The 432,343-nt window shown below is 40.4% G+C and overlaps 2 protein-coding genes, 2 long non-coding RNA genes and 2 other non-coding genes across 24 annotated transcripts; 3 read left to right on the top strand and 3 right to left on the bottom strand.

Annotated features, from left to right (window-relative positions):
• Nucleotides 1-13,925: 13,925 nt before the first annotated feature.
• Nucleotides 13,926-50,088, bottom strand: LOC107973467 (uncharacterized). Its single transcript, XR_001715777.3, has 3 exons — nucleotides 49,975-50,088; nucleotides 18,698-18,827; nucleotides 13,926-14,151 (listed from the first exon to the last, which is right to left on the bottom strand). It is a non-coding gene; the product is annotated as an uncharacterized LOC107973467 (long non-coding RNA).
• Nucleotides 50,089-50,205: 117 nt separating this feature from the next.
• RTN4 (reticulon 4) lies at nucleotides 50,206-128,111 on the top strand. Of its 5 annotated transcripts, none has more exons than XM_009442335.5 (9): nucleotides 50,206-51,205; nucleotides 72,179-72,235; nucleotides 72,914-75,313; nucleotides 112,592-112,799; nucleotides 117,644-117,782; nucleotides 125,546-125,615; nucleotides 126,443-126,489; nucleotides 126,689-126,747; nucleotides 127,112-128,111. In XM_009442335.5, the coding sequence occupies exons 1-9, from the start codon at nucleotides 50,650-50,652 to the stop codon at nucleotides 127,152-127,154; spliced, it is 3,579 nt and encodes a 1,192-aa protein (XP_009440610.4). In that variant the 5' UTR covers nucleotides 50,206-50,649; the 3' UTR covers nucleotides 127,155-128,111. The 5 variants fall into 5 exon arrangements, with proteins under 5 accessions (XP_009440610.4, XP_009440611.1, XP_016798745.1 ...); XM_054677181.1 differs by lacking the exon at nucleotides 50,206-51,205 and adding an exon at nucleotides 51,765-51,839; XM_016943256.4 differs by lacking the exon at nucleotides 72,914-75,313 and having other exon boundaries at nucleotides 50,280-51,205.
• Nucleotides 85,865-85,968, top strand: LOC112208318 (U6 spliceosomal RNA). Its single transcript, XR_002942720.1, has one exon. It is a non-coding gene; the product is annotated as a U6 spliceosomal RNA (small nuclear RNA).
• A 170-nt stretch (nucleotides 128,112-128,281) lies between the features above and the next one.
• Nucleotides 128,282-379,305, bottom strand: EML6 (EMAP like 6). 15 transcript variants are annotated; one of them, XR_010149136.1, is made up of 44 exons: nucleotides 377,514-377,779; nucleotides 290,647-290,806; nucleotides 287,158-287,256; nucleotides 283,579-283,647; nucleotides 276,303-276,488; nucleotides 274,577-274,712; nucleotides 259,873-260,074; nucleotides 256,494-256,631; nucleotides 253,899-254,155; nucleotides 250,260-250,472; nucleotides 244,434-244,598; nucleotides 240,241-240,347; nucleotides 237,253-237,371; nucleotides 234,763-234,949; nucleotides 232,524-232,629; nucleotides 224,492-224,585; nucleotides 212,938-213,038; nucleotides 211,436-211,638; nucleotides 209,076-209,187; nucleotides 208,702-208,829; nucleotides 204,321-204,462; nucleotides 200,900-201,052; nucleotides 200,594-200,725; nucleotides 193,095-193,183; nucleotides 187,215-187,391; nucleotides 175,590-175,791; nucleotides 175,353-175,479; nucleotides 151,286-151,364; nucleotides 149,467-149,596; nucleotides 147,553-147,651; nucleotides 146,099-146,272; nucleotides 142,301-142,509; nucleotides 141,028-141,185; nucleotides 139,954-140,068; nucleotides 137,577-137,765; nucleotides 136,130-136,302; nucleotides 135,555-135,717; nucleotides 133,404-133,561; nucleotides 133,181-133,284; nucleotides 132,006-132,159; nucleotides 131,519-131,619; nucleotides 130,000-130,224; nucleotides 129,423-129,632; nucleotides 128,282-128,555 (listed from the first exon to the last, which is right to left on the bottom strand). XR_010149136.1 is itself a non-coding variant. In XM_063789079.1 (42 exons), the coding sequence occupies exons 8-42, from the start codon at nucleotides 259,971-259,973 to the stop codon at nucleotides 130,200-130,202; spliced, it is 4,974 nt and encodes a 1,657-aa protein (XP_063645149.1). In that variant the 5' UTR covers nucleotides 259,974-260,074; nucleotides 274,577-274,712; nucleotides 276,303-276,488; nucleotides 283,579-283,647; nucleotides 287,158-287,256; nucleotides 290,647-290,806; nucleotides 378,102-378,223; nucleotides 378,992-379,305; the 3' UTR covers nucleotides 128,282-130,199. The 15 variants fall into 15 exon arrangements, 9 of the variants coding, with proteins under 9 accessions (XP_063645149.1, XP_024210120.1, XP_063645147.1 ...); XR_010149134.1 differs by having other exon boundaries at nucleotides 133,181-133,561; nucleotides 139,906-140,068; nucleotides 377,514-377,781; XR_008546240.2 differs by lacking the exon at nucleotides 133,404-133,561 and having other exon boundaries at nucleotides 139,906-140,068; nucleotides 377,514-377,778.
• On the bottom strand, nucleotides 253,765-253,828 carry LOC112208240 (U7 small nuclear RNA). Its single transcript, XR_002942659.1, has one exon. It is a non-coding gene; the product is annotated as a U7 small nuclear RNA (small nuclear RNA).
• Nucleotides 351,767-355,718, top strand: LOC107973468 (uncharacterized). Its single transcript, XR_001715778.3, has 3 exons — nucleotides 351,767-352,496; nucleotides 354,359-354,459; nucleotides 355,365-355,718. It is a non-coding gene; the product is annotated as an uncharacterized LOC107973468 (long non-coding RNA).
• Nucleotides 379,306-432,343: the final 53,038 nt, after the last annotated feature.

Raw genomic sequence — 432,343 nt, forward strand, 5'->3', positions numbered from 1 at the left:
CACAATTATATGTCAGTAATGCAAGTATATAAAATTGCAGATAAACAAATGCCTTTGCTTTAAATAAACTTTGATTTAACTACTTTAGAGACTGTTCTTGTTAGAGCTCTGTAGGGTTTTTAGGTTTAGAGAAGATGTACCTTGAGGCTTTGTTGGGGTCTAATGGACCACCAAGGAAACAGCCCACAGGTCTGCTGCTTCCCTTTCACTGTCTTCAGTTGCAGCAGTGCTGAGATCTTAACTCCTCGAACCTGAAGAAAGAATTATGGCAAATGGCTGAATAGATCAAGATTTCATAATATGAATGGGCTTCCAGACAGAACCAGCATTAAGATTTATGTGATCTGGGATATGTCTTGTAATTCTACCAGTATGATTAGAAAGGGATCTGGAGGGCTTGGGGAATGCCACCCCAATAGCTCCCTGTGTTCAACTAGGAAAGACAAGACGAATGTGGCTTGTCCAAGCCCCCAGTGCAAAGTAAGACCTTAACTCCGTAGTGGGGTCACTCCTAGCCAGGCTTCTGCTAATTTACCCCTTTCCAGACAAGTATAAAAAGCAGAAAGTACACTGGTGCTTGGTGACCTATGAATGCCATTTGTTTTGTTGAATTTGGATTCCTTTACAGGAAATGTTCTAATATGTGCAAGTATTGCATCATTTAAAGTAGCAGATTAGTAGGACAAATGTTGCAGATGTAACTTAGACTAGTTCTCTAAAATAAGTCAGCATGTCACTAGATATGAATAAAATGTAAGTCCATGTTGCATATCAGATGACCCACAGTGTAAGCAGGCAACAATGATGAGGCTGGAAAGAGACTAGTAATAAGAATAATAATAGTCAATGCTTACACAGCCCTATGTGCCAGGCCCTATTCTAAGCATTTTACATGAATCGCTTCATTTAAACTTTACAGGATTCTACATATTTAGCTACTGTTATTATTCTTTTTTCACAATTGAGAAAAACTGAAGCACAGATAAGTTGGTAAACTGGCACCGTGTCACATACATAATATGTGGTAGAGTGGTGATTCAAACCCAGACGGTCTACCTCTGGCACCTGCACTTTTAGCCACTAGTATGTCTGAGAAATTCAAAAATTTAAAGTCAGTCTCTAGCCAACCCAGGTGCAAAGAGCACCCCCAAATCCCTGATTGATGTCCTGAAATACCATTTCCCATGTCAAAGAGCCAGGCTCCTTGAAGAAACGGCTGAGTCAAGGTCTAGGGCAGGAAATGAACAAGGGATCCCTGAAGCACTTTGTCATATAGGTAGTGAGGAAGCTATTGAGGACTACAGGGTCATTCTCAAAAGGACAGCAGAACCAACTTAAAGAGGCTCCCAATGGCCAAAGGTGTCACAGTTTTGACATCAGTAGGGATAATACCAGCAATAGATTGAAACACCTCAAATATGTTTAAATCTATGAGTCCATAATGATGCTCAAAAAACTGGTCATGTTTAGAAGATGATTGGGAGGCAACTCATTATTGAACTGATAACCGGTAAATAAATTCTACCATTTTTTTCTGCCTTTCTTATATGAACTCTATGCCCCAGTAACTAAATAGTGCATGAGGCGAAGTTCTTGTTTAAAGAACTAATTCAGCCACTAAACAACAAAGGAATAATAGAGTCCCCTTTCTATGGCCTCTAAAGAACTAATAGATCTAGGCCTCAAGGAGAAGTGATTGCTAACATAACAAGAATACAGACAACCAAACAGTATGGACCTCCTGATGGATGAAGGAAGGATACACCCATTCATGAAGAAGTCTTGCCAAAAAGGCAAATTCAAATCTTACCAAGTTTCTTGTTCCAAATACCAATTTAGAAAATAGAGAGGACAGAGGAACATGTTACACTACACTGGGGGAATGAAGGCAGCAAAAAACTAGACTATGAGAAACTCTACGGAACAAATGACCTGATTTCATCAATAAATAATTTGCAAGAAAGGGGGTTCAGGGGGAAACCTATAGATTAAAAGAGATTTAAAAGGCATATTGATGAATTGCAACATGTGGACCTTATTTGGATCTTAATTTTTTAAAATTAAAAGAAATTGCATTTATGAGAAAATTGGTCATTTGAACAATGACTCGATATTGATGTTAAGAGATTATTGTTATTTTTTTTGGGTGTGATAATATTATGGTTTTAAAAAACTCTTCTCTTTTACTGATAAGATATGTTCTCTGGCATTTCCTTCAAAATAATATGCAATGGAGTTAGAAGTAAAGATAAAAGAGAATTGACCCTGAGTTGATAATTATTGAAGTTGGGTGATGGGTATTTGGAGGTTTATTATTATTCTGTTACTACATAATGGTTTTAAATTATTATAATAAAATGTTTTTAAAAATTAAATGCCTAAGTTTTAGGTTGCATAAAGTATACACTCTTTCTGATCAAAGAATACATGAGTAATTTGGTCCAAATATCTTACATATTAAGATGTAGCGAACCTTTTTCTACCACCCATGACTTTAACGTATGCCCTTTCTGTGTGATGCAGTGATATGAAAAAGATAAACTTGGGTAGCTATTGTTAAAATAAAATGTAAGAACCTTGAACTAGAAATAGGAAGACAAAGGCCAGATGGTACTGTGTTGAGAAATACCATCAGCAATAATTTATTATAGCTTGGCAGCTATTGTTTGAGTAGATTCATTTATACTTTAGACACTAGAATTGTAAGTCCAAATGAATGAATAATCCTTAAATCTCCACCACAAGACCACAAACATTTACTAAACACCAGCTTGGTGCTGGGTACTGGAAATCCGGACATGCTTCTGCCTCTAACAGGTGAAAAAGAAAATGGGACAACACTAGCCCTAATCTAAAATGATTGGAGATGTGATAAAGGGAGTACAAAGAGATACCGTAGCACAGTGCAGAGTTTAATTCCATCTAGGATAGTAACAGTTGGGAGATGGCCTTTGATAAAATTGTGTGAGGTAGAAAAAGAGATTGGGGGAAGGGCACAGAGGAGAAAGATGAGGCTGAAGGTTGATGAGGAGGGGCGGGAGTGCTGAAGGCTTCCATATGTCATCCTTGGCCCTTCAGACTCCACCTGCTTCCTGGGGGAATTTCACTTTTCCTGCTCTTGCCTATACACTGGTGATTCAAATGATTCAGAAATCCTTATCTCCAGCCCTGACCTCTATCCTGAATTCCAGAACAGCCTGTTCAAGTGTCCACTCTTCATTATGGATTTCACTTCAAAGTCAACATGTTCCGAAACTGAGCTCATTATCTTTCCCAGCAACCTATTCTGTCTCTCATATTCCCAATGTTTATGAAAGTGTTCAAGATAGAATCCTTAGAGGCCTGGGTGGCGTCTGCAGCTCTACCTCTGACAGTCTGCCTCTTCGAGGCGTCCTGAAGCTGCCCCTCCTCCTTCCCCCACTGCTGTCTCCTTGGTTCAAGCTTTGCCATCTCTGGGGCAATAGCAAGTGTCTTCCAACTGCTCTTTCTGCCTCCAGTTTCTTCTTGTTTTGATCTTGTTTTCTATTATTCTCTTAGAGTACCAGTGTTCCAAAGCTTTCTTTACAAGAAGTACCTGGGGTTTGATTACAAATGCAGAATTACCAGGCTTTCCCCCCAACCCCAGAAATTCTGATTCTGAGTCTGGACTGAGGCCAAGGATTTTTTTTTTTTTTTTTTTTTTTTTTTTTTTGAGACAGAATTTCACTCTGTCATCCAGGCTGGAGTGCAGTGGCACAATCAGGGCTCACTGCAGCCCTGACCTCCTGGGCTCAAGCAATCCTCCTTCATCACAATTTAGCTCTTACTCATCTTTTGCAAATAATTCCATATTAAATTGCTTAGTGGCCATGCCTTAGTTCGTGCTGTGCCCTCTGCCTAGAACTTCTCTTGGCCTCTTGTCTGCTTGGTGAACTTTTTTCTTTATTGAAATCATTGCTCAGATATCACTATCTTAGTATAATCTCCCCTAAGTACTGGGGCCACAGTGAGGGGCTTTGGCCTAGTTGCTCCCTTTAAAATTTGTACATGCCCAAATAAATACCTCGCATCTACCTAACAACCTTGCAATTATCCATTTACAATGACCGTCACTCCAACTACACCTCATTCCTTGAGTGTAGGGAAGCCTTTCTTCGTATTTTTTGTATTCCTGGGCCCAGAAAGCTGCCTGGCACAGGACAGAAGCTTAATAAACAGTAACTGCTGCAGCATGACAGAATGAGCAGAGGGTGTGGTGGAGTGCTAGCATGGTACCCAGATCTCAGGGCAGGAGCCAAAACTGGAAAGTAGCTTGCGTTCAGATTGAGAAAAAGACCCCAAAGCAACACTGAAAACCTTGGACCTTAACTTCCAACTAAGACAAAAGTTTTATTCCTAAGTGGGATTATTTAGCCAGAGAAAGGCTATGATTAGAGCTTTGATAACGTGGTGCAGGATGCTGAGAACAGTCTGGGAACTTAGACTTGAGACTGTGGAGATAATGCTGATGAGGAGTGGGTTCTGGGAGAGAACGTTGAGAGATATATTAGATGAGGCCTGATGAATGATAGATTCCAGGGATGGGAGAATGAGGAATCAAAAATCACTTGGAAGCTCAGCCAAGAGATCAAGGTCAGCATCAGCAGTGATAAGTCATGGTGGTAGCATGCACTCTTTTTTTTTTTTTTGAGGCAGAGTTTTGCTCTTGTTGCCCAGGCTGGAGTGCAATGGTGTGATATTGGCTTACAGCAACCTCTGCCTCCCGGGTTCAAGCGATTCTCCTGCCTCAGCCTCCTGAGTACCTGGGATTACAGGCATGTGCCACCACGCCCAGCTAATTTTGTATTTTTAGTAGAGACGGGGTTTCTCCATGTTGGTTAGGTTGGGCTTGAACTCCCGTCCTCAGGTAATCCACCCGCCTCGGCCTCCCAAAGTGCTAGGAACAGGCGTGAGCCACCATACCCGGCCCAGCATGCGCTCTTATATGGTGGGATGAGAATGGTACTTTACCTCTGTAGTCTCTCTCCCAATAACCCATAACCACTGTCCCATTAGGAGAAAAGCATCAGATAAATCCCAAGTGAGGGACATTCTACAAATTGCCTGATCAGACCCTGCCTAAAACTGTCAAAGGTAGCAAAAACAGGGAAAGTCTAGGAAACTGTTAGAGCCAAAAGTAGCCTAAGGAAGCATGACTAAATGCAATGTGGTATCCTGGATGGGATCCTAACAGGAAAAGGGCATTTGAAATCTGCATAGAGCCTGGGCAAAATAGTGAGATCCCCATCTCTACAAAAAAAATTTAAAAATTAGCCAGGTGTGGTGGCGAGTGCCTATAGTCCCAGCTATTTAGGGGAGTCGGGGGCAGGGGGATAGGGGGTGCCGAGGTGGGAGGACCACTTGACCCTGGGAGGTTAAGGCTACGATGAGCCCTCATTAAGCCACTTATACTCCAGCCTGGGCAGCAAAGTAAGACAGGGTTTCACTGAAAGAAAAGAAAAAAATCTGAATAGTGTGGACTTCAATTAATAATGTATCAACATTGGTTGGTTCATCAATTATAACAAATGGACCTCACAAATATAAGATGTTAATTTTTAAAATTATTTTACAAAAATTAATTGAAGGTAGATGATGATGTGATTAACCTCATAATAATATTTGGGTTTTTTTGTCTGTGTTTTTTTTTTTGAGACAGGATCTCACTCTGTCGCCCAGACTAGAGTGCAGTGGCACGATCTCGGCTCACTGCAACTTCCGCCTGCCAGGTTCAAGCGATTCTCCTGCCTCAGCCTCCCAGGTAGCCAGGATTACAGGCACATGCCCCTACTGCCCAGCTGATTTTTGTATTTTAAGTACAGACGGGGTTTCACCATTTTGGCCAGGCTGATCTCGAACTCCTGAAGTCAGGTGATCCACCTGCCTCGGCCTTCCAAGTGCTGCGATTACAGGTGTGAGCCACCGCGCCCAGCCTTATTACGATATTTGGATATTGCATGTTGTGTGGAATGGTGTATGGCGATAATACGGGAAATAGAAGAGGAGGACTTGTGTGGAGTAGGAGGTCACTCGGAAACCATGGTTATTTCATTGGTATTCAAAATCTGAAGTTTCTTATATGAATTTCTTGCTGTGCATCTCTTGCTTTCACTTTTGGGTATTAACACTCAAGCCTGTCTCAAGTCCACTTCATTCTTTGCTTGACCTAACTCAGGGGTAACTGTCAGTCTTACATAGACCTGATGTTAGCACCATGGTTCCCTGTGCCTCAAACGTTTTCCACCAGATTGTCTCCTAGTCAGCTCTTCCTTGTCATTCATCTCAAATGTCCCCTCCCCAGAAAGCCTCCTTTGATGACCTGATCTAAAGTAGCCCCTCCCCAGTCACTCCACATAGCATGGCTCTGTTGTGTTTTGTTCATGGCTCTTATCACTATCTAATATTTACTTGTCTGTTTACTTGTTTATGGTATGTGGCGTATTTTCCCACTCAAACTGAAGTCCCATGAAAGCAGAAGCTCACCTGATTGGTCACTGCTTTATACTTCACTGCGCAACAGTACCCAGAGTGCTAGTGATGCTCAGGAATTATCTGCTTAATTAATTCATGTAAAACACTCTCTTTGTCAGCTTGGCGACTGTCACAAAATAGCACAGCCTGGGTGACTTCAACAACAAACATGTATTTCCTACAGTTCTGGAGGCTGAAAAGCCCAAAATGCAGGTGCTGATGGATTCCTGGTGAGGGCTTTCTTCCTGGCTTGCAGACAGCTGCCTTCTCCCTGTGTCCTCATGTGGTGGAGAGAGAGAGATCTCTCCTTAGAACGCACTAATCCCATCATGGGGACTCTACTCTCAGGGCCTCATCTAAATCTAATTACCCCCCAAAGGCTCCACATCCTAATACCATCACACTGAGGGTGCAGCTTTAACATATGAATCTTGGGGGAACATGATTCAGTCCATAACAAACACCATTATGGCTCCATCCGCTCTGCCACCCAGATACATTAGTGTAGGATATTAGTGACTGTAAGAAAATTGTGACTCTTTCATGCTATTTCCATGTCCCTCTCATATTCCATTTATAAATAGAATAAAAGCAAGAAAATCCTCTTCCTTATAATTCCTTTCCCAATTCTATTTCCCTTAGAAAAAGCAAACCATTCAAGTAATAGAAGCATAGCTAAATGAAATGCGTTATATCCTTGCCAGACCTTAACAGGGAGTTAGTTAAGGGGCCCTCAGACTGCCTTGCTCAGGCTGTAATCAGAGGAGGAAACAATTGAGACATTTACCCTTTTTCCTCTTACCAATTTCTCTTCTCCTTTTCTCCTTCATCTCTGACTCTTTCCTAATCCCCCCTGGCCTGGTGGAGGGAGAGGTGTTGGTACTCTTGTACTCTCCAGATCTCAGGAAAGATGCAGATAATGACTCACGGCTTCCTCCGGAAGAAGCATCACCTCTAAGCTATGCTGCGGAATCACTTAGAGGTTATGAGTGCAAGAACTTCCCTCAGCATAATAAATACCTTTCTGGCGTAACAGGAGAATGAAGAATACTTTCTTTGGGCCCAGGGACATTATTGCTTAATTTATTCTATATATATCTAAAATAAATTAAATATATATAGAATAAATTATTTAAATATAATATACACACATATGTTTATGTGTGTGTAAATAAAACAACATACAGGTATACATGCATTTAGCCATTTAGAGTTCAACAGCATTTCAGTTGTATTTTTTAGCATTTCAACCACAAAAACTGTTGAACTAGGCACTTACAGGTATTACTAAGAGCAAATACAAATTCTATATTAATGTGTATGACATTTCTTCATTAAAGAGCTGTCACTATAATTGGCTGGCCCACGAATGTGCATCATAAGCTATCAAAACACAGACATTTTCAAGCAGCTCTTAGAACAATGCAAGGCTCTCATCGTCTGATGTTTTACACACGTACACACACACACAACGGTTATTTTTATCAGTGGTCAGAACTCAGTAAGCAACACTGAATAGATAAGTGAAAAAGTGAATTTTTAAAATCAAACAAAAAAGTTTTACCCATTGGGAAAATGTCTGTGAAGAAGAAGAAAATGCCAAGGGGCAAAACTGGCTACTTTGAAAGAATAAAACTTCACCCCATGTGAATTTTCCTGGGGCCGCTGCTAGCTCTAGTGTGAGGCCTCTGCTTTCTGCAGGGGAGCCCCCAAACTGAAATTGGAAAAGGGCATCTACATATATATGTGGTCAGTTTTACCTGGCTTACAGGAAGGAGTTAAATGACAAAACTCTAATGAGTGAGGCTTTTACCAGGTGCCACAATTGGGTGTGGCCTCTGACAGAGGGCAAGCAGGAAACAAGTGAAACTCAGGTGCACTCATTCCACAAGTTTGTATTGAGCCCTTTTTTCCGCCAGGTAGTGTTCTAGGAGCTGGAGATAAAAAATCTCTTCCTTCGGGCCGGGCACGGTGGCTCACGCCTGTAATCCTAGCACTTTAGGAGGCCGAGGTGGGCAGATCACCTGAGGTTGGGAGTTTGAGACCAGGCTGACAACATGGAGAAACCCTGTCTCTACTAAAAATACAAAATTAGCCAGGGGTGGTGGTGCATGCCTGTAATCCCAGCTACTAGGGAGGCTGAGGCAGGAGAATTGCTTGAACCCAGGAGGTGGAGGTTACGGTGAGCTGAGATCGTGCCATTGCACTCCAGCCTGGGCAACAAGAGGGAAACTCCAACTCGAAAAAAAAAAGAAAAGAAAAGAAAAAAAAATCTCTCCCTTCATTGAGCTTCCTTTTTTTTTTTAAGTCATGGTCTCACTCTGTCACCCAGGCTGGAGTGCAGTGGTGCCATCTCAGCTCACTGCAGCCTCAAACTCCTGGACTCAAGCAATCTTCCCACCTCAACCTCCCAGGTAGCTGAGACTACAGGCATGTGCCACCAAGCCTGGCATGGTTTGGCTGTGTCCCCACCCAAATCTCAACTTGAATTGTGTCTCCCAGAATTCCCACATGTTGTGGGAGGGACCCAGGGGGAGGTAATTGAATCATGGGGGCCAGTCTTGCCTGTGCTGTTCTCGTGATAGTAAGTCTCACGAGATCTGATGAATTTATCAGGGGTTTCTGCTTTTGCTTCTTCCTCATTTTCTCTTGCCGCTGCCATGTAAGAAATGCCTTTTACCTCCTGCCATGATTCTGAGGCCTCCCCAGCCATGTGGAACTGTAAGTCCAACTAAACCTCCTTTTCTTCCTAGTTTTGGGTATGTCTTTATCAGCAGCGTGAAAACAGACTAATACACTGGCTAATTTAAAAAAATTTTCTTTTTGGAGAGACAGTATCCTGCTATATTGCCCAGGCAGGTCCCAAACTCCTGGGCTCAAGCAATCCTCCTGCCTCGGCCTCCCACAGTACTGGGATTCTAGGTACAAGCTACTGCAGCTGGCCTGAGCTTACATTCTAATGAGGACAGGAAGATGAAAAATTTGTAATCAAGCAACAAATAAGTGTTACAGGAAAATAAGATAAAGGGCAGAGAGTGAGCAGGGGCTAGAAGTTTAGGGATTGGGGCAGACAGGTGAAAATTTAAGGGAAAAGCATTCCAGGCAGAAAAATAGCATGTACGGAGGCTCTGAGGCAAGAAGCTTTGTGTGTATGTGGGAAGAAAGGGCCCAGTGTGGATGACACCCTATGAATGGAGGAACAAAGAGGTCAGAGTGGTAAACATGGCCCAATCACGTGGGGCCCCCTAGGCCACAGAGAGGAGTTTGGATTGCAATGGGAAGCCATGAATGATTATAAATGGTGGAGCGATACTGTCCGATTTATACACAGACACACCCCTTTCTGGCTGCTACCACCAGGTAGTGAAAAGGCCACTGGTGGCCAGAGGAAAGACAGGGCAACTGGTTAGGGAAGTTTTTGCTCTACCCAGTTGAGCAAAACTGGGAGTTCAGTTGAGGATTGGTGGCTGAGACTTCTTGGGTGGAATCAATGGAGATGTGCAGAGAAGGTGAAAAATGTCAACTTGGGATGTGTCTTGGAGGAGGGACTGACAAGGCCTGCTGATCTCCTGGATAGAGAGAATGAGAGAAAGCAGAACCAAGAATGACTCGTAGATTTGGGGCTTGAGCAACTGAGTGGATGTGGGGCTGGTAACTGAGGTGGAAAAGACTGAGGGAGAAGCATGTTTAGGGGGTGGAGCCGAGTTTGGTTTTTGGCCATTTTAAATGGGAGTTACTTATTAGATATCTAAGAGGAGAAATTGTATGAGCAATTGGACCCTGGGTCAGTGCGGAAGACAGGTCTTTGGGAACCATCAGCTGTAGTCCTCCTTGTCCTTTAGAATGGGCCCAAAGCCCTACTCCATATTTCATGGAATTCTCAAGCTCTTGAGATGATTTTGGGGAAACTTCCAGGTGGATAGAGGGGAGGTGGAGACTTCATTCTCATTGTCTTCTGTAGCTCCAGCTTCTGCTTTGGTTGAATTGGCTCAGTTTAGGGACTATCTCTTCTTCCTCCATGACATCCTCTTCTCAGAGAGGAAATTCAGCCACTTTCTCTATGTCCATACGCAGTCAAGATATTGAGTGTGCAGGGAACTGCATTAAAGATTTGCTGGAAGCAGATGTGAGCATGTGTGTTTGGAAATAGTGTGAAGGTAATACTGTAACCCAAATTATATTAAGTGGAATATTGGGTCTCTCTGTTTTAAACTGTCTTGGGCCACTCTACCTAGGGGACATTTGGGGATAGTTCTATGGCCTTATCATACCTCCTATTCGCAGATACTGGACTTCTCCAGGTAGAGGAATTCAGCTGTCTCCACTCCAGCCCTTTCCTTCCACTCAAAACAGCCCCATCCTTCTACTCAAAACAGCCCCAGATCTATTTTACAATTCAAATCTACCAAAGACTCAGGAGAAAAAAAAGACTTTCATTAAATAAATCTCTCCTTAGAAAACATGTGTTGTTCATGAAAAGTAAGCCTTTCTCAACTTTAACAACTCCTCGTGCCTATTCTAACATTCAGACAGCTGCTTGGGGTGGGGACCAGGGGAGGGGAGTCAGTCTAGTTGCTGCTGTCAGTCAGTGATCTCAGTAATGGGGAAAATGTTCCATGCCCCAGGTGTCCCAGGGGGACCTTTTTACCACATGCCTGGAGAGGCCAGTGACAAGGAGAGGAATAAGACCTGCTCCCCGGGCACAAGGACCACAGTGCTGTGCTGAAGAGTGGTGGCCAGAAGAAGGCAATTTGTAGAATGGCCTTGCTTTGGAGGTGGGCTTGTATCTCAAGTGTTTGCATTTCGCAGATTTGGGAAATGACGACTAGAAACAGAAATAGCTAAAGCACTAGACATGCAGTTGACAACATTCACTTAGTTAGAGCAGGACGTCTCTGTTCCTTAAACGCTGAATTTTAAGTACATCCAGACAAGGAGACAGATTTTTCCGTAATTGATAAATCCGTTAATTACCTGGCAGATCATGCCGGAAAGTGGCTGGGCTGACCAAAACAGGATGTGCCTAGAAAGAACTGTAGAAATAGACAAGTCACATTCAGGAGGGTGGCCTCAAACCAGAACAGAGACCCTGCTCTAGCCCAGAGTGAAGGCTTTAACAGTGCTGTCCTGGGAGGGGAGGTATCTTGCTACCACATTGGGTATACTTGTACTGATTTTTAGCATTCATACTGATGCTCAAGTTAATTATAGATTACATGCTAGGGTTCAGCCCTTTTCAACCCTCTTGTTCTGTGATATCCTTAGTTAAAAGAGTCCTAAGGATAGCCCTACTCTGGCCCGGCGCGGTGGCTCACGCCTGTAATCCCAGCACTTTGGGAGGCCAAGGTGGGTGGATCACCTTAGGTCAGGACTTCAAGACCAGCCTGGCCAACATGGTGAAACCCCATCTCTATTAAAAATACAAAAATTAACTGCGAGCGCCTGTAGTCCCAGCTACTCAGGAGGCTGAGGCAGGAGAATTGCTTGAACGCAGGAGGCGGAGGTTGCAGTGAGCTGAGATCGCGCCACTGCACTCCAGCCTGGGCAGCAAGAACGAGACTCCATCTCAAAATAAATAAATAAATAACCCTATTCTTGTGCTGTCAGTCTGGCCAGAGGATGGGAGACCAATAAACTGCCCTGTAAATAATGTTGTCTAATGAGGAGCCCTTCCTAATTAATGAACCCACTGTTGGATAAATTTCACCTTTCAGTCTCCTCTCTCCTTTTCTGTGTTCCTCCCTCTGCCTTGATCCATCTCTACTTTTTTGCTTTCAGAAGATTCTTTTCTTTCTGGCTTTCACTAACTCCCCGTCATCATTTTGAATGTATTTTGCTTACTAGACCCTTTGGAGGAAAGCTCCAATGTATGTGCCAAGTGGCAGAATATTTTCAGCATGATAGCATTTCTATGAAGTTTTGAAAATATGCAAACCAATGTTACGTATCATATGAATACATCCGTATGTTGTCCAGGGAGCACCCTGTTCCAAAGTATTCAGTATGTAATCCTCCAGAGAGAAAACATGAGGAAATACTACAAAATGGAAGGCTTTGATATGTCATTCATTAGGCCAAGTTGAAAACTATTTATATGAAAGAATATTATTAAATCCCTAACAGTTAATAGAAAAGAATATGTGTGTGCTTTGCATTTTTAAGTAAACAAACTATGTATCTCCAGATGCTCTAAGATCTGATGCAGACCAAACAGAAAATAAGTTGTCATTCCCACTTTTCCTTCCTTCCCTACATCCATGAATACTCACTGAGTTTCCTCTGAGGGCTGGGCCCTAAGGATACAAAACTGTCATAGAATTTGTCTCTGCCATCCAGCAGCCCATGTCCTAGCTGGGGAGAAGATAACATAACCCCTAAGTACTTGAGATAACTGCGCTAGCTGTGCATACAAGGCACTGAGGCAACATTCCTCAGGGTCTTCTGACATCTGCATGCAGTCAGGCAGATCCCCAGGCCCTGCTTAAATAAAGAACACTAAGGTTCCAGAACCACAGCTCTATGTGAATAGAGAAGGGGAATGAACTACTCTTCCTCTTTGCAAATATAAGTGTATGTATTTATAAAGTTTTTGGAAAACTTATTTAAGAAAGTTATTAGGATATTACACACCCATTCAATCAACAAACATTAAAAACATCCAACCATACAAATCACTGGTGAGGATCTGGAGCAATGGACACCCTCACAGGCTGCTTATAGCAGTGTTAAGTTGGTACAACAATTTTGGAAAGCAATTTTGCCAATATCTAGTATAGCTGAAGATATACATACACTATGACTCAGCAGTTGCACTTGAGATAGTCTCACAGATGGGTACAAAGACACATGAATAAGAACAGTCTTTGTGTCATTTATAATCATGAAAAAATGGAAATAAGCTGAGTGGCCATCAACAAGATTCAGCCTTGAAAAACTAGAATGGTGTGTAGCAGTGAAAGAGAATAAATTGGAACTATATGTACCAACACAGATAAATCTCAGAAACAAGTGGTAGAATATTTTCAGCATGATATAGTAGCATTTCTATGAAGTTTTGAAAACATGCAAACCAATGTTATACATTGTATGAATATATCCATATGTTGTAAAAGTATAACATTAAAAACAACAATGATAAAAGCTAATGAGTGGAACAACTGGAAATCTCATCAACTGCTAGTGGTTGTACAAATTAGCACAACCACTTAGGAAGCTGTTTGGCAGTTTCCAGTAAAAATGAATGCATGCAGATGAATGACCCAGCAATTACACTTCAAGGTATATACTGAACAGAAACACATACATAGATGGTCCACAACTTGGGTACATATTCACAGCAGCATAGTTCACAGTACCCCCAAACGTAACCACCCAAATTGTTGGATGACCAGATGAATAAATTGTGGTACATGATACAAAAGAATGCTACACAGCAGTAACGTAACTGAACAAACAAGTTTATTAATCTCACAGACATAATATAGAGCAAAGGAGCCCAGATATCAAAAAGCACATACAGTAGGATTCCATTTATATAAGGTTGAAAACAGGCTGAGTGCAGTGATTCATGCCTGTAATCCCGGCACTTTGGGAGGCTCAGGCAGAAGGATCGCTTGAGGCCAGGAGTTTGAGACCATTCTGAGAAACACAGTGAGAAATCGTCTACAAAAAAAAAAAAAAAAAAAAAAAAATTAAAGTTGAAAACAAAGGCAAAATTGGTTGACAGTGAAAGATATCTGGATGGTGGTTACCTTTGCGGGAAAGATGATGGCTGAGAGGGGGCCCCAAAAGGGCTTCTGAGATACTGATGTTATTATTATTATTAATTATTATTATTATGTTGGTTAGAGACAGTGTCTCCCTCTGTTGCCCAGGCTGAAGTGCAGTGGTGTGATCACAGCTCACTGCAGCCTCGAAATCGTGGGCGTGAGTGATCCTCCCACCTCAGCCTCCCTAGCAGTTGGAACTACAGGCGCATACCACCATGCTTGGCTAATTTTTAAATGTTTTTTTTTTTTTGTAGAGATTAGATCAGGCTATGTTGCCCAGGGTGGTCTTGAATTCCTGGGCACAAACAATCCTCCTGCCTTGGCCTCCCAACGTTCTGGGATTACAGGTGCGAGCCACTGCACCCGGCCCTGGTCATATTCTGTTTCTTGATCTTGGTAACAGTTACACAGGGGTATTCATTTTGTGAAAATTTATTGAGGTGTAAACTTATAATCTGAGTTAGCATGCTATACTTTAATAAAAGTTAAACACAAAACTAAACACTACTTGTAGACGGTGATCAATTCCTAAACTTGTTATACAACTTTATATTCCCAGTCAGGGGAATAAGCTAGGCATCTTGATCTTTGTGTCTTTTCAATGTAGATTAATTGGGAAATAATAAAATAGCTGCTATCCTTGAGGACCTGTGTTACTTCTGTTCACAGTGTCCATGTGATGAAGAAAGGGCTCTATCTGATGAAGAAATGTCAGAAGATCTGACTCTTGTTGGCTCTATCACCTATTGACGCTACAATCTTTGATGTGTCAGAGTATTCTCTCTCGCCTTATTTTTGGTCAAATGAGGACTGCAATAATGATTTGTGAAGATTACACAAGATGTATTTATGAACATATTTTGTAAACATTAAGGGGCTACAGATTTGATTTGTTATGATCCAACAAATGTGCAGCGAGATTATATTTATGTCTCATAATGGGCCTAACGTTAGAAAGGGGCCAGGCCTTCAATAATGTTTATCAAAGGATGGAAAGAGCCTGTGTTTCAGGATCTGAAATACTCATTCATTTTTTTCTATGTAGATTGGGGAAGGATTATAATATGATTCATTTTTATGTTTGAATTTGTTAGGCTATGGTGCCCAGTTATTTGGGCAAACATGTCCAGATGTTGTTGTGAGGTATTTTTAAGATGAGATTAGCATCTAAGTTGTCAGCTTTGATAAAACAGATTCCCCTTTATTATGAGGGTGGGCGTCACACAATCAGTTGAGGGTCTTAAGAGACTGAGATCCTCTGAGGAGAAAGAGATTCTGCCTCTAGACTGCCATCGAACTGAAGACTGCAACACCCACTCCTCTCCAGGTCTCCAGGCTGCCCTGCAGATTTTGGACTTGCTAGCTCCCACAATTGCCAGTTCCTTGGAACAGATTTATCTACCTCTCTCTCCTTCTATGTGTGTGTGTGTGGGTGTATATGTATATATACACACACACCCCCACACACACCTATTACACACTGTGTTTGGGTTCTCCAGAGAAACAGAACCAATAGGATGTGTGTGTATATATCTCCTGTTATGTCTACGCACACACACACAGTTCTATTTCTCTGGAGAACCCTAATTAATACAGTGTGCAATAGGAAAAAACTAAAATGTCTTCTCCTACTGTTTATACTCTCAAAGCAACAAAGAGCTAGGTGCAGTGGCTCATGCCTTAATCCTAGCACCTTGGGAGGTCAAGGCAGGAGGATCGTTTGAACCCAGGAGTAAAAGACCAGCCTAGGCAACATAGTAAGATCTAGTCTCTACAATATTTTCTTTAAAAATTAGCTGGACATGGTGATGTGTGCCTTTAGTCCCAGTTAGTTGGTTGGCTGAGTGTCAGGGGGGATCACTTGAGCCCAGGAGGTTCAGGCTGCAGTGAGCCGTGATTGCGCCATTGCACTCCAGCCTGAGTGACAGAGCAAGACCCTGTCTCAAAACAGCAACAACACAGATGTTTCTGGTCACCAAAATGTGTGAGTTTTGGCCACATTAAGCAATTCTCCACTTCTTGACAGACATTGACTGGGTATCCTACAATTTAATTCAGTTCTGACACTTACTCTAGTCAGCACAGACGCCACAGGTTAAGGGCTCAATCCCATGAGACTACCCCAAACATCAGATGCCAAGTGCAAATAGTAGGTTCCCAGATTACCCACACCTTTTGTCTGACTTGGTTACAAATCAGAGGTTCCCATGACCCTCCAAGGGTTCAATCATTTGCTAGAATGGCTCACAGAACTCAGAGAACTCTTTACTTTTGTTTACCTGTTATTATAACAGGATGCAATTCATGGCCAGGCATGGTGGCTCACACCTGTAATCCCAGCAATTTCAGAGACTCAGGCTGGAGGATCACATGAGCCCAGGAGATCAAGGCCAGCCTAGGCAACATAGTGAGTCCCCACCTCTATTTAAAAAAAAAAAAAAAGGCGGGGGGGATGCAACTCAGGAACAGCCAGATGAAAAAGATGCATAAGGCAATGTACGGGGAAGGGGTTGTGAGCTTCTATGGCCTCTTAGGGGATGCCACCTTCCATGATTTCAGCAACCCAGAAGCTCTCTGAACCCCGTAGTTTGGGGATTTTTATGGAGGCTTAATCATGTAGACATGATCAACAATTAACTCAACTGCAGTCCCTCTTTCCTTCCTGGAGGTTGCAGAGTAGGGCTGAAAGTTCCAAACTTTTAATCATGGGTTGGTCTTTCTGGTGACCACCCCCCTTCCAGAAACCCACGAAGAGTCACCTCATTAGAACAAAAGGTGCTCCTCTAACCCAGGTAACTCCAAGGAATTAAGCTCTGTTTCAGGAACCAGGGTCAAAGACCAAACATTAGAACAAAGAATGCACCTAGCAATTGAGATGCTCAGGAAATTACAAGGGTTTTAGGAGCTGTGTGCCAGGAACTGGGCTCAGACCAAATATATGCTTCTTCTTATTTCACATAGAAGATAGGATGATGAGAGGAAATTTTTAAAGTAACTGTTAGGGGAAAGAGGATCTAGTCCCCATTTTAAATAGGCTTGGGTCAACTGTTTTGTCTGAATTGTATGTGAAAACACAATTTTTCCCCTTATAGTTTCCCTTAATTTTGTATTATTTAAGTGAAAGTGCAGAAGGTTTACCTATTTTTTTAAATGTGCTTTTTATTCTAGTACGTGTGTGTGTATGTGTTTTAATCATAGTTTAAATCATAGTATATGAATTCACATCCTGGTTGTTTTTTTTTTTTTCTTTGAGACGGAGTCTCGCTTTGTTGTCCAGGCCGGAAGTGCAGTGGCGCAATCTTGGCTCACTGCAACCTCTGCCTCCCAGGCTCAAGCAATCCTCGTGCCTCAGCTGCCCAAGTACCTGGGACCACAGGTGCATACCACCATGCCTGGCTAATTTTTGTATTTTTAGTAGAGATGGGGTTTTGCCACGTTGGCCAGGCTGGTCTCAAACTTCTGGTCTCAAGTGTTCCTCCCACCTGGGCCTTCCAAAGTGCAGGGATTACAGGCATGAGCCACCACACCCAGCCCCACATCCTGTTTTTATTGTTATATTTATAAGCAAGCAATTTTCTGTGTTGTGACAAACTGTCATAGATATCACTTTTAATGGCTGCGTATCCAACCTATTGATATTAACTTATGTACTCATTCCTCTATTGTTTACATTAGATGGTTGTTGATGTTGTTACTGTTATTTAAAATATATAATGCAGCTTGGTGGGTAAAACACGAAATTTGAAAAGCTTTAGACCTGAGTTTGAATCTCAGAAATGCTACTTCTTTTTTTTTTGAGACGGAGTCTCGTTCTGTTGCCCAAGCTGGAGTGCAGTGGCGCGGTCTCAGAGAAATGCTACTTCTCAGCTGTATGACTTGGGACAAATTACTCAACCGCTTTAATGTGAGATATGGGTGATACTACTTATATTTTATAGGCTGTAACGATTAAGTGAGATAACACATATAAAATGCCTAGTAGAGCACCTGGTACATAGGAGGCATTCAGTAAATGAGAAGTATAAAATTTCCAGTTCACTTTATAAAGTTCATAAGGGCAAGCAATAATTTTATTGTTTCCAACACCTACCATGGTTTATGATGCATAGAACTTAGCATAATACATATTTGCTTTCTTGAGCTTTGCAGAAATTTAGGATTATTTTCTTAAGTGGAATCACTGAGCCAAGGCTTATAGACAGATAAGGCTTTGGAAAAGTGTTATAGATTGGTCTCTACCTGGCCAGGGGTGGTTGAAATTGGGCCAGTCGCCGAGGCTGGGCTTGCTGGGGATCGCCTGTTTCAGGAGCATGTTGGGAGTGTGGTGGTTTGGTTTGTGGTGGCTGCTCCTGATTTGGCTGTTCTCAAGTCTCTGGCTTTTGAGAGATATATGAATGTACAATAGCATTTTTGTTGTGATATAATTTCTGAGTACTTACAAAACAATCGCCGAGGTGATATATGATCGTTTCTATGGAAGAGCTTAGGGAGACCAAAGCATCAGGTGAATACACCTTGGTTGCTCCATTCTGAGCCCTTTGGATCCAGCTCTGTCAGCCTGTTCCATACCTGGAAGTGGTATAGCCAGTTAGAAATAATCTCTGTAAAGAAATTAAAGATACTGTCTTTATACAGATTATTGCACATTTATGCTTCTTGACTATGTCAAGGATTGAAATTCAGCTTAGGCCTTCTACCAAGTAAAGTACCCATCTACCTGAAAGAATCAAATGGCTGTTATATTTAAAGGCAGCATGAGGGAAAAAAGCAGAAGTTAAGTATGTAAGGCCTCTTTTTCATCATATTTGATAAAAATGAATTAGCAATCTTGATTAGCAAAAAGGCAGGGGATAGATCTCTCTCTCTCTCACTCATTTGTTTTTTTTTTTTTTTTTTTTGAGACACGGTCTGGCTCTGTTGCTGAGGCTGGAGTGCAGTGGTATGATCTTAACTCAATGCAACCTGCATCTGCCAGGCTCAAGTGATTCTCCAGCCTCAGCCTCCTGAGTAGCTGGGATCACAGGCATGCACTACCATCCTCAGGTAATTTAAAAAAATTTTTGAGAGATGAGGTCTCATTATATTACCCAGGCTGGTCTTGAACTCCTGGGCTCAAGCAATCTTCCTGCCTTGGCCTCCAAAATGCTGGGATTACAGGTCTGAGCCACCATGCGTGGCTGGATATCTCTTTTTTTAATCAATGGGATGAAATAAATAAATTCTCTGAGTTTGCAATTAGTGCAATAATCACAAATGTTTAGTATTCATAATCGCATATATATATTTAGGTATGAATAATGCTGTTCTGCATATATGCCATTTAAATTAGACAGAGTAAGTTTTGAATTAATTTTCTGGTGTGTAGTAGCTTAAAAGAGAGTGAAGGCTGGGTGTGGTGGCTCATACCTGTAATCCCAGCACTTAGGGAGTCTGAGGAAGGAGGATCACTTGAGCCCAGGAGTTCAAGCCGAGGCTGGACAACATAGTGAGACCCTGTCTCTACAAAAAATAAAAAACAAATTAGCAGGGCATGGTGGCGAGCACCTGTGGTCCCAGCTACTTCAGAGGCTGAGGCAGGAGGATCACTTGGCCCAGGAGGTTGAGGCTGCAGTGAGCTGTGATCATGCCACTGCGCTCCAGCCTGGGTGACAGAGTGAGCTCCTGTTTCAAAATAAGAAAGAATGAAAGAACGAAAGAATGAAAGAAAGAAAGGAAGGAAAGAGGGAAAAAGAAAGAGTGAATACAGTGTACCTTTTGAGAGCTCTGAATATTTTTTAAAAAGTATAATGTCATTTCCTTCCAAAAGAATTTTTTTCCTTTTTAAGACCAAAAGTTTTTCAAAAGATAAAGATTGTGCATTCTTTACATAGTGTAAAATTAGTTCTTTCAAATCAATTTAATTAAGCTTGAGTAAAGAGATCCTGTCTATGGGACAGTTTGTGGATATGTATTATGTATGTATAAATGTGCAAAAACACTTTATTGGCTATTTATAAAAGACAGAAGGGTCACATGCCCAGTTAGGAAAGGGAGAATATTGTAAAATAAGATTTAAAAACTTTTCTTAGAAAGACGGTTTCAGTATACTTAATTTTTGCTACCCTTTTCTTTCAATAGAGAGTTGTCATCGAAAATAACAGGACTATTCTGGATATGAGTAACACTGAGGAATATGATACTAAGCCATTAAAGAAGGGTATAAAAATTATGTCTGACACAGGATATGGAGAGAAATATGATGAAGATGAAATATGACAACAGAATCAAGGTAACGTATAAATTTGCTCTGTGATACGCAAATACAAGGAATGTCATATTTCATTTTTTTATATCAAATTAAATTTTGCTCAAGACAGCCACCTACCCCGGATAATTAGAAATCTAATCAGTCATTTTGCAGAGCCCCTTCCGTTTCTCTTGAGATTCATCAAAAATATGGCCGGGCACATTGGTTCACACCTGTAATCCCAGTACTTTGGAAGGCTGGGGCAGGAGGATCGCTTGAGCCCAGGAGTTCAAGACCAGCGTGGGCGACATGGCGAGACCCCATCTACAAAAAAAAATACAAAAAGTTAGCCAGGTATGGTGGTGTGTACCTGTAGTCTCAGCTACTAGGGAAGCTGAGGTGGGAGGATCACTTGAGCCTGGGAGGTCAAGGCTGTAGTTAACTGTGATCATGCCACTACACTCTAGCCTGGGAGGACCCTGTCCCCTGCCCCCCCAAAATAAGAGATTCATCACAGACAATGCTAGCAAATGTTTACATATCTGCACCAGATAGGTCATAGTATTATTACATTCATTTTTAAATTAAGGACACTATGGTACAGAGAGTAGTTTGCACTAGACTGCCTGGCTAGTAAGGAACCAGGATTTGGACCCAGGCAGTCTGGTTTGGGAGTCTGTGCTCTTAACCACTATAGTATGCTGTACTAGTTCCAGAGTTTATGCATTACAGCAGTATTCAGACAGGGCTGTTGGTCTCTTTATTCCTAGGCATCATCCCTCTGTAGGAGAGTCCAGAACTGTTGCCCCATGATCTGATACCTGGAGTCAGAAAATTGCTGGTCTCTGATCAGATCTGACAGCAGACACATTTTGTCCTATGAGTATAGTACCTTTTAACACTCTGAACTGACAACATTAAAAGATGGAGGTTTCATTAAAAAGTGAAGATTTTCAGTTTTTATTGAAAGATCAGAAGATGTGGGAAAAGCACCAGTATTCTTGCTGACCGTAAGCTGAAGCTCATCGTCTTCTGCCACTTTACCTGACGTGTGCTTTCCTTGCTCTCCCTGTTTCTATCCTGAGGCCCTTTACTCTTCTAAGTTACTTGACAGATTCAGTGGTCAGACTTTAAAACAAAACAAAACAAAAGAAACTCTCCTTCCTAACAAAGCCCAGTCTGTCCTTCCAATAAGTAGAAGAAATAACACTTGTTCCTTCACGATGAGTTAACCACCCAGGCACAATGAACTTTCACTAGCACTGGTATAACTTTTTGCTTTCATAAAGACTGAGATTGGTTTGATTTCCCCCATCATCTCCCCAGGGACTGATATTTGAAGCTTTGGCAACCTGTTTGGCCCTTCCCTTGTCTTTGCCTTATAGATCAATCAGTTGCCAAATCCTAGATTCCACCACCAAACCTCTGTGACCACAACCTCCTCTATGTTCACTACAGCCACTTGCAAGACACCAGCTTAATGCAGGCCTTCCTGGCCCCTTCTCTGGACTGTCCTAATACATGGCCTCTTAACAGGTCTACTGGCTCCCGTTTGTCTTACTCTATTTTCCATTTCCCATTTCCTCTCCTTATTCCCAAGGATGGTCAGATGAATCGAACCTTTTTTTCCCAGTATTTGCCCTGAGTTTTTCTACTTCTGTGATCATCCTTTCTTTTAAATACTCCCTCCACAAACACCCACATATTCAAAATCTACCTCTCTCTTAGTAACCTCAAATTTCACATTCTCCATCTTTCCATGATCCCAATCAGAAGCAATTTCTCCCCGCTTTTAAAGCACTTAACACATTTACTCTGTGTTTACAAACATTGTCCCTACTTGTCAGTAAATCCTTTGAAAGTAGAGTTAATTTTTGAGTCATTTTGTACGCTCACAACTCACAGGATAGTATCTTGCAAGTATTACTAGCAGGTTTTCAATAATTTTTGAAGGAAGGAAGAAAGGAAGACAGGCTAAAGTCTCCTATGAGGTAAAAAAGTATTTAGCCATAGGAAGTTATTTACTTTTTGTTACTCTTTTTTCTTCTCTATAATGTAGAAGAAGAACTGGAATATCATTTCTAAATCTATACTATTCAGTTTAAAAATAATATGGCAAGACTAGGCTGGGCATGTTGGCACATGTCTGTAGAACTAGCTACTCCAGAGGCTGAGGTGGGAGGATCACTTGAGCCCAGGAGGTTGAGGCTGCAGTGAGCCATGATTGCACCACTGTATTCCAGCCTGGGAAGCAGCGCAAGCCTCAAAAAATAATAAATTTTAAAAAATAAAAATAATATGATAAAACTGTTAAAAACCATTATTTCTTTCTTTTAAATTTTTTTTTTATTTCAATAGGTTTTTTGGGAAAAGGTTGTGTTTGGTTACATGAACAAGCTCTTTAGTGGTGGTTTGTGAGATTTTGGTGCACCCATCACCTGAGCACCATACACTGTACTCAATGCATAGTCTTTTATCCCTCATCCCCCTCCCACCCTTTCCCCTGAATCCCCTGAGTCCCCAAAGTCCCCAAACGTCCATCGTATCATTCTTATGCCTTTGCATCCTCACAGCTTAGCTCCCACTTGTGAGTGAGAACATACAATGTCTGGTTTTCCATTCTAAGTGAAGTGAGTTACTTCACTTAGAATAACAGTCTCTAATTCTGTCCAGGCTCCTGCAAATGCCATTATTTCATTCCTTTTTATGGCTGAGTAGTATTCTATGGTGTGTGTGTGTGTGTGTGTGTGTGTGTGTGTGTGTGTATATATAAAACATTTTCTTTATCCACTTGTTGATTGATGGGCATTTGGGCTGGTTCCATTTTTTTGCAGTTGCGAATTGTGCTGCTATAAACGTGTATGCAGGTATCTTTTTCGTATAATGACTTCTTTTCCTCTGGGTAGATACCCAGGAGTGGGATTGCTGGAACAAATGGTAGATCTACTTTTAGTTCTTTAAGGAATCTCCACACTGTTTTCCATAGTGGTTGTACTAGTTTACATTCCCACCAACAATGTAAAAGTGTTTCCTTTTCACCACATCCACACTAACATCTATTATTTTTTGATTTTTTGATTATGGCCATTCTTGCAGGAGTGAGGTGGTATTGCATTGTGGTTTTGATTTGCATTTTCCTGATGGTTTTGATTTGCATTTTCCTGATAAGTAGTATATTAGTCCGTTCTCATGCTGCTATAAAGAACTGCCCTAGGTGGGGTGCGGTGGCTCACGCCTGTAATCCCAGCACTTTGGGAGGCTGAGGCAGGAGGATCACGAGGTCAGGAGATCGAGACCATCCTGGCTAACACGGTGAAACCCCGTCTCTATTAAAAATACAAAAAAATTAGCAGGGCATGATGGTGGGTGCCTGTAGTCCCAGCTACTCGGGAGGCTGAGGCAGGAGAACGGCATGAACCCAGGAGGCGGAGCTTAAAGTGAGCCGAGATCGCGCCACTGCACTGCAACCTGGACGACAGAGCGACACACTCCGTCTCAAAAAAAAAAAAAGAACTGCCTGAGACTGGGCAATTTATAAAGGAAGGAAGTTTAATTGACTCACAGTTCTGCATGGCTAGGAAGACCTCAGGAAACTTTCCATCATGGTGGAAGGGGAGGCAAACATGTCCTTTTCCACAAGGTTGCAGGAGAGAGAAGTACCAAGCAAAGGGAGAAAAGCCCCTTTTAAAACCATCAGATCTTGTGAGAACTCACTATCATGAGAACAGCATGGGGGTAACCACCCCCATGATTCACTTATCTCCCACTGGGTCCCTCCCAAGACACGCGGGGATTATGGGAACTACAATTCAAGATGAAATTTGGGCGGGACCAGGCACAGTGGCTCTCGCCTGTAATCCCAGCACTTTGGGAGGCAGGCAGATCATCTGAGGTCAGGAGTTTGAGATCAGCCTGGCCAACATGGCGAAACCGCGTCTGTACTAAAAATACAAAAATTAGCTCAGCGTGGTTATGCATGCCTATAGTTCCAGCTACTCAGCAGGCTGAGGCAGGAAAATCACTAGAACCTGGGAAGCGGAGGTTGCAGTGAGCCAAGATTGTGCCATTGCACTCCAGCCTGGGCAACAGAGTGAGATTCCATCTCAAAAAAAAAAAAAAAAAAAAAAAAAGAACAAAAGAAATTTGGGTGGGGACACAGCCAAACCATATCAAGTAGTGATGTTGAGCATTTTTCCATGTTTGTTGGCCATTTGTATATCTTCTTTTGAGAATTGCTTATTCATGTCCTTAGCCCACTTTTTGATGGGATTGTTTGTTTTGTTCTTGCTGATTTGTTTGTGTTCCTTGTAGATTCTGGGTATTAGTCATTTGTCGGATGTATAGATTATGAATATTTTCCTCCCACTCCATGGGTTGTCTGTTTACTCTGCTGATTATTTCTTTTGCTGTGCAGGAGCTTTTTTAATTTAATTAAGTCCCATCTATTTATCTTTTTGTTGCATTTGCTTTTGGGTTCTTGGTCATGAAGTCTTTGACTAAACCAGTGTCTAGAAGGGTTTCTCCAAAGTTTGTTCTAGAATTTTTGTGGTTTCAGGTCTTAGATTTAAGTCTGTAATCCATCTTGAGTTTTGTATAGGGTGAGATATGAGAATCCAGTTTCATTCTTTTACATGCGGCTTGCCAATTATCCCAGCATCATTTGTTGAATACGGTGTCTTCCTCATTTTATGTTTTTGTTTGCTTTGTCAGAGATCAGTTGACTATAAATATTTGGCTTTATTTATGGGTTCTCCATTCTGTTCCATTGGTCTATGTGCCTATTTTTATACCAGTACTATGCTGTTTTGGTGACTATGGCCTTGTAAAATAGTTTGAAGTCAAGTAATGTAATGCCTCCAGATTTGTTCTTTTTGCTTAATCTTGATTTGGCTATATGAGCTCTTTTTTGGTTCCATATGAATTTTAGGATTGTTTCTTCTAGTTCTGTGAAGAATGACGGTGGTATTTTGATAGGTATTGCATTTAGTTTGTAGATTGCTTTTGGCAGTATGGTCATTTTCACAATATTGATTCTACTCATCCATAAGCATGGGATGTGTTTCCATTTGTTTGTGTCACCTATGATTTATTTCAGCAGTGTTTTGTAGTTTTCCTCGTAATGGCCTTTCACCTCCTTTCACTTAGGTTAAGCATATTCCTAAGGTTTTGTTGTGTTTTGTTTTTGGCAACGATTGTAAAAGGGGTTGAGTTCTTGATTTGATTCTCAGCTTGGTCGCTGTTGGTGTATAGCAGAGCTAGTGATTTGTGTATGTTAATTTTGTATCCTGAAACTTTGCTGAATTCATTTACCAGTTCTAGGAGATTGTTGGATGTCTTCAGGGTTTTCTAGGTATACGACCATGTCATCAGCAAAACAGTGACAGTTTGACTTCCTCATTACCAATTTGGATGCCTTTTATTTCTTTCTCTTTTCTGATTGCTCTGGCTAGGACTTCTAGTACTATGTTGAACACAAGTGGTGAAAGAGGGCATCCTTGTCTTGTTCCAGTTATCAGGGGCAATACCTTCAACTTTTCCCCAGTTGGTATAATGTTGGCTGTGGGTTTGTCATAGATGGCTTTTACTACCTTAAGGTATGTCTCTTATATGCCAGTTTTGCTAAGGGTTTTAATCATGAAGGGATGCTGGATTTGTCAAATGCTTTTTCTGCATCTCTTGAGATAATCATGTGATTTTTGTTTTTAAGTCTGTTTATGTGGTGTATCACATTTATTGACTTACAGATGTTAAACCATCCCTTTATTCCTGTTATGAAACCCATTTGATCATGGTGGATTATCTTCTTGATATGTCATTTGATTTGGTAAGCTAGTATTTTGTTGAGGATTTTTGCATCTATGTTCATCAGGGATATTGGTCTGCAGTTTTCTTTCTTTGTTATATCCTTTCTTCATTTTGATATTAGGGTGATACTGTCTTCATAGAATGATTTAGGGAGGATTCCCTCTTTCTCCATATTTTCTTTTTTTTTTTTTTTTTTTTGGTGAGGGCAGCAGGGAGACAGGGTCTTGCTCAGTTGCCCAGGCTGGAGTGCAATGGTGTGATCATAGCTCATTGAAGCCTCAACCTCCTGGGCTCAAGCAGTCCTCCTGCCTCAGTTTCCTAAGTAGCTAGGACTACAGGAGTGTGCCCCCACACCTGGCTAATTTTAACATTTTTTGTAGAGACAGGGGTCTTGCTATGTTGCTGAGGCTGGCCTCAAACTCCAGGCCTCAAGCGATCCTCCCACCTCAGTTTCCCAAAGCACTGAGATTACAGGTGTGAGCCACTGTGCATGGCCAGTGTTTTCTTACTTTATGATATTCATCTCTGACCTAGCTTCAGAGTCACTACCAACTTCCATAGAATCCTGTAAAACAAATGGGTTACTAAAGCACATCACCTTCAAACATGGGTGTCTGAGACAGAACACCTGAAATTTATGACAAGAGTGCGTTATGTTTACTTACTTGCCATCTGATTTCATTGCTGAGGTTGGGCAAGTGAGCTGTTTGGGGAATATGCTGTGACTCTGGCTTAACCTCACAGTGAATGCCACCTTGCAACGAAACTGGGGCAGGTGGTCCTGAGGGAGGGTGGTGCTGTGGGTGGTATACCAGAGCTCATGTCAGAAACTGAGCTCAGGTCCTGGCACTGCCACCAACCAATGAGTGGTCTGGATAAGTTTATGTGTCTCTTTGCCTTTAAGTGAAGAAAACTGTGCTTTATCTCTAAAGTTCTTTTCAGTTTCAACATCTGTGAATCAAGCTGTTAGATTGAAATTTTCAGTGCATAGAATCAGCAAATGTCCCCAGAAAGCCATTGATATGAGCAGTCTGAAGATAAATGAGAATTCTGAAAATTGTATTTTAAAGTGGCTCCTAATGAGTCCCTGGAAATTTGCACATTGACATAGTAGTGTATCTTCATACAAATGTCATATATTAGCATTTTTGTTGTAATTCCCAGAATTGCTTCCCAAAGATACTGGGGTTGGTTGTTAGGCATTTCCTTAAGTATACCAACTTGCTGCCAAATTCTCTGTTCTCCTCCTACTCTTAGCTCCAAGGATAACACATAAAAATTGAATTACTGCTACCGTTTCTTCTAATAGTAACAACTAAATGCTATGCTACTGCATATTTATGTCTTCTATAAAGCTATTTGTAGACACTATTGCAAATAATAAAATATAATGAGATGCACATTGGATGATAAAATTAACGCTCTTGGTTGTTTGGTATTTACGGAGAGAAATAAATAGAGATTGAGCTAAAGGTTATCCCCAGCAGGCAAGAAAAAGGTCACAAGTTTATGCATAGCAATACACTTTTGAAAGTGGTTTCTGTGAGACACATGGCTAGTTAGAATTGTCTTTCTTTGCTGTTGTATAGTAGGTACAGTAAAACTTTTCTTTATAATTTATTTAAAAACATGTAAAACCCAGTCTGGCCTCTTAACAGAATTGCCTAATAAAATTGCAGACATAAATAATTATATTGAGGGATGGAAGCTAGAAGGGGTGATTGAATAAGATGAAAGAATGAGCAACTGAGCCGAGCAACTGAAGAAGCTCATTTTCAGGGGATAGAGTTGCAGAAAAAACACTTTAACAGTTTCTCTTTTGATTATTTGAAATAAACATGGCATATTTAATAAAGAAGTATAAAGCACAAATGGTAATCCTGTAAAAGATGGCAGAAAACAGTAATAGTTGTGATCCTTATAGTTAGAGATTTTTCAAATTTGAAGATCATGTAAACATTCCTTTGGGGAATTTCAAAATTAGAATGCATATCGAATATCATTAGGCACGTGCTCAAGTGCTAAGTGGTACAGTTATATCTAGAACAGCAAGATGGTACTGTGATAATTAAAGAGAAGAAATTGCTCAAAAAATTATTATCAAAAGTGAGAACTTAAAAAATGTGTATGCCCCTCGATCCAGAAGCTTCACAACCAAGAATGTATCCTAAGAGAATATAAATACTGGGCCGGGTGCGGTGGCTCACGCCTGTAATCCCAGCACTTTGGGAGGCTGAGGCAGGCGGATCACGAGGTCAGGAGATCGAGGCCATCCTGGCTAACGCAGTGAAACCCCATCTCTACTAAAAATACAAAAAATTAGCTGGGCATGGTGGTGGGCGCCTGTAGTCCCAGCTACTCGGGAGGCTGAGGCAGGAGAATGGCGTGAACACGGGAGGTGGAGCTTGCAGTGAGCAGAGATCGCGCCACTGCACTCCAGCCTGGGAGACAGAGCGAGGCTCTGCCTCAAAAAGAAAAGAAAAGAAAAGAAAATATAAATACAAATAATGCTTTTCTTTGACTCTGTTTACTCCAGTTTTACATATGTTTTTTTGAAAAGAAAAAAAACTAAAAACAATCCACATCAATAAGGGACTGTTTACACCAATTGTGGCACACCCATACCATGGAAGGACATCTTAATGATTTGGGATAGTGGTGGGAGCTGCTTATTGCAGGAAGCGGAGGAGGAAGATGATGAACATTTTGACTTTCTTGTACTCTGGAAAATTTTCAAATAAATGAAGTTGATTTTAGCAATCTTCTAACTTTACTTTCTCCTCTTCTCTCTCTTGGAATCTTTTTGGGGTTCCAAAATTCTCAAGCTAACCCAGTCATTATAACATCTTTACTTTACAAAGTAATTTGAACTGCTCTCTCCTAAACTGTTTATGATCTTTACAACTTTTTCCCTCCCTTCACTAATAAATCCATAGAATCTCTAAAAAGATTCAGGGGTTTTGTTTGTGGTTTTTTGACAACCACAGGCACTGCGGCAGTGCTGGGGACATCAGTGAAGGGTATGGGCTATGGTTTGCTAAAAAGGGGTAATCTATAAATTGACAGTCTGAAGTCAGTGATCGCCTGCAGCATTTTTCATAGAATCAGATCACAAATATTCTCTGCATTAGCAGAAGTAAATGACTGGCTTTTTTTTTTTTTTTTTTTTTTGATGGCAAATGGTGCCTCTCCTATACCAGCAACACAAATTCTATGTAGTTAGAAGTAGAAAAGGGCATCAAACACACAGGGTTGTTTGTTAATGTGTTTCCAGTTTCTGAAAAGACCGTAATGACTTAGTTATGTCTGGTTACATTTTCTTTTAACTTTCAAAGCACTTTTCCATCTCCTTTCGTTGTTTCCTTATAATCACCCGTACAGAAGGTAGGGAAGGTACCATTGCTCCCATTTGAGAAATGATGAAACTGAGACGCAAAGAGTTAATTGCAAGGTAGTAATAGGACCCAGGATGACTGACTGTGCCAGACATTTTGTCTTGTAGATCACAAGCAAGAGAACCCCTGGTGGCCAGTAAATTATTATTGTAGAAGCTAAGCATAATTTGAAACTATTTCCAGGAACTTAGACTGGGCTTGGAGTTTCAAAGTTCCATTAAAAAAAAAGAAGAAGAAAAAAAAGGCAGGGCGAGGTGGCTCACACCTGTAATCCCAGCACTTTGGGAGGCCGAGGTGGGCAGATCACGAGGTCAGGAGATTGAGACCATCCTGGCTAACACAGTGAAACCCCATCTCTAATAAAAATACAAAAAAATTAGCCAGGTGTGGTGGTGGGCACCTGTAGTCCCAGCTACTCGGGAGGCTGAGGCAGGAGAATGGCGTGAACCCGGGAGACAGAGCTTGCAGTGAGCCGAGATCGCACCACTGTACTCCAGCCTGGGCAAGAGAGAGAGACTCTGTCAAAAAAAACGAAAAACAAAACAACAACAACAACAACAAAAAAAATCAAAACAGCTGTTTGTCCTTGATAGGAGTGGAGAATTTTATATGCTGAGATAATAATAGACCAGTGATTTTTAACCAAAGTCAATTTTGCTCCCCACCCCTAATCTCATCCCTCTTCCCAAAGGCATTTTTGGTTGTTGCAAATGGGAGGGAGTATTTTCTTTTTCTTTCTTTCTTTCTTTCTTTCTTTTTTTTTTTTTTTGAGACAGAGTCTTGCTCAGTCACCCAGGCTGGAGTGCAATGGCATGATCATAGCTCACTACAGCCTTGATTTCTTGGGCCCAAGTGATCCTCTGGCCTCAGCCTGCTGAGTAGCTGGGACTACAAGTGTGAGCCACCATGCCTGGTTAATATTTTAACATTTTTAGTAGAGACAAGATCTCGCTATGTTGAACTCCTGAGCTCACGGGATCCTTCTGCCTTAGCTTCCCAAAGTGCTGGAATTACAGGTGCGAGCCACTGTGCCTGGCCTTTTGTTTAGGGGGGTGGGGAGGATTTAGGGAAGGGTGTATTACTGGAGTATTACTGGCATCTAGTGAATAGCAGCTGGTGATCCCGCTAAACATCCTAGAATGCACAAGACAGCCCCCATAACAAAGACTATCCAGCTCATAGTTTTAATTGTTCTGAGGTTGAGGAACCCCTGCTTTAGACTGTCTCTTTGCCTTGGTTAATGGTGCTTGGCATGTTCTCAGTTTGCCCTATGATTAGTCTCTGCCATCGAAACCACTGGGCAAAACATTTTAAAAGGGAGTTCAATAATGTGCCATCTTTTACCCCACGTTTGGTGCTTTCTCTTAATTCTTCATCCCTTCTCTCAATCCTTTCCCCAGTTGTCATCATCCCTACTTCTCCAGCCAGCATTTGGCTTAATTCATGTACCTGTGTTTCTCTCTTTTTCCTCTTTGACATCAAATTGACATGGTTCAGTTCCACTGTGGTCTCTTTTTCTTGCTCTCTTAGAGAAAACACTGAACTTCGTGGACATTGGGTGATGGGTGGAGGTGCAGGCCCTGCAGGTGCCCCCAGGAATGTCGGTTGGGCCTCTCTGGGAGACGGCTTATCTGCCAGCTTCTATTATTAATTTTAGAAGAATGCTTGGGTGGAGGAGGCAGAGGCCTTCCCTTAGTGCCTTAGAGAAAACTCACAGGTGAATTTTCCTAGAAGTTAACTCTACTTCTGAAAGGAGGGTGAACAATTATACTCCATACTCACCTACAAGTTGTAACTCTTATTTGTGTAATAGCAATAAACCCTGTGGATAGTAGTCTCTGGCCATGCAGATATTTTCAGTTTGTTTTTAGACAACGGCAGAGTTGAATTTACTAAGAGGAACACTTAGAGTATTAGAGGGGCTTTCTGATTTTTTTGAGGGGGGCGGTTACAGAGGACCAGGTAATTTTGGATTTTATTTTCCAGAAGAATGCTGACATGGATGAGAAGCATTATTTTTATCTCACTGATAAAGGTTAGAACTTTCATACTCTAAGCAATTGATTTCTTGAAGACGACTGGACTAAACCAGTCTAATTAGGTTTTTTTCTGAGCTAGGTAAAATGTGTTAGTCATTATCTAGATCAGCAATTCTCAAAGTGTGGTTCACAGACCCCTGGGTGCTCCTCCTGAGATTTCTTCAGAAAGTCTGCAAGGTCCAAACTCTTTTTATAATAATATTAAGATGTTATTTGCCCTCTCCCCACCCCTTGTGCCACTTCTCTCTAATTTTGCACTGATGATGCAGAAGCAATGGTGATGCGAACTTTGGGTGCCTTGGCACAAATCAAGGCAGTGGCTTTAAAGTACACTAATTGTCTTTGTGTTCTTCACCTCCATGCACTCACAGTAAAAAGAAAAGCCGGTTTCACTGAAGAAGGTCCTTGTCAAAGTAGTAAAAAGTATTAATTAAATCTTGACCCTTGAGTGCCCATTTTTTAACATTCTGTGTGATAAAATGGAAAGTACACAGAAAGCATTGTTGCTATATACTGAAGTACAAAAGTGATTGTCTTGAGCAAATCATTTATGCAATTATTTGAGCTGCAAGCCAAACTAGCCCCCACCACCCCTCCCTTTTTTTTTTTGTAGAGCACCATTTTTCACTTGAAAGAGCGACTGGCAGACAAACTGTGGTTATTCAAACTTGGGTATTCAGCAGAACTTTAATCAAAAACATATGATGTAAACCTGTCATTTTGAGGAAAGAAAAACTGACAGTAGTTTATTAAAGATAAAATTTGGGTTTTCAACTAAAATTTTGAATTTTGGAAGACCTGTATTCACCACTGTGAGTATGACAGTTTCCTAGTACTAAAAGACTTTTCTGATGCAAGAAATGATGATATGATTAATATGATTTTAAAATATCATCTAAGGAAATGTGTCAAGCTTTGGAAGATATCAATAAGTCTATGTACTGATATTTTCAATATGATGTTACTAGATGATGCATGGGTGAAAGATCCATTCAGAGTGCAAGACAGACCAGTGGATTTTAATGTAGCAGGGTAGGAAATGTTCATCGATATACTTTCAGATTCCACACTGCAAATCACCTTTAAGAAACTACTACTTATTGAGTTTTGATATGGTACCAAATAGTAATATCCACAATCATCTTAAAAAATCATTAAAATATTCTTCTCATTTCCAACCACGTATCTGCTTAAGGCCAAATTTTCTTCATATACTTCAACCAAAACAACAGATTTCAACAGATTGAATGCAGAAGTAGATATGAGAATCCAACTGTCTTATATGAAGCTAGACTTCAAGGAAATTTGCAAAAATGTAAAATAATACTTCTTTTCTTACTAATTATTTATTGTTTCAGCAATAGCTATTTCTCATAAAAATGTGATTTACATTAACATGCAGTGCGTTTATTAATGTTATTTTAAAATAAATATTTAAAATCTATTTTAACTTATAGTACAGTAAATATTAATAGCTAAAATCCACAGCATGGAAAAGTGTAAAGGGATCTCGAGATGAAAAGTCTGAGAATTATTGATCTAGAAGAATATAAATCACAATATGGGGCCAGGTGTGGGGCTCACGCCTGTAATCCCAGCACTTTGGGAGGCCGAGACAGGCTAATCACTTGAGGTCAGGAGTTCAAGACCAGCCTGACCAACATGGTGAAACCCCATCTCTACTAAAAATACAAAAAAATTAGCTCGGTGTGGTGGCATATGCCTGTAATCCCAGCTACTCGGGAGGCTGAGGCACAAGAATCACTTGAACCCGGGAGGTGGAGGTTGTAGTGAGCTGAGATCGTGCAACTGCACTCCAGTCTGGGTAACAGAACAAGACTCTATCTTAAAAAAAAAAAAAAAAAAAAATTGCAATATGGTTACTGCAAAGTTGATCCCTTCAAAGCAAACATGTGCTATTCCCTTTCCTTGTTTAAAAACATTAATGACTACATTTGGATGGTGCTTTGTACTTTCCAAAGTGTTTTTACATGCATCAACAAGTTAATCCTTTGAGCAATCCTGCAGGTCAGGTATCATATTCTTTATCTTATACTGAAGAAAATTGAGATTCAGAGCAATCATCAAGCAGCTTATTTTACATCAGAGAGCCAGTGACAGAGCTGGACATTAACCCTAGATTTTCCAATTTCCAATTTCATTATATTTTTGTAATACTAATTTATAGGTTCAGAAACTATTAGAAATAATTTAGTATATGAACAGTGTACATTATAAACAATTTTAAAGGGTTTATTAAATTACTGTACTTTTGGGTAACAAACATTAAACTCAAATATACATAGATAATCTTATTGGGTTTGGGTTATGTTCTTTATGTTGAACATGCAAATTATTTCAAATTCTGAATGAGTAATGTCTAAATGAGTGTTTTCATATACCTACTTCTGTTCATTGTATGACATTGAACTATATGAAATGGCCAATATTCTCACATTTTTGACTTATAAAAATGACAATTTCATATGGCGCAACATAATACAATTTTACAAACGCAGAAAAGATTAATAAGGCCTTGTAAAGTAGGCTTTATTTATTTATTTATTTATTTATTTTTGAGATGGAGTCTTGCTGTTACCCAGGCTGGAGTGCAGTGGCACGATCTTGGCTCACTGCAACCTCCGCTTCCCGGGTTCAAGTGATTCTCCTGCTTCAGCCTCCTGAGTAGCTGGGATTACAGGTGCCTGCCACCACGCCCGGATAATTTTTGTATTTTTAGTAGAGACAGGGTTTCACCATGTTGGCCAGGCTGGTCTCAAACTCCTGACCTCAAGTGATTCGCCTGCCTAGGCCTCCCAAAGTGCTGGGATTACAGGTGTGAGCCAACACGCCCAGCCAAATTAGGCTAAATTTATATAAAGAGAGCATTAAAAAGAATAAACTGAAAAATAAGAGTTTATGTACAAACCCCAGCCCTCAGTCCCACATCCCAGTTGTCTGAGGTAACCTACTATCAGAACAATTTCCTGTGTGTCCTTCCAGGAACTGCCCATGCGTATACAATCAAACATGTAGCTATTAAAACATACACACACACACACACACACACACAAACACACACACACACACACACAAATGGGTTCATACTAACAAACTACTTTGCCAATTGCTTTTTTCACTTGATATTTTGGGATATCATTCCTTCCAATTCATGTAGTTCTATTCTTTTTAAAAATTTCTATTAGTCTATTGGAGAATGTACCATAATTTACTATTGAATTTAAAAGAAATTATTGAAGCATGACATCCACATAGTAAAATGAACTAATCTTAAAGTTTATTTTCCACATGCGTATATACATGTTTATGCACATTACCTTCTACATGAGTGTGTATAACTGTGTAACCACCACCCAAATCAAGTATGGAGTAGTTCCAGCATCCCACAAGGCCCTATCAAGCCCTGTCTCAGTCAATAATACTTCCCTAACCCAGTAACCATTGTTCTAATTTTTATCACCATAGATTAGTTTTGCATGTTTTTTTTTTATTATCTAGCCATCCAGAAGCAGTTTTGCATGTTTTTAAACTTCATATAAATGGAATCATACTGCATGGTTTGCGTGTGTGTGTATGTGTGTACCTTGTTTCTTTTGTTCAACGTGGGTTCTCTAGGGTTGAGTTATATTAGCGTGTGTAGTGGTTTGCTCTTTTTATTGCAAACCATTTTTATAGTATTCCCTTACATGAATTAATCCATTCTACTCTTGATGAAAATTTGGTTTTTTATCTTATAAGTTTTAGATATTATAAATAAAGCTGCCATGAGCACTTTTACATGTCTTTTGGTGGATATCCATTAATTTTCTTAGGTATGTCCTTACTTGATCTCATTTTGGTTTAAATGTGTTAATATGCCTATAAAGGCAGCCCTTCATAGAGGTAGTATAACACATTCATCACACTAGCAAATAGCAGTAGAAGGCAGATGGGATAAAACACAGAGATTATGAGTGCAATTTTAAGAAAGCTTTTAGTTATAGAAATGTAAAGAAAATGTGGTATAAATAAAAGCAAATGCTCTAGTAAAATGCTATTTATGTAAGCTGGATATTGGCATGCCAGTGGATTCTGATATGAAAAAACTTCTGTAGAATGCTGAATAAAGAAGACATCCTATGAGAGTAGAACCGATGGCTTTTTCAGGCTACGGATATCAACCAGTAACACACTCAACTTATCTCTGTAATTTCGCTTGCATTCTTTCCAGCATATGCTTACTGGCTTATTTGGGGTACAATGTTTACAAACCCATATAATATAACACATGCATTCTAAATGGAAAATTAAAGCTATTAATTTATATTATTAATCTAATTTGATACCCTATCACTTCATATAAGTGATTCCTTAAAAAGGAAAGTTATGCTAGGGAAAAATTCATATGTTTAGTTAATCACATAATTTAACAAAGTCTCAATTAACTGGAATTTTACATTATAATTAATTTGACTCCTTGTTAACTAAAGATTAACCAGAAAACTCTATTTCTCACTCATGAACATTTTTAAGTAAGTTATTGTACTTTCACAGTCTCGGTATTTTTGTATAGAAATCCAACATATTCTTTAATGATTTAAGAATGTTTGTGTAGGCCTGGCGCATTGGCTCACACCTGTAATCCCAGCACTTTGGGAGGCCAAGGCTGATGGATCACCTGAGGTCAGGAGTTTGAGACCAACCTCACCAACATGGTGAAACCCCATCTCTGCTAAAAATACAAAAATTAGCTGGGTGTGGTGGCAGGCACCTGTAATCCCAGCTACTTGGGAGGCTGAGGCAGGAGAACTGCTTGAACCTGGGAGGCGGAGGTTGCAGTGAGCCGAGATCAAGTACCACTGCACTCCAGCCTGGGCAACAGAGTGAAACTCCGTCTCAAAAAAAAAAAAAAAAAAAGAATTTTGTGTTATCATTTTAAATATGAATAATTGTTGCCAAAGTGCTGTAGTTGGTCTGGGATGACTCTAGATGTTTCTTTTGAAAATAAATTTCTGTTACGTGTTTTCTTTTTTCTTTTCTTTCTTTTTTTTTTTTAAGACATGGTCTTGCTCTATTGCCCAGTCTGGAGTACAGCCATCATGGTGCCACTCCTGAGTTCAAGGAATCCTCCTGCCTCAGCCTCCTGAGGCACTGGGACTACAGGTACACACCACTACACCTGGCTAATTTTTATATTTTTTTGAGGAGAGAGGGTCTCACTTTGTTGCCCAGGTTTGTCTTGAAATCCTGGCCTCAAGTAATCTTCCCACCTTGGTCGCCCAAAGTGCTGAGAGGACAGGTGTGAGCCACTGCGCTTGGCCTGCTTTCAGTTTTGTTGCCCTCTGTTCACCACAGAACAGTCAGAATAACTTTTTTTTTTTTGAGACTGTCTCCCCCTGTTGCCCAGGCTGGAGTACAGTGCCCAGTCTCCGCTCACTGTAACCTCTGCCTCCCAGGTTCAAGCAATTCTCCTGCCTCAACTTCCTGAGTAGCTGGGACTACAGGCGCCCACCACCACGCCCGGCTGATTTTTGTATTTTCAGTGGAGATGGGGTTTTACCATGTTGTCCAGGCTGGTCGGGAACTGCTGACCTCAGGTGATCCACCCACCTTGGCCTCGCAGAGTGCAGGCATTACAGGTGTGAGCCACTGTGTCGGGCCCAGAATAACTAAAACATAATTCAGTGTTATTCTCCTGCTTACAACTCTTACCATTATGCTTGAAAAAAAAAGTCAACTCATTACTATGGCCTGCTAGTCCTAAATGACATTGCATCTGCTAGCCTCTCCCCCACCATCTGGTGTCATTAAGTTCCAGCTACATGGCCTCCTTTTAATTCTGTGAACATGCCAAGCAAGCCCTTTCTACTTTACCACTTCCCACACGCAGTCTCCTCTGTTTAGGAAACTCCCTACCACCTCACACAATTTACTGCTTCTCAGCATTCTACTCTCCACTTAAATGTAACCTCCTTGCGAAGGCTTTCCCGCCTCACCTAAGAAGCCCACTATCTTCTATTCCCATCTTCTATTTTTTTAAATATAATTTACCAAAATTATAATTATATGCTTGTTTTATTATCTTCTTTGCTGTGTCAGGAATTGGTTCAACTGCTGGAAAATATACAGTGGCTGAAAATGATAGTTCATTTTTCTCTCATATAAACGAAGTTTACAGGCAGGTAGATCAAGGTTAGTATGGTAGCTCCATGGTCATAAGAGACCTAGGCTTCTTCCCTCTAGCTATTCCACCAAATTAAGCATATGGCTTCCACCTCACAGTCCAAAATGGTTGCCCCAGTTCCAGCCGTCATGCTTGTATTCCATACAGCTGGAGTCAGGAAGGCAAATACAGTTTTTATTCAAAGTAAGTGAGATTTTATACACACTGTTAAAAATTGAGGCTTCCTTAGTGAAATTATTGAATCAGGCAAGGATTTTCAATTGATGTTAAAATGACCAGGTAGATGGCTAATGATAAAGGACATTCATAAGGTGCCAAACAAAGCAAAACAAAACCTCTGCACAGATTACTTCTGTCCATGAAAGAACAAAGCTTTACAGTGAAAAAGTCAGGCTGTCATCACCTCAATCCAGGGGTCAGATATTCTGTGTCTCCTGAAGTGATGTGATTTGAAGTACACAGTACTACTTGCGACACAATCTTGCCAAAAATGTTCAAATTTGAGTCTAATTGGGCCTTAATTTTGAAATGGGAAAGATTCCCTTGTCCCCCTCTCAGGGCATGCGATAGGAGTGTGGCTCCCTTCTTCAGTGCCCCGCTGCTCAAACCTCTAGGGGAGCACACAGACGCGCAGGCTGTGGGGCTCTGACCCCACGGCAGTGTCTAGGGGTGAATGTTTACAACTGAAGCCCCAGTGGGCGTGTTACGGGTGCTCTTTTAGTTTAGCCATCTGTAGGCGGCTTGTGTTAGTCAGCTCAATTAGACCCCTGCCTTATTGCAAGGACAGAGGGCTTTCTGTATCTCGGGGTTCCTGCCTTGGTGTACTGGAAGAATTGGATCACATGTGGGTTTGGAGAATGAGTGCAAGGTTTTATTGAGTGGAAGTAGCTCTCAGCAGATGGAGGAGCCAGAAGGGAGATGGTTTTCCCCTGGAAGTCGGGCTGCTTGGCGGCCCGACTCTTCTCTGACAGCCCTGGCCAAACTCTGTTCTGCCGGTCAATGACCTGCCGGCGTGCCAGTGCCTGTCCGTGTGCTCTTGACGTGCTCTTGATGTCCTCTCGAAATCCAACCGCTTGTGTGTTCCTCCGCCAATGTGCTTCTCTCAACGTCCAGCCGTTTTTGTGTGTTTGCCTTGCTAGGGTCTCGGGTTTTTATAGGCACAGGATGGGGGCGTGGCAGGCCAGGGGGGTCTTGGGAAATGCAACATTTGGGCGCCAAGGCAGGAGTGCCTGTTGTCACCTAGGTCTATGGGCACAGGACCGGGGGTGGAGCCCTCGCCAGGGACCCACCTTTCTCCTCCCGGCACTTCCCTGCCCCTCTTCTGTATCAATTTGTCATAACATAATTTCAGCTTTACAGAAATCACAAGGGGAAGAGAAACAAGCTAACTGGTACCCTGACGAAGCAATCAAACAAGTTGAGAAGTTGGGACATTCTTCTGTAGAAGAATTGTTCCTGTTTCTGTCTCTTTAACATTGCAGTATCGTGAATAAAGGGACTGATATATTTCAAAGAGACTGAGGGGACATAACAACCAGATGTGATGTGTGGTCCTCAGTTGGATCCTGGTTTGGATAAACCAGCTGTAAAGGACATTGCGTGGACAACTGGAGAAATTTCAATATGCATGGGTATTCAAATATAATATGCTATTAAGGAATTATTACTACTGTCAGCTGTGATTGTTATTTTGGCTATGTAGGAAAACTTGGTGGCTCACGTCTGTAATCCCAGCACTTTGGGAGGCCATGGTGGGTGGATCACCTGAGGTCAGGAGTTTGAGACCAGCCTGGCCAACATGGTGAAACCCCGTCCCTACTAAAAATACAAATCAGCTGGGTGTGGTGGCGTGTGCCTGTAACCCCAGCTACTTGGGAGGCTGAGGCAGGAAAATTGCTGGAACCCAGGAGGCGGAGGTTGCAGTGAACTGAGATGGTGCCACTGCACTCCAGCCTGGGTGACAGAGTGAGACTCTATCTCAAAAAAAAAAAAAAAATTCTTATTTTTAAAATATGCATACTAAAATTTAGACGAAGAATGTCATGATGACTGTTATTTACTTAACATTCTTTAGTATTGGAGGGCCACTTCTAAAGAATAGGATAATGGATACTAGGGGCCAACAAGAAGTCTTCTTTATTTTGAGACAGGATTGTGCTCTCTCACACAAGCTGGAGTACAGTGGTATGATCTTGGCTGACCACAGCCTTGACCTCGTAGGCTCAAGTAATCCTCCCACCTCAGCCTCCTGAATAGCTGGGACTACAGGTGCGTGCCACCACGCTAGCTAATTTTTGTATTTTTTGTAGAGATGGTATTTTGCCATGTTACCCAGGCTGGTCTCAAACTCCTGGAATCAAGCGATCCATCCGCCTTGGCCTCCCAAAGTGCTGGGATTATAGCTGTGATCCACCGTGGCCGGCCCAAAAAGTCTTTAGCATACTCTGCCACCAGACTGTGAGTTGCATGAGGGCAAGGATTGTGCCTATTTTGCTTCCATAACCAGTGCTTAATACACTGTCCAGCATATAGTAGCACTCCTTGCATATTTGTTAAATGAATGAATATGTGAGGATGATAAAGGAATGTAGAAATTAACCATGAGTTCCACTGACATTGGGAATCCAGCAGACATCTGTCAAGAGATCACTGCACTTAAAAATAGGTATAACTGAAATATGACAACTATATGCTATAATTAGCACTAAAGAGGTATGAAAATCTATGGAACTGCAAAGAAACAAGTAAAAGATAGAAAACATTAAAAAGGTAAAATAATGGCAAGATACTATTGTTAACTGTATTGCCCCATGCCCATTCCTTTCAAAGTCCAGGGCATTGAATTAGCTTTTTGTAATAAAAATAGCCAAATATAAAAAGCTAAATTCTGTGTGTTTTTTGGGAGATTGTTAGAAATCCAATCTATTTTTTTCTCCCCTTACTCTCCACCTTATCTCCTTCTCCTACTACTGCTGTGGGAAGATAGCAAGACACCCACTGGCTGACTGCAGTTTCAATCCATTAGCCAGCGACATTCCAGGAGAGTTTCCCCCTTGTTTGCATCATTAATCAAAACGTATTACGGCTGGGGGCAGGGTGGCTCACCCCTGTAATCCCAGCACTTTGGGAGGCCAAGGCAGGAGGATCGCTTGAACCCAGGAGTTAGAGACCAGCTTGGGCAACATGGTGAAACCCCATCTCTCTGTCTCTTTCTCTCTCTCTCTTTTTTGAGACAGAGTCTCACTCCGATGCCCAGGCTGGAATGCAGTAGTGCAATCTTGGCTCACTGCAACCTCCACCTCCTGGGTTCAAGCGATTCTCCTGCCTCAGTCTCCTGAGTAGCTGGGATTACAGGCACCTGCCATGACACCCGGCTAATTTTTGTATTTTTAGTAGAGACAGGGTTTCCCCATGTTGGCCAGGCTGGTCTCGAACTCCTGACCTCAAGCGATACACCCACCTTGGCCTCCCAAAGTGCTGGGATTATAAGCATGAGCCACTGCGCCCGGCCTGAAACCCCATCTTCAGTAAATATACAAAAATTAGCCAGGTGTGGTGGTGCGTACTTGTAGTCCCATCTACTCCGGAGGCTGAGGTGGGAGGATGGCTTGAGCCTGGGGTGTTGAGGCTACAGTGAGCCGTGATCGCACCACTGCACTCCATCCTGGGCAACAGAGTGAGACTGTCTCAAAAACAAAAAAAGTATTAATTAAATTTCTACTATATGTATTAAGTATATTTTAAAAAATCTAAATCATAGATTTTGTCCTTGGGATGTCGAGATCAGCAGAGGCAAAACAAAAAGTAAAAAGTCCCAACAAATACCTTATTTTTCTGTGATGCTTTACATTTACAAAGAGCTTTGACAATGAAATTTCACTTATTCCTGAAACAATACCTTGTCATAGGCTGGGTTGAAAAAAAAATGAATTGACTTGCTCAAGGTCATCTCCGTTATTAGAGATAAACCTGGAATTAGAACCCAAGTTTTCTGGCACCATGTTCTCTAGGTATCACACTACCTTCTGAAAGCCAAAACTTAGGCCAGGCATGGTGGCTCATGCCTGTAATCCCAGCACTCTGGGAGGCTGAGGTGGCGACGATCACTTGAGCTCAAGAGTTCAAGACCAACCTGGGCAACACCGTGAGACCCTCCTCGCTATTATTTTAATTTTTAAAAAAATTATCAAAAAAGAAAGCCAAAACTTAAACCAGAATTGCATTTTTGACTGTACAATGTACCAGGAACAACTAACAGAGCTGCCACGTGACTGAAATAAACCTTGACTGTAGAGATGATTTCTAAAGCTATCTGTCATTTCTTTGATTTTTTCCCATTTTTCTTAGCAACCTGGAAGCACCACTTTATTTTCCCTCTTCTTTCTGCTTCCAGCAGCTGCAGACCCAATGTAATCACCAAGAGAGAATGAAAACCTCCAACTACCATGAATCAGGCTTAACACAGTAAGAGAACATTTGGGATTCTACTATAAGAATTTCCACTAAAATTTCATCAACAAACAGTTCAGAAGCTGTTAAGCATAGACAAGCCTGAAAGTGGCTGGTAGCTGGCATGTACACCATGGAAATTTCGTATGGGTAAAAAAATGAATCTGATTTTGTGTGGTACATTTAACATTATCACCACCTACACATTCAGTTAAAAGCTGTTCATGGCTGAAGAGAAACCCCTGATTCCCTCCTACATCATATCTCAGCCTAGTTTTGGTAAGATCCGTGGGGAGCTTCATCAAGGATGTTTGCATCCTTTACCCAGAACAAACATTCTAGTAGTGCAACACTCATAGAATCTAAAGAATAGAAGATTAATTTAGTAATATTTAATAAGGAAATGATTATAATAATGTAAATTTAAAAATATTCCCTCCAACTTTTCCCTCTCCTTTATCCCTTGTAGATCATGAATCAGTCCCTGAGGCCTCTCCAGTTTTTAAAGTCCCTCAAATAGGTCCTTTATTTCCACTCCCACCATCCTAGTTTTAGTTCTCTTTAGCTTTGTGATCAAAACCCACTGAACTACTCTATTATTTATTTATTTTATTTTTGAGATAGGATTTTGCTCTGTTGCCCAAGCTGGAGGGCAATGGTACAATCATGGCTTACTGTAACCTCGACCTCCTTGGCTCAAGCGATCCTCCCGTCTTAGCCTCCCAAGTAGCTAGAACCACATGCATGCACAATCACACCCAGCTAATTTTTTATTTTTTGTAGAGATGGGTTTTTGCTATGTTGCCCAGGCTGTTCTCAAACTACTGGCCTCAAGCAAGCCTCTGCTTTGGCCTCCCTAGGTGCTGGGATTATAGGCGTGAACCACCAGGCCTGGGTGAACTACTCTTAGTACCCATCCTCTTTTCACTTTCTCAAACGCATTCTTCACATGTTCCAAATAGTTTGCTCAATCAAGTTCTTCTGCTCAAAAATAGAGTGACTTATCAAGTCTTAATTGCTTTTGTGACATTCAAGGTCCTTTAGAACATGGCTTCACCTTAGCTATGTGACCTTATTCTGCTCTAATAGTAGCAATAATAATAATAATTACTATTAATTGAGGACCGAAGTGCCTGACTCTGTGCTAGGTGCTTTCCTTATACAATTTGCTAATACAAATCCTTACTTCAATTAGACCTGTGTCCTGTGGTTCCCATATATACTTTGCTCTCTTCTCAAATGCCTGTGCTCTATTTTCTGTACCTTCTATGCCTCCGAATCCTACTATTTTGAGAGTGAGGTCATTTCTCAGCTCCTCCAAAAAATCCGCATACATCATATCAGACCCACTGATTTCTTCCCTATTTGGCTTTCTTGCTAAGCTATGCAGATATTTAATACCACTGTATGGTTATTTAGTTGTTTCAGGTATGTAAATTCATCTCCAGTTAAATAGGAGAGCAATGTAAATGTATTGGCAGCTAAATTTATTGACATCCATGGATGGGCTTTGAAACATGCATGAACCATTGAAAAATTATGTTTTGTGTCTGTGCATTTTTTCTGGGGTCAGAAGTCTTCAAAGCATCCCAAAGAGGTCTATGAAGGGGGTTGGGTTACTTTCTGGATAACAAGCCTTATTTTGAGATCAAGCCTACTACCTAAACCTAGGAATTATATCTTATTGCATAACCTCTGATTCTCCATTGTAAAATTTCTGGCTTTGTTACATAGGCCTGAGTTTTAAAATTCCAACCTGTTTTTTTTACTCTGCTTTAATAAACAGAGTGGGCATCCTGAGTTGTGATGCAGAACACATAATCACTATATTGGGAACTTATTTCAACAATAATTTCTAAATTAAATACTTTTTAAATAGGCAATACAGTTACATAATTTGAAAGTCAAAACTACAGAAAGAGGATATCCAGAGAAGTTTCACTTCTACCTGACTTTTTTTTTTTTGAAATGGGGTCTTGCTCTGTCACCCAGTTTGGGTGACACACTCCATCACGCCCAGCTAATTTTTGTATTTTTTGTAGAAATCAGGTTCGCCATGTTGCCCAAGCTGGTCCTGAACTCCTGACCTCAAGTGATTTGCCCACCTTCACCTCTCAAAGTGTGGAATTACAGGTACGAGCCACCACAGCCGGCTCACCTTTTCATGTAAAGGAAGCACTTTATGACTTCTCTTTGGCATATCCAGATTGCCAGCGTCCTTACCCTCACACTCTGGGGCCATTGTTACGTAAAATAAGGGTTACCTGAATGCAGCACTGTGATACCATGACAGCCGATCTGATCCCAGGGATGGCTGCTAAGTGACTATCACGAGGGGAGGGCAGGGAGCATAGATAGTGTGATCACTGGACAAAGGGATGATTCACCTCCCTTGAGGGACAGAAGGGGACTGCTTGAGATTTCATCATGCTACTCAGAACAGCACACAATTTAAAACTTATGAATTGTTTATTTCTGGAGTTTTCATTTTAATATTTTTGAACTGCAGCTGACTGAGTGTAACTAAGACCACGGAAAGTGAAAGCATGGATTAAGTGGAACTACTGTGTGTGTACAGATATATATATACACACACACACACACACACACACAAACACATACATGTATATATAGATACATAAATCTATATCATATACATATATGTTTATACATGTATACATCTATATATACACATATTTATAGATATACATTCTTATGTAAACTATACATTCTTTGACATTAGGAAATGTGTTTTATCTATTATTTATCACCAGAGCCTAGATGGTCAGTAGGTTTTTGTTTTTGTTTTTTTTTGTTTTTTTTTTTGAGACGGAGTCTCGCTCTGTCGCCCAGGCTGGAGTGCAGTGGCGCGATCTCTGCTCACTGCAAGCTCTGCCTCCCAGGTTCACGCCATTCTCCTGCCTCAGCCTCCTGAGTAGCTGGGACTACAGGCGCCCGCCACCACGCCTGGCTAATTTTTTTTTGTATTTTTAGTAGAGACGGGGTTTCACCATGTTAGCCAGGATCATCCTGATCTCCTGACCTCGTGATCCGCCTGCCTCGGCCTCCCAAAGTGCTGGGATTACAGGCGTGAGCCACCGCGCCCGGCCAAGGTCAGTAGGTTTTAGTTGAATCAATGAACAATGTTTAAAGACAGTGACCACTTGGTTTCTATCTATCTCCATTGAAGATTAAATAACAGAACTTAGACTTCAACCGTTAAGTATTAAAAATAATAAGTTATATATTAGAATGAGTTGTTAAATTTTGTGGACTCTTTTCTGCCTTCTTTCTTCATATGAGGACACATTTTTATTTGTCTAAGACAGCATAGGATGTCTTCTGCTTGGTTTTGTACTGGTAGATCAAAATTAACTTTCTCGGATCTGAAATAATTTTTTTGCTAGATCAAAATAAATTTCTCCAGGGAAACAATGCATATTCAAATAGCCTAATTTCTAATAATGCAGGGGACCGAAAACAGTTAAAAGAGAAAGATTTGGTTCAGTTTTAATTATGGCTTTCACTTGCTTATTATGGGATTTCTTTTTGGGACTTAACATTTTAATTTTAGATCCAACACTAACTGTCAATGCTTAACTAACATGACTGAAGAAGTTGATCTTACATTTATATTTCTATTCTTATTACAGAATGGATTTAATATGTTAAGATGTTGAACAGAACCATGAACTGCATTTCACAAAATGGTACATTTCATAAAATCTAAAATCCCAGCAAAATGATAGGGACAACAACTTAGCACGCTGTTAATTTTTCACTTAAGGGTGCCAAAATGATATTTCAGTCCTTTTTACGTAGAAAGGTCAAATGTCATTCAGTGGCGCTCCTGAACACAGGCAAGTCATTTTCAGAGGTGAAAAAGCTGTGGTTGACTGCTCTTGGAACAGGTTTCTCTACAATCCACCTCTCATCTTTCTTCTCTTACCGAACCCACTCTGGTGTTCACGTCCTGCTACATGTAGGCAAGAGTATACCCATCCTACGCCTTTTAACTCTTTTGAGGGGCATACATAATGCAAGGACAATTAACTTGTTCTACAAATACCAGTTTATGTGTCAATTTAGCATTCTGCAAATAAGGTATAATACTATAGAAATGGAAGCGGTGATTTCCCCAAGTAATAGGTCTCTTACTGAAAACATGCAAGCATGTTTGTGTCTGTTTGGCTTAGTGCTGTATTCTTCAAAGTCTTGAGCAGGGCCTGGTGCAGACTGTATACCCAACAAATATTTCTCTTATTAAAAAGTATAAAGTGAAAGCACAAAAGGGATGGTTCAGCAAGATAAGAAAGATGAGAGGTGGATTACAGACACACCTGTTTCAAGAGCAGTCAACCACAGCTTTTTCACCTACTGAAAATGACTGGCCTGTATTCAAGAGCACCACTGAATTACATTCAATCTTTCTATTTAAAAGAGACTGAAACATCATTTTGGTACTCTTAAGAATTTTTTTATTTTAACTATTTAAATTTTTTATTTGTATAAATTTATGGGTACAAGTGTAATTTTTTTGCATGTATTGATTGCATAGTGGTCACCCTTTTAGTGTATCCATCACCCTAATAATGTACATTGTACCAATAAGGAATTTCTCATCATCCCCTCTCCTTCTCTCCAGTCTTCTGAGTCTCCACTATCATTCCAAACTCTATGTCCATATGTACACTTTATTTAGCTCTTGCTTATAAGTGAGACCATGATAATGGAAGAGAGATTGGTTAAGCTGACCTCCCAAAGTTCTCCCAACCCTGAGATTCTATGATTCTACCAGGCTGGATCTCTTTTAGTGTTCTCAGAGAGAACAGCTACTAACCAGTGGTATCTGAAAACTTTAATCTTCTACTTCTGATAAGGTATTTTCTTTTCTTTGTTTCTTTTTTTTTTTTTTGAGATGGAGTTTCGCTCTTTTCACCCAGGCTGGAGTGCAATGGCATGATCCTGGCTCACTGCAACCCCTGCCTCTCAGGTCCAAGCAATTCTCCTGCCTCAGCCTCCCAAGTAGCTGGGGTTACAGGTGTGCACCACCATGCCCTGCTAATTTGGTATTTTTAGTAGAGATGGGGTTTCACCATGTTGGCCAGGCTGGTCTCAAACTCCTGACCTCAAGAGATCTACTCGCCTCAGCCACCCAAAGTGCTGGGATTATAGGCATGAGTCACCGTGCCCGTCCGATAAGCTATTTTCAAATATAAATTATTGAATAATTATTTTAAAACTATTATTAGTATCTAGAATGTGCATTTTTCTTTTAACTGGTTCAAATGTCCACCAGAATTTTGTTAGTGATAGTGATATTTACATCTAGTTACAACAATGTCTAACTAGCTTTACTTTTAATTGTGGTAGAGCAGCAACAGCCTCCTTTCTTTTTGCTTTGTTGATCATTCTATGAAAGCTGGGCAAACTCTTTACTCATCTATCTATCAAATACTTATTTTTTTAGAAGTCACTGAGATTAATAAAATTTATTTTTATTCTGCACCAGATAGTGCTTATATTATTGCATCAATATTAACTGCTATTTCCTATTAAAATTGTAAATCTATTTATAATTATTCTTTTGTGAAACTTTGATTAAAGATACTCCTTTGAGACTATTTTAGTAGTAGTAGGTACAGGTATATATGAATGCAGAAATGTCATATGAACAACTTGCAAATAACGTAATTTGTTTATATTGGACATACATAAAAGCCCTGTGAAACTTATCATTAAGGAATTTCAGAACAGTCATAGTGGGAAAAGCATGCAGGGAAGACTGCTGATAGCTAAACTGTGACAACAGAAAAGGTCGTATCATAAAATACTGTTAGTATATTTTTGTATGTTTATGCAATTGGTTGAAAATCAGGCAAATTTTTGATAATTTTTGATAAATATTTGACAAAGACTTCAAATATGTCTCTTGTAGTCATCATTGTAGAAATTTGTTTTGTTTAAATTCATTTGGCATTAACTTCCCGCCCCAAAATTCTACATCAATACATCTCTCTTCCTACTCTTCCCAATCCCTCCAAAAAATAAAACCAAACTCAAAGCAAGTCACAAACGTTTTGTACAAATAAAGCCAGCTCTCTGTGGAATTAATGTGATAGGTCTTGAATATATTGTTGATAATTAACCCAATCAAGTAACATTGCCAGGAAATCTTTATTCTTTTCCTTTTTTAAAGGTTCATAAACTTTATTTCTTAGAGCAGTTTTAGGTTTACAGAAAAGTTGAACAGGAAGTACAGAGTTCCCATACACTCCCACTCCTGCCCCCAGCCACAGTTTCCTCTATTATTAACATAACGCATTGAGGTGGTACATTTGTTACAACTGATGAACTGATATTGATATATCATTAACTAAAGTCAATAGTCTACATTAGGGTTCACTCTTTCTGTTGTATAGTCCTGTGGGTTTTGTCAAATGCATAATGTTATGTATCCACCATTACAGGATAATACAGAACACTTTCACTGCCCCCAAAATCTTCTGTGTTCCACCTATTTATCCCTCCCTCCAACTCTTACTTTTCTTTTTTAATACCCAAATTAAGCCACAGTAATATAAATTAGTTGGAGCTAAGAATTTGCCAGTGATTCCCCATGGCAATCAAACTTTCTTAATTATTAATCTAGACTAGCACTGTCCAAAAGAAATATAATGTGAGGCATTATGTATTTAAAAAACTCTAGAAGCTGCTTTAAAAAGAACAAGTAAAATTAATTTAATAATATTATACTTATCCCAATATATCCAAAATATCAATTTCAACATTCAGTCAACACGAAAGCTGAGATATTTTACATTTCGGAGGTACTAATTCTTGAAATCCAGTGCGCATTTTACACTTACAGCACATCTAATTTCAGCCTAGCTACATACATTCTGAGTGTTCAATCAGTAGCCACAAGTAGCCAGTACCTGTCAGGTACAGCACAGATTTAGACTTTGAGCAACTTGAAAGCAGGTTATCCTCTTCTCTCCAGGGCCTCCAGAGTAGGCATGCAGTGAATATTTTTGAAAGGTAAATCAGAAAGATAAAAGGATCCTGATTCTTACAAAGATGTTCTGCAACTACTTTCTTTAAACTCTCCAGCCTCATAAAAAGTGGAATGGGGATCATGCTTATTCCTGCATATCAAACCAATGACTATGGGGCTTCCTGACTCCCAGAAAGCCTGAATCATCCGAAATGTTGACTCATGAACCTAAGGTGACTGAAATGTAACGAGAACCAAATTAGCTTTCCAAGGCATCTTTGTATTTCCACTTTCCTGTCTCCCCGCTGCCTCTCTCTTTGGGTGACTCACTCTCTTACCATGTAAGAGTCCAGCAGGCAAGGCCCCAAACTCTCTTTGGAAGAAGAGCAGACTTTCAAATGGTCGGCCCCAGATCCCTAGTTAATTCAGCACAGCTGTTTTCCTCCCAATTTCGGGGGCTGCGGTTTAGACTGAGTGAGCCTAACTGTCAAAAAACAATTTTTTTCTTATTTTAGGGTGGTAGTAGTAGTGATGTAGTTTGGAACTTTAAGTGAACATATAACCTTTTATTTCAAAAATCTTTAAAAATCCTTAGGGCCCACTTCACAGTCCCGTTAATACCTTTCTCCAGTCGGGTTTCTTCCTTTCCCGGGAGGAAAGTTTCCACTCTCAGTTCCCCCAGGATAACGCCCTTCCGGTGGCGCGCCAGAAACCGCGCCGACCCCTCCCAGCCAGCAGCCCGCCCCCTTTCCCAGTGCTCTAACGACATACGGACCCCCAGCTGCGGGCAAGGCCAAGACCCCACCCCAACTCACAGTTACCCAAAGTGGGGGTGGAGCTCCCAGCTCTCAGCCCCGCCCATTGAACGCAATCCCAGCCGGTAAGAGAGAGGAAGTGCCGTAGTCCCCACCCACTTTCATCTCCTTCCCTTTCCGTTGGCCCGGCTGGTCGCCTATCTTCTCGATCCTGTAGCCGATTGGCTCTCTCCCTCCCGCGCCAGTCCCTGCGCTCCCCCGGGGAGGGTGAGTCACGCCAAACTGGGCGGAGAGTCCGCTGGCCTCACTCCTAGCTCATCTGGGCGGCGGCGGCAACTGGGGACAGAGCGGGTGGCGCATCACCGGCGCGGAGGCAGGAGGAGCAGTCTCATTGTTCCGGGAGCCGTCACCACAGTAGGTCCCTCGGCTCAGTCGGCCCAGCCCCTCTCAGTCCTCCCCAACCCCCACAACCGCCCGCGGCTCTGAGACGCGGCCCCGGCGGCGGCGGCAGCAGCTGCAGCATCATCTCCACCCTCCAGCCATGGAAGACCTGGACCAGTCGCCTCTGGTCTCGTCCTCGGACAGCCCACCCCGGCCGCAGCCCGCGTTCAAGTACCAGTTCGTGAGGGAGCCCGAGGACGAGGAGGAAGAAGAGGAGGAGGAAGAGGAGGACGAGGACGAAGACCTGGAGGAGCTGGAGGTGCTGGAGAGGAAGCCCGCCGCCGGGCTGTCCGCGGCCCCAGTGCCCACCGCCCCTGCCGCCGGCGCGCCCCTGATGGACTTCGGAAATGACTTCGTGCCGCCGGCGCCCCGGGGACCCCTGCCGGCCGCTCCCCCCGTCGCCCCGGAGCGGCAGCCGTCTTGGGACCCGAGCCCGGTGTCGTCGACCGTGCCCGCGCCATCCCCGCTGTCTGCTGCCGCAGTCTCGCCCTCCAAGCTCCCTGAGGACGACGAGCCTCCGGCCCGGCCTCCCCCTCCTCCCCCGGCCAGCGTGAGCCCCCAGGCAGAGCCCGTGTGGACCCCGCCAGCCCCGGCTCCCGCCGCGCCCCCCTCCACCCCGGCCGCGCCCAAGCGCAGGGGCTCCTCGGGCTCAGTGGGTGAGTGCCGCGCCCTCTCGCTTCGCGCCGCCGCTCGCGCCCCTCCCTCTTTTGTGTGCAGCCCCAGATGCTTTGGGCTGGGCCCTCCTCTCCGCCCCGAGGGCGCTTTGTCTGCGGACTTTGGGGCGATGGCGCCCCGTCTGGTTGGAAGCGCGGGGAGAAGGGTGGGGCGGCCCTTGGAGCCCGGGTTTGTTCTTATTGTCCTTCTTGGTTTCGGGGAACACGTGCACCGCTCCCGGCTCCCACTTCCACCCTGTGTGGTGCCCAGAGTACCGATTCTCGGAAGTTAGGCACCCACCCGTAGCAGGAGCCGGGTATATACTCGAGAGCCAGGGTTGTGGATTTATTGGGTTGGTTGGGCTTCGAGGTGAGGAAGGAAAGGCCTTGGCACCCAGATATTTTTAGGAGGTGCTTTTGTCTACCCGTCTGGGTAGCTCCTTTGGAAAAGGTGCAATTTTGCTGCGGGTCTGTTGGCCTGCATTCTGCCCCGGGCTCCCTCCTCACCTCCTGGCTGGCGTGGGTGGCCCCTTTGCGCTTCCCCTCCCCCTCCTCCTGTGCTCGTGGGGAGCTGGCCGAGTGGAAAACGTCCACATTGACCCAACCGCAGTGAAGGGAGAGCGCCTCCAGTGGTGTGGTGCGTGGAGAAATGGGAAGGAGAGAGTTCTGGTGAAGTCCTGCCACCGCCCAGCTCCCCGGGGTGTGATGTGGACTGCTCCCCACCAGCTAAACCGAGCCAGGGAAAGGGGATCTAGGCATTGTGTTCGAGGGGGCGTAGTTCTGTCGGGGTTTTAGCTGCAGGGTCGGAGGAATTGCTGTTAGTGTGGACTTGGCCCAGCCTCTTAGTGCATCATAATTGAATCTTACAGAAAAAAATAAAAGGCAAAATGGTTGACATTCCTAAAGAAGGGAAAACCTGTGGATTCCTTGCCAGGAATTGGCTAATTGAACTCGTGGCAGATTTACCATGAGACACAGAGAAATGTTTTGAGACAGACATTTTCATATATATTGGTTAGAAATACTGTTTTTCAGAAGGATATGTTTTAGGTTACAGAATCAAAATACGGTCACGTGCCTCATAACGACGTTTAGGTCAAGGACAGACCGCATTTGCAACGGTGGCTCCATAAGGTTGTAATGGAGCTGAAAAATTCCTGCCGCCTAGCGACGTCTTGATCTTGACCCTGTGTAGGCCTAGAGTTTTGCGTTTGTATCTTAGTTTTTAACAAAGGTTAAAAAAAAAAATAGAAAAAAGCTTATAGAATAAGAATATAAAATTTCTTTTCTATAGCTTTAAAATGTGTTTGTGTTTTAAGTTAAACGTTATTACAAAAGAGCCAAAAAGTTTATAAAATAGAAAAGATACAGTAAGCTAAGGTTGATTTATTATTGAAAAGATATATCTAAAGATAAATTTAGTGTAGCCTAACCGTAGAGTGTCTGTAAGTTGTACAGTAGTACATGGTAATGTCCTAGGCCTTCACATTCACTCACTACTCACGTCCACAGCAGCTTCCAGGCTGGCAAGCTCTATTCATGGCCAGTGCCCTGTACACGTGTGCCATCTTTTAATCCTTTGTACAGTGTTATTTTAGGTATGTTTAGATAAACACTACACAAATACCATTGTGTTACAGTTGCCTACAGTAACATCCTGTATAGGTCAGTAGCCTAGGAGCAATTGATTATACCATATAGCCTACATATAGGTGTGTAGTAGGCTCTACCATCTAGGTTTGTGTAAGTATACTGTGAGGTTTGCACAACGACAGAATTGCCTAACAATACATTTCTCAGATCCTGTTCCCCCTGTTCAGCGAGGCATGACTGTGTATGGTCTGTAAAATAGTTTTCAAGTTCTTTCATTCACCTAAGTTCCGGATTGTATGTTATTATTAGGCACATTGTTTTATTGCCGTTTTCATCTTGGGAAATTATTTTGGAAGCGACAAAAATCACGTTTGTTAGAGACTGAGAATGCATAATATTAGATGCATTCATAAGTACTTGCTACTTCGGGGACAGAAAGTGTCCCACTGGCAGTAGGAGCTTTATGTATAAAAGGTCAAGAATCAAGTAGTGTAACTGCCTGCTTGGAAATCTTCATAGCCTTGTAGGATGCTAGAGGTGATTCATTTCTTAAAAGAAAATCAGTCTGATTTTTTTTTTTCTCAATTCACTTCTCCATAATGGGGGAAAATAAGCCAATTGCGATGCTTTTTAGTAATATTTTGATGTTGACGGACTCCTCACCCCCATACTACTCAAAACACTAATTGCCATATTAAAGGTCTTAGAAGATGAGGAGTAACTCAATCTTTTCTTTTTTCTTTATGAAAAAGACATACTTGAGGGAAACTGAGGTAAGAGAGAAAAATATGAAATAAGTTTTTAAACAGGAATTTTTTTTTTTTTTTGAGATAGTCTCCCCCTTGTCACCAGGCTGGAGTGCAATGACGCAATCTTGGCTCACTGCAACCTCCGCCTCCCAGGTTCAAGTGATTCTCCTGCCTCAGCCTCCCAAGTAGCTGGGATTACAGGCGCCTGCCACCACGCATAGCTAATTTTTGTATTTTTAGTAGAGACGGGATTTTACCATGTTGGCCAGGCTGGTCTTGAACTCCTGACCTCTGGTGATCCACCCACCTTGGCCTCCCAAAGTGTTGGGATTACAGGCATGAGCCACTGTGCCTGGCCACAGGAAGTTTAATGATTGACAAAAGCATACTAATCTTGTAATGGTATGGGAACAAAGAAAAGAGTTCTGTCTTTGAACATTAGGGATTCAGGGGGTGACAGCACTCTCTTGGAATCTTGTGTGTTGGAATGCTGAGGTTGGAAGGCAATGGGGAAAGAATATTGCCTGTTCTACAGAGTTCCCTAATACCATATTGATGATACCTATTGGGAAACTTTAGTTTTTTTAGTAAGTGTAAGAACATTGTGATTATGGTTGTGGATAGTTAACCATTTTCAATGTGTCTGGATTTCTTAATGCATTCAAGAGTTTGTTCATTAATTCAACCCATTAGTGATTACCTACCAAGAGACAGGATCTATTCTAAGCTTTGAGGGTATAGCAATAAGCAAGACACATGCTCCCCCTTGGGAGAGTACAGATAATAAGCACATAAATAAAGAACCCAGAATAGTGGTGTTATGAGGAAAATAAACAGGATAATGGCATAGAGAATGATGGGGATTTATGGGGGCTTTTTTAGGTTAGGTGACACTAAGAAAGGCTTAGAAGGTGAGATTTGAGCTGCAGAGAGAAAACATTTCCAAGCAACTTCAGGGCAAAACCCTGAGGCAGGAATGAGCTCTTTGTGTCTGAGAATCTAGTGTAAGACTAGTGAGAAAAACTAGTGGGAGAGTGAAGAGGTGGCCTTACCCACCCAGATCATTGGGGGTCTCTAACAGGCAATGGTAAAAACGTTTAGCTTTTTAAAAAAATAAAAATATGCTTATTAAATAATTATATTGTGATTTTGGAACTAAAATAAGTTTGGAAGATTCAGGGCTACTGAGAGGACTGATGTGAGACAAAGGTGAGAAATGTGCAGAGCAGGGTTAGAAGCATAGACTAGCCTACCTGGAAGAGAGGGTTTCTAGATCACTGACACTTGTCTGTTTAACATTGCTGTTTACGTTATTTATGAGTAAGCCCTGATTTTCATCTGTTAATAAGTTGTAATTTTACTGTTTGCTGTTGTGCCCAGAGCATCTCCATCGCAATGCAGTAACTGAAGTGAGACTAAAACCTCTCACTTGAGGGCCATTTTTCATGGGAAAATACTTGGCTTAGTGGTTGGTTAAGTTAGGCTTTGAGGATATGCGCAGAAAACTCTGGCTAGAAATTGATTTGAGAGCAGTGCAAACATAATTAAGGGTGACTTCAAACTGGTCTCTGGACATGTTCTAAACCAAGGGTAATTAAGACCGAAAATATGTAGATCTGGATTCTGAAAGATACTGAATGCCAAATTAAGGAATTTGGGTTTTATCATTCCACTTTCATCCATGCTCTGCTATCCAGTTGCCCTTGGCTTTTGGTAATTTATATTATGAAACCAAAATTGTTTTTATTAATTGTTGTTTCTAAAGTTATTGTTTTTCACCCCCTCTCGAATTAGAGCTTTTGGCTTTGGGAAGACAGCCATTGAAGGTTATTTGAACTGAGGCAAGTCACCGTGAAAGTAGTATTAGAAAATTGGTGACAATATTCAAGATAGGTGGGAAGGAAAAACAGATGAATTATTTAGAAAGCTATTACAGTAGTTCTGAGAGAGATGAGTAGGACCTGAACTATTTCATTATTTGTTCATTCAGTGAAAATGGAATAGAAGGGAGGAATATAAGAGTATAAGAAGCACGCTTTCTTTAATTGGCTGTGAATCTGTTTTTATAGTTAGTTTACGAAGAGGCTGTATGAAAGACGAATTGATAGGACTTGGAAACCATGAATGTAAAGACAAAGAAAAGAATATTAGTGCTTATTAAATCAGTTTCAGAGACTGCCAAAATTTAATTGCCATGAAAATTTGTATAAAATTGAATATTGCTCATAAATACAGATTATGGGTTGGGGCTTAAAAATTACTAGTTTTTACTATCATGAAGCCATTTATTATATGATCATTTTTATTGGCGTAGTAGCATGTATTAGAAATTTTAAGATTTTGAGTGACATATGGTTTAAATATTAGGTATCAGTTCTTAATATAAAGTCCAAGTTCCCAGGAAGTGGATGCTTCTAAACACAAGAAAGTCATGCCCTGTCCATTCCCCACTTTCATTTTTATGATTCTGAATAATTTCTGGTTAAGCCATTTCTTATTTTTAAAAGTTGGGAATAAGTAGTATACTCCTTATGGATATGGTGGTGAATTATGTTTCAGATTGGTTCCTGGGCAACTCAGTGTCAAATTTGTGGTCTTTTTTTTTTTTTTTTTTTTAGTGATTTGCAAACTCTCTCAAATCCTTTTTAAAATGAAGTGATGGATATATGTGGAACCACTGATAAATAACTGCATGGAATAGTGTTTAGAAAACATGCTATTTTAGTGCTATATTATTGTAAACTTAAAGGATTTGCCATGTTATAAAAACATTTCTGAAAAGGAGCATGTTACCTATTGTCCATTAATTGGCTTTGTTTTTCGTGTAGTTATTTTCTTTTAAAAAATCTAAAAACCAAAAAACAATGTTCTCACTTTTGTCCAGGCTGGTCTCAAACTTGGGGCCTGAAGCGATCCTCCTGCCTGGGCCTCCCAAAGTGCTGGGATTACAGGCATGAGCCACCATGCCTGGCAAGTTTTTTTTTTTTGTTTGTTTGTTTGTTACTTTTGAGACAGAGTCTTACTCTGTCGCTCAGGCTGGAGTGCAGTGGCATGATTATGGCTCACTCTACCCTTGACCTCCTGGGCTTAAGCAGTCCTCCCACTTCAGCCCCCCAGGTAGCTGAGACTACAGGTGCACACCACCATGCTGGCTATTTTTAAAATTTTTTTAAAATTTTATTTTTTAAAAAAACTTTTATATTTATGTATTTATATTTTGGAGACAGGGTCTTGCTCTTTCACCCAGGCTAAAAGTATAGTGGTGCAGTCTTGGCTCACTGCAGCCTCATCTTCTGGGCTCAAGTGATCCTGCCACCTCAGCCTCCCAACTAGCTGGGACCACAGGCACGTACCACCACGCCCGGCTAATTTTTGTATTTTTCGTGCAGATAGGGTTTCGCCATGTTGCCCAGGCTGGGCTCAAATTCCTGAGCTCAAGCAGTCTTCTCGAAGTGCTGGGTTTACAGGCGTGAGCCACCACACCCAGCCTAAATATATTTTTATTTTTATTTTATTTTATTTTTGAGGTGGAGTCTTGCTCTGTAGCCCAGGCTGGAGTGCAGTGGCGCAATCTTGGCTCACTGCAACCTCCACCTCCTAGGTTCCAGCAATTCACCTGCCTCAGCCTCCCGAGTAGCTGGGACCACAGGCATGTGCCACCACACCTGGCTAATTTTTGTATTCTTAGTAGAGACGGGGTTTCACCATGTTGGCCAGGCTGGTCTTGAACTCCTGACCTCAGGTGACCCACCTGCCTCGGCGTCCCACAGTTCTGGGATTACAGGTGTGAGCCGCTGCTCCCAGCCTTATTTTAATTTTTTTAAAGATGGGGTCTTACTATGTTGGCCAGGTTGGTCTTGAACTCCTGGGCTCAAGCAATTCTCCCACCTCGACTTCTGAAAGTGTTGAAATTACAGGTGTGAGCCACTGTGCCCCGCCAGTTATTTTCATAATATACCTTCAAGCAACTTATTAGAATAACTTGATTCAAAGCCTCAATTTAATGGTTCCTTTTAAAGGTACTTTGCTAGCCCAGGATAAAAGTATAAACTGAATGGCTATTTCTTGATTCTTCCCTGGAACCCTTAAATAAATAGAAGTAAATGTTGCAGATATACTATACTTATGGTACATTCTTTGAGACTTTTTGTTTCTGTTTCTAAAGGGATCAGGTTCTTCTGAGGATGACAGCACAAGGGATGGGAACGGTAATGGTAAAACCATAGTTCTCAGTAGTGTTTGAATGAATGTGACCTTTGTGGATAGCTAGTGCAGGACATAGGTATGCAAAATGATGAGACTCAGTTTTACTGATGCTAAGATTTTCTCAGACTAATGCCATCATCATCCTTTTTAACCCCAAAGGAGGAGTTGATAATTTCATATTTAAGCTATTGATATTTATGTTTCTTGGAATGATGATCATTGATTTTTAAGTTGCTTTCATCACGTGTTTCCATAATATTCTGTTCTTACCTCTTCATAGTATATATCATTCTATATAAGGTAATGGTATGGTTACTGATTTCTTTCCTCCACCAGACAGTGTACTCCTTGAGGAAAGGTGCTGTGACCTTTTTCTTTGAGGAAAAGGACTATATGCATTGTGTCTGCATTGCAGTGCCTTAGATGTGATAGGCACACAGTTTGTTGAATGAGTAAGATGCTGATCTTCATATTCTGTATAGTTCTAGAATTACTATAATATCTTCTCTCAATAAAAATCCCAAATCTTATGAAAGCATTTATTTATTTATATATACAAGGTAACAATTCCAAACAGTACTACAAGAATACACAGAAAAGTAACTCTTTCTACCTGTTACCCAGATTTCCACAAATTGTCTTCTGTAGATCCACCCTTTGTTAGTAGTTTCTTGAGTATCTGTTTAGAGATAATCTGTGGATAAATATTTATTTATACATGTATATCCTTTTCACTGTATTTTCCACAAAAATAGATGCAGAGGACTCTGGGGATGTACCATATTTTATTTAATCAGTCCTTTATTGATGGTTATTTGGGTTGATACTTAGTTTTTTCTCTTACAAATACTATTTCTGTGAACACTCTTGTATATACTTCTTTGGGAATACATGCCATTATATATGTTGTAGGATAAATCTGTGCAAGTAGTATTACTGCTTCAAAGGATATTTGCATTTAAAATGTTGGTAGCTAATGCCAAAGTGTCATTCAAAGAATGGTTCCAACCTTTATTCCCACCAACTTGTTAAGGTACCTTTTCCCTTATATCTTTACCAACACAGTATATTAGTGAACTAATACATTGTTTAGCAAATTGTTCTTTTAAATTTGAGTCATTTTTCATAGGCTTAGGTGTCAAATTTTTTCTGATAACAGCTTTTGCCTATTCTTTTGGGTTTTTGGTCTCATATACGTAGATTCAGTTAATCTGCATTGTAAGGAAACTAGCCTTTTGTCATATGTCTTGAAAACTTTTTATTCATTTGTTATTTGTATTTTGACCATATGGTATGTTTTTCTGTTTAGAAATTTTTATGTAGTCAGATTTATCATTTTCTTTTATGACTTTGAGTCATAAAAGTGAAAAAAGTCATTGAGTTTTATGTAATTCTTAGAAAATCCTTCTTGAAGATCATAAAAATTTTCCCCCATGTTTACTCCTAGTAAGTACTTTTATACTTTTTATGATTTCATTTTAACATTTAATTATTTGATTTATTTGCAGTTTGTTTTGTTCTAGAGAGTGAAGTAGTGAAATAATTTTATATTTCAAGATTATTTCCCATTTGTTCCGATACCTTTTATTTTGAATTATCCTTCTTAACCACTTTGAAATACCATTTTTGTCATATTCTTGTAGTATGGGTGAAATATTTCCTCTGCTTTTCCATTTATCTGTCAGTTCACACAGAAGTATCAGACTGTTGTGCTATAATTTTTAAATACTAGCTTAACGGCTTTTCCATAAATATTTTTCTTGGCTATCTTATGTGTGTATAATTTTCTACTTCATCTTAAAATTTTTTTTATCTTGTCCCCTCTCCCTCTGTTGGAGTTTTAGTAGGTTGCATTACATTTATGGATTAATTTTGGGGAGAATTGAAATACGTTCGGTGTTGATATTGTGTATTTTTCCATAAACACATGTTTTTTATTAACATGTATTTTAAAAAAATTTAGCATATAATTAGGTGAACTAGAGACTTTTAAAAATAAATATTCTAGCGTCCTTGTAACATACTGAATTATACAGGTATTTGGCTCTCTCTTTTCAATTGATAATTGACTGAGAAAGAAAGCTAAGTCTTCCTGCTTTTTCATTTCCAAAAAAAAAAAAAATTGTGTTGAGAAAGAAAGAAATATTCTGTGTACTCTTGTAGCAGGAGCTATAGCTGCCAAATACTGGATTTTTTTTTTTTTTAAAGCAGTCTCTTTACATAGGTGGCCCTCTACTTTTCAAAAATAATTATTTCTTTAATAGCTTGTTTTTCTCATTGATGGAATTGTTACCACAGATACAGAAAGTTTATAAAGTTTTGTTGTTCAAGAGTTTGGAGTTGCTGCTTATATTGGTGGTCTCTTGGAAGTTCAATATTAAGAAAAAAATTAATATATTCCTTTTTTTTTTTTAACTAGGCCTAAGGCTGAGTAAGAGGACAAGAAAGATGAATAGAGGTTATACTTATGAGAGGTATAGGTAGCAGATGAAGGAAAAAATACAGGCCCTTAGTTGTAAAGAATTTTCTGCTCTTAAAACCGGAGGAGTTTTGTGATTGGCCTTACAGGACGTATTTACAGATCTCTGAACTGCTTTTGTGGAAAGAGAGAAGCTTACTTAAGGATTCCAGGTCTGCCTACGTGTTCTTTCTCCCCAACTTTGTAGGTTGATTTATAAACTCGCCTAATTGGAAGGTGCCATTATTGAGTTCATTTATCTCAGTGCCCTGAGAACCGTAGATGGAGGTGACCTAAAAGTGTTACAACTTTTCTTTTTAAGCTACTAGAGGTTTTGATCTCAGAAAATAAGGGAATTTACTTCTATTTATTCTCTTCTGAAGAGGTTACCAAAGATGCTTGTATCTGTGATATAAATCCCTTTCATAGTCTAGAACTTCTCAGTCTCAATTCATCAACATCATTGTTAAATTATGGAAAGTTTTATTTTATCAAATTGATATTTTAATTTTGTATAAGAACCAAATTTTATATAAAATAACTTGATAAAAACTTTGTTAGATGCTTTTGCTTGCATAGGTGAATTATTGAAAATCAGAATATAGAAGATCAAGTTAGTATTTCATTATATTTTATAGGCCATCTGTACTGCACAGAGATCTGACATAAGGATTAGGGCTATAAGACATCACTTTTGAACAAGGACTGAGAAACTGCCACCTACAACATACCTTCTCATTTACCCTCTCTCATCAACCAAACTTACTCTTGTTCCCTTATTAAAATTTTGTTAATGAAATATGTTGCAGGGGATATGGTTAAGTTTAAGATTGATAGACTCAAACATGTATATATTTTAATGGAATACTAAAAGAGTTGAGGGTAAAACTATGGTTAAAATGTCTTCAATACAGTAGAATTAGTATCAAGCATCCAGCTAATGTTCACATTTCCATTTATTTATTTAGAGATGGAGTTTCACTCTTGTCACCCAGGCTGGAGTGCAGTGGTGTAAGTTTGGCTCACTGCAACCTCCACCTCCTGGGTTCAAGTGATTCTCCTGCCTCAGTCTCTGAGTAGCTGTGATTACAGGCACCCAACACTACACCTGGCTAATTTTTGTATTTTTAGTAGAGATGGGGTGTCACCATATTGGGCAGGCTGGTCTCGAACTCCTGACCTCAGGTGATTCACCTGCCTTGGCCCCCCGAAGTGCTGGTGTGAGCGAGCGCGCCTGGCCTCACATTGACTGTTATGTACTGAATGTCATAAATGGTCTTTCTTTCTTTCTTTCTATTCTTACAGTTAGAATCAGAATTCGAGTAAGGTCCACATATTACAATAGATCAATTTGACTTATTAGTCTTTTAATCTATCGAAGAGTTCTCCCTTGCTTGTGGTCTCTCTCTCTCTGCAATTTATTTGTTGAAAAATGCCCATACACCTTTTTCACCTTAATGTTTTTATTAAGATATAATTTACATGCAGTAAAATGCATAAATTTTAAGTTTCAACAGTTTTACATTTTGACAAATGCGTACATTAGTTTATCCACACCTCTGACAAGATATAAAACATTTCTATCATCCTAGAAAGATCTCTTGGGTCCTTGGCAGTCAGTCCTTCAATTCTTTGCTCTGGTTCCTACCTGCAACACCAATCCCAAACAACTACTGTTTTGATTTCTTTCATCATAGATTAGTTTTACGTATTTTAAAGCATCAATCATATGAATGGAATCATACATTTTGTGCTTGGCTACTTGCATTCAGCATGATGCTTTTAAGACTTACTAATGATGCTGCAGGTATCAGTAATTTGTTCCTTTTAACTGCTGAGTGGTATTCCATGCTAAGAATATAGCACAGTTTAATTATGTATTCACTCGTTGGATGTTTGGATTATAGTTTTTGGCTACTATGAACAAAATGCTGTGAACATTCTTACATAGACATTTTTGTATGCATATATTTTCATTTCTCTTAGGTAAATACTTGAGACTAGAATTGCTGAGTCATGGGGTAACTATATATTTAACTTTATAAGAAGTTGCTTAACTGTTCTCCCAACCACTTCCACCAGCAGTGTGTGAGAATTCTAGTGGCTTTACATTTTCACCAACATTTGATATTGTCAGTTTTTTAAATTCTAACCATTTTAGTGGTTATGTAGTGGTTCCTCATTGTGGTCTTAATCTAAATTTCCCTAGGGACTAATGAATTAGAGGACTTTTACATGTCCTTTGCGTGTGTGTTTTTTTTGGTGAAGTGTCTGTTCAAGTAATTTGCCCATTCTTAAATTGTGTTGTATGCCTTTTTTTTCCCTACATATTAGTAAGAGTTCTCTCTATATATTATGAATACAAATCTTTGGTCTGATACATGTGTTGTGAATATATTCTCCTAGTCTGTAGCTTGCCTATTAATTTTATTGATTCTTTTGATGAGTATAAATTTTTAATTTTGAGAAGTCATAATTACTTTTTCTTTCATGGTTAGTGCTTTCTTTGTGATGTCTAAGACATTTTTGCCTCCTTCCAAGATTGTGAAGACACTTTGGTTTCTTCTAGAAGCTTGATAGTTTTAGCTTTTGTTTGTCTTGATCCGTTTTGAGGTAGTTTTTGTCTATGTGCCAGTTCCCTCAGCTCCATTTCACATGGAGCAACACTGAGATGGCTGAGTGAGATCTGCACCTGTAGCAGGTTGTATTATAGACAGAAATCTTAAGCTTAGGGAAACAAATCTTTTGTGTCATATAATAAGCATGGCTGCTAGTTGCTGAAGAAGAAGAAACTGTCCCTGTTTTCCAAGGCTGTTCACAATACAGACGTTTTTAAAAGATAGGAACAAAGGGAAGATGTGTAAAAACACAATATACTCATAGAGAACTGTTTCCTGACACTCAACAATATTATATCTTTCAACCCATGAACGTGATATCTCTGTTGTTTAGATCATCTGTAATTTCTCTCGTCAGTGTGTTTCAGTATAGCAGTTTTGTGCATCTCTTGTCAAATTTATGCCTAAATATTTTATGTTTTTTTGTTACAGTGAGTGATATTTAGAAAATATTTTCATTTTCTCTTTGTTGCTACTGTATGGAAATAGAGTTAAGTTTTGTGTACTGTCTTTGCATCTATCCTGTATCCTTATAAATTCACTACTAGCTTTGGTAGGGTTATTTTATTTTGAATCCTTAGGATTTTCCAACTATACAGTCCTGTTGTCTGTAAGTTAAGATAGTTTTACTTTTTTCTTCAGATCTTTGTGAGAAGCCTGGTAGATTGCTTGTTTTACACAGAATCTTGAGTGAATGCATTAGTCTTTCACCTTTAAGTATGATGTTAGCTGCATATTTTTCCTAGATATCCTGACTCTTAGGTTGAGAAAGCTTCCTTCTATTCCTAGTTTGCTGATAGTTTTTATGATAACAGGTGTTGAAATTTGTCAGATAAGTTTTTGACATTTGTTGAGATGATCATATGGTTTTTCCTTTTCGAGCTGTTGTTACTATAGTGAATGTCATTATTTGATTAAAAAAAAACTTTTTAAATTTTTTAAATTTTTTTTTTTTTTTTTTTTTTTGAGACAGTCTTGCTCTGTTGCCTGGGCTGGAGTGCAGTGGCACGATATTGGCTCACTGCAACCTCTGCCTCCTGGTTTCAAGTGTTTCTTGTGCCTCAGCCTCCCGAGTAGCTGGGACTACAGGTGCACGCCACCACACCTGGGTGATTTTTGTATTTTTAGTAGAGACAGGGTCTTACCATGTTGGCCAGGCTGGTCTCAAACTCTTGGCCTCAAGTGATCTGCCCACCTCAGCCTCCCAGAGTGCTGGGATTACAGGCATGAGCCACTGCGCGCGGCCTATTGTTTGATTTTGAATGTTAAACCAACCTCACCTTCCTGGAATTAAACCACATTTGGTGATGATTATACTTTCTATGAGTTGCTGGATTCAATCTGCTACTATTTTATTGAAGATTTTTTGCATGTGTGGTTATGAGGAATAGTGTTATATAAATTAATTTTAATTTTCGTGTTATATCCTTGTCTGGTTTTGGTATTAATGCATAAATCTATAAAAATTTTATGGGAAGTGTTTGCTTTTCCTTTATATGCTCAAAGAGTTTGTGTAAGGTTGGTACTATTCATTAGATGTTTTATATTAGTTTTCTTTGTGGGGGTTTTAAGTTACAAGTATAGTCACATAGGGCTATTCTGATTTTTGATTTCTGCTTGTGTCAGTTTTGGTGATTTGCATCTTTCAAGGAATGCATCTATTTCATTTTGATGACTGGGTATAAAGAAACTTGTCTTTCATTTTGATAAGTAGACATCAAGGAAGTTGTCTACTCATCTAAGTTGTCTAATTTATTGTCATAAATGTGTGCATAATATTCTCTTACGTTTTTAGGACCTACAGTAATAGTCCCTCTTTTATTTTCAATACTTGCTTCCTCTCTTTGTCTCTCAGTCTCTGTCTGTCTTGATCATTTTAGTTGATTATCAATTCTGTTGATCTTTTCAGGGAAGCAGCTTTTTGTTTCATTGATTTTTTTTAAATCTGTTTTCTATCATTGGTTTCTGCTCTTTACTACTTATTTTCTTTTACTTGTTTGGATTTAACTTGCTCTTTTAAAGTGGAAGCTTTACACTTCGATTTTAAGCCTTTTTTCTAAAAGCATTTAAAAGCTATACATTTCTCTCTAAGCATTACTTTGCTGCATCCCACACATTTTCATGATCATTTGATTCAGAATTTCTTTAATTTTCCCCCTATTTTCTTTGATTCATGGATTATTTAGAATTCTGTAGTTTAATTTTTAAACATTTTAGAATATTTTAGATGATTTAATTCATTGTAGAACATAGACTGCATGATTTCACTTGTTTTAGATTGAGATTGTTTTGTAGCCCAGGAAATGTTTTATCTTGGTGAATGTTCCATATGTACTTGAGAAGAATGTGTATTATATTGTTGGTTGTAGTGTTCCATAAAAGTCAGTTTAGTTCATTGGTAGTGGGGCCTAAATCATCTGTATCCTAACTGATGGTGTGTGGGTATGTGTCTTTGTTTTTTCTTTGTCCCATCTGCTTTTTGGGTTCTTTGATTTTCTTCTTTTGTTTCTTCTTCTGGATTAATCAAGGATTTTATAATATTCAGATTTATCTCCTCTGTTGGGGTTTTAGCTGTACCTCTTTATTTTTTAAGAGGCTGTTCTAGGGATTACAGAATGCATTCTCAATTTATCATAAAATAGCAAGAATATTATACCACCTTACATGTTTCACATGTAATAAAACATACTTTCATATACTATTTTCATCCTTTGTGCTTTTATTGTCGTAAGTTTTGCTTCTAAATGTATTATAGTTATTATATTTTGTGATTATTTGTGCTTCAGAAAGTTAATTATTCTTTGAAGAAACTAAGAAATGAGAAAAATTAACATCTACCTGTATATTCAACGTCTACATATATATTTACCATTTTTGCCATTCTTTATTCCTACATAAAGATCAAAGTTTACATCTCATATCGTTTTCTCTCAGTCTGAAGAACTTGATTTAACATTTCTTGTATTGTAGGTATCTTAGTGACAAATTCTTTCAGCTTCTGTTTTCAGCTTTTATCTGAAAATACCTTTATTAATCTTTACTTTTTCTATATATTTTGTTTGTTCGTTTAGAGATAAGGTCTTACTCTGTTGCCCAGGCTGGAGTCCAGTGGCCTGATCATAACCCACTGCAGCCTCAAACTCCTGGGCTCAAGTGATGCTCCCACCTCAGCCTCCCAAGTAGGTGGGACTATAGGCACACGCTATTGTGCCTGGCTAATTTTTTAATTTTTTTGGAGAGTTGGGGTCTCACTTTGTTGCCCTGGCTGGTCTCGTACCCCAGGGCTCAAGCAGTCCTCCTACCCCAGCCTCCTACAGTCCTGAGATTACAGGTGTGAGCCACCATGCCTGGTCATTTAAAAAAATATGTTTTGAATAATACAGCCAATTCTGTTTTTTAAGCTGTCACTATGTTCTGTATAGCCACCAAAAACAGGGAATTAGCAAATACTGAATCATTGTTCTTAGGGGAAATACAGACTTGGCTCCTGTAAGCCTCTTGTCACAATATTTTTGTTAACCAATCAGTATATTACCTTGTTTTATGTGTTTTTCTATTTAAAGCCACCTGGGGTACAAAAATACAGTTGGATAGAGGGAATAAGTTCTAGTATTTGATAGTACAGTAAAGAAATTATAGTTAATGATTTATTCTATATTTCAGAATAGCTAGAAGAATTGTAATGTTTCTAACACAAAGAAAAGAAAAATGTTTGAGGTGATATATAACCCAGTTACTCTGACTTGATCATTACACATTGCGTATAGGTATCAAAATATCATATGTACTACCAAAATATAAAACAACTGTTATATATCAATTAAAAAATAAAGACATCTTATTTAATATGTATTATTGATTCATTAACATTGAACTCCTGGCCAAGAACACTATAATTTATGCCTGAAGGAAGATTATCTAACATATGTTTTCTCTGTAAGGCACATCATAGCCTTCTTGTGGTTAAAAACACTCGATAGCATGTCAGCGCTGTGCTTAAGGGCCATATGAAACAGGGAAGTCAGTGGCAGAGCTGAAACAAGAAGGCGGTAGGGTTACCTTGTTCGATCTCGCTGGGAACTTGTACTTTGGATGACCCGCTCTGGTTTGCCTGCTGTGCTCATTGCATGTCCTGAAAGTGCTGCAAGTATGGATTTTGGGGCTACAAATTTAGTGAGTAGGTAAATGAGCAAATAAGGAATCCATGAATAATGAGGATCATCTGTATATAATTTTAGATTGTCAGTTTTTTCATAACTTTAAAGGCGTTCATTACCTTTTGGATTACATCAATGAGAGGTGAGGTCATTCTTATTGTTGTTTACCTGCTTTTTTCCTCTGACTGTTTTTAGGGTTGTCTCTATCTTTGATTTTCAGTTTGACCCTTATGGTATGCCTTTTTGTGGTGTTATGTTTATTCTGCTTGGAGTTCATTGAGCTTTGTGGCTCTGTTGGTTGGTATTTTCAAAATGCCCACTTCTGTCCAATTTTAGGCCATTTTTTATTTCTTTTTTTAACTTCTTCAGTCTTTTTTAAAGAGACAGGGTCTTAACTGTGTAGTCCAGGGTGGAGTGCAGTGGCGTGATCATGGCTTGTTACAGCCTCAAACTCCTGGGCTTGAGTGATCCTCCCATCTCAGCCTCCTGAGTTGCTAGAACTGCACGTGTGCACCACTACACCGGCTAATTTTTAAGTTTTTTGTAGAGATAAGGTCTCACTGTGTTGTCCAAACTGGTGTCCCAACTCCTGGCCTCAAGTGGTCCTCCCACTTTGGCCTCCTAAAGTGTTGGGGTTACAGGCATGAGCTCCCATGCCTGGCCACTGTTGCTTTTTTTAAGGGGACTGCAATTATAGGTATTTTAACTCCTTGATTGTCTCTCAGCACTGAGGCTCTGTTCCTTTTTTCACTTGCCCTTTTCCCTTGTTGTGTTTCAGTTTGGATAATTTCTGTTGATGTTTTTTAAGTTTGTTTATCAATAAATCTTTTTTTCTGTATTGTCTAATCTGCCTTTAAGCTCATCTAGTGGTTATTTTCAGTTAATATAATTTACAGTTCTAGCATCTCCATTTGGTCCTTTAGTCTATATTTCTCCACCAAGATTCCCTGTCTACTCTATATGTCTGTCTTTTTCTGTACTTAGTATCTTAATAGCTATTTTAATTTTCATTTTAATATTTGCTAATCCAGGCCAGGTGTGTTAGTTCACACTTGTAATTCCAGCACTTTGGGAGGCTGAGGCTGGCGGATCACTTGAGGTCAGGAGTTTGAGACCAGCTTGGCCAACGTAGTGAAACCCCGTCTCTACTAAAAATACAAAAATTAGCTTGGTGTGATGGCAGACACCTGTAATCCCAGCTACTCAGAGGCTGAGGCGGGATAATTGCTTGAACCTGGGAGGTGGAGGTTGCAGTGAGCCAAGATAGCCCTGCTGTACTCCAGCCTGGGTGACAGAGCAAGACTCTGCCTCAAAAAAAAAAAAGTGCGAATCCAACGTCTACGTTATTTGTTTGTTTATATTTGCTATTCTTTCTTATTTATGGTCATATTTTCTTGCTGCTTTGCATGTCCATTAATTTATTTTATACTGCATGTCATGGATTTGGTGGTTTTAACTTTGTTCTGGCAGGCAGTTAATTTGCTGGAAAATCATTTTGATCCTTTCAAGTTTTGATTTTAAAGTTAGGGTGGGTCTAGAGGTAGGGGTCTGCAGACTTACAGGGCCAGTTAGAGTAAATATTTTAGGCTTGTGGGCCATACAGCCTTTGTCTAAACTGTTCGTCTCTGTTTTTATTGTGTAAAAGTAGTTATAGACAGCACAGAAGTGAATGGGCGTGGCTGTGTTCCAATACAATATGGGCTCATGAGCCATGGTTTGCTGACTCTTGGTCTAGAGTATCCTTTAGGCTTAGAGTAGTCCTGCTTTGAGGTGTTTAGAGAGATCTTTCCTTTCTGACTGGTCAGAATTTTTAGATCAGGTCTTCAGCACTTTCTGACTTTTGATATAATCCAGTTAATTTGCAGATCTACCATAGGTTTCCTGGCTAGGCCTTGCCAAGTCTTGTGCTGTGCACATGCAGTGTAGTATTCACCCAGAGGTTTAAGAGGAACCCCTATCCAGATTTTTGGAGCTTCTTTTCTGTGAGGCTTTACTTTGTATGTTACCTTGTCCCACAAATTCCAGACAACTCCTCAGCCTCCTCAGCTTAGCAAGAGTGCGATATTCTTAGGCTTCTCTCTGTACTGTAGACCAGAATGTGCCTTCAGACAGAAAGCAGCGTAGTCATCTTGCAGGTTTCCCTTTTCTCAGGATTCACACTGCTGTCCTGCCTCTTGTCCACTGTCTCAAGATAGTTGCTTCTAGTATTTTGCCCATATTTTTAGTTGCTTATATTGGAAGAATTAGTCTGTTGTAATTACTCTCATAGCCAGAAGCAGAAGTTCTATGGTTTTAAAATGCAGGTTTTTTCTAGTATTATAATTAGATATGATTTAAATGCCTCTTTTCTCGTATGTGAAATGGGGGTAACAGTAGTACCTACCTTACAGGGTAGTTTTGAGAACAGAATGAACATCTGAAACAAATGTGCCGGCTCAGCACAGTACCTGTCCCACATTAATGTTTCTATAAATGTTGTTACGTTGTAAAATAGAAGCAATTGATCAATGCAATATTTCTGCTAATTACAAGGTATTTACTGGGTGACGATTTACCTTGTTTCAGGAGAACTAACTTGAGGGGCTGATACAGTAAGAAGGATTGCACCAGTTGCACTTGTACATAAATACATCCTTCAGAAGATGAAGCACATCTCGTGCTTTGAGGAAGCCTAGCCAAAAAATAATAATAACTATAAAGCACAATGACTTGGGAATTAGGTGTTTTGAATTCTGACCCTCTGGCCTCCTAGTTCTGTGACTTAGGGCAAGTTGTTACTTCTTTTTTCTTTCCCTCTCCCTCCTTCACAACATTTTGAGGTAGGTACTCTTATTATCCTTATTTTACAAGTTTCATTAGGCACAGAAAGGCTAAGAGTTATAGTTGTAAGTGATGGATTTGTGATTTGAACTTAGGCAATTCAATTTCATGATCTGTGATTGCTTTATTAGGAGTCTGAACTGTATTCTTGAAGTCCCAGAAGATAGTTAACTATTCTGGATTTTTTTTAAGAGCTTTTAGAAATGTAGTACTTGTTTTATGGTTAACTGGATCGAATCCCATTTTACAAAATGAAGATTTTTCTTTTTTTCTTAAACATAATGAATCTTTGAAATACCAATTTGAAAACTTTTTTACTTAGAAAAATTCCAGGAATATAGTTTTTATTATAAAAGATTATTGCACTAGGTAGGAATAAGAGTACAGTACATTAAAAAAATACTTTAAAATTATGGCACAAATTTAGATGTAGTTTGTTTTCCCACTAACTTTAACAGTAATATATGTTTCTAGTTCACTTTCCAGATAGACTAGCCTCTGAATTAGTGGCTTTTAACTATATTGTGTAGATAAAAAAGGCAACCATTTTGTTAAGAATTGGTTAACTGTTATTTAGGTGGAGCAGCTGCGTAATTATTTGGTTCTGCTCTTTGACCCTCAAATTTCAGTTTTATTCAAGCTAATAATTCATTATTTTAGCTGAAGGGAACTTTCCTTCATTTTACAAATGAGAAACTGTAATTTAAGATCACATAGCAAGTAATCTTTTAAAAATGTGTACACATATATATGCACTTTATTTAAAAATCTTATAAGCCATTATGTTACCCCTTTGACTGGATAGCCCATCCTACCTAGTGCTCTAGGTTGGAGGAAACCCTTTTAAACACACATCGTAAATTTCCCGTCATCACCCTCATCTAGGAATCCTTTAAGTATGACTTCATGCCCAGTATATATTTATCTAAAATATATAAGACCTTGTGAAGTTAGCTCTCCTAATTCATTAAGGGTAATATGCTTGGAAGACAAGTCTGTATTCATGTTAGCTACATTTCTTGGATTTTTATCTGTTTTCATCAGCCTTGTCTAGCTTGTCCATCCAGATGAAATTGTCTAAATTTATTAGGTTCTCTCTGTTAAAGGAATCTCACCTTCCAGTCATCTCTCAGGCTGTTTCAAATTGTCTGATGGTAGAGGCCTTTCTCTAGTGTAAACCATAGAAGATCTTTAGCTTAGGATCTCCCAACTGCAGGTACAAGATGACATTGTACAAAGTTAATATTACCAATATAGAGTGTATTAGTTAGCTTGGGCTGCCGTAACAAAATACCATAGGCTGGGTGGCTGAACAGAAATTTACTTCTCACAATTCTGGAGGCTGGTAAGTCTAAGATCAAGGTGCTGGCAAGGTAGATTTCTTTTTGAGGCCTCTTCTCCTGGCTTATAGGTGACCACCATCTCACTGTGTGCACACATGACCTCTTGTGTGTGCCTGGGGAGACAGGGAGCATGACAGCAAGTTCTCTGGTGTCTCTTCTTGTAAGGGCATTAATCCCCTTGGCCCAGGGCCCCACCCTGACTGCATTTAACCCTAATCACCTCCCAAAGTCCCCATCTTCAGATACTATCACTTTAGGGGTTGGGGCTTTAACATGAGTTTTGTAGGAAATATAAGCATTCAGTTCTGTAACATACAGTGATTAAGGAAATGGGCTCTGGAATTGAATTGCCTTAGTCTCTCACTTACTAGTTGTGTATACAAATAACAAGTAGCCTTCACTTAGGTTAATTTTAAACAAAACCAATAATAGTGTCATCCTAAAGGCACTTAATTTTTTTTTTTTTTTATTTTGGACTCTGGCATTTGGACATTGGCACAGGACTAATGTCTTCAAAGAACAATGTACAATGACTATAACAACTTAGAATGTAAGAGAAAATGCATAATTCTTTAAAAGTGTTTCTTTAAATTGAATATATGCCAGTAACAAAAGATTAAACATTTGTAGTTGTTAATTGTATTCAAATTCAGCTTTTTATTTTTGGCCTGAATAGAACAAGACAATTTACCTATGTGAAAACCTGAGTGAAAGCTTGGGATGTGATATGTTAAGTAGAACAGTATTTTAAAGCCACTTTGATTCATAAGTTTCTTTAACATAAACAGGTTGTATTGCCTCTTGAAAAATGATAGGTTCTATGGATAACATTTAATTAACTTTATAATACATATGATGATTTAACCTGAATTAATGGTACTACTTTTTCTGACTTCCTTTTGATCTTGGCCCTTGCTCTGTAAAGTTTTTTTTAACTTATTACAAACTGAACCCTGGCTTGCTCCTCTTATCTTTAGTCTCCTTTCAATCTGTCTTTATTTCTGCTGAGGTTATATTCTATTTGTTTTTCAGATGAGACCCTTTTTGCTCTTCCTGCTGCATCTGAGCCTGTGATACGCTCCTCTGCAGGCAAGTTCTTTCTGCCAGCCTTTTCTCCTCTCTGTATTCTAACTTTAACTCTTTAGTGTGTTAACTCTATGCAGAGTAGTTTGGGTTTACTAAAAATTAGCATGGTTCCAAGAATGTTTTGTCTACTGGAAAAGTTGAAATTTGCATTTTATATGGTATGCCCAAGGGAAAAATGAGCAAAATCCGATGAATACTTGGAAGTACATAAGGAATTCTTGGACCCTTGAATTACATTTACATATTTACCATTCCCTTTCTCCAAATACAGTTTGAGTATAGCCAGAAAGGCTTTCCTGTAAATAAATACCAGTCTATGGCATTTACCCAGTGCCCCTTCTTTCCTATACTGTCACCGAAACTCTTTTCACAGATATTCTTCTCTTCTCTAAAACTAGCTATTAGTATCTTAGTTGATAACATTTGAGGTTTACTCAGACTTGATTTGTCTTTGCACAGCATGTAATTGCCTCTGTAGCCATGCATATGTTATATTTACAATAGCTTAATATTTTCAGTAATGATTCAAGTCTACTCTATTGTTACTTATGAATTGCTATTAACATTTCATTTTAGTAAACAGTAAGTCTTTACTAACACTATTTTGGATCTGTCATAAAACTTGCATTAACTCTGAGAACACTGGCATTCTCTAACTTTCCTTTCTGTCCATGGTCACAGAAAATATGGACTTGAAGGAGCAGCCAGGTAACACTATTTCGGCTGGTCAAGAGGATTTCCCATCTGTCCTGCTTGAAACTGCTGCTTCTCTTCCTTCTCTGCCTCCTCTCTCAGCCGCTTCTTTCAAAGAACATGAATACCTTGGTAATTTGTCAACAGTATTACCCACTGAAGGAACACTTCAAGAAACTGTCAGTGAAGCTTCTAAAGAGGTCTCAGAGAAGGCAAAAACTCCACTCGTAGATAGAGATTTAACAGAGTTTTCAGAATTAGAATACTCAGAAATGGGATCATCGTTCAGTGTCTCTCCAAAAGCAGAATCTGCCGTAATAGTAGCAAATCCTAGGGAAGAAATAATCGTGAAAAATAAAGATGAAGAAGAGAATTTAGTTAGTAATAACATCCTTCATAATCAACAAGAGTTACCTACAGCTCTTACTAAATTGGTTAAAGAGGATGAAGTTGTGTCTTCAGAAAAAGCAAAAGACAGTTTTAATGAAAAGAGAGTTGCAGTGGAAGCTCCTATGAGGGAGGAATATGCAGACTTCAAACCATTTGAGCGAGTATGGGAAGTGAAAGATAGTAAGGAAGATAGTGATATGTTGGCTGCTGGAGGTAAAATCGAGAGCAACTTGGAAAGTAAAGTGGGTAAAAAATCTTTTGCAGATAGCCTTGAGCAAACTAATCACGAAAAAGATAGTGAGAGTAGTAATGATGATACTTCTTTCCCCAGTACGCCAGAAGGTATAAAGGATCGTTCAGGAGCATATATCACATGTGCTCCCTTTAACCCAGCAGCAACTGAGAGCATTGCAACAAACATTTTTCCTTTGTTAGGAGATCCTACTTCAGAAAATAAGACCGATGAAAAAAAAATAGAAGAAAAGAAGGCCCAAATAGTAACAGAGAAGAATACTAGCACCAAAACATCAAACCCTTTTCTTGTAGCAGCACAGGATTCTGAGACAGATTCTGTCACAACAGATAATTTAGCAAAGGTGACTGAGGAAGTCATGGCAAACATGCCTGAAGGCCTGACTCCAGATTTAGTACAGGAAGCATGTGAAAGTGAATTGAATGAAGTTACTGGTACAAAGATTGCTTATGAAACAAAAATGGACTTGGTTCAAACATCAGAAGTTATGCAAGAGTCACTCTATCCTGCAGCACAGCTTTGCCCATCATTTGAAGAGTCAGAAGCTACTCCTTCACCAGTTTTGCCTGACATTGTTATGGAAGCACCATTGAATTCTGCAGTTCCTAGTGCTGGTGCTTCCGTGATACAGCCCAGCTCATCACCATTAGAAGCTTCTTCAGTTAATTATGAAAGCATAAAACATGAGCCTGAAAACCCCCCACCATATGAAGAGGCCATGAGTGTATCACTAAAAAAAGTATCAGGAATAAAGGAAGAAATTAAAGAGCCTGAAAATATTAATGCAGCTCTTCAAGAAACAGAAGCTCCTTATATATCTATTGCATGTGATTTAATTAAAGAAACAAAGCTTTCTGCTGAACCAGCTCCGGATTTCTCTGATTATTCAGAAATGGCAAAAGTTGAACAGCCAGTGCCTGATCATTCTGAGCTAGTTGAAGATTCCTCACCTGATTCTGAACCAGTTGACTTATTTAGTGATGATTCAATACCTGACGTTCCACAAAAACAAGATGAAGCTGTGATGCTTGTGAAAGAAAGTCTCACTGAGACTTCATTTGAGTCAATGATAGAACATGAAAATAAGGAAAAACTCAGTGCTTTGCCACCTGAGGGAGGAAAGCCATATTTGGAATCTTTTAAGCTCAGTTTAGATAACACAAAAGATACCCTGTTACCTGATGAAGTTTCAACATTGAGCAAAAAGGAGAAAATTCCTTTGCAGATGGAGGAGCTCAGTACTGCAGTTTATTCAGATGATGACTTATTTATTTCTAAGGAAGCACAGATAAGAGAAACTGAAACATTTTCAGATTCATCTCCAATTGAAATTATAGATGAGTTCCCTACATTGATCAGTTCTAAAACCGATTCATTTTCTAAATTAGCCAGGGAATATACTGGCCTAGAAGTATCCCACAAAAGTGAAATTGCTAATGCCCCGGATGGAGCTGGGTCATTGCCTTGCACAGAATTGCCCCATGACCTTTCTTTGAAGAACGTACAACCCAAAGTTGAAGAGAAAATCAATTTCTCAGATGACTTTTCCAAAAATGGGTCTGCTACATCAAAGGTGCTCTTATTGCCTCCAGATGTTTCTGCTTTGGCAGCTCAAGCAGAGATAGAGAGCATAGTTAAACCCAAAGTTCTTGTGAAAGAAGCTGAGAAAAAACTTCCTTCCGATACAGAAAAAGAGGACAGATCACCATCTGCTATATTTTCAGCAGAGCTGAGTAAAACTTCAGGTAATCCAATCTATATGCAGTTTTGTGCTTTCATGCCACTTTTGGATTTAGGGAACATTCCACTACATTTTGTGTTTTATATTATGTTTATAGAGTCTCATATGTCACATTGGTAAGAAGTCTTCTCCACTTTTTCAGTTAAAGGTTTTAGTGCTTTTTCTAACTCTCTTGCACTCAGCATTCACCCTTAACTTTTCCACACAGTTACACTTTTATATTGCACTATGGAACTATTAATAGAAAATATTTTTGTTTATAAGAATTGGCTTTAGTACCTATTTCTTTCTTTCTTTCTTTTTTCACTTGTGTTTCTTGATAACATGAAGAGCAAGAGATATTAAAATATTTTCAGATGTGTTTTTGTTATCCCAGAAATTACCATATTTAATTTTTAAAGAACATTTCTATAGTATGTTTTAAATATTTCTATATAATATAGTACTTTTCCAGTGGTAGGTATAAAGTTAGGCATACTGAGTGTAGACATTTTGTTGAAAAGTATAAAATGAGTTATGCTATTATGAATTCTTTTGAAAAGTACCGATTCTCCTTTTTTTCTTTTGACTATCCATTTTCCACATACCTGATTTGCATAAGGTGATTTGCACAAGGTGATTTGCACATGTGCTCTATTAGCATTCTGATTTAGCTGTGTTTTCTCTAAAATAGTGATTATGATAAATTTACTGAATATACTTATGTATTTAAGTGCTGGTGCTTCAGCAGTACAGTCCAGCTCATCACCATTGGAACAGTGGTAGACCAGTTGCTGTAATCTAAGAAAGAGGAGATTATGAACATTCAGGCAGTGGGATGAGCACAGAGACATAGGACTTGGTGTTTGATGAATAGGGACATAAAGGATGAGGGGAAGAGGTAAAGATGACCCCAGGAACCCTGGATTTCATTTCTGGCATGTGCACTTGCATGGGTGGCAGTATGAGAAACTGAGATAGGGAACATGAGAGATTAAAGTAGGTTTAAGAGGGAAGATACAAATTTGGTTTTGGATATGTTGGTATTGATGTACATACCTCTAAGATATCCAGTAAGTTATGGATATTATACACATGAAGCTCTTGAGAGAGATCTTGGCTGTATGTGTCTGTCATGGGCTTAGAGATAGAAATTAAAGCCCCAGATACCAATTAGGAAGAATCAAGAGAAGAGGACTACTTGAAGGTGGAAGAAATGGTCAAAATTATCAAATACTGGAGAAGTCAGTTAAGGATTGCAAGTTGGTCAAAAAGGAGGGAAGGTATTGTCATGACAGCGGCAAATGGTGTGGTGTGCATGAGCATGGCTAGGATTGAGAAGTGAATGAGACTTGAGTAAGTGGTTATTAAATGTTGATTACTCTTAAGAAGTTTGAGTTTTTTATTGGAGAAAAATTAAAATGTTAGCAAGCAGGAAGGAGAGTATGCAGTGGAGGTAGGACTTTTTTTTTTAAGGTGGGAAGGGGAAAATCTGATTACAGGTGCTGGCAGAAAGTCAGAAGGGGATGGGGATGTGCTGCCTAGTTCAGGTGGAAGAATTAGTGTTAGAGAGAAGGAACCACAGAGCTTTGATTGTAGTGAGTGGAAAGGAAAGTATGGGGTATTGATACTGTTAGGGTTTTGTGACTGAAAGTTGAGGGAATTATTTGATGGTTTATGTTTATTCTTTAAAGCAGTATGTTAGTTCATTTGCTGGGAATGAAGTAGATCATGCTTGGGTAGAAGAGATCTGTAATACCTCTGACTAGGGAAACCAAAGGCATTGTATTAGGAGCCTAATCAAGGTTGAAAGGTGGTCTAAATGGTAGGGTGACTTTTCTTTGACTGTGCCAAACAACCTAGGTATGGGTTCAGGGAAGGCAAATGATTGTATTGATTCAAGGATGTGTTTTGGCAGGTGGGCCCTGTGGAAGGACAGTAAGTCAAGAAAGTTGAGGGTGATAGCAGGAGAGTAATTTGAAGTGTTGGACTGTGGCATCTAAGTTGAAGGATGTGAATAGAAAAAGGTAGGAGAGGTAGGAGGAGAGTAGATGGTCAGTGAACTCAAGGCCCAGATTAGGTTTAAGAACCAATAGTAGTAGGAATAAATACATGCCAGAATGATAGGAGATTGTGGTCGAAGTAGAGGAGAGAAAGAATGCATGTGCGGGAGAGCAGGGTGTGTGTGTGTGTGTGTGTGTGTGTGTGTGTGTGTGTGTGTGTTGGATGTTGAATTTAGAATTTCAGAGGAATAGCAGTTCAGGTTGATTATAATGGCCAGTGTTAGGCCATCAGGCAAAGGCCTACTGTGTAGTCAGATTAAGATTGCTAGAGGTGAGGTCAAGTAAACTATGAGGCCATGATACTGTATTGCACTTCTACCTAACATTGAAGTCACCCAGGGTGATGGCAGGACTAGGGGTGGAGAGGAATCCTGGGGTAAGAGTCCTTGGTAAAGGGCAGTGAGGTAACTGGCAGGATGGTAGGTAGAAGAAATGAGGAAGGATAGAGAATGACATAGCGGAATAGCCAAGACTTTTGCCCAAGGTCTCTGAAATAAAAGTCTGGAAGCAGCATTGGTGAGCAGAGGGTACTGACCTCCCCACTCCTCCCTTAGGTGTGTAGAATATGAGAGAACGATTTAGCCTTCATTTAGCAAGTTCCACAGGGAAACCAGTATCTTCAAGGAAGAGCCAGGTTTTAGTGAAGGCGAGGTAAAGGCAGGAATGTTCAGTAAAGATGTTGAGGATTAGAGGAGCTGGTTCACAGTGGAATGGGGGTTTCAAACAGCACAGTAAAATGGTTTAGGAGGGAACAGTAGAAAGAAGGGTCTCAGAAGCCCAGAGCAGCGTGGTGATGACTGGGTGAAGAGCAAGGAGTAATCGGTGTAGCAACACCTTTGAAGTCTCCCCTCCTCGCTAGTGCTTCCTCCCAAAACTTAAAGCTAGCAGTCCTCTAGTAGATGGTGGCCCTTAGGAATTTCAGTATTTCAGGAGTCACCTATTTCTTGGATTGTTTTTGTTAAACCTGGGAAATCTATAGCCTAATAGTTCAGAAGTAAGGGAAGAAAAGGGGGCATTGCCTTTGAAAGCTTAATGGGGATGGTGGAAGAAAGTGTAAGCAATGCTTGGGCATTCTCTTTTAGAATATGTTTATCTCCCCTTCTCTGAGAAAATTGTTATTTCCTGCCTTTTAGACTTAACGTTTTTTGATATTAGTTATCATAGCAACTTACTAGGGAATAGAGAATTATTTAGATACACCCAATATATGTATTCTACAAAAGTTGTGGGAAGGAAACCCAGTATTGCTATAATGAAAACAATGTAGGTGACCTGAGGTTTTAGTCTTGGCTATACCACTGACAATCACTTTGTTTCTCTAGATGTCATTTTCCTTTTCTATAAAAGGAAGGGTGGATTAGCTCAAGTCCTTGCAACTTAATAATTTTCTTGACTTGATTATATAACAGGCATCTGTTAAAAGCAGGTAAGTAGTGGCCAGTCACAATGGCTCACGCCTGTAATCCCAGCTCTCAGAGAGGGAGAGGTGGGAGGATAGCTTGAGCCCAGGAGTTCGAGACCTGCCTGGGCAATATAGTGAGACTCCGTTCTCCACAAAAAAGGGAGAATAAAAAGACCAAAAAAAAAAAGTGTGAAAGCAGGTAAGAGTTGCTTTAACATGCTTCTATCAGGCACTATATGAGATTTTTTTTGGGCGGGGGGGCAGGGAAAAAGATGAAACTAAGACAAAGTTTTGCCCTTTATGCAACTTACAGCCAGCTGGTACAGACACACTGTTGAGGACATAGTTAAACATTGTGATCTATGTTATAGTGAGGATAGGTACTTACCTATGTATCTTCCTGAAAGGGAGGTTCAAGTGTACTGAAGTCAAATGTACCAAAATACAGCAGTGGTCTGATAAAACATAAGGGAAGCTCTCTTCTCAGATGACTTAAAAGTTTTATGCCATCTCTAATTATGAAATATTTAAGTGTGTTTTTAAAAAAATTCTGGGTCTTATTAATGTATATGCATTTAAACATTTAAACTATTAAATAATAAAATACGAATTTCCTCAGATCATTTATTATCTCATATGTTCTTCTTTTCTTTTTTTGAGACAGGTTCTTGCTGTGTCGCCCAGGCTGAAGTGCAGTGGTAAGATTATGGCTCACTGCAGCCTCGACCTCCCAGGGTCAGGTGGTCCTCAGCCTCCCAAGTAGCTGGGACCAAAGGCTCATGTCACTATGCCTGGCTAATTATTTTTGTAGAGAGGAGGTCTTGCCTTGTCGCCCAGGCTGGTCTCAAACTCCTGCGTTCAAGGATCCTCCCGCCTCTGCCTCCCAAAGTGCTGGGATTACAGGTGTGAGCCTCCAGGACTTTCCTGTTCTTGTTTTCTTAAAATGACATTTTGTAGGCAGAAATCAGTTTTAGTTTTGGGAAGAAAGATTGATTTTGCAAGAGAGATGAATAAGGTATTGTGATGCAGATGGTGCTTTATTAATTTTGGGAAGTAAAGTTTGTCAAGAAACTAATGAATTCTGGTCTTCCTCCCCCCTCCATTTACAAAGAAATTTGTGACAAACTATATTCTTACTATTGGAATGTAAATACTGATTTTTTTTCTCAGTAGTATCAATGAATGTTCTTGGCATTTCCCCAATGAATGTTCTTGGCATTTTTTTTTTTCCAAAAATTGATTGGCTATAGATATGTTAATTAATTTCTGGGTTATCTGTTCTGTTCCATTGGTCTATGTTTCTGTTTTTATGCCAGTACCATGCTGTTTTGGTTACTATAGCTGTGTAGTATATTTTGAAATTTAGTAGTGTGATTCCGCCACCTTTATTTTTGTTCAGGATTGCTTTTGCTTTTTGGAGTCTTGTGGTTCCACACAGATTTTAGGATTTTTTTTTCCTATTCCTGTGAAGAAGGTCATTGGTATTTTATTAGGGATTGAATTGAATCTGTAGACTGCTTTGGATATTACGGCCATTTTTTAACAATGTTAACTCTTATGATTCATGAACATGGAATGTCTTTCTTTGCATTTGTTTGTATCCTCTTCAATTTCTTTCATCATTGTTTTGTAGATTTCCTTGTTAGAAGTCTTTCACCTCCTTGGTTAAACTTATTCTGAGGTATTTTTTTTAAGCTATTGCAAATGGAGTTTCCTACTTGATTTCTTTTTCAGCTAGTTTGTTGTTTGTGTAAAGACATGCGATATTTTTGTTATTGATTTTATATCTTGCAACTTTACAGAATTTACAAGTTTTTGGTAATCTTTAGGTTTTTCTTTATATAAGATCATGTTATCTGCAAACAGGGACAATTTGACTTCCTCTTTTCTAATTTGGATATCCTTTATTTCTCTCTTGCTCAATTGCTCTGGGTAGGACTTCTCATTTCAGTCTTTATTTGTTATGACATTAGCAGTTTTAAAGAACACAGGGCCTCTCTTCCCCCGACTTTATAATAGAACATTCCTCCTAGTGGATTTGTCCGATGTTTCCTAGTGATTAATTTGAGGCTATGGGTTCATTTATGATACTGTATAGATGATGATGTGTCCCTCTCATAGCACCACTTCTAGAGTTATCTGCTATTCATCAGTCCCTCACTGGTTATGTTAATTTTGACCGTCTGGGCAAGATGGGCTCTGATTTCCTTATATTGTCTTTGTTTCTCCCTTATAGATGATAAGCAGTCTGAGGAGTGACACTTGAACACATGCAGATATCCTGCTCCCTATCAAAATTCGCCCCCCCGATTTAGTAAATCATTGATGATTCTTGCTTGATCCAGTCTTTACCATGAGAGTTGAAAAATGATTTTAACTCCAGTACTCCCCGTACATTTTTCATTTGACCCTCAGCATTCCTGTTTAAGCAGCAGACCTCCATTTCCATTAATGAATTAATTAGCTAATTAATTATCAGTATGGATCCATGAATTTCCATTTTCTTTCCAATGGTTTGTGATTCATTACTGAACTTTATTATTTTGGTGGTAAATTATTGCATATTTTGAGGGTTCCTTCAGGTAGGCTCAGGGACATGCAACCTTCTTTCTTTGGGGTTGGGAGGGGAACATTTCTTACTTTCTAGCCTAACAAAATATTGTAGGCCTATTTTATGCTTACCGTGTCCCAGCCCTGGAATCAGCCATTTCTCCAAGGATGCCTGATTCCTTTTAATGTAGAATGAGAGGTCATTTTCATAATAGTGAGGTATTAAAGATCAAGAGCTAGATGCTAGTTGTGGTCATTGCTACTGTGGGGATCTTTCCATTTTAACCCTTTCAGTGGATAAAGCTAGGAAATGCTTATATACATACATACAAATAAACATACACACATACACATACATACTTAAGAAATGAGTTCACACAGATACCTCTAATTCTAATCCGTTCTTACAGGGTTTGTTCTTTCTTTCCTGATTTCATATTTGTCTCTTCTTTTATAGTGAGAACGCTGGTTCCTAAGACCACCAATACATTATTTATATCCAGTCCTTTAATACACCTATAAGAGTTTTAGAATGCTTTTTTCATATCACTATAATAAAAAAAAAACTTGATAAAAGAGTTCTGGATTGTTTGCAAATCCCTACTCCGCAACCCTGCCTAAGATGGAATGTATATAGTCAAATACATTATTCACAGATTACTTGTATTAGTTTGTTCTTTTTTCTTTTCCCTCCGTCCTTCTCCCACTGACTAATGGCTATGATATTCATTTGAAATACAATTAGCTTCATTTGTTTCAGTTCTAGATTTTCTTTCTCCCAGTTTTAGGTTTTTAACTGAGAATTTTAAAGTGTTGAGAAAAGCTGAATTCTTCTCATTTTATCTGGAAAGGGAAGACTATCATTTATGGAACATCTTCTGACCAACAAGCACTCTCACATATTTGTTTCATTTAGGTCTTCACCATAATCTGAAAGAAGGAACCATTTTATAGATGATAAAATCTAAGCCTAAGGATGTTAAGTAACTTTTTAAAGGATACCTGGTAAATTACGTAATAAGCACAATGTTTTTGAGCTTCTGCGGTGTTTCAGACATTGGGCTAACTTCTTATTTGTATTAGTTGTTACCTAGTTTCACAAGAATGAACTGCGATTCCAACTCAGATTTTGTCCATTCGCAGTTATTTCCTGGTTTTGGAATAAGCAGTTATTGTCCTAACTTTAGCAGGCAATCATGGTGCTGCTGCTTTTATCATATATCTGTTGTGTGGAACCATTAGGCAATGTAAGACATTTCTTGACATCTTAAGATGTCAAGAAAGTTGGTTGCCATCTACATTTTCTCACATATGTAGGGATATTGGAACTAGGGTAACATTCTGTTGCTAGTATGTGGAGACTGAAAAACCCTACTTTGGACAACTGCTATCATCTGTTTATGTTGGTAGGCCATTGGTACAGAAAGGTGCTCATGTCTCCTGTCCAAACTGCTGAGATCTTGACTTAATGATAACTTAGTATATGTTTGTTGGTTGCTTGTCACTAATGCGCAGAGAATATTTTTAGTTCGTAATCGAAATATAGATTGTGTCTTGCTGAACTAATTGGAACTATTGGTAAGTGAAGTGTAAACCGACCATACATTGATTATTTGTTCATTATAATTAAACTATGTAATACCCAGGATTCACCAAGTAGTATTACCATGATCACTCACTTTAAAAGGGCTTGTTTGTCTAGGTAAATAATGGGAAATTAGCTTTGCAAACATATATGTTCATGAATAAGAACTTACATATGTTCATGAATAAGAATTGTTTTGGTATTCTTATGACTTAAAATATTTTTCTGAAAAAGTATATATAGCCTTTGAGTTTTTTTACTGAAGTACTGTAGATACTAAGAGTTGATATTTTGTTTAAAATATATTTTTATTGAGCAAATAATATTTGGAAAATTTTGATGTAAGTTGGACGTTATTATGATAAGTAGTTAATCTTAACTGGAAGGCTATCAGTAGATGTACAATGTAGCGAAATTAGAACCTGACTCTTGTTAATAAAGGAAACGATTATATTTACTTTTTAAAAAGTGACATTGTTAAATTAGTGAGGATTTATTTAGTGCTTACTGTGGGCCCAATACAGATTGAAAATAAATATGTACCATAAAAAAGAGATACCTGCTAAATATAATGTGGTTAAATAACTTAATTTTAGGCATTTTACAGACCTGAGTTCTAATTCTGACCCTTTCACTGATTTAGCTGTATGACCCTTGGCAAACATTTTAATCTACTTGAGCTTCAATATTTTAGTAATAAGGATTTTTTCTAAGGACTTGATAACTATCAGTGAAGTTAGAGCAACAGTTTATGAAGCAGTCTGACATACAATACACGCTCATTGTACAAATTTGAAAAATGTAGAAAAGCATTGAGATGAAAAAAATTATAATCATATTACCCAGACATAATCAATGTTTAATATTTTAGAATATATTATTCTAGTCTACTTTCAATGCACATGTGTTTTGTTTTTGTTTGAGACATAGTCTCGCTCTGTCACTCAGGCTGGAGTAGCAGTGGCGGGATCTCCACTCACTGCAACCTCTGCCTCCTGGGTTCAAGCGATTCTCGTGCCTCAGCCTCCCGAGTAGCTGGGATTACAGGTTTGGGCCACCGTGCCTGGCTAATTTTTGTATTTTTAGTAGAGACAGGGTTTCACCATGTTGACTAAGCTGGTCCGGAATTCCTGACCTTAAGTGATCTGCCCACCTTGGCCTCCCAAAGTGCTGGGATTAAAGGCATGAACCAGCGCACCTGGCCGCATATGTGTATTTTTAAGAATGTAATAGTGTTTTATGAAATTGGAATCATACTCTGTATATTGTTTATAAGCTTTTAAAAACTTTAGTAATGTCTTATATAATGCAAACATTTCCATGTCTTTAAATATTTTGCTGCTGATTTTTTGTACTTAGTGTTCCTTAGTATGGGTATAGTTTACCAGTCACTTTGCTATTGTTGGACCCTTAGATTGTTCCTTTGTTATTGATAAATAATGCTATTAACCTCTTTATATTTAAATATGTCTTACATATCCCTGAATTATTTTCCATAAATCAGTTTGAAATAAAAACCTAGGTTAGTGGGTATGAGCATTTATAAGGGTTTCTATAAAAATTGGCCACCAGAAAAGTTGTACTAATTTTTACCCTTTTATCAGAAGAAGAAAACACCCATTTCTCTTTCACCAACAATTCATATTGCTTATTTTTTGATAGATAATATTTTTACATTATACAAAATGCAAAAAGTACAGTGACAGTCACATTTCTTCCTCTCTTGTTGTCCAGCTGCCTAGTGCTGTTTACTAGAGTTATCTACTATGACTCGTTCCTTAAATATTCTTCTGGACATTCTGTACTAGGTATTTTTAAAAAGCCCTTTACCAGTTTGATAGGTGCAAGTAATACTTGCTTTTTTGTTCTTTGATTATTAGTGAATGTGAACATGTTGGCAGTTTGTATTTCTTCTGTGATTTTTGCTTGTTCATACTCTTTGCTCATTTTTAAATTTAGGTGTTCATTTTTTTTCCTGATTTTATGAGAGTTCTTTACATATAAAGGATGTAAACTCTTGTGTTATAGTTTTCCCTCAGTTTTCTAAAAGATTTTTAGTTTACATTTCAGTGGACATTTTCAGTTTTCACAAAGGAAAATATATTTTTTATTTACTTATAGTTTTAATTTTACACTTAGTTCTGATCTATTTAAAATTGATTTTGGATTCCGATTAGAGATTATTTTACCCCACGTATTTTTTTGGTGTTAGAGTTGTTTTCCTATTCCCATACTCTGATCTAGCTCCCTAGGGCCAGGCAGCAATCATGTGGAAAAGCCAGAAAGTTAATGTTTGCCAGATTGCCTTCCATGAACTGGGCAATCAACTGTAGACTACGGGTGTTGGTGCCATCTAGTGTTGTAGATGGAAGATCAAGTCTGTGGAATGATCTATAATTGACTGTGTAGAATAAATTCAGTTGGACAGAGAAATTTAGCGAGCTGTGAATATCGTTTTGCACTAACAGATGAGTTTAAAATTTTTATAAACAATTTTGAATATTGACATCTTGTACCAAATCAAACAAATGCTTTAATCATACTACTATAAACATTATGAAATTATCTTAAAGATTTCCCCCAAACCTGGATACTTAAATGAAGACATTAAAGTTTAAGAAGATCTGTTTAGAGCCTAGTGACTATTAATTCTTGAATTCAGAATTTAAAAATGCGTGCTTGAGGCAGGTGCAGTGGCTCACGTCTGTAATCCTAGCACTTTGGGAGGCTAAGGCGGGCAGATCACGAGGTCAGGAGATCCAGACCATCCTGGCCAACATGGTGAATCCTCGTCTCTACTAAAAATACAAAAATTAGCTGGGCTTGGTGGCATGCACCTGTAGTCGCAGCCACTTGGGAGGCTAGGCAGGAGAATCACTTGAACCCGGGAGGTGGAGGTTGCAGTGAGCCAAGATCGTGCCACTGCATTCCAGCCTGGTGACAGAGCGAGACTCTATCTCCAAAAAAAAAAAAAATGCTTGCTTCAGCAGCACATACTAAAATTGGAATTATACAGAGAAGATTAGCATAGCCCCTGCACAAGAATGACGCATAGAATTTGTGAAGTGTTTCATATTTTTATATAAAAAAATTTTAAAAATGCTTTGGGTGTTTAAGAATATTTGTATGTTTTAGATTATAATGTAAGAAGTTAGCATATTAGTTTTCATAAATAGTGTCACTTTCAGTTTATGAATTTTGGTATTCATTTTTGGTACCTTATGTTAAATTTTTCATAGACTTTAAAATGCTCGTTGTTTTGCTATTTTAACTTGTACTGTCATTCATTTTCTAGACTAAAATCTTTTTCCAGTTTTTAAGATTTAATTCAGTAATGTTGAAGTGCTGTAATTTAGTCCATAGAGGGCATTATATTACAGCATATGGTAGGGTTTTAAAAATTAACTCCTTTCAGTAATGAAACATGTTAATTTCATACCTTTGTGTAGCTCAGAATAGTTAAATTTTGAAATAAGCTTAAAACTACTGTGTAGCTATAATTGTTTCTTATTTTTTAAAAAACATGCCTATTTTCTGTGGCTGGAAAGTGTAAATTATTTTAGCTCTCAAGAGCAGCGTACATAAGCAGTCTCTAACTTTCAGAGTAGCATTTTCAATCCAAATGATTGCTGCTTTCCCACCCTCTTTCCCTTGCATCTCTAAATGTTGTAAAGAAAAACGAAGCAAAACAAAAACCTGAGTTTTTCCTGGGTGCAGAAGTAGAGGAAAGAAAGAAATGGAAAAGGAAGAATGTCTTAGAATAAGAGCTGGCTGGGGTGTACTTAACACCTTGCATAGTGCTGCCTGTTCTAAAATCTAAAATATAACTTTCTACTGTCTGAAATCTTGCCAGTTAGATACCACCCCCCCACACCCTCCCCCCCCAAAAAAAACCCACCAAAAAACATACACACATTTTCTGAGGTCATAAAAGAGTTTCTTGTTTAGTAGGAATTGATTTATGCATATTTCCTACTTAAGAGGTAAATGCATGAAGGAAACGAGAGTTTGGTTTGAGATGTGAGAAAAGAAACCGTGTAGGTAATTTTACAGCATATTACCCTTTAGAGCTTATCCCTTCCTAAGGTGCAAAGCAAAGACATTATGGATATGTATTTGGGGAAGTTTTCATCTTTGATTTTTTTGTCATGCTTGGGAGAAGGGGATACTGGGGACATGGACATTGAGGAGTGGGAAATTGCCAAATATGAACTTTGAACAGTTTATTTCAAAAGTTCTGTGTAAAGCTGATTTTGAGTTCAGAAAAAGGAGAATACTTTCTCCCTCTTCTCCCCTCCACAAACACACAATATGAAATAGGGCTTAGAATTCATACAACACTTTTATTGGCTTGCAGTATAAATAAAGGAGTTTTCTGTGGCCTCTCCTTTGTGAGCCTTTGCTTTTATGGGAAAAGAGGTTCCTGTCTCAAATAGCCAGAATGCCATTCTGCAAGTTGAGACATATGTGCTGTACTTGAAAATTGTCCTCAAAAGAATTAATTTTTTTAAAAGTTAGGTAGTTGAAGGAAAACAAAATAAATGAAGATAAGTTTTTAACAGATTTATGTCCTTTCTTTATTTGACTTGTTAAGTTGGGGTTCAGTGTGGAATAGGACCTATAAACTATGCAGGTGTACATTTTTCTCAGCTGGAAAATAATAGAACTATACAGCAACGACAATAGTTTGTGTATGAGAGGGGGCAATTCTGTTTAGAAAGATTGGGTTATTGCCTAGAGTTGAATGACTTAATATATGAGCTTTCTTAGATGTGCCTTACTTGTCTTGTTGCTTCTTAGTTTGATTGTTATTTTTAGCATACTGATAAGTAAATAGCGCTTACATAGTGCCTACTTTTTGTCAGGCAATGTCCTAAAGCCTTCTATTTTTAGTAGAGATTATATGATTTTCACAATAAACATAGCCCATCTGGCTTTACATCTTTAACAAATTTGTGTCATATCAGTTTTTCAGATTTAAGCACTTTTTTGCTTAACTTGCCAAACTTAAAACAAGTCTAGTTGAAAAACTTTATAAGAAAGAACTGGGCAAAATGTCAGTTGATTTCCACAAGCTAGTTTTCCTTGTACACTTACAAAGACCATAAAAATTAAAGAAGTAGATGTCACTATGTAGGCTGAAATGTTTACTAAACTTCAGGGCTCCTATTTTGACTTTTTAATCTGTCAGGGGTGCTATTAAGTATGTTTAATGTTTAGATGAGTGGGTATGTTTTATTACACATTCTTGCCTCTCTCAGACTTTTTTCTTTAATTGTTAAGCCAAATCAAGTACCACAGAAGATACAAGTAGTCTTAAGTGCCGAGTAACTTGATCACAGTAAATCTTTTTTCTTCTACTAGTGAAGTAATCTCTGACTTGAAAATAGTGTTTGAGTACTATAGTTGAGTGTTTTATTCTAATGCTAGTTATTTATTGGCTTTCAGTTTTAAGGGACTTGTTATTAGAAAGTCAGTATTTTGTATTTACTAAATAGTTTGAGATTCTGAATGTTGTGTGGAGAGGCCAGACATTTTCAGGCCATGATATGGCTTGATGACCGGGTTCTCAAATATCACATTATGCAGGGGTTCAGTGAATAAAGTTTAAAGTTAAATATTAACTCGAGCTGAGAATACTGGGCTCTTTTAAAAATTACTTTTCTTTATTTATGTTTGGAGTTAGAGAGGCAGATAGGGAAATAAATGTGTCATTGATATTCAAGCCACTTCCTTTTTCCCCTCTCATTTTCCTAATTTTAGTTCTTTCTATGTTTAACTCTTACATGTTTTGTTTTTAGTTTTTGTGGGTACATAATAGGAGTATATATTAATATCAAGCCACTTCTGATATTAAGGATTTTGCAGCCCACAGATGGCAGGTTCCAGAAAATATTATCTCTATTTCATTTTAGCTATACAGTCTTAAGTATGTATTTTTGTACATAGGCTACGTATCTTATAGTATTTTCGCAAATTGCATTTTAAAATATTTTAGCTGATTTGTTAGTGCCTTTTCTGCTTAGGCAGATATAAGTATCAGGTGAATTGATTGTGGAACATAAGTAGAGACACTGCATTGGAATGAAAATCAGTTTTATAAAGTTGAACACAGATTTTAAAAATGCTGTACATAGATTTGTTTTTATATTTTTCAGTAAAATTTTAGGCCAGGTGTGGTGGCTCATACCTGTAATCCCAGCACTTTAGGAGGCTGAGGTGGGAGAATTGCTTGAGCCCAGGAGTTTGTGACCAGCTTGGACAACACAGGGAGACCTCATCTTTAAAAAAAGTGTAAAAATAAAAAATTAACTGTGCATGGTGGCACATGCCTGTGGTGACTGAGATGGGAGGATCGCTTGAGCCTGGGAGGTTGAGGTTGCCATGTGACCAATGATTGCACCACTGCACTCCAGCCTTGGTGACAGAGCGAGACCCTGTGTCAGAAAAAAATATAAAATAAAATTATAGTTTGGTTTTATGTCATTTTCCCATGGCAGATTGTATCATTAGCCCATGAATATATCTCCCCAAGCTAAGAATCTATTAATACTGTCTGTAGAGGTGTCTAATAAATATTCAAAGATTGAGTTGGAGCAGATGATGATTAAGAGTAAGTGTATGTTTGTAACTCTCTGGATTTCCATAATTGTAAAAGAGGAAAAAAGATATTAGGAAGATTAAGTTGCTAAAGTTTTCTGTTCAAATAATATGTTCAATAAACATTAGTAATTTGACTTTTATTTTCTGTTTATCCCTTCATAAGGTGCAAAATGCTGAATGTTTTACGTCTTAATAAACTTAGGAGCAATTAAGGAGACTCATCATTTCACAAGCTTGAAATTTAGGCTATTAATATTTGATCAGTCCATTTTTATCTTATCAGGTAACCATTAATTTTAGAGTTTTAAATGAAACTGAAAACCAGTAGCATAATTCGACCATCTGTTAAAAAAAGAAAGAAAAAAAAACTGCATATGGCTTTAATTGCATTTCAGATACATTCAGTGGTTAGTTCTAAGAACAACCCTTATTTCCTTTCTTTTGGTAGCCTGCCCTCTCCCTGCAAATGCAGCTCCATTTGGTATGAGCAACAAGGCAAATGCCTAAAACAATCAACAGATAGAAGGAAAGCATTAATGCTGGAGTATTAGTAGCCTAGTTACAGATTGCACTGCGTCAGACTGTTCCACACCCAGAAGACGTCAGGTGACTTCAGTCCTGCTGCAGTTGTGCAGCAGAGGAGACTGCAGACTTCGGTTGAGGAAACGGGTATTTCATGTCTCAGGGAGTAGGTTTGTGCAGTTACAGCTTTTCTGTTGGTATGCATAATTAATAATTGGAGCTGCAAAGCAGATCGTGACGAGATGGACGGTCAGAAGAAAAATTGGAAGGACAAGGGTATATCTGCTTTTAAATTTCTTATTCAGTTTTTATATGTGACCACTAACATATTTCTATGAATAAGCTTTGGAATTTAGATATTTTGGATTGAAAGTGAAACCTCTGAAGAGTTGAAGTCTAAAGGATTAAAACGGCTATCTCACGTGTTTTTACATTTGGTTGTATACCAGAAAATGTCATGCTGTTCTGTTTCACTGGCATTCGGTTTAGTCTTTTCAGTCCTGCCGTTTAGGTTCTGTTCTCTAATCTTGTACATTGTAAACAATATAGATCTAACAGATTTCATTTGTTCGTCACTTGGATGTGGTAAATACACATTGCTGTTTTTGTGTTTCACAGTGACATATTTTCTGTGACTATTTTTAAAAACCTTACTTGGTGTAGTTGAAATTCTGTGCAAAGGTTTGTAGGTAGCAAGATATTGTGTTTGCAGTAAGCCTCTTCTTTGAAAATCTGATTTGAACCTTTAAAATTATTACCAACTTTCTTTTAATCAGATTATGTGCATCTTGAAATCATTCAAATTACACAGTAATTTTAAATGCATGTCTATATTTAAGTCACTAACCTTTGTCCTTGTAATAACCAATCAGTGATTTTGATCCCCTTTCCTCCCCCTTGAAAGCCCAGATCCTTTCAAATCTCAGTGGATCATTGTGTACGAATTTAAGCCTGTAAATGGTAAAATGTTGACTAGAATATTTAAAGAATATTTTATTATGTAGATGGTTAAATCTACCTTTTTTTCTTTAAAAGAAGGTGGTAGGCTGTATATCTGACCACTTATAATAAATTACCTTTAAATTATTAGAGCTATTTTTAAGTAGTCCAAATAGACATTCTACATAAGCAATTTTTTTCCTGGCTACATTCAAGTTTTATAATTTAAAAAAATTATTTCCTTCTAGCAGGATTGGCAACAATATTTCTAAAAGTATGTAGAGCTAATTACAGTAACTTTTACAATATCTTTTTAAAAATTTGTTCAATAAAGATGTGGGGAAAAGGTGAATTTAAGATTGAGACCATATTGAGACATTGGTAAGATTTTATGGTTGCAACTTAAAAAATAATAGAAAACAATACAGCTTTGGGTTTTGCCTTTAGGATTTCTTTACATGTGAATTTAAAGAGAAGGATTTTTATTTCTTCATCCTGTTAGCCGTTGACGTTACAGATTGATGAATTGATATATGGTAGCTTTTGCTAAGTGAAAATGATACAAATGATAATAATACAATAAATACAGGCCTTAAAAGTAGGTGAAAAGTCGTACCAGGGCTCATTCTGCAACTATTAAGGTTCTTTATTAATAACTTAAGTCTTAAATCATTAAATAACATCTTAAGTTCTTTATTTGTTGAAGTAATTTAAAGGTATTATGAGACAGGAGAAATTAAGATCCAATGTAGTTCATATTTTTTCCAGAGATTTGTTTGATTATTTTTAGGTACTCAAATGTAAAATTGAATTTACTCCTGAATATCTCTGGGGAGCCTCACTTTGTAAGTGGAATGGCCTAATATTTTTTAGTACCTGTCTGGCTGTTTTGGTCGGTAAGATTAACTTTGCCTGTTTTCTGATTCAGTGGTTAAATTATATTTTAGTATTTTCTCTATCAGCAGACAATTTTAATATTACAGAGTAATATTTAAGATTACAGAGTAAGGTTTAAGTTGGAAATCACTGAGAAGTTGGAAGCTGTCATGGAATGAGTTTTTCCTCATTTAAAAAAAAAAATAGTTTGACAGCAGAGAAGGAGCCTAATCTAGGGTCTAGGTAAATTTAAAAAATATACTTAGGCATTTTTCTACTGCATTCTCCCCCTGACCACCAGTACAGCATAGTGACAGATTTGAGAGATGCTCTGATTTCAGTGTTCTTTAAAAGGTGGTGTGTGTGTGTGTGTGTGTGTGTGTGTGTGTGTGTGTGTGTTTGCTTGCCGATTAACTAGTATTTAAGATACTCGATCTTTCAGGCTGAAAGCATTAATAATTTGCATTCTTTTATATATTCTTCATATTTTCTGTTTAGTAGGATACTTATGACAAATGACATTTACATAGTATTCGATTATTGGGGTTATATGGAAAATTTTGATTAAGGTAGTCAAAAGATTTTTAGGAGCTTAAAATAGGAAGGAATGGGTAGGCCTAGGGATTTGGATGGGGTAGGAGAATGATATAACCACTAAAAAACTGTAGTTGAGACAGTAAATAACTTTCTGGGTAGAACAGAATATTTAGGACAGGAGTTGAAAGATAAGATTGGTGTGGTCAAGGAATGTAGAAAATTTAGATGAACTAGATTAGGTTTCCTCATACTTCTCTGTAGATGAGAATCATCTAGTGCTGCTTAAAAATGCAGATTCCTTGGGTCCTGACCTACCAAATCAGATTTTGTAGGGCCTGGCAATCTGCATATTAAGCATCCTGGTGTAATTCATATTGTTGGGCAAATTCGAGAAACAGTGATCTAGGGTTTAAGCCTTGGTTCTGGTATATTTTGATTTTGGCTAGAATAAGAAACTTACCTTTTTGGTTTTAATTTCCTCGTTTGCATGCTGCCCAGGGTTCCAGTTGAAAGGTTCTCTGGTTTTATGGAAAAGATACCCTGGGCCAGACCGCAGAAGACATTGAGTTTTGGATTTGATTGTAAAAGAAATAAAAAGGATTTGGAAGTTTTAAAGTAGGGAATGGTAAATGATAGCAGTTGGTTTAGGGTGCTGCATAAGATCAACTGGGGGAGAATAACCTATAGCCACACCAGTTAGGATGACTGTAGTTGTGCCCAGATTTAAAGTAGATAGGCTTGAATTTGGCCTGAAATAGGAAGGAAGAAGAAGCGGCAGATTTGAGAAATTCAAGGAAGGAATACTTGGCATTTGGTATAGATTTGCAGGACAAGGATGAGGTGTAAAGACTCAAGGGGCAACATGAAGTTTGAATTAGAGTGAAATATTGGCAATGACAGTCCTTTAGTATTAGTAGAAATAGAGCTAAAATAGAAAAGATGCCAAGTTGAGTTTCAGACACTTTGAATTTGAAGTGATGATAGAACATCCCGGAAGCTCAGATAAATGACAGGTTTAATGATAAAGAATTGGGAGTCAAATGCAGAGTGAGGCAGGTGAATACTATGTGAGGAGATTTGCACTGAAAGAACTATTAAGAAAGGAAAGCCTAAAACCTACGTTATGGAGGTCTGCGGCTTTAGGGAAAATGAGGAGGTTCTAGAGCAGTAAAAGAAGCAGGATAGTGTAACTGATACTAAGGGGGGAAAGAATTTTCAAGAAGGAATGGGCAATTAAATACTTAGAGAAGCTGGTTAATATGAGTGAGAAACGGATGTGAATCTTGTTAAATTTTAAAAGTAGGTGCAACACTGTTCTTTATTGTTACAGTACTCTTTGGATTTGTCAGTTAATGTGCCAGACGTAATCTTTGAGAGAAGTTTCTGTAGGATAGGGAAAGAAATGTTTCTAGCATTAAAACTCGATATAATTATATCTCAAGACAAACTAGTTTTGGACCATTTCTGCAGCATACTTCCGTGTAGAGATTCTTTTAGGGCTCTCTGATCTTTACTTATGATAAGCTACTTTCATTTTTTGAAAGCCTTGAATAAAGCTCATACTGACATTTTGGTAGAGAGTAGTAGGGGTCTTGGTGTTTGAAATGCCTTACTTGGGAAGGCCAAAAAAATGCCCAACAAGGGAACTTTGGCATTAATTAATTATGGGGCCTACTGATTGGAACGACTCTCCTTTCAGTTCTAAACTTTGTTAAAACCGAATATTTAGGCATTCATTAGATACATTTTCTAGATCTTGGGTTAGTAGTGCAGCACTACATAGGTATGTGTTATAGAGAATTTAGAAGGTAAGTAGAAGAGTAAAACTCACATCGCATAGAGAATAGTTTTGGGGCATCTTTTTAACAGGGTAATGTGTGTTGGGAGGGTTTTGTGGTATATTTTATTCTGTAGTCTTTTTCCCCCATTAAGTATTTATTTTTTAAATACTGTATGCTATTTTAATGAGTACAATATTTTAATTCCATGTAGTTAAATCAGGTTATTGCTAAAATTTTGCAAGTACAGGTTGAACATCCCTAATCTGAAAATCTAAAAGCCAAAATGCTCCAAAGTCTGAAACATTTTGAGCACTGATGTGATACCACAAGTAGAAAATTCCACACATAAATACTTAACACAATCTTTGTTTCATGCACAGAATTATGTAAAATATTGCATAAAATTACTTCCAGGCTATGGGTATAACATGTAGATGAAACAGAATGAATTTCATGTTTAGACTTGGGCCTCACTCCCAAGATACCTCATTACGTATATGCAAGTATTCCAAAATATTTCCAAATATTCCAACATATTCTAGGCCCACATATTACAGGAATACTCAACCTGTAAAAACAATGCTAAAATGATTATAACTGAACATAAGTCTTTGTTTCTATTTGTGATTATTTCCAAATTTCTGGGTTATGTTATTTAGGCTTTGGGCGCCTTTTACAAAACTGCTTTCCAGAAAGATTGTACAAATTGTTATTTTCATCATTGAATGTGAGTGTCTATCATGGATCTGTGGCTAAGGTTAAATAGTATGTATTCCTTTCTTACAGTTTTTACTCTAAGATAGCTATTTCGTCAGTGTTAACTCATTAAATTACTTGATAAGAACCAGCTTTATATTGTAAGATGTGTAAGCAGTGGGAGCAATGGTGGAAATAGCCTTTCTATTTTATTTACCCAAGTCTGTGTACTCCTCATCCTTACCAGGGCCCCTAACTGATCTTTCCACTAAATTATGTGTGTCACAGCGAAATTAAAATTACTCTTCCAAAGTGCAACTCTAATCATGGCACTTAAGGGATTTTCCTTTACTTACTTTTCAAATGAAGTTTCTTCTGTCTATCCTGGATGTTTAAAAGGCATTCCATGGCCTAGCCCCAACCTTTATAATTTCGTCTGTCATTACTCCCTGTCGCTAGCCACACTGAAGGACTTGTTTTCTAAACATACCTGTTCTTTGCCTTTGCTTGTGTTTTTCTCTCCACCTTGAAGGCCCTTTCTTCCCATTTCATTTTGCTCAAGTAGTCCTTATCAAAGGCCCGGTTCTCCTTGAGGTGTTCACTAAGCCTCCCTAGGGAGGTAGTTCAGTGTTCCTCACTCCCATCTCTCGGTTTTCATTTTGTACTTTTTTTTCCCCCCCTAAGGGAAGGGCATGAGGGGTTTCATTTTGTACTTTCTATTACAATTATTTATACATAAATATCTTGGCTCTTTTTCCAGCCTCCAAATTTTTTATTGACTTGGTGCAGCTTGTCAATGAAGGAAAAGGCTGAGAACTCCATTGTTCAGCCAGGTTTACTTCTGGCCTTAAACCCACATAAATTTTTGGAAAATTTTAAAATATGATTTCAAGTGGGAGCAATTAGAAAAAGGATTCCCCCACTTTTCCCCTTCTTAAAGGAACAATTCAGCAACTGAAGGAACTTCTGTAGATTCAGAATTTTTAGAGTATTCCTGCAGATAAGGCATTCTATTAATCATTTATTCCAACTTTCCTGTTTTACTGACAAGGAAACCAAGAAAACGAGAGATTTAAATATTTGTCAGGCCCACACAGGACCATGCCACAGGTCCATGGTGGCATGAAGCCTTTGTTTTTATTTTATAATTTATATTTGCACTTGAATAACCAAAGATTGAAAAGTATGTAAGCTAAAACGGCCCATGTTTTGATATTTTATTTGTGCATAGTCTACTTGTGGCATGTTACTGAATGTCGTATACTTCTTTCGTATTGTCCTCACTGCAATAAAAAAGGCAGGCAGTTGTCTGTCACACTAATCATGGAAGAAGGTAGGTGTGGTTAGTCATTTAGTACAGGTATTGTCAAAAGGTTAAACCTAGTGGGAGTTCTCTGGGCCAGGAGAATAATTTCTTTTCATCTTTCAGGATTGGATTACATGCTGGGATGTAGGCAGAATATCTAGGCAGAGAATAGAATTCTTAAATTTGTTCTCTGGGTGTCCCCTAAGTTCCCTTTTTATGTACAGCCACCTCAGTATCTGCAGGAGATTATTTCCAGCCCTCCACCCCGTGTCCCCCTACACCATGGATACCAAAATCCACAGATGCCCACGTCTCTTATATAAAATGGTGCAGTATTTTCGTAAAACCTACGCACATCTTGTTGAGATCATCTCTGAGTTACTTTTTACAATGTAGGTAGTTGTTATATTGTTCAGGGAATAATGACAGGAAAAAAGTCTGTACTTGCTTAGTTACAGATGCAGTCATCATAGGTCTAGCTACATTTTTCCATCCACAGTTAGTTGAATCCGCAGATGTGGAACCTGCAGACATAGAGGGCTGACTGTATTCACTTGGTCCCATCTCTTGCTAGAATTTGCGCTAAGGGGTGATGTTTAATTTAGGCAGTACTTTTCTTTGCATCCTTGGAGCAGTGATCTGACACCACATTTATACTTATTTCTCTGCTCTATCATGAATAAGGCTGACATATTACTGAGTGTGTGTGTATTTTTTTTTAATCTGCTTCATGGCTTTCAAGTTTGTTTGATTCAGCTGCCCCTTAGGCATTGGACGTATTATAGACACTAAAATATTTTGTGTCATCTTTCTTCAAATACTATATCACTACCATATTCTATATAACATTTTCTTATGAAGCTCAAAGCAATTTAAAAACTGAAAAATTACCAAATTATCAAATATTAATGATTATTTGTACTGTTCATTGATTCGATGAACATTTATATTGTGTGTACAACAGTTATATAAGGTTATGGAAGAAGAAATATAACTGATTTACTTACTAGTGAGGTTCATTCTGTGTTTTGAACTAGTAATTTGCTTTGAGCTCTTCCCCTCCCCCAACTCCAGTATATTAAGCTTCAAGTTTCTAGAGTTACGGGACAGTATGTTTTCCATTTAGTTTTTGTTAGTAGAAAATAGGGTTTTGAGCAGTAACCTGTTTCTAAGACTTGGTGCCTACTTATTTTAAGCTTTAGATGGGCCAACAAGAAGGAAAATTTAAACTATAGTAAATTATACATTGAACCAGTTTATTTTCTAATTTTAGGTTTCTATTTATGCAGGTCTTGATCAATTCTAGTAACTTAATAGCCACATGCTTATCAATATGTAACAGAAATACAGACTTGTCATAGGAGAAGTTCTCATTTTAACATTCTTTACAATTGAAAAATCGTTAAAGTGAGTGCAGGTAGGGAGAGTCATGTATATCCAACATACTTAAAGAGAAGATATTTAGCTTTACCTTAGAGAAAATGAAATTAAAGGTAGGATTATTCTGTAAAGAGAAAATTATCATAGTTTAGGAAAACTAGGAGTGCGAAATTAGAACTGTTTTCTGCCCTTTTCTGCTTGTTTTCTCCTAGTAAAGCTGGAAAGAGAGTGTAGGATTAAGGGAAATATTGAAAACTACATGAACTAATGAAGTAAACTGGTGAATTTAATTATAAATGAAGCATGTGTGGTGTTATCGAACTTCACTTTTCTCTTAGAAAAATTCGTGTTATCCTTAGAAGACGGCAAACAGCCATAGGTAGTTTTTATGTTCCTGCAACATATTTGAGGCATTTTCTACTTGAAATATAGGAAAAAAAGACCACTGGCTGGGCCTTGTAGCTCACGCCTGTAATCCTAGCACTTTGGGAGGCCACACTGGGAGGACTACTTGAGCCCAGGAGTTTGAGACCAGTCTGGGCAACATAGCGAGGCCCTGTCTCTACAAAATTTTAAAAAATTAGCTTGGTGTGGTGGTGCACGCCTATGGTCCCAGCTACTTGGGAGGCTGAGGTGGCAGGATTGCTTGAGCCCAGGAGGTTGAGGCTGCAGTGAGCTATGATGATGCCACTCTGCTCCAGCCTGGGTAACAGAGGGAGACCCTGTCTTAAACAAATAAATAAATAAATAAAATAAGATTTGATTGACTTCATCTTGGCACATAAAAACCAATAACTATGAAAATAAATTTATTTTAGTTCATTCTTAATATAATTTAGTTTATAATCACAGCCGTGCATAAGGTTTTAGAATACATAGAGGATGAATCAGGTTTTTGGGATTTAGGGGAATGTAATTTTTGCCACAAAATTGTATACTAGCACAAAATGGCTTCTTTTGCTTTATGGTTGAATTTCACAGTGGATCATATATAATGTCCCTTTACAAAAAATGTTTAGTGGTTTAAAAATGTACTTTCCTGGGGGCTCTTCCTAATCTTTTGAAGTGAGAGGCTCTGTTTTGAAGTGCCTGTTGGACTGTCAGTGTTTTTTGGAGCAATTCTCCAGCATCACTCACAACATTAACTTTGTGGAATTTCATGTTAATAGGAAGATTTGCAATTTTGCACTGTTGATTTGGGTGGTTTTATCTGACAAGACATTTAGGTAATGAGTGAGGCTGGATGGTGAATTTAAACAGTAAGGGATATTTATGAGCTTGGATTAATTTTGAAGATTACTTAGTGGATGTTTTCTTATTTATGAAAATTTTCTTTCCTATGCAACTTCATAACTGCAGGGACCATTTAACAATACTAAACTTGGGTAAGAGAATCTTGTACTCCTCAAATAGTGTTGGTTACTAGAGAGCTAGAGATGCATATTTTTTAAATCACAAACCATCTTTTAGTTCATGTTATGTGGGGAAAGGAGTATGTGTGTGAAAACACACTTGGTGTTTAAAACGATTTTATTTGTAAAGGCCATTTGTTCTCAGTAATAATAATAAGGTTCTATCCTGGGTGTAGGATTGGTTTTTTAATAAAATGAATAGTAAACGTTGACTTAACTTCACATCTTTATGTTTGGCTTCTATTTCCTGGAGATTTTCTAGAAATGGTATTTTCGTTGCTTTATATGCTGTGTTTGTCAAGTTTATTGCTTATTTAAAAATTTTAATATCATTCTTAAATTCACCAGTGTCTTTTTTATCTATTTTTATAGTTCATATGTAATTACATAGATTGTTATTTATAGTATAAATTTATTTTTAAGGTGAGAACAATTCAGATTGCTTCTAGAAAACAATTTAAACAAAACATGGTTTATTCCTATTATTGAATCTCTTAATGAAATTTATTGGTCTCACCTATAACTCGTAGTGTTAGTAAATTGTGTCTCCTGTCTCAATTATTTAAACTAAGGTAGAAACAGCATTTGGTATTGTCAAGTAGCATAAAAAGAAACTTGAGTATTAATATAGTCCTTTAAATACAAAAGGTATAATAGAGTGAGACCTTCATGGTCAGACTTGAATTTCAGTTTGTAACCCTACACAATTTATTTAACAATATGTTTACATTACAAATGTACAAATACATTTGCATCACATATGTAATGCAGATAATACTTTTTAGAGTTGTTATGATTCGAGGTAATGTATACAATGTACTCAGCACAGTGCCTTGCTCAGACTGGGAGATTACAAAATTATTGTAGAAAGGGGAAGTATAGAAATTTTGCTGATTGTTTATTAGTGCTATTTGTTTGTCATGTGAAGTGTTATTTTCTTAGGTATGGTGGTTCAAATTCGCCAAAGCACTGTAACGTTATCAAAGTAAGACAGGAAAGATTTAGTGGAAGAGACAAGGACCTGAAATTTTGCATGTATCTGTTTAAAAACTCTAGTTAAAGGAAGAGGAGATAGCCAAGACAGATGCTGGTTTGCCAGGTATTTGGTTGAGATATTTTTGTAGCAATAACAGGTACCCATCAGCCTGAGACTTGCTAATTGAAACCTCTTTAGATATACTTTCAGAGAAAGTTGAATTCACCTTTTTAAAAAATCGGGGCTTAGCTAAGCATTACATATAATATTTGATTGCCTTTCTTGACCTTATCTCTTGAGCTTTAGTACCAGTGTGTTCAGTTTACCAAGCATTTCCATATGTGAAATTTCAATTCAGCTTCAAATAATTTCTTAGGTGGGTATTATTTTTCTAATTTTACACACAGGGAAACAGAGATTGCATTATCTTCTCAGATCATATTGATACTAACCTGAAGGAAGAAATAGGACTCAAAAGAAATAGGACTCAAGCTCCTCTTAATGTCTTTGTGAAGAGAGCTAAACTCTGCACAGATCCTTTTTGTGGACCTTCGCCTGTCAGTTTTTTGACAGGTGAATGCTTACTATGTTGAGACAAAAGCTTACTATTACGTAGTACTAAATGTTCAATTCTGATTTCGAATTACTTTTCCTGGCATTTGGGAAGAATTTGATTAAGGGTTGTGATTCTTAATAAATATATAATTACTTATTATAAACATTATGGTTGTGAAAAACAACTGAAATTTTAATACCGTTCTAATATTTATATATTCATTTGTTTATTTCCTATTTAACTGCCATTCTCATTCCTCACCTGGCATTATTAAAGAGAACTTAATATTTGCTTTTGCTTCAAAAGTAGGTGTTTTTCTGCCAGCCATTCCCTGTCCTAGTATTTTTAGGAACAGCCAGTTTAACTCCCCCCTGCCCCGCCTTCCCAGACAAAAGCTTTTTAAAATTGAAACCTGACTTCGGGCTGTTCAAAGAAGAATGTAAGAATTTGATTTGAGGCAAAATGTAATTGGATGACTTCTGCATGTAAGGCATGCACAATGCAGGCTGACACTATTTTTAGCTATGGCAGATGACAGTTTGTGATTACCAAATGTAGGCACCTCTTCTTACTGTGCATTGAGCCAGAAGTTTTTATTTTAAAGAAAAGATTTAAGTGTACTGAGTTATTTTGAATTAAAACTTTATTTTGATAAAGATGCTATTACACACAATCATTTTTCACATTTTTATCTTGGAAACAAACGGCAGGGACTACAGGGCATAAATTACTTTTTTCTAAACTACAAGGGTTTGTTAAAATTGGTGAACATTATTTTTAGCAATTCATAAGCATTCCCCCAAAGTTGTAAATGGAAAAGTACTGCTAAATTCATCTCAGATCTTTGAAAGGATGTTTAATGAACATTTTGTATGAGTAAGGTTGAGGCCACAGAATAGGGTTACCTTGTATGATTAACCCTTTATTCTGCAGTATAGAAGGAGACTTGAGGAACCATGAAAAGTTAAACTTTCCTTGTATAAACTCTTTGTCTTAATTTTGGTTTTTCAAAAATGAGGAACCACTAAAGTGATTACCGAGGAATCCCAAATTAGCATTTTGGTGATCCTGTAGTTCTTATTGAAAGGTGTCCTTTATTTTAATTTGAAAATTAATTTAAATGTTTCTGTTCTAAAAATAATCTGGCCGCTATTCAGACAATGCAGCAAGCATTAATGATGTAGGTAATGGGAATATAAAGATGAAAGGCATTTATCAGTTTTCCAGGGTCTAGTAAGGGGAGACAAGCCTGCAAAACAGTGTTTTCTTTTTTATAAATTACCTGAAAGCATTGTTTGTTATTTAATAAATGTAGACATGTGAAAATAGTGTAAATAAAATAAATGTTAAGTCTAAAGCATAGAAACATTTTTTAAATAAATCAATTAGAATTAGTAACCTGTCATAAGGTATTCATTCATTCTAATCAGTCAACAATAATATGGAAAATTTAGTTGTTTTTGGCTTTCTGCTCAGCTCTGGGGACAAAGTTAGGTAGTAAGACATACATGTTCTTTTATGGAGTTTACAACCTAGTAGAGAAGTATGTTGAAAGGACTATTTTTTTAAAGTTTTAAATCTATTTCCAGGACATTTTCTTCACCCCCCTCCCCAAAAAGCCCCCCACACCCTCTAGCAGTCACTCCTCTTCCCTTTTTCCCCAGCCCCTGACAATCACTTATTTACTTTCTGTGTCTACGGAATTCATAACTTGCATATTCAAGGCACTTCATATAAACAGAATCAGAAAATATATGGCCTTTTGTGACTGGCTTCTTTCACTTAGCATATGTTTTCAAGATTCATCTGGGTTGTAACATGTATCAGTACAGTAGTTTCCCTCTTATTCTTGAGTTGTAAGACTCTAAGACCCCTAGCGTATGCCCTAGAAACTGCAGATAGGACTGAACCCTATATATACTGTTTATTCCTATCTATACATAACTATGATAAAGTTAAATTTATAAATTAGTCACAGTAAGAAATTAACAACTTTAACAATGAAATAGAATCATGGTAACAGTATATTAAAGTTAAACGAATGTGGTGTCTTTCTCAAAATATCTCATTGTACTATACTCACCTAATTTTTAACTGTGGTCGACTGAAGGAAACTCTAACCAGGGAAAGGGAAAATGCAGGTAAGGGAGGACTACTGCACTTCATTTCGTTTTATGGCCTAATAATATTCTGTTATATGGATATACCTTTTTTTAAAAAAATCCATTCATCACTTGATAGACATTTGGGTTGTCTGTCTCCTCTTTTTGGCTATCATGAATAATGCTGCTATGAACATTTGTGTGTTAAGTTTTTGTGTTTTCTAGTTTCTTGGGTGAAAATTCCTAGGAGTGGAATTGCCAGGTAGTAAGATAACTCTGTATTTAATTTTCTGAGGAACTGCCAAATTGTTTTTCACAGTGGCTGAATTTTACATTCCCATCAGCAATGTATGAGGCTTCTAATCTTCATCACTTTTTGTTAACACTTTTTATTGCTCACCTTTTTGATTATAGCCATCCTAGGGGGTATGAAGTGGTATCTCATTGTGGTTTTGGTTTGCATTTTTATAATGACTAAATGATGTTGAGTATTTTTTTCATGTGCTTATTGGCCATTTGTGTACCTTCTTTGGAGAAATGTCTATTCAAATCTGTTGTCTATTTTAAATTGTTTTTTACTGTTGTAAAAATTTTTCAATATATTCTGAGTACAAGTCTCTTATCAGATAATTGGTTTGCAAGTGTTTTCTCTCGTTCTGTGTGGTATCTTTCCACTTTATTTGTGGTGAAAGTTTTTAATTTTAATGAAGTCCAATTTATCTTTTGTTGTTTCTGCTTTTGGTGTTATATGTAAGAAACAATTGCCTAATCCAAAGTCATGAAAATTTACACTTATTTTTTTCTTTAAGAGTTTTCTGGCTAGGTGCTGTGACTCATGCTTACAATCCCAGCACTTTGGGAGGCTGAGGCAGGAGGATTGTTTGAGCCCAGGAAGCTGAGGCTGCCTGCTTTTGCACCACTCCACTCCAGCATGGGTGACAGAGTGAGACCTTGTCTCAACGACAATAACAACAACAAAAAGATAAGAAACAAAGATAAAAGAGTTTTCTAGTTTAAGCTCTTAAGTTTGAGTCTTTCGGCCATTATGAGTTAACTTTTATGTGTGATATGAAGTAGAAGAATCCAACGTCATTTGTTTTGCACTTGGATATCCAGTTGTCCTAGCACCATTTGTTTAAAAGACTTTTTTTCTTATTGAGTTGCCTTGGCACCCTTGTGAAAGTCAGTTGACCATAAATGTAATGGTTTATTTCTGGGTTATCAGTTGTATTCCACTAATCTACCTGTTTGTCCTTGTGTAACTACTCTACTGCCTTGATGACTGTATCTTTTTAGGAAGTTTTGATATAGGGAGGTTCAAGTCCTCCAACCTTTGTTGTGCTTTTTCAAGTTTTTCTTGATTTTTTGGATCCCTTATATTTCCATATGAATTTTGCAATTGGCATGTCAATTTTTGCTAAAAGACAGCTAGGATTTTGATAGTGTTTGTATTTTAGATCAATTTGAGGAGTGTTACTGTCTTAATGTCTTTCAATTCATGAACAGGAGTCTTTCCAATTAAGTCATCTTTAATTTCTTTCGACAGTGTGTTATGTATAGTTTATATGTCTTGAAATTCTTTTCACTGTATTCCTAAGTATCTTATTTTTTCTATGCTATTACAAATGGAATTATTTAATTCATTTTCAGATTGTTTATTGCTAGTGTATAGAAATACAATTTTTGTATATTGATATTGTGTCCTACAGCCTTGCTGGACTCTCATTCATTATTTCTAGTAGCTTTTTGTGGATTCCTTAGAATTTTTAAAATACATACAACAGACCCTCATATCATTGTTTTGTTCAGTGTTGTTTCGTTATAATGTGCATGAGGAAGAGAAAAAGAAACAATTCCTGGCTGGGGCCACTGTCTGTATGGGATTTGTATGTTCTCCCCATGTCTGCATGGGGTTTTCTCTGGGTACTCTGTGATTTCTTCCCACAGTCTAAAGATGTACACATTAGGTTCACTGGTGTGTATCAGTTGTCTCATAATGAGTGTGGGGGTGTGTGTATGAGTGTGCCCTGTGATGGAATGGTGTCCTGTCCAGGGTTGGTTCCTGCCTTGCACCCTGAGATGTCAGGATAGGCTCTGGCCACCCGTGACCCAGAACTGGAATAAGCAGCTTAGAAAATGAATGAATGAATAAATGAATGAATACAGATTATGATAAAATAAAAACCCATAAAGTATATAATAATCATGCAAATGCACAACAATAAATGATGCAGTATGAAGGCACTTAGAGATCCCTCCATAGTTGTTGTTTCTGAACTGTGTGGTGGTGGTAGGAGGTGCTCCTACCACAGTATTTGCTTTGCAAACATTTGTTCCTTGATTTAACCCACCACCACTACAACCACCATCACTGATTCACCAAAAATTGTGTTTTAAAAAATCTTTCTTGAATGTATATATAGCTTACTTTATTTCAGTGTTTAATAGTAGAAGTGTTTTGAGTCTTTATTTAGATTTTTTTTTTTTTTTAGAGACAGGGTCTTTCTGTCTCATGCAGGCTGTAGTGCATTGATGTGATCTCAGCTTGCTGCAACCTCCGCCTCCTGAGTTCAAGTTATTCTCCTGCCTCAGCCTCCCGAGTAGCTGGGATTACAGGCACCGGCCACCATGCCCAGCTAATTTTTGTATTTTTAGTAGAGATGGGGTTTCACCATGTTGACCAGGCTCAAACTCCTGACCTCAGGTGATCTGCCTGCCTTGGCCTCTGAAAGTGCTGGGATTACAGGCGTGAGCCACTGCGCCCGACCTTTATTTAGAATATGATGATGTTTTTGTGACCAGAAATATGCCATAGAAAATGAAGTCTTGTTTATATAAATTAGCCTATGGTAAAATTGGTTCTGTTACATGTCATTTCACTTAAAGTTGCAGTTTCCAGAAAGCTATCCTCAACATTTAAGTGAGGATTTACTGTATAAGATCATGTTATCTTTAAATAGAGTTTAATCTCTTCCTTTCCAATATGGATGCCTTGTATGTCTTTTTCTTGGCCAGTTGCACTGCATAGCACCCCCAGGACCAGAAGTGGCAAGAATGGATGTACTTGTCTTGTTCCTAGTCTTAGGGGGAAAGATTTTTACCATTTAGTTTGATGTTAGCTGTGGGTTTTTGTAGATGCTCTTTATCAGGTTGATAATGTTCCCTTTTGTTCCTAGTATGTTAAATGTTTTATCTTGAAAGGGTGTTGGAGTTTGTGAGATGCTTTTTCTGCATCTGTTGGGATGATCATGTGTTTTTTGTCCTTATCCTATTAATATGATTTATTGTGTTGATTGATTTTCGTATGTTGAATCAATCTTATATTTCTGAGATAAAGGCCACTTGGCCATGGGTGTATAATCTTTTTTATATGTTGCTCGATCCAGTTTGCTTGTATTTTGTTGGGGATTATTGCATCTACATTCATAAGGGGTATTTATCTGTAGTTTTCCTTTCTTGTGATGTCTTTGTCTGATTTTGGTATCAGGATTGAACAAACTTATAAATTAACTAATAAATCTAAATTAACTAATAATTCTCTTGTTGACCATTAGAAGCAACAGTATTTGAATATATTTCTCAGAAGGGATTTTAATAAAGTTCTATACATTCCTCCTATTGAGAATCATTTATCCTGTATAAACAATCTTTCAAAATTTTTTTATTAAAACCAGTTTGAGGAATCTGTAAGGGACTAGAAATTTTGTTGGCAAATGTCAGTTAAGTCAGCCACACTGTTTGGTATCAACTAATATTTTTTTCATTCTTGCAGCTTCACTAACAATCTTTTCAGCTTCTTTACGGAAAAAGATGGAAATTCTTCTGTACTTTGCACAGTGGGGTTGGTGGCAGTGTAGATTGCCTCTTAGGTGTTCCTATTCTAGGATATATTCATATTATCTTACGTGTGACTATCAGTGCCTAGTTGTCTCATTTCTCTTGGCTGTTCTTCCCTTTTTGTTTTCCTCCAGGGCTCTAAAGGGTCTGATGGCTCCACCAGAGCATTCCTAGTACTTGTTGCAGTATGTCTGTCATGATACCTGCTTTGAGCTACTCTCATGTAGCTGCTTACATATTTTTATTCAGTATGTGTGGGCTTACGTATGTAATTTTCAGAGCTTTTCCATTTATTGAAAAGACCTTGTTCCTAGGAACCATATGACAAGAGGAAAGGAAGTGGTAGGTTAGGGCTTACTATCATTGAGTACTGCTGGGCCTTATACATGACTATTCTGGTATCATTAACTTTGGGAAAATTGACTTGATTCAACGCAGAACACCAGAATCATCAACTTAGTTATATACTGCTAGAATTTTAACTGTTGGCTGGATCCAAATATTTATTAACCTAACAGACAGGATGTTCTTTTTCCAATAGGAAAGCCTACTGGGAAAAATAACACTCGTAAGACTCTTCAGTAGTACCGAATAGAAACAGAATGGGGTGAATTTTTTTCTGATTATAGTCATGATTCATGCTTGCCATTAGAGTGGGACCATTTCAGATGGCACAGAAAAGAGTAAAGAAGCAAGTAAAACTCATTGATAATCCCGTTATGCAGAGATAAAAACACTGCTTAGTAGATATACTTTCAGACTTCATAGTTATATGTTTAATTTCTTTTTTTTTTTTTTAATCTGAGATGGAGTCTCTCTCTGTTGCCCAGGCTGGAGTGCAGTGGCGCAATCTCGGCTCACTGCAACCTCCGCCTCTCGGGTTCACAGCATTCTCCTGCCTCAGCCTCCTGAGTAGCTGGGACTACAGGTGCCCACCACCAAGCCTGGCTAATTTTTTTTTTTTGTATTTTTAGTAGAGACGGGGTTTCACCGTGTTAGGAAGGATGGTCTCGATCTCCTGACCTCATGATCCACCTGCCTCGGCCTTCTAAAGTGCTGAGATTACAGGCGTGAGCCACCATGCCCGGCCATATGTTTAATTTCTTAAGTGAGAATATACTGTGAGTCTTTTTGTAACATTCTGTTTTCATTTATCATTATGGACATGTTTCTGTGATAATGTAGATCTGTATCACTTTTTTTAATGGCTACACAACATTTCTCTTGCATAAATATACCCTGATTTTATTTAATTAGATTCACATAGTTTTTAAAAGTGATTTTTCAACAACTTAATTATAGTTCTCTACTGTGGGAAAGTACTTATCAAATATAGTGGAGTAAAGCCCTGTTCTCGGTTTTTGGGTCTAACGGTAGGTGAAATATTCACATTAAAATTTGTCCCTTATTGATTAAACTATCTTGTTAATTTCACTTAGCTTTTCTTCTTGGCCTTTATGATTCATCTTGCATGTTGTAATTATCTGCCTACACTTTGCCCATTTGTTATGCATGCACACGTATAACATTTTGAAGCACTTTAATCAGCTAAGCCTTCAATTTGGCATCATACAATGGAGAATATGAGTTTTTATCCATAGGAATCCTGGGTTCAGATCCATGTTCTGCCACTTATTAATGATGTAATCTGGGTCTAGTCATGTAGGAGCTGGGTCTCACTCTTTCAAGCCTACCTTTCATTAGGTTTGTTTGTTTGTTTAAGAGATGAGGGGTCTCTGTGTTTCCCAGCCTGGTCTCAAACTCCTGGCCTCCCACCTTGGCCTCCCAAAGTGCTGGAATTACAGGCATAAGCCACTTTGCATAGTGGCTCATTAGGTTTTAATAATTGAAAGAGATAATGTTGTATAGGCTACTGCAGTGTTTGGCATAAAGGAGGTGTGGAGATTGGAGAATGTAGATCAGCAATCAAAACATCTATCAGGCTTAAGCGTATCATTTTTCAAACTTTTAAAAAGTTTCTCTCATACAGTTGCCATAATGATAGAGTTTATAATTGCTTGAAAAATTGTAGGAATATGAATTTGTTATTTTCCTAAAGTTTTAATAATGTCTGGTACTTAAGATATTTCTAGGAAGGTTCAAATCAGAAGACTGGTATGAATAAAAATATTTAAGCTTCCTTCTCCCCCAAAAAATCTAGATCTAAAAAGGAAGGAAATATTTTTAAATTATATTGAGCACAGATAATGCCCTAGTAGTAAAACTTCATCGGTTTGGATCCACTGACAGGGAATTTGAATGCAGTACTAATGTGTGTATCTTTGTACTGACTGTGGGTCATGTTAATTCCTTAAGGGAAAAGAGAGATTAGAAGACTAATGCCCTTTATGGACGATAAAACTGAAGGCCAGAGAGGTTGGAGTCATATCCAAAATCACACAGTTGCTGAGCTGGTACATGCTAGGATGTGGGTCTCTTGAATCCCAGTCCTGATATTTCCTTCTATCATATTCATTTAGGTAGAAATTATAGACTAATTATAAATAATTCATATATAGTCACTACACCTGTTTAGACAGTAACTCTGTTATAATATTAGGAAGTTTGGTTAGACATTAATTTATGTTGTACAGTGCAAACCTCTCAAATCCAAAGTCATTGATTTCATGGCCAGGTTTTACTGAGTAGTTTTTAATGATGGTAAAAAAAATAGCAAGTACATCTGCATTTACTTTAACTTCTCACCAATAGTGATTTTGAAGGTTAATTAATGTTTCTGAGCAGTTTGAGAACCACTTTTATAAAGGAGCATTTGTTCATATGAAAAATAGATTTGAGAGGCTGGGCACGGTAGCCCACGCCTGTAATCCCAGCACTTTGAGAGGCCGAGGCGGGCGGATCATGAGGTCAGGAGATCGAGACCATCCTTCCTAACACGGTGAAACCCCGTCTCTACTAAAAAAAACAAAAAATCAGCCGGGCATGGTGGCGGGCGCCTGTCCCAGCTACTCGGGAGGCTGAGGCAGGAGAATGCCATGAACCTGGGAGGCGGAGCTTGCAATGAGCCGAGATCGCGCCACTGCACTCCAGCCCGGGCGACAGTGCGAGACTCCGTCTCAAAAAAAAAAAGTAAAAGAAAAATAGATTTGAGGTACACCTTACTTGCTGATTCCTTTGGGCTATTAGCTTTTACTTACCCTATAATAGTAAAAACTTAGATAAGCTTTAAAATTCTTTCCCATATGGTTTATAAAGTAACATGTTTACAATATAACACAACAGTATAGTTTATTAACCTAAAGTTAAAATGTTTGAAATTTTCTTCTTTATGTATTTACTATTTAAATATTAAGGTGATTGTGATTGTGGTAATAATAACAACAACAAATAGCACTGACATTTATTAAGAATTTATTATATGCTATGTACTCTATTAAGTGCTTTACATTAATTATCTTACTAATGAAAAATCTAGTGAATGACATCTCAATGAGATCATTCCTATTTTTTTATTGACAAATCATAGCTGTATATATTTATGGGGTACAATATGTTTTGACATGTATACAATGTGGTGTGATTAAATCAAACTTATTAAAGTACCGCCTTGTTACCTATTATTTTTGTGGTGAGACATGAAATTTACTCTCAGTTATTTGAAATACATACAACTATTGACTGTTGTCACCCTGGGGTGCAGTAAATCTCAAAAGTTTTTTCCCCTTTCTGTCTAGAAACTTTATGCCTTTTGTTCATTCCTATTTTAATATACATTTTATAGATGAAGAAACTGAAATATAGAGGACTTTAGTGACTTTCCTGAGGTCATGTAGCTTGTAAGTTATTCAACCATTTTTTTAGTCTAGGTGACCCAACTATAGAACCTAAGTTTTTTGTTTGTGTGTATTAAACCACCGTTGTAGGGCACAAAGGGAGCCTCACAGGAAAGAGTGATCTTACCAAGGGCTGTCTTTATCATCACTCCCCTTGTTCTCTCACTGTACCCTCCTAATAAAAAAAAAAGGCATTAATTATTAGAACCACTGTTAGCAGAAAGATGCTTACAGTTAGGCCTGTACCTTTAGGTTTTCTAGATCGCATTCATTCTTCAAGACCCAGCTCAGTTTCCATTTACAGTATTTCACAGTCTTAACATTTCTTCCAGTTTTTCCCTTTTCTGAGTTCTTATAGCAGTGCAATGTTTATTTTATACCTTCATTGACTTGCTTTTATATGTCTTATCTTTCCTAGAATTGTAATGTTGGACAAGACCTTCAAGAATCAGAATAAGTTTTCTCATTCTGCTAGGTTGAGTTACTTGAACAGTTTCACGTCATTAAGTGTTTGCTGATTGCCAGAAACCTATTAGCGTTGCTCTTATCTCCTTATTCAATATGACATTATTCGTAATGTCCCTTTGACAACCTATAGATAGGCCATTTCAAGTTCTTGTCAGTCCTCAGTTGTGCTAGTACAATAGTAGAAACTAGTGGAATAGCACTAAGCTCCTTTAGATGTTTTAGGCAGGGGCTGTAACAAACAAGTTTGGGAATATTTGAATAAATAGTTGAAATCAGAGTTTGAAAACAAACTTCGAAATCATATATAGAATGTTAAATTAATAGCATTCAAGCCAGACCATTTAGGCAACTGAAAAAAGTGTTTGAATCCCTGCTATGTACTGGACACAGTGATGGGCATTTAAAATATCCTAAACAGTACTCATGATATACTAGCAGCAGTTAAGGACTTTGTACTAATATCCAACATTGTGCAGTTCACATACATAGTTTTCCCTACAGAAGTACCCTTAAGAGCAAAGGAAAGTTACATACATCTTTGGGGACCTTGGGGATCAAAACCAAAGCAGCCCTAAAACTGTGATTTTTCTTTGATGTCACCTCTTCTTAGAAAGAGTATATCCATATTTACTATAAATTTTTTTTCTCCCAATTGTTCACAGTTCAGACAGAGATTAATTATATCAGCCTATGAATTCAAGAGCGCTTTGGCACACTTTGGGGTTCTCCTTGCATTGAGCATAACCTGATTTTGAGACATCAGGCTATGCTTACTTGATCCCCTCAGTGGCCCTGTGGCCATGTCCAAGAGCAGACATGCTAAGTTGGGCTTTGTCTGACTCCTTACTATTAATAAACATTATGTAAATGTGTAACACATTTACTTTTCTTTTTTCTTTGACCCCTAAATTTTTACGGCATTATATTTATCAACTCTTAGAAGGAAGTGGCTTTTCAGGTAATCTAAAGGCTGTTTGTTTTGTCTTTTTCTTTGTAGGAAATTCTTCTTTTAATGATACCCAGGTTAAGTTACAATTTTGTTGCTAAAAGACAGATCTTAAGAGCAGAGTTATTACTAGCACAAAAAAATCAAATAAGAAAAAAAGCTCATTCATATGTGTAGTTTTCGTATCTCAGCCTTTTTAAATTTATTTTCTGCCTATAAATATATTTTGGTGTCACTGAAGTATCTCATTTTAGTGTGTTAATATTTTTTCTGTTATTGGAATATATTTATTGAATTATTTGAATATATAGCATGCATTGTATGAGATGAAAAACCCCAAGATGATTTTTTTGTAGACAGAGTCCTGCTCTGTCGCCCATTCTGGAGTGCAGTGGTGCAGTCTCGGCTCACTGCAACCTCTGCCTCCCGGGTTCAAGCGATTCTCTTGCCTCAGCCTCCCGAGTAGCTGGAATTACAGGCATGCGCCACCATGCCCCACTAATTTTTGTATTTTCAGTAGAGACAGAGTTTTGCCGTGTTGGCCAGGCTGGTGTGGAATGCCTGACCTCAGGTGATCCACCTTGCCTCAGCCTCCCACAGTGCTGGGATTACAGGCATGAACCACCGCACCTAGCCCCCAAGATTATTTTAAGTAACTCCTTGTTTTGCATTAGAAGTCTTCTAGGCTTTGGAGACATTTAATCATTGTGTATGGCTAGAATGATTTGGTTATGCAGAAATAAATTTGAATAAAAAACATTTCATTGTCAAAAATAAAGGTGTTATACTAATACACAACTACGAGTGGGTTTAAAATGTGGGTTATAAAGTTAGTGTTTCTTTAACTTAGTGTTTCTTTAAATTTTTAGGTTTGGTTTTACTTTATGTAGTAGCCTTTTTGTTTTCATAGATGGAGCAAATCCAAATTGATAAAATAACGTTCTAATTTCAGATTTCTTTTTCAATTTTTAGTTGTTGACCTCCTGTACTGGAGAGACATTAAGAAGACTGGAGTGGTGTTTGGTGCCAGCCTATTCCTGCTGCTTTCATTGACAGTATTCAGCATTGTGAGTGTAACAGCCTACATTGCCTTGGCCCTGCTCTCTGTGACCATCAGCTTTAGGATATACAAGGGTGTGATCCAAGCTATCCAGAAATCAGATGAAGGCCACCCATTCAGGTGAGATGTCTGGAAAACAAGGCAGGCATTGGCAATAGTGTAAACAGGATTGGTATTAAGACTTCATCTACTGTCTGTAGAGTTACAAGCATGCATTTTTTTGTTATAGATAATTGCAGTTATTTGCTTGAGCTATACCAAAAACATCTGCTTTTGAGATTTTCTAAAAGTCGTTTTAAAGGCTCATGATGGAGGAGACTGTTTATGTATCATTAAACTAACTCTGCTACTTGTTAGGAATATTTATTAGAGTTAAGCATTGGTTATCTTACTTGAATGAGTGTTGTGTCTTTTTAACCTGGGTAGGTTTGATGAGGGTTATATATTCTTTACTGCTTTTTATGCTGTGTGATAACGTGCTTTCTGATATTTCATATCTTTCTAGTATGCTGATGTTTTCTGTTATGCTTTTCTTTATGTATTTTCTTTATCTAGTTTCTTCTCGTTTCTTAAGGCATTACTTTTTAATTATTTTTTGGAGAGCTTTATTTCAGCATCTCCTTGTCTCTCAACTATCATCTTCTACCCTTATTTTCACAAGTATACTATAGCATTATATAGTTGCTATGGAGACACAACCTCAGCTTGAGTCTTCTGCCCTCACCTCATACTCTGCGTGTTTTTCCCCCTCTTTTTTAATTGACATATAATTCATATACCATAAAACTCATTGGTTTTTAGTATATTCACAGAATTCTACAACCATCACTATTTTCATCACACAAAAAGAAACTTCCTACTTATTAACAGTTCAACTCCCCAACCAACGCCCGACAACGACTAATTCACCACGTTTTTAAATGAACTTTTCCCCTCAAACTTGTTAATTTCTATCCATAACACCACTACCATGCTAGTTTTCAGGCTCCTGTTTTGATGTTATCTTTGTTTTCATCTCATATAAAGAAAATCACTAAATATTGTTAGGAAAATCACAAAATTCTGTTCTTTTCCACTGCTTCCTCAGTCTGCCAGGGGCCTGTAAAGCAAGGCCATGGCCAAATTCAGTCTGCTGCCTGCTTTTGTAAATAGTTTGTTGGAACACAGCCATGCTCATTCATTTAGCTGGTTTCGTACTGTAATAGCAGAATTCAGTAGTTTTAAGAGAGACCATATGGACATGAAAGCCTAAAATGCTTAACTATCTGGCCCTTTACAGAAAGTTTGCTGACCCCTAATTGGACTCCATTTGTTACTAGATTGACTTGTAGTTACCTCGGATTACTTCATTTCTTACAGATGATGTCAGATTAATTTTTCTAGAAGTACCACTTTTTTTCTAAAGAGAAAAAAAACAAAAGAAAATGCACCGGCCCTCTATAGACTGTAGGATGAAGTCCATATGTCTTTGTCTTGTCTCCCATTTACCCCTTCCAGAGTTTTGTACCCGTGTTCATGCCGCCTTCCTTAGCTGCCTCAGTCATACTTTTTATTTGGTTCTTAGTTTGGTTCAAGACCCAGCTCTTTGGAGAATTTCCTAACCCTGACCCCAAATGATCCGAAAATTCAGTTCCTACTGCATTAACTAAGCCTTTGAAATGTTAATTGTTTTGCATAAGGAGATCATTTTTCTTCAAATAGATTGAGATAATTTAAAAACTATTTCTAACTTGTTAGCTTGAAAGTAGGAGAAACAAAGGAAAAACTATGTGTGGCAAGGTAAATATCTGTTTGGGCATATGACTATGTACCTACCTACAACATGATCCAGTTGATACTAATGGGTAAACTTAAATGGATTTACAGACTTTGGAAGAGGAGACCTACTGAATTATTTTGTTTATTGTAAAGACTGGTGATTTTTCTCTGGCTTTCTCTTTTTGATGAAGTAATGATGTTATACAAGTTTAGGGGGAGAGACCAACATTTATTGAATAGCTCCTATGTGTCTAACCTTTTATGTACATATTTTAATAAGTTTGTTTTAAATTTGTGATAATTCTGTGAGATAGGTGGTATCACTCCATTTTATGGGGTGACGGGGAAAAAGTTGGAATTCAGTAACTTGAAATTGTAGTTTGAAAATGGCAGAGCCAGCCAGACATGTTGGCTCATGCCTGTAATACTAGTGCTTTGGGATCCTGAGGCAGGAGGATTGCTTGAAGCCAGGAGTTGGAGACCAGCCTGGGCAACATAGTGAGACTCCCATCTCTACAAAAAATTAAAAATTAGCCAGGTGTGGTGATGCATGCCAGTAGTCCCAGCTATTCAGGCAGCTGAGCTAAGAAAATTGCTAGAACCCGGGAGTTCAAGGCTGCAGTGAGCTGTGATCATGCCACTATACTCCAGCCTAGGCAATAGAACGAGACTCTTTCAAAAAAAAAAAAAAAAAAAAAAAAAAAAGGCCGAGTCATATTATTATCAAGCCACAAATCATAAAGAAGTATGATTTTTAATTAGTTATGCTGAAATATGTAAAAATATTGTCAAGCCAAAACTTCTAAATTTTCTACAGTTCCAGTTTTACACATCATTTGATTTTTGAGGTTTTTGGAAAATATTAGTGATTTATTTCCTTCTTAGAAACAACTTTATTCATTTTTTAAACTTTCTTCAAAGAGATGGGTCTCACTGTGTCGCCCAGGCTAGTCTCGAACTCCTGGACTCAAGCAATCCTCCTGCCTCAATGTCCCAAGTAGCTGGGACTACAGGCATGCACCACTATGCCCGGCTAGAAACACTTTATATTCTTAAAGTCCTTTTATAGTCATTATAAAGTAAATTCAGCCAACATACCAGTTTAAGCTTGTTGGACAGTTTTTCCTAGTACCCCTTAATCATACTAGTAGAGGTGATATTATGTGGTTTGTATCTAATACCTGTGGTTACTGAGTGATGAACAGTGCTGGCATTGTATTAATATCACATAAATGTCAGTTGAATTAGTGTAAATATCTACAGGATGTCATTGATGGGGAGTACTATCTTTATGGCTTCTGCTTAGGCATCTTGTCTTCAGCAAGAACAAGTAACAGTGGTACAAAGAAGCAGAATACCAACCAGGGTTATATCAGCCACTTTCCTATATTTCTCAAATTTGGGTAAACAAATAATTGCTGGTTTAAATATCAGTGTGAGTATTTGAGTATTTTTAACTTGATATTAATAATTCAGTTTTTTGTTAATAATTGTCTAACAGTGTGTTAGACCATGTATTAGTAAAGATACATTCCTGGTCCATAACAGTTTATACTCTAGTAGGAAAAATATACAAGTATACATGTGTCTATATTTCAGAGCTGAATCTAGTAAATACTATAAGACTAACACAAAAGAAAGCATTGTTAGAATTATACAGGAGTGAGAGATAACATCAAGGTTTTATGAAAGAGATTGTCAGATAAGGCTCTATGTATGGGTGAGATTTGAGATGGGGCTAACTGGCTAAATAAGGTATCACCAGAGGTAAGAGAGCATTGCAGATTGGGAAAACCATATGATTAATAAGGGCTACATTAAGGTTAAAAAATACTTAGTGAATGACTCATTTCTGGCTGCAACATAAAGAGTAGTTGGAAGTAAGGTTGGAAAGATTTAGGAGGATGTCCCTGGTTGAAAAGTTGGAGTCATAGAATCACAGAATGTTTGAGCCTGAAGGAACTGAGGAAAGTCTGTTTCTCAAATTTACAGAGTTGGAGCACTTACCCAGAGAAGTTAAATGCCTTTTGCAATGTTGTATAGCTAGGTAGTGGCAGGTCTTCTAACTCTTGCTTGAGTTCAGCCTAGACAGCACTATCTAGGATAGCTCACATAAGGTTATTCTGGCATTGGCTGACAGAATGGATTTGGATGCAGGCAGATCAGAGATTGGTTTGGAGAGTGATAGAATATTCCAGCTCGTAAATAGTAAGTGCTTAAAATAGAGTGATGGCACTGTGAATAAAAACCAGGAGACATATTTGGGGCATGTTGCAGAGGTAAAATTGTGGGACAAGGAGTTGTCTAAGATGTTATTTCCACTGTAAGAAACTGGCATCCTGAGACATGGGGAGGTTATGAGGACTACTTCCAACAGATACGAGGGAACACTCAGCACTTCTGAGTTGGTTGTACCCTGCCAAGATAAAATGGCTTCTTTGAAACAGTAATGAAACTGTTTCTTACATTCCTGTGGACTTGACTTTTTCCCCAGTATAGTATTTTTATTTATTTATTTATTTATTTATTTATTTATTTATTACCAATACAATACTTTTAAATTTAACAATTTTAGCCATCTCGGTATGGATTAAAACATCTGGATGATGTAACTCTTATGTTTTGCTAGGATTGCCACTGTGCTTTTGGCAGCCACTTTACAATCTGGTGCTTGACATATTGAGCAATTTCCCCTAAAGGTTAGTCTGAGAGTTTAGGATTTGGAAATGAAAAAGATCTTTGTTAGGAAAACGTGATGAGACAACATAGTGTCAACTTTAAGAAAAAAAAAAAAAAACCATAGTCATAACTACCATTTACTGAGTGCATCCTTGTGCTCAGTTGCATTAGGCACTTTTCTCACTGAATTCTCATGATAATCTCCACTTTATAAATGAGGAAACTAAGTTTAGAGGGAAGAATAAATAACTTTGCAAAATTACCTAGCCAGGTAAGTGGCAGAGCATCAGATTCAAGCCCAGATCAGTCTGGCTTCAAAGTGTATGCTTTTTCTGTGCTAGTCAGCAGACAGTGCCTATCAAGGAAATACCCCTTACTGCTGAGTTTTTATATTGCCCCTAATTTGGAAACAGTTGGCTTTTATAGCAGAATATTTTCTTAATTTCTTACAGATATATAATTTCTGATTGACATTTAGGGGAAAATCACTCCAATTAGTGACAATTATGATGTGTTTTGTTTTCTAGGGCATATCTGGAATCTGAAGTTGCTATATCTGAGGAGTTGGTTCAGAAGTACAGTAATTCTGCTCTTGGTCATGTGAACTGCACGATAAAGGAACTCAGGCGCCTCTTCTTAGTTGATGATTTAGTTGATTCTCTGAAGGTAAGTTTATTTTGCCTTTCATTTTTGATATACCCAGAATTTAGTATCAAGAGAGTTGAGTGTAAAATTCTGTTTTTCTATATTCAAGTAAATGATAAATATTAATTAAATCACATGGCTGTAAACTTGTGTTTTAAAATTCAGAATCCAATCAAATAAGGATGAAGAAGTGCTATTCCCTTTTTTTTTTTTTTGGTCATACTTAATACAGAGAGTCCTGTATTCCTTTTCAAAGGAGAATAAGTTATAAATCATACTTGTGGGCCGGGTGTGGTGGCTCACACCTGTAATCCTAGCACTTTGGGAGGCCGAGGCGGGTGGATTACCTGAGGTCAGGAGTTCGAGACTAGCCTGGCCAACATGGAGAAACCCCGTCTCTACTAAAAATACAAAATTAGCCAGGCGTGGTGGTGCATGCCTGTAATCCCAGCTACTCAGGAAGCTGAGGCAGGAGAATCGCTTGAACCCGGGAGGCAGAGGTTTCGGTGAGCTGAGGTCACGCCATTGCATTCCAGCCTGGGCAACAAGAGTGAAACTCTGTCTCAAAAAAAAATTATATATATATATATACACATATATATATAAAATAATACTTTTGGAAATCATAAAGATTAAAAGAAAAGGAAATTAATCGGAATTTTGACTATAAGCATAAAGATCGTCTAATGCATTATCAGATTTATTCATTCTGACTTTGCTTTACAGTCTAGCACTTAGTTTCTTAGCTTGTATGTGATTCATACATACATGAAAGCTATTTCATATCTTGGACTCTTTCTTATTCTAGATAAGATTTAATATTCTGAAACACTTCAACTAATCTTCAATTGGTAATCATTGGAAGTTTTTCTTTAGTTTTTGGATCTCGCTACATAAGCAGCTGTTAAGAGTCTCACCTTGCAAATAAACTCTCCCAAAGTTCTGACTGACGAAACAGGCACTAAACCACAGTTGTGTAATTTAAGCCTGAAGCGCTGGACCTGTAGTGCTTTTCTTTTTCATAGAACTTGTCATTTGTGTTGTATATGCTCTTGCCTGTGACTCTGCAGAAAACAGGCAGACTTGTTTCCAATCTAAGCCTGGGCAGAAATGTAGTGGTGGTAATTCTCATAATTTTTTATTTTTCATTTCCAAGAGGAATGTTCTAGTTTATATTTATCACACATGCCAAGGATATAGTAGCAATAAGGTGACTGGGCCTTTAGACTCAGAAAAACAATTTCTGAACTGGTCAAAATAGGTTTAAGTCCTTAAAGTGCTTTTTAAAAAACAAAAAAAAAACAAAAAAAAACCATTTTAGCCTTTATAACCTAGTAGTAGTTGATACATTATTTTCAGCTGTTTGCGTCTCTGGGCTTACAGGTATGAGCCACTGCGCCCAGCCGCATCTCTTATTTTTATTTATGACTTGGAACTTAAGTTACTTCCTAATAACATCAAGGGTAAATAATGTAGTTTCCTTTTATTACTTACCTCTTTCGTATAGAGTGGTTGCATTTAGTGACTAAATCTGTAGTGATGTTTTAAAATGATCTGATGTTAGTCTGTAAATAAAAAGATTACGGTTATGTTGTTTGGCATGTTTGGTTAATAAGTTTCAAAAGAGATCAACTAAAAATAGTTTGGAGCAAATGAAATAGAACCTTGTACATACAGCCTAGAGGAAACCAGTTCCTATTCATGTATTATTACCTTCTATACGTAGCTGACTTCTAGGGTAGAACATGTGTGAAAAGTGATTGAGAAGGAGGTACTGATGCCGTTTAAGATGGATGGTTTGTGGGTAGGAATTGACTGAGAAGAAGTACTGTCTATAAGTAGTAATTCAGAGCTTCAAACAGCAAAGAACCATCTCTGAATTTAGTAGTCAAAGATTGGTGGGGGAGAGAGGCGACTTCAAAGAAAAGCCTGGTGAGCTTAGGAGAGGAGAGATGCTTGTTGTTTTTATAGATTCAATAAACACGGCAACAGAGATACACCAAAAGTCATCCTCCATGTTTGCACAGTATAGCAGTGAAGGCAGCTATATGTCTACAATTTAACATTTTTCTTGAGAGAAATGTCATTTTGAATAAATCTATTTTTTAAAAAAATTGATCTGGGAATGATTCATTATGCTCTAGTTTTCTGAGTTTGAGTATAAAGTTTCCACTTGTCTTTAATCAAAAGAAAACTTATTTATTCTTTCAGAGAAAATTTTCATCCATACACAGTCCATTTTGTAGATACGGGGCAAGAGGAGAGAAAATGTTAGAAAGGGGCTGATGAGATCTTAAGAAACATTTTAAATCTCTGTTGTGCACACGTATTTGAGAATCGAATATGAGGACTTTTTAAAAAAAGTTTTGAGAAATAATTTCTTTGTTAAATCTTATCTTTTAATTTCTTTTGAAAACTACATTGTTTTGTAAAAGCAATCATGTTATTCATGAGGAAGCTAGCATAAATGAGAGAAATCGAACTTGATAAGTTCTTGCATTGAGTGACTGCTAATTTGAAAGTAACAGAAAGTAACACATGATGAGACAGATTTCCTTTCTGGAACACTTGTTGTTTCTTAGTATTGAAAAAAAGGACTTTCATTAAAATTATAATTTATCCTTAAGGATTAGCAATCCTTTTAAAAAGAAAAGAGAAGAAAAACATACTTGATTGGTTTCCCTGAGTTGTGTTTTTGGCAAGCCCAGAGCTCAAGGAAACCTGCTTGGTGACTTCCCCAGTTGGCAATTCATTTAGGACTGCAAATAAATAACAGTTGCCTCATCATGTTAGCACTTAAAGTGAACCTGGCATTTAGATCTCAAAATCTAGAGGCAAATGAATAAGGCAGGGAATCTGTCCTTTTCTCCCCATGAAAGGTAAAGCCCTTGGTAATTCAGGTGCACACTCTGATAATGTACATGAAAGGTCTTCCTTGATAAACAATAAACCTTGTGATTTTGCCACACAAGAATTTAGCTAAACCCTTTCCTAATGTCATTGTATATGAGTAGTACAGATTCCATGTGTTTGTTTCCATTGAATATAAGGGTACTACAGAAATACTGAATACTTCCTTAAAACAGCTTTTATTGAAAAAGGAAGCTGATAAAAAAAACATCACTTTGCTTTTTTGTAAAAATGCTTGATAGGATTACCTTTCTAGAGAGACTTCTGTGTATGGCCACACTGATCCACCACAGTTTTTGTTTATATAGAGAGCATTTTAAAAAGAAGAAGGTTTTCCTGGCCATGCACAGTAGCTCACGCCTGTAATCCCAGCACTTTGGGAGGCCAAGGCGGAAGGATTGCTTGAGGCCAGGAGTTTGAGACCAGCCTAGGCAACATTGTGAGACTGTTTGTATAAAAAAAAAAAACTAAAAAATCAGCCAGCCATGGTGGCCCATGCCTGTAGTCCCAGCTACTTGGGAGGCTGAGGCAAGAGGATTCTTGAGCCCAGGAGGTGGAGGATGCAGTGAGCCATAATCATACCACTGCATTCCAGCCACGGCAACAGAGTGAGACCCTGTCTGTTTAAAAAAAAAAAAAATTATTAAAATCTTAATCTTAAGTCCCTTAATAGTGGACTGCATTACTTTTTGCCTTTTAGCCACAAAAACTGGTAGGGAAAGTTATATTCTGTCACCCTAAAGCAAGCAAAAAATGTTTTTCCGATTCCCATTCTTTTTTTTACTTTTTCAACATAAGGAAAAATGTATTTACCTTGTTTAAACGGATTTATTTTAATGCCTTATAGTCAGATTTTAAATTTATGGGAAGTTTGCTAATAGCCCCAGTCTCTCCAGTTTAGATGAATGTTTTTTCTTATTTAAATAAGAATGAGTTTTTAAAAATTTATAGGAAGTAGCTTTTTATTGGAATTACATTGATTTTATATGATTCATAGCTAGGAAAATGGAAACCATCTTAATTTCAGGAAAATGTAGTAGAAATTATTCTCATTTCTAAATTTTTGTCATTTAGAAAAGACATTTTTATCAAGCTCTGTGTTTACAAAATAATAGTTTTTAAACAACAATTTGAAAGACGTATCTCTATAACTCATTGTCTTCATAAATGCAAAATCTGTTGTGTGCCCTCAAATTTATATCTACATTTTTAGATTCTGGGTCACAATTATCACTAGCTCTTTTTTTTTTTGGAGATAGAGTCTTGCTCTGTCACCCAGGCTGGAGGGCGGTGGTGCGATCTTAGGCTCACTGCAACCTTTGCCTTCCAGGTTCAAGTGATTCTCCTGCTTCAGCCTCCTGAGTAGCTGGGATTACAGGCGTCCGCCACCACGCCCAGCTAATTTTTGTATTTTTAGACGAGATGGGGTTTTGCCAAGCCTTGGCCTCCCAGAGTGCTGGGATTACAGGTGTGAGCCACCATGCCCAGCCTACAATTATGACTATTTCCATTTGAAACCATCTTCCTCAGAAATTGAAATTTTAGAGCCGCTCTTGCTAGCATGTGAAACCTTTTCCTTGCTTATTGCCTTTTGGCGGGGGCAGTGAAGGAGGAGCCTGGCCTTTCAAAATGTGATCAAAAAAATAACCAAACTCCAGGGCTCATTAGTCCTTTTATAAACGCCGGTGTGAAATGATGGGCATCTGTGTGCCTGGTCCAAGTTTCCTGGTGGTTGACTTGGGCGAATAAAAATAAGACATGTTCTGCAGAGTTCTCCTTTTAAATTCTTGTGTAATGTTCCGTTTGTTTTGCTCCTTTGCAATTAACTACAAACTTCTAAGTCCTAGAAAAGATTTCAAGTATTTATAGAGTGAGCAACGATCATTTTCCTAGTCAAATAGTATGGCAAAAATCACTGTTTTAAAAAGTTGTGGCATTAAACTATAAATCCTCCCTCCCCCCGCTTCCCACCCCCAATTATGAAAGAAAAGCATATGACAGTGCCTACTGGGCTCAGCTTTTGGGCTAATTGAGTCTGACTGAGCCTTCTTAGCGGGTTCCTGTCTTTTGAAACCTCAAATCCCAAAAAGTTGTCTAATAATTTTACTTTTTTAGGGACTAAGACCAGGTATTTTCAGCAGAGGTTCTTACTTTTCTGTAATTGAGGCGCAACTATAATGTTCCAGAACACAATCTTAAATCTGAAAGTGAGGGGAAGAAAAAAAAAAAACGGCCTGAGCTCCAGAAATAGCTGACCCAGAAGAACACTAAAATCTAGCTCTCAGGCTCATAGGCAGCTGTTAACATTCACATTTTGACAGCTTCCTTTCAGGTTTCTTGAGCTCTCAGAAAAATTAGAAGGAAATGGGCTGGGGATATAGAGAGAGTCCAAACTACCAACTAATGAATGAATCTGAAGGAGACACAGAAGGGCAAGTAGAGTTAAGAGTTTGAGAGTGCAGGAAAGTTTTGAAATGGTCAGAACTGCCAGAGTAATTTCTGAGATCTTACTAAGCACTCTCCCACCGTTTGCCTTAAAGATACCCCTTCCCCCAAATTGAAACATCACAAATCTGCAGAGCTCTTTAATCAGGTGTGTTATACACAGTGAATTTAATTCTCTTATTGCCCTGGAAGAAAGATAAACCAGACGTGGCCCTCGCCCCTTTTCAGTAAGTATTTGTTAGATCTTCATTACATTTTAGGCCTCCTTCCTCCAGTCTCGATACTGTGCAATGGAGAGATAAGCTTTGACCTCTTCAGTTAATAAGTATTGGCTATAATGTTGCAAAGTATTTGCCATGGAATCGTGTAGAATTTGTTAAGTCCAAAATGAGAGCAGCCTGTTTGCTTCTTTAAAGTGTTTATTGACCTTATTCCTGCCATGTTACAAATCCATCATTTGTGGTGGATTCCCATTAATAATGGTTACTCTCTAGGTTAGTTCTTGCTGCCACCCCTTTCTCTCCTGGTGGTGTGTTCCCTGGATACACTTAACCACTATTTCTGTTTTGGGCCCCCGAAGTGTTCAGTTTTCTCAACATAGCTGCAACATTTAAAAATTATATGATAGCACACAAAAGTGTACATTTCTGGCAACACTGGCCTGGAATATTTGCATGGCCACAGCATATGGAGCAGGGTTGTAAGTGCCCCTTTGAGAGGAAGAATGCATATCACTGTGTGCCTCAATTCTCTCCCAGCCTCTCACATACATGTATGTCACCTGCCTGGCCCTAAGGACATTTGAGACCTCCCTGTGTTCTTCTCTTTGTCTTGGGATAGCCTGGCTTTTAGGAAGTGTTCTCAAAGAGGCAAGTGACATTTGAGCCCCTTCAGTGGCTCAGGTGTGAAGTCTTGGGCTTTTCCCCTGTGGACTTGGAGTGAAGCCTTGTCAGTGACTGTAATGACCAAATGAGGAGTTATTTTAGCTTGTGTTTGTTACTATCTTCTGTCATGTTAACGGCATCTTCGTTGCTAGAGTAATTTCTTCTAAAATATGGAAGGTCAACACTTTTCCCTTTAGACTTGTGGATAGTGATGGATAAAAATAACTCTCTTGCTCTATAGTAAACTTGCTCAAGTGCAAAAGTTATATTTAGCTTCAGCAATAGGAGTCTATAAAACAGTGAGAGAAAAGCCTTACTAACTGAAGTCATCCTTCAAACCTTTCTACCAGGGGTTCCAATAGCAATTGCTAAGAATACGGCAGCTTAAAAAAATTTTTTTTCAATTGACAGATATTAAGAATGCCTGATATTTACTGACTTGAACATTAGTTAAATTCAGTTAGGGTGACCAGAGTGTTGCTATTTGTAGAACTGTTGCTTGGTAGAGTCATCCAAAGTGTCTTCCTAAGCTGTAATAAATATGCTTACTAATGTTTGACTGCTTAATTAATGGTCAGTAAGCATTCAGTCAGAGTTCGTTTAATACATGGAGAAAGATATATGCTTTAGATCAAGGGTTAGCAAACCACTGCTTGTTTGGGCCACGGCCTGTTTTTGTATAGTGTGGGAGCTAAGAGTGGGTGGTGTACATTTTTAAAGGGTTATGACAACAACAAAGAATAATATGAGACACAGACCCTATGTGGCCCATAAAACCTAAAATTTTACTGTCTAGCTCTTCACAGCGAAAGTTTGCTGATCCCCGCTTTAGATAATGGGGGTGCTCTACTACTCCCCTTTTCATTTATACTGTTACATAAGCCTAAATAATCACTGTAGCTGGTGGCATCGTGTTTGTTACCTACTAAGTAGGTCAAAGTGATTGCCAGACATACACATGAAGGCCTTGAATTAGAAAGCAAAGGAATTGATGATGACCAATGTTTAACACAATTCAGACTGACTTTGTGCCTGATCCTTCAAAGGCTAGAGGTGATATTTTTGGTACCGAAACGTAATTTCCCTGATAAGTACTCTTTGCCCAATTATTGCTTATCAGCTGAGATATTAATGTCTGAATTATTCAGCTCATATATCTTCAAGCACTCAACTAGTTCATACTTTGAAATCAATTTTAATAGACAATTCTCATAACACCTTTATAATAGTCTTCCCATTTAAAAGCTAAATGTTGTTAGTGCTGGAGGGGTAAGATGCACCCTTGGTATATTTTCTGATCTCAGCAGAATCAACTACTTGGTAGTGTAGTCCAGAGAAAATGGGTCAAATCTATTAATTATTTTAGGATTTTGAAATTCATAATTGAGACTCGTGACTTAATAGTGAACTGTTCATGGTACTTTACCCAGTCTTCAAGTTGTATGCCTTTTGTAGGTAGGCATTTAGCTGGGATGCTTTTGAAAGCATAATTAAGAAACTTTACTTGAATTTTGTTTATAATGGGCTAATGTTATTTTCTTATAGTTTGCAGTGTTGATGTGGGTATTTACCTATGTTGGTGCCTTGTTTAATGGTCTGACACTACTGATTTTGGGTAAGTCTATAAAGCCATTGGGATGACAAATTGCTGGAAAGATTGTGTGCCAGGAGCTTAGACATTTTAGTGGAGAATATTCTCATTGTATGAAAAGTAGGGGATGAAAATGTGGGCCGGGCACGGTAGCTCATGCCTGTAATCCCAGCACTTTGGGAGGCCGAGGTGGGCGGATCACCTGGGGCCAGGAGTTCGAGACCAGCCTGGCTAACATGGTGAAACCCCATTTCTACTAAAAATAGAAAAAATTAGCCGGGCGTGGTGGCGCACGCCTGTAATCCCAGCTACTCCGGAGGCTGAGGCAGGAGAATCACTTGAGCCCAAGAGGCAGAGGTTGCAGTGAGCCGAGATCGTGCCATTGCACTCCAGCTTGGGCAACAAGAGTGAAACTCCATCTCAAAATAAGTTTGAGGTTGTATTCTCTTTAAATAAGTTGGTGATACTGCTTCCCAGTTTATTGAAATGCTACCTTAGTTGCTGAAGACAGCTCCTACTAACAAACAGTGATAAACCAGATGAAGGGTGGCTTTATATGATGGTGCAGTCATAAATCTAACCAGGGATACCTTTATTTTATGAAATCTCACTGTGATATGATTTGAAGCTAGAAATGGTTCCTAGCTCTAATAACTGCAGCCTCACACAGTTCATTCATTCCTCTGGAGTGGCTCCTCAACGGCAGATGCATCCAGAGATCCTTATGTTTTTATTCATTCATTAGGAACACTGCTTGGTTATCTTGAGTTGCCAGTTTAATAGTTTTTTGAGTGTTTATTCCTCCCAAATCATTCCATTCTTTTTGAAAAGTTGTATATTTCCCTTTTCAGCTCTCATTTCACTCTTCAGTGTTCCTGTTATTTATGAACGGCATCAGGTAATTTCCTAACTAACTGCTGACTTCAGAATAGAGCACTCACTCTATTACATGGGATTTATGAATGTATTAGTGCCCATTTTCAGTGTCTTACAAAAATGAGAAGTGTGATGGTTTCTTAAGCCTTTAGCTTGACACATAGTAGTGGTTAATAAGATTCTTTAGCAACGGTAATAATTCCTTTATACCTCTCTTTCAGGCACAGATAGATCATTATCTAGGACTTGCAAATAAGAATGTTAAAGATGCTATGGCTAAGTAAGTATTTAAAATCTGCAGTGTTTTTACTAGGATAAGGTGTGCTGGATTGTGAGAACAGTATTTTCATATTGCAGGCATAATGAGTAACAAATCTCTATCAGACCTTAAGTGTGACTTCAGAGTTGCCAAAAGATTGTTTTTCTAACATTTGGACCATTCGTTTCTGGGTTTATTATGTGTTTAAGGCTTTGTTTAAATCTAATTCATGAGGCCAAGGTGGCAAAATTATAGCTTAGAATTAGGCAGCTTTAAGGATTTCATTTCTTGTATTAGCTGAATAACATACAAGTAGTTCTTGGAAGATGGTATTTTAAGCAGCAGCAAACAAAACTGATATTTACATTGACTTTTTCATTTTCAGAATCCAAGCGAAAATCCCTGGATTGAAGCGCAAAGCTGAATGAAAACGCCCAAAATAATTAGTAGGAGTTCATCTTTAAAGGGGATATTCATTTGATTATACGGGGGAGGGTCAGGGAAGAACGAACCTTGACGTTGCAGTGCAGTTTCACAGATCGTTGTTAGATCTTTATTTTTAGCCATGCACTGTTGTGAGGAAAAATTACCTGTCTTGACTGCCATGTGTTCATCATCTTAAGTATTGTAAGCTGCTATGTATGGATTTAAACCGTAATCATATCTTTTTCCTATCTGAGGCACTGGTGGAATAAAAAACCTGTATATTTTACTTTGTTGCAGGTAGTCTTGCCACATCTTGGCAAGTTGCAGAGATGGTGGAGCTAGAAAAAAAAAAAAAAAAAAAAGCCCTTTTCAGTTTGTGCACTGTGTATGGTCCGTGTAGATTGATGCAGATTTTCTGAAATGAAATGTTTAGACGAGATCATACCGGTAAAGCAGGAATGACAAAGCTTGCTTTTCTGGTATGTTCTAGGTGTATTGTGACTTTTACTGTTATATTAATTGCCAATATAAGTAAATATAGATTATATATGTATAGTGTTTCACAAAGTTTAGACCTTTACCTTCCAGCCACCCCACAGTGCTTGATATTTCAGAGTCAGTCATTGGTTATACATGTGTAGTTCCAAAGCACATAAGCTAGAAGAAGAAGAAATATTTCTAGGAGTACTACCATCTGTTTTCAACATGAAATGCCACACACATAGAACTCCAACATCAATTTCATTGCACAGACTTACTCTAGTTAATTTTGTCACAGAATCTATGGACTGAATCTAATGCTTCCAAAAATGTTGTTTGCAAATATCAAACATTGTTATGCAAGAAATTACAAAATGAAGATTTATACCATTGTGGTTTAAGCTGTATTGAACTAAATCTGTGGAATGCATTGTGAACTGTAAAAGCAAAAAGTATCAATAAAGCTTATAGACTTAAAATATGCTTTGGTATTTTCATTTCATGAAATTGCAGCAGATTAAAAATGCACACAGTGGGTAAACTGCTTCAACCAGCGAACGGTAGAGTGAATGGTAGCTTGTGCTTTTGGAAGGGTTTTTTCAGCTGATGGTGCAGCTGTTTACTGTGGAAACAAAAGTCAACAAATGTGTTTACATAATCAAATTTTATTTGACACATAAAATGTTTAAGTGATGTGTTTTATACTTTGAAAATAAATTCATGCACCAATATTTTAACATATATCATACAGTGCAGGATTTATGAACATACATAAAATCATACCATATAAACGTTTACAAATAAGTTTTTCATGACACACGGACACTATTGCTCTTTAAATATGGTTGTACATGTCATCATTAATCGATTCATTGTTCTTCCACATGGTTATTTCAATGCAAGATCCGATCAGCATGAAGAGTCTAGTACAAGATAGGCAGACATGGTTATCACTCTGCATCACCAGTCACATGGTTACAGAAAACAGAATTGGGACTGCATAGGGACTCTACTGCGGGCCCAACAACCTATTAGTGGATTGATGTAAGGCATTAGTAAATTGGCATATAAAAATAGCTTAATGAGTGATCTAATCCATTTAGAATGCTGAAGCACTTCTGTGGTAAATGTTAGTCTATTCTATAATTGAAAATGCCTCATTTTACCTTTTCTCTAAACTGACAAATGCAAGTAGCCAGTAACTGTAGGTCTAGAATTTTCGTTCACTGACCGGAAGGACTGATTGATAGGCATCTATGTGCTCAGAACCACCAGTCCCGCACCAACTCTCCTTTCAGTGAGCACTGTCAGCCACATCCTGTAGTCACTGGTCAGCTACATGGAAAGTGTGACTGAGGGGCTTACGGATGGCTTCTGGTAAAGATTGTCCAAGTCATATTCTGTCATACAACCAACTCCAAGGAACTCTAACTCACTTTATAATTTTGATTTACCAGCTATTCCTTGGGTTTACAATTTGTTCTGCAGATAATTTTTTTATAATCTGGACTTGACCTATATAGTTCACCTGAAGCAATCAAATGAAGTCACCTCAACTCCACTCAGGGTGGTACACCAAGGTGCAGCCTTGGGTTACCTCATTTATCTTAAGATTTAACGAGATAAGTCAGCTCATTCTCCTGGACCTTCCTGAGCATTTTTCCCCTTCCATTTTGTAGTAGAAGTTTGTTTAACTTGAATTCTATTTTGGATTTTGTGGGTTTGGCACGAAACACAATGAAAACCCATAATTCTACCCTGTCCCGAACTTCAATTCCTTTGCTGCTCACCTTCCCATAAGCAGGTAACCGATGTCTTTCATTTAGGAAGCCTTGGTGTGAACACAGGACAAGGGTGACACACTGAATCTGCTAAGGGTCCTGCAGCCCTCCTCAGCTTTGAAGTTTTAGCACCATATGGAGAAAGGAGAAATTGGTGGGAGGTGAGACAGCAGCCCACACAACTGGAAACTTTCAAAGGCACTTAATGGATATAAAACTCTGCAAATGAAACATTTAAAAATTAAGTTTCTCAACTCCTTTATACATGGCTCATTTGGTTTTGAAAGCTAAACTGGAGAACAGAGGCTAGCGATATTTCTAGTACTTCGGTGCATCTAACTTAGGCTGTCTTGTTCAACTTATTGGTAAAAATGAACATTCTTGAAGTATATAGAAACAATAGCAAAACATCTTTGTAAAAGTTTTGATGCAAATTAAAAGCTACATATTGGTTAGGGTAACCGAGGCTTCAAAATTTGTCAGCGGGCTACATTATCAGATAGGATTTCTTTGTCAATGTAGTTAGTATGTATAGTGTTTAGTCTCAGGAACAGAGGCAAGCAGTCTTAACATTTTAAAACTTGACCTTCCTTCGTGGCATCACGGTTTTGGAGAGTCCAGATTATGGGAGCAGTTGTGTAACTTCTGCAGCGTTTTGAGCTTGTGCGTCCGGGGCAGCATGGTAGGCATTTCCCAACGGCTGGTGGCAAGGAGGCACCTCAGCATGGCCTCTGCAGTTGCTGGCTGATAGCAGCAGCAGCAATAACATAAGAGGCTTCTGGCATTTTACAGACATCGCCACACAAATACACTGAAAAGGCAGATCAAACAGTCATTTTGCATAGCTGGACATCATACTTGTGTCAAGTGGCAAAAAACAAGTGCTCAAAAGTCAAGCTCGGGTGATGTATTGAACATTTTGACTTCAAAAGGTAAACCAGGGATCTTGCCACCAAATTAAGATCTATTGCTTTTTTTAAAAGGTCTGTTTTTTTTCAGTTGAGTTCTGTTTGGTTCTTTCAGCAGTTTGAATGTCTGTGCTAAATGTTGGTCCGTGAGGACTTCTGGCACTTTGATATCACACTCTCTCCTGTTACTATTGAAAAGGTTTATCACCTCCACTTGAGTCAGAGAGCCCTTTTGAGTGTTCAGCACAGAACCAGGGATCACAGCATGCTCCCATGCCTACAAAGGCCCACAAGCCCTGCACGGTTAAGGCCACTTCTTTTTTATATTAAAACAAGTCTGTATCCCCTGCATTGGGGTGACCAATTCATTTACGTCTTTTACTCCTAGCTTGTTCACAATTGGGTTGGTGCTGCTTTGAACGGGTGTTAGCACTCCACAGGGAGCTGCTGTCGGTACTATCTCAAGGGCTATAAGTGCCAGAAGTAGCCAGCACAGCAGGCTGGAGATGGGTGCTCCCAGGCAGGCCATGAGAAATACACAGTGCTTTTGAGTGGGAAGTGGGTTGAGATTCTTTATAGGTGCCTTTCTTACAACCTAACTCAGACCACCAGGAAGTATCAGAAGGCCTGTATTTCATCTTTATCCCCTCAGGAGTTTTGCTTGGGCTGAATAGAACCCAGTATTCATGCTACAATGAAGCTCATCAGAAATGGGGAAGCTGAGTGAGTTAGAATGACCTAGACCTGTTCCTCTATACTCTATTTAGAGTAAATAAAGAAATTCCCAACACTGGTGATCAACTGGGAGTTCTTAAAAGGACATATAGATGAATTTGCATTCTAACCTCCTGATTATGCACAAAAGCCCATGGGCTGCCAAGAGCTTCTACTCAAATCAGCCATCTCGGGTCTCATCCACCTGTCCCTTTCCCCCAGCGGTGCCCAGAGTAGCTATCACATGCCCATGCCATCCCAGGACAGCTCCAGTCACAACCATTGGGTTGACAGTCACCAAAGAGTCAATGCCTTATCTTGGAAAGTACTTGCCTTCATGAGGACTCATGGAATTTCCTGTTTATTAGCCCCACATCAGCCCTCCTCACGCCCCTGGGAGAGGCTGACCCACGGGATGCCTGAGATGGGGAGGGAGAGCTGGCCAGGCCTGTGGAGTAAGAACTGGGTCAGCTAGGTTAGTACCTGCAGTCGTCTCCTCCAGTGCTGACCACATACTTGTCATCATAAGAGAAACGGATGTTCGTCACGTGAGCCGAGTGACCAAAGTATCGCTTATGTTTGGCCTGTGAGCAAAAGTGAATGGAGACAGCTAAGAGACCCTGGCTCCTCTCAGCAACCACAGACTACTTCCAGCACTCAAATCCCCTGCTCCCAGAACCTTCCTTCACTGGGGACTTCCATTTGGTCTGGACTCATCTATTAGCCAGCCTTTGGCTGACTTTCCTGCCTCTCATCCTTGCCCCACTTCAGGTCATTTTATCCACCCTCCATCCTCCCTTCTGGCTTCCAGGACTGCCCCTCCAGGAGGTGAAAAACTCATTGCCATATTTCCACTGTACCGGGACAGGGTTTCTCTGTGTCTCCCAGAGGGCCATCTAGACGTGGCCCCTATCTCCTGCAGACGGCCAAACAGAGAACCTGCAGGGAGGTTACTCTGAGGAACACTCACAAATTTTTCTGTGCATGGAAAATCAAAGAGCTTCACCAGCCCAAAGTCATCTCCTGTGACAATGTTCAGGCCAGCGTGGGTCACACATGCGCAGTTGACATCAGCCTTGTCTGCATTTCGTGGCCAGATTCCAATGACTTCATCTCCGAGGACGCTGTTCCAACAGAAAGAGGGGTTAGGATAGAAGGAAGTCACGACGAAGGCTCCTTGCAGTCAGTCATCACCTCCCAGGGATAAGGAAGAGAGGGATGTTTAACATCAGGGGTCCCCAACAGCCAGGCCACGGACCGGTACTGGTCCATGGCCTGTTAGGAACCGACCGCAGGGCAGGAGGTGAGCAGTGGTGGCGGAGCATTACCACCTGAACTCCGCCTCCTGTCAGATCTGCCGCAGCATTAGAGTCTCATAGGAGTGCGAACCCTATTGTGAACTAAGCATGTGAGGGATCTAGGTTGCAAGCTCCTTATGAGGTGGAACAGTTTCATCCCGAAACCCCACCCCCTACCTGGTCTCTGGAAAAATTGTATTCCATGAAATTGGTCCCTGGTGCTGTTTTATGTAATTCAGCACAGCCATGTGGCTCTCCTGGCATGAAAGCATCTGTCCCCTTCCCCTCTGTACATTTGTGCCAGCTCTTACTGTTCCCCCTCTGCCTCAGTCCCCTACACTCCAAAAACACAAGTTACCCCCATCTTTGATTCTCTCCCTGTTCCCTGTGGTCCTCTTGAATATGTGCGTATTGGGGAGAACAGCAGGGGTTCCTTTCAACTCACAGGCTAAATGGTCTCTTTTCCCATGAATTAGCCATTGTTTCTCATCCTGCTAAGCCGGGGTCTGGCCCTCCCACTCCCTTCCCCTAGCGAATGGAGGCCTCACTGTGCACTAGGATTGGCCAAGAGACGGGAGATGGTTTCCTGTTGAACTTGCTGGAAGGGGTTGGAGACTTGTAGAAGAAATTACACAAAAAGAGGGGCTTCGCATTTCAAAAACCTAGGTCAGATCAAAGCCAGTGACCTAAACTAGTGCCAAGAAGCCTCCCACCCTCACCCCCAAAAGAAAAGACAGCTCCATTTCTCAGCTTCTTCAGATCCTGCACAAACTTGGAGGCTGAGCCTGAGTGAGACAAGAGACTCCCTTGTGACCTTTTCCTCAAGTTTTTTCTTCCAGTCAGTCACCTTGTCCAGGAGGCCCAGGTGATCTTCTCAATGACCACGGCTTCAGTTACCTGCTTCCCCAGGGGGACCTCATGCACCTGGCGCTTATAGGCACCTGTCGACACCTGTAGGTAGAAGGGAAGCCATGTTCATCAACGTTCTTTCTCAGTCCCACAGACTCCCTTTGGGCGCAGTTTCCCAGAACACTGCCCAGCCTCTGCATCCCTAGGGCTTTTCTCCAAACCCAAGCTCAGCTCCAGGCTGCAAAGCCTATGGCCAGCCCATGACAACAACAGCAGGCCATTTTCCCATCTTTCTTCTCATCCATTTTCTCGCTATTTTCCAGAGTCCTAAGATAGCGGTTCTCTGAGTGTGGTTCCCGACCAGCAACCTCAGCTGCATCTAGAAATGTGTTAGAAATGCAAATATTTGGGCCCCACCCCAAACCTACCCAGACAGACACCGAAAGGGTGGGGCCCAGCAATCTCTGCTGTAAACAAAGCTGCCAGGTGTTTCTGATACACAGGAATCCCAGTTCACAGGAAACCAAGAACCTTTGGTACAGAGGTAAGGCAGGTTTCTCATGGACAGTGGCTGACACAGATGATCTCTGAGGTGTCTAGAACCTGAACCTCGGTGCTCTGGGAGTCTTCTAAAGGAAACAGACCATTTTTCCTACCATCAAGACATTTGCAGTGAATGGCTGCTGCCTTCCTGTTCAGCTTCCTCTCTCCCTGCAGTGCTTCTCCTGGAATGAGCTGGGAAGCTGAGCTCTTTCCTGCCTCAGGGCTTTCATGCAGATGGCCTGGAACAATGTTCCCACCTCTCTGTTGGCTAACACCTACACACCCTGCAGACCTCAGCTTAAATATCACTTGCTGAGAGGAAGTGCATCTAAATTCAGCACCTTGTTACATGCTCCCCGGAATGCTGTACTTTTCCTTCTTGGCACATAATCACAATTTGTAATTATATTTATATTTTGTGATTGTCTGTTTAGTGCTTGTCTTCTCTGTTATAGAGCAAGCTCCAGGAAGCAGGGACTGAAACTGCCTTTGCAAAATTATGATTGAGACAGTGAAAGAGATCTAACTTAACTGGCTCCATCTTGTTTCTAACCTCCATGCTGTCCTTGTTCATTCCTGGATGTAGGCTGAACTAACTTTGGGAGAAAGTTTATAGTTTATGGTTTAAACAAAGATGGTAGTAGCCCTTTCCCAAAGCAGACCTCCTTCTTGCCTGGGGACCAGATTGCCTTTGTAGGATTAACATTAGCCAAAAGATTAGAAATTATGGTTTAGGAGTCATGTAGCTGGAGGCTACAAGATTCTGACCCTCAAACTGCTCCTAAATTCAGTGCTTGAGATATTTTGCAGACCGTGCACTTGATGGATCAGCTGGCCCCACCCAGATCAATACACTGGCTCATCTGATCTTGTGGCCCCCACCCAGGAAGTGACTTAGTGCAGGAAGACAGCTTCAACTCCCTATGATTTCATCTCTGACCAATTAGCACTCCTGGTTCACTGGCTTCCCCCCACCCACCAAATTATCCTTAACAACTCTGCTTCCGGAATGCTCAGGGAGACCAATTTGAGTAATAATAAAACTCCGGTCTCCCTCACAGCCAGCTCTGCGTGAATTACTCTTTCTCTATTGCAATTCCCCTGTCTTGAGAAATCGGCTCTGTCTAGGCAGCCGGCAAGGTGAACCCCTTGGGTGGTTACGGGACCAGTCTCATTTTGTCCATCTAAAAGTCTAGCATAGTGCCCGGTTCAGCAAATAGTTGAATGAATAAATACATCCTCTCTCCTTTTACAGTGAATATCCAGCTCCAGGCCAGCTCACAAATGCAGATTTGTTCAGTGCTGGAGAAATCATTCTGTTTTTAGGGATCAGTCCCAGCAGTGGAACCCTCTCCATCCCTTCCACCGGTCAGTTTCCCTGGGACCCAGGGATGAGCTTTCACTCCAGGCCCACTGGCTGGAGTCCAGGGCCCATGTATGGAGGGGCCATTCTACCCAGTAGAGTTGGGAAAGACATGAATAAATACCAGAAGCGGCACAAGGCTTAGGTGTAGCCCCAGAAAACTAGAAATCAGGAAACTCTGAAGAGGAGGTGGCGAGGGGCAGATTAAAGATGATTAGGGCTTGTGTTTCCTGTTTTTCTTACTCTTTATTATTTTAAATTCTATTTCCTCAACGTTCTTAAATTCTCTAAGCCTCTGTTTCTACATTTATAAAATATGGAAAAAGTAACTAACTACTTAAGGAGTTCTGGTGAAGAGTGAGTTAGCACATTGCCTGGCACACAGTAAGGACTCGATTAATATAGGCCATTGTTATTACTGCTGTTATTATTGGTTGCCCCAGATATAAGTAAACCCCAAGCATACCTGAATGTATTTGCCATCCGCAGAAAAATCCATCTGAATGACAAAGCTTGGGATATCTTTGCAGTAGCCAATGCGGTTCAGATTTGTGCCCTGAGTGAGGTCATAGAAGTCAACTGTGTGTTCAGAAGAACCAACGGCTAAGAATCGGTTGTCTGGGCTGATTCTAGAAAAAGCAATCCGAGAGCAGAGTCCATGAGGAGGGCTGTTTGGGGCTGGTCAGGCATGAAGGCTGGTCTGTGACAGGCCTTCCAGGCCCAAAGGCAATGAGAGCCGCCTTGTGACTCACATGTGGTCAGCCTCTCCTGGCATTCTACAGAATTCAACAATTTATCTGTATCGAATCCCCGGGAAATATGTAGAATGACATTTACAAGTAATTTTAACCACACTTTTATGGAAATTAGCAAAGACTTGTCTGAGAGTGAGAGTGGGAGAAGGTATTCTTTCATAGGTGGCTTGTTGAAAGTGACCCTCTCACAACTGAGTTCTTTATTCCAGCCGTGGCTGGAATGGGAACCACTGGTAAGCAGAATGCTTGCCTTTCTCCTCCATGCCCAGACCACCCACTTAGGTACCTGATATCTTGGATAGCAGATTTCCGGTCTCGTTTTTTCCCCCAAACTTTCAGGCTGTTCACCAACAAGATGACAAACTCTCCATTCTTCATGCCAATGGCCACCATCTCCCCATCAGGGCTGTAGGCTGCACACCTGGCCGCATGGCCCAAGCTCACCTTGTTTAACAGCTTCTACATTGATGCAAAGGAAAGTCACCTGAGCTCTTGGCCCCCTCAGCTGGTCTCCAGGAGACATTCTGCACCAGGCCAGAGAAGTCAGGCTGCCCTCGCAGCCACTGCAGGCCACCAAATCTCTTGTTTCTTAGAGTAAATGTCCCTGAATAACTGAGAAGAGCTGTATGTCTTGATTAGAGCAGCTTGGGGGACAACAAGTTTTAGGGCACAGGCTGCCCAACTTTTTCTGTAAATGATTAGGTAGCACCCACTTTAGACTCTGTGGGCCATAGTCTCTGTCGCAACTACTCACCTTTGCCACTGTAGCACAAGACAGCCTCAGTACCTGAATAAATGAGGGCAGCTGGACTTGTAGAAACAGGCCACAGGCCCGATCTGGCCTTTAACTGTAGATTGCCAACCTCTTCTTTAGGGGAAAGAGTGTGAGCTTCTGCCTCTGCTAGTTCAAATTCTGAATCCTGGCCCTGTCACTTACTAGCTGGGTGTGTTTGGGTAAATTACATCTCAGTTTTTCGATTTTTACTAATAGCGATGTTAATAAGGGTTTTGCAAGGTTGTTGTAGGCACTGATCATGTCCATGAAGCAGCTGGTGTTATGTAGTTAGTCAAGTAGTGACAGCTGTTGCTAATAATGTTTAATAAATAATTACAGAAACTAACTTAAAAGTCTAGCAACCATACTCAAGCTTTTACCTGACTATTCTGTGACTCTGACACTAAAAATACGACAAACACTTACCAGCCATTTTAAAATGAAACCAAATATTTTAATTAGTTGAACTTGAGTACTTGTTTTAACACTGGATAAGGCCATGAGGATCGGCAAGAACTCTTTGTTCCCTCCCACCCACCCCGCTCCGCCCAGCCACTCCTTGCTATTTCACAGTTTTACTCCAGATGAACTTTAACATTGCCTTCCCAAGCTCTAAGAGAAACCTTGTTGGGATTTTGACAGAAATACATTAGGCCCATTTCAGAACATTTGACATTTTAAATCATTTTTAGTCTTCTCATCCAGGGAAAACATGATTTGTCTCTATATTTTTAGTTTTGTGGGTTCTTTCATGACAACAGAATAATCGTTCTCAATTATATTGTTTAGACGGGGTGTGGTGAGTGGGGCTTCTTTTATCATTAGGTTTTCTAACTCGATCTCCTACCTGGCCCCATCCCCGTCTCTGCCATGATGCTGGCTGGGCCTCTCCTCGCTCAGCTCCCACTGCCGCGCAGCCCACTCGTGGGCATCTGAGTTTGGGCAGAGTCGGCCTCACCTTGTCAGCCAGGTCCCAGATCCGGGCTGTGCCATCGTTGCTGGCAGAGATGAAGAGGTTCTTGGAAGGGTGAGTGGCCAGGCCCCAGATCTCCCCTTCCATGTGACCATCAATCAGGATGTTAGAAGCAGCATTTTTTTCACCAACTTCAATTATTTCTCCGTCTTTGGTTCCCACTAAGATTTTTCCCTGTTGTAATTGAAACACTATTAGAAAAAGGACAAATACTGTATGACTGCACTCATATGAGGTATCTAGAGTAGACAAATTCATGGAGACAGAAAGTAGAATGATGACTGCCGGTGAATGGGGGTGGGGGACAGGGGAGTCAGTGTTCAGTGGGTACAGCTACAGTTTTGCAAGAAAAGTTCTGTGGATGGTGGTGATGGCTGCACAACATGTGAATGCACCTAATGCCACTGAATTGTATATTTACAAATGGTCAAAATGGTCAATTTTATGTCTATTTGGCCACAGTTAAAAAAATTTAAAACACCACTATTATTAGAAAAACTTGGGGATTGCTTGAGCCCACGAATTTGAGGTTGCACTGAGCTATGATGATGGCACCACTGCACTCCAGCCTGGGTGACACAGTGAGACCCTGTCTTTTAAAAAAAAAAAAAAGTAACTTGAGAAAATGCCTTTGCAGTGTTAATATTAAAATAAGAAGGGGTGAGAAGTGTTGTTTTTGTTTGTTTTTTGAGACAGGGTCTCACTCTGTCACCCGGGCTGGAGTGCAGTGGTGACATCTTGGCTCACTGCAACCTCTGCCTCCTGGGTTCAAGCGATTCTCCTGCCTCAGCCTCCCCAGTAGCTAGGACTACATGTGCCCGCCACCACATCTGGCTAATTTTTGTATTTTTAGTAGAGATGGGGTTTTACCATATTGGCCAGGTGGTCTCGAACTCCTGACCTCAAGTTATGTGCCTGCCTCTTGGCCTCCCAGAGTGCTGGGATTACAGGTGTGAGCCACCATGCCTGGCCAGTGTTTTGTTTTTAACAACAAACTGTCCATTCTTAATTGCTCTTCTCCACCCTCTTACTTTGCCCTTTCTCCATCAGCTACCTCAGGTGAGAGCTTCAGCAAAGACTCCTCCATCACCCAGCCTCTGCTAGAATATTCCAGTGACTGCAGAGCAAAGCAGCCAATTCTCCTGTTCTTGGACAGCTCAAGCTCTTAGTAAGTTCTTCCTTCCACTGAACAAAAATCTGCTTCCTGGCCAGGTGTGATGGCTCACGCCTGTAATCCCAGCACTTTGGGAGGCCGTGGTGGGTGGATCACCTGAGGTCAGGAGTTTTGAGAACAGCCTGGCCAACATGGGAAAACCCCATCTCTACTAAAAATACAAAAAATTGGCTGGGCATGGTGGTGGGCACCTGTAATCCCAGCTACTTGGGAGGCTGAGGCAGGAGAATCGCTCGAACCCAGGAGGTATAGGTTGCAGTGAGTTGAGATCATGCCACAGTACTCCAGCCTGGGCAACAGAGCAAGACTCCGTCTCAAAAAAAAAAAAAAAAAAAAAACTACTTCCTGATAACTTCCAGGCTCCAGGCATAGTCCTGCCTTCATCTCCCATAACTACCCTTCCAGGTGGGCATCACTTAGCTATTTAAGAACAAAATCCCCAGTTTTGAATCATGTGGTACTCCATATCCAGTTTGCCTTTTTCATGGACAGCATCTAGAAAGCAAATTCTTAGACTGATATTTAAAAACAAACACAAGGTATTCAATAGAAGTTTGGAGATTGGCTTTAAAGTGCATCAAATCTCCTGGGGGAATTTAAATAGAAGGAAATAGAAGGAAACATACAGGTCCAGGTCCCACTCCTGAGATTCTGATTCACCAGCTCCAGGTGGGTGCCCGGACATCCATATTCTTTAAAACCCGACAGTTGTTTTTGATACGCTACCCAAATACGAGTTGGAAACCAATGGCTTTGAGTCAGACAGTTTGGTGGCCCTTACCCTCCTCCTTACTGGCCCTATAGCTTAGGGCATGGGCAAACTATTTAGTATCTCTGAGCTTATGAGGATATCATCTATAATACTAGTAGCTAACATCTCCTGAATGGGACTATATGCCAGGTAAGATGAAAGGCACTGTCATGTATAAATATGTGACCCTCACAAAAACCTCATGACAAACCTGTGTGCTGGACACAAAAACATTAAGGAACACACCCAAGGTCACCCAGCTGGTTCTTCCTGGGGGAGTCTGACTCTCTTAAGCTGCTTCCCACTACAGCACAATTCACGTATTGAGGCCTTGTTTCAAGGAGTAAACAAACCAGCCCAGAGAAAGTGCCGGCTGGGAGGGTACCTACACTTCCCCCTTCCCTGGCCCAGCCCCCAGGGGAGCTGGCTGTGCTCACTTTTCCACGGCACACGGAGCGCACACACTCCACCAGCTGCCCGGTCTCCAGCTGAAAGGCCCGGCAGCGCTTCATCTCCTGGTCCCACAATTTTACAGCACCTCCTTCTTTGGTCCTAAAAAAGATTGAAAGGGACTCAGGCTGTTAACCCTCATCCTAAGACCCACTACCCCCTCCAGCCCTCTCCCCTCTTTCCCAGTCATCAGGGTCCTGGACAGTTGGGGCCCAGAAGGAAAGACCCTCCAGGGTCCAGACCCTCCAGGCAGCCTCTCTCTTAGGCCCTGCTGCTAAGCAATCCCAACCTCCTGAGCTTGCAGATTTCCTAAAATGCCTTCAAATGCTACTATCTTGGGAGGAAAGAAAACGTAATTTGGAAATTCAGACTTTTTATTAGATTAGAACATAGAAATGTTTCTCCTGTCTTCAGGCTTTGCTTCTGCATCTCCCCTCTTCTCCTCCTTCCTCCATTCCTCCACAGAGCTACTAAGAATAATGTTTTATCAACAGCAAAGTCACTGTGGTTTGTTCAAGAATACCTCTCAAGATTTTTTTTTAAATTTATTAATTTATTTTGAGATGGAGTTTCACTCTTGTCGCCCAGGCTGGAGTGCAATGACACGATCTCGGCTCACTGCAACCTCCGCCTCCTGGGTTCCAGCCATTCTCCTGCCTCAGCCTCCCTAGTAGTTGGTATTACAGGCGCCCACCACCATGCCCAGCCAAATTTTGTATTTTCAGTAGAGTCGGGGTTTCACCATGTTGACCAGGCTGGTTTTGAACTCCTGACCTCAGGTGATCTGCCCACCTTGGCCTCCCAAAGTGCTGAGATTACAGGTGTGAACCACCATGCCTCTCTCAGGTTTTTAAACTATCATCAAACCACCTCTGCACTCCTCTCTTCCTTGTGAGGATCTTGACTTAGGGCCCTCTTGGAGAGAGAGCAGACTGATCTTCCTAATGCAAAAAAGATAGGAGGATGACAATCTGCATTTTCTCCAAGTTGGGGACACTTTTGTCAGTTTCTCCCAAGATAACAACAAACGACAAGTTGTTTCCACAGGAGCTTTGGCTTACGGCCGCTCTTTTCCGCCGGTCACTATGAGTCCATCCCGAAGAGTTGTGTACATTGTGAACACGGGGCCTGTGTGAGCCTTGGCCACCAGCCGGATGAGGAAGTGGTCCTTCCAGACGTAGACATCTCCATTGATGGCACCCGTGAAAGTGAGGTTGTTCTGTAAACAAAAGAACATCTTCTACACCCGGAACACACTCAAGCGGGTCCCTCCCCAGCCACCCATTCTCTCATTAAGGAACCAGAGCTAGAGACGCAGACATGTCTAGGCAGTTTGATCTCTTTGTGCTAAGGAAAGCAGCAGAATTTGCAAAGAAATCACCGAGAGCACATCACAAGGCAGTCACCTGGCTTGGAAATTCACTATATTTAACTGGCTTGGGCATCTGACTTCCCCTCTGAGCACAGCTGTGCATTAACAAGGACTTCCCTTCTGTAAGCATGGCCCAGGTGACAGCAGGGATGGGGCAGACTCCAGGCCAAAGGACACTTTCCTAGGGCTCCTCTACAAGAGGGAGAAACCCACTCCTGGAGGACCACGAAGTTGGAGCTTGCATTGGCTGAGGGCACCCCATAGCCCACTTAAGGGTGGTAACTGGGGGCATCTGTGGCACAAGAGGGCTGGAAAGAAAAAGGATCATTATCTACAGTGGAAATTGTTCCCAATATCCTCTGGGGCTTGCAACTCAGGGTTGCCTTGAGAACAACAAACCTCCTGTCCTGGGTGGGTGTCCTACCTTTTCTGGTTAATATTTTAAGAAAAAAAAAATATTGGCCAGGCGAGGTGGCTCACACCTGTAATCCTAGTACTTTGGGAGGCTGAGGCAGGCGGATCACCTGAGGTCAAGAGTTCAAGACCAGCCTGGTCAACATGGTGAAACCCTGTTTCTACTAAAAATACAAAAATTAGCCAGGCGTGGTGGCAGGTGCCTATAGTCCCAGCTACTTGGGAGGCTGAGGCAGGAGAATCGCTTGAGCCTGGGAGGTAGAGGTTGCAGTGAGCCGAGACTGCGCCACTGCACTCCAGCCTAGGTGACAGAGCAAGACTCTGTCTCAGAAAAAAAAAAAAAAAAATATATATATATATATATATGTAGCCAACCCACCCATATGTGCCACAGAAAAGGAGCAGTGGTTGCAGATAAGCCAGTACAGGAGCAAATGTGGAAATGGCTTTCCTGCTGTTTTCAGCCTCTTGGCCAAACTCCCCTCCTGCCCATGCCCATGCCCAGGGGGTCTGGGTCCCCTTCTCAGGGAGTATCTGCTAGAACTCACAGCACCGAAGGCCACGGAGAGCATCGTCTGCATTTTGGCAGCTCCCAGGGACCCGATGACCCCTTTCTTGTAAAGCAAGGCGCTGCCTGCCAGGGTCCAGAACTTCATATGTTTGACCCCGACAGATACAAACTGCGTGTCTGAGTCGGGGCGAAATTCCACCACAAATATGCGCTCCAGGTGACCCCCTCGGCTGGCAACCTTGGCACCTGTGTGGGTGACAGAGTCCAGTGAGGCTCCTCATTGCTTCATGGGCCAGGCCGGGGGAGCCGCAGCCCAGGAGGTCTCCACCCCAGCAGGCGTAAGCCATGCCTCAGTTCTTCTTTACAGCACTCTCTCCCCTTCAGACACTACTCCCCAGGTGGCACCGGGGAAAGTGTGTCTGGCAAGTTTCCAGAGCAGCAGGTGCTGGTAACAGATCCCCCAACCCAGGCATTCATGAACGTAGCAAGAAAGGATGGCCTGTGAGATGGAAGCTTCCAGATATGAGAAGGCAGCAAAGTGGCTTAAAGATATCTCCCATCCCCCTTCCATCAAGTCCCCAGCATCACCACAGGAGTTGTCCCCCCACAGGATGACAGAGCCGCTCCCAGAGGGCCACTGGGACTCACATTCCTCTAGAGAGCTTTTTTTTTTTCCCTAAGATTCTCCTGCATTTTCTTTAAGTTCCCCGTTTTCCTTTTTATTTTGTGGTGTTTAGGTTTAAATTTTTTTACCTTTTAAGTACTAGTTTTTTTTCCTTAACCCCATTTATTTATGTCTCCTGAGTTTTATTTAACCTTTGTCTTAATAAAATTCCAACTCTACCATTTACTTGTAGAACAACTTTAGACAAATTATTTAAGCTCTCTGTGCTTTAGTTTCCTTACCTGTAAGATGGGGCTAATAATCGTTCCTATTTCAGAAGGTGCAGTGCAGATAAAAAGAATTGAAGTAAGTGAAGCCCTGAGCACAGTGCTTGATACTCTGAGTGATCATGTGTTAGCCAGTATTAGTAGTAGTAGTAACAGTATTATCATCACTCCTTTAGCTCCTTTTAAAATTTCTTGGCTTCTATTCTTTTAGCCTGTATTTTAAACTCACCTCTTTTTTAATCTCATTATTTTTAAGCTCTCGAGTTTTAAATTTTTGTTTTAAACCTGTTACCCTTTAACTTACTCTGAATGTTTTTGTTCCGATTTCTTGTCACCCCTCCCTTGATTATTCACACACCTATTTTTTCTTCTTCGTTCTCATCACTTCGCATTTGTTTTTATGACAGCTTTCTAGTACCATGATGGTGGGGGGTTTTGATGTAGCTGGGCCTGTGGCCACCCCTCTGATACTCCCTAACAGAATCTCTTTCCAGGCGAGGCTGGGGGGACCCACAGAGAACTTCTCCCAGCTGTAATTCTCTCTGCATATGGAATCTCTGACTTACTGTAGCAGATCTCTCTCTACTTAGGGCTCAGAGGTTTTAAGACCCACGGTCTCCAAGGATACCATAAACAAAGTAACACAACATACTGGAAGAAAGCACTTGCAATGCTTATAAGATTCAGAGGATTAACATTAAAGATCTATAAGGAACTACAAATTATAAGTAAAAGACAAACAACCCTCCCACTCCAAGTAGTAAAAGGATTTGAACAGGTAAATTACAAAAGCAGCCAATACAAGTGGCCAATGAGATGGAAAGAGATTCCAGCTCACCAGTCATGGGAGAAGTGCAAACAAACAATGAGTTGCACATTTTTTCAAAGCCACTGTTTATATTTCCCTTGTTTTAATTTCATGGACGCTTCTAATTGTGGAGACACCTGTATCCCTCTCTGCATTGGCTTCTAGTCTGCTCAGAGCAAATTACACATATACCTAGGACCTGACGACATGGATTTTATGTAATAAGCTCATTTTTAGGTCTACTTTATTTTTACCTACACACACACACACACACGTTCCCCAAAACAATCCTCTAATAAATGAAGAATGAATAATAGGCTCTCTAGTGATACATAAAATGTATGTAAACCTCCCCAAACACATGCTATTTATCTGTAAGTAAGACTTGAAATGAAGGCAAACCCACACTGGAGAAGGAAGGGAGGAGAGATGACATGTCCATGGTCAACCCGGAAGAGGTGGTGGCTAGTGATAGGTCAGATATCAGCACTGGCTCACAACCCTCTGTACAAACAAGAGCAGGCTCCTCTTTTCCTCGGGAGCTTGTTTAAAAGCCCTGGCTCCTCTAACCTTCCCCTGGGAGGTCAGAAGGGACCCTGGGTGAGCAAGAGTCTGTGCTAGGGCAGGCCAAAGCAGGCACTGCTTGGAGGACAGGTAGAGGGAGTGAAGACAGTGAGCCTGAACCTAAAAAGACAAGGCCGTGCAGCGGGGCCAGTGTGAGAGCTTTCTTCCAAGGATCTAGGAACAGAGTTAGCAGCACAGAAGAAACATATAATGAAGCAATTTCTGTCCCCACATAAGAAGGGGCTTTACGCAAGAGCTTTCTGACAGCGTGTGGGCTGCCTTGTGAAGTGATGAGAGCCACATCCTTGAAAGTATTCAAGGGGTCCTTGAAAGCCACACCCCTTGAAAGGACAAAGGGGTTCATTTGAAGGAATTTCTCCTTAGGATGGGTCCTGACTGCAGGAAGTCTTCTCTAGTTCTTCCCACTCCAAGATGCTCTATGTCTATCATTTAAGATGCTCAATTTCTCTGGGCTGAGTCTGGTCAATCAGTTGGCCACTTGACATCACAAGGAATGAATCTGCACCCCTGGGATACTGACTATGCAGCCATCTGGGTGAGATATACTGGTGAACCAGAGAATGAGAACATGTGGTTTCCTAGAAACATTATAGATCATGTCACCTTCTGAAGGAATATGGTATCATCACAAATGTCTGCAAGCTGTCAGGCTCTTTTCCTCACATGGGGGTGCTCAGGAGGGACTGGAACTTTCCCCCAGTGTGCTGATCTCTTTACAACCTCCACGCACCACCCCCTCCATGGGAAGATGCGGAGATAATGGGACTCCAGAGCCCTGGGTGGGAGAAGTGACACCTCTGCGCTTGCCTGGTAGAGCGTGTCCCAGATACAGGCTGCCTAGCTGCAGACAGACCTCATTAATGTCCTGACTAATTGGATCCGCTCTTGCCAGGGCAGTACCCAACCTGAGAATATATGAGGAGGACTGCACATCTTTAGTTCTAAGATGACCATACATTCAGTTGCAGCTTGTGTGTGTGCATGTGTGTGAGGTGTGTGTGCATGTATTGGGGGAGGACTAGAAAGAAATCCTGTTACAGTAAATGTAAACCCGGATTATAAGATAAATCCCTATTTCGAAAGTGTTAAAATGTTTAAAAAATTTTAAATATTTCTGAGACTATGATAAAACATTATCCCATTTCCTAAAATAAAGCAGACAAAGTGATAGGGCTGTAGTAGGATCCAGGGGCCATCAGAAAGAGCACGGAAGACAAGGACCCTTGGGTAGGAAGGTGGCTAAGACAGATGTCGGGGAGGCTGCTGCCTTCCGAGGAGGAGGGCTGCCAACATCGGGGAACCTCCTCAGAGCCCCTTCACTAATGGGCCCTGGAGTCCCTGGCCAGCCTCCTCCTGGCCCTGGGACCCTGGGATGCACTGGCATCAGTGGGGCAGCTATACCAGGATCCCCAGTGCCCTGTTTTCCACTTGCCCAGCAGCAGTCAGTGCCTACGGCGGGCTTCGGAGTGAGGCAGATCTGGGTTCGAGCCCACAGGCTCGACACCCACAGGCAGACACCCTGGAGGGACAGAAAGCCCAGTGCTGGTTTACCTTCCTGCCATCGCCAGACAGTGATGGTGTGCTCAGGGTCCACTCCCACCGACACCAGGAGCTTTCCAGTTGCACTGAAGTTGATGTAATTCACCCCCTTGGAGTGGAAGCACCGCAGCATGGAGAGGGTGTGTTTGGTCATGGCGTCCCATATGTGGATGGAAGGTGTTGTCCCTGAGTGTGGAGAGGCATGACAAAGAAGTAAGGCTGACAAATGGCAGAGCCAAGGCGATGCTTATGTTCATGTAAAAGCTTATTTATTTATTTTTTTTTTAGACAGAGTCTTGCTCTGTTGCCCAGGCCAGAGTGCAGTGGCACCAGCTCAGCTCACTGCAACCTCCACGTCCTGGGTTCACACGATCCTCGTGCCTCAGCCTCCCGAGTAGCTGGGATTACAGGCGCGCACCACCACGCCCAGCTAATTTTTGTATTTTCAGTAGAGACAGCATTTCACCATGTTGGCCAGGCTGGTCTCGAACTCCTGACCTCAGGTGATCCGCCCGCCTCCCAAAATGCTGGGATTACAAATGTGAGCCACTGCCGCCCGGCCTGCAAAAGCCTTTTTTAAGACAAATGTTTAGGGCTGTTACAGTCATTGGGCATAAGAGACCTACAGCCTGACCTGGCCAGAGGAGAAAGACTAGAGGAAATTTGCTTTTAAAGGCAGAGCCCTACGGACATTTATGTTCAACACACACACACTTGCAGAGGATTTTATGCGAAGGAAACTGGTGAGGTCAATGATTTGTATCTGCAATTCGGCAAGATACAATCAGCAAACATGATAGAATGACATGATTTTGCTCTGCAGATTCAAACTACTCACGGATGGAACAGCCTTACCTGGGGTTTCCGTAATATCACCTGCATTGGGTGAGCAATGGCAATGAGGAAGCGTCAAGGGAAAACAATAGCTAAAATAAGTCACGTTTCCAACAGTGAAGCACTCAACACCAGCATCAGAAAGTTCCAAATTAAACTTAAAAATGGACATGATTCAATGAAAACAAGCAGGAAGTTGTAAAAATTGCTCGAGATGACTAAGTGAAAACAAACTTCTCATAAATGTGAATCAGTTCACATTTGTCACCGGCAGTTTCCCAGGGCACAGGGGGTCCAGGCACACTTCCTGAAACCTACCCTGGCCAAGCACAATCACCAGCTTCAAAAGACACGGAGGGGTCTGAAAAACTATTCTTACAAGTCCACAGGGATGGGGGCCATCGTTTACTTGGACTCTCAGGCGCTGGTCAGACTTTATGGTCCCTCAGAATCACAGTCACTGGGTGTGTCAACTCAGGTGACACAGATACATTCAGGACTCAAAAAATCAACAGCAACATCAACAAGAAGGGATGGATGTAAGCAACCCACCCACTCCCTCTCCCAATAATTGCTGACAGGTCAGCGTCCCTGCAAGCTGGGAGAGCCTCAGCTGCCACAGGACCTCCTACCTATCTGGCTGGTGGCCACCACGTTTCTGTACTTGGGGTGCTGGTTCACTGTGAGACAGAGGATGTCATCTGTGTGCTCCAGATAGAAGCTCTGGCTCCCTGGGGGAGAGAGATCATGGGAGGGTGAACAGTGGAACCTAAAGACCTTTTAGGGCAACTTCAAAACATCGCGTGGAGCCATTGGATACTTCTTATAAAAGTGAGAGCTTACAGCCCTCAAATTCTCACTTCCAGAATCACACTTGGGGAGATGAAGGATCGTTTTTTTGGAATGTTCATATTCTGTTTTGGGTCTGGGAGAAGGGGAGCTACTGTCTGTTATCTGATACGCTCAAGCTGCTCTTCGATACTTCCCACAACTCTGTGTGGGTCCAGAGCACAGTTCAAGTACAGGGGTTTCCAGAGTCCACAATGATGAAGGTCAAAGTCTCCTCCACTCCATGGCACAGGACTGGTGCTTCTCAATGTCCACATCTGGGCAGAAGTAGGGGTGGAGGCCTGGAGATGATGCTTTACTGAGCAAAATGGTACCACTTCTTCATGTGGAATATGAAATTCTCAGGGACTAATCACCTTTGCTCACCAAATGCCAATCCACTTGGGGGCCTGGACAGCACAGGTGATGGCTTTACCCTGGAAAGCCCTAACTCGACATATGTCACAGGAAGTGGAAGAAAGAGCACTTTATCATCTATCAAAGCAAATGGGTTTGCTGACTTCCATAATAGCCACTTTAAACCCACCCAAATGCTCAAGAACCTAAAGATGAATGATGGTGTAGATACACAAGGAAGGTGTGTACTGCTACCAATATGATGGCAAGGCTAGAAAGTGAAGAAAATATATAGACAATGTCAAGGTCCTCCTCCCCCTCAGATACACACAAATCAACATGTGCCCAGTGATTTCACTGTTTAAATCTATGTATGAACAACTACACAGAATTGACAAAGAACAAAAATTTTAAATGAAAAGTGTTTTTTTTTTTTTTTTCTTGAGGCAGAGCAAATAAGGCAAAATGTGAACCTGTTTAAATCTGGTGGTAATGATATAGTTTTCTGTTAATTTCTGAATGGTTCTTTTTGTTTGAAATGTTCATTTTTAAAATTTGAGTCACCATGTGGTTTGAGTATTTTTTTTTTTCTTTTTGAAATAGTCTCTCCCTCTGTTGCTCAGGCTGGAGTGCAATGGCGCAATCTTGGCTCACTGCAACCACCACCTCCCAGGTTCAAGCAACCTCAAACTGGGTTCTCCTGCCTCAGCCTCCTGAGTAGCTGGGACTACAGGCACCTGCCACCATGCCTGGCTAATTTTTATATTTTTAGTAGAGATGGGGTTTCTCTATGTTGACCGGGCTGGTCTCGAACTCCTGACCTCAGGTGATCCGCCCACCTCAGCCTCTCAAAGTGCTGGGATTACAGGCATGAGCCACCTTGCCGGGCCTGGTATTTTTGTTTATTGTTTAATTGTTTTCATTCTCATTATAAATGTGGCTAAACTGTCAAAATACAACTTGAAAAATCTGAGCTGTTAAAAAATAGCTCATTGTAAAAATGAATAGGCAAAGTTCTGTGATTTCTTCATGGTTATGGTCTCCAAGGAATTTCTCCACTCCTTACACCCTGTCTCTTGCTTTTCTCCATGGCTGTCGGCTACAGAGGCTGGTGTCAACATGGCCACCTTCTCTCTAGGGCCTATGATGAGGTGAGGTCAAGCTCAGGTCAGAAAGAGAGAAGGCTCTGACTCTGGTAACTGAGCCTGAGCATTACCAGGCCTAACTGAGACCATGCTGGAATTGGGGGGAATGGCTCTATAAGGGAAGGAAAATGCTTAAGCTTTTGGGCATCTAAAGAGTGGGGAAAGCATGTAAAAAAGAGCTAAAAGAAAAACCTGTATTTTTTAACCCCCGGTTACCTGTGGAGAGGTTCTGAACGATGCCAGCCGCTGCCGTGTGGAAGATGATGTCAGCGCCATCATTAAGGTAATGCAGGTTATTTCGACAGTCGAAACCTCTGTAGCCAAACACGTGGTCTAGAGCCAGCTCCTGCATTCACACACACAGATCAATGTGACCCTCAGAGGAAGGAAGGGAGAGCCGAGGAACACACCCACATTGCGTGAGCAGCCTCGTGTGTCCCAGGAACGGTATGGCTGGTGACGCCAACACACACTCACTGAAAACATTTTGCTTCCTGACTGGCTGCGGAGAAAATGCAGCCCCTTCTTTAGTTTTCTGAAATGCTGGGGTGGCAGCCTAACACACAGAATCACCATGACTTTCCAAAAAACCCAGATTTACTTCCTGGCTCTGTCGGTGTGCCAAAGTCCAGAGATTTGATGCCCTGTAAAGGGTACCTAGCAGTTTTGTGTCTGTGCCTTGGCAGGCACTCTGGGTGAGCTGAATGGTGGCTCAGAGGTTTGCTCTAATAAACTCTCATCAACGTGACCAGGGTGGGTAGAGGAGAACATAGAGTCAAAGGCCATGCTCGTTCTGCTGCCTGGTGCTTGCTCTACAAAGTTGCTACATATTTGCCATTTTTTTCCCCCAAAAACTAGATACTGTTGAGGTTTATAGTCTTTCTCATCTTCCTGTCTTGTCTTCTAAGACAAAGAACAGTGGCTGATTCAGATCAGTTCTTAATCCAACACAGACCTCTCAGGCAGCTCCTCTGTGCCTATCACTGTGCAGGTGGTAGGATGGGGTGTGGGCAGGGAACTGCAGGAAGGTTTAGGGTGAGAAGCATCAGGAAAGACTCTACAGAAAAGATACTGGAGAAGGTCTTGGAAAGACCAGGGTACTGGGAGCTGGCAGGAGGAGCCTTCTAAGCAGAAGGAATGACAACACAGGGGCTTGAAAGTCCCAGGCAGCTTCCGAGAACACTAGCGGTGGGTTTGGGGGGCCAGAGATTTGCACTGTGGTGAAGAATCATAGGCGGTAAGCTTAGAAGGTGGCTCTGGGTAAGGTTTTGAAACCATGAACTTGAATCCCATTGGCAATGTGGGACTCTCCCAGGTCTGAAGGCCAGCATGAGGCGTGGAAGATGTATACTTTAAAAAACCAACTCTGGAGGCAATGGGGCATGTGTCAGAGAGAGAGGGTGGAGTCTGAAGTCAGGCAGAACAGTCAGGAGGCCTCTGACTTTATGAGAGCCTAGTCTCAACAATTGAGTTCAAATCCCTTTCCACTTACTGGCTTGGTGATCTTGGACTTGGGACCTGATAACTCCCTTAACTCCCCTCAGCCACAGCGTCCTCGTCGGGAAAATGGAAACAGTAATGGTGCGTCCCTCCTGTGTGTGAAGATTGTATGAAACGCTTCGTGGCTATGGAGCAGGGCACCCGGCAAACAGTCAGGGCTCAGGCAACATTAGAGACAGTGAATATGTGCTCCCCTGTCTCTTTCCTTTCTTCTCCACAGAAGGGATGCTGAGGGTCTGAGTGGGACCAAGTGGAGGGAAACGGAGCCAGGCTTGAGGGACACAGGACATCTTAGATTTAGTACTGAAAGGACCTGGTGACAGGGCTGGGGGAAGCAGGAATACGATACAGTGGCTGCGACTCTGGTCCCTGGGATGGAAGACACAGTGCTACGTAGGAGGGAGAGGGGACAAAAGAGAGCCCAAGGGACCTACTCCGTTTCACTTGACTGTGTCTTTGGGATGTGCAGATGGGGATGTCCACCAGGTATGTCTTAGAACGTCAATATCAGACTACAAGTAATTGTTTAACTCACCTCAACCAGTTTCTTTTTTTTGGTGATATTGTTCTTCTGCAGTTTCTCAGGCTGGGGAGCTGCTCGGCTAACGGGTGGTCTGGAAGAGAGAGCGGCCAGAGGAAGCACAGCAATGAACAAGGGCTGCAAGGCTGCCTTCCCGGTGTGGCCTGTCTAGGCCAGTGCCGGCCTCCTCTCTCCTCCCGCCTCAAAGGCCCCTCCACCTGGATCTGTTCAGTCCTGCCCTCCTCTCTCACTCCCCGCCTGCCACGGGACCCAGCCTGAATTCACAGGCACTGGGTTGGGCCTCCCCACGCTTGAGGCACCGTGGTCAGGGTCAGCCCTCCTCCCTCTGCTTAACCTTCTCCTGGGAGCAGGGGGAGCAGGAAGAACATGTGGGCTTGAAACAAGAGGGGCTTGGTTCAAAACCAAGGAGAAGCCTGACCATGAGGGGCGGGAGGCCACATTTCCTGGCCTTGCTGACCTTTTTCAGACAGGGATGTGCTCATGTTGTTCAGAATTAAGTTGTCAATGGCCATGGTGTGGCGTGAAGTGGCACTTACAAGCCAGGCTTCGGAAAGGGCCCTAAGGACCACAGGCCAAGTGCCTAGGTCGGCCTCACTTCTGAGACAGGCAGGCAGGAAGCAGAGGGACAGGAGACAGACAGCACTCCCGCCTCCCACTCCGCCCTCGCCTCAGGACTCGGGTCTGCATTCAGCTGCTACCACACCAAAGGTTGCTTTTCCCGCCTCAGTTTTGCGGTCTGGGGCCTCCAAATTTAATGAAGAGATTATATAATGTGTAAGCCCTAATGGAATCCTAGAGGAGTAGGCCAGTTCTTGGTGATGTGGGGTTTCCTTAAATCAGATTTCTCTATGGATGGGTCGAGAAAGAACTGTACCAGCTCCCACCGCACGTTCCAAAGTAATTAGTTATTGCTCCCGGGATATGCAAAGAGAAGGATTACCTTGATCCCCTTGTAAGCAGCAAACAAAGCCAAGTGAGAAACTTAGTACAGTTTAGAGCCGCATTAGCAACCACCTCATTCATGCACAAGCATTTTCCAAGTGAACAGACATTCCTGTGTGGCACACACCATGCTTCCCCAGCATGCCAGCAAAGAACTAAAACAGAAATGAAAGAGTGCACCAGTCTACAAATTCAGAAAGCTCATACCCTGGCGTCTCTGGGCAAACTCTGCACTAAAGCGCCTACAGAATAGGGAGAGAAAAGGAAGCTTTGTCAATGCTTCCCGCACACTCTCCTTGACTTTACGAATGCGCCCGGGGACTCTGCTTAGAGTGTGCTGGGGAGAAACTTGCTGTCAGAAAAACAATGACATCTTCCTGGATGTCGTGGGGAGTTATGTACAATGGATACTTTGTTTCCAAATCAAGTTCAACTCATAATTTAGCCTCATAATTCCCAGTGTTTCTTGGTAGGTCAGCCTGCCTGCTCGAATGGCTTGCGGGGGTTCTTTTTGTGTGCAGGGGAAGACAGGGTACCTTTATTTTCTCAGAAACTCTTCAATCAAAACACGTTATGTAATCATAAGTGATAATTGGACCAAATGGTATTATAATCACCACTGAAGAATGGGTAGAGAGCACATCTCTGCAAAACGACACCCCCGGCTGACATCATCGCCACCAAATTGAGCAAAATCGGGAGACTGGGGGCATGCCAGTTCTCACAATTAGACACTTCCTTCACATTAATTATCGCTTCCCAGGACATCTGCTCTTTCTTCTGTTTTAGTGGGACTTTCAAATGAAATCCGTGGGTTTCTTCTTTCACCTAAGAACGTTTAAGTGTATGACAAAAGCAAGCCAGGGGCTATGAGGAGAGCAAGAGGACACTGGAACTATGGCATGGCTCATAAGGCATTATTCGAGGATAAACACAGGGCTCGATTTCAGGGGACACACAGGTTGTATAATATGTAATATATTATACAGTGAATATAGAGTATGCATACAAGCACAAACACTGTGTATTTATATATACAGGAGATTGTATATATATACACAGAGGCAATCCGATGCTTTTTTTTTCACCTTGATTTTCAGAAAAAAACCGAAAGGTAAAGCAATCTCAATGTTTCTTTCTCATTTCGCAAGCATATGTTTACAGCTGTATTGCTTCAAAACTGAAGATGAGAGGAGCAAGGGGAAGAAACCTGCATTGTGGCAAATTCAGCGGATTTTAAGTATTGACCCTTCGCGGTTGTGGATTCTGCGTGAACACTTAGTACTGGATGTTCACCAAACACCTGTGTTTTTCTCCAGAGTGGTGTGAATACTTACTTGACAATTCCCTGCCTCCAAAGGAAAGCAAGTTAAAACACAATACAAGTATTAAAAGCTTCTTTCCAGGCATCTATAAACAGTGTTCATAACATCAGATGTGGGAGGGACTGCCAGAGACTTCACACGTAGCCAAACACTGGAGGTTTAACAGTTTTCCGTGGATCTAAATCCTTCCAGATTCAGATTCCATCAGAAATGGGACTCTGAAAAGCTTTGCTGAGGTGGGAAGGAGTGGAGGCATGAGGACATTCACTCACTTTCAGCCCAATCAGCTCATTATAGTTGGTCATTCCCAGCTGGCGCAGGACAGGAGTGCGAGGAAGGCTGTGGGCACAACCCGGCATTGGCAGGGAGACCCAGTGGGGCCAAGATCTGGGAAGGTGAGGGGGTGGGAGGAGCAGAGACACAAAGGGGCCTGGTGGGGCAAGTAGGCTTTGAGGAGAATGGGCAGGGGGGCAGGGTCAGGGAACAAAGGAGAAAGAGCTTCCATTGGCAAGAAATTTAAGGAGGGAGCCTGGCAAGACAGCAAACAAACTGGATAATCAGGAGAGAGGGTGGCAGACAGGCCTAAGCTCTGGAGAGCAGGAGAAGCCTGCCAAGAAGACAGAGTGAAGGCAGGAAGCCCAGGGAGAGGCTGTGAACTCCAGCCTGGGGCTTGGTGTTGAGTAACAAGTCGGCCCTGCTCTTCAGTGCCTGTGGGGAGAGTCACAACCCTGTACCCCCTGTGGAAACAGGTGGCACATTCTGTGGGCAGGGCAGGATCATGGGAAGGCCAATTCCTGCTGTCATCCCACTGCCCAGCGCTGGGCTGCTGAAGAGAAAGCTTAGACTCAACTAAAGATGTGGGGAGTTATCCTGACACAGACCCGCAAGGCAGGCCAATGCCTGGGTACTTGTCCCTCCTTTCCCCCTCCCCAAGGCACTGGGCTGACAGAGCAAGAGGTGGAGCAGAGCACACAATGACCTGAAATGTGTAAGAGCATTCAGGGCCAAAGTGCTCAGGGAAGCTTCTGAAACCACTGAGGTCACGAGTCAGTTGCAACCCAAGATGAGTACAACATGACAGCCAACTGGGGAGTGAGGCTTGGACAGCCTGTGAGAAACCAAGTCGTTCCAACCAGTTTCTATAAAGAGGGGTGTGGGTGTGGGTGTGAGTGTGGGGAAACTCAGTTCCAACTAGCCAAGAAATTCAAGTTTGAAGTTGTTTTGAGTCGTGTTCATCAGACAATGTTCAAAGTGTCCTTGGAGGAAACAGCTTTCTTCAGCTTCCAAAATGTGGCATAAAATGCTCCAATGGTTTTAGAATGTCTTGGGAAATCCAAAGGGGAGGGGGAGGGGAGAGAGAAGGGGGAGGCAGAGAGAGAGGGGAGAGAGAAGGGGGAGGGAGAGAGAGAGGGGAGAGAGAAGGGGGAGGGAGAGAGAGAAGGGAGAGAGAAGGGGGAGGGAGAGAGAGAAGGGAGTGAGAAGGGGAGGGGAGAGAGAACGGCAGGGGGAGAGGAGGGGGAGAGGAGAGAGAAGAGGGAGGGGGAGAGGAGAGAGAAGAGGGAGGGGGCGAGGAGAGAGAAGAGGGAGGGGGCGAGGAGAGAGAAGAGGGAGGGGGCGAGGAGAGAGAAGAGGGAGGGGGCGAGGAGAGAGAAGAGGGAGGGGGCGAGGAGAGAGAAGAGGGAGGGGGCGAGGAGAGAGAAGAGGGAGGGGGCGAGGAGAGAGAAGAGGGAGGTGGCGAGGAGAGAGAAGAGGGAGGGGGCGAGGAGAGAGAAGAGGGAGAGGGCGAGGAGAGAGAACGGCAGGGGGAGAGGAGGGGGAGAGGAGAGAGAAGAGGGAGGGGGAGAGGAGAGAGAAGAGGGAGGGGGCGAGGAGAGAGAAGAGGGAGGGGGCGAGGAGAGAGAAGAGGGAGGGGGCGAGGAGAGAGAAGAGGGAGGGGGCGAGGAGAGAGAAGAGGGAGGGGGCGAGGAGAGAGAAGAGGGAGGGGGCGAGGAGAGAGAAGAGGGAGGGGGCGAGGAGAGAGAAGAGGGAGGTGGCGAGGAGAGAGAAGAGGGAGGGGGCGAGGAGAGAGAAAAGGGAGGGGGCGAGGAGAGAGAAGAGGGAGGGGGCAAGGACACAGAAGAGGGAGGGGGCGAGGAGAGAGAAAAGGGAGGGGGCGAGGAGACAGAAGAGGGAGGGGGCGAGGACACAGAAGAGGGAGGGGGCGAGGAGGGAGAAAAGGGAGGGGGCGAGGAGACAGAAGAGGGAGGGGGCGAGGACAGAGAAAAGGGAGGGGGCGAGGAGACAGAAGAGGTAGGGGGAGAGAAGGGAAAAGGGAGAGGGGGAGAGAAGGGAGAGGGAGAGAGAGGGGGAGAGAGGGGGAGAGAAGGGGAGAGAAGGGGAGAGAAGGGGAGAGAAGGGGAGAGAAGGGGAGAGAGGGGGAGAGAGGGGGAGAGAGGGGGAGAGAAAGGAAGAGAAAGGGAGAGAAGGGGAGAGAAGGGGAGAGAAGTGGAGGGGGAGAGAAGGGGAGAGAAGGGGAGGGGGAGAGAAGGGGAGAGAAGGGGAGGGGGAGAAAAGGGGAGAGAAGGGGAGGGGGAGAAAAGGGGAGAGAAGGGGAGGGGGAGAAAAGGGGAGAGAAGGGGAGGGGGAGAGAAGGGGAGAGAAGGGGAGGGGGAGAGAAGGGGAGGGGGAGAAAAGGGGAGAGAAGGGGAGGGGGAGAAAAGGGGAGAGAAGGGGAGGGGGAGAGAAAGGGAGGGGGAGAGAAGGGGAGAGGGAGAGAAGGGGAGAGGGAGAGAAGGGGAGAGGGAGAGAAGGGGAGAGAAGGGGAGAGAAGGGGAGAGAAGGGGAGAGAAGGGGAGGGGGAGGGGGAGAGAAGGGGAGAGAAGGGGAGGGGGAGAGAAGGGGAGAGAAGGGGAGAGAAGGGGAGGGGGAGGGGGAGAGAAGGGGAACGGGAGAGAAGGGGAGGGGGAGAGAAGGGGAGGGGGAGAGAAGGGGAGGGGGAGGGAAGGGGAAGGGGAGAGAAGGGGAGAGAAGGGGAGAGAAGGGGAGAGAAGGGGAGAGAAGGGGAGGGGGGAGAGAAGAAGAGGGGGAGAGAAGGGGAGAGAAGGGGAGGGGAGAAGGGGGGGAGAAGGGGAGGGGAGAAGGGGGGAGAAGGGGAGGGGAGAAGGGGAGGGGAGAAGGGGAGGGGAGAAGGGGAGGGGAGAAGGGGAGGGGAGAAGGGGAGGGGAGAAGGGGTGAGAAGGGGGGAGAGAAGGGGAGGAGAGAAGGGGAGGGGAGAAGGGGAGGGGAGAAGGGGAGGGGAGAAGGGGAGGGGAGAAGGGGAGGAGAGAAGAGGACAGGAGAAGGGGAGGGGACAAGGGGAGAGAAGGGGAGGGGAGAAGAGGAGGGGAGAAGGGGAGGGGAGAAGGGGAGGGGAGAAGGGGAGAGAAGGGGAGGGGAAGGGGAGGGGAAGGGGAGAGAAGGGGAGGGGAAGGGGAGATGAAGGGGAGGGGAAGGGAAGGGGAGATGAAGGGGAGGGGAAGGGGAGACAAAGGGAGGGGAAGGGGAGGGGAAGGGGAGGGGAAGGGGAGGGGAGGGGGAGGGGAAAGGGAAGGGGAGGGGAAAGGGAAGGGAAAGGGAAGGGGAGGGGAAAGGGAGGGGAAAGGGAGGGGAAGGGGAGGGGAAAGGGAAAGGGAGGGGAAGGGAAGGGGAAGGGGAGGGGAAGGGAAAGGGAGGGGAAGGGAAGGGGAAGGGGAAAGGGAGGGGAAGGGGAAGGGGAAAGGGAGGGGAAGGGGAGGGGAAAGGGAAAGGGAGGGGAAAGGGAGGGGAAAGGGAGGGGAAAGGGAAAGGGAGGGGAAGGGAAGGGGAAGGGGAAAGGGAGGGGAAGGGGAAGGGGAAAGGGAGGGGAAGGGGAAGGGGAAAGGGAGGGGAAGGGGAGGGGAGACAAGGGGAGGGGAAAGGGAGGGGAAGGGGAGGGGAAGGGGGAGAGAAGGGGAGGGGGAGAGAAGGGGAGGGGAAGAGGGAGAGAAGGGGAGGGGAAGGGGAAGAGAAGGGGAGGGAAAGGGTAAGGGAAGGGGAGGGGAAAGGGAAGGGGAGGGGAAAGGGAAGGGAAGGGGAGGGGAAAGGGAAGGGAAGAGGAGGGGAAAGGGAAGGGAAGGGGAGGGGGAAGGGAAGGGGAAGGGAAGGGGAGGGGAAGGGAAGGGGAAGGGAACGGAAGGGGAGGGGAAGGGGAGGGGAAGGGGAGGGGAGGCGAAGGGGAGGCGAAGGGGAGGCGAAGGGGGAGGGGAGAGAAGGAGGAGGGGAGAGAAGGGGGAGGGGAGAGAAGGGGGAGGGGAGAGAAGGGGGAGGGGAGAGAAGGGGGAGGGGAGAGAAGGGGGAGGGGAGAGAAGGGGGAGGGGAGAAGGGGGAGGGGAGAAGGAGGGGGAAGAAGGGGGAGGGGGAGATGGGGGAGATGGGGGAGGGGGAGAAGGGGGAGGGGGAGAAAAGTGGGAGGGGAGGGGGAGACAAGAGGGAGGGGATAAGGGGGAGGGGGAGACAAGTGGGAGGGGATAGGGGGAGGGGGAGACAAGTGGGAGGGGATAAGGGGGAGGGGGAGACAAGTGAGAGGGGATAAGGGGGAGGGGAGAGAGGGGGAGGGGAGAGGGGGGAGAAGAGAGAGAAGGGGAGGGAAGAGAAGGGGAGGGAACAAGGGGGAGAGAAGGGGGAGAGGAGAAGGGGGAGAGGAGAAGGGGGAGAGGAGAAGTGGGAGAGGAGAAGGGGGAGGGGGAAAAAGGGGAGAGGAGAAGGGGGAGGGGGAAAAAGGGGAGAGAAGGGGGAGGGGGAAAAAGGGGAGAGGAGAAGGGGAGGGGGAAAAAGGGGAGGGGGAAAGGGGGAGGGGAGAAGGGGAGGGGAGAAGGGGAGGGGACGGAAGAGGGAGGGGAAGGTAGGGGGAGGGAAGAGGTGAGGGAGGGGAGGGGAGAGCTGGGGGAGGGGAGAGGTGGGGAGGGGAGGGGTGGGGGAGAGGTGGTGAGGGCAGAGGTGGGGAGGGGAGAGGTGGGGAGGGGAGAGGTGGGGGAGGGGTGGGGAGGGGGAGAGGTGGAGAAGTGGGGAAGGGAAGGGGGAGGGGAGAGGTGGGGAAGGGAAGGGGAGGGGAGAGGTGGGGAAGGGAAGGGGAGGGGAGAGGTGGGGAAGGGAAGGGGGAGGGGAGAGGTGGGGAAGGGAAGGGGGAGGGGAGAGGTGGGGAAGGGAAGGGGGAGGGGAGAGGTGGGAGAGGAGAGGTGGGGGAGGGAAGGGGAAGGGAATGGGGAGGGAAGGGGAGAGAAGAGGTGGGGGAGGGAAGGGGAGGGGGAGGGGGAGGGGAGAGGGGGAGGGAAGGGGAGGGGAGAGGGGGAGGCATGGAAGTGGGGAAGATGGAAGTATGGAAGGGGGCAGGGGGAAGTATGGAAGGGGGCAGGGGGAGGCATGGAAGGGGGCAGGGGGAGGCATGGAAGGGGGAGGGGGAGGGGAGGGGGGAGGGAAGGGGAGCAAGGGGACGAATGGAAGGGGGATGGGAGGAATGGAAGGGGGAGGGGAGGAATGGAAGGGGGAGGGGAGGAATGGAAGGGGTAGGGGAGGGAGGGAAGGGGAGGGAATAGAGGGAGGAGGAGAGAGGGGAGGGGAGAGAGGGGAGGGGGAAAGAGGGGAGGGGGAGGAGGGGTAGGGAGGGATGAGGGAGGGAGGAATGGGATGGGAGGAGAGAGGGAGGAATGGGAGGGGGGGAGAGAGGGAGGAATGGGAGAAGGGGGAGGCAGAGAGGGAGGAGGGAAGGAGTGAAGGAGGAGGGAAGGAGTGAAGGAGGAGGGAAGGAGGGGGGTAGGGAGGGATGGATGGGGGAGGGGAGGGAGAAAGGGAGGGGCGAGAAACACAGAGAAATTAGCAACCACTGCTCTAGGATAAATCCAGGGTTAGGAAAAATCTCCAAAGCCACGGGGCGTCTCTGTTATCAAGACCAAACTGGACTGTGTTAAGTGCATTCTTCAGAACTGGACTCTGTTAACAGTATTCCTACGAACTGGACTCTGTTGAGTGTATTCCTATGTCTTCCAGAATCATGTACAGAGATACTTAGTGATGGGGTGATGGAAAGGATTCAGGCAGAAGAACTGCAGGATGTCCTGAAAGAAGCCTACCCTCTTGAAAATGCTCTTGACTGAAGCCTGTCACACAGCTTTGTGTCTTTTTGTTGTTGTTTTAAAAAATGGGGATATGGTCTTAGACTTGGCTATTTTAGGTGAATACAAAGTTATTTGGGTGAAAAAATGAGAGTACAAAGGGTGGCGTAAAGGGAACTAAGTAAAGATGGGCAGAATACTGAAGAGGCCACTGTGATGATCCAAGAGAGGAATGATGAAGCACTTGACTGGAGCAGTGGTTATGGAGAAGAAAACAGGTGAATATTTAAAGAAAGGTTGGCGAAATAGACTTCACAGCACTTTGTCATGGAGAGTCTTTAGGGGATGAAGTAGGAAAAGCAACTCAAGGGCAATACCAGTTTTCCAGCTTGCATATCTGGATAGATGGTTTTATCATGGAATGAGACAGAGAGAAAATATCAATGAGGGAAGATGATGAGTTCAATTTTGGCACGTTGAGCTTTGAACACCCGTGAGATAGCTTTGTTAGTTGGAAGTTCCACTGAGATGGGAGTCAGTGACATGACCCTGGGAATCACTAGCCAATGGGTGGGATATAAAAGATTAATTAAGAGAGAGGGTAGATGGTAGAGGGTGAAAAGATGCCAGCCAAAGGTAAAATCCTGAGGACCAACAGCATGTAAGGGGCTGGAAGAGGAAGCAGAGGTGAGACACTGAGAAGAGAGAGGGAGGCACCAGAAGGGCCAAGAGAGATTCTTTCAAAAAGGCGAGAGAAGAACGTTTATATTCTTCTCTAACACGCACTGTCCAATTCAGTAGCCAATGCCACATGTGGCTTTCAAAAGTTTGAATTGTGCTATAACTATAAAATACACACTGGAATTTTAAGTCCTACTGAAAAGTTTTTAACAGAATGTAAAATATAATTTTATATTACATGTTGAAATATTTTTTAATATATCGAGTTAAAATATATTGTTAAAATCAATGTCACCATCTCAACTTTTTTAATGTGCCTGCTAGAAAATTTATACACGTGGCTCACATATTTCTACTGGACAATGCTACTCTAGAAGAAACAAGTTCTCTTAGTAAGACAGAGAGAGGAGAGTCACTGGACTCAGGGGTTAAAGAGCCCTCATGTCAGCAGAATGGCAGGGACAGAGGACAGATGAGATAGGGTAGAGAATGGAGAAAAGACTACAAGGCCTGAATGAGAAAGGAAAAAGGTTGGAAGGAAGGTGACGGCAGAAATGTGTAAGTTTGTAAGATTAGTCAAAGGACCTGTTTTTTTCCTGAGGAGAGCTGGGTGGAGGTGGGAAACTGGGATGTATTTTTTGGTTGAGGACATGGATCTGGCTGTGGGAGAGTGACACAGGAGACACAGATGAGGGAGCACGGATGGACAGGAGGCCGGGGCCAAGCACCAGGTGAGGGACCTGTCTTGAATAGGAGAAGGGACTTACTTCCTCTGAGAAGAGAGGGAAGAAGGTGAATGGCTTACATGAGTGAAGGATGGGAAGCAAAATGGAGGAGAGAGAAAGAAGCACCAAGATGGAATGCGTGCCAGTGGCTTCTGTTTTCTCAGTGAAGGAGGGGCAGGAGGTTGAGTTGAAACCTGGATGACTGCTGAGAAGCAGCAGAGAAAACCAACCAAAGGAAAGGATGAAAATGAGGCAGGAGCTTGGAGGGCCATGTGCAGCAGCCAGGCAGCCTCTCTGGTGGTGGCCATCTGTGCCAACGTGGGACTTCCTATAAGAAGAGTGGAGAGGCAGGTGGTAGGAGGAATGTAGGGGAGAAGGGCCAACAGGACTGGGAAATGGCATTTGGGTAGGCACAAAAAGTGAGGCCAGGAAGGGCTGATGAACTTGGGGAAAAATGAAGGTGTCTAGGCACTTATTTGTCTTGATGAAGATCAGGTGTACCCGGGAATGAGAAATCCAGAGGACAGCTGGTTAAGACACTGAGGGACAAAGGAGTTCCTGGTGATGATGTAACCCAGGGCATGGCAGGAGCTGGCTGGGGTTGGCCAGTTGACCATGAGCTGAATTGCTCAGGGACAGGAAGTTGACAGATGACAAGAACAGGAAGGGGCAGAAGATGGCAGAGCATGACACGAACTTCAAATGAGCGAGAGGGAGTCGGGTAAAGAGCACGCCAACATAGTTTAAACACACCCACAAGAGCACCCTGATCCTTCACACCTTCCACTCCTGCAAATGCCTCCTCGGTTACCACATCCTGACCACACACTAATTGACAGGAGGCAGATCAACACCCCTGGTAGTGCCCATTCCCCCCAGATGGAGAATCTGTGAGATGTCCAGACACTTGCCTAAAATAATCAGACCCAACTCTGCCACAGTCTTCGGAGAGACACTCCCTTTTGACAGAAAAGTGCTTACATATTTTTGAAGTGTTCTTTTATCTCCATAAGTGAGTAGGTTTGATTTGATGATTACACTGTGGGAGTGTGATTTCCTAGGCACATTAATCTTCTAAAAATCATTTTCCAACACTTTACTTCTGGATTTTTATACACTGGCCACTCTTTGTCATCAAAAGTGAAGAAACTATTCTATAATGAACAGCAGGTTTAATGCCTAAAATTATCAGACAGAAGTCATTGCTTTGCTTCAAACCAATACAGAAGATCAAGGGGTTTGAATAAAGAAAATCATTTATGAAAATAGCATCATATTCACTTAGAAAAAAATCAACGAATGATTCAGCTTTTAGTGGAGTTACCTAACTAAGCAATAGGCCTTGGAGATGATTAATTTCAGCATTTCTGGGTTTAACAGATATTATAATTTCAGTCCCTTCCAACTTCATAAAGAACAGGAGTCTTGCATTTCTACCTGCTCGCTGCAGCTATGCGGGCAGAACTCTTGCAGAGCGAAGGGGTGGGATGAAGAAGAATGTAGCTTCGAGAGAAGGGCTCTGGAGCAGGAGTGCTCCTCGCCCTGCGTGTACTACGCGTGTGCCATCACTCTCCCATGGGGAGAGCTGGGCTCAGCTTAAACAACACACATGCAACTGCAGATCTCTGTACCAACTCTCAGGCTCTGTAAGGTCACTCCAGCCTTGGAAACGGGATGGAAATGTAGAACTAGAAGTTCCTCCCCATTTATTGGGCCAAGCTTCAAGATAGGATTGAGCAGTTTTCATCAATCTCTATATGGTAAATCCAGCAGCATTAGCTTAGCAGGATGGTCAGTTCTTAGCAACTCTAACAATACAGGCCCACAAAACAGCTATTGATCAATGACAACAAAGGGCCTCTGTCCGGCTACGCTGAGGAAGGAGCTAGGAGCACAGGTTGCTCATTTGCCGTTGACACTGTGCCACTTCACCATGCTCATCATGCCTCAGGCGAGCTTGAAATTCCCACAGATCTCCTGATTAAATAAGGTGTTTAAAAAAAACTGGGGGCAGCTTCCACATATGAGTGAATAGCAGAAGAGAGGATTTTGAATGGTCCCAACAGAAATAAATGACAAATGTTCGAGGTGAAAGATATGCTAATGATACCAATTTGACCACTATACATTGAAAATATTGAAACTATGTACCTCATAAACATATAAAATTATTGCATGTCCCTTAAAAAATTAGAAACTAAAAACAAATTGGGGGCAACTTCTCCCAGATTTCTGTTTCCAAGCACAGCACAGCATAAAAGGTTAGAAGGAAAACTGGGATTACTTATATACGGTGATTTGGTGACTGAAGGAAACCTGTCTACATCCTTCCCATTTTCTCATAGTCACTTATGAGCATGTTCTTTGTTTCATTGTAAACCTGCTGACAAAGCACCTTGGTGTGTACGATAGGCATGATAGCCACAGTGACATAGAATCTTCTTGATTCCTTTTGCCTGGGGTTAAACAGATTTAAACCAAACAAACATTGTAATTCCTGAAGGACAGATACTACAAACATCAAAAAGTCATTTTGCCAAGTGCAGTCCCAGGGCCAACTGGGGCACCCTGGATTCTACATCAGTCACATCACTTCCCACAAAGACCATCCATAGTTGCTAATGAAGTGAAGGTAAAAGTGGTCGCTGACCAAGAATGGACTTGCACAGCATCTTGAAGACAGATTAAATATTAAGAGAATCAGGCTAAGTAAATTGGTCCATTCATCTATTCATTTGAAAAGTATTTGTTTGCTGTGTATTAAGTGTAAGGCACCACGTTAGACACACAGTGGTCCCATGATAGGTACAGTACCAGCCACTGGGGAACTGATAATCCTACACAGTTTATAATCCAGTGAAATTTTATATTGACGCCATAGACTAATAAATTAAGGAATCAAGGATTAAAGAAGGCTATTAATTTAGAGTTGAAACCAAAACATGACCAAAACAAACAAAAAAAATCTCTGAAACCCCATAAAATTTTTTTAAGCCCACAGTATATAGTTTTCTTTATAGAACTTTCTTTTTGTTTCAGTTCATAAACCCATTCAAATCAACTCAGAAAGAATGAGGTGGAAGATAGGTTTTAATGCCTTATCCATTCAACTGTAAGCATAGTCTAATAAAAATTCTGGAAAATGCTAATGCTACAGTGGAATTTTGAGGTCATTTGGTGCTAGCGCCTGTCAGTTCACAGGTAAGGGCACCACCATTTATAAAAGGCTTAGAAACTACTTCTAATTTTGGTTTGGTGAAAGTTCCTTAGTTTCCTAAGGAACATATGCCATAGATTGACAGTGAATATATTCCACAAGGACTAAAATATTAATGCAGAATATTCACAGATTCCTCCTTTATAATCTGCTGCTAAGAATAATTCTGGCACCGCCTCCTCGTGTTTGCTTGTGCCGGGCCGCCGAGATGGCTGGAGAGTGAAGTTGCCTCTATAGTGGAAGGCAGTTTGTGAAGTGAAATGGTTCCTTTCCCCTCTCTTCACAGAGAATTGGGAGAGGAATTCCACTTGGGACACACCCCCAGACTTGTATGGGATGCCCAAATCTCATTAAACCAGGACAACCATCTCTTGTATGAAAGTTGTTAGCCTCTGCTGTTGCCTGGAGGGAGGGTCAAGAGAGACAGAGCAGAACCCAGGCAGGGGCACTGCAGGGAGCGGGGAGGATAAGGATCACCCTTCAGGATTATGACATGCCTGCTGGTCCACAAGTGGGGGCTATTGAAAATGATGGAATGCTGACAGCTGGGATCAGCCAAATATGGGTGCATATCACAAGGGGCTACTGGTACTTGGAAATGAGTCCTCGTCCATGGGGACTGTTGGAAGCAGTACTCATCCATCCACATGGAAGTAAACTTACAGCCAAGTATGACAGAGAAAGGAGAGTTGCCTGATCCTCTAGACCCCTCCTAAACATCCACTATCACACATTCCCTGCCAGACAAAGCAGACAACTACCCTCAACACCACTGAGATGCAGTCTGGGGCAAGGGCTTCTCCACTTCAGACCACTACTTGGAATTGCCTAAAGGCAGAAGCCAGATGGAGAATGCTGCAGCCTGAGCGCTGGAAGGATGACCAGGGAGGCCAACTGCTTAGAAGCAGAGATTTCCTAGCTGGATTATGGATTTTAATGACAAAGTGTCAACAAGATCTCAGAATTTGATATCTAATCCATGGGCTAGACTGAAAATGAATCTAAATCTTGTTGTTGTTAAGGAATCTATTTATTCATTCAACACACATTTACTAAGTGCCAGCATGTTCTAGAGTATAGAGATAAAGCAGTGTATAAAACAGAAATTTTGCTTTCACAGAGTTGACAACCTACTTGGGAGAGGAGAGCTTTATGTGTAACCCTGATCAGGTCAACAGCAAGGGCCTGTGATTGTTCAGTTCTTAAGGCAACTCCCAGGTCTCCCACCAACAGAAATGAGATAATAAGGAAACCAAAAATAAAGCCCTCAGAAAGGCAATTTTCCCCAGTGCCAATCTCAGACTTGGCAAAACAGAACAAAGACAAACAAAATCTTCTCAGAGATCCGAACAGGTGCAGCCAGAAGATGTCCAAGGAAACCATCACATTGTGCTGAAGAGAACCTCAGACAGCGTGAAGCCTGGGCCTGAGGCAGGGTTCTGTTGAAGCCAAAGTCAGTTAGTTCCCATAGTAGACGTGTCAAAGTATGTTAGAACTGTTTTGTAGTAGTTACTTATACTGTCGGAGCTGGTAGGCATGTACTCAGATTCTGCTAAACATTTGGGTATGTGTTTCAGGAGGAGATGGTAGAAAAGTATAAAATACATCTCAGAGAAATAAAGGAAGCCTCTTGTGCTTGGAAAAATGCCAATAAGCATGGCTGTATGTCTCACTGAGGCATGCGAGGGACTTGGGAAGCCCTAACAGTGCTGCCTAAAAATTGCTATTAGCTCCTGCCTTATGTAACTGTATCTATAGCTTTCTGCATACCCTAAAATTACAGAAACTTCATCTAACTTTTTTTTGAGATGGAGTTTTGCTCTTGTTGCCCAGGCTGGAGTGCAATGGTGCGATCTCAGCTTACTGTAACCTCTGCCTCCCAGGTTCAAGTGATTCTCCTGCCTCAGCCTCCCGAGTAGCTGGGATTACAGGTGCCCGCCACCATGCCTAGCTAATTTTTGTATTTTTAGTAGAGACAAAGTTTTGCCATGTTGGCCAGGCTGGTCTCGAACTCCTGACCTCAGGTGATCTGCCCGCCTCAGCCTCCCAATGTGCTAGGATTACAGGCGTGAGCCACAGCACCTGGCCCCACCTAATTTTTATACAATCACTTTTCCATCATTCACATCATTAACATCACTGTCCTGTGAGGACTAAGCAGATTGGTGTCAGAAGTGGGATTAAAGCAAACCTCTTTACGTATAAAGAGGTTTTATACGTAAGAGGAAATCCAAGGGGAGCCAAGTTTTGCTTTGATTCTCATTGACCCAACTCTTGTAGAAGTCAGAGATTCCATAATGATTTAAATACAAACAGTATTTAATTAATGCACAAAGTTTGATTGATAGAGTATATAAAAACACTGTTGCTTGAAACTTTTTTTAGAAGATGGCTGTGTACATGTCATCTACCCAGGTAAAAGAGCTGAATATCTGGATAAAATCTAACACATCAGTGACTAAAACTATAAACATCACAGTATCTACAGTTATCCATAATTTATAAAGTAAACTACACTAAGTTGGAGCTAAGGCAATATAATTTAAGCATTAAAAACTAACTTTTCTACTTTTTTTTTTTTTTTTTTTTAAAGACAGAGTCTTGCTCTATGGCCCAGGCTGGAGTACAGTGGCATGATCATGGCTCACTGCAGCCTTGACCTCCCAGGCTCAAGTGATCCTTTTATCTCAGCCTCCCAAGCAACTAAACCACCACATCAGGCTAACTTTTAAATTTTTGGTAGAGACAAGGTCTCCCTATATTGTCCAGGCTGCTCTCAAGCCATCCTCCTGCCTCGGCTTCCCAAAGTGCTGGGATAACCGGCTTGCCCCACCATGCTTAGCCTAAGACTTCTTCTTTTTTTTTTTGAGATAGAGTTTCGCTCTTGTTGCCCAGGCTGGAGTGCAATGGCTTGATCTCAGCTCACCACAACCTCCACCTCCCGGGTTTAAGCAATTCTCCTGCCTCAGCCTCTCGAGTAGCTGGGATTACAGGCATGTGCACCACAGCCAGCTAATTTTATATTTTTAGTAGAGATGGGGTTTTTCCACGTTGGTCAGGCACGTCTCGAACTCCTGACCTCTGGTGATCCACCCTCCTCCGCCTCCCACAGTGCTGGGATTACAGGCGTGAGCCACTGTGCCCGGCCCAGACTTAAAAAAAAAAAAAAAAAAAAAAAGAGAGACATGACCGTTTTAGCCTGAGCTAAGCAGGAGAGACTGGCAACAAGCCCAAAGTCTACTGCAGAAGGAAAAAAATATGCTTTAGGTGAGTTTGGGATTTTGACTTTTGGCCATAAATTATGCAGCTTCTCAGGTAAGAAAAGAAGGAGCAGTTAAACCTCTTTTCAGTGACAGGTGAAAAATGCTATAAGTAAAATAATGTTATAAAGATAATGTAGAAACAGGAAGTGGTAAGTCTAACATTCTTTTATTCATCCCTGGATAGACAGTCAAAAGCTGTATGCCTCAGCAGTTGTTAATAAAGGACCTTGAAAAAAATACAGATGGCTGACTCAGGTGCATTGAGAAAACAATCCCTGAGCTAATTATTGTATCCTCTTCAAAACATAAAAGTTAAGTGAGTACTTATATGCCAATTTCTGTAATAGTTTAATTCTCTATTTATTCTGAATCTTATTATAAAGTTGGGTTTCTGTAGAATGCAGGTTCCAACTGTATATAGCAAATAAAAATATCCATTATGACCAACCCCTATGTGGCCGGTTAAGTGAGGAAGAAATGAGGACATCCACCTACGTCAAACAGGAGGCATTTAAAAATAAATTACTAACCACGGCTCCACCAGATGTAACTAGGAAGACTGATACCTGGTCAGCTCATATGAATTTCAGTAAAAGATCATAACCCACACTTAGAGACATTATTAGATGCTACATATCAATTATCAAAAAGAATGTTCCTTTGTGATCGTGTAGTTACCACAGTATACAAAATTGAAGCCACATGATAATTTGATAAGAACAAAAAATGTAGACATTGGCACTAAATATTTCCGTAGTTATAAGTTTCTAATTTCTGGCTTTCTCTTAATGTGATAATGAAAACCTCTGGAGATGAGCCCAAGATGTTTAAACACACATTGATTCATTCATTCACGGACAGGGTCTCGCTCTGTTGGCCAGGCTGGAGTGCACTGGTGTGATCACAGCTCACTGCAGCCTTGAACTCCTGGCCTCAAGGGATCCTCTCACCCCAGCCTCCTGAGTAGCTGGGATTATAAGAGTATGTTTTCATTCCCAGCTAATTTTTTAAATTTTGTTTGTAGAGATAGGGCCTCCTTATGTTGCCCAAGCTCATCTAAACTCCTGCCAGCCTCAATCTCCTGGGTTCAAATTATCCTCCCACCTCAGCCTTCCAAAGTGCTGAGATTACAGGTGTGAGCTACTACGCGTGGCCTTAAACATTATTTTTAAAGATATATGCGAATAACAAAACATAATGTGAATATAAGACTACAATTTTTAAAAGTAACAAACCTCAGCATGAATGTATTTTATAAGTTGATTGTTGTGGCACGCTCAGATGGTGGTATAAAAACTGTGACTCATCAAAATTGTTTCACTTTAATTGGGTAAAGTTTTAAATGTCTCTAAAAATTCTTGACATTGATTTGGTTGAATTTTTGCTGGCCATCTCTGATTTTTAAAAAGTTATGCAGATATAATACTAGGTAATAAAAACATATGCAAAAGTAGTTACAAATGATAGTAATTACTGTTCAACAGTAAAATACCCTAAGGTTCTTTTCTGTGATAATCACCACTTTCCATTAGAAAGAACAATTAAAGGAGAATGAACTAGATTTTGTGTGTTCTCCAAATCTCCAGCTAATGTGTACTCATAGAGCCCAGACGCCATTCACAGGACAGGAACACCAAAGATAAGCATGGGACTCCTTAGCAAAAAACAGACACTTTCAAAGGTACATGGTGGTACTACAAAAACGACATGTACACCCACCCAAAGGAGTGTCTGCTAAAGACCAAACGTGACAATCTAAACACGAAGCAATGCCAATACTAAACCATTAACAAAAATTTGTTGAGCCTACAAAAGGTTATAATATTCCTTCCAGAGACAAATAATATAAACTATACTTTAAAAAAGGAATATCTACCAATAATAAATTAACTCATACTCAGTTTATCACCAAAAATGAGGGCAGAGTGACAAGTGATTTGACTTAAGAAATAAAATAGTAATTTGTTTAATTGATATATCTTTCCCTTGAGAATTCAAGTATCAGTTTGAGATGTAAAAAAATATATTTTTTGAGCTGGGCATGGTGGCTCACACCTGGAATCCTAGCACTTGGGAGGCCAAGGTGTAAGACTGCTTGAGCCAAAGAGTTTGAGAACACCCTGGGAAACACAGTAAGACCACCCCATCTCTAAAATAAAGATAAGCTGGGTATGGTGGTGCACACCTGTAGTCCTAGTCCCAGGTACTTGGGGGACTGAAGTGGGAGAATTGCTTGAGCCCAGGAGGCTGAGGCTGCAGTGAGCCAGGATCACGCCACCATACTACACCCTGGGCAACAGAGCCAGACCCAGTCTCAAATATAAATATAAATAAATAAATAAATATTTATATATATATATATATATATATTTTCTAAGTTGATACTATATAACTCCAAATCTTAGGCCAGAGGACTAAATGACAAAAACGGAATTTAGACTGACCTGAAATGTGGGCCTCCTGGCAGATGTCTAAAATTGACCTTCCCTCAAGCAAAGTGACAGCTTATGCACGTCTGTGGAGCAGCCAAGCCCTGAGCCAGTCTCTCGTCAAGGGAGGAGCTCATGGGAGGGCGGGAGGATACAAATTTTCCCATGAGAATGACAAAATACAGGGGCATCACTGACATCCCAGTAGGAACCTGGGACACTTGGAGAGCTGTACTTTTAAAAGAGTATTATGTTACTTCCTACTTTTATTTTTCACTTCCATAAGTGTATGTTTTGAAACAACAAACAAAACCTTTATATCCTGACTGCTGGTATTTTCCAACATTCACATTACCATCCAGTCATATAATACTCGCACACGGCTAGGGCAGGAATCGTTGATTGTTCAGTCCAGCAGAGACAATACGGTATGGACCAGTGACCACTGCATGTTGTCTCATTCTCCCTCCTTCAAAGTGGTGATTCAAAAAAATTATCTTCATTCTGTCCTCTCTTTACCACTATTTGGCAAGTTAGGGTGGTTAATATTATCATTAGCCACAGGACCATGAGGGGCTTTATCTGGACCTGGATGAGAAAATTTCACAGTACTCTCAGATCCTGGATGTGGCAACTGGCTGAGACTTTGAGCCGCCTCTTTTTGGGAAGGTGGCATAACTGCATTTCAAATTACATATAAGATAGTGGGGGTTTTTAGTGGGTGTTTTTTCTTTCTTTTTGAGGCAGAGTCTCACTCTGTCACCCAGGCTGGAGTGCAGCAGTGCCATCTTGGCTCGCTGCAACCTCTGCCCCCTGAGTTCAAGCAATTTGTGCCTCAGCCTCCCGAGAAGCTGAGATTACAGGTGTGTTCCACCATACCAGGCTAATTTTTGTATTTTTAGGAGAGACAGGGTTTCACCATGTTTCCTAGGCTGGTCTTGAATTCCTGGCCTCATGTAATCTGCCCACCTTGGCTTCCCAAATTCTCGGATTACAGGCATAAGCCACCGTGCCTGGCCTATATATAGAATAGTTTTAAATGGGGCCATTTTAAGAGAATATATATGACAAGAAAAGGGTGAACTGTAATAGACATTTTCTATTTTGGGTCTGTCCAAATCACCTCTGGGGGAAGTGATTACAGAGAGGTGAAGTGATTACATTGCTAGTCTATGGTGGCAGGTGACTATTTCCAAGGGAAGAGTCAAAGACTTTTTCTTCCTAGCCCATAGTGATTGGTTCAAGGGTAGTCCTGGGGCCCACCAGAGCCAATAGCACCTCAAAAGACATTTGTAGGGGGAACTTGTGAATCAGAGGCAGTTCTTTCCTACTGATTTTGAACCACAGAGACTATAAGTTCTGCAGCCATTTTTCTACCTGAAGAACTATAATAACCCAGAGGAAGCAGAACTGAGACATGAAGGAAAAAACCAGAATCCTGGCAGCAAGATTTGAGTTCTCTTAACAAGTGCCACCTGAAGTTGCCCCACTCCTGCATACTTAGGTGTGTAAACCAGTAAGTTCCCCTTTGCTTAGGCCAGTTTGGGTTGGGTGACCCCCTTGAAAGCCCCTATGTTATAAATCAAAAAACAGTATGTAAGCTAGGTGTGACTTTGGTAATGTGAAAAGAAAATTCTTAATTTAACAGGCAACTCTAGTAATTTGGTACCAAGCAAACCTTAGGGATTTCATCACTTGATGAATTGGGGAAAACTGTTTTTACCGAAGTCTGAATACAGGATTTGGGCACCATACCTCATGTTGAGATGATATAAGCATTTTGCATCTTAAATTGCTCTGAAAAACTATGCTTTCCTCCTTCATTTTTTCTCCCAAAAGGAACTTTTCTGATATTTTAAGTATCAATTAAATATCTTAAGTTTGTAGATGGACAAAAGAGTACAGTATAAGAAAACCTGGCAAAGGAGATGAGGTGAAAAGTTGAGAGTAAGAGGTGTGCCAGGTTGGGGCGTGGCACTTGAGAGGTGGGAAGGTTTGGAAGGGTTCCTCTAGACCAGAATTAGCGTCAAGTCGGCTGGGGATGAAGGAGGGCAGCATGGGGTAGCCCTGAGTGCCCAGATAAGGAGTGAAAGCATGGATTCCCAAAAGTAAAAAAGACTTCATGACTTTCCTCAGCCACACACCACACGTGGCAGCTGAGCAGCAAGATCACCCAAGGGTTCACCCAAGGTTGGGGACCAGCCAGATGAGTCTGGGTCATGGAGGCAGGGTATCCCAGTGTGCTAGAGGAAAGCTGGAGTAACTGGGCTACCCGCTGAACACTTCATGGACATTACATATCTGGTAGGTGTAGCCCAGGATTCTTTTGAGACCAATTGTAAATTTCTTCTCAGCTTCCTCATTTTCTGAAAGATTAGAACTGAAGATCATATGGCTTCTGAAGAATAAGAACTCACAATGTAATTAGCAATTGTGCAAGGAAGCAGGATCTGAAATCTCACAGCTATTTTAAAGTCAAATAACTGAGTCTAATTAGAAACAATCCACAAATATCTTAAAATTTAGGAATTAGGAATTCAGTTGCTTCAAAAGTAATTGATGCAAAAAGCACAGTTGCCTTCAAGGCATTTTTCTCAGTACGACAGGTGCTACAGTCATCTCACGGTTTCTAATTGCTTTTAGGTGACAGGGGATTTACCAGAGGTAGAGCTGCCTGAAACATTGCTAAGTGACAAAACAGTGCTAAGGACCCTGCGTGGAGTGGTTGTCCCAAGCTCACATCTCTTTCAGTCCTCGAGTACTCGTCTCCCATTAGTCTCATTGGTGCATGTCTTGAACCAAGTGTTTAGAAAAATCACCCAGGTATACAGAATTATCTGCAGGTATACACAGAAGGCACGATGACGGGAACACCAAGGAAAACCCCTGCCTCTCAAATCTTCAAGCAGGGCTTGAAGTTGCCAAAGAAAACAGTATCAGGGGCTGCTGGGCAACGGCCCTGATTATTCCCAGGGAGAAGCTGGCCACTGCTGCCTGGCTTCATGTGGTCCTGATGTCAGCATTTTTCCTTCTCTGCCCCTCTGTCATTCCAGGATGCTAGAGTCCATGGGTCCTGTTTTATACCCTAGATGAGGACTAAGATATGCTGTTTAACATCTTGTGCCACCCTCCCAATTCTATCACTCATCCTGCTTTCTCTCAAATTCCCCAAATGCCCTGCCTTGCCTGGCAATGTTCTATTTTGTGGTCCAGAAGATGCCCACAGTCTGATCTCTGAGGTTCAGTCTCCCCTAAAATTACTGACCAGGACTGGTGGAGTCTGCTTGTTCTTGGTTCTGATTGTGATTTGCCCCCATGGAGACTGCTAAGTTGGCCATCATTTATTGCTCTTTACTAGCTGACCCTACCTGGCAGGGCCCCACTCCACTCCCGGCATGCTGTGCAGCTGGCAGTGTGTGCTCTAGTTCCAGCTCCTTCTGGGAATTGAGGCTGTCAAGGCTTTTAAAGTTATCTAGGAAGGTGCTCTCTACAGAAAAGGTTTGATTATTCCTCCAGACCCTATACTTATCTTAAAATTGTTTTCTTCACTAAATCCTGGTGTGAATTTTTTTAAATGCCAGTAAAGTACTGAACTGCCTACCCCTATTTCATAATATTATAAGGCTTTTTCCTTTTGATGAAAAAAAAGTCATTCCAGTGTATGCGACTATACAGTTTCCTATCTGATGGGGTATAGCTTGATAATAAAATGGGGTAGCGTGAAAATTCTGAATTTTAAAATGAAAAACTCTTAGGGTCCTCTCTATCATCAGTCCTCCTACCTTTCATTAAGTTTGGCAGTACGAAATTTTGACAGATTTGCCCAAAGAGGCAATGAGACAAGAAGAGGATTAGGTGAGCCTTGGTTTGGGTTTGAAATCAGCTGTAGTGTTTGGAATTTGGAGCTTGGGTTAAATGATTATATTTTGGTGGCTAGCATGAATCTCAGCATGACGTACGAATGAGTTACAGAAATCAGCCCGAAACACCCTTGGGATAATGGCCATGTCAACTCATTTCATAATGGTACGTGAAACTAGAAATGAAATTAGAAAGGCTGGGTAATTTTTTTTTCCCAAAGGAATGTATACTTCAGGTGAAACATTTTTTTAGATTGGATTATTTAAGTGGGAGGCCTATTCATGCACTTCTGTGCATATGGTTCTTTTTTCCCCTTAATTCTTAGAATTAGGACTTTTAAAAATTATTTTCTGTTTGTGGCCACTTTAAAACCATGTTGCAATCAAAATGAACTATGAAGACCACTGCAGAAAAATCTCTAAGTTTTTCTTAAAAGAAAGCTCTGGATCTTTGTAACATCTAACAAAGATGCTAGGGAAAAATTAGGGCTTTTTTGCATTAGATTCAATCTTCTTGCCAGTAGCACACCCACCATTTACCAAGTTTATTTTAACATCTGGCACTGAATTAAGCAGGAGGAGGAGGAGGAGGAGGTTACATTTATTTGCATCTAAAACCCCACATAATAGTAAGAAGTGATAGGTCAGACTTATTATTGTTAGGCAGAAAGCCATACTAAGTGCAAACTACTTGAATCTCATAAATTATATATTGTGGGACCAGCGTATTGTCAACATCGAGCCCACCTCAATGTGAACAGCCAACAGAATTCTTAAAACATCTTTGAGATCCATGAAATTCTCTTTAGTTATTAAGAGTTTTTATTCAATATCCACTATTAGCATGAATATGATAAATTAAGTAATATAGTAATTCTGAGCTTTTCTTTTTAGAAATGCTAAAGTGTTTGACAATTCTTATCAATACTTAAAATAGCACATTGAAAAGCCCCAAAATAATACTAGAAAACACTCATTCTACATATGAGGATCCAAGGCAATAAAACCAAATGGGATAGGCTGGAATTGCCAAACCCACCTGGACAAATCTGGGCAAATGAAGACACAGTAAGAGAAGATACACCAAGTGAATGGAGTATAAGGCACAGATTCTGGTTAGAATGGAAGACGGTTTTTCACAACTCCGCAACCATTCCCCCATGACCTCAGAAGCCTGTCCTCCCTCCTACCTTGCTGGTCAGCAGGCTTTCCTGTCAGCCGCCACAGTCAGGACTGCTTTGGGGCTGCCCTAGCATTTTTTCTGTGCATGGAGAAGCGTAGTCCAACTAAATTTCATGTCTATTCAAGTCACATTCCATAACCAACTTCCACAAAGTATAAACCGCCCTTTGCCACGTACTGGGATGTTGTGCAATTTTTTCTCAGCTTAAGCCTGTGTACAGGTGAAGACTCTGTGCAGATTTATAAAAGACTGACTTAAACAGCAACTTTGAGGGCAAAGAAAATGCACTCTGGCTTAAACAAGTTTCTTGTCATCAGGTATAATAAAAGCAAGCAAACCTGGCAACACCATACCTTTCTTCCACGGAAACTTCCTTCAGCTGCTGGTGTGGCTTGGTGCCTTCCATTTCCCTGATGCTCACAGCATAAATCTTGGTGGTGTAGTCAATGGCCTTTTCTCTAGCAACATCGCTGTCATAGCCTCAAACAACAGAAAGAGATTGGGGAGCCAGTTGGTTTGCAGTGGCCCAGGAAGGGAGGTGTTGGGAGGTGCATTCGGCGCAGGAGGCACGTGGCAGGTGGGGGGCTCACCTCCATCCTCTTCCACGTCGGTGTCCGACTCCTCGCTGTCCACCAGCTTGCTCTCCTGGGTCCCCACAAACTCCCTGGTCCAGATCATCAGGGCTGTGTCGGCGCCGCCCACCGTGAGCAGCACAGAGTCATTGTGCAGCCACCTCACGTTAGTGACATGTGCACTGTGCCCCACGTACTTCTTGAATCTTGCATGCTGTCCCTGTAAAGCCCGAAATTGGTTATTACCCCAGCCACTGTTATTCCTTTCTCTGGGCTCGTTTATCCATATTAGTTTCTACTGGTTTCTACTGGATACAAAGGAAACAGTTCAACAGCAATTTCCTACATTTCAACTAGAATGTAAGCTCCATGTGGGCAGGCACTACGTCTCTTTTTTCTTCAAACAGTACCCAGTTCACAATAGGTCCTCAATACATTTTTGAGGGAATGAATGAAATGTTAGACTACAGAACCTATTTTCTGGGAATCTATGGACATATAAAAAGCTTGTTCTGGTTCTCACAAATGTCAAATGTGCTGCCTCCACAGGTCTCTAGTGTAAACTCCTGACTGTGAGTCTGGCTGACATCTGAGATCAAAAGTGTCTTCACAGCCATCTCCTACAGTGACTTCTGTACCATAGTCCAGGCAGTGGCAGAAGAGCAAAGGATATCTTATAAACCTGGGACCTCAACTAAGATGTAAAATGAACACAACAGTTTCTGCCACAGACGCTAGAAAGAATTTTTAATACAAACACGCAAACATTGATTTAAAGCAAAGCTCCTTTTCAACAAACATAGCCAAATACATACAACCCAATTTATCAGTAACGACTAAAAGCTTTTTGGAGTGGTGTGCCCAGGCCACCCCACCTTTATCCCCGGGTGGAGGGCAGAGGGTGGAGGGTGGAATGTGAGTCAGCTGCTCATGCCAGGGCAGTCCTGACAAGTGGTGCAAAATCAAAGCTGGCACCAGAAAGAGCTTCCATATTCAGCTCATGAGCCACAGCCTGGCAAAAACAGCTGCAGCGGGAGCCATTTAAAGACATGGAGTTTTTCCATCCTCTCAGCGACTCCGAGGGAATACCTTACAGAATATGGAAGGCCACATGCACTGTCTGAGGTTGTGAGAGAGTCACCAGTATCCTAGATGAAAATTTTATTAAGTAATTTACAAGTGGCTCCCAGAGGGTTTTGGACTGGCATGCTACAGAATCTGAAAACAGCACAGACATACAGCAGGAAACAGGTGCAGGAGCGTTCGTGACTTTGTAATACTCCTAGTCAAGATCGCCCTGTATTTGGCCAACTACTAGCTGATGGCAGAGCGGAACTGCCCACTCCTCAGCAGAGTACTGAGCCTAGAAAGATTCCTGAAGCAAACAGGCAGGTAGGATTTCCAGGAGGCCCTCCAGAGTCATTAGTTTGCTAGCAAATAGGCAGAACAAAAGAATTTCCAAGAAAAACCCATTTAGACATGTGAGATCCAGAAGGCATGGAAACAGAGGAGAGTCACAGCAGCTGCAGCCATGTGCCCTGCTGGTCTTCTAGCTGGAAGCAGGAGCACATCCAGTTTATATACTACAAATGCAAGCTGTTTCTTTACAGAAGTAAAAGAGCATGAGAAATGCCTCTCTACACCCTCAACTTATAAGAGGGACACAGGGTTTCTAGATGGGAAGAAAAAATGCAAAAAGAAAGGTTCAAGGAAAAACAGACTCTAAGGGATGAGATTCAGGTTGCAGAGGGGAAAAAAGGGACATAGAGGAAGAGAGAGAGAGGAAACAATTCAGGGCCACTGAAGAGATTTAACAAGGCAGAGATTCCTGCAGCAGTGGGTGATTCAAGATTCTCAGAATGGGAAACAAGATCACTGCTCCATGCAACAATAAAGGGAATTGACAGTTGCCAGAAGGTTCTGCGAAACCAGCTGCTGTCTCAAGAGGAAGACACTGGCAGGGATGTTTAGTGGTTCCCGGCAGGGCCTACGGAGGAAACGTCCTCAAGACCTGGCACAGCCATTGGGATGAATGACCTTTCTGGGTCTTCAAGCCAAACTGCACTTGTTACACCCATCAGAACTTGCTGCTTCACCACAACTCTATCCATCAAGTGATGAAATAATGGATGATAGCACCAGAAAAACCTGGAATATGGCCAGGTGCAGTGGTTCATGCCTGTAATCCCAGCACTTTGGGAGGCCAAGGCGGGCAGATCACTTGAGGTCAGGAGTACAAGACCAGCCTGGCCAACATGGTGAAACCCCGACTCTACTAAAAATACAAAAATTAGCTGGGCATGGTGGTGGATGCCTGTAATCCAAGCTACTTGGGAGGCTGAGGCAGGAGAATTGCTTGAACCTGGGAGGCAGAGGTTGCTGTCAGCCAAGATCACACCACTGCACTACAGCCTGGGCAACAGTGAGACTCCATCTTGCAACAAAAAAAATCTGGAATATGTCTCCAGAGTAGTGGTTGTCAATCCCTTGTAGGGAAGAAATTCCTGAGAATCTCGTGAAAGCTGTGCACTCTCCCCTACATTCACATTTCAGTTTCCCTGTCTATAAAATTTTCCATGCAAAGTTTCTCTCTGAAGAATCATCCTCCAGAGCTTTTCACATTCTGAGGAGGAAACTTAAGGACTTGAGGGCATGGAGGGTTTTAAAAATGCAAATGACACAGTGGTATTTTAGCCTCTCCATTTAGCAAAAGGGTCTAGGTTCGGAAGGGAAGGGAGGCTACGGGAAGCAATCAGCAGGCCATACAGACGGTGTCAAAAAACAATTTGGTTTTCTGGTCCATGGTTTAAGGTACTACAAAAATGGGTTGTGCTCCTGTTAAGTCTCTGATAAAGGATAGGGTCTGTCTCATGGAGGTTGGGACAAGGTGGCTGTCAGGGCACTAATGATCTAATCGGGAAGGCTTTAACCTATAAAACTGAATATTAATAAAGATACTTGTCTGGCATGGAAAGAAAAATGCCTGGAAGAGATGCCCACTCATGGGAAAGTAGAATGAGAAAAAGAGCCAAGATAGTGACGTGATTTTAGCAGCCAACAAATGGAACTTGAATTTTGGACACAGAGCTCTGTGGTGGTAATAAGATCTCACAGGTATCACCAAGACTGATGACATAGAACTCAATGCGAGAATATAGCAATGGCATGGGACATTAGTCTGCTTGGGTTGCCATAACAAAATGCCCTAGGCCAGGTAGCTAAACAGCAGAAATTTATTTCTCACAGTTTGAGGCTGGGCAAGATGAAGGTGCTGGCCAATTTGGTTCCTGGTGCGGGCTCTCTTTCTGGCTTGTAGATAGCTGCCTTCTCACTGTGTGCTCACAGGAAGAGCGGGCGGTGTGTGTGTGGAGAGTGAAAGCTAGCTCTCTGGCATCTCTTCTATAAGGACACTGATTCTATCAGATTAGGGCCCCTCCCTTATAAACTCATTTAATCTTAGTTACTTCCCTAAATGACCTATCTCCAAATACAGTCCCATTGGGAGTTAGGGCTTTAACACAGATTTGGGAAGACACAACCATTCAAGTTCATAACAGATAATGAACTTTGTTCAACAGAGTGATAGCAGTTGGACAAGTGTGACTATACAGCTGGAAATATTCATTGGCAAGAGATTCATGTATTTGGGAAGGAAAGTGTGCCAGAAAAATCAGGTTGAAAAAAAAAAGAAGAGGCTGGGTGCAGTGGCTCACGCCTGTAATCCCAGCACTTTGGGAGGCCAAGGCAGGTGGATCACCTGAGGTCAGGAGTTCCAGACCAGTCTGGCCAACATGGCGAAACCCCATCTCTACTAAAAATACAAAAAATTAGCCAGGTATGGTGGCAGGCACCTGTGATCCCAGCTATTCAGGAGGCTGAAGCAGGAGAATCACTTGAACCCAGGAGGCGGAGGTTGCAGTGAGCCGAGATCACGCCACTGCACTGCAGCCTGGGCAACAAGAGCAAAAACTCCATCTTGAAAAATAATAAATAATTTTTTTTAAAAAAGAAGTGATTTTATCAAAATAATTCATATTTGGCTAGTAGTTTAAGCTATGAATCTATTTCTTCAATCTGATTGAAGAAATAGAGAACTCAAGAAATACACAGAACTCAAGAATGAAAAGATAATTTAAAACAATGGACAAAAGATTTGTACAGATACTTCCCAAATAGTAAATAGATGACAAAGTGCTCAGCATCCTTAGTCATCAGAGAAATGTAAACTGAAAACACAACTGGATGGCACTATCTACTCCCCTGGACAGCTGAATTTTATGCATCTGACAAGACCGAATATCAGCAACTGGAACTCTTACATTTTTGGTGGGAATATAAAATGATACAACTTTGGAAAAAGGTCTGGCAGTTTCTTAAAATGTTATATATATTTTTCCCCATGATTCAGAAATTCCACTCCTATATATTTACCTAAGAGAAAGAAAGCATATGTCTCCAAAGACTTGTCTAAAAATGTTCATAGCAGCTTTACTATAACCAAAAACTGGAAAAATATGTTCATCATAGGAATATGGATGAACAAACTGTTATATCCACACAATGGAATTCTACTCAGCTATGAAAATGAATGAACTATTATTATGCAACAACATGGATAAATCTCAGAAACATCTCTGAGTGAAAGAAGCTGGATAAAAAGCAGTACCTATTTCATTTATATGAAATTCTTAAACAGGTAAAATTTATGGTGAAAAACATTGGAACAGTTGTTTCAGCTGAGGGAGGGAGGGGGCATGGGGACTGGCCCAGAAGGAGTATGAGGAAGCAGCCTGGGGTGGCAATGGCGTATGTATCTTCATAAGAGCTGTTTATATAGGTATATGAGCTTTTTGTCAAAGCTTATCAAATGGAACACTGAACATTTATGTATTTCAACTGTATATAAATTTTACTTAAAAAATACCATAAGCAAATCTTGAACTCTAGGTAGTAATATGCATGATGAAACATTTAGGGGTAAGTATCTTGATGTCTAAAATTTACTTTTTCCTTCCAGCTTTACTGAGGTATAATTAACAAAAATTTTATATATTCAAGGTGTACAACAGAATCTGATATATGCATACATTGTGAAATAATTACTACAATCAAGGTAATTAATGCATTAATCATGACATAGTTACCATTGTGTGTGTGTGTGTGTGTGTGTGTGTGTGTGTGTGTGTGTTTGGTGAGGACACTTAGTATCTACTCTGTTAGCAAATTTAAAGTAATACAGTATAATTAAATACAGTCACCATGCTCTACATCAGATCCCCAGAACTTATTTATCTTAAAAGTTTATACTCTTTGGCCAGGCGTGGTGGCTCACACCTGTAATCCCAGCACTTTGGGAGGCTGAGGTGGATGGATCACCTGAGGTTGGGAGTTCGAGACCAGCCTGATCAACATGGAGAAACCCCATCTCTACCAAAATTACAAAATTAGCCAGGCATAGTGCCACATGCCTGTAATCTCAGCTACTCAGGGGGCTGAGGCAGGAAAATCGGTTGAACCCGGGAGGCAGAGGTTGCGGTGAGCCCAGATTGTGCCACTGCACTCCAGCCTGGGCAACAAGAACAAAACTCCCTCTCAAAAAAAAAAAAAAAAAAAAAAAAGTTTATACCCTTTGACCAACATCTCCCCATTTCCACCCACTCTCCAGTCCTTGGCCACCACCCTTCTACTCTTTACTTCTGTGAGTTCAACTTTTTTAGCTTCCACGTATATGTGAGATCACAAAGTATTTGTCTTTCTGTGCCTGGCTCATCTCACTTACCATGTCCTTCCGGTTCATCCACATTATTGCAAATGACAGGATTTCCTTCTTTTTTATGGGTGAATAATACACCACCATGTATATGTAGATATACACAATAATTTCCTTATCCATTCATTTGTTGATAGATACTTCAGTTGTTTCCATATCTTGGCTATTATAAATAATGCTGTAATGAACATTGTGGTGTAGATATCTCTTCAAGATACTGATTTCATTTCCTTTGGATATATACCCAGAAGTGGGATTACTGAATCATATATTAGTTTTTAATTTTTTGAGGAACCTCCATATCGTTTTCCATAATGACTGCACCAATTTGTACACTGTTGGCGGGCCTAACAGTGTACAAGGGTTCCCTTTCTTTACACCCTCACCAACACTTGTTCTTTTTTTAATAGACATCCTAACAGGTGTGAGGTGGTATCTGTGATTTTGATTTACATTTCCCTAAAAAGTGACGTTGAACATCTTTTCACATACCTGTTGGCCATTTCTATGTCTTCTTTGGAGAAATGTCTATTCAAGTCATTTGCCTGTTTTAAAATCATAGTTATTGCTATTGAGTTGTAAAATTCATTATATATTTTGTATATTAACCCTTTATCAGAAACATGGTTTGCAATTATTTTTCCCATTTGATAGGCCGCCTTTTCATTTTGTTGATTGTTTCATTTGCCGTGCAAAGCTTTTTAGTTTGATGTTGTCTCACTTGCTTTTGTTTTTGCTTGTGCTTTGGCTATTACATCCAAGAAATCACTGCCAAGACCAATGTCAAGGAGCTCTTTATATTTTCTTCTAGGAGTTGTATGATTTCAGGTCTTACATTTAAATCTTTAATCCATTTTGAGTTAATTTTTTTTAATGGTGTGAGATAAAGTCCAATTTCATTCTTTTGAATGTAGATATCCAGTTTCCCTGACACCACTCATTGAAGAGACTGTCTTCTCCTTACCGTATATTTTTGGTATCCTCGTCAAAGATTGACTATATAATATATATGGATATATTTCTGGCATCTTTATTCTGTTTCATTGGTCTATGTGTCTGTTTTTATGTCATTACCATACGTTTTGATTACTATAGCTTTGTAATATAGTTTGAAATGTATATTTCAAAGTGTGACACTTCCAGTTTTATTCTTTCTTGGGATTGCTTTGGCTATTCAGGTTTTTTGTGGTTACATACAAATTTTAAGGTTGTTTTTCCAATTTTTGTGAAAAAAATGCCTTTGGAATTTTGATAAGGATTACATTGAATCTGTAGATTATTTTTTGGGTAGTGTGAACATTTTAACAATATTAGTTCTTCCACTCCATGAACACAGGATCTCTTTCCATTTATTTGTGTCTTCTTCGATTTATTTCATGAGTGTCTTACAGATTTCAGTATACAGTTCTTTCGCCTCCTTGGCTAAACTTATTCCTAAACATTTTATTTGTCTTGATGATACAGTTTTTGTAGATAGTCTAAGTATATAAAAAAGTAATTGAATTGTATATGTTAGCTTTGTATCCTACAACTTTACGGACTTTATTAATTCTAATAGCTTTTGGGGGGGTCTTTAGGGTTTTCTATATATAAGATCATGTTGTACATAAATAGAGATAATTTTACGTCTTTCTTTCTGATCTGGATGCCTTTTCTCTCTTTTGCTTGCTTAATTGCTCTGGCTAGCACTTCCTTGTCTTGTTCCTTATCTTAAAGGAAAAGCTTTCGGCTTTTCATCATTGAGTATGTTAGCTGTGGGTTTTTCATTTATGGCCTTTATTGAAGTTCCTTCCTTCTATATCTAATTGAAGTGTTTTTAATCATGAGAGGATGTTGAATTTTGTCCATCCTTTTCTCACATCCACTGAGATAATCAAATGATTTTTATCCTTTATTCTGTTTATGTGGTACATCACATTTACTGACTTGCATATGTTGAACCATCCTTGCATCCCAGGAACACATTCCACTTGATCATGGTGTATGATCTTTTTAATGTGCTGTTGAATTTGGTTTGTAGTATTTTGTTTCAGATTTTTGCACCTATATTCATCAGGCATATTGGCCTGTAGTTTTCTTGTAATGTCCTTATCTGGTTTTGGTATCAAGGTTCTGCTGGCTTTCTAAGATGAGTTTAGAAGTGTTCCCTCCCCTTCAGTTTTTTTTTTTTTTTTTTTTTTTGAAAGAGTTTAAAAAGGATTGGCAATATTTTTTTCTTTAAATACTTGGGAGAAATCACACATGAAGCCACATGGTCTTGGGCTTTTCTGGGAGGTTCTTGATTACAGATTCAATCTCTTGTGCATTATTGATCTGTTCAGATTTTCTATTTCTTTGCAATTCAGTTTTGGTAGGCTGTATATTTCCAGATATGTTTCATTTCTTCCAGGTTATCCAATTTGTTGGCATGTAATTGCCCAAAGTAGTCTCTTATGATCCTTTGTATTTCTATAGTATCAGTTATAATGTCTCATCTTTCATTTATAATTTTATTTGAGTCCTTTTTTTGGCTAGTCTAGCTAAAGGTTGGTCAATTTTACCTTTTCAAAAACACCAACTCTTAGTTTCATTGGTCTTTTCTCTTTATAGTCTCTATTTTATTTATTTCTGTTCTAATCTTTATTATTTCCTTCCTTCTGCTAACAGGAAGCTTAGTTTGGTCTTCTTTTCCTAGTTTTCTGAAGTGTAAAGTTAGGTTATTTGAGATCTTTATTTTTCTTTCTTAATTCTACAGTTTACTTTAAATTACAGAATTTAGGTTGTGGGTTTCTATTAGTTCACTATATTATTCTCTCATCTTATGTGTATGCTTCAAAATCTTCACAATAAAATCTTAGAAAAAAAGCGTACACAGAAGATGAATGTGCAAAATACAAAACATAGTGTAACTTTGTTGAAACAGGAATGGGATTCCAGAGCTTTTGCACTGGTTCCTTCCTTCCCACCTGAGATATACCTCCCTGGAACTCTGGTCTGAGGAACACAACTTGAAATGACTGTAATATATAGATAAGCCACCGTGTCAGGTAGGGGAAGTACTAGCAAGATGCAATAGTACTGTGGGGGTTTTAGTTATCTAAATAGCTGCTCCAAAACCTTGGTCTACTAAAACCAGGGTATCACTAACTTTTTGCCTTGTACTGCTAGCAATTTCATTTACACATAGAAATAGCAAGGAAAATGGCTACTTAGAACTAAATTCTGATCAAATAGGAAGGGCTGGTAAGTGACAGATCATTGGCAGAAGGTTGCCAGGTGGCTTTGGGATGGGCAATGAAGGTAACACTGGACAGAATCAGATGTGTATCTCAGGGCTACTCACCATGATAACCTAATCAGTTATTAACAAAGGAAGGAGAAGAAAGGAAAAGCGTCCAAAGTAACCAAAGTGGCCATAGAGGTAACTGGTATGTTCAGGTTAAAATGTACAAATGACAGGAGTAGCAAATAATTGAGGATGAATACAGAAGCCTTGCACCGACTTTTAAGTGTAGTTTCTGGAATGCTAAAGACAAAAAATAAGACTTTTGAAAAGGATTGGAAAGATATATTTAGGGATAGAAGCAAAATAGAGGAAAGTTAGGAACACTTCTCAATCAGGTGGCTTCACATGAACTGAAAGTCAATTTCTCATTTCCTCTGTCAAAGAGAATGTTCTTCAAACCGCAAAGGAGAAAACAGAACTCATTTACGTGAGTATAGGTGCCTTCAAACGTGACCACAGAAATAATACAGTAATAGCTGAAAAGTTTAGGAATCAGGAGAGGTGGCATCAAACACAAAGTGGTTCTTGTATCCCAGTGGGAAAACAAATAGGCTCCGGAAAATATTGATTCATGAGGTAATGTAATCCCTGGAAAATTCTAGGATGAAATATTACACAGGAGTTCGATAAGCATTTGGAAAAAGAAGTAGTGATAACCAGACAGTAATGGGTACACTGTGAACTAACCTCACATATTTTATTGGTTGGTTTATTAGAAGGAGAGATTAAGGATGACAGAGACCACTATCCACTTGTCTTTAGGCAAGACATTTGCCAAGAATTTAATGATGTCTTCTTGGACCAGGATAAATGACTGTACAGGGGGGTAAATTTAAATGTCTGTTACTGATTAAAGAATTGTTACAACGTGTAGATTAATAAACAGAATGTCAGCTGGGTATGGTGGCTCATGATTATAATTCCAATACTTTGGGAGGCCCAGGTGGGAGGATTGTTTGAGTCCAGGAGTTTGGGACCAGCCTGGGTAATATAGTGAGACCCCATCTCTACAAAAAGTAAAAAAATTAGCTGGGCATGGTGGTATGCACATAATCCCAGCTACTGGGGAGGCTGAGGTGGATTGATTGCTTGAGTCTAGAAGGTAGAGGCTGCAGTGAGCGGTGATCGTGCCACTGCACTCCAGCCTGGGAAACACAGCAAAACCCTGTCATTCATTCATTCATTAGTTAAAATAAATAAATAAATGGAATGTAAAACTGAATTGAGGGGGAGGTTCCTGGAGTTGACGTGTGATTGTTCCAGTCTGTCTTTTTTTCTATGATTTAGAACTCGGGATTGTGAAAGCAGAGGATGACATGATGCTGCAAGGGAGAGAAAATGCTCTGACAAGGTATTCAAAGATAGAGATAGGATGGAACACTGAGAAGAAATAAATAAAACTCTTTGGGTACAAATGTAAAGTTCTGTACTCAGATCTTAGAAAATCAAATGTGTAAGTACAGGCTTGGGGATAATCTGAACATTTTTGAGACTGACGTCTATTATTCAGTTTTGTAGTGTGGCAGCCAAAAGGGCCAATGCCATTTTAGTTTGATTTAACACAAGTGTAAAACTCAAAACCAAGAAGGTAGCAGTCCCACTGTGCTCTGACCTGATCAGATTACAACTGGAACACTGAATACAGTTCTAGACTAGACAGTTGAAGGAAGAATTGATAAACTGGACTGTGCTTAAAGGGAGTGGACAGCTGTAAGCCATCGAATATGGGAAATGGCTGAAGGAACTAGAAAGGTTAGGCTGGAAAAAAAATGAGACTTCGGGGAGTCAAATGTGATCTTACTACAGATGACGGCTGTTAGAGGAATGGAATTGTTTAATGATGGTTCAGAAGGTAGAACTTTATTTAAAAAGAAAAGAGGCCAGGTGCAGTGGCTCACGCCCATAATCCCAGCACTTTGGGAGGCCAAGGCAGGTGGATCACAAAGTCAGGAGTTCAAGACCAGCCTGGTCAAGATGGTGAAACCCTGTCTCTACTAAAAATACAAAAATTAGTCTGGCGTGGTGGCAGGTGTCTGTAATCCAGCTACTCGGGAGGCTGAGGCAGGGAATTGCCTGAACCTGGGAGGCAGAAGTTGCAATCAGCCGAGATGGCGCCACTGCACTCCAGCCTGGGCAACAGAGTGAAACTCCGTCTCAAAAAAAAAAAAAAAAAAAAAAAAAAAAAAAAAAAAAAAAAGGAAAGAAAAGAATTCAGCTCAAGATAGAGAAAAACGTTTTAACAATTGGAGGTATTTAAAAATCAGTTGGGGTGCTGTGTGGTATTAAGTTCCTCATCTGTGGAAGTATCCTAATGAAAGTTAGAAAGGCACTGGTCTGTGAGGTTGTAAAGGTAACACTTACTTTGCAGTTTGTGAGATGTTGGATTTGGTGACCACTGAAGGCCTTTCAAGGTAGAATTCTATGCCATGAGAACTGCACTGAAATTAGTCACTCAAACACAATGTCAGGGAGGTTTTTATACAGCATAAATAATACTCCGATAATGTGAATTGCTTATGACTTCAAATTTTAAAAAATGCACTTAGATACAATATTTAAGGTTATTAAGGAGACTGAGCAAGTAAAGATAATAAACATGCAATATTACCTTGACAGGATATGAAAAAAGCTTAACGAAACCAAAATCATCTCCAGTGGCTAAAAGGGAACAGTCTTTGGTAAGACTGGCAGCATTTACGTCAGTTATATCGCTATGTGCTGGCCAGATTCCCTCACAGGTGGGCCCCAGGACACAGGTCCATGTGTCCCACTCTATCTTCTCGATCTGAAAAAGAACGAAAGAGAATGATATTTTTGCACAACCTAGTTTGTTTTATTTAAAAGAAACAGTTTGCACCTGAGTAATTCTAAATTACTTTGCCAACATTAGGCATTTGTGTTGAGTGCTGAGGTACACAAATTCTAAGTTGCATATTTAAAGTGGTTATTTGCATTGTCTTAAGAAACCAACACTGCAGTCAAATACCCAAATGTTTTTCTCTAGATAAAATGAACATTTTGAAATTGTGGAAATTTGATAATAATAAGGTATTTTAGTTCTTAACTAGACATTTATCATTGTATAAGCCATAAGCTGGATCCAGATTCCCCAACGCCAGCACTGATGTCTTAGGCTGGAAAATTCTTTGTTGTTGGGACTGTCCTGTGCGTGTCAGGATGTTTAGAGCATCTCTGGTCTCCGCCCACTGGATGCCAGTAGCATACCCTTGTCCCCAGGCATTGCCAAATGTTCCTGGGAAACAAAATTGCTCTCAGTTGAGAATCACTGACCTAGGCTGATCAATGGAGATGATCATTTAGCCAATTATTTTAAAAAGTTACAAGACACAACTTTAAAAAACATGACTGCTTCCTTGGAGGAAAAAGTAATAAGATTCTGCAGCAAGCTTAATATCCTGTATGCTCTAGAGAGACTACTTTAAAAATCTGAAGAGCTATTCATATTCTATTGCCATGAATCTTTTATCCTTTAAAACTGTTTCGTCTGAAATTCTTGGCTAGAATATTTGTAATTTGTATAGGTTAAATCCTGATAAGACTGAGGTTTTTCTTTCCATTTTCTTAAAACAATAATAGACAATAACAACAACATTATGGCTTTCCTGGGAGATTTTATCTCATTTACTTTCATTCAACATCTGCTATTATACCTTAATATTCCAGTTTCTTTAGAGAAAGCACTGGAGTAAAAGAAATTAGAGAACTGTAGCTAAAATTAAAGCCCAGATCTCTCTTTTTGAATTTGAAACTGTTTTGCACGTTGCTAATGTACCTTGCCTAATTTCTGCTTGTTGTTATTGCTTAGAAGAGAAATTACAAGATAAAGATGCAGCCAGGAGTTTTAGTCACAACGTGGTAAGGTGCTATACATTTGTTAGTCCCTCAAATTTCTCCTCATTTAATCTTGTGTGTTTCTTTTGGAGGCACACAGAGGTGGAAACAAAAATCTGAATCTGGTCCTGTGACTTGGGGGCCTCGGGTAGGAACACAGACCAAGGTGACTCAAGGTGGTTCCCCCAGAAATCACCTCAGTTTTAGAATTGGAGTCCCTCAACCCCTTATGATGTCCTAACCTAATCTTCACAGGAAGAGAAGCAGGGAACCATCCCTTGCTGGTTCTGGAAGCATGCTTTTGGCCATTGACTCCCTTCCAAATTCTAGATTCCATCTCTAAGACTCTCCTAGTCCACTCGCAATCCCTACAGTGATGCTGGCCTCATCCCAGCAGGAAAGGAAAGGGAGCTGGTATTGCTCCCCTGGCAGACACCCCAACACAACACTGTTGGCCAGATCAGGGCACCGTGTTCTCCAGGGGAAGCAAATGTCGAACTTGCTGGAACCTACAGAAATTGCACTTAAAATGGAGCATTAAAAATGATACCTATAATCCGTCAATGCCAAAGGGTTAAATAAACTTGTTGAAAATGCTGGAACTAAGATGGAAGGAGAGTCCTCAAGGGATCCCTTCCTTAGCACCTTGCCTCAGGTAGACATGTTATCATTTTGCAAAGGAAGCAACTGAGGCCCACAGACAGGTTACATCACTGCAGTCACAGCACGCTTAGGAAGCCGAAGGGGGAGGTTTGCTCCAGAGAGTTTGCCTCCCAATATGGTGCTGCTTTAACTGTACCATTTGTATCAGAGGGATTTGAAATGGGCATTTTAACATTTGTCATATTTTAACAATTTGCTGGGTAAGCTTTTTATTAGTTTACCATGATTGTTTCTTAAAAAAAAAATTGCTTCTTTGAAAAAGATTTTCCAAAATCCCTCATGCTCAGTCAAAGGGCCTTATAATATTGGGACTAACACGATGAGCTACCTCTTCAATGCTCTCAGTAGCGGCACTACTAGGGAAGTTGGCCAAGAAAGCATCACTTGGAAGGACTCTGCGACCAACATCATCAGGAATCAGCCTCTGGAGTAACAAATGTGCACCACAGGGTAACAAATTAACTCTTCAGAGCAAGAGCCTGTCACTTTGGGAAGCATTATAACATGAATTTTCCTTTTGTGCATTATCTTTTATATAATAATTGCTCATCTGTTCCAAGCCAGCCTCATCCTCCTCTACCATTTGGTTAAATTACATTTCATTTTAGTATACTTATTTGGGGGCACTAAAACAGGAAGGGAAAGTACAGCTGAAGTGATGTGAAATGACACTTAAATCCACAGGAGAAATTGAGAGGCTTCATGGTGTAGGCCATGGAGTCACACATAGATGCCTTTGGGTTAAGATCACAGTGCTGTAGGTCTTTTGCCCTTACAGAGCCTTAGTTTTCTTATCTGTAAAACCAGATTGACAACTATCATGTAAAGCTGTTATGAGGATTAAAATATAGGTGTATATATTCTGAAATTCATATGGAGCCAAAAAAGAGGCTGAATAGTCAAAGCATTTCTAGGCAAAAAGAACAAAGCCAGAGGTATCGTATTACTGGACTTCAAAGTATACTACAAGGCTACAGTAACCAAAACAGACTGGTACTGGTATAAAAAGACATATAGGCCAATGGAATAGAGAACCCAGAAATAAAGCTGCACACCTATAGCCAGCTGATCTTCGACACAGTCAACAAAAATAAGCAATGGGGAAAGGACTCTCTGTTAAATAAATGGTGCTGGGATTACTGGCTAGCCATATGCAGAAGAACGAAACTGGACCCCTACATTTCACCATACACAAAAATTAACTCAAGATGTATTAGAGATTTAAATGTAAGACCTCAAACTATAAGAATCCTAGAAGAAAACCTAGGAAATACCATTCTGGACATCGGCCTTGGGAAAGAATTTATGACTAAGTCCTCAAAAGCAATTGTAACAAAAACAAAAATTGACAAATGAGACTTGATGAGTTTAATTAACTAAAGGGCTTCCACATAGCAAAAGAAAATATCCACAGAGAAAACAGACAACCTACAGAATGGGAGAAAGTATTTGCAAACTATGCATCTGAAAAGGGTCTAATATCCAGAATCTAAAAGGAACTTAAGTCAACAGGCAAAAAACAACCCCATTAAAAAGAGGGCAACAGGAGTTGGAGACCAGCCTGAGCAACATGGCAAAACCCTGGCTCTACTAAAACTATTATACAAGAATTAGCTGGGCATGGTGGTGTGCATCTACAGTCCCAGCTACTCGGGAGACTGAGGCAGGAAGATCACCTAAGCCCGGCAAGTCGAGGTTACAGTGAGCCGTGATGGTACCGCTACCCTCCAGCCTGGGTGATACAGCAAGACCCTTAGAAAAGGGTCTTAAAAAAAAACAGTGGGCAAAAGATATGAAAAGACACATCTCAAAAGAAGACATACAAGCAGCCAACAAACGTGAAAAAATGTTTATCACCAATCATTGGAGAAATGCTAATGAAAACCACAAGATGCTGTCTCACACCCTTCAGAATGGCTATTATTAAAAGTAAAAAAAAAACAAACAGAATCTGGCAAGGCTGAAGAGTAAAGGGAATGCTTATTCACTGTTGGTGGGAATGTAAATTAGTTTAGCCTCTGTGGAAAGCAGTTTGGAGATTTCTCAAAGAACTTAAAAAAGAATTACCATTCTACTCAGCAATACCATTACTGGGTACATACCCCAAAGAAAAGGAATTGTTCTACCAAAAAGACACATGTACTCATATATTCATTGCAGCACTATTCACAATAGCAAAGATATGGAATCAACCAAGATGCCCATCAGTGACCAACTGGATAAAGGAAATGTGGTACATATACACCATCGAATACTATGCAGCCATAAAAAATAATGAAATAATGTTCTTTGCAGCAACATGGATGTAGCTAGAAGCCATTATATTAAGGGAATTAACGCAGGAACAGAATACCAAATACCACATGTTCTCACGAGTGGGAATAAAGCATTGGGTACACACAGACAGGAAGGTGGCAACAACAGATACTGGGGATTACTGGGGGGCAGAGAGAGGAGGTGGCAAAGGCTAAAACACTATCTACTAGGTACTGTGCTCCCTACCTGGGTGATGCAATAATTTGTATGCCAGTCCTCAGTGTCATACAATAGACCCATGAAACAAACCTATGCATGTACCCCCGAATCTAAAATCAAAGCTGAAATTAAAATTAAAAATAAAGGTATATAAAGTATCTGGCAATCAACAAATTACCAGTGAATGAATGACGTAATTAAAAATACCTCTTACTCAAGGCCATAAGTTTCTCAATATAAAAAAGTTAAAAAGAGGACTGATCAGAGACAAATAAATTGGAATTGGGGAGGGGAGTGAGATCAAAATTTCTCAGTGAACAATTTCCATTAATACAATGCCATGATCTATAACGATGTATATTTTTTAAGTACTACACATATACTTCCTTTACAAACAATGAAAATGCAAATGTACACGTGTCCAAATGTCTTAGGGAGAACCTTACAATACCGGGACAGTTTAAGATACTGGCAAACTGAAGCGAGGGAGAGGCAGATGCCTGCCACTCAGTGGCATACCCTTACCTCCTTTTCCTCTAAGGAAGCAATATTTCCTCATCCTCATCAACAGTTAGACCAGGGCTCATTATGTGTACACCCTGAAAGAGGTACGCGTCTACAAAAGCCATCTAGCTTTCAAGAGGTGTTAGTTTAGGGATTCAAAAATTTTATCTAGGCTTTGATTTCAGCAACTAAAAAATCATGTATGTAGCTAAGGACATGAGGAAACATGGAAAAAAGAAAACAGTTTGATACAATACAATGGTCAGATTGCAGATTGTTTTTGTCTCAAAAAATAATTTCCAGGCTGGACACGGTGGCTCACGTCTGTAATCCCAGCACTTTGGGAGGCTGACGTGGGCGGATCACCTGAGGTTAGGAGTTCGAGACCAGCCTGGCCAACATGGGGAAACCCCATCTCTACTAAAAAAATAAAATAAAAAAATTAGCTGGGTGTGGTGGCAGATGCCTATGATCCCAGCTACTCGGGAGGCTGTGGTGGGAGAATCACATTAACCTGGGAGGGGGAGGTTGCAGTGAGCCAAGACGGTGCCCCTGCACTCCAGCCTGGGCAAAAGAGCAAGACTCTACCTCAAAAAAAAAAAAATTCTGTTGTTACAGATAATAATGTTCATAATTACAAATAACCATTGAGAAAACATGTTTCAAAACATATGTTCATAAAAAGCTTTGCACAAAATGACATGTCAAATGGAAAAAGGAATATATAACATCCAAATTGCTAGCTTATTCATTGTCTTCAGGCAGAGAAAAATTAAGCAGAGCACCAACTGTACATTGCTACACCAGTGGTGTGATAAATCCATATGTTCTGGGAACCTGGAAACCAGATTAGGCAATCAGATTCAAGACATGATCAAACTTAAAGGTATAGTAAATACAATCCATATTAGTAGTTAACGTGATAGGTTTTATTAAAATGCACGTATTAAATCTTCACAAAATATCTTTAAAAATCTTTGTGTATGATTATTACCTCTGAAGGTCTTATTATATGCCGTTTGCCTCTTGGAGCTTCAAAAAAAAGTTGTTCTTTGGCACCTGAATTAACTTGCAATAATTTTCCTGTTACGACAGAACGAAGTAGAGAGACAATTAAAATTTGACTTTATCTCTTTATTATAAAATGAGAAGCATGGGTGCTATTTTGATTCATTTTAATCAAAGTCTCATAAATTGAGTAAATACATTTTGAATTATTCAGAAGGGCATGTACAGCCAATTACATGATGTGGTACAAACCCCAAAGCTGTGATTTTTAGAATATGGGCTTCATAATATTTGACCTTGAACATCCTTCAAATAACAGAAGAATAAAGCTTGATATGTTTTACTCTGCTGCACTGAAAATATAGTTTTCCAAAGCCTGAGAAAAATCAGTTTTCCCCCTGTTTTTCCCAGTTGCCTCTCAGCAAACTGTGTTGGCAAGAATTATGTCATTGGAAGATTATGGCAATTAGAAATAAAACACTTACTGTGAGCATTCACATTTACTTAGGACTGAGTTCTAAATTTGCCTTTAAAGTTTAGAAACAGAACACACAAACTATAAATGCTCATTCCTTCCCCACCCTCTGGTCTTACTTGAACATTTGCAAAGAAATCCAGGACTTTCCCCAAGGAAAATGTTGGGCAAAAATAGTCTTTCAGTCTGATGTACAATTATAATCTTGGATTTGACGTTGAAAAAGGTTAGATTTCCTAATTCTCCTCCTACAATGGCAACAATCTTGTAAGGCTTAAAATGTAAATGACTCAAGGTATTTATGTTCCAGTATTTTTGCCATTTTTTAAATATTATGGAAAGTTTCAAACATGTATAGAAGAAGAGTATAAAGAACCCCTGTATGCCCACTGTCCAGCCTCAACAGCTATTAACACATGGCCAACCCTGTTTCATGAACCTCCACCCTAGATTATTTTGAAGCAAATTTCAGACATCATAATATTTCACCTATAAATAATTCAGTGTACATATACATTTCTCCTTTCGTTTTTTCCCATAACTATGTATATCTAGTAGTTTTGAAATATCTTTCTTAGAAAAATAATACCAAAATAAGAACTTTTTGGTTTAGATCGTGTTCTTTAGCATTTAAATAGGCACCGCCTTGATCTGAAATCTAGCTTGGCTAATCTTTTTTTTTTTTTTTTTTTTTGAGATGGAGTCTCACTCTGTCACCCATGCTGGAGTGCAGTGGGCAGTGGTGTAATCTTGGCTCACTGCAACCTCTGCCTCTCAAGTTCAAGCGATTCTCTTGCCTCAGCCTTCTGAGTAGCTGGGATTACAGGCACCCACCACCACGCTTGGCTAATTGTATTTTTTAGTAGAGACAGAGAGTCATCATGTTGGCCAGGGTGGTCTTGAACTCCTGACCTCAGGTGATCTGCCCACCTCGGCCTCCCAAAGTGCTGGGATTATATGGCATGAGCCACCATGCTCAGCCTAGCTTGGCTAATCTTAAGAAGTTGTAGATCTACTTCTACGTGACTAAAAATAAGGTTCTCTCGTTTCTAAACTGACAACTTTAATCATTTCTAATTTGGTGAATTATAACACAGTGATTAGGGGATTTTTCCTTGACTTGAGCAAATATATCTGAAAATGTGTACCCTGAAATGGGCACATCTTCTGACTTTATGGCTGAATATATGTAAGTGAGAAAAGAAAAAAGGGAGTTAGTTATCTTTGACTATTTAGAATTATAAGAAAATGAGTAACCAATACTTTTCCGATGAACTAAATACATCGGTAAAGTAATTCTATTTTTAGGACACTCAAGAGTGATTGCAAATGACAAAGCACGTGGACAGTTATTCAGTGAACACATTCTTTGAATATGGCTAATTTTAGATGATATTTGGCCATGAGATACTAAGATAATTCAGAGGACTGTAATTCTCAGATAAATCCCAACAACTCACTTTACACGATAGTTTCAAAGATCATACTTCACTTAAAACCAAAAACGAGAAAAATCTCTCAGTGAGGTAATTTATGATTGCAAAAATATTCGAGAATCTAAACACATAGACAAGTACCGTAAGTGCTGTGTAGCATTGTAGACAACTTGTAGGGTCCCTATCTAGCCCATGCCCCTTCCCTGAGAACTGCCCCCGCGGTCATGTTTATACTCTGGGGGCAGATGTTGATCCTGGAGGGGCCAGGCTCACACTGGGCTGGGTAATCAAAATTCTCTCTTGGGAAAATGGAATCTGAGAGGCTGAATCAGTTGGTGCCTACAGGGATGAGATGTGGACTTTGGGCCTGTGGGTGGCATTTTGGGGCAGCCGAGACTGGGCCATGTGCAGATGAAGTAGAGAAAGGCTGCTTGTGCAGAGAGAGGGGTCAAAGGCAGAGATAAGACCCAGAAGAGCAGTGGATGCTGAAACTAGCTGCCTAAGAGTGGGAGAGGAGGGGAGAGGAACTGCTTGCTTGGTTTCTGTGCGTTTTCTAGTTCATTGCTAAAGTCAGTTCCTTGGCAGGTGTTCTTTCCTGCTCTTGGATTCTATAAAATATCTCCGTATCTTTCCAATAAACTCATCTGTTATTATTATTTTAAAATTTAAGCTGGTTTCTAGCCTGGGCAACATGGTGAAACCCCATATCTACTAAAAATACAGAAAAAAATTAGCCGGGCATGGTGGCAGGCACCTGTGGTCTCGGCTGCTTGGGAGGCTGATGTGAGAGGATCTCTTGAGCACGGGAGGCACAGATTGCAGTGATCTGAGATTGCAACACAGCACTCCAACCTGGGTGACAGAGTGGGACCCTGTCTCAAAAAAAAAAAAAAGTTTAAGCTGGTTTGAGTGGGTTTCTGTCCTTTGCAATCAAGGATGTCAAGAAGAAAAAACCTAACCAAAAAGCTATTCTTCTATTAGGAAGGAATAATTAAGGGTATTTTTTTAAAACCAAAATTTTCTTTACTGCTGCTAATACACATTTCTTAAGCATGAGGAAATATTTAGGTCACCACTCCTTTTTCTCTCCGCCTGCTGTGATATCTATCTATCTATCTATCTATCTATCTATCTATCTATCTAATCTATCTATCTATCTATCTATCTATCTATCTATCTAATCTAATCTATCTAATCTATCTAATCTATCTATCTCACCACTGACATATTCTGAGGATGAGGAGCAGAAGCAAGAACAAAAACTCTGTTTGCATTTATAATTGCTCTTGAATAACAGTAATCCTTTCAGAATCACATTTTTATTCACTGGAAATATCTGCTCACACAGATTAAAAACTGAAAGACACCCATGTCCTTACATCACACATCTTGCGGGTACCATAGAGCTTTGCAACCCACAAAGTGATCCACATACATCATCCCAGCTGCTATATAATTTACAAGTTAGAATAATTCTAACAATTGGTACTAAATATACCAAGTATCAGGCCATCTGCAATAAAAATGGGAATGAAATGTCCTATTATGGCTCGAATTGTCATTTTTATTATTACTTTTTGAGACATAGTCTCGCTCTGTTACCCAGGCTGGAGTGCAGTGGTGCAATCTCAGCTCCCTGCAACCTCTGCCTCCCGGTTCAAGCGATTCTCCTGGCCTCAGCCTCCCAAGTAGCTGGGATTACAGGCGCCCGCCACCACACCTGGCTGATTTTTGTATTTTTAGTAGAGATGGGGTTTCACCATTTTGGCCAGGCTGGCCTCAAACTCCTCACCTCAGGTCACCCACCTCAGCCTCCCAAAGTGCTGAGAACACAGGTGTGAGCCACCGTGCCCAGCCTTCAAATTGTTAATTTGTAAAGGATGTTATAGCCTGATATTTCTAAAAATGAGCTTATAGCATTTAGAAAATATCCTTTCTATGTTTTCTCTCCCTCCATACATTTTTTCTTTCTCAAGCATTCCATGCTGGAGCTTTCATTCAGGGGTAGCTGATGTTCCTGCAAAAGCCCAGTGCACTTTTTGGTTTTCCAAGGACCTGTAGTTGCCATGGGCACAAGAGGCTGCTGAAGCTGGCGGCTGTGCCATCCCCCACCCTGAGAAGCCAGCTGGCTCTGGCAAATGCTTTCACTATTTTCGACAGGATCAAAGGCATGAAACAGATCCCTGCTTCTAAATTCTGCTCTCAACCTTGCCAGACTCTGGAGGCCCCTGCTGTGAAAGCTAGGCTGGTCTTGAGGCAGCATGGCACATTCTCGAGATCAGGCATTTTGGGGACTGGGCTGTTGGGAATGCAGGAATATCAGGATGACACATGTCTCATGGCTAGTGGAGTTAGATCAAGGAAGATTCACAGGTATTCTTGCTCTTATTCTCCAGATGGTGTAATTCCTCCCTAAAAATCAGAAGTGTCTCTACTACTCTCAATCCACAGAAAGCACTTGGTCTGACCCCCTCACCTGCCTGCAGGGACCCTTACAATGAGAGGCATGGTGGCTTTTCAAAGACCTTTGACTCCACTCCTCTCCTGCTCATTCCCAGGAGCCTCCCTCAGCATCCTGAGCTCTAGGAGGCTGGCCTCGGGCAAGATTATGGAAATAGGGAGGTTTGCTTCTCTTTCCACCAAGTGATGGCTCCATATTGAGGGACTTTACACAGACCTTCCCCCAGGCCCCTCCACAGCAGCATCCCCCTGATCCTGGCCGAGATCTTGTGCTTTCTATCTGGGACTTACTTCTCTTTATATCCCCAGCATCTGACACAGGGCCTATACATTTGCAGAATTAAGAACAAACAAACTCCCTAAACGCAAATGAAACCCAAAATGAGATACACTTCATATCCATTAGGAAAGCTATTATCAAAATAAACACATAAAATAAGCTTTGGCAAAGATGTGGAGAGATTTGAACCCTTGTGTACAACTGGTGGGAATATAAAATGGTAGAGCTGCTATGGAAAACAGTATAGTAATTCCTCAAAAAGTTAAAAATAGAACTACCATATGATTCAGCAATTACACCCTTGGGCATATACCTCAAATACTTGAAAGCAGGGTTTTGAAGATACATTTGTACATCCATGTTCATAGCAGCATCACTCACAGTGGCTGAAATGTGGCAGCCACACAGGTGCCCCTCAACAAATAGATAAGCAAAATACAGTCTATACATAAAATGAAACATTCAGTCTTTAAAGTAAGGAAATTCTGACACACGCTACAACATGGAGGAATCTTGAGGACATTATGCTAAGTGGAATAAGCCCATTATAGAAAGACAAATACTGTATGATTCCACTTATACGAGGTACCTAGAGTGGTTACATTCATAGAGACAGAAAGTAAAATGGTAGATGCCAGGTGTTGGGGAAATGAAAAGTTATCATTTAATGGGAATGTCATCAGTATTACAAGATGAAAAGAATTCTGAGATGGAGGCAGTGATGGTTGCACAACAGTGTCAATGTTTTTAACATCCTTGAACTGTACACTTAAAAAATGATTAAAATGGTACATTTTTGTTATGTGTACTTCACAATTCAAAATAATTAAGAAATATTCCCAGTCAAAATTTACTCTATATATACCCTCTTTTCTCTGGACTCCTCACTCCGTAATAGAAACAATAATGGTTTTAATCCCTAATAGTCATTGAGTGGTGGGATTTCACGTATTGTATCAGGTATTTTGTGTGTGTGTGTGTGTGTGTGTGTGTGTGTGTGTGTGTGTGTGTGTGTGATTCTAAATAAAGTTAATCAGACCCTATTCTACCTGGCAAGAGAATAGCAAGATAATAAATAGGGAGAAATCACTGCTTTAAAAAAAAAAAAAGCAGAGAATATCAAAGAAGGGTCTGAGAAGCAGCTGCTTTCATCGGCCTCACCAGTTCCTAGATAAGCCATAGTGCCCTGCCTGGTCATAAATGCCGGTCGAAGCCCTCGGCACTTTGTCTGGCTGGCACTGCCCTGACATGAAAGCGAAACAGACTTATCTGATCTCCCTTTGCCCTTGTTGGGACTTGTACCTTGTATAAATGCAATGCATCGCATGCTCTTTTCTCTATCTACTGCACCGTATAAAACTCCTGAATGTTGTAAAGCTGAAATAAAGTCCAAATTCCAGTGTGGCAAGTATAGTTACAACTAAATACCTGCCAGGCAGAAGGGTTTCCAAGTCCTGGTCTATGGCCACTACTCCAAGAAATACTCTGAAATAACCTTTTTGGCAGAGGCCTTCATCATCGTTCTCCTGATTAATTTGATTGCTCCAACTCCAGGCTCACTTCTTCTCCCCAAGATGGGAGGGAATGCCCCACGCTACATCCCTCAGAGTTACATAGTGCCTACAAGTACACAGTTCAGCATGAAACTTCTGCTCTATCCCAGCCTGTGTCTCCACATTCCCCTCCCTTCACACCCTCAGCCACTGAGCACTTCTATTTCTTCATCACCCCCTGGTTCTTCCCACCTTCACTCTTCATATGCCATATTCTTTTTGCCTGGAATGGCTCTTCCTTGATAGCGCTATCTGGTGGATTTCTCCTTATCTCTCAAGATCAACCTCAAAGGTCACTCCCTTCTACAGAGGCTCTGTGGATTACCTCCAAGGAGCTTTCCCTCAGAGCATACATTGGGCTTGGTGCTTCTCTACCACAGTGGACTACAATGTCTCTGAAGGTGGGAATGCTGTCCATTCCCAAGTACCCGCTCCAGACTCTCAACATCAGCCGGGTCTTGAGGATAGGATTTACAAGTGACTCACCCTATAATGCAATGTTCCACCCTGGGTACTGAATGCTGCCATGGCCCATTCGGAGTCCCTGCTCACCACTTCCCTTGTGACTCACCATTGCTTACTCACACGGTACCCATTTTGTGCTCTTGTATTATTTATGGATAAGTATCTCCCTCACTCAATTATAAACTCCACAGGGAGCAGAAACCATGTCTTACTCACTTCCAGAGCCTCCACATTTGCTAGCTTAAGACTACGCAACACCATAAAAGCTAGATTTATTAAATAGACAAATCCTCATGGCATTTGTGGGCATGACTTGGAGGAGGTAGGAGTAGGTTGGGAGTTTTATAGAGCAGAGAAATTTTAGGCAGGCTGAATGTAGATTTCTACCTCTGCTGGAGGAGGAAATTTGCTTGAGCCTTTTTGGGCGGTTCTCCAAGAGGTGGAGCTTTGGGTGGAAAAGGGAAACCAGCCAGGAGTAGGACGAGGGGACCCAAGACAAGGAGAAAGCACTCCCAACTAAAGGTGAGGTGGTGGCTTGCTATGATAACAAAAGGCATCATGTATCTTTAACTGTCTTAAAACTCAATGGCTTGAATCAATAGTGACAATAATAATCTTAAGCATAAAAAGATGGAAAAAGTATTCAAAATGTTAGCAGCAGCTGCCTCTGGGTTGTAAAATTACAGTCGTTTATATTGTTGTGGGATTCCCCTTTCCCATTTCTAACACTCAACTGCCATTCTCTCTAGAAACAACGCATAAATGGACATTTTTTAAACACAGAAATTCTACTTTAAAAGCCACAACATACTTTACCTCTAGAGTCCCAGTCAATGTGTGTAATATAACTAGAAGCACCTTTACAGATGCCAACCCTTTTGCTTGTAAGTACGTTGTAAATATCCACAAAGTTATCATGGGATGCCACGGCAAGGTATTTTCCCGTATCTGTAAAGAAAAATGTGGGGTTAACACCAAAGCATTTTATATAGGAATTTACTTCCAGGAACTTAGTATTTTAAAAGTGGGAAAATGGTCAAAGAAGCATTTGAAATAGTTCATTCTTATAATTTTTTGTCCCAAGACTGTGCTATTTTAAAAAGTATCTGCTGTCATCTTCACCTTTTGAAAACTTAATATCAGAGATCATTTCTTTTCTGTGATGGAAAGAGACCATGTCTTCAACAGTGTCAGCATTTACCACCAGGAAACTCCCATCGTTCAAGCCAACCGCTAAGGCTTTCCCATCAGGGGAAAAGGCACAGCATCTTCCACCTACAGAAGAATCCACAAAAAACACTTATTACCCAAAACTTCACTGTCAAGCAAATCACATGAAAAGATGAAGAAATCTGATGATGTGCATTATGTATGGACACGTGACTGCCTTTAAATTGACACTACACTTGTGAGAACTAAAACTTCATAATTTAAGACACCTCTTGTCTGGGCGCAGCAGCTCATGCCTGTAATCCCAGCACTTTGGAAGGTCGAGGCAGGTGGATCTCTTGAGCCCAGGAGTTCGAGACCAGTCTGGGCCACATTCCATAGGTTAAAAATTAGTTGAAAAGTTATTTTTTGTAGAGGCGAAACCCACCCTGTACAAAAAGTAAAGAAATAAGCTAGGTGCAGTGGCTTATGCCTGTAATCCCAGCACCTTGGGAGGCCAAGGCAGGTGGATTGCTTGAGCCCTGGAGTTCAAGACCAGCCTGGGCAACGTAGCAAAATCCCATCTCTACAAAAAATACAAAAATTAGCCAGGAATAGTGGCACATGCCTGTAATTCCAACTACTCAGGAGGCAAGGTGGAAGGATCACTTGAGCTTTGGAGGTGGAGGGTGCAGTGAGCAGTGATCATGCCATGGCACTCCAGACTGGATGACAGAGGGAGACCCTGTCTCAAGAAAATAAAATTAAATATCTCTTCTCCCCAAGTCCAAGGAAAAAGATCATAATATCAAAAATACATTTTCAACTTCCATGAGGTTTATTCATACATTTATGAGTATTTAAATACCTGGGGTTTCCAAAAAATAAGTGGGGTAAATGGAGAAAAGGAGTATAGGGTTAATAGGACCAGTATCTTTGCTTCGAAGAAAAGAGGTAATATTTAAGAATAGGAGTTCTATAATAAAATTTCCAGAAACCATTTTTTTTAAATATTAAGCCTTACATACAACTTGCTTTAGAGGACCTCATTCTTTTAGTTGCTCCAATTCTCTGATCCACGGATTGTAATGCATAACTCTAGAGGTGAAAGATGTTGTTCTTGCCTCTTCTGTCATGCGAAGAATGGAATCTGAACATTCTCCCAAGGGGTTTCTGGAAAACTAATTGGCACTAGGGGGATGGTGCTCCATGAACCATGTTCTCTACTGCTTTGTAGGGTCACAAAGACATTTCTGAATCAGAAGCATGGACTTTGCAAAGGTATGTCTAAAAGGAAACTGATTCAAGAACATGCCTACCCTCTGCCACCATTCTTACTGTCGAGAGTTGTAAGCACACCCCAGGGATAGGACAGCCAGGTGGCCTTGTGCCAGGGCATTTAATACCGAGCCTCTTTACCAACTCCTCTGTTCATGGTATGCTGAAAGCTGTGTTTGTACTCAAAACTGACGTGCCAGTACTGAGACAATGAAAATACAAGCCTGCCCTTGAAGAGCATCATCAAGATTAGGTTAATCACAATCTATCGTACAGACCAAGACACGTTTGAGAGTGAAAAGGAAAGCTATTAATAATTATACCAGAACAACAGGGGTAAACTGGGTTGAATGGTTATCCTATCTAAGATGGGTCAATAGTTGTTCTTTTCAACTAATTTTTAACTTAGAGAATAAAGTCCATTCACTGACATTCAAGTCCTTCACAGTGAGGACTTGGCCTATCATTCCCCCAATATAAACTAGTAGCCAAAATGATTCTAGCCTGTAGTGATTAAGAGCATGGGCTTTGGACTTAGATCTGGGAAATCCTGCCTCCACCATTTACCAATCCCCAGGAGCCTAGTGTAAAGACAGGCAACACGGCAGAGGGAAATAGTGTTAAGCAGTGGCCACGGGTGTGTTCTCACAGTCACACTGCATGGGTTTGAATTTGGTTCCATTACCTACTAAATGTGCAAACTAATTAAGCTTCCTGTGCCTCAGTTTTCTGATTTGTAAGTGGCAGTAATAATAGCCTTACTCATGGGGTTCCTACAAAGACTACATGGAAAGAGCTGGCATAGTTGCTGGCTCAGCCATATTAGCCACCATCACTATTGTTACTACTGTTTTGACACCTTTCTTCGTTTTATTACCCTAGAATACAATCCTCATGTCTGCTTATAAAATTACTCAGTACAAATATTTTAGGGTCAGACCCCAATTTCATCCTTCCCTCTTAAGAACTTTTACAGATCCTTCAAGCCTCAGCTCGTCACCTCTCTGATGAAGCATTTCCAAGCAGTAGATGTCCTCTGAGGCTCCAGGGTACTTTGTGCCAAATATCTTTAGTTTGTCCTTTCACATCCCCTTTTTGCCCTTGTCCACCCTGCTCTGTGCCTGAAGCTGGTCTGCATGGAGAGCATCAATGGGCTCCCTTGTCCTCTGGTTTCTGGTTGAGTTTGGCCAACGGGGAGCACAGGTGGGAAATTAGAGAGATGGAGGAAGAACAGGGAGGCTGGGCCATTTATTTCCCTGGCTGCCTCCCGCAGGGTCACTGCATGCTGGCAGAGTCCCCTGCTATCAGTCGTGGCTTCTCTCAGGCTGCCATCTCATGTGGCTCTCATATTCAAGGTTGCAGCAATTGTCCTCTCCTCCTGTCCCTTCATGCCCAGGGCCAGTGAGAGCAGCCGCCATTACTAGCTGCATAGCGCTGCACTATCCCTGGTCATTTCCTCATACCTTCCCCATCCCTTTATATAAATAGTCCCATTTTAAAGACTCTCCTCGAATTACCCAATTTGAATGGATATGTTGCTGAGACTGTTCAAGTCCTGTCTATCTCTGACACTAGAGATGGGACCATTCATCATGGGATCCCCTGTGCCTGCCACACAGAAGCTACTTAATAAATGTTTGCTGAATTTGTACCTCTCAGTACACCTCATAGTTCTAGTGCATTTAGGTGTTCAAGACATATTTACTCATTTCTTAAGTATTATATTTCTATATAATTGACGTTTGTTTTCAAGTCATAAAATAAGTTCTGGAGACTGTTACAAAATAAATAGCATTCTTTAAAAGCTGATGAATTTCAATTGACTCCCACAGCTCTCAATGAGAAGAGGAAGGACATATTGCCCCCAGGTGGCAAATATCTGTGCAGTGCAAGGAAAATGAAGTGAAAAATGGAGCTGGATTAGGCCAGCCTTCTGGAATAATTCTACATGTGCTTAGTTATGACTGTAGCAACCAATATAAAATTCTCATTGCCAAGCATATTTATGGGCATATAACACGTGCCCTCAGTAAATATTAATTAAGTGAGTGAATAAATCTGACACATTCTGTTACTTGTAAATACTCTGACAGATGTGTAAGGTGGTGTTATGTACCTTTTTTGAGTTTCCGTACTGCCAGCATACGGTGCTGGGCAGATAGTTCCCAGATGCGAAGTGTTTTATCATCGCTCACTGTTGCACAGATGGGCAGGAGAGGGTGAGCTGCCAACCCCCACACTTCTCCTTCCATGTGCCCCTGTGGGAGAGGAAAAGGGGCAACATAAACTCTACTTATGCTGTTTGGCTAGCCCTTCTTTAGCCTGGTGCTACATATTCAGTCCAAGAGTATCACAAAAAAGCACAAATAGGAATAAACACACTTTGAGCTTCCTTGAACCAAAATGATCACCCGAAATAATTTTTTCATTTAAAGTTGAATCTACAGCTAGACCTACACGATGCTAAATCATTCATTTGCAAAGCAAAACATGAACTCATTGCTTATTGGTTTTGTTTATATGATGCCAAACATCTTTCCATTTAGAAACATCCAGGTAAATGGTGAAATGCCTGCTTTTCTGTTGTTTCATACTAAATAAACATAGTATATACGTACCCTCCTAGTAAAGCAGCTTAATCACAAGGACACAAACCACTTCCTTCAGTTAAATCATATTCTAAAATACGCAGGTACGACCCATTCATGTCAGTGAAATTGAAGAGCAATATTCTAATTATTTGTGCAATTTTAGTCCTTTGAATGTGTAGCATTCGGCAGAGCAGAAGTAAAGGAAGCTAAATTTTCATTTCAAGCGTCCTCGGTGTAGCCCAGGTTCTGCGTCTGTTCACAAATTGGTCTGTTCATGTGCCAACAATGAACATCAAAAACTGAAAGGTGCTTAATAAGCACTGGACCAATTCCATATATCTTTATCTTATCACAAACACACTTGGCTGGCTTAGAATAATAACTAAGATAAAGCAGTATTTTTTTTATAACCAACACTTAACAGGGAGAAAATGAATTTGATTCTCATAATTTTTCACTCTACAATGCAGTGTGTAAAGATTAGTGCTACAGAGCAATAAAACAGACCAGATTAACTGTTTACTGAATTTTTGCTTTTTAATGGCTAATTACAAAAAGGCTTTGCTTAGTAAAGCAAAAAGGAAGCCCACACACAGGCATCTGAAAGGTGTTTGTAGCTGGAATGCTTTGGGGAACAGGTGGCTTTCCAAAGAGAAATTGGATGATTCCAATTTAACTGAGAAGCTATTTGAGCAAAACAGTAATTTGGCAGAAGATATAAAGTTCCAAATACAGCTGACATTCAAATATGAGAAAATGAGGGCTGAAGGATACAGACATTGTTTTTGAATTTATTGGATTTGAGGACACCCTACATCCCCAGTTTTCTAGCCTTCTCTTTGGAAGCCTCCCAGCCCCAGAGTCACAGTCAGGGTACAGCTCAGGGGTCAACCTCACATCTTCCCAGACTGACTCTGCTTGAAGCTCTTCTATAGACTGAGCCCCTTTGTGTATTTTAGTTAAGAACAGGATTGTGGGACCCAGAGATCCTTTTAAACCACTGCCTTATATTGACATCAAAATTGTATTTCCTTAATCTGTTTATTTTAATCCCCGTGTAACACAGGATCGGACAGTAAGCGAGGCAGGCTTGAAGGACCTTGAATGGCTCAAGGAAATGGGCTTAGGATCCTGCTTTGCTGCTGATCACCCACAAAGCTGATCATAAACAGCTGTACAACTGCGAGCTGACTGCTTCAAAGCACACATGACGGGAAATGCCACAACCCATCACCTGCCATTCTCCCCTCCCCCAACCTTATTTTCTCTTAAAAAATAAGCAGTCTATTCCAACTGTGATTGGATTGCCGTGCCACCAAAACTGGCAAAGTGGTTCTAAAATCTTCTTCCGGCAGGACAGCCAATTGTCTCACTCACACTGCCTCTACAGTTCCTTCACTTTCCCTTGCTGTCTCTATCGTCTCTCAGAACAGGACTGTGACACGGTCCTGGGCAAGCAGGAAGCCCTTATTCCACTGCACATATACACAGCACAGAGCAGACCTGGGCAGGAGCCCAACAAACATTGACTGAACTGAAATAATGAGTTCCACCTAAGAGGAAATAGCAAATGAGAGAGCAGAAGATGAAAAAAAGATGCTAAAAAAAAAAGGGAGAGAATGGTACACATGTAGGTGGCAAAGATGGTAACTAACATCTGGTCTGAAGCTTCCAGCAGCTCAACCAGCCACCCCATAGCTCAGGGGCTTTCCTGCAGTGTCCAAGCTAAGAGATGTGGGGAACAGCCTGGTGAGGTGAAAAAGGGCTCTGGCAAACCTTGGTTGGAATCCCAGCTCTGCAGTTCTTAGCATGTGACTGTGGGTAATTTTCTGGGCTTTAGGTCCCTCATCTATAAAACAATGTAACAGAGCCAATCTGTTGTGGAGATGAGACAAATGTTGTACAACGGTATTGCCTGACACAGAGTAGGTGCTCAATATATGATTGCTGTGGTTATTTTTCTTATTAGAGCAATAGAAACAAACATAGGAAAGAATAGAATTGTAGAGAATTAAGAAGTGAAAAGCCTTAATCAAGCATAAAACATATTTAAACCAAACTACCTCAAGTGTAACAAAGTAAGAGAGAAAACAAAGTTTAGATCTTACAGTATTATTTAAATCATATTGGGGCATAAATCTTCTAAAATATCTAGCAATATAGCATACATGGAAACAATTTACATTCTCAAACATTTGGAGATTAAAAAGTAAATAAATACTTTTCAGTAAAATTAAATTAGAAGTTATGGCCAGAAAAAAAAAGATTTAGTTTGGAAGAAAACAACAAAAGCAAGAACAGCTGGAGAACAAAGACATCATTGCCTCAAGGATGCATCTCCAGCCTAGTTCTCCAGCCTGGCTGCAAGGCACGACCAGCTGCAGAGCCTTCGAGGTTTGTTTTTAACATAGATTTTTTTCTTTTAAAAACACAGATTTGTTCAGGATATCCAGGGTGGGATTTGGGCACCTGTGTTTTTAAAGCCTTGCAGTGTCCTGAGCCATAGTGTATATGCACATGTGTTTCCATGATACAGTAAGTCAGAGGGACCCTCTCAGTGGGATTTGGGGATTCACTCGTAATACAGCAAGCCTGCAGGCATCAATCACTCAGAGATCAAGGCAAGGATGGGAAGCTCCTGCACTGGAATCTTGGAAGTTCTGACTGCTTATATGATCAGTGCATTTTCTTTTCTCTCCAACTTCTGAACACACATCCTTCACCCCTCACCATGCCTCTTCCACCTAAATATGGTCTTATCCATCACCAAACTGGGCAGGACTACCTAACGCACCTCCACATCCTACCACATCCCCATCCTTGAGGTGAGATTTTATCATTTCTTGGCTCCTAAAAGGTTCTGTTACATTTATTTTAGTTCAATTTTACCTAAATATGACTTTTGAGGGAAGACAGGGACTAAGGAGGATGCAATTTGCTTATGGGGATCAAGGCTGAGACTATAGTGAGGCCCACATTCCAAAGGGGCACGGGTGCATCTGGCATGTGGGGAGCAGGTAATTTGTCTTGTTCATTTTATGGACGGACAGATTGACAGGACTTATATCTAAGGCACCTCTTCCACACCTGGACCCAATTTAGATAATGAGATTCTGGACTTTGAGCAGATCCTGTAATGTGATAAGGCTCTTGGGGACCTTGGAGGTGGAGGTAAAGGATTCTGTATGTGGTAGGGACATGAATAACTGGTGGCCAGAGGGTGGCCAGTGATGGTGACCCTCATACTCCTCTTGTGTTTTCACACTCTTGCATAATCACCTCCCTTTGAGTGTGGTATGACCTGTGACTTGTTTCTAACCAACAGCATATGGCAAAGGCAATGGAATGTTATGATTCCACATATGTGATGACCTAATTATGTAACATAAAATTGTAGCGTCTATTTTTTTCCCCTCTGTTTTTGGCTTTGAGAAAGCAGCAATGTTGGGAAACCCTATGTGGCAAGGAACTGTGGGCAGCCTCTGGGAGATGAAAATGGCCTCTGGCCAACAGCCAGCAAGAAAAAAAAAAGCCTTTAGTCCTACACTTACAAGCAACTAAATTCTGCCAACAACATGAGTGAGCTTGGAAAAATCTTCCCCAGTTTAGCCTCAGATGAGACCATAACCCTGGCCTTTATTGCAACCTTATAAAACACTAAGCAGAAGATCCAGTTAAGCTGTGCTCAGATTCCTGATCCACAGACACTGTGAGAAAATAAATGTGTGTTGTTTTAAGCTGCTAAGTTTGTGGCAATTTGTTACACAGCAATAGGTAACTAGTTCAACTCTTGTGCAACCCTGAGAGTGAGCGCCTCCTTAAGTTTTGCAACCTAAGCATCAACTTTGCCTCACCCTAGTCCCAGCCCTGATGTGAACTGCAGTTTAGAATACATACAAACAGTACCTGAACAAGCAGTGTCATTGGACCACTCTTATCGATTTCCAGAATCTCTCCATTTTTTGTTCCCACCAGGATATGTCCATGTCCCAAAGTGATGGCACGAATTGAAGGGTTATCTTCCAAAAGCAAGCCTGGGGAAGGGGATGGTATATTTAACACAATAACAAAAACAACTGCTTATTAGTATAAATTCAATTTTTATAGCTCCAAAGAACTAGGTACTAGGCAGTCAGCCTTGACATTTCTACCAGAGGAAGAGAGTTCTAAACATGGAAGAGGGAGAAAATTGATTTGCTAATAGTTTTCTAAAAACTTTAGTACAATCTTCTCCATCCCTATGAATACAAAGATCTCTATTACATGTTTGGGAGTGGCACCTTTTGAGCTAGTCGACAATGCTGATCTTTTAATGGCGTAAGTCTTCAAACATCTTTCAAACATATCATCCCAGAGCTCCACGATGCCGTCCTTTCCACCTGTTACAAAGCCCTGTGAAGGCACACATGAGAGGTATTATATACACATCAAAATGACCAATTACCCACTTGGCCCCAGGAGGATTCCCCGCATGTAAGGAAGCTTTGTGGATGTTACCTTCCTAAATATATGAGATGGAAAACTCTGGTGATAACAATGTTCGAATAATATTTTTTGGGAGCATTTCTCCCATACTTCCCTAAGCAAGATTAAGCACGTTCTCATCATGTGTCCACTGCACTCTCCTCAGAACAATGGTTGGCAGCTGGCCCACTGATCAAGGATGGCTCTGCTTGTGCCCAGTCTCCCAACCAGAATGTGGTTCCTACAGAATGGAACCAGCCTCAAAACCTAGCAGAGTTTCTGGTATCTCACATACTCTGACCAAATGGATTGAAGTTAACATCACAGTTTAAAATTATTGTTAAACATTTAAAAATAAAAGTCATGTCCAGAAGAAAACATCATTATTTATTAAGAGTAGCTTAGGTACTTTATATAATGAAACTATCCTATTTCATTCAATAGACACAATTTCCATAATTAAAATCCAGATTAATTTTTACAAAAACCTGGAAAGTAAAAAGCTTAACATATTGGATATTTTTTACTGAACAGTGATCTTTATTCCTGTTCTAAGCTTATAATTTTTTGGCTGTACTAGTTTTCCTTTCTGGTAATTTATTATATATACCAACTGTTCTTAGAGGTTTTTTTTTTTTTCTAAGAAAAAAGCTGAGTAATTCACTGCTTTCTTAGCAACTTTTAATTTAATGCATTTTTATGAAGTTTACAAAGAAATAATATTTCCAAGTGTATAACACTAAATATCCTTATTCTTATATAGAATTTGTACCCAGGAAAATTCAATCCCCAAATTAAATTTAAATGCAATATATTATATTGTGATATCCTTGTCTTTTCTTATGATTTTGCAGCTTAATTTACCAAACAACAAGAGCTTAAACAAGTTACACCATATCTACTTCTGGGCCTACAGAAATTCTTTATTCTTCTTTAATCTTTTCTAATACTTGCAGTTTAACCAAAAACATATGTACCAGTAAAAAAAAAAAAAAACACCTTTGCCACCAAAACAACCATTACAGTTGCATACCTAACAAGAACCTACTTTTGTAGTAGAATCAACACATTTGCCTAAGGACAGGTAAAAGAAAATTGAGACATGGGTTAGGAGTAGTAGGTGGCTTCAACTGGAGGTCAGAGGGCACAGATGAAGTGGTACTACCAGCAAAGTGGAAATAACTGAAAAGAAGTTGATATTTGCTGGCAAGTTGATTGAATAAAGTGTTTTAAAACACTGAAGGTGCTATGGTTTAAATATTAGCCCCCTCCAAAACTCATGTTGAAATTTAACTGCCTCTGTAACAGTATTAAGATGTGGGAACTTTCAGAGTTGACTAGACCATGAGGGGTCTGCCCTCATGAATGGATTAATGCCATTATTGTAGGAGTGGATTCATTACAAAAGGATGATTTCGGACCCTCCCACTCTTATTGCCCCTTCAGCCATTGGGTAACACAGCAAGAAGGCCCTTCCCTGTTGCAGCCCCTTAATCTTGGACTTCCCAGCCTCCAGAACTGTGAGCCAATAAACTTCTGTTCATTATAAAGTACCTAGTCTCAGAAATTCTGTTACAGCAGCAAAAACAGACTGAGAGAAGGTAAGTGTAATCTTTGTAGAGGGACACCGCAAGGCAAGTAGACAGACCAGGGCAATTATGATGAGCTTGAATTGTAATATGGCCAATGAACAGCCTTCACTCTAACACTCTTGTTAAAGCTGAGCCTTTCTACACAGGAGCAAGTTGGTTATGGATGCAAATTTATCGTAGCAAATGGACGTCTGGAACAATAATGTAACCATTTGGTACTTTCAGGTCTCTGCCCAATGTGTCACCAAGGAGGAAGACAACGCTGAAGTATTTCTCAGGACTCTTCTGCTGCTAAGTGTCCACATTTATCCTGGCACTTCTTAAGGGGCTCTCATGAGTGGGCGCCAGGAAGAGCATGTGTGGAAAAAGTGCAGAGAAGTTGCATATAAAGAAACAACTGTAAACGAAATTATAAAAATATCTTTGCTTTCCTCCCTATTGTCTCTTGACTGAGCTTCATGACAACGACTTCCTAATTCAGACAGGCCTGTTTTAGATACAGGCATCCTCTTGGGCCATCCTAAGACTACCTTATAATTTTAGAAGGCTGATGAGGAAAATGAATGCTGATACACAGGCCATACCTTATCCAGTGCATACATAGCAAACACAGGCCCATCATGAGCTTTCACTGTCTTCAGTAGTAGAATGTCTTTCCAAATAAAAATATCTCCAGTAGCTGCTCCTGAGAACACTAGATCTTCCATTCGTCCGTAAGAAACACACATCATTGTTTCCAATTTTCCAACGCTTCCAAAAGTTCCTCTTTTAGAAGTGAAGCCCCCACCTAGAGTGGACCAGGAACAGTTATTACTTTAAAAAATCTGGCACTTCCTATAAGCATGTAGAAGGACTACTTCCATGAGAAACCTGGTGTCTCTCATTAGGTATTTATGTAAAGATGTCTAAAAGTGACAGAGAACATCACGAACAAAAATATTCTAAGAGTATTTCTCATTCATTCATTAACTCAGTGTTTACGGAATCCCTACATGTGGTAAGTGCAGCGCTCACTGTTGGGATATGAAGATGAAAAGAGGGTTCCTGTATTCAAGGAACTCAGAGTCTGGCTGGAGAGAGGAATCAATATGCATCTCAGTCCAAGACATGCATCTAACTGAGGCTCAGCACAAGTTCTGTGTCAGCCAAGAGAAAGAGTGACTAAGTGCCTGAAGGAGCAAGCAAAGTCTTCATGAATGCTGACCAAAAACAATAAAAATAGTACTGACTGTAGATGTAAAATATAAGCATGTTATATATGCTCTGCTTATTTATAACAGCTATTTTGGGGTGAGAAAAAAGAATTGTTTTGTAGGAAAAGGTAGTATACGGGACAAGCCATTAGATTTGTCCCTTACACATTCACATTTCCCCACACTCCCTGTCACTGAGAAACCCAGCTTTATTCAAGACAGCTACACACAGGCTGGCTCTCCAGACATACTGGGTGGCATTACCTTCTTTTAAAAGCAAAATGCACTGGAACAGAACCTTATTCACATTTTGTGCATAATAAGTTAGGGCTTGGCACCAAAGCTGATACTAAGAATTCAGATTCAATTGTATTAAGTCTGACTTATTAGTGAGAAGAATGAGATATCCTCTATGTTTTCTCATGCTTATTTACTCATCATTATTATCAACATTAAATCCACCAATATTTATTGGACCACCTATTTGTGGGCAGACTCAGGGTTTAATTCAGGTTTAAATTCAGTAATAGATAAATAAAGGAACCATCCAAATAGATAAAATTTTATTCACTCAACCAAAATGATTATTTCATTTCCTGTGCAGTAGTCTAACATAATTACTGCTTTCAGAACAGATGACTAAATATAAAAATGATTATTTTCACAGCAGAACATTTTCCAAAGCTTTCTAGGTATTGATGAATATGCACAGCGTCATACAGAGTGTTCTAAGCTTCAAGCGTTCTAAGCGAATTTGGGAGATAATTTTTTTAGGCACATTTTTATTTTAGATTGCAGAGACAAGCGAGGTAGTAGCAACAGTTTGTTTTGTTTTTCTTTCCAGCTAGGGTAAAGCTCTCAATCACATAAATGATAAAGCCAAACGACAGTACCTGCTTGTTGCCAGAATTTGATGTGTTTTATCCCAACTGTAACCAGTTTGTCAACATGGTGTGGGTTACACTTTACCACAAATATCTTATCTTTATGTCCTCTGTAAGAGACAAATAGGAAATAAGATTCTAGTTTGGATGGAAGCAGTAACAGTTTTATTAAAAGCATGCATTTGGTCTAATTTTAAGCACATCTAACAGGACCATTAAATTAGAAAATGGTTTAAAATCCACACAGGCATCTACATTAAAATAACGAGCTTTGGCTTTTCTTTGCATGTTTGAACCCTTTCTTCTTATCCTAACATTGCTGCCAAAGTTTATTTACTTATACTTTAAGCAAAGTAATGAAATATTTAAAACATATTGTAATGTCTCCATAAGATAAAATTAATGCCACCACTGTGGGGTTGCAAGTAATTCTGGGGATGTGCAGAAGGAAAGAGATAGTATTGACTTCTCTTTTCCTCCTCTTGTGCAGGAGGAAAGAGAATATTAACGAAAAGCTTCACATGAATCACTCTTGCTGTGGAAAGAATTGCTCTGGGTTAAATGGGTTTTCAGCTGGAAACATACTGTTTAGAAGTTGAAGCCCTGGACCCACAGCTATGGAAAGAGAAAGGATGTCTTCTATTGATTCGAGGCACTTTGGAATGCTGCACAGAGAGGTAGGTTTATAACCCAAGGGGCAGAAGGACAAACATAAATGCAAAGTTCCATTGTACACCTGGGCTGTAGACTTGGCATCTCACAGCATGAGAGGGACTATTTGATGGTCTTTGATATGTTAGGACATAATTTTAATAATGTAAAAAAAGCAATTAAAAAGAAGAACATGACTGACCGATCTGTCTTACAACGAATATAGATACAAACATCATAAATATTAGCAAACAATCTGAAAGCATATTAAAAATAATACATTAGGACCAAACACAAGGGTGGCTCAATATTAAGGAATCAAGTAATACAATTGATCATATTAATAGATGTAAAGAGAAAAATCATATTATCATTTTCAGATGCTGAAAAGGTATTTGACAAAAATCTAACACTCACCCATGATTTAAAAAATAAACCACTCAACACCCAATACAGTAGAAATTAAAGGATGCTTCAGACTTGTCCTTTAGACATTTGTATTTCCCTGTACTTTGTCATTGAGAAACCCAGATTTATTCAAGCTAACTACATATAGGCTGGCTCTCCAAACATGCTATGTGCCATTATCTTTTCTTTAAAGATAGAACACGCTGGAATAGCTTATTCGTCATATTTGTGTGTGCACACTCAAAGGATTGTTACTTAATGGCATTCCCAATAGTGTCAGGATAATTACCACTACCATTTAACATCGTATTGAACATATAAACTAATGCAACTAGAGGAGATTTTAAAAGGCACAAGAGCTGGAATGGAAGAGCTAAAACTATTCATATTTGCAAAGGATATATGTCTAAAAAATTAAAAAGGAAATTTTAAAATGACTACAAATAAGACATTTTAGTAAAGGTACAGTATATAAAATTGAATACCAAATCAATAACTTTGTATATACAGTGACTGGTTGAAAAATATAATGGAGGAGAGGACTCTATTTATAAACAATAAAAATAACAAGGCATAAACTCAACAAGATACATGTAACATAAAAGTGAAGAGAGAAAAAAAGACCTGATAAGTAAGATTAAAAAGGCAGACTTTAAAAAACAGAACTATATCCCATGTTCTTGGAAAGGAAAACTGAATCCTAAAGATAGCAGTTATCCCTTAGTTTATAAATTCAACTTAGTTCCAATAAAAAGACCATGGCGTGTGTGTGTGTTTAATCTGGAGTTAGACAATTTGATTTTAAAGCTCTCATGGAAGAGTAAGCCAGCAGGAATGACCAGGAAAATGGAAACAGAAAAGCAGAGTGCAGAGAGTAGCTCTCCCAGGTATTAAAACAATCTATAAAGGCTCCATAATTAAAACAGTATAGTACCTGTGTATGAGTTGACTGACAAATGGCAAAACAGAAAATCTTGAAACAGACACAAATGAATATAAAAATGTAGTGTATAACAAAGACAAGGTTTTACATAAATAGCAAGAAAGATAAACTTTTAAAATAAATGGTGTTTGATGCCAAATGCTGGCTAGTCTGTGGAGTGCTAAGAACTCTTGTTAATTGCTGGTGGGAATGCAAAATGATACAGCTATTTTGAAAGACAGTTTGGCAATTTCTCACAAAACTAAGCATATTCTTACCATACAACCAGCAATTACATTCCTTGATATTTGCCTAAATGAGCTGAAAACTTATGTCCACACAGAAACCTGCACATGGATATTTATAGCAGCTTCATACTTGTCAAAATGTGGCAGCACCATAGATGTCCTTCAGCAGGTGAATGGGTAAACAAACTGTGGTACATCCAGACAATGGATATTATTCAGCGCTAAAAAGAAATGAACTACCACATCATGAAAACACATGGAAGAAATGTAAATATATATCATTAAGTAAAAGAAGCCAATCAGAAAAGACTACATACTATATAGTTCCAATTATATGACATTCTGGAAAAGGTAAAACTACTAAGATGGGTAAAAAATTAGTGGTTGCCACAGTATACAGAGGAGGGAGGGATGAAAGGATAAATAGGCAGAACACAAAGAACTTTTAGGGCAGTGAAACTCTTCTGAATATACTGTTGTAACTGCAGAATCAGCCCAATCTGGTTCAACTTTATATAACACAATGGTGAGTTGGTTTTCAGTTATCATGTAACCCAGGTTGCAAGTTATATCACCTGATCATGCCCAGATGAACCAAGCATGCAACCATGGGTGGAACCTTAGTGCTTGGCCCAAGGAACAGGGACCAAATTAAGAACTACACACCTCATGGCATGATCCAGTCCTATCATGTCTCCCGGCCACACTGCATTATAAGATCCAATCAGATCATGCCTCATTACCCTCTGCTATGAATCCTGCTCCAGCCCCCAGCTCGAGAGAGAGATTGAGCATTGCCTCCTGTCTCCTTGCCCGTCAAACTGCAATAAAGTCTTTCTTTTCACAAAAGCTGGTGGCATAGTATTGGCGTCTATGCTTTTTGGGCAGCAAGGCCATTGCTAGCTTGGTAACACTATCATGATAAATATGTGTCAATATACATTTGTCAAAACTCGCAGAATGTACAAAACAAGTGAATGCTAATATAAACTGCGGACTTCGGGTGATAATGATATGTCAAGGTAGGTTCATGAATTGTAACAAATGTACCATCTAGTGCAGGAGGGTGATAGTAGGGGAGGCTGTGCATATGAGGAGGCAGGAGGTAATGGGAACTCTCTCTACTTTCTGCTCAATTTTGCTGTCAATCTAAAACCACTCTAAAATATAAAATCTATTTAAAAAGGGAAAAAAATGGAACACCTTGGTAGCCATATGGAAAAAACAGAAAGCTGGACCTGTTCCTCAGATACTAGGATAGATTCTAAACTATTTAGAGACTTAAATATAAAAGATGAAGCCATAGAACATTAGAAGAATAGGTGATTTCATTTTAATGTGAGAATGGGCAGTATTTTTCTAAATACAAAAATCTTAAAGCAATAAAAGATTAATAAATTTAACCACATAAAAATATAAACCTTTTGCTTGATGAAAAACACCATAGCAAATTCAAAGGATGAATGACAAACTGGGAAAAAAATCAGCAAGTTATAGACAAAACTCAAATAACCCTAACATTGAAAGAATCACTTTCTGTGAGAATTATATTTCAGAGAAACCAAATGGTTCACGAGGGAAAATTGTTTATAAAATAATTCTAGCTAACATGAAGAATGAATGATAAAATTAGAAAATTGCCACTTTGAACCCTGAACTAAGTAACCAATTTAGCCCAAGGTTGTCAGCTGATGCTACAACCATTAGAAAATGTGGTGATGGGGAGCTGTATAATGAAAGGATCAGGTCAATGCTCCCAGAACCCACCAACTGAGCTGAGTATTACTGACAGCAGAAAAATTAGATGTTCTGGGCAGTAGTGTACAAAAGGGTGGTGCAGGGGAAGTGGTCCATCCTGGAGGGAAGGAATTCCATCACTAACATTGTTTAGAATTGCCAGATAATGGGAATAATAAAAAGCAGTATGGCTTTTAGTTATTTTCAAATTCTCTACAGATAATATACCCCTATTGCTTGCACCTGGGAAGGACCATGCCTACTGCCTCCCTACTCTCTGGTATACCACCGATTTTATCTTTTCTGATGTGACAGGAAGTACCTATAAAGCATTCTTGCCTAAAAACTTGAACATGGGTGAAATTATTTGCAAATCATATATCTGATAAGGGACCTATATTCAAAATATATTAAAACTCTTAAAACTCAATAATAAAAAGACAAATCACTCTATTCTACAAAGAAAATATACCCAGTCAGCACAGGAAAACATGCTCAACATCATTAGCTATTAGGAAAACCATAATGAGATACCACTTCACACTGATAAGGTGGCTATAATAAAAATGACAGACAATAACAAGTGTTGGCCAGAATGTGGAGAAGTTGGAGGCCTGTGTTTAACATTTTGAGGCACTAATGTTTTCCAAGTTGCTGCACCATTTTCCATTCTCACCAGATCTAAATGTAAAAGATGAAGCTGAATAATAGAAGAAAGAAAGAGGCCAGACGCGGTGGCGCACACCTGTAATCCCAACACTCTGGGAGGCTGAGGTGGGCGGATCACCTGAGGAGGTCAGGAGTTAGAGACCAGCCTGGCCAACATTGTGAAATCCCATCTCTACTAAAAATACAAAAAATTAGCCAGGCGTGGTGGCAGGCACCTGTAATCCCAGCTACTCGGGAGGCTGAGACAGGAGAATCACTTGAACCCAGGAGGCAGAGGTTGCAGTGGGCCAAGATCACGCCACTGCACTCCAGCCTGGGTGACACAGCAAGACACCATCTCAAGGAAAAAAAAAAAAAAAAAGGTTTAGAAAAAAAAAAAAGGAAACATTTGTGCAATGTGTAGGATGCTGATCATTGTCACAGTTGGGTGATGGGTACAGAAGGTTCATTATGCTATTCCCTCTACTTTGGCATAACTTTGAAATTTTCCACAATAAAAAGAATAGACTGTCTCTTGATCCATTATGGCTACATGAATGTGAACCCTACGATAAGAGGCAAGGAAGAGATGGAATTTTGGGGCTCTGACTCTTTGAAAATCAAAAAGTGGGCCGGACGTGGTGGCTCACGCCTGTAATCCCAGCACTTTGGGAGGCCGAGGCAGGCAGATCACGAGGTCAGGAGATCGAGACCATCCTGGCTAACACGGTGAAACCCCATCTCTACTAAAAATACAAAAAATTAGCCGGGCGCGGTGGCTGGCGCCTGTAGTCCCAGCTACTCAGGAGGCTGAGGCAGGAGAATGGCGTGAACCTGGGAGGTGGAGCTTGCAGTGAGCCGAGATAGCGCCACTGCACTCTGGCCTGGGAGAAAGAGCAAGACTCCATCAAAAAAAAAAAAAAAAAAAGAAAATCAAAAAGTGAATATGGATATTGGAGCTAGGATACATTACTGGACATATCGTTAACAATTCGGGGAGAAAAAGGTCTAAAGACGAAATGTGTTTAACACCAAGAGAAGAAATCAACCAGATAACCATAAAAACATTAAGCATCCAAAAAAAAATTTTTTTTTTTTGAGACAGAGTTTCGTTCTTGTTGCCCAGGCTGGAATGCAGTGGCACGATCTCGGCTCACTACAACCTCCGCCTCCCGGGTTCAAGTGATTCTCCTGTCTCAGCCTCCTGAGTAGGTGGGATTACAGGCATGTGCCACCATGCCTGGCTAATTTTTTATATTTTTAGTAGAGATGGTGGTTTTACCATGTTGGTCAGGCTGGTCTCAAACTCCTGACCTGAGGTGATCTGCCCGCCTCGACCTCCCAAAGTGCTGGGATTACAGGCGTGAGCCACCGTGCCAGGTTTTTTTTGAGACAGCTTCTCACTCTGTCACTCAGGCTGGAGTGCAGTGGCGCAATCTGGGCTCACTGCAACCTCTGCCTCCCGGGCTCAGATGAGTCTCATGCCTCAGCCTCCCAAGTAGCTGGGACTACAGCACCATCATGCCCAGCTAATTTTTTGTATTTTTAGTAGAGACGGGGGCCGGGCTGATCCGCAACTCCTGACCTCAAGTGATCCACCTGCCTCAGCCTCCCAAAGTGCTGGGATTATAGGCATGAGCCATCATGCCCAGCCCAATGATTTCTTGATTGGAGGAAAATCTCCCTAGATACAAAATCATTAATATATACTTTAGAGAGACTAAACCAAAATGAAAATAACAAGTACAGAAAATTATATTTCCTAGAGATAAAAGATTGTTTCCTTGTATTTATACAATGCCAAACATTTACAAAAATCTTTTTTCTGAGAACTTTTTAGTTTACATCTAATTTCTTAGTGCCATTGTGATATTACAAAATACATATGTGGTCTTCAATTCTCCCCCTCCATTTCCTGACCTACTACTCCTACAATCCTTAGGATCTCCAGGGAGGTCTTCTTTATGCTCATGATTGACTTGATGGCTGCCAGCCCAGAGGTAGCTTCAGGATGGGTCACCAGAAAGACCAAAGCAGTAGTAGACGGTTGGGACTTGCAGCCCCATTCCTGACCTTCAGGGAAGGGAGAGGGATCAAAAGTTAAGTTGCTCACCCATCGCCAGTGGGTAAACCAATCATGCCTATGTAATGAAGCCTCCAGTAAAAACTCCAAAGCACAGGGTTTGGAGAACTTCTAGATAGCTGAACACAAGGAGATCCCTGGAGGGAGGTGCACCCAGGGAGGCCATGGAAGCTCTGTGCCCCTTCCTACGTGCCTTGCCCTATATAGCTTTCCAACCATAACCTTCGTAACATCCTCTGTAATAACCTGGCAAATGAAGTAAGTATGTCTGAGTTCTCTGACCAACTCCAGCAAATTAATCGAACCCAAGGTGGGATGAGGGGAACGGTCTCAGAAACTGAGCCCTCAACCTGTGGCATCTGAGGCTACCTCCAGGTAGACAGTGTCAGAATAGAACGGAACTAGAGAATACTCAGCAAACAGAATTGTTTGCTTGCTGGTGGGGAGAAATCCCCGCAAGTTTGGTCACAGAAGTCTCTGTGCTGATTGTTGTTGAGTGAAAAAACAGAAAAAGCACTTTGAGTTTGGGTGAGAGCTTTTGTTGTCCTACTCTATGTCATAAAAACACCAAGGTTATTTCTGTTGTGGCTAGTTATAAAGTGGCTAATGATGGCATGTAAATGTTTAGCTAATGTCAATATATAAATAAAGAACACACTGCATACCTGTCATTTTTCTTATACACACTTGTTAAACTTGTAGGGAAGTTGCCTGCAAGTGTAGGTGTGTTTGTGCACCCATGTGCATGTGTGTATGTGTAAGCAAAACAAAATGCAAAGAGTTTGTCAGATCTTAGATGGCGAGAATAAGAACTTACACACTGTGCTGCTGTCCTAACACTGGATGATTCCTCACGCCCCATCACAAGGAATTCACCGCATAGGGCCATATAAACCCACCAGCAAGCACGAAGGAAGGAGCCTCTTCCAGAGGCCAAGGGCAACTAAACACTGGGTGACTTGGTTTCCATACTGTCCATTCAGAACTCTGTTTGCATAGAGGCCCAGTCCTGTGTGTAATTTTGTTCTCCCTTTCTGTGGCAGTAGCCTTTAACAGGAAGACTGATGAATGTTTGATACATATACTAACTCCAAAAAAACATTTAAATTGGCTCCAAATATAGAATAATATAGAACAAGACAGGTAACAAATTAGAACACAGTGAGATGATGTATTAGTGAGTGAAAAAAACCAGTTATAGAGCATATGTACAATACTCCACATGTAAATAAAAACGAATACAAATACTAGAAAAATACACACTAAAAGATATATGCTAAAATGTTAACCATGGCTACATCTGGGTAGTGGAATTACAGATGATTTTCCTTTTATTAAGTGCTTTTCCCTGCTAATTTTTCTATAATGATCATATATTATTTGAAAAACAGAGGAAAGAATAAGTGTTATTTTAAAAAACAAAGTGAAAAAGAAAAGGGGCCCATATGGTATGCGGGAGACTCTATCATAGTCATTAAATGTATGTAAAGGTAGGGACCTAAAATAGATCAAGCGATGAAGCTAATACAGAAGTGCTTACTTGGAAGTTCGATACGCCTGCCATATGCATAAGCTTAGTGTGTCCCTAAGCTTTCTTTTTTTTTTTTTTTTTTTTTTTTTGAGACGGAGTCTGGCTCTGCCGCCTAGGCTGGAGTGCAGTGCCGTGATCTCGGCTCACTGCAAGCTCCGCCTCCCGGGTTCACGCCATTCTCCTGCCTCAGCCTCCCAAGTAGCTGGGACTACAGGCGCCCGCCACCACGCCTGGCTAATTTTTTGTATTTTTAGTAGAGACGGGGTTTCACCCTGTTAGCCAGGATGGTCTCGATCTCCTGACCTCGTGATCCGCACGCCTTGGTCTCCCAAAATGCTGGGATTACGGGCGTGAGCCACCGCGCCCGGCCTTTGTCCCTAAGCTTTCTAGCAGCAAAACTTTCAGATTAGCCTGGGAAGTGTTCTTGTTGATAATTCTTTTTTGTCCAAGATCCCTCCTATTCAAACTCTGAGATGAAAAGTGTCTGTAATTACTCATTGTTCCCCTAGTCACACTACCAGAGTAACACAAGCACAAATAAAGGAGCACAGATGTACCTGATTAATCATTGCATTATTCTGCCCTGATTGACAGTGATGTTACGCCCTGTAACTACTTCTATAAGAGATCAGCCTTGGTTCTTAAATGGGATACTTGTATACTAGACTAAAATTGGAACGATCTTTAGGAAAAAAAAAAAAAAAAGACTAAAAAATTCATTTGTAATGGAGGTAACCGAAATCACTCATAAAAATTAGCAAAGATTGCATGCGGGGAAATTGTTTAAACAGATCGGATCGTCTCACAGAGATCTTGAAAACAAAATCTTGAATATCTTGTAAATAAGATCTCTATGGTCCAATTCTGAATTTCTCTAGTTTCTGTGAGCTGCTAAAGAGTAGGTTCATTTAAAATATTCTCACCAATCAGGGGAGGAGCAACTTCTGAGTGCCCGGTTGCACAGGTGGCACACGTCAGCACAGCCACCAGCAGCACAGCTGACGACGCCACCACAGCTACCAACCATGCTCCTCCTCTGTGGAGAAATCTCACCTCCTGGGCGATGAGTGGTACAGAACAATCACCCTTGCCAAAACAGCACAGCCAGCCAGAAGCAGGTTAATTGTTCAGCCTTGCTCTATAAATGAGGCTGGCAGTGATCGAGACACAGAAGTGAAAAGTGAGGGGTAGGACTGAATCAGCTTCTCTGTGAATTAGGCCCTCTTGGGAGCTTAGATGACCCTGGAAGCAAGGTATCATTCAGTTAAGGATTACTTCTTTGTCACTTCTATCATGCCCCTGTTTAAATTTTTTTTTTTTTTTTTTGGGACGGAGTCACACTCTGTCACCCAGGCTGGAGTGCAGTGGCTAAATCGTGGCTCACTGCAACCTCTGCCTCCCAGGTTCAAGCGATTTTCCTGCCTCCTGAGTAGCTAGGATTACAGGCGCCCGCCACCACGCCTGGCTAATTTTTATATTTTTAGTAAAATATGGGGTTTCACCATGTTGGCCAGGCTGGTCTCGAACTCCTGACCTTAGGAGATCCGCCCACCTCAGCCTCACAAAGTGCTGGGATTACAGACGTGAGCCACCATGCCCGGCCTCCTGTTTTTAAAAGTTTCTATCTACTTAAGCACTCTAAGGCCATACATATAAGCTTTATTTATTTGTCCAAATTTCTTATGTATTTATGTAAATATGTATCATTGTTAATATTATGCAAATAGATATTTACGTAACTTTTATTTACTTATTACTGTAAAATCTACTGTTCTTCCAAAGAACTTTAATCCTTGATATTCCTGCTTGGAAACAGCACTGGCTAATGTCAATCCAAAATGTTCTCCTGGGCAATTCTGCAGGTATCCTGTTTTGGGAATGTGTCATAAGGCTTGGGAGCAATTCCAAATATGAATTGTGTTATTAACATAATGGCGTTAAGTCAACTTTGTGTTAAATAGAGGCAGTAACACTATCCATCAAGTATATAAAATATATACTATTTTAATATTAAGAAATATTTCTTTGTTCCATTTCTATTAATGTTTCGGGCATAAAACTGGTGAGCCACCCACAGCTGCAGAGGGTTTTCTAGCAGGAAAATTGCATTTCTGTTGCTTTTGAAATCCAGAAATGTGCTTTCCCTGAAATTATCTGTAAAGGCAGATGGTATATTATCAGAAATATTAAACTTAAATTCTGTATTTTAGTCTGGGGGGAACAGAGTTCTGATGAGAAGCTGAATCTGAGTACTACTAGAAGGGAGTAGAATGACAGTGAGGAATACTAGAAACAAAGACCAGAAGAAAAACCACTTGGGCAGGCAGATGTATGAGCTGTCATTTGTTGCCAAGAATTCAATCTCAACAGCAGTCATCAGAAAAGCTTCCCTTTTTCTCCGAAGATGGTCAGTTGGAGTCCTCATGCCTCCATCTGCTGTTCCTCCAGGTCTCTAGCAATTTATAAATCTTCATTCATTAAATCCCCACAAAACTTTTTTCCTATTTAATATTGTAGAGGAAAATATTACTTTAAAAAGTGAATATTGGGGTTCAAGGCTATTAACTTCAAAATGATTTTATATCGCAAGATAGAAAGGACATCATTAATGCAGAGAAGAACGAGCAGGGAGGTACACTGACAACACGCCTCGGCAATAAATTGTATTGCTGGGCCTTGGCTGCCAACTATTTTGACCCCTGATCAGGGTTGGGCAAACAGCTGAGCTCAATGTAAGTAGGAGTGGAAAGTCCTGTTCAGACTTAGTGCTGATTCAGCAGGCAGGAAGGCTGGGGTAAGGGAGGACAGGTGGTCTATAAACAGCAGTCGGTCTCAAAAAATCTATTTATAAGACGGGAGATTAGGGAAACAATTTGCCTGCTTTGAAACCAAGTGGCAGATGCACACAGTGGGGCCTCCTTTCCAGCATGCTGCAGCCTCATGACAAACGGTGCTTCTGATTCTGGTGACATTGACAATCCTTCACCAGATGCTAGGACAGAAGAAAAACAAGGGGCAAGGCACCAGCCTGAGAAAAGCTGCTTTTCTGTTGCTGAAGTGCTTTGATACAGATCACACAGACCACTCAAAATGAAGCGGTGAATGACTCTCTGCAGAGGATTTCGGAATTTTCTGATTCACCGCAACAAACATGACCTGCTCTAAGTCAGGTTTGGCACCATGAAATACTGCAGTATTTTTTCACTTAGGTGCTAAGCGTTCTACGTCAATTTCACCTGAGTTTGAAGATGAAATCTTACCAGAAAATGAAAACTATTGACCTTTACTGAACCGTGGTATCAGCAGGATACCGTAAGATCCCGGCAGCTTCTTACCTTGTTGTGGCTATCTTTTCTCCCTTTTTCCAGTCCCAAAATACAATACTGTGAAAATCGTCCAAACCAACCGACACCAGACATTTTCCATCGGCTGTATGAAAACAACACAAATGTCAAAATTTCTTCCATGAAAAAACAAAACATTTCATACACTGTAAAGAGGAATAAGTAATTGATCTTAAGAATTGATAAATATTTGAGGTGATGGATGTGACAGCTGCCCTGACTTGATTATACAATGTATACATGTACTGAAACATCACACTATACTCTATAAACATGTACAGTTATATTTTAATACATAAGAGGTATCATATACTAAATGGACCTCGCTGAATGAAATGCATGACTATAGATAGCCGAGCTTCCTAATGCATAACGGGCTGCCGAAGTAAATTGCCGACCTGACATTCTGAGACACAGAGCTAGAGGGAGACTCTCAGGTAAGCTACAAAAACTATGTCTATTTTGTGACAAACAAATCTCATGACATTTAACTTGAGGTACCACTTGGCTTTGTGATCCTGAGACCATTTTCAGCTCTAAAAACTGGGTTCAGTTAATTCTCCAAGTTAGGAACATTATAGAAACTAAATTTAACCTAAAAAATTCTTTCAAAAGATGATTTTACAATTTAAAAATTTTATGTTCCCTATTTCAAATGTGTTGTACTTGTTATAGGAAATTTAGAAAATATGGATACAGAAAATTTTTAAATCTTCCAAATTTCTAGGCTAACATTTGATATATATCCTACCAATCTTTACACAAATGTGCTTAGAAAAAACAATACCAGAATAATAATGAACAGGTTATCTAATCTTTCTTCATCTATTATATCATGAACATTTTCCTTTAGTATTAAATATTACTTATAATTGTTTAGAAAAGTGGCAAGAATAGATTACTGTAAATCCCTATGTATAACGGCTTATTGTCTAGTTTTCACATCACTTGTCTGCTTTACATTTCCAGGACAATTTATTTCTCTAAGAGAAGAATAATTATCCATGATTACTATAATTTGGACATTTAGGTTATTTTCCCAAAAATTGTTTTAAAAATATACTGAATGCACAATTAAATTTCAAATAAATACAGTTAATTTGCTTTTTCCCTTCAAGACAAAAGAAGAGGTATAGTCAATAAGCCTTTCCTTTGCTGCCTTCCTGCAAGGCTAGATTCAACACAGAACCATCTCTGGGTCAGCAGTCTCCCTTCCACTAGCTGTGCGGTTGCTAGGAGACGAGTGATCAAGCTCATCCTGCATCAGTATATCAGGGCTCTTCTCTGACTACCAAGGGCCAGCCATGAGGGTAAAGCAACACAGGTCTGTGATAAATTGCCTCTTCCAGTTCTGCCAGTCCACTCGGAGGTCCCAACCGGTATTTTCAAAGGCAGACCTGCAGTATACCCCAAATTAGGGTTGCCAGATAAAATATAGAAAACCTTGTTAAACTGGCATTTCAGGTAAGCAGTAACTAATTTCTTAGTACAAGTATGTCCCATGCAATATTTATATGTATATTACATATTTATCCTTATTTTGCATGGAATACACTTACGACAAAAATTATTTACCTGAAACTCAAATTTAATTGAGCTTCCTATAATTTTGTTGGCTTAATCTGGCAACCCCATCTCAGTTGCTAACCAATGCCCATGCTTTGAGGGCCCTTGCTTATGCAAGAGACCCTCCTCCAACCAACTGAAAATGGTAGTCTCCTCCTTTTCTGGATGAAGGAGAGTCAGAGAAAGAAAAAGTCTGGTTTAACAAACCAAATCCTCTCCAACCCTCCATCACTACTAAGTATGAGGCAAGGATTTGAAAGTTACGTGACCCTTTCAAGCTACTAGGCTGTAGTATTAGATGAAGACGTTAACACTTTCCTTAAGGGCTAAATCATCACCAGGTGATTATTATAAACTACGTCTTTCAAAAAACAACTAATGATATCCCCTTATGCTTAAATGTTACCAGGCTTTAAATTGGGCAAGGTCCCTCTGTAGCATTTAGGAGAAGGAACTGGTAATGACTTCCTATTCATTACCAACATTACTTTTTCCACATCTCTTGATATGGTCTGGTTGTTTCTATGTTGGCATGCCTCTGCACTTGATTTTATTTTTATTGGTGTTTTCTCTCTCCTTTTTTAATATCATAAGCTCTTTTAAGACTTATAATAATCTTATCACATTTCCTTTGTAAGTCTCACACTAATCAAGTTTTCAATGAATGTTGATGATACTGGTGACATTGATGATGAGGAAGAAGATAAAGACAGAATATGCCTGTGAATGGTATGAATTGAAATAGAATGTACTACGTTATATAGCTATAAAGATTTTGGCCAGGTGCAGTGGCTCACATCTGTAATCCCAACACTCTGGGAGGCTGAGGCAGGTGAATCCCTTGAGCCCAGGAGTTGGTGATCAGCCTGGGCAACATGAGAAAACCCAGTCTCTACAAAAATACAAAAAAATTAGCTAAGCATGGTGGTGTGCATCTGTAGTCCCAGATACTTGGGAGGCTGAGTTGGGAGGATCAATTGAGCTCAGGAGGTCCAGGCTGCAGTGAGCCATGATCATGCCACTGCACTCCAGCCTGGGTGACACAGTGAGACTTTGTCTGAAAAAAAAAAAATTTTTTTTTTTGGATGATGAGTCAAGAGTGAGTACAAAGCTACAGTTAGGAAGAGTAAGTTCTGGTGTTATATTACATATTAAGGTGACTATAGCTAATAATGTATTGTATATTTCAAAATAGCTAGAAAAGAAGATCTCGAATGTTATCACCACAAAGAAATGATAAATGTTTGAGGTGATGGATGTGATAGCTACTCTGATTTGATCGTTACACAATATATACATGTACTGAAATGTCACATTCTACCCCGTAAACATTTGCAATTATGTGTTAATTATAAACAGATTTTTAAAGAAATTGTTCATTTCAAAAACACTGTACAAATATTCAATGTCTTGTTGCATTCATTGACTATATTTCATGTTTTCTTTTGAAATCTGTGTAGTTATGTTCTTCTTGGAATGCAAGCACAAATACATTTAAAATAATAAAGTTTTATGTCATCTGAAGAAGGCCTAAGGATAAGCTGATTTTGCAGGGGTAAGAGGTGAGCTTTTATTTTAGGAGAATTTCTGCAAGGCCCTGTCAGCTTATCCTCACTGTTATACCACCTTTCTAAACCAAAAAAAAGGTATTCTGATTGTGGGTAGCAATGGAAGCAGCAGTGCAAACCGAGAGGTGCCTCAACAACCATACCTCTTTTTTGCGATGGTGACTTCCCCGAGTTCTGCGGGTGTGGGCTATTTCTGTGTATATACTACACAGTTTGGAAATAAAATTGGCTACCTTTTTACTCTTTCCCAGTTCTCACTTTCCCTGTAAGCCTTGGTCTTAGCTTTGGAAATCTACTCTCTGACCAGTTAGTTGGAGTTTTTTATTTTTAGCCATGTTTTTAGACTCTTAGGTAATGTCCTTTCACATCTTTGCAGTCACAGCATGCATTAATTATGGATGTCTGTGACATAGTCCAGAAATAATATGAAGGCATTTAATGTCAATAGTAAAGGGTGAATTAGACAAAGTTTTATTCGGACAATTATGAGTTGGTCTCTCTATTCAGGACTCATAAAAAATGCATAGGTTTTCTACTGAACACAGTGAAATCAAGTCTTAGATGTGCCCTTATGGAAATCAGTATTATTCTACGAAGCTTTTAAAAAAAATTATATGGTTGATATTTAGGCTAGAAAATACTTCTGTGGTTGACCTTTTCTATTTCTAATCTGGTTTTCTATTCATGTGGAAGCACTTTCCTCACGGCAAGCACAAAACAAAAATGGTTCCCCTTCCCCTAGACAGTAATAAATACTGAGTTAAAAGAGGTTCTCAACTGAGATAATACGAATTCATTCCTTCTTGTCCTTGTAGCCCAGTTACAGATTTTGTCCAAGAAATGTTTTTGACTAAAAATGTCTTTTGTTTGCTTTCGAAAAGTGGCAAGAACAATCTAAATCCTCACACATAACTGTGCTTAATTTGTTGTCTAGTTTTCGCATTGTTTGCCTGCTTTATATTTCCAGGACAATTTATTCTCTAGTAAGAGACAAGCACACTATCAGTAGGTGTCCATAAAACCTCCCAAAAGAGCTAACTCCTAAGAGATGGGCAGCAACAGGAGTCCTGAGGCACACAGATGGAGCACTAGCTAAATCGTAACTGATGAGTGTCACGTCAGTGCCCTGTTTACACCGTTAAACAAGGAGGTCTACGTAGTCTCCTCTTTCAACATTTCTACTTGAGCTACTCACTTTTCTATCAGTTTCCAAAGGATGGTAGCATTAGTTGCCCTTGTTCATACTTCAGGTAAGTATGTGTTTCTGGGCTGTTTTAGAACGGGATCTCTCTTCACTTGGGGCTGTTCCACATGGGGGCCTCTATGCACCACCATGTCCACTCCACAGTTACAGTGGAGGGTGGGAAGGGCAGATGGACATGCTTACTGGAGGGCACAGGTAGCAGAAAGTGAGCCTGCACACTGAGTGTCCCAGGTATGACACTCTTGCCAAGTGTACACACTAGCATCGGCAAAGGGAAGCGGCAGGAGGAGGCCTGACACCAAGGAGAACTCCTGGCATGCCTCCTGCCTGCTGACAAACCCAGGCCTGGTGGCTCTCACAATGGACCTGGGTTCTGCCTTTGGATCGGCCACTGTTCACTTCTACCCAGGCCACCCCACCAAACTTCAGGATCTCCATTCTCAGCCTATAAAGTGGTTGCAGGGATTTAAGACTCAAACTATATTATTAAAACATAGACTATCAATAGAAATTAAACCAAACAGGCCTCAGCTCACACTTTCAGGAGTCACCACAGGTCCCCACTCCCTCACCCCAACCCCCAGTCAATGACTACAATTCATCTGTATGTAACCATTTATGGTAATGAATCACGTATCAGTGAAAGTTTTTCCGCAATAGTCCTTAGTATTAGTACTTTCTAAAACTATCAGATTCCTTTCTACCGTTTATATATTGACATACTACTTAACCTGTAAGACAAAAAGGTGAATTTCCATAAGCAAAAACAACACATTTGCTGAAAAATGGGCTCTTTCCCAGTGATTGTTATCTGGGGAATGGAGACTGTATTGTTAAAATACTGAAATACCCTTCTTATGCACAAAACATTTCATATTTGGGAATTTATTTGCCCAAGATGGGAATCAGAAGCAGTTACAGAATTGGGCTCCTCACCTCCTCCAGAGTATCTGATTTCTCTACCCAGGCACTGATCTGAAGAGCTGCCTTATGGGAAAAAGGTTTCTAAGCTCACTTAATTTCTTGTTCTTTCTTCTATAAAACTAATAAGCCCAGAAGAAATGTTAGCTATCTGAAATGAAGAGGCCACATTACTGGGTACCAGCTTATTGCCACCAACTCATCTCATAGTTAATGTCTTTGATCTGCTAATCTCTTCTTCCAAAGGTATTTAAAATAACACGAGCTAATTATTTTGATTTTAAAAAATAGAAAATTAATCAACTCTTATAGAGGAAATAACCAAATGATTAAATTCTATTTATATTACTCTAAATTTCTTGCCACTTTGTTTATATGCTAATACACATATGCACGTTCTCATTTGCAGTCAGTGATAGATGGTATTTTGAGTTCAATTTTTTCTTTTATCTTGATACATTGAAATGTGCATAAAATACAATCTTCATACTTGTCATTTTGAATCACAGCTTTGTTATACATTGCCAGATTGTTTGCTAGAATTGAGTCAATTTTCAGTGCTGCCAAAAGAATGAATATATTGGATTCCCAATAATGTTGTAAACATTTAGCTGTTGTTATTTATTTTTGCTACTTTAACGGGCATTTCACCACTCTTCTAAAGCATATTAATTACTTATATTAAGTATACATATATTTGTCTGCTAGCAAAATTAATTTTAGGAAAAAGGCAGTTTGGCCACTGAGGAGTGGAACTATGGAGAACAAAAAGCAGAAGGAATTCATCCGTATCTTTGAAATATAATCCTATTTGAACTAAAATTACAGCTTCTTTTAGGTTTCACTGCTTTATCAGTGACACACAGCACACCTATTTTAAAACAGCATGTCCATCACACTTCCGGGAGTTTGGACTTTGTATTCACTGTTTATTGAGTGAATTACTGACTGTGTTATTCAGCTGGCAGGTGGTATGTGGAGTTCTCTCTCCCTTGACACTTATGCCTTCTCCTACCTCACATGTCACCAGTGTAGAGTATAAACTGTTTAGCCTTGATTTTTACTAATTTGATAATCACTGAAGGCATTGAATAACTTCTAATAATGATACAGCAGCTCAGGTTTGTAGAGTAATTTACAGTATGTGAGAACATGCCTGTTAGAAAAACTAAAAACTGCCCCATGTTGCATTGGTCAGGCAATGAAGGTAGTTTTCACCCAAACGTGGTTTATAATGTAAAATTCTAGTAGTAATAGGGAAAGGCAAGACAAAGTGCATTAAGCAGAACCTCATTTGTTCATTTAGTCATTCACTTTTTTTAGTAGCTTCTATTTGCACAGCAATATGACATGTGCAGTGGGGACCAGACAGATGGGCTCTACTGCCAAGTAGTTTACTGTGTGTGAAATGCCTGGGAGATGCTGACACAAGTAACTGTGTGCCACATGGAGTGCCACAAGAGCAATGGGTGCCATAAGAGCAATGACAACAAAGGGCTAAGGGATGCAGAAAAAAGGACAGGTTATTTCTCCCTGTAAAGTTGGAAGAGAAAACTTCCAGCTTGACCTTAAAGGGCGGGAGGACTTGAAAAGACACATGAGAACAGCATGAGCAAAGAACACAGCCAAAAGAAGGGCAAGAGTGCATGTAGCCTCCACAGTTACACAGATGTGAAGGAGCACTAATGGGCTGGTGGGTTAAAAATGCTGCTAAGGAAGGTTAAGGCCAGATCATGGAAGGCCATGGATGTCCCAAGGGCTCCACAATGAGTCAGCCAACCAAGGGGAATCCATGTGGTGGCAATGGTAACTATGCTTTTGGGAGACTCCAGAAGAGGGTGGGATGGACTGAGGAAGAGGGGATAGAATTAGAGACCAGCATGACTACCATAGCATAGATGAGAGAGAGTGAGGGCTTGAACGGGGAGAGGAAGGGACAGGGGAGAACAATCAGGCTTGTGGAGTCATGGAATTTAATAATATTACACGTTATACTTATTAAGCACTTGAATAAAATTTAGAAAAAAATTATAAAATCAGCATTCTGTACAAAGTTTAGAATTCTTTTTCTATTGATCTAATTTCTACAGTTGCAATTATTAAAAATTTCTAGGTAGAAATACTTTTTGTGATAGGCCCTCATTCTCAAATGCCAACTTAAAGAAAACTCACTCTAAAGGAACTTAACTTTCATCAGTTATTTTTTATGATACTGTGTTCAAATTTTAAATTAAGGAGATGAAAACTTCAGTTCTATTTTTTCGATATAAAAGTTATTTCCAAAATACCAATGTTGTAAAGTGGCCCTCTGCAGATAATTTGCAGCCTTCTCTCTAGTACTTTGTATTTTCAATCAGAAGTGATGTGCTCCCACTTATTTGGAGAGATGAAATTGATGTTCTGAGTCACTGCCAGACATTTGCGACTAAGTCAACAGCAACAGCTGCTCTGGATTTCAAATTGCTCAAGCAAATACAGAACACAGTGTGAGCTCTGGGTAATGACTTAGGAGACAGAAAATGAGGAAGATGGGAAGCGGTGTGTAATCTAAGGCCACATTTTTTGGTGAGGTATTCCTATGTATGATTCTCAGTATAAGAGCGGGTAGCTGGCATACAAAGAGCTTGCACTTCAATACAAACAGAACGACTAAGTGGGAGCATGTTTAAATACACACACGTGTGCGCGCATGCGCGGGGCATACTCTCTCTGTGTCTCTCTCTCTCTCAACGTAGAACCATGTGTCAATCACTCTGGACCTTACCTGAAAAATCAAGTGCACACACTCCTCTCTGATGTTGTCCTTTCAACAGCGACAAACATTTTAGAGTTTGTGTGTCCCACACATGAATAGCAGCATCTCTTCCAACCTTAAATAACAGAATGACTGTTATTAACTACTAACACGTTATACTAACAATGATTTTGTTCCTTAGAGTCCAACACTGCTCAGAAACCAAGATAAACCCATTTGGAGAATAGAAGGACCCTAGGAAATCATCTGCTACAATTCAGTTATTTTTGAGATGAGGAAACTGAGGCACTGTATCTCTAAGAGGCTTGTCCTGGCAATCAGGTAGAGTTCCAACAGAGCCTAACCTGATGCCTGGGCCTTTAAGGCTAATTCAAATTTCCACTGTGCCTTGTTTTTGTCAGTTACTTCTACCATTCCCTCTCCTGCCTTCCCAGCTCGACACAAGATTCTGCTTCTCAGTCAAGGAAGTCACTTGTACATTGTCATGACGCTATCCAGAGTTATTTTACCCATTCTCAATTACGCTACCCACCAGAAGAAGGCCTGGCCCCGCTTCTCCCCCTGGGAAATAACATTTTCATGGCATAACTATCTTTCAGTAAGGTGGATTATCTTTGCAGGGATACAAGCTTCTATCACACTAATCCCCAACAACAAAGAAAATTATAATAGTAAAGTGGTTTTTCTCACTTGTAATATGTAGTGGGGGGCGGGGAAACCTGTTGGGTGTGATGACTTTAAAAGGAAAAATGGGAGATAAAGCCATAGGCATAAATGAGCAGAATCCAGGCCACTCCTACAGAGGTCTCTGGAGGCCCAGTCTCCTGCAGGTGGCTGCTGGAATACTGTTTGCCACTGGTTTACCTTCCATCAAATACAGTATTGAGTGCAGTATCTCCTAGGGGATTTATGTAAAAAAAAAACCACCTCTGGCTTTTACTTAAAAAAAGAGGCTATTAAATACACGTGAATCAAGCACCATCTGTTTATAAGACAGACAAAAAATAAGGGCAAGTGAAAAAGCAAAGCAATGATCAATTACTTGTAAAACCTTATAACATCTCCTAACACAGTAGGTCTCTAATTTTCAGTTGGAGGGACAGCAAATTCATGTATAAACCAACGGTCAGCCCTTACCCTTTGGAGGATTGTAACCCTTTTAAAAAACAATTTAAAAGCTGTGGATCCTTTTTCCCCCAAATACACCTTTTCAGTTGGAGGGCCAGCAAATTCATGTAGAAACCAATGGTCAGCCCTTACCCTTTGGAGGACTGTAACCCTTTTAAAAAAAAATTTAAAAGCTATGGATCCTTTTTCCCCCAAATACAACTTTTTAAGGGGGTGACTCCTCTCATGTTCTCATTTTCATTCATAGATTTCATGAACCCCAGGTTATGAACTCTGTCCAAAGGCTTTACCACCTGCATGTCGAGTCTCAGGAAAAGGGCTTGTCTCATGTTAACCTTTGACATTATACCAAGAATGTTTTCTTAGAATTTGCCACTTAGTTAATACCAGTTGAAGTATTATCTGCAATTAAACACTCATTATAAAAACTGAACAAAAGTATAATCTATACATTTGAGGAAAAGATAAAACTAAAAATACTTTTGACAATATTACTCTTTTGCCAGCAAGGTAATACATCTGTGTTTAATAAAGTCTTTAATAAATTAATGATTATTTTTCTCTTTACACTCCCAAATGATTGTAGAGGGTCCCTGTTTTAGCAGCTTTTTCAATTACAGACTCAATCTAAGGTTAAGGCATTTCAAAAAAAAGTTCAGATAAAATTCAAGGTGTTTTTATAAGGCTAAAATACAAATTAGTCAAAAGTCTTATGGTTTTCAGTCTTACAAATATAATTATACTCTGGATGTTATAGTATTTTTAAATGGTTCATTCAATAAATATTTATTGAGTACCTAGGATATACTAAGTCCTGGGCATACAGCGAGGAAGTATATAAAGCTGCTCCTTGACAAAACTTTCGCCATTTTAGTTTTAGCTGGTCCCATTCATAGATCTCAACATTCCAGGAAAAGAACTCCTCAGAGGTCTCCCAATAGTGCTAAAATGCTTTGGTTGATTCTCCCATCATCTTGGAAGGATCCAATGATCACTCAATCTTCACCTTCCCATCTCATGTTTATTTCTACCAAGTATTTCTTGAATTTCTAATATGTAAACTGAATTCAAAAATTAAATTCTCTTTTTGGCTAGGCCCTAGTTTACAGGAGATAGATACCTGCCCAGTAGCCACATAGTCCTTCACTGGATGGATGATCAGGCTGAGAATGTCGTCATCGTGCCCCAAGTACAGCCTCTGGGAGTGCTGCTGCCGATTATACACGACAGCAACTGCAGCAATGTGGTAGACTACTTCTCCAGCTTGTGTGTAGAACAGATTGTTTCTACAGTCGTAGCCTCTATAACTGAAGCACAGGTCCAAGAAATGCATAGCGGTTGAACAAACAGCAAATGCATGGAGCAGGAGGTGTCAGAGGCAAGGCTAACATATTGACATGAACATGTACAAGTGGAACCCCAGGTGTCACATAGGACAGCAACGTTTAAATGAGGATATGTGGCCGTCTGAGGGCATGAGATGACTCTCAAAAAGGCACATGGGCACTGAATATTGTAACAGAATCTGTTAGGAGATCCTCAGCTATTGTGTGCGCTTTTTCTTAAAAATGATCATCTGAGAACACATCTGTGATGAGGCACAGGTATTCCTTTCCCATCCCCCCTCTCATAAATGCCTTCTGCCCACTGCAGAAAGCCATTCCTCTCCTCCATCTGGAATCCTATTACACTGTATTACTCTGGGACACAGACCCTTCCAGGGGCACCAAAACAAAGGAACAATTCAAAATACAAGTATGCATGTTGAAAGAAAACAACTCTAATGACTGGCTAAGGATTCCTGCAAATCAAGTGATTTCCAATTCTTTGCTTTCAACAAAATTGTACAGAGACTTAATGGAATTACCAGCTGAAAGATCATTATTTTTTGTGATATATTGAAATCAAATATGACTTTTTTGGCCTATCACAGGAGTTTGAAGAATTGAATAACATTGCTATAAAATGGCCTCCATTCTTACCTAATTATTTAAGAGAATAAACTTTCTCACTGCTTACATCTATACAAAAATGAGAACTGAGAATAGACTCAATATTAAACTTTGTTACATTCTAACGGCAAGTAATATAAATGCACAGATCTTGCAACTGAAAACCAATCCATCATATCAAAATAATTTCCAACAAAATTTTTCTGTGCTTAATAATTATATGTCACAATTAGTAATATATTCATGTTGATTTAGTCGACTTTACTAATAATTATAATTCAAATAAACTGTTAATGGAGCAACAGTATCTAACAGAAAAATAACATGATCCTCCTAATTAAAAATTTGTTGCCATATTAGAAAAAAAAATTTATTTCAGTAACATTTTAAACCCAAAACACATCTAAGATATTACTATATCAACATGTAATCAATATAAAAACTTATGAGATATTTTACATTCCTCTTTTCATAGTAAGTCTTCAAAATTGGTGTGCATTTTACACATGCAGAACATCTTTTTTCAGAATAGCCATATTTTAAGTGCTCAGTGACTGTGTGTGGCTAGTGGATATTGTATTGGGCTGACTTAGAGTCTTAGGACCACAGAAAAATTTTTTTTCTTGCAGAGGGTATGACATGGTGACAAAGGACTCTCAAGCATAAAAAGATTATGTTAGGGTAAAATTTTATGGGAAAATTAGAATGGAAATGTGAACTTAGGTAGAAATATGAATGATGTAAAATAGCTTCCTATTTTAGAAGGACTTGTTCAGGTATTTTTTTTCCCCTTTTGAGACAGGGCCTCACTGTTAACCAGGCTGGAGTGCACTGGCAAGATCACAGCTCATTGCAGCCTAGACCTCCCCAACTCAGGTGATTCCCCAACCTCAACTTCCCTCCTGGGTAGCTGGGACTAGAGGTACATGCCACCACATCTGGCTAGTTTTTTGTAGAGATGAGATTTCACCATGTCTCGAACTCCTGGGCTCAAGCAATCCACCTGCCTCAGCCTCCCAAAGGGCTGGGATTACAGGTGTGAGCCACTGTGTCTGGTCTCACGTATTTTTTAAGTTGATCATAGTGAGAATCAAACATTTATGGCATTTAGGTTCCTTTGCATCCATTTAAAGGACTGAGGTATTCATAATACAGATAGTATCTTCTCAGCCATTTAAACCGACATTAAAAAGTTTTAGTTGTCTACTTAAAATATGCAAGGGTGCATATAATTTTATAAAATTCAAAATTATTTTGGGCACATGTGCAGAAAATATTTGAAGAAAATACTGTCCTATGGTGGAGCCAGCAAAACACAGCAGGGGATTAGGGGAAAGGAGAAAGAGGAAGTGAAGATGGTGATGAGAAAGAAGTGCAGCAGCAATGAGCAGCAGCACCCTTTAAGTCATGGAATTCTACGAAGTCTGAGAAATCTAGAGACAATCACACTGTGATGGCCACAGAACATCAACGAGGGAAGTGGATAGAGAGTCACACTTAAAATAGCAACCACAGGTACAAGTGCACACTGCAGAGAAGAGCTAGCCAGGAGGAGGACGACACTGAGGGGAGGGGATCCCTTAAGCCTGGTGCTAAGGTTGGTGACAGCCAGGCAGAGACAGAGGAACACGTACGGGCGCCCATGACAGGCCACCCACCCGTGTATGAACTGGAGTTTCAAGCTGTCCTCAGGAGCCTTTTCTCGTTTGAGGAAGGGCACTACGTGGTTTTTCTCTTTACTTTGTTGCTTTAGCTGAGGTAGATCTTCTTTGTAAACCTTAAAGTACAACAGAAACATCTGGGTGAGATGCCTTTCATCAGGTTCCAAAAATATCAGTATCTTGACATTCTTGTAAAATCTTTAATTGCTTCAATAAAATGTCTTTGAAAACTTAAGACATGAGAATGAATATTACTTTTTCCTAATGAATAAAACTAATATGAACTATTTTTTAAATAATTGGGATTTTAAAATAATCTTTCTTGATTTGTTACTGTTTTCTTAATGCCTAGAAAATATATTAGTAAATTTTAAAGGAAATTAAGTATCAGTAAAATATAAATAAAATAGTTTGTTTTATTTCTTCTAAGGCCAGAAATCTCTTACTGATTCTGACAGTTGAAAAATGTGGACCTCATGAGTCATGACAATTTTCTCCTGAAATCTCTCTTTGGAATCACATTCACTTCATAGCTTCATGCATCTTAACAGATCTGAGATACAGAGCAAAGATCAATCTTGGTCTAACTTGGGACCTAAAACGTGCTGCTGATTGTACCATTTAAACGCATATAAAAACCCATCTGTTGTTTACTGTGTATTTATACTTTACTACCAAGAAATGTCCATTTAACAGGTGGACAATCAAATCCAATCTAGTAATAATTTCTCATCTTCATCAAGTTTTTATTTAATCAAACTCTTTTAAAAATCATAAAATATAAGACCCCTGTTTAGGATTTGATCAAATATCATTTGTAAAAGGTCAGAAGAACTCTCACTACTGTTTTGTCTACTACAGATGCAATTAACCAAGCTTCTAGAATCTAAAGGTTATTATTCAACTTAATTCATGATGCTTTCATCAGCTCACCAACTATTTACTTTAGAGCAATGAATTCTAGTCTTGATATTTCTATTGTTTAAATGGGTCTCATAACCTCTGTGGGCTTCAAATTCTCATCTGTAAAATTGAGTTAAAAAAATCCCTGTTAAGGAATAACTCAGGAATATTGTGAATGTAAATCAAATATCGGTGAAAGCATTGGAAAGTGACATGTCAGGGAGAATATACAGGTTGAGTATTCCTTATTTGAAATGTTTGGGATCAGAAATGTTTTGGATTTCAGATTTTTTTCAGATCTTGGAATATTTGCATTATACTTACTGGTTGAGCATTCCAAATCCAAAACCAAAACACAGAATGCTCCAATGCACATTTCCTTTGAGCATCAAACCAGTACTTACGAAGTTTTGGATTTTGGAGAATTCAGATTTTCACATTAAGGATATTCAAACTGTTTAAGTCGTAGGCATGAATTTTAAGTCTACCTTTTCATTCTTTTATTTATTTTTCTTAGAGACAGGGTCTTGCTCTGTTGCCCAGACTGGAGTACAGTGGCTTGTAGCCCTCAATCTCCTGAGCTCAGGCAATCCTCCCACCTCAGCTTCCTGAGTAGCTGGGACTACAGGCCCAGCATTTTTTTTTTTTTTTTTGTAGATACAGAGACCGTGTTAACTAGGCTGGTCTCAAGCTCCTGGTCTCAAGTGATGCTCCCACTTTGTCCTCCCAAAGCATTGGTATTACAGGAATGAGCCACTGTGCCTGGTCCCTTTTCATTCTTCTACTAGCACCATTTTATTAAACAAACACTTCCCAATTAAAGATTTCTTTTCCTAAATTCTGTATTGTGTTTAAAATTTATTGTCTCCTGATACCAGAGTATAATATTGTTTAGTGTTTGCATAATATTTCCACATTAATAATTTCCTTTCAGGCAAGATTGACTACGTTCAGCGTTGTATGGCCACAGACAATAATCTCTTTTCAAGTCCTTTTTAGTAGTCATATTGCATAATACAATGTGTCAATGCACAGTCAAGATGATTTCGTCATGGGGCTGACCCAAACCATTAGACTGTCTTGGTACGAACACAATTTTTCAAACTCTGAATCAATGACTGATGATTATGGGCTGAAAAATATTCCAATTTAATGCTTATATAGAGGCAAACCAAGTAGTGCATAGAATGTGCACTTTGGAGAGAAGCCTAGGTAAGCATTGTTATCCTAATACGACAAGCAAAGTGGACATGGGCAAGTTACTTTACTTCTTTCAATACATGGTAGCTGCCATAGGCCTATATCTTAAATCTCTATTGGCGACACTTACAGTTCATGTATCTGAAATTTGAAGTCTTATTCATTCCACATTCATGTACAGAATCTGCTTCACATATCTTTGTTAAGTGACAAGAAAGAAAAAGAGAACCCCCATGGTTATTGCTGTAACAAGGTGGTATGTGTTCAGATTCCGCTGAGGGATTGCTTTAACACTGTTTAGTGCTAAAATGATATGTCAACTTCCAAAAAAATTGAAGTCAGCTGATCAGCTTTCCTACTAGAGGTAATTTCTGACTGGAAAGATTAATACACATTTTATTTGAGCTTTTACTTTAAGTAGATAATTACTTTGATTAAATGGATAATGGTTGCAGTAAGTTAATAGAAAAACCGGGCTAACAAGCTCACATGCAAACCACCATGCCTCAAGGGTATCCATCCTTGTAAAGCAAACACATGCTTTCATAATCTGCTAAGAAAGTGAAAAAAGACCTATGGCTTACTTGCACATTTTTCTTCAAAATATATTTTAAAGTTTTAGGTGCTAGGGAGGCAAAAAGCCCAAATACCAGGGGTTCAGTTTTGAAACTTTGCAATTACTTTCTGCTGAAATAAATTTTAATGGTATGATTGGGTAAACACTTCGGTTTTAACCTGCACTTAAAGGCACAAAGTAGACTATTTTTCTTGTTTTTGCCTCAATTCTCTTTGTCTAAGTGCCAGTCATTTTTAGTGCTATGTCCAAATCCAATGGGATCCCCTTCTGGGGTTACAAATTTTCATTGCTCCCTGCTTACCGACCTGGCGATCATAATTGATTTGAGCTTCTTGCTCAATATCAGAGTCCAGTTCGGGCACATCAGATAAATCTGAATCAGATTCTTCACTGTAGGAATCAGCTCCACCTTCTGCAGAGATACAACCCATAAGAAACAAGCAAAAATTCTGAGACTCTGAGCAACTGAAATTATCTAAAATATTTTTCCTTTTATCCTAGCAAAGTAAATAAAAACTATACCATAGTTTTCATTTAATATAAATTGTTAAAACATCTTTCTTTCACCTTTTGGTTTAGTTCAGCCCACCCTTCACTCCTTTCAGGAACATTAACAGACTAGGCCAACTTCCTTCCCCACACCACCCACCAGGCAGACTAAACTCATTTATACTTTTTTTGAGACAGGGTCTGTCTCCTAGGCTGGAATGCAGTGGCACAATCTCAGCTCACTACAACCTCCTCCTCCGGGGCTCAAGCAATCCTCCCACCTCAGCCTCCTGGCAGCTGGGACTACAGAGATGCGTACCACCATGCCCAGTTAATTTTTAAATTTTATTTGTAGGGACAGGGTTTCACCACATTGCCTAGGTTGGTCATTTACACATTTCTATTAGATAGCAGATACCTGGGTTTTAAGCTTTGTTTTGTAAAATGGGCAGGTTTTAAAAAGGGAAAGGCTAGGGCAAAAATAAACCCAACCATTTACTTCAATACAGATCCTCTTTAGCCTTTTAACCATGCCCACCCAAGTGTTGGTAATTGTCATGGCCCAAACCACCACAGAACTCTTGTCGACATTTATTCAAATAATTTTTCATTTTATCACCTGCTCATCCCTGCTGACATCAGAGATAAATGAAAAGACTACATACATGTCCACTGAATTGGAACACAGAGGCCCCAACCGTGAACCACTGCTTGAGCCCCATTCTGAAGGCCACTTACATTTCAAAGGTTACCCTGTTCCCCTGCAGCCTGACTGAGCAGACCCACTGCCTGTTACAATTGTCCTAAGGAAGCTGAAATGTATCCTCTCCTGTTATTCCCCAAGGGTTAATTCTTCACGTAAACCTTAGACCTTCAACTTGCATTTGGGAAATCTGCTGATGGTTTTATAGAGGTTTCCTTATGTGTGATGATTCTCTTTTCCCTTACTACTTATAATGCTCTGCCTTTAACTTTTGATCATTTAAGATGTTTCTTGGGGTATATCTTTTTGGATTCATCTTACTCGTGTCCTTTGCGCTTCCTAGATTTGGCTTATTTTCTTTCCTAGGCTTGGGAATTTTTCTGCCGTTATTTCCTTGAACATGTTTTCTGCCCATTTCTCTCTCTTCTCTTTTTGGCATGTTGGTAACACGTAAGTTGCTGGACCACCCTAAGTCTCTAAGCTATCTTTAGTCTTTTTCTTTTTGTTTCTCAGATTGGATGGTTCCCAGTAATCTGTCTTTCCAAGTTCACTGTTCCTTTCTTCTGCTTAATCTAGTCTGCTATTGAACCTCTCTATTGAATTTTTCAGTTCAGTGGCAGTACTCTTCAGAGAAAGTTTTTTTTTTTTTTTTTTTTTTTTAAGAGATGGAGTCATGTTATGTCACCCAGGCTGGAGTGCGGTGGCACAATCGTGGCTCACTGCAACCTTCACCTCCTGGTTCAAGCAGTTCTCCTGCCTCAGCCTCCCCTGTACCTGGGATTATAGATGCGCTCCACCATGCCTGGCTAATTTTTGTATTTTTAGTAGAGACAGGGTGTTTCACCATGTTGGCCAGGCTGGTGTTCAAACTCCTAACCTCAAGTGATCCACCCGCCTTAGCCTCCCAAAGTGCTGGGATTACAGTCATGAGTCAACGTGCTCAGCCAATCCTCAGAGAAAGTATTTCAAAAGTACCAAAATTCATTGAGTAGTTTTAAAAAACACCTTCTATCTCTAAAGTTCTCAATTTGTTCTAATATTGCTCTCTTGACCTCAGTGAGGGCCTTTATGACTATTATTTTGAATTCCCTGTTGGGTAAATCACATATCTCTACTTAACTGGGGTTGCTTTCTGGAGATGTCTTGCTCGTTTATCTGGAATTTCATTTCTTCATTGTCACTGACACTGTGTGTTGGTTTCTGTGCATTAGATTTAAAAAAAAACAAAAAAAAAACAAAAAAAAACCTCTCCCTATCTCGTCAGACTGGCCTTGTATAGGAGAAGGATCTCACCAATCTGACTGGCCAATGGTTTTAAGGTGCCTCTCAAATCTGTGTTTGTCCAGACTATTGTCTGTTTTGGTGGCCCCTAGAGCTTAAGATGTGCCATGTCCTGTTGGTACCGCAAGACTGTAAAGGGGGGAAGACATCAAGACACTTTTGATGTAGCTAGAAGGGTTGGAGGGTGGACTATGTGTTTCAATTCCTTCTATCTTCACAGTGAAGCTGAGCACAGTCATTTACCGCTCACTTTTTCTGCACTAAGCCAGGTAGAGAATCTGTGACAAATGCCTGTACTCACATTTAGGCTGTACCCTCTGATCCTGGGGAGATAACTCCTGAAGTGGGCCCATTGTACCTCTACCTCTTCATTTTCTGTGGTTTAAGTCCACTCAGGAATGCGAAGCCCCATCAATTTCCAGAGCTAGTTCGTTAAGGAGACAGGTGGGAGCTATAGAAGGTGTGGCACTTGGTGTATGACCAAACTTTTTCCAGTAAGTATGGGTAGGCTTAGATGTATCACTGGGGCGAGCCAGAGCAAAGGCTCATGAAGTGCTGAGCTCTGGCTGCTGGAAGGCTATTATATGTTTGCCCTGTTAGCTCCTTGATGGAAATCATTTGATGGCAGGCCATCAAGTAGCATTGGAAGTGTATGCTGTAAGCCCCTTTTGGAGAAAAAAAATGGGAGTTGCACATTCCCAACCTTTTTCTGCACTGCTCCAAGGGGATGTCACTCCTGTAAGTGTTTGTAAACCCATTTAAGACCACATCTCTGTTCTGTGATATAGGAAGACTAGAATATTCCTAGTCCCTTCTGCTCCCAGAGCAAAGAGGTTTAGGATGGAGTCCTCTGGGAGGTAGCTGTAAAAGTTGGGCATTCAACACATGGCATAAACCCCATCTGGGGAGAAATGAGGAGCCGCATTCTTAGAGCACCTTCTCGTCACCACTCCTAAGAGAAGAAGCCGCTGGAAGTACCTACAAGTCCATATAAAACTGCCACCTTTCTCTATGGTCTAGACAGACATTCATATACTTTGCCCCCTCTGCTCCCCGAAGTGGGAGGTTTAGGATGCATTTCCTTGAGTGGAAGCTATAAAAGTTGGGGAGCTCAACGTGTGGACAAACTCCTTCCAGAGTATATTATTAGATCTGGAGTTACTGCTGGGATGAGTCATGGGAGGAGGCTCAGAGGTCTGTTTCTTAGGCTGCCAGCTGGGTTAATGCGTGTCTGCCCCTCTAAATCCCTGTTGCATACTGGTTAGAAGGCAGGCCGCCAAGTAGCCTCCGGAAATGTGTCATAAACCCCTTCTAGGTAGAAACTGGGCTGCATTTTTTAAGCCCCTTCTCAGAACTGCTCCAGGGGATGAAGTCCCTGGAAGGCTTGAGCACTTGTATCAAACCGAGGCTTCTTTCCCATGGTCTAGAGACTCCCAAATGTCTAACTCCCTCTACTCCCAGAGTTGGTGAATTAAGAGCCAGTCCACGGGTAACCTAGAGTTAGGGCACTATGTGTGAGGTCCAAACCCTTCTCTCCACAGGGAGAGGTTGGGTGGTGGGGATTCCTGTCCCAATTTCAGGAAGCAGTGCCCAGGGTAGGGTTCCTGCCAGAGTGTGCCTCAGCTTTTCCTACCTACCCAATGTGGATGTTTTCTCAGTTGCCTGGTGGGTAGGAGTTTCTCAACTTGTATGACTTTCTCTCAGAGAGAATGGACCTGCGAATCAATGTGTATTTGGTGTCCATGACTGGAGGGAGCGTCAGGAGCTTCCTATTCTGACATTGCAGATGTCACGTTGCTGACATCCTGCTCAACTTGCATTTGGTATAGTAACTTCCTTTGAAGAAAATTATCCAACTGACCCATGTTAATCTTTAAAGTTTCTTCTTATCTTAAAATTTTAAGATTACAGGAATCAATTTTCCAAAATTGCTTAAATCCTTTACCTATAGTATACATGTTAGACCATTCTTTGAAATGCCTATTAAAAAATAAAATGATGTTAAGAAATTATTGCTGGGTTTACCTTGGGGTGTAGTTTCCAGCATGCCGTTGCTGACACCTGGAATAAACCTCCACTGGAAAACTGAGTGATCAGCCCCTCCTGTGCTCAACACCCACTGAAAGTCATGGGACCAGCGGACATTTGTGACATGTGCAGAATGGCCCACATACTTTCTAAATTTGGCTCCTGAAAGAATATTTTTTGAGAGGATTAGTTATGAAAAAAGAAGAGTTCATTAGTTTAAAACAACCCCCCTTCTGTTCATGTTGAAGAGTAAAATCTTTAAATATATCTGAAAATGATGTTCCGTCTTACATATTGTAACAAATAACCAAATGCTTCAAAATATATCTCAATTATTCCAATATGCAGTAAGCTAAAAATAGGTCGTAAAATTTAAGCCCTGTGGCTAAAGACACATCTGAACCTGTTCCAAATAATGCCTACTGCTTCACTGATTCTGAAAATAAATGACAGAGAATGAACATCTTACACATTCTTATTTAAATGAAAGATAAGACAGGCAATCCTGTTTAACAGGAAACAGAAAATAATTCTATGGAAATAAAATTATTGTTTGGAGTCACGTAGACATAGAGTTTGGAGAATCATTTTTTCCTCCTTAAACTGGTTGCTTTACTCAGTGAACACTAACCCCAGGTAGTGAGTGCAATAGAAAAAGCTACTTGAAGTGATATTTGTGGTTGAACTACAGTAGTAAAGCCTTCAGCATATCAGCATATGCTCAGTACACAGCGGCATCAAGGCACTCGAGTAATAAGCAGGGTCCATCTTACATGGAGGCCTAGAACCCCAAAGTCCATGGTAGATTTCAGGAGGTCAAATACCCCAACCTCTCTTCAAAAACATTTCTATTTCTCACAGTTTCTCTAAATGAAATCCCTTTTATTAGGGTTGGGGGAGGCCATCTGTTCAACTATCACATGTTTAAATTTCAAATGTCCACTGGAGAGGCAATGATTTGTAAGAAGGTGAAAATTACTGCTACATGTCATGCTCATACATTTTTTGAGAGCATGCTCTGACCAGATAAGCCTCATTATATCAGGGGCTCTGAGAAAAATTAGGGGAATTCTGCTGCAGAAGGGAAAGGAAGCATTGGGTCTCAAAAGCAAACTTGCCTACTTCAAAGAGTTACCTCAATCAGTTTCGTAATAAAGTCAAACTGGCTCCAACTAAGGTCAGTTGGAAATGTTGGCTCATGATTGAGTAATTGGGGAGCAGGGTATGCTCTTCCCAACTCTCTTTAGATCTTAAAGTGTTGGCCTCTTCTTTGCTTCCTTGACCTTTATACCTTCCTCACAGATCAATTAGCCTATCTCTTTGCAGAGGTTTAAAAATATGTCCACAAATTCTCTGATACAAAATGAACAGAATATGGCAAAAGTGAAGCTGACATCTAAGAGGAGGTTATAAAAGGTACTGCAGATTCTTCCTTGCTGTCTTTCTTGGATCTCTATATGCCACGTCATAAGCACACTGGAGCAATCTATGGAGAGGCTCACACAGCAGGAACTGAGGCCTCCTGCCAAGAGCCACATGAGTGAGCCATCTTGGAAGAAGTGAATCCTCTGGCCTCAGTCTAGCCTTCACATGACTGCAACCTCATGAGAGACCCTGAACTAGAATCACCCAGCTAAGCTTCTTGGGACTCCTTGACTCCCAGAAACCATGATATAATAAATGTTTGTGCATTTACACTTTTAAATTTGGAGAATAATTTGTTATGCAGCAATAGATAATTAATATAGCCTTTGTAAGCTGGAACTAGAACCTGCAAAAGCATTAATGTCATTAATACTTAGGCCTTATCTCTCTCATCTTTTCTTTCTGCCCTCTCTCCCCGCTCACTCACTCTGCTCTGGGTACATTGGTCTCTTTGCTATTCCCTAAACATGCTAGGCATTTTCTCTGCTTCTAGGCCTTTGCTGTTTCCTCTGTCTGAAGTGCTCTCTCCCTAGATATCTGAACAGCTGGATCCTTCATTCTCCTTCAGGTTCTAAGTCAAATGAAACCACAACAGCAAGCCCCTCTTTGACCAACTCATTTAGAACACTGCACTGCCCAATTCCAGCATTCTCTGCTCCCACTGTTTATTTTTCTTCACAGCACTTCTCACAATCAGATGTTTATATTTTCTTGTATATTAACTGTGGACCAGTAGAACAAAAGCTCCATGAGGGCAGGGATTTGTGCTTGTTTTCATCACTGGCCTATCTCCATCCCCTAGGACAGCATTTAACAAACACTTCTTGAATAAATGAAGGCCACACCTGTCTCTCAAAAGGCTTTCCTTGGGACACTGAATGACTCCACCAGACCTCCCTTTGTCCTCTGCACCACAGGAGGGCTCAGGCCTCAGCCCTCATGTCTTCTCTATCAACCTCCTCCCCCATGGCTTTAAAGTGCTGTCAACGTGACTGCCAAGTGCACATCTCCAGCCCTGACATCTCCCTGGAGCACTGACAGCTCTGTGCCACGTCCACCTGGATGCCCAGTACGGGCCCCTAACTTACAACAAGGAAAACAGACCGAGACATTCCTCTTCCCCTTATGTGCACTCCCAGAGACAAACATCTTTCTTCTCATTTTCCCAGCTCTGTAAATGCTGCCACTATTCAACCCACTGCTCAAGTCCCAAACTTAGAAGTCATCCTTGATTACTTTCTTTTCCTCTATTCTCATATCCAGTCCATCTGTAAGACCCTCAGCTCTGCTTTGAAACTGTTTCCTAAGCCCGACCAACCTTTCTGTATCTCTTCCTAATATCTTTGTCCAAGCCACATCATCTCTTACCTGGACTCCTGCAATAACTTCTCTACTTGAAACCTCCCTTTTCCTAACCATTCCACAAAATATCAACAGTCTTAAAAGCTTGGATTGGTCACATCACTCCATGTAAAACCATCCATAGTTTTTCATTGCACTTAGAAGACGACTCTGATTTCTAGTAGTGGCCAGGGGGCCCTTTACGACACAGCCCTGTCACCCTCTCCAATGTCACGGTACGCAACTCTTCCCCTCATGCACTAAGTTCTAGCCACACTGGCCTTCCTGCTCCTGCACTGCATCAAGCTTATCCATGACATATGGAAGGCCAGCACCAGCCCCTCCAAGATCTAAGATCCAAGATTTCTGCAACTCAAGTCTTAACATTCAGGACACTCATCATGGGAGGTGGCTGTTCAAGCTGTCCATAGGCCATGTGTCATAAAATGTACAACACAAGTCCATTTGCTATCAGGACATGGATACTTTTGTGGGTTGCTGAGGTGTAATGCAAAGGAGGAATGGAACGGGTGCACCAGGTGGAACATGGAGAGCCTCTGAGTCTCCCATTGGAGTAGGGGTGAGTACCAAGGCTATTAGGACATGGAAAATTGTCACTGAGCAAGGCCTTGGATTTTACCTCGTTTCAGTGTCTGTGTGGTGATGGTCAAACAGGATATAGTCTAAGTGGTATCAGGGAAAGCTGTCAGTATTGATCCTAATTATTTTAAGATGTGAAAACTGTCAAAATGAGAAAAACAAATTGGTTTGGCTACGTAAACATAGTACAGTAGCAGTCATTTTCATTAACTGCAGAACACTTACGTCTAATTACTGTGCAACTGACTGTTATACACATATAATTGCAAACATGTCAAATTAACTTGGTTGTGAGTTTTTAAAAATCACAATGGAAAACAATAATGTTTGCTCATTTCCCACAACTGCTCATGGTCATCAGCACCTGCCCATATCTGGCTGTTTACAGGTTCAAAATGTACAGGGAATACTTGTACCTTGTCACCTAAATTACAGACAGACACATTCCACCAACTGCTAGTATTCCCATCAACAATTGCCACTCTTTTATTCACTTCCCCACCAGTAGTTTTGGTACAAAAAGGACACAAAAGCCTGAATGTCTCAGAGGCAAATTACAAGATTTATAAGCCATGTGTCATGAAAAGTAGAACACAAGTCCATTTGCTATGAGGACATGGATATGTCTGTGGGTTGCTGAGGTGGGTTTTGCTACTTCTCACCATACTGTCATCTGGCTGTCCATCTCTCCTCATTCATGCAGATGCCCTCTGTGTGCCATTATCCAAAGAGCTGTTTTTTATGTAACGGTGACTCATTTTGACAGCACTACTCACCCTCTGTAATATAGTTTGGACATGTGTCCCTGCTCAAACCTCATGTTGAATTGTAATCTCCAGAATTAGGGGGGGGGGCCTGGTAGAAGGTAACTGGATTATGGGGGTGAATTTCTCATGAATAGGTTAGCATCATCCTCTTGGTGCTGTCCTAAAAGTGAACAAATTTTCATGAGATCTGCTTGCTCAAAAGTGTAGGAACCCTGCTCTAGCTCTGTCTTGCTCCTGCTCTGGCTTTGTGACGTGCCTTCTCCCCCTCACCTTCTGCCATGATTGTAAGTTTCCTGAGCACCCCTCGCCCAGACGCCAAGCAAATGCTAGCATCATACTTCCTGTGTAGCCTACAAAACCGTGAGCCAATTAAACCTCTATTCTTTATAAATTACCAAGTCTCAGGTACTTCTTTACAGCAATGTAAGAATAGACTAACACACGCTTTCTTTTCTAACAGATCCACATTTCCATTGCTATTTTCCAGACCAAAGCACACCTTAAAAGACTTGGGATGCATAGGATATCAATTATCATCGAGTTATGTTTATTCCCAAGTTCTGACACTAGAGACCAGTAGTGTTGCCACTGACCCCAATGTTGTTTCTTCTCAATTCTGAATTCCCAGGTACTTTCTCGGAGGCCTAACTTACCCCCTGCAAGTATACTACTCAATCTAACAAGATATGCCCTATTACTCAAAGGGCTCTTGTGGGGAAAAAGAAGAGTATGAATTGGGCATGTTGAGATAATTCTGTGCCTTGTACATTTTAAACGGATGGTCATTTTGTGATGTTTCAGTGATGGTGTCTTGTTATGCATTTTATGTTCCATTTGTACCATAACTGTCACTGCTTCAAAACTGCCAGTTAGCTGAAAATGACTTTCTGATTGCATTTTTCAATCCCTTTCCTTGCTTAGTCTAAAAATTGTTCAAGTGAAAGAGTTTTCAGGCAGTAGCATGTCCCTGTTGATTACTTTTCTAAGATTGGATTTTCAGGCACAGTTGAGGAGTCTCAGAAGAGCCTGAATATGGGCTTTGCCTAAACTTGCAAAGGAAGAAGAGGTCATTACATGGTTAATTCATCACCTTCTACAACGCTTGACTGTGCCACATAACTGAAGTCAAACAATTTTAACAAAACAAAACAACAAAACATGAGGGCAAAGAGGGTTGCTTTGAATCAAACTTCTCTCAAAAATTTCACCAGTTATGTAAATCTAGTTTGCAAAATTACTGCTATGACGAGAGGTCCATAAACTTTTATCACCACAACCATGATCAGATTTTAATTATGTCTGAAAGGATTTCCTTTGCTTTTCCATGTATAAGCACAATAGCTCTGAATCATAAAAGAATTTTAGTTACAACATTTTAACGGACTATATATAAACTATGAATATTTACATAAATATGACTTGTTTGAAATGTGAAACAAGGCTTACAAATCACAATATGGTAATAACTCTATTAGCAAATTCTTTCTTAAATTTGCAAAACCACATATCTTAAGATGTCAAAAGTAGAAGACATCAACACATTCTATTTAAAATTGTTGAAAAGTAAATAAGAATATACAAGATAAAATAAACAGTGCATTGGAATAGACAGCAGGAAGATCAGCCTTAATTGTACTGTATACAGTTTAGAGTAAATCTTTATGCAATGAAACATCTCTTTTGGCCTTACCTCTCTTGAGACAAGGAAATTTAAACAATTTAACCAGTCCAAAATCATCTCCAGACACCAGCACTGAGCTGTTGTAATTCGCATCCACTGAGTTGATGTCAGTAACCTCAGTGTATTTGGGCCAAATTCCACTCACTTCAGGGCCTTTCACGCATGTCCAGGAGGCCCAAGGAATCCCTTTAATTTCTTCTTTACTTGTTAAAGGCTTCCCAGCTGAAAATAATCAATATTAACATTACATTTAAATAAAAAGTTTATTCTAATTTATTTTTTATAAAGATCTGAAACTTTAAGAAAACTTTTGTAAATACAGAAAACTACATATTTTAATCTCTTTATCCCATTTGCGATTTTTTCTTTTTTTGCATGGCTTAAAGAAAGCCCACACTCAAAACTCAGACATAAAAAGAAAATGATGAAATATTCAGGTGATGCATCCCTAAATATCCTGACTTGATCACTACACATTCTATGAATGTCACAGAATTTCACATGTACCCAATAAACACATGAATGTTTCAAAAAACTTAAGAAGAAAATTATCATACTAAATGTAATGTCTCAAGCCACTAACAATTACTTAATTACCTTGATACAGATGGTATTATGCTTTGTATTATTAATGAAATGACTTTTATCATGTATCATCATGTTTAGTCACCAACGCTTTGCCAGGTTTTAAAAACTTTGGCTAAGTTCATCCTCAACTTCTATTTTTCATAATTTAAGGATGCTCAGAAGTGATGTCTTTAAAATTCAGGCTCAGTAGATTAATGAAAAAAAATTAGTGAATATTATTTAAATTTATAAGTACTAGGCACTGAAAATCTACAAGATTATGATGAAATAAAATGTAATTCACGGGGGAAAATAATCCCGACCGTTGTGCTGTGTATATTCCCAAATGGGGATGGCCCACTACCCAGTTCCCACCACAGCAGGTCAGGGATGTTCCCCAGAGAGCACACAAAGAAGGAAACAAACATACATTTGGGAAGGTGTTTAACCATACACGATTTTAAAATTCAAAATCAAGACATTTAAGCATATTACCTAACTTCTCTCTCAGAATAAGTATTTTCAAAATAAAGAACTGGTGAGAATAAATGCCCTTATATAATACTGGTGCATTATCAAATTGGCACCTTAAAATTCTAGACTGTAACAGCATTACGTAAAACTTCATTAAAGAGACAACAAAATAAAAACGTCTGTAGTTGGAACACAGTCTTTCACCTAGTGTTCTTGCCTTGGAGAATACAGTCCTAGGAAGTAACTCAGGAGAGAAAATTCCACCAGTACAAGGGCATTTGGAATTCCAACAGCTGGACCAACAAAGAAACTAGAAATAAGCTCAAATACCCAATAATAAGACAGTGATGAAGTAAATTATGATGCCACCCCTGAATAGGATGGTATTTTATTATTGCAAATGATAAACATGTGTTTAATATTTTTTCACATAGAAAAAATATATGAAGTAACGTCAAGCAAAGAAAACAAAGAAATACATATTTCAGCAATGGTACACTGAAGAATTTGATAAGGCAGAGTCTTAATTATGACATTTATTTTAGCATTATACAAACTAAATGTTAATAAATGAGTATTATGTAAGTCAGATGAATCTCTTATAAAAGTTATGGTGGGGTCACAAAAATAGCATTTAAAAAATCCCAATGGGCACATTTCACCAAATAACCAGTAAGAGATTCCAATTATGAAGAACAAAGATCTGGGACTAAAACAATCAAAGTAAATAAGGACTATGATCCTCAAATCTTTGAAGACTTAAATCTTGAAATGTTGTGTTGGAGTTCTAAGCTGATCTCAGAGTTTCTAATACTCCCAGGGCCATTTTTTCTAAAATTTCAATAGACTATTCTTTTCTATTCTGGCAGGAACCAGTTTTCCTAATGATAATGTAGCCGACTAGCCCTGGATATCTGTGTTACGATGGGAGTATTATTGCCCAACAAGCTGAAACCCACGGATGATACCTCCAGTTCATTTTCATTCATTTCTAACCCTGCTGCAGAATTGTGTGTGCAAGGCACTGACAGAAGCATTATGACTATTTTGCATTATCACCATTTAGTCAACTTTTTAGGTACACATTAATGAACAATGAAATGGGCAAAGAGCAGGAATAAAGAAGAAATAACAGATAAAGCAAAAGACTTGGATAATGAACTAAACAGGTCATGAACATCCAAATACTTGAAAGTTGGTTCTACAATTGTTTCAGATTTTCTCTACTTTAAAAAACTATGAAATACTTCGAGCATACAGAAAATTATACAGACTACTATAGTGTACAAGTGTTACACCACACAGTTTCAACAAATCCTAACATTATGTCTTTATCACAGAATTTTAAAGAAAATGTTTCAGAGTTAAAATCCATTGGGCTTTTTTTCTAAATTTATTTATTATTTATTTATTTTGAGATGGAGTCTCGCTCCATCACCCAGGCTGGAGTGCAGTGGTGCGATCTCAGCTCGCTGCAACCTCCACCTCCTGGGTTCAAGCAATTCTGCCGCCTTAGCCTCCCAAGTAGCTGGAAATACAGGTGCCCGCCACCACACCTGGCTAATTTTTTTTGTATTTTTAGCAGAGATGGGACATCACCATGTTGGCCAAGTTGATTTCGAACTCCTGACCTCAAGTGATCCACCCGCCTCAGTCTCCAAAAGTGCTAGGATTACAGGCATGAGCCACCATGCCTGGCCTCATTGGGTTATTCTTTCCAAGATCATCTCTGCTTCTCAGCGGTAACCAACATCCTGAATGAGGTATCATTCCCATGCATTGTTAAAACATTTACTACATGTGTATATGGTCATAAATAATACAGAATTTTTTCATGTGCTAATAGTTTATATAAATGACCATAGACTGTATATATCATTCCACAACTTTCTTTTGTCAGCTCAGCATATTTTTGAGATCTATCCCTACTGATGCAAGTAGCTCTAGTTTAATTTATTCAAGTTCTTTAAAGTATTCCATTATATGACTACACCACATTTAACCCAACTCTCCTCATGCTGATAAACATTTAGGCATTGTGTCACAAACATCCTTGTGCGCACATGCCTTAGTGCATGTTCTCACCAGCAGTATATGTGGTTTCCATTTCCCCTCTTCTGGCCATCAGACTTTTGCCAGTCTAAATAGTGTAAAATGGTACTTTACTGTTGTTTTAATGATCATTTCCTTGATTCCTAGTCTTTTATTGGTCATGTGAGATTTGCCCATTTTTCTAGTGTTTTTTTTCCTTGCTCTTATCCTTAAGCATTCTTTATATATTCTAGATATATATCTTTTGTCCATTATAACAATGGCAAGAATTTATGCCTAGTCTATGCCTTGTCTTTAAATTTCATTCACGATCTCCCTTGTTGTGCAGTAATTTTTAGTTTAACATGTTCCAACTCATACCTTTCCTTTGAATGTCTGTTATTTAGGATCTTGCGACAGAAAACATTCCTTGCCCTGAGGTGCGGGTGCTTTCCGGCAAAAACCAGAAAACCTGCTGTACAAATTCTTAAAGAGCCATGACACTTGTCCTGTATTTCCTTCACCTGGTTCAAAATTTTGCTTTCCAGAAACATAAAAGGCCTCCACATGACTTACATGGCATTCTGTAGAACAATCGTTCTCCTGCACCGTCATTAGTTTGCAAGTATTTACTATCCAAGGACCAGTCAATGTGCGTGATGAAACTAAGGGACTTGCTGCATTCTCCAATTTTCTTATACCTCTGGGCAACAGCATAGACATCTACTGGGCCATCATTGGATCCCACTGCAAGGTAAGAACCATCTGGAGAAAATTTCATTTCATGAATGACTTCTTTTCGATCTTTGATGTGAACTACTTCTGTCATATCTCTGTAAGAATAAAAAGCAAAACGATAAGCAGCAATTCTACAAATAGAAAATCCAAGTTTTAAAATATATGTGTCAGAAAAAGAAGTGTGTTGAAAGAGAACCAAACCTGCAGGAATTAAAGGATTAACTTTTTAGTAAATATATAAAATGTTATTATTTAAAATTTATGGCATTGGCCAGGCGCAGTGGCTTACGCCTGTAATCCCAGCACTTTGGGAGGCCGAGGCAGGCGGATCACGAGGTCAGGAGATTGAGACCATCCTGGATAACAAGGTGAAACCCTATCTCTATGAAAAATACAAAAAATTAGCCGGGCGTGGTGGCAGGCGCCTGTAGTCCCAGCTAATCGGGAGGCTGAGGCAGGAGAATGGCGTGAACCTGGGAGGTAGAGTTTGCAGTGAGTCAAGATGGCACCACTGCACTCCAGCTTGGGCGACAGAGCAAGACTCCGTCTTAAAATTTATGGCATTTTAGGAGAATAACAAACTGTTTAAATGATATTTTGGGCTTCCAAAGTAAAAACAAAAAATTTAATTAAGTGCATATTTGTGATGAAGAGAGGTAGATTAATGGGCACAAACTGCAGTGTGATAGAAGAAATAAGATCCAGCGTTTGATAGATCAGTGGAGTAACTATAGGTTATAATAATCTATCAGATATTTCCAAATGGGAGAAAATAATTCAAATGTCTCTAGCATAAAGAAAAAAATATTTAAGGTGATGGATAGCCCAATTACACTGATTTGATCTTCACGAATTATATGAATGTATTCAATTACATGTACCCTGAAAATATGTGTATCTATTATGTATCGATTTTTGAAATTTTAAAAAGAAATGCACATTTGCTTTCATGTTTAACTATATATTATTTTTCCCTAAAATTTTTGTTTCAAAAGTTGGGGTTTGTCAAATTGTTTTAAAAATACGCCATGGAGAAAGGGATAATGTATCAAGATTAACATAAATAAATCATCTTTTTTATACTTTAAGAAACAAGTGACTGTTAAGCTTGACACCTATTGTCGCAAAAAGAGCAAGTCAAAAAAGCAGCTGAAGAAAATTACCTTTTTAAATGTTAAATTGTGATGTAATCATTCAACATTTCACTGTCATGAATACAGTGAGTCACTGGAATATTTTGTTTTGTTTCTGACCAGATACTTTTAAGAATTTCTGCTCACACTGGAAAGCTCACTGGGGTTGTTTTTTCCCTACAATTGTGAGACAGGATTATGACAACTAGCAGGTCCCCTGAGCCAGTAAAGATGGCTTCATCAACTCCAAAAAAACTGAATACATAAAGAATAGCAAATAATCGTTCTACATAACAGTCGCTCATACCTGCTATCATTTATTAATAGCATTATGGTGTACTAGAATGTCATAAAATAGGTGTCTGGAAATTTATGTGTGTGTGTGTGTGTGTGTGTGTAGTGTGGAAGCTTGAGAAGTCCATCGAAAAGGAAATCTGGTACTCAGCCATCTTCTCACACATCACTAAGCAGAGAAAGAAAATGTTGCCCACTAGTTCAGTAATGAGTTATGTGTGGTTGGTAGTGAGAATGTAGTGTAATAAACTGTGCTAAGACCATTCTCCAATCAAAGCTATGGAGAATTCTCTGTGCAAAGCGGGCAATATTTACTTTATAGCTGCATTTATTTTCTATAATTACAAAACATGCGAGTCGAGAGAACGACAAATGCATTCAGAGGAATTACAAGGGTGGGTCATAATTTTTTTCAGTAAAAAATATATAGGATGTCAGTAAACAGGAAATATTCCATTTTAGTATCAATTACGGGTAGAAGAAATCTTTTACTAAAGCTCACCTCTAAACATCTGGTGCTGTTGGGTGCTGCTTTATTCTTTCTTCCTCTTTTCTTGGCTTACTACAAAAGCCCACAATCTTTTATCCAAAACCCTTGGAATTAGATGTGCTTGGGAATTCATTATTCATTAGATTTTAGAAAGGTTCATACACAATGTATCATGTAACATCCCCAGTGGGGGCTGGGGCAGCAATCTGTATTAAACACAACAATTTTGCAGCAAGTCACATGATACATGATTATTTCTACTAAGAGATTACTAGATTATAAACAGCCTCACATCAGTTTGTTGGGTTAGACTGTGCTGCCAAATTATCAAATAATTTTGTATTTTCAGAGTGTTAGGACTTCAGAATTACAGATAGGGGATCGTAGATCTATAGTATTCCTATTTGAATGGGTAAATGGATTTTTCCTAAGGTCCTAGCATGTATTATGACCAGGAAAACTGTAACATTTAACACGAGAGCATTTCTAAATACCATTTTCAACATCAGTACGTGCCTGACTCGGAGAACAATGAAAGAGCCGTCCTTCATGCCCAGGGCCAGCTGAGATCCGTCGGGGCTGAAAGCTACACTGCGAACCGCCTCTTCCATGTTACAGCGGGCGATCAAGGCATGATCAGCCAGGCTCCACAGCCTAGGCACAAGAACGAAGTCAAAACAAAACAAAACCAACTTCCCATGGTCATCGGCCAGCCCAAGGCAAGAAGGGCTGCTCACCACACCAACAGTAACAAGAAAAGACATAGGAACTTCACACCAGAGCCCTTTATCATGGCCTGTCAGCGAGTCTGGAAAGGTGTTTTAGTGCATCTTTGGGTCATTTTCATTATTTGAAGGAAACCAGCAAAAATTATAAAATGAGGTAACATTTCCAAAGATTTTGAGATTCACAGAACAAAAAAAAAATTTAAGGCTGGGCATGATGGCTCAACGCCTGTCATCCCAGCACTTTGGGAGGCCATGGCAGGAGGATCACTTGAGCCCAGGAGTTCGAGAATAGCCTGGGCAATATAATGAGACACAGACTCTACAAAAAATACAAAAATTAGCTGGATGTGGTGGTGTGTGCCTGTAGCCCCAGCTACTTGGGGGGCACAGGCAGGAGGATCACTTAAGCCCAGGAGTTCAAGGCTGATCCTGCCACCGCACTCCAGCCTGGGTGTCAGTGCAAGGCCCTGTCTCCAAAAAAAAAAAAAAAAAAAATTAAATACTACTTCATACAAAATATTACTTTCACTTTGGAAATTAAGTGGTCCTTTATGTATACCAAGGGTTGTTCATCACACATACATGTTAAAAAGTACTTACAGGATAAGATGCCATTATTATTAGCTTTTTAAAAAGTATGCGCCAGACACAGTGGCTCATGCCTATAATCCCAGCACTTTGGGAGGCCAAGGCAGGAAGACTGCTTGAGCCCAGGAGTTCAAGACCAGCCTGAGCAACATGGTGAGACTCCATCTCTAAAAAAGATTTTAAAAATAGCTGGGTGTGGTGGGGCATGCCTGTAATCCCAGCTACTTTGGAGGCTGAGGTAGGAAGATAGCTTGAGCCTAGGAGTTCAAGGTTGCAGTTAGCTATGTTCATACTACTACACTCCAGCCTGGGAAACAGAGGAAGGCCCTGTCTCAAAAAAAAAAAATTATGTATCATTATATCTCTTTCTCAATATAAATATATATCAACATAAATATATATCTCTCAATATATAGATCAATATAAATATATATCTATATATCTACATATCAGTATACATAATCAATATAATTATATATGTATGTAAATATATAAAAGTGCTTTCTAGTAATAGTTATTTCAGCACACACAGATTGAAATATATGTTACATTTGTTGGCCTTCCTAGGAAGAAAATGTGTCCAAGATGAAGAAGAGCAAATGATATCCCCCTCTGTTGCTCCTAACAAGCTTCCCTGGGCGCCCAAGTGATGGGTCCACTTTTGTGGGGGTGGACACCTCACAGGACTCCTGGCCAGTAAGCACAGTCACTGCTGGAGAAGTGGCAAACGAGGGGCAATTGCAGCTCAAACAAAGCTTTCAGCAAACATTCCCATCCCCCCAACACCTAAATCCAGGCACCCCAAACTGAGTGAGCCTGAATGAAACATCTGAAGATAGAAATAAGGCTTTACATGTTGGGTGCAATTGTGGTATCTGACTTCCATCAATTAGTACTTTTTAAAATATAGTCTTCTGATAACACAAACTAGTGTCTGGGAGACTGAGAACCTAGAGCTCTGCAACAGACAAACAAGAATAAGTCACATGCAGCACGGTTTCTCTCAAAGCATTCTGCCATCAGAAGGGATGGGGCACATCCCTTCCATGCTGAGCTGCACAGTAAATAGCTTACCGGTCCCTTAGGCAGCCTGTACTGTGCAGCCTCAAGCTGAGTATGTTCTCAATACCTCATCCATCATGCGTGATCTCATGCTGTTTCAACCTTGTACTATTTTAAGCAATGTAACCCTTGCTTTACTAGTAAAGAAACCATCACTCCTCAGTAAATGGTACTATCCCTCTAAAGTCACTATGCTCATCTTTCTCAAGAAATTATGACTTTTAGCCTTCCTAAATTTTAATACTTAGTGTAAAAATGTATTAAAGATTCTAGTCAAATTAATGGTTAAAGGGAATAAGATTCTGGCAGTCAGGGCTCCTCAAGGATGTTTGCAATTCTGAGACTCAACAATTGTTAAAACATAAAAGCGAAGGACTTCCTTGAAATCACTTCTTTCTGGATGGGTATGAGTTTCACAGGTGTCTGAGTAAGTGGGAAAATTCAAGAGTAACAGAAAGACAAAAACAGAAAAGGAGAAGTGAGTAAAGTGAAGTATAAACCAAATAACCATTTATGTCACACAAGGAGAGAACAACAGTTGTTTTAGTTTTTCTCACTGATTTTTAGATCAATGAGGTTTTCGTGCTTGGTAGAGATGGAAAAAATAGAATTAATGACTACACTAATTGTATTTTGATGAGACTCATAAACACACAAAATAAGGGAGGTGGGAAGTAGTGAGCTTTAGTCCAGTTTGCATTGTTCTATATTAGCTATCAAAACCCAGAGGCAGTAGCCATTCAATCGATTGATCAGTCTGTTCCTCTCACACTCTCCCTCTTTCTGGCCTGTTTGTCATTGAGCATATCTAAAGCTCAGCACTAAGTAATAAAATACTGAAATTGGGGTAACATTCTTCATCCCAAACCTTTAAGTCATATGTTCATTCCTTTAATAGGTACAAAAATACTGGAATCATAAGTCATTGTGCTCATTTTACCCAGTTGGGCTCTCAAAAGAATAAAAATGATCCACAGCAAGAAAGCTGGAGGCTCCGAGTAAACTACTTTCTCAGGCCCCATGATTCTTTGATCTGATGATGCTGTTCAAAATTTCATCTGAGACTTTAAAAAGAAATAATAGTTCATGTGCTAAAGACAATTTTGAGAATCAGAATTTAAGTTCTAATGATGATGAATGAGAGAGTCTCTAACGAAATTGTAAAATCTCCATGCAGCCCCCTGCAGAAGACCAAGGGCACGAGGGGACAATATGGTTTCATCATAGATGAGTGTGCTTAGCTCATAAATCTCCAATTAGAAAGAACTGGAAGCCAGCATCACCAGTATTGAAGTATTTTTCACTTCTAAAAAACATTTCCATGATTTAAGATGCAGCCAAGAAAGACAAAAGCAGGAGCAAAATGCCAAAAACCCACTTGATGAGCTAAATGTCTTAACGTTTCATTTGGAAACTGTGTGGTTCTGTTCTGCACTTTATCCTTCTATTAATAAACAAATTTGGGCAAATAAATCCATCTCAAAGAAGTCAGAGAGGTGACGGCGGTAGGGCCTCACCTGACAGAGCGGTCATCGCTGCCTGTCACAGCCAGAGGCTTCTTGGGGTGCAGGGCCAGAGCCCAGAGCTCACCCTCGCAGTGGCCCTGTAGGATCAACATCGGCTTGTCTCGCTCTCGCACAATCACTTCAAATATCTCACTGTCCTGGGTCCCTGCTAGAAGGCGGTCTGCTTTCCAGCACACGCTCCGGATAGAGAGGCCTGACAAAAATAAGTAAAACAAAAGCAAATCTTCACACTATTCACACACACACACACACACACAAAACCCTAAAGTAAATGCCCTTTAACCAGGATAGCATCAAATGTGACACATCTTAAAGACTCTTGGAGGCAGAGAATCAACTCTGCCACCATTCTTTGTGCTTTTTTTTTTTTTTGAGATGGAGTCTTGCTCTGTCACCCAGACTATAGAGTGCAGTGGCCCGATCTCAGCTCACTGCAGCCTCCACCTCCCGGGTTCACGCCATTCTCCTGCCTCAGCCTCCCAAGCAGCTGGGACTACAGATGCCCACCACCACGCCCGGCTAATTTTTGTATTTTTAGTGGAGACGGGGTTTCACCGTGTTAGCCAGGATGGTCTCGATCTCCTGACCTCGTGATCTGCCCGCCTCGGACTCCCAAAGTGCTGGGTTTACAGGCATGAGCCACCACGCCCGGCCCATTCTGTGTTATTTTCTTACAAGTGTTGGATGTTTCCTCCACCCCTTGTAATCTAGTTTGCAAAAGAGTGGCTGCTTTTCCTTGACTTAGGATAACTATGTGTTTCTACAGCAGGATTGTTTGTTTTTATTTTTTAGAGACAAGGTCTCACTCTGTTGCCCAGGCTGGAGTGTGGTAGCACTGTAGCTCACTGAAGCCTCGACTTCCGGGGCTGAAAGTAATCCTCCTGCTTCACCCTCCCAAGTAACTGGGACTACAGGTGTGCAACACCATGCCTAGACTAGTTTTTTTTCTTTCTAGAGACAAGGTCTTGCTATGTGGTGCCCAGGCTGGTCTTAAACAGTAGAATGTATTTTAAATACTATATCATCAAGTAAATATAAGATGATAAATTGGTCTTCATGAAAACCTAACCTTCAGAATAATTTCCTTCAGATTTGCTATGAGAGAAGAATCAGTTCAACCTTTAGGAGTAACATTGTGTTAAAATTATACATGGGTGACACTACAGAACAGCTGATGATCATATTAAACAAGTTTAATACATATTTGATCAGAATCTAGATATATCCTACGGAATAAACAGATGCACCATGTCTCAGAAATATGCAAATGAAACTCCAATTTCAATCTCAAAATACCATCAAACATTTATCAATGAAAATACTATTCTTCACCGACTTAATTTATGAAATCTTCTCCACAAGCCTCTTCTCCAAAAGCATAGTACTCCTTTAAAGTCCACACTTCCCTCTCAGTAGTACTATTTCATCCTCCCTAGGCAGGTCCTCACTTGCCCGAGTCTCAGTATCTTGGATTTTTTGCAGTCTGTTCTGTTCCTTACTGGGTTTGTTATTTGTTGAGGCAGTGAGTTTTTGAATCCGAATTAGAAATACAGAAGCAGTATCAATTTCCTAACTACTTTAAAACAAGGCCAGGATGTGATGGGCTCCAATTCGCCTCCCCAGCAGGCACTGTGTCTCTGGGATAGAAAGTATCAGACTTTCGAGGACTTGGGCTCTACTCCTGCTCTAGGTCCAGCTGGCTAGACATAGGAGTATTCTTTCCTTGCTGGGGACCAATTTTTCTCCCCTTAAGATATAGACTGTAATTATGGTGACCAAGTAATCTGTCATTCCAATTAGAACGCCTTTAAGAGGCTCTAAAACTAAATTTACATAATACTTTGAAGTATTTGACTAAGGAAGCAGCTTTCTTATGTTGAAAGACCTACTAAATAGTTCTATCAAAGTATTTTCAATTATAACATTCTAAAAACTGTTTACTGCAAAATTAAAAATCTGGGGCAGAGAGATAAATAGGCAGAGTGATGAACAGGCAGAGTATGCAGGATTTTTAGGGCAGTGAAACTATCCTGTAGGATACTATAATGGTGGAGACATGTCATTACACATTTGTCAAAACCCACAGAATATACGCCACCAAGAGTGAACTCTAACATGAACTACGGCATCTGGGTGATAATGACACGTCAAGGTAGAATCACCCACTGGAACAAATGTACCACTCTGGTGGGGCACATTGATAGTGAGGGAAGCTATGTATGTGTGTTGTGGGTGGGAAGGGGTATATGGTAAGTCTCTCTACATTCTCAATTTTGTTCTGAACCTAAACTGTCCTAAAAAATAAAATCTATTTAAAAAAAAATGGCAAGGCACGGTGGCTCATGCCTGTAATCCCAACACTTTGGGAGGCTGAGGCAGGCAGATCGCTTGAGGCCAGGAGCTTGAGACCAGTCTGGCCAACATGGTGAAATCCCGTCTCTACTAAAAATAGAAAAATTAGCTGGACATGGTAGCACGCACCTGTATTCCCAGCTACCCGGGTGGCTGAGGCACGAGAATGGCATGAGCCTGGGAGGCGGAGGGACTTGCAGTGAGCTGAGATTGTGCCATTGTACTCCAGCCTGGGCGACAGAGCAAGATTGTCTCAAAAGAAAAAAAAAAAAAAAGCCAAGACAAATACTAAACCAGCTGGGATGCTGGGACAACAGAAGGGGTAATTTGGGGTACATGGTACATCCTAACTATAATCTTGATCTTAATCACTTCACTGTGGTCCTGAGAGGATCCAATGAGATAAATGCATTTATTAAGAGAAAGCAGTTTTTCAAGGCATAAGGCTTTAAACAAATACATGAGATAACTGTCTTTACTCCTTCCTCTGAATTCATTGCTACAGGTCTTGAAATGGTGGGAAAAAGCACACAGGCCGATGTATTATTTCTGCCAGGAGGAGTACAGACACCCTGGCAACACTAGTTCAGGGTCAATTACTCAGAATCCTCCACTGCAAACATCAGGATGGGCTTTCAAGGATGGGAAGGACAGATGTATGGTGAAAGCAGTCAGGATGTCATTGCAAGCTGACAGGGCATGCAGCTCAGCTGCAGAGAACCACACGGCCTTGCACCCATGATCCTGTTGCCACAGCCCCCCTCCTTGTCCTGATCTCTTTGCCTGCCCTTTTCGGGGTTTCATTACCACTCAGGAGTCAACATACTCCCGTTTTCTCCCTGGTGTTTTTCTCAGCTCCTGCAGGGGCTTGGGAGGAGGGGCTCAATTAGTTGTCTCCCTAGCAGGCTTTGCATCATCTAGTTTTATTACACAAAGGGTTTAATGCTTTGCTCTTCAGCATCATCAGGAAGGAAGGAGAGTCAGTGATATTTCAACATCAGCAAAAAACAAATAATCTACTTTTACTGTATTTATTGTCTGCTTCCTCTCAGTAGAATAGAAAGGTCTGTGAAGAGAGTTTTATCAGTTTTATTTACTGCTATATCCTCAATACCTGGCACAGTGACTGTCACGTGGTAGATGCTCAATAAAGATTACTGAGCAAATGAAATAAAACATCAAAATCAAATATTTGAGTCCTTGGAGATGCCAAGAAATAAAAGATACCACCCTTGTTACTCAGTAAGAACATTCAAAGAAGGGATATATTCATTCCTTTATTCCAGAAATTTTTATTCAGCAGTACTCTGTGCCTGACAGTGGAGCTTAACAGTGAACAAGACAGGCTCCTACCGTAATGAAGATTACATTTGAAAAAGGGGCCAGACATATGTAAGCAGATATCCATGCATCAAAAACTAAAGTGATGCAAATGTATATGTGTACCTATATACACATACATTGTATACAGATATAGACATATACATTACATCTTAGTGATACGTTATATATTTTAACTGTTATTGAATATTCAGATCATAGTCCTTTTATAATGCCATTGATTGTTTTAAAGACACGGCCCTTTTCCAGGCAGGTCTGGAATCCATGGCTTCACTGTAAGCATGAACACACCAGTTCTCCCAAGGCCTCCAACAGCATGTCTGGCCTCTCAAGGCCAAATGACTTGAATTTGTCCCAAGGGCCTGGAGCTGTATTTGGTCAAGTATCTATTTATGCTTTATTAAAGAAAGGATTTAATGCTGTACTCTTCAGCATTATCAGGAAGGAAAGAGTTAATGATTTTCCAACATCAGCAAAAACTAAATAATCTACTTTTTTACTGTATTTATTGTCCTGCTATTTTTTAACCTTATTTGGGGGAATAAATTCAGCAAGGAAAAAAGATTATAATAACCCACAACCTGGAATTAAATATCAACATTAAATATATATCTATATATCCTCTCTTTTAAAAAATTTTAAGAGGCTCAGGAACAAAGACCAACCTTCCAACTCAGCCCAGACTAATGAACCAGTCAAGTCACACGGCACTCAGTGTTTTTCAGACCATATCCAGGGAGCTCTTGCATTCCTCAGAAGAGTGCCAGGTTCCTGGCAAGGAGAGGGCCAGGAAATGGGACAGCAAGAGGCGGGAGTTTGAGGATCCCACTGCTGCATTTCCCTTGACACCTCACCATCTCCGATTTCATTTGAAAAAGGGTTCCACTGAACTAACCAACGTAAAGGCGGAGCTTAGCAAGGATTATTTCTGGCTACACATGGGTGGAAGGGAAGAGAACAAAAGAAGGAGTTGCTACATTTTCATTGCTTGCAATATCAACTTAATGAGCTGTGAACATTTTCTCTCAGAGAGCAACTGGGTCTCTCCCTAAGTACTCAGTTCTTTAAACACATCAATTGTCTTTTGTCACATCAGACAAGTCAATCTCATGGCGTCTGTCCACCAGGCAATAGATACAATACCAGGTCACTCTCATTCCTTAGATAGCCATTTTAAAAAGGAAGACATCAGTGGGTCAAAAGCTGTATTCATGTTTCCTAATAACATCCCATTGCCATCCTTTTTAAACCTAATTGTTCTTCTGCATGCAAGAGTGGTAAAGAGAACCACACAGTCTCTTCTGGGAACCTTCTGGTGAGACCTTGGTGAATGGCAGATCCCTGACAAAGTTCTGACATTAATTCACTTCTCCTGTCTATCCAGGCTTAGTTTCTACTTCTGACACAAACCCAGAGAACAGAAATGTAATCATGATGTCCCAGATGAGCTGACCAAGGCAGCTGCAGCATTAGAAGGCAACGAAGCTGTCTTATACTCCTTTGTATTCTGCTCTGAGAGTCAGAGAAATATAAGCTAGTATTTGGAATATGGTTACAAATCCATCAGTAGTTAAGAGAAACAGGAGAAACCATCCTCATTATTTAAAACCACAGAAGTTCTCTTTCCTGGAGAAATACACATCATTGTTACTTTTGACAGTATGAACTGAAGGCGTTTCACCACACAGATGAGGTGTCCACATTTGGACACCATACCCTGTGCCACTTGTGATGAGAAACGTGGAGCTTGGGCCTATGCTTGGTACAGAGAGCCAGCAGATGACAGTAGAGAGCAAACCACCCATCTAAACCAAAAAAATCCTCTTATGCCAAGACCAAATCCTCACCAGTCCGTGGCCCTGATTTTATACTCAGACCAGAGAAGAGAAACAGCATCCTTCCAATTCCCTCTGCTACAGTCCTGAAGCCTGGCCATGGGGAGATCTAGTCTGTGAATATCAAATCAGACCTCATTACTAAGGGACATTGCTTATTTTCTACCACTAGTTTATTTTGAACATTTAAATATATGAACTGGATTTATATACCAGCCGTTCCCAGCTGTGTGACATGGTAAGGTATTTAGTCATTCATATCGTTAGTTCCTCCATCTGTAAAGTGGAGATATTAGCACCCACACTTCATAGCATTGTGAGAATTCAACACAACAACACATGACCCAGTGTCTGGCACTGAGGAATGAATCAATACATTATGCTATTATTTTAACCCGCGGGTTTTGTGCTAGGTCAGGATCTTTCTATTAAGTTCACATCTCAGCACAGAACAACTTGCTGTATGTGTGGTCACATCTGAGCCCTGTAAGGTGGCAGTGCCAGGAACTATGAAGTGCCCTATGGGCCTTTCCTAGAGTCTTAGTTACTCTGCCTTATGTTACAACTTAGCTTTTGTCATTTGCTATTATAATTTTGATCTGCTGGCACTGCAAACTCACAGAGGAAAAGGCTATGTTCCAGCACACAAAGAGAACAAACCATTTGGGGAAGAAAATGGCCTTTTCTCCCAATTATTTGGTCCAAGAGGGGAAAACTGAAAGCAGGCAGAGGCTCGTATTTAATAGTGATCTTAAAACCCACGTTCCAAGGCCTGATATGGTAAAGGGCCAGGCATGGTTGTTCCCAACCCTCAATGTACACCAGAATCTACAGAGAGAGCATTTAAAAGACACAGATGCTTGCGCCCCTCCCAGATATTCCTCCCAGTTGGTCTGGACCAGAGCAAGACTTCATTACTTTTAGCTCCCCAGGGCTGAGAACCACTGCCTGCTCAAGCCATTCTCCACCTAGTGTGTTCTTGCATGTCAGATTGTTGAAAATTCAGAGTGCCCAGCAGGTCACCAGCTGATTCTAATGCAGTGTTTCTTCAGTCACATGCTGGCAAACTCTACCCCACTGGATCGGAAAGCCCAAGGATGATGAGCAAATGACAAAAAAGACAGTAGCACCTGTGAGAAGTCGACTTTGAGATAAACAAGCAAGCCCTGCAGGTGGGCAGTAAGGATTCTCACCAACTTAACCAAGCCGTGTGCCCGTGAGTGCTTAGGAGGTGGCATTATCATTAACCCCATGGACAGCGCCAGGCCCTCAACGGGGCTAGTAAATACGTGCTGAACCGATGAGGAAATAACAGCATAGAAAGTTTGTATTACTTGCCTCAAGTCACAGAGCAAGCTAGCAATAGGGGGAAAAAAAAATGAGGATTCAGGCAGTTCAAGTGTGGAGTTAATACCCTTCCCCACAAAGTTATTTCCTGTATCTGTGAATGTATGCCCAGGACATGGTACTGAAGGTGAAACAAGACAAGGTTGTGGCTGTCTCTTGTAAACCTAACCTTATTAAGGATGCAAAACCAGGGAATGCCTTGAGTGCAAGAGGTTAAAAGGTAATAAGAACAAGAGAGAGAGGAAGAGTAATTTCACCCAGACTTAAGAGGGAGTATTGGTAGAGGGTGTGGAAAAGACAGCAGAGATCTTCAAAACCCCCCGCCCTTGCAGCCCCTCAGGAAGGGGTGGCTAAGGCCACCTAGGGAGCCTGGATCCTGGGCACAGGAGCTCTGGGCCTTGCAGGGGCTTCTGATGTTCTAAGGGTAATGCTGAAGACAGAGTTTGGAAATGTGAAAGAAACGCAGGAGGAAAGACATGCATCTCCCCAGGGATTCATAAACACCAATGATTTTGGAGCCCAGTACAAAACAGAAGTGTGGGGCCCCTTGCTAAAAAATGATTAGGAATTCCAAGGAAGTGACAGCAAAGCATGCAACCAACCGCAGGGCCCTCCTGAGCACCAGGCCCTGTGTGACTGCCCAGATCTCAGCCTGAGAAGCCTCCCTGCCAGGGGACCCCCAGGGGAGTTTGAGGATTAAATGGGATCCTGTGTGTAGAGTGTGTACCACAAAGGCCACCACAGAGTGGGCATTCAGCACTGACCCTGAGCTGGGAGAGTCGCAGGGCTGGGGCTGCAGGTCATCCTAAGCGTGGACTGCCTATGACCTGCTGCTCCTGTTCACAAAGGCTCCCTGCCTGAGAATCTCCAGCAGAATTCATAGTGAAGATTTCTTTTTACAAAATCTCTGCTTATTTCAAAACCCACTCCGCAGGATCCAAAATTCTATAGCCACGGGAACTGTGAAAGATCCACAAAGCCTAGTGAGATATCAGAAGATGAGAACACATAGCCAAGCCCATGGCCTCCCACCCAGGGAGGAAACCCACCCAGGCTAGCTTTTACATAAGGCTGGCTAAGGAGAGTTATTTACAGAGGAATTACTACAAGCCAGGCCAGCAGCCCTCTGACACCATGTCACACACGGAACTTGAGCACACAGTGACACCACGTCTCCTGGCTGCAAATCTGTCTCCAGCTCCTGAGGCTCGGGCCTCTGCAGTGTTCTTCTACCTTCTCAGCAGAACAGTGAGGCTGAAGGGCAAGCCCAGAGAAAAATGGTGGGCACACAGGGAGAGCGGTGACAGAGGCAAGGAGTCAAGAGGTAAGTAATGGAGCCGCCCGCGGGACTGGAGAATAGGATGTGCTTATTTTGCTTCTATCGTAAACAAGGGTGTTCTCAGGTTTGAGAGTTGGTCTTTTGGACGTTCTCTGCAAGGGTTCTTAACAACAACACTATCAACATTTGGGGCTGGGTAATTCTTTGTTATGGTGGCTCTCCTGTCCATTGTAATACTTTTAGCAGCTTCCCTGGCCTCTATCCATAGATGCCAGTCGCAACTCTGCAGTTGCGACAATCAAAAATGTCTCCAGACACTGCCAAATGTCCAAAAAATCACTCCTGGTTGAGAGCTGCTAGACTATCTGACCATCGCAGTACTCAGAGGAGTAAAAACAGTAATAAGCATGAACACTCTGGAACAACCACCTGGGCTCCTACCTCTGATCCTATCCTACCCCAGTCTGCTCTCTGCTCTGGGGCAGGAGAACTAAGTGGAGATCCGATTATGCCACATGCCTCCCTAAACCTCTAAGACCTCCTGTAGTTGGCCCTTGGAGTGCAAGCTTGCATGTCACAGGTTGACACAAAGAAACCAAGTTATCTGTTCCTCCTTCTGCATCCTCATCACTTGCGCTCCTCCACAAGGCTCCATCCTCCAGTCCTATGACACTTTTCATTCACCTGACAGCTACTTCCAGGACTCCAGCACACACTAGGCACATCCTAAGTGGGTGGGAGGCATCAGTGAACAAAGATCCCTACCTTTGTGGAAACAGACAATAGCCAAGAACATAACACAGAAATTATACTGTATGTTACAAGGTGAAAGGTAAACCCGGGAGAAGGGGATTTGGAATACTTGGAGTGGTAGAGGCAGAATGAGTTGCAATTCTAGAAGAGATCATCAGCATAGGCTTTATTTGAGCAAAGGTTTGAAGGAGAGGAGGGAAGTAGTCATGCAGATTCTAGGCAAGAGTGTCACAGGCAGAGGGAGAAGCGGCGAGGGGAAGGAGCAGCCAAGGCGAAGGAGAGCAATGCGGAGGGTGGTGGCTGCCATAAGGACTTTGACTCTGGGTAAGATGAATCATTGCAGGGTTTTGAGGAAAGCAATTGTGTGATCTGGCTCACATAAAGTTCAAATAATCCCTCTAGCTGCTGTGCAGAGGATGGTGGTCGAAGCAGGAATGCAACTTACAAAGCAACTGCAGTATTCTATGTAAAAGATGGTGGTGGCCTGACCAGAGAAGGTTCAGTGGAGATAGTGACAAGTCTAAGCAGGGCATCTCATGTCCTGGAACTTTGGCCTCTAATTCTTGCTCAGTGATTCACCTAATGCAGGATCTTTCTGGATTCGGAGTTTATAGTCCATTAGGCACAGCAACAACTCAATAAATGTGTGTTGGTAGTTAAAACCCACAGAACTCCCCCGACCTCCACTCACACCTAAAATATAATCTTGACTGAAGTATACTTTTCAGGACTTCCTATTCAGTTCCTAGGCACATATCTGGCACTTGGATGTTTAATAAATGTTTACTGAGTGGACAAATAAGTAAATAATACATCTTATACTGTGTGAATAATTACTGTATTCCTTTAGACAGAATCATTTATAACCATTAACCCAAAGTGTTTTATTATCCTAGAAGTAATTCATTTTGGTTGATGGACTTTAAGAATTTTGGCTTTTCTTGCCACCACTATAAGTTACTCAAGCTTCGTTATTTTTACCCAGATCATAAATGTGTTTTAAAAGTGATTAGACTCAGCATGCACTGTTGTGAAGTTTGGTGTGAGGTATGAGTGAGTGACTTCAGTTTACAATTAGCTTGATGCTAATGACCCTGGGCCTCATTGTACCATCCATGAAGTGAGGGAGTTCTCCCCATCCCCCGCCACCTTACATTCAGGGTCTCTCCCAGCCTGAAAATTCCAGAATTTTATATTCACTAAGATGTATATTGGAGGACAACCACCCCATACAGCTGAAATCCTTTGGTGCCAGATGCATTCTGGAATTCAGAAAAATGTGGATTTTGGACTTGTAATACCAGCAGAAACTGAGGCAGCACCTTAAAATTAAATATTTCTATAACAAAATATATAAAGACACCCAGTAGCCTCATATCAGGTCAAGTTTTGCTGCCGAATTAGTTATTTAAAAAATCTTCTGGTATTCTGAACCTTTTGGCTTTGAGAATTGCAGATGAAGGATCCTGGGTGAATTAGGTTGTTGGTTTATATCATCTTGTGTTGTTGTTGCTACAGAAACTTGTTTGAACACCCAGTCAGCAAAAATGCAATAACTCATAAAAGATGCACAAGTCACCGGTGCAAATAAAACTCTACAATTCCCTTCACTGAGGGATGGCCCTCCTCATCATGTGAGTGACATTTTCTTTGACTAACCCTTGGGGAGAAGGGAGGGAGCCCTGAGAATCAGATCCGACACTAACCAATTCTTGATGTGAATGTGACCCATCTCCAATCATTCACGCTTAACCTAAAGTGGGGTTGTTTTTACTGTAAGTCAAGTGTCCTAATTAGCTCAAGCTACTACAAAGATGTAAAAGAATTAATAATGTCACTTTATTACAAAGCCATATCATTTTTTTTCTGAGCTTAGTATCCATCTTAGTTCATTTTAAAACTTCTTTCTTGATGGCTAACAGTTAATAGTTATTAGAAGATGCAAATGTATGCCAATCTTGCAAAGATTTGCATTAAACAACTTGGAAATTGTCAGATTCATTTTGTGAATCTTATAGATGTCTACAGGAAGAGCAACAGAAGTCTTTACAGGTGGCACACTAAGTGTGATCTTTATAAATACCCTCAGATTCCTAAACACTAGTAAGCAGCAATTTCTTAATTTTTGCTAATACTTCTAAATTTATAGAACATAGAAAAGTACCCATACCATGTCATGGGAACTGGGCCGTGGCCATGATTAATTCTCTTGCTAAATTTGTTTAGAAAACTATTTGGCTGTTTGAGTAAGATGAGAAATCGCTACATTTCCATTGAAATGAATTCGAGTGTCGCTGTTTCACAAATAGCAAAAATACAGAAGAAAGCTCATTTATATCAAGATAGTTCTTATAAAAATAAAACTGTCATGGCCAAACTGAGAACAAGGAAGCTTCATGTCCAAACTGAGGGCAAGGAAGTCTAACACTGCTCTGCCTGAATCTGTTCCTTTTGAATATACTTGGTTTGTTTGAGGCAAAGAGAGGTGGAGCAGAAGGCCAAGCCTTCTTTGAGGGAAGGGATGAGGGGTTGGCGGGGGGTGGGGAGGACACCTGACCATCTTCTGTCCACTCTGCTTTCTTTTGTTCTTTTCCCACCCTCTTTCCTTCCCTTTTATTTGCTCAGCTCTTTGCTAATGTTGAAACAACCAAGGGTATGGTATTGCCTGGCTGAAGGGGGAGCTACGCCAGAAAGCTATTTACATCTTGATTACTTTTATCTCCTCAAATCCTATGTATTTTAATTCCTACACTTGTGTTGGGTCTTCTACCTCACTTTGGATTTGGGGCACACCTCCACTTGCCTTGGAGAGGCTGCCCCATCACAGGATGGCCCAGGCAGCCAGCCTCCAAGACCACAGGAGGGCCGGTTCTGAGAGTCTCTCCCTGTTCGGAGCTATGGAAGGTGGCTCTGGAACTCAACATCCTCCTTCCTTGCTTCAGTGCAATAATGGCATCAAGGCCTGGCTGAGCGCAACAGAGCACCTTAGAGAGGGATTCAGAGCAAGTTTCCCCACATGACCCTGTCCATGCAGGCTCAAGAACTCCCTAAGTTGGAAGCAATGGGTGGGCCAGACTTTAGTTGTTACCAGTAATTCAAACCAGGAGCCTTTCTTCTTTTATGCTACATGTACATTGTTTATTCACTGAGGACTGGAATGAAGGCATCTCTTTTGATGCTTGATGATACACAGTGGCCTTTTGTGACAATGTTGCCCAAGCCAGGGGGAGAGGATAATTTTAGGTGGGTGCTCCAAGGGCAAAAATTAAACCCCAGCATATTAAACTCACGTCACAAATATTAGTTTAAAGCAAAGTTTTAAAAAGATATATTAATCAGTTTAAAGTAAAATATTAAGCAATTAAGAGTACTGGTCGTCAGCAGCAATTCTAAAATTAACATCATCCATAGCATCCACACTGTGGGGCTGCATGCTAAGCAGTGCCATCTCCACTCTCCTAGGAGCTCCATCCCAGCCCCTATGCCCTCTCCGACTCCCTTGGACTCAAACTGGAACATGATCTATACCATCCTTTAAAAGCACAATCTGTTTCTCCCTACAAAATGCAGGCTACCGCCTTATCAGTAAGCCATCTAAGATGCACTCCAATCCCTGGTCAACCACAGGGCACCACAGGGCACATCCTATGAGGTGCAGGCTTGTTTCGGGTTCCCAGTGTCCACCGTGTACCAGCCAGATGTGCTTTGATCTTGGTAACGATGGGGCGGGAATCTGAGACTGATGTACAACAGAGGGCATCGCTGACTGTCCTAACTCTGTAGATGGGAGTTGGCTGTGGGGCTGATGTGATCAGTACCACACCTGGTTACACAGATCCTCATTCAGAACTGGTCCCTGAACTCTCCCAGGAGAGCCAGGCTCAAGGACTCAGTATTGGGCAGAAAAGTATAGCAGCGTAAACCAATGGCTTCTTAGCTGATCCCCATGCTTTAAAATTTATGCCTTAATTATGTGATACAATTTTTGGATTAGTTAAATGGAGTAACTGCCAAAAAGAGTCATGAATCCTGGTTGGTGCTCCCCAACATTTAGGCAGTTTATGGTCACTAATCCCATCTGGCAAGTTGACTCTGCTCTCTAAGTACATGTTTTGGTTTCTGGTTTACCTTGTAAGATATACCAAGAAGTTTCATGGTTCAGGACCAAAAATTTTTGGCTACTGTACTTTAAAAAAATTGCTCTTATGGGTACTTACAAGCTTATATCTGTTTGGCATGTTTTTTCCGGATCAAGTTTCCCTGGCCCACACTCTATGGCAGAGAACTTAAGGCCTTCAATCTCGTTGTCCCTACATTGAGGTAGACACCAAATTCCACAACTTCCTATGCCAAACTCTGTGCCTAGTATTCAGAAACGTATGCACACCAGCATCCTGAGCCTCCGTGAGAAGACAACAGTCCAATCCTGGATTAGTTGACTTAAATGCACATTTTTGTATTTCACAGATACATAAAGCAGCTGGCATCCAGGTATAAACAGGAAGTACAATATCCAGCTCATTTCCCTGTTGCTCAACTGTTGGCAAAGTTTTGCTGCAAACAACACTATTTAAGAATGGCCTGAAGGATATGCCGTCTATGCTGTTTTCTCCCAGTCCTTTGAAATCTACCTAAGGCCGGCAGAGAGCACCGCACACTGCCCCATGATCTGGCCTATGGAACAACCTCTGTGGCAGCATCGCCATCAGGTCACACAGCGGGGGCTTCATGAGGAACAACCCAGGAGAAACAACTCGTTTCAGGCCTGTTGAGGACTTTGAGCCCTATGTCACAGGGTCTTCTCTAAAAGATGCTCAGGAAATTTCTCCCTCATCTCGGCACTGAAAAAGATTCCCCTTCACAAGAACGATGGGTAAGTTTTCATCCTGTGGACCCCCATGGCTCACAGTACCATGTACCCCTCCCTTGGCGCCGGGTCTGTGGCCCACCTGTGGGGAGTGAACAGAACCTCCCAACCTGTGCTTAGCGTATTAACAGTGCTATGACTTCCTCTTGTCTTACCTATTTACATTTTCCACTTTAATCTTTCTCGGCTGTAAATTCTTTGTCTGCCAAAAGGTAACAGGCCTACCATGAGAATTTTAAAAGATGTATTGTATTCTGATATATACACTCTATATATGGTGAGAATAGCTAACAGTTTGAGTGCTAAGTGCGCTTTGCAAGTATATTTAGTCCTCATCCTGAGCATTTTCTAAGTATATTTAATCCTCATACAACTATGGGAGGCTGGTGCTAGTATTATCTACATTTTATAGATGAGGAAACAGATGCCCCAAAATTTGAGACTGCCATTCAATTTCTTAACTCTCTCATAGGTAAAAAGAGTTTGAACCCACCCCACATGACTGAGCCCATGCTCTTAATCCCTACTACTATAATTATCTACTACTTTAAAGCTATTTAAAAAAAAATTTTTGTCTCATTTCTCCTCTCATTTGTTTTCAGAGGCTGGGTACATTCACTTTAATGGTAACCAACTTGTCTAGAACATCTCAGTTTTGTCACTGACAATCCCCTCTCCTAAGAAACCTCAGCAACTTCATCAGAATGCTTATTTTGGCTGCAGCATTGCTGGTCCATACAGATGCATTTGTGCGAATTAGGAAAAAGGACATCCATTTACTTTTAACATACTTTTGCTTGTATTCAATATATTTATATAAACTGCCTTTTTAAAATGGGGTATAGAGAAACAAATATGAATACAGAACTTCACATTATATTTCACAACCAGAGTTACAGGTAAGCTTAACACATATATTACCTTTGTATCCTTGTTCTGTCTCCCTGAGATCAATTTTGGTTATTGGTTTGAAATCAGTGTCCCACAGTCGTATACACCCATCTCGCCCACCAGTGGCAAAGCCTTCTTCACAAGCATACAGGCTAAAGATTCCAGCCTGTTGATTAAAACAGGTAATACTCAATGGTGCAACCATCCTAAGTATAATGAATAGATACAGTTGAATGTTGATTTAAAAACATAGCAAGTCAATAACAAAAATAAAACCCCTTTGTTCTCTACTGAAATGCTGACAATAGACCAAGTAGCCATTTATAACACTGCTCATCTCAGCTACATTTAAAAAATCATAATAATAAAAGCAAACTAGTTCAAGTGCTCTTTTACCACTACTAAAAAGATTACAGTTTAAAAAAATTCAAAAATATAATTAATGCAGATATGGGAATCAAATTATTTTATGTGATAAGTGGCCCTTAGAGAGAAAAGACAACTACGGAGGTGTTTCATGGAAGTTGCTGCCTAAAATAATTAAGTAGAGATAAGAGGCTAGGAACATAAACGCTTTCATAGGCATAAAAGTGCCCAAAATGTACCTCAGTGAGCTCACAAAGGTATCACTTGAACCTAAATGAAAATGTAAATAGCACTTGTGTTCGCTTGTTAAGCATCGTTTGAAGATTTTCACATGGGAAATAGTTTTAGGAATTTCAAGATGCTCCTCCACAGGAAAATACTTTATTTGGTTTGTTCAAAAGTGCTGCAAGAATATAATGTTGACATAAGATCCAGTATAAAAAGAAATTAGGTTACTAAGACAGCTGCTTTTGTGAATGAGGACAAATACTGACCTATTATTTTAAGAGCTGTTTCATAATTAGTGAAGCCAAGAAAATTCACCTGCAACATATAGTGAAAGATCTGAAATGTCATAGCTCTAAGAGTTGCTTAAACTTTTCTTCATATTAAGGGTATAGGGAATCAATTTGGAGGCAATAAGCTAAAGGTTTACCATTTCCAATAACATCTTTACCCAATTTCCATTCACTATGATAGGCTTTGCCTTTTACATCATCTTCCCATTTATAGGGACAATTTTATCATTTGTAGATACAACAATGTAGTCATTTTCATGTGTGTCAAAAAAGAGAGCAGAGTGGTAAGAAGTTTCTCCTTGTTCTTACTGAGCAGACCATCAGAAGATATGTAGTTATCAATGGTTTCTGATTGTACCTTAAGAGCTCATGACACTGGTGTGGAGGTGACACCCTGGCACCTCAACATAAAGAATGAGGAAAATCTATCTTACCAACCAATACAAGAGCAATAGTTATCTACACCTTTCCTGTTCAAACTATGGGTCACTGATGAGCTGTGGCGACTTCATCGCAGACCTATGGAGCCAGAATCTGCATTTTAACATGATTCCCCAGAAACTCATGGGCACATTAAAGTTTGAGAAGTGCCTATAAGATGAATCTGATGAGCTAGTTCTAGTGTTCTGTCAAACTACTGTGGATGACACAAATCAAGCAATTAATAGTTAAGGTGAGGGCTAATTACATTGTATGCTTTTGAAATATATTTTCCTTTAGGTGAGCAAATGTAATATGGGAAATTATCATGAGTAGGGAGTGTTCAGCAGGGTTCTCTGATTCTAAAGCAACAAGGGAAACATACAGGGAGGGATTCGTGGTCTTACCTTATTTGGTAAGTCACCCACAGATTTCCACAAGGTAATACTTACACTATGTGCTCCTTGAATGGTGCGGACTAAATTGAGCCCTTTCCAGACATAGATGTCACCATTTAAAGCACCAGAGTAGGTGATGTCTTCTTTGGCACATGCAAGGCAAAGGATGGTCTGAAGATCCCCTGTTTTGCCAAATATCCCTCTTTTTGCAGTCAGGGCATTTCCACACAGTGTCCAAAACTACAATGTAAGTGATAAAATACATCTCCAAGATAGAGTATTCGGATGTATTGCATTGGTGTTTATTTATACTTCAGTGCATTTCACATAATTTGCTCTATCCAAGCTAGGCACAAATAAGTAAATTTGCTTTGCTGTAACACAACAACATGTAACACAAAAGCATTTTAGCTAACTACCAGGAACATAAGAAAAGCCTATAACAACACTTTTAAAACTTTCAAAGTTCCAAAATTTCAAAGCTTTGCTCATTGTTTAATGGTGATTTAATAGAAGATAATGTTCTCAGAGTTGGAATCAAGTGGACAAATCATGTTTTGCTTAATTTTTTATCAAGTTATAAAACTAGTATAGGTTTATTGTAGAAAGGTTTAGAAACACAGATACGTATAAAAAGGAAAACTGTGATAGTCTATAACTTCTGGAATGCAATGGCGCCATCTCAGCTCACTGCAACCTCTACCTCCCAGGGTCAAGTGATTCTTGTGTATCAGCCTCCTGAGTCGCTGAGATTATAGGAGTGCACCACCAAGCTCAGCTAATTTTTGTATTTGTAGTAGAGACAGGGTTTCTCCATGTTGGCCAGGCTGGTCTTGAACTCCTGGCCTCAAGTAATCTGCCCTCCTCGGCCTCCCAAAGTGCTAGAATTACAGGTGTGAGCCACTGCACTCGGCTATATCTAGGTATTTTTAGTGTACATATATTTGGAAATAATTTCTAACTTTAAATGTTATAAATCTTCATTGTAGAAATGTTACTTAGAAACGTTTCATAAATATGAGTTATATTTCCATATACCCAAATAATTGACTCGGCTTTTCAGTTTTAGTTGCATAAAATGTGTCCATTGTGTAGAAGACCATACACAAAGCTTCAGCAATTTTATACAAGGCAGTAAGGACACTCCTATGGTTATACAGACACAAAATATTTTGTATTGACATAGTTTTTTTGGGGGGGCAGGTGGGGACAGAGTCTCACTCTGCTGCCCAGGGTGGAGTGCAGTGGCCCGATCTTGGCTCACTGCAACCTCTGCCTCCTGGGTTCAAGCGATTCTCTTGCCTCAGCCTCCTGAGTAGCTGGGATTATAGGCAGGTGCCTCCGCACCCAGCTAGTTTTGTGTATTTTTAGTAGAGATGGGGTTTCACCATGTTGGCCAGGCTGGTCTTAAACTCCTGACCTCAGGTGATCTGCCCCACTTGGCCTCTCAAAACCTTAACATAGTTTTCATGTATCAACTAGAATAACCTCACTGCCCTTGATATAGCCCCCCCTCAGTTTATAAAGGCTATTTGCATATGCTAAGTTATTTAATCCTATCAAAACCTTTAATAGGCTAAGGTAGACAGGATTGTCATCTCCATCTGGAGTGGAGGGAAAGCAAACAGAAGTAGCTCACTGAAGATAAGGGTTCAATGGGGTTAGAAAAAATACTGAAATCTTTGTCTTTGCTTTGACAACTCCGAATCAATGCAGAGGCAAATGAAACAATGAGATAATTTTAAGGTAGCATATTCAGACTGTGCCCAGGTGGCAGGAAATTCAAAGGTAGAGAACTAAGTTGAATTAAACAGAAAGAACAAGAGTAGGACTTGGATCAGCAGTGAGGAAGAAACTGCATCTGGATTTAGAGAAGCAGGATGGGATGAAGCCACATGGCAGGCATGTGGGAATAAATCCGTAACATTGTACTATTTTACACCTGTAGGAGAGGAAAAACCATGGTCCTCTCAGAGTAGTTGGGTACTAGAGGAAACAGTTCTGGGATGGCTATACCCCCAAGGTGGCCGGGATTCAGGCAGCTGGGGGTGGGGGGCTGTCCTATGTGTGTGCGTGGCAGGGGGTTAAGGAATAGAGGGATGCCTTGGCAAGAATGAAGGGCAGATACACAATGAAGGACCAAATGGGATTCTCTTCTCAGAAAAAGGTATCAGCTCTGGTAACTCATTTCTTTGGGTATTATTAATGAAAAGGTGTTGAAGTATATGTTGAAATAATAAAGCAGCCAGGTGCAGTGGCTCATGCCTGTAATACCAGCACTTTGGGAAGCCAAGGCAGAGAGATCACTTGAGCCCAGGAGTTAGAGACCATCCTGGGCAACATGGCAAAACCCCATCTCTACAAAAATAATTAGCCTGGAGTGGTAGCACACACCTGTAATAAAGTTTTTTTTAATAAAGAATAAAGAGATCTAGGAAAAAGCTAGTTGGGTATAAGCTTTGGAAAACATTTAAGCTGTTACTATGAACCTGAACAAACTATTAGACACAAATGATTACTGGTTGCACCAACATGCCAAAGAACTTGCTGTTCATAGCAATGCTTAAGGCAGACAGTTCCCTTTCTCTTTACACCTACTCATGCATGAAGATTAAAATAATTATTTTGTCCTTTAACTTTGGATATACACCCCCCGTCTGAGTTATCTGAATATTTCCAGACAGACAGTCACGAAAAATAGAGCCCATTATCTTCAGACTTGATCTACATAAAAGTTTATTGACAAGTCACCAGGTCAGATGGTATAAGGCCCACATGAAAACATTCCAAAGAGTCAAATGATTCCCTAAAATGTATGTTATTTTCTGCAGAAAATAGCAAATACCTGAAATATTATCTCTTTTTGAGAAGCATTTCCTACTTGGAAAACAGTGGCAGTTTAGGGTAGCAACACATCATTAAATTCACATCAAATGAGGAGACCTTGTTTATCTTCTGCAGTCTCTACCCACAGACTGTAATGCATATTTTGTTAGAGCTGGCAGGTACCTTGAGTTCATCTAGCCCTAGGTAGTCACTGAAGTCCCTTCTGTCTCTGACTAGAGACGGCTCAACAGTATCCACAAACCCGGTAGGCTCATTTGCTATAAAACCAATGAAGCAGCCGATGCTCAACTGTTACTGTTTTTCAAGCATTCGTTTCAGATAATTGCAGTTTTCCTATTTGCCAAAACATAGGGGATTTACAAAGCCAAAGAGGATTTCACCCTAGCTATACAAATTTCAGATGAAAGTATTTTCTTTGAGTACAAAGATTTTGCACTCAATTTATGACTGGAATCATTCAATGTTAAGGTAGGTTTTTTGGGGAAAAAAAAGTGGAGAAATCCTGGTAATTGGATATAGAGAATACAGACAGCAAAAATAATTTTTTGAAGTCCGCTTAAATGTATTATATTTCTAAGCAAAATTAATGAAGTATTGCTGGGTAGACATTCCAGATTCTTTGAGGTAAAAATGCTTGTATTTGCTTAGAAAAAATGTCCAAGTCTGCTAAGACAATTAAATTTAAACAGGATAAGTAGCTCCTGTTTCAAATAAAGTTTCAGAATTTTGTCTCTGCTTTTCTGCTTTTAGAATTTACCGATTTAAAAGTTAGAGTTAACCAAGGACAGAAAGAGATAGGAAGGAATCAGGAGAATTCTATCAATTAAGCAGCAAATCTAGTTAGAACCCAATAAAAAGTTAAGGCAAGGTAGTTCACTAAAGAAATTTCTCAGTGGAAAGAGCTCTATAGGAGTCAGAGGCTGAGCTTAAATCTCACCTGTGCCATCATTTTTGTAACCCTAGGAAATGGGGAAGGAAATTAACATTATTGTGCCCCTACTGGGTTCCATACTCTTTAATGTAATTATCTTTAATTTAGGAGGTAGTGATCTCTCTCTGAGAGAGAGAGAGAGAGACAGAGAGAGAGAGAGAGAATGAATGAATGAATATTAATTCAGCCTCAGGGAGATTAAATGGTTGCCCAGAGTCAAGTAGAGGGAAACAATCACAAATCAAAGTCAGATTCCCACCTAACCCCCTAGGGTCCTGGGTTTCTTCACCACTGAGTACAGGATGGATGATGGCTCCCAAGATAGGGTCCCAGATTTCCAGAAACCCACCACAGCCTAACAGAAATCAGGATCATTATGAACTCACATGTTTTTTTTACTCATGGCTGAAACAATTTTCATATTTTAGTCTGATCAGAAACTCACGTTGGCAGATAACATCTTTGACTAATAAAACATTGCTAAGCAACCTGTGATTTATTGGCTAGTTTATTTTGTGGCTGCCATCTTTCAAAATATTTGTTCCCTAAAAAAACTATGGAATAGGTTCTTTGGTGATGAAAACATTGGTAATCTTGGAACATATCATGAGCCAAGGACCCACCCAGCTCCCCAGTCTCACACTTCCATGGGTGACCAATGCCTCTCTTAACTCCTGACAGAAGTGCAACCCCTCGCCTAGTTCTGCCTCCCGACCCTTCCTACCAAACTCACCCACCCACTGAGGCTCAGCCTAAGCAGCATCTCCATCCTGACAACATGCTTCTAGCCAGCTGGGATGTCATCTTTATGGATAGAGGGCTTTGATTTTTACCTTTCTTCCAAAACATTCTGTCTTAATGTTTTAATGGCTAAACTTCAAGCAAATTGAAAGTGGCGTCTGTTTTTGTTCTTTCACCTAGTACAAACTCAAATATTAAACTGAATGAGTTTTTGGTCTTTCAGGTATGCTGTACCAAGCATAGAAGGAGCCTCCAGCTGCTGCTAATAAAGCAAACTACCTAGATTTCAGCTGATGTTTTCCTAGATTAAAAATATACACATCAGGGCTTGGTACAGGATTATTAAATGTTTATGAAGCCCTAAAGTGTTGATGGAATATGTTACACTTTTGAGTAGTGGAACCTCTAAAATTTTTGTTCTCCATTTTTAAATTTTTTCTTATTTTGGAATATATATTGTTGTAAAATAATTTTACAATGAAGTATACAAGGGATAAAATTATCCATCAACCCATTACCCAGAGATAACTGCTTAACATTTGGAGAAGTCCTTCTAATGTATTTCCCACATAAAAATGTTTTTAAAGAAAAAAAAGCCACAAATCTAATCCCACCATAACCCACCCCCCAAAGTAAACTGTAAACTTCCCCATATAATAGATTTTGAATATTTCCCAATATCATCAATCATTTAAAACATAACTTATGATTGTACAGTGTTTCATCATATGGATGTAACATTTTATTCAACTTCCTAGAGACACTTAAGTGGTTTCAGATCTTCTGTTTGGTTTATTTCAGATCTTCTATTTGGTTATTTGCTATTGATAAGTTACTCAGCAATGAGTCAGCTCTTGGTTCATACTTCTAACAATTTGCTTGGGATAGATTCTAAGATATGAAATTACTGGATCAAAGAGAATTGACATTTCTAAGGGTAAATATTTCGAAATTTCTTGGCTGAAAGACCTAATTATCAGCTTACCCCTCTCTACCAGCAAGGTTTGAGAGTGGTCATTCACTGAATCCTTGCCAAGATAGGGTACTTTCAATCATAAATTTGATAGATTTAAAATGCTGTTATTTTAAAATTTGTGTTCCTTAATTAGATTTTAACATTTTCATAAGTCTATTGGCCAACAGTGTTTTTATTTGTCAGTTTTCTATGTTCTTTGTCCATTCTACGGATTTGCAAGAGATCTTTGCATTTTGAGAACAACCCAGTATCTACTTTGTGTGTTGCTTATACTTTTGCTAGTTTGCGGTTTCCCTCTTTTTGTGGAAAAAAGGAATTATACAGAATATTTTAATATTTCTACAGTTGCATCAGTATTATCCCTTACGATTTCTTTGCTTTTACTTTTTAAAAAAATCTTTCTCCAATTTGAGCAGTTAAATATTTGCCTATATATTCCTCTAGTTATTTTATAGTTTTTGAAACTTACCTCTTTAATTCATATAGACTTTTAGTGTATAGTATGAAGTATTGACTTTTTCTAAAAAATTGATAAATTTGTGCCTGCCAGTTAGAGATGCTATTATACTCTAAGTTGTCATACATATTAAGGTCTATTTTTCAGCTTTTTTTATTTCTTTGTATCCAAGTCTTGTATCATTTAAATTAAATTCTACTATGCTTTAGTAAATAGTGGTACATATATCCTCTTCATGATTCTTTATCCCAAAGTTCATAGTTATTGTCATTATTTAATGCTTCCAGATTAATTTAGGATAATTTAAAGGGAAATTCTGTCAGGTAAAAACAAAAGTAATAGGGACTTTAACTGCATTTCTACCAAATATAAATTTGGAGATAAATGATACATTTGTAAATTTTAGACGTGTCCAGAATCAACATTGTCACTTCATTTGTTCAAGTATTGTTTTACATTCTTCTGCAGAGTTTTGTAACATTCTTTAGGTAAGTCTTCCGTATTTGTTATACTTATTTGAGTATTTTATCCTCTGTCCACTTCTAACCAAGTAAGAATAATGGGAAGGATCGTGAAAAACTAGACTAAAAGAACTGCAAAATAGGAGGGGTTGGTTAGAGGAAAATCTTCATTCATAAAGAAATGTACCATTTTTGTACAGAATCCATGCATGTTCTATGCAAGAAAGTAATCCTTATACTCTTGTTTATGGACTTTAACTTATATTATTTACGATCCTATAGAGAAAGAAGATCCTGGGCCATATCCCAGGGGTCAGGAGAAATTTTTGCTATGTCAGAGCAAAGCATGTTGATGCAGTTAATTTTGCTACTTGTGAACAAAATAGTAAGAAGCAAATGTAGGTCTACCCAGATGAGAGTGTAGTCTAGAGGAAGATTGGGGCGTTTAAAAACCAATGGTCCAGATAGGTTTATACTGTGAATTCCTCTATTTCCATGTAGAGCGCAACTTGACACCTTTCTTTTAAGGGAACAGAACATGTCAAAGTGTTGACATGCAAATATGTCAATATTCATTATAATGGAAAAACTTACTTCACAACATTAAAATAAGCACTGTTTTAAAACATGCAATCCCACAAGTATTATGAGTCTTCAGTTCGATATTTAATTAACATAAAATTTCCTTTTCAGCTGCCTGCGGAGCACTTCACTTGATTGTCATTACTTTGCATTTGTAAGAGAGAGCCCCATCAGCTGATGTTAGTTTGCTTCAGGAGCAGAGAAACAGGTAAGAGCGCTCTATATAGAAGAAAAAAAATGTAAAGTCTAGCAGTCTCTCAACATCAAATTATCTATACAAACACCTAAAATTATTTGCACTCAAGGTACCAAAATTAGAAAACAAAAAACTTTACCTTTATATGTTTTACTCCACAGCTAACCACTCTGTTTGGCTGATATGGATCCCAGGAAATATCAAAAATCTGTTCAAAACATTAAAAGTTGCCATGTTGATCATTTGGTATATTTTTGCCTTTTCCCAATACTAGTCCAATTGCCAAGACTCTACTCTAACATTTAGAACACAATGTTACCTGCACAGAATAAAAATGGAAGATTTGGCTTGGAATGAGTCAGGAACTAACACACACATTATCACCTCATGTCTACTTACCTTAAGGCCTGAGTAGAGAGAGAACTTACCATAATTATTTAGAACAAACTGGTGTCATATTTTTAATTTTGTCCATTTGAGATAAACAAATGGACAATTTAGGATAAATTTTTGATCAAATTTTTCAATAGCACTCCACAGTGCTAACACTTTGGAGATAGCTTTTCAATAGAAATTTAAAGAATTATAAAATGCTTCTTAGCTAGGAAAACATTCAATAGTTAACTACAATTTAATGTGGCCAACAGTCTCTAGTAATCACAGAAGTTAATATTCCTAAACGTAAGGCAGAAGGATTTATCTGTCACTAACTTAAATAGTCCCTCAGGCTATCATTTTAATCTGACCCAACATACTATTGTATTTTCAATTATCCAATGAACTGAAAATGTATCTGCAACTACTATTTGTCATTTTTTTTTTTTTTTCTTTTTTGAGACAGTCTCGCTCCGTCACCAGGCTGGAGTGCAGTGGCGTGATCTCGGCTCACTGCAACTCCGCTTCCCAGGTTCAAGCAATTCTCCTGCCTCAGCCTCCCGAGTAGCTGGGACTACAGGCGCGTGCCACCACGCCCAGTTAATTTTTCTATTTTTAGTAGAGACGGGGTTTCACCATGTTGGTCAGGCTGGTCTCAATCTTGTGACCTCGTGATCCACCTGCCTTGGCCTCTCAAAGTGCTGGGATTACAGGCATGAGCCACCGTGCCCGGCCTATTTGTCATTCTTTAACAAGAGCTACCAGACAGTTTGCAGGTAGTTCTATTTCCAATCCAGAGACAAGAAGGAAAAGGTCAATCCTGAGAATCAAATTGCCCATAGCAATTGCTTAAAACAGGTATTTCCAGGGCCCATCTGAGATGCTCTCATTTAGTGGGTCTGGAATTGGGCCCAGATACCCAACACTTTAAACAGACTCCAGGAGATTCTGATGGAGGTAGATCCATGGAACGCATTCCATGACACACTGATAGAAAGGGAAGGACTACTTGTCAGGGACAAAGTCTAGACCAGAGAAATAACCTAGACCACTAACTTTTCATCACATATAAAGGAGCAATTATGGTCCCCAGAAAGAGCACTGAAGAAAAAGTACTTGGTCCAAGTATCCATTTCAGCCATTCAAGCTCAGGCAAGTCTGAGCATCTCTAACCTTAACCTCATCTTCTCTACGTGGATAATACCACCTCAAGTTTTGTTAAGGTCAATGAAGATAAGGTATATAAAGTCATTTTGCAGGGTATAAAACATTCGTTATATAAATGTAATGGATTAAGTATTTTAGTGCCACTAAAATAATCTTGAAGATAATCTTGAAGTTAACCATAAGCAGTCAATAATTCATACTGGTATCAGTAATAAAGAGCAAAATTATGTGTGACACGGATTATGGGGTCTGGGAGAACAGTGTTCCAAATAAAGCATTTCATTAAAACATCCTAAGATTACAGACTCATCACTATAGTCCTATTATACTTTTTACATTTCACCCTTACTGGCAAGTGGTAGCACAGCAATAGCACATGCACAGTCACTGAAACACATAGGCAAGTCACATGATATCCAGTGGTGTTCAATTTATCTAAAGTTTTAACAGAGTTGAATTGAGCAAACAACTGTTTGCAAATTGGGCAGCCCTCAGAACCAGAAGAGGTTCAGAGAGCTCTGTTCTGCAACTGGGCAGGCATATGTATCCTGGGAAAAATGAACTGAGGTACAGGAACAGCTTTCCTAGTTTCAGCACCGAATTTGCTTTATTTGGGCATGGTCTGAATAGATGGCTGCCTGCCATTGGCTGAAGCTGGCTGCCACTCAGCTATTTGTTACGGAAGTATACACCTAAATTTTCAGTTTGGTCACTTACCAAGCTAGGTTGCAGTTGATTTTGTAGAGACTTACCATATGGAGGGCAGCTGAGGCCAAATTTAGTTTAACAGTAATAATTTAACAATAAAAGCTCTTTCTATACAAGCCAAAGTGATTACATTAGGCTATTTTTCTAAGTAAGGAGATTTTACTGGTTTAAACTGTTTGTAACTTTAGTTTTCTACTTTTTCCAAGGTGATAAGGCCCAAAATTCTGACAGTATACTAGTTCAGGTCAGACTATATAAAATGACTCAGAAATAGAAGCAGTAAATGCAGAATAACTCAGATAAAATATTATGTATGAGTGTATATATATGCTGTGAAGTCTCCCCAGAGGATTCTATCTGTAGCCAGGATTGGGAACTACTGGACGAGAGGGGTACCAGGCCTCTTCCAGTACTGAGATTCTATTGTTGGTCACTCCTGAGCTTTCTGAAGACTTGATCCTGGAGTAGAATTTGCAACATCTGTGGGGTCTCCTTACAACTACAAACCTCCATAGATCAATGTGCCATTCATACTTTTTTTTTTTTTTAAGAGTTCCTTCTAAGCAAGAGACAGTGAATTTCATGTTTAATTAGAGCCTCATTCTACATGAAGCTTGTCCAACCCACAGCCCAGGATGGCTGTGAATGTAGCCCAACACAAATTTGTAAACGTTCTTAAGATATTATGAGATTATTTTATTTTTAGCTCATCAGCTATCATTAGTGTTGGTGTTTATGTGTGGCCCAAGACAATTCTTCCAATGTGGCCCAGGGAAGCCAAAAGATTGGAAATGCCTATCCTACATTAACACTTATATTGTGCAGAAATACAAAACAACTAGGAATTCAAGTAAGACAGTCATGCGAATTCATTGTTTAGAGAAACCAAGATAATAAAGGAGTCACATTATTTTAATTATGCAAGACACTGGCAAATTAGATTTCTGACCAGTTATATGTATATACCCCCTTCATCCCCTAAGACTACATGGAATTATCATTTCTGATCACACTGACTTCAACAGGAGTAAGCAGGTCACATTCTATGTTCTCAAATACAACAAAGAATCACGAAGTTGTCATTACACTCATTCAAAATTAAAATGCGTACCCTTGTAATCATATTTTTTGACTATTTTCTAACAACTATTTCCATTTCTAAATGAATACATCTAAACTACACATAATTTCAAATTCAATTCCATTTTGATTTCATAAAGTAAAATGCCAGCATCAAAAATTTGCTTTGCCTATGAAAAGCAGTAACAATTCATATGAAGTACTTGATCACCAGAAGCACATTAACACAGTTAGCTATTAATCATGAAAAAAGAGGATGCTTATAAGTTTAATAGGAAAAAATGTATACTGAAATATTTACTGTTAAAAACATGAGAAGTCTGAGACACGATATCACAAGTCCCCCCAAGTTCTGAAATCTGCATAGCTTGATCCAACAAGTTCTTACCCTGTCAGAATGGCCGGTGGCTGAGGCCAGAAGTTTTCCCTTCCTCCAGTCCCAAATGCAGACTGTGTTTTTGGCATCCAACCCCACAGAGGCTAAACGCTAAGAATAAGAACAATAATTTAGTACCTAAAAGTGATGGGAAGACTTACTGACACATTAAGAAATAGTTACTATTTACTATGGGTTAGGCATTGAATTTCTTATAACAAACCGATTTCTCAAAACCCATCTTAAACCCCAAACTAAAAATAACACAGTAGATGACTTCCATTAGTATATGCTGAAATTTCAAGAACCTAAGAGCTACAGCTCCTTTATCCTTTTTAAGTGTAAGAAACATACATATAAACTCTCAGGAAATCTCTGAAACGTCAATAGAAACTACAGAAACAGAACTTGATGGCAGCATTTGGAATTTTTAACTTAAAATTTTTAGGTAAAATCTTAATGTGAGATTTAATAGAACCCAGGATTCTATAGTCTAAAAGCTTCAAACTGCTAAAATTTAAGGGTTTGACGAATAGAATAAATGAACATTAATTTTTAGTTTTCTATAATTTCACAAACATTTAAGGTGACTACAAGATAATATAATCTAAGTAGAAGTAATCTGGTACTTCACCTCCCAGCCTAAATTCCCTGGGTTTAGGTCAGAACCTGTCCTTAAAGGAAGAATAAAATGCAACCCACATGATTATATACAAAACCAAAAGTGTGAAAAACAGGCAACAGTCATACCAAAATCAGAGTTTCTTGCAGGATATCACTTATAAGGAGACAGTATTATGTAAGAAATCTGAACTATAAGTAGATTTGGCTTTTCTTTTCGCTTTTAAGTAGCCAGACATAACACCTTGCAAAATTAACCTCCTTAAATCTCACTTTTCTCATTTGTACAATGGGTATAAAAAATATTCATTCCTTATGCATTATTGGATTGTTGTATGGGTCAAGTGAAGTATGTAAATTAAAGGGGTTTTAAAAATATGGTATTCCCCAAGTGTAAGAGTGTGTGAGTACTGAGTACATTCGAGAGTGTGTCTGTGTATATGCACACTCACAGTGTGGATGAAACAGCCAGCCACATATGGTTAAATGTATACATGTGCTGTTATGCAGGGATTCTTCAGCTTTCTTCACTAAAGATGGCTTCCATTAGGAATTTTTAATATAACGCACATCGTTGAGGGTTTTTTAATGTGTCCTTAAGAAATTTCTTTGCTATAATTTTTTAACTGAGGGTTTCAGCAATGGAAACAAGATGTGGTTGTATTTTTATTCATAAGAAAATCTGAATGGGTGAATTCCATTCAGCTTATTCAAGAGAAAAAAAGCAGTGAACACAAATAGGGGCACTGAAGTAAAACCCACATTTCCTGATGGAGAAAAAGCTGAAAGAAACGTATTTTGCTCATCTGTAGTGACAGTTCCCATAGCTACCTGAAAAGCATTTTTATTGCCTTTTGTCTATTGTGAGGTGATGGACCATTTGTCATTTCTAAATATCATTCGATTCCAGTGAACTCTGTCCAGGGAGTAAGGCGGACCTGAAGAAATAGCCATCAACAAGCCAGGAAATCCACCATGGCTAACATACAAGAGGTTATTTCTCTCACCTGACAGTTAAGTACCATGCAAACCACCCCCACCACCATCCTTCAAAATGAAACCTAAAGGAGAATAGCTAGGATTCTAACTTAAATTAACAGGGACAAAAATGAAGTTAAAGCTGGATTTTTAAAGCTGGATTTTCCTCTGCTGCATTACATTTTCTTGTGACACTTCAGAACAAATTGATAAAGAATGCTTGCTTGAATAACAAAATCCGATTAGAGAAGGTGCATACCAGTACAGACATAAGCATACATTTATACTTGTACATGTGTATGGATTCTGATTCACTTCAGTTTATTCAGGAAGTCAATATAACTGCAAGCCTGAACAAATACTAGCATCCAGCTATTATCTCTTTATGTAGCCATAAAAGGGAATGCATGCATTAAACTGACTAACTGGATGAGATTACAAAGGAGTAAAATAAAGAACATATATTCCAGGGGTCTACATATGTAATAAATCTAGTTCTAGAAAGAAAAATGACTAGTGATCAATGCTCTCTTAAAATAGCAGAAAACAGCAAGTAAATGCAAATTGTTTTTCAAAAGTGACTCAAACCAGGTCAACTCCTATAATCCACTGAATTTCCCACAGACTTTCAGTTAAGCCTCTATGAATAATTTCACAGATCTTTGCATGGCACCAACTTACAGAATTAACTCTGAAACTTGTCAAAAATTAGATTGAAGGAATTAACAGGCAGAAACATGCAGGGTGAGAGAGACAGAGGAAGGGTGGCACAGGAAACGGAGGCGGTTGGGGAGATGGGGAGAAGAGGCCCCGCCTTAGGGAGGAGATGAATGCAGCCGGAGCCAGGAATGACCCCTCCGTTTTTACTTTTTTTTCTAGAACGTATCAACCTATCTTTTCTGCCCAGTGTTGCTGTAGGTCAAAGGAAGAAGAGAAAATGTTGTTGGGAGGGATTGGCAAGGCTTTGTGAAAACCTTTGGAGACTGAATCACTTCAATGGGCAAAAGGGTGAGCAGGACACTTCAGGTGGACAGGACAGACTGAGGAAGGGCCCAGAGGTACAAACATGCAAGGTCTGCTATAGGAGTCTTGCAGATTTGTCCAATTCGACTACAAGGGCACAACGGATAAAAGTCTAGAAAAGTTGGCTAAAATAGAATGCCCACCTACGAAGTGTGGACTTTATTCATTGAGTACTCCAAGCTCTTATTGGTTTTAAACAATGCTTTCACACCGTTTTCAGTTGATGAAATGCATTAGCAAGAAATTGCCTGTGAGGAGACTAAGAGATTAAACTAAGTCAGACATGACACTGACTTATTAGCACTTAAAGGACAGTGGCAGGAAGAATGGAGAGGAGAGGATGTCAGTTACTGTAAAGAAACATGAATACCCAGGAATTGATGATAGATTGAATTGGGAGAGGACAGGTAGAAGCAGCTAAAAGTGACATCAAGGGTAAAGAGTCAAGGATAATCTTCTCAGTGGATTATTAGGAGGTGATGTCATCTTTTGAAAGCAAGAGGTACTACAGACATGCTCAGGGCTTGACGTCTATGAATAAGGCTTGGTCCAGCCCTTACTCCAAATAGGAAGCTAACAACAGACAACAAAGTAGAATTACTGGGCTATGGTGAACCTGATCACCATGAATTCATGACTTCTTTTATGGATGCTTTTTAACCAGATGGTGGGACTAGGGGAACAAAAACCAAGGCCTGTCCAGAGTTTGGTGTTAGTGCCATAGCTTTAAAGGGGAAAAAACAGGTGAAAAATTCTAGGAGGCTGTGCCAGAAGAACCAGCAAGGGTTGATGGACTTTGAATCTACTGGCTATTCGTATTATAGTTTTAAGTGAGTTGTGAGAAGTCATTAAATAAAACAAGTAAAAAAAGATACACACCTGTCCATCTGAGTCAAAAGCCAGGCAGGCAACTCCATGTGTATGGACATCTTTAAGAATAGACACAGTCTGGACATTATAGGAATCCCATATGCATATATATGGCTCCTTCCCGACTTGGCCAGTTGCAACGAGAGTTTTGTCTGGGTGTAAGGCAAGGCTGAAAGAGAAAAGGTTTCTTTTCACATCTTCCAACTGAAGAAAACACTGATCACCTTTTATCCAAATTTGTTTCTCATTTAAATTATCTAACAAGGTGATCTCAAGAGAAAGAGTCTGAACTGTCCCCAAAGTAATTAATTACTTGATTTGACTAATTGAAATGTTCACTTTAGCAGAGAGGCTTAGCACAGTCTGACAATCTCATTTGGTCTTACCCATTGGTTACCTTGAAAATTAGGTGCTGTTGTGATTGTAATTATTCAATTTAAAATCGTCTGTATAGTTTTATAATTGCTTTATGTTGTGAAATTTAATTATTGATATTCAAAATATTACTTGTTTTCAAGTTAGCTTTTGACTTTAATTTTTTTTTAAATGTTGTTACTAGGGGAAGGTTCTCTTCTTGGAATTAAACCTACTTGCAGAAGCACTGGATACTATCCTCATTAGGATTTCAAAGCATGAATGGGTCCCAGAGTCATGTGCTGTTTCTGTGTCTGTTGCTATAGATTACACATTTTACGTTAAAGTTTCCATTTTACATAGATCACTGTGACACCAAAGAACTACAAATTACAATTGTGGTTTGTATAGCAATTTTTCTCTGTAGTTCGATAAAAATGAAACTTCGTCAAATACCAACTGGTATTTTAAGGAGTCAGTAGCCGTTGAGAAGTATTTTTCCTAGATTAAAAAAAAAATCACCCTAATGTTTTAAATTCATTGTGTATAGACGTTGTGTCTTTCTAAAAAACAGACATTGGGAATCAAGAGCACATTACCTATATAGCAAACTAGCTCATTGTGTAAACTTCTGCTTATACAATAAACAAATACAAATTTTCCCATTTCAATTTTCAGTATCTGCTTAACACAGTAAATGGAAGTAGACTTTTTTTTTTTCAGTGTTTAGCATGGTGTTAATGAGAGTATATGTTCTGATATCAGACACTGGATTTGCATGTTGGCTGCCCTTAGTATCTCTGGTTCTTTGGACAAATTACTTCATCTTTTGCCTCAGTTTCCTCATCTAAAAATACAGATAATACAAAAAATAGATGATATAGTCAATCTAGAGTACTTAGCAGAGTGCCTGGTACAGAGCGAACACTGAATACAAATTTTGTCTTTTGTGTAATTAGCATTATATATCTATAACCAACATAAACATGCCTGTGTGAATATAATATGGCTTCCAAAAACAACATATGTACTTTAAATCCATGTTGGACATCTGAAAAGTGCTTGCTGGAAAATATATCTTCAGGAATCTTCATAAGCAAGTAATACAAAAAGATAACCCATATAGAAGGGTTGCTTTTCACAACAGGTGAATGCTATAAGCTTTTAACTTTTTAAGGTTGTAGAACACTTCAGCATTCAGTTGGTGAGAGATTATCAATAAGAAAGGACCCTCCCAATCTCAATTTTGTTGAGACACACCTGGTATTTCAAAGTATCTAGATGTCCCAGAAAACTGCAAGATTATGGCATGCCATGTTTGCTCATTAAGCTGAGTGGATGGAAGCAGTCTGAAAACCCTGTTTGTTGATAAAACAGTATATTTTAGCTCATTCACTTATTCAACAGGCCCTTGTGGACCTATGATATGTCAGGGACAGTACCATAGACATATAAACAGAAATCACACTGCTATCTTTGAAGGAGCCCACTTTCAGAGGAAAGAGACATGTAAAGAAGTAATCACAATATGTCAATACACATACACAGTAACACAGAAAGATGGAGGATGGAGAAAGATGGAGGATGGAGTGACCAGCTGCCCAGGACATTAGGGAAGACACGAGTCCATATGAAAGACAAGGTGCAAAGGGGATTCAAGTGAAAAGACAATGTCCTCCACAGTTTCAGTCTTACAGAGAATGGCAGAAAATGAGATGGGTCAGGCAGGCAGGGGCAGCTCTTGAAAGCTGTCTTAGCCAGGCCAGGAAATTAGGGTACCACTGACTATTTTCAGCAGGACACAGCATAAACAGTTCCATAATTTAGGAAGGTAATCCTAGCAGTGATGAAATGCAGGGGTAAGGACAGATCTGTGAGGGGTGTTAAGAGAGGCAAGGTGGTCAGTTAGGGACCAGGGAGAGACAGGAAGGGAAGACATGGGTAGAGGGGATAAAGAAGAGTCAAGAGCTACTGGGGGTGAGAACAGAGGGGGAAATGCTTAGTATGTTTGAGACTCAAGGACAAGCTTGGGCACATTAAAGTTGACAGAAGATTTTGTGCGGGCAACGAGGTTTGTAACTCACAGAGCCTGGCTACAGTAAAGTTTGAAGCCTATGAGCCTGATCCTGGGAAAAGATGGCCTAACTCTATCCAATTTTTAGTGGGGAAACCAAGGAGACTGCTCAGGTTAGCATCACATCTGGAGTCCTAAAGGCTAGGAAGAAGAGGATTGACTAGATTGTATGCTCCGTGAGGGCAGGGGCTATCTTCCATCACTCTAAACAGTTCCTGGAACATCATACAGCAGAGTAGGCATTAACAAAATACTTGAAGAGGGAGTGAATGGTGCCAACCATCTTGGCTGCCATATTGCCTCTCCCCCTGCAATAGGCAAGAGGTTCTACCCAGGGACTAGAAAATGAAGAATGAGCATATTTCCCCTGGAAGGCCAGAAACACTTTCAAGAGATATAAATTAAACTATTTTGCTGTGATCACAGCTTCTATTTTAAAATCCTTGAGATACTTGTTAGATTCTTGAGATTCTGAAGCATCCAGAAGCAAATAATAAATCACTGCTCCGAGCAGTTGTTCTAATTCCATAATTCCTGATTTATTGCAGTTCTTTGAATGACGGGGTTGGGGGGAATGGAATAAACAGATTTCAACAAGTCTTCAAATAACTTACGAGCCTTAGTTACTCAATAAGCAGTGCTACCCCAAAACACCTCACATTTTGGATTTAAAGTATTTTTATGCTGGTTATTGTTCTTCTCATTCATATTGAAGCCCATAAATTTATCACATTTACTAAAAAGTTCACATTGCAATTTTTTTTTCTTGCCAGAAGTTCCTTCACACTGTTTGTTAAATCATCTCTTTACAGCCCTTTCTCCAGTCCTCCTTTGCCATTTGGGTACATTAAGAAAGTGAGCTTTTTCTCCTTTCATGAGCCAGAGTCTGTGACATCACCTCTCTGGCTTGATGCAATATGATTGCTTAGAGTGACTCATAATGTTACCATTTATCTATGTCCATGTCAAGAATAGCAAGAACAGAGAACCACCTTTATTCACTTTACTATTTGTTACCTTTCCCATCAGCTTCCCAGAAACTCCACTCCTTTCAGCAGTGACATGTATCATCCAGGGCACAGCCAAATGGCATCCATGTCTCATCCAGGGCACAGCCAAATGGCATTTACTTCTATTTTAAATTTGTCATGTCATTTCAAAAGCACGTTAAGCCTCAAAAAAGGAGAAAAGCTCACAAACTTTACTCACTAGATTTGCAAGAGAACAGAAGGTATCAATAATGGTGGAGTTACAGATTTATTTAATAAGTATTTATTTAATAAATAAAATTTCACACATCTTTGGAATTTTAGTTCAGAAGCATTTTAAATGACAGGTGAGTATTATGTTTGAATTTTCCCCAAATGAAACCAAGTCCATCCTTTTCTACCTACCTCAAAATTGCTCTCTGCTCCTTTCTGAGTGCTCTGAGCCTCAGAAGTCACCCTCCAGCCACGCTGTTAGTCAACCAGCAGATTAAAAGGTCAGGTCTTTGCATATAATTAAGGGGCTGTGATGCAAAGAACCCTGTCCCCTGAATCCCTGGGCTTTTGATAAGATCTCATGAGAAATGGCCAACTATTGTGTCCTCCCATAGCGGAAGTCACAGAAGCAGAGAGTGCCACCATCACACAAAATGCTTATTCTACCTTGGGCTTCTTGTCATCTTCTTTACCATGTTATGACTGGAAGTACGGACACTACTTATCTCTATTTTAAGTCTATCTGCCTATTGAGAGTCCATATATTTAATTCTTTGCTTTTCTAAGAAGACTTGCAACTTTTGCAAGTTATTTTAGCTACGACAGCACTGTCACAATATTAAAACTTTTACAGTTGACTCCCTTTCATTGAGAGTCTCAAGACAATGAAAGTCTCATTCCACACCTACATAAAAAGTTTTGGTGTGACTGTTTTTCCTTTGGTACTCAGTTTATTCCATTTATTGTATTTTATATATGGCAACAAAAAAAGGATCAAGTTTTGAAAGAACTGTTTTTTAATATATAAACCTAGTTCTGTTGGGAAATCCCATCTTCTGTTACCATAGCAATAGAAAGCACTGCAGAGAAGGACTTTCATCAACCTATCTGGGAGAAGAAATTGATTTGTTGCTCTAGCATGCCAGGAGGGAAAAGCATGTCTTCCTGATGTCAGATGAGATCAGGAAGATTTCCAAATATCTTGTGAAAAAGAAAAGATGAGAATCAAAAGGGTCATGGAAGGAAACAGCCTTGCTTATGAAGTTTAACAACAACAACAACAACAACAAAACACTCATCAATATTAATCATTCTTGATTCCTTGAGGCAAAAAATTTTATGAGCACTTGTTCCAAGTGCAGCATTTAAAAAATGTTCACAATTCTTAAGCCTCACTTCATTTTTGCCCAGGCTGCTTCAGTGATTCTCTCAGTAATAATTTATATGTTTAGTTTTTTTTGTTTTTGTTTTTGTTTTGTTTTTGAAAAAAAAAAGTCTCACCAGGAAAGCATGAAAGCCTTCTCCCTCCCTGCCCTGAAGATAACCTTGAGAGCAGCTTTTCCATGTCAGAGGCAGAGGCACATCAATATTAGGTTGCATTGTCTGAGGACAGAAGGGGAGGTTGCTGCTTTGGGGATTGAAGGGGGAGTGACCCAACCTCAGTGGATGTTCATCTGCAAGGCAGAAAAGGCAAAGGCAGGCCTGATTTGAACAGTGGCCTGGAGGTAGTGGAACCTCAGATGGGGATGGCTGTGTTCCAGTCCTGGTCCCAAGAGATGCGCTTAGCACTTCAGTACCCCACCACAACTGTGATCTTGACACCACAGAGAGGGCCTTGCCTTCCTGGTGGGCTTGGGCAGCACAAACAGGAATGACAGCAACATGGACAAAACAGCAAAATTCATTGCCATTTTCCTGAATTGTGTGAACCCCACAGAACCCGTATAATCCATAGTTAAGCGGGGGGGGGGCCCCAAAACTGGACTTTAAAAAGCTTGATGAGTGGTGCATCTAATGAGAATGTGATTTAGTAAAATAAACTTAATACCTTGCCATAACTGTATGCTATACTTACTGGTATGAAACTATATTCCAGCAATACCTTCGTATAAAAGAATGGTTGAAAATACAGCCATACAGTGGCATGATTGGAGCCAGCTTAGACTGGCCACCAAAAACTGATTAAGTTTTAGCAACTTTGTAAACCAGTTAATCACAGCCACTGTTAGGTATTATATAGATTTACAATTACATAAATTATATTAAAAGCAAAGGTAATACATACTGAAAGCTCGTAACTTGGTAATTATTTTACTACATTTCACTGTTGTCTATAGTTGTGAGGTTATTTATTGCTATCCTATCCATATGGTAGAAATACCATAGATGCTGTGTTACTCCACACCTCTTCCCAACTCCATTTTCAATGATGTCACATTGGTGGCTTGAAGTCAGCCATAGTGGGTATATTTACATCATGGAAATCACTAAGTGCTACAAATCAGGGCTTAATTTATTGTTTTGTTGATTGTCTAGACTTAAGAGATAGGATAAAATGTTGATAATGCAGAATAAACATAAAAGCGTGTCACTCTGTAGCTGTTACATTGTGAATATATAAAATTGAGAAAACGTCCTCAATATTCTCTCACATCATTGACCAACAAGTTTAGTTCCAACACAAATGTTGGCTGATAGCTTTATTTACATTAATAAGGAAAATGTAAAACATATACATATTGGAACTTTAATCATTTGCCAATGATGTGAACAACTTCTTTGCTGAACCAGATGGTAATCAAGAATTTATTCCTCATTTGATTTTGTCAAGTCATGCTTAGACTGCAACCATAGACTGACCACAGATATAGGAGTTTAGAAAAAGAGGAAAAAAAAAATCAATAAAAGCATTCTATCAGAATTGATTGGCTATGTGGAATAAAAAGTATGACACTTTATTATTTGTAAGTTGTGCATTATTTATTATTTATGTCAGTAAAGTGTATAAGTTTATTAATGCGTATGCATAATTTTTTTCTCCTGGAGAGCTGTTTGTTCAGTGACAAGTGCATCACTGAAACCTGTCTCCTCTACTTACTGGCAAAGAACAGTTTCTCATATATCACCTTCAGCAAATTACTCAACCTCTCTGTGCCCCAGTTTCTCATCCGTAAGAATGGGAATAGCAACAGTACCTACCTCAAAGAAAGTAGGTACTATGAGTACTTAATAAATCCTAAAGCAGTGATTAAAACAGTAGCACTTAAAACCTAGCACTATATAGGTGGTATTGTTATTAATTAACCACCATGTGATAGACCCACATGAAACCTACCCCTCACCCCCAGAAACGGACATTCTTTTTTTTTTTTTTTTTTTTTTGGAGACGGAGTCACTCTTGTTGCCCAGGCTGGAGTGCAAGGGCGTGATCTCAGCTCACTGCAACCTCCGCCTCCCAGGTTCAAGCGATTCTCCTGCCTCAGCATCCCGAGTAGTTGGGATTACAGGCACGTGCTACCACGCCCAGCTATTTTCTATATTTTTAGTAGAGACAGGGTTTCGCCATGTTGGCCAGGCTGGTCTCGAATGCCTGACCTCAGGTGATCCACTGACCTCAGCCTCCCAAAGTGCTGGGATTACAAGTGTGAGCCACCGCGCCCGGCCAGGAACAGACATTCTAAGTCCGAGCAACTCATGTACATAGAGAGCTATGGTGAACTCTCCTTGAATTTAAAAATAAGACTATTCTCTGTGATTTAAACTGGTAAAAACCATTCGGAATGGACAAGATCAGTTATCTGAAGATGCCTCTCTAAGGAGAAAAGATCTAAAATATAGACATATATACATACATGTATATATACATACACACATATATATGTATATACATACATGTATATGTCAGAAAAAATGTTAACAAAAGTAGAAGTTCTGCTTAAAGTCTTTATTAAAAGGAATTAAGACAGAATATTGCTATAAGGATAGACATACAAATCAATGGTATAGAATTGAATCCATAGAGGGACCCACATTTATATGATCAACTCATTTCCAGCAAAAGTGTTAAGATAACTCATCAGGGGAAAGGATTGTTTTTCAACAGACAGTGCTGGAACAACTAGGTATCCATATGGAAAGAAGTGAACCTTACTCTTCCCTTTTACCATATGCAAAAAAACTCAAAAATTATAAGAACTAAACCAAGTAATTGATAGAAAAAAATATAAGAAAATCTTTGTGACCTCTGAAAGATAATGGTCTCTTAGAGAACAAACAAGCATGAACCATTACACAAAGGAGAAATTGGACTTTAAAAATAAAAACTTCTGGTCTTTGATAGACACTATTAGGAAAATGAAAATGCAAAACACAGACTAGGAGAATGAAAAGAAAAAAACAACAAAATCACCAAAGTTCTACCCAGAATATATAAAAATGCTTATAATTTAATAAGAACACAACTTAATTTAAAATATGCTGGAAGACTTGAACAATGTTAAGAACAACTAAAATTAAAAAGACTGATAATACCAAGTGTTGCTAAAGACACAGAGCAACTGGAATGCATATATATTGCTAATAGGAAATGTAAAATGATAAATCACTTTGGAAAGTCTTTTGGCAGTTGCTTATAAACATATGCGTACCATTATGATCTAGCAATTCCACTCTTCGGAATTTATCCAAGGGAAACCAAAAGGAAATGTCTAAACAAAGACTTGCATACAAGTCTTCACAGATTTAAAAGAGCCAGAAATTGGAAATAGGTCACACGTACAACAAGTGAATGGATAGATTATCATCTATTCATGCAATGGAATTGTTCTCAGCCATAAACAGAAACGGAACTAGTGACATCCACAGCATGGATGAATCTCAAAAATATTACATTGAGTGAAAGAACCCTGGAGCATTCAGTGGAATACTCAAGTCACCAATACCTTCATCATATGTTAGGAGCCAAGACATACTGTTTCTAGTTGACAATCCCAAAAATAAAAAGGTATGAAAATATAACCTAAAGCTACAAAGGTAAACGTTAAGGGAATAAAAAATAAAATAACCCTCAGGGAGGAGAAGAAAAGTGATGTAAGAATGGTATACCTAAGCTACAACCTCATGTATGTTAAAAGGAAGTCAACATGTCTAAAGAAAATAAGAAATAGCCATTAACCATACTGTTTTGAGATGTGGAAGTAACCACCAGAGAGAACAGTCCTGAAAATTAGAAGTGTTCCTTTGAAAAGTAGATTGCAGATAGGAAAGACTAGAGCAGGGGCAAATTTACATTATAATGCTTTCTGTTATTTTGTGTCTCCATTGTTCTGATACAAATACAAAGATTAAAACAAAAGTGATCCTGGAGAAATATAAATTGATTAACTTACACAAGAAGGCATCTGTTGGTTTAGAAGTCTTCCACAGGCAGGAAGTGGGCAGGGTTGTCTGATGGCTATATCACATTTATCAACTCGCAGAGGTTCTCACCAGTATAATTGCTACTGATAAAAGAATTCGATCAGCATGGCTAGTCTTACAGTGCATTCTTTGAAAAAGAAGAAATACTGCCTAAGACTGTAACACAACAATTTGCTAATGAGAAGTTTCACTAATGAGAGGGGTCTATGTGAAATCCAGCTTTCTGGAGCTAGTCATCCTTTTTTCCTCCTCTCTTTAAGCAAGGAGTATGACTCAAGCATTGAGGGTTGTATCTGGCAGAAGTCCTGTTAATTTAGGATAATTAAATATGCCAGTCATGTGTTTCAGTAACGTCTGATTAAATACTTTAGAGAAGTCATTAATGAATCCATCTGGTCTAGTGGCTTTGCCAGATGGCAAAATGTTACTACCTCTATCTGTACTGCTCCTGGAGCATTCTACCTTTCTTGTAGTGTAGCACACAGTCATTTTCAGGGTAAGTCTTAATTTGCTAGTTTATACTATCAAGGGATTTGGAAGGTAGAAGGCAAGCCTAATATTACACCACACCAACTGAGCCACAAGATTACGGCTGCATTAAATGGCCTATCATTCTACTGTTGAATTCAATGTGATTTCATCATTTCCATTTCCTCAGAATGTTCTGTCAAACATCTCAGATGGTGCCCGGTCCGTGAGTGGAGAGTCAGCACCACAGGGAGAGGTGACCAGCTGTATTTCACACACACAGGAGCTAACACTCTAAGAGGAGGAGAATTTCAATTGTTTCAAAATTGAAATCCTGGAAGTATTTTCTCCATGTGGATCGTCACTTAAAAACAAAACTGGCCACTTATTTAAGTATAGAGTTGCACAGCCTTGTGAAAGGTGCATTAAAATGGCAGTCTTCAAGCCGTTTTGATACCTTAATCATGCAGAGTTCATCTTTAACTTACCAATTCCCTCACCAGCTTGGTCAAAATGCAAGGCGTTCTCCAAAGCATTGACAATGGCAACTTTAAGATAATCACTTCACTAATTGGTACCTAAGGCAAAGGCTTAAATAGAAGTGACAACAAACAAAAGGGGCTTGGAGCTGCTAGAGGAGGGTCTACGGTGGCTTGACGAAGGTATGAGGCAAAGATAAAGCCGAGAAAAAAGCCCAATGATTTATTACCACTGTCAACCCCCTTACCCCTCAATTGCATTGACTCCTCTAGCTGACAAATAGGGCTAAATTGAGGTCCTATTCTTTTCTAAGGAAGCCAAGTTTGACTAATTGACCAGTTTAGTTGGCTTTGATCATTTATGTTCATGAAACTTGCTTCCAAGGGCACTTCCTGGCCATACAGAAACTACAGACACCACACTATGGCAGCTCACACAGAGCTCTGGCTTTTGTTTTGCTCTTGTGGTTAACAACACCTCCCTTCCCCTTCAGTTTCATCTTTTTCCTCTCCCTTCTGTTCTCTTTCCAAGTTTTTTCTCTTTCAATGGGATCATATGTAATATTTCATCCAGCATGTTTGTGTTTGGAGGAGTAAGTGGGCAGGAAAGAGGGGACCTGTTTCACCCCAGTCTCCCAAGTTTCCAGAACTGGAAACCCATCGTTGACTCTTGCCCACTACTCTCAATTCTGCGCAGTTTGGATTCAGTCACTGTGGAACTATCACTGAACTTGGCGTAAGTGACTAATTAAAACCTTTTTAAGATTCCATGTGTAAGAGTGTGTCTCTCTACTGAGTTGAGAACATGCTGTAGTTTTCATCTGCCAAATGGGGTAAATGGGAACGCTCAGCACAGGGTATGAGACACAGTGGGCACTCAAATAGTAGCCATAAGTAAAGTAACATGGCCTTTTATCAGAGCAACTAAATTATTATTATTATTATTATTATTAGTAGTAGTAGTAGTAGTAGTAGTAGTAGTAGTAGTAGTAGTATGAGACAGGGTCTCACTCTGTTGCCCAGGCTGAAGTGCAGTGGCATGATCACAGCCTCGACCTTCCCAGGGCTCAGTGATCCTCCCATCTCAGCCTCTCGAGTAGCTGGGACCATAGGCACATGCCACCATGTCTGGCTAATTTTTTTATTTTTTTGTAGAGATGGGGTTTGACCATGTTGACCAGGCTGGTCTCAAACTCCTGGGCTCAAGCGATCTGCCCGCCTCAGCCTCCCAAAGTGCTGGGCTTAGAGGCGTGAGTCACTGCACCCCGCCTACTAAAATTATTACCAAGTTAAAAAAATTCAAACTCTTAGAAGTACGAGGTAAGTTACTTCTTGTGATTTTTAGATGCAGAAAATAAAAACTGTATTTCATTCTTGCTTGTATCGGGGGCATTCTTTCTAATTCTGCCATCAGTGTTTTAAAATTCTGCCATCAGTATTTTAAAACAATGTTAGCTACAGGAGGGCAGGGATTTTATAGTCTGTTTTTTCCATTGATGACCCCCAGAACAGCACCGTGCCTAGCCTATAATGGACACTTTTATAAATACATGTTGAATGAGTAAGTTGACATGTATAGCTTCAGACATCTGAGTAAGAGCAAGATGGATGCAAGAACACATTCAACGACACAGGCATCCTTCATGCACAAAATTCCTGTCACGAACTCTCCAGACAAGAAAGATCATGAAAAATACCACTTATTCTTGATAACAGTAGTTCAAGAAATAGTTATCCAGAAGACCAAAATCCAGTTTTTAAAAGTGCCATTCTGAGAAGTGATGGCATGACGTTTTAATACATAGGGCCTCATAGTTTTCTAACCAAATTAGCTACAAAATAATAACCACGTTTGTGATGTTGGTTTTGAAAAATTGCATTAGATTCTTACAATAGTTTGTTCAGAAGAAAATCATTAAATGGAAATGAAAGGGCCTTTGAAAGCTAATAACACTGCAAACAAGCCTAATTCAAGGTCACCGATTTTCCTTTGTATTTTAGTTCAACAGAAATGGTTTCATGGGGAAAAGGATTCATCCATATTCTATTATTTCACAAAGAAAGACAAGAATGCCCTCCTCAGAGCTGGCGCAAGCAATCCCAGACATCACACTGGAGAGTCAAGCATGAATAAACTCCTACTTTGACAACAGTATCCCTCCAGAGATGGTTAATTCATGTAAGCATCACTTCAGGCCAAGGCTGACCCAGCCCACTTTTCATTACTTCATATTCTCAGACACGTCATAGGAAGCAATTTTCAATTCCAATGAGAAACCTTTTTTTTTTTTTCCTTTTTTTTTTTTTTGAGACAGAGTCTCGCTCTGTAGCCCAGGCTGGAATGCAGTGGTGAGATCTCGGCTCACTGCAAGCTCCACCTCCCGGATTCACTCTCCTGCCCCAGCCTCCCGAGGATCTGGGACTACAGGCGCCCACCACCATGCCCGGCTGATTTTTTGTATTTTTAGTAGAGACGGGGTTTCACTGTGTTAGCCAGGATGGTCTCAATCTCCTGACCTCATGATCAGCCCGCCTCAGCCTCCCAAAATGCTGGGATTACAGGGGTGAGCCACTGCACCCGGCCTCAATGAGCGACTTTTAAAGAACAGAATTTAATGTCCAGGGCTAAGAAAATTCAAGGAAACAGATAACATGAAGGGTAACTTTATTCTAGCTCCTTGACCCCTAATGAAATTGGAGTCTGCCATTTACCAGCTCCTGTTCCAGAGACGTCACATGTTAGATCAAATTTAATCCCCAATAAGGGTCTACCTGAGCTGGAGTTGAGGATCCTACATGTCTATTATACAGAGGTAAGCAACACCTCTGCCTCCCTTCTCTTCCCCCATATTGGTTTTCATCCACTGAGAGTAAAAAAGCTGCTTGGGAACCAAGAAAATTACTATCCAGAATGGTGGTTCATCCATCTACCCATCCAAGTATCTGATGTCCTAGGGGTTGGAGCCAGGTGCAAGGAATGGAAGCTGTGGTAAGGGACAATTCCCTCTTGAGTGCATTCACCATGCTGGACGGTGCCGTTACATCTTTGAGCCAGCCTCTAAGTCAATTCATGCTTGTTTTGGGAAAAATAAAAGCATCTGTGTGGGAGGGGTCTCTGAAGACTGATTATTTTAGGATATGTTTGATGCTTAAGAGTCCTTATATTGAAAATAGGTACCCCAAAATATATATACATATATTTATATGTGTGTATGTACGTGTGTGTGGCTAAAGTTTATTCCTGAATTCAAGCCTCATTTGAGGATCACCTTCCAATCTGATGGAACAGTGGGGGATACCTTTAACATCTACATCTGAGCTATTTGACACTTTAAAGGACCTCATTCAATCCAACTCCTCCAGAGCAAACAAAATAAGAAATCAAATGGTTGCATGGCTTGTCAGGCTGGAGTGCAGTAGTGTGATCTCGGCTCACTGCAACCTCTACCTCCTGGGTTCAAGCGATTCTTCTGCCTCAGCCTCCCGAGTAGCTGGGATTACAGGCGTGTGCCACCACACCCAGCTAATTTTTGTAATTTTAGTAGAGACGGGGTTTCACCATGTTGGCCAGGATGGTCTCAATCTCCTGATCTCATGATCCACCTGCCTCAAGCCTCTCAAATTGCTGGGATTACAGGCGTGAGCCACCACACCTGGCCGAAACCCCAAATCTCTTTATAAAGTGTACCAACCAGTTTGCTGGACATTTTCACATTCACTTTCCTTTTAAATAATTTCTAGCAAAGGTCAGAGAGCTCTATCTAGTAACAAACTGAGCAAAGACTCAAAATGAGTTTTGTCTGCTTCTGAAAACTTGGAGCTAATTTTACCTCTCCAATCTCAATTTCTTTTCCATTATATAAGGGGTCAGCAAACCTTCTATAAAGGGTCAGATAGTAAGCGTTTTACTCTTTGACAGTCATATGGTCTCTGTTGCAACTACAAAATTCTGCCATGCTAGTATGAAAGCAACCATGCACAGCTGGGCACGATGGTTCACGCCCGTAATCCCAGCACTTTGGGAGGCCGAGGCGGGTGAATCACGAGGTCAGGAGATCGAGACCATCCTGGCCAACATGGTGAAACCTGTCTCTACTAAAAATACAAAAATCAGCTGGGCGTGGTGGTGGGCACCTGTAATCCCAGCTACTCAGGAGGCTGAGGCAGGAGAATCGCTTGAATCAGGGAGTCAGAGGTTGCAGTGAACCGAGATCGCGCCACCACACACCAGAGGCTCCATCTTAAAAAAAAATAGTAATAAAGGCTGGGCGTGGTGGCTCACGCCTGTAATCCCAGCACTTTGAGAGACTGGGGCAGGCAGATCACCTGAGGTCAGGAGTTTGAGACCAGCCTGGCCAACATTGTAAAACTCCTTCTCTACTAAAAATACAAAAATTAGCTGGGCATGGTGGTGCACACGTGTAGTCCCAGCTACTAGGTAGGCTGAGGCAAGAGAATCACTTGAATTCAGGAGGCAGAGGTTGCAGTGAACCGAGATGGTGCCACTGCACTCCAGCCTGGGAGACAGAACAAGACTCCATCTCAAAAAAATCTAGCAGAATATATAGCAGAATAAAGCAGAAAAAAAATACAACCATCTCAATAGATGTAGATTTGCTGGTTAACAAAATCCAACATCCATTCATGATAAATGCTGTCAGCAAATTAAGAATAGAATGGAAATTCCCAATCTAATAAAAGGCAACTATGAAACACCTGTAAGCTAAAATATTTAATGCTGAAATACTGAATGCATTCTCTTTATGATGAAGACCAAGGCAAGGATTTTTATTTTTATTCATTATTAGCCTGCAGGTCCTAGCAGTACAATAAAGCAAGAATAAATAAAAGGTATAAAGATTGGAAAATAAGTAGTAAAACTGTCTACTCACAGATGATATTGTGTATCCTAATTAATCTACAGTTACAAAATCCTACTATCCTAATCAATAAAAACCCTACTAGAATTCAGTATAACAATATTTGCAAGACACAAGATCATATACGAAAATCAATTTGTAGGTACCGGTAGCAATATTTTGGAAAACAATTTTAATGCCACTTATAATAGCATCAAAAAACATAAGGTACTTAAGATCTTAAGTTTAACAAAAAGATGTATAGCTCCTTTACATTAAAAACTATAAAATGGCCGGGTGTGGTCGCTCACGCCTGTAATCCCAGCACTTTAGGGGGCTGAGGCCGGCAGATCACAAGGTCAGGAGTTCCAGACCAGCCTGGCAAACATGGTGAAACCCCATCTCTACTAAAGATACAAATAAATTAGCCGGGCATGGTGGTGCGCACCTATAATCCCAGCTACTCAGGAGGCTGAGGCAGGAGAAGCACTTGAACCCGGGAGGCAGAGGTTGCAGTGAGCCGAGATGGTGCCACTGCACTCCAGCCTGGGCAACATGGCGAGACTCCGTCTGACTAAATAAATAAATAAATAAATAAACTATAAAATACTACATAGAAAAATTAAAGACAAAAAGAGATATTATGTTTATGGATTGAAAAACGCAATTATTGTTAAGGTACCAATCCTCCTCAAATTGCTTCATTGCAATCCTAATCGAAATTCCAACAAGCTTTTTTATAGAAATTGACAAACTGATCCAGACACTTATATTGAAGTACAAGGGTCCTAGAATAGGTTTTTTAAAAAACTAAAACCTTGAAAAACAATGAACTTAGAGGACTCACACTATATTAAATCTTGATTTAATATAAAGCTAAATTAAGACAATGTGCTATTGGCATAAGGATTAAAAAAAATCTATCAATGACACTGAAGCCCAGAGAAGTCAAGTAACTTGCCCAAGATTACATGGCTGATAAGTGGTAGAGACAGGATTTATACCCTAGCAGTCAGATTCTAAAGCTGGTGCTTATAACCTCTACACAGGCTGCCTTTCCACAGTACAGTCTCACTAGAAACCAACCACTTCCCACAGACCTTAGCTGAAGCCTCAACTATTGCTAGCATTTTTTTTTTTAAAATAAAGAATTTAAGTTTTCTACATGTTGTTAGGCATAATGCTATTGCACACTTAGTAGACTACAATATAAACATGACTTTATATGCACTAGGAAACCAAAATATTTGTGTGACTCGCTTTATTGCAGTGGTCTGAAACCAAACCCTCCATCCGATATATACCTGTGTATGAAATCATGACTTAATTTAAGGTGTATCCTAAGCAGATTAAGACAGGATTCGTATTACTAGAAGACACGGTTAGGTTTGAGAGAGGTCTCAAGGCCAGACCATATTCATTTCTCTCCTTTGAACTCCGATGGCTGTTATTGTCTATACTGGCCCCTTGCTACTCAAAGTATGGTCTTCAGACCAGCAGCATCCATCCTCAACAGGTGGGGCTTATTATAATAAATACAGCTCCTCAGACTCAACCTTAGACCTACAAGATCACAGTTTTTTGCTTTTTTGTTTTTTTTTTTTTTGAGATGGAGTCTTGCTCTGTCACCCAGGCTGGAGTGCAGTGGCACGATCTCGGCTCACTGCAAGCTCTGCCTCCCGGGTTCACGCCATTCTCCTGCCTCAGCCTCCTGAGCAGCTGGGACTACAGGTGCCTACCACTAGGCCCCGCTAATTTTTTTGTATTTTTAAGTAGAGACCAGGTTTCACCATGTTAGCCAGTATGGTCTGGATCTCCTGACCTCGTGATTGCCCACGAGTGCTGCAGAGCTTACCTTTTTAAAGGATCCCCCCCTTGTGACTACCTGGCCACAGGGTGAGGAGTCCTTGTCTGAATCATTTACTCCTGCACTTAACCCTCTATAATAGCCTGGTGGTGCTCTAAAACGGTTTGTTCTATGCATTCACTTATGTTACCACAAGAAACACAACATTTTCTCCGAAGTAGGCGCTTTGTAGATCCCCATAACCTTTTCTGGATGCCTAGTATGCTTAAATCCCTGTTTCTGTAAGTCTTTTGGCACTGAACTAACAGTCACTTAAGTGTGTGTGTACGCTCGTGTATGCAAGCACACACATTTAATATACTCAATTTTCATTATGAAAGGATTTAAGTGTTCCTTTAAGATAGTAAGCTCTCAGCGTATTTAAAATGATTCCATTTACAAAAAAAAAGAAAAAAAAAACTTACCCAAACAAAAAAGCGCTCACTTTACTCAATACGCTTCAAAAAAATGCACAGGTTATATAAATGTGATTCCACCTGAAGTGGGAATATTTCATTTTCCCTTTAAGAAATGGATTCTCTGAAGAAATAGGTCATTTAGCTTCTTTAGGCTCCTATTGTGTTATTTTGAGAGTAATGAGTAAAGACTGAATAAGGAAATTCAGGAGGAAATATTTCCTCAGTCATTTTTAGAAGCCATTAATCAGACCTATTCCCAAGGAGATTTCTTTTGGTTAAAATTAGACGTAGATATGGAGAGAGAGATGTCATAGATAGATATGATATCTTGGGATTTTACTTATATACTATTAGACGGATTTTGTATCATACTTGCCTTTATTTCCTTTCAGAATCTTTTGAAATCCTTGTTATAATTTTTCTGTAAGAAAGTTTAAAAGACTTATTTGTGTAATTTTATCTCGTATTCAGTGTTTTGAAATTTAGATGATGAAAGCATCTCATCTAGATTTTGGTGCTGGATTTTTAATGCCAACAGTTGTAGCCCACCAGTGAGTATGTCCATGAAAGAGAAATCATGCAAATTCCACAGAAGCAGCTTTTTAAGCTGAATGAGTACCACTGTTCTTAAATTCTTAAGATGTAGCTGCCTAATACCCTAATCTATGCCTCTGCATTCATCAGCGTTTTCACCTGGGAATCAGGCTCACTCAAGTATTAAGTATTGAATTCGGGGGAAATCACATCTTATGCTAGGGGCTAGATACTGAAGTTTGCTTATAGTCAGTTCCTTAGAGCACCATCGGGGCAGCGCAGTGCATGTGGCTTATGTACATGACTGTACAGCACTGAGGCCCACTGAGGACGCCAGACCCAGACATTCCCTGGGGGACATATGCTCCTTGCTGGCAGTGGCAGGATGCTACACCATGCTTTTTAAATTGGTCCCTATCCTCCTCCTTCCCCTCTTCCCTTTTCCTCCCCCACACGAGGTAAGTGTGTATTTGATGAGACTCACTGATATTGGCTCTGTGTTCCCAAGTCTCATCTGGAATTGTAATCCCCATATGCCAGAGGAGGGGCCTGGTGGTGGGTAACTGGATAATGGGGGCAGATTTCCCTTGTGTTCTTGTGATAGTGATTTCTCACAAGATCTGATGGTTTTAAAGTGTGGCACCTCCCCACCTCATTCACACATGCTCTCTCTCCTGCCACATGTGAGACATGCCCTGCTTCCCCTTTACCTTCTGCCACGATTCTAAGTTTTCTGAAGCCTCCCCACCCATGCTGAAGTGTGAGTCAATTAAACCTATTTTCTTCAAAAATTACCCAGTCTCAGGTAGTTCTTTATAGTAGTGTGAAAACAAACTCACTATACTCATTTTATATCCTCCAGAAGCTTAAGACCAAGTTAAAGCAAAACCAGTCTAGAAAAACAAACAAACAAAAAAACACGGATAAATAGTACTATATAAGAATGGCGTGGTAAAACTCTGAGGTAAAGGAGTTTAAAGAAGTCTGGGTCGGTGGGAGCTAGTGTGGTCAGTGAATTAACAAATGATTCCTTCTTAAGGGAATCAATATCCTGAAAGTCTTCAGTTGCCATCATACAGATGAGGGCTGGTCTTGGTACCAGAACCTACTGAAGCTACAAATTCATCTCCAATGACCCTCCTTTAGGCATTTACTAAACCAAACAACTGTATTACACTTGTCACATAAGCGTAATGTCGTACAATTTTTGTAAGTTGAACACTTGTATAAGAATGCTTAGGACCTTTTTACTATTAAAGTTAACCCCTGAGTGCACTAACCATTTACAGGTGGCCAAGCCTTTACTCCACTGAAAGGAAAAAGGGGCATTATGCAGGGGCCATTGGTCAGATAAGTTTTCCTAGAAAAAACATTAGGCAGACAGGATCCTTTAAGGGGCATCAGGACGAGCCAGTTTACAGAAGCCAGAGGGGTGCTGAAAGTATTTGAATTAAGGGAACTGAGTTGACCCTTCCCCGTCCTGTCCCTACTCCCTCAGATGTTTCTGCCAGGGAAGAGGACTGAGAACTAATGTTTTAGTAATCAAATCACATGGTCAGCAAGGGGTCAAATTAAGAATTTTGCTAAGAAAAATTTGTATAATATCAATAATAAGAACAGAGAAAAGGGCAATAGAAATCCATGAATTGGTGTTTTAATGCCTCTGAGTGACCTACATTAACAGGGACTTGAGTAAAGATGAATGGGCAGCTGAGTGTAATGGCACAGTCCAGAAGCAAACAGGCCTCTGCTGAAATCCCAGCTCCCCTGCTGCATGACCAAGCAGCAGGGCCAGCTGCCTAATCTATCTTAGCCTTTATATTTGTCCGAAATGGGGATAATAACACAACTTACTTCACTGGGATAAGATTTATTTGAGATAATATATGGAATATACTTAGTACACTGCCAGCAAAGTGGAAAATGCTTATTAAGGGTCAGTTTTCATGTTCATTAGATGAGGTGAGGCAAGGGAATTGATCGAAGAGCTATTTCAGGGAAACCAGTAACAACTGTTCCATCAACTGTCAAGTAGACACTTTCTCTTTGAGAAGGAGAACTGTCTCCTAGTAGGCTATTGAGGGGCTAGGGGAAGGAAGAGAAAAGACCTAGGCTGGAGTTCCAGGGAGTTCCAGCCATCACAGCTGCATTCCAGGCACCAGGAGGTGGGAGTTGGGGAAGTTCTGCCACTGCTGCCCCTACTAACCAAACCAGCCCCGCTTCCTGGAAGTCCACAACACTTATGTAGTCACCAGCCACATCTGGCTCAAAGGAAAACTGGCCAATGTTTCCTACAGGGACATTGCTTTCCTGAAAAGAACTGGGGTTCTGTTGCTAAGGAAGGGAAGAATAGATATTTGGTAGGCAACTGGCAGTCTCTTCCACAGCCTTTGAAATAATTGCCTATGTTGCGGGTGTGTGAGGAAGTTCGACAGGATTTAGTGTTCATAGTAACCATTTGCCTTCCTTGAATTGCACAGAAAAAATTAAATATACAAAGATATGCTTGCATAAATTTTATTAGAAACAGGGATTGTCAAAAGTAGTTACGATATGCTGGGACCCCCCCCCCCAAAAAAAAAGCCTACTCATACATATTTACCTTATACTTCTTCAGGAAAATAAAGTTGATCCGTGTTTTATGACTTGGTTCTCCTCCCCTCTACTGCCCTGCAAACGCTGAAAGATCAAAAATTTTATTTTGTGACAGTCTTGCTCTGTTGCCCAGGCTGGAATGCAGTGGCGCAAATTTGGCTCACTGCAGCCTCTACCTACTGAGTTCAAGCAATTCTCCTGCCTCGGCCTCCCTAGTAGCTGAGATTACAGGCATGCACCACTACACCCAGCTAATTTTTGTAATTTTGTAGAGATGGAGTTACACGATGTTGACGAGACTGGTCTCAAACTCCTGGCCTCATGAGATCTGCCTGCCTCAGCCTCCTAAAGTGCTGAGATTATAGTTGAGAGCCACTCCACCAAGCCTAAAGATCAAAAACTTTAAACCAACTTTAAGAAAAAGCTCAGATGCTATAACTTTAAAAATCATTTCTCTTTTTTTTGCTTTTTATAACTCCTCTGTTGTCTGACAGAAGTAACTACTACTTCCAATAATCCGTATGTCCTCATAACATCTTTTTAGAAATCCTAAATTTCAATCTCCTTAAAAGGCCCTTGTGAACAATGTCATATTTCTATAGCGTATTTCTATTTTATCCCAAAGTGCCCATAGTATTAGGTATAAAAAATACTTCAAATAAACTTTTTTAGCAGTATTTTTTCACATTTTTAAATTGAGGTATAAATTACATACAGAAAAATTCACCCTTTAGTGTACAGTTCTGTGAGTTTTGAAACATCTGTGATCATGTAACCACCACAGTAATCCAGATATGCAACAGTTCTATCACCTCCAAATTTCCCCTGTGCCCCTTGTGTTTGGCAATCACAAATATAGCTGCTATCAACATTTACAGACAGGCTTTTGTGTGAAAATAAGTTTTCCACTTGGTCAGATATCTAGGAGTGAGATTGCAGGGGCATCGGATGCCTATTCAAAGCCCCAAATCCAAAGTTAGCTTAGCTATCAAGCTTTTATTAAGCATTTTGACAGTCATCCCCAAAGATCTGCATAATGACTTACTAAAAAGAGAAACTGCCACCAATAATATAGGAGAAGCCCAGGGGGCATTAATAAATTAGGCTACAATTAAAGGGACAAAATATATCGAGACCCATTTTTCATTCTGCCCAACACAATAGAAATAAGAAAATATTACATGTCAAAAGGGTACAGAGAAATATATGGCTTTAAGATGAATGTTTTCCCGTTTCCCACTGTAATTTATACTCCCTTCTATTACTCCTTCTACAAATCACATTTCTGAACTTTTAAAAGACTGAAGAAAACCAGATGACTTTGGGAGGTCCAGGCGCATTCTGATGTCTGCTTATGCGGAAGCTTCTAAAGAGCTAGCTGTAATAAACACTACAATAAGCCTGAAAGAGATCGCCAGGATTTTCTGAGTCAAACAAGACATGTTACTCCTTCATAGAATCAGAACTAAAAGGAAACTCAAGTAAAATCTCATCCCACCCTCTCAGTTTACAGATATGAAGAAAACCAAAGCCAGAGAGGAGAAATGACTTGTCCAAGAGCACAGCTACTTTGTAGTATAATCCAGGGCTGGACTTCACAAGCGGAGGGCAAACGGAAGGGTGGACACTACTGAACCTCCAATATCATTTTTTTTTTTTGTCAATCTTCAGTTCTCTTGGCTCTAGCCTGCAGGCTAACATCACAGTTATAGTGTTTACCCAGAGCCATGGAGAGAAGAACAAAAGGGATACCGGTGTGGCTTTGTTTAAGGTAAATATTTTATTATAGTACCTCAGCCATTCTTTCTTCTCATTATAGAATCCACTGACTGGAACTAGAAGTGGGGACAAACTGATCAACTTCAGGGTTTACATTGCTGGTGAACTCCAACAATGACGGATAAACTTGTATCACAGGTACAAGAGGAAGGGGTAGTACTGCTGGATTTCTTAATTTTGAAGATACATAGATTTCAGTGAGAAATTCGGACTCATTCTCATTTTGGCAAACCACTGTTGAAATCAAACTGGACAGAATGTAGGCACCTTCCCAATAAATTATCTTCAAAAGAGATGAGAAAAAGACCCACTTGCGTGAGCATACCGGCAGGACTGTAACTGTGCCGTCACTTCCCGATCAGGCATTTACTCGCATCATCTGTGTTCCCACGTGCAACTCAGGAGAAGTAGGAAATAAAGCTGAAAACCCTACACGTCCTCCCTCACCTCTCTGAATTTCTCTTCACACCTATTATATTTTTTGTAATATTTATTCAGAAGAAATGCTGAATGGTGATAATGCAATAACTTAGGCCTGTGACTGTTTGCTTCTAAGTCTGAAAATTAAGTTACCAATGTCCTTTATACACAATAGGGTCCTGATACTAATATGGATGTGAATGATCAACTGTGGGAAAGCCTGGTGATAAGTATGTCAAAAATATAACCAGTTTCTTGCTTCTAAGTCTATTAAAATGTAGGTCCTTGGCTTCCAAATGCTGGTATCTGAATGATACAAGAATGGACCCTCCAGCTGTGAAATGGGTGGTGACAATAGAGTATGGTGTTGTACACACAGATTAAGAGTGCAAATATTGTCAATGTTTATATTTCCCACTAGTTGTAAACTTACTCTGCAATTCAGAGTACAGCTCACAGAGTTAGGGTGCTTCCCCGCTCCACAATGAATCTGAAATTACCTAAGTATTTTCTGGGCACAATAAAAATTAACCTAGTTAACTCACTAATATGTCAATGAAAACAATATATACATATGTGGGAAGACAGTGGGAGAGAAAATAGAAAGTGGATGAATTGTCACCATACACACAGCAAGTTATCTAATTTGCTTTTCAATTGGCTCATTAGAAATAAGTGCCCACTATTCAATCTCTCCTATAAAGATCACTAGTCATTACTAAGTTTTCAGATATATGAACTGAAATTATGCAATGTCATCGGAAGACATTCTTTGAACAAATATTTACTTAATGCTGACTATTCTTAGATCTCCCTCTTGTACAGGCTACCTGTGCATTTTTCATCATTTAAAAATACAACACATATACGCATTGCAAAAATAAGATGAATCCCCACCACACACACATACCATGAAGCTCATTCTCATTTGGGTCCAAGAGCCAGAGAAGTCAATCAGTATTTGTAGATATTCTGTGTTATAAAGCTCTCCCTGTACTTACTATTTAGGTAGAAGCAAGCCCTGGTAAGGAAAGCAGCATGTGTGCTGGAGTTAACTCTGGATTCAAATTCCTTCTATTCTACCTATTAGGACCATGTCTGAGCCTTAGTTTGCTCATCTGCAAGATGAGAATATTAACTCCCTTCTGGATATCATGAGGATATAATTAAATAAGGTAGAGTTTGTAAAGCATCCAATACAGTATCTGGCACATGACAGAAGAAGAGAAGAAAACCAATACAAGTACGGAAGACAACATCAGGTGGGCCAGTTACGTCCCACCCATGTCTACTTTGGAAAGCACATTCTTTTTCTTTCTTTTTTTTTTTTTTTTGTGACGAAGTCTCGCTCTGTGGCCCAGGCGGGAGTGCGGTGGCGCCATCTCGGCTCACTGCAAGCTCCGCCTCCCGGGTTCACGCCATTCTCCTGCCTCAGCCTCCCGAGTAGCTGGGACTACAGATGCCCGCCATCACGCCCGGCTAATTTTTTTGTATTTTTAGTACAGACGGGGTTTCACCGTGTTAGCCAGGATGGTCTCGATCTCCTGACCTCGTGATCCGCCCGCCTCGGCCTCCCAAAGTGCTGGGATTACAAGCGTGAGCCACCGCGCCCGGCCGGAAAGCACATTCTTTCTAAAGGTCACCATAACACTTGCTAAAAATTAAATGTTTCATTGTTGTTGCTGTTTTTGTTTGTTTACGCAAGTATCTTCCAGAAGCTATTTATTGGAATAAAACCAAAGTGCTGAAAGAATTAAGCAGAGACAGAACACACGAAAGAGAAAGGATAACAGATGATGGATATAAGGAAGAATAAAAAGCAAAAAGATAGCAAACCTGCCTCATTTTATTAAGAAATGTAAGCAAGTGACAAAGGGGGTGGGGCGGATGGAGAAGGGAATAGAAAGCCAATGTTACTAACCATTGGATTCAGCGTTAAGTCTATGGAACTCCAACCAGTCAGAAATGACTTTCCATTTTTCATCTAGCCAATGGAAATGAAACATGTATTTTAAACAATAAAGTCATTAAAAACTTCAGGAGAAATAATGTTTTGATTCCTAAAATATATGTTCTGAAGAGTTTGGCCCCATTTTTCAAAAAGCCAATTAGTGTTCACCACCATTTCATACCAAAACAACAGGAATTTCCAATAAAATGACTGATAAGCCATTCTATTAGACAAGTTAATATAACCAGCCAAATAACCAGTTATTTTGGCGAAATCTTGTTTGATCATTTTGCTAAGCTTCAATTTTCCTCTAACTTGGTCTTGAGGTCTCTCTCTGGAGAGTAGCTATCGATTCTAGACCTGCTGGGGCGGGGGGCAGCCCCAGATGTTTATAGTGTTTCTCACAGAATACCTCTTTTCCCAGCTGGACGCCTAATCCTCAGCGTGGACACATGACCAGATGCCCCTCTCACAGAAAACTCGGTTACAGTGGCAGCCACCCTTGTAGATCTTCTCTCACCTGGGTCCAGCCCTGACCAGGAGGGGAGTTAGGTTCAAGTGAGACACAGGAGCCAGCACAACAAAACACATGAAATAACAGAAGCCGGTGTTACTTACAGATGCCAGAGAGGAGAGGGCAGCCCGCCTTGCAGTGCCAACAGGAAGCGGGAGCCATCTGGAACCTATGTGCTCAACCAGTACGTGGGCAGCTAGCGAGCGAGTGAGCGAGAACCTGGCGACCTGAGCCTTTATTAAGGTCCACGGGTGTTCTGCCGTAGGCTTTCCACAGGGCAGTGGTTGGCTAGTTTAAAGAAAACACGTGCAAAGGGAGGGGGTCTAATTTACCTGACTCTGATGTTGACCATCAGGTTTCATCATGGTCAACAGCTGTGGGGTGTGCTGGGTTTTTGGGTCTGCGAGATGAGGAACAGGCAGGCTACAGCAGAAACCACCGCACAGGTGAGGGAAGTTTCAACTAGGCCTCGGGGGACGGGGTGTGTACAACCGGGTTTCAAATAACTTAGGTCTGGCCTAAAAATTGATGCAGAAGGAGCAATGATATTAAACAAATTTATGACAATGGACACTTGAACAAATTCCACCTAAACACACAGGCTACCTTAAACATGTGAAACAAACCTCCTATAAAATCTGATTTGAGATCTTAAGAAAGTACCCCAGACTGAGACATCTCCAGACACAACTCCCAAGTTCCCCATGAGCAAAATGCTCCACTTTATTGCTAAAGATTGCTTCAGTTCCATAAGCATTTATTAATCATTCAGTGACATTAGCTACTATTTATCAATCAATTACTATGCGGTACTTTACACATTATCTCATTTAATGCTCAAGAACAATCCAATGGGATAAACATACTTATCTCTCTTTACAGACAAACATACTGCGGCTCACGGAGGTTAAGGAACTTGCCCAGGCCACACAGCTGGTAAGTGGCAGAGCCAAGATTCAGACCTAGGTCTGTATGACTACAATTCAATCTTTTCATAATTCAATCTTCCTCTGGTTTACTTTTAAAATATAAATACTTGAAATTCTCATTAAAAACTGACATCTGGGTTCACATAAAGACCCCCCCAACCCTCACCCATCTCATTGACAAGGCTCAGACCATGGGAGCCTTGTCAGGTATTTCTATGAAACGATATTGATGGGAAAATGAGAGCATTTGGTCACTTCGAGAACTACCAACCCCTGAACCAGCCCCCTACCCACTTTCTCTCCCACCAACGCACACTGCACAACTCCCCGAAGCCCTGCTGAACCTACTTAGGTAGTGCCTGCCTGGCCTGGAGACCTCAGTGGGCACATCTGAGGCACTCATCTTTCAAAGAGAACCTAAGTCTTCTCATGTTCTAACCTCTCCCTGCCCCACTCTTCCCAGATCCATAATCAGAGGCAGATTTCAACTGCACAGGGAGTCAAACAAAGAGTCAAGCCCGAGAGAAAAAGGCTTACACACCAAAAGAATGGCACTATTTTGCAAACCTACAAACTTGTATATGTTTAACAAGTTTCACTTGTCCAGTATATATTTGGGGAACCTGTGTGGGAATGAATTCCGAGGAAAGGGGAGAACATTACTTTAACCTGGGCTTTAGAGACCAGCTGTCTTAACAGAGCCTCTGGATTCAATATGGAAACTCGAGCATCTGGGAATTATTCTAATTGTTTGCTCCATTTCTTTGTTGAAATCTGGACTCAATGGAGTCCTATAATATTTGCCAGAAACTCAGTATAATGGAGAGGAATGTGTGTTGTGGGTTCTACCTTGTGTAAACTGTCCACCTCCCTATACCACTATGTCCCCTGAAAGGGTACAGCAGATTCTTCCTTCACCACAACCCACTGGTGGGGTAGGTAGTGGGTGTGGTAGCAGCACTTGAGCAAGGGAGGGGACCCCACTGTGGCTGAGCACTGTTCTCCGTTGTGTGGTCTTTGGCTCTCCTAGAGATCCTGTGAATGTCCCAATACCCTTCAATAAGTGACTTTCTGCTTATGTAAATATGTAGATTGTTTGCTGTCAAGAATTGTAACACCTCACTCCAGGGTACTTTCTGCTACCCTAAGGTGTTTAAGATAAGAGTAGCAAAAAAGGGCTGGGACTAGAGACCTAGGGAACGACCCTCCTTGAAGACAGGGCAGAGAGAAAACTTCCAGGGAAAAGAGACACTCAGGGAATAAGCATAGGAGCCACAGGGCCCAGCCATCTCCTCCTCTACTGCCCCAGTGGGACTTCTCAAATTGATTACACTAGAAAAAATAGAAGGCTCCCTACAATGGGTGCTCTCAGCTAGCTCCTTTACCCCAACACCCTGGGTGGCCGCTCCACCTCTAGCTCCTTTACCCCAACACCCTGGGTAGCCACTCCACTTCCTCCTGGCCATAACCATGCCCTAAATTGCACACACACACACATACAAATATATATATATATATTTATATATACAGTTGATCCTTAGACGACACAAGCTTGAACTGTGCTGGTTCACTTATACTCAAATTTTTCCAGTAAATACACTAAAACATTTTTTTGGAGATTTGTGACAATTTGAAAAAACTCAAAAATGAACCGTGTAGCCCAGAAATACTGAAAAAAATTAAGAAAGAGATATGTCATGAATGCAAAAAGTATATGTAAACACTGGTCTATTTTATCATTTGCTACCAAAAAATTTATACAAATGTATAATAAAACATTAAAACTTATGAAAACTTACACAGAGACAGTACATGGAATCATTCACAGTCGAGATAAATGTAAACACATATAAAGATGCAGTATTAAATCATAACTGCATAAAATTAACTATAGTGCACACTGTACCTCTGTAGTACTTTGCTATTGTGGTGAACTTAAGTGTTGTGAGTATCCCTTAAAAGGCCATGGGGGCCAGGCACAGTGGCTCACACCTTTGGGTGGCTGAGGCAGTAACTCTGGGAGGCCAAGGTGGGAGGATCACTTGAGGTCCGGAGTTCAAGACCAGCCTGGCAACATGGTGAAACCCCGTCTCTACTAAAAATACAAAAATAAGCCAGGCGTGGTGGCTCACACCTGTAATCCCAGCTGCTCGAGAGGCTGAGGCACGAGAATCACTTGAACCTGGGTGGCAGACGTTGTGGTGAGCCGAGATTGCGCCACTGCACTCCAGTCTGGGCAACATAGTGAGACTCCGTCTTAAAAAAAAAAAAAAAAAAAAGTGTGTGTGTCGGGGGGTGGAAATCTCTTGAAGTTCTCTCGTATTTTTCATCATGTTTAGTGAAATACTGTAAACCTGAAATAACACTGTGGGACCCCCTGTGAAGTGCCACTAGTGATCTAGGCTGGAGGTGTTCCCAAGAAGCACAGAAAGGTCATCATATTACAAGAAAATGGTGAATTGCTTGAGATTTGCCATAGATTGAGGTCTGCAGCTGCAGTTGCCTGCTATGTCAGACAGACAATTCATCCTGTAAACAGATGATGTACTCTTATGGTATTGACAAATACAATACAGTACTGTAACGGTATTTTCTCTTCCTTATGATTCTCTTAACAATTTGTTTTCTCTAGCTTCCTTTAAGAATAGCATGTGGGGCTTAATACCTCGATGATGGGTTGATAGGTGCACACATTTACCTATGTAACAAACCTGCACATGTATCCTGGAACTTAAAATAAATTTAAAAAAAATACAGTATATAATACATATAACATAGAAAATATGTGTTAATGGACTGTTTCTGTTATTGGTAAGGCTTCTTGTCAACAGCATGCTATTAGTAGTTAAGTTTTGGGGAGTCAGAAAGTTCTACTTGGATTTTCACCGCAAGGGGGTGGGGGCAGCATCCCTAAGTCCCATTTTATTTGAGGGTCAGATGTGTAACACCCAATATTGGCAAAGCAGGCTATACAAATTCTTTATTAGTGGTATGGTAAAATCTTATAACACTTTTGAAAATACATATGGTAACAAGTTGCAAAAGGTTTATTAGTATTTATACTCTTACCTGGTAATTCTACTCATAAATATTTATTCTAATATAGCAAAAAAGTGATAGGCACAATATAGTTAGTTGCTTGCTAATTGATTTTAAAATTTACAACTTCATAAAGATCTAACATTAAAGAACAGTTCAGGCCAGGTGCAGTGGCTCATGCCTATAATCCCAACACTTTGGGAGGCTGAGGTAGGAGGACCATTTGAGCCCAAGAGTTTGAGACCAGCCTGGGCAACACAGCAAGATCCCCATCTCTACAAAAAAAATAAATTAGGCATGAGTAGCACATGCCTGTAGTCCTAGCTACTTAGGAAGCTAAGGCAGGATATTCACTTGAGCCCTGGATTTCGAGGCTACCATGAACTATGATCACGACTGTACTCCAGCCTGGGCAATACCACAAGACCTTATCTCAAAAAAAAAATTGAAACAGTTCAATAAATTATGGAACATGAACATAATAATACACTAATGTGCAGATATTTAAAATCTTGCAATGTGGATTTACCTATATTAACGTGAGAGAAAATAGAATACAAAATAGCATGTACAGTCTCATTACAAGTATATCAATGATACATATTTATAGTATTATACAAAAAGAAAATACTGTAGTCAATTTTTAGGGTGGTGAAAGTAAGAATTATTTTAATCTCATTTTTAAAAATCTTGTCTTCTCAAAATCTTTTTAAAAAATTAAGCCTCAAAAACATTTCAGTGAATATAATCATCACAGTCGTTTCAAACTAGCCACAATTCAGCATAAACTACAGCTAATTACATGGACAATTCTTTCCTTGCCACACCAGATATCCACATTTGACTAAATTTTTTTTTTTTTTTTTTTTTTTTTTTTTTTTTTTTTTTTTTTTTTGAGACGGAGTCTCGCTCTGTCGCCCAGGCTGGAGTGCAGTGGCGCGATCCCGGCTCACTGCAAGCTCCGCCTCCCGGGTTCACGCCATTCTCCTGCCTCAGCCTCCCGAGTAGCTGGGACTACAGGCGCCCGCCACCACGCCCGGCTAATTTTTTGTATTTTTAGTAGAGACGGGGTTTCACCGTGTTAGCCAGGATGGTCTCGATCTCCTGACCTCGTGATCCGCCCGCCTCGGCCTCCCAAAGTGCTGGGATTACAGGCGTGAGCCACTGCGCCCGGCCGACTAAATTTTTTAAATTAGATTGAGAAAAGGTATATGTCTCTATTTCACTTCCTTAAATCTAAAATCAACTACAGCTTTGTTCCAGATATGAAAAGAACTTTTAAAGGCTGTGTACAAACTGACCTAATGGTATTACAGAAAACAATTTGTGACGTTCTGAATGTTATTTGAAACACTAGCTAAAGGGAAAATTTTAAAGCATAAATTAAAAATCTAGACTTAAGCTTGATTTTTACTTGCAATATAACACAGTGTTTCATTACATAGTTATATCCAGAACAATAAAAAAGAAATATGCATATACATCAATTGCCATGGAATATGAATAATTTCTTATTTTATGAGACAAGACATGAGGTCAGTAAATGACATTTCCCAGGCATTGTAATAAAGCATTTTCTATGTAGGATGTAATACAGTATGATGTAACTTTTATTAGTTATTATTTACTGATTGACTATAATATATGCACGCATACATACATATATTAACTTCCCTACCGTGTAGAATATTCCACAAGGACAGAGCTAATTGGGCAATGACAGCAATAAAAACAGCTATGATTTACTGGGCTCTTGCTATATATTAGACAGGAAGCTAAACCCTTTACACAGATTATTTAATCACCCCAGCAGCCCTAAATTAGGTGCTAACCTTTTCTTCTCTTTACGAATGAGACGCCTGGTTTTCACCGTAGGTTACACGGTAGGCAAGTGGTGGCACAGGTCTGAACCCAGCATTCTCACTAGTGGAGGTTATGGCCTTTAATCAATGAGTAAGAGGGTAAAACAAAATGGAGGTGGGTGGGGATGAACAATGAATGAGGGTAGGAATACTAAAGCATCTTAGAGAAGAAGACAAGAAGACAGAATTTAGCCAAAAAAAAAAATACAAGTAGGTCTAATAGAGATATTTATAACCCTTTATGATTTGATTAGACACATTCATGATACTCGTTACAAAAAACTGAGAAGTCATACAAGAACAAAGTAACAGATAATCAGTGTTTATGTCCTAGTTGGTTTACAGAAGGAACAGAAGAAAGAACAAGATCTAAGAAGTAAAAGCAAGGCCTGAATTTGATTCAGGAAAATAAAATAGCCCCAATTTAGGAAAATCATGTCTTTTTCAATTTCCCTAGGAAATCTCTCTAATATTTCAAAATATGTCAATTACTCTAAAATCTCATTTTTATCATGCTTCCCAATATAAAAATTTGACTTTAAAAACCCAAAATAATATTTCATGAAACATAAAATGACACTTTGTAAATATTTTTAAAGGTTTTGTTTACTATTAGGGAAATATCAGGGAAAAGAACTAATCAACAAAGAAGATTAACAATGAAGTAAAATTTAACATACGTACAGAAAAGATACTTTTGAAGTGATAGGGAAATTCAAAATAAAACTTAGTTGGAACATAGACTTATTTTAAATGTTTTATTACTTTGTGCCTAGTTTCAATACAATACAGAATGCAATTTGGTTGGCATAAAATAGAGAAAACTTTTTGTTACATGCACTGTAATTAAAAGTAGAAAAGGTAACTCAATATTAACAATTTGAAATTTAAAAGATATATTTGTAGTCCAGGAGTGGTGGCTCACACCTGTAATCCCAGCACTTTGGGAGGCCAAGGTGGGCAGATCACTTGAGTCCAGGAGTTCAAGACCAGCCCAGCTAACATGGCTAAACTCCATCTCTAAAAAAATAAAAAAATTAGTGGGACGTGGCAGCATGTGCCTGTGGTCCCAACTACTCGAGAGGCTGAAGTGGGAGGATCACTTGAGCCCAGAGAGGTCAAGCCTGCATGAGGTGTGATCGCACCACTGCACTCCAGCCTGGGTGACAGAATGAGACCCTGTCTCAAAATAGAATAAAATATACATATATATATTTATTTATACTTGTAAATTCATGCTAGTATTTCACTATAACACTTGTATGTTTTTTAGTATTAGATATGAGCTTTAAAACATATTTAGCAATCTCTAACTTCAGTGATTTGTCAGTACTGTCTAGATACAATTAGATTTCAAAATTTTCACTCAGGTGAAGTAGAGGGTGACTGCCATAATTTGGGCAAGTGTCATAATTTAGTTTAAGCATGCTGGTAATATTTTAATTCCTATGTGGACCAATTATCTGAGAATGACACTATTTCCCATTCCACAGCCATCAGCTGCATCTTCTTACCTGAATCACTTTTTTCAAAATCCATGCGATTTATTGGCCACAGAAGGGTCTCGACAAGAATGTAAATGGATGACTGGCTCCTTGCAAATCTATCACCACTGCCAGAAAAGTCTCTCAACACTTATGCCAGCCTGCCACTCACTAGCTGTGTGTCCCTGGGCAAGATACTGACCATTTCTATGCCTCGCATGTAAAAAGGGGATAATAATAGATATATATATATAGTTGGGTCATTGGGAGGTGGGAGTGGGAGTCCCACCTCCTAACTCTGTATTATTGTACATTTCCGTATCATTTGAAGATTTTACAATCATCTTGTTCCACTTTTTAAACTTTTGTAAAGATATTTTTTCCCTCTCTCCCTCTCTCCCCTCCCTCCTGCCTTCCTTACTATATTCTTTATTTTTTTTTTTTTTTTTTGAGACTGGGTCTGTCACCCAGGCTGCAGTGCACTGGCAGGATCTTGGCTCACTGCAACCTTCACCTCCTAGGCTCAAGCCACCCTCCCACTTCAGCCTTCTAAGTAGCTGTGACTACAGGCACACACCACCATACCCCGCTAATTTGTGTATTTTTGGTAAAGATGGTGTTTTGCCATGTTGTCCAGGCCTGTCTTGAACACCTGAGCTCAAGCGATCGACCTGCCTCAGCCTCCCAAAGTGCTGGGATTACAGGTGTAAGCTACCACACCAGGCCCTCCTTCCTATATTCTTTTTTTTTTTTTTTTTGAGACAGAGTCTCACTTTTGTCGCCCAGGCTGGAGTGCAATGGTGCTATCTTGGCTCACTGCAACCTCCACCTCCCGAGTTCAAGCGATTCTCCTGCCTCAGCCTCCGGAGTAGCTGAGATTACAGGCACCCGCTACCACACCCAGCTAATTTTTTTGTATATTTTTTTTAGTAGAGACAGGGTTTCACCATGATGGCCAGGCTGGTCTTGAACTCCTGACCTCAGGTGATCTGCCCACCTTGGCCTCCCAAAGTGCTGGGATTATAGGCGTGAGCCACTGCACACGGCCCCTCCTTCCTATATGCTAAAAGAACAAGCTAGTGCCATGTCAGATAGGGTGGCAAGCAACTGAGATGTCAAAACTTTTGTATTATCTTCCCTAGTTCTACCACTGACAAGTTCATGAGACTGTCAACAAAATGGCTTTTTCTTCCTGTTGGTTCTTTCATTCAAAATACCATCTTGGATTTCATTAATACTGTACAGTTAAAGAAATCAAATTCTGGAGCTCTGTCATTTCTCAGGTGAAAGTGTAAAGTGTTAGTTCATTCTTACTATCATAATTGTAAAGAGTGTAAGGAAAGTTATTTTATATATTTGATATATTTATTAATTTAACAATTCACTTCTTTTCTTTCTTTCTTTTTTTTTTTTTTTTTTTTGAGATGGAGTCTCGCTCTGTCACCCAGGCTGGAATGCAGTGGCACAATCTCGGCTCACTGCAACCTCCACCTCCCAGGTTCATGCCATTCTCCTGCCTCAGCCTCCTGAGTAGCTGGGACTACAGGCACCCGCCACGACACCCAGCTAATTTTTTTGTATTTTTTTAGTAGAGATGGGGTTTCACCGTGATAGCCAGGATGCTCTCGATCTCCTGACCTTGTGACCTGCCCGTCTCGGCCTCCCAAAGTGCTGGGATTACAGGTGTGAGCTACTGCGCCCGGCCTAACAATGCACTTCTAATTATATTTTAGTTTTTTCTCTTCCACAATAAAAAGAAATACATGGGACCCAAAACTTAGTGCATGGTGTCAGCATCTCGCACAGAGTGATAAAATGGCCATGATGGTAATCCTCATTTGGAAACGTAGCTGACTTTTGAGGGTCAGAATTATAGTTCAGCCCCAGTTTGGGAGGGGGGGTACAACTTTCTCCTCATCCCAGACAGAAAACTCTTTTTTCTCTCTCCTCTCCCCCTTCTCTCTTCCTCCTTCTCTTTCTATATTTAGCACAAACTTCAGAGCCTTCTTTAGTAATAAATTTTGACATTTAATAAGCTTTAATGAAATCTTATACAAATCCTTCACTTGCCATCTTAAACTGACTTTATCTCACTTTCTTTTGAGAATTAATTCTGGATTTGCACATTCTGACATAATCCCAAATAAGCTAAACATTTAGAGATTCATAGATACATATAAATGGAAAAAAACTCTTACCCTGACATGTCTAAATGACCCCAAACAGTTGAAGATAAAACAGAAAGTCAAGACATTATTTCCACTCTTTGAAAGTTTAGGTGATGAATGCCTAGATTATCTTTTATAGAGCTGAACATTTTTTCTTTATCTTTTGTTTCTCTACAAGCTTAGATTTTAAAATAGAACCAGTGGTATTTTTTCATATGTAAATATTCCCCAAAAATTTTACTAAATTCATTCAGAAGTCTATTTTGATGTCAGAAGAAATTTGCTATAAATAAATCATATTCTCAAATAACCCACATCTTGGATTTTAAGATAGTTTCTTTACCAAAGAAAACATGGGTACTTTCGAGCAAGCACTCATTAATGTAACACTCCATGTACCCAGCCATGGAAAGGGCTCTTCCTGCTCCTGAAATCACTAAGCTGAGGGCAGACTGGTCACTCTGGGGTGAGAAAAAGATTCCAGTGCCCAACAGAACTCATGACTCCCATCTCTCCCACATGGCCAATGACAAAATACAGGAGTTAAATGAGGACCTTACACACCAAGATAGTAATTACATTTCCCCTTTCCAAAGCAAGATCATACCAGTGTCTTGTTTTGTTAAAAATTAAGTACTGAGAAATGGTGCTAATAGTGGACCAAAAGTTTTGAGGTCTATGTGGAAGACAGAAAGCGAAGGACTCAGATTTACATGGAACCCAAAGCAAAAAGCCTGCAATAAAAAGTGAGCATAAAAGTCCAAGCTCAGAGTCAAGAAGCCATCAGGACGCTCAACTAAATGATATCCTGCAGAGCAGCTGGACTACTTATAGGCTCCTCTCCATCACTCCACCATCACAACTCCTCCACCCCCACCCTAAATAATTTGCTGGCAGTGAGAAGGCATTTGGCTCCATGCTAAAACCTTAAGATTTGCACCAAAGGAAGTATTCATTTTCAGGGCTAGCAGACTTCCTTCTGTGAGTATTGAGGTCAAATATCAGTAGGTTAGAGTCTTTGGGGACTCCAGGCCTCACAGGGTGATGTGGACAGCAAAGCTGCAGCTGGCAATAAAGCTGTCCTTACTCTGGCAATTGTGGTAGAATAAAAAGAGACCCTAATGAAACGGAACAAAATAACAACAAAGTAGACTCAATGAACAAAATCAAAGGTGTTTTTTTTAAACCAAAGAATCTCTTCAATTTATTAGGATAAATACTTAGAGAAAACAAGACATAAGTCACATAGATGCATTAAGCCATAAACTATCCCAATGAAGTCAGTCCATCACCAGGGTCCCAGTATACAAATGTTCATATAAAGCAAGGTATCAGTATTAGCTTTCAAACTGAATATATGTTGTAAAATATCCAAGGTTGAGTTAGAAACAGGACGTGGGGGTGGGGTGGCACAGGAGGGGAGGGAGGAGACATTCTTTTTTCTAGTAGATTCAGGGAATACATGTGCATGTTCATTTCCTGCATGTATTGCATAATGCTGGAGTTGGGGCTTCTAATGATCCCCTCATCAAAGGGATCATAAATGAAACAACAATACAGTAGAAAAAAATTTGCCAAGCTTGATTAAAACCAGTGAAAGAAAACACAAATAAGCAATATTAGAAAATATACATGTAAGATTTTATGAGCCTACTACCTATGTTCAAAAATATAGATAAAAGCTTTCCCAGAAAATAAAAGTATAAAAACTGACTCAAGAAAAGGGAACTAATTAAATAGAGCAATAATCGCAAAATGTATAAAGACAAATTTCTACCCAACACGAAGGTACCGAGCCCAGGCAGTTTTACAGGCAAGTTCTATAAAACCTAGATTAACAGAGTTCTTGACAAGGGAGAGAATATAGTCATGGGTTCTTAGTCTCTGTTTCTGGTTGGGCCAATAAAGCCCCTTTCTCCTCCTCCTTTTCCACTTATCACTAGAGACAGAAACTAAAAAACATGGCTTTGGGCTGCTAAAAGCCTAAGGCAAAACAAAACACAACAACAACAACAACAAAATAAGGCAGGTTGGACCCCTGTGAGGCTGGTATAACCAGGATAAGGCTTATGGTTATCAAAACTAGATAAAGACATCATAAAGCTACAGAAAACCATTCTTACTTGCCAATATTAAATAGAATACATAATGGCAAACCAAATCTTAAGAATAGTATATTATTATAAAATAATTGTGTATCATGACCAAGTAAGGTTGTCACAGGAATGCAAGGATGGCTTAATATTAGAAACCCTATGGGTATTTACAACAATAATATATTTAAAGAGAAAATTCTATAATTTTTATTGCATCTTCTGTTAGAATGGGTTTTAGTTGTAGACTATATATTCCCATTCCACAAGGGCAGGGTACTACTGTACTTCCAGAATCCAGCACACTCACTCCTCCACTTGCAAAAATTTGTGGAGTGCATGCTTGAAGCCAGGCACTCTCCTGGGGATATAGCAATAAGCAAAAACAAAGGCCCTGCTCTCTTAGATCCTGTAGTCTGGTCATACAATGAACAATAAACATTAAATACACAGTTTTAGGTTGTAATAAGTGCTATGAATAAAATAAAATAGGGTGAGAGAGATAAAGGGTGACAAGAGGTGCAATTTTATATAAAGAGGTCAGGAAAGGCCTCCAATGAGGTTAGGAGGAGCACAGAAATCTGCACAAAATGAGGGAGTAAGCCAAGGCCAAATCGAGGGGAGGAGCGTTTCAGGCATGGGAAAGAACAAGTCCAAAAGTCCTGAGTCAGACACTTGCTTGGTTTATCTGAGAAATAGCAAAGAAGCCAGTGTGGCTAGAGCAAAATGGCTGGGACAGAAATGGGGTCAGAGAAGTGGCTAGGGGCCAGTGCCTGCAGGGCCTAGCGAGGAATGGCAAGGACTCCGCATTTCACTGTCAATACACTGGGCAGCAAGGGTTGAGAGTAAAAGGAATTGGTAAGATTGATTTAAAAATTTTAAAGGCTTATTTTGGCTACCATAATGAATAGACTATACCTGGAGCAAAAAGTGGGAACTGGCACACCAGTTAGACTACTACAGGGGCACAGGTGAGAAATGCTGGCTCACACTGGGTAGGAAGGTCCCCCCACTGCATGTGTGCTCACTAAGTATTTGCTTTTTCATTTTTTGATCATATTTTCAGGAAATTTCTATGTGACACATTTGTTAACAAAAGTAATGAATGTCAACAATACAGAATTTTACATGTTGTAAGCACTTTCTGTATTTCCACTTGGGTGAAAAACAAAGGCAAAAGCAATGTCAACACTATCTTTTCTAATGCAAATCATTAGGAGAAGGATTGACTAAAGACCAATCCACACAGAGTAGAAGATAAAGATTTTGCAATACACTATTTTCTAAATTTGATCATTAGACTAGGGATGCCAACTCTTTTAGTCCCACAAGATCCTCGGGGAAAAAAACATCTTGTAAAAATAACTTTGGGAAATGCTAATACCACATCTAAGATAGATTGGATGCTTACCATAAGCCAGGTCCTCTTGCAAAAGGACCTCTATGTTTTATTTTATTTGATCCTTACAACCACCCTATGATGTAGTGTAGCAGAGATGCTAGCTCTTCCATTCTCCCCGTGATGTAGGCTAAAAACCATCCAGAACCCCCTTCCATGAAGGATATGTTGCTGGTAGTGCTGTTGGCCAGAAGGCCTCTGTCTGTCAGGCTCTTCAGGGATCACCTCAACTTCCAACGGCTCCCTCACCCACAGTCACCCTTCTTCCCATAATGGCCTGTACCTAATGACTGATCAGTGTAGGAACATAAAGGCCTGACCATCCTGTGGAGCCTGCATAGTATCCTGACTTCTCTCTCTGCCCTCCCTTCCATCACTACTGATCCAATAAACATTTTGCAAGCTGAACTTCGTCTCAGAGCTGCTTCCTAGGAAACTCAACCTATGATAATCACTCCTCTTCTTTTACAGAAATAAATGCCAAGAATAAAGACATTTCCTAGCTTCCCTTGGAGTCTGCTGGGTGTGGCCATTCAACCATGCTCTGGCCCCTGGGATGAAAATGGAAGTCATGTGTGCAACTTCCAGGAAGTGTTCTTAGCAGTGCCCCTCTTTCTCCTCCTGCTGGCTGGAATGCAGACATGAAGGCTGGAGTGGGAGCAGCGGCTTCTTGAGGACAGCAAAGGAACAAGAAAAAAGGAGGCCCTGTGCCAGTCATCAAATTGAATTGATGGTATGTAGCAGAAACAGATTTGAATCTAGATCTGACTCCAAAGCTTATGCTCTCATGCCACACTAAGATGCCTCTGGGAGAAAATTCTGTGATACTTTTCCTTAGGAGAAGCGCTAATTTCATAATTCCTGAGCACAGAAGAAACAGATATGGATGTTCAAATAAAGTATGCAAACTTAAAGTTAGCTGCAAGAAAGAAGTTCCCAGTTGTAAATACAGTAGATGAAAGAAGAGAGACAGAAATATGGCTCCTTCCATGGACATCTGAGAGCTTAGACAATGTAAATTGGAAATAATTGCCTAGTGATGTTTTGCCTAGAGACATAGATGTCAGAAACCAATACTTCGTACATCTCCTTTAGTCTTGAAATTCCCCTCCAAAGATGAATAATGTCTCTTCCTTTCTTGAATGATGAGGGGTGGAAGAAAGCTCAGCCTTCCAGGCATGATCTGCCACTGGCCCAGGAGGGGAAGACTGGGCTCAGTTACGGATCTGAGATAAGCAATTTGACAGTCTGGCTTGGAACACTGACAGAAAAGAGGTGGGCACATAGAAGTGCTCAGGGAACGCAGTTCTGAAACTTGTCCTAGTGTCTTGCTCTCCCAGCTTTGGGCTACATGCTCAGCCTCACTGCTCAGTGGAGCCTTCTAGTCCTCAAGGACTGAGGTCACTTAGTGTAGCTCTGGTTCCTTCCAAGAGAAAATATCTCTCATACAGCCAGCAGCCTTAACCATTAGTACCTTAGGGGAGAGCCACAGCCTCTAGCTGGACAGTTAGCTCACCCAGCCGCCCACAGGCTGGCACTCCTGAGGCAGCTCATCTGGGGCCACTGAGAGGCTTACCACTCTCTTTAGCATCTGGGACTCATCCTCCAAGATCCAGTCACTTTCGGACATGAGGACAGAAGGAAAGGTCAGTGTTGCCCTACCCTGGGCCTAACCAACACCTAAGCTCTCAGATCATCAAGTCAACAAAATACTGAGAAGTATCTGGTTCCAAGACTTCCCCAAATGTAGCATCTGGTTAAATTAATCCAGAATTGTACACGTGGACTCTGACAATGTCATCACCTTCGTCGACCAGCAGTCACAGCTGTTAACAGTCCTGTGTGAGAAAGGCAGTGTTCTGTGGGAGAAACACAAGGTCTCTGCAGAGGAACAGACCTGGGTGTGAAGCCCAGCTCTGCCACTTACCAGCTGTGTAACCATGCACAAGTCTCCTGACCTCTCCCATCTACTGTTGACAATGTTAACTACACCGCAGAGCTGCTGTTATGTGTAGTATAAGGGAATGTACATGCACACATGGCACATGGTAGGCATTCAGTAAATTTTTGCCATTCTTACAAACAAAAAGGTAGCCTCAGTTTAGGGGAAATTGTATCTTGGAATGAAATTATCAAATCTCCTTAAAGGCAAACCATATAGTAAAAATCGAATTAATTCCATAGTATTTAACTTGACATGAAATGTTTTGTAATTTTCACCGTTCCATATGACTATTTTCTTCCTGGTGAAATCCTTCAAAGTCCACACCTCTCATTACTCATTTCCTTCTTATCCAAACCAACTGGATAGAATTAGTCACCTCTGTTCATATTTCCATAGCACTTCTCTCACACCACTAACGAAGTCACTTCAAGCTTCGTTTTATATGTAACACTTTCTCCTATTAGATTGGAAGCTCTTTCATCACAAGAATCATGAACTACCTTCCTTATCCAAACTGCCTAGCACAATGTCTGGCACAAAGCAGGAATTCCATAAATAGTTGGTAAAATTGCAACAATTTAATAAATGCTGTGGCTTCCATGGGATTCATGAAAACTGCTCTCAGTTCCATAATCCTGAAGGCAGCTGTGTTCCTGCAGCATAAAGCATTTCAGAGACTATTTAGTGCCAGTACATTTCACTGGAGAAAATATCATTTTAATGAGAGACTGTCAGTTTAGTTTGTATAGCCTACAGGGTCCTAGTTAACACTGAGTAGGAGAGATCCCATTTTTTATTACAAATCTGAAATTAATTCAATTTTCAGCTTTGCTTGCCTAGTCAATTTAATTCTAATCTTCTTCTTGAAGAGGTAACACAAATGAAACTATCAGAGTAGAAAAACAGGCTGCAGTTTTGCTGCCCAGTGTATAATCATTTTATGCCTCAAAGAAACTGTATGGACACTACCTCAGTTAACAGATTATCGGACAACTGTGAGGAACAGCTGCAACCCCAACTGTGTATGTGTCTGCGTGTGTTCACACATATATACATATACATACACACACATATGTGATAGCTACCATTTTATAGAAGGAATTTTGTAGCAGACATTCTGAAAATGGCGTTAGCAGCATTCGTTTTCAAAGAAGACATCCCACATCCAGAGTTTCCTGCATCTGTCTTCATTTATGCAATTAGCAATAGAAATATGGTGATAAACAGCTGATGAAGACCAGTTGAGGCAGAAAAGCTGCATAATTTAAAGATTGGCTTTTGAATAACTGCTGACACGGTGTAAGATACCTATGATAATGTATCCGCTCTTGTATGGGTAAGGAATGGTTGCCTGTGGCGTTACGGGACATGTGGTGACTCACAGGATGACAGAGAATGAGCGTGATGAGAAAGAAAGTATTGGAACAGAATACCAAGGGACACTTCATCTAGCCAGTCCAGGTTAAAGGCTTTAGGGATGATCTGGTGAGAAGGTAGAGAGCCTAAACTGTAATTATAACTCCAAAAATGTGTAGCACGCCATTAACTGCTCAGTAAATTACATAGGCTGGATGACAGAACTCATCAGGCCTGATCCTGCCACTGAGCTCAAGACTCATGCATCTAACTGCCCACTTGACATTGTCATCCAGGCCTGTAACAGACATCTTAAACCCAAAACAGAGCCTTTGACCTTCCACTTCCCCACCCCACATTAAACCTGCTCCTCTCTGTGTTTCCATTTCAGTACATGGTACAACCATTCACCAACATGAAGATGATTACTACATCCACAAAAGTGTGACTGTGGGTAGGAAAGGGCCCTGGGGCAATTCAACACAGAGGACACGCAGAGAAGCATTCAGCAGAGGATACTAAGAAGGCAGCACTGGAAAGTGGGGAGAAGCTGGAAAAGCGTGCAGTCACAGGAATAAGGGGAAGAACATATTCTGAGAAGGAAGGAACGATCAACTGTATCAACTAACGACAGAGATGTGATTACCCTTAGATTTGTGAACATGGAGGTCATAAATGGCATAAACAAAAGCAGATTTTGTGGAATGGTGGCAAGAGAAGCCCAGCTGGAGGCAATTGAGAAGAGACTAGGAAGTGAGAAGTGGAAAGAACAGATACTAGATAATTATGGAATTAAGAAACTTAGTCTGATGTTGGGTGCTAACAAGTCTCCCTAAGAAATACTGCGGTTTCTCTATTACAGAAACCAAAGGGCAAGAGGCGATCAACCATCAGTTCATTTAAGGTCAATGACCAAATGCAGTAGAGTTCACAGCTATATCATCCCACAGGAATGAGGAACCATGGAACAGAACTGGAAAGCAAGTGGTCCCAAGTGTGCTGGTGTCAACTTTTAGAGTGACCAAATGTCCAACGGTCCCAGCTTACACCTGTTGTCCCAGTGTAATTATTAATGACTCTCAAAATGTCCCAGTTTGGATGATAAATTATATCCTTATACTATTTATAGTTCACCATCTCCTTATCCAACACTGAACAAGCTCTACATGACTTAGGTTAAGCAAGATCACTATTTAAGTTAGAAAACTGCCCAAGACTGGCCCATGGCAAGAAGCTCAGGACAAATATTTGAGTATACTGATAGACTATCAATTTTACTGAAAAATATTAAAGGGCTTCTTCATATCAGTCCACAGAATGCAAAATTATCTGCATTCAGTCAAGTCTAAAATTCTAAATTACAATAATATAATATAATAGTGGGATACTTAGAAAAAGGCCTACAAAGATCTATATAAAATTTATAGTGGCTTTCCAGAGTCCGAGAGGAGGAGAAAACTGGGAGGAATTGGTCAAAGGGTACGAAGTTTAAGTTTCAGTTATGCAAGATTAATAAGTCCTACAGATCTACTGGACAGCATAGTACCTAGAGTTAACAATACTGTATCACACACTTAAAAGTTCACAAAGAGATCTTATGTGAAATGTTCTAATCACCATCATAAAGAGGGCAGAAGAAAACTCTTGGACGTCATGGGTATGTTTATGGCATACATTGTGGTGATGGTTTCACAGGCCTCTACTCACCTCCAAACTCATCAAGTTGTATACTTTAAATACATACAGCTTTTTGAATGTCAATAACACCTCAATAAAGTACTATAAAATTTTGCTTATACTGGCTGCCGTAGGAGAGTGAGAGTTGGGGTGGCTGGGGGTGAGGATATTTTAAATGTATATGCTTCAGTAGTTTTCAATGTCTTACAGTAAGCATGTATTACTTTTGTACTACAATTTTTAAAAATGTACTTAAACATACCCATCCATTCTCAAAAATAAGAACCCATCATAGATCAGGTGCATGGTATTAAAATCTACTTCTCTAGGGCTTGTCCCTGTAGCACTCAAATTGTTGGCTCTGATGGATAAATTGAAGTGAAACCAGATGTCCTCTGCTGCATCCCTATGGCAATATTCTAGCCTAGAATTATAGTGAAGTCTTCTGACATCACTACTAATTCATCAAAGCTTCCAGACAACCCACCAGGTGCACACTGCAGCCAGACTGGCTCATATAAATCTTTGCCAGTTTATTTTAAATGTCCTGTCAGATTCAGGTATCTCAACCAGCTTATCTGTACATTGTATTTTGATTAATCAAAATGAGTCATTTCCCAGCTTCTTGGATAGTGTGGTTCTTCACTACCCAGCTTTCAACTGAAAGCTGAAACTCATACAGACAAAATCTTATGCAAAGTCATCATTATCCACATGTGTTGGCATTATGTAGACATGAACATGAGAAGTATTTCAATTAGAACCTATAAATCATAGATTGGGATTTACAATGTCTTGTATAATTGTTATTTATATAGAAGCCAAAATCCCATTTATTTTCTAAAAAAAAAACTTTGAGTAGAAAATTTATATATATTTAACTATTAAACAGAAAAGTTTTAGAACTTTAAGATGTAAAGCTTCAGAGATGTTGTAATCTGTCTTCTTCACAGATGAGAAAACCAACTCAGAGGAGATAATGGCTTGCCCAAGATCACACAGAAAGAGGATAACAGATCTTGGGCTACAATCCGGGCCTCACGACTCTCTGCATCTCTACCATGTTGCTTGTCACCAACCAAAAACATTTTCGTGGACATTCCACAGAGAGAGAATTATGCAAATTAACTATAAAATGATTAAATATAATCCATTGAATGTAAATAAACTGTTTACAAGTGTTCTTGTCACTGTGTTGCCTGCCACCCTGAAAACTTTACAAAAGAGCCAATTCAGAATTCCTCATATCATATTGGGAAGAAAAGTAGTAGTGGGGACCAACTAGGAAAGGTCCTTGCATGTCATCCTTGAGATACCATATCTATCAGTAGTTCTAGCAATAAGATGCCAAAACATTGCAAAATCAGTTTGATTCTCTGACAGTTGCTGAATCCTTTTAACTAAAAAGTAAGTACATAAAGGAATGGCATCCCTGAGATCAACTAAGGCCAAAACAACATGTTTTCATTGTTCTCAAAGGCCAATGAATCATCAAAAAAAAAAAGTTTTTCTGATCTGTTTAGAACTATAATGAGAACTGAAACAGGATATCACCAATGAGGAGGTAGCCTTGGCATATGATCTCATCTACAATGTTCCCTTTCTAGAGGCCCACATCTGAACCAATGAAAGAAACTTAGCTAGACAACAATTCCACACTCTCTACAAAGCCTAAGAATCATTACTCTGAATGTGATCTCATGCAGATGTTTGCAGGTGAAATTCAAAATTAAATTAAAAGTACTTCTTCTGGCTGGCATGTTGACTCACGCCTGTAACCCCAGCACTTTGGGAGGCAGAGGCAGGCAGATCGCTTGAGCTCAGCAGTTTGAGACGAGCCTGGGCAACATGGCAAAAACTTAATCTCTACAAAAAAATACAAAAATTAGCCAGGCATGGTGGAGCATGCAGCAAGAGGACTGCTTGAAGCCAGGAGTTCGACACCAGCCTGGGCAATATAGTGAGACCCCGTCTCTACAAAAAATAAAAAATAAAGAAAGTACTTCTTCCAATATTTTTGCAACACACACACACACACACACACACACACACACACACACACTCTTCATACCACTTAATTACTGTATAGGTCCAGGCAGGCTACTCAGTAAATATGTGATACACAGAACTAAACTGCAATAGACATAGTAGAAATAAAATAAAATAGATATTTGAGGTGAAATATCTTTTTAGACTGGACACTAAAAGTATTGCATTGGTGTTTCTTAAAATAAAAGTACACTATCCAGTCTTGATATAAATATCTATTTACGTGTTATTTATTTTTATCTAGTAGATTCTACTTTATCATCATATAATAAAAAGGCAAAATAATATCTATGTTGATGCATTAGAATCTAGGCATTTTTTCCCTGGCTGTAGGTTCTTCTTCATTGATTAGGGCTTGTCAAACTGTCCTGTTAATACTGAGTTAAATTGTGTTTATGTTGCATCAGTTAATACTTTGCTGTAACAGTGTCAAAATAGTATTCAAGATGCTTCAAAGAAACAGTGACAGCAAATAGACGGTCTATAAAAACCTACCTTGACTGTCTCATTCAAGGAGGGTAATTTTGACACAAAATACTATATTTCTAGATATTATTTTTTTCCTAAAATTATGTGAAAGCAAACTATTCTGCTAGTGATATTTAATATACTTGGTGCTACTTTTAGCTGCTATTGCAAACAAAGGATAGCAGATGATCCATCATGAAAAGTATTCAGTATGAAGTTACTTGTGAGAAATAAATAAATGTTATTTACTGTACAATAGAATAAGGCATATAATGACGAAGACAATTAGGAGATAATTCTGAAGCTAAACAAAGGACATATATGTAAACATACAAACAAAGGACATATATATTCAAAATAACAGAATCTAATTTGGCAATCATAATAATAATTTACTATGCCATGAATCATCAGTTGATGCTAAAACTCCTGTGTGAAAGTTTGATTAGAAACAGATATTTACACAGTCTCAAACTATATTTCCACAAGATATATGTTAATTACAAAGGAAAAAAAATAGTAACTTTGCCATAGAGAAATCTGGCAGATCCCCTAAACCAAGTGACCAAAGTTAACATCACCAGTAATAGGACAAATTAATATCATGTGCCTCCTGATATTATGTACTAAGAAGAATACATCACTTCTATGATACTTCTGCCAAAATTATATAAACAAAATTATAAGAAAACACTGGACAAACCCAAAGTGACGGTCATTCTATAAAATAACTGCCTTGTATTCTTCAGAAGTATCAAGGTTATGAAAGACAAAGAAAGACTAAGGAAATGTTCTAGATCAAAGAAGACAAAAGAGACTTGATATGTTTAACACATGATCTGGGATTTTCTTTTGCTCTGAAGGACATTATTGGGACAATTGCCAAAATATTAATCAGATCTATATATCAGCTATTGTTTAAATATTATTTTATTGATTTTGAAAGCTATACTGTGGTTACACAAAAGGTCCTTGTTTTTAGTAACTACACAAGGTGTCTGGTCTGCAACTTACTCTCAAGTGGCTCAAGAAAAAAATATGTATCTACATACATATACATGTGGATAGATGAAGGAAAAGAATAGAGAGAGGAAGGAAAGTGTGAGAGGAGGAGGTGGAAAGAAGGGAGAGAGAATAAGAGAGAATATTAAAGCAAATGTGGCAAAATACTTAACATTTGAGGAATCTGGGTGAAAGGTATATTGGTATTCATCTTACACATCTTGGAACTTTTCTAAGTCTAAAATTGCTTCAAAATAAAAAGTAAAATAAAAAAAGTAGATTGTATGTAGATAAGAAATGGTTAAAGTATTTATTGACTATTTATTAAGTACCTATTTTATAATGGTATAGATAGTACCATAGGGACTAAACTAAAAAGAATGCATGACGCCTGTAATCCCAGCACTTTGGGAGGCTGAGACGGGTGGATCACGAGGTCAGGAGATGGAGACCATCCTGGCTAACACAGTGAAACCCCATCTCTACTAAAAATACAGAAAACTTAGCCGGACGTAGGGCGGGTGCCTGTAGTCCCACCTACTAGGGAGGCTGAGGCAGGAGAATGGCGTGAACCCGGCAGGCGGAGCTTGCAGTGAGCCAAGATCGTGCCATTGCACTCCAACCTGGGCGACTGAGCGAGACTCCATCTCCAAAAAATAAAAATAAAAATAAAAGAATGCATAAAATTTGTTTGCCCTTAAGTTTGTAGGGAAAAGAGGGTAAACAACCAGAGAACAGTTCAAAAGAGGAGATATATAATTAAATGCTAAAATTATAGATATAGATAACTCATAACAAGTTTTAGCCATTGTTTAAGAAGATTTAAAATTATGTCAATCCATACTAAAAATATAAGATCAGCATTTCTCTTCTTAAAAATACCCTTGTAAGTAATTTCTAGAGATCTGCTTATGTGTGTTAAATTATACACAATAAGTTAGAGGCTGAATATAATAAATATTTACTGCTTCTAAAACTTCTACGATCACTTAAATTTAAAATTCAGGTAGTTTTCCACTCAAAGGAAGATATCCAGAAAATATATTATTACAAGAAAGTGGGAAATAAAGAAAAAAAAATCCTAATGTAGGCAAAAGAGAGGAAAAATTTTAAAAATGGAAACAAACACTGAAAGCAAAAATATTAGCTAACTATTCATATGTGTGATTTAACCATCTCCCACTAATCAAATGCCAACAATCCCAGGTGGAAAAAATTCACTACAAGCTTTAATGGAAGCACTCATGAATAAATTTTGGCATAAGCAATTTTGTAAATAGAAGAGGTTAAATAGGAATCTGGCATCTCCTACCATGCATATACCAAACAGAAAGAAAGCTGAAAAGGCCACCATGGCCTTTTGCTGCCCCATTTCCCCAAACTGCGTTTGATTCTGCCCTAGGCAGAACAGTATTTAACCAGTCACTCCTGATGAGATAGGTGATGTTCTTAAAAACAAGTTCAGCCTTTAACCTATTCTTGTATTTATTGATGAAGGCACAATTTAATTTTATCTTCCCCAAAGTTAAAGCAGGGGGATTTCACATTAGCCATTGAATTACTAAGCATTAATGTAAGCAATGCAAACATGCCTACACAAGCAACAAGAGGCAGACAAGTGCAATTTAAAGTTAATGCACCTCAAATTCCTTATACAAGTGGAGTGCCCCCAGGTTTCACGAGCAATAGGGATAATGAATTTATTTGTGATTGCTTTGGGGGGATCAGATGTTGAGTTAATTATCAGCTCAACTTTTTTCCTCTTGGTCTAATCTCGCTAATTCTATATTTACTTTAAATGGCTCTCATTTGAATTTTCCAACTTCATAACGTGTAACTAATAATATTCCCACTATGTCTACTTTGTGCCAGTTTGTTTTGTATTAGGAAATTATATGGACTTAATCTTATTTTACAGGCAGACAGGCACACAGCATAAATCGCCGCTGTCTATAACCTTTCTAAAACGGCATATTGAAAATAACTGGACTGCTTGGAGGTTGAATGATGACCTTGGACAGGTTACTTAACTCAGCCATTTTTGCCAACCTAAACAAAATAAAATGCTGACTAGAGGGCAGGAAGTTAAGAAGGTCAACGAGGGAAAAGGCCAGAGGCCTGAGAATGTCCCTGTCCTTCAACTTCTGTCCACCCCTGGGTCAAAACCCTACAAGATGGCACAGAACAACCAACGGAGTTTGGAGAGGCCTTCAGGGCTGGAGATCTTGAACCTCACTTCCCAGCCTCGCTCTGGCAGAGAAGGGAGCCTGAAGGCAGCATCAGAGCCAAGGCGCCCCCTAGTGTCACGCCCTGAAAGCACCAGAGCCTTTCCAAACCCTCACCCTACCCTGCCAGGCCTGCTGAAGCTGTTTTCCGATGAAATTAATGTCATACCCAATTTTCACCTTAACCACTTTGAATACATTCACCCTTTTAGGCTCCAGGTAGAAGGAGAAAGACCATTTTCATTCTCCATATTTTCTATGACTTGGAGAACAGACAGTAATATCTCTACCCACCTACCCATCCAAAAACCACACAAATGCACCTAGCCAAACACTGTGTTTGATTTTAAATTCTCAATATTCTTTAAAAGCAGATTGCTAACTTAAAAGATAATAAAATGAAAGAAGCTTGGAATACTTCTCTGAGTATATCTTATTTTGTATAGTCTGGAGTTTTGGAATCATGTTAATGTTCTATAAACATTCAAAAATTCAATTAGATCAACAAGAATAGAGGGAGAAGCCTAAAACTGAATGTAAACCTAACTGTATTCCAGTGAACCCAACTTTATTTAAAATGAATAACATAACCATGCTGAATTTTTAAAATACAGAACTAATCCAAGTAACTTCTGAACATAGAACTTTGACTATTCATGCTCAGTGTAAAGAAATATAAAAGAACTGCAAATAAATCTTGAACTCTTCTTAGCGGTTTTTCATACTCGATGGGTATACAATCCTGAAACTATTTTATGCACATTGCAGGATGGATCAAATGAATAAATGTATTATGTTTTGTGAGCCAGACTTCTCACTATGGAAGAAAAGAGACATAAATAATAAATGGGAGAAACCAAGGAAGAATGTAGGGTGGGAAGCTGTGTTGGAATTGGGGGGTTACCAGTATAAACTTAAGATGTTTAAATGTATCTCTATCTTTTTAGCTATATATATGAGTGTGTAGGTATATATATATTCCCCAGCTCCATCTGCTGAAAAGGTCAAGAACAATGACATTCTGGCACACCAATGATCACAGATCACAGTTCTTAAATACCAGTCCCACTAAAAGAACCAGAATTTCTTGGAGAAATTGATTCCAGTGCTAGGGAAGGGAAAGTACAAAATGGACCTGGAACAGCTATGATGCCAAACAGCAATAAGATGCTACACAAATTTATAAAGCATGTCAAAAGGACAAAGGAAATAGATAAATGGAGTTCCTATTGGCCCTGGGGATAATCTGAGCATCAAAATAAATAAGGGCAGGAAGCACTTTATTATAGCAGAATGTCAACTAATAAATATGGAAGGAATAATGGAGTTTTTAAAAGTCATAAATTCAGACATAAATTAGCAACGGATACTAAATCTGGAGGTGGGAGACGCTTGGGGAGTAAGATATTTATGTGGAGTCTTAAAAAGCACTTCCACTCAAATTACTCTATAATTAGAAAAGAAAAAAATAGTAACTATATGATAGAGAAAATGGATAACATTTAATGATCGATTTTACCATGATCAGATTGAACATCACCAATAATGAGTGGATAGACATCATGCATTCCCATCCGTGATGTTCTGAGGAGGACACACTATCACTTCTGAGGTACTCCAGCCAAACATGCATACCCTAAAGCTGATCATGAGGAAACATCAGATAAACCCAACTTGAGGGACATTCAGTAAAAGAACTGGCCTGTGTTCTTCTAAAATGTCAATGTCCTAAAAGATAAAGAGAGGCTTAGGCACTTTTCCAGATTAAAAGAGACTAAGGAGACATGAAAATGAAATGCAATACATTATCTGAGCTGGATCTTATACCAGAAAAAAATTGCCCTAAAGGCAATTATTGGCATTACTGACTAAAGAAGAATATAGAGCAGATAACAGTATTGTGTCAACATTAAATTTCCTGAATTTAATAACCATACTGTGGTTATACAAGTGACTATCCTTATTCTTAAAATTACATGTTTTAGTATTAAGGGTAAAAGGGAATGATGCATTCAACCTACTTTCAAGTGATTCCAAAAAAAAAAAGCAATACTAATGCGTATCTATAAAGAGAAAGAATAACAAAGAAAATGTGTCAAAATACTAAAAATGGATGAAATCTGTGGACTATTCTTGCTATTTTTCTACAAGTTTGAAATTATTCCAAAATAAGTTTAAATAGACTTATATTTTAAACTTAAAGCATAGGTACCTCAACTATTTTTGACCATTTTAAACATTTCCATATCATAATTCAGACAAATTAAAGTCAAGCTATATCCACAGAGTTTATGATTTATGTTAGTGAAAGAATCACTTTCGACCAAATTGCAGTGTGATTCATAAATGTCCACTTTTATGCCTTTGTGATTTTTTAAATGATCAACCAAATTTGATAATTTAATTACATTCATATATTATATACCTCAGATAAAACTAGTAAGCTGCTCTGAAAAGGGGAAATACCTTATTCAACTTTCTTACCAGAAATTATAAACACTGAAGGACCAAGCTTTGTTTAATCCCTGGTATTTCCCCAATTAATAAAAATAAGCACCTTCATTTATGCTTTTTTTTCAGTTAAGCATTAATAAAAAAGAAACAAAGCGTATTGTTTATTATCATATTTTTTGGTTCACAAAACTGCAAAATTCAAGTTTATAACATTAAACAAGTCCGTTCCACAAACTGGGAGTACTATGACATTGGTAGTCTGTTTAAAATCATATTCTCAGATGAAATAACCATATGGAAAACAATTTCTCAACAATGATGAGAGTTATTATCATTTGGCTGCACTACCACTAAGAATAAAGTGGAATTAAAACCATAAAGCAGAGAAGCTGAAATCTAGTTTCTCAAATGCCTTGGGATTAACTTCACTAGCATAAACCTCAAAGATACTGATTACCAAACTCAGTACTTCCCAGATTAATAAAAACATTACTGGTCACCATTCATCATACTAAGCCTCATGCTTCTAGATTCAGGAGGTTTGTATTTCCCAGACACAGAGTAACTTCCATCTTTCAGTCTGTCCCAGATTCTTTTTCTAGTAAAAAAAAAAAAAAAAAAAAAGCTCCCTCAACTTCAAAGCAGTGGGGAGAGAGAATGGATCTCATGTACACCTCCCATCTTTGAAATCTTCCGAATTCCAGGACAAAAGCAGTGATTCTCTGTCAAGGTTTGTTTGTATAAGGGAAAGATAGAAACTTACTTCTTCATATAAGAAAGAAAACCCAGATAAAATTACATTTGGCAAAACAAATTGAATTTGATAGTGTCATATACCGGCCAGATGGTAGGGAAACAGGTACTCTGCAAGCCTGCTACCTCTAGGTACTGCAATTCTAGGCTATATTGAAACTGAAAATGGGCATACCTGTGACTAACCAAGTCCACTTCTAGATATCTCCCTAGAGAGCCACTCTCCCATGTGTGCAAGGATTCACTGAAACACTGTTTGAAAAGCAAAAGAACCTAGAAGTCTGTCAATAGGGGAATTTATGTAAAGAAATCAAGCACATGCATAAAGCAATACTCTGTTATGTTCTTGGGTAGTACGTGAATATAAAGATCTGAAAAATATATACCAAACTCATAGCAGTAGTGAATATCTGGGGAGCATGGAGGGAGACCAGGACAGGAAATGAAAGCTTCATTTGGAATGTTCTAAAATTAAAAAAAAAAAAAGAAAGAAAACTTATTCATGTATTACTTAAGTAGTTAAAAATTAATTTTCAATGATTAAAAATATGGATCGAGTCAATGCATCAGAGTAATGGCCCAGAATCGGAGCCTGAGTCTTGATCCTGCTGTGTATAATGATCCTGCTGATATCTAGAGCAAGTTATCTTATTTCTCACCTACACTTAATCATTAAAATATATATAAATATATATTATATGTAAGCAAAGATTTTATATATATATATATGGAGGGAAGGAAGTTTCCTCAACTATTAATTACATCTAATTTTGTCCAACCTCGAACTTCACTCTTGGATCACCTTAGCACAGCCTAACATTGGGATATAGTTAAAATGTCTCCATTTTGAGCAGATTCTGCATGCTCTCTCCTGAGCATTCACATGCTAGCTTGGTGATGAAGATGTGTTGGTATAAATCCAACTTTTCTTTAGATTTAAATGAGTTGGTACATGTAAAGTTTTTAGAGTTTTTAAAGTTTTTCTCTCTCCCCCAGATTTGGCATCCATTGCTAATTTATGTCTGAATTTATGACTTTTAAAAACTCTATAAAACCTTTAAAAGCTCCTTAAATGAATAAAGTTGCTATGCGTTTAGTCAGCATTCAATACATATTAGCAAATAATATTATTGCTATTTCCAAAATAAGTGACTCATTTTAGCACTTCCCCCATGATCTTATAATAGTTACCACCACTATTCTTTCTAGTATTACCATAAAATACTCCAGAAAACCAAGGTTACTCATTCATTTAGCTATAAAAAAAATTCTTTGGACTGTATTCCTAAACTCAAGTTTTGAAGATAGCTACATGAAATACCAGTCAAAGCCACTGTAAACTTTGGGCCTAATTATCAGATATGCATATTATTATTCATCTAGTATGAACTTGTCATTTCCTAGTACCTGAAAAGAAGACATGCTAGACACAACAGACTGTTACACAGCTGTTTTATAATCACACATTTCACAAATGGAAAATGGAATTGAAAACATCCACCTAATGGAGGCTGCTTCACTGGGTCTAAGAGGGAGCCACACAAGAATACTGGGTCGTGTGCTGAGTGCCAAGCACTCCATCCCAATTTTTTGTTTTCAAGTGTGTGATCCATTATGTACTATATGTGGAAGTGATGAAAACAGGAAGAAAATCTATAGCTCAAAAAGGCAACTTATGAACCACCCATATTTTATGTTTGCAGAGCACCCCTGCATTACCCTACATTGCTCTATGAAGGAGTGTCACCTGGAATGTAGCAAAACTGGGATTAAAAAAACAATGCTCTCAGACCAATCTGTAATCCATCCCTGCAAAGCCTCTTAAAACAAGATATAGCATCATATTCTTTTATAAAATATTTACTGACACCTGGTTTGGGCCAGGTACTTTGGTAGGCACTAGATATTTAACAGTGAACAAGATAACATGATCCTGTCTTCCAGAATCAGTCACAAGGAAGAGAGAGACAAACAAATGGATGATATACTACAGGGTAATAAGTACTACGTTGGAGGAAGTATAAGATACTAGGGGACAATACAGGGAATGGGGGACTGGGAAAACCGTCCCAGAGAAAATCACTTCTAAACAGAGATCTGAGAGATTAGTAAGAGACAGTGAAGCAAAGATGAGAAAATAGAACATTTCTGAAACCACACGTATAGAGGTCCAGAAATAAGAGAAACTATAAGAGCACATTCTGGGCCATCAGAAGCAAGGCAAAACCTACTCTGTAGGGATGTCTCCACAACCAGGACATACAGGACTCCCACCAGAAATAGTATTACACTGGACAAAGAAAACAAATCACTGTAAGGAAGACTCAGGAGACACAGCAAGCAAGACAATTAGCATCCCTTCTTTCCACCCACTCCCCTCTCCCTTCAGGACTTGAAAACAATAGAACAGCTGGAAAGATTTTAAATCTATTTAAAATCAATAAAAAGATGAAGGTGTAGATATCACATGGTAAGAATAATGCATACAAGAACAGAAGAAAAGTGAAAGTCAAATAAAACTCATAGAAATGAAAATTACGGTGACTGGCATTCAAAATCCAATGCAAGACTTTCAGTTTTAAAGCATTTATCTATGCTTCTTGCCAAATTGAAAAGATAGGGAGTTATTTTAAAAGACACAGGCCCACAAAGACAAAGAGAACAAGAAGAAAGGATAAAGTATGCAAAAGAAACCTTGAAGAAAAAAAAAAAAAAAAAGGAGCTGGAAAGCAAATGAGTAAGTGGTGACTGATTTTAGAACCCTAAGAAATCTAAGCCTAGCAGGGCGAGGGTGGGAGGAAGAAGGGGGAAGTCAGAAAGAAGTAGCCAGCTCACAGCCGGAAACCTGGAAAGGCTCAGGGCCTTGCAGATACATATCCTGAAGGCTGGAGTGGAGGGAGGGGGTGAAAGTAGGAGGACTAGTTGAGAGCTTGTGTAAAGAACAGTGAGTCCACCAGAATCCTCCTCTCACCCAGCAGAACTCTGGAGATTTACTCTCTGGGGCTGCCCAGCTGAGGAAAGCTCATACAGGAAGTTAAGTGAGTCGGCGGCCTTGTGAACCATAAAACCTCTCTCCATTTTACTCCTGGAACACTTGCCACCAGGTATACTGCATACCCCACGGTCACCCCCAGGCAAGAGATTGGAGGTTCCTTTCTGGGGAAACTGACCAACACAAGAGAAAATGCCTCTCCATCCTGACATTGTATTATAGCATCCTCCATTGCAAAGGCGGTGCACCACCTTAACATCCTATGGTGAAACCACTCATCAACACTGCCCCTCATATAGAGCTCCCAATTTGCTTTCAGGGGTCTTGCTCTTAAATACAAAGAGAGCCAAAGGCTGCCCAACATCTGATGAAAGCCTTGAACCTAAAAGTTAAAGACCAATACAAATATAGAGGAGAAAAAGGGAATGCTGAGGTGACAGAGAAAAGGAAGGAGACATAAGGGAGGGACATAATTAATATACTCAGAAAAAAGAAAAAATATGGCAATATATTGAAACAAGAAGCTATAAAAAAGAAAAATTCAGTAAATTTTTAAAAAGCATTTTAAAATATAAAATATAAAAATAAAAATTCAACCGATTTGAATGATAAAATAGAAAAATCTACCAGAAAATAGAAAACAATAATAATAAGGAAAATAGGATTACAATTACAGATCCAGGAGGTCTCAAAACTACCAAAAAGCTTTGAAGAAGAAAGAGCAAAGAGAATGGAAAGGAAGGCAAGAAAACATTCCAGAACTGAGACTCAGGAGTTTGTAGGTTGAAAGGCCCAAAAAAGGCAAGATCAATGGACGGAAGACCCAAACAAAGCCACATTATTGTTAAATTTCAGTATGCCAGGAATAATGACCCAGAATATCAGAGAAAACCACAACAAAAATAAATTAGAAATCCTACTTTTTAAGAAAATAACCCCAAATCAAAAAAAAAGGCTTTTTGTAGAAAAAAATGCTCCTGAGAACATCATTTATAAAAAGGAAAATATAAACTTAAAAAAAGATTTTTTTAAAAAGGAAAATAAAAGAAACACCCTACTGCCCAAATACAAGAGAAATGGTTCAAGAAACTGCTGTGTATGACAATATAAAATCAGGACCAAAACCCAAACTTGTATAAACAGCATGCTCACAGACATAAAAACATAAGCACATTAAAGGAAACAGAATGAATATCCATTAAAATGTTAACATTTAGACATCCACTCTGTGTTGGACAAAGTGAATTTTATTCTACCAACCTTTCCATTGAGAACTTCTATAAAAGCTAGGTAAAATTAAAGAGCACAGTCGATTGAAGACACTGATGAACAAACCAAAGCAGGAGGAATTTTAGGGGCAGGGATCCTGACAGAAGAGCAATGCCCTGAACATTAAAGTAAGCCCTAAATTTCACCCACTCTGCCTCCTTGGGGCATTTACCAATTTGCAGTGCAGAGCCCAGAGGGTAAGCAGAAACTGCCACCTATCGCTCACGGCATTCTCACTGAATGAGAGAAACAAAACTTAGAATTCAGGGCTTCCAAGGCAGCCTAAACTTAAGGAAGAGGGCCAAGATCCAAATTAAAAATGGTATGGCAGAGAGGAAAGTCCAACCCTCTGCATACAAGTTCCCCTTAAGGTATTTGCTGATTCCTAACCAGTACATACAAGAAGGAAGAGCTTTCTTAGCCAAGCAGAAAACAGCGGTTAAGAGGTTAAAAACCTAAGCAGAACCCTGGGCAACATGATGAAACTCCGTCTCTACTAAAAATAGAAAAATTAGCCAGGCGTGGTGGCCTGCACCTGTAGTCCCAGCTACTCAGAGGCTGAGGTGGGAGGATCGCTTGAGCCTGGGAGGTGGAGGGTGCAGTGAGCTGAGATCACACCACTGCACTCCAGTCTGAGTAACAGAGCCAAACCCTGTCTCGAAAAAACTAAAAAATTATATTTCTATATACTAGCAAAAATAATTAGAAAATGAACATTGAAAGTATACCATCTGCAATAGCATCAAAACCCATCAAATACGTAGAGATGAACATCAAAAGATGGATAAGACTTCCTCCAGAAAATTATAAACCATTACTAAGAGAACAAAGTAGAGGGATATATCATTTTCATGGATTGGAAGACTCAATATTATAAAGATGTCAATTCTCTCCAAAGTGATTTATACAATCAATATAATCTCAATCAAAATATCAGCAGGTTTTTAATGGAAATTGACAGATCAATTCTAAAACTGATACGGAAATACAAAGGACGCAGAATACTCAAGACAATTCTGAAGAAGTACCACAAAGTCAGAGAGGTTATATTCTCAGAGTTCAAACTGCAGTAATTAAAACAGCGTGGCGTCAGTGCAAGGATGAAGACTAATGGATCAGAATGGAATCCAGAAACAGACTTATTAGGGCTGCCTGATTTATGACAAGGTTGCCACTAGTTCAATGGGTTAAACAATGATCTTTTCAATAATAGATCTGGGTTAACTGTATATCTGTATTTAAAAAACAAATTGCTAATCATGACCATCTCATAAAATCATTTCCATTGGATCATAGACCTAAATTTGAAAGGTAAATCAATAAAGTTTCTGGAACTGTGGTATCCATTGTGGTAACCACTAGCTACATGTGACTAACTACATTTAATTTTGAATTAATTAAAATCTAATAAAATTTAAAATTTAGCTTTCACTAACCACATTTTAAGTGGCCAGTAGCCAAATGTGACTAGTAGGCTACCACTGGACAGTACCAACATAGAACATTTCTACACTTCAGAAAGTTCTATTGGACAGTGCCGTTTTGAGAAGATTACATAGGAAAATCTTTACATAACCCTGAATTGGGGAAATATTTCATTAACAGGACCCAGACAGCACTAATCATAAAGTAAAAGATTGATAAATTGGACTTCACTAAATAAAGAATTTCTGATCATCAAAGAATACAAATGCAAGCCACAGAATGGGAGAAGATATTTGAAATATAGAATTGACAAAGTACTCATATCCAGTATATATAAATAACTCATATATATCAATAAGAAAAAGACAGGCAACCCAGTTATTTCAAATGGTCAAAAAGACCTGAAGAGGCACTTCACAAAAGAGGGTATCAAAATGGTCACTAAGCACATGAAAAGGTGCTTGTACTAGTTTCCTATTGCTGCCATAATAGGAAATTACCATGAACTTAGTGGCTTCAAACAACACAAATGTACTAACTTACAGTTCTGAAAGTCAGGTGTCCAAAATGTGTCTCAATGAATGAAAATCAAGATTTTCAAGGCTGACTAGTGGTCAGATTTTCAAGACAGGTGCAGTGGCTCCCACCTGTAATCGCAGCTAACTCAAGAGGCTGAGGCAGGAGGATTGCTTGAGGCCAGGAGTTTGAGGCCAGCTTGGGTAACGTAGCAAGATTCTGTCTCTAAAAAAAAAAAAAAATTTTTTTTTTTGAGACGGAGTCTCGCTCTGTCGCCCAGACTGGAGTGCAGTGGTGTGATCTCGACTCACTGCAACCTCCGCCTCCTGGGTTCAAGCAATTCTCCTGCCTCAGCCTCCCGAGTAACTGGGACTACAGGTGCAGGCTGCCACAGCCGGCTAATTTTTCTATTTTTAGTAGAGACAGGGTGTCACCATGTTGGTCAGGCTGGTCTCGAACTCCTGACCTCGTGATCCACCCGCCTTGGTCTCCCAAAGTGCTGGGATTACAGGTGTGAGCCATCACGCCCAGCCAAAAAAATTTTTTTAATTAGCCGGACATGGTGATGTGCACCTGTAGTCCCAACTACCCGGGAGGCTGAGGCCAGAGAATCACTTGAGCTTGAGGCCTGGAGTTCGAGGCTGCAGTGAGCTATGACTGTACCACTGCACTCCAGTTTGAGCCACAGAATCAGACCCAGTCTCTTTAAAAAAAAAAAAAAAAAAACTCAGGACTGCATTCTTACTGGGGGCCCTAGGGAGACTGGGAGACTCTGTTCCTCTGCTTTTTCTACCTTCTAGAGGCTGCCCACATTTCTTGGCTAGCAGGTCCCTTTCATCTTCAAAGCTAGCAATGGTCAGTCGAGCCTTCCTCATAGCATCACTACTTCCATCATGGCATCTCCTTCTCTGACTCCCTGTCACTCTCACTTATAAGGACCTTTATGATTACATTGAGCCCACTGGGATAATCCAGGATAAGCTCCTCATTTTAAGATCCTTAACTTAATTACATTGATAAGTCCCTTTTGCCATGTAATGTCACATATTCACAGGCTCCAGGGATCAGGACATCGATATATCTTTAGAGGAACATCATTGTGACTACACTAGTGCTCAATGTTATTGATGATCAGAGAAAATAAAATTAAAAACACAATGTGGTACTCCACACCAGGATAATTAAAACTGAAAAAGACATTCAATACCAAGTCTTGGCAAGAATGTGGAGAAACTAGAACTCTCATACATTAGTGGTATATAAATTGGTAAAACCATTTGGTAATATACCTATTAAGGCTAAACATGTGCATGCCCTATGATCCAGGTGTCAAAAGACATGTATAAGAATGTAGCCGGGCACCGTGACTCACGGAGTTCGAGACCAGCCTGGCCAACATGGTGAAACCCCGCCTCTACTAAAAATCCAAAAATTAGCTGGGTGTGGTGGCGGATGCCTGTGGTACCAGCTACTTGGGAGGCTGAGGCAGGAGAATCGCTTGAACCTGGGAGGCAGAGGTTGCAGTAAGCCGTGATCATGCCACTGCACTCCAGCCTGGGTGACAAAGTAAGACTCTGTCTCAAAAAAAAAGGTTTAAAAAGAAGCATTATTTATAGTAGACTCAAAGTGAAAACAACCCAAATGTCCAATAGTGAACACAATAAATTATATTTATCACTTCTTGGCCTTTTGGCTAAGAGCAAGTACAGAATAAATTATATTCACACAGTAGAATACTATACAGCAATGAAAAAGAATGAACGAATGCTATCTACTACAACATGCATGAATTTCATTGACAAATGTTGAATAATTCAGCCCCACACAAAAGAGAACATATTTTATTATTCAATTTTTATAAAGTTCAATATCAGGCAAAACATATCTACATAAGAGGAGTCAGAATAGTGGTTATCTTCAAGAGGGCATAATGACTGGGAAGTGGTAGGTGAGAGGTTCCAGGCTGCATTAATGTTCTATTTCTTGATCTGGGTAGTAGTTATACGGGTATATTAACCTTGCTAAATTTCATCATAAACACATAATTTGTATACTTTTTTATATATGTGTTATATTTCAATTAAGAAGTTCACAAAAATGTGAACAGATATTTGGGGTTCAACTATGAATAATTTTTTTCTTTCTTGTCTTATTTTTAAAATTTTGTTTAATGAGTAAATATAGGTATTATAATGGTGGAAAAAAAGTAACCTTTAAAAAACAGCAGAACTGAGATTCTGTGAGGTTCCCAACAAACCTAAGTAGAGCATGTAATTTAAACACAGTGTAATGAAAAACACTGGCACGCTAGACATGCTGAAAATGATGCCCTAAAGTGCATTCATCCTTAAGGTGGGAAAGAAGGAAGAAAGTTTTGGAAGCCTAAGTTACAAATAGAGGCTGCTGAAGTTTACCTTCAAAATAGTTGAATACACAAAATGCAAACCCTTAAAGGATTCCAGTTATCATTATGAAACCCAAAGGCCTATCACCCTTATTTCTTGAAACTGGATGATAAAAGTTTCATCCTCTTTTTGATACCCTCTAACTGCCTCAGTTTTCAGAAAGCAAATTGAAGACATTTATTAGCCAGAAGGTAACAATAAATGGCACTATATATTCAGCATAACAAACCTTGCACAGTCAACCAAGACGACTTTTAGGCTACTGTGTGCCAACATGGAATAACATGTTCTGTCTAAACTGAAAAATAAATTTTAAATATAGGCCCACAAAATAACTTCAGTGATCTTTAAAAATCTGTCTAAAGTTTGATAAGGATATGGGGGATGGAAGGTTGAGGGCACGGGGTATTACTGTGTGCTGCAGAGCATTTGTCCTTCCTTTTGTAAGCTTCTCTTCCTTTAAACTTATCCTATTTTTTTTCTTTTTCTGGAAGCAGAAGCTCTAATTTAATCCTCTCTGTTCCCTTGTGCTTTGCATAAAATAACTAAAGTTCCTTGTGAACCTTCTGCTCAGTATTCAAAGGGAATCTTCTGTTCAGAAGCTTCCATTTCATCTATACTCCCATTAGAGTCCTCCAAGATAAGCTTATGCCCAAGCTCCTTTACATCTCCGTGTGTTTCTCAGGAACTACACTAAGGAAGTGATCCCTGTCCTCCACACCAGTAATCCAATATGCAGGTTTCATATTTGCTATTTAACATGCCCAGATGATTCTGCCCTTTGCCCAAGTAAATTGTCTTTGTCACCATAAAACATGGATCTGATTCTCAACCTAAAAAGATATTGGTGAAGGCAACCATCCCTTTCAAAGAGATAACAAGCAGGGATCTATTGTTTCCTGGACTCATCTGTTCTCTGAATGATGCGTCAAGCTCAACACCCTATTATTTTCCAGGCTTTCTTGTAACTACCACTTTGAAATACATATTGTTTTAGTAAGCTCAACATTTCTTTCCCTTTCTTCTGGTAATAACTCTTCTCCCCTTTTTAAAAAAATTGGCCCTTCCCCATCCCATGTGGCTCGGGGAGGACTGCCAATCACAATTCCTTGCACTGATCGGACAACAATGATACCCATTCTGGGCTACAGTCATATGTCTAAAATGGTCACATGACCCAGGCAAGGCTAGAGTGTCCTTCCCTGTAACTTTACAATCTGTTGCTAGGAAAGCTCCCTGTTTCCTCTGAGGTCTTGAGCTGAGAGGCTGGAAACCAGAAGCCACCCATGACCATGGCATCAACATACTGCCCATACCCATAGGTTCCAAAAAATCGGCCAGCAGAAGGAAAGAATGAGGCCAACGACCGGAGAGAAACACAGCCAAGAGATGGAGAAAGGGAGAGTCTAAGATACTACTGACAGTCATCTGAGTCCCTGTAGGCTCTGATGTCAGCACCAATCTAGAACTTTCCAGTGGCATAAGCCACTAAATTCCTTTGTTTCCTTAGGCCAATTTGAGTTGGGTTCTGTTACCCTGAACTGAAAGTCTCTAAACACCAAAAAACTGTGGTGGTGATGCCAATAAGCTAACTGCTCACACCAACTCTTTATGGCTTCCCAGAGGAGCGAGCAACCTAATGCTGTAGACCGGCTGGTGAGTAAGTAGCTATGAAGCCATCGGAATGGCAGAGTTCCAGCTTGGCCATTCCAGGTCTAAAGCTTGAGTCCGGTCCCAGGAGTCAAATATTATCAATCTGCATGTCACCTGAGTTCTTCCTGGGCCATATCCAAAAGCCAAAAATCAGGACCTCAGGCTGGGCAGCCAGGCCAAGGGGGTATTGTGGGCAGTGCACGATGGATAGTCCTGGAGCTCACCGCGGCAGGGCCCTGCTCTGTGCCAAAGTACTTCCCTTGTTCAAGAAACAGGTGATAGGAATTGTTGCCATTGCTTTCAGCAAACATCAAAGAAAAAAACTGATCTGGACCTAGTGTCAAGCAGAAATTCTTAGAAGAGGGCTAGTTTTTTCAGTAGGGACCTCTCTGAAAGCCTCAAATGGACATACCGTGATGGGAGTTCATGTTAAATTCATGTCATTATTTTTCTTTGAAAAATATCCCTGATTCTTACCATCAGATGACAATAACTGAGTGACTAAAATATGCCAGACAATTAGGTAAATTAGGCAGCTGGGGTGTGGGGTGAGAGACGCCTGGGTTTAACTCCTGTTTGACAGCTACTAGCTGGATGTTTTGGAGCAAATTACTTAAATACTCCAGGCCTCAGTTTCTTCTTCAGTAAACAGGGAATAATAGTATCTACCTCAAAAATTTTTTGTGAGCATTAAATAAGGTAATGTATGCAAAATGCTCAGCGTGCCCAGTACATAATAATAGGTAATATAAATCACATATATATGAGGTATATAATTACATATTATTAATCAATAAGGTACACATTATAAAATGTTGGTTTTTTCTTCTCTCTGCATCGATAATATATATTATTGGTAGGACAACTCTATAGAAAAGACAGTATGATAAATCCCTATTTATGTTATGACAGCAATTAAACAATCACATATTAAATGATCAAGCCCAAGATATTTGAATATAAGATTATTATATTTGAATATAATGTTTATTATTTTAATAGACTATTTCTGTGAGTCTTCACATGTGTAAATGTAGGCATTTACCATGAAAGAGACCAAACAGAAAAGAAGAAACATTATTATTTTCACCCATGAATGCTTTACTTTCTTAACTTTAAAATTTCCACATTATTTCTGTCTTTAAGAGAGTTAAAACTAATGTGATATAAGAGCAGAGGAAGCCGTCAGGAATATCATTTTCCTACATGTCCATTGGTACATCTCTTTTTGAAAGGCAATTTGTCAACATCTATCACAATACAAAGTATACACATTCCTTGACCCTGGCCATTCTACTTCTAGAAATATCTGCTACAGAAACACGCATATACTCTAGAAAGTATACATAAGGATGTGTGCTACAACAGTGTTCATAATAGTCAACAATCTAAATGTCCATCGATATGAAGGCTTAGACATAAAACCAAGATTGAACTGACAAATTAGAAGTCCAGGGATTCTGGCCAGGGACAGTGGCGCAGACCTGTAATCCCAGCATTTTAAAAGGCCAAGGTGGGAGGATTGCTTGATGCCAGGACTTTGAGCCCAGCCTGGGCAACAAAGCAAGACCCTGTCTCTACAAAAATAAAAATAAAAAATTAGCAGAGAGTGGTGGCATGCACCTGTAGTCCCAGCTACTCAGGAGGCTAGGGTGAGAGGATCATTTGAATCCAGGAGGTTGAATCTGCAGTGAGCCATGATCCTGCCATTGCACTCCAGTGTAGGCTACAGAGTGCAATCCTGTTCCCTGCCCCCCAATAAAAAGAAGTCCAGGGGTTCTTCTGGTAGCCACAATGTATGTAAACACTGGCCTCTGAGTCAATTCAAGTCAACAAAAATGTGTTGAGTGTCCTCCCTATACTAGGCCTTCTGCTGGACCAGTGATGAAGACAGCAAAGAAGATACTCTGGCCCTTTAGCCTGAAGAAGAAAAACCAAAACCAGATTCCATATTCTCCCAATCCAGGTAGGATCTTAGAAGACAGCTTTTAATAACACCCATGATTTTTAGTTTATAGCTTCAACTAAGAATCATATAAAAATTATGCCCACCAAAGGCACTGGGGCAAATCTTTTTGTATGAAAAGGAAATAAAGTTTTATTGAGTCTTTCTTTGACACCATATAATCATAGTTTTGATAATTTCCTATGTTCTCTTACAGTTTATTTTTTCTGAGTTTTCTGTCAACTACTATAATTTCTTTTTGGTGTCTTGCCAGAATTAATAAACAATTTTACCCATTATAATTTTTGTAATAATCTTCACTATAAGGAACCCATTTTCCCCAGAATTACTGGAATACCTTGCACATTTTAAAGTGAAAGTTTCTAAACCTATAAATTGTAACAAAATTTAACCAAGCACAAAATTAGGATAAGTAATAATGACTCAGTTCTGTAATCCAAGTATTAATATAAAGTAAAAATCCTAGATAAATTTGTATAATGTAGTTATAAATAAAGAAGATTAAAATGAGTATACTAGTAGAAACAAGAACTGTTTAACATTTTTTCACATGTATCTCAAAGTTTTTTTCATAATTTCATATCTTAAGGATAAATAACATGGGATGAAATCAATCATGCTAATTAGTACAGTAATTTTTGCTTAGGGCCCAAATAAAATAAAACAAAGAGCCTGAAATAAGTTTACTTAAAGTTCCAATTTCCCTTACAATTACCACTTTTTATTGCCATTTTAGTCTTAAGCAAGAATTAAGTTCATTCTTTATGTGGGTTTCAGACATACATACTAATTTTCTCCTAGCCTAGTGATAAGTAAGGTTACCAAAGAATATATAAGTTAACGAGTTTGTTTTTAGTCATTTCACAAAATGTCCCATTATTAACTCCCACTATTTTGAATTTCAGGATCTTGTCCTATAGTAGTATGTTGCCACCACCTGAACATCAGTCTAGCAGACCTTTTACCTTATTATGCAGAAAGCACACTTGGCATGAAAAGAAAGGGTATCCTTGGCTAGATTTGCTTCTGTCATGGCTGAAAAGGTGAAGTGACCCGCTCTGAAAACATGAAGCCCTTGGACTCTCAGGTCACTGCATAGGGTGTTCTAATTAGAAAAACAAGTGAAGCATTTTACCCACCAACACAGTGGTGACATTTGGTGAACTTCTAAAAATCTTTAATTATTACTTATACTTTACATATTTACCAAAATGTTATGTATCTCCTTGATATTTAATAAAATCACTTTTAAAATCCTATAGTTAAGATTCCTGTGAACACAAGGGAAAAGGTCAAATGAGGATTTGAATGAGCACAGGCTGTAGAAAATACACAGCGCTCATACTGCAGTCTCTTTGAAGTGCATACAGTGCCAGAGAAAGTAAGTTAGACATTCAGTAATTGACATTCAGTAAAAAACACTCCTGGGATGTCTATTGAGTGACTGCTTCCTTGATGTGGCATCTATGGCCAATCACTGATCACTCGTGGCACAGTACTGCTCTAACATTTCCATTGATTTATTGCTGGAAATTTGATTTTTTATTTTTGTGTGGTACCCAGAAAGAAAAAGCTAGCTGCTGAATTAGCTTTTGAGATTCAAAGGAGAATTAGATGAAACTAGGACACGTATGGAATTAAATACCTATAAACAGATCAATCGTTTTCTAGCTATAAAACAAAAAAGTCACTTAAAGAGAAAAAAGATGCTATAACTCAGAAAAAAACTAAGTCCTGAATTCTGTAAAATTTGCACCTATAAATCAGTCTTCGCAGTGTGACATACTATAAGGATTAGTAACAACAACAACACTCTTTTCTTTTTCTCTCTTCTTTATATTTTTATTTTTGACAAAGCCCTTAAACAGAATGTTGTATATATCTTGAAATTTCAGAAATAATTAACCACCATAAAAACAAATGAAATCACAAGCCTGTACCCAAGGAAAACAATAAATAGATTTTCAAACCTCTGACATGTTGCTCCATCAAAGCAGATATGTCCTCTTGATTAAGGATCATTTTGAGAAAAAGAGACACAGTTGATGGTCAACCTGTACCTTCATTCAGTATTCCCTACTGAAAGAGATGGCATCTTGGGCATGTTGAATCTACCAGAATAGGTGCCTATTAGCAAGACAACTCTTAAATCTTCCAGATACCTGGAAATGCCTTGCCCTAATTAGGCTACACTTTCCCATTGCCTCCACATTTTCATTCTTACTCATTGTTCTAGCAATTTGGATTCTGCCCCATACCATTGGAATGAAATTGTTCTTCCCTTAACCTCTTTTGAGTCTCAATCCTGGTCCATCTTTTTGCACAGCTCCACAGTTGACCCCACCTCCACTTCCTCCACCACCAGCTCCAGCAAAACACATGCAGAGTCTTTTGCTCCTCCCTTGGCTTACAATTTGGTTTACAATTTTGCTCCTCCCTTGGTTTACAATCCTAAACCTCTCCAATTCTTCCTGGCTACTCTGCTCCTGCTCAGGCCCCTTCATGCTTCTTCTCCTCTCCTCAGTAGTTAAAGGGAAGGATGTACCCCGTGGTTTTATCTTAAGCTCTTTTTATTTTTGAGATAGGGTCTTGCTCTGTCACCCAGGCTGGAGTGTGGTGGAGTGAATATGGTTCACTGCAGCCACAATTTCCTGGGCTCAAGCAATACTCTCTCCTCAGCCTCCCAAGCAGCTGTGACCACAGAGGTGCACCACCACACCTGGCTAATTTTATTTTCATTTTTTTGTAGAGGCGGAGTCTTGCCATGTTGCCCAGGCTCATCTCGAACTCTTGGGCTTGAGCGATCCTCCCCTCTCAGCCTTCCAAAGTGCTGAGATTACAGACATTAACCACCAGACTTGGCCTGTCTTAAGGTCTTGTGCCTTTTCATTTCACATGCATTTCACCTCACCCATATGTTAACCTCCATCAGTATCTCCTGGCAGGCACTCAGTCAGTGTCTGTGACATGAGTCTCACCTTTATCCATCTGGCTACCTTTCATAGAAGGCACTATCCCATCTGGATCTCCATCCAACCACCTTCCTGAAGATCAGACCTGCAGTCAAGACTGCCAACCTGTTCCCTCCTTGGGAAGTTACCCTTAAAAGAAGAGTCTGTCCCAAGATTAACCACTTCTAAACTGAATTCAGTGTTCTGTAATACCTCTCTGCTTCACCAAACCTGGTCCTTCTCATCTACCCTGGAGTCAGAAGCAGGACAGTCTTCCTAGAGCTCATACCTGGAGAATCCTTCCTGCCTTAAAGACTCGCCTCCAGCATCCCTTCTCTTGTAAAGACTCCCCCAAACCAGTGTGCAGGCAGGCAGGCCCTCTTCTCCGCACCCCACAATGCCTTCTTTACCTCACTCCCTCACTGGGAAGGCCTGCATGGCAGGGTGTGTGTGTGTGTGTGTGTGTGGACGTGTGTGTGTTGTGTTATACACATGCATTCCCATCCTTCTAGTTGCACCTAATACAGTGGTGACTGACACCTGAATAGGCAAGGTCTCTTCTGTGCACTTCTAATGTCCATAGTTAAATTTTCAATAGGCACCTCAAACTCAGCATGTCTGAAATAGGCCCCCATCCTCCCACCCCAGAACCCAATCCTCCTCCTCGGTCCCTCTCTCCCCTAACTGACCCACAACTTCCTAGTCATCTAATGCATTTGCTCCTCCCTCTCCCACTTCCTCATCCCATGAATGCCCCCTTTGCCTCTCCACTGTCTCCCTCCTGCTCCCCCTGCTCTGCGTTCCAGAGGTCATTCCTTCACACTGGCCTCCCTGACTCTGCACACCCCACTCCCCTGTCCATGCTACTTTTTTATAAGTCTGTATGTCTAAAATCCAGATCCAGTCACAGTCACTAACATCTTTCAAAGCTTCCATGGCTCACCTCCGCATTTGGATTTTTATCCAGTCCAAATGTGAAATCACCTACATGTTCCTGCAAATTTATCCCTCGGGGTCACTTTGCCACCCAAGGACATTCCCATGGGTTTACATCCCTTCCTCTGGCCCCTTAGGCACTCAACCAGCTCTTGTTTTCTTCTAGGCTACCACCATTATGGGTCCTTCTTTTCCCCACAAAAGACTGATAACATAAAGCAATCTCTTTAGCTCAGAAGGCCGCCTGTCTCAGAGCTGCATTTCTAAGTGTGCTACGTTATTATCTTCTAGATTCCCCCCACCCCCCACAACTCTCCTCTGGCCCAACTACCATTGTTCAATGTAAATGCCCAGAATTGTCCAATGCATTGTCTTCATCCTAACTGTGACCTCAACCTGCAATGCACAACCCAGTGTGCCAGCTAACTTCCTAACATCCTCCTAGAGGCCACCCAAATGCCATCTCTTCCAGAATGGGTTCTTCCAAAACCCCACTAGTCAAATTTACCTTCCTTCCTCTATTCTCTAGTTCAGGGGTTTTCAAAGATACGTGCAAGATGATTTGGGGGAGTATAGTAAGAAATTTATGTGTAAATTGCATTCACATATAAATTTAATGTAAATGTTATATGTGTTTTATAATATAATGTTAGCACAATAATACAAGTATATAACATAAATATATAAAAAAGCAAATATTCCTATGGTGGGAGTTGCACAAGAGTATTTTACCAAGAGAGGTATACAATCAAAAAAAGTTTAGAGACTACAACTCTAGCTTAATATTTTTCACTATGGGCTTCTTATTTAAGGTAATTTTGGCTCTGTCTCTCCTGGTTTATGAGTTCCCATGTAATAGAAAGAACATGGCTTTGGAGTCAGAAATAGGTTCAAAGTTGGGTCTGTTGGTTACTAGCCATGTAACTATACCTCTGAATTCTCTTCAGGATTACAGGGAAAAATGCATATATATAAAATACGTCTTTGAAAATAATAGATATATACAGCAGGTCCTTGAATAACATTGTCTTGTTACAACATTGATGAGAAAAAATATCAATTCCTGGCCAGGGCCACTGTCATTTGGAGTTCGCACAATCTCCCCACGTCTGCGAGGGTTTTCTCCAGGTGCTCTGCTTTCCTCCCACATCCCAAATATGTGCATGTTCAGTGAACTGGTGTGTCTCCATAAGTGCTACATGAGTGCAACTGTGTGTGTGCGTGCACCCTGCGACGTGACTGCGTCCTGTCCAGGGCTGGTTCCCACCTTGTACCCTGAGCTGCGGGGATAGGCTCCAGCCACCCGGGACCCTGAACTGAATAAACGAGTAAATCATTATCTTACTAGTTTTTATTAACTTTTCTTAAACATCTAGATAGCTCCCATTTACTTTAATGTTTAATATGATAAGCATTTTGGTCTTTAGTTAGGTTAGTGATTTTCCTGTGGCCAGAAATATGCGTAGGAATTTAACTCTTTATATCAATCGGCTGACGGTAAAATTGGTTTGTTGTACATTGTTTTGTTTAAAGTCACAGTTTCCAAAGACCTATCAATGATGAAATTCAGTGAGGACTTACGTGTGAAAAAACTTACTCAGGGCCTAGAGTGAGGTTTCTTTCTCTTTTATGTCATTCTTCTACTCACTTTGCAAAGCTCCTTATATGCTTTACTGAATTGAATTCTCAATAACAATCTACCAGTGTGTCTAGAGGAAGAAGCTGAGGCTGGCTGTGTAACAACTAAGAAGTGGTAGAATCAGATTCAAACCTAGGTGTGACTGGCACTGAAGCCCTAGCTTTTTCCACCACATAAAGAGCCTCCGGGACACAGAGGGGCCAGTCGCCTGCATAACTGGGGTGGAGAGACACACAAATGGAAAGTCATAGCAGAATTGAGACGTGTTTAAGAGACGGAGAAAATGCTACAGTGGCAAGGAGGAAACAGACATTAGTTCTGCCCCCATGAAATCAGGGAGGGCTTCACAGAGATGGTGACACTGTAGTTGTCTCTTGGCTTATATGAATCTGCCACAAATTCAGATTCCAGAGACCTGGAAGGCACTTTCAGCAGCAAGGCTGTGGGCAGTAACATGGAGACACATATACCCTTTGACTTACTGCAAGGAGTATGGGTGATGGGACCAAAGGTAGGAAAGTCGGGGAAACAGAGCTGTGGCAAGAGATAATGGCAAAAAGGTGGGGGTAGGGTCGCATTCCAGAAGCAATAGAGTTGGCCGGAGTTTTTAAGCAAGGCAGAGACAGATCAGATCTGTGCCACAGAACACTAATTCCAGTGCTAGCATAGAGCAGAAATTCTGGAGACTAAAACCACTTGAGGAATCTTTTTTTCTTTTAATGGTATGGTTTGTCCCATTGTTATGAATGTTAATTTGAATTTAGTTATGGTGGGTTGCCAGGTTTCTCCACTGTACTTATTGTTTGTCCTTTGTAAATATTAACTATCTGGTGGTGGAGGACAATGTAAAATCACGTTTCTCAACAAAACTTCATCACTAGTTATAGCATCCATTGGTTTTCTAACTCCATCATTCCAGCTATATTTAATACTTGGCTTTCTACACAAGGAAGAGCTTTGCATTGAGTTATTTATATCACTATGGATGCAAGGATTTTTATTTTATTCTACAGATTATAATTCATGCTCAAATTATCCCAGATGTCGCCAATGGAAGTCCCTTCAAGATGGCTCTCATGTCATTTTAATATCTCCCCTTATTCTTTAAGCACTGCTATATTTTCTAGCACAAGAAGATATTCCAGATGTATCTTGTGCTTTCACTGCCCCAGGCCTAGAATCAGCTTTTTCTCCAAGGAGTTCTGTTCTTTTTTGTGGAGAACAGTCTTTAGAAACTGAATTCTTGGTGCTAGTCATGTTTCTGGTGCTGATGTGTCACTGCTTTCTTAGTAATCTTAACAGAAAGAGCAAGGAAGTGTGTGTGTGTGTACTTATTTATATACACCTATATATATATTTCTATGGCAATTTTTTAAATGCAGATTTTGGGGCCTCACACCTATACCTACTGAATCAGAATCCTTAGGAGTGGGCTCATTAAATCTGAATTTTTTTGTTTAAGTTCACCAGGTTCTTGAGCAGAGGATGGGCTAGGGGAGTAACCATCAAAGCCGGGAGACCAGTTAGTACTCTATTGTAACCATCCACACAAAACCAGGGATGTGGACCAGGGCAGAAGCAGTAAGATAGAGAGGCCAAGATCAGCTGCACTTGGGGCTCTCTGGACAATAAGAATGAGGAGGGAAGGAGTATCCAGGCACTCAGTGGTTCCTGTCTGGATCGCTGTGATCGTGTGGCCTGCACTGTCATTTACAGAGTAAGCACTGAACCCGTTTGTTTAACTTAAGTAGCCTCTCATTTTTCTCCCATAGATTATAAAAAAATCCAAGTTGTTGACCTTCTGGGAAGAAAATAATTATAAATTTATAGAATTTATATCTCTTCTTTTACATTTTTATCATATGGACTAGAAACTGAATTTCACTCAAGGCAAGAAAGATGACCTGCAAAGTCATTATCAGTAGGCCAACCCCTCACATACATAAACAGGGCCAGTCAAAGTGAATGTGTTCGTATCTACTCTGCAGAAAAATAGGCCTGCAAGACTTTTTACCAAGAAGCAACATCTGTAACAATATCTCTTATTGTCCCAAGAAAAAAAAAAAGAGCTAGAGTCTGCTAGAGATAGAAGTCATTAAGCTGAAAGGACTGCCTACTACCACTGCAGCATAAAACTCACTAGAGCATGAGGAAAATATATAAAGCAGATGTAAGAAGAAAAGTAAACCTGAAAGGAAATGACCCTTGGACATTCGTATTGCTATAACAGAAAGCTTAAAACCCAGATGAAAGTACAATCCAGAGAAAAATTATCATTCCCAGTGTTTATGTAGTAAAAGCAATTCATCAATGACCTCTTATTGCTAAATCCACTGGGCCGTTTTCCAGACTCACCTTCTTCTACTCTGCTGAGTCTGCTGAGCATCTTCTTGACACTCTCTCTGTTCTTGGTTTCAAGGGCATTCTACTTCCCTGGTTTGCCTCCTACCCCTGTGACCATTCCCATCTTTCATAAGTACCCCTTTATCTGCTGGTTTCTAAGAAGTTGATCTTTCTCAAAGTCCTGACCCTGGGATCTTTTCTTTCCTCCCTACCTTCTCTGGGTATCTCACCCACTCCTACACATACACTGAAACTCTCACAGCTCTCTCCTAAGCAAGGGCCCATATAAATGTATAACCACCTCTTGGATGTCTCACAGACACCTCAATCTAAATATGTTCAAAGCTGAACTCATCTCCCCTGACCCTGAAGCTGCTCCTCATTCTGTTTCAGTGAATGGTCATCACCATTCAACCAGCTGACTAAGTCAGAAACTTGACCACTACGTTACACCTACCTGCCTTCTTTCTACCCTACTCCCAATGCCCTCTCCCATATCCAATCCATCACCAGGAATCAAGAGTCTCCAGGACGTATTCATACTTCTCTTTGCATTCTACCACAATTACTTCACACCTGGATTACTTCAAGTGCTTGCTGACTTGTTTCCTCCAATCCATTATCCACACTGTAGCCAGAGTGACAGGTATAGAGCCTAAATCTAATGATGCCCCTTCTTCCAGAAAGCCTTCCCTAACCACCAACCGCCTCCCATGAATGGGCTAGGAGTATGTCCTGAGGCTCTCACACACTTTGGGTAACTAACCATATCTGGCTGTGCATATGTGGACTCCTGCCCTCGTGACTGCAAGTTCATTGAGAGGAGATGTGTGCTGTGTGCTGTGTGCTGCTGGGTCCCCAGCGCCTCACACAGGGTATGACACACAGGAGGCACTCAAGAAATCTTTGTTGTAAGTCATTTTCCTTAAGGGGTTCTTAACCTGGGGGTCCATGTACCCTTTTATAGATTTCAGGAGGTTGATGAACTTAGATTAAAAATTATACCTTCATTTTCACTAACTTGTAACACACTAAGATTTCCTATCATTCAAAAGGTAATCAACAAACCATAGAAGTGTTAGCAGCACCTGCAACCTTGTGACTGGTAAAACACAGAATTTTCATATCACATTACATTTGTTGCACATATCTCAAACATCAGGCATATTCATCCCTACTTTTAAATCATAGTAATTATAAGAACTACTAAAACTTTTAATTGTATGTGTTAATAAAGAAGCACATATAAAATATACCTACATATTAAAACTATTTTTATAACCATATTTCAAAAGAATTTCCTATAGAATATACGTATGTATTTTACTTTATACATGAGAAAACACTATTCTGTGATGGTGGAAGTATAAATTGACACGACCACTTTGGTCTCAAACTCCTGGTCTCATGTGATCTGCCCACCTTGGCCTCCCAAAGTGCTGGGATTACAGGAGTGAGCCAGCGCATCTGGCCAGATGCAACCACTTTGGAAAACCATTTGACAGTATCTAGCAAGTACCATATGTGCACCCCGTGACCTAACAATACCACTCCTAGGTGGAACTGCATATATGTTCACTTGTGCTAGAATGCTTGTACGAGTAGCCAAAGGAAACTGCAAACCATCCAAAGGCCCATAAACAGTAGAACAGATAAACTCCAGTATTTCCACACAACAAAAAATATAGAACTGAAAATAAGCATGTAGAAACACAAATGAATCTCATCAACATAGTATTGACTGAAAGGAGCTAGACATAAAAGAATGCAAACTGTACCATTCCTTTTAAAAGTACCTTAAGCAAAACTAAGCTATGCTCTTAAAAGTGAGGATGGAGGTCACCTTTGCAGTGGGGATTGTCACTGGAAAAGGGCATGAGGTGCTGTCTGTGGTATGGATGGTATTGATTTTTTGATGTGAGCAAGGTTACAGGTGTGTTGGGTTTGTGAGAATTGATCCAGCTGTACACTATGATATATGTACTTTTCTGTATCTGTATTACACTGCAATAAAAGTGTAAAACAGAACAAACAAGCCTATTATTCTGAGATGGTGTCTATAGGCTTCATAGCCTGTCAAAGGGGGTACAAAAAAGAAGTCCTATTCTAAGCAGAAATTCTAAGGGTATCATCCAAAAACAAATAAAAGTCATGCACAAGTCTTTCATTTGTTCATTCAACAAACACTTCTTAAGCGCCTTCTACATGCCAGGCTCCATTATGAGAACTATAGGCAGAGCAGTGAACGAAACAGCCCTGCCCAAATACAGCTTATATTTTAAAGAGCCAAGATGGATCAAAAGAAATACTAAGGGAAAAAAAACAAGGATGTGCAATAAGGAATGTGTTAGAGAAGAGTTTGAATTTTAAATAGAGTAATCAGTTAAGGTAACACTGATCAGGCACCTAAGGGAAGTGAGTAATGTCATGTGAATGTCTGAGGGGACAAGGATCCAGGCAGAAAGAGTGCAAAAGAGTACAAAGGCCCTGCAGCAGAAGAGCACCTGGGTATTCAAGCAGCAGCTAGAAGGCCAGTGTGGCTGGAGTGGATCAAGGAATGTAGGGAAAACAGACTGGATCGCAGAGGTAAAAGGGGCCAAATCCCCAAATAGGGACTCAGAAGCCATAACAAGGACTCTGGCTTTTCCTCTGAGGGTTCAAGGCAGAGAATTGACACGACCTGTTCAACCGCACAACCTTATACAGCAAAGACTGCAATTACTTATTGTAACCAGATAACTCTGGCTGCTGTGTTTAGAATAGAAGGGAAAGGCAAGGATGGAAGCAGGGAAGAGGCAGTGGGTAAGAGGTCTTAGGAAAAGAGCATGGCATGAAGAGAAAAGGAGAGAACAGATGCCTTGAAGAAGACAATGCATACACACATAAAACACATGCATTATTAAGGTCAGGAGTTCAAGACCAGCCTGGCCAAAATGATGAAACCCTGACTCTACTAAAAATACAAAAATTAGCCAGGCACGGTGGCGCATGCCTATAATCCCAGCTACTCAGAAGGCTGCGGCAGAAGAATCGCTTGAACCCGGGAGGCAGAGGTTGCAGTGAGCCGAGATCGCGCCACTGCACTCCAACCTGGGTAACAGAGTGAGACTCCATCTTAAAAAAACAAAAACAAAAAGAAAACATATGCATTATTATTGTTGTTGCTGCTGCTGTCATCGTTACTGAACCATTTGAGAGTAAACTGCAGCCATCATGATTCTTCACTCCTAAGTATTTCAGCACACATCTTCTAAGATAAGTACATTCTCTTATATAACTGCATTGCTACAATCAAATTCAGAATATTTAACAGTGACACAAAGCTGTTACCTCATATATAGTCCCACATTCAAGTTTCACCAATTGTCCCAATACTGTTATATATAGCAACCCCTCTCCACCCAATCCAAAGTCACACATTGCATTTAGTTCTATAATTCTAGTCTCCTTTAACCTGGACATTCCCTCAATCTGTTTTAGTCTTTTACAAGAATAACATTTTTTGCCAAGTCCAGACCAGTTGTATTGTAGAATGTCCCTCAATTTGCATTGGTCTGTTTCCTCATTATTAGATTGAGGCCATGCATTTTTGGCAAGAAAATGTCATCAGTGACACTGACCGGCCCCTGTATGTATCAGGTAGGCCTAGGGAGAAGAGGCAAAGGGCAGGGGAGGTAAGAGAAAACCAGGGGACCACAATGATGAGGAAAGAAAAGGATAGGCACTGAGTAGAAGGTGATCAGCTGACCCAATGCTGTGAAGAGGTTAAGCACGATGTGGCTCCACCTAGCAATGGAGGTCACTGAAGTCGCTCCAGAGAACTCCAGTGGCTGGCGGAAGTAGAAACCAGTTCACTATGTTGAAAAGTGAATGAGAGATAAAGAAAATGGGGGTAGTAAATGGAGACAACTAAGAACCTCATGACTTTAACTTAGAAGAGATTTTGGAAGGATCTTAGGGATTTATAAATGAGGAAACCGAGGCCCAGAAAAGGTAACTGCCATGCCCAAAGTCACATGTCTGGTTAGAGACAGAGCCCATGCAGTGTTCAATCCCATGGGACCCCAATCCCCATGCACAATGCCACGCTCCCTCTTCTGAGAAGTCTGGCATTGAAGGAAAAGAGGAGAAAGGAATCAGAAGAAAAGGTTAATAAAAACAAAGTGAAATACTCCTGCAATGATCTTCCTAAAATGTAAATTGGCCTTCTCTTGCCTTGTTTAAATGAACTCACTGGTCTCCATAACTTGTGGAATGAGTGGTAAATCCCTTAGCTATCTAGCTCCAGCCCACTTAATCCAGCTTCATCTCCCACCGTACCCTCCTCACTCTCATCTGTCATTCTGGTAACATTGAGCTACTTATTCTTGCTTCAAGGGACCCTGCTATTTTAAGCCCCTGAGCCTCTGCATAAGCTGTTCCTGCCCTGTCTTTCCCTCCTTCCCCATTCTTTTTCCACCTCCCTGCCAAACCGCTCTTCAGCCTTCAAAAGTCACTTTCTCCAGGGGTCTTCCCTCGAACCCCTACTTCTGTATGTTTGGGTAAAACTCTTCTAGGCCAGGAAAGACAAATTTAGTTAGAGCTGGCAGATGCTGCCTTACAATCTCTGCAGACATCTGGACTTCACTTCCCTCTTATAAACACTTCAACATATTTTCAAAAGTTGCTTAAAAGACCACATTTCTTACATTGAAAGGGATGCAAATCATGATTTTTCTTATAATACAGTCAAAATACCTTAAGCACAAACATTCAAAAGGAATGTCTCATTCATTGTAAGGGCCATGGCCATATTCCAGTAGGAAACATTATGTCCTCAATGGCTGTATTTTCCATCTAGGCCAGTAGAGAAGTATAAGGAAGAAGTCAAATCAAATTTGGTGTCTAAGAACACAGCAATAATCAGTCATTATTGCCATTCAAATATTCTCTTAAAAAAGAAGATTCTGAATCCTGCCTCTCAATGCCAGCTGAGAATAATATTTTTGGGTTTTTATCTTCACAAAGTATGTATACAATGAGTTCTATAGAAATCTCACCCCTATTTCACACCTTGCTCCTTCCAAATAATTCGAAATATAAAGAATAATATCCAAAGCACTTACTATGCCCATGACAAGGTGCTAGGCACAGGGACACACACATGAAATTCAAACCAGATGGAAACATGGGTAAGTCAACAAATGCAACACGATGCAATGACTCCAGAAGGGAGGAACGTGCATGGTAGCCCAGATGCATAGAGAAAGGAGGACAAGATAGTCTTGAGCTGTCAGATAAGGCTTCAGGGAGAGGTGACACTTGCATTGATATTGAAGGAAGTGAAGGACTGAATAAGTGGAGAAAGGAGGGGTCATTTCAGGCAACCAAAATGATACACACAGGGATGAGGAAACACAAAATAGGATGCCAGATTCAGGAAACTGCAAGGTGTGTGATGTGGCTGGAGGATGTTAAGACAGGGAGGGACATCAGGCTGGAAGAGAAGCCAGGGAGAAGATCATAACAGACCGTGGAGAACATCTTGTGGGAGTTTGACTCTCATCATGCAGGCAATAAGGAGCCTTAAGCAAGTTTTAAATCTAGCCTTAGGAAAATTCATTTTCAAAATATGTTAGATAGCTACACTCACTAAATCATCCAACGGTTCACTCGTGAAACCTTTTCACTCATTGCCATGGTTGATGTTCAGCAGGTATGCACCAGTATCTCTACCAGTTAAAATATGGAACTATTTCTTTACCAGTTGGTAAATAACAGCTGTCCCTCATCCCCACCTCCACTACCTTGGCCACTGTGCCAGCCCCAGGAAGCCTCCTGTGAGTACCATCAAGCCACCTCCCCAGTGCCTGCCAATATCAGCCTCATTTCCATCTGCACCCCTCTAACCCATCACCCCTGACACCAGACCAGCAGGGGATAAAAAACCCTTAATAGTAGCACTGGCACCCCAGTGGGCAAACACTTAATGCCCAACTGGCCTTCCAAGGCTATGGCCACCAGCCATTGCCTAGCACTGTCTGGAGACATTTCGGCACAGTCTCTTATGAGAAGTGAAAACTCCATGATATATCATATCACCAATTTTTATTTTTTGAGATGGAGAATCACTCAGCCACCCAGGCTAGAGTGCAGTGGTGCGATCTCAGCTCACTGCAACCACTGTTTCCTGGGTTCAAACGATTCTCCCGTCTCAGCCTCTTGAGTAGCTGGGATTACAGGCACCCGCCATCATGCCCGGCTAATTTTTGTATTTTAGTAGAGATGGGGTTTCACCATGTTGGCCAGGCTGGTCTTGAACTCCTGACCTCAGGTGATCCACCCACCTTGGCCTCCCAAAGTGCTAGGGTTACAGAAGTGAGCCACCATGCCTGGCCATATCACCAATATTTTTAATGTAAGCCCTTTTAGTATCCCTTTACTTACCTTTTCTTGTCCTCAACTCAGTATTTCTCATCACTGTCCTTTTCTGTGCATCAAGAAATCATTTGCCTCCTTCTCTTCTACTCCACCTTCTGTAGTAAAGTTGCCATTTATTCTCTCTCAGTCTATTCCCCCTTTATTAGGGGTGGGGAATCTTCTTTAAAGGGGCAGCCCTTGGAAACATTGTCCCACCCTCCAGGCTACAGCTGTTTGGACCTGGTAGACATTCTGACCCATGATAGAGCAATTCGATTCTCTTTCCTGGGAATTTGGAATTAAGACTCAAAAGATTGATTCAGTTGGTACTGTAGGACCAAGACGGATTGTACTCAGGGGACTGAGGTGGATTTTTGGGAGGGTGGCCATGTGCAAAATGAATCCTTGAGTTAAGCAGCCAGAGAAAATAAAAGCCTGTATTGTCCAGAGAGAAGCAGAGACGTGAATCCCTGTGATGCACAGGGACACTTCCAAGAGAAATAATTAGAGAAAGAATACCTGCGTGATACTGTGCAGTGCCTAAGAGACCAGCCACACTCCCTGTAATTGAGTTCCAAAAGGTTTTCTTGTCACCTTGTAATCTCCTCAACTGTACTTCTTTGAAAAAGTTTCTTGCAACTGATGATCCCTTACTTAGAAGACATCTTGTCATTTGTGAATCTTGTTTTATTCCTATCCATAAAATCAACTCATAACACAGAAAAATGTTTTCCTGGCATTATTAAACAGCAGTTAAACTAAAAATGAAGGCTCATGCCTTAAAATAATTCTCCATAGCCTTAGAAAAATTCTCTGACCAGCCTATTAAGGTATTACCAGTCCAGAGAGAGCTCCTTTCATCCCCAGGAGGTAGGCTGGCCTGCTGCTCCCCTCCTCTGTGTTAATGGGAAAGGGAGTGGCAGGCAGCAAACCAGTGGACAATCCCAGAATCCTTCAAATTCCAGTTGAGGTCATCCAGATGCCTACCTCCCTTTAGGGGAAGAAAGGAATGAACTGATAAAAGAGTAGACGTCAAAGAGCACCCTCTCTTACAACTCCCCCTGCTTTCCATACCACTCACCTCCTCCGCTGGCTCAACAGACCTGTGTCCAGCAGCAAGGCTGATGCTTATAAAATCATTTTTTAAAAGCAAAAACCTTTGGGAGTAAACAAATCCAATGCATAGACTGTTGTTGGTCACTAAACCAGCAGTTACTAAATACTGCACTCACTATTTAAGTTATAGTTTACTTCATAAATATATAAAAATCTATATGTCACTCATTAGCTCAAACAGCATCTTTACAAATACAGAATAGCAACCAAAGCCTATGGTTTCTATTTCTTCTAGGTTAACCTCTTTAATGATGATTTCCATTTCTGGATCCCCAAACATTCAGCATCTTCTACATGGGAGAAGTTAGTCCCCTACTGGCTGAATTCAAAGGCTGTGGGCATCTAAGATAATTTCATGGAGAAAAAGTAGTCTTTTCAACAAACGATGTTGGGACAACCAGATATCCACATGCAAGAGAATAAAGTTGGACCCCTACCTCACACCATATATAAAAATTAACTCAAAATAGATCATCTACCTAAATGTAAGAGCTAAAACTATAAAACTCTTAGAAGAAAACATAGGAGTAAATCTTGATGACCTTGGATTAGGTGATGGTTGCCTAGATATGACATCAAAAGCATAAAAAAGAAAAAATTAATAAATTGGACATCATCAAAATGAAAAACTTTTGTACTTCCAAGGGTACCACCAAGACAGTGAATAGGACAACTCACTGAATGGGAAAAAAGTCTGCAAATAATATATAAGGGACTTATACCCAGAATATGTAAAAAAACTCTTAGAACTCAACAATAAAAAGACAAACTGATTAAAAATGGGTAATAGATTTGAATAGACATTTATCCAAAGAAGATATACAAATGGCTAGTAAGTTTATGAAAAGATGATCAATATCATTAGTCATGAAGGAAATGAAAATTAAAACCACAATGAGATATCATTTCACACCCAGCAGCCTGGCAATAGTAAAAAAAAGACAGACAATAGTAAATCTTGACGATGTGGAGGAATTGGATCTCTCATACATTGCTGGTGGGATGCTAAAATGGTGTGGCTGTTGTGGAAAACAATTTCACAGTGCTTCAAAAAGGTGTTCAGATCCACACCTTGAGGATAGGAGAGGCTGCAGGATAGTGTTGCCTAATTAGGGTTGCTGCCATGGGAACAGTTTTTCACCTATCACAGTGTCATCCAAATGACTGATTGATGGGGTTGGTGGGACTGATACAATTCTTTATAAGATAGTATAGTTCAGCGCAATGTTTTCAAGCAGTGACCCATTATGTGGCAACCACATTTTCCAAAACAAAACACAGTCATATATATATATATATATATATATTTTGACAGGGTCTTGCCCTGTCACCCAGGCTGGAGTGCAATGGTGTGATCACAGCACATTGCAGTCTTGACCTTCCAGGCTCCCAAGTAGCTGAGACCATAGGCACATGCCACCATGCCTGGCTAAATTTTTTAATTTTTTGTAGCAATGGGGTCTCCCTATGCTGCCCAGGCTGGTCCTTAACTCCCAGGCTCAAACGATCCTCCCACCTCAGCCTCCCAAAGTGCTGGGATGACAGGAGTGAGCCTGGCCTCATATTTCTGAATTAAAAATTAGATTCATGATGTGACAAGAACAAGTATCCACAACAATAACTGAATGGAATATTTGTGACTGTCCTGGGAAATCTAGGGCATATGGTACCAAAACCCATGAGGCATTAATGACCTGGATGAGAATTACAATGACCTTGGTCTTTCTCTGGCTATCTATACCAGAATTTTAGGCACATTAAGTTTCTTCCCACCCTGGCACTTTTGCACATAACCTCTTCTCTGCCACTACATCTTCACCTGTCTTCCCCTTCACACCCTTCAGGTTTCTGCTTAAATGCCATCTCCCTAGAGAGCTGCTCTGGAAATCTTGCCTAAGGTGGCTTCCATACCCCCATTCAACCCAGTTTCTCTGTGATTATTTTTCTTCTTAGCACTTATCACAATCTATAGTCATCTTATTTTCTTGTCCATTCACTGTTGGCTTCCCCCATCAGAAAGTAAGCTTCGAGGCGGCAGAAACTTTGTCATGTTCACTGCTATACCCCCTGCATCTGGCACATTATAGATGTAAAATGAGTTTTTGATGAATTAACAAATATGAAAGAATAAATTACACCCAACTTAGAGAATAAACAAATCTTAATAAAAATCACAAGACTATAATTTATTAATAAGAGCAATAATGCAATCATTTATGAAGATCATTATAAGCTTCCGTCAAAAGCTTTCACTTTGCGCTCTTTCCAATGCACAGAGTAAGTGGGATCCAATGAGCAGTAGGATGGTACCATTGAGCAACTCTGATTAAATCTCTTTCCCTCTCAGAGCCATTTCTCAGTGTAAAATGAGAAGACCTATTTCTCAGTGTTGAGGGTGGGAGAATTCAATAGGATGACATATACATGAAGTTTCTGGTACAGAGCAAGCACTCAACTTAATATGGATTCGATTCTTTGTGGTTACCTCCATATTTCTCTTATTCAAACTGGTCAACGGACTAAAGAATATAAAGTCACATCTCTAGGCCTTCATGTGAACTTGCTTACCTGACACTCCAGGCCCAATCATGGCTGTTAGACCTGTCTCTTCAAATCCAACAAGTTCAATTGTATTTGCAGCACTAGATTATTTGAGCCATGTCACAATTTTGACTAAAATAATTTTTTTAAATTAAAATCTCTAATAGATCATTGTTTCAGGTCATTGTTCCAAAGCTGTGGATATTTCTCTTTTTTAAATTTTTTCTTTTCTTTTTTTTTTCTTGTTACAGGGCCTCACTCTTGTCGCCCAGGCTGGAGTGCAACAGCACAAACCGGGCTTACTGCAACCTCTGCCTCCTGGGCCAAAGAGATTCTCTGGCCCTAGGTCCCGGAATACCAGGGACCACAGGCACCTGCCACCATGCCCAGCCAGCCCTTGTATTTTCTGTAGAGATGGGGTTTTGCCATGCCACCCAGGCTAGTCCTGAACCCCCAAGCTCAAGTGATCTGCCCACCTCAGCCTCCCAAATTGCTGGGATTAGCCTGGCCGAGCTGGGGATGTTTCTAAAGCAAACTTAAACATGGTCCCATTTCCAGGCAGAATTCTAATGATCTACTTCAAATATTCTTGAATAAATCAAACGGTTTATAGACCAACAGAGGATAAGCGAGTTACAAAGAGCAACAATCTACTACCTTCTGGTTAGGAGGAAGGCACAGTTGTAGGGACCACAATATAAGAGGCCATAAAGCAGTGAAGCCAAAGCTTGCAGCTTTGGAATCAGACCAATCTGGGTTCCAATTCCCATTCCACAGTCTGCCAGACAGTGACAACAGGCAAGATCCTCAACCTCTCTGTGCCTCAGCTGCCTCCCCTGTAGCCTGGGGTTAGCAACAGTGCCTATCTCACTGGATTGTGAGAGGGTGGATCAGATCAATCGATATACACATTTAGTTCTGAGTTTGGCACTCAGGAAATGTTAGCTCTGGTTATAAGATTCACTCTCAGCCTCAAGAGTCTTATATACGCTTACAAATGAAAACAGAATGAAACGATAGCCCTAAATGATACATATTAAGTGAGCAGCATCGGTCACAAAACACACAAAGTTTTGGAACTGCAAGGTGCCCCTTCATCTGAGGATGGTACAAGGTCTCATGGGAGAGGTGAGACTGCAGCAGATAGGGCTTTGCAGGATGCAGATGCAAACAGGACCCTGGTGCTGCACACTTACCACTGGCCAAACATTTTTGTATGTAATCTCCACAACAAACTACAAAGGAGATACCTTTAAAACTCCATTTTATAAGTGAAAAGTTGTTTCACTGATGAGATAGTTAAGATTCGAAGAGGTTTATTAAAGTCGCCAGCTGGTGGCAGTCCTAGGTTCAAACTCAAGTATGACTGACAGCAAAGTCCAAGCTCCCACTGCTATGCCATTGGAGGGGTGCGGCTGGACAGACAGAGAAGGGCCAGCGGGGAAGATGAATCATTCCACTGTGAGGCAGGGAAGAACAGAGTCATCATATGGCAAGTGGGAAGCAAACAATTTATGATTTTTTAAAAAAGGAAAATAAGGATAGGATGGTAGGTTAGGAGAGAGAACAGAAAGCTTAGGAATCTGGACTTCTGCCTGTGAGCAATGATGAATCATTGTTTTGTTCTGGGGGTGTGTGTGTGTTTAGTGAAATACTACTTCTACCACAACTAAGAATATTTATTGAGCACCAACTAAGGGCCAGGCCCCACACTAAACTCTTTGCATACATTTTTTTCTAATAGTTACAACTCTGCAGTTTAGGTATTGTCATTCCCATTTCACAAATAAACAAGGCCCTGAAAAGTGATGCCACTCACCCAGATACCCCCGGTAAATGGCAGAGTGGGATTTATACCCAAGTGTGCATGATAACGAAGTCAGTGCCCTTTCCCCTAAAGCAGCATTGTACATAAACCTCCTTTGCAAATGGGAGCCGGAAAATGAGGCAGAAGAACCTGGAGACAGGGAACTAGCCAGAAGCAATACATATAGTGGTCCAGAGTGAGGAGATAAATGTCTCAACTGGAATCACTGTGAAAATGGAAGGGAAGTAACAGAGGATGAATGTGTTCACAGGCTTTTCTTTCATTTACTCCCATTCTCTGTGTCATGTTCTACTACCTAAAGTAGAAACCAAGTTAGTAATTATCCCAGTCTCTATTACTGTCCTTGCTATCAAGCCCTGATTTGCATCTTGTTGTTAGCCCAATAGCAAATATTACTTTAAGTATTCACTTGTTCTATCACAATGTTATCAGGTCTAAAATATGGCATCATCTTCTAATCTGTTATCTGAATTAAAAAGTAATATTCAAGAGAATAAAACTAAGCCTCCACATTCAATAAATTATATTATGCCTCACATAGCAACATCTTTAAAAATCTGACTTAGACATATAGCCTGTCAAAGCAGAAGGACACATATGCTGAGCCCTAATGAGCTCTGCCAAAACCTACATTATTATTAGGGTTCATTATGATCTTGGAGATCACATGGTTTTATAAAATGGAGTGTGTTATCAATACTTGTTGGGCTGCTTTATAGTTAATATTCTTGGCAAAACAGCACAAAAAATAAAGCAGTATAGATGTATGCATATGAATATATCTTTCAAACTAATGCAAAAGCTATGTACCAAGAGGACAATTACTTATGCTATCCCACCTGATGGAAACAAGAATTAGAAACGAACAAGTTTTGATATTCATGTAATGATTCAATAAAATACCAAAACACTTTTGCATTAGAACCTTAGCTATAGTCCTCTCCATTTAATAACAAACTTCAATATTTCAGGTGGAAGAATAATAGTAACCGGGATACACAGAAATGAATTAAAATTCATAAGGACAAAAAATTGTGCATTGTGGTTTGTGCAGTGCCTTCACCAGAAAAAGATATTTACATAGGTAAGACAAAGCAAAAGAACAGCATAAACATTCCAATTTTATAGCTCTTAATTCCATAATAATCTGTGGTTTGTGTTTCTTAATTCATTGAACTTAATTTTATTCTTGTGTACAAAGACATATTTGGATGTTAAATATCCAAACTCTGCTCTGCTCTGCTCACCTATACATACTCTGACCCAACCAAATATTGTGGAGAATTATGAATACAGTCCTTTCTCTGAAATCAGGCTTACTACTATGTCACTAAAGTAGCTTAATGAATACATCAGATGCTAACTGTCTCTTTTTCCTTTCATCAGTTAAGGCTCCCTGCAAACCCAGTTATACACATCACTTCATTCACCTTTTCTTCAAATCTGAATGTTTCCTTAACCACCCAAGCTAGATTTCATCACATCCCACTAGCCCGGCTGCTTGTCATAACAACGGTTTACTGCAACTCCACCCTTTTCCCACCTTCAGCTTCAACAGTGCATTTGGTTTTTTTCCTTGTATCAGAGAAAAAATTAGGATTAGGAGTTCAAATCCACAAAGTAGTTCAGTGAACTGTCACATTAATATTATTTAACCACAGAGAATTTTCTGTTTAATTGCCACTCTCTCCCTTCACCCAAAGGACTACATCTTATTTTGATGCTGTAATGGAAAGCACTGCATTAAGACAGAGAGAGCAAAAACATAATGGGTTTAAATTTTTAAACATCTAACCTTTTCATGAGTCATTGTTAATCATTTGCACCTGTAACTTTCATAATCAGCCTAGCAATTAGAGAAGCAAAATCTGCAGAACAAAACTATGTAAGGATGCCCCAAGCACAACAACTACCATGTTAGGGAGGGAAGAAAAAAAGCTATTTGTGTCATACGTGACATGAAAAAAGTTTTACATGCTAGTTCCACTAAATCTTGAGAACATTAGCGCTCCCATCTTCAAAAAAAGTCAAGATTTTTAAAAATCTGTAGTTTGAATATTAAGTGCTTGCCTTCTGTAACAATTTTTCAACTTTACGTCTCAGAAAAAAAAAGGCTCTGGAATATAAGCACATCATTAGGAAGCAAAAAAAAAAAGCTGATCTTTGAAATCATTCTCTGCACTGAGAAATTAGGAGCATGGACATGACATCACTTCATTTATTTCATTGTGAAAGACAAACTTAGAGCAAAAGTGGCAATATTCTGAGAATGTAATGGTAGTTGTTCTACATCAATGAAACACACAAGTTTGGAAGGTATAAATATGGTCTCTGTCAGTTGTAGTCCATCCTCAGCAAGTCATTTTCCCTGTGGGCTGAGGCTCCCATATGACGAAAATCTTCCTTAACTGCTGAAGGCTGAAAAGGATTCCCTGTGAACAGCATCTGGCCCATACCTTGTTTGCTCACATAAAAGCTGACAAGGGCTGGAGGAAAATGTGTCTGGTCCAAAGATGAGAGGATAGGGCCAAGAATCACAATATAACCCCTTTCAATTTAATCGGGAGGGCCCCTAAAATGGCCATTCATCCAAATGAGCTCTCCTGTCAGTCAGTCTCGGGCCATCCGCTAGCAGATGTTGGTTATTGTGTGGGTTGGCTGGTAGGATTTTGTGATCCAGCAGCTGCCAGCCTTTAATAACCTCAATGATGTTGTGGAAGCATCCATTTAGTGTATAAATATGCTTTGGGCATTAAAACACTGCCAAGTGAAATATTAGAGAACAAACTCCCCACCCACTGCAGAAATTTCCCAGGTCCAAAGCATCTGAGATGAAGATTCCAAATTACCAGTAGTAAAATTTCTTTTAGATCTTTTTTAATCCTCTTGCTTACTGAGAAACCCACTGAGGAGCCTCCCAAAGATGATGCTCCCACTTCAGGCTATTGGTCCTACCGTGCACCTGGTTAGGGAAGGAAGAAGTGTTTCATAGTTACCCAGGCTCCTTCCACTTGTAGCAGGAAAGAACAGCAAGAAAGCATCAGAACACTCAACTCCTTGGAGATTTAAAAGCCAGAATTCCGGAGGGATACAGCGAAAAGACATCTCTCCCTCCTCACCTACACTCCCCACACTGTTTCTGCCCTGGCCCTAGAATCAGCAGCCCTTCAGTAATTCCATGCGGCTCCAGAGAGAATCCTCTATTCCACGGGGCTCCCGGATCCGACCCCAGGTCAACCGCTTCCCACCTTCCCAGCCTCCACACGCAACCCCTCCCCGCCGCCCCTGGCCACCCCCTTACCTGATAATGTCGTCGTTGTGTCCCAGGAAGAATTTTTGGCTGTGCTCGCGGGTGTTGTAAACCACCCCGACCCCAGCCACAAAGTAGACCACCTCCTTGCCTGCCGTGTAGTACAGGTTGTTGCGGCACTGGTGACCCCGGTACCCGTACACCCACTCCAGCCGGAGCTGGCAGCGGGGCGCCGTCCGATCCGCCATGATAAGCCGACCCCGCGCGCCCCCCGCCCCCCCGCGCGCCGGGGCCGTCCTCGCCGAGGCTGGGGCTGCGGCGGACCTGCAGGGGCTCAGCGCGCGGCGCAGGGCGCTGATTTCCGCGGCGACACACAGGCACAGCCCAGCGGGCCGGCCGCCACCATCATCCGCTGCAGCCGCCGCAGACAAGCCGCCGCCGCCGGTGTGCGGCCGCCAGACCCCGCCGGGCGCCGGGCTCCCTCTACCCGGGCAAGGCGGCTCTGGGGGCGCCGGCACCGGCGCGCGCGCCTTACTGCACCTGCGGGCTCCGGCCCCCGGGAGAGGCTCTCGGGGGGGCCACCCCGCCTTTTACATCAGGAATCTGCATATCCCAACAGCGATCACCCAGTTCGCTCACTGAAGTTTGCGGTGCGCCGGGGCTTCGCGGCAGGCGGCGGGATTTATTCTGCGATAGCCTTGATTTGACAGGCAACCCGGGTGAGCTCTGCCATCGCCGTCTTTGGATCCGAAATTGACAGTCTATATCCAGGAAGCGAGAGCGAGGAAGAAAGAAACAGATTTTTCGCATAAGTCACCCAATCCAAGAAAATTATCCCCAAACTAAACCAAGTTGGGTATTTTTAAAAATTGTCCCCTACTCCCGCTTTCTCTCTCCAGTTCCATCTCCTTAATGATATGAAATATGCGTAAATGCTGCTGCCTGGCAGTTGCTGATGCGATTTGAAGGAACGCTTGCTGTTTCCCTAATAAGCGAGGGCGAATATGCAATGGTCATTTTTTAGATGCTCCAATTAGTTTTCATTTGTGTGTTTAATAATCATATCCTCCGTGAACCTTCTATTCACCGAGAAAGCCATAAAGAACTTAGCAGCTCTCATTGATCAGCAACTCCAATACGCATCATGAAAGATTGTCTTACTCGGAAGAAACGAGGCACTAGTGCAGTCGGAGGGAGTGCGCTACCTACAAACGCTCCGGGTCGAGGAGAAATTAAATAACAAGTGGCAAAAATCGTGTACTTCTCACAAACCTCTGCGCTAAACACCGGGTCCCACGGAATCCCGGGTCCTGCCCTGAGCCCAGCGTGGAGCGGGGTCGCCCGAGGGACCCGGGGGACAGCAACCCCCCACAGACGCACACGTCCCGGGGGTCGGCGCGCTGCGCGAGGGATGCCCGCCCTCAGGACTGTTCGGCCCGCGCGCACTGCCGCCCTGGCGGCGCCCCGCACTCCTCCCACTCTCGAACCAGCCTCGCCCGCGGAGCATCCGCGCGCTCTCTGCCTCTAACCTCTGCTGCCAGCGGACGCCACCGGCGCGTCCCGGATCCCGCGCGGGCGAGCGAGCGAAATCCTCTGCCTGCCCTCCCCTCCCCGCCTCCCGCACCCGGGGATGGACTTCGTCACTGAGGCGCCGCGGGAGACAGGTTCTTCCTCCAGCCGGGGCTCCGGGGGCGGGGCCACAACGCCGCGCTAGTGAACCTCAGCTAACGGTTACTAGGCGAGATCTCGCCGCTTGGAAACAGCGACGCCCCGGAGGACTGGGGCCGCCCCCTCCCTCTCCTGGTCCCTGTGGCCTCTTCCCCCGACGCATCCTGGGAAGTGTAGTCCTCTCTGCGCCGGTTAGGGCGGACAGCGCGCGGAACGGACCATAAGTCCCAGGATTCCGCGCGCCCAGAGGGAGTCGCAGCGAGACCTGTACCGGCGTCAGCGGAGCCTGCGGCTCTCGGGGTGAGGAGATCGCGGCTCACCAAGGGCGACTGCCTGCCCACGCGGGCGTTCCCTTGTGACTGAGGCGGGAGCTGGCGTGCGTGGGTCTCTGTAGAGAAAAGCAGTGGAGTTGGAATGGAGACGGTCTCCCAGCCCACCACTGGAATTTCTCCTTCATCGGTCTCTGAGAGTTGCTGTAACCGACATCCTCACCATGCTGTAACCGACATCCTCACCATGCTGTAACTGACTCAAGCTTAAGTTTGTTTCCTACTTAAGTTTTCCTTTTCATTCACATGGATTTTAATTTGTTAAAGTGCAGTTCTGCCAAGTTTAAGAAAAATGCTGGGAATGTGAGCTCACTTCTGCCCTAAGAACCAGCGTCTTCCCATGACCTGCGTCCTAAATTAGAGGACTTGGGTATTTACAGAGAACCAGAGTTTGGAAGCAGGAAGGTGCTCACGCCATGAACAGCTAACCTTGGCCTTCAAACGCAGAAGCTGGTGGCATTTCTCCTAAAACTGCCCGAGATGAACTATGAATCCACTGTGTTCTCAAGTAGCCTATTTCCAATTTAGGGCCATAGCTAGTCTTTGGAAAGAGATTTCAAAATCTCAGTGACTAAGAGGCTGCAAAAGGATGATGGATTGGACGTTTGGAACGTCCTTTCCCTCCCATGCTTTGAGTGTAATCGCTTACTCAGTTCATCTCCCTCAAGTTTTAAGACAATCCTCCGACCTGGTAGGAAACCTCGAAAGAACTGGAAGTGCCAGAGTTTGGATGATTTGTTGCTGCCCGCAGTAATGAAGAGGATTTGAATTGGTCTCATCTTTGTTTTTAAGGAAACAGAATCAACAAATAAGTGAGATGGCACTGTGCTAGGCAACAAGAACACTACCAAAAACAAAAACACGGCCTGAGAAAGGTTTGAGATAGAAGCAAAAATATAGTTGATCAATGATGTCGTGCCATAAAACAGTGCCAAATGAATTATATAAAGACAGTAAGTTTTTGTTGTTCTTTTTGTTTTGTTTTGTTTTGTTTTGAGACAAAACAGGCTGTTGCCCAGGTTAGAATATCGTGATCTTGGCTCACTGCAACCTCCGCCTCCTGGGTTCAAACGATTCTCCTGCCTCAGCCTCCTGTGTAGCTGGGATTACAGATACGCACCACCACACCCAGCTAATTTTTGTATTTTTAGTAGAGACAGGGTTTCGCCCTGTTGGCCAGGCTGGTCTCCAACTCCTGACCTCAGGTGTTCTGCCCGCCTCGGCTTCCCAAATTGCTGGGATTACAGGCATGAGCCACTGTGCCTGGCCAGTAAGTTCTATATAAGAATTCAGAAGAGGAAGAGTTTTTCCAGATAAAATACATCAGGAAAAGTTTCATGGAGGAACTAGGAAATATAGATAGAATTGAGATAAGTAAAGATAAATTGAAAGAGCGTTCTACATGCATTTAGGGAATAAACAAAAGTGTAGATGCAGAAAAGTGGATTTAGAGAACACTAAAGAGAATACCCAGTTTGGTGCAAGGGAGAATTCATATAAGATCAAGAGGACACATGAAAGGTTAGATTGTAGATGGAGCTCAGCATAGGGGTTTGCGCTGTATCCTTAAAATAATGGAGTCATTGATTTTTTGAATAAAAATAAGGGAATAGCAATGAAAGCAGTAATCAAAGCATGAGGTATTAGAAGTCTGGGGTAGTGCTTGAGGCTGCGTTAGAGATAGTGGCAGTGGTCTAGAAAGGAAGAGACACTTTCCAGAGAAAATGTACATAGTTTAGCTCTGAGAAGATCAGTTCATTCCTAGATAAAGTGGGAAGGATGTAAACAATAACTTATATAAAATATATCAGAATAGATACATGATCTAGAAATAGCTGCCCCTATCCAAACTGAGCAAGATGAAAAGAAAGGGTGTAGCAAACACAAATGTATTGAAAAGAAGTCTCTTAAATAGAAATGGATAGAACATATTCATTTCCTAAATTATCTTTAGTATAACTAATGACCCCCATGCTGTACCAGACTGTTAGATGAGTTGGAGGAGTAAGTCTGAGTCAGCCACTTACAATTGTAACCTTAGGCAAATCACTAAATCCTCTGATCTTTACTCTCCTCATTTAATAAAGTATAGCAGTACTCACCCCACAGGATAATTGTAAGAATGAAACAAAGTAATACAATTTGTAAAGCATTAGATAAATGTTAATCATTACTATATGGCAGTAGATAGTAACCTCTACTTGAAAGTGTCAAGACTGGTAGTATCCTTTGGAAATAAGCAGTATTAAAAAGCATGAGTAAAACTCATAATATAATAACATTATGTTGTTGTAATGAATAGCAGTTACTATGTTCCAGGCACTATAAATGGTGCTTTACGTGTATCAGATAATTTAATCTTCACCCCAGTAATAATCCTATGAAGTAGTTACTGTTATTTCCTCATTTTACAGATGAAGAAATGAAGGTAAGGAAAGTTTAAGTAACTTGCCAGGATGTGCCCCATGACCCTTCTCTTCTTTGAAATGTACTGCAGTGAGCTGTTACCACGCCATTAGACTATAGCCTGGGCAACAGAGTGAGATCTCAAAATAAAAAAGAAAAAGCTACCCCAAGTCTTTTCTGTTTATATGCTGTTGGTTATGTAGGCATACCTAGCTGCAAGGAGATTTAGGAACTAGTTTTTATTCTGGGCAACCATGTACCTAACTAAAAATAGAGGATTCTTAAACTGTGGGAAAAAATAAATGGCACTTTACATCCCTTATCTCTCTTAATCCTTACAACAACCCTGAGTAGATAACTTCATTTTAATGTGAGGAAACTGAGACCCAGAAAATAAACCAAGATTATTCAATAAGTGGCAGAACCAGAATCAAATTTAGGTCTGTCCAACTACAGAACCAGTGTTATTAACCACTACTCCCATACCTCCCAACGCAAGACATAGATCCATTTATTATTAAACGATGAGAAAGTAATAGTTGAGTAAGGCAAAGTCTCAGAATTTACTTCCTGAAGTTTCCTAAATAATAAGAGGGAAAAAGTTTCAACAAACAGTAGTAAGGACAGAAGATAAGTTGAAAAACTCATGAAAATTCTCACAAAAAATGCTCCAATTTGGAAAAGTAAAATGTAAGTATACATTTTTAGAGGCTGAGGTGAAGAAGGGGCATACGTTTAGAGAAGATCCTACATATTACTTTAGGTATTCAGCAAAAATAGTTTCACCAGGACCTGCCATCATCAGGGAGGTGGTTGAATGATGGTTGTACTATGCAGAGTCAAAGGAATAATCCAACATTCATAGGTGTGAGATATATCTTTGGCTGCGTGGGATACGTCCTGGAACTGGTCATTTCATAGTACCTTAAGCAAGAGCAAAACCTTGTCTTTTAGTGGAGGCTGTACTTAGTCCCAGTAGATTTCACCCATTTTCCTGCTCTACTCTTTTCCAATATTAGGCTACAGAAAAGTGGGGAGGGGGGGAAACAGTAGTCAGCCACCATATTTTAGCTCTGAGAAGATCAGTTCATTCCTAGATAAAGTGGGAAGGATGTAAACAATAACTTATATAAAATATATCAGAATAGATACATGATCTAGAAATAGCTGCCCCTATCCAAACTGAGCAAGATGAAAAGAAAGGGCGTAGCAAACACAAACTAAAATCCTGAAAGAAAGGTATATAACATGCAAAAGATAGATGAAGAACCCCATCTGGAAGACAGTTTACATTCTTTGCTAGAGAAGAACTTAGTTACAACATGAATTTAAGATATCAGTGATATGGTTTGGCTGTGACCCCACCCAAATCTCATCTTGAATTGTAACTCCCACAATTCTGATGTGTTGTGGGAGAAACCTGGTGGGAGGTGGTTGAATGATGGGGGTAGGTCTTTCCTGCACTGTTCTCGTGATAGTGAATGAGTCTCACGAGATCTGATGGTTTTAAAAACAGGAGTTCCCTGCACAAGCTCTCTTTGCCTGCCACCATCCATGTAAGATGTGACTTGCTCCTCCTTGCCTCGTCTCAAAAAAAAAAAAGAAAATCATAAGGAGGAAAAGATATATTTACTATTCATTAAGTGGAAGTCGATCATTATAAAGGTCTTCATCCTCAACGTCTTCACATTGAGTAGGCTGAGGAGGAGGTGGAAGAGGAGTTGATCTTGCTAACTCAGGAGTGGCAGAGGCAGAATGAAACTCCTCATATAAAGTGGACCCACACAGTTCAAACTTGTGTTGTTCAAGGATCGACTGTATACTGAAATAATCCGATGAAAGGGTGTTCCTATAAGCTAAAAAAAAATATCATCCCACTGATTATTTACCTTTAAATGAAGAGATCTGGAGGACACTATCTCAGCTTTTCAAACTTAGTGTCGTTAGTGGCAGAACAACTTGCTCCTCCTGCCTCCTGATGTGATGAGTATAAAATGCTGCATAAAACATTTTTACCAAATAATATCTAACCCAAGTCTAATTAAGCCTTGAGACCTAACTTTCAGTTTATAGAAAAAATGGCATAGATGAATGAGTTAATTGAAATCACAAGAAAACAATCAGGTAAAGCCAGAAGGTAGGACAGTATATAACACAAATGACCTAGCCTCATCAAAAGGTAAATGTAATAACAACAACTAAAAAACTAAAAAGCAAGGGATTATTCTTGCTTTAGTAAAAGAGACTAAAGAGATGTAACAATGAAAAACACTGTGTGAATCCTGATCGGATCCTGCTGGTTTTGTTTTGTTTTTCCCCCACATTTTAAATAGAATGTGGGGAAAAACAATGGTTAGGGAAATTTGAATGCAGAATGCATACTAGAGGATATTAAGGAATTGCTGTTTTTATTTTTAGGAAAATCTTATGAAACACATCCTGAAGTATTTAGTAGTAAAATATTGTTTGCAGCTTATTTCTAGCTAGTTCAGGAAGAAATGTGGATGGAAATAGAGAAATATATACATACACATGCAGACATACACATACATGAGACAAAGCAAATATGGAAAATATCAGCAATTGCTGAATCTAGATGTTTTTCTACTTGTTTTAATTTTTGAAATAAAAAATTGGGAAAATTTATTTCAGGGATCTAGGTAGAAACAAAAATCAAGGATGTGTGTGGAAATCAGGCTGGTCTCAGTTTTCTACACTGCAACTTGCAATGCTGCCAGAAAAAATGGAGCAGTGTCTGTAAGTTCTGAGAGGAACAAAGTGTAACATCAGAATTATAACTAGCTAAATTACGTATAAAGGCAACAGGCAGATATTCTGAAATATTAAAGAAATTATATAGCACTGTGACAGTTATGATGAAGGTTAATGGCAAATGACTAAAGATCTCAAACCATTAAAGAAGGTAGAAGTTTCTCTCTCACATAAAAAGTGTGGAGATAGGCAGTTGAGGTCTTGTACAGCAGCTTCAAGAAATTGTCAGATCCTCAGAATCCTCCCTCCTGTCTTGCTACATCCAGCACACGTCTTTCACCTCATGATCTAAGACGACAGAACAAACTTTAGTGGTTATGTTTGCATTCCTGCTAACAGAAAGGAGAAATCAAGATGGGCATATCCTCTCCCTTTAAGAATATTTTCTGTAAGTCTCATACAACATTTTTGCTTATATCCCATTGGCCAGAATTTAGTAACCAAGTGTGTCTAGCTGCAAGGGAGGCTAGGATTGTACAGTATATTCCTGGGTGCAGGGGAAAGTTTGTACGTTTAAAATTACAGGGCTTTTTATTTATTTTTTGTTTGTTTTTTGAGACAGGGTCTCACTCTGTCATTGAGGCTGCAGTGCAGTGATGCAATCACAGTTCACTGCAGTAGTCCAGCCTGGGTGACAGAGTGAGACTCTGCCTCAAAAAAATGAAAATAAATTAAAAGCCTGTCAGATTGATGGACACAGTTAGGACATATGAGTGTAGCTGTTTAACCACAATTTCTTCTGTGTGAAACTAACCAATTATTTGGAACTAGAACTTGTAGCCTTGACCTCATTGGTATCACACTTTAGATACCATTAAACTAATAAAAATTGACAGTAGTATATAACCAGTTATCAACAAATGGGGTTAGAGTCCACATTTTTAAGTAAAAGACTTAAAAATAAAAATAGCATGAGAAGATGCTAAACATAATTACCCAACACAGAAATGCAAATCAAAACCACAAGATACCACTTCACACCCACTAGAATAAGTATAATCAAAAAGAGTAACAAGTGTTGGAGAGGAAGTAGAGAAATTTGAACCCTCATACACTGCTTATGAGGATAAATTATATCTCAGTAAGATGGAGCTGCTTTGGAAAGCAATCTGGCAGTTCCTCAAAAAGTTAAATATAGAGTTACCATATGACCCAACAGTTCCACTTCTAGGTACATACCCAAGACAGAGAATAACATACATCCACACAAAAACTTGTTAATGAATGTTCATAGCAGCATTACTTATAATAGCCAAAAAGTGGAAATAATCCAAATATCCATCAATTTGTGAATGAATACATAAAATGTGTTTACATAATGGAAAATTATTTTCCAATGAAAAGAAGTGAACTAATACAAGCTACAACGTAGACCTTAAAAATATTATTTTATTTTTAAAATAAAAAATTTTATGTGGTGTGTGGTCAACATGGTGAAACCCCATCTCTGTTAAATATACAAAAATTAGCCAGACATGGTGGTGGGCGCCTGTAGTCCCAGCTACTTGGGAGGTTGAGGTAGGAGAATCACTTGAACCCAGGAGGCGGGGGTTGCAGTAAGCCGAGATCGTGCCACTGCATTCCAGCCTGGGCAACAGAGCAAGACTCCATCTCAAAAAAAAAAAAAAAATTTTTCTGGGTGAAAGAAACCAGTCACAAAAGACGCATATTGTGTGATTCCATTTTCAGACGGAGTGTCCAGAATAGACAAATATAAATAGACAGAAAGTAGATTCGTGGTTGCCTATAGCTGGAGGTGGGTAGGCGGGGAAATGGGAATGACTGCTAATGGTTATGGGGTTTTGGAGGGCAGGCATGATAAAAATGTTCTAAAATTAGATGGTAATGATGGTTGCACAATTCTGAATATACTAAAGAGCACCATTTTAAGTAGGTGAAATGTATGCTATCTAAATTATATCTCAACAAAGCTATTAAAAATAAAAATGAAAACAAAGTTGGACTCGTTTTACTTCATTGTGACGTGGATTTCCTGCATATTATATGTACCAATCATTTGTCTGTTCAGTTTCTTAAATGGCAGTTATTTTTAGAGCAGAAATGATTTCTTATTCATAAAGGAAGTGATTGATTTTTAAATTAAAATTCAGCATTTTTGTCTATCATCCAGAACTTATTCTATGTTTAGCATGTTTACAGGAATAATTAACATCTTAGGTAAACTATACAAGTCACATTAGAAGATATAAAATGCTAGGGCTAAAGGGAATGGGCAATTATCAGTCATTTGGGGAGGAAAAAAAAATTTCTAAAGTTTCCCATCCCCCTCCCATCTTTTTTCAAACTTTTTCAATAAAGGATAAAGAGTTTCTGTCTATTGAGCTGTGGAAGGCAGTACAGTCTAAGAGAATATCAAATCAATGAAAAGTTTTCATGATTTATTTTACTGAAGATGGGGTTCCTCTTTATTCTCTGTACAATAAAGATAACATAAAAGAACCGGGTCAGACAAGTGAGAAAAAGCCTCTTTAATCCCTGTGTGAAAAGGACCTATTCTAAAAAGCATGCCTAGATACCCAGAGAGAGTCTGGTCTTTCAAATGTAACTAGCTAGAACTCTACATAAAGTCTAGATTGCCTGAAGACCAACTTGCAACGTACAGACATTTGAAACTTCACATCGCTTAAAATTTCTTAATCCAGACATTAACGCTGATAACAATTCTTTTTTTCCTCCTGATAATATGTCAGTCATAGTGTACCTTTTTAATAAAGCCCCTATTGAAACGCTAGCCTCAAAGAAAAAATGTGAAAAGTCAGTCATACAGCTAATAATGCATGCTATACTTTCAACACAGTTCAATGTATTGGATGTCTTATAATAGGGGTAACATCTAGTTGTTAGATGTGGACCACTGGATCTGGCATCATTATATATTCTTCCCAAGTGGGCCCTATACACTAATTTATTTGCCTTCTCTAAAATCCATACCAAGAAATACCCTATTTGCATTATTACATTTTTTGACAATTTATGATAATCTCTTCCAGATATATTAAATTTCCTATTATACTAAGTTGCACTACATTTCCCCCAGTTTTAAATCTTTTCTTAGATATTAAGTTTTTCCAGTGTTTGCTAGTAAGAGCAATGAGAGCTTCCTATAGAAGGTATTAATTTGTGTTTCAAAATTTTAAAGATGTGCAACAATCTCACTGCTAGGTAGGTTTCTGAAATAATAATTTAATAATTATTATTACTAGGCGGGATGCAGTGGCTCACACTTGTAATCTCAGCACTTTGGGAGGCCGAAGCAGGTGGACTGCCTGAGGCCAGGAGTTCAAGACCAGCCTGGGCAACATGGCAAAACCCTGTCTCTATTAAAAATACAAAAATTAGCCAGGTATGGTGGTGTGCACCTGTAGTCCCAGCTACTTGGGAGGCTGAGGCATGAGAATTTCTTGATCCCAGAAGGCAGAGGATGCAGTAAGCCGAGATCACACCACTGCACTCAAGCCTGGGCAACAGAGTGAGATTCTATCTTAAAAACAATTATTATTACTAATAATTATTATTAATAATTGTGTGTTACCTTCAGGTATACATTCTAGAATACTGTTGAAGTTTATACTAAAGAGGAAACTATAGTAATCTTCACCTAAGAATCAGGATTCTAGAGCTGGAAGGTATTTTAGAGATACTTTAATTCTACTAAAGGAGGCTCAGGTGATTGCCAAGGATAAGGAGTCCATAATAACTTTATTGAGTGTTTATATATTCAGAGCAATAATACTTGAGTATTGGTGTGGGGAGGGATTAATATAATACATTGAAAGCATCCTGGAATAGTCCAACGGGGCAATCCTTTCAGTTCAGAAGACAGGACTCTGGAGCCAGACTACTCAAATTGTCATCCTTACTTTGCCACTTAGTGGCCTTTTGGCCTTGGACAAGTTACCTAAACCTCTCTGAGCTTCAGTTTCCTCATCTGTAAGATAGGCATAACACTACCTATTTCATAGGATTGTTGTAAGGATTAAATACATAAAATACATATAAAGCAGCCTGGGGCCCATCTAGACTTTCCTTCTCCTTATGGAGCAAAGATTCTGCCAGGCCAAAGAGGCATGCCCACCCAGAACCCATATCCAACCCCACTTTTAAGACCATGTTCCAGATATCTGAGACCCTGGAATTCCCTACACAAATGGCTCTAAGCCCATTTACAGGGCTATCTTCCAGACTTCTCTGCTGGAGTGTGTTCTTCTAGGTTAGAGGGTGACCTAAAAGGAAAGTGATTTGTGGGGTAGGGGAACATGTACCTGGAGCATACATGTATGGACTGAGTGCCCACAAACCTGTGTGTAAGGCCCCTCAAGAATATTGTAGTTTTTTCAGTGTAAGGACTTTTTTTTTTTTTTTTTTTCTGTGAGACAGAGTCTTGCTCCGTCACCCAGGCTGGAGTGCAATGGCGTGATCTCGGCTCACTGCAACCTCCACCTCTCAGGTTCAAGTGATTATTCTGCCTCAGCCTCCCGTGTAGCTGGGATTACAGGTGCCTGCCACCATGCCCAGCTAATTTTTGTATTTTTAGTAGAGATGGGGTTTCACCATGTTGGTCAGGTTGGTCTCGTACTCTGGACCTCAGGAGATCCACCCGCCTTGGCCTCCCAAAGTGCTAGGATTATAGGCGTAAGCCACCACACCCGGCCGGTAAGGACATTTTTAAAAGTTTATTTGATATCTAACTTTGAAGTACGTAGACATATGGAATGTGGGCCTTCTTTAGTACTCTTGCCCTGGCCCCACAAGCATGAGGGGTAAGCCTGGTGCCTGTCAAAGCAGCCAATACCTTTTAGCTATTATTATTATTACCTTAGAAAGAGACTATGTTCACTAAAGGTAGCAGAAAAAAAAATTTCCTTACCTCACTGACCAGAGAAAACACAGCCTGCCCAGAGAAGGTACTCAGGTTAGAGATTTCTAAAGGCCCAAGCAAAGAGGCCAGACCACTTTTCAGGTCAGTCAGTGTGACACGGAGGTCAGCAAAACCCTCGGCAAATATCGGTTGACATGGGAATTAAGATTCCATACTAAATGGGAACTCGGCATTTCCGCATGAGAAGAGTAAGAACTCCCCCAGAAAGTCTCTGTAATGAAGAAAACCCACTCCTAGCACGGAGCTGCACAGGCCATGGGACAAGAGGGCAATCTTCACATCCAGGAGAAGAGGCCAGTCTTGAGTAGGGCAGAGCATACATTTTTCTCGTGGCCCCAGGGATGAGGTATTAGTGCCAGTTCTTCAGTAAAAACAAGCTGGATGTGGAGACAGCAGAACCCTACTGCTAGCACCACCCTACTTTGATTACACCAGGGACTGTGATTTCAATCATCTTGAACAGATCCCTTTGTTATCTTTATAAAGTCCTGAGTTTTAAAACCTGCTCTGAAGAGTGTAGAATTTGAGTCATTCCTTACACCTGACACTGAATAAATTGCAACTGGGTCAGAAATATAAATGTTAAAATAAAACCATCGAGTGCTAAAAGAAAACATGAGTAAATTCACCCACAACCTGGAGATGAGAAACACATTCCTGACCATGACTCAAAATCCAGAAGCAACATGGGCAAAAATTGATACCTTCTATTACCAAAAAATCAAGAATATTTTGCATGGCAAAGAATATCCTAAGCAAGTGAAAAGAAAAACAAAAAACTGGGAAAAAATATTTGTGATTAAAATCACAGAGAAAGGAAATATATTAGAGATTCTGTTGATTAAAAATAAAACCAGTAACTCTATCAAAAAATATGAACAGGTAGTTCACATAAGAAGAAATTAATGTGGTCCTTAATCATATGAAAAAAATTCTCAAAATCAGATAAAAGTAAATTGAAACTACATTGATTTTAAAATGTGGAAAATTGTACATTTCTGAAGATATGCTTAAGGACAAAATGAACAAAAGGAAGGCATGCCTAAAGATTGACTGTAAAGTTAAAAAGAAAAACTTTTTGTAGTCATCATATTGGAGTATATTAAATGATACCCCAGGGATACAATCAGCAAAATTGATATTTGGGGAATTCTAAAAGACAATCTGTTTTTTAATCAAATAAATTATAAGAATTAAAAATGAGGGATGGCAGGGGAAACTCTTATTAAAACATATTTAAAGGACATACCAACTTATCTTCTGGAGCATATTTGGATCCAGGGTTGAACAAGATGTTAAAAAAAAAAAAAGAACTATGAGATAATCATGAAACTGTTAATACTCAATGTTTGATGATTTTAAGGTATTATTAAATTTTAGGAGTTATAATGGTATTGTGGTTATGCTTTCAAACAAGAGTTCTTATCTTTTAGAGATTCATGCTGAATTATTCACCATGAAAAGATTTGAAGTGTGAATTTGCTTAATTTGTTTAGAAATAATCTGGAGAGGGTAGGGAGAAGTGGGTGGGATTCTACATAAAGCCAAATCGGCCCTGAGCTGATAATTACTGAAGCTGGATAATGAGCACATGTAAGTTTGCTCTACTATTCTACTTTTTATATGTTCTACGTGCTCCATAGATCTCTTTTTTTCCAGTTTTTAAAATTAATATTTTTCAACTGTTCCAAATATTGTTAGAGCCAGGATTCTGGACAGGGTGTGTCTTCACTGACTATTTCAGCCAAAATACTAAGGGCATAATCAGATGAGCAGCATCTGCTACAGAATCTTCTCTTGGGCCTATTTCCATCTGAAGGTGTTTACTCATTATCCTTGCAGAGTGCTTTCATTATAGTTTCATTATTATAAATTATACTTTCATTATTCAATTATAGTTTCATTAAAATGAATCAAGTAAGATTTTGGTTTATCATTTTCTCCAACGAGAATAGGGAGAAAGTGTAGGGTGATGGTTGAGGATTTGGGCTCTGGAGTCAGACATCTCCATTCAAGTCCAATTCTACCATCTGGATATGTGACCCTGGGCAAGTTATTTATCTCTTAACGTCTCAGTTTACTTATCTTTAAAATAGGCATGGATAATAAAACACATTTCATAAATATGTTGTGAGAATTCGATGAACTGGAGAATGTATGTAAAGTGATTATAATACATACCACATAGTGTTATGGGATCCTTGGAGTGTCACTTGGCCATCCAGAAACCTCTGTGGCCAGTGGTACCTTTGCTGGGTTTTGCTCTGGCCCTCTGGGCTCATTCCGCCCACTCTGCCTGGAAGGTTACCCTTGGCTCGCACTACTGGCCTGGATCCCACACCTGCCAAGGGCAAGTCAGGCGTGGAGCAGCAAGAGGTGTGGGCGAGCGTGGGGTCCGGCCACTGTGCGCAGCCAGGCACTCCAGCTGCAGCAGGGTGGGCAGCTCCAGGTGCTGGCTCCAGAGCTGGCTCCCCGCAAGGCTGCTGCTAGACCAGGCGTACCATAAGCAACTTCCACAGCTGACGTCAGGGAACATGGTGATACCCAGAAGCTTGGAGACGCCAGAAACTGCAGAGCCCTAAAGAGGGTGTCACAGACCTGGCTCGGGGAGCTCCTAGGTCTGGGATCCCTGACGGGCTGCAGCTCTTCTTTTCTTCTCTCTTCTCTCCTTCTTGTTGCCCGCAACGTGGCAAGCAAAAGGCGTGTTTCAGCCCTGTTTGTGTTACAGCTCTTTTAGCCCCACCATTTGACGGGTCCCGATTTCTTGTCCTGGGTGTCCAGGAAGAATGAGGTACACGGACAAGTGGAGGATGAACAAGACAAAGAGGAGCTTTATTGAACAACAGAACAGCTCAGAGGAGACCCGCAGTAGGTAGCTCCTCTAGGTAGCCAGGGTTTTCCCAATGAGTGTTCAGCTCTCAGCAGAGAAGGGTAGGTCTTCTCTTTAGGTAGGTCGTCCCACCGTCTCTTCAGGTCTGGCTGAGTCCGTGGCTTTTTATGGGCCTCAGAGGGGAGGAAGTGTGTGCCAGTCAGTCCATTAGCAGCCATGGACGGCCCGAAAAAAGCACCACAAGTTCCCACTCTGATCACGGGACCAGCAGCCCGGCCGCCAGACTTCAGACCTTCCCCGGATGGAAGGTGGGGCTTCACCAGGGACCTGCCTGTTTCCGAGGAGCCTGTCTGATCCTGCCGCCTTTATGGTGCCCAGGCGGTTCCGGCCCAGGGGCACCAGCAGGCCAGTGCAAAGCTGCCCTCAGCCCCTGCCGCGGCCTCCCTCACGGGCTTATCGGTGCCCAAAGCCCAGAGGAGGCTGAGGCGGCAGGGGACTGGTGTGTCAGCGCTGCCCTGAGTGTGCGCACACCCAGCTGGGCTGCAACAGCACCTGGGCTTGGCCCCAACCTTGCTCCGAGATCAGAGTGAGCAGCAGGAGCTGGGAGAAACCAGGCAGCAGGAGCAGACACCTCCAAGTCTGCGGGGGTAAAGGGGGGCCTTCCTGGCCCCCAAGGGTGCGGAGATGCCTGGATCCGCAGCCGCGGCTGGGCGGCTGTAGCTGCACCTGGGAGGGCAGGGCTCCTGCGTGCTCCCGGCCCCCAAGAGCACAGGGAGGCCTGGGTCCACAGCCACGACTTGGGCGGCTACAGCTGTCCCTGGGAAGGCGGGGCTCCTGCCGACTCCATGGAACACAGCATTGCCACGGGCCCAGCTCCTCCTCCGGGCTCCTCTCTGCCTGTCCCTCCATGCCCCACCGTACTGCTCCCCTGCCAGTGGGTGAATCGGCCTGGCCCCACCATGGGGGCTCCCAGGACGGCAGGCTCCGAGGGGTCTCCCAGGGGTGGGCTCCAGGGTCTGCTAGCCTCCTCTCCGCATTTTGCCTGCAGCAGCGGTAGGCAAGGTGCAGGCGGCGCAGCAGCCCCTGCAAACCCTGCACAAACAAACCCGACGCTCTCAGGCGGCCCCATGAGTCCTGGTTGTGCCTTCAGCTGGGGGCTCGGGGGCTGCCAAGACGTGGCGGGAGCAAGGTTGAGGCCCTAGTGGAGGTTCCAAACCTGGGAGTGGGTCCTGCCCCGCTGTGTGAAGGTGAGGGTGGTGCAGTTGGCTGTCTCAGGAACGCGGGGCACAGGGGACGTGGGGCACACCCACCACTGCCACTGCTGCTCCTGCAGCGGCTCCTGCCACCACCACCTGCGCCTCCCCACTGCAGCCAGCGTGGTGGCAGCGGCTGCTCCGGAAGGCCCACCACTGTCATCAATAGCACTCCAAATATTTATTATTAATTATAGTTGCACCACATCAATATTTAAAATATCCTCTCAAAGATGACTCCCAAAAAATGTAAAAGGAGGATTTAATTATGCATGAGTCTGTGTGATTGCCTGAGTTACTGTTACTGTGTTTTTAGTTTGCCTGGCCATGAAAGTTTTCTGATAAATTTCTAGAATGTATTAGAACTAATTCTGCATTAAACTAAAATTTCTTCACAACCTTAAAAGCATCAACATTGTTTAAATGCAAAGACTTTAATGAGCTAAATAATATGTTACAAGTTCATTAAATTGCTACGATTATGCAGCATAGATGAATAAATTTCCAAAATTGCACGCAGAAGGGACAGTATTATGTCATCAATGAATGGTAATATAAAGGCCTCAGTATCACATAGTTGGGTTCTAGAGTGAGGAAAACTAGAGAAACGATTATCCAAATAGCTTGACACCCAAAATTCTGTATTTCTGAAAATATCCACTTTACTAAAGGGAAGGAGACTAAAAAATTTACTCTTTTGAACCCTGCTGCTGGTACCTGCAAATACCTAATTTTCTATATTAGTGAGGTTTTGGGTTCTGCTGTCTAAAGGTGAACACTAAACAGAATGACATAGATTTATAGAGCTAGGGACACATGAAATTAAAACAAGACCTGGGTTTAACCACAGCTCTAACCACTTTCCTTGCAGCTTTGAGCAAAGCAGTCAATCTCTTTAGGTTTCAATTTACTAAACCGTAAAATGAAGGAGTAAGACCAAATGATCTTTAGGATCTCTCCCACCTCTAAAATGTTATGGCCAGTTCATTAATAGCATTAGTTTGATATGGGCAATATATTTTCATGAAGTAGTATAATTCAGTCACACATCATATATTAGATCCTGCTTCAAAGAGTGGGGAAAACAATGTGGAATCAGTGCAATTCACTTCTAATCTAGGGCTCTTTAAAAAGAATAGGGCTAGGTGCGATAGCTCATGCCTGTAATCCCAACAGTTTGGGAGGCCAAGACAGGTGGATCACCTGAGGTCAGGAGTTTGAGAACAGTCTGGCCAACATGGTGAAACCCTGTCTCTACTAAAAATACAAAAATTAGCTGGGCATGGTGGTGTACGCCTGTAATCCCAGCTACTCAGGAGGCTAAGGTAGGAGAATCACTTGAACCTGGAAGGCAGAGGTTTCAGTGAGCCGAGATTGCACCATTGCACTCCAGCCTGGGCAACAAGAGCGAGACTCCATCTCAAAAAAATTAAAAATACTACAATAAAATAAAGAGACTTGGCTAACCTTGTGAATAAACTCAAAACAATTGAATTTTACCTTTTAAATGGTAAGGTTTATGGCATGTGAATTATATCCCAACAAAACATTACATTAGAAAAAATATTACGCTCATCCTCAAAGAAGGAACATCCGTAGCCTAAAGAAGCTTAAATAGTGATGTGGATCAAAGAGTACAAACCTTTAGATAACTGAACTAAAAAAACTTGAACAGCAATTTAGCTAGGCCAGCAGTAAAAGCTACCCTTTACTAGGACTGGCTACATAATTTACATGGCCCAGTAAAAAATGAAAATGCAGGACCCTTGTTCAAAAATTATTAAGAATTTCAAGGTAGCCATAGCAGAGCATTAAACCAAATGCAAACCACCTCAGAACTCAGGCCCCTGACTACACAGATCACACACAACCCCATGAAGCCAGCTGTATTTACTGAACTGTTAATATTTTGTAGGCCCAGGGCTGAATACGTTACAGACCACTCCTTCAATTTTCACCACAACCTTGCAAAAGTAATATTACTATTCCCATTTTATGAAAGAGAAAATAAAGACTTAAAGAGGTTAAAGAATTTATCCAGTTTCCCACATCTATAGGTGAAAGAGCTGTACTTCAAGTGTAGGTCTGACTTGAAAGTCACGTTTTTTAAACAGTGATCTTCAAACTTATTAATAAGACATTTTTAGTGAGCACTCTGATGTGTGTGTAAATATATAAGAATAAATTATATACATGTACTACTGTATTAATAAGTTATATACCATGGCTGGGCGTGGTGGCTCACACCTATAATCCCAGCACTTTGGGAGGCCAAGGTGGGTGGATCACAAGGTCCAGAGATTGAGACCATCCTGGCTAACACGGTGAAACCCTGTCTCAACTAAAAATACAAAAAAATTAGCTAGGTGTGGTGGTGCGCAACTGTAGTCCCAGCTACTCAGGAGGTTGAGGCAGGAGAATCTCTTGAACCTGGGATGCGGAGGTCACTGTGAGCCGAGATCGCGCCACTGCACTCCAGGCTGGGCGACAGAGCGGGACTTCGTCTCAAAAAAAAAAAAAAAAAAAAGAAAAAAAATGAGTTATATACCCTAAATGTCATGTAAAACAAAGACATTTTAAAGATGACATATGTAGAAATTCTAATATGTTCTTCCCATACCCTAACCACTCACCTTCCACAGTTGCTGTAGTACTCCTGATAAGGTATCCCTTAACCCAGGAATTAAGGCTCCCCTGAGCCCAGCCAAACTTAGAGTTAACAGCACTTAAGACGTTAATTTTCTGGCCGGGCGCGGTGGCTCACACCTGTAATCCCAGCACTTTGGGAGGCTGAGGCGGGTGGATCACGAGGTCAGGAGTTCAAGACCAGCCTGGCCAAGAAGGTGAAACTTTGTATCTACTAAAAATACAAAAAATTAGCCGAGTGCAGTGCAGGCGCCTGTAATCCCAGCTACTTAGGAGGCTGAGGCAGAAGAATCGCTTGAACTCGGGGGGCGGAGGTTGCAGTGAGCTGAGATCGTGCCACTGCACTCCAGCCTGACAACAGAGTGAGACTCTGTCTCAAAAAAAAAAAGTTAATTTTCCTATGTAGGAAATTGTAAAAAGGTAACACTCAAAAAGGTGACTTTTTCATAACAGAATTTTAGGATCTGTGAATAGCAGGGGGTATTTTTTTTTTAATCCTGAAGGCTGGCTTGCCTTAGAGAAAGCTCATTTCCCTTACTGATAAGATAAGCTGGGTGGGCCTGACCAACATTTTTGGTTAAATCTAGGTTATCTCCAAAGTTATACAGTAAAGGATGATTCATTGTAAAACACAAGAAGGAAAGCATTGACTTGACAAATGTTTACTGATGCCTACAATGGGTCACAAATCTTGCTGGTAGCTGGGGATAGATCAGTGAACAAGATAGGCTCTCTGGGGCCAAGATCTAAGTATGTTCTATAGAACACCAGGCAAGGGCAAGTTCCATGCCTGCAGAAATAAGCTTAGGAGGAAATAAGATGCACTTCATCCTCTGCTCATTGGACATAAACCTTTGGAAAGCAAGACAAAGCTTACAGGTATATTTTATTAAGAAAAATTTCAATAATGTTAGAGTTTGATGAAGACCCCAAATTTTCCTTAAAAATGTCAAAACCCATTTTGACACACAATACTCTTTTTTCTCTATACTGCAGTCTAGTTTTTAGATTCTCTTTAAATACTGGCCACTAGTGCACTAAATGTACTAAGAAATATGTTTTTAAATTCTGCTTTTATCTCTTTGTATATAACAAACTTTGGTTGAATCATGAATGTACTAAAAATTGACAGCACGAGAGAGGAGATATTTACATCTCTTCCTGAAGATGGCGACAGAAGACCATATCTTTAATAAAGGGCCACACCTTGTGTACCAAGAGGTAAACTCAAGCTGTTTAAGCAGAAAATACTTCCTTCATTGAATTTTTACTAAATCTTCCTTTACTAAATCTACAAGATTTTTTAAAGTATAAATAAATGATATTTTTAGTCTACAGTTAGTTTAAAAGGTGGACTATTTGGATAGCTTGTTTGCTTTGCAACAGTAGCAATAGAAAAAAAAAGAGTGAGTAGAAAAAGGAAAATTGGGACAGCAGATTATATCTTGAGCTGCACATGTCAACAATTCTTCAGGTTCCTTTCTTTGGTTGCACAGTTACCCCCAGATTTATTTATCCTGGTGCTTGTTTTAATACAGCTCCAAAACCAGTGGGAAACTGGAGCCACAGTCAGTCTGCCTGGTGCAAATCCTGTCTCCACTATTTACCAGACGTGTGACTTGACAAGCTAACATCTGTCTCTGTATCTTTGTTTCCTTATCTGTAAAATGGGGATGATGCTGAGCAGAATAAGCAAGTAAAGGACTTAGCACAGTGCCTGGCACACACTAGACATTCAATAAATGGTAGCTCTCATCACAGGATCACAGGGCCCTGTCTAGATGACCTAAGAAGCCTCTTCAAAACATATCTTTCATTATATTTTAGGAAGAGGCATGGTTTTCAGTATTGGCCAATCCCAGACAAGGGGAAAAATACTCTGGGGACTAAGCAATATAATTGGAATATCTTTGGACTCATTGCTTAAAATGCCAAATTGTTGAGTTTTTCATTTTGATGCAATCAAATAATTTGATTGATGAGTCACTCTAATTGCCACTCAGAATTGTTACTTTTTGCCTTAATGAAAAATTGCATAAGCAAGTTTATTCAAAATGCCACATTTATGTTAATCTATTTCTTCTTTTATTGGGTTGTTGCAAAAGTAATTGCTGTTTTTGCCATTTTAAAAGTAATGGCAAAAAAGTAATTTCTGTTTTTGCCATTTAAAAGTAATGGCAAAATGGCAAAAACAGCAATTACTTTTGTACCGACCTAATAAATTGTTATATATACTTGAAATTCCAATGCATTTTTCTAATTCAGCATTTAATCTTAAAATATTTAGAAAAAAACATAAAGTAAGCACCATTTTCCAAATTACATGACCTTAATGAGCAAGTTCAATTTACTTGTATTCGTTGTTTTTTGTTGTTGTTGTTGAAGCCTTTTTAAAATTTATCACCTCAAGCATTTATCCTTTGTGTTACAATCAATCCAAATATAGTCTGTCAGTTATTTTTAAAAGTACAATTAAATTAATTTTACTATAGTCACCCTGTTGTGCTATCAACTACTAGACCTTGTTAATTCTTTCTAACTTTTGTGCCCATTAACCATCCCCACTTCCCCCACAGCCTCCTACTACCCTTCCCAGCCTCTGAAAACTATCCTTCTACTCTATCTCCATGAGTTCAATTATTGTAATTTTTAGCTCCCACAAATAAGTGAAAACATGTGAAGTTTGTCTTTCTGTGCCTGGCTTATTTTACTTAACATAATGACCTCCGGTTCCGTTCATGTTCTTGCAAATGACAGGATCTCATTCTTTTTTACGGCTGAATAGTACTCCATTGTGTCTATGTACCACATTTTCTTTATCCATTCATCTGATGATGGACACTTAGGTTGCTTCCCAATCTTGGCTATTTTGAATAGTGTTACAATAAACATAGGAGTAAAGATATCTCTTTGATACACTGATTTCCTTTCTTTTGGGTTTATCCTAGGAGGGGGAATGCTGGATCATAAGGTAGCTCTATTTTTAGGAAACTCCAAATTGTTTTGAGGAACCTCCAAATTGTTCTCCATTGTGGCTATATTAATTTACATTCCTACCAACAGTGTACAAGAGTTCCCTTTTCTCCACACCCTTGCCAGCATTTGTTATTACCTGACTTTTGGATGAAAGCCATTTTAACTGGAGTGAGATGATATCACATTGTAGTTTTGATTTGCATTTCTCTGATGATCCATGATGTTGAACAGCTTTTCATATCCCTGTTGGCCATTTTTGTGTCTTCTTTTGAGAAATGTCTATTCAGATCTTTTGCCCATTTCTAATTGGATTATTAGACTAGTCCTATGAAGTTGTTTGAGTTGTTTATATAGTCTGATTTTAATCCTTTATCAGATGGATAGTTTGCAAATATTTTCTCCCATTTTGTGGGTTATGTCTTCAGTTTGTTGATTGTTTCCTTTGCTGTACAGAAGCTTTTTAACTCGATGTGGTCCCATTTGTCCATTTTTGCTTTGGTTGCCTGTGCTTGTGGGTTATTACTCAAGAAATCTTTGCCCAGTCCAATGTCCTGGAGAGTTTCCCTAATGTTTTATTTTGGTAGTTTCATAGGTTGAGGTCTTAAATGTAAGTCTTTAATACATTTTGATTTTATTTTTTATATGGCAAGAGATAGGGAGATGGGGTCTAGTTTCATTCTTCTGCATATGGATATCCAGTTTTCCCAGACAATTTACTGAAGAGGCTGTCCTTTTCCCAGTGTATGTTCTTGGCACCTTTGCTGAAAACAAGTTTGCTGTAGATGTGTGGATTTATCTCTAGGCTCTCTGTTCTGTTCCACTGATCTACATATCTGTTTTTATTCCAGTACCACGTCATTTTGTTTACAATAGCTCTGTACTATAATTTAAAGTCAGGTAATGTGTTTCTTCCAATTTTGTTCTCTTTGCTCAGGATAGCTTTGTCTATTCTGGGTCTTTTGTGATTCCATACACATTTTAGGACTGTTTTTCTTCTATTTCTGTGAAGAACGTCCTTGATATTTTGATAGGGATTCCATTGAATCTGTAGATTGTTTTGGGTAGTATGGACATTTTAACAATATTAATTCTTCTAATCCATGAACATGGAATCTCTTTCTAGTTTTTGGTGTCCTCTTCAATTTCTTGCATTAGTGTTTTACAGTTTTTATTGTAGGTATCTTTGACTTCTTTGGTTAATTCCTAGGTATTTTATTTTATTTGTAGCTGTTATAAATGGGATTACTTTCTTGATTTCTTTTTCAGATTGTTTACTTTTGGCATTTACAAATGCTACTAATTTTTCTATGTTGATTTTGTATCTTGCAACTTTACTGAATTTATTTATGAGTTCTGATAGTTTTTTGGTCGAGTCTTTAGGTTTTTCTAAATATAAGATCATATCATCTGCAAACAAGGATATTTTGACTTATTCTTTTCCAATTTGCGTGCTCTTTATTTCTTTCTCTTGTCTGATTGTTCCAGCTAGGACTTCCAGTACTATGCTGAGTAACAGTGGTGACAGTGGGCATCCTTGTCATGTTCCAGATCAAAAAGAAAGGCTTTCAGTTTTTCCCCATTGTGTATGGCACTAGTTGTTGGTCGGTCATATATGGTTTTTATCATGTTGGGGTATGCTCCTTCTATACCCAGATTTTTGAGGATTTTTATCATGAAGGGATGTTGGATTTTATCAATATCAACTGATATAATGACTTATTATTAATTGATTTATCAGCATCAATTGAAATGATCTCATGGTTTTTACACTTCATTCTGTTGATATGCTATATCACATTGATTGATTTGCATATGTTGAACCATTCTTGCATCACTAGAATGAAACCCACTTGGTCATGATGAATCATCTTTTTAATGTGTTGTTGAATTCAGTTTGCTATTTTGTTGAGGATTTTTGCAATGATATTCATCAGCGATATTGGCCCATAGTTTTCTTTTTCTGATGTGTCTTTGTCTGGTTCTAGTATTAGAGTAATATTGGCCTTGTAGAATAAGTTTGGAAGTATTCCCTCCTGTTCTACTTTTTGAAATAATTTGAGTAGGATTGGTAGTAGTTCTTTAAATGTTTGGTAGAATTCAGCAGTGAAGCCCCCGGGTTCTGGGCTTTTCTTTGCTGGGAGAGTTTTTATTATGGCTTTGATCTTATTACTTGTTATTGGTCGGTTCAAGTTTTGGATTTCTTCATTGTTCAATCTTGGTAGGCTGTATGTATCTAGGAATTTATCCATTTCTTCTAGATTTTCCAATTTATTGGCATATCCTTGCTCACAGTAGCCACTAATGACCCTTTGAATTTCTAGGGTATCAGTTGTAATGTCTCCTTTTTCATCTCTGATTTAATTTATTTGGGTCCTCTCTTTTTTTCTTAGTCTGGCAAAATGTTTGCCAATTTTGTTTATCTTTGCAAAAAAACACAACTTTTTGTTTCACTGATATTTTGTGCTGTTTTCTTCATTTTAAATTCATTTATTTATGCTCTGATCTTTATTATTTTCTATCTTCTACTAATTTTGGATTTTGTTTGCTCTTGCTTTTCTAGTTCTTTAACATCTATCATAAGGTTGTTTATTTAAAGTTCTTCTTTTTTGATATAGGCACTAATAGCTATAAACTTTCATCTTAGAACTGCTTTTCATATATATCACATATTTTGGCATGTTGTGTTTCCATTATAATTTGTTTCAAGAAATTTTGAATTTTCCTTCTTAATCTCTTCATTGACCCACTGGTCATTCAGGAGCATGGTGTTTAATTTCCATGTGTTTTTATAGTTTCTAAGATTCCTCTTGTTATTGACTTCTAGTTTTATTCCATTGTGATCAGAGAAGATGCTTGATTTTATTTCAATGTTTTAAGACTTGTTTTATGACCTAACATATGGTCTCTCCTTGACAATGATCCATGTGCTGAGGAAAAGAATGTGTATTCTGTAGCTGTTAGAGGAAATGTTCTGTAAATATAAATTAGGTCCATTGGGTCTATAGTGCAGATTAAGTCCAATGTTTCTTTGCTGATTTTCTATCTAGAAGATCTGCCCAATGCTGAAAGTAGGGTGTTGAAGTCTCCAGCCATTATTATATTGCAGTCTATCTCTCCCTTTAGCTTTAAAAATACTCACTTTATATATCTGGGTGCTCCAGTGTTGATTGTACATATATTTATTTTTATTTTTATTTTTTTCTTTTTTTAATCTTATTTATTTATTTATTTATTTATTTTTATTTTTTTCATTGATCATTCTTGGGTGTTTCTGACGTACCTGAAACTGGGCAATTTGTAAGAAAAAGAGGTGCCTTTTGGCCGTAACTGCCATCTTCCAGTAATTTGCCAAAATGACGAACGCAAAGGGAAAGAGGAGAGGCACCCAATATATGTTCTCTAGGCCTTTTAGAAAGCATGGAGTTGTTCCTTTTTTTTTTTTTTAATTAATTAATTTATTTATTTTTATTGATCATTCTTGGGTGTTTCTCACAGAGGGGGATTTGGCAGGGTCATAGGACAATAGTGGAGGGAGGGTCAGCGGATAAACAAGTGAACAAAGGTCTCTGGTTTTCCTAGGCAGAGGACCCTGCGGCCTTCCGCAGTGTTTGTGTCCCTTGGTACTTGAGATTAGGGAGTGGTGATGACTCTTAACGAGCCTGCTGCCTTCAAGCATCTGTTTAACAAAGCACATCTTGCACCGCCCTTAATCCATTTAACCCTGAGTGGACACGGCACATGTTTCAGAGAGCACAGGGTTGGGGGTAAGGTCATAGATCAACAGCATCCCAAGGCAGAAGAATTTTTCTTAGTACAGAACAAAATGAAGTCTCCCATGTCTACTTCTTTCTACACAGACACAGCAACAATCTGATTTCTCTATCTTTTCCCCACATTTCCCCCTTTTCTATTCCACAAAACTGCCATCATCATCATGGCCCGTTCTCAATGAGCTGTTGGGTACACCTCCCAGACGGGGTGGTGGCCGGGAAGAGGGGCTCCTCACTTCCCAGAAGGGGTGGCTGGGCAGAGGTGCCCCCCACCTCCCGGACGGGGCGGCGGCCGGGCGGAGGCACCCCCCACCTCCCTCCCGGACGGGACGGGACGGCCGGCCGGGCGGGGGCCGACCCCCCACCTCCCTCCCGGACGGGGAGGCTGGCCGGGTGGGGGCTGCCCCCCACCTCCCTCCCGGACAGGGTGGCTGCCGGGCGGAGACGCTCCTCACTTCCCAGATGGGGTGGCAGCCGGGCGGAGGGGCTCCTCACTTCTCAGATGGGGCGGCTGCCGGGCGGAGGGGCTCCTCACTTCTCAGACGGGGCGGCCAGGCAGAGACGCTCCTCACCTCCCAGATGGGGTTGCCGCCGGACAGAGGCGCTCCCCACATCTCAGAGGATGGGCGGCCGGGCAGAGACGCTCCTCACTTCCTAGACGGAATGGCGGCCGGGAAGAGACGCTCCTCACTTCCCAGACTGGGCAGCCGGGCAGAGGGACTCCTCTTATCCCAGACGATGGGCAGCCAGGCAGAGACGCTCCTCACTTCCCAGATGGGGTGGCAGCCGGGCAGAGGCTGCAATCTCGGCACTTTGGGAGGCCAAGGCAGGCGGCGGGGAGGTGGAGGTTGTAGCGAGCTGAGATCACGCCACTGCACTCCAGCCTGGGCAACATTGAGCACTGAGTGAACGAGACTCCGTCTGCAATTCCGGCACCTCGGGAGGCCGAGGCTGGCGGATCACTCGTGGTTAGGAGCTGGAGACCAGCCCGGCCAACACAGCGAAACCCCGTCTCCACCGAAAAAATACGAAAACCAGTCAGGCATGGCGGCGCGCGCCTGCAATCGCAGGCACTCGGCCGGCTGAGGCAGGAGAATAAGGCAGGGAGGTTGCAGTGAGCCGGGATGGGAGCAGTACAGTCCAGCTTCGGCTCGGCATCAGAGGGAGACCGTGGAAAGAGAGGGAGAGGGAGAGGGAGAGGGAGAGGGAGAGGGAGACGGAGAGGGAGAGGGAGAGGGAGAGGGAGAATATTTAAAATTATTATATCCTCTTGCTGAATAGACCACTTTATCATTATATAATGACCTTCTTGGTCTCTTCTTATAGTTTTCATCTTGAAATTTATTTTGTCTGATATAAGTATAGCTACTCCTGCTCTTTTTTGGTTTCCATTGGTATGGAATTTTTTCTGGCCCTTTTGTCTTCAGTTTATGTGTGTCTTTACAGATGAAGTACGTTTCCTGTCAGCAACAGATCATTGGGTCTTTTTTTTCCCCATTCAGTCACTCTGCATATTTTGATTGGCAAATTTGGCCCATTTACATTCAGTGTTGTTGTTGATAAGTAAGCCCTCACTCCTGTCATTTTATTGTTTGTTGTCTGGTTGTTTTGTGGTCTTCTCTTCCTTTTTTCCTGTCTTCCTTTTAGTGAAGGTGATTTTCTCTAGTGGTATGATTTAATTTCTTGTTTTTTATTTTTTATGTATTTGTTGTTTGTTTTTTGACTTGAGGTTACTATGAGGCTTGCAAATACTGTCCTATAACCCTTTATTTTAATGACTTAACTTTGTTTGCATAAACAAGCAAACAGACAAGCAAAAAGAAAACTAATAAAAATTCTACACCTTAACTTTGTCCTCCCACCTCGCTTTTTAGCTTTTTGTTGTTTCTACTTATATATTATTGTATTGTCTGTGTCTTTAAAATTTGTTGCAGTTATTATTTTTGATTAATCATTTAGTCTTTCTACTTGAGTAGTTTACAGTGATAATACTCTGTGTTTTTCTGTATACTTACTATTACCAGTGAGTTTTGTACCTTCAGATGACTTCTTATTGCTTATTAATATTCTTTTCTTTCTAATTGAAGTACTCCAATTAATATTTCTTGTAGGACAGAGCTGGTGTTGGTGAAATCCCTCAGCTTTTGTCTGGGAAAGTCTTTATTTGACTCTGATGTTTGAAGGATATTTGCACTGGATATACTATTCTAGGGTAAAGGCTTTTTTCGTTCAGCGCTTTAAATATGTCATGCCACTCTCTCCTGGTCAGTAAGGTTTTCACTGAAAAGTCTACTGCCATACGTGTTGGAGCTCCATATATTATTTGTCTCTTTTCTCTTGCTGCTTTTAGGATCCTTTCTTTATTCTTGACCTTTGGTAGTTTGATTATTAAACCCCTTGAGATAGTCTTCTTTGGATTAAATCTGCTTGGTGTTCTATAACCATTTTATAATTGGATATTGATATCTTTCTCTAGGTTTGGGAAGTTCTCTGTTATTATCCCTTTGAATAAACTTTCTACCCCCATCTCTCTCTTTCTCTACCTCCTCTGTAAAGGAGAAACTTTTAGATCTGCCCTTTTGAGGCTATTTTCTAGATCCTGTAGGTGGGCTTCATTGCTTTTTATTGCTTTTTCTTTTGTCTCCTGTGACAAAATCTTCTTTCAAATAGTCTGTCAAGCTCACTAACTCTTTCTTCTGCTTGATCAATCTGATATTAAAAGACTCTGATGCATTCTTCAGTATGTCAATTGCATTTTCCAACTGTAGAATTTCTGCTTTATTTTTTATTTTATTTTATTTTATTTTTCAGATGGAGTCTCACTCTGTTGCCAGGCTGGAGTGCAGTGCGATCTCAGCTCACTGCAACCTCTGCCTCTCGGGTTCAAGTGATTCTCCTGTCTCAGCCTCCTGAGTAGCTTGGGCCTACAGGTGGGCGCCACCATGCCCAGTTAATTTTTATATTTTTAGTAAAGACAGGGTTTCATTATGTTGGCCAGGATGGTCTCAATCTCTTGACCTCTTGATCCACCTGCCTCGGCCTCCCAACGTGCTGGGATTACAGGCATGAGCTGCCGCATCTGGCCTTCTGCTTTATTTTTTAAAAATTACTAATCTCTTTGTTAAATTTATTTGATAACATTCTGAATCCCTTCTCTGTGTTATCTTGAATTTCTTTGAGTTTCCTTAACACAGTTGTTTGGAATTCTCTGTCTGAAAGGTCACATATCTCTTTTTCTCCAGGATTTGTCCCTGGTGCTTTATTTAGTTTTACTGGATAGTCTTGATGCTTGTGGATGTTTGTCTGTGTCTGGGCACTGAAGAGTTAGGTATTTATTGTAGTCTTCATAGCCTGGGCTTGCTTGTACCAGTCCTTCTTGGAAAGGCTTTCCAGATATTCAAAAATACTTAGGAGTTGTGATCTAAGCCGTAGCTGCATTAGGGGGCACCTCTAGCCCAGAAATGGTCTGATTATTACAGACACGTAGAGGTACCACCTTGATGGTCTTGGATATGATCCAGAAGAATTCTCTAGATTATCAGGCAAAGACCCTTGTTTTCTCCCCTTATGTTCTTCCAAACAAATAAAGTCTCTCTCTGTTGTGAACTGCCTGGAGCTTGGGGTGGGGTGACACAAGCACTCCTGTGGCCACCACCACTGGGACTGTGCTGGGTCAGACCTGAAGCCAGCACAGCACTGGGTCTCACCCAAGGCCCGCTGTAACCACTCCCTGACTACGGCCTATGTCCACTCAAAGCCCTGGAGCTCTACATTCAGTAGGTGGCAAAGCCAGCCAGACTTATGTACTTCCCTTTGGGGTGGCAAGTTCCCCCAGGCCGAGGAGGTCCAGAGGTTTTATCCTAGAATCAGGGAACTAGAGTAAAAAACCTTAGTTGTCTACCTGGTGTTCTGTTGTACTGTGGTTGAGCTGGCACTCAAACCAGAAGATGCAGGTTTTCCCACTCTTCCCTCCCCTTTCCAAAGGCAGAGGAGTTCTCATCCTATGGCTACTGCCACCTTAAGCCCAGAGGGGAGTGCTGCCAGACTACTGCTGAAGTTCCCTTTAGGCCCAAGTGCTCTTCAGTCAGCTTGTGGTGAATGCTGCCTGGCCTGAGATACACCCTTCAAGGGAGTGGGCTCCCCTCTAGCCCAGGGCAGGTCCAGAAATGCTGTCTAATTGCCAAATCCTGGAATCGAGAACCGCAAGAGCCCACTTTGTGCTCTATCCCGCTGTGGCCGAGCTGCTACCTAAGGTGCGAGACAAAGTTCCCTTTGCTTTTCCCTTCACTTTTCTTGAGCAGAAGGAGTCTCTCCCCATAGTCACCACAGCTGGGAATATGCTGAGTCTCACCTGAAGCCAGTAAGACTCAGAGTCTCACCCAAGGCCCAGGGCGTATTATGTGGTTATCATTTCTGGTTATTCAAGACCCAAGGGCTCTTTAGTCAGCAGGTGACGGGTCCTGCCAGGACTGGTTCCTTTCCTTCAAGGCAGCAGGTTCTCTTCTGGCCCAGGATGTGTCTAGAAATGGCATCTGGGGCTGGGCGCGGTGGCTCACACCTGTAATCACAGCACTTTGGGAGGCCAAGGTGGGCGGATCACGAGGTCGGGAGATCGAGACCATCCTGGCTAACACGGTGAAACCCTGTCTGTACTAAACAAAATACAAAAAAGTAGCTGGGCATGGTGGCAGGCGCCTGTATTCCCAGCTACTCGAGAGGCTGAGGCAGGAGAATGGTGTGAACCCAGGAGGCAGAGCTTGCAGTGAGCCGAGATGGCGCCACTGCACTACAGCCTGGGCGACAGAGTGAGACTCCGTCTCAAAAAAAAAAAAAAAAGAAAAGAAAAAAAAAAAGAAATGGCATCTGGGAGCTAGGGCTTGGGAAAGAGGCCTCATGACTCTGACTGGTGCCCTTTCCTACAGTGGCTGAGCTGGTATCCAAGTTGCAAGACAAAGTCCTCCCCACTCTTTCCTCTTCTCTCCTGAAGTGGAAGGAAGAGGTCTCTTTTGGAGCAGTAAGATGAGCAGCCTAGGATTGAGGGGGTTGCACAAGCACTCCCTTACGCACCCCATCTGGTATCTCAGTAGGTTGTGTGCCCCCCAAGTCCACTGGCTCTGGGCCCAGTTCAGCACTAGGACTTGCCTATGTGTTGCAGTCTTTGTGGCCTAGACTGCCTTTCAGGTTTATTTAGGGCCCCAGAGCACTTTAGCCTGGGGGGGCAAGGCTTGCCACAGCTCAAGTTCCATCTTCTGGGATGAGGAATAACCCTCTAGCTAGAGCTGGTCTAAATGCTCCCTCTGTGGGTACGTGTCAGCTGAGTTCAGCCTGGTTTTGCTTTCTGCCATGACAAGGCAGCACTAAGTCTCACAATTACTGCACTTTCCCTCTCCCAAGTGCACAGATTCTCTCTCTGTGCCATGCTGCTACTGCCAGGGGGCGGGGGAGGGGCAGTGTCAGCAATTCAAGACTGTCTTTCCAACCTTCTTCAATGCCTCTTTCAGCTAGATAAAGTTAAAGCCAGTGCTCACCTGATTTTTTATTCTTATGAAGGTGCTTTTTGTGAGTAGACAGTTGTTCAATTGCTGCCCTTGCAGTCAAGACAATTGGTGGAGTCTTCTATTCAGCCATCTTGCTCTGCTCCTCCTTTTGAAGTAAGTCTTCTGTGTTTTGTTTTCACTACTATCCTCTTTTTGCCTTTTCTTCTTGATATTGTTCATTATTTGAGGGTTTAAGCAGTTCTTTCAGCATTCATCCTTTTAACTGTCATTAATTTTTTTAACTGTCAAAATAGTTTTCCATATTAGCAACCAATATGCCTGCTTCCAGCTGGTCGAGATTCAGTGAGTCTGTCGATATGGTTGGTCTGTTTTGTTTTTCCATGTAAACAGTTCAATTTATCCACAAAATCCCAATTTTCTTGCTACCATCCCTTACCTAATTAATTATTCATCCTCTGCACAGAGTTGTCTTTTGAATTTGAATTCTTTATTTTTGATGGAATCATTCCTCATTTTGATCTACCTAGTGTCACTGAGACTCAAGCCCTTTGGTAGTGATGAAGGCTAGCATCATACCATCCATGTGGTCACACTCATCCCCCTGCTTCAATCTGATGGCCTGCAGAGACATCTGGGCCCACAGCAGAGATTCCCCTAAGAACCCTGGGCAAGGAGAGTCAAAAGGACCCATCCATATGGTAAAGCTTGTTTTCCATTAGCTGAACAAACTGACATTTTCTAAAAGTGTGCTGCCCTTTGGTAAAGCTTATTGGTAAAGCTTGTCAGTAAATGAGCTTTACCAACAAGTTTACACATTTCACCCCTTTGTAATCAACATTGTTCAGCTGCACTCTTAAGATTTGGAAAGGATGGGGCCAGGCACAGTGGCTCATGCCTGTAATCCCAGCACTTTGGGAGGCCGAGGTGGGCGGACCACGAGGTCAGGAGATCGAGACCATGCTGGCTAACATGGAGAATGGCGTGAAACCCAGGAGGCGGAGCTTGCAGTGAGCCGAGATCACGCCATTGCACTCCAGCCTGGGCAACAGAGGAAGACTCTGTCTCAAAGAAAAAAAAAAAAAAAGAAAAAGATTTGGAGAGGATGGTTTTTTTTTTTTTTTTTTTAGAGATGGGGTTTTGCTATGTTGCCCAAGCTAGTCTTGAACTCCTGGGCTCATGTGATCCTCCCACCTCAGCCTTCTGAGTAGCTGGGATGACAGGTGCCCACCACTGCATCCAGCAGGAGGCTGATTTTTAAAGTTAGAGGAATTTCTTGTGTAGTCTCCTCTGGCACTATTTCAGTGTTTCACTTGCTCCCTCCTAGTAATTTTATCATCCTTTCAAGTAAAACAGAGAAAAATCATGATGTGGCGGTTTTATACTTTGATGGCCTCAGGGAAATACACTTACTGGTTGTCATGCCCTTATGTATTATGTATTCAAGCTCTTGACTCTGGCCTTGGCCATGTGGCTTGCTTTGGCCAATGGGACATTAGCTAGTGTGGTGCAAGCAGAGGCTTAATACACACTTTCACATGGGGGCTTGTCCTCTTCAAATGTTCCTTGGAGCTAGACCACTGTATTAGGCTGTTCTTGTATTGCAGTAAAGAAATACTTGAAATTTGGTAATTCATAAAGAAAAGAGGTTTAAGCAACTTATGGTTCCGCAGGCTGTACAAGCATGGTGCCAACATTGCTCAGCTTCTGGGGAGGCCTTGGGGAGCCTTTACTCATGGTGGAAGGTGAAATGAGAGCTTGCTCATCCTATGGCAAAAGCAGGAGCATGGTCAGGGGGTGGTGTGCCATACACTTTTAAATGACCAGATCTCACAAGAACTTAGAGTGAGAGTTCGCTTATCACCAAGGGGATGGGATGGCCCAAGCCATTCACAAGGAATCTGCCCCCATGATCTAAACACTTCTCACCAGACCTCATCTCTAGCACTGGGGATTACAGTTTACCATGAGACTTGGGTGGGACATCCAAACCATAGGAACCACTGAAGGGTGAAAAGCCAAGTGCAAGGAGATCCTGGAGGATGAGAGGCCATTTGGACATCCCAGCTCCAGCCAAGTTGCCGGCTGAACGCAGTCGCATGAGTGATCTCAGCCACCCAACGTGGAGCAGAAGCTCCTCCCAGTGGAGCTCCATCAACTGCAGAACCATGACAAGTAATAAATCACATAGCTACTGTGCTTTGAGATGGCTTACAACACAGCAATCGATAGCTGAGCTATGTGTTAATAAGTTACTGTCTTCATTACATAGGGTGCTTACCTGAGATTTTCTCTTATGAAAGCATTACTGTGTGTACATATTTACCTTTGATAAAGATTCAGCTCCAAATTTATATTCAACTGAAATGTCAGAGGGATGCCTGACACCTTGCAATGTGCTTGGCCTCTGAGCCATTTAAAAACATATGTCACCCCGGTGCAGCCTTGTCCTCACTGACATGTCTACCAAGAAGCCTGGCTGGCTGGTGTTCCAGGCATTGTATGTCATATTTCTGAAAATGCTGACAGATTGTTTCACAGAATATTGTCATAATATCGTGTTACTAAATCTTGAGTTGCCTTCATGGTAGCACATTTTTGCAGGAATTGGTCTTATCCTGTTAGGTATCTATGACTATGTTTATGCTTAATCCCTGAAACTGGGAATTCAATATTTCTGAATGATAATTAACATCTATAGATTTTGATGTAGTTTTAATAATTGAATCAATAATTCTAACAACTTTATTAAATGCATTAATGAGATGCAAATTCTTTTTATTAAAATAAAAATGTGTATTTTTTTATTTTCTTTTTTGAGATGGAATCTCACTCTGTCGCCCAGGCTGGGGTGCAGTGGCATGATCTCAGCTCACTGCAACGTCTGCCTCCCAGGTTTAAACGATTCTCCTGCCTCAGACTCCCGAGTAGCTGGGACTACAGGTGCCCGTCACCACGCCTAGCTAATTTTTGTAGTTTTAGTAGAGATGGGGTTTCACCATATTGACCAGGCTGGTCTCGAACTCCTGACCTTGTGATCCACTCGCCTCAGCCTCCCGAAGTGCTGGGATTACAGGCGTGAGCCACCGTGCCCAGCCTAAAATAAAAATTTATTAAATGTAATTATGAAACTAGAAAACTATAAAGAAAACAATTCACCTATAGGAAAAGTATGAACATTAACAGTGACCTGGTTAAATAAACTGTAGGATAGCTACACAATGGAGTTTTATTATTTACCAGGCTGTCTGTTAGTTTCTAGATAGATATCTGTTTTCTACCATACAGTAGGACTTCAACAAATGTTGAATGAATAACTTGTAAATATCTTATGTGTGTGTACCTCTGAAATGATTAAAAAACCCTAAATGAAACCAATTTAAATTCATATATACTTCAACATACTAATGTTAATGAAAAATGTTTTATATAACTATAAAAAATGAGCAAGCTAAGTACTGATATGGAAAGGGTTCCTAGATGTATTATTATGTCAAAAAAGCAAATTTCAGAATGATGTTTTTGGTATGCTACCTTCAGACTAAAAGGAGGAAAATCTATATGTGTATTTGCATAGACCCATAATATTTTAAAATCTAAGCACAGGGTTGGGAAACTGGCACTAGGGGGATAAACACAAGAAGGAGACTTTCCACTATACACTTTTTATACTTTCTGATTTTTAAACCATCGGAATATACTACCATTTGAAATACAATTTAATAAGCAAAATTTGAATCTGTTTATGTTTTGCCTTTACACTTCTTTTGCAACTAATGAAAATGAATATTTTTTCGTTTGTGTGTTGACCAGTTTACTTCTTCCCTGAGTATGTTTGCCCATATTGACATCTTGGAGGCTTTGCTTTTTTTAAAAAAAAATCAGCAAATGTTAAATCTTCTCCACCCTTTACAGTGGAGATATTTGCCCTCTGTCACCTGATTTTGCTTTCCTTTATGTTATTGCATTTTAGAGTGTGAAGTTTTTATGCATTCGTATCTACTCTTACATGCTTTGACATTGCTCCCTTCCATCAGAGGTCTGACAAAGATTCCTTTCCATAATCTAGTTTGATAATTTTTGCCTTTTTGAAGTTTTCATTAATTCATTTAGAATTAATTTCTGTGTGCAATTAGAAGATGAATAGTTACTTTTAAGAGTATGTAATCTTTCTTTTCCCATTGATCATATGAACTTCCTTATAGTATTTTTGGTTCTTATGCATAATAATGTTCATTTATGTACTAGCTGCTATATTCTATTCCATTGATTTGCATCAGTTCCGCTGACATGCATCAGCATCATAGTCTTTATCACAGATTGAGAATATTTTTTCACAAATGGTGGTGCTAGTACCCACCATGATCATCACAATCCTTTTCTTTGATGCTATCTCTTGTTTTATGTTTATTCATTCTCTAGTTCAGGTAAATAATTTTAACTTTCAGAAACATTCTGTTTTTTATTGAGAAGTGGTCAAACCTATAAGTTAGATTGAGTAGAATTCATTCCTTTAAAAAAGAGCATGGTTCTTGTTTCCATTTAGTCAAGCTTTCTTGTCACCGCCATTTTGTTTGATTGGTTGGTTTTCTTCTCTTGGGTCAAAAAAATTTCACATCAAAGGTATTTCTTGGTACGTTATGGTTTTTGTTTCTATTGTGAATGGGATCTCTTTTTATTATATTTTTCTGGTTATTCTTTATGTGGAAGAGTGCTATTGGTTGTATATTGACCTCGAATGTGGTCCTTTTGGTGGCTCTATGATCTTACCGGGAAATGATTTCCCATTTAGGTTTTCTGGGATTAAAAGTTGTCTTGACATTTCAATTAGCCCAAAATTCCGTTAATTCAAGGAGGGAAAAAATCATTAATGGTATCACAATGGGCAATCAACTAGTTGGTTTAAATGTTTACTTTCCATCAATTTTAAGGTTTTGTGGACACACCCTGTACTTAAGGGATGTTATCATGGAACACTGCAAAAACAGAAAGGCAAACATATGCCAATGAACTGCAAATACCTTCTCAGTCCTTGATTTAGGTCTGATCAGTGGCCCCAGTTTACGCTCACTCTGTTTTGACAATCATAGGTCAGAAAAGTGAGAATCCTAAAATGGAAAGGAAATAGAAGACAGCAGAATGACTGAATTTGTGGCTGGCTGCAATTATCTGCCCAGATGTCTGAATCCATTCTGCATTTAATTGATTCTACCTTGTCACCTTTGCACAGATAAACATTCCTTAGCATCAGAAAGATATTGGCTGCACGGAGACTTCACATCTAGTGCTGCTACGGGACATACCCATGCTGCTTTCTTTTCATCTTAGCCAAGAAGTGAAACAAACTGAGAGGACTCAGGAGTAGGGAGAGAAGGCAGGGAAACAGAAAGCCTTGGTGTGGACGAATACGTGTCTTAAGAGTAAAGTAAAGGACTGATGTCATCCATCCCCTGTGCTCTGTGTATGCTCCAGCATCTAGACGTCAGATTTCCCCTCTGATACTGACTGAAACTTCCTGCCTTCCAGTTGTTAATGGCCTGCTTGGGGTGTTAACTCACATGCATCCCCATCTCCTGACAAAGGTGAAGAGAAAGGACCATAACATGTGAGCAGCTATATTTGTTTCAACTCCCGAATCTTAGTCAAGGCAGACAAGTGAAATGTCAAGATGGAGTAGCGATTTAGCAGAGGACATGTGTGCAAGTGGCACACATGCATTAGTAGGCAGGAGTATTTCCACTGAGCAGCATCAGCTCAATGCTAGGAGTTTCAAAGCAATGTAGCCAGAAAAGAGTTAAGAGAAATGACTTATGCCCTGAGAAGCAGTGGGATTGGGGAGGATGCTAGAAAAAAAGGTCATTTTAAAAATAATAGTAAAGTACAAGAAAAGTGGCAATTTCTGCTTCAAAAGTGGAGCCAGCCATCTACCTGGGAGGCTGAGGCAGGAGAATTCCTTGAGATGGGAGGTCGAGGCTGCAGTGAGCCTTGACTGCACCACTGCACTCCAGTCCAGGAGTGCCAGCGACACCCTGTCTCAAAATGAAAATAAAATAAAATAAGAAAATTAGAGTCAAGATGCACAGTGGCAGACTCTCTAAGAAGCCCACTCACACTGTCACAGCTTGGTGTCTGCAAGGCCAGAGGAAGCAGGTATTCAATTGCTTTTCTTGTTTTTCCTTTCTAACCCTTCCTCTTCCCAGATGACTACTTTCTTTGTGGTTTGCTCTGCCATCAAATCAAGATGAACCATCATTCTCTGTTACTTAAGAAGTGAGGAGTTCAAACCAATATCCTGTCTTGGTAAATCTGTTTTTCCCTCAAGCTATGAGCAAACCTGGCCACCTTGCATCGGGGTGCATGGGTCTTATCCATGCCAGGGAAGGGCCTTGCTTGCCTTGTCACCACTGCAGCCCCAGAAGATGACAGTGCATGGCACCATTAGACACCTAGTAAATATGTTACATGAAGACCTGCCCTACACTGTTTTCGATTTTGTTATCTGCTTGTTTCTGCTGCTCCACAGGACTTCCTGTTCTTTAGGACATTGGTTCAGACCTAGGGTCTGCTCCAGAGAAAGAAGGGATTTTTATCTTCCACCTTCTTTTCCTTAGATACAATTGAGTCTCTGCTATCGTTTTTGGCAACACAAAAAACATTTTTTTTTTTTCCCTGAGAAAATGGATTCAGGGAGGGAGATTCACTCATTTTCTAAATTTGGTGGGAACCAAGGCTATGCCTTAAGGAACCACCTCCATTCCTGGAAGCGATGGTGCCAGCTATAGCTGCTAAGAGGACTTCAACTCTACCCAGGCTTTGAGACCCCCAGCCACTAGGAATTTGAAATGGGTGTGGGGAGATGGACTTTAAATTGACTTTCATTTATTTGAACTTTAACTCACAAGGGCAAGATAATTTGATTTCAGATTTTAATACCTTTGGACTTTAACATGCAAGTAGGTCTGTTCTTTAAACTTTTATTTCTCCCTGAGAATTTACTACAGAAGAAGGATTTATATCCACATCTGGGGCCCCTTTAAAATGTTTGCATTTTGTAGGCCAGGCGGGGCGGCTCATGCCTGTAATCCCAGCACTTTGGGAGGCCGAGGAGTGTGGATCATGAGGTCAGGAGTTCAAGACGAGCCTAACCAACAAGGTGAAGCCCGGTCTCTACTAAAAATACAAAAAAAAAAAAATTAGCCTGGCATGGTGGCACGCCCCTGTAATCCCAGCTACTCGGGAGACTGAGGTAGGAGAATCACTTGAACACGGGAGGCGGAGGTTGCAGTAAGCCAAGATTGCGCCACTGCACTCCAGCCTGGGTGACCGAGTGAGACTCCGTCTCAAAAAAATAAATAAACACATACATAAAATGTTTGCATTTTGTTTTTTGGAGTATCTTAATGTTATTATTTCCTCTTATTGCAGAACTCCTAGTGATAGACAATGGGACTGGACCTAAACAGGCATCAGAAACGGGAGAGGGAGTACATTTTCAGCTTTGTGTAATAGCGACCTTGGAGCTTAATGTACTGTTCTGACCCACATCAGAACCTTCTGGGGACAAAATTTAAGCTACCCAGCAGATTCTGTGGGGCCTGAAGCTTATACAATTTGCAGAAAGGGAGTGGTTTAAGAAAAAAAAAAAAGAACATAAAATGATGAAAACAAAATTAGGTATAGGGCCTTGGAAGGAGCCTGAGCAAGTGAAGGGTCCTGAGGCTTCCATTTTGTGATAAATCCACCCCTGCTGGCCAGCAGCAGTCTAAGGGATACCCAAAGAGACAGTGGCTAGCTAGTCCACACAGACAGGAGCACGACCCTCCTCCACTTGGGCTGCAGATCTTGTCTCCCAGGAGAGCCACATCCCTGGATGACCAAGGGTGAGTTGTTGCAAACTCACCTAAGATGATTTGGTTATTCACAAGAGACTTCCTTCGTGAATGTCTATGGCTTATGTTATAACCTCACTATCAGGTTATAATGAAAGTAAGTCCTTTATTGAATTCTGCCACACATAGAAATATTTATTAACAAGGAGGCACAAAACAGTTCTACAACTTGTTCTGAAAACTCAGTGAAGTCCCAGCTCCATTCTGTGCATAGAAAGTTAACTAGATGGGGCTGGGCACGGTGGCCATGCCTGTAATCCCAGCACTTTGGGAGGCCAAGGCGGGTGGATCACCTGAGGTCAGGAGTTTGAAACCAGCCTGGCCAAACATGGTAAAACCCTGTTTCTACTAAAAATAAAAAAAAATTAGCTGCCGTGGTGGTGGGCGCCTGTAATCCCAGCTACTTGGGAGGCTGAGGCAGAAGAATCGCTTGAACCTGGGAGACGGAGGTTGCAGTGAGCTGAGACCATGCCATTGCACTTCAGCCTTGGCAATAAGAATGAAACGCCATCGAAAGAAAGAAAGAGAGAAAGAGAGAAAGAGAAAGAGAGAGAGAAGGAACGAAGAAAAGAAAGGAAGGAAGGAGAAAGAAAGAAAGAAAGAGAGAGAGAAAGGAAGGAAGGAAGAAAGGAAGGAAGGAAGGGAGAGAGAGAAAGAAAGAGAGAGAGAAAGAAAGGAAGGAAGGAAGGAAGGAAAGAAAGAGAAAGGAAAGAAGGAAGAAAAGGAAGGAAGGAAGGAAGGGGGAGAGAGAGAGAAAGAAAAAAGAAAGCTAGAGAAAGAAAGAAAAAGAAAAAGAAAGAAAGGAAGAAGGAAAGGAAGAAAGAAAGAAAGGAAGGAGTTAACTAGATGGAAACGTGACAGTCTCCTGGTCGCAGGATATAGTCAGATACAGGCACAAGGACCCTCCAAGCCAATTGAACACAGGGCAGTTTTGAAATCAGTCAAGCCTCAGAGCCATTCTAAAGGGAGTAGACTATTGAGAAGCTTTTAAAAATTGTTAATATTGATTTTGTGTTTTTTATTGCACAACGGTTTTGGGTAACTTTATTTTGATGTAATTTTAAACTTAGACTAGTACAAGGAACTCCTGTGTATCCTTCATCCCGATTTAACAATTATTCACATTTTTTCTTATTTGCTTTATCATTCTTTTTATTAATATTTATTCCAGATCATTTGACAGTACATTGGAGATATCATGCCCTTTTGCCACTAAATGTAAGTGTCTTTTTCTAAGATGAACATTCCCCTCCATAAGAACATTTTTAATATCAAAATCAGAAAATTTAACATTAATACAAACCTATTACACAATCTACAGTCCATAGTCAAAATTTGTCATTGTCTCAGTAATGTCCTTTAGGGCTATTTCTTTTTCTTGGCCCGGGATCCATGCCAGGATCGCACGTTGCATTTAGTTACGCCTCCTTTCATCTGGAACAGTTCCTCCATCAGTTTTTGCCTTTCCTAACCTTGATATTTTTGAAGAATAAAGACCAGTTAGTTTAAAGGATAGTCTTTATTTGACTTTATCTGATACTTTCTCTTGATTACATTAAGGCCATGCATTTTTGGCAAAAATATCACAAATGAAAATGTGTCCCTCTAGGTGTATCGTATCAGGAAGCATATGAAATTCGTTTGCCCCTATAGTGGTGACGCTAATCTTGGTGATTGGTTAAGGTGGGGCACTCCAATATTCTTCAGAATAAAGTTACTACTTTCGCCTTTGTCATTAATAATCAATACCTGGGAAGATACTTTGAGAGTGTGTAAATACACAGTTTGTCATGAAACTCTCACCCCCTATTTTGGGCAACATTGATGATTTTCTAATTTCATCATTTCTTCTATGTTTTATTGTTGAATTTCTATCACAATATAAGCAAAGAGCTTTTCCTTCTTCGTTTATTTATTCATTTATCTGTATCTGTATGAACTCATGGAACTTGACTTGGTTTTATTTAATGGGTTATAATCCACTACCACCAAAATGTTAAACCTTATTTAGTGAGTAGGATTGCCTGTAATTTTCAACCCACATCTTGATGGCACTCATTTGGACTGAAAACTCCTGTTAGGCTAATTAACAGAGCCTCTCTTGCTAATCAGGGTTAAAGAGAACCTGGAATTAGGAAAATTGAATACTCAAAGAGTGTAGATTAAAGCAAACTCACGTATTTATATCACAGTACCTAGGCTGAAGAATTTAAAGTACATGTAAATTATAGAACACATAACTTAAGTGGTTATACGTGATAGGTCAACAGAAGAAAAAGTTGGGTAATGATAAGAAAAAATGTACCCCCACTTAGAGCTAAATTATGGTTTCCACTTCCTGTCGCCACTTATTCACTCCACCCTGAGGCAATAGAGTGGTTTATCTGATGGGAAAGGGCAAGCCCAGCTCAGCCCCTTCCCATTTTGCTCATGGAAACTCAGCTTGCCTGCATGGAGCTCATGTTCTCTGCCCTTGGCCAAGCTATAGGCTTAATAACAAATGTCCTGCCCTCATCAGAGGAGACCTGAGATGGTCCAGTACCTTCCATAACTGGGCAGGTATGTCTATTGTATGCTCAGCTTCAGATATAAGCACAAAGGTACCTCCCACAACCTAAACTTCACCAGTAATAAAGTTGATATTTTGGCCTTCATCCACATACCTCTTATTTCTCAGTTGGTTCAGAACATGAGAGCAAATGATAACAATACAATGCTCCAAAAATAAAATGAAAACATTATAAAAAGGCTCCAGGTGTGAATACAAACCCTATTCTGTTACAAATACTCAGGGAGAAATGAAAGTTTAAAGATTATATCTACTTGCACAGTAAGGTATAAAGACAGCAAAGTCCAAATGAATTACATTTTGAATGGTCAATGATAAGGAACTTATCAAGAGCTGCATCACTCAGTGGACTTTTCACAAGATTCTCTTTCACAATAGTAACCATCGCAATCTTCAGAATCAAAAGCTCTGTCCACCCAGTTTACAAATTCTACCAAACATACGCCCCGCTACCACCGATCCCATCCCATCCCCCCTGCCACCAGCACCTACATCTGAATGCAGATATTTATGCTGGACTGAATTCTATGTAAACAAAATAAAACTTTGAAAAACAACAGCTAAAAACCCTTGGAGTTAAAAAATGGCAATAATATAATGTGTGGTGCTAGTGGAAAAAAAATAGAAAAACGTTAAGAAACTAGAAATGGGACCCAAATACAGAAGAGGACGATAGAGTGAATTAGTGAAATCAACAAGGACTGATTCAAATACAAATTTACTTTAGCTGTTTATTCATTCAATACATGCCTATTGAGTGCCTGCTGTGGATTAGGTTTGGGTACTCTGTGCGCTAGGTACAGGGGGTTCAATGGGAACAAAATAGACATGAGTTTACCTTGTATTTTTGTTAAGAGACAAAATAATGCGAACTGTACCAATCCTGGTGTTTAGTAAATATTAGATCCTCAATGAAAATCAGTTATTAATATTTTAATATAGGAAAACAGGGCCAGGCACAGTGGCTCATGGCTGTAATCCCAGCACCTTGGGAGGCCAAGGCAGGTGGATCACCTGAGGTCAGGAGTTCGAGACCAGCCTGGCCAATATGGTGAAACCCCATCTCTACTAAAAATACAAAAATTAGTTGGGTGTGGTGGTGTGCACCTATAGTCCCAGTTGCTCAGGAGGCTGAGACAGAAGAATTGTTTGAACTTGGGAGGCGGAGCTTGCAGTGAGCTGAGATCGTGCCATTGCACTCCAGCCTGGGCGACAGAGCGAGACTCCATCTCAAAAAAAAAAAAAAAAAAAAAGGAAAAGAGGTCAAATGGAGATTGTTTACTAAATAGTATTAGGATAACCGGCTAGAGATCAGGGAAAACAATTGGTAGAGGTACCCCTTATAAAGCACATCAAAACAAATTTCAGAAGAATTTATTTAAATTTAAACATGGTATTAAAAAGCACAAAATAAATGTGTTATCAGATCTGTGAAAGAAGATTCATGTCCTCAGTTTTGAAGAAATAAAACCACAAGGAAATGAACAGACCTTAATACTGAAACATAAATTTCATACAAAAACAAAACAGCAGACTGAGGGAAATATTTCATTTGGTGTAACTGATAAAAGGTAAAAATCTGGAGAAAACATTTCAATTTATAAGCAAATCATAGTGATGCCAATAAATAAGCAGAGTAAGGATGTTGCAGTGGATAGCTTCATTGTTTTTTTGTTTTTGGCAACTGTGGTAGGCAGAATAATGGTCTCCCAAAGATGTCCACATCCTAATCCCCAGAAACTACAAATATGTTTAACATTACATGGCAAAGGGGGATTAAAGTTGCTAATCAGCTGACCTTAAAATAGGGATTGTATTAGTCTGCTTTCACACTGCTATAAAGATGCTACTCGAGACTGGGTTATTTATAAAGGAAAGAGGTTTAATTGACTTACAGTTCTGCATGGCTGGTGAGGCCTCAGGAAACTTACAGTCATGGTGGAAGGGGAAGCAGGCACATTTTTCACAAGTCAGCAGGAGAGTGGAGCAAGGAGGAACTTCCAAACACTTACAAAACCGTCAGATTTCCTGAGAACTCAACGACCACAGCATGGGAGAAACCGCCTCCATGGTCCAACGGTCTCCCTCCCTCGACCTGTGCGGATTACAAATCAAGATGAGATTTGAGTGGGGACACAGAGGCAAACCATATCAGGGAGAGTATCCTGGATTACACAGGTGGGCCCAGTATAATCACAAGGGTCCTTGAAAGTAGATGAAGGAGGCAGAGGATGGCAACAGTGATGCAGTGTGAGAAAGACTTGATCACTATTGCTGGCTTTGAAGATGGGGAAGGGGTCATGAGCCAAGGAATGTGGGCAGCTTCTAAATGTTGCAAACAGCAAGGAATTGAAATTTCCTCTAGAGCATCCCAAAAGGAAAAGAGCCCTGCCGACACCTTGATTTTAATGCAGTGAGTTTTTGTGTCAGACTTCTTACTTATGGAAGAACTGTAAGATAATAAATTTATGTTGTTTTAAGCCACTAAGTTTGTGGTAATTTGGTATAGCAGCAAAGGGAAATTCACACAGCCAGCTACTTTTTAAATGCTGTTCCTGGGTTTGCAGAATCTGTAACCTCAAGGGGCAGAACCTTCCTTCTGCAGAATATGAGGTCTTTTCCCAGCTGCACTTGCAGCAAGGGCACAGATCCATGGCCGGTATCTGTCAATTGTACACCTGCAAGATTTTGAATTAGAGGCTGGTCATGTGCAGAGGGGAGCCTGGCAGAATCTGTTCTGTGATGGCAGTGGCAGGGACAGCTGTCACTGCAGCAGCGTGTTGCTGTCAAAGACAGCAATTCCCACAGCAGGGTTTGCGCACAGTATGGTGTCATGGTGGGCACCTGGCAGTGTCAGAGTCCAGTGACGAGTTCCAGGAGCCTGCCCTAGGCTGGACTTTGGACATTTTTCCTGGCTGTATAAGCCCTAAGCCTGGTGCTCTTGTCCTCCTGGAGATCCTGGGAGCCTTAATAAGTTCCTTTTCTGCTAAATTAGCCAGAGTTGGTTTTTGTGGCTTGTGATTCAGAACCCTCAGTGAATCAGATATGAATGAACAATTCAATTCACTCAAAAGTGGTGACACATCCCTGTAGTCCCAGCTCTCAGGAGGATCGATTGAGCCTGGGAGGTCGAGGCTGCAGTGAGCCGTGATCATGCCACTATACCCCAGGTTGGGTGACAGATAAGACCCCATCTCAACAAAAAGGAAAAAAAAAAGCAAGAAGAAAGAAGAAAAAGAAAGAAAGGAAGGAAGGAAGGAAAGAAAGAAAGAAAGAAACAAAGAGAAAGAAAGAAAGAAAGAAAGAAAGAAAGAAAGAAAGAAAGAAAGAAAGAAAAAAGATGACAAAAACAGGAGAAAAAGTTGACCCTAGCTAGCAGTCAAAGAAACTCACAGCTTGAGGTGCCATATGATAGTTACTAAAAACAAAAACAATTGTTTCTGTAGCACAACAACAAGAACAGTTCCTCAGATAATGTCATTTCATTCAACTTTTTTTTTTTTTTAATGATGAGAAAAAAATTGATTCTCTGCCAGGGCCACTGTCTGTGTGGTTTGCATGCTCTCCCCACGTCCACAGGGGTTTTGCTCTGGATGCTCTGGTTTTCTCCCACCCCTCAAAGAGGTGCATGTTCAGTTCACCGGCATGTCTACATGGTCCTGGTGTGAGTGTGGGGTGTGTGTGGTGTGCCCTGCGATGTGACAGTGTCCTGTTCAGGGCTGGTTCTTACCTTAAGCCCTGAGCTGCTGGAATGAGCTACAGCAACCGGAGACTGGAGACTCCGGCAACCTGGAGAACTGTTATTATTGAGTAAGTTATCTTACTTGCTTTTATTTATCTTTCTTAAATGTATGTATAGCTCATATTTATTTCAGTGGTTAATATCAGAAGTGTTTTTTGTTTTTTTTTTTTTTTTTTTTTGAGACGGAGTCTCACTCTGTTGCCCAGGCTGGAGTGCAGTGGTGCGATCACGGCTCACTGCAACCTCTGCCTCCCAGGTTCAAGTGATTCTCCTGCTTCAGCCTCCTGAGTAGCTGGGACTACAGGCATGCGCCACCATGCCCGGCTAATTTTTGTATTTTTAGTAGAGATGGGGTTTCACCATGTTGGTCAGGCTGGTCTTGAACTCCTGACCTTATGATCCACTCGCCTCGGCCTCCCAAAGTGCTGGGATAACAGTCATGAGCACCGCGCCCGGCCTTTGGTTTTTGTTTAGAATTTTGATGTGTTTGTGACTAGAAATAAACCATAGGAATATTAATTTGCTTGTGGTAAAATTGGTGTTACTTAGTTTCAGATTGCAAGAACATATTGACAACCTTAAGTGAGGACTGACTGTACCTTTGTTTATAGCTAGTAACTAAATGGATACACTGTTTGGAAAGTAATTTGGAAAGGAGTAATAGGAATATTTAGCAAAAATCTGTAAACGTGTCCTTAGCTTCTGACCTGGCAATTGCCAAGAAGCTTGGGAGGGTGTTTGGTAAGATAAAAATTGTTTGTGTGCTTGTGTTTGAAAATTATTGATGTGGGCTTACAGTGTGTTAAACTAGGGGTGATAAAATTTGCATTAGGACCCCAGAAGCTTTTAGAGAGCAAAGAGATTAGAACCTATATTCAGTTTCCTGAAATGTAAAGTGACTGAAGCTGTCAGAGCGGCTGAGATCAAGGCTCTCTCTGAGGCTGGGCAGGAGAATGACTCCCCTGGGAGAACATTTCCACAAGGGGAAAGTGGTTAGTAGATGCGTACCCTGCACCAAGGCACGTGATTAAAGGGGAATATGGTCTGTGCAGTAGCCATACCAGGGGGCAGTTTATGCCCCCAGAAAACTGCTCTCAGAAAGAACCAAGAGCTGTAATTTTGGGAACACAAGCCTCTTTGGTGGAGAGTGGTGTTATTGCTAAATACCCAGCATCTGGGGAGCATTTTAATGCCTGATGCTGCATCAACTTGTGGAAAACTACCAATAGTCCTTGAAATAAGCATCACAAAGTCTGGTAGAAACATAGCAAAATGTTTATGATGCATATGTAAGTAAAAATTGTATGCAGAATAGGTACTTGTGATGTTTAACTATGTAGGATTTGACGCATGTGGGCCAGTGGGTTGTTAGAGTTTAAAAAAAAAGTAAGAATGCTTTTTTTTTTTTTTTTGAGACAGAGTCTCTCTCTGTTGCCCAGGCAGGAGTACATGGGCATGATCTCAGCTCACTGCAACCTCCACCTCCCAAGTTCAAGTGATTCTCGTGCCTCAGCCACCCAAGTAGCTGGTATTACAGGCGTGCACCACCACGCCTAGCTAATTTTTTTTTTTTAAGTAGAGATGGTGTTGTGCCATTTTGGCCAGGCTGGTCTTGAACTGCTGACCTCAAGTGGTGTGTCCGCCTTGGCCTCCCAAACTGTTGGGATTACAGGTGTGAGCTACCACACCTGGCCCAAGAATGCTTTTATCATACTGTCTTTCCTGTTTAAAATATTGCATCTCTTACCAACATGTTTCACTAAAAAAACATGAGCTCACCAAATGCCTATTTAAGGAACTGAATTTTTATTTTTAAAAATAAATTCCCCCAAGTGATGCTACTCATCTGTTTCTTTGGGGAATCCCAGATGCCTGAGTTAATGGTCAGAACATCATTTGGCTGGGAAACAATCCATATAGGTGCAACTGTCCCTGGGTGCGTGGCCCCGTGATTGGGTGCAGCTCCCTCTCAGTCAGTTCTCACTGTCTTATCAAGACTCCATCTCTGAAATCTTGAAATGCATCTTGAAATGCAAGGATCCTTAATCCATTTATTCCTTTGACAAATAGAAAATGAGCCCTTCTGTCTGTTCACGCTTCCCCTCTTTCCTCTTCTGAGAAATGGAGGTCTAATTGCTGGCATGGGAAAGAGCCTTGTTTTAACCGTCAGCTCCGCCCTAGTGGATGGAAGACAGGGTTAGCATGCCCTGTTTTTCATACAGCACCTGGGCTTGTAAAATGGAACTAAAGAAGGAAATGATGACCAGGCATCCAGAAGTCAGCTCCTGTCTTTCTATGCTCTGCTAGAAAAGAGAGGTTGTGAGCTGAGGGACATCAGGAGAGCAGGAAGACCTGCAGGAAGAGCCGGCTGGGCACCCAAACATGGCTGTACCTCAGAAGATGCCTGTGCAGTTCAGAACTTGGAGGAGATGGGGCCGCAGGTGCTGAGGAGGCAGTAAGAGTCAGATGCAGTGACACAGGGGAGGTCAGACATCACAGGAAAGAGCAATGATGGAAGTCAGGGAACGAAGGGGCCCTGTGGCCAGTTCAGGGGGCTAGAGTGAAAATCTGACCTATCTCAGCTGCAGCCCATCAGTTCCTGTAGCTTGTCTTCACATCCTTTGGCTAGAAAGCAGATGAAAGAAAACCTGTCCACAGAGGCTGTGGGCTGAGCCTCTCCTCCCCACTTTTTAAACACCAGACACCGACATAGGCTTTATGCTGAGCTGTGATTTATCTTGCCAACCTTCTGAGGCTACAGAGTACCCAGCTGTTCGGAGGGTCCTTCTGCTCTACCTTTCCTCCTTCTTTACTTCTTTCCTTCCATCTTTTCTTCCTTCCAAATATTTATCGTGTCCCCACCACACACTCTTTATCTGAACTTAAATTTGATCCGAAAAGGACTTCAGCATGTATTGACAGTTGAAATCCAGGCAGCTACAGATTTGTAAGGCCAGTGAATCAGGCATCAGCTATCCTCTAATTACATTGCACATGTATTTGAGAGCAAAGCTTGCACTTGCATAGCTAAACTCTAGAGTCACATGGATGCTCAAGGAGTCAGTGAAGAGCTGTGGCTTCAAGAACCCAGTCTTGCATGGCTGTTGAGTGGACATGACACTGGGTATCCAGTCCTTTCTCTGAAAGCCCACGACTGGGGCAACAGCTTACACACAGGAGATGCCCTCTCAGCTGGCACTGGTTCCATGACCATCATTCCTCAGCCCACAGAGAAGTGCAGGAAAAGAATCTAGGTGGGGGACAGTTAGTGTAGTCTGAGAGTGTGGCCTCTGGAGAGATGTGTCAGAATTCAAATATCCAGCTGCGATTTGTACAAGTACTTAACTCTTTAAGCCTCTGTTTTCTTCTTTGTACAATGAAGACATTGCCTGGTAGAATTGCTGCAAGGATTTGATGAGAACGCAACTTGAAAACTTAGCACACTGCCTGGACAACCTTATAGTTGGTTACCTATTAATATTAGCAAGATGAAATCATTCCATTTGGAGGAAAACAAATGGTGGAAACAAAACCAGTGGTTCAGAGTCCCATACCTAAATCACTGACTGATTTTTTTCAATCAGTTGTCCTGACATGTTCAGATCCAGCGTGAGCTCCTGGCTTCTCTCCCTTTTTCTATGCAGTGTGTTCACACTCACACATCCACTTGTTACACAGCGCAGGATGCCACTGAGATCCTGAACACACACCTCCTTCTCAGCTCAAGATATCAAGGCAGCTGAATGGAGATGAGGCAGGGGGAAGGTCAGTCCTGGGGTCAGCCAGATCGTGTTAAAGCTTCAGAGCACAGTGGTCTTGGTTCTACCAGCTCTGGCTTAGCTCAGTCTTCTTTTCTCTGGGGTGACAGTTCAGGTTGTGGGTCTAACAACACCTCACTAATAAGTCTCTACCTCACAGGGTCATTGTGAAGGTTGGAACGAGTTAACATGGGGGAAGTGCTAAGGGCAGCACCTGACTGACGCATACAGTAGGCGCCTGGCCAAATGCTGGCTGTGTCAGAGCCAGAGCAGAAATGGTATTCCTCTTCGTTCTGCGCCAAGTGCTACAAGGACAGCCGCCACTAGTACTGGTGCCTGATGATCTGAGACACGAGGGGGCCATCAGGTTATGTTCCAGCTACAGCGCTGCTCCCCCTCCTTCCCCGCTTCCTGAGGCAACTGTGATAGAGAAATGATGGAAATCGTGTGTCGCAGGTGAAAAGAGAACATAAGGATGGGTTCATCTTCGCAAACTGTTCTCCTATGGAATTGAAATTTTTTCCCCACCTGAGGAAAGCCAGACATTCTGCCTTCTCACCTTTTCCAAACACCAGCGGCACCCTCTTCCTTTAAACCCTCATGCCCGAGTAAATGGCTTCCCTGGGACCCGGGCTCAGTGTCCCCAGCCCAGTCACCCTCCTATCTACAGCGAAGCTCTCAGGCACATGGGACACCCTTGGCTTTTGGGTCATCAGTTCTCTGGGTAATTTTACCCCCTGTCAGAGCTGGAAACTTTGTAAATAATAGGGTGCTGAGCGATGAGGGAGCTGCAACCCCGCCACGGGGCCAGGCAGCAGGGACAGTGTGCACCACACAGATTGTTTCCCAGCCAAATGATGTTCTGACTCCTCAAAGAAACAGAAATAGCGCCTTTTGGAGGGCCTTATTTCAAAAGAAAATACTTTCTTAGACTGACATTTGGTTAATTTGTAAATTTACGGCATTCCCATATCAGCTCCTGTTGCTGATGAGCTGTGCCAGTGTCTGAAGTAACCCCCCAATGCCTGGTGGAGAAGGGAGCTCGGGAGGTGGTAGCAAGGGGAACTAGACCCCTAGAGGTCCTTCCTGCTTGTTAACCTACATTTGCTCTCTGAAGCCAGGTGTGCCCCAACTGAAGCACCTCGGAGGGAAAACACGGAGGTGGTGTTGGGGGGGGTGGGGTGGGGGCTTATCAACACCTGCAGTCAGGGGCAGCCTTGAACACAGGAGCAAATATGCTTTAAAATAAAAGAGGCTCCTGCCTGACAGACTACCATGGGAGAAAAGGAACCGATTTATGGAGTGTGGCGTTCATCAGTTCATTTAATCTCCTCTAGAGACCAAGGCTCAGATGAAGCAGACGAAGAGGAGTCTCACATTTGTAAGCGCCACAAGGGCTGCTTCCCAGCATGGCTGGTGCGTGGTGGGTGCTTTGCAGAGGGGATAAGGGAGTCTTTTTTTACTTGTCACGGGGCTGGGAGGTGAAGGAGCCACCATTCAATCTGGCTTCAGAGCCTACCTTCTTTCCTCAGAAGAGCAGAGGCTGAGCAAGCTGGAGGAAGTAATCCAATCACGTGTCCCCAGGAAAGACAAGAGTCCTCAAATCCAAGTGGGGAGATGACAGACCCGTGTAACAGATGGCAGCTAGGAGAAGGCCCCGTATGCACGCCTGCGAGCACTGGCTCAGAAACGCACGCTCCTTACAGCCATTATTATTATTATTTTTGAGATGGAGTCTCACTCTGTCGCCCAGGCTGGAGTGCAGTGGTGTGATCTCGGCTCACTGCAACCTCCGCCTCCCAAGATCAAGCAATTCTCCTGCCTCAGCCTCCGGAGAAGCTGGGAGTACAGGTGCCCGCCACCAAGCCCAGCTAATTTTGTTGTATTTTTAGTAGAGATGGGGTTTCGCCATATTGGCCAGGCTGGTCTCAGACTCCTGACCTTGTGATCCGCCCGCCTCGGCCTCCCAAAGTGTTGGGATTACAGGCGTGAGCCACCAAGCCCGGCCACGGCCATTTTAATTAGGGCTGTGGACATTCCCCTAAGATGGAAGATTAAAACCTTGAGCGACTGTTTCCTCCGAAAAAAAACAAAACTTGAGGAACAGGAACACTGGAAATAGTTCACTGTGACGGAGAAACGTAAATGATGACCGAAAATAGAGCAGATTCCCCGGGAGAAATGTTGTGAGCCAAGACTTGGCCTCAGCTCCACTGGAGAAATCTCCCAGGTTCCCGCCCAGCGCCCAGACTCCAGAACACAGGATGCCCCACCCTGTGGAGAAAGTCGCTGCGGGCTTATGTAAGGGAAATTCCCCTTCCCTTTAAAGAACCAGTTTCAGGAAACACCACTAACGTCCTGCCTCCCTGATTTCCACTCCCGGACACAATGGGTCTTCACCGTGTGATAAATATCCGAAAAGACAAGTCAAGGCCAAGTGGAAACATACGCAAGCCACACGCCCCTGCGGGCCCCAGCATGGCCGCCCTCCAGGATGTCTGTGCTGAGGCAAGAACGCACAGAGCCCAGGCTCACCACGGGGAAGCCACAGGCCTTGTGGGTGCCGGGTAAGGGAGTGAAGGGAGCTCCTGCCAGCTTCTCTGAGTTTCAGTTACAGAGTCCTATGCCTATGTGTCCTCTTCCTGCTGTGACTCGGCCCTGACCATAAGAAAAACCAACCCTGATAGGTTACACCAGGTTGAAAGGAACACTGAAAACACAGGTCAGGCAATTAACGCCAGGGGCCGTAGAAAACCCGGGCATCCCTGAGGAAGCAGGTCTTCCAAGCTCCCCTGCACAGAAGAGTCAAAATGAGGCATTACCTTGGAAAAACTTGAATTCTACTCAGTAATTCTACCACCCACTATCACTCACTCTCCCAAATCAGCCTAGTTCACGAGTATGAGGGATTGGTGAAGCTTCTTCACAACTTGAGTGAAAACGCCCTGAACCGCATGGAAGAGAAGCGTCAGCTACTCACACATCGTGATCCCTATTTACATGAAAGGGAACAAGCAGGACCTTTCACTTCTGTTTTCTGAAATGCTGCTTTTAAGGCTGACCTTTCACACACACACACACACACACCCCACAAAAAACAAAAAAACATTCAAAGCTCAAATAGGATATAACATTCTTTCTCACAGGCAGGCCAGTTGAATTTTCCTTCTACAAGTTGAAAAACTCGTTTTTCTAGGGTGGCCTGTGTTCTTTAAGTTGGGTCTAAACCTTGAAAAACTTTGAAGCTCACGTTTATTTCTCCCCGAGGGAAATCTTTATTCAGTTCTGAAAAGTAAAAAAGAGCACTTCAAGTGCTTGATCCAGAGAACTGGGAGGTGGGTTCAAGAAAGACACACACACACACACACACACGCACACACACACACCCTGCACACCAAGGGAACGAGCTTCAGCCAAAATGGGAGACAATGACATAAGGCTGGTTAAATATATGAAGATTTGTAGAAGACTGAATGAGGGCTCAGAGGCAGAGAGTAAGAGTTACTTGCTCAGACACTGCAGATGAGGTGAAACTACCTAAAAATGGGGCTGAAGGGGAGAATGGAAAGACCATGTAGAATAAATGTTTTTCAAAATTGTTCTCAGCACTCCTGGGTATTTCTTTATCCCAGATTAACGAAGATTTATGTTCATAGGAAACTCCAAACATAAATGTTTAATATAGTTCTACTCCCAATAGCCCAAACTGGAAACAACCCAGATGTCCTTGAGTAAGTGAATGGCTAAAAAACTGTGGTACATCCATACCACAGAATATTATTCTGCAACACAAAGGAATGCACTATTGATATACACAATATTACTTGGATAAATCTTCAGAGAATTATGTCAGAGAAAAAAGTCAATCCTGAAAGGTTACATCCTACATTATTCCTTTTATACAACATTCTTGAGATAAGAAATTTCAGTGGATCCCCAAAACTCAGCACATTGTAGGTGCTCAATAAATATTTGTTAGGGGAAGAAAACGACAGGTTTCCAGCAATAAAGAACAGACTGGCGGCTGCCAGAGGTTGGGGAGGGAGTGGAGGTGGGAAGTGGGTGTGGTTATAAAAGGGCAACAGGAGGTACCCTTGTGGTGGCAGGAATGTTCTGTATCTTGACTGAATGTCATTCTGTATGTGATACTATACTATATAGTGTTGCAAGCTACCACTGGGGGAAACTGCGTAAACAGCACTGTATTATTTCTTACAACTGCATGTCAGTATACAAGTATTGCAAAATAAAGAGTTAAAAAAAAAAAAACTGTTCTCAGTTATTGGTGGTGGTATTAGTATTGCTATTCTGAGTTTTTATAACATGGAATAAAGCAAATGAATAATTTTAAACTATTCTAGTGGAAAATGAAATATATCACCATGATCTTCAATAGACAGAAATCTCTATTGAGCTTTGATGGAAAGAAGTCTTTTTTCTTCTTTGTTAAGATATGTTTTTGTGTTATGGACCATGTTTAGAAAGGTCAATTCAAAATTATAAAATATATTCACCAAAAAACGAGGATTTCACCAGAACAAAACTGAAATACATTTAAGCCCATAAATTCATAATATTTAAAAAATTGTTCATCTTTAGAGGATAGGAACCAACTCATAAATAATACTGATTATAGGAAAGTAATGCAAATAATGGGAAAGACTCCAGCATTGATCCTGCCTTTTCTACATGGACTGCACCACTACATGAAGGGAAGTATGTCTTTATTTAAGAATTCCGACTGATAAAACAATGTATCCAGGGGAACTAACATAGGATCCCCATACACAAGCAATTCTAACAGTTCCAGGAACTTGGTGAAATGACAATGTGCCCATCACCCAGTCTGATACAGTGTTTCACCTACTCAAGATGCCAGGAATTGTAAGAAGCACAGTAACTGGCACTCTCGGTACACCCAAAAAAACCACTGCCAGTTCCGGAAGTGCCATCAGAAGATGCATCCCAACTTGAGATGCTCAAGTAGGACAAAAAGTGGCCTTGATTCAAGTGACAACGCCATTTCATATCCTAAGCCTTATTTTCACTACTTCTTACTCTTCAGATTTATGGAGGGGCCAGTATTGTCACCCATACTGCATCACTGAAAATCAGGGTAAAATAGCACAGCATTATGGCAACAAGAAATATGCAAAATCCTCAAAAAACATGATAGTGGAAGAATAAAAAAAAAAAAACAAAAAACCCAAAAACTATTTACCCTGCCAGGCTTGAAGCTCATCAGGCTGTGCGGCCTGTAACCTCTGATGGCGAACACGTCTTGACTGGGGTCTTCTGACGCTCCTCTCGCTGCCCATCATCTTCCACATTCAGGCCTCAGTGGATCCTTATCAAATGCACCAAGAGAGAGCAAATACCACCAAACCCTGGCTTCGTAACTAGAGATCTGCGAACTGTTGAAATTGTGTGCACGATGTTCCACATGTACGTATTTATTATGGGACTCCAGGATTGCTGGTATGAACTTATTGCCATCTACACAGCTTTGTCAAGAGTACAAGACTGTAATTAATCACAATTGTTTCCAAGATACTTTGCCTTAACTAAACATTTTGGTCTGTTGAGAATAGAACAACTTGATTCCAACCCTGAGCATGGCAAGGGCAAAGGACTGTCGTGGGAAGCAGGGGAGAGGATGGTGAGGTCTCAGTTTGCCTAGAGGTAAGAGTTAAGAGAAAGCTTTGATGCCACGCAGCTGTGGAGCCCAGGGCTGATGCCACCTTAGGAACGGTCTTTGTGGAATAACTTACCGGACATCCATAATACTAATATCCATTGCTGCTTTATGCAAGTGGCATGGAGTCAACATACCCAGATAACCCAGGAAAAGTATGTCACTTGTAAATAACCCACGACT

This window comes from Pan troglodytes, chromosome 12, assembly GCF_028858775.2.
Source record: "Pan troglodytes isolate AG18354 chromosome 12, NHGRI_mPanTro3-v2.0_pri, whole genome shotgun sequence".
In the NCBI taxonomy this organism is placed as follows: Eukaryota; Metazoa; Chordata; class Mammalia; order Primates; family Hominidae; genus Pan; species Pan troglodytes.

What these genes read in the sequence shown, in the direction of transcription:
- RTN4 (XM_009442335.5), top strand. Translation starts at nt 50,650, where the DNA reads ATGGAAGACCTGGACCAGTCGCCTCTGGTCTCGTCCTCGGACAGCCCA. An exon ending in GGGCTCCTCGGGCTCAGTGG is followed by an intron (nt 51,206 to 72,178) that starts GTGAGTGCCGCG and finishes TTTGTTTTTCAG; the next exon opens with ATGAGACCCTTTTTGCTCTT. An exon ending in AGAGCTGAGTAAAACTTCAG is followed by an intron (nt 75,314 to 112,591) that starts GTAATCCAATCT and finishes TTCAATTTTTAG; the next exon opens with TTGTTGACCTCCTGTACTGG.
- EML6 (XM_054677849.2), bottom strand. Translation starts at nt 377,710, where the DNA reads ATGGCGGATCGGACGGCGCCCCGCTGCCAGCTCCGGCTGGAGTGGGTG. An exon ending in CAAATTCTGGCAACAAGCAG is followed by an intron (nt 211,639 to 212,937) that starts GTACTGTCGTTT and finishes GGTCCACTCTAG; the next exon opens with GTGGGGGCTTCACTTCTAAA. An exon ending in ATTGTCGACTAGCTCAAAAG is followed by an intron (nt 208,830 to 209,075) that starts GTGCCACTCCCA and finishes CCCCTTCCCCAG; the next exon opens with GCTTGCTTTTGGAAGATAAC.